The sequence below is a fragment of the Periplaneta americana genome, unplaced genomic scaffold, assembly GCF_040183065.1.
Source record: "Periplaneta americana isolate PAMFEO1 unplaced genomic scaffold, P.americana_PAMFEO1_priV1 scaffold_84, whole genome shotgun sequence".
Lineage (NCBI taxonomy): Eukaryota > Metazoa > Arthropoda > Insecta > Blattodea > Blattidae > Periplaneta > Periplaneta americana.
Window position 1 is genome coordinate 1,482,398 of NW_027185565.1, and position 576,716 is coordinate 2,059,113.

Consider the following 576,716-nt stretch of genomic DNA (forward strand, 5'->3'; position numbering starts at 1 on the left):
GATCAGGAAAAGTTTGCACATTAATGGATCTTTTCCTAGTGTTTTTTGCTATGTAAGTTCTTATGATTTAAAATTATCTCTTGTTAGGAAAAGGAAGGGATATTTCCACACTTTTTGCTGTCACTTTACAAATACCATAATTTCTAAAAAAAAAAATAATAATAATACTTAAGTCTCATTACTGTAAACTTTAATTCTATTTGTATCGAACATTATAACACACACTGTGAACAGCTATGAAGTGCACACAACCAATGATTACATTTATATTTCTTTTTAATTTTAGTCCTATAAAGAACCTTCATCACATGGGGGTTCCCATGAATATGGCCTGTTTGTCATAAAAACATAATTACTCTTGCTCAATCTCTACGAAATGGAAAGGAATTTTTTTTTACCATTAGTTTTTCAGAAATTGTGGTTCTTATAAGGAAAAATACAGTATGCAAATTTTATTACATTGTTTTTTTAAATTAATTCTAAATGACAATAATAATAATAATGTTAATAATAATAATAATGTTAATAATAATAATAATAATAATAATAATAATAATAATAATAATAATTCTTATACCAAAAAAGCCATGGAATGTTCTATTAGTGTGCAAAATGTTTCTTAGCCTATCTGGGTGAAACAGTTCTACGAATATTGTCAATTAAGAAAACTGATAGCATACAGCTTGGGTTAAGTGCATGAGCCTTCCTAGGCCTACATAATGTGTACAATAACATAATTTTACGCAACTCGATGTAATAATATCCTCTCATTTCATTAAACCGGTCCTGAACACAAAGTCATTGTAACTAACTCTGGGAATATCTGTGGGAACATTCTAAATATTTCAATTGTTTAAAAAAAAAACAGAAATAATATGGGAAAAAGATAATCGCGTGAATAACAAAAAATACCCGGAGGAATAAACACGTATTATTTGAGCGACATCCTCCAATCCCACCACAACCGACGGAAATGCATGTCTGACAGTTGGGAACAAAGATGGTAGCGACATCCACTCATTGCATACAGGAGTCCCCAGTCATTGACCAACGCCGAAATCATCTTAATACTGATCTCTCACCATTTCAATAAATCTTGTCCTGTTTGAACGGAGGGAGGTGAACTGCCAATAATGCCAGTGTCGTACTAGAATCCTGTCATATTACCCCTTAAATTACGTTACGGAGTCGTTGTCCCACATTACCAACTCACTGGGCGCATATTTTATTCCAATTTATTTTTATTTAATGTGTTCATGATGAACAATACATAAATTATTATTATTATTATTATTATTATTATTATTATTATTATTATTATTATTATTATAATCATCTGCATTTGCTTAAGATTTAAAAGAGGGTAACAAAAAGCAATATTGATGATAAGAGACTGACTAGTGGTCAGTATTTACATACAGTATAAACTGGTAAACAGACACAAAGAGGTCGATACACTACATCTACACATACACCCACACCCACTCACATACACAGAATCTTTATTATTACAATTACATTAAAGTCGATTGCAACCACGTGTTTCAGTCATATTAAGGGATGCTATGGGCCATTCATACAGAAAACGTGAATAATACTGTAATATGGAATGTGCATTATACTGGAGAGTCATATCTGTGCTCTTGTTTCAGAGTCATGGCCCAAATGCATATCCTCGTCATTTGCATGATGCTGTTAACAGTGAAAGCATACCCATGGGGATATCTCTTTGGTCTTGAAGACATAACATTTCACGAATACGGATGCCACAAAGGCTGCTGTTGGTCACAGTGTCGCGCCACGCAATTGGTGGGCGAATGGTGCTTCACAACACGAGGATGGTCACATAGATGGGAATTATGTACACTTAGCGGCAAAAAGAATGGGCCGGCCGACAATTTCTAAGTTCCAGAGACATACATTGCGCATGCTCGTCTCGTCAACGCTGTAGTTCACTAGGTAACACATAATTAAACCATTTAAATTCGCTGCATTTTGTTTAAGAGGCTAAAATATGTAATAAAATCGAATGGCGGGTTGATTCTAGATACATCAGGGCCCTTGAAGAGTGAAATAGTAATAAAATTGATAAATACAAAATAAATGGATGTATTATGCCGAAGCGACATAAACAGTTACAGTAGCGTAGGTTGTTACGGCGTTGGTATTTGGTATATTGAACAAGTTAGTAGTAGTAGCTGAAGGATCAAATCTCCCCAAATCTTCTTTTTTTATTACAAAATTGCCATCATATGTGTCTCGCAAAGATATAATTATGTGGCGATATCTCTTAGAATATGCCCAAACTCTAATAAATAATAAACCTCCCTCTCTCTTTCAAGCAATACTGCTATCTGTTAATATAACGTTCTGTCTCGTCATTACGCTTGAAGATGGCACAGAAACAATAACTCATTGCCCTGATTCGCATAGGTTATTCTGCGTATGCTACTCTCCGACTTGACTTCGATTGGAGAAATGTCATTTTCTTCCGACCAGGTAATTGTCTCCAGTAACATTCTGTGTATGCTACTCTCCGACAGGACTTTGATTGGAGAAATGTCATTTTCTCCGATGAGGTAATTGTCTCCAATAGCAATGATAGTACTGCCCTAGTTTATTGCATGAATCACCACCGATACGCTTCGCGTGAGAGTCACGTGTTGGGGGTGGATGTCATACGATGGGGCAGGACTTCTGGAACGCATCCAAGGTCTGTTTACGGCAGAAGTCTACGAACACATTTTGGCAAATGTAATGATCCCTTCCGCCCGAAAACGATATCCAGAAGGAACACTTTTCTTCCAGCAGGATAATCATCCGATAGACTATACACCGCCAACCGGATTCAAAGATGGTTTAGGAGGAGGCGTGATGTCGACCCAGTCGACTGGCCTCCAAATTCACCAGATATGAATCCGTTTCAAAATTTGTGGGCTGCAGTCAAAAGGATCCTACGCTGTAATTGGGCAGAACAACCACCCGTTCGGACACTGAGGAATTGTGGGACAGAGTTCTAGATGCGCGGGAGAAGATGGCCAAGAATTTAGACCTGTTCCATAATTTTGTGGACTCCATGCCGCGCAGAATGAGGGCAGTTGTTGACGCAGGTGGTTTGTGAACGAGTTACTAGTCCCCACCACAGCCTTGTTTTGTTAATATATTAACAAATTGTTTGTTTTTGTTAATTTAATTATTTATTTGTGTTTGATATGCGTCCGTTTGTTTAGGATGTGAAACAAGTATTTTTGTTTATACAGACCAGGTCTCACCTACTAATAGCCCACAGGTGATGACCAATAATATTTTTAAAAGGCAGGCATAACGAAGTTTGTTAACAAATGCCATTTCACATTTAAACTAATAAATTAAGTAAAAGTTAAAAAAAAAAATAATTTTATCGTATCAGGAGGCGAACTCACAACCTCTGACACGGATATCAGACTTCTTACCACTGGGCCACACACTGCTCGTAAGGTTTATTACATTATAGACGGATGACTTTCAATGAAGAGACACCACAGCAATGCCTTGCACTGGGTTACGTTTACACGAGTGAACCGCGCGATAGAACTTAGCATTTCTATCGACCAAGAGTCGGCCCATTCTTTTTGCCGCTAAGTGTACGTTGCACTAAGGGAAAGATTAGCCCTAGGTCTACAAGTGGCGCTGTGCGGGAGCCTGTTCTCTGTGAGACGGAGACTGCAATGAAGTTCTTCTCCAATGACACTTTAACTTACAAACATTATATTCCGAGTTGAAGTAATAAAAGCTCATTAGATTAAAAAATGTACTTGTCAGAAAGTATAGTATGAATTGTGTGTTAATTGCTTTGCACGTAATTGCTATTACTTTCTCTCTCATATTTTAATAAAAATACAGTAATCTCTAATATGATTGATCTCGGTGAATTGAGCACACATTCAAAAGAAACTGGTGAATACCAAATGTCGTAACGTATTCATTATTTGATGGACTTCTCTTACAAATTCTGAATGACATTAGCAGGATGATATATTATCATTTTAGAATTATGATATAAATTAAGCAATCACCAAATACAAGTTCAGATAATATTCTCAAGGTCTACACAGGCAAATCAAATTTTCACAAGAAGATACGTAAATAATACCACAATTTCGAGGTCTGATTATTGCAAGCAGCTGGTGATTCATGACGAGGCTTTATTGAGCTTTCTTTCAGATGGTCAATTCTTTCTAGTGCGTGACATTAAACCTAAGTCTGGTGTTATCTATCGTAACAGAGACACATCATATTTAATACCAATATCAATTCCCATATTTCCTCCTTTTAAGAGGCTGCAAGTGATAAAGCTCGTATGAAAGGTTTATTCGGGTATACCAGGACTCTATAAAACATTACATGATATACATAACTTACTCTCGTCAAAATTAATCCCGATTAGGGGTGATTCTCATGTATCACTTTATGATTGTAGTAAGGAACTGCACCTTAAAAGTGATTTCACCTCACAAAAGGAATTCTTTAAATTACAAAACTTTCAAGTCAGGAACATCTTAATTATTTCTTGAGGTATTATATGTCCGAATTTCTTAAGAACAATAACAAGAGAAAGTGTATCCCATGCTGTAAAGATTAAAAAATTAAAACATTTAATCTTTACAGCCAGGGATATATATCTTGCAGTCCAGAAATTCTCAGGCAATTTCAAGAATATTAATGAACACACTTTGAGACTACTGGACTGTACCCGAGCACGAGCATATTGTGACAGCGACGTGAGATTCGAACTCACGACCAGCGTCCCGAAAGAGAGCAGATCGCGCGGGCTTCACGGAGCACTGAGGGACGGCGCGCGGCGGAGGGAAGAGAGGGGAAAGGGCCTAGGCGGCGAGGGAGAGTGCGCGCGCAACTGCTGCGAACGGAGTGAAGGGGGGACGGACCCTCCCGACTCTTCCAGAAGTCCGTCGAAGTGGAGATATCCAGATAATTCGAGAGAGCTATCTCTGCACACCCGTAGAAATTTCTCGCAACTATGATTTTGCTATAAAAGAAGAAACGCCAGCGAACTTGAGCAGTTTCAGTTGATTAGTCAGCCAGTCAGTGAGTAAGCCAGAGCAAGCAAGCCAGTCTTGTGTACCGGAGTTCGGCTCGAGTGTGCGTCCGCAACTGTGTCAGCATCCGAAGGCCTGAGTTCGAGTGCAGTGGACCGCAGTTGGAGGGACCTGAGTTCGAGTACAGTGGACTGTCTCTGAAGGTCTGTGGTTCGAGATACTGTGAACACGAGTGACTGAGCTAGAAGAACTGTGAACTGAGAACTGATAGTTCTGATTTGTAAATAGTGCTTTGTAAATATTAGTTAAGATTAACAGTTCAGTGTTGTTCGTAATATTCGAAGTAAATTGTCATTGCCGTCAGTGGAGTGCTATAACGAATACTGTGTTAAGTGAAAATCCTATTGTTGACGAGAGCGTTTAAGGTGAATTGTAGAAAGGAATTATTGTTGGAAGAATAAAATCCTATTGTTGAGTTGAAATAAATTTACAATATGCTCATTTCGGGTATCTATTCATATGTATTCATTTCAAATGTAAATTGTAAATAAATGTAAATTGTAAACATAGGAAGCAAGCAAGTGAATTTAAAATTTTCAGATGATGTACAGCATAAAGAACAACTACGACCGTCATGTTAATGTTTAAGTGGTATCGGAGACGACAAATTGTGGAAGCCATTCTAACTGCACAACACTCCATACCTGCTAGATGATTACCAGGGAACGGATTTATATGGACTAAAAATATATGAAATATGTAAATATATATGTAGTTATTTTTACCAAAATATGGAATTAAATATGGATTTTTACCAAAATATGGAATTAAATATGGACTTAAAATTATAAAAAAATGACTATGTACGTTAAATATTGGTACATTTTAATCAAACTAAACAAAAAATATAATGGACGTACCTTATCTTCCAATGTAGTTTCAACAAAACACAATTTTTATTGTCTGTTACCATAACAATAGGTTACAAACATTTCTTTCAAGTGCTGAAAAGTGAATCTTCTTCTATTGTCTCTGAGGATAGATTTATACTGACTAAAAGAGCGTTCGACGTCACAAGAAGTAACTGGTACATAATTCAATTTCACAATGTCTGCTGGGGATAAGTCCAAGTTAATCTTCACTGTTGATTCACCACTCATCACAGCAACAACCTTTTGTAGTTCTTCATATCCAGGGTTTTTTGAAAGTACAGTGTCCACCTTAGCTCTTACTGCATCTGCAACTTTACCTCTACCACGATTCAGTTGTTCCACAGTACTATTTATAATTTCAAAACTTTCAGATAGTGAAAGGTGCCTATTTTGGAGACTTTTGAGCGTTTTTATGATGCATGAAAATGTATGCTGAATGTGAGCTAAGTCATTCTTCACACTTATGTCACAGGTAACTGTTTTCGCAGTATCAATTGAGACTGCATCTTCAGAGTCCAATGCAAGGAGAACATTGTTAATAGAGTCTATATGTTCGGCATAATATTCAACTGCTTCTAGCCATGTACCCCATCTAGTTAAAATTGGCTTTGGTGGCAATGGAATTTCAGGGTACATTTCTTTCAACACGTTAACTCTACTGGGAGCTTTGAGAAATACTTTTTTCACTGATGAAATCAACAAATCTACTTTAGGGAAATTGTCTCTGACCACTTCTGCCACACGATGAAATGCATGCGCCACACAAGTAAAATGAGTCAATTTAGGATATACAACAGATAATGCTTGTCCAGCTTTGACCATATAAGGGGCAGCATCGCTAATAAAGAATAACACATTATCGTACATAATACCCTTTGGCCACAGGATACCCATAGCTTCGTTGAACAGTTTAACTATAGTTTTGTTATTGCACTTTTCTAGAACATCACAATGTAAAAGAATTCGTTCAGAATATTGTTCACTTAACAAACCGATAACTACATTACCAACAAGTCTACCTTCTTTGTCGGGAGTCTCATCAATGGAAACCCAAATTGAACTATCTTTAATTTCATCTCTTATCTTCTGTATTGTCTCATCGTAGATGGATGGAGCATACGTCTTCCTAAGTGTTGACTCATCCGGGATTGTATGTTGAGTATATTTTTCAAGGAATTCCCTGAAGACCTTATTCTTTAGTTTGTAGAGAGGAATATCAGCAGAGATGAGAGAACGGCACAGGTCGATGTTAAACTCAGATCTTACATTCGATGTTGTTGGTTGTGTTAAAAACAATTGTCTCTGCTTGGAATTTAGTTGTTTGTTGGCCTGATGTTTACTAGTTGTAATGTGTTGTTGCACCAGGAACTTTTGTGTAGATGATACTGCACACTGACACAAATTACAAAATAATATTTTATTGTCAGTTGATAAACCATCTTCTTTAAATTCTGAAATGTAACTTGTTAGTTTTGATTTTAAATTGACTGAATGACGTACTTTTGGCATATTTACCGTCTTTATAGTATGATTTACAAAACTGAACCTATGTGTACTCTGACTGGCATTTAACTGTTGAGCTGCACAACTGAAGTCTGTTAAAAATTTTAAATTAAATTAATACAGTTTTGTAACTTACTTTCCCATTGTTGATAGGACTGCTAATTTTCAAATAACTCTGATGTTAAAGGGATTACTGAACATGTGTTTAAATCTCTATTGTTGAAATGTATTTTTAAAAGTTAATGGAATTTTGTTTTGTTTTATTGTTAAACCTAATATAATATGGACTGTTTTATATGAAATATGGAAAATATATGGAAATTAACGAAAATATGTACTAAACTCTAAAATATGGAAAAATATGGAAAATAAAAGTAGGATTTTTCAACCCTACACATTGTGAAACATAAAGATAATGCAAAATATAAATTATATTAGCTTTATAAGTAAATATGTATTTACATATAAATCCTTTCCCTGATGATTACAAACGATGCATCAAATTATGTTTGTAGAAAACTTCAAACTTTTAATCATAAAGAACGGTACATGTAACTAAGAATATATCTACAGACCTGCTAGATAGTGAAATACCGGATTTTCTTGTGAAATTATGATGTGCGTGTCTAATCTATTGAAACATTCTATAGCGACCATTCAAAATGTGTTAAACATTCGTTGAAGTAAGACTGAACAAATGCAAAAATTTTCACATACTGATTTACTCCAAAATAATTTGCTATGATATGTCCGTTTTATCTTTTGCTACTAAATAGAAATTTTTCAAATTCAGCTATTAACCCAGATAAGCCCAAACATTTTTTGTGATAAAAATACAGTAGCACATTAGTTACTCTCAAAAATCGGTTAAATGATATTGAAATAAACTGAAACAAGGAACGTATATTTTATAAAGCTAACAAATGCTACCAACATTATCGCACAACTTATAAAATGTCCCTAACACCAACAATGACATAATATCCGAAGGCACTGCAACTGTCCTTAAAAAAGGACGGTGGGAAAATCTGGGTTAAGAAAATAGAAGAGAGAAGTGATATTTACAATTAATGTGAGCACTAGAACTGCTTATTTTAATGATTATTCAGCACTGTCTTGTTCATTAAGTTCTATCAGAGTGCTTTAAATCAAGTGATAGCTTATGTCTTTTGAAAAATTCAACGTAATATGTAATTTAAATATTGTAGAATAAAGTGCTTACAAGCATTATGCAGCAGGGAATATGTTGCTTTTACTTTAGTATGTGACTCCCACTGGTGAAAAGAATTTGTATAATTACCTTCCACTAAAATATGTTCGAAAGTTTCAGTCCTGAAAACAATTTCTCCGTTAATATCGTCTACTTTTCTACACCACTTAATAGAGTGGTTCGTGATCTTTTTTTTCTTTACTAGATTTATCTCAATTCTTCTCCCCAATCTGATTTTATATCCTTAACTTGTGATCAATTCGAATCCATTGTCTCCATGTCATTAGATTGTGTAAACTCTAGTCCATTTTACCAGGTTTATGTGTTGACAATGACTATTTATCACTCTCCTGTATAAAATAATAGATGTGATCCTGCCGACCGTTACCCATATATTGAATGCATCTATTATGACTGGGTCCTACCCCTCACTCTGGAAAATGGCATTAGTGAAACCTTTACCTAAATCTAACACACCTTCTACAGTAAACCAATACAGACCGATATCAATTCTTCCCACTCTTTCAAAAGCATTAGAACATATTGTACACGGACAACTTACGAACTATCTCGACGAACACAAACTCCTTGATGACTATCAATCGGGTTTTAAGCATGGACACAGCACTACTACAGCCCTACTTAAAGTGACTGAGGACATCCGTGAAGCTATGGATAGGGGTGAAGTAACGGCACTAACTCTTCTCGATTTCAGCTATGCCATTGGTTCTGTTGATATCGACTTGCTTCTTGCAAAGATGAAGGCTTTGCACCTGTCAGACAATACCTTGAGCTGGATGGACTCCTACCTACGTGACCGCCAACAGTGTGTTTCAATTGATAATCAATTCTCCCAATGGTGATGCACAAAGGCGGGAGTGCCGCAGGGCACCGCATTAGGACCACTACTTTTCTCTATCTACATTAATGACGTATCAAAGAACTTACAGTATTGCCGATATCACCTCTATGCCGACGACCTACAACTTTACATACACTCCAGACCCAATACGATCAATGAATCGATTGACAAGTTAAATTGTGACCTAGCCACTGTCTCCATTTGGGCGGCCAATTTCGGACTCGCACTTAATCCAAGTAAGACTCAAGCTATAATTATTGGACATAAGCGTTTAGTTAACTCCCTTAATAACAGTAATCTTTCAGTTGTTACCCTTAACAACACGCTAATCCCTTATCCATCTGTCGTAAAAAATCTTGGCTTCTTTTTTGATAATAATCTAAGTTGGAATTTTCAAGTTAAAGAAACGATAAAAAAATCAGTTTCTCCATTCACTGTTTGAGTCGCTTGAGAAACGTCTTGCCCCAGCAACTAAAACTTACCCTAGCACAAACCCTAGTAATGCCGCACTTCGATTATTGTGACGTTTTGTTAAGTGACCTAAGTTCTGAACTGTCAGTCAAGTTACAGCGAGTTCAGAACATGTGCGTCACATACGTGTGCAACATCCGACGATATGATCACATATCACCGTCCTTCGCAAGTCTTTCGTGGCTCCGACTTAAAGAACGCAGAACTTTACACTCTTTGTCTTTACTCTTTCGAATTCTGCACACCTCAACACCAAATTACCTTTCGTCTCGTTTCTCTTATCTATACTCTAACCACGACGTAAATACCAGATCACTTATCTGTGGCACGCTAAGTATACCTCTTCATAGAACATCTTGTTATTCATCATCTTTTACAGTATCCACCTCGCGTCAATGGAATTCCTTGTCACAAAGTATTAGGGGCTGCAAGACAATAAACACCTTTAAAAACAGCTTAAAAGATAACCTTCTTAGCATTTCACTCCAATCATACTGATTTAAACTATCAAGAACTACATTGTTACTTCTTTCTTTAGACATCATCCTGATAGTGCTGTGTTTTCAAAATTGTCTCATAATAATCTCTTTCTATTATCTAATATTATTTGAAATATATTAACATTCTATGTATTTTAGCTTAATTCTGCTACACAGTTTATTTCAGTGTTTAATTAATAGTTCATAGTGTTTTGTTGTTTAATTCGTAAATAACTCTTGTATACATGTAACTCTCATCTAAATCAAATTGTTGAATTCTTTGCACGTTCATGCATATGTATATACATTTTTTGCTCGTTGAGTGGAAGAGAAGGCCTTACGGCCTTAACTCTGCCAGCTAGAATAAATAATAATAATAATAATAATAATTATTATTATTATTATTATTATTATTATTATTATTATTACTATTATTATTATTATTATATATCTAATGACATGGGGACAATGGATTCGAATTGATCACAAGTTAAGGATATAAAATAAGTTTGGGGACAAGAATTGAGATAAATCTAGCAAAGAACAAAAGATCACGAACCATTCTATTAAGTAGAAAAGTAGACGATATTAACGGAGAAATTGTTTTCAGAGCTGAAACTTTTGAACATATATTAGTGGAAGGTAATTATACAAATTCTTTTCACCAATGGGAGTCCTATATATAAGTTATATATATATATATATATATATATATATATATATATATATAGCGCTCAAAATTATTTTGTAGTTTAGGTTTTATATTGTCAGTACTGTTTGAATGCAGTTACAACAACGCAAACACACAGCTGTGTCATTCTATGGCCCGGTTTCTTCAACCTTTGTTAAAATGCAGCTAAGATAGCGTTAATTAACTGTAATTTAAAGTATAAATTGCTGTTAAAAATATTGCGTTTCTTCAACTTCATATTTCACTTTTTAACATTCTGTTTGTAAACAATCTGTTAATACCAAAGATTCTAGAATTTAACCATAACCAGTAACCAAGTATACTAGGCTCAATTCTGTTCTCTGAACTCTGACAGTTGAGATTATCGCTTGTTTCCTTGTTTGATTCAGAGAGGATAGAAGTCTTTCTATTCTCTCAGGTTTGACTTATGCTTCTTTTCATCGTCTGTATCACAGTAGCATGGAGCGGCGTATTGCCATGTTGGTATTGATGTTGTGAACTGAAAAACACTAGAACAAAAAAAACAAATCATGGGACTAATTTCTCTTCCTTCGAAAGAAGCCTTCTGCTGGAAACAATTTCGCAGTATAAAGCAACTTTTGAGACTAAACAAACAAACGGGTCAACGTTGAAAGAGAAAAGTGAGGCTTGGCAGACAAAGCCTATATTTTTATATGAACTTCTGTTCTGAATAATTTCGAGGGAAAAATTGTTCCGGAGCCGGGTATCGAACGCGGGACCTTTGGTTTAACGTACCAACGCTCTACCACTGAGCTACCCGGGAACTCTAACCGACACCGATCCAATTTTTCCCTCTATATCCACAGATCTCAAAGTGGGCTGACAACCGTCAAGCAACCAACTTCGAGTGCACACTAACTCCGTGTGACTTAAATTGTGGTTTTCTGTTAACGAACAGTGACGTGTATTATGCAAATCAAGATTTCAGGTATAACTCCCTGTAAAGTTGATTTGAATAATTTCGAGGGAAAAATTGTTCCGGAGCCGGGTATCGAACCCGGGACCTTTGGTTTAACGTACCAACGCTCTACCACTGAGCTACCCGGGAACTCTAACCGACGCCGATCCAATTTTTCCCTTTATATCCACAGACCTCAAAGTGGGCTGACAACCGTCAAGCAATCAACTTCGAGTGCACACTAACTCCGTGTGACTTAAACTGTGGATTCTGTTAACGAACAGTGACGTGTATTATGCAAATCAAGATTTCAGGTATAACTCCCTATAAAGCTGATTTGAATAATTTCGAGGGAAAAATTGTTCCGGAGCTGGGTATCGAACCCGGGAGCTTTGGTTTAACGTACCAACGCTCTACCACTGAGCTATCCGGGAACTCTAACCGACACCGATCCAATTTTTCCCTCTATATCCACCGACCTCAAAGTGGGCAGACAACCGTCAAGCAACCAACTTCGAGTGCACACTAACTCCGTGTGACTTAAATTGTGGTTTTCTGTTAACGAACAGTGACGTGTATTATGCAAATCAAGATTTCAGGTATAACTCCCTGTAAAGTTGATTTGAATAATTTCGAGGGAAAAATTGTTCCGGAGCCGGATATCGAACCCGGGACCTTTGGTTTAACGTACCAACGCTCTACCACTGAGCTACCCGGGAACTCTAACCGACACCGATCCAATTTTTCCCTCTATATCCACAGACCTCAAAGTGGGCTGACAACCGTCAAGCAACCAACTTCTAGTGCACACTAACTCCGTGTGACTTAAATTGTGGTTTTCTGTTAACGAACAGTGACGTGTATTATGCAAATCAAGATTTCAGGTATAACTCCCTGTAAAGTTGATTTGAATAATTTCGAGGGAAAAATTGTTCCGGAGCCGGGTATCGAACCCGGGACCTTTGGCTTAACGTACCAACGCTCTACCACTGAGCTACCCGGGAACTCTAACCGACACCGATCCAATTTTTCCCTCTATATCCACAGACCTCAAAGTGGGCTGACAACCGTCAAGCAACCAACTTCGAGTGCACACTAACTCCGTGTGACTTAAATTGTGGTTTTCTGTTAATGACCAGTGACGTGTATTATGCAAATCAAGATTTCAGGTATAACTCCCTGTAAAGTTGATTTGAAGAATTTCGAGGGAAAAATTGTTCCGAAGCCGGGTATCGAACACGGAACCTTTGGTTTAACGTACCAACGCTCTAACACTGAGCTACCCGGGAACTCTAACCGACACCGATCCAATTTTTCCCTCTATATCCACAGACCTCAAAGTGGGCTCTGGAACAATTTTTCCCTCGAAATTATTCAAATCAACTTTACAGGGAGTTATACCTGAAATCCTGATTTGCATAATACACGTCACTGTTCGTTAACAGAAAACCACAATTTAAGTCACACGGAGTTAGTGTGCACTCGAAGTTGGTTGATTGACGGTTGTCTGCCCACTTTGAGGTCTGTGGATATAGAGGGAAAAATTGGATCGGTGTCGGTTAGAGTTCCCGGGTAGCTCAGTGGTAGAGCGTTGGTGCGTTAAACCAAAGGTCCCGGGTTCGATACCCGGCTCCGGAACAATTTTTCCCTCGAAATTATTCAAATCAACTTTACAGGGAGTTATACCTGAAATCTTGATTTGCAACTTCTGTTCTGTCAAATTATTGAAATCATCCTCTCTGTTTATGTATTCATGGATATCATTTCCTAAATAATCAAGATATATAAGTGCAGCATATAACGCACCAGCCATATTGAATACTTCTATGCTAACAGAGAGTTAAATTATCTAACTGCATGAAATTGAGCAGTTAAATTAACATGGATTTTAACAGCCTGTTAATACTAACAGTAGTTGAAGAAATGTTTCAACTGTTAATTTTACAGTTAAAATGGAATAACACACTGTTATGATTTAAGAAATTTTGAAGAAACCGAGCCTACGAGTAGCGTCACGTTGCTGTGGTATCTAGGAAGAAGGCAAGTTCATTGAAGTAGTATCTACGTTATTGTACGACGCTTTATCAACACCTTAGGTTATTTAGCGTCTGAAAGAGATTAAAGTGATAATGCCGCTGAAATGAGTCCGGAAATTTACTCAGGATTTGCTAATATTTGGTTGAGGGAAAACCCCTGAAAAACCCCAACCAGGTAATTTGCCCCAACCGGGAATTGCACCGGGCCACATGTTTCGCGGCCAGACGCGTTAACCGTTAATCCACAGTTGTGGATTGCAAGTTCATAGAATAACAATATAATTATATATTTCATTAGCTCATAAGTATTTCGTGGTTTTATTTGGTGGCATGGTATACATTCAGAATTGGTGTTTATGTATTTAGGCAGTGCTTGTTTATTTGTACAGACCATTGCAAGCATGCCAAAATAAAAGGAATACTCTGTGAAGGTGAAACACGCTGTTTTAAACGCTTTGAAAGAGGGAAAATCGCAGTCTAGCGTTGCTAAAAATTGTGGTAGGCCTATATCACAACTCATAAGTGTGTGGAGTCGACGGAAAAAAAAGTAGGGTCGGTAGACAATAAGCTGAGGTCTAGTCGTCCTCAAAACAACAGTGAGGGAGGACAGAATGATTTGTAAGCAGTCGGTTGCTGATCCACGAAAATGGGCTCGGCAAATTAGGGATGATGTAGAGCAGCACCATGGACTGAACCGGGGCCGTCGCTATCTTATCGTGCCTGCATACTAGAATCGTGACGTCGTACGTTCAGGCCATGCTCTGCATGGCATTTTCCTTGTATTTAATAGAGGCATTTGATTGATATTATTCACTCTAGTTAATAGTAAATTACATTGACAAGAAAGTAATAAGTATAACTATTTCATCTACTATTACCACTACCACTATCAGTACTACTACTACTGTTAGTATAGAAAAACGAGTTAAGAAAACAGAAAAACGAGAGGAAAGGGCAATACTCTAAAGAAGAAGAAGCAGTAAAGTTATTCTTGGGTATCATTTAATTACACAGTTAACTGTGTTTTTTGCGAAAGTCTGAAATTTTGTTTTCGTTCCTTAAGTAATACTGTCTTGTTTCTTTTATGAGTAATTGTTCAACAAAATATTGTGGCTCTAGAAAATAACATATCTAGCATATTTGAGGAATGTCCGCAATCACACCGTATGAAGTCATCACTATTACCAACACAATGATATTGTTAACGTATTACTGTTAGTAAGAGATGTGATTTTGACTTGTTGCATTAATGTAGTCACCCTATATTTGTTTGAAATTAAACACTGCAGCAATTTTTGTGCAAGTTCAGATACATTGGTTATGAATTGTGTTGGCCACATCAGTCCTTTCTCTGTCTATTATTCTTAACTATAGTTATTATTATGGCTGATCATTGCATAATATATGCTTACAGCTTATGCACTTTACTGCAACACATTTGACACATAACCTGCAATCTACTCGTATATTAGCACTATCGGATTATTATTTTTCTCTACCTCAATATAATCACAATGACGAATAAACTTCAAAACCACATTCCACAACAGCATTTAATTAATCTTCCCTGTATTTACGGTCATCTCCACTCTCTTGCGGACAAAATCCCTATTTTAAGATCACCAAATATTGAAGATTGGAATTTAAAAAAACACGTTGCTTCTTGTTCACGTTAGCACTTGTTTATAACTTTAAAATTTCATACTTAGTTGAAAGTTTTTAAGTTTTAAAAGACTAATAAATTTCAGTTTCTTCTCAGAGTCTGGTATTTGTATAACAAAGATATTGAAATATCCTCCACTCACATGTCTATATTGTACGAAACGTGCCTATACAGTAGATGATCCGTTTAAAGTTTTCCCAAAATAATACATTTAAACCCTAAGGGCCGTATTCATAGACGTTCTTAGCGCGGGCTTTCGGTGGATGATCAGCGAACTAACGTTTTTCGTATTCAAAAAGCAGTGTTAGCTATATGATATGATATGAATCCTGTTTAGCACGGTCGTAGCGCGGGCTAGCGAAATGTCTATGAATAGCACCCTTTATCACTTAATAAAGTGTTGTACTTGTGGAAAGAACATTACATGTACCTGTGTAAAATACTGAAACTTTTCTATGGATTCATGTTGAATATTTTGTTTGATAATGAGATAACGCTTTTATATACAATGTAGGAATTAATACAGTTAGTGTTTCGGTGCTCACGAAATTGTTTGATTATGTGTGTATTTTGAATTCTTTTACATAAACATAACATTTAAATATAAACACTAACTACAAATTATAAGAAAACTAAATATTTTTAAAATGCATAAAACTTATGTGAAAGTCTACATCGTCTTGAAAACATCGATTATTTTTATTCAAATGAACAGAAATTAATATTTATTTATGGTTGGCGTACAGCAATTCGCTTAAAATGTATAATTTGTAAATACTGAAGTAAAATAACTTGTCTTTGAATTAGCGAAAGTAATCAGGATATGTAACAGAACAAAGAACAATAGCACAGCCCCTGAGAGTCACGTGTGGAGCTCGTGTGATTCAGTTCCAGTTTCTGTAGAAGAACAATACTTGCTGATATAATATGAATCATGGCACAGGCGCGAGGTGTTACAAATTGTAAGCTAAAAGTAATTCCAAGTATGCGCTTACACACAGTTACAGCTGTGGAGTTAACTCTAGTCATTCGTGCCATGGAGATGCCACTGGTGCAAGTGCTTCTGTTAGTCACTGGTGAGTTGAGTAGTTACATTAATGAAATATTTTAATATTGGCTAATGATTTACGATAATGTATTTTAATTGAGTTCGAAGACTGTTGCATACTTCGATATAATAATTGTATTGGCTAAAACAGGCGATCACCTCCTTTAAGAAGTCATTTTTATTAAAAGCTGTAGCATTAAATTCAAACTTGAAGTCGATTATTGGAGTGGTAAGACAAATTGAAATTCGTCTTACTGAAACGATTTTATAGATGTTAGTGACGGTGAAAGGGTATGGAAAGGAAAATTAATATTTTATTCTAGATTACTCTTTTAACACGTATTTATCACTAATGACTTCCTAAGTTATTTAAACAATTCTGACACTTTTCCAAGTTAGTGTTAAATGACGATGATGTTTTACTTTAAATGACTAGTTTTGACATGGTGTTAGCCATATTCTCAGTCTACTGAGGCCCGCTATATCTTCCGGTTTCCTGTTGGAGTCTTGGTGGGGTGTGTTTATAGTTTTTAATATTCTGTAGAAAAGTGCGTGTGTTCTGGAATTCAATTGTGCGTTGAGGATGTGTCGTGTGTGTGTTTATATTTATAATTTTCGTATTGTTATAGTATATTTAGTTTCTAGCCTTTTGGTTCAATGTGTAGAATTTGCACTCTGTTAGAACTATATTTCTCTAGTGGTGAATGGACTTAGTGGTGTGTTCTGCGTAGGTTGATTTTTTTGTGATTTAGTTGTGGCTGTAAGACTTTCCTTGTATCGTGTTTCAAAAGATCTCCCAGTTTATCCGATTAATAAATCGTTACAACTATCGCTCCTATCCAACACTTGATGTGGCGCTAGGCAATTGAAGTCTCTTCAGTAGCTCATTGTTAGACTATAGACTTATCATTTCGCAACTGGGATTCTGTACCGGGCATGGACTGGAATGATACTCGCGGCTGCCACTATTTTAATATGACGGTTATTATTTTAATTCTTTAGTTTCTCTCAGCTCTTAAAACGTTATTCCACCAGCACCATATATTTTATTGCACCTTTTCATAAATTGCATGAGATGGCGTATGAGTTCATACAATATTAAATTATCAACCTAAAAGTACAGCTTTTACTATGCAACGCTCCCGATCAAGGCCGGTAATGACAATACGGAGAAGCATTTCGCAAGACACATCGGAAAACATGAGTTCACGAGACAGCCTTGTACACTTGATCAAAATGAAAGTGGCCGGCGTCTGAGAGACTAAAGGTTGGTTCACAATAAACCGGGAAGGGAAACGACAACGAGAACGGGAACTGAAATATTGTTAAAATAAATGTATTTGAATAAGAGCATTCGCAATTAACTGTTGTGAATGCTCACATTTAAATACATTTATTTTAACATTATTTCCGTTCTCGTTCTCGTTTTCGTTTCCGTTCCAGGTTTATTGTGAACCAGCCTTGAGTTCGAATTGGGTATTTCCTTGAATGCTCGGGATAGCCAGGCTTTGTTCAAAAGATTGCGTATATTCTTCTAGTAGTTATAACACATCTATTAATCACTAAAATCTTCCGAGAAAATATTCATATACGATATTTAAAACAGGCGGATCGTTCAGGGTGTTTAAGCAGTGAATATTTTAACACAAACACTATATACTGTATAACAGGTTCTCAAGTGGAGTTCGACCATCGCTCGTTACAATGCCATTTGACTGCAGTAAAATTCTTAGCGTAGTTGATAGAGCGTTAGCTAAGAGTTCGTGAGATTATAAGTTAAAATCTTCCTGAAGTTACTAAACTTCTTTTGTTGCCTTTTAAATGCATCAGTGAAAATATAACGGGATTTCGTCATTTTTTAATCCTCTGAATATTTTCCGCTTTATTATTTTATTCGTGTTAATAGAAACTTTTGACGCTAAATGGAAGTAACACTAAAGATGACAATCAGGAGTTTCATATTAAAATCCTGTGTTCATTATTTTATTAATCCTTGCTGCTTTGCACTCTATTGCCTAAGTTACATTCGCGAAATATGTTGACGGTTAAAGAATTCACAATAATTAATTTTCAAGGTGTACTACAGGGAATATGATTATTATACTAATCTAAAACCGTGATCATCAGGGCCTATACGTAGTAATTGTAAACAAGAAGAAAAACCATAATTCTGTTGAAAAATATATTCTGATTTCCTGGAATTGTAACCATAAATTTTCACCAATTTTGTAATTATCTGTAAGTAACATGAATTAACATAAGCACAATTATTTGATTATATTACACTAAAATGAGTTGTAAAAATAAAAGAAAGGACAAAACAAAAAATTCACTACGGAGATTCGAACTCGAACTATCTGCATAGAAGTTAAGTTAAGTAGTTAATTATTTTATTAATTCCTACTGCTTTACACTCTATTGTGTAAGAAACATTCAGTAAATATGTTGGCGGTTAAATAATTGGTCATAATTAATTTGTAAGTTGTGCTACAGGGAATATGATTATTATACTAATCTAAAACCGTGATCATCAGGGCCTAAACGTAGTAATTGTAAACAAGAAGAAAAACCACAATTCTGATGACAAATATATCCTGATTTCCTGGAATTATAACCACAAATTTTCATCAATTTTGTAATTATCTGTAAGTAACATGAATTAACATAAGCAAAATCATTTGATTACATACATTAAAACCAGTTGTAAAATATAAAAGAAAGGACAAAACAAAACATTCTCTACGGAGATTCGAAGCATGCTGTGAAGGTAGCCCAAATCAGCGCCTTGTAATATGGAGTTAACTAAAGCGGCGCACGGAGGTTTGCGGTAGTGAACTGCGTGCTCACGCGTAGGACTTACAAAATTTTCACTGCTCAAGAGATCGGCCACATTCATTTTGATCAAGTGTACACCCTTTGACACGGAAAATGGTCGCCCTCCTTTAGTCTGAATTTGTCAAATTATCGTTCTGGTTAATACGAGATTCACACAGGGACAAATTAAGCATTGATGTCCGAGGATAAAATCAAGTCCTGGTAGTGACGTATCTTTATGTCACGTAGCAACATATTCCTACGATGTCTTTATGGCTTAGCGATAGAGCTCTTTCTTCTCGTTACAAAGAACGAGCTTCGAATTTCTCTATGTAAAACACACGCGTGTAAACACAGCTCACACGATGGTTCCCGAGCTTTTCTGAAAAGCGACCGATTTCCGTGTCAAAGGGTGTAAGCCTACACGTCAATCTGCAGTTAAATCTGATATCAATAAAGAGCTTGCATGAGCTATGTCTGTGGTATTTCCGTTCCTTTGTTTCTTCTTGTTCTTCTTTAGTCTCCCCATTTATCCGACATACACAACACTGTGGGTAGAGGAGGAAGACCCATCGCATCATACACTAGACATCTTCATGGACATGGTATCAGAATGACGAAGGGCTATGCTGAGTATCACAGGACAATCACAGAATAACGGACAAACCATAATTCTCGTGGAGGGCAAATAATTATTGTCCACACCGCGAATCGGAATTTGGATCGCTTGTTTGGGAAGTATACACGTTCTCCTCATAAGCAGACAGCTGATTCTCGGTCCGATTACTGAACGTTAATCGTACGTCAGTTGCAGGGAGGTCATTAAACCCATAACTATGCTCTCCCCTTACGCCAAGGGACATGATGTTTTGTCGCTTTGTAAGCACCGAAAATCCGCTGCCTGCTCATAACCACCACGCGGTATCTGTTGTGTCTACGGCCTGTAAATCAATCCATCGTATTTCCCTCATCAGACTTCTTGTTCTTCAGAGATTGTAACATATAATTGTGGGGTTTCGGGGAAAAACCAGGGAGTTCCAATTCAGTACTTTGCGAGATAATGAAGAAAAACTTACCGCCAAATAATAAGCATGTACAGAAAGAGGCAGGTCCAAAATGCATTATAACTGTGAATGTAATTCGTGGAACTACCTTGTTCTTCGATCAAACGATAAGCTAGAGCGTATTTTTTTCCCTCTCTCCATAAATAGCTCAGATGAAAAAATTGGATCTGTCTGGTTTTTCCCCCAAACCCCTCAATTATAAATTAACAGGCTAGTCTCAGGAGGACTTGTGTACATTGTTCTGTACACAAAACAAAAAGACCACCGAAGCACTCTCGCAGGCGCCATTTCAATATATTATGAGAGTACTCCTTCTTGTCCTGGCGGTTACCGTGCTGACTGATGGACTAGCAGTAACGGAGTTCAAACCCGGCCGATGAACAATGGTCTAAACGCAAATCTAGCTGGATAAAATTAATATTTTTCTCTTCTATCTAATAGGTGTCAATTAAATTGTGCACAGGTGTCACAGACAGTATATATATATATATATATATATATGTATGTGTGTGTGTTACAAACTCTGATTACGATTGTGGGAGTGAAACGACTTCTTTATAGGGGTGCATTTAGACAAAATAACTTCTTTTCTATGTAACAGATTTTATGAAATTTTGCACAGGCACATTTTTTGTGTAAAGACTCTGATTACAATTATATGAGAGTAACTACGTCTTTATAGTATTATAATGTTACAGTTAGACAACATTATTAATTCATTGATTAAAGTTCACGTTAACACTTTGTCAAAAACATAAAATTACTTAGTTATACGTTAAAAAGTGTTAAAATGTTAAAAAAGTTATGTACCTTCAAATAAATATAATTCAACTGGAGTTTACAAACTAAAATGCAATAGTTGCCCACATTTTTACATAGGACAGACAGGAAGATCCTTTCACACAAGATATAATGAACATATTAAAGCTATGACCAAACCCTACATCACATCAAATTATGCAGACCACATTATCAACAATAATCATGACTACAATAATGTAGAAACAGATATGGAAATTTTACACATTACACCAAAAAGTTCACAGTTAAACATCCTAGAACAATACGAAATATATAAACGTACAATAACATACCCACAACATACACTTAACACACAATTACAGTTCAATACCCACACATTATTCGACGTCATGATACGTCATAACACACAAACAATCAGCCCCCACCATAAGAGCACCACACCCCCACCCCTACAATCGACAAATGCACATCGCAGAATCAAGATCACCAGTAGTTCAGGAGACACTGAAGAAGACGAGACATAACGTCGAAACGGGCCGTCTGTCGAAGGTACATGCCTTTTTTTTAAATTTTAACACTTTTTAACATATGACTAAGTAATTTTATGTTTATAAAATTAATAACTTTCCTCCTATCGACTAGACTTTTTAGAAAAGTTGTACAGCTGTTAATTGTGGTATTTTTTTGTGTATAAATCATTATTATGATTGTATAAGAGAAACTACACATTCACAGGGGTGCATTTAAGCAAAATTAATAAATTCGCTCACATTTTACAGATTTTAATTCAATATTCTAGACGTGTTATGGTAGTATATATTTTTGTGTAGAAATTTTGACTAAGATTGTACGACAGATAATAACCCAATATTCGGATGTACTTAGAAAATATGTTAATTAATAGCTTTTCTTCTATCTAAAAGGTTCTTATGAAATTCTGTACAGGTGTTTCAGATGGCATTTTCTTGTTTACAAACTCTGATTACGATTTTATGAGAGGAAATACCCCTTTATAGAGGATGAATTTAGGCAAAATAAAAATTTCTCGCTTTAGATATATAGAAATAGTTCCTAATGTCGGAGTGAAATAACGATATGTTTTACTTGTATGGCCTACTTACCGTGCAATTAACGTTTGTGCAACCCATGAATGTAAAGGAAATGCTAAGTCTGGAATAATGTTAACACAAACCCAATAACAAGCAACAGCGAAACTAGTTCCAATATCTATTTACCATAATATTAATGTTTGCATTTCACTTCTTGTTTCAGTATGTGTGGTTACTGTGATTCCCGTTGAGTCCCAGAATACAGCAGTGGTATCGGAAATCCATCAAGGAGACACAAATTCAGGTAAGATCATCAATTACATCCAAGTGAACAATTGGACTTCTGGTAAATGCTTCTGGTATAGTTGGTTATAAATATGAAGAAAAATTAACACAAAGGAATCGAAATATGTCTGTTCATTTCGGTTCATTTGAGAACTTGGAAGTGCAGAATGCAGCTGTTGAAAATGAAATAATCATAAATTTGGACAAAGTAGGCCTACATCTGAAGAAATTAATGTTAATAGTTTTGAAGAAGACGGAAAAAATATTTCGGCTGGAGTAAAAATTTCATTCATGTTGAATTTTCCAGAAAAATTTACTACATTCAATATCGTGTATGGAAATAAAAATATCACTAAACAAAGCGGAAAATTCGTAGTCAAAATTTATAAAATACACCATTTTCTTGGAAGTTCATTTATCAAATTAAATTATTTTATTAATATCAGACCATAAAAACATGTGTATGATATTTTACTTATTTTCAACAGCATATAGTAGGTACTTGTAATGATGGCTCTCACATTAAGCATAGGAGCCACCTTTACATATATTACATTAACCTTAAAACTTTCTCTGTCGTGCATGGTTCATACGTTGTCTTATTTCGCTACTCTAGTCTGAGCCTCTCAGATTATTTCCATATTACTTACAGTCTCCTTCTCCTTTCCTATCCTCTAAAACCTTTTTATATAACTATAAGCTATGGCGCTGCTCTTCTTCCTACTACTGCCATCCTTACATCTAATTATTTTTACTATTAACTATCTAGTACTTTACGATTCTGATTGATAAATTAATTACAACTCATTCATTTACTACTTTGCTTTTTAACTTTATATATATTCATTTGAATCATCTATCCGTTAACATTAATTTTGTCTTTATTACACTCTTCCACTTAACGTCACAGTTTCATATTATCTATCAATTCTCCATGTTCCTCACAGAGTACCTACTATTAGGTGTTCATTTCAAAGTGTGTCATGGCGCCGATGTTGTGAGTCAGCGATTTGAAGCGAGTTTCAGCTTTTATGTCAGAGAAGTTGCCTAATAATCAAGGCGTTCAACGTGAACTTGAGAATGTCTACAGTATAACTTGAACGTCGTAGCACCAGATGGCGGCCTGTACGGTTTATGTGCTACCATAACCTCTTTCGAACTGTGCTTTGTCCGAACAAGTCGTACGCAGGGTATTTGTTATCATCGGTTGCGTACGGCAACATGAATTTCTAAGCAGGAAGTGTTTAGGCTCCCTTTTCGCAAATATAAATAAAAACTATCTGTGCGGAATTAATGGAAGTTGTTAGGGTTGTGCCTGAAAGATTAACAAGCTATGTTATTTTGTTTGACGCTTTTTGCGTGCGACATTACGAGGCACGTTATCTGGTCTACAATTTATGACTAATGTGAACCATTCTGTCTAATGAGGGAAAAGGTGTAACAATACGTGTACGTGAAGCACAACTGAACTCGGAAATCAGTTATTGGAATAAAGATAGTTCTATTAATTTGAACCATCGAACTAAATATATTTCTACAAGGAGGAAAACAAATACAAAAACAAAACTCGTGAGATTTTAAAATATTGTAACTTTTTTTTTCTAATTTTAACCACCACATTACGCTTCTAGACGTTTCCCCTGCTTTTTCCGCTCCGCGCCTTCCCGTAGTTTTCCCCCCTCGCTCCGAGCCGCGCTACCGCGCCTTCCTTCTCGCTAGATGCGTGCGCAACTCCCTGACGCTACCAGAATCTTCTAACATGACGCCACAATATGTTAAGACTCCTGTCGGGAAAATAAAGCAGTCTCACATTGGTTCCACATGAGTACCATTCACCTGTAAACGTTTCTTCGTACATTTAATCATATTGCGGTAGGTCACATACAGCATTACTGGTGACACAGCTGTCATTGTCTCAAGTATGAATTGTCTCAGTTCATTAATATCCCCGGGACGTCTAGCAAATACACGATGTTTGAGATAACCCCAGAGAAGGATTACTGATGATTCTGTAGGAGATCATTGTTGTTGTTGTTATTTATTATTATTATTATTATTATTATTATTATTATTATTATTATTATTATTATTAGTAATTTCTTACTTGCCTGGGAACTGTCTCTCAAGAGATGTTATTGTACTATGGGCGGTGAGGGCAGGAGCAGCGTCTTGCTGGAACCATTCATTCTGTTTTTCAACGTCATCTCATTGATCACTGAATTCGTTCAAAATTTCATTTTGCTAACGACGGGCAGTCAACGTCCCATTGAAAAACACTGGACCAATTACTCTTCCGGGATAGGGCAGCCCACATCCCAATTTTTTAGGATAAAGACCAATGTCTATAAATTCGTTAGGTAGCTCTGAACACCATATCCGAGAATTTTGGGTGTTGACATGGCCATTAAGCTGGAACCAGCATTCGATCATGTAAATAGCATATTCAGTTCCTCGTCACCTCAAAATGTTGTAAAAAATGTACAAAAAATTACAGGGAGAGGTATCAAGTTTATGATGTGCTGTGATCTTGTATGGGGACAGCTTTAATCATTTTCTCACAGCTGTGTGACAAGAACGGAGGGATAAATTCGTTACACTAGTCAGCTGACGCAATGATGTTCGTGGGTGCTGTCGCATTGCATCTTGAATCCCGTTTAAGTTTTCTGCAGTTAATTGTCTTCGACGCGCCCCCCGTTTCTTTCGGCAAACTGAGCCGGTTCCTTGAAATCGGGCTATGCACCTATCATACAATGAATAAACACTTCAATAACCTAATACCGTACATAAGCATAACAAAGAAAAAGTAACAAAATGCACAGTACTTTATTTAAAATGATTACGTCTTAACACTTTGTACTATGCTTCTGGATACTTCTTATGAAAATCGTTCACACAGGCTGCGACATTGTATTGATATTATCCTTGCACCAGGACACTATTTCGGAAGTACCTCTCAACATTACAAATCAAATACCCCGTGTCCATGTTGACCGTCGAAGTTAATGTCAAACAAATACGTAAGTAGGGTAAGGAAAGATATTTTCGTGATATTTTTAATATTACGGCTAGTTTTTTTTCCCATTTTGAGAATGATACTTTATTTTTCTATTTCTATGGCATTATTGTAACAAAAGATGTAACAGAGAGGTGTATTTTCTATTTTTAAAATTTTAATTATAAGTAGTAAATAGGATTGAAAATGTGCGTGTTTGGTAGGTAATTTCGTGATTAGGGTATCTAATTTCGTATTTGTGGTAAGCCAATTTCGTGAATGAAAGGAATACATTGTTTAATTCATATTAGGCTTAGGGTAAACTAGGGTCTGTTGGACAGTCGGGCATGTTGGACACTCCGTACTTTAACGTGTTACTACGCCACTTGTGGACACCACATTCAGCTAGAAGTCAATGACGGAAGTAGGCACGAGTGGGACTACTTCCGTCATTGACTTCTAGCAGAATGTGGTGCCCACAAGTGGCGTGGTAACACGCTAAAGTACAGAGTGTCCAACATGCCCGAATGTCCAACAGACCCTAGTTTACCCTACTGTATATTTATATAAATTCACAATAGTGTTTTTGAGCACAAAACTATTTGATGACTTAATATTTATACAAGCCTATAAGTGTATTTCAATGACATAGAATATCATTTTTATCAGTTTTAACAGTTCTTAGTATTGTTCATGAAAAAAGTCTTCTAGACTACTGTCTTTGAAATATATTAGATTGAATAAAAAACAACACATGAAACAAAAAATAAAATCTAAAATATAAACACATTTATAACCGTTATGTAAAGATAGGTCTATTTTAATTGATTTGGACATTTTACAGGGACTGTTGATGTAAAAATAAGAGATCGTTTGAACATTTCACAGGGACTGTTGATGTAAACATAAGTGATAGTTTGAAAATTTTACAGGGACTGTTGATTTAAAAATAGGACATCGTCCGGTCAACAGTCTCTCAAATATCTTAGGGCTAATAAAGTTAAAAACATAAAAAGCAAAACATGAAACATAAATAAATTTACCACCCTTGTGAGTTCTCAGCAGCAAGATTTTAGGAGCCCTTATTGTGAAATTGTAGCTGTATCAGTTTAAAAATGAAACCACCATCACTTACTAGCACTTTCGCAATCTGCATTCAACAAATATTCTCGCCCGACATTCCTGGCCATCTGGTGTGCCACTTTCATAATTGGCACCGTCAAATCAAATCTCAACTCTTGCATTTATATAATACGGGGTGGATCGGAAAGTAAAGCACAATAATGTTTTTCTGCGTTGGTATTGCGCCTGGGATGTTGACATTTCAAAGAGATATAATTTGAAGTTTTCATTACAGACACAATTTGTCTTGCATGTGCATCTGTAGCGAGAGAAGTATGTGTGTGAGATAAGCAACAAAGATGGCGCATGTTACTGTCGTCAACTTGTGAAGAGCGGCGAAGTGTTGTGCGATTTTTATGGGCTAAAGGATATAACCCGAGTGAAATTCACAGGGGAATGAGTGGCTGTACAGGGAAGATTGTATGGACTGTAGCAATATCTCCAGGCGCATTCTTTTCAGACGGCGTGAGAATCTTTGTGATTCGCCACGTTCCGGTAACAGCTGAAACCAAGCGGAATGACACTGGTATTGAGGTTGCAATTTTGAACGACCGGCGGATCCAACTACGAATCTTATCTCAGCACTTCAACGTTTCATACGGTGTGGTGTACGATATCGTGCATAACACATTGAAATTTCATGAAGTTAGTGCCCGCTGGTTTATCAGTGACAGGTTATCACTTAGTACTTAAGGGTAGATGGTGCGACATCATAGTTATAAATGCTCACGCCCCTACAAAGAGATGACGACGATATAAAGGATAGCCTCTATGAGGAATTGGAACATACTTTTGAACAGTTCCCTAGATATCACATGAAAATTTTATTGGGGGATTTCAACGCTAAAGTAGGACGGGAGGTTATTTTTAGACCACCTATTGGAAAAGAGAGCCTGCACGCAATTAGTAGCGACAATGGAGTTAGATTAGTCAACTTTGCCACATCGAAAATGTAATTGTCAAAAGTATAACATTCTCCCATAAGGATATACATAAATATACTTCGACTTCTCCAGATGGATTGACACACAACCAAATAGATCACATCTTGATAGATAAACGGAGACATACTAGTATAGTAGATATTCGAACTTTCAGGGGTGCAGACTGTAATTCTGACCATTATTTGGTGATTGGAGAATTAAGAGAAAGACTATCAGTAGCCAAGCGAGTAGAGCAACAGGTTAATATTACTAAATTCAATATTTTGAAATTAAAGGATGAGGAAGCTAAGCAAAATTATCAGGTCGAAATTTCGAATAGGTTTGCCACTTTAGAAAGTTCCGACGCAGTTGAGAAAGAATTAGATGTTAATAGCGTGTGGGAAAATATCAGAGATAGTATCAAAATTGCAGCTGAGCAGAGCATAGGTTATTATGAAACTGAGAAAAAGAAGCCGTGATTTTGATGAAGATTGTTGCATAGCAGTAGAAAGAAGGAAACAGGCAAAATTGAAATTCTTACAGGATCCAGTTGAGGAGAAGAGAGATAATTATTTCAATGAAAGACGGGAAGCAAGTCATACACTTAGGAATAAAAAGAGAGGTTACTTGAAGGAAAAACTGAATGAGGTAGAAACAAATAGTAAGAATAAAAACATTCAAGATTTATATAAGGGTAAAAAGGAATTTAAGAACGGATATCAGCCAAGGGTAAACGTGATCAAGGATGAGAATGGTGACTTGCTTGCAGGCTCTCCATCAATCGTAAACAGATGGAAAAACTATTTTGCGCAACTACTAAATATACATAGGCCAAATAGAAATGATCGGGAAGAAATTAAATACAAACTGCTGAGCCATTTATACCCGAACCCACGCTTTCAGAAGTCGAAATTGCGATAGAAAATCTAAAAAAGTACAAGTCTCCAGGTATAGATCAAATTCCAGCAGAATTAATACAAGAGGGTGGAACTGCATTATATAGCGAAATTTATAAACTTGTACTTGCTATTTGGGAAAAGGAAATTGTACCAGAACAATGGAAGGAGTCCATAATTGTACCTATTTTTAAAAAGGGGGACAAAACCAACTGTGGTAACTTTCGAGGAATATCACTTTTGTTGACGTCGTACAAAATTTTGTCCAATATTCTTTTGAGAAGATTAAGTCCGTACGTAGATGAAATTATTGGTGATCATCAGTGCGGTTTTCGGCGTAATAGATCGTCTATTGATCAGATTTTTTCGATTCGACAGATAATGGAGAAAAAATGGGAGTATAAGGGTACAGCACATCAGTTATTCATAGATTTCAAAAAGGCATATGACTCAGTTAAGAGGGAAGTATTATATGATATTCTTATTGAATTTTGTATTCCCAAGAAACTAGTTCGATTAATTAAAATATGTCTCAGTGAAACATACAGCAGAGTCCGTATAGGTCAGTTTCTATCTGATGCTTTTCCAATTCACTGCGGGCTAAAGCAGGGAGATGCACTATCACCTTTACTTTTTAACTTCGGTCTAGAATATGTCATTTGGAAAGTTCAGGATAACAGGCAGGGTTTGGAATTGAACGGGTTACATCAGCTTCTTGTCTATGCGGATGACGTGAATATGTTAGGAGAAAATACACAAACGATTATGGAAAACACGGAAATTTTACTTGAAGCAAGTAAAGCGATCGGTTTGGAAGTAAATCCCGAAAAGACAAAGTATATGATTATGTCTCGTGACCAGAATATTGTACGAAATGGAAATATAAAAATTGGAGATTTATCTTTCGAAGAGGTGGAAAAATTCAAATATCTTGGAGCAACAGTAACAAATATAAATGACACTGGGGAGAAAATTAAACGCAGAATAAATATGGGAAATGCGTGTTATTATTCGGTTGAGAAGCTCTTATCATCCAGTCTGCTGTCCAAAAATCTGAAAGTTAGAATTTATATTACCGGTTCTTCTGTATGGTTGTGAAACTTGGATTCTCACTCTGAGAGAGGAACATAGGTTCAGGGTGTTTGAGAATAAGGTGCTTAGGAAAATATTTGGGGCTAAGCGGGGTGAAGTTACAGGAGAATGGAGAAAGTTACACAACACAGAACTGCACGCATTGTATTCTTCACCTGACATAATTAGGAACATTAAATCCAGACGTTTGAGATGGGCAGGGCATGTAGCACGTATGGGCGAATCCAGAAATGCATATAGAGTGTTAGTTGGGAGACCGGAGGGAAAAAGACCTTTGAGGAGGCCGAGACGTAGATGGGAGGATAATATTAAAATGGATTTGAGGGAGGTGGGGTATGATGATAGAGACTGGATTAATCTTGCACAGGATAGGGACCGCTGGCGGGCTTATGTGAGGGCGGCAATGAACCTTCTGCATGTTCTTGATACCTTTTGCAAAAATTATCAAGAATATAGCTACATTACGAAAATACCTTTCCTTACCCCAATCATCTTCGCCCTCTCCCCATATTGCGACAGTAAGAAAAAAGTCTCACATCAGTACGTGTTTCCAAACAGTTCACATTCCTGCCACTACTGGCGTTACCGTACGTATCGGTAAGTACTCTTCAGAATGAACACCGTACTTGCTAGGCAACTTCTGTGACACATTGGTAATACCCCTCTGCGGAAGTGTAGGAAGATTGTGTTCTCTGGGCACATCGACTAGCCACATGACGGCATATAGCGAGCAGTGACACAATTTGAACTGAACACGCAGTATGTCGTCTGCTGTTTCAAATGTTTCCAAGGACTATTTTAGAAATTTATACTTGTCTGATTTCATGCCAGAACTTAAAAAGAAAAACTCAGCATACTGTAAATTGTAAATAGGTACGTTTAAATACGCGAAAGCAAGGCTTAAATCACATATAGGGTAAACATTGGTAATTTCGTGGCAGTGGTTATTTCGTGATTTTTTTTCCGGCTCTTTCCTGAACTAACCAATGGTCTTACGAGATTCAAATTTCCGCCAAGGGATTGCATATGTTGTCCGGTTTCCAAAAACATACAGCTACGCTTTGTGTGTCTATTGTAGCTGCATTCTTTGAGCTTTTGTGTTTGGAGAGAGCAAGTTAGCGTCGATTTCTCGGGCATACAAATTTTGTGGATGTTTTTAATTACATTACAGGCTTATTACTAAAGGTAAGCAAATGCTATTTGATACAATTATTTATTATATGTTAATGAAATTTTAGAAAATATTTTTGGAATTTTAGATACATGTGTAGTCGCAATATAGGCTTAGCATTAATAATAGAAACCTTAGCTATTTGAGCGACATTTTGTTGAGCATTAAGCATTACATTTTTAATATTGTTAAAAATTGTGCTACGATACGAATTTTAGAAATATGAAACTAACATGTGATAACAAAAAAGAAAAGGGAGACGCAATGTGTTCAGTGTAGCTTCTGTTTATTTGTTATCGTGCAAAGTGCCAAAGCACATATGACAAACAAGCTGATGTTTTCATGTGTGATGAATGCCAGAGTGACTCTGATGAAAATGAGAGTTTTCGATTTGCCATTATATGAGGGGCACTCCAAAATAATGCACAACATTTTTTTATTTATTTTTTCTACAACTTTGCAATTTATAGAGATCATAGACATATTCTTCCATGTTCTATTCTATTTCAATTTAAGTCGTTCCCGTGAGTGGCGCCATAATAAATTCCTTTAAGATGGCTGTTGCATTTGTCATTCGTCAGAAGCAACATGCTGTTTTCGAGTTCCTGTGCAGTGAGAACGAGACAGTGGGAAACATTCATAAGATGTTGAAAGAATGAATGGAGATGCAGCTGTTGATCGCAGTACGGTTAGTTGATGGGCAAGAGGATTATCTGGTGAAAGAGGATACGCCAATATTCAGGATACTCCTCGCAGCAGTCCTGACATTGTGCAGCGCGTTAACAACATGGTTGCGGCTGACAAACGAATAACAGTGAAAGAATTGTCACCAAGTTGGAATAGTAGAAGCAAGTGTGTGCAGAATATTGAAACGGTTAAAAAAGCTTTGTGCCAGGTGAGTTCCGAGAATGACAAAAGTACACAAAGAAACTCGAAAAAAAAAATGTGCAGAGAACTTTTGGACCAGTATCAGAATGGTGGAGATGACTTATTTGCAAGAAATGTGACAGGACATGAAACATGCCTCCACCATTTTGGGCCGGAGACAAAGAGGCAGATAATGGAGTGGCATCATGCAAATTCACCAAGAAATAGAAATTCAAAACTTTGCCTTCGGCAGGAAAAGTTATGGCTACTGTATTTTTCGATTCAGAAGGATTCTTGCTTGTGGACATCATACCACACGGAACCACCATTAATTCTGATGCGTATGTGGCAACTCTCAAGGAACTTCAAGCTCGAATGAGTCGTGTTCGACTACATCGGGAAAAGCAGGATGTTCTGCTATTGCACGTCAACGCACGGTCACATGTCAGTCATAAGACCATAGACCAGATCAGAAAACTGGGATAGACAACACTGAAACATCCGCCTTACTGTCCTGATCTGGAACCTTGCGATTACCATTTCTTTGGTAAACTAAAGGATCCCTTCGAGGAACGAGGTTAGAAGATGACTCCCTCGTGCACGCTACTAAAGAGTGGCTCAGACGTGTTGATCCAGACTTTTACCGTGCTGGTCTACAGGCCCTCGTTCCTAGGTGGCGTAAGGCAGTTGAAAGGGACGGAGATTATGTGGAAAAGTGGCATTTTGTTCCTAAAGGCTGTATCTACATTCTGTGAAAATAGCAAAGCTGTAGGATAAAAATGTAATTTTTATACAATTGTTATGCATTACTCTTGGAGTTACCCTCGTAATATAGGCTATATTAAAGTCCGTAATAAAAGTGTTCACCCTTTCAGAACAACGAAGATCCCTTTTCAACTTCAATTTTGAATTTGGTTTCATTCTTATTATGTGTTGATATGAATTTCCATGTTTTCTTGCTATGAATATTAGGCGGAATTACTATGTTTGAAGTCTCGTAACAATAAATGATAATTTCATTTGACTTTAATACATTTTTCCACAATTATTCTTCTACCTCTCACAAAATTATCAATGTAATATCACGAAATTACCAAGATTATCATGAAATAACCAACCTTTTAGTTTAAGTTGTAAAAGTGGTTTTTTGGCAATTGTTCAAGAACTTATCCAATCTTTTATGTCTCCAGATTTTTACAGCAAATTTTCGTCTCTTAGATGAAAAAATAGGAATAAGGATGTATTTATACATTTACATTATTAATTAATTTTCAAGACATTATCACGAAATTACCAATGTTTACCTTACCACTCGCGCGTAAGAAGACTGATACCTGATGCACATGTTGCCAAGTTTCCGCCTTCCGACCTTCTATTAGAGTCGACCGTGGCCGTTCACGTTATCTTGACCCCCTGCTGTGATCACTAGCATTACTCTCTACGAACCTTGCGTTTACTAATCGAGTAAATAAAGAAACAAAGGTTTAATTTCTAAGATGAATGGAAAGAATAGCATTTTTACACTCTTCAAAATGGAAAGCCGGAATGTTTAATCTGTTCATTTAGAACGTTTTCTATACGCCATATTAACATAAGGAGGCATTTCAATTCATTCCATCTGCAAGAGTATGGAGAACAGATACTTTTAGGTAAATATTGGAATAATTATTTTTGTATTAACTAACCTGTTTCAATTAGGTTTATATTCAATATACAAGGTGATTATAATTAAATTGACGGAGTTCAGCGTGGCACAGCACCGACTCTAAGATCGTAGGAGTGTGAAACCTCGTAGATGTGCTAATTAACCAATGCTCTCGCGAATTATGCCAAAAAATAAATAGTTCCAACTCTCGCCACGAGGTGTAAATATGGCGCTGTAAGCAGTCAAAGGGTGCAGTTATAACTCTGACGTCAGTATGTTCTTTCAGTTGCATTGTATTGTGTTAGTTGCCTGTTATTTGATTCCATTAGTGAAGTGAATGTCGTTGAAAATTTAGAAGGTTGAACTTTTCCTTGTGAAACGCAATGACTATTGAGAAGAGAGACCGTGCACTGCTAGTGAAGTTGTTTTAGAAGAATGACAGCAGTAGCAACGCTACATTGCGGCAATATCGCCGACAGAAAAAGTTGGGAAGAGGTCCCATGTCAATTAATGGGCTGAAGAATATGACGAAAAAATTCGAGGAAACAGGTGAATTAGGTGTCGCACCAGGGAGAGAACGGCCTGACCTAAAGGCTATAGCATACAAAGACATGTCGCTCTGATTTCACCAGATATGCTGCGAGCAACTGTCGACCATGCCGTGTTACGAATGCAACATGTTGCTGAGGTGGGGGGCCATGTTTAACAGCGTTTGTAACCATAGTTTGTAATAAACGTGTCATTATCATGTGTTTGATCTTTCCTGTATTTTTCCTGCCTCCATACCACGTTCTGACTGGTAATAGTGCCATATCTTAACCTGGTGGCAAGATATGGAACTTATTATTTTTGGAATAATTTCCGAGCGCATTGCTTAATTAGCCTATCTACGAGATTTCACAATCCTACTATCATTACAGTCCGTGCTGTGCCACGCTGAATACCGTCAATGTGGTTATAATTAAACTGATGGGGTTTCAATTGCTGCACAGTATGAATTTTGTAGGGACACAAGTGTAAAATGCGCCACAAAATCTTGCGAACTGTTGATCAGGGGAGTGACAATTCACGTGACACAGCTCGAGCACTTGTTCCAGAATTTAAGTCGTGTGTTGCACGGTCAGCTACAGTCGTCAACGACTTCCATTGGGATGGGCCGCCATCCTCTCCCTGGTGCGACATCTAATTCACCAGTTTCCTCGAATTTTTTCATCATTTTGTTAAGCCCATTAATTGGCACGAGATCTCTCCTCAACTGTTTCTGTCGGCGATATTCTCGCGATGCAGCGTTGCTATTCCTGCCATTCTGGTGAAACAACTTCACTAGCAGTGAATGGTCTCTCTTCTCAATAGCCATTGCGTTTCACAAGGAAAAGTTCAACCTTCTAAATTTTCAAAGAACATTCACTTCACTAACGGAATCAACACGCGTCACCAAGCAACAGGGAACTGACACAATTGCAATGCAACCGGAAGAACATACTGACGCCACAGTTACAATTGCACGTTTTGACTGCTTACAGCGCCATATTTACACCTGGTGGCGAGACTTGGAACTAATTGTTTTGGCATAATTCGCGAGCGCATTGGTTAATTAACATTGCTACTAGGTTTCATACTCCTACGATCATTAGAGTCGGTGTTGTGCCACGGTGAACACCGTCCGTTTAATTATAACCACCCTGTATTTCTTTCATTTTTTTATTATTAGGCTATTATTGTCATATTTTGTCATCTTAGATACGGAACGTAAAATACGGGTTAATGAACTAAAAGTAAGACTGTGAAATAAAAAACCAGCTGATTTTGAACATTCAACTGAAGATGAAGTAGGGGAACTAGGCCTAAAATGACATACCTTAAGGAAATCTTGAAAAAAATATGTATTCTTACCAAATTTGTTTTGGTCAATTATATATAACTGATACTACAACATTAACACATATATTAAGATCAACAGAAAGTGAAAAATACTGACAATCTTTAACTGAAAGGTATATTTGAAAATAGACAAACTATGTCATTTTACCCAAGTTACTAGGGTAAAATGACACACTTGTTAATTTTTACATAGTTAAAAAAAATTGTTCTCTTAGATACACTTGCACATTCATTGTGTGCCCATGAGAAACATTTCTTGCACTTTAGCCATGTTTCTTCTGGTTTATATTGGCTGTAAAATTCATTGCAGTACAAAGTGCATCGTTCTCAACATCACCATCGAAGTCACTCTCTTCATCTTGGTCCCCATTGCTTAGATCAAACTGAAACTGTGTTTTTCCTCTACTTGCTGAACACCTTTCTTCTACAGCTCTTCTTTCAGCTTCCTTTAATTTTAATTGGTCATTAAAAGAGATGCTCGATTTGAGACACTTCATGTGTTCTCTTTCTTCTCGCCACAGACCTAGTGCCAGAGGGAATCGGGGAGATCTCTTGCTGTGTCACATGAAGTGAAGGCCTCGTTTGTGACGTTTCCGCTGCTGGAGCAGTTGTTGGTGATGGCTCTATCATATGTTCTTTTGCATTCCTTATTGTTGAACTGCTCTTCTGTGTTGCACCCTTTGGCCCGTCTGTACGGTCTGCATTCGTTAGAGGTCTGTCTGTGGGCGCTGCAGGACTAAATAAGTGATCAGGAAATATGTCCGAATAGAGTGGACAAATTCTTGTTGAAGAAAATCCACCCAATGCATTGGTGATGGTTGCAGCTTTTCCATAGACGTCAGAAAATATGTCCGCAATTTGAAACTCTGTAATCACCCATCCAGGATCGTTCCTCTGCCACTTTGTAACGGCCTGATCATATGTTTTCAAAGGCCCGAAGAAAGAGACATCAAGTGGCTGGAGTCGGTGGGTGCAGTGACGAGGGAAGGCTAACATGACGTGTAATCACTGTTGCCAAACTCTGTGCACTATAGAGCTGTAAATCCAAACTCATCTTGCAATGTTTTCGACAAAAGCGCTTTTTGGTGAAGTAGGTGCAAGTAAGCTTCAGACTCTCCAAGCCTAGCTCACTCATAAGAGGATAAATCAGAATAACAAAATTCAGTGCATATAAATATTGAAAATATATTTATTTTAGAGACTTTGGGGTTTTATATATTTTAAAGAAATCCCCATCTCACCTATTTTAAAATCAGTTAGCTTTACGAAAACTTCAGTCGAGCAATGAGAGAGATCCCACTATATATTACATAATTTCACAGAAGTAATCACTAATCAGCCATTGTAAACAAATTTGACACCAATTTTGCAAATCGCTATCGCCCATAATATATAGCTTCTCATTTCCAGTCAAAAACATGCACTTGGGTAAAATGAATTAGTATGTCATTTTAGCCAAGTAGGTGGTATGTCATTTTACCCGGAGTGAAGAATAATAAGAAGTAGTGTTAGTACGACCTAACCTCTTTATGAATTTGGATATGGTATTGCTTTTATAGAGGGAAATATTCATGTTTTCAGTCATGAATATTATTTCACTAATATCTGGAGCTTGAAAGGACAAAAAATACATAACATACCTCAATAATATTATATCGTCTTGCACTTTTTTCCTTTAGTTACACCTGCTTCACCAAAAAGCGCCTTTGCTTGCTAAAACTTGGATGTAACCACTGTTTCCAGCTTCTGTGCACTATAGAGTTGTAAATTCAAACTCAGCTTACAGTGTTCACAAAACACATAGTATGTCATTTTACCCAAGTATGTCATTTTAGGCCTAACTCCCCTACAATGTGCACTCCGTGCCAGTTATTAAATATGTCAGCACATTGCTAAAAATTTCAATTGGTTTTCCGTGGGCAAATTTGTCATGGGATGTATGTTAAGAGCAGTGGAGGATATTTATGCTAAAGAGCTTAGTTATTTTAAATATATCAGTTATTTTAAATCTATCAGTCCCGTATCAGTGTTACTGAAAGAAATTCTGAAATGAGCGAAAACGTTGAACACCAAATTACAGAAAAGATAAAACATTCTTACATGCTAGTCCTTGGCCCATGATGAATGCTCAGATAAGTAGGATACGGCACAACTAGCAATATACATTCGGGGAGTAGATTCTGACTTCTATATTTTTCAAGAATTATTGGATCTTGTTCTTTTGAAGGATATAACCTGTTGTAAAGACATTTCAAGCATTATTCATGTAAGATGAAAATTTAACTTGCATTGGGAAAAATTGGTTTTCGTTGGCACAGATGGAGCACCCTTTATTGGAGGTAAGGAAAATGGGTTAATTGGGCTACTAAGAAAGTTCACAGTTGGTATCGGCCTATTCAAAGAAAGCTTCGAAGCTGTGCACTGCATCATTCACAGAGAGGCACTTTGCACAAAGTCTGCAACATTTGAAAACGTAATGCGAATGTGATAACAGTGAAGGTCAAATGCTCTTCGACTTAGTCAATTCCAATCTGTTTTAGAGGACATTGGCTCACAAAACATGCATCTGCCGTATAACTGCCAAGTGAGGGGATCAGCAGGGGAGCAATGTTAAACCGTTTCTCACTTTTATGGTTGGAAATAGATTAATTCCTTAAATCACAAGGGACTGTAATACCAGAATTGACAAAAAGTGATTGGACTTCTGATTTAGTTTGTCTGTGTGATGTTTGCCACCATCTTGACATCCACAATACAAAATTATAAAGACATAACGAAACAATTGTGTCTTTGATAGATTCAATCAATGCATTCAAACTAAAACATAAATTATGGGCAGATCAGTTGGAAAAAATAATAATTTGTGTTATTTTTCAACTCTGAGGACTCTCAAAATTAAAAATATCGATTTATAGAGTCGATATAAAGAAGTAGGCCTACTAGTTAAATTGTAAACCATATTTGAGGAAAGATTTTCAGATATTCTTAGAACAATGACAATGAATTGATGTTTTTCTGTGATCCGTTATCCTTTCTGGTAATAGATGCTTCGGATCACATACAATTATAATTAATTGATATACGAAGTGACACTTCGGTTAAGTGCAGAGGTGAATGTGGAATGTAGATGTGTAATCACTATTGGGCAGCAACTTTCCTAACATCCTTCAATCTGCTAGACGTATATTGGGTAGGCCTATGTATGGCTCTACCTTTATGTGCGAGCAATTATTCTCCAAAATGAATAGTATCAAGACAGTTTCTCGTGCACTAATTATGGTTTTCAATCTAATCTCAGCTTTGCTACTGATTTCATCTGTCTTTGAACCGAATATTGATAAATTAGTTAAGGGAAAGAGATTTCAGAGATCTTCAAAATGCACTTAGGTATATAATATAAGTGTTGTATATAATTATTTTATTACGATTGTCTAGTGGTAATCAATAATATACATGAGTTACAATAAACTGCAGTACTTGCACGTTAACGTGTCAGATCTACGAAGTAATTCGTGATGAATTTGTAAAGCCATTATTGATCGTCACTGTTCGTCTTAGAATCAAACATAAGAAACGTCCGACATATTTAATGCTAAGTACACGCCACTATAATGTTGAAGTTACGTCAATGCACAGCGCCGCTACTTCATAAAAACGGTGGCAAACTTTGGAAAGGGTTTAAATGGACTTCTTACTCATAATGTTCACTCTCCATCGCTGAAATACATAACTGCAACACATTAAAGATATACTTGTACTGTAGCCCTTCAATATAATCTTATATAAGTAATTATTATCATTCTTCGATGGCATATCCGTGGCGCAAACAGGTCATAAAGAGCCAAGCCGAGGAGCCTGCTGCTCGCCTCACGTCCACATAATATATCTCATCAGAGGTTAACGATTGAACAATCATCCAAATTGAACGGAGGATTTTTCAACATGATGATTTCTCAGCCATTATAGCTAATATCTAAAACAGGATATTGGAACCTATCGTAGTTCCCCAAATTCGTCACAATGCTAAGTGGGCTCCTATCCCTACACTGACCGAAATTTAAACAGAAAATTCCTGCCATATGAGACCCCTAATCAGCGAACATTCCATAACTCGAGTCCTAGTTATGTTATTTAGACCACGCCGCTGCGGCGCTGGACTCGATGGCAAATAGACATAGAGCATGGATGTTTGGGCTCAGTATCTTCAGGGGACATTCAATTTTCCCATACAACATGAGTACTCACATCTGTGTCCCACCTCTTCTTATTGCTCTTCTCCCAGATGTTTAAGAACTGAAACCGACTTTCCACAAACACTCCAAGTTACTTTTGAGAATATCGTAAATTTTTGAAAGACTGAGTTGAAGATTAACAGGAAATTAAATCTGACAAATTTTGTCCAATCAATTTGACTTGCTTGCGACACCAATCTAGACGAATGAAGAATTAGTAACACAAATATTTAATTTCTTTGTATAGTTTCATTCCTACCACAGCTCATTATTCAATCCAGTTGAATTGCTTGATAAATGTTTGTTTCTTTGTGTGAAATGTGCATAAAAATAGTTGGTTGAAGTAGTCCGAGAATTTTGGGTTACTGCGCCATATCATAAATGCAGAAATATCTAAAGTTTCGTAGGTCAACACTTACATTCATAAATGAGGCCTCGCCGTCCTCATTGAATAGTCAATGACTATAAGCAGTAATACTAAAGATAAGCCTACCTATTATTGAAGAAAAAGAGCTGAGAGGCCCTAGGTTCTATTCGCGGTGTCGGAACGAATTATTCTTCAATAATAGGTTCCGTAGTTCAGTGTCGATTTCTTAATCACTGGGAGAAAGAAAGGGGGACAGGCTTCGATCCGAGTTTGACAGGTTGAAACCCCACAGAGAGCGATGAATTTTAAACAGCGATAACATCCTTGGCGTGGCTTCTTTCGGGAGAGAATTATGTAATTAATAAAGAACTCCAAGCGAAGACCATCCGCTGTTTGTAGTTCAAGTTGCATTTTGTTGCTGAAAAAAATCTTCAAAGTGTGGTTTCATGGGTTGCTACTGCTCCTACTGCTACTGTTAATAATAATAATAATAATAATAATAATAATAATAATAATAATAATAATAATAATAATAATAATAATACACATTGTTTCCACGAGACATGGTTATTCTATTGTCTACCCTGATGAAATAGGTAACAGAGAACCATTATGTTGCTTCATAACAGTATAGAAAGCTCAAAAGTCATCCACCACATTTAATATTATCTTCCCAAAATCTTATTCTAATAGCCTTGTATAGGTGTCTCTCTCAGACTTCACTTTTGAGGAAAGTTGACTTGTTCACGACAACAATCCAGGCAAGTAAAAGGAAATCAGGACTACTTTAGCATAAAGATTCCTCTTTCTGAAGTCAGTCAAATTAATTCGTTGAACTCTTAACCGTTATGTTAAGTTCCTTGTGACACAAGCTCATTAAAATCCGATTAGAAATTTCTCTTGCCAAGTAAGACTTAAACGCTGCATTTGAAAATAAAAGTTGGCATATTCATTAGATGGCTAGATATGTCATCCACCATATTATCATATACATGGGTGGGCATCTCGTGCTCTTGAAGTATGAACACAACCTCAGTGCAGGTAGAACGGACTTTGTACTGTAGTGTCTGTATACAAGTTTGCTCGCGTCTGCAGTAAGTGGCGACTCGTTTTAAGTGAAAAACAATATAATCCCCAGATGATTTCACTTTAGTGATGAGTCGAAAGAGAAAGTTTTTTTATTAAGAAGGCAGGTAAAGCTCGTATTATGTTTTATTACACTTTCTTACGCATAACATTTTTGTAGTGCTCGAGAAAAGTAGCACAAGTCAAAAATGTTAATTTTGCAGGAGAAGGAAAAAAACTGTCTTCACATTGGTTTATGTCGATTTGATTTTTTTCTGTATGAATTATTGTAATGGGAGAAATACTTATGTCTCTTTTCCCAAACGAGCAGATGTTCCGTAAATTGTCAATAAATTAATAAAAAACGTTTGTGAAAACTGACTTATGCCACTTTTCCCAAACACTGCACATTTTATGTTACAAATAAACACGGTGAAGGTTATAGTAAAGATCGACCTGTTCGTAATGCTGCCTAAGTCAGAATTTCCAAATATACTCCTTGGTACCATATATACTGTATATGCTTGAGTTAGAGTTTAATACAAGAAATAAGTGTGAAAGGTCTCAATGTACAGAAAAAGCTTAGAAGTAAGTTTATTTCATCTGCCGTGACGTGTGAAAAATACTTCCTTGAATTTGTGATTGTTTGCGAATACAACTATTACCTTTCTGAGAACAGAGGAATACTCCTTAATGTGTAAGGACTTGAAAATTCGCGCGTCCTATATTTAACAAAAAAGACTTAGGCCTATAATAAGAAATATTAACAAATAGTGTAATAATAAATAATAAATGTTGCAGTTATGTTTGTTGAATCTTGAAAAGGTTGTATTCAGCTTGTGTTTCCAGTACTAAACTAATTTACAAAGCTAGAAAATAATATAATTCTCTTATGTGTGTTTAGGTACAGTCTGTCTAGAATTACTATAATTATTGTGCCATGCGTCATTCTCAAATTCAAATCATGGAATAGATATCATGACCACCTGCATGAGCCGCCAGAGCGCACCGTGGCTTTTGCAGCGAAACTACAAACAAATTGTAACTGCTGCGGCTGGCTCCGTTTGTCCTTCTCTCTTTCAAGGTTTTTTTTAGCACTTTGTGAGCACGAGTTGCCCATCCATGATCATATACTCTTAGTAATGTTACTAACGTGAAGAATTTATGAGGTTAATATATGAGAATTAATGTTAAGAATGGCAACTGGCATTTTTTCAGGTATCGGGCTCACTGAAATGGATACCGGCTATGAGAAGAAAATAAAATATTTGGTGTTCCTCTTCCTTTATCATTTTCTGTTGTCGTTCGTGATGAGTTTCATCATACTGGTTTATACGAGGATGGAACATCCAAATAATTATTTTTTTATAGCTCTACTATTGTTGGTGGCTGTGGAGCTAATCACAGATATGTATTATCGGAGAGAAGATATTTCCTTTGAAGTACTATAATGCAAGAAACCTCAACTCACAGTTCAATAATGGAACAACTAAAGAAACACCAGTTCTAACGCCCATTCGTTGATATTTTTATACAGTTGATATGTAAGGTAAAGTACCCAAATAAGAGACACTTCTTTTTAACTGCTTATAAATGAGAATGGGAATAGACATTTTTAATTTGAATGTGTGGAATACATACAGCAATTCGTCTATTTTTAGAATTGGCAATACAAATTTTAGTCAGTTTTAATTATTATTTTAAATTATAAAAAGAAGTAGAAGTAAGAAATACTGATGTTTTGAAAAGGGGTTCCAAATAAGAGATACGTGTGTTATTTAAGTATATTTTTGAACATGGACAAAAATTATCATCATTTGGCTGAAAATTGAAGCAATATATAACATTGTGAAGTCATGTAGATAATTTAATAAATTCAGGAACATTTTAAAATTGAAGAGGTCAGTGCAACAGTGACCTAACTCCTCTCAACAGAAATTCTGTTGTTTATTTGGCATTTTTCCAAGTGAAATAAAGATGGTTTACGAAAAGTACACAAAGTGGGTCAAATCGGACATGAATGTACTAATCTTATATAGGCTACTATTTCTAACGTTAATATTTTGCTAGAGAAAGAAAAATAATAGAATATTAAATTTCGATCTCCATATCTTAATTTTAAGTTGATTGCACTTATTTTGCCGACCCCTTTAATTGGCACAATTCTTATTTCGCTATATTGAGCAAGTTGCACAAAAGATAGGTTCATCTTCAGTGCTGAAGTTTTCGTGTGCCCAAAGACGACATTTTGAACACTGAATCTATTTCTCCCCCTTGAGCCCTGGTGTCCTCCGAAAAAAAAATCAGTGCAAAACAAGCACTCTACATCATCATAATTTTCTCCATATTCCGAGTCATTAGAGTTAATTAATTCCATTTCCACATCGGATTCTTCATCACTGGACGAACTCAAGCAGTGCTTCTTGGACTGAGTTTTTCTGTGATTTTTGTTGTTTTTCGAACAACTTCTTGTGAGCTCCGTCTTTTCTTTGATTTTCCTTATCTAAACTCTCGTTTTTTCCTGATCAGAACTGATATTATGATAGCTCTTTTCCTGCTCTGGATGACTTTACATGCGACTACCCAATGGTTGAAGCTTACGGCTCTTGACGTGATGGTTGTTGCTGCTGGTGCTGTTGTTCCTGCTTCTGTAGGCCTAACTGTGGTATAACCAAAGTCACCGTTTCTGGCGCGTGAAGTAAGTAATGGGAACGTTGAGAGCGCGTAACTTATCTTTGCCATAGTCTATGGGCATTAAAGCTGACAACTGCGATTCGCAGTTTGCTTACGTCACATCTTTTTAGGAGGTGGTATCGCTCTCAGCCGAAGTGACAACAGATGCCACTGACTGGTCAGTGTACTCACGGACACATCCCAGAAACGCAAAGTGCAAACGTCTTGCCTTTGACGCAGTCAGTGGGCAACAAGACTGACAACTGTGATTGGCAGATTGCTTACATGACGTGTTGGGTGTTACCGTTCTCAGCTACACTGGCAACAAGTGCTCACTGACTGGTTTTTTACTCAAGAACACGAGCCACAAACGCTGGCACTGGCTGTAGTGGCGATATTTACACAGGTTCAACGAAATTTTCGAAATCAGGAATCACAATTAAATTTAATAGTTTTAATAATTACACAAGATTTTTATTTGAAATGTACTGTATAGAGAATATTTTACGAATTAAGCACTAATGTTTTGATCTTTAAGTAAGGTAAATATTGTCGAACTAGCTGATTTTAATTAACTTTAGCTATTGATATTATTGTCATCTCAATGAATAATTAATTTTAGTAATTAATAATGATAACTTAATCATTTCAATTAGTAATTTTTGTAATGAATAATTGAGAACAATGGATAATTAATGATTGACCTAATTCATAATTAATTTTAATTAATAGTTCAATTACTCTTTCACTGGTTCTAATGTAGTTTCTGGCAGACAAACTGACACGACTAGAAGCATTAACCCTTTTCGTAAACTCTCTAAGGTTAGCATTATAATAATACCAAATAAGGGTTCTAAATAAGAGATAGTATCTCTTAATAGGACCCCTAGGTATCTCTTGTTAGGGAACGGAGTAAATAAAAATGAAATAGCTACCCAAGGTCATAAATTATTATCTTCCTTATTAGCAATCTACCTTGTTATATGCAACATTTTGCTAGGAATTTTATAAAATTAACAATAAATTTGTTGTAGCTTACATTACCTGCTGTTCTCTTCCTCAACAAAAATCAGTAAAAAATTCAAAATGTGAAAAATTACTTTTCTTGCTCTCAGCTTCGTAGCTTATTTTCAACTGAGGTTAGACAAAGAATACGATGCCTTAGAAGCACAAACATTGATTTACCATAGTTGTCGAGAGATAGCAAATTATACCCGGAAGTTAACAAAGTATCTCTTATTAGGGCCCTGTCTCTTATTTGAGTACTTTACCTTACTCTATTTTTTCATGTTCTCTTTCCATCCATTTACTCTGAGAAGTATTTGTAACGTATGTGTCATTAAATTTGAACGAAATCTAGTTTACAAAATTTATTTAAGCAATTGCTCAAAAATTATTCACTTGAATGTTCATATTTCTGTGATCATTAGTTTCAATATATGCTGTCATTGTCCACACTTGTGGAGTAACGATCAGCGCGTCTGACCGCGAAACCACGTGGCCCGGGTTGGAATCCCGGTCGGGGCAAGTTACCTGGTTGAGGTTTTTTCCGGAGTTTTCCCTCAACCCAATACGAGCAAATGCTGGGTAACTTTGGGTGCTGGACCCCGGACTCATTTCACCGGCATTATCACTTTCATTTCATTCAGACCTAGATGTTGATACAGCGTCGTAAAATAACCCAATAAAATAAAAAAAAATAAAAATATGCTGTCATTCGAACACCTGGAGAAAAGGAAAACTCGTCCATCCGCTTAGTCCTTACATTGAAATATGAAACGACAAGTGAATTATTTTTATGCAATATTTGTTTAGGAGAATATTTTAAATTTACATATTATGTAATACAAGTTTGGTGTAATAAAAATAGTTTATCCTGTGTCTTCTCTCAAAATGAAAACTCATGACCTTCAACTTCCATGAACTAAATAGAAATATGGTATTTAGATTTCTTTCGCGTGGGTATGTGAACATATGGATTTGCATTTCTATCTCAGCCAATGTCGTAGGTGAAGTGTAATGATTTGGTTTGCTTATCCGAACTGCTCTCGGACTGATTAACGAGTTGATTTTCTTAGGAGGCTTTTCAAAACTGTAACGAAAATGTCAGGTAATCCATGGAAACTTCCTATTCTCAATTCACCAAAATACCCTGTTGCTATAAGCGATTCTATCGACACTAGATAACCGCACAGCTGATATAGGGCTGAATGCGAATTACCGGGGAAAAGGCGAGGAATTCCCCAGCTGGTAAAATCATTTCCCTGACTGGAAATGCTAATATTTTTTCCCTGCCAGGGAAATGATTTTTCCCCTCTCATGAGCTAACTTAGACATTGTAGTTTCTATTGGCTATCGTGAACACTGTCTGTAGATTCTTAAATCAGATAACCGCCGATAACCACGATCATATCTACTCACATTGGTTATTGCTAATATGCAGCACACTAAGCGGCATACACTGAAACTGCATTCTAATACTAGTGACAGACTACAATCACTAATCGTGATTATCCACCTACATGTAATTGCAGTTGTTGTGTGTCACTGTCCCGATCACGATCAGAAGCTCAGGCCTAATCCTGTTTCCAGAACTAGGTAATCCCGCTGAGACACGGCCCAGTGGACGAAAGTAACATTTTAGTAATCTTTGTTTCCAATCACCTTGATATTTTGAAGTTTTCTATTATTTAGAAAGCTGCTGCTGCAGCGGAATTTTGTTATGAAAAACAAAAGAAATCTAAGTGAATGACTAGAAAATGATATTATGTTCCTATTATACGTATTTGAGAAATTTAATACAGATGTGAGTAAAGTAAACAGAAATATATTAACAAATTGCAGACGAATTATTCACTAACGTTTGTGAAAATTGCAACACCGAGAAGGATACTTGTGACAGAAATTAAATTTATACCACAGATGACAATACACAAATTATTAGAATTACAGAACTGTACCTGATCTGTGACCATGAGATTTCGGTATGGTGCAAAGCCTCCATGCGCTAAAATCAGAGCCTCTAAGCGTCGCGACATGGAATCAAAGAGGACCTGGATATGTTCCTGGGGAATCTTCCTCCATACAATTTGTATGCTATTCCACGAAGCGTCAAGAATGGGTGCTGGAGGACCATGACGAGCAAATTGCCGACCAACCATATCCCAGACATGTTTGGTGGGCGATATATCTGGCGAACGTGCAGGACAGGGAAGCAGTGATACCCATCGTTCTTCGAAGAAGGCTTGCACAATCCTCGCCACATCTGGCCGGGCATTGTCCCACTGAAATATGGCATATGGATTTGCCTGAAAGAGGGGGAGTACCTCGGGCTCTAAAACCTCCCTAATGTAGCGGTTGCTGTTCAGATTGCCCTGAATACGTAGGAGGCGAGATTGCATATTGTATTCAATGGCGCTTCAAACCAGTACACTAGGTGTTTGTCCGCTATGCCGCTCAACAATGCAGGATATCAGATTGCGTTCATCACGGTAGCGTTTAACACGTATGCGGCCATCATTGTAGGACAAGTTGAAGCGGAAGTCGTCCGAAAACACTACATTTTGCCACTCAGCACACCAGTGACGGCGTTCACGTACCAATTGTAGTCTGATGCGTTGGTGGCTTTTGGACAACGGAAGCAGACGCAACGGCATGCGAGCCACTAATCCAGCCCTCAAAAGACCGTGACCAACCGCTGACGCAGACTGGTCCACACCTACTGCAGTACTCCAACGTCGACTTAACACTGTGGATGAAGCTGTAAGATCCGTCATGGCCATGCGGACAAGATGGCGGTCATCCCCTGCTGTAGTCACATTACGTGGTCCAGTGCCCGCTCGTCTTTGCGTACGACCCTCTTCTATACACTGGTTCCACACACGCATCACTGTCATGGCAGCATGACCTGTACGAGCCGAAATGTCACGGTATGACAAACCTGCTTCCAGGAGACCAACCATTCTGCCTCATTCGAACTCACACACTTGCTGATATTGCGCCCTTTCACGTCGACGAGGCATACCTGCACTAGCGTTCACGTTTTCGCTTCATTTGAAAGCTCTGCACTGAGTGAGCAAGGCATAACACTGACCTTGCTGATGACACAAGAGATGTCATTGTTGGGCCTATGTGTACCCCGTCTCTTTGGAAACGTAATCAATTATTGGTGGTGTACTATTCTACATATCTTCCGAGTTTGGAGTCGTTTGGGCCATTCTTTCTGGATGTTATACATTTCACAAACAGTAGTGTATATGGAGGGCAACGAAGGTTGCTGATAGATGTTTCATTTCAATAAATCTAGGATTAAAAACTGTAACTGATTTCCTTTGTAGATTTTTAATTTCAGTCTGCATTGCGAAGATATCGTTGTGTTAGTGTTCATTTAAAGAATATGTTTTATTGCAAAATAATATAAATCGTAAAGCTTATCACATAAATTATACAGGTTATAGAATCTCTTTACAAAATAATATAAATAATAGTTTAATGGTATAATTTATGTCAGTTTGGATTGTGAACCATGTAGATTTTTTAACAAATACATTCCCATATCAAGCTGCAAGAAACAATAATAAAAAAGGAAAAACAATGGACAAACGCGGAAGGAAATTTGAACTTCAGATGTTATCAAGGAGGGAAACAAACATTTGTTTCCTCTATGATAATTCATCTGTTGACACAGACGGGACCAAGCTTGACCTAGTGTGTCCACACATTGCTGATAATCGCGATCGGAGATAATCTCGATATTATTAATCGCGATTAGCGACTATAGACTTGTACTAGTACAAATTTCCGCAATCAAATGAATTGAGAAATTGTGAATTTATTTGACATAAGTGTTCGTAATTCTGTTTAATTTTGTAAAAGTTGGTTCGTGATTGTGTCTTGTGTTCGTTAATAAATTGTGAATCCAGTGGTGGTTAGTAAGATTAATATGCAAGCAACTGTCAATTTTTACAAAGCCGATGTATAATAGCGAACGTGCGCAAACTACAGTACCTCGTGAAACAAATTATGCCATGAGAGAAAGACTGCTATAAAAATTTGGCTACAAAACATGACGGCCTACGGAGGAAGCAGAGTGACGCACCGCAGAGGCTCTACCAGCAGCTCCGAGAAGAAGGTAACTGATCCTGTGGCTGAATGAATGAATGAATGAATGAATGAATGAATGAATGAATGAGAGGAGAAACTTTAAAGGTACGTGAAAACACGTCCTTGGAAGGGGGGGAGTTGGGGCTGTGAAAAACTGAATACTTGAGCTCCAAGCCTCTTGGCCACTTGTCTCACTTCGGGTTTCGCCGCCCCAGTGAAGGAGCGCTAGAAATTTCGAGGGGGAAAAGCCGAAAATGGACGTAACTGATTAGCTACAAAATACGGGGAGGGGGAGAAGTGCAGCGACCTGATCCGGAGGAGTTAGAAACGCGATGGTACCAACTAGGAGGAGAAGTGATAGAAGTCTAGGCACGAAAATGTGATAGCCAATTTGGCTGTTTGAAGATTCGAACGCGTAAGGATTAATCATCTTAACGGCAATAGCCAATTTGATTATTTTTATCAGATCAGGAGACCAGCCGATTGGCTCTTTGATGACTCCATTGATCTGTAGAAGGGGACGATTAAATTCTATTAGAGCCCGAGTTCGATGTGAATAATCATTAATTTTGAGCCGTCACCAATGTCTTGGGAAGTGAATGCAGGTCCGTCGAGAAGAAGTGGTCGATACATTATATTGCCGGGTGGCATTGCGATGACCAGGAGGAGTGGGGGCGCGGACCGCAGTAGTCACGGACGACAAAGGCGTCCAGATCTTCACCATTCCTACCACGACCAAGAAAGGGAAGAAGAAAGGAAAGCCTACGACAAATGACTCCAAAAGAACAACACAGGACTAACTAACAACAGACTTTCAAGACTCTATTGACCGACCAACCAAGCTGACATCACTAGACCCATGGACTGAACTGAGAAACTGGCAATCTGAAAGAGCTAACCGATCGGTAATGGTCGAAGACGCTGACCCAGACTTACTAACGACACTATTCCCTTCGCACCGAGCCCACACTCTGCCGCTAGGACCACGAACGAGAGTCTACACTATCTCATCAAGACGCAAATTACAGAACTCGACGAAAGCAGACCCGAAACAACAGGGGAAAACAGCCCTCTCTACGACGCCACCGACTGCAACGGTACAAGTACCTTGGACACTACCGAAAGAGCCAGCGGCACCATCCCGCCCTATGAAACCTAACCGGCCCTCAGCAGGTACGTTCGCCGAACCTACCGACCCGAAACCCTACTCATGCATCACATACAGGATTCCTACTTCTCCTCCACTACAAGCGAATCGGCGTCTTCCGAAGATTCAAATGGATCCGAAGGAGAGGAAGATAGAGACTGGTTGAAGGCCAAGTCACGGCGCAGAACGACTCCACCTATCGCAAGATCCGTTACGACCACGGCAGCCGAGAAGGACACTCCACCACCTGCTCCCCCGACTACCCAGGCGCCCAAATCTCCACCCAACCTGAACAACCCTACCGCAAGTGAACGGCCAAGGACCAGAGCGACTGTTAAAATCATCAGACACACGATTGACAATATTAACCCTCATTTCATTCAGAAACTCATACGACAGAACAACCTGACTATGGAAACACCTAGACAGTACTGGGCTCACTCTACAGGAACGACCACACTCAACTTCCCGACGATTGTCGAGGAGGAGCAATTTGTAAACCATTCCGGCCAATACTTTTGGACCGTACGCTTAGATATTCATCATCCTTTCATCTGCTAACCCAGGACAGAGACAACCACGAAACCGGGAGATCAGTGTCGTCATGAAAAATGTCGGCACGCAGATCCCGGAGGACGAATTGGCGTAGATTCTATGCGAAAAATACCCTGGAATCAAATGCATTTCCAGAATAACTTCCGCTTACACTAACAACCGACGCAGATGATTAGATTTATAGTACAAGACGTGACCATAGCCGACCAACGTCTAGGTGGAATAAACATAGCCGGACGCAATTACAAAGTCGAGCCTTCACACGAGACGTTATTCCACAGACCATGTACCATCTGCGCCCAGTATGGACACAACAAAACCGACTGCAAAAACGACAAGACGTGCTTCACTTGCGGCAACAATCCCGACTCCTGTAAACACCTATCAGACAAAAAATTCAAGTTCTGCGCCAGCTGCAAGAGCGAGACCCATTATACGGGCCAGGCACGCTGTCCAAACTACCCCGAACATACCGCAACCCAACAAACACAAACCCACGTACCGGTAGAAATACCTAAACAGATCCCACTCCCTAGTCATAAACAATTCCAATCCACACTAATCCAGCTCCAATGACCTAGACCAGGATTATCGTGTGCTAGGGCGGTAAACAATACAACGACAACGACGACAGAACCTACAGCCCCGACTCAGAATGACACCGAACAGCATGTGGAAACGGCTCTAAAATGTGCTAAGCAGAAATTAGAAGCCTACATAGACCATCAAATGTGCAGACTGTGAGATGAAATCGTGATGTTCACGATTTCACTCCTCACAACAGACGCCAAACGCAAGAAAAGACAGACGACATTAGCAACTGCTAATCAAAGCGCAAGAAGACTACTACGGAGACTAGTAGCACACCACTTTGTGGGTAATAGACTACAATTTTCCCTGGCCCTTTATAGGGCCGCCCAAGAAACGCAAGGTACAACCAGCTGTGATAGTAGCAACATCCAGCCTTAATCACAACCCACAAAGGAAATAACAACATCCAATGTCACACGCAGCTGACTGGTGCAGCGGAAGGATTCGCCGACCCGTGCAGAGTCCATCAGACCGAAAACCAACGAGTGAAGCCGAAGCCGAGACCAGATTACAACTGCCGCGCTCCAGCAACGTCGTAACTTGAAGAGGGCAAATGTAAGACCCTAAAACAGGCAGCCCTTCGGGGCTAACACATTTCGATTCGATTCATGACGGCCTCTTTCCTTGGAATAGTAATCCTTCATTAACTCCCATCCTCTACTCAACCCCAAGCCGCGTGGCATTAATGCAAGCATTGCCAAATCTAGCAGTCATTCTAGTAGTTTACCTGATGGATTTCACCCGTTCACAGTGTGTTTTCAGACATTTGTCGAGGTGTTGAGGTGTTGTTTTATACTGTTGTGCGTTTCAATATATCTGATTTTTTTTCTTGCCGTCATTAATGAGTGTTGTAGCAGATGATTCGCAGCCAGGCCTCCTAATTCACCTGAAGATCCAGGGCCATCACAATAGGAACAAAGGACACCGTCGAAGAAAACAGGATATGTTATTGGAAGAGGAGCTAAATTAAGAAAACAAAGTGTTAAAATTGTGTCTAATATTAGCAATTCTATCCACACACTAATCGAAAGTAGCGGCAGTGTGATTAGTAAAAATCTTAATTACTTAGGGGAGAGTCGGGTAGTATCGGACATCGGGTAATATCGGACAGTGAGTTTCTTTCATCTACCACACGATGATAGTATCTGATTGACATGGTTACGTTTCTGTGATGTCGCATAGAGAAACGTAACCATGTCATTCAGGTACTACCATATGGTAGTAGATGAAAGAAACGCACTGTCCGATACTACCCGATGTCCGATACTACCCGACTCTCCCGTAACATTGAATGCAACCGGCGGCGTTGGTATTACTACAGTAAAAAAATACATTGTACATAGAAATTAAGACTTACGGCTGACGAACTAAAAAGAATATAAACAAAACTAAAACAGAATTTGGTATAGTAGACGAATTTACATGTGATTGACTTCGTAGAACAGTATGTGAATAGTACGAGAAAGAAATATCGCCAACAGCAAATAATCTTGCGGAAATAATTATTCTAATTGATCTGTACAGTATATTTAAGGATCCACAAAACATTTCATTCGATTCTATCCAGTAATTTCGGAATTACAAGGGAAACGGATTTAAGAAATGTGTGTATGTTTGTATATGTCTAATGCCTACCCACTTCACTTCCGTGATTCGGGTTTCGTATACTGCGGATAGATGGTAGGACTATGACCCATTTTCATGTTGTACACCACTTCGGCGGACCACGTTATGCATGATGAGTCTGTGAAGATTTATGTCGTGAGTGTATGTGTAAGTGTTCGTGTAAGTGTAGTGTAGGGAATGGGTGAGGATGATGGAGAGGAAGGGAGATGGCGAAACCCGATGCCGGGACGCATTCTACTCATGCCTTGCATTAAAATTATAATTTCAGAACCAATACAGAGCCACCAGCGTAGGTCAGTCGGCTAAGGCCCCTGCCTGCCGATCCGAAGTAGTACTCAGGCGTGGGTTTGATTCCCGCTTGGGCAGATTACCTGATTGGTTTTTTCCCATCCGTAAGGCGAATATCAGGTAATCTATGGCGAATTCTCGACCTCATCTCGCCAAATAAAATCTTGCTATCACCAATCCCATCGACACTAAATAATATAGTAATTCATACATTGTTGTTAAATAAACAACTAAAAATATAATACAGATTTTTTTACCAGAATGAACTTGAATAGTTAATGAAGAAATTTAAATTTTATATCATTCCTATATATTACATAACAGAATTTTAGGGCGTCAGAAGTGTACAAGCTCCCTCAATTGATTAAATCATATTTCGTATCTCTTAACGTTCCTTAGGTCTACAGAAAATTTGCATCGACCTGAGGCAACAAAACTGGAAGAGAAACAATTTATATTCTTTTGTCGTTAAATATGATTTTTGTGTTATAAAAAACGATGCAAAAGGAATTTTTCCATGACTGGTTTCTAAACTGGTTTTTATATCACCGTCGCTAGCAACCTAAACAGTGACCTTATTCGCAGTAGTGATTAAAATTTTTAACCGAGAGCAGTGAATTAAATATTTTTTAATCACTCTCTTCTTGACAACCAACACATTAGCAATAATAAAAGGAATATATTGTTTCATTTAAAACTTCTCCGCTAACAACAGATTACAAAGAATAGGCCTACAATTTAAAATTAAATTTACATACCAGTAACGGATAAAATACAGTATTGTATAGCACACTAGAGTAAACAGATTTTATGAGCGCGTGGAAATTATCACCCGAGTCGAAAAGGATAAAATTTAATTTTACTCTCTTGTACTATAAATTAGTGGTTCGCAACCAGTGTGTCGCGCAGCCCCATGGAGTGTGTCGCGATATTTTTGAGTTGAAAAATAAATTTAATATCGTCTAGGAAGTCTTTTACAAGGAATTTTCTTTATTTAAAACGAAGTCGTTGATATGGTACATTTTATTTTGAGACAGACTTTACCAATGTAACTTGAACACCTGCAACAATGCTCAGTTTAATTTTTCTGCCTGGCAATAATTCAAATGAAAGTGAACATCTCCTATAATGCTTAGTAATTAGTTTAATCTTTCCACTCAGTAATTAATGGAGTTTAGAATCGACAGAACATATTGGTCAGTTTCAGTATAAACATGTGAGTGGGTGATAGTGCAATTATTTTATCAAAATTGCTTTATTTAGAGTTTTTATGGACAAATTTTTAATTAAAGAAACTGAATCTGTATTAAGTTCTGGGTTAGATGACAGCAGTGCTAATTCAAATAATATGATCGAAAGTTCTCTTCATGGTTCGCAAAAACGTACTGCGTTTGGTAAATATTATAGTGATGATTACTATCACTCTGGTGGACCTACCTACGAACAGTAGCACGCGGCGGAAGACCTGCATGTTGAAGCTGATCACTGATGTTGATCACTGGTTCACCAACACTACATTGCGAAGTTACTTCGTGCAATGCCAGTGATTTTTAAAGTCGGCCGTCCCCACTACTTATCACCAGGCTTCGGATCTGGGCACAGAAACGCATTAAGTTCAGAACGCACGGACGATAGTGTTCTGTTGGTCGAGTGGACTGGGAGGTGGAGCGTGCCGTTACTTCGTGTCTCAACATGTAAACAGTCCGTCATAGTACGGCACAAAATATATTTCACCCTGTATAGATGCAGTACATACAGTACATTCCTTATGTAGACAATAAGTGTCTACTATTAAAGTATTAACGTGAGTTGTAACCTTCAATCAGGTGTCCCTACGTCGAAGCCTGTTAAATATACCGCAGCCAAGCAGCAATACACACAACGGTAATACACATTACGGACTCACCTGTGCTGTTGTATGATCCCACACCGGTCATGATGTCATTTATACTCCGTGTACTCTAAACCTCATACTGGTTAGTCTGTGTCCCTAGGCCGAAGCCTGCTTATTACTTATCCTGCCCTTCTAAATCACACAGGTGCAGTATGTATAATAGCTGTCCCTCCGTACCCCGCATGAGTCAGGTGCCTACGTAACTAAAGGCCAATGTAGGGGAAACCCGGGCTACGCGGATAAGCTAAGAACAAACAATGCCAGAGGCTATATTTTGGTGCTCCCGAAATAAAATCTTCATGACTTTGGTTGTGACACATGTTGTCCATATATATAAAAAACAGGAATTCGTTTCTCGTACCTACGGACAGTGATATGATTTGAGAAAGAAAATACAGTTAATTATTCGCTTTACCCATGTATCCGGGCAAAGCGAATAATTAACCCGGGCAAAGTGAATATCCCTATAACATTTTCACATTTCTACTTAATGTTTATTCACTGATAATAAAATTAAATCAACACATAGGGTAAGGTTGCTATCAATGGGCTGGTTCCTTCGATGGGCCGGCTCGATTTATCCGTAATGTGACAGCTGCAACGCGGTTCGAACACGCGTCCGATAGGGCGCGCGGCAGACGAAACGCTGGTACGGGGAGCATCTGCATGCTGAAGGGCAGAGGAGGTGTATTAAGTCAACGCGGCGAGGAGAGAGTGCGCGCGCAGCTGCTACTTGCGGAGTGAAGGGGGGACGGACCTCCCGAATTGTCGAGAGAAGTCCGTCCGAAGTGGAGATATCCAGATAATTCGAGAGGACATCCGTAGAAATTTCTCGTAACTATGATTTTGCTATAAAAGAAGAAACGCGAGCAAACTTGAGCAGTTTTCAGTTTATTCAGCCATTTAGTGAGTAAGTCAGAGCAAGCAAGCCAGTTCGACTCGAGTGTGCGTCCGCAACTGGTCAGCATTCGAAGGCCTGAGTTCGAGTGCAGTGGACCGCAGTTGGAGGGACCTGAGTTCGAGTACAGTGGACTGTCTCTGAAGGTCTGTGGTTCGAGATACTGTGAACACGAGTGACTGAGCTAGAAGAACTGTGAACTGAGAACTGACAGTTCTGATTTGTAATTAGTTCTTTGTAAATATTAGTTAAGACTAACAGTTCATTGTTGTTCGTAATAGTCCAAGTAAATTGTCATTGTCGTTTGTGGAGTGCAATAACGAACGCTGTGTTGCTGTGCGGAGAGCAAATCCCATTGTTGACGGGAGTGAAGTTAAATTGTAGAGAGTGAATAGTTATTGTTGCGATAATAAATTATATTGTTGTCTAGAAATAAAACGTTACATTGGTGTCAGAACCGGCATATTATCGACAATGGAGAAACTACAGCAGATCCTGCAAGCCATCGCGGAAATGAAAGCTGAAATGAAGAACGACATAAGTGAAGCAAAAGCAGATATGAACAAACACATTATTGAGGTTAAGAACGACATAAGTGGAGTGAAAACGGAAATGAAAAGTAACATAAGCGGAGTGAAAGACGACGTCACTACGCAAATTAAAAGCGTTTCGGCCCACGTAGATGGAATTGTCGCCATCGTGAAAGACGAACTTAAGGCCGATTTGGATAAACTAAACCAGAATTTTACAACTATAAACGACACAGTAGCCGAGTTGAGACAGGATGTAGACCATTTTGACGGCAAAATTCGCGCCCTCGAACGTCGTCAAGAGGAAACGATTGTGCTCATGGACCAACATGCTGTAGAAAACAAGCACATCCTCGCGTTGGTGGATCGCCAGGCTAGAGAACAGAAACAGATAATTGCCGAGGAGGTTCAACGGGCGGTGGAAAATTTGGCGACAAAATTGAGGATTTCACGTAGAGGTCCTGCAGAACCATCGCCTTCAGCCAGATATTACAACGTCAAGACGCCGAAGTTCGACGGTACGACGTCTTGGGTGATATTCCGTCGCCAGTTCGAGGGCATATCAGAGCACAATGGATGGACGCCGGCAGAGAAAACTACTCAGCTGCTGGCCGCGCTTCAGGGAGAGGCGTCGGAGATTCTTCACAGCGTTCCAGAAGATGGGACAGCCGCCGAGATAATGGCGGCCTTGGAGGGACGTTATGGTGACCATCAACTTGCGGCAGCATTCAGGACCCAACTGAAAACGAGAGTCCAACAGTCAGGCGAGTCTCTGCAAGAATTTGAAATGGCGATGGAACAACTGGCCCATAAGGCCCTCAGGGGCCTACCTACTGAATTCATCGCTGGAGAGGCGGCCTACACCTTCGGCAGCGGAGTTCGAGACCCGGAAATAAGACAACAGCTACTCTTGGCAGAGCATCGCAACATCAACGCAGCTCTGACGGCGGACCTCAGGATGGAGGCAGCAAAGTTGACGGCGAACGTCTCGACGTCGCGCCGGATTAGGTGTGTGGCGGCGGCCGACGTCGAGGAGCGTCAACCAGTCACCCGAGCGCCGAAGACGAGGATTGCCCATCTGCTGGTCCTGCTGCGAACCTGGACACCTGAAGAAGGACTGTGACCGATGTGGTCACAAACAGGAAAACTATAAGGGGCCGATGCGAGGAGGGGCACGTCGGCGCCGTCATCACCATCCCCTCGGCTGATCTTGAAGACGGTTAACAGAAGATGCGACAATAGGCTGATTGCTGACGGATGGATAAGAGGCCGCCCATGCAGAATACTGGTAGACACCGGGGCGTCGCTCACTATCGCCAGACCGGAAGTCGTGTGTGGCCTACCTGGGAGGACGCCGCTGCGGCGGTATGAGCTACAGGCGAGAACCTGCCCATCCAAAAAGAGGTTTTTCTGGATCTCACATTGGGAATGAGGAGACAGGTGATGTGGGTGTTCGTCGCCAACATCACTGAAGCCGTCATCCTGGGACTCGACGCCATGCGGATCTTCGCTGCAACGGTGGACGTCCGGCGCCGTATCCTCCGTTTTGGTCAGGATGAAGTGTTCCTGAGGGATGTCGAAGACCAACCCATGGCCAGCAGACTCACCTTGGAGAATCATGTGACAATCCCGGCAGGCTGTGCGATGGTGGTGACGGCAAGACTGGAAGGACAACCTAAGAGAAACCTGCTCCTCGATTCGCAAACAACTCCGATAGATGAGGTTTATGTGGCTAGATGCCTACTCCGGAACAAGAAGGTGGTAACGGTGAGGGTCCTGAATGTCACCAATCGGGACAAGGAGGTGCCTAGTGCAACTGTATTAGGTAGCGTCGAGCCGGTGGTGTCTGTGACATCTCTGGCACATAACGAGGAGTGTCACCGACCACGTCCAGATCTAGACCCATCACTGAAAGAGCTGGCTCAAGAATTGGCGGAGAATTTAAGCGAAGGAGAAAGAAGACAAGTCCACGATTTGCTTACAGAATTACAAGACGTGTTCAGTCTGTCTGAAAACGACTACGGAAGAACGGAGAAAGTTCAGCACGGCATCGACACCGGAAATGCCCGCCCAATCAGACAACCGCCTCGACGCGTCCCTCTAGCTTAACAGAGAGAGATTGACAGCCAACTGGAGGGCATGAAAGCAAGAGGGGTCATCGAGGAATCCGACAGCCTTTGGTCATCACCTGTGGTGGTGGTGAAGAAGAAGAATGGGGACCTGCGTTTCCGCGTGGATTTCGGAAGACTGAATGACGTCACCAAGAAGGACTGCTTTCCGCTTCCACGAGTTGACGACACCTTGGACACCCTGGCCGAAGCAGAGTGGTTTTCGACGTTGGATCTCAAGTCAGGATACAGGCAGGTGGCGCTACATCCTGAGGACAAGGAGAAAACGGCATTCTCTACAGGCCAGGGACTATGGCAGTTCACCGTTATGCCGTTCGGCCTCTGGAACGCAACGGCTACATTCCAGAGACTAATGGAGTCCGTAATGAGAGGCCTGACATACGAAACCTGTTTGCTGTACCTTGGTGACGTCATCGTGGTGGGCAAGACTTTCGGCGAACAGCTGTTGAACCTGAGGAAAGTGTTCGAGAGACTGCGACAAGCCAGACTGAAGTTGAACCCGAAGAATTGTCATCTATTCCAGAAGAAGGTCAGCTACCTGGGGCACGTATTAGGGACCAATGGAGTGGCCACGGACCCGGAGAAGCTACAAGCCGTCAGAGGATGGCCGTGACCGAGGGACAAGCAGGAGTTGCGCCGCTTTCTCGGCCTCTGCACTTATTACAGAAGGTTCGTAGCTGGGTACGCCAACATCGCTAAGCCTCTAACCCATCTGACCGAGGAGAAACGACAATTCCAGTGGACTGAAGAGGCGGAGTCATCCTTCCAGTCACTGAAAGATGCGCTTTGCACTGCTCCTGTACTGGGATATCCCATCCCTGGAAGGAAGTTCACGCTCGACACGGACGCTAGCAACGTAGGCATTGGCGGAGTACTCTCTCAGGAACAGGACGGGCAAGAGAGGGTGATTGCCTACTTCAGCCGAACACTATCCAAGGCTGAGATAAAACTACTGTGTGACGCGTAGACAACATCTTGCCATTGTGGAAGCCCTGAAGCATTTCCACAAGTACTTATATGGCCAGGAATGCCATCTGAGGACAGACCATTCTTCACTCACCTGGCTATTGGGCTTCAAGAATCTGGAGGGGAAGACCGCCCGTTGGGTTCAACGACTGCAAGAGTACAACTTCACCTCTGAACACCGCCAAGGAAAGAAACATTCCAACGCTGATGCTCTATCACGACGCCCGTGCCCGCATGGCTGCAAACACTGCCTGAAAGTAGAAGAGCGGGATGACGCCCACGCAGTCGGAGCAATTGTCGCCCAGCCGAACCAAGGATGGGATAACGCCGCCATAAGGAGGGAGCAGCTGGAGGACCCAAACATTGGACAGCTACTGCGTGATGTGGAGTCCGGCCAGAGACCAGTATGGGCCGATATCGCCAACCGTCCTGCCCAGGAGCATGGTGAAGGAAGTGCTGGAGGAGACTCATGCTGGAGTGACTGGAGGCCACCTGGGAGCCAACAAGACACTGGACAAGTTAAGGCAGATAGTCTACTGTTTGCATCAGAGAACCGGCACAGAACTATGGTGCCGAAGATGCGACACCTGTGCAGCCAGTCGCGGACCAAGGTTACGCAGCAGGGGTGCCATGCAGCAGTACAACGTGGTAGCTCCTTTTGAGAGTATCGCCATCGACGTTGCTGGACCATTTCTGGCCACGGATCGCGGGAACCGCTACCTGCTAGTCGCCATGGATTACTTCTCAAAATGGCCAGAGGTGTACGCAATTCCGAACCAAGAGGCTTCGACAGTGGCCGACGCGCTGCTTGACAACTTCATCTGCCGATTCGGGGTGCCCCGGGAATTGCATAGCGATCAGGGTCGCAACTTCGAATCCAACCTGATGGGAGAATTGCTCGAGCAACTGGGGGTGCATAAAACCAGGGCCACTCCCCTCCACCCACAATCCGATGGTATGGTGGAACGCTACATCTAAACCGTGGAAGAGCATCTGCGGAAGGTGGTGTCCAACCATTAACGAGACTGGGATGCCAGAGTCCCACTGTTCCTTTTGGCCTACAGAGTTTCGGTCCACGATACAACAGGGATGATACCGGCATACATGGTCTTCGGAAGAGAGCTGCGCCTGCCCTGTCATCTGCTGTTTGGCACGCCACCCAGCGCCGACCAGCCAGCAACTGACTATGTGGCAGATCTCACCGAGAAGTTGAATGGAGTTCACCAACTGGCCAGAGAGCACCTCAAGATGGCCAGCGACAGGATGAAAGTCCGCTACGACTGATTAGCCAACTCTGCAGGATTCCAGGAGGTCGACCTCGTGTGGCTGTATCGACCTACCAGGACCAATGGGAAATCACCAAAGCTGCAGCGTGCCTGGGATGGACCATACCGCTTGGTGACCCGGATCAACGACGTGGTGTACCGCATCCAGCGACAACCTCGAGGGAAGATGATGATGGTGCATCTGGGCCGATTAGCAGCCTACCAAGGGACTGCCCGGGACGAGCAGCCCTAAGGAGGGAGCAATGTGACAGCTGCAACGGTGTTCGAACACGCATCCGATAGGGCGCACGGCAGACGAAACGCTGGTACGGGGAGCATTTGCATGCTGAAGGGCAGAGGGGGTGTATTATGTCAACGCGGCGAGGGGAGAGTGCGCGCGCAGCTGCTACTTGCGGAGTGAAGGGGGGACGGACCTCCCGAATCGTCGAGAGAATTCCGTCCGAACTGGAGATATCCAGATAATTCGAGAGGACATCCGTAGAAATTTCTCGTAACTATGATTTTGCTATAAAAGAAGAAACGCGAGCAAACTTGAGCAGTTTTCAGTTTATTCAGTCATTCAGTGAGTAAGCCAGAGCAAGCAAGCCAGTTCGACTCGAGTGTGCGTCCGCAACTGGTCAGCATCCGAAGGCCTGAGTTCGAGTGCAGTGGACCGCAGTTGGAGGGACCTGAGTTCGAGTGCAGTGGACCGCAGTTGAGGGATCTGAGTTCGAGTACAATGGACTGTTTCTGAAGGTCTGTGGTTCGAGATAATGTGATCTCGAGTGACTGAGCTAGAAGAACTGTGAACTGAGAACTGACAGTTCTGATTTGTAATTAGTGCTTTGTAAATATTAGTTAAGATTAACAGTTCATTGTTGTTCGTAATAGTTCAAGTAAATTGTCATTGTCGTTTGTGGAGTGCAATAACGAACGCTGTGTTGCTGTGCGGAGAGCAAATCCCATTGTTGACGGGAGTGCAGTTAAATTGTAGAGAGTGAATAGTTATTGTTGCGATAATAAATTACATTGTTGTCTAGAAATAAAACGTTACAATATGTATTGACAATAGGCACAGTCTGGTGGCTGTTTAGTGTACTTCGGGTTGCAAAAGTGTCACCATATTAGTTGTGAGTTGCTCGACTTAGACACAAAGCAGCAGTTGAAAGAAGGTATGATTTTCATGTTTTTCATCTAATTTACTAATGTAATGAAGGAAGCATTTCTGTCAAATATTAATCCTGTATAATTTTCTACAGACAGTGTCTGAAAGTATGATAAATTCTCGTTATTTAGTCATATTTACATTATAAATTTAGTTTCTGTGAACGGAGACAGGATCATGTTAACCGATGCAGTGCTAGTTGCCTTCAATGAGCCACTCCGAGTTGCTATGAATGGAATAGTGGCCCAATGATGGAAACCGTACCCGCGCGCACTTTCGCAACTACTGTTTCGAATTAGTTAACAAAGAGCCGTGCTAGCTGATTTAATACGTGTATAATGTAAACGAATGAGTAGTTATACATTCATATATTATAAATATATATGTTTTCTTTCCTAAATGCTGTCAAAAATGAAATATGATCAGTGGCAGGAAGATGATATGTGTCGCGCTTTAGCTGCAGTACGAAATAGTGACATGGATGTCAATGAGGCTGCCAGAACATAATATAGTGTGCCCAGAGTAACATTACAAAGACATTTAACGGGCAAGAATTATTTTGCTGTTGAACATAAAAAATTATAGTAGCATAGCTGATCTTCCTGCAGAAGTCGAAAATGAACTTGTTGCTCATGGTCTCTGGGGAATTTATGTTGGTATTACACCAAGGGAACTGCGCTTGCTAGCATTTGATATAGCAGAAAGGAACGAAATCCTTCATAGATTCAGTGAAGAAACGAGAACAGCCGGAAAGAAATGGTATTATGCATTTAAGAGGAGACATCCCCAACTTAACTTGCGTCAACCAGAGTCGACATCTTTTGCTCGAGCTAAGGGGTTTGATAAAGAAAACGTAAGTCCTTTTTTGACACCTTGCAGAAAATTGTTGATGTAAACCAACTCGATTCAACGCGAGTATTCAACGTTGTTGAGACTGGTTTATCAATTGTGTAAAAGAAAGCTAGAAAGGTGCTTGCTTTCAAAGGTAAAAGAGCACTGGAGAAAGAAGTTTGCTGCACAAGTGCTGCGTGTGAGTATGTCCCACCACTCAATCTCAGTAACTACAGACCCATCTCACTCTTACCATGTCTCTCTAAACTATTAGAAAAATGTATTAAAAGCAGGCTAATTAATTTCTTAGAAAAAAACAGTCTGTTAAGTCAAAAGCAGTTTGGCTTACGTACTAACATGAGCACGGACGACGCTATTATGAACGTAACATCAAGGATTATCAAAGAATTAGACTCGGGTAAAAAATGCTTTGGAGTTTTCCTAGATATTCAAAAAGGCTTTGATACTGTAGACCATAATATACTCACTTCTAAACTTCATGCCTACGGGATTAAAGGAATCGCTTTAAATTTATTTAAGTCATACTTAAGCAACAGATCCCAATTAACGAAATTTAACGACCAACACAGTGAAATTCGTAATATAAATATAGGTGTGCCACAAGGCACAGTTTTAGGCCCACTACTATTTTTAATATACATCAATGACTTGCTAAATATTGATATAGGGAACACATCTGGATATATATTTGCGTATGCTGATGATACAGCCGTAATTTTTAGTGGATCGAATTGGAACGATGCCTACCTAAATGCTAATAGAGGTATAAATATAATTAAGAAATGGTTAGATGAAAATTTGCTCTCATTGAACATTTAAAAAACAACTGCAGTTCCTTTTACATCAACGGCTTCTAGTCTGAGAAAAATCAAACTCGATAAGGATACAAATTTAAAAATACACAATTGCAGTAACATAAACTTGATATTCTTGCAGTGTAGGCTTTCACAGCCGGAGTCTATAGATGTAGATTCATTTTCCGGGCTGAGAGGCAGTGGCAGCACATGCCTACGAAGAGGGCGATCACAACATAAGATTCAAGGACACTGACATCTTGAGCACGACGACGCACTTCTTCCCCCGACTACATAGAGAAGCGATCGAAATATATAAACATAACAACAACTTTAGTCGCAAGGAAGAAGGCGTCAAGCTTAACAAGTGTTGGTACCCGGTCCTAAACAGAACAGATAAGAAGCCATTACAACAAAAGGACGGAACCCAGAACGGGAGCAGCGAACAAAGCGGCGCGGACCGCAGCGACAACAGGCCTCAGCCCGCGAGTCGCACTATAAATACGCCCGCACAACCAGCCACAGGATAATCTTCAAACAGCCAAACTGGCTATCACCGTTTCGTGCCTAGACTTCTCCTCCATCGCGTCTCTCCTCCGGATCAGGTCGCTGTACTTCTGCCCCTCCTCCCCCCGTATGTTGTGGCTAATCAGTTACGTCCATTTTCGGCTTACCCACTGGAAATTTCTAGCGCTCCTTCACTGGGGCGGCGAAACCCGAAGTGAGACAAGTGGCCAAGAGGCTTGGAGCTCACATATTCAGTTTTTCACAACCCCAACTCCCCCCTTGCAAAAAGGACGTGTTTTCACGTACCTTTAAAGTTTCTCCTCCCACTTCCCCCCACTCATTCACTCATTCATTCATTCATTCAGCCACAGGATCAGTTGCCTCAGGTACGCCGAGAAGAGTCTTGCGACCTCGGATACCACTCCACTGAAGATGTCTGCTGCAGTTGCAGACGAAACGTCTGGTATAAAACCAACCAATAGACCACGGCCTCTCAGCCCGGAAAATGAATCTACATCTATAAACTTGATAGATTGTAATTGCTCTACCTTGACAGAACCCACGCAAATAAAATACTTAGGTGTTGTCATTGATCAACATTTAAGATGAAATAAACATGTAACATATTTAAGTAATAGGTTACGGAAAACAATTCACAACTTTGTAACCCTTCGTGCATATATGCCTATCTATGTTCTCCGTGTAGTTTATCTAGCCTTGTTTCAATCAGTCATCAAATACGGAATAATAGGATGGGGTGGAATGACGAAGACTATCTACTCTTAACTCCATTAATATTACTACAAAAACGTATCATTAAAATTTGTCTGCATAAACCACTTGATTATCCGACACAATTTATTTATTCTGAATTCCAAGTACTAAAAATTGAGCAAATATGTAAACATACATTACTAACTTATTTTCACAAAAAACGAATGAATTTTATAACTGAAAAACATATACATAACACCAAAAGAAATGTCCCAACTCTTTTGGCAGAATCTAAATGCCACACTACAGCTGGATTAAGACACAGTAGGAATTATGAACCAAAACTGTACAATTCAGTATTGAAAAATAATCCAGACCTAAGCAATTTACACATTCTTAAGTTCAAAAATAAAGTGAAAATGTTTGTATGATATTTCATAAATTTTATTATAATTTTTTTAAGTGTTACTAGCATTATATGGTACTAATTTTTATTGTATTTAACTGATGCATGTACCCTATAAGATAAAACATTGTACTAAATATAAATAGATCATTTTCTTAATTAATAATATTTTTTGTTTTCAGTGTATATAAATTGTTGTTTTGTTTGAGTAGCCCTTAAACTTTGAAATGTTTTAGTTCTGTTTAATCACACTATAGAACAAATAGGGCCTAAAATGTTTTCTTTTTTTTCTGTACTATCGTCAATCATTTGAGTTAAAAATGCTGAAGATCTTAGCCTGATTACAAACTAACAACGATGTATTTCGTTTTCTTGTGTTAATGAAATATCTGAAGATTTTTTAAGTACCCTAGTGGTGTTGCTTGGGATCGAATACATATTCTGTGGTTCCATATGCCAACACACTACTCCTAATAATGCCGAAGATATTGTGTATTGGTATTTATTTATATGTGGGTTGTTATTTAACAATATAATTCTCCAGCCCATTCATGGAAACTACCTGGCCCAACGAAGGAAACGAGTCTCCTTCATTGGGCCGATGATGCTTATTTTTATTTTCAAAATATTTCATTAACACCGAATACTTATAACTTCTATTTGTAGCATAGTGAAATACAGAAGGTAATATTTAAGTTTTCTTGAAAAAGGAAATAAATATTACTTCATCCGAGGATATTATATAAGATTTCTTTTAAGTGGCCCATTGATAGCAACCTTACCCTAAACACGATGCTAATGAGTTATATTAGACGATAGGATATGTTATTTACAGCCCATTACAGCACGTTAGATTAGTACAAAATACAAATTTGAACAAGTCGACGTTTTACTGGCACTGAAGGCTTCGATTTCTTCTGCTTTTGCTCCTGCCCATAAGTTACATCTCTTTCAACGTTTTTAATCGGTATAGATGAAAGAACTTAAGACATTTTCTTCGTTGAACTCGTATCTTTCGAGCATCCACTTCTGGCACTGGTCTAAATCAAAAGAACTGACATGGATTCTCTTGCTGATGGTCTTGAGGGTTTTGGTGTAACCGGAACTGAAAAGCTGAGTGTAATTGATGTATTGAATATTCCTTCAATCTCTGAAGATAACATCACAGAGGTGGTTGATTCTGAATGAGCATTAACTGTTTCTTCAGCCGCTGAAGACGCTGGCACCGCAGAATTTGTTAAATGTAAGCCAGCTGTTGTTTCGCTTATTTCTATCTCAAGTGGGCGATCTGTAAGTTGATCTGGTCCCAAATTGTCATCAGCAAACACGTTATGGTTGTATGGACAGATAGCAGAACCACTGTTTGGAAGATTTTATTTCTTCAAGTGCTTTCTTCATGGCTTCTTCAGACCATTTGGCTTGTTCCGTCTTCGTCTTGAAAAATTAAACCATCTGAAAATACATTACGACCTTTTAAAGTCAATATTAAGGTCAGTGTTAAAGATTTATAATTTAATTAGTTTGACTTAATGCCTCCACTATGTAAAATGATCTAGCACGCTTTATTACAATAGACAAATACATACAAAAATACAGTTAACACTTTATAGTCAAATAAAGGTGGCAGGGCAAAGCGGATAAGTTATCCAATTTGCCCTATTGACTTTGCCCGCAGACGCCATTTCGCTTTTCATTTAAGGTTATACAAACATAAACGTGAATAATCTTCTTCGTAAGTACGGTACTTTAGAAGTAATCGTATCGCCTATATATTACTAATCACAAAACAGAAAGTTTATTCAGTATTGTGTTGTACATTTGTTACTCTTACCTTGAAATATTTTAAGAAAATAGTCAATTTTCTTCAAACACACGCTGACTTCTTCTCTCACTAGCTAGAATGACGACAAGTCAGTTCCAGGAGCAAAATCTGGTATGGATTCTTCCCCAACATAGCAGAAAGCGCTGCCTGTTGGCGTTTCTAAGAAATAGGCATTATTCTCTTTGCCCCAGTTATTCGTTTTGCCCGGGTCTCCCCTACCACAAAGCAATACAGTTTTTAATGTAAATTTTGAGAGCAATTGATTGTAAGAGCAGAAGTACAGCTTTGGCTAATACCATTTTACTCCTTATCGACATTTTTTTTTCCCTCAGAAAATATAGGTGACCTAGAAATAAAATTGACAGGCTTAATCCTCCTGTTTTATTGGGTTATTTTACGACGCTGTATCAACATCTAGGTTATTTAGCTCAGAATGAAATGAAGGTGATAATGCTGGTGAAATGAGTCCGGGGTCCAGCACCGAAAGTTACCCAGCATTTGCTCGTACTGGGTTGAGGGAAAACCCCGGAAAAAACCTCAACCAGGTAACTTGCCCCGACCGGGATTCGAAACCCTCCTGTTATGAAGGTTTTTGGCATCTTACTGCTACCAAGACGGTAATACAATTACCCCAATCAAAATCATGGTTCCAATATGTGTTAAAAACTTGAAATATTAACAATGCATATATTACTGATTATGAACCCATGCAAAATGAAAAAAATATAAAATAATTTTCTGGTTTTTTTAAATGCAGAGTGATTCGGATGTTCCATTCCATTATGTTAAAAACTTGTACTAAAATTAATGAACTTCAGAATGCTACTGGTGACAGAATGCAAAAATATATCAGTAAAGTTAAATTTGCCCAACTTTCATTTCAAGAAAAACTCCTCAACGCTACATAATTTTAACAGTGTCGAAAACACAACCACAAACAATGAAAATCGCACTATTATAAAAAAAGCTAAATCATGTCGGTTATCTTATTTGTTGAAATTTAAATACTGATATACAATATATACAACCATGAACATTTCCAAGATGTTTGTTTATAACAAAATAAAATCCTCAAAAAAATCTTTAGAAATAATTCTGAAGATAATCAAATAAAAATATAAATCTGAGAAAATAAATTTCAGTTTTTTACTGAAATTAAAATACATGAACACGGCCTATATTAGAATGAATATCTCGAGAAAAGGCTCCACTAATAACTATGTCTAACAAAAACACATTTAGAATAATTATAACACAGAGAAATAAAAAATGGAACCAAAAGTCATGATATTCATGATAATATAAATAACATTATGAATAATGATATGAATAAGAGAAAATAAAATAATTTGGAAGCAGACGAGCTAAAAAAATAGAAAATTAAACTACAAATTCAATTTCATATCCTGGAATTTTCATAACCAAGACTTCCAAGTGAGGTAACAAGATCACCCCACTGAAATAACGCGAATTACTTATTTAAGTAGTTTAATTATTTATGTTGTTCTTATTTCAAAATATTAGACATGTAACGGCAAATACGTGGAATTTCAAAAATACATATGGAGAAAAATGATAATAATAATGAAAAATCATCAGTGGGGTAATCCTATTGCCCCCTTTGCAGCAGGAGGGTTAATATAACATTTACATACAACACTAAGAAATTTTAAGGGAAGAGGATGGTGAAATTTGAATTTTGTTTCTAATTGAAGTCCTTATTCAACGAAAGGCCCAAAGCGTTATTTTAAAATTTCACACGAGGAACAATAACTTGGTGTCTCTGTATCAAATAACGACACAAAGTTAATTTCTTAACACCATATATTTAAAGCACTACCAAGAAGATATATGAGTATAATGTTATTCTTTGTGACAGTTACAATTAGTTATAATTTAAAATAACAGAATTTTGGAATCTTCTGCATTACTGCTATTTTAAAAATAAAATTTCTCTTAAATCCATATTATTAATATAATTTAAACACAAATCAAATTCTAAGCTATTACACTATGGAAATTCAAACAGACGTGCGTCACACTAAGAAAACTGGAACTCCAGACTACAAAATGCATCATATTGTTAATTTACCCCTTTACTGAGTTATATTAATGAAATAATAGTCTTATGAATTAAAGCTGGCGGAAGGGTTAACTGTAAATGACTGGGTCGGTTTTATAAAAATTATTATTACAATAAGATCCCAAAAGCAATAGTTGGGCCCTTCTTCAACCCACCGAGATATTCATTACGTGTTTTCTGCTGGAATTATAATTATGACTGGCCCTTTTTGTACACACCAAATGCGTCTTCTGAGGAAGTGCAATAAAATGGATAAAAGTGATTTTTAGTTGAGCTCTTTTTGAGTAGCCGCTTCAATTGATGCACAATTTTAATTTTTGGTGTTTATAAATACCACTACTGCAACAACTTAAATTCAAGATTAGTTTTTGAAAAGAGAAATTCGGAACCAATTTAAAAAAAAAAAAGTAAATACATGTACCAGGATACAGTGATTGACTGAAATGGATATATCTCAACCATTTCTAATGATAAATTTAAATTTCTATAACAATTTACTCCTAAAAGCAACTTCTTTAAAATATCTAGAGCACAATTTTGATACTGAATTCAAAATCTTAAGGTAAACAATTACATTTTAAGAATGAATTTCAGAGGTACTTTTATAGAAATATAGAAGCATACAGTATATTTCGAAATCAAAAATAAAACAAAATTCTATTCCAGGGAAAAGTTTCTTTATAGCCTAAAGATTGTGTGCAAATGTCATTCATGGTTCTGAGAATATAGACCGTGTCTTAAGTCTGCCAGGTAAATTAAAATAAATTATTATTGCAACTTCTTGTATGAAATTAAACAAAAAAAGTCACGGGAAATTGCAGTCGAAGTTTACTGTCATTTAAAAACTTTGTGCACCAGAGCTATAATAATGGCGTCACACCAACTGAAGGACATAAGTGTGCATTAAATTGTATGTAATGTATTTTTCGTACATAAAATCTATTTGTAAGGAACAATACTTTTTAAATTAAAATTATGGGAAATTGGATTCAAAGTTTAGTATCATTTTAAAAACCATGTGAACCAGAGCTATAAAAATGGCATCAAAGACCATAAATGCGCTTTAAATCTGATGTAATATATTTCTTCACATATGAAAGAATATTTTAAAAATCATAGTTTTAAATGTACTGGTCTTTCACCATATTAACCGTCCTCTCCCCTGAATGTTTTTGAGAACCTGACAGTTATTTTTTTAAATATGAAACTCTGTGGAGTATTTTCTTTACGCCGACAGTATTTACAGGAAGAAATTACTTTAATATTAGCCACCGGCGTGGCTCAGTCGTTTAAGGCGCTTGCCTGCCAGTCTCAAGTTGCGCTCGGTCGCAGGTTCCATCCACGATTAGGTTGATTACCTGATTGGGTTTCTCCGAGGATTTTCCCAACCGCAAGATGAATGCCAGGTGATCTATGGCGAATCCTCGGACTCATCTCGTTATCACCAATCTCATCAACGCTAAATAACATTGTAGTTGATACAGCGTCGTTAAATAACCAACTAAAAACTTAAATATTTGAATTATGATATAATTCTTCTTTTAAGTTATTTTAAATAAACGTGTCTATTTAAAATGTTGCGGATAATTGATATTTGCGCAGTATTTTATTCAGCAGGGAAGCGTTTACATGTTAAATTACTCAAATATTTGAATATGGATATAATTTTTGTTGTGTGCTATTTTTCAAAAATAAATCTACAACATACAGTGAAATCTCTAACTTCTGACTTGAAAACATATTTTACAATTTCTCCCTTCCCTATTTCATACTAAAAAAAATTGATAAATATCTCTTTAATTTCACATGCTAGAGATTTTCATTACGTCTTCTTGAAAATTTTACATCGGTTAGTTATTACTAAAATAGATGTGTACATTATATTTTTTTTTTAATTTTTATGTTGAAAAATGTACACAACAATTTTTATTTTCTTTTATTTAAAAATAATTCCTAACTTTGGTAGACATTTTTCTACATCTCACATAAAGGTAATTAATTTCCTAAAAGTTAAAAAAAAATCTAAGCCTGCCTACAATGAAATGGTACGTTGATTTTTTACTGGGCAATGCATTTAATTACTAAACAATTCGTTTTACTTTTTTTGTTTTCAACTTTACTACTCGACATATTATTGCAGATTTCTTAATAATAGTATCTCTAGAGCAACTTACATAAATCGAGAAAATAATCGGCCGTAATTTCTCAGAATAAGAAAGACATTTTTTTAAGAAAATGCAATACTTTTTTTATTTTGTATTATTTTCCCGAAGAGGACACAGTCTCTCCTAGACTCTACGGAAATAGGATGTGAATTCTGTGGACTAGAAGTTCGTCCAGCTGCAAGAAAGTTTTTACAAGAACATAGATTGATTTAGTTTCTTTATCCAATGCGCAATTGTTCTTTTACTGAGATTTGTAATGTCGTACGGCGTACGAATAAAGCAGCATTCTTAGTTTTATGTTCGGGATATGAAATGATTAGCTTAAAAGCTCAAAGGCCTCCTCTTATAGAGAGAAAGCTCTATTTGTCTCACGCGGTGAGCTACTCCTCGTAAGAGATGTTTACAACCTTGGAATTGTTCACTTGGTTCACATTTTGCACTATTGATATTGTTCGCTTGTTTCTGTCGCACTGGTTTTAGTCGCTGTTCACTTGTCTTCTTAGGTTTTCCCAGTCTTCCCTACGTCTTACTCTGCTTGACCAATGGCTTCCTACACGTTCACTGAAGAGGTCGGCCCATCTTCTTCTTGGTCTTCCGCTTCATCTGTTGCCAATGAGGGGATCCCATAGTGTGACTGTCTGCGTCCATCTTCCGTCTCTAAGTCGTGCAACATGGCCTCCCCCACTTCCATTTAGTGTTGGTGGCTTGCAGTGCTGGATCTTTAATTGCTGACATCTTTTGTAGCACTTCGTTTGGAACTCTGTTCCTCAGTGATAAGCCTAGTACCCTTGTCAGCAACTTCCTTTAGCATATTTGGAGACTGTTACGAAGTTTGGCAGTGAGAGACCATGTCTGACACCCATATAACAGTACAGGAGTTACGCAGGTCTCCAATATTTCCATTCTGAGTTTCTTGCTGACTTCTCTCCAGTACGATGAACTTGAGTGTCCAGAATGTCTTCCACGCGAGAGAAATCCTTCGTTTTATTTCCTTCTCTGTCTTCTGGTGGAAGGAGACTAGCTGTCCTAGGTATACGTATTCAGACACGTATTGTAGTTCTGCACCATCAATTATTATGGGTGATTCCGGCCCGTTTAACATTACATGTGTCTTGGTCATATTCATCAGGAGGCCTGCTGATCTGCTGGCGTCGCATAATTCTTGGAGCATTGACTGCAGTTCTCTGGGTGATTTGGCGAAAAATACGACGTCATCAGCAAACCTTAGATTATTTAGTCTGCTGCCGTTGATGTTTATTCCACAATTTCTGTTCCAGTTCAGTTTGCGAAAGATGTTTTCCAATACACTTGTGAATAATTTTGGGGAAATTGGGTCTCCTTGTCGCACTCCTCTTTTGAGCCTGAATGGTCTTCCTTCAATCTCGGTTTTCACTTTAGCACAGCTTTCATTATATAGTTTATATAGTATCGTGATGTATTTGTATTGGTACCTCACTATTTACATCGCTTACATCATCCTGATGCCATAAATGTTTCTGAGCAATGTTATATGCGCTATTACCTTCCTGACTCACTTCTGTGTAATAATTAGAGCACTCATATTGCTTACTGAAAATTTAACATTAGAAACACTTCTCAGTATACGTGCAATAATTTATAACTAGTTAAGCGACACATCTTGAATTTTCAATAAAATAATTACGTACACATTAATTTCTCGGGAAAAAATGATGGGTCATTATTTTTGAAAGAGAATGTTTCCTCCTGCTTTTCTACTTTGGAAAATAATATTTACTTAATTACTTACGGCTTTTAGAGAACCCGGAGATTCATTGCCGGCCTCACATAAGGCTGCCATCGGTCCCTATCCTGATCAAGATTAATCCAGTCTCTACCATCATATCGCACCTCCCTCAAATCCATTTTATTATTATCTTCCCATCTACGTCTTGGCCTCCCCAAATATCATCTTACCTCCGACCTCCCAACTAACATTAAATTAATTTCTGAATTCATCCATTCGTCCTACATGTCATGACCACTTCAAACTTCTGGATTTAATGTTCCTAATTATGTCAGGTGGAGAACACAAGGCTTGCAGTTCTGCATTGTGTAACTTCCTCCATTATCCTGTAATTTCATCCACTTAGCCCCAAATATTTTGTTAAGAACCTTATTCTCAAACACCATTAACCTCTGTTCCCCTTTAAAAGTGAGAGTCGAAGTGTCGCAATCATACAAACAACCGGCAATATAACTGTTTTATAGATTCTAACTTTCAGTTCTTTTTATCAGCAGACTGGATGACAAAAGCTTTTCAGCCAAATAATAACAGGCATTTACCATATTTATTCTGCGTTTAATTTCCTCCCGAGTGTCATTTATATTTGTTACTGTTGCTCCAATATATTTGAATTTTTCCACCTCTTCAAAGGAAAAATTTACAATTTTTATATTTTCATTTCGTATTATGTTCTGGTCACTAGACATAATCATATACTTTGTATTTACGGGATTTGCTTCCAAATCTATCTCTTGACTTGCTTCTAGTAAAATTCCCATGTTTTTTTCTAATAGTTTGTGGATTTTCTTCTAACTTATTCACGTCCTTCACATAGATAAACAGCTGATGTAATCCATTCAATTCCGAACCCTCTCTGTTATCCTGGACTTTCATAATGGCATATTAAAGCCAAATTAAAAAGTAAAGGTGATAGTTCATCTACACTGGTGGCCATAATTCTGGAAACTTTTTGTATTTGTATTGAATTGTTATTACATGTTTTTATTCATACATTAATACAATTTAAAATGTTACTCGTGACTGAAACCATCAAACAAACATTGTCTAATCTATTTTTATAGAAAATACGTGACTTTACATCACAATATGTATGAGAAAACATATATTTATACATTAACAGTTAGAAACACTTTCGTGTTATTTTTTTCATTCACTCTGTAAACAGTTGGTACTTTGTGGGATAACCTTTATTTTTAGTGACAGCAACAATTCTGCGGGACATTGAGCCCACAAGACAGTTCAGTTCTTCCTTGCTGATGATCCGAAATCAGCTGTGGATAGTGGCATCAAGTAATTGAGTTTTGCTGCTGGAATTTTTTTTAGACACAATTTTTTTTTTACCTTGACCACAAGTTTTCAACTGGATTAAGGTAAGGACTATTCCCAGGCCAATTTGAAACCTTGATGTTTTTCTGTTGAAACTATTGCATAACACTCTTGGCAGTATGGCATGGATCACCATCTTGTTGAAATACAAAGTCCTCACAATTTGGGTGTAAGACAGCAATGGATAATATCAATTTCACTTCCAGCATATCTTTCCTGCATTTTTCCGTGTTCAAGTTCCCTTGAAAAGTCTAAAATCTTCCTACTCCATTCCTGGACATGCATCCCCAGATCATGACAGCAACAGGATGTTTCATGGTTGCGATGAGGCACTCAGGATTCAAAGCTTCTCCATTTCGTCGACGAATGTATTTCGTTCCTTCACTTCCAAATATAGAAATCCTTGTTTCATCGCTCCATATCACTCTCGCACAGTCATCACTGCTCCATGATTGATGATTTTTTCACCATTTTACACGATTTTCTCGTTGTCTTTTGCTGAGAAATGGCTTTTTTCTGAGTGCTCTTGCTTTCAGTTCATTGTGGAATAACTTCCTTTGAAGAGTTCTCGCAGAAATATTACATCCACTGCTGTGTAGAACTTCCTATACCTCTTTAGAATATTTCTTTCCATCTTTCAATGCCAATTGACAAACCTGCCTCACATCTCATGGATTTACTTTAGGTTTTCTACCAGTTCTAGGTGGTTATTTATAAGATTTTGTGAATCTCAGCCTCTCATACTTTCTGTATACCTGACACTGTAGCACCATTACCAAGCTTCCTTGCAATTTCCTTGAATGTGCAGCCTTCTTCTCGAAGTGTAACTACCCTACTTCGATTAGAAGGTGTATTACAGTAAATAATCGTAAATTATAATGAAATGTGAAATTAATATTTAGATCTTAAACGACAAGAATATAATTCTCCACAAAATGACTAATTATTGCTAAAATATTAAGAATTTAATAAAATACCTTTATTAAAACTCCATAATTGACGAATCAGTCATGAGTAATATGTTAAAATGTATAAATCTGTGAATAAATAGAGATGTTATAATAATTCATTACAAAAACAAAAAGTTTCCAGAATTATGGCCACCAGTGTACTTTCTTTAGCCCGCATTGAATTGGAAAAGCATCACACAGAAACTGGGCTACACAACGAGATCATGATTTTGATGTCTGTATTTTATTCACAGTAATAGAAAAAGTGTAAAGATTTTATGGAACGGAAATTTGAGTTCGCTTTCAATGGAAATGCTTAAGGACATCTCTTCAAAGAGATGTTTCATATCTGTCTTTATACTTATGTGAAACACACTGGTGTTTATTCAGGGACCAAATGCGTGTGAAAAATGACTATTTTTACTGAAAACCCAATATCTCTAGCTTTCAAACTGTGGATTATATAACAGTAATTTTTCTCTTATGAAAACTAACAGAAAAATGTGTAGGAAGAAATTAATTACTCAAGACTGGGTATACTTAGATTAATGAATTTTGGATAGTTAGATATTATCTCTAGTCATTCTTTCACATCACAATAATCTGCCGTTTCATTTCTACACTCGCTGAATTTCCACCTATTTTCAGTTTTTCAAGGAAGACATCTAATCTTCCCACACTTGTAGCAAACTCCAGAGCTGATTACTAAAAATGGAGGGAATAAGCTGATTGACCAGTGTTACCAACTCCTAATGTTATGATTTAAGTGGCAGTGGCAGTCCCGGGTCAATTTTTCGCAAATTTCAAACACAACAGAATTTTATAAAATGGCCATTTTTCCAAAAGGAAACAGGAGAAAAAGTGTGGATTATAATGCGTGAACGAGCTGTCGCAATGTTTTAAAACAAAAAGTACTAATTGCACAAGAAACCTTTCAGATGAGTCTAACTCTATCCGAAAATTCGCTGATCTAAGTGAACGCATTCTGGAGTAATTAATTTTTTTCCTACATAAATTTGCAACTTTTCAATATTTTTTCATAACAGAAAAATTGTCATATAACCCACAGTTTGGAAGATAGAGAGAATGGGTTTGCAGAAAAAAACTTTATTTTTCGCAGTCATTTGATCCCTGAGGATTTTACATAGGCCTAAGTAAGTCTTTAAATACAGGTTGTCCTTATATTTTGGTAGAAACTTTACAGCATGGCGCATGGTGAACTTAACTCCGGCTATGGAATGGATGCTGATGATATGTCAATTAAAGATGGCGAAACGAGTCCAAGGTCCAGCACAGCAATCCTGCTTCGATTGGTTGAAGGAAAACCCCGGAAAAATCCAAAAAGTTAACTTCCTCCAACGAGGAATTGAACCCAGATTCACTCGTTTAACAGTCAGATGTGCTGACCCTTATTTCATATCGGTGGACATATATTTCTCCTACTTCAGTTACCATAACTCCTATGGATATTTTGAACGAAATTACAAGGACTTCCTCAAATTCCCTGTTAACCATATATCTAAGGCAACGTTTTTTTTACGATCCCGAACAAGGCTCTACGTCCATTAATCTATGAGTTGTGAACCTCAAATGATGGCAGGATGCTGTCACAATATTTTTGAGTAGTCATCTTACAGTCTTCCAATTGGACTAGTTTACTATAGGTAAATATTATCGGCTATATTATACGTCATGCAGGAGCTTCGGACGTATGAAAGTAGAGCTCCATGATTTCTTGTCATTGTCATTAGAATGAGGTAGAAGTGTGGTTGGCACCACGCTCCGATCACCTTTTTCACCCTGGAAAGACCCAGTACTCAGTTTGATATGAGGCTGAGTGAAGATTGTGAGAAGAAAAAATTCTCCTGACCAAATTATTTCTTCCTTCTATCCCTTCCTTATATTCCAACAGCTGCATATATTGCTCATTCAGTACTTCCATTAGTCAACAGCTTATCAAACGGAAGTCGTAAGTCTTTCAATACAGATTCCAGAACAATGTATTTGTGACTTGTGTTTTGTTTATAACATTAATACTGATTGAGAAACATGATCTGACGAATATCGTATTGTGAGCAGTTTACTCGTTTAATATGAACTGTGTCAGCAATATTAACGTACCTGAGAAGCAAAAGGGCGAATGTCCATTTTCGTAAATTTCCAGGAGAAGCAAAAAACTGTTTCTAATGATGTATGAGTGCACATTCCTCATTACATATATAACTTATGATTGTGATTTTTAGATATGATATTTTTGTGTATAGCCTATGTAATTACGAAATATTTTATTTAAAAGTTACGTCCAAAATTAATTATTTAAGAATAATAAAATAGACATACGCCACTTTTCCAAAAATTTCTTTTCGAAGTGTTTCCAGTTTTCTATTTGATTTTCAGGGCGATATAAAGTCTCTGAAGCCTCAAAATGTATTTATTCAATACCAACAAATTGGTAGAACATAGGCCTACTACATAAATGTTTGCTGCACTGATTGATAGGCAAAATTAAACATTATTGAGGAAAACATTTTAAGTAGAACATAAATACAATGAGAAAAATTGAAAACAAAAATTCTGAGCCTGACTCTGTTCAAATAACAATGGAATTTGGCTACTCAGCTCGGAGATGTTAACTCTTCTTCGTCATGTGGTATAGCTCTGTAAAGTGCAGTATAACATTCTGGGATCGTTTTAATCAATGTTTGGAGGTCCGTATATTTTGCTTAGCTGATGGGTTTGGCTTTAGTGCGAATGAGTGGAATTTCTACAAGTAGTTGGAGAGAAATCCTACGATGACATATATTATCAACCTCTTGATAAGCGGCCTTGGAAAAAGATATCTTGTTAGAGATAATTCCAAATTTTGCAGGAGAGACTTCACGCCATAATAACTTCGGTATTTGGAAAAAAACACCGGTACTAGATAGTCTATGCCCAAAGAACGGAGAAGAAGAACAACCATTAGGGACGAAAAATCTTTGAAATCTTCAGCTTTTGTCGGCCTGGGTGGCGCAGTCGGTATAGTGCTGGCCTTCTGTGCCCGTGTTTGTGGGTTCGATCCCGGCCCAGCTCGATGGCATTTAAGTGTGCTTAAATGCGACAGCCTCAAGTCAGCAGACATACTAGCATGTAAAAGAACTCCTGCGGAACAAAATTCCGGCACACCGGCGATGCTGATATAACCTCGGCAGTTGCGAGCGTCGTTAAATAAAACACAATTTGTGTTCTTCAATTTGCATTTCATGGACTGTTAAGCGTTTCTTTACTTGACATGTTCGGATGAGTTGAGCCTAGTCACGATGAACAGCAATTCCAAGCTTGGAAGTTTCAATATTTTTGTTTGTTCCATAATTTTTTTTAATTTTAGTTGGTTATTTAACGACGCTGTATCAACTACTATGTTATTTAGTGTCGATGAGATTGGTGATAGCGAAATGATATTTGGCGAGATGAGGCCGAGGATTCGCCATAGATTACCTTGTATTCACATTACGGTTGGGGAAAACCTCGGAAAAACCTCAACCAGGTAATCAGCCCAAGCGGGGATCGAACCCGCGCCCGAACGCAACTTCAGATCGGCAGGCAAGCGCCTTAACCGACTGAACTACGCCGGTGGCTATTGTTCCATAAATGTTAACTTATCGACTTTATGTGTGTATATGACCTTTCACAAGAATTGTGATTGAACTCAAGATTTGGAAGCTGTGAAAGAATCCGGTGTAAATTAGTGTCACTTGCACATTTCGATTTTGGTCAGTGCAATTATCTGACCAAATGGTTAAAATCTTAGTTTGCTATTTGAAATGGAATCGAGCCTACTATAGTAAGCAAGAAGCTATGCCATTCTCCATTCTTCCAGCAAGAGTTCCATGCCATAATTTTCAATATTCTTCATTAGATGCTGCATCATCTAGCACAGTGGTCGTCAACTCGATGCCCTATGACGTCATCTCAGCCTACTGTGAAGATCGCTGCGCTCGAGTTTCGCAGCGGAGTCTTGCGATGGTGGCTCCTATTTCGTGATAATAATTCTTTTTCATATTCACCAAATTAAACTTAAAATAATGTGAATCCCTAATACTGGTATTTATACGTATGAAATCAATTGATTGATAAGTTTGGGAAGAAATGAAAGCTGAAAAAAACCAAATACTGTACTGCATTTTAGATTTCTACTTTTTTAATGCACATACATCTCTATCTTGTTGCATTACCTTGCATTTCTTCACTCTGTACGCTTTTGAACGAGTTAAGAGCATTGTAGGGGCGGTGGTTGATGGAGGGTTGACAAGATCATGAACAGATGTAGGGATGGTGATTGAATGATTGAAGGTATGTTTTATTTAATGACTCTCGCAACTGCCGAGGTTGTATCAGCGTCGCCGGTGTGCCGATCATGTGTGGACCTAAAGATACACAAATATAATGACTGAGAATACAACTTGCATTAATGTTGTCCAGGAGATTAAAATGGTAACAGGAACTGTAAAATATGCATTCAAGCTAATTCACACAAACACAAATATAACTAATTCTAAAGAAACTGTTTGAAGTTCTGTAACGATAAATAATAATTAGGATTGAATTATAACAATGATCTTTTTAAAAATAAACTGTAGAACATTTTTATAAAAGTATATCTAAGCATGTATATATTATATTACAGTACATCCTATTATTCACAGCAACATTGAAACAAATTTTTCTTTGCAAAATTAAAATAAACATTGCTTTTCTGTTTCAAGAAAGTGTGACCAATAGACATTAATACACAAGATGAAATTTGTTACGATGATTTTCTGGATTTTTTAATTCTCAATATTGTTTTTAAGCTTACAATTTCAAAAGCTTCTAGAAGATTGGACATTTTTCACTGCAGCCTTCACAATAACAGCTTTACAGTAGCAAGATCTCCATCAGTAAATGACCTTAGATTTTTCGCTATACTCGTACATAGAGAATTGAAATTTTGAAGCTCAAGCGAACAGAATATTCGCTAATTTGATGATCAGCAGTCTCCTTTAACTGTTGTGTCATCTCATTACGTTTATGTCCCTGATATTTGTCATATTCACTTGCGTGGCACAAAGAATATTGTCATTGTAGATTAAACATCTTTAACTCAGTGCATTTCCTTGCCACAATCAAAACATTTTTGCCCCTTCATCACACGACACAAAAAGGAAAAGGTTCTCCCATACTGAGAAGGAACTAGACATCGAATGATTAGAAGCCAACACAAAGATATGTTAACTTTCGAAGCTTACAACGACTGAACACTCGCATTGCCTTTACACTGAATTTCCCATACCGTACTGCAACCAGCTACACGTGCACTCAGAAGATCTCATTAGCTGTACGAGCCTCGCAATCGCTGCACATACGTACGTCACAACTAGGTTGAGTTGTCTAGGTCTGATGTAGCATCTCTTGTTGCTGGTAAGTGATTTCAAAGCTTTGACAGGAGATATCATTTCGTTTGCAGGTTTACTTTGTCCTGGCATTTCAGATTTCGAAATTTTCATTTTAATGGTATAAAATTATATAAGAATATTTATAATAAATATTTATATACAAAATGAATGCGGTTAATTTATTTTCACGAAATGGGAAGAGAAAATACGTTATTGTGATAGTGTTTGCATTAATAATTGTAAACCATTACAAATTCACAAAACCTTACAAAAGGTATGTATACAGTATGTAACAAAAATATGATATAATTAAAAATTACCTTCTGTTTGACAAGCTTGTATTTGAGAAAGCTATAACAATATTTTCTCTCCTGCAAAAATCATGTAGCTGTAATGTATGAAGGATGTGGACTTCTCTTGAATACTAACAACGCACTGAAGTGTAGTGAGAAAGACAAAAAATAATTCAAGAAGGGAAAGTAACGAAGACGACAGAGAGTCATATTGCCTGTATTGTGTTAAATCTTACTCAGAATGTGCACCAGGTGAAGAGCGGATACAATTTCGGGAGTGTAAACTAGTTACATAAACATTTTATAGATGGTAAAGGAAAGTCTGTTTGCGTAAACTCCTTTTCAGATACTTTTTAAAAAGTCAATATGATATAAGGTCATTTACAAGTTCAAAATTAATTTTTCTACCTTGTTTTTCTAGGATTCAGTTCTTCTTTTATCTCAGTGTTTAACTCCATGGTTATATTATATTTATGTGTGTTGATCATACTGAATCGTTTGCCTGTGTAAAGAAATGAATTCTAAATTTAAAAAAATCTAATCTTATATGCAGTTTGCCCTTATTTAACATGTAGCCAATCTACCCCATACCATGTGTCAACCTGCCTCCAGGGCGGGGTAAGTTGACTCAATCTGCACGTTTCAAAATAATACAAAATTACAAATTTAAATCGTGATGAAATCTAAATCCAAATATCTCTCCAAATAGCCAAAGAACATGTAGAACGGCCATCTTCCAGGATTTCATAAAATGCTATCAAAAAAAAAAAGAAAAAAAATTAAATTTGAGCCAACCTGCCTCCCTTCCCCTCTTTGATGTTTATAAAGATACAAAAATCGCTATCAAATTAAATAGCGAAATCACAGATTTTATATTCATAAATGCAGATGTTCGACAGAGTTATCCTCTTTCCCACGGTATTTTTGTAATATACAGTAGAACCTGATTAACCGTCACCCTATTAACCGATTGCCGGATTATCCGACTTTTTTTTCTACCTCCTATTTTCTTTTTGCTGCAGAAAAAAAAATATGAAGTACTGTAAGTTATGTTTCTACAGAAGATTATTACAAACCTTTAACTACAAAGTAAGTAGCAGAAATGCTTCGCTGTCTGTAACACACATAGGGTAAATTAGGGTCTGTTGGACAGTCGGGCATGTTGGACACTTTGTACTTTAACGTGTTACCTCGCCACTTGTGGGCACCACATTCTGCTAGAAGTCAATGACATAAGTAGCCCCACTCGTGGCTACTTCCGTCATGGACTTCTAGCAGAATGTGGTGCCCACAAGTGGCGAGGGAACACGTTAAAGTACAAAGTGTCCAACATGCCCGACTGTGCAACAGACCCTAATTTACCCTAATTACTTGTAAAATAATCACTACTTGCTTTGAAAAAAATTACCCCAAGAATTTTTACAAACCCGTGTACAATTTATTCCGTCCTTATTCCTACTATTCGAGTGGACGTATTGTATAATTTCTATTCAAATGTCTTTCACAATTGTCAAAGAAAAGGTATTGTGTTAATTATAAAAAAAATTACAAATAATTTAGAAGTTTGGGAAAGAGGAAATTGTGGTTAATGCTGCTTCAGAGTAGAAAATTGGAGTTCAACTGTAAGCGAATTTAAAAGAAAGGATAAAAAGTATAAAGTACGTAAATCTACAACACGAGACTTCAAGTACTCCTATCTTTCCGCAGACAATCATCAATTCTTGGCACTTAAGCACCCGTCGTTGACAACCGAACTTTTAATGATCTCCTGCTCCACTAGATAGCACGTTAACACAAGACCACAAAGGAAATTACGAAATTGTGTATTATGCACTTAATTAATAAACATTTTTATGGTACGGATTATCCAATTTTTCGATTAACCGTTCAGTCCACCTCCTTCATTACCACGGATAATAGAGGTTCTACTGTATTGAATTATATGGTAAATACGAGGGGTCACTCTAAAAGTAATGCACTACATTTATTTAAAAATTACATTTTTATCCTACAGTATTTCTATTTTCATAGAATGTAGATACTTCCTTTAGGAACAAAATATCATTTTTCCACATAATCCCCGTCCCTTTGAACTGCCTTACGCCACCTAGGAACGAAGGCCTGCATACCTGCACGGTAAAAGTTTGGACTAACACGTCTGAGCCACTATTTAATCGCGTGCAGGTGGGAATCGCCATTTTCAAACCTCGTTCCGAGAAGGGATTCCTTCAGTTTACCAAAGAGATGGTAATCGCATGGTTCCAGATCAGAACTGTAAGACGGTTGTTTCAGTGTTGTGCATCCAAGTTTTCTGATCTGGTCTGTGGTCTTGTGACTGACATGTGACCGTGCGCTGTCGTGCAATAGCAGAATATCCTGCTTCTCCCGATGGGTCGAACATGACTCAGTCGAGCTTGAAGTTTCTTGGGAGTTGCCACATACACTTCATAATTAATGGTGATTCCGTGTGGCATGATATCCACAAGCGAGAGTCTTCTGAATCGAAAAACACAGAAGCCACAATTTCTCCTGCCGAAGGCGCAGTTTTGAATTTATTTTTCTTTGGTAAATTTGCATGATGCCGTTCAATTTTCTGCAGCTTTGTCTCCGGTTCAAAATTGTGGAGCCATGTGTTTCATCTTCTGTCACAATTCTTGCAACAAAGTCATCTCTACCATTCTCATACTGGTCCAAAATTTCACTGCACACTTTTTCGGGTTTCTTTGTGGGCTGCTGCCAAAATTCTCGGAATCCTCCCGGCACAAACCTTTTTAACCCCAAAAGTTTCAATATTCTGCACACACATGCTTCTCTATTCCAACTAGGAGTGACAATTCTTTCACTATTACGCGTTTGTCAGCCACAACCATATTGTTAACTCGCTACACAATGTCAGGGCTTCGTGTAGTGCAGGGTCTGCCGCTGCGTGGAATATCCCGAATATTGGCTTGCCCTCTTTTACCAGATAATTTGCTTGCCCACCTACTAACCGTACTGCGGTCGACAGCTGCATCTCCATAATCCTTTCTCAATGTCTTGTGAATGTTTCCCACTATCTCGTTCTCACAGAACAGGAACTCGCTTACAGCACGTTGCTTCTGACGAATGTCAAGTACAGCAGCCATCTTGAAGGAGTGCTATCATGGCGCCACACACGGGACAACTTAAATTAAATTTGAATACAAAGGGGGGGACAATGCATATGTGACCTCCATAAATTGCAAAGCTTTAGAATAAAAAATTACATTTAAAAAAATGTTGTGCGTTACTTTTGCAGTGACCCTCGTAAATGGCGAAACAGATGTGCAAAGGAGGATACATCGCCATTAATAGAGTCGGCCTCAGTAGCGTAATTGGTATAGAGCTGGCCTTCTATGCTCGTGGTTGCGCGTTCGATCCCAGCCCAGGTCGATTGCAATTAAGTTTCTTCAATTGCGACAGGCTCATGTCAGTAGATTTACTGGCATGCAAAAGAAGTCCTGCAGGACAAAAATCCGGCACACCGACGATGCTGATATAACATCTGCAGTTGCGACCGTCTTTAAATGAACCACTAATAGATATACTAAATCGATATAACACTTTTTGCAGATCAGATATTATTAGTCACAAATGAAAATGGTCTCCAAAAATCAATACTTTTCTAAATATTGTTGCAAAAACTTTAACATTGAAATTTCTGTAGAAATATTCAAAATAATGACAGTCTATGGAAAAGAACCGTAAGAAGAAAAATTTGTATTGAATATAAAATTTTAGAACAGGTAAACGCATTTAAATATTTAGACTAAAATCTTTCACATGAACAAGAGAAAGGTATACATATTTCAAAACTACTAATTTTTTATAAGTCACGGGAGTTATTAACTCAGTATTTAAGAGCACTTTAATACAACGTTACACTAGATTAAAAGTATATAATATTTTGGCAAGATCTACTCCAGTCTATGGTTCAGAAACATGGACAATGACGAAGAGAGGTATGTAGACAATAACAGCTAGACAAATGACATTTGAAGCTCTTGTGAAATCAGCAATAAAATTGTACGAAATAAACTATAAAATAAAGTTTACATTTTCATACGCTCATCATTTCCGCCAATTAGACATTAACCCCAAGTAGTCACAACACTTTTGAAAATATCCCCAAAGAAATCTCTCACTATTAATGATAAACATTCCACTCCCCGAAACTTGAATCTGCAACCCTTGAGGTTGGAGACACTCTTTTGGAAACTGTAGCTCTTCCGGTTGGCCTCAGTAGAAATTCTTTATCTGCTGTGCATTCTTCAGACTTGTGTGGAACATACTGAAAATTATTGAAAACGAATTCGTTCCACTTTCCTTATTATACAGTTGGTAGTATTACTCCTACTGGTGAATGAAATGTCAACTGCTAGAGTAGGCTAGATGTAACGTTTTTAAGCCGTCACATTGCATGCACGGTATCATTTTCCGCATTTTTCTTAGGCAGGCGGAGACAAAACACAAAGATTAACGCCAATCCTTTCAGCTCCTTTTCATTGTGTGTGGTGTGTTTTTCCATCCTTCAGAGGACACTCCGTACTCACGTGTACATTGATGGCGTCCGAGTTAACGTTATGAGATTAAGAAAACTTTTCCTGTTCTTCCGCACATGCTGCAAGTCTAATTTCTACGTTCTCTTGAAGGATAAAGCACAATCACTAAATAAACTACCTATGGTCTGTCCAAAACTACTTCCGACCTAACAAATGGCGCCTTTAACATGTTACCATGGCAACCATTCAAGTCAACCAATCACGAGAGACGCGTAACCATGGTAACCACGGTGTTGCCGTGTCTATGTTTACAAGTTGGACGTGTATAATATAATACCCGAGATGACTTAGAGTTGGCTCGTTAGCGTGTTTGTTGCGTGAATTAAAAGTTAGGGCCTATTGTTTAGTTTTATTATTGTTTCAGTGTATCGATAATTATTGTGTTTAAATTATATTACACGTTGTCATTAGTTGAGTGTGTGACTAGTGTGTGTTTTCTAGTTTCTGTGAGAGTTTCTAAACAGATGATTTGTGCAATTTCGGAAGGAAGGAAAGGCATGCGGAGAACAAAGAATATTGTACAAGGTGTCCCGTTAACAGTGAAGCGCGAGAGATTGTGTGTAACGTAAGAGAGTATTTTGAATTGGAAAAAGATAATGACGGGCCTCTTTTACCTTTGACCAAGTCGTAATGAGAAATGCTGCTTGTGTTAAAATTATTAAGAGCACCGTTATCAAAATTGGAAATGAAAAAGACCGTATAGATGAAGATGACGGAGGGTCCTCAAAACTTGAAACTCTGGGGAAAAGGGAAAAGTGGAGAAAACTGTAACAAATATAAATGCTTTCAAGCAAGATGCTTTTCTAACAATATTGCATGGACAAATAAAGGCACTCATAAATGTAAAGGTATCGCATTACATTTAAGCTTGTTTTTACAGTTTATAGTCTTTTCTATGCTTTTCTAACAATATTACAATATGTACATTGGGTAGCAAGAATAATGCTTAAGTACTTTCTCAAATTTATACTTAAGAGTATGAGCACTTCCTGTGATTATACAGGATGTTTAAAAAATACGGGGCATAATTTCCGGTATGTATTTCCCACATGTGGACAATCAAAATAGTTCATTACAACATGTGTCCAAAAATGCTTCATTTCCGAGTTATGGCCATCACAACATTGAAATTCACCGGAACGTTTTTCTTTCCGCAGGTCGTTGTCATTACAGAAGATGTTTAAAATGTCCACCTCCTGCTTGAATACAGACCTCACATCGATGTCTCATTGACCTGCGAACACGATCCCAAACTCCAGGAGTATTGCGTATGTCCTCAGAACATGCCACAATTCGATTCCCAAGGGATTCCAAATCAGGCACCGGAGACGAATAAACCAATGATTTTAAATGGCCCCACAAGTAGAAATCGAGAGGGTTCAGAGCAGGTGAGCGTGAATGCCAAGCAATTGGGCCACCTCTACCTATCCATCGATCAGGAAACCTTCGATCCAAGTACCGGCGAGCCGTACGACTGAAGTGTGCAGGAGCGCCATCATGCAAGAAGTGAATGTGTTGACGATTGATCAGTGGAGTGTCTTCTAAAACATCAGGTATGGTGTTTTCCAGGAAGTTTGTGTACGCCTGCCCCGTAAGTCTGTTTACGAGTGCATGGGGTCCAACTAATCGATCAGCAATGATACCTGTCCACATGTTGAGGGAGAACCGCACCTGGTGATGAGATGGAACAGTTGCACGTGGGTTTTCATACGCCCATACATGCTGATTGTGGAAATTTGTTATGCCATCTCGTGTGAACTGTTCTTCATCTGTAAATAATACTAAGGCAGGAAAGTTCGGATTTACACCACACTGCTGGAAGAACCACTGACAGAACCTAACTCGTGCAGGGTAATCTGCTGGTGACTGGGCCTGTACACGTTGCAAATGATAAGGATACAATTGATACTCTTTCAACAGTCTCCAGACAATCGTATGAGGAACACTGACTTGCAACGCTACCCTTCGTGTGCTGATAGAAGGAGTCATGTTCACAGCCTCCAGAATCTTCTCCTGTACTTTTGGAGTTGTAGCTCTTGGTCGTCCCCTTCCCAAACTAGGAGAATTAAATTTTCCATGCTCTCACAGACGGTAATGGAGACATACAAATGTCTTCCGATCTGGACATTGTCGCTATGGGTACCTCTCCTGGTACAAACGACGAGCCAGCGCAGAATTGCCGTCCGCCTTACCGTACATGAAGTGTATCTCTGCCAGCTCTTGATTTGAATACATGTCGCACAGTCTAACGCCTACACAACACTGAATGTAACCTTCGCCTCGGAATGAACTGTCAGAGTGCCCTCTTAATGTCTCCTTTGACGGCAACGACTTGCGGAAAGGAAAACGTTAAGAAGAATTTCAATGTTGTGAAGGCCATAACTCGGAAATAAAGCATTTCCGGGCACATGTTGTAATGAACAATTTTTATTGTCTACACGTGGGAAATACATACCTGAAATTATGCCTCGTATTTTTTAATCACCCTGTATAATGGTAACCACTAGAACATACTCATTTTCGTAAGAAGAAAGACATTCTACCTATGCGAATATACACTCATCTCTACAGCCAACTCGATCGCTTAAAATTTAGTATATACTCGTGTTACCGAGCCTCTTTGATCACTTTGCACCGTGATGCTCAGTTCTTTTTAAAGACTTTCACATGCTATCGGCATGCTATAGTGGTTTGTTTTTTGCTTTTTGTAAATTTTGATAATGGATATAAGAATAAAATAAATAAATTATATAAATTAAATAAATAAATAAATAAATAAAATTTTAAATTAATTATTTAATTGATTGAATATAAAATAAATAAATTAATTTGTTTAATTTAATTAAATAAATAAAATAAATTATATAAATCAATCAATCAATCAGTCAATAATCATGGAAGAGACAGTTAATCAAATAAGTGATGTTAATAAAACAGGAAACAAGAAAATAGCACTGGGAAATCGTCATTACGGGATGTTGGATAGACATTACAATCTATTTCTAGAATTCCAGTTATGCTAATTGTAGGCCTATTTATTATTTTGGAGCGGTTATAAATATATATAATTTTAAAGTTACAAGTAATTATTGCATTTTGCAAGTCAAATTTTACAAAATAAACTGTAAATGTTAATTATATTTAACAATACAATCTAACTTTATAATTTGATAGACATTTATACTTTTATAGGTCATTTTTTTATGAATAACAAATATGTGTTTAACCAATTTCACATTCACTTTTGTGAAGCGTTAAAGGCTTCTGAAGTTCACGTCTTTTTTGTATATAAGTAGAATATAAATGACGGGAGTGACAGGCTAAATGGGCTTTAGGGCTTGAGGGGAATGACAGGCTTAAGGGGAGTGACAGACTTGAGTGGGCGTGGCCAAAGTATTACGTCATAGTGGGCGTGGCCAAAGTATGGCATCATGGAGGGGTGCGGCTTAAAGTATGACATCACGGAGGGGGTGGGGGGCTTAAATTATGACGTAGGAAAGGGGCGAAACTTAAATTACGTCATAAGAGTTCAAGGTTAAAGTGTGACGTCATGCGGTTATGTAATGGCATGACATGTTCATACATGTTTATCTCCTCAATGTGGGGGGCTTAAATTATGACGTAGGGAAGGGGCGTAACGTCATAAATGGCAATCTAAGAGATCAAGGTTAAAGTATGACATGCAGGTATGTAATGGCATGACAAGTTCATACATGTTTATCTCCTCAATGTCTGCTATGTGTGCAAATATTATGCTGAGTCATATCCGGCAATTGTTCTCAGGTGAAAGACACAAGTTCATACATGTTTGAAAACTGCTATGTGTGCAAATATTATGCAAGGTCACATCCGGCGAGTGTCCAAGAATTAATCTATCACACTTAAACACATACATTCTTTTTCTTAAGATTCTAATGTAATGGTAATTTAATTGATTGGGGAATGGGTGTTGGAATGTGGGACATAAATGGATAAAAAATTAATCTAGCACACTTGTTGTGGCTGAAGTTGGAAATGGGGGAGGGGGGTAATAATTTGAAATACACACGGCATAACTTAAAGTGTGACGTCATTCACAAGTGCAGGTTGAGGCGTAACGTAACAATTTGAATTACATATGTTCATACAAGTTTGTATAGTTCAAATACACAAGTTCATACATGTCTGAGATTTCATCTACACAATGATGTGCAAATATTATGCAATCTCACATCCGGTGATGCAATTGCTGAGTAATAATAAAAGCATGTTTTTGAAGCAACGTGTTATATTACACAAATATTGCTTGATGCAAATAATATGCAAGCTGTTAAATTCACATCCGGTGAAGGCGCAAGTGCTGAATAATGGCCAGCTGTCCAATGGATGTCCTGAAACTGGTTGCACTTTAAGCCAATTGTTGAGTAATTGATAAAAAAATATTAAGATTCTAATGTACTGGTAATTGAATTGATAAATAGTAATGGGATATGGAAATTGGACTGTGGGAATTATTGATGGCGTAAATGGTTGTACTTTAAGCCAATTTATAAAAAAAATTAATCTAGCACACTTGTAAATTAAACACATACATTCTTCTCATATTATTATTATTCCAATGTAATACATTTTGAGTGGTTTGTTTAGCGTATTTAATTTAAACCATACATTATTACCAACATTAAATTCATCAGAATGTGACATTATTATGATTTAGAGCAGTAATTGTGGCAGATAAATCAACGTAGATGTATATGTTGTGTAATGCATAAGTATGCAAATATTATGCAAGCTTGCTGAATCACTTCCGGCGACGATGCAATTGCTGAGTAATGATAAAAGCACGTTCTTTAAGCACCTGCAACGTGTCATATTACACAAATATTGCATGATGCAAATAATATGCAAGCTGTTAATTCACATCCGGTGAAGACGCAAGTGCTGAATAATGGCCACCTTATTATTATTATTATTATTATTATTATTATTATTATTATTATTAATATTATGGTTCCAATTTAATACATTTTGAAGTAACATTTATTGGATTGATTAATAATTTAATACATTTTGAAGTAACATTTATTGGATTTATTTTAAGCCATACATTATTACCGAAGCAGTTCGTAATATAGTAATTGCTTTTTCTTCTTCTTCCTCTTCTTCTTCTTCTTCTTCTCATTATTATTATTATTCGTCATAAAGAAGATTAAAGTGCGACGTTATAAATATGTAATTGAAGTTGGAGTAATTGAAGTTGGAAATGGGGGGGGGATTTGATAAAATTCTAATGTAATAGTAATTTAATTGATAAATAGTAATGGGTAAGGGAAATTCGCAAGTGTTAATTGAAATGTGAATGGGGGAATTATTTATGGCGTAAATGGTTGTACTTTAAGCCAATTTATAAAATGTTAATTGAAATTGGAATGGGGGAATTATTTATGGCGTAAATGGTTGTACTTTAAGCCAATTTATAAAAAAATTAATCTAGCACACTTGTAAATTAAACACATACATTCTTCTCATTTTATTATTATTCCAATGTAATACATTTTGAAGTAAAATTGAGTGGTTTGTTTAGCGTATTTAATTTAAGCCATACATTATTAGTTATTACCAACATTAAATTCATCAGAATGTGACATTATTATTTCGTAGTAGTAGTAGTAGTAGTAGTAGTAGTAGTAGTAGTAGTAGTAGTAGTAGTAGTAGTAGTAGTAGTAGTGGTGGTGGTACTGCTGCACTATTAAAATAATAATCTACGCCAATTTTAATGCGTAATATTCAATAAGTTGGTTAGCAATGTAAACGTTCATGTCAGCTCTTCGTTACTGCACTCTATCGGGAGCTCGCTCGCTTAAGGCTAATTCACACGGGGATAGTTTACAGGAGTCAAGTGCTTGGAGCAAGTCGAGTTTCCTTCAACTTTCCCCGTGTGATATGGTCGAGACAGTCAAGTTGTGACTTGGCGGTCAAGCAGAATTTGAGTTGACGACCCGTCAACTTTTGTGTCCACTTTCCCGTCACGTGACCAACTTGACTCCACCACTTCCCGCGTGTGAATGCGAACTTGTAGCAACTTGGCAAGTAGGAAGTTTGTAGTTTTAGGCCTATTGTCGAAGTAAATTAATAATGAGCGCCCCTACGTTGAATTCCAACGATATCGTACAGTTTTTTGAAAGTGTATGAGAAGTATGAACATGTATGGAATATACGTGACAAAGAATACCTCAATAAAAACAAGAGGGAATTATCATTCCAGAAACTAGTCAGTGAATTCATGAAACAAGGTTTCGAAAACATAGACGTAGAAGTGGTTCGAAAGAAGTTAAAAACCCTTAAAACAGGACTCATCCTGAGATGCTTCCTGTATTCTGCAGGATCTTCTTCAGTTAATTCTTTCAACAAGGTATTAGATGCACCGTGCATAATTCTTCCACGAATCCATTTCTTAACCCGTGTTCTCATTTTTCTTTTTTTTTCAAGAATATTTTGTAATTCATACAATAACAAGGCGCCAATTAGCTGCACACATGCTTTAATATGTGCTGGTGGCATCTTCAGTTTCACCAAACTAAAAATGTCAGTTCACTATTGATTTTTATTAACTATAAAAGAATACAAGAATTCAAACACTACTGCGAAAAAACATTCAGCGCGCGCTTTTTTTCAAGCATGGTTTCAAGTTTAATGTCTCCGTGTGATCACAAATATAGCATCAAGTTTAGAGGCTTCGAGCACTTGACTCCTGTAAACTATCCCCGTGTGACTCGGGTTTTACACAAGATGGACAACATGGCAACATTGCTCCCCCTCTCTGTAAACTGTCAAGTCGGAAGTAGTTTTGGTCACACCATAGCCTACATTAGAGACACAACCAATCTGATAACAGTCAATACACACATTATCGTAAGTTCAAAATGGTTTTGAATATTTATCACAGTGATCAATCAGTTCCATTCCAATATTCAAACACCGTTTTAACGCAGCTACAACCGCATTGTCTCTTGCCGACAAGTTCCGAATCACTGCGCGGACCATACATTTGTATAATCTTAAAAAAAAAAAATAGGCTTCGTCACTTCAAACTTCCCGTTCATCGACCAGCTAGTTTCTTAATGGCGCCTCTGCATTTACACATCGTCAGTAAGTTTCTTATGAAAACTTAAATATTAGAATTCTCACTTTATATATTACACATATCCTATCACACAATCACAAAAGAATTTGAACAGCCTAGTTTCGTTATTCATCCAGTTTTTTACTTCTTTTTTTTTTCAAACGGATGTTAGAATTACAGTGCAAAATAGCTCAAACGAAGTATTCCAGAAGTAATGACGGATTTAGTTTTGAATTGTCTGAAAATGTTCTAGGAGACAGAGGTATGAATAAATCTCAATATGTTCAACAATAATATTAGAGGATATCTTGCAGAGTGGTGCAGAAAGATTTTGGAGATTAAGGAAAATTAATCTTCAGTCTCAGATACTGCTCACAACGCAGATTACATTTAATTCCAATCTGCGATTCCCTACTAACATATAGAGAAATTATATGGAAATTACCTTCAATTTAAACGACTGAAGATACGTCCTAGCAATTATGTGGTCGCACATCAGAATAAAAGTGAGCTACCTATATATCTTTATAGTTCAAGCATATGAGGCACTCACAAGGGAACCTTCTATCATTGTGAATTGAAAAGGCAGTAATGCTGTATATTTTTGGAAAGAGGAGGCAAAAGTAAGTCAGCAGGTGAAATTTTTCCGCCTGAGCTCCATAGGGATAAAAGTTATGGGACTTTAAATTTAACATGACAGTCTGTGGGAAGTGACTCAATGTGCACACTTAAAGGTTAAAATGAAGTTATTTTTGAAGTCACTGCATTGCAAACGAGATATTCAGCTGTTGTGCATCTGAATTGCAAACATTATGGATTTCGATCTTCATGCAATGAAGAAATTCAGGGCGAAAATACTTGCGAAAGCATTTCCTTCATATCTGCCTTCCGCATATTCGCTGAATCAGAAGCATATGATTTGATGTTATATGAGTCAGCAGGTTTAATTTTCGGGCACATTTTCTGTGAATCGGCTGACAAAAGATACATTGGGGAGAAGATCTGTCCGTCCATGGAAATGACTAGCATAATCATGTAGGAGTACGACGTGGTAGCCTCTGATCCTACTGTGGGTAAAATTTCTTCCCTCCTTTGCAACGTATGGTTCGTCCGGAGTGAATCTCTTTTTTTCAAATCGACTTTGATCAGTGCTGAGGATCTAGCGAGGAGTGAAGCCACGATCGATGAACAACTGCTTCATCTTCGACACGAAGCTGTCTGATTTCTGCTTCATCTCTGTCTCTTTGCTGCGAAGTTTCTAGTCACTTTATGCGCCACAGAACGAGAAACGGTACGATTCCGCTGCTTGAATCTCCATACCCACGAGTCAGAAGCTCTGAAGTTACGACGGTTGTCAGGATCAATTTGAGCCTTCACCTGTATGCCCCAAAGCCTGATAGTTCTGTCATGAATGACAGCGTTCGTACTTGACATTTCTTTGAAATATTGCAGAACCATAGCATTAATGTCAGCCATTCCAGGTTTCTTCTTCTTCCGTTTTTCTTTACTTTTGCATCGTAATCGTAAAGCATCTTCCGGATGATGAAAAGGAACCGATTTTTTGTACAGAGGTGAAGGATCGTCTCTTTCCGCTGGCTGTATCTTTCGTATAGTCGAGCGATTTCTGTTTGTAATCGTCGTCGACAACGTTCTAATTTTTTTTAGGAGAGGGACGTAAGAAGACGTGCTAATTTGCGACGATGCGACGTCTTCGTCTCTTCAGCGTCCTCCCTTTTTGGCGTCTGGTCATTAGTTCGTCTTCTATGTCACCATAATCTTGCTGCCCATCTTCAACGTCCAAATCTGGTGTTTCATCAATAAGAGCGACGTGTACTTTCCCACGGCCTCCTGTTCGTCTTTTAACTCATTCTTCAACCGATGAAACATTCGGATGAATACGACTGACGATTTAGCGTCACTGGTGCCAAACTCGTGCACCAGCTTCTGAACCACAACTTTCGGATCCATCCTGTATATTGCAGAAATGAAACGTAAGAGTAGCTGTAACACCAGAATTAGATCGAGACAGACTTACCTTTCCGTAATATAAGTAGGTGATCGCCTCCTAGCGATAATACGCAGTATTATTTAAAACGCACAACAGCTGTAATATCTCGTTTGGAATTCAGTGACTTAAAAAACAACTTCATTTTAATCTTTAAGTGTGCACATTGAGTCACTTCCCAGACTGTCATGTTAAATTTACAGTCCCATAACTTTTGTTCCTATGGAGCTCAGGCGGAAAAATTTCACCTGATCACTTACTTTTACCTCCTCTTTCCAAAAATACACGGCATTACCGCCTTTTCAATTCACCATGACAGAAGGTTCCCTTGTCAGAAGCAAAGTGATACAAGTGACATTTAGTAAGATTTGAGATAAATGATTTTGAAGTTGAAAAGGAAATTAAAAAATCTGTTACAGGACTATGTTGCGGTAAATTTACAGTTGTATATATTGGTACATATATTTTTTAACTTCTGAATAGAAAGTATCTATTCTAAAACATTTTAATTAAAATGGTGTCCTAAAGTCACTTGTATTATTTTGTCACGAAAATATTTTTGTGGAGAAGTAATATAAGTGCAACAGTTTTCAGTATTTTTTATTATTTAAAACAAGAACAAGAACTTTGCTTACAACATTCAAACATTCTTGTCTTAACAGCATTTGAGCTTTCTGATTATCATATTATAACAAAATGTGTCTGTGTAACCGAAAGAATCCCTCAATCAATCTTCTTAACGTATCCAGCTGTTTGCTGACAACATAAAGTCCACCATAGTCTATTCAGTTTTTGTTTTTCATGAGAAGTGAGAGGTATTTTGAACGGTGTTTATTATAGATCGTTTTGGCTAGTAGCCAGAGTAGTCAATATATACTGCAGAGCTGTGTCTTCTCCAATTGGTATTGATGGTTTTAATTTACTTCTTTTGTGGTTTATGGATGGACAGTATAGAAGAATGTGTTCCAGATCTTCATCATGATTATTACACCACAGACAAGTAGGAGTATCAGAAAGGTGAAATCGGTGTAGGTACAATTGAGTGACAATGTGACCTGTTCTGGCTCTTGTTAAAAATGTTTGAGCATGTCTGGGCAATTTTTTGTACATTTCCAGATCATTTCGTTTCTTTTGAACGGACTATAAAATTTTTCCTTTGTCAGAAGAGAACCAATTGTTTATCCGTAAGTTTATAAAATGAGACTTTACTGAAGCAAAGGCAATAAAATAAAACGAAATAAAATGGATAGAGATATCACTTGAAGAGGTCTTGGTAGCAAATATGTTACCTATTTCGCAACGTTATTGACTTTCTCGTTTTCAGGTATGCCACAATGACTAGGTATCCATTGAAATGTTATCTCCTTTTGGAATTTTTTTAGTTTAATTAGTTGTTTCTGAATTGGAATAAATCTATGTAAGTATAGATTTGGTACATAAATTAACTATATTAAATATAGTTTCCTTGTAGTCGGTAAGTATGCATATAGATTTTTCAGAAATTTGAGTAACACACTGAAGAGCAGCATCAATAGCTAGCAATTCAGTGTCAAGACGGAGGAGGATGAACATGGTATGAAGTAACTGTCTTTATATTTTGGAATATAATACCCTGCTCCTGATGTCCCATCATCAGAGTTTAGAGATTCATCTGTATAAATTTGAAGATGATCCTTATATGTGCTGCAGAGTAGTTCCATGGCATCTAACTGAAGAATGTATGGAGGATAATTTTTGGAATAATTTCCTGGAATTTGAAGGCTATGTTCTGGAATTACCCATTTCCATGGGGGAATTTCACAACTGAAGTGTCTGTGATATAGACTGGTATTTCTTCTTTATTTATTTTGTAGAAATTACACATGATATTATCTGACAGTTTGAATAACATCTGAGATCTGGATGAGACTTGCAATTTTAAAAGTAGTTTTAGATCCTTTTTTAATACATAGTGTCTGATAGGTTGAATATTACATTCAATTTCTAGGGAAACAGTTGATGTGGTTTTTAGTTCTCCGAAAAAAAAAGAGGGTTAAGAAAATATTTAATTTTTAATGTAATTCAGCCTTAGTCGCGTTCATTACGTCACTAGCCTCATTTGAAGAAGTCGCATCTCTCTCTGCTGCAATATCTATGTTTCTGTCATGAAGTGCATCTGTAGGACTCCTACCGCGAGTAACTCATTCCCTGAACTTTCTCTTCCACGCACTCTTCCACGTCCTGCAGTCCTCATTATATGCCCATCCTTCATGCTTCAGGTCATCAAATAAAGAGTAGTGTATGGGTGGGATGAATTTCTTTAGCTATTGCAAGTTCCTCCACTTAGAAAAATTATCCTTATTGTATAGTTGGTCCAGCTCAATGTGTGTAGGCATTCCATGAAGATAATTCGAATATGTAATTTGTTACCTCTCTCCATTGTGGCAAATGAATTAGTCACAAACAGAAGAAACGCAACAACACTATGTAAACAATGCACTTGTATTAGTTTGCCTCTCAGTCAAAACTCTGTATGCATTGTAATGTAAGAGTAAGGTCAATATGGAGCAGCAGTGACTGGAACTACACTTACAGTATATTACTTTTTCTCTGAACAGAAGTGACGTTAAAGATTTAGAATATACACTTATCTCAATTTAAAAAAAAAAAAAAAATGTCATTTGTAGCACTTTGCTTCTGAGTGCCTCATATGTTATTATTGTGTTATGCGACATTAGACAGGAAATTATCCCTATTGATTTTGTTTAACAGCAACCTCACATGTCAATAATGAATAAAATGAATCTTCTGCAGAACCATCTTATGTCAAGTCATGGATACAAACTTTACAACAAGAGATTGAAATAACTACTTGTGTCAGATATTGGTTTGTTATGGTGATGTTAAAATATTTTTTTCTCTCTCATAAATTTCAATATTTTGACATACGAGGTTACTGTTCAATACCATCGCTATGTAAATTTCAGCAATATATTACTTTTCCTGTTAAGATTACCAACATCTCCTGAAATTGATCATGTGATAAATAAGTGGCCTACAGACAACTCAATGCTAGAACTGGCTCAATTTTGACAAACGTGAAATTATATAAGTACAATAGTAGATAAAGTTACCGATATGTGATTATCCCCACACCCCTGACGAAAGTTGGATAACATTTGGAGTAAAAGATAAGCCATCTTTTTCATCCTGTTTGATTTACGTACTCTTCCGGATTCCTTATTTTCGGAGACGAATTAAGTTCTTCAATTGTGCCACTTAAGGGTATGTTTTACTTCTTGTTCCCTTACGAAACAGGTAGAAATCATGAGTGATCTTCAACGAATGGACGTGTTTTGTCAGATGTATCTCAGGAATAGACAAGACAATGCCCTAAATGTCAGCACATTTATGTACTAATCCAGGCCTAGGAATCCCCATTATTACCAATATTTCTTCTTCAACATATAATAATGCATAAATAAGTTATTGTATGTAAAATAGTACCCAGGACGTTTATACGGGATATGAATTCACAGTACATTGGACACTAGGTTGGTATTTATTACATAACATATTGTAGAGTCAGAAATCTCATAAGGCTCCATTGTGCTTCATATATCCGTGCACGCTAAACATAATTATAGCGATTCTTTTTAATTGACCAATGTGTAATGTCACATTCTGTGAAAAATTGTCACATTAGAAATGAAACGACATGATGCTCGTTATGCGTGAGAGGGAAAGTAGGGGCGGAGACTTGTGAGAGCTCCCTCCCGCATGGCCTATCTCAAGGCTCGAAGTCAGAGAATAACCCCCTCCCCAAGTACAACATTGAATTTTCCAGTACTCTGCGCATCTCTCTGAGCAGTATCAGGTCGTTTTACGAGCACTGTACATTCCAGTCTATCATGTAAGGATCTGGGGATAATCAGAGTAGGAAATTTCGAAGTAGCAGCACATATTATAGAACATTTCCAAAATACTATACTTCAACAGTTAGACGTTAAAATGCAGTTAAAAGTTCGTGTTGCATAATTGGTATTATAATCATTCCGATGAAGGTGAGAGTAATCTGGGCATTGATTCTCTTTATCATAGAAATTGAACATCACTGCACTTCAAGACATTCTGCATTTCCAAAAGAAAGGCAGTTTCCAGAATTGATGGCAGTAATTGTATTAAGGCTGGGAAACTGCACAAGAGTAATGTTGTAAACAGCAATAATCGAAGATATTACTGACTGTACAATACAATAATCAACACTTGTTTGTAAATCTCATTTTTAATGTAAAAAATACATTATACAAGCATCAGCCAAATCCTTTATGACTATACAAATTACACAAATTTAATTTCACAAAACTGATTACATTATGTTTCTTAATTAATAACATGTACCACCGTCTGTCTACGTAATAATTCAGTGCATCGTGCATACACTAGCAACGAAGTATAAAAAACTTATTATTTTTATTAATTAGTACCATATACCTCCACCATCTAGAAAATAATATTCACTAGGCTATATTGTATATATATATATATATATATATATATATATATATACCAGCAAAGCAGTAACAAAAAATTGATTATAATATTTTTTTAATTAATAGCTTACACCACCATCCGTCTAAAAAAATTAAGTATAAGCTTAGGCGTATCGTGCAGCATATACCAGCAACGAACGCCTTAGATTTGTTTCAATCCCTCATTCTAAGAGTATGTTTAAGTAAATATAAACAAACAAAACTACTTAAAAAACAATACTACAATAGCAATTTCAGTACACTTTGAATTGGAGTAACTCAAACAAGCAAAGAACACCTTACGTTCATGTTTTCATAACTCATTCCAGATTTACAAGCTGACATGGAATTTTAGGGTAACTGGCGTGAACATCAATTATTATTAATACAGGAAGCTGAGAATAAAATTTAAAATTCGAGAAGGCAGTTGGAGGATGAGATAAGAGATAATTGTAACAGTGTTAAGGGAAAATCCTGGTTTGTCAGTGCTGAGGCGTGTGAAGCTACAAGGAAAGAAAGAGTGACGATTTCCCTGTTGACTTTTAATCCTCCTGCTAAAATTGGAATGCAGAATTTCAGTAAGTTCTGTTACTCCCCTCTAACCTCTGTGTGAAGCGTTCCATCTCTGCTTACAAACTGAAATTCACTGATAAACTCAGCTTCACTGTGTATAATTTCGAAACGATGAATGATATGGATCACATAGCAAATTTTGAATAAAAATGTTGTAATTTTTTATTTCTGTATAAATTGAAACAAAACTTTTGAGGATCTGTTTTACTAATTTAAATGTCTATATAACATATTACTATTTCACAAACTCATTTTATGTGCCTAAACACACACTTTTTTAGTCATGAAAGTCCCAGCCCAATTTACAAGTAATTATTCACAAAGCAATGTCACTGCAAATTAACTGTACTACAATAGCAACTACAGTATACTTGGAAATTAATGTAACTTAAACAAAGAACAACTTAAATTCATGTTTACATCACTCAATATAAAGTCATGAGTAAACACACATAGCACAATGCGACTATAAGTTAATTATAAAAGCATCACCATACTATTTGAAATTAATATAACATAAACATTAAATAAACGTATATAATACAAATTGGTTGCAATCAGAGTGCTCCAGTTGACTCTGTAACACAAGAAGCAGATTCTTCATCACCTCCAAACGTTTTAACGGCAATAATTAGGCCTATTTCTTATAAATCAGAGTGCAGGAAGCACAGCCTCATAATAATTGTTAGCACAGGCAGACGAATGTCTTGTTTGCTTACAGATATAAATTTATAAATTTTCAATTACATTTCAAGTCCTATTTGAATGCTTTCAGCCTTGAATTTTACATGCAGAATAACAACGGAATTTGGAATTGGAGCCAAAGGAGCTCCTCTGCAATCCGACTGTTATTTTTCACGAGACAAAGACGATATTCTCGCCTAAAAGCAACATTTAAGTGGATGGTAGTTGATTTCAAATAAACAAATAATAATTAATTTGTATTATTTCTTCATTTTTTCAGAGAAATAAATAAAAACATTCTTCATAATTTGATCTCAAATTATTTAAAACGTTAAGATGATTCCAAGATGATTGTGAGATTTCAAATAATCGCATGTGACCTCATGATCAATATATTTCTCACGTATTAATTGAATAATTAATTAATTAGCTTATTGATTTGTTTATTTATTTATTCATTCATTCATATATACGATGGTATTCAAAATGCATATTTATTTTCCAATCACGATGTGTTGCGGGTTGCATCGTTCTCCCGCTAACGCTCAAGAAGCGCTAAGTATTAGGCCTACAGAAATTCAAGTGAACATTTTCCTGGACAGGTGCTCACTTAAATGTTCCACGTTAAATATACAAAAAAGATGTAAATGCAAGAATTTCTCAAGTCGATATCAGATTTTTAGCATCTTACCAACTGCCCTCTTCATTAGCATATAATTCATCTAAAAATGCATCCTGTATTACTAAAATTGAAAAAGAACAGTTGGACGTAAGGTATTACAACAATTTCTCAATTAAATATTCGGTTTTAATTACTGATAGGCTATGTGCAAAAACAGAGAGGTTATTTAAAAGGTTAAGACTTAAATGTTTTTTCCTCCTCCATTGTCTTCAAAGTCACAGCAAGTAATTGTTTTTACGTGATATTTAATAAGTTATAATATCTGTACGTCTTAGCGTCAACAGTAGAAAAGCTGTATTATTATGGTGTAAGGCTTACGTAAGATTTCAGGATATTAAAATTCAACTTCCATATATATGTTTCACACACATCTTTCCACTTGAAATCGCCACTAATGTTTACAAGACATTAAATTTTGTCGAATATAAGCTTTACATTAATGTGTAGAAATATTTTCCACATTAAAAATAATTTTTATGACTAGTAACGCCTTCAAAACAAGGTTACTAATAATACGCAATGCAAACATAACAATGTTGTGAGTCACGCATATGACAATGAATTAGAGAGAACATATCACGCAATAGCTTCTCCAACCACACATATTAATTACTATTGTCCGGATATTCGGTAAAATATATTGTAAAATTTAGTGCCGCGTCAGCTCCGAAGAAATTCATGAGTCAGTTTTCAGCAGAAATACATTGTACATGAGTACTCTGTCACTCCATAGGCCTATGAGTCATCCGCTCTCTTCTTCACAGGACATCAACATGGAACGGTGCAACAGGAAACCTGTAAAGAAAAAGAAAGACGTACATTACTTTTATCCTTTCTCTGCTTTACCTTTCGATTATTTGTTTTGTCATCATCTGCCGAACATTTTACGTAATAGCCTATAGAGAGATTCTTCTAAACATCATCTCCGTTCAACATCTATTTACAGGATTCAACAAAGATCTGTTTTCAGAAAATGGGAGGGGTGATAGTAGGATAATAAAAATAAAGTGCATAAAATTTGCTTATAATACGGCATTGGCGTTGGAAGAGGAGATGAAGGGATATGCTAATAGCTGTGAGCAGTATGGGATGAAGATAAATGCAGACAAAACGAAAATCATGGTTATCGGAAGAAAAATAAAGGCGGTAGGTGTGCGAATTGGAATTGAGACAATACAACAAGCGGGAAGCTTCAAATACTTAGGGTGTACTATGAATATTAACATGAGCTGCTGCCAGAAAGTCGAAAGGAGTACAGCAATGGTAAAGGAAGCTTCTAATGAAAAATGAGCATTATCACCAGACGTTTTCAAATAGAACAAAGAGACTAGTTAAGATGTAGACATACAGTACCGGTGCATGTGGGAAAACTGCTTCGTTCACTGAAGTGTGAACTGTTAACTTGCAACTTGCTCGATTTACACCTAGCTAGTATTCAAAGTAACCAAACGTAGGTCTCTAATTATTGATATATTTAAAGGCGAATTAGGTTATACAGTACTCGCAAATCGGCGACTAGTACTCTTCGTGTGGTTTTTCACAGTTACTTAGGCAGATGCCGGGTTGGAATTTTTATTACCACGGTTCATTTTCCCTTCCCCTCCCGTGTAGAAAGGGAATTTAGATTTCATATCATATCGTTCATCATCTTCATCTCATTCAATAACCATATTCAGGCCAAGACGCATGTCTTCATCCGCTTACAGGAGGGCGCGTCCTCTCCGCAACTGTTCCTGGGTTCCCAGCCTTCCGCAATACCTCTGTCAGGATTCGTTCCTTAAGAGCACTTCCAAGGGCGCTTCGACAACTTGGAATGGCCGTTGGAATAGATCCTGTGATGCTTAGTCACTTGCCGGTATGAACGTATAGCGGGGGGAAAATAGAAGGCCCCCATTGGATGAGCGAGTGAGGGGTCACATGCTGCCGGTGGGCTGGTACACCTTCAAACTCATTCATCCAGTAATATTCGGGGTGCACAATAGGCCTCAGTATTGCCGACGTACAAAGAGTCGTCCTAACCCGCCCGTGGCCACCGTGACTTAACCTAACCCTAACTCTAGTACTCATCACAATCCGGCGAGGCTGTTGTGTATCACCTCATAATAACATTTGGGAATAGGACTGTAGACAAATACCGCTCAATCTTTTGCTCTCGTTTTAATAAGGATAATAATAATAGTAATAATAATAATAATAATAATAATAATAATAATAATAATAATCTTGAACACACACGCCGAAAGAGTCATACAGAGTTGAAAACTGTAAATAAAAGAACTGAAAATAAATGAAGCTGACCTCAAATTCTTCTAAGACTTTTCTAAGATTCCCAATTAAGACTAGGGACGCGGCGACATAATGCGACCTACCGACAATAAAAAAGGAATAAAACATATTCTCAGGACGCCAGGATGTAAAATGTTTGACCGTGTTTTAAGCTATAGTTGTAGCAGCCACTGAAGCGTGAAATGTAATGGCGATATGGTTCATAAGTACAAAGACAATTGCTTTTCTTTTATGAGGCTCGCTCATGAGGGAACATAGATGTCGGACTTTTATAGTTTCTTCCCCCTCTGCCTTCAAATTTTAAAGCTCAAAACTTCCCGACGCAGCATCATCGTGTCGCACATATGCAACGACTAAAGTCGTACTAAAATATATCGTCAAAATAATTTTTATATCAAGCAGATCCAGAATTGCGATTTGACGTTACTCGTATTACTTAATGAAAGTAGACTGGTGTTAGTTTTATGAACGGAAAAAGCTCACTTAGAATATATTTTCAAGTTTGTTTTATGCAGTAGTGTGAATATAAAACACAATCTGAAATTGGGGTAAAATAAACGAACGTTAAACTTCACTTCAATGAAACTTACAAGATTTCAAGGAAATAATCATTTGGCTAACAATTTCTAGTAATTTCTTAATACATCATACGTGCTGCGCAATAATTGAGTTCAGTTATTGTCATGCTGTGAATGAAATTAACTTTAGAGGTTTTTTCTAGATCTTACATTTACATAAACTGAACCATATAATTTGTACTAATTGAAGAAGATGAACCTTAATTCTATAGGTTGCATACGAAAGATTAACTACAATCATACAAACTACTCGTAAGTATTGACTACGCTCAAAAATCACATGTTTGAAATAGATGTACATAGTGGCTTTTTCGCCATGCCATGTTCACTAAATGAAAGATCTTACATTATACTGTATCAATAACTGTGCGGATTAAGATAGAAAACAAAGAGAAAAACAATTTGAAGGCAATAAGGGATGGAAGCACACCTAACGTTTTTGTGGAAATAATGTTTTCTTAGTGAATGAAATTGCTGACAAGTTTGTATAATTTATTTGGAAGCACAAATGACAAAAAATGAATTAATAGTTGAAGTAGAGAATAGGATATAGGCAGCAAACAGAGGACATGATGCAATACTTCCCATATTAAAGAGTCAGTCAGCATACAGACAATCTAAAATCAGGATCTACTAGGCCTTCAGTGCAGAAATTAGCAAACGACTGACAGTTTTTGAAAGAAATACACTGGAAAAATTGGGTGCCATAAATTCAATGACAATTTTAGAATTAAAAACAAATTCATGCAAATATACCGAATGGCGTACAAAAACTACAGAGTCAAACATAGGATACCATACTGCTTAAACTGAAGATAGGACTTACATCCGGCGAACAATAGGTGAGGAAATATTGACACAAATCTTAGACTTTCAAATGGAACCAGAGAAAAGATGATAAGACTATTTAAAGTATATTAATCATGTAGAATCAATCATTTAGATGTTAGAAAATGCCGCCTGCCATGTAGATGCATACTCCTGTACCCGGTGCAGATTATTGTCAGTAAGTGCAGCCAAGGCTCCAGGCTGTGTAGCTGTACATAGCTTGCTTGACGTTTGGAGGCTCTCGGTACACAGTTCCTTAAATATACTCATAAAATGAAATATGAATAGTAGAAGTGGAGAATAGGATATCGGCAGCAAACACAGCAAATTACGCACTAACTACTTCCCATATTAAAGAGCCAATCAGCATCCAGGGAATATCAATTCTGGAACTATAGACGTCAATAAGACCTATCATATCCTAACATACGAAACAGAGACATAGACGTTTAGTGCAGAAAGTAGCATATAGGCCTAGTTACCTTAACTTCAAGACCTCTTAAGGAAATAAAACAAGATTTTACAGTACAGAATAAATTCAATTTATTTTGAATAATAAATGGGTTGGTTGGTTTTATGCAACATTAGTCTGTATACTTTTGATTTAAAGCTTTTTGTGCTAACTTCTGCTCTGTACCTAAATTTTTGGGTCAATTAAGAGTTTTTAATGCTTATTTCTGCGAAAGGACGGTGAGTTACGTGTCCTTGGATTTTAATAATAGGAAACATATTTACAGATTATTTTATTTTACAATAACACATTATTTCCAATATAAAGAATGTCGTGTTTTTAGCAGGCTTCACCACCGTGTAAGTCACAAGTCTTTTTAGAAAATATTTATTTTTCCTCTCTTTCCTCTAAGAGGAACAACTTTTTAATCAGTTTTATTTAAGAAAGCTTTGTATTCCAATATTATTAAAAATTAAAATACACTTTTGAAAGCCTTAAAATTGAATTAATATCTCGAAGTTGAAAATTTGCTTTTGTAAGTGTAGTGCACAATCAACACAATAAGAAATTTATTGTACAAAATTTTCATAGAAAGAATTAACATCCTTAGTCAAGATCTTTTTTTTAAGTTCTACAAGTGTTCAAATTTAACTTCATTTTCAAAGATTGGTTGTACAGTACAGTCACAGTACTGCTTCCCTTAGTGTTTCTTTCTGTGCCATAATGGTGCCCAGTCATCATTATACTGAAATTTGTAGTCATGCCGTCTTGTTTCTGTCTGATGGATCTTAAATCAGTTCTCTTAAAATCATCTATTTTGAAACCAGGCCTAATAGAGCCATAATAATTCAGTACACCGAAGTTTCGAAAATACGTGTAATCCAAAATGACACTGGAAAGGACTTTGGTTTATAACGAGCTAACTTACAAATAGACACATACTCTGGTGGAATGTGAATCTCTAAATTATTTAACTTCCCTCCAATAAGTGAGTGCACAGCTTCACATTCCATCTGGGTATGAACCCTTATACATTTTATTTCGTTGGGCGACATGAAGCAAGGCATTGCTCAGCGTAACATTTCTGTTCTGAGTTGCAAAACCATTACTATCTCCTGAAACTGTTGGCAGATCTGAAATGAAATTATAGAGGATTGTGCTGAATTAATTGATGAATTGTTTATGCTTGTGAATTGAATTATTCTACTTAAATGGCATGTACAATTTTATATAGCTCAACTAAAATATGTTTTTATATTGACTTAATCTGTTTACTATGTATTGTATTTTTTGTTTAGCATAACTGATGAATTGTATGTACTGTAAATTGAATAGTATACTGTATAGGTCAACTGATGAATTGTTTAAGCTTATAAATTGAATTAATCTACTTCATATGAATTGTATAGCTTAACGAAAATAAGTTTGTAAATTGAACTAATTTGATTGTATATGTTTGTATAGTTTGGCTGATGAATTGTATATGTTGTTAAAATGATTACTAGTCTGTGTAGCTCAACTGATGAATTGTATATAGACCTACTGTAAATTGAATGGTAATATGCATAGCTCAACTGATGAATTGTTTATGATTATAAATTGAATTAATCTACTTGATATTAATTGCACAAATTTGTATAGCTTAATGCAACTTTGTATTGTATATATTTGTATAGATTTGGCCGATGAATTATATATGCTTTAAATTGAATAGTAATCTATATAGCTCTACTGATAAATTGTTTGTGTTTGTAATTTGAAGTAGTTTGCATGATATGTATTATCAATTTCTGTATATCACAACTGGTTGAATTGTTTATGCCTTAAATTTAATTAAATTGTTTTGTATTATAATATAGTTCAACTTATGAATGATCGTTTGCGTTTGTAAATTTAATAATCTGATTGGCTATGTATTGTATACTTTTAGTAGAGCCATCGATGTAGCTCAGTCGACAGACTCGCTGGGCTGCTGATCCGGAGCTGCGTCCGGGCTTGGGTTGGATCCTCCTTTGGACTTTGGTTTCTTCGGAGGTTTTCCCCAGCCGTGGGACTGAAGCCGGATGGTCTATGGCGAGTCCTTGGCATCAAACCCTTTGATTTGATTACCCCCTTTGATTTGATTACCTGGTTGGGTTTTTCCGAGGTATCCCCCACCGAAAAGGCAAATGCCGGGCAATATTTTGGCGAATCCTCGGACCTCATCTCATCTCACTACATCTCGCCAAAATGTAAAAAAATGTAAAAAAAATTGTACAAAATTGTAAAAATTGTAGAAAATTACTAAATTGTAAAACTATAAAAATTTTTAAAAATTGTAATTGTAATATTGTAAAATGTTGACATGTTCCACATCTTAAAGCTTCATTGCTCATGTAAGATCTATGGAATAAAATAAATGAATGAATGAATGAATGAATAATTGAAAGTTACCTGCTCATCATCTTCATGCCAAATAAAACAATGGCCTTCCTGTGTTTTGAGGTTGAAAATTGTAAATTTGTATACACAAATTTCAGCTTATAGTAGAGATCTAACGCTGTCATTCAAGGACACATGAGGATGCCGTGCAGATTCATAGCGAACACCCATTCTGGGGCTTTGATATAACACAAATCAAAATGAATAAGTTATTTAAAGTATTTTTGTTACCGTACTCATTTTTGTATGAGGACATTTTATAAATAAAACCTCTTAAACATGTATCTTGTATACAAAGCTATCCATTCAAAACTTCTTTATTAACGGTGACATTTTAAAGGTTTTTGTGGCTTTTTGTCATGAACTACATCTTATTTTATACAGTATGTAGCATATTCAGGAAAGCGATTGCTATTGGGAATAACTACAAATAATAAAGTTAATGAAAAGAAAGAATGAAACAGCTTTTTACGTGCGAACAGCGTACTTGCTCCACAGAGAGCAATGATTAGCAACACGATACTCCATTAAGTTACAAGGTTTTGGAATCAACTTACGAGAGATTGAGAAGTTAAGTGGTTTCGTAACAGACCGATTTTAGCATTAGTATGCTAAAGTAAGCTGCACTGTTTTATCAGTAGATGAATACCTGGATATATTTAAAATCGGGTAAAAAAGTGAAAATCGACATCCGAGCGAGTTACGAGGTTTTGGAAGTAAGGCAACAATATATGTGAAACGTAAAATATTGTATCCTCTGCCAAATAGACACCCTCAAAGTAAATGACCAAGTGGTGATTTTTTCCTCGCGAATATTCAAGCAAGATAGACTCTATAGAAAAATACGTTGTATAGTAAAGTGGGCTACAGTATATTAATAGAACTAAAACATATTTCACGAATTTATTTTGTGTTATTGTTGCTAATTCGTTCACTGTAATTAATAATAATAAAATACATAATTAACTAATATATGTAGTATTTTATACAGTACCTTCGTGACAAGGATTTAGTACGTTGACTACTTTCCTTGTGGCAGCCCTGTGGAACGAACCAATGTCGACAGTATCGCAAATGTAGCGGTTCTCCCGTTAGGTCTGGAGTTTTCGATGTGTTTGGTGTATAGGCTGTCTGTAGCCTAATTCATAAATACTTGAAGCAGCTTGAGATCAAGTGTTAAAGTTGGGTCTTTTTCTATTAACGATTAATCCATTGAAATTTATGAACTTCGAGTTACAATGGGTTTCTTAGACTTGTGTTTTCGATTTACATAATTACACACCTTAAATTTATGTTTAAAGATTAGCTTACCTAAAGGATACGTAAATACAGTTACCCTTGTAGGCAAAGTGGCACATGTTAATACTCCACTAAATCTTTGTAATTTAATAAATTAAATCAACTTTGAAAAATGCTGACAGAAAATAAACATTACACTTAAAATATTGCATACATAATAATCAGCATATTTTCATTTGTGAACAGACTGGGATATAATGTTTTCTTTTAAATATACCGTCCATTTCAAAACCGTAATATTGCAAAGAAATTAACTTGCATTGATATATATACATATATATGTGTATATATATATATATATATATATATATATATATATATAAACACCGTTCCTCTGTGACACTGTTACATAGTGTTCTGAGGTCACATCTTAGTATTTATTTTAGAATTAGGCCTACAACCAAGAATCTAAAGATATTGACTTGTTATAATTGAAGAAGGTCAAGTTGGTGGATTTTGGTTCGAGCATCACTTTGATATTTTTATTATACTTTAATATCTTCCGTTTTCAGCGTTCCTATATAGTCATTTACAGTTGGTAGTTCTGTTGTTAATTGGTAATGCAGCAAACTTATTGCCAACCACACATGTACGAATACATTATTTTCTGTTGGTGGGTGATACAAAGGAGGACTTGATTCATACCATTCACTCTCTGGATGTCTCCTACACTATACAGTAATCTTTTTGCTTCTTCCCAAACAAACTTTGCAGGTCCACAGTTCGTTACACGATGTTTTTATGTATCCAAAAACCCAAATTTTTTGCAGGCCGGTGACGCAGTGATATTGTGGCGATACTTCTTCTCTTCCGTTGGGATAATTTCATTGATGTATTCATATGCTGAAATCTTCCATGTGGTAGGAATGTCCGCCAGGTGGAGGTTATTCCAGATTTTGGACCGTCTCTCATTCGGATATCGTTCCATTATATGTGGTGTCTGATAAGTGTCTTGCAGAATGTGCTGATATATCATTTTTGTTTGTTGCGGGCCATTTACCCCCAAAATATCTGCTGGGTATTTTTCAACCTGTTCCCAAGATTGTCTTATCAAGCGTGGTAATGTGGAGGTCCTCTTTCGTAGTAATGGTGTATGATGTTCCCAGAAATTTATATCTACCTGGCCCCCCCTTCCTTGTAGTGCTCGCATTACGTTGCATATAAAAAGTGCTTGACATTTCTGTTTTACGGCTGTTAGCTGCAATCCTCCCTTCTTTTTCGGTAGATATAATTGCGTTTTTTTTTTTGAGCTTATAGAAATGTCCCTTCCACATATAATAGTTTACAGCTTTTTCCATGATGCATGAATATTTGTTAGTCATTGGCACAACTCGAGCGATATACCATAATTATGACAGACAAAATACATTGACGTGCCAAATTTTCTAAAACTAATTAAGATTTCTGCTGACATTTTCAAACATTGAGGCTCGGCTGCTGGCAGTAACTTTAGACCAATTGCTTTCCACGATATCGTCAAAGGAGGTGCATACCGTTAGACCTAGTATATTTGTTTTAGCTTTAATTGGGATGTTATTGTTTGTTGTTGGGGCCATTTCCCTACGGGCAATAAAGTTGACTTTTGATAATTTATTTGCGCGTTTGAGGCCTCACAATAAGTTTGCAAAATGCCCGGTAGATATTCACACTCTTCGACGTCACGAAGCAGGACAACGTCGTCTGCATACACTATTATTGTAAACATTGATGTTGGTACTCGATTTCTAGAGTGCAGTACCTGATGTGCAAGTCGTATAAATGGTTCTACACTGACGGCAAAAAGAAACATAGATAGAGGACACCCTTGTCTGACTGAGGATTTTATTGGAATTCTTTTATTAATAAACCCATTAACTTGAATTCGAGAATGTGCCTTTGCGTATATCGCTTTAATGATATTAATTATTTTCTGAGGAATACAGAAGTGCTGCATGACTGCGTATAAATAATTGTGGTTCACTTTGTCGAAAGCTTTCTCAAAATCGAGCGATACCAGTGCACCACTTTCATTTGGATGTTCTTCATGGTGTAATATGGTGTCTCTGATGGCAGTGAGATTGTCTGTAATGGACTTATTAGGGATGCCACATGTTTGCCCTGTTTCAAAAATATCTTGAGACATAGATCGAAAAAGGTTGGCTAGAACTTTCATCAGTAGTTTATATTCGGTGTTTAATAGTGTGATGGGTCTATAATCGGTTGCTCTACTAGGAGATTTCTTCTTCGGGATGAGCGTCACCACACCGTCACTGAACCCATCAGTTATATCATGAATATTAAAAATATAGTTGAACAGTTCCAACAAATATTCTTTCATCACTACCCAATGTGTTTTGTAAAACTGGTATGCTAGACCATCTGGGCCGGGTGCTGTGTGTTTAGGTGCTGAATCTAATGCTTTCCGGATTTCCTCTTCTGTAACTGGGTGTTGCGGTTCTTCTTGCTGGATCACACTTAAGTGACGATTGATATGTTTGAGTAGCTTTTGTATTTGCTGCTTCGATATATTTGTATTTGCACATAAATTCTGTTTTACATTCCTTGTTTGTGTTGAGAGTTTTCCCAGCCACCGTCTGAAGATTTGTAATGAATTTGACATGGTGTTTTTGCTTTTCTTTTACTAAGTGATAGAGGGCACATTTTTCGTCTTCGTTTATTGTAGGAACTTTCGATCGAATTACTACTCCATACATTTTCTTTTCCTGTAAAGTGCATATTGTGCGTTTAACTTGACTGATTAATTCCCATTTATTACCTTCTGTCTTGTGACGAGAATAAAGTTCATTTAACATCTGATAATAAAATTGAAGTGTAGCTTGACTTTCCTGTGCTCGCAGATATCCCGCAGTCTGATAGAACGACTTAATTCCGTGTTTTATAATACGAATCCATTTCTGCATAATACTTAGAGGGAAATTTTTTACTCTGCGTTTTATATTTTCAAAATGATCATTAAAATTCTGATTAACATCATGCAGTTGAAGTAAGGAGTTGTTTAGTTTCCAATAACTGCGTCCATACAAAGGAGGTAGTGTTTCGGTTATTGTTGACAATAGCACACAATCATGTTCGGAGAATGGAGTGGGAATGACTGTCACGTTGTATATGTCATTTGTATACGCTTCACTGATGTAAAAACGGTCAAGTCGGGATGCACTGTTCTGTCTGTGAAATGTAAACGTTACGTTGTTTCCACGCTTATTTTCCCATGTGTCCACAAGCTTTAAGTCCGTCACTAGTGTTTTTAAAACAGGCGAGGGATTGTAACTCTCAGATTGGTCCTTGGCTTGTAGTACCTAATTCCAGTCTCCTCCGAGAATTAGCCGATTGTATCGATGTCATAGAAAGAAGGGCAAGTCTCTACTAAGGAAGTTCTCTCTTTCAATACGATTATAGTTCCGGATGGGAGGTACACATTCACTATGTGGGTGTCATTTAAAGTCAAGGATGTTACTCTACCACTTGGATGTCCTACTATATTTTTTACAATAAAACCAGCACGATAAATTATAGCAGTACCTCTATTGTTTTCTCCTGTATGAACTAAAAAATCAAATTGTGGTCCTAAAAAACTAAAATTATCCATGTTTACTTCTTGTAACAGTAATACATCTATGTTATTGTCCCTAATAAATTGACTCAAAGCGTTTTGCTTGAATTTACTCTGTATGCAATTTATATTTAACGTACCGTAATTTCACACAACTATGGTCCTAAGCCACAACTATGGTCCAAACACACGCGCTCACGAAAACAGTGATATCTCAGTTCCTAGTGATAGTTAGTGATTATTTAAATACTAAAGCATAGAGCATAGATATAGTAATATTGTGAGGGTTATGAAACGCATCCTGTCTGCCATGTTTTGTCGCTAGTCAACTGTCAATTGGAGTTAGGTTTTGCAAGTTACCTCGTCCACTGGAAATTTTCTCTGCCATCAGTTACCACAACAAGAATTTCTGTGTTCTTGATGGTCTATATGACAGGTAATTTAGTATTTGCATACATTTAATGAATATTTTTGCAGTTGCATATGTATTTTCATATTTACTGGAAGAATAATAAAAAATGGTACTTGGAGTTCAACTATGGTCCTATCATTTTTGTGGACCATAGTTGTGTTCCGACTTCTGGTTTCGGTTCTTACATTACAGAATGTTTTTATAGCTTCTGGTGGTGCCATCTAATAAAATTTTTCGTAGAAAGTTAGCAGGAAGGTCCTATAAGCTATATGATGACAGAAGTATGGATCTTTGTATAAAATATATCACCAACAAGGTACTGACACAGCGGGAAGCCGCAGAAAAGTCCAAAATACCTCGTAGTTCTATAATACCTAAATCGAGAGCACTGCATGAAAATAAACTAAACTCACCTGATCGACAATGGTTCTTCTTGTCTTCAGAAAAAAAAAGCATTCGTGCATTCGTCGAACATGCTATATCCATGTCCAATCTTGGATTTCTGATAACGTTATTCTACTTCAGGTGTAATGTGAAAATGTACCTGGATAGCCAAGACCGCAAAGTACCAGCATTCTCTAAGAATCTACCTGGAAGACGTTGGGCAAAATGCTTTTCAGAACGTCACAAGAATGAATTATCACAGGTTTTGCAGTCTCCAAATGTGACCGATCTGATACAACCACTAAACAGAACTTGTTTTCGAAATTGAAATACCATTGGCGGCAAATATTTGACGAGTGAAAAGGGACACCAGATGGAAGAAGCATGCCAACAGATTCCAAAAATGTATTTCCTCCATTATTAAAAAGCTCTGGAATAAAGTTACTATAATCCGATATCGCAAGCAAATTTGCAGTTGGATTCAGGAAAGTTGCAATCTTTCCTCTTTGTGCAGTTGAAGTTCTAGGAAGTGTGCCATCATGTTCTGATCCTAAAGTCAGAAACCCAGAAGGAAGTGCTGTTTCAGACACATTCATAAAATAAATAGAAATGACAACGAATCAAGCAATAGAAGAAGGAACATCATAAAGAGGAGAAAGAAGAAACTTGATGTTGACTCAAGTAAAAGTAATTCAGCAGCAGATATTGAAAATTTTGCATTACCATCTACCTCCAAAATTGCAATTTGCTCAAGCAGAAACAAAGGTTATTGCAAGGGGAAGGCAGTAGAGAGTTCTACCGTGAAAAATGAAGATGGATATTCCTTGGCATCAAATCTTCATTGAACTTGTCAGACATTGAAGAGACACTCGAAGATACTTCAAATCATCCTTAAAAGATATTAAACGATCTATCAGTAAGCCAAAGTAGCGAAGTACCTACGAAAAGGAAGCTTTTCCATGTGCCTGAACTTGAAGATCTATGGAGTTAAACAAAAAATAACCCACTCATTATGTACCTATCTGTTTGAGAATGTTTGATTTTGATTAAGAATGGTTGTCTTTTTTTTTTTTTGGTTTTATATTGATTTCGTTATTTGATACAAATTGTATTTTTTTTTTAAGAAACAGCGGTTATGTTAAAATTAAGAAATAAATAATTTTTCTCACTCTCTTCTACAAAATCTGTATTTTATATTAAAAATTATTGACTGCTGTATGACACAGTTGCAAAACATCCCCTCAACTGTAGTCCATGAGCGATTTATATTAGGATATATTCAATGGACTATAGTTGTGACTTCATAACACAACTATAGTCCGTAGTTTATGAAAAGATGCTCCATATACCAACTACATTTCGAATAACAAAAGTGTTTGATATAAATTCCTGACCTTTCTAAAGTTGATATCAACAAAATAAATTCTTCTAATAGTTTTATTTTGTAAATTAGATTGAGAAATCTAAAAAGTGATGAGATATTGAACCATAGTTGTGTGAAATTACGGTAGCATAATTTCTTAAGATTACCATGCTGAAAAAGTAAAGAACTGTGATGGCACGTAAAGATTATTTGCTAGGAAATGTACCACCACGTTTCATAATAAATATTTGCAACAAAAAGCTTTAGCTTACGGAACACAGCCAAACTTTTTTTATGTTTAATATTGGTCGACCAGCAAACTTGCTATACAGACCACTGTTAAATGATGGAATATCACATGCAGAATATCATGCTGAGGTTGGCTCTAAAGGCTCCTCTAATTAATTTAAATTAATTAATTAAACATTTTTGTGAATTATGTGAACAAAAATATGATGATTTTCTGTATTAAATTATGAAGAGTCGTCAGTATCACTAAGAAGGATGTCTTGAGGGAGTTTCCTTTTAAGTCGAGATGGCTGACAAGATCTTGCTCCAATGTTATATGTCACAGCTCCAGGAACACCAGGAAGTTTGTTGAAGAAAGATTTTGACATTGAATGGATGTACTGTTCTAGTGGAAGAATTCCCAATTCTTGATGCAGTTGTTGATTTCTTACAAACCAGGGGGCATTTGTTGCAGTACGCAGGAACTTGTTCTGGAGAACTTGTAGGAGATGCATGTGTGTCTTATTTACTGTCCCCCACACTGGCGCTGCATAAGCTAAAAGAGGTCGTACAAGTGAGGTGTAGAGTAGCATTGAACAGTCCAATCCAATTTGTGAACGTCTATTAACCAAAGGGTATAATTTTCTAATTCTAGAAGAGGTTAGTGTAACAATGGGAGTTATATGGGCATTCCATGTAAGTTTCGTGTCTAATAGTATTCCCAAATATTTGACAGCTTCTTGACTAGAGAGCCATGTAACTTGTTCATTTAGAAGAACCAAAGGAGGTGGATTATGAAGAGGCCTTAAAGAGAAGATTTTTAGCTTCTGTCTTGGTAATGTTGAGTAGTAATCTCCAGTCAGAGAACCATTTAGACAGCTCCTGTAAGGATGTATGAAGAGTGCTGATTGCAGTATTTAGGTTACTATGAGATTAAAAGAGAACTGTATCGTCAGCATACATAGCTATGTGTGACGGTTGTAAACATGGAATGTCATATGTGAAGATATTGAAGAGAAGTGGTGACAGTATAGAACCTAGTGGTACTCCGGCTAAAACTGGACGAAGCGTTGATTTAATGCCATCTATACGTACTGAGAACTGACGCTCAGATAAAAAACTTTTCACTATGCGTGTGAGATAGTCAGGAAAACCAATTCTATATAATTTTAGCATTAGACCATCATGCCAAACAGTATCAAATGCTTGGGCAATATCCAGAAACACAGTGGCAGTATACTGTTTTTCTTCAAAGCCTTTTATAATGGATTCGGTGACTCTTTGCAGTTGGTGTGTTGTAGAATGTTTACAGCCAAACTTTAAGGCAGTGTTATCTCCTTGCTAGAACCCGTTTCAACCGCCTTTTCTTTCTTGGTTCCTTCTTTAGTACGACCGTACGGGTCGCGGGTTGTTCTTAATTTTACTTATTGTACAAGTGTTCTGCGAATATTTTTCTACGATGTTACTTGAATTTGCTATTTCTCTTTTACGCTGCCTAGGATCTCGTATAATTTCGTGTTCTACTGTTGATTTCAGTTTTTTGTTGGGAGTTGCATCTGCCTGCTGCTCTTGCGCTTTACAGTCCACAGACATTGTTGTATCTTCTTCTGCTGGATGTTTCTCCTGATGTTGAATTTTATCCTCCATGTCCTCGTATTCTGCTTTGTTATCCTGTTCTTCAGGTGTTTGCTCTACAAAGTCCTCCGTTGCCTTCAAATAATTTACGTCATTTGACTTTTCTACAGACTTGATTACGGGTGTAGGAGACGCCGAATATGTTTCTTCTAATTCCATTGGGTTGGGCTGTTCGTCATGTATTTACTCCGTCGTTAAAGTAGATTCGGTGTGCTCCGCGGCATGGGAAGCTGGCGCGGAACACTCGCTAATCCCCGCAACAACGTCACTTAGCAGTAGATTCTGGGGTTGAACACTCACATACAGTTTGGTTTTTCGTTTAGGGCATTCTTCTTTTAGATGACCTGGCTCGTGGCAGACGAAACACAATTGCGGTTGACCTACGTATGTTATTTGAGCAGGGCAGCCAGCAATTTTTACTGATCCAGGAATATGTTGTTTAATTTCCATTTTTACTGCCCTAATTCCGTTGTTGACTGGTAAGGGAAAGGCTGTACTCCACTGTTCGTTTCGTATTGAGCTAATGGTTCCATATCGGTTTAACACTTGTGTCACTACGGAATTTGATATTTCCGGGGGGAGGTTAAATACTCGCACTGTGAATGAGGGAAAGTACGCTTTGCTAATTTTAACTTGTGTGTTTTCACCATTCTCATATTTAAAAGGTACTTCCCCTTCATATGTTTGTACTATTCTCTCAAATAAGTTAGGAGAAAATTACCTTGAGATAAAGTGATCTTTCCTGTGTGTTGAGCTGTACCATGTCCAACTGATCTGCTGTTACCTTTAACTGTTGTTGTATCCATCGGTGCAGTTCCATTGCTGTAGGTCTCGTTGCCGTTGTCTCAAATTGAACCTTGATGGTGTTGACAGACGAAAGGTCGTCATTCTTGTTGAAATTCACTTAAGCACAACTACTTGTATTAATTAGATGTATAATGTCTGTTACTAATGTACGTTATTTGACCGCACTGTGTCACTTACACTGTCAACAATAAGAAACTTTACGTGCGCGTAATCAATCAGTTCTCGTCACGGTACACAAGCCGGATCGGAAACACACGACCTTCCTCTACCGTGGTCAGAACCACACTGATTTGAGATCAAGTATTAAAGTTGGGTCTTTTTCTATTAACGATTAATTCATTGAAATTTACGAACTTCGAGTTACAATGGGTTTGTTAGACTTGTCGGATGAGTTATTGTTTTCACTTCCACGTACAAAAGTTAACTGGAGGGTACATTGTTCCCTATTACCTATGCACGAAAGTAAATTTAACCTAATAATATTAACATAGGAGATTAGCTATCACATTGCTGGATGAAGAATTGCCAATATGAAAGATTTTATTCAGTAGGTCACTTTTTCCTGACTATTGAAGCTTGTTTCATCAACATTTATTCTTCAGTAGAATCCTGCACTTTAAATTGTTTTCACCGTGATAAGTAGGTACAGTTTCCCTGGAAAAGAATGAGACGATTGAATATTCCTAAGTCTCAGATGTAAGACACTGCGCATGATCGGAGACCAGAGCACTGATACGCAAGATAACGAATATTGAGTTACTTAAATGCAGGCTATTTGTTTTGTTACTACCATCGTTCCGAAATTCACTTCAAAAACTGCAAAAAATATGATAATATTACGTAAATAAAAGATAAATATATACATAAATCGTGTAGTTAAATCGACAATGGACCTTCACGACTAGATCGACACTCCGCACAGAAAGGAAAGATTTCATGTCGTTTCAATAGCTCAGACGGTAAGACTTCTGCGTGTTTTGTAGAAAAGTGCGAGTTCGATTCTTAGTTTACACAACGATTTTTTTTTGTCTAAATAACGTTGAAATAGCTAAGTAACGTTGAAATAGAGTTTTACAAAGTCTGAGATTAAGTGTTAATGATCGCAAACAATACAAAATTACAAATTATAATACTATAAACAATAATCTAATGAATGCATTTATACACACACATATACAATGTAAATGCATATATATTAAAAACTAACAATTCAAATGAAATTAAAAAATATATATCATAATAGACAAACTTTTACAAAGGTTTAGAGTCCTTAGGCTATGTCATTTGTTGAGTAATTATTACAATATTTTATTAATAGCTTTCCCATATGTGTAAGAAATGCACTCGCACAAAACACTTTTTGTCAAAAGTATGGCTTTGAATTATTTCATTCTCACACCTTCAGTTAATTTTAACTATTTTTCTACGTGTTTCCAATAGTGTTCAATTTAATGTGCATTCAATTTTATTCATATTATGATTGAATGAAAAAGCACTGTTGCAGTTATTGACTAATTACATATATTAATACTAATTATTAAATGCAACTATTAAGTAACCAATTGCAGTATCTTTTGCAAAATCTTTAATGTTTAAGTTGTCAATAATATTTCCGTACTATATTCTATAATATGTTAAAAGATTTTGCAATAGATTTGGGATCCTCTACTTTATAATCATTGGTTTTAATGAAAAAATATTTTCTTTCTTAGGATATCTACAAGTTTAACTTTAAATATATTCGGAATAGCTTTAATTGCATTATCTGAATTTTGTACTTTTCTATTCAAATATATTCTATTTCCCTCTTTCATAATTTTTTATAAATTACACTGTACTTCTTGCAGTATTTCAGAACATGTGGATCATTACATTGCAGCTCATTACATAGAGATTCTTCTTCTTAATACATGAGATTTTGAAGTCCCTGCGTTATCTACATGATTTTACTTTTGAATTTTTTCACAACATTGAGCGGAGAACATCCATTGAAGTGATTATGAAATTAACCCAGATAAGCCTGAAATTTTTTTTACTAGGAATTTCATCATATCCTTATAAAATGTACTTAAAATATTCGTTTATATAGTTTTTAACAACCACTGTGCAATCATGGCATTGGTTTTTTTAAATAAGTGGCGTCCTAAATATAGGTCGGTAGGATATAGGGAGAACATATGAGCAATATGCATTAGTTGTCCGAAATGTAGTAGCGAATGCAGATAAAACGAGTTGTGATCTCAATGTAAATCAAAATTACAATAATATAGTGCAACAATGTAATTTTAGACGGAATACTTTAACTCATTCTTGTGATAATATATTATAAACTGTAAACACAAATTGTTTTCTCTTACATATTCTTGAAGTGAGCAAAGTAATAATATGAACATTCAGTGTTCATTACCGTGAATTGCAACAAAATAAATCCACATATATAATTTAGCGGTAAATTGTGCAATATTGTAACTTGAAAATGAAAATGAACTAATCACAGTGATGACATAAATAAACTGTCACATACATGCAAAGTTCTGAATATTTACTACACATTAGTGTGATATACAAGAAAACACTTGACATGTAAGCCAATGCCACACTTCCTTCCTACAGGAAGTCTTCTGATGACACACTCTACACCTGGTTTGACAGTTCTGTTAGATCACCAAATGTTCGAGCATGTCATATTTCGAATCTGCATGTTTCATTCGCGATGCCTTGCTTGGGCCTCTTTTTGTTGAGTGCTTATTTGTCGTCTGAATGCCAGATGATCCAGCTTTCCGTCATTATTTTTGTGGAGAAGCCATGCATTTTGCTCAGCCATGTCAATACACTGCATGATTATGGGGAAGTACCATTTTTTACCACGAATGACAGTTCTATACAATGATATATTCTGATTTGCACGATCAACTCCACCCATGTGTTTGTTGTAGATAGATATATTTCTGGGCTAAGAAATTTGAATTTTCTTTTTCTCAAGTCTTGAATATCTAGAGACACTTTACAGTGGATTCACAGGCACGGCATTTTATGCTACAGTAATGACACTGTTATCGTTCCACTTGCAAACGACAACTTTTGCTTCAGCTGTTTGGAAGTCATAAGATCCTCTCTATCTTTTCTTCATCTCAAGAGTAGTCACCAAGGGGCAGTTTGACTTCCTGTTGTCTCGAATTGTAGCAGTAGCTCTGATTTTCCGCTTTCCTAGCTCCACAAAAAGAGGAATACTGGTGAAAAAGTTGTCGAAGAAAAAATGATAGGCTGCATCAGGGTGCTCAAACCTTAACACGTCAGAATACTGTAACATGATGCTACCTCCAAGCACTATTGTAGATAATCTTATTTTATTGGGGTCGAAGCCCCTTGATATGGCTCAAACCAAATGACGAATCCATTGTCTGTAGCGCCAAGCCAAAATTTGAAGATCCTCTCTATCTTTTCTTCATCTCAAGAGTAGTAACCAAGGGGCAGTTTGACTTTCTGTTGTCTCGAATTGTAGCAGTAGCTCTGATTTTTCGCTTTCCTAGCTCCACAAATAGAGGAATACTGGTGAAAAAGTTGTCGAAGAAAAAGTGATGGGCTGCATCAGGGTGATGGGTTTATTCTTGATCAATTGTTTGCAGCCATGGTGCTCTTGAAAATCTGCTCTTTTATTCACTATGTAACATACATATTGCTGGATTACAGAATTTTAAATATTAAAAAGACAAAATTACTTTACCAGAAATGTACGCGGATCATCCTACCGCCCTACATATAGGTCGCTTCAGTTTAGCCTATTATAAACGCAAAGTAATCATAGTAAATTTCAATCTTACTTAATAATACGTTGTATTCATGTCTTATAAGTGTACAAATAAAATTACAAAGTTCTAGTTCCACTTAAAAGTAAATAAAATACATTACACTTACAAAGTGTTTGTCATGGTAAGACACAGACAACTTTCAAACACAAGTATACTAGGATATGAACACTTGCAACATCGGCTGTCTCATCAACAACTAAATAGATGTCTGTAACATTAGCAACAGGACTGCCAACTTGTAGGAAGTCAAAGAGATAGATTTAAATTGAGAAAATATATGCCGTCCTACATATTAGTCAGTAGGTTTATCTGGGTTAAGTGAAAAATTCAATACATTTACTCTTAATATCAGTAGTACCAGTATCATATACGTTTTTCCAAGATTCATTTTGTAGACATAAATGTAAATAATCACTAGATACAGCATTTACGATCCTTTCTTAGTTTTTAAATTAATATTTTGAAATTGTTCAGTGACATTGGAAACACTTAGGATTTGTTTATGGTGTTCAGACAAGCCATTGATTATAGGTTCTGTCGAATAGGAATTCAGTCTAATTCTGTGTACAAAACATTTATGCTGTGCTACTTCAGCTTAGATTTAATTTGATTAGTTTCGCAACAATTGGACTTCCTGTTATATCCTGTTATTTAGATACTTAATTTAGGGTTGATTTATTAACTCTTACTATGCAAGATGCCTCTTATTTCAATAATTCTGTATCACGTTAAATAGTCATTGTCTACACTAAAGTATTATCGTCATCCTTCATTTCTCATCGTAATGGCGAACCGACGTGACATGAGACAGCGGGTTATAGCTCTAGTTGAGGCTGGATATGAGGCTAGATCTGCTGGCCGTTTGGTCGGTGTTCCTGGAAGTACAGCCGCGAGGTGGGTTCATCGTTACCAAAATTTAGGGGAGGTCGAAAATCGCCCTATTCCTGGGCGTCCGCGGATTTCTTCATTGGAAGAGGTTGCTCTCTTATTCGAGACAGTTCGACAGGACCCCTTTTCTGACTGCTAACGAAATAAGAGCAGCATCTAACTTTCCCGGGTCTTCACAGACTGTGATCAGCAGGTTGAGGAACCGCAGTATTAGAAGCCGGAGGGCTGCGCAAATGGAAATATTGGGGGAAGTACAAGCTGTCGACCGTCTTGCCTTCGCTACCAATCGAGTGGATTTTGATTGGAGAAATGAAATTTTCTCCGACGAAAAAACCATCTCGAGTGATTACGAAAGTCATGTCCGTGTCTATCGTGAGGATGGTCTCGGACATGACCAGCGCTATGTGCACCGACGTGAAAGATCGGGGCGCTTTAGCATATCGTGTTGGGGGTGGATGTCTTACGATGGACCTGGCGTTATAGAACGCATCGATGGCCGGTTTAATCGGGAACTTACGAGCACATTCTGGAAAATATATTCCTTCCCTCCGCCCGAGAACGTTTTCCCGAAGGAACATTGCTGTTCCAGCAGGATAACCATCCCGTGAACTATGCTGCAAGCATTCAAAGATGGTTTCAAAGGAGACCCGAGATCGAAATTATTAATTGGCCTCCGAAGTCACCTGATTTGAATGTCATCGAAAAGTTATGGGCGGAATTGAAAAACAGAAGGATAGCCACCTATGCCCACCGACGCCCTCAAAATCGAGACGAATTGTGGGATCAAGTTGTTGACACCTGGGAAGATCTCGCCGGGGATCAGAACTTATTCCACAATCTCGTGACATCCATGCCGGATCGACTTAGAGCTGTAATAGAAGCTGATGGCATGTGGTCAAGATTTTAAGTTAACAGGTCTCTTTTTGTTTCTTATGATTTTTGTTTGAGGAAGAATACTTTTAACTTCCACGTAAGATTTATTTTTGACGAGGTTCAGCCCACTTGTAAGACCCAGAAAATGGGCATAAATTATTCCATATTTTTCGACAAATTAGACAGTCGAGGAACTCTGAACAAATTAATTACACCTCAATAAAACAAAAGTTTTACCCGAGATCGAACACGAGACGTTTCGGTTATAGAGTGGAACCGACACGCTGCTATATGAGCTACCGAGACAAGACAGTGACAGCAGCAGTCCAGACTGTAAATCCCTTAGCAGGCATTGGCCATTCGGTACAGAGAAGCAATGATATTTTGTGACTCGAGCTATGTTTTGAAATCCTGGCCTTAAATGGCAGTCTTCTTCGTGATCCTTATTCAGGTCCTTGTCCTTGTTGTGGTCCTTTTAACAGTTCTTGTACTATTTGTCATGGTCTGTATCGTTACGTCGATATCGAGTGAACCGCGCTGTAGAACTTTAACTTCCGACGACCAAGAATCGTCTCATTCTTTTTAAGGGTAACTGTACATCTGCAGTATTCCGAAATCCAGATGGTGAAATTGTGTAGCCTAAATAAAGATATAAGGAAATGCAGAATTGTTACCTGGGAGGCAATATCTAAAGGTAGGAAAAACTTGGCGAGGTCGGAATAGGGGGTTAAGTTCCACATAGGAATGTAGAACTATATGAGAGGAAGGTAATTTGAACTGTACTTTCAACAAAGTTTAGTTAAATATCGAAAAAACTACCTAACCATCAAAAGTGCTTTCCCCTTGGTAAATCATGGTAACGATGGTTAGTTGGAATTTCGAGTGGTCAATGTGTTGTGAGGCATTTTCCCAGCTCTACTCCATTGTCTCGCCGTTGAGATTATCTCTGTTAGTTAACGCCATGAGGAACCTGATTCTTATTAGAATTGTGGGGCCCCCTTTCATCGACTTCAACCTTGACAAGTATGTTAAATCTTGGTTTCTAAAAGGCCGTCATGTTGTAACAGACTTCGGAAGGGAAAAGCGTAACGCAAAGGGAGAAAATACTGAAGCAATGGCTATGCTATGCAAAATTTTCTGATATTTTGGTAACCGGTAATTAGTTTTGTAAACTAATTATTTATTTTGTTAACCCAAATTGAGTCATTTTATATTGACACGAATTTAATTTACATTTCTTCTGAAAGGTGCATTAAGATGTGAAAATTAATAAGGGTTAATTATATTTTTAATGCGCTTTTCTCTCTGAACATTGTTTAGGCCTTGAATTACAGGTACAATTGGCAGCAATCATCTCTCCGTTTGCTCCAATGAATTTTGCACAGTTACAACTTCTTCTCTAGAAAAAAAGGAACTAATTATTATTATTATTATTATTATTATTATTATTATTACTATTATTATTCATTATTATTAATTTCACTGTTTGATTATCTGATAGTATATTTGTGACCTGGTTGAGTGTGTAAGAGGAAGCCATATGGCCTTAAGTCGGCCAATATATTATTATTATTATTATTATTATTATTATTATTATTATTATTATTATTATTATTATTATTATTATTATTGTTACTATTACTTGACTTGGAAAGTAGTAACGAAATGTGGAGTAGGAATATGAAACCTCCAAGGGAAAAAAATTTTAATGGACTGAGACTCTCATATCTCTTATAGCCAGTGAAAGTCGAAATAGAACCACAAATTATTTTACGTGACGTTAATTGTTTACGCAGTTCCAAACACAAATGAAATTGAACAAAGAAGTCGTATTGAATGTCCCTGGGCCCTTAGGCTTATGTGTTTGTTTTATGGACTCGCCCGAATTCTTACACTGTGACTCACGACCCAAGGATAATAAAAGTCTCAATCTGCCTGTCATTCCATCAAAGTTAAAGCTCGTTTCTCCAGAATATGACGTGATGTTTCCTTCTACTTATTTTAATTATGAGGGAACAAATTTTAAACGCTGTAATTTATGGGTTGCTTGCAGCCAACGCCTTGCCAATATGAATTCCTTGGAGTGATCAGTCTTGCGTCAGGATGATGGAATGTTCATTGCTGTCACCTACAGCAGTGGTAGTCAAACCTTTTTGTTAGCGTACCCCCAAAATACCTTTATTACCTTCGTATCCCATTGCGATTGTATAAGAAATAACAAAAGACTATGACTCCTGCACGCAAGCAAAGTAATAATAATAATAATAATAATAATAATAATAATAATAATACATACATACATACATACATACATTCATTCATTCATTCATACAATAGCTATGTATGCAATAATAAAAGTAATAAATTAAGTAAAATGTTATTGAAACGAGGAAAATAACAGAGTTCATATTGTAAAAGAAAATACGTAAGTTGCAATAAATACCAAAAGGTACAATAAAATTAATTTATCAGCATTTTTACATACGTAGTCATTGGGGTGCGTATCCCTTGAGACAACCCCGCGTACCCCTAGAGATACGTTAAGATTGAGTACCACTGATCTAGAGTACTCTCTCGCTTTAGGAATACAACACATCACTTCTGATCCCTGAGCTGTAGATCATTTGCAATTATTAATGGCGACTAACTTTCAATATTTCTCGTGCGACGGGTATTTGTTCTGCCAGAAAGTGGTCGATGCCCATAGGAGACATTTCTCATTAATTGTAAAATATCCATTAGCTGTACGTGAAGCCCAGTTTGGCAATCATGCATTAAAACAACCCGAGGTTCATGGAAGCAATTTCTTTGTCAAGCAATAACATTAACTCGCTTTCATTGTATCCATCAGTTACGCTATTTTTGTGTTCAGATAGTCATTATAGTTTATTATAAACATTCAGGCAGTTGCTAAAGAAGATAATCTATTTACACAAATTGTGTGACAGTAAAATTCAGTACATTAATAGCTGATATATTACAATTATACGCAGTATTAGCACAAATTTTTTTAAAAAGAAGCGCGTTTTCCTGCATTCGCTGTTTGTATATAATTTTATCCCGATGACGTACTAGTATATTATCTACTGCATTCTGAATTTCAATATTCTCTCGTAAAATGTGGAGGTGAAATATAACGTAAACTCCATTATTTTAGGATGATAGTACTTGAAGAAAACGCTATCAGACAGAGAGAATTTTGGAAATACATTAATCATTTTCAGTGTGTGCTTTTATTACTCATCTGATGATGTCATAAGTGCCTTTACCTTTCATTTTAATCACATAATAATTATTTAATTTAAAAAAATAGTGATATATTTCAATGTAATATACAGAGTGTTTAAAAAATACGGGGCATAATTTCAGGTATGTATTTCCCACATGTAGACAATCAAAATAGTTCATTGCAACATGTGTCCGGAAATGCTTTATTTCCGAGTTATGGCCTTCACAACATTGAAATTCACCGGAATGTTTTTCTTTCCGCAGGTCGTTGCCGTCAAAGGAGACATTAAGAGGGCACTCTGACAGTTCATTCCGAAGCGAAGGTTACAGTCAGTGTTGTGTATGCGTTAGACTGTGCGACATGTATTCAAATCAAGAGCTGGCAGAGATACACTACATGTACGGTAAGGCGGACGGCAATGCTGCGCTGGCTCGTCGTTTGTACCAGGAGAGGTACCCATAGCGACAATGTCCAGATCGGAAGTCATTTGTACGTCTCCATTACCGTCTGTGCGAGTATGGAGAATTTAACTCTCCTGGTTTGGGAAGGGGACGACCAAGATCTACAACCCCAGAAGTACAGGAGGAGATTCTGGAGGCTGTGAACATGACTCCTTCTATCAGCATACGAAGGGTAGCGTTGCAAGTCAGTGTTCCTCATACGACTGTCTGGAGACTGTTGAAAGGTTATCAATTGTATCCTTATCATTTGCAACGTGTACAGGCCCTGTCACCAGCAGATTACCCTGCACGAGTTAGGTTCTGTCAGTGGTTCTTGCAGCAGTGTGGTGTAAATCCGAACTTTCCTGCCTTAGTATTATTTACAGATGAAGCACAGTTCACACGAGATGGCATAACAAATTTCCACAATCAGCATGTATGGGCGTATGAAAACCCACGTGCAACTGTTCCATCTCATCTCCAGGTGCGGTTCTCCCTCAACATGTGGGCCGGTATTATTGCTGATCGATTAGTTGGACCCCATGTACTTGTAAACAGACTTACGGGGCAGGCGTACACAAACTTCCTGGAAAACACCATACCTCATGTTTTAGAAGACACTCCACTGATCAATCGTTAAGACATTCACTTCTTGCATGATGGCGCTCCTGCACACTTCAGTCGTACGGCTCGCCGGTACTTGGATCGAAGGTTTCCTGATCGATGGATAGGTAGAGGTGGCCCAATTGCTTGGCCTCCACGCTCACCTGATCTGAACCCTCTCGATTTCTACTTGTGGGGCCATTTAAAATCATTGGTTTATTCGTCTCCGATGCATGATTTGGAATTCCTTCGGAATCGAATTGTGGCATGTTCTGAGGACATACGCAATACTCCTGGAGTTTGGGATCGTGTTCGCAGGACAATGAGACATCGATGTGAGATCTGTATTCAAGCAGGAGGTGGACATTTTAAACATCTTCTGTAATGACAATGACGTGCGGAAAGAAGAACTTTCCGGTGAATTTCAATGTTGTGAAGGCCATAACTCGGAAATGAAGCATTTCCGGACACATGTTGTAATGAACTGTTTTGATTGTCCACATGTGGGAAATACATACCTGAAATTATGCCCCGTAGTTTTTAAACACCCTGTGTAATATGTAAAAATGTAATATAATCCATGTAACATAATTTCTGAAGATTAATTCACAATCACGTGCCGACATTAAGATACACGGCCACTAGCTACCAAAGATAACTGTCATAAATATGTGAGATTTAACATTGAATGAAGCCATTGAAAAGAATATTACGAGTTACATGGTAATGGGCATGGTATCACATAAAACCGTCTAGTCCAAAGGAATGCTCCAAAAAGTTACCAGTTGCAGGACACTAGGTATAGAATCACAAAATGGTTGCAGGATAATCGGCATGGAACCACACAGCCATAGACGGAGTTATGGGGGTGCATAGGGTTGCACTACCCCTCCAAACTTGTCTCAACTCTTTTTCTACTATTAACGTTAGAAAATATTGAGTTCAAAAGATATTTTATGCTTTTCTCTATGATTAAGTTTCTGTGCTTTATTTGACAATTAAGTCTTCAGATCATGTGTCTAGACTATAACATTTATTTTAAAGTTCTGAATGTATAAGAATTTCTATACCTCATTTGAGGAATGGAAGCATTGTAATTTTTCTTTTGTAACAGCCGGTACTCACGTGTTAGAAGTCTGCAGGTATTCAGGCCGCCACTTGGAGAAATATGAGTTACATACTGCACAACAATGCAGAAAAAATGAAAAGTGATCCCGGAATAATGTGTGAACTTAAGCACGAGATTAAATAATAATTACGGTTTACATTTCATGATATCTTCAGGAAGGTAAACGTCATATAAAATGTTTCTGTTAGCATTGTTACGTAGTTTTATTGATGTATGCACATGTTCCTGTACGAGAGACAAAAAGGAGATTGTTTTAAGTTATGTCCTATTATAATTTGTAGTAGACCTACAGTTCAAGCCCTATATAACTCGGTCCGAAACCTCACGGATATGGACGTAACTGTAAGAAACATGCCCCCGAAAATACCATTATTATCAAATGATTATATTCCGATATACTCTACAACGGTTAAGCTATAACGGGGGGATGAGGTAAATAATGTCCCCATAACCCGGTTATATGGGGATTCTATGGTTTTGCTTTGCCCCTCTCTCAAGGAAACTGTTGTCTCTCCCCCTATGACATAGCATCGTCTAATATGTATGAATACTGAACATGGCAGCATTAGAAGAATCCCCAAGAAGTTAACGAGTGACAGGACAATAGGCATAGAACCAACATAGAACAGTCTAATACCTACGAATGCTGAACATAGCAGCATTAGATAAATCCTCAAGAAGTTACACGTTACAGGACAATAAGCACAAAATCACATAAAACCATCTAATACAAACGAATTCTGAACATAGCAGCAGTTGAGCTGCTCGTGTGAAGACAATGTTAAGTGACTAAAACTACATTTTGAAATACAGTAACTTTAATGTTTGAAAAACTCATGCTCATGTAACACTGACATGTATTGCCAACATTCGAAACTTCAATATAAAACGTCTCACATACAAAAGACAAATGGTAGTCTACTGAAAAGATCTTGTGACATAACATTATTTTTATGAATAACATATAATTATGTGAAAATGTTACTTAACATTGTCTTCACCCGAGCAGCTCATTTAAAGAATCCTTAAGAAATTATGATTTTCAGGACAATCGGCATGGAATCACATAAAACCGTCTAATACAAACGAATGCTGAACGTGGCGGGATTAGAAGAATCCTAAAATAGCTGCAACAGAAATGCATCGTATGCACATTGTGCTCTTTAATCTGTATACGAGCGTATAGTGGGTAAAATAAGTCTCTGTACACCAATCGTAATTACATTATTTATTTAATAATATGTACAGTTACCCTTAAAAGGAATGAGACGACTCTTGGTCGTCGGAAGTTAAAGTTCTACAGCGCGGTTCACTCGATATCGACGTAACAATAAATGCTATGACATATACAAGAAGAATTGTTACAAAGACCACAAAAGGACAAGGATCAGAATAACAACCACGAAGAAGATAGCCATTTAAGGCCACGATTTCACAACATTTCTCGAGTCACAAAATATCATTGCTTCTCTCTACCGAATGGCAAATGCCTGCTATGGGATCTACATTGTGGACTGCTACTGTCGCTGTCTTATCTCGGTAGCTCATATAGTAGCGTGTCGGTTCCAATATATTACCGAAACGTCTCGTGTTCGATCCCAGGTAAAACTTTTTTATTGAGGTGTAATTAATTTCTTCAGAGTTCTTCGACTGTCTAATTTGTAGCAAATATGGAATAATTTATGCCCAATTTCTGGGTCTTACAAGTGGGCTGAACCTCGTCAACAAAATCTCACTTGGAAGTTAAAAGTATTCTTCCTCAAACAATAATAATAAGAAACAACAAGAGACCTGTTAACTTAAAATCTTGTCCACATGACAGCTTCTATTACAGCTCTAAGTCAATCCGGCATGGATGTCACGAGATTGTGGAATAGGTTCTGATCCCCGACGAGATCTTCCCAGGTGTCAACAACGTGACTCCACAATTCGTCTCGCTTTCGAGGGCGTCGGTGGGCATAGGTGGCCATTCTGTAGTGACATAAACATAGATTATCTCTCGGAACTTTTCCGTAAAAGTACATTAAATTCACTCCTTGAAACTGACAACCTTAGTCTTAGCGTAATTTTTCCACCAGCATACAAGCTTAAGTAGCACAGTCATTGATACAATTTTTGTACACAGAATTAGACTGAATTTCTATTAGACAGAATCTATAATTGATGGCTTGTCTGAACATGAGAAACAAATCCTAAGTGTTTCCAATGTCACTGAACAATTACAAAATATTAATTTAAAAACTAAAAAAGGGTCGTAAATGCTGTATCTAGTGATTATTTATATTTATGTCTACAAAATGAATCTTGGAAAAACGTATATGATACTGGTACTACTGATATTAAGAGTAAATGTATTGTATCTTTCACTTAATTTCAGAATCACTTCAGTGGATGTTCTCCACTCAGTGTTGTGAAAAAATTCAAAAGTACAAAAATGTAGATAACGCAGGGACTTAAAAATCTCATGTATTAAAAAGAAGAATCTCTATGTAATGAGCTGCAATGTAATGATCCTCATGTTCTTAAATACTACAAGAAGTACAGTATAATTTATAAAAAATTATGAAAAAGGGAAATAGAATACATTTGAATAGAAAAGTACAAAATTCAGATAATGCAATTAAAGCTATTCGGAATGTTATTAAAGTTAAACTTGTAGATATTCTAAGAGAGAAAATATTTTTTCATTAAAACAAGTGATTATAAAGTAAAGGATTCCAAATCTATTGCAAATTCTTTTAACGTCTTATAGTATATGGTACAGAAATATTATTGACAACTTAAACATTAAAGATTTTGCAAAAGATACTACAATTGGTTACTTAATAGTTGCATTTAATAATTAGTATTAATATATGTAATTAGTCAATAACTGCACCATTGCTTTTTCATTCAATCATAACATGAATAAAATTGAATGCACATTAAATTAAACACTATTGGAAACACGTAGATAAAATAGTTAAAATCAACTGAAGGGGTGAGAATGAAATAATCCAAAGCCACACTTTTAACAAAAAGTGTTTTGTGCGAGTGCATTTCTTACACATATGTGAAAGCTACTAATAAAATATTGTAATTATTACTCAGCAAATGACATAGCCTAAGGACTCTAACCTTTGTAAAAGTTTGTCTGTGTGGCTTAAGAATATTTTTTAATTTCATTTTAATTGTTAGTTTTTATTATATATGCATCTACATTGTATACGTGTGTGTGTGTGTGTGTATAAATGCATTCACTAGATTAACGTTTATAATATTATAACTTGTAATTTTGTATTGCCTGTGATCATTAACACTTAATCTCAGGACTTTGTAGAACTCTATTTCAACGTTACTTAACTATTTGAACATTATTTGGACACAAAAATCGTTGATGTAGACTGAGAATCGAACTCGCTCTCTTGTACACAACAGGCAGAAGTCTTAGCGTCTGAGCTATTGAAACAACACGAAAGCTTTCTTTTCTGTGTGGAGTGTCGATCTAGTCATGAAGGTCCATTGTCGATTTAACTACACGATTTACGTATATATTTATATTTTATTTACGTAATATTATCATATTTTTTGCAGTATTTGAAGTGAATTTCGGAACGATGGTAGTAACAAACCAAATAGCCTGCATTTAAGTAACTCAATATTCGTTATCTTGTGTATCAGTGCTCTGGTCTCCGATCATGCGCAGTGTCTTACATCTGAGACTTAGGAATATTCAATCGTCTCATCCTTTTCCAGGGAAACTGTACGTACGTAGTAAGAAGAAAATTCTGCTTGATTATAGAACACTTTATGCATATGCATATGGTGCATGTATATAAAACAACGCGAAGCTGTGTGTGTTCATTTCCCTCTCAAACATGTGATAAATTAGTGATCGTTAGTTGAAGGTGAAGAAAGATCTCCATACATGTGTTCTTACCATTGCTGCAAAGGTCATTTTTAATGGCTTAATGTGAGAACTGAACTGTATCAATTTAGTTACGGTTAGTACATACTTATTTACTTAAGGCGAAAGGGTGTGCAAGAAAAAATGTTTTATTTAACGATGGTCGCAACTGCCGAGATTATATCATCGTCGCCGGTGTGCCGGAATTTTGTCCCGCAAGAGTTCTTTTACAGGCCAGTAAATATACTGACATAAGCCTGTCGCATTTAAGCGACCGGGATCGAACCGGCAACCTCGGGAACAGAAGGCCCGCACTCTACCGATTACGCCACCTAGGTCGACGAGTGCAAGAAATGCTATATGAGTGTACATTATGGAACTTTTATTAGCTATTCGAAGTTTAATTGTGAACTTAACAAAAGAAAGAAAATCCATTAGAATAGCAGACAGTGTCAAGAAATCCACGTTCTTTGCTCAGTATTATAACAGGAATTTCAGTTAGGGCCTATATGACATGTCATCCACAGTGCCAAAAGAAAATCACACACAAGAATCATAGGTATATCACCCCACTAGCATAATCGCATTGTCATAATCAATATCTATAAGTAATTGCCCAGCACTATATTAAGATTAACCTCTTTGTTATAGAAAATATTTAATTGTCATGTTACCTAAGGTGACGATATTCCTGTAAAACAACCGCTGCCGCATTGGTATTCCGTTGCATGCTAACATAAATGTGGACTATTACTGTATGTGATCTACCGCGAGAAACTAGAAGTATTCTGAAAGTAGGCCTATGTTCCATCTTCATATCGCGCTTTGGTACTACCGAAATTTATGCTTTTCTTGATGTTTTGAGTAAATATCCCTCGACGAATTTTAATGTCAAAGTAACCTAGCACAACCCGCTAGGCTTCCTTTACGAGATAAAAATTGTTTTATATGAAATATTTCATAGCGTATTTTGCGAACACTATTGACTTAATTCTCAATGTACTAATTCAATTTAAGGAAGCAGAATATTGTGATCATAAATGACTGAAACAATTTCTTTCGTCCTTTAAATGTCAGACATTTGATCCCAGCAAATGCAACATTGTAAAAGTCCTATGGAGAACGAAAAGTTACATTTGTTCGAATCACAATTCAGCAAATTTAAAGAACAAAAGTAAAATTCTTTCAATGCATTTTTATAATACTGCACACTTTTAATTAACTGAGTATATTGGAAATTAAATTAGTGGCTTTTCCAAAATACCCTATGAAATGTTTCATATAAAACAATCTTTATCTAAAAAAGGAAGCAAAATCGAGCAAAAGTGTACTAAACTTTTTGCTTTAAATATCTCAAACAATAACTCCTGAAAAAGAAATATATGGAAATCCAACGGAAATGCTTTTGAGCTCGTGATTATTCTTTCTTTTTTTTTGTCTGTTTCATGTTGTGTAAGTGAATGCTCAAAAACTTCCACAAAATTTACGCTTCCAATTCTGATTTTAACTTTTTGATAAAAAAAGAACCTAATTTATATGAGCGTTTACCTATCTCATGACATAGTCACTGCATTTCAAAATGATCCTGAAATAAAATATTTTGAATGACACAAAGAAAACAAGAACAGTGCAAATTATAATATCAATACCAATTATGTAACACGTAATCACAGTATCAACAAAAACACACTCAACAATCTTGTTACCATTCAATTTGCATGCTCCCGTTCTTAGAATCAGACACAAAATAAATTTCAGTTGTTGTTGTTGTTTAGTCAACTGTCCGAAGACAGGTCTGAACCTCACAAGTAATACCAAGAAGACACAACTTAAGAGGCAACTAGGCCAGAAGATAATGTGGTAGTGTGGCCAGTTCCTTTCCTCCTCCATTGTATACATCGCCGACTAGTTACATATTACACTAGCCAGACTTCAGATGCATACACACAATTATTCTTCCTCTGACACATATCGTCAAGTGAGATATACTGCCTAATAATAGATGTATATATCAGCCAGAACTTCAATCAGAGGATTTATAACAGTAACACTCAAAATTCTCGCAATCACACTGGAATTTTCGCACAATAATTACTAACGTACTCCCATTACTGAAATCACGAAGACATAATTACACATTGATTGTTATGTCCCACTCTTGATCCTGCTCGCACATTCATATTCTCAGAATCACACCGAAACTCATAGGGACATTGACACACACACACACACAAATTCACGCTATCGCACTCAAATACTCCCATAACCACAATCACACTTACTCGTATAGATCTAATCACAATATCACATACAATTTCACTAACACTCATGAATACGCTGCGGATTTAGCATATTTTGCATGTTCTGCTCACCGCATAAAAGTGATGCTAAGTATACAGAAAATTACGGGCTGGTTTCATCACCAAAATGTTAAAAATGCACTAATCTGTTACTTGTTAACATGTGCTATAATTTTAACAGTTGTATTAACATTTTTTCGTGCAGTTCGGATTCAACAACGATTTCCAGACGGATGTTGACTAAGATTTTTTTTTAACTTTAGCGAAAATGGGGGACAGAATGTGCCAGGAAGGTTTTGTCAAAATTAAAATTAGGCCTACTCTGAACGAGTTTCACCAGCTTCAAATTGACAAAACCTGTACAATATTACGATCTCTTTGGCAATTACTATTTGAGGGGCTCGGGTAACTGACTTTTTTGTCAAAAAAGAGATATGTAGCGCAGAATATGGTTTCTTACATTCTGCGTCTAATGGAGTAATTTATTTTCCAATAACTCAACAGATGGCAAAAGTATACAGATTTTACTTTCCTGGTAACTATAAAAAGTTGCTTGTATAAAAGTTTACCTACCTATAACTTTAAACACTAAAACGTCACTTACCATATTTTACTCCCGATCTCCTCAATTGTTTAAAATGAACGGCAAAACTGCTGATGTGAAAAGAAATAAAGGCTCCCGTTTTACTAATACAGAAAAATTTTTTATTGGAGTTGGTAATTAAATATAAAATAATTCGGAATGCAAGAAAACAGACGGTGTGAAAATCAAAGCCGATGATGACGAGTGGGTCCTGATTCATCCAGGGAGTTTGTAGTAGTAGTTGTCATATTAATTATACGCTATGACTGCAAGACAAACAACTACACAGACTAGGAATCCTCCAGTCACTTATTTGTCTATTGTGCGGTCTGAATGAAGAGACTGAAGGGGGAGCAACTCGTCAGATGTCCAACCTTCCAGAAAGAAACTGTCTACGAAAAAATCGGAGCGAAACAGGACGAATGGCTTCATCGTCAAGTGCCCGGCTTTAAAACGTTTGCTCCTTGCATATTTTCTATTTTTAATGCATGTTTTCCTAAGTTTTGAGAATATTTACACGGTTTTTGGCGCTTATGAATCCGCAGCCTACTAATAATGGCTCACACTCTCATATTCACACAAACTGATGAAAAAAAATATTGCAGGACAGACCTTTATCCGAACGATGGTACAGGTGTCGGCGTGTATAGCTGGGGATGTGTTACTTCATGTGGATAATATCAGACAACTGGGATATCTTCTTCGACACTGGAATCCACAACGCTGCGAAGCATATTCTTACGAAGATTTTCAGTGCCGTTTTGTTCTTTCATCACTTCTTGTTTCTTCATTTCTTGCTTGATTTCTTCTTTCTTGACTTCTTCTTCCTTGGTTTCTTGTGTGTCTTTTCCTTCTTCGACATCTAGTTTGATTTGTTTTACCTTTGGTTCTTCAACTGATTCTCTGCGCCCAATCGCCTTGCAAGGATAGAACTGCATCTGTAAAATAATCAGATTGGTTCCTCAAAAGTTACTGTAATTTGTGAAGTACAAGCACAAGATTAATTTCAGATTTTCTTTATAGCAGCATTAACTAACTTGTCATATCGCAACTATCTGCAAGAAAAAGTACCATTGGGTTTCAGTTTTCCATTTTGCTTCACTTTTACCGTTCACAGTATAAAACTAAAAGCTCAGATGCCCACCATTGTGGTCTCGTGGTACCGTGTTCGCTCCCGAACCCAGCGGTGCTAGATTGCCCACTTGGGACGAGTTGCCTAGGAGAGGTTTTTTTCCGGAGTTTTTCCCCCACTCCTATGGATCAATAAGTTATGAGGTAACTTTATCAGGCGTATGGAATCCCACTCATTCTCGCCACTTCCTTCTTCTGTATGGTTGTGAATCTTGGACTCTCACTTTGAGAGAGTAGATGTTAAGGGTCTTTGTGAATAAGATGCTTAGGAAAATATATGGGGCTAAGAAGGATGAAGTTACAGGAGAATGGAGAAAGTTACATAACGAAGAACTGCATGCATTTTATTCTTCACCTAACATAATTAGAAACATTAAATCCAGACGTTTGAGATAGGCTGGGCATGTAGCACGTATGGGCGAATCCAGAAATGCATATAGAGTGGTAGTTGGGAGGCCAGATGGAATAAGACCTTTTGGGAGGCCGAGACTTAGATGGGAGGATAATATTGAAATGTATTTGAGGGAGGTGGGATATGATTGTAGAGACTGGATTAATCTTGCTTAGGATAGGGACCGATGGCGGATTTATGTGAGGGCGGCAATAAACCTCCGGGTTCCTTAAAAGCCATAATAATAATAATAATAATAATAATAATAATAATAATAATAATAATAATTATTATTATTATTATTATTATTATTATTATTATTATTATTATTTGATTCATATTGAAATATGTTAAAAAAGAAAGTACATTATATACTTTTATTTGTGTTTGTTTGATATGTGTTACCTCAACAGTCATCATTTTATTTGTATTTATTTCTACGAATTATGTTACCTAATTACTTTAATTTATCAGTAGAATTACTCTTCTCCAAATAGAACATGGTTATATAGAAGGCTAGTAATGTTATAAAATAAATAAACATTATGATCTTCAGTTTAAGGTTCCACGTTTTATCAATTATTTTATCCATTTTCCGTAATAGTAAATAATTCTGTGTGTTATATTTTAAGTGCTTAAGGCAGCGTTTCATGGAGCCCGTTTGTTTCTGTCTTCTTTTTTACTTAGCTGGAGCGTTTAACGTTTACCTCACATGTTAATTTATTAGCCGTTAGTATTATAAATTATTTCATCAATTTTTCTTTCGTCTGCCATATATAAGAGCATTGAAGGTTCTTTCATGTAAAATAACTCTGCAAATAGTTGTAATCACGCAAATAAAATTTGCAACTGCCATTTTGCAATGAAGAGAAGCACTTTTTTTCTCGTCAATTAGCAAAGAGAAAGCGCTTTGCTACAACGCATTTAAACACGCTTGGTTTCACTTTCAAAGTACACTCTAAAATCGACTCAATCTAGACAAATTTTAAATCTGCCGCCATAAATTTGTGCTCGGTACTGTACTCAGAATAACTGAGAAATGACGTCACAGTGACTGCTCCGAACCGAACTGCTCCGTTCCCAGCCCTACTTCATCCCTCCATCCGCACTCACTCCACGTAGAACAGGCAGAGTACATAAACAAGTAGTTGTAACTGGCGATCATCATGTCTGTTTCTAATGGCAGTGTGCACCATTCTCGATCATCTAGCCCGTTTATCAGCAACCACGGAAACATGGTTAATTTTTGACAATGATCAAGTTACAGATGCGGTGCACCGACATTTTCCCTCGATCAACTCAGTACCGTCAGCTGACGGTATGCTCGCTTGACAAGAATCATCTGAGCGCTAGGTTACCGCGTATGAAACAGTGAACGAACGCACTCTGTTAATTATCGCTTCGTTTTTCTTTGTCGGACTGTTTCAAACATCCTCGCAGTTTTCAAATAACAAGTTTCAATAATCATGGAAGGAAAAAAGGAAAGAGCACCGAACTTCTCACAGTTCAAAGTGGGAATTCTTTTAGATCTCGTCAGCAATTCTGCATCCATATTAGAGAATAAAAGTACTGACGGAAGTTCTCTAAGAGAAAAGCAGGCTACCTGGTTGGATTTAACCTCACAATTCAACGTGAGTTATACGTATTTACATAATTCCATATAATTTGTAACGTAATTTATACAGTGGTTATTTCATATTATTGATAATAATTGGGAAATTTTCAGTATACGGATACCTCACTGACAATTATCTTGAAATAGGCTACTAAAAAGAGCAGATTTGTATGTGTTAGTCGAATGCTCATCATCTTGCTTACGAAAAGACAGATCTCAGTGCCAATAATTTATTTGGGAAAATTTCAGTATACGGATACCTCGCTAACAATTATTTAAAAAAAAATCAATTCGTCTGTGTATGTCGAATACGCATCATTATGCATACGAAAACGAAATTTTAGTGCCAATTTATTTTGTGTGCACAAGGTTGGAATTTTGGAGTAATAGGGAAAGGAAAGTATCCTTGTTCTGAAATTTATCCATTTATTTTGTGTTCACAAGGTTGGAATTTTGGAGTCAGAGGGAAAGGAAGGTACCCGTGTAATTTCTCTTAATTCAAGCGTAAATAGCCTAATTGTCCAAAACGTCATGTAGGTCCTAATAGTTTATTTTTATTTTTTTATTTTAGTAGGTTATTTACGACGCTTTATCAACAGCTTAGGTTATCCTAATAGTGTCAAACGGAAAATCTATAGCTAATAGGTGATAATCTCGCATTCTACAAAATGGTCATTTAGTTTTACTATATTATTATAGGCATAGAATAACTAATTTATTATTATGTTAACAAAATTGGACAGTTAGGCCTAAATAATATTTTGTCCTCAAGTAAAGTCCCGATCTTCCAAAGCAGAAACATATATAAAACATTAGTCTATTTTGAGAAAAAAAAATTTATTATTCATCTACAAACTTACTCTTTCTACGATAACACTAATTCTGTTATTTCCGCAGTTATTTACGTGTTCAAGATACATCATTTCATCTTCACTTCCATCAAGTACGTCAAATCGTGCCGCCATTTTGGTTTTCTCGACATGGCCATGTTCAATTCAAGATAATCGGTCCCACACCCGTGATCAAATTTGATCATCATCAATTCGCTTGTTTAACTTTGATCGAGATTGATACTTCGCAAATTGGAGTTGAAGATGGTCAAGTGCCGACTTAACCATGGTCAAATTTTAAGCGAGAATGGTGCACACGGGCATAAACCATTGAACGTAAAGATTGCAGCTAAACGAATATTTGTAAAGGAATGGAAAGAGAAATTCTTTTGTTGTGCAGTGTTGTGAACTACTTAAAGGGTTTCATGATACCACCATAATGGGATATTAGGCCTATACAAAACTGTATTGTCATTTGTACTTCGCCATAATATTAATACTGATTAAGTAAAAAACGTTGCCGAATATCATTTTTTTGATATAAAATTTTGAAACTTTGCAAAGAACCCTAAATAAGGGAAAATTTCCCAGATTTAAAAATTTCCCGAGAATTCACAATTCAAAATATTCACTCCTTAGGTCATTTTGTGCTAGGGTTTTATTTCAATATAGGTTCGACAGGTTTGATTCCGATCCCTGATAATGAATTTGAATGACGCCATGTGCGTCAGGAATCACACCGTCAGCTTAATTGCGGCGAGAGGTGACAAACCAGTAGTCAGTTACTTTATAATCAGAGTGCTCGGTGTATCACAGTAGCAATGCCCAAGATATCGAGCCTTTTTGAGAGGGGTACATAACAACCCTTTCCGATGCCAAGTACAGTTACGTGAAGATCATAGGAGCCTGCAAAAAACGTGGTTTAGTTAGTTCCCAGAAAGGCATCTTGTGTGTACCTAATAAGACTGGCAAAGCTCGGATAAATTCCAGAGTGGAAAACAAGCAAATCCACCCCCGTCACAAATCCCCGCACCCCACGAGATGATACAAATTAAATTCATTCGAGCTTTACTAATTTTATTATGTACACAGAAGATGTCTTTCTTGGAAATAACGAAACCTCGATTATTGCAGGCTTCTTTTATTTTCACTTAACTGTACTTGACATCGAAAAGGGTTGTTATGTATCCCTCCCAAAAAGGCTAGATTTTCTTGGGAATTTCTGCTATGAGTCGCCATGCACTCTGACTATGAGATCACTCACTACTGGTCTGCCACCTCGCGCCGCAGTTCATCTGTCATGTGACTCCTGACGCACATGACGTCATTCAAATTCGTTATCAGAAATCGGAAAGAACACTGCATATACGTGAGTAAATGCTTTAAAAATGAAACACGTTAAATGTAAAGCGCACCCCCGATTGACCGACCAACATCTATTTGAGGGTCCACACCTGTGGAGTAATGGTTAGCGCGTCTGGCCGCGAAACCAGGTGGCCGGGTTCGATTCCCGGTCGGGGCAAGTTACCTTGTTGAAGATTTTTCCGGGGTTTTCCCTCAAACCAATATGAGCAAATGCTGGGTAACTTTCGGTGTTGGACCCCGGACTCATTTCACAGGCATTATCACCTTCATCTCATTCAGACGCTAAATGATCAAAGATGTTGATAAAGCGTCGTAAAATAACCCCACTCTATTTGAGCAATTACAAATTGCAACTTATGATAGAGAACAACATTTCACTTCAGTAATTAAAACATCGGGATGGGCTGATGAATAGTTTCAAAGCCATCAGAAGGATGCAAAGACATAATACAGTTCGGTTAATTATTTCCAGACTACAGTGAAAACTCTCATTTACGAACATCGAAGGGACATAACAATCTGTCCGGATTTGGGAGGTGTCATTTATTGGGAGGGAGACTCCCCATTCTAACAGAAAATTTATAATATGCGTTATGTAGCCCTTCGTGCTTTAAATGAAATGTATTACTGTAGTTTAATTCTAAATACAGTCTACTGTACTACAGTAAATTCTTTGTAACTTTAAACTACAGTAGATAAGACCGAAAAAGGAAAATACAGTACTGTACCATGCAATTTTATTCTAGGTCTACAGTTATGCAGTACTGTAATTTACAGTTTTCAACTTAACCTTTACGCTCAGGTGCCATGTCTCTGGAAACAGAAAAACTGATTGAAGTGAAGATAATAATCTTACTAATGCCATCATGTGTCGAATATAATTTCACGATCGCGGAAACCCTGAACCCATCAGACAGGTTAAATTTTATGATTCTGTTTATCCACCCGCTTCCAGCTAACAAGGGGTAACTGGCTGGGCTAGTGGTAGCCTACGAGACACTTATTGTCTTCTTCCATGTTAAGGAATTTAATTCTCAAAACTAAATTTTCCATCTTTGTAACTCATTAGACCATGTATGGTGGGTCCCTATCACCACGGCATGGCGCGTCCTCAGGTTGCGGATAGAGGAGACGGCCTCCAGATATGGAGGGTAGCTGCGAATATATTGAATAAGCAGTCGTGGACAGCCGATAAGGGGTGGTCCTCCAGCTTGGGGGTTGGGCGAAGGGCTAACAACCCATCACCGTAAAAAACAGCTTGTTACGAATTCCTACAGTAAGCCTCGGAATAGGACTGATTCTCTGGCACGACCACAGCAAAGGAATAAGGTTTTGAGATTTGGCACTTGGAACGTACCTAGTCTTTATAGAACAGGAGGGGTAACATTAGTAGCAAAAGAACTAGCTAGATATAGAATAGACTTTGTGGGAGTACAAGAGGTTAGGTTAGATGGGAATGGCATATCACAAATAGGAGATTACTTGCTGTATTATGGGGAAGGAAACAATAATCACCAATTAGGAACAGGATTCTTTGTACATAAAAGAATAAAATCAGCAGTAAAAAAGGTCGAATTTATCAGTGACAGGTTATCATATTTAGTACTTAAGGGTAGATGGTGCGATATCATAGTTATAAATGCTCACGCCCCTACAGAAGAGAAAGACGACTATATAAAGGATAGCTTCTATGAGGAATTGGAACATACTTTTGATCAGTTCCCTAGATATCATATGAAAATTTTATTGGGGGATTTCAACGCTAAAGTAGGACGGGAGGATATTTTTAGACCAACTATTGGAAAAGAGAGCCTACACGCAATTAGTAGTGACAATGGAGTTAGATTAGTCAACTTTGCCACATCGAAAAATTTAATTGTCAAAAGTACAACATTCCCCCATAAGGATATACATAAATATACTTGGACTTCTCCAGATGGATTGACACACAACCAAATAGATCACATCTTGATAGATATACGGAGACATACTAGTATAGTAGATATTCGAACTTTCAGGGGTGTAGACTGTAATTCTGACCATTACTTGGTGATTGGAGAATTACGAGAAAGATTATCAGTAGCCAAGCGAGTAGAGCAACAAGTTAATATTACTAAATTCAATATTTTGAAATTAAAGGACGAGGAAGCTAAGCAAAATTATCAGGTCGAAATTTCGAATAGGTTTGCCACTTTAGAAAGTTCCGACGAAGTTGAGAAAGAATTAGATGTTAATAGTGTGTGGGAAAATATCAGAGATAGTATCAAAATTGCAGCTGAGCAGAGCATAGGTTATTATGAAACTAAGAAAAAGAAACCGTGGTTTGATGAAGATTGTTGCATGGTAGTAGAAAGAAGGAAACAGGCAAAATTGAAATTCTTACAGGATCCAGCTGAGGAGGAGAGAGATAATTATTTCAATGAAAGACGGGAAGCAAGTCGTACACTTAGGAATAAAAAGAGAGGTTACTTGAAGGAAAAACTGAATGAGGTAGAAACAAATAGTAAGAATAAAAACATTCGAGATTTATATAAGGGTATAAAGGAATTTAAGAACGGATATCAGCCAAGGGTAAACGTGATCAAGGATGAGAATGGTGACTTGCTTGCAGACTCTCCATCAATCCTAAACAGATGGAAAGACTATTTTGCGCAACTACTAAATGTACATAGGCCAAATAGAAATGATCGGGACGATATTGAAATACAAACTGCTGAGCCATTTATACCCGAACCCACGCTTTCAGAAGTCGAAATTGCGATAGAAAATCTGAAAAAGTACAAGTCTCCAGGTATCGATCAAATTCCAGCAGAATTAATACAAGAGGGTGGAACTGCATTATATAGCGAAATTTATAAACTTGTACTTGCTATTTGGGAAAAGGAAATTGTACCAGAACAATGGAAGGAGTCCATAATTGTACCTATTTTTAAAAAGGGGGACAAAACCAACTGTGGTAACTTTCGAGGAATATCACTTTTGTTGACGTCGTACAAAATTTTGTCCAATATTCTTTTGAGGAGATTAACTCCGTACGTAGATGAAATTATTGGGGATCATCAGTGCGGTTTTCGGCGTAATAGATCGACTATTAATCAGATTTTTTATATTCGGCAGATAATGAAGAAAAAAATGGGAGTATAAGGGTACAGTACATCAGTTATTCATAGATTTCAAAAAGGCATATGACTCGGTTAAGAGGGAAGTATTATATGATATTCTTATTGAATTTAGTATTCCCAAGAAACTAGTTCGATTAATTAAAATGTGTCTCAGTGAAACATACAGCAGAGTCCGTATAGGTCAGTTTCTATCTGATCCTTTTCCAATTCACTGCGGGCTAAAGCAGGGAGATGCACTATCACCTTTACTTTTTAACTTCGCTTTAGAATATGCCATTAGGAAAGTTCAGGATAACAGGCAGGGTTTGGAATTGAACGGGTTACATCAGCTTCTTGTCTATGCAGATGACGTGAATATGTTAGGAGAAAATACACAAACGGTTAGGGAAAACACGGAAATTTTACTTGAAGCAAGTAAAGCAATCGGTTTGGAAGTAAATCCCGAAAAGACAAAGTATATGATTATGTCTCGTGACGGGAATATTGTACTAAATGGAAATATAAATATTGGATATTTATCCTTCGAAGAGGTGGAAGAATTCAAATATCTTGGAGCAACACTAACAAATATAAATGACACTCGGTAGGAAATTAAACTCAGAATAAATATGGGGAATGCGTGTTATTATTCGGTTCAGAAGCTCTTATCATCCAGTCTGCTGTCCAAAAATCTGAAAGTTAGAATTTATAAAACAGTTATATTACCGGTTCTTCTATATGGCTGTGAAACTTGGACTCTCACTCTGAGAGAGGAACATAGGTTAAGGGTGTTTGAGAATAAGGTGCTTAGGAAAATATTTGGGGCTAAGCGGGATGAAGTTACAGGAGAATGGAGAAAGTTACACAACACAGAACTGCACGCATTGTATTCTTCACCTGACATAATTAGGAACTTAAAATCCAGACGTTTGAGATGGGCAGGGCATGTAGCACGTATGGGCGAATCCAGAAATGCATATAGAGTGTTAGTTGGGAGACCGGAGGGAAAAAGACCTTTAGGGAGGCCGAGACGTAGATGGGAGGATAATATTAAAATGGATTTGAGGGAGGTGGGGTATGATGATAGAGACTGGCTTAATCTTGCACAGGATAGGGACCGATGGCGGGCTTATGTGAGGGCGGCAATGAACCTTCGGGTTCCTTAAAAGCCATTTGTAAGTAAGTTGTAAGTAACACATTAGATCTTGAAATTCAAGTTCTGTCCGCAGTCAGGAGATAAAGCAAGCTTTAGAACTATGAAACAGCTGTCCGTGTCCGTGTGTGAGTGTGTCCGTAAACGAGAGTTAAATTTATCATTATTTCTATATTATTTCAGTTTGGACATAAAAATCTGTCCGTATATGAGGAGTGTCCGTATCTTGGGGGTGTCCGTAAGGAGAGGTTTCACTGTATACGGGCGAGGTTCAGTCCTCTCTCCTCTCCAGCCTACTGCTTTCTATCACCCCTCGTCTTGCAATGCGAGTTGCGTTTCATGTGGCGACAACTACGTTAACGTTTTGCCGACGACTGCTATATCAGAATCGGAAACACGTTCTATCCCCAGACTTCACCCCAGCCTATTTTTCTATTGCGGATAACAGATGAAATGAGGTGGAGTGTATTGATGGAATGAGAGAGAGAAACAGGAGCACCTCGAGGAAAACACTCTGCAAATTTTGCTTTCTCAACAAATTCCATCATGACCTGGCCGGGAGTCAAACCTAGTCCGCCTGGATAGAAGACCAACGCGCTAGCACTTGAATCGCAGCGGGGCTAGTTTCTGGCTTCCAAATGAGAATAAAAGTGCAGTTTGAAAGGATATTGTGAGAATAATACTTCTACAGACTGAAGACTTTAAACACTCCATGAATGTGTGCTATTGTATGGAACTAACACACAATATCCATTTAATGCGAAGCAATACAAAGTTGTTGTTCTGAGGTTAGACTACACTTTCCCGCGTTGGATGTTGGATATGAAGTCTTGTATTTTTCAACAGTGCCTTCATTGCATTGGGACTCATTTCAAACCATTTATTATATTCATATAGAGATGTGAACGTGTTTGTTCTTGGCCGGAATACAGTATATTACATTTTCTTTAATTAGGCCTGGTCTAAATTCATTATCTTTTTTTGAGCCAATGAATATTAATAACATTATACGAGGTTCATCTTAAGTTTCAATCGCGTCAATTCATCAGGAAGTAAGTTCCAATCGCATCCAGAGATGGCATGACTAGTTGTACGGGAATGCGCATATGCAGGTAGAGGGGGTATGTGAGAATAATACAGTGCAGTTTCAGTCTTGTAACGGCAGTAATTATTGCGCAGCGCTAGGAGAAAATGGCTGTACTGATATTGTCTCCCACCAACTGCGAGATTCGTGCATTTATCCGATTTCTGCACGCTCAGAAGCAATCTCCAGCAGAGATCCACCACCAATTGTACAACATGTGTGGACCCGACATTATGAGCGACAGTATGGTCAGACGATAATGCAGGCAATTCACTGAAGGCCGAACCAATGTGCACAACGAAGACCGTAGTGGCCGACCGTCCCTGGTGACGCCATAACTGATGGAAAGTGTGCGGCAAGCAGTTTTGCAGAACCGGCGATTCACAATTTCGGAACTCTCTGGTCAATTACCCCAGATGTCTCGCTCACTGCTGCACAAAATAGTCTCCCGGTGACTTGGTTTTCGGAAAGTGTGTGCAAGATGGGTGCCAGAACAACTGACAGATGAACACAATACGAGACGCCTTGCAGCAGCATTGACATTCCTCCAGCGGTAGGCCTACGCAAAGCAAGGTGACGAGTTTCTCGACAATGTTGTCACTGGGGATGAAAGATGGGTATCGCATACCACACTAGAAACAAAACAACAATCCATGCATTGGCGGCATAATGGTTCACCTGTGAGAACCAAATTCAAGCAATCTCTGTCAAAAAAATCATGTGCACTGTTTTCTGGGATGAACGTGGTGTCATCGTGTGCAAGTTTTTACCGCAAGGGGAGACCTTTAATGCTGACCGGTATTGTCAGACATTGCGAAATCCGAGGAAGACCATCCAGAACAAGAGACATCACGCTGACAAGATGCATCACGCTTTTGCATGACAATGCACAACCCCATACAGCCAACGCCACACGGTATCTGTTGCTTCAGTTTGGATGCGAGATCTTCGACCATCCACCCTACAGCCACGACCTAACGCCAAGTGACTTTCATCTCTTCCGTTTCATGAAGCGTTTCCTGCCAGGAAAACGTTTCCACAACGAAGCTGAGGCACAGACGGCAGTGACTTCATGCCGCCAGACCTTCGCGACAGACTCCTATGACACGGGCATACAAACGTTGCTGCACTGGTACGATAAATGCCTCAATAACGCTGGTGAAAATGTTGAGAAGTATCCAGTGAATCTCTATAAATAATGCAATAAATATTTCTTCCTTATTGATGTCTTTGTTTTCTTTATCGGCCATTCGATCTTACTTCCTGGATGAACCTTGTCAATGCTCTAGTTTAACCCGTAATGGTATTGAGTTGCTAATTTAATAAATTTAATAAACACGTATTTATTTCCTTTATGCACAATTTCTTGCATTTTCAAACTTTACACACTTAAAGACAATAATTGAGTGGGTTACCCCCAACAACGTTGCAACTGCCAGAAGTTAGAATGTTACTTTACAAGTAAAGTTTACACATTTGCAAAATCACTTCTTCAGTGTGAAGGAAAATGCTTATAATGTATGCAAAATTTTCTTTGTAAAGATTTAACTTATTTTCTTAAATTCGACTTTACAAACTCAGATTATGAAGCAGAAGTTTAGAATTTATAACCAAAATTTACAATAATTGCAAACACTGTAAAACGGGCACTCTTGTTTAGTTCCAAATTACTGAATATAGAGTTATGTCACGTTCCCACTACTTTGTGCTTTTGTATGATGCCAAATATACTTTTGAGAATACAACGAAAAAAAAAATAAAAAAATCATAAAGAATTTTTTTTTTTCGGAAATTCGAGTATTATTAGTGTACTCTATTGTAATGAAAAGTAGAAAAAATTGTCTTAAACTAGTCAAAAGACTTATAAGTTAATTAAACTGACAAAGTTATTCACTCAATATCGAAGTACTATAACAGCCATTGAATCACAATGAAACAATGTGAAATGTTGTGAAATTACGCTTACTACGAAGTTCTAGGTCCATTCTTACATTAACAAATTCTGAAGCCGAAGTTGATAGTCTGTTAAGTTAGGTAAACTTAAAAAATCAACATTAGTATATTACACGCAGTGTTAAGTCTTAAGATATTGTCTCAGAAAAAAAGAGAGCTCTTTTTACAACTACCAGAAGATGTCATCCCAAAAATTATATTAATATCCTACACTTCACAAGAGTCGCCGTCCTGTTCAGAGAATTTCGCAAATAGCAGCTTGTTACACATTAGGTGAAGACGGGGAAGCAGATATTTTAGACAAAATTGTAAAGTGGTGAAGTTTTTTTTATAGAAAATTGCATTGTTTGTCTAGTAGTCCATTTTCAGAATTTTTGTTATGAATTTAGCGCCGTGTTAATTGTGAAGTTGGCAACACTGTATAATACCTTCCTAGGAAATACCAACTTTAATTCTAGAGCAGATTTCAACATCAAACGTTAAAAATGCACGAACATGTTTGTTAACATATAACTAAAAATTTAACAACGCTGTTAGCATTATTCGTGAATTTCGTTGCAACCAATAATTTCCACATAGATATAAACCAATATTTTGTTTACTCTCACGAAAATTGTGTATAGTATGAATCAGAGAGGCCGTGTTAGAATCAAAATTATTTGAACACGTTTCACTCCCTTCACAAAGAGAAAAACCGTGCAATTTGGCAATTATTGCTGTTAATAAAAATGAACCGCGAAATTGACCACATGAAAAGAAATAAAGGATCTAACTTTTTACTAATATAGAAAAGCCTTTGTTACTGGAACTGGCAAGCAAATATTTTAAAATTATTTTAATTACAAGAAAACAGGATGTGTGAAAAACAAAGCCAAGGATGTTTAACGGCGTGGATTACTAATGCATTCAATTGACGAGGGAGGTTACCGCAAGAACTAGCCTAAGCAACGCAACATTTTGTGGCCGTTATTCAATTTATGGAAACGTTACATATTTTGGTCTCATTCTCACTATAGGATTACAAAATAGTTATTAACATCTCGTGGGCTCATAATGACAAGTTTCTATCTGACATTTTTAGCAAAATTGAGAGTTTTGTTGCATTGAATTCTGCTACTTCACAGTTTTCTACCGTATAAATTATAATTTGATATCTCAATTATTGTTCGTCATAAAGTCGCTTGAAAAGGTTCTAATTAGGCCTACGCAGCGAGTTCTCTCATGAGCGTAACAAGGTTTTATTTGCATGTTTCTTTTTGAATCAGATAAACCAATGTAGCCTTTTCAACATTATGCTTTTAAAATAATATGTCATGATGAAGCATGACATTTTTCATTCAGTAAGTTACTGTTAATCAATTTTGATGTTATGTAATGGTATTTGGGTAAATGCACAATATAAATATAGACTAGGCGTACTTTGAAACCACAATATTATTGCATGAATAATTTCACTGATATTGGTAGCACTGGTACATTTTGTTTGCTGTGTTACGTTATCTGTTGCTCAATTGCCATTGTTAATTACCATACCAGACCGTTTCTTTATGCCGTGTACAGTGTATTTTATTTAATCCTTTTCTTGTCTTAATAATAACAATATGTCGAGAGGTAAGGGAGTGGTAGAAATGGTGTTATCGAAGCATTCCAATAATTCAAATCAGACAACGATTATGTACCAGAACACATTATTTATCAAGCAACAATGAATATATTCCATAGCATTTTCCTGTAGGCATGAAGTTAAAAAACGTAGATAAGTAGCCTAAGGTTCCGGCAATTAATTTTATTAAAGACAGTAATTCGCGGATATATTAATTCTTAATTTTCATATTGGTTGTCAGCAAAACAGAATGATGCTAGTTTTACCCTGTGTTAAGGTTATGAGGCATCATGGCTAGTCGTATAAATATAACACAAAATAGCTTTGCCTAGCACATTGGTCAGTAACATGATTTTTTCTTAAGAGAGTAATAATATAATAATAATAATAATAATAATAATAATAATAATAATAGTATAAATCTCACTTGTAGTGAATAAATCTTTTACTTTACTATTAGGTTATTTGCAGAGAATGATCAAAGTCATTCTTCCCTCTTCACTTCAGTTCTGTTTGTTTTTATTTGCAAAATGTTATGAATATTCCACAGTCAAATGTTAGTGTTTCATTTTATGAGAGGTAACTGGCTATATATAATATGACAGCTCATGTATCAGTTTTAAGAAAGGTTATTGTGCAGTGTAGACTGAATATTTAGTTGGACGTTCAGGAACAACATTGTCAGTTCTATTAAAAAGTTACTGCAAAAAAATCCTCGACGATCATCCTAATGTTAAAAATGTGGTAACTTGGACTGACAGTTGTGTTTCTCAAAATCGTAACCCTATCATATACCTGGCAATGGCTGATTTCTTGCAAAGACATAAAAATCAAATCAGTTGTGATAAAATATTCAACTCGCAGGACATTCTGCTATAAAGGAAGTAGATAATATTCATCCCCATATAGAAATGACAGTGAGATGTTCTCAAATATGGTCTTCACTAGGCCTTTTGCGAATGCTTAAGAATGTAACCGCAAAAAGTCATATAAAATTATCCAAATTTGGCTCAACATTTTAAGGATTATGAAAAAAGCTATCAGTAGCTATGCCATGTCACATTCAATTCTTCCATTTAGTAAAGTCATTCAATTGATTTTTGAACAAGGTTCCCCTTTCAAAATTGGGTATAAGCTTTCCCATGGAGATTCTAAATTTCATGTTGTTAAGTTCGCGTATGCAGTAAAAACACGTCAATCAAATGTGGTTAAACTTCCACAGATACTGCAATCTATTAACAGGCGTAAATTTATAAAAGAAAAACTAGCTGACATTCAGTCAATGTATAAGTGGATGTTAGAGATTGATAAATTTATTCCAAAAATCTCTTCAAACAGTGACAATTTTCTGTACCAGGAAATATTATCCAGCATTAAGAAGAAAATGTTCTAACAGTTTTCTATGTTAATAGTAATAGGGTAAATTAGGGTCTGTTGGACAGTCGGGCATGTTGGACACTTTTTACTTTAACGTGTTACCTCGCCACTTGTGGGCATCACATTCTGCTAGAAATCAGTGACGGAAGTAGGCACGAGAGGGGCTACTTCCGTCATTGATTTCTAGCAGAATGTGGTGCCCATAAGTGGCGAGGTAACACGTTAAAGTAAAAAGTGTCCAACATGCCGACTGTCCATCAGACCCTAAATTACCCTACTATAAATTAAAAAAAAAATATGATATTAAAACAGAAGTAACTGTTATGTTTGTTTAGAAGCTTGAATGCTATATTGTACTGAATGCAAAATGTTAAAACGTTGGAAGAGTTTATCCCCTTGGAAAAATAATGGTAAAATTTAATTAATTCTTATTTTGTTCTATTTCTGTATTATGTTTCCAAAGTGATAACTTAGCCAAACAATACATTTTTATGGCTACAATGTTAAAAATGATTTCTTAATAATTTTTATACTCTACTTTTCATTACCTTTCCTTATATTGAGAAGAATTTTAAGGAAAAAAATATTAACAGTGAATGTAATTATGTAAAAAATATGCTGGTCTCTTTTGTTTTTTGTCGTAATGTAACTAGAAAAATCAGTCTGGAGACACAATAATAAAAAATCACAATTTGGAACCAGAAGATTCCATGTGAGAACAATCATTTTATTTTCATCTCATTTCAAGGTAAATAATTTAATTATGAACACTTTACGTTCAATATATGTTAAACAACGACTCTAACTACATAAAAATTCCCAAATGTTTTAAAAAACTTCATCTGATTTGATTTTATTAACAACCAAACATTTAAAATTACCTCCTGTAAAATTTACTAAACACTACATAGAAACTTGTCAATCTGAGCCCGCGATTTGTGGCATGGAAGAGAAACATAGACCTAGTGCCATTGAGTTCTAACCTCTCTCGAATTTGGTGTGCTTATCTTCCTCACACCATGTATTGTAGGTCCCTATCACCACGGCATGGCGAGTCCTCAGGATGTGGACCGAGGAGACGGCCTCCAGATATGGAGGATAGCTGTGAATACATTGAATAAGCAGTAGCGGACAGCCGATAAGTGGTAGTCCTCCAGCTTGGTGGTTGGGCGAAGGGCTAACAACCCATCACCGTAAAAAACAGCTTGTTACGAAAACTCAAAATAAGCCTCGGAATGGGACTGATTCTCTCGTACGACTACAGCAAAGGAATAAGTTTATGAGACTCGGTACTTGGAAAGTTACAAGTACCTATTTATAGAACAGGAAGTGTAACATTAGTAGCAAAAGAACTAGCTAGATATATAATAGACATTGTGTGAGTACAGGAGGTTAGGTTAGATGGGATCAGCATAACACAAATAGGAGATTACTTGTTGTATTATGGGTAAGGAAGCGATAATCACCAATTAGGAACAGCATTCTTTATCCATAAAAGAATAAAATCAATAGTAAAAAGATCCAACTTATCAGTGATAGGTTATCGTATTTAGTACTTAAGGGTAGATGGTGCGATATCATAGTTATAAATTCTCACGTCCCTACAGAAGAGAAAGACGACCATATAAATTATAGCTTCTATGAAGAATTGAAACACACTTTTGATGAGTTATCTAGATAGCACATGAAAATTTTATTGGGAGATTTCAAAACTAAAGGACGGGAGGATATTTTTAAACTGACTATTGGAAAAGAGAGCCTACACGTAACTAGTAATGTTAATGGAGTTAGGTTAGTCAACTTTGCCACATCAAAAAATTTAATTGTCAAAAGTACAACATTCCCCCATAAGGATATACATAAATATACTTGGACGTCTCCAGATGGATTGACACATAACCAGATAGATCATATCTTGATAGATAAAAGAAGACATACTAGTATAGTAGACATCGAACCTTCAGGGGGCAGACTGTAATTCTGACCATTATTCGGTAATTGGAGAACTAAGAGAAACACTATCAGTAGCCAAGCGAGTAGAGCAACAAGTTAATATTAGAAGATTCAATATTCCGAAATTTAAGGACGAGGAAACTAAGCAACATTATCAGGTCGAAATTTCAAATAGGTTTGCCGTACTACCAAGTTCCGACGAAGTTGAGGAAGAGTTAGATGTTAGTAGCGTGTGAAAAATATCCGATAATTTCAAAATTGCAGCTGAACAGAGCATAGGTTATTATAAAATTGGCAAAAAGAAACCGTGGTTTGATGAAGATTGTTGCATCGTAATAGAAAGAAGGAAAGAGGCAAAATTGAATTTCTTACAGGATCCAGTTGAGGCGAAAAGAGATAATTATTTCAATAAAAGATGGGAAGCAAATCGTACACTTATGAATAAAAAGAGAGATTACTTGAAGGAAAAACTGAATGAGGCAGAAATAAATGTTAAAAATACAATAGATATTTACATAAGGGCATAAAGCAATTAAAGAATAGATATCAGGCAAGCGTAAACGTGATCAAGAATGAGAATGGTGATTTGCTTGCAGACTCTCATTCAATCCTGAAAAGATGGAAAAATTATTTTGGGCAACTAGGCCTACTAAATATACATAGACCAAATAGAAATGATAGAGACGAAATTGGAATACAAACTAATGAGCCATTTATACCCGAACCCACACTTTCGGAAATCGAAATTGCGATAGATAATCTGAAAAATTATAAGTCTCCAAGTATTGATCAAATTCCAGCAGAATTAGTACAAGAGGGTGGAAGCGCATTATCTAACGAAATTTATAAGCTTGTACTTGCTATTTGGGAAAAGAAAATTGTACCAGAATAATGTAAATAGTCCATAATCGTACCTATCTTTAAGAAGGGGGACAAAAATAACTGTATTAACTTTCGAGGAATACCACTTTTCTTGACGTCATACAAAATTTTGTCCAGTATTCATTTGAGAAGATTAACTCCAAATGTAGATGAAATTATTGAGGATCATCAGTGTGTTTTTAGTCGTAATAGATCAACTATTGGTAAGATATTTTGTATTCGACAGATAATGAAGAAAAAATGGGAGTATAAGGGTACAGTGCATCAGTTATTCATAGATTTCAAAAAGGTATATGACTCGGTAAAGAGAGAGTTTTATATGATATTCTTATTGAACTTGGTATTCCCAAGAAACTAGCTCGACTAATTAAAATATATCTCAGTGAAACATACAGCAGAGTCAGTATAGGTCAGATACTGTCAGATGCGTTTCCAACTCACTGTGAGCTAAAGCAAGGAGATGCACTATCACCTTAACTTTGCTCTAGCGAATGCCATTAGGAAAGTTCATGATAACAGAGACGGTTTGGAATTGAATGGGTTATATGAGCTGCTTGTCTATGCGGATGACGTGAATATGTTAGGAGAAAATCCACAAACGATTAGGGAAAACACGGGAATTTTACTTTTAGCAAGTAAAGAAATAGGTTTGGAAGTAAATCCCGAAGAGACAAAATATATGATTATGTCTCGTGACAAGAATATTGTACAAAATGGAAATATAAAATTTGGAAATGTATCTTTTGAAGAGGAAAAATTCAAATACCTTGGAGCAACAGTAACAAATATAAATGATACTCGGGAGGAAATTGAACACAAAATAAATATGGGAAATGCCTGTTATTATTTGGTTGAGAAGCTTTTTTCATTCAGTATGCTGTCAAAAAATCTGAAAGTTAGAATTTATAAAAACAGTTATATTACCGTTTGTTGTTTTTATGGTTGTGAAACTTGGACTCTCACTCTGAGGAACATAGTTTAAGGGTGTTTGAGAAGAAGGTGCTTAGGAAAATATTTGGGGCTAAGAGCGATGAAGTTACAGGAGAATGGAGAAAGTTACACAACACGGAACTGCACGCATTGTATTCTTCACCTGACATAATTAGGAACATTACATGCAGTCGTTTGAGATGGGCAGGGCATGTAGCACGTATGGGGTAATCCAGAAAAAATGCATATAGAGTGTTAGTTGGGTGGCCGGAGGGAAAAAACTTTTGGTGATGCCGAGACGTAGATGGGAAAAGAATATTGAAATAGATTTGAGGAAGGTGAGATATGATGGTAGAGACTCGATTAATCTTGCTCAAGATAGGGACCAATGGCGGGCTTATGTGAGAGTGGCAATGAACCTCCGGGTTCCTTAAAAGCCAGTCTCTTCTCCAGATACCTCAGTAAAAGAATTCGTCCTGAGATAGTATTTCGAAATCATCAATCGATCATGTCAAACTTACACTCTTTCCCAACGAAGTACATTTAAAATATTAAACAGCAATTCAGCATTTACAAGCGATTTGCACCATATGCCTAGTTCAGGTTTTAATAATAATGTTTTTTTACCACGGGAAATTATGATGCTAATTTCAGAATTTTAAGGACTTAACCTTCATGAAAGAGTGTTTAGGTTAAATGTGTTGTTAAATCGGTACAATAATTTGCCAAGTTTTTACATCTGTTGATGCAATCGGCCACTAAAGTGACAGTCAAACAGAAAACCGGTGGCAACGTGACTCTTAGAATAGATTTTGATCAACAGTGAGATTAGAACTTGCCACTAGGCCTTAAAGCTTTACTGATAATGGTTAATAATGATGATGAGTTACCTAGTCTAACTTGAAATGTTCATGTGAAATAAATGCCAAACATTTAGGGTAAATTAGAGTCTGTTGGACAGTCGGGCATGTTGGACACTTTGTACTTTAACGTATTACCTCGCCACTTGTGGGCACCACATTTTGGTAGAAGTCAATGACGGAAGTAGCCACGAGTGGAGCTACTTCCGTCATTGACTTCTAGCAGAATGTGGTGCCCAAAGTGGCGAGGTAAACGTTAAAGTACAAAGTGTCCAACATGCCCGACTGTCCAACAGACCCTAATTTACCCTATGTTAATAAGCACTACAACTTTATAATGATTAAAATCTTAGAAAGTAATAGTAGGACATAGGCATTCAATTGTCATTGTTGCAGACCGGCACAATTTGAAGAAAATTTTGCTAATATAGGAAATTTATTTCACAAAATGCAAAATGGATATTTCAATGTTAAAATATCTTCGTTCCTGAACTATTTGAATCAAGTTTACATCATATTTACAAAATAAGCTTTTTTATATTAACATTTCTGTTTATATTTAATATGACACTAAATAAAATACAGTCTGCATAATTAAAGTTTCTCAGCATCATCAAACATGTACCTGAACCAAATAATTAGATAACTCTATTTTTTGCACTTAAGTGAACAAAAAAGCGTTTACGGTATCGGAACTAAATACTGGCTACAATGACAACACAAGTATTAACTTTTCTATATACGTATTATGGTACAATATTGCCACATTCTGCTATTTAATATTGTTTTCTACGATGGAAAACCTATGAAGGTTCAAAAAGTGCATAAATCAAGTAGACAGCAAAATTCATGTTTAAAGCAATAATTTATACGTGTATAGCTAGCCATGGCAACATTGACAACAATTTTATTTGCTTGCATTTCAAAGAGTGGCAAAATGTGGATTGGAAACTATCTATCTATTTATTTATTTATTTATTTATTTATTTATTTATTTATTTATTTTACTTACTTATTTACTTAATTATTTATTTATTTATTTATTTATTTATTTATTTTTGCTCCTCGAATTCATTGACGCTAAGGGTTGAATGACTAAAAAAAAAATATGAACAAGATTTAACTTGCTCTGGGTAATCTCGGAATGTTGGTGTAATGGTTGGCTTGAGTTCTTTAGTGTTTGAAGAAAACATCTCAATGAGCGTGTTTCCTTGGGCCTATAAGATCGGGAAAATCCGGTACAGTGCTGGTTGCAGAAATATTAGCATTTGTGGGGAAAATCGTGAAAAATATTAAGATTTTTTATAAAATATCAATATTCTACCAAAATGAGAACAAGTATGAAAAACGTTTAGTGTTAATGACATTTTACTCATCGTGAAAATCATAGTTCCGACAGCACTTGCAGACTTAGTTTAGAATATGGTATTTCATATTTTTCCTGCCTCTAGTCACGATCCTAAGGAAAGTGTGCATAGACACATTTCCATGCAAACGAAATCGTATTGTGGAGTTATTAAGTTGGAGCCTATATGTAGTAAAAACTGACCAACTTTCGGCCTCTGGAAAGCCACGGCGTTGTGTTCTGACTTCGGCTCTCCCCTTTCAGGCTAATGCGAAAGACCAATCGACGCTTAGGCTTGAAGTCAGGCATAATCTGTAAAAAATATCAAACTTGAAGTGAGCTGATCACATTTGACACACATTTTGTAGCGTGTTATATATAATTACAAGATTACTGAAGCAAACATTTTATATTTCTAGTGCAATTTTTTACAATAGAAAATAAATAATTGTAAATAATTAATTAATCACTTATTACAGCTAATATAATTAATAACTTAAACAATGACAGCGCAACAGTTCCCAAAGTTGTGTAACTGCTGGGACAGTTTATCCAAGTATCAAATTCGAGCAATTATAAATATAAAACTAACCGTTTGGCCAACGGCATAACAGTGGTTGTTGTTCTGATTTGTAGACTGAAGATCTGTGTGGTCTCTCACGGTCATGTCTGTCACTGAATTTGTCTGACACCTGAAAATAAACACTGTCAAATTATCGGTTTCATGTGAAACAGAAGCAGAATGGCAATATCATTATCAGTTTTGGTAAACTTCGCCACGGCTGCTGCGAATATTTTCTTATAAAACAAACTATTTCCCATAGATCAATAATACAGCGCCAAAGTGGGCACAGTTACTACCACTACCGCTTTGGCGAACATTGTCTCAGTTTCAGTGCAACTTTCAGTATTTCAAATTAAAATAGCTGCAATTCACCTCTGATTGTGGTTCTGGCTCATGTGTAAATGTATTAATTATCAGGAGTACATCTCACTTGACTACATGTTCAGAGGAATTACTATTGTTTTTTTTTATACATTTTATATCTGAATAGTGAAATAGGTAGCTATTCAGTGATGTATGCAATGGAGGAGGAAAGAAACTGGCCACCCTACCACATTATCTCCTGGCCTAGTTGCCTCATGAGTGATGCCTTGATGGTTTCACTTGTGCGGTCCAGGCTTTTTTTTTCGGATAGTTCACTAAACAACAACATAGCTGCACATAAGATCTTTACTCTTATCCACAAATATGCAGTGAGCAATCTTTATGCATTAAATACTGTATGTAAGAATTGCTTGTACTTCCTCATAAAATTATACCGAAAAAGGTAGTTTTTTTGCTTCACTGGCGTCTGTGAGATATGTCTATTGATAAACACGTGATTTCAGTTTGCAGCCACAAAATCTTTCAAAATAAAAATCGTTTGATACTTACCTCTACATTCTAATGCATCTTTTAGTCTTAACCCCACTTGTTAAATCCTCCCGTAACCTAACCTAACCTAAACTAACCTAACCTAATCTAACGTAATTTAACCTAACCCTACTTGTTATTAATGTAGCAATCGAGAGGTATAGGATGCAACACTAGGGAGAGGCATCATATCTCTTGAAACTCGTCCTGCACCTCTCGCATGATGTGTTGATAATTATTAAAGAAGTGAGATGTGCCTTCTTTAGTGTAGTTTTTTTTCTGGACAATCTGCCTTTCTCCTCTGCAATTACCAACATAGCATGATAGAACTCCAGAATGCATTACTATACTAGGAACATGGTCTGTTTCCCTAGCACTGTGTCCCGGACCTGTCTAGTGCCTTATAACATGTAAGGAAAGGAGCTGCAACAGTGATTTATATATACAGGTAACTATTAAATGATTTTTATATTGAAAGTGTTTGTTGTTCCAAATTAAACCCGCGTTTTTTAACAATAATCTCACTAGAGGTTTTGATTTATCTAGAGAAAATCAAAACTCTAGTGGAATATAATTAACTATTACACGATTAGAAGAGAATATATAAAGATTATAAAAAATAAAGTACTCTAATACAATAAAATATTAACTGACTTACTAAAATTCTACTTCACTAACGTGAGATTCACCAAAACGTTTGAACGGAGTCGCCATTTTCAGTTCACTATCTATGTGGTAAACAAATGACGATCGCAAAGCATGTTTTAGGCCTATACTACCGTAAATAATTTTCAGTTTGAAATGTTGGCAAACAAAGAAACAAATGGTAGGGAGGTGATGAAAACAGAAGAAAGTATATAAAGATTAGAAGAAATAAAGTACTCTAATACAATAAAACAGGTATTAATTGAATTGCTAAGATTTTATTTCACTAATTTTAACTTCACAAAAACGTTTGAAAGGAGCCGCCATGTTCAGTTGACTATGTGGGAAACAAATAATGATCGCAAAGCATGTTTTATAGAACCGTAAAGAATTTGCAATTTGAAATGTTGGCAAACAAAGAAGCAAATACTAGGGAAGTTATAAAATTGTAGTGATAAATAGTCATGACTGGTTGAAACACGTCCTTTCGTACCGTTTTATTGGTCAAAAGTAGTAGGTCTATAACGTATAAAATTGTAATAGTTATTATAATAATATTACAAAGCCAGCGATACAAAAGATAAAATGTGCCTTCTTCAGTGTAGCTCTTCTTGAGAATTACCGAACTGCTCCTTTATAAATTTGACCTTAAAACGGGCCTGAGGATTATGAGGAAATAGGGTGAATCTTCCATTGCAGAGGTTGCTATTGAAGGCGACTTTGATAGAATGTTCAGCTCATAATCTCTGACATTCGCTTCTGTTCTACTCACAGTTGACAGAAAAGCAGGTGATCGATTTTCATGAGATTTGTTAAAAAGTGTGCATACCTCTTATTGTGTACGTTTTTTGGCACCAAATCCGTCATCAGAATCTGTTCTCTCATTTTCTGTTAATAACAGCTTGTTTATGTTAATTTTATTAATAAAATTACTTTCAGAACACGAACACTAACAAAATTTAACAAGAACAAAATTGTTATTCATTCATTCATTCATTCATTCATTCATTCATTTTATTCCATAGATCTTACATGAGCAATGAAGCTTTAAGATGTGGAACATGTCAACATTTTACAATATTACAATTACAATTTTTACAAATTTTTATAGTTTTACAATTTAGTAATTTTCTACAATTTTTACAATGTTGTACAATTTTTTTCCATTTTGGCGAGATGTAGTGAGATGAAATGAGGTCCGAGGATTCGCCAAAATATTACCCGGCATTTCCCTTTTCGGTGGGGGAAACCTCGGAAAAACCCAACCAGGTAATCAAATCAAAGGGGGTAATCAAATCAAAGGTGTTGATGCCAAGGACTCGCCATAGACCATCCGGCTTCAGTCCCACGGCTGTGGAAAACCTCGGAAGAAACCAAAGTCCAAAGGGGGATCCAACCCAAGCCCGAACGCAGCTTCGGATCAGCAGCCCAGCGAGTCTGCCAACTGAGCTACATCGATGGCTCTACTAAAAGTATACAATACATAGCCAATCAGATTATTAAATTTACAAACGCAAACGTTCATTCATAAGTTGAGCTATATTATAATACAAAACAATTTAATTAAATTTAAGGCATAAACAATTCAACCACTTGTGATATACAGAAATTGATAATACATATCATGCAAACTACTTCAAATTGCAAACACAAACAATTTATCAGTAGAGCTATATAGATTACTATTCAATTTAAAGCATATACAATTCATCGGCCAAAACTATACAAATATATACAATACAAAGTAGCATACTTTCATTAAGCTATACAAATTTGTGCAATTAATATCAAGTAGATTAATTCAATTTATAATCATAAACAATTCATCAGTTGAGCTATGCATATTACCATTCAATTTACAGTAGGTCTATATACAATTCATCAGTAGAGCTACACAGACTAGTAATCATTTTAAGAACATATACAATTCATCAGCCAAACTATACAAACATATACAATTAAATTAGTTCAATTTATAAACTTATTTTCGTTAAGCTATACAATTCATATGAAGTAGATCAATTCAATTTATAAGCTTAAACAATTCATCAGTTGACCTATACAGTATACTATTCAATTTACAGTACATACAATTCATCAAAAAATACAATACATAGTAAACAGATTAAGTCAATATAAAAACATATTTTAGTTGAGCTATATAAAATTGTACATGTCATTTAAGTAGAGTAATTCAATTCACAAGCATAAACAATTCATCAATTGTGTAGAAGGTATGAGTATGTAGAAATTTGGTTAATTCTTTTCTGAACCTTTTCTCGTTGTTCTTCAAATCTTTATGATAATTAGGCAGTGCATTGAAGACTGTTATACATGAATAGCGAACTCCTTTTTTAAAACAGCTTAGACTAACAGAGGGTAGATGAAGATCTGATTTTTGTCTTGTATTAAAATGATGAATGTCTTGATTAGTACTGAATTTATCTTGGTTCTTAATATACAGCATCATTAGGGAAAGAATGTATTCACAAGGTAAAGTCAAGATTTCTAAGTTTCGGAAAATATTTTTACATGAGGTTCTTTTATACACACCGTCCATTATTCTTATAGCTTTCTTTTGTAAAACAAAAACGTGTTTAGCTTCAGACGAGTTACCCCAGAATATTAATCCATATTTCATTACAGAGTGAAAATATGCAAAGTATGACATTTTAAGTAAGTTTATATAACCAATAGTAGATAAGGATCTTAATGCATAACAGGCAGAGCTCAATTTACGAGTAATACATTCTATATGCGTTTTCCAGTTCAAGTGATTATCCAATTCTAAACCAAGAAACTTTGTGCTTATAGATTCTTTGAGATGAGTTCCATTTAATCGAATATTGTAGGAAACCTGAGCACTATTGTGTGTACTAAATTTGACTGCACTGGTTTTATCAACATTAAGTGCTAGTTTATTTGCATGGAACCATTCATTCATTAGATTCAGCACTGTATTAGAAGTGTTTATAAAATGATCGTATTGTTTGCTTGAAATAATTACACTTGTATCATCTGCAAATAAAATTACATGGGATGAATTGTTTATGGTCAAGGCTAAATCATTAATATAAACTAGAAACAACAATGGACCTAAAATTGACCCCTGCGGAACACCATGTTTAATATTTCTAAATTCTGAATAAGTAACTTTATGACTATTTGGTAAATTTATTTCTACTTTTTGTTTTCTATTTGATAAGTACGATGTAAACCAACCCAACATCTCATCTTTAATACCATAAAACTTCAATTTTTTTACTAATATACTATGGTCTACACAATCAAATGCTTTAGCCAAGTCACAAAAAATCCCACCTACATGTAGTTTCGAATTTAATGAATTTAGTATTTCATCCACCAAACTAAAAGCAGCATTCTCTGTCGATTTTTGTTTGCTAAATCCAAACTGTTCTAAAACTAATATATTGTTGGACTCCAGGTAATGATATAATCTATTATACATAACTTTCTCAAACACTTTTGAAAATGTTGTTAATAATGATATGGGTCTGTAATTAGCAATAGTACATTTATCTCCCTTTTTGTATATTGGTTTTACTATTGAATATTTGAGTCTTTCTGGAAAAATACCACACTGCATTGACAAATTGCATAGATAGCTTAACGGATGGGATAATATTTCAGAACAAGCTTTCAGAACTTTACTTGGAATTTTATCATATCCAGAGGAATATTTTGTTTTTAGTTGTTTTATCACATGCATGATTTCTGCTGCGGTAGTGGGAATAAATTTGAGACCTAAAAACTCAGTGTTAAATGCATCAGTTAGGTAACCAAGTGCAGCATCTTCTGCACAATCTTGAATGTTTAAGTTCTGAATAATATTTATATAGAAGTCGTTAAAATGATTTGCAATTGATTTTGGGTTATCTATTTTACTATCATTGATTTTAATGCAAGTAATATTTTCACTCTTTGAATATCGATTAGTTTCATTTTTAATAATATCCCAAATAGTTTTAATCTTATTATCTGAATTTTGTATTTTTTCATTCAGATACATTTTCTTTGCATCTTTTATAACTTTTGTCAAAGTTTTACAGTAATTCTTGTAGTAATTAAGAACATGAGGATCATCACTATTCCTACTCATTAAATATAGATTCCTTTTCCTAGCACATGATATTTTAATTCCCTGAGTTATCCACATGTTTTTACTTTTACATTTTTTCACCACCTTGACTGGAAAACATTCATTGAAATAATTCGTAAATGTAGTGAAAAATGCATTAAATTTAGTATTAATATCAATGGTATCGGTACTATATACATGTTCCCAAGATTCATTTTGTAGACATGTATTTAAATGATGAAGAGATTCAGCATTTATAATCCTTTTTTTTATTTTTAGATTAACACTTTGGAATTTTTCACTCATATTGAAAACACTTAGAATTTGTGCATCGTGATCAGACAGGCCATTGACTAATGGTACTGTTGAATAGGAATTCAAGCTACTTTTATCTATAAATATATTATCAATGGCAGTACTACTTCCAGCTTGTGTTCTGGTTGGAAAACTTACTGTGTGACTAAGATTATAAGTTTCAAGAAGTGAGTTTAATTTTCTTTTACGTGATCTTTCTGATAGATAATCTATGTTTATGTCACCACAACCATTGCAACCACACTCATATTGGTTCTGTATAAAACAAATAAAGTAGTGCATAAAAATATGTTCTTTCAAATAATATAAAAGTAAGGTGTAACTTAAGAGTGTTCTCGAAGACGTCATAACTCGTACAGTAATCACAAAAATATTTTGTTTCATTAAAAATATTTGTTACCGGTACTTTCTGAAAGCAAATTCTGACGTATCTGAGCTTTGTTCAAAATCCCCCCACTAAATTTTTATTGTAATTATGAGTTAATTATATATATATATATATATATATATATATATATATATATATATATATATATATATATATACATATATATATATATATACACAAGTTGAACCCTAGGTAATGTTATTAATTTCAGTGGATAATTCTTTGAGATATATTTGAAAGAAAATATTTACTGTAAAATTTACAACTTCTTTACTGTGTTAGCGTTTTAGGAAAATACCTGGTAATTTCCTAAAAAAGTTAACACACTAAAGATGTTATAAAGTTAATCAGTGATGGCAGGCTGTAAGTGTTAAACAATGAAAAATGTTTAATACATTTTTACTCGTTTTTACTTCCTTTTCGAGATAAAAATTATGTTACATTAAATATTTCGTAGCGTGTTTTCAGAAATCCATTTATTTAACTCAGTCAATTTAAGAGGGCAGTGTATTATGATAATAGATGCTTGAAGTAATTTCAGGTTTGTCCCATAAATGCGCAGAAATCTATTCAGAACACATATAGCATTGTAAAATTGCTTTGCAGAACGAAGAGTTAACTTACATTTGTTCGGATAAAATTTCTGCACATTTAAAAGATAAAACTATCTTTATTTCAATAATGTATTATCATAATACACTACTCTCTTAAATTGACTGAGTATATTAGGAATTGATTCAATAGCTTTCCCAAAATACGATTTGAATTATTTCATATAAAATAACTTTTTACTCGAAAAGAAAGGGAAAACGAGCAAAATTCTATTAATCTTTTCTGTTTGAAATATATCGAAGGAAAATCTCCTGAAATTAAAGACATTACTTACGGTTCACACTGAACATTGTATAATTATACTTTTATCTTTATTATTTTTTATGTTTTGTGTTTTATATTCAGAAGGGAATAAAATGTTCTCTCAAAAGCTCTTAGGCTTACTACACTGCAAACAAAAATATTTGATCTTTGTGGTCTCTGATTCGTCTTAAGTAGGGGAGAGTTGGGTAGTATCGGACATCGGGTAATATCGGACAGTGCGTTTCTTTCATTTACCACCACATGGTAGTACCTGAATGACATGGTTACGTTTCTGTTTGCGACATCACAGAAACGTAACCGTGTCATTCAGGTACTATCATCGTATGGTAAATGAATGAAACACACTGTCCGATATTACCCGATGTACGATACTACCCAACTCTCCCCTAATTATTCTTGATAATTTTGACTCCGCTCTAAAATCTTAGGAAATTTAATAAATTCTTGACGTCCTGAATCTCTTTTATCGAACAATTGTCGCTCTTCCAGGTATCATTCTAAAATTTAATGTCAATAAAATGTGCATATTTGTTACTTCAATGTATACAAACTCGTTGTGCGTATGTAGGCCTACCTGAACGGGCTATAATGGAAAGAAAAAATCCGTAACTTAGACTTATGTAGACTTCACAACCGGAATTCGTAAATCACGTTCCACATTTTCAGAGCCATCTCCACTACGAATGAATTACAATATCATGTCGACTCCCTTATGCTCCATGTAACACGTCATTGCGCACCACTATACTGTGTATAGGCCCTATACGAGAGTTGGGGCATAAGTCATAGCAACTATTTTTGTAGGAATTCGAATGTAGGTGTAAAATGTGAAATAAGTTATACAGATGAAAGGACAAGAAATGGACGAAAGGTGCGGACATTTCACAACACGCCAACATTTTGCTCCTTATGTTTCTTACGGTCACTGCCATAACATTACAGGGTTCCTGTGCCACAATCATTACAGCACACCTACCCATTCTACAGGCCCTCAAAGCAGCTACCCAACTCGCGACTGTCCGGTACGTAAAGGCATTATTCCCGACAGCTTCTACCAACTCTCTGTGGCGTTCTCTGGCATACCTCCCACGGAGAACGACTATTTTGATATACGAGCGTTGTTCAACACGGGTTACACCCATCCTGCACGGCGCTAAACTGACAACTGATTTAACATTTCTCTCTGTTCTATTTCAGACAAGCACAGAACCATCTTGTGTTGTGGACACACACTATGATGCACGGTTCCATTCGATATATGACATTTTGTGACACAAATTCTTAACTTAGAAAAAATATATATAGCCTATAGCCTACATATATACAGGGTGATTCACGAGGATTTTCCGCCACTTACGGAGCTTATTTCCGAAGTCATTCTGAGCAAAAAATGTGTAAATATGTGTCATATTCTCAATATTTTCAGAGTTACTCTAATTTGAATTTGTTTATAAAATACCATTATTCTTCAGTTCTAAAGGTAAAAGAATATTACAGATAAAGAATGAACTATTCAGGAGTATAACTTTTTTAATTATCTAGTATTCTGAAACTAAAAATATTATGTGTATTTCATAGTTCTTTCGTACAGAATTTTTTTCGATTTTTTACAAAAAAATGCATTTTTCTTCCGAATTTATCGCAACAATTATTACAAATCACGCCACTCTTGTAAATTCTTTAAGACTATACATTAGGATGCATAATTAAACTGTAAACAATCAAGTTCCTAAAGTCGTATGATTTGTAACAATTTTGGTGACAAGTGGATAAGAATGATGTAATTTTTAGTTAAAAATTGGAAAAAAAAATCTGTACGAAGCAATTAGCACACTTTTAGCTTGAGAACATTAGCCAATTAAATAAAATGATACTTCAGAATAGCTCATACTCTATGTGTCACTTAAGCTTTTACGTAATACTACACACCTAAATTATTTTGTTTGCTATGCTGCCGTCCCTGCTACGTCGAGACAGGAGACGCCTAGCGGATGAAGCGGGAAACATCCCAACAACATGACATAATATGTCCAGCTCATTCGAACCACCGTTCATTATTTTTACATTTTTATTCTGAACTGCGTTTTGTGCAATAAGCATTGCTTTAAAATAGCGAACATCCCATATATAGTGCAATAAAAAGTTAAATGTTTTGTCAGAATGATAAAATTGTGAAAAATTCGTTTACAGTGGCGCGAACATACTGAATCTTCAATGTGGGCACTAGGCCTAACTAAAATCACGAGTTTATCGCTGTAGGACTATATAAGTCACAGAAGCCAGTGAAGCAAAAAAAAAAAACGAAAAGAATTAGTGCCTCCAAAAAGAATAGCTTTTCTAAAAAATTTAATAGGCATAATAATAATAATAATAATAATAATAACAATAATAATAATAATAATAATAATAATAATAATATTGATTAGTGCAATATGTAGCTAATCGACGATATATGCAATTCAGGGGGAAAGTAACTAGTCGCCCTACCACATTATCTCCTGGCGTAGTTGTCTCATAAGTGTTGTCTTGTTGGTATCATTTGTGAGGTTCAGACCTGTTTTCGGACAGTTGACTAAAGAATAATAATAATAATAATAATAATAATAATAATAATAATAATGACAATAATGTCTTAATAGTAACCAATGTAATAACAAAATTCCAGAAGTTGAAACTTGGTGTGAAACGTGGCAATGCGACACTACGATTAAGCTACCTGACGCCATCTTGTAATATGAAACATAATGCGAAGTATTATCACAGATTTTTAGCACTATCAAAAAGTTAAAATTCATAGCTGCAAAAAAAAAAATTGTCGTGACTTTATTGAGTATTTAGTATGATTAGGCCTGGAATAATATCAATTACATCCATGTTATTTTTTTATTTTATTGTGTTATTTTTATTTTACGACGCTGTATCAACATATCAGGTTATTTAGCGTCTGAATGAAATGAAGGTGATAATGCCGGTGAAATGAGTCCGGGGTCCAGCACCGAAAGTTACCCAGCATTTGCTCGTATTGGGTTGAGGGAAAACCCCAGAAGAAACCTCAACCAGGTAACTTGCCCCGACCAGGGTTCGAACCCGGGCCACCTCGTTTCGCGGCCAGACGCGCTGACCGTTACTCCACAGGTGTGGACTCTTCCATGTTATGGAATGCAGATTGATAGGCCTATATCACTAAATATTAAGATGCATGTAGGACTACTGCTTAACCGTGAAATTAATTAAAATCAAATTAATTTCAATTAGGCCTACTTTTCTGTTAAATGTGTATCACCTTGCATGGGAAATGTAATTTTGGCCTTTGAATTGTTTAGAAACTATATGAAAACAAAGCAAATTTTATGCTTCACTGCACAACAAAGTATTCTTAGCCACAAAAGAAATGAAGACAATACCTACGTTAATACTTTTGTATTTAGGCCTGAATTAGATTTAGATAACAATTTCGCTTGCAATACCACAAATGTATTCTACCATTAAAAATGACGACGCGGGAATATCTTACCGCAGAGCATGATGCCACTGTTATTTCCAATAATTGACAATGGAATTTCAACTAGTCGTAATATAAATATGTTTAAAATGCTCTTAAAGAACCAGAAAAGTTAACACTAAATCCCACAAATACTCATTACAAAAACTCTAGAAGTAAACTCCTGGAAAACAAGAGCCAATTGCTATAAATTCTACCCACCTCAAAATGGCTGACCACACAGTTACAACCAGGCTTGCCAACACTTTCGTTACGCGTTTGCAAGTTGCAAGTTTAAGTCTTACGCCTACACTTTCACACTGCACTGCCCGCTTCTCTATAACCAGCAACCACTTGCATTTGAATGTGTTAATAACGGAAAACGAGAATGGTCGTAATCGCAATATCAGTAATATAGTCGAAACAAATAAATTAACGATATATCTAAAAACCAATTCCTACATCACTTCTTCAAACTAATTAACTGCAAGAAAGCGAACACTCGCGTAACACATCTTTCCTCGACAAGAACCGGAAACGAAATGAATCACTCATATGGCGGCTAGTGATGGGTCGTTCGCGAACGAACTGATTCTTTTGAACGACTCTCTCCTTCGAGCTAGTAACGAGCTAGCTCGCTCGTTGAGAGCTGGTCGTTCGCGAGGCACTTCCAGCTCCTTCAGCTCGCGACTCTCAAACAGCTCACGGCTCGTCTCACGACTCCCGCTCTCGAATAACCAATGGCATGCAATGCATGATCACGTGACATCTGCAGTTACTTTGAGAAAGACAGAGAAGGTGAGACCGCGCCATACGCTAGTAGCGGACGGATGTGGAACTAATATTACGCGGCTTTCTATCAGCTGATGTTTGTGTAGAAAAATATACGTAACGTTTATGTTGCAGGCTTTGTTTTTTCATCTATTTTGTTTAACATAATACGATTGTCCCTGTTATCCTTCTGATTCCTTATGTCATAGATGAGACTATTAGGGTCTATTGATAGTTTCGATATGTTACGCAACCAGCTCTTGAACGACGTCGTTTGCGAGCTGTATAGCCTCTCGTGAACGAACGAGCTGGCAGCCAGCTCGCGAACGAAAGACCTGTCAACCAGCTCTTGAACGAACTGACTCTTTTGAACGACTCTCTCTTGGAGGCGCAAGCTGACGAGCTAGCTCGCGCCTAAGAGCCGGTTGGACCCATCACTAAATTGGCGGCAAGTGACCAACCAAATGACGGTTGGTATTTGTTTGCCATAACCGTTCTTCTTAACGGCTTGAGTTATTAGAAAATGAAAACAAATATTAAACGTATTAAAGTAGAAATTATTATTGTATTGCTCATTTTTAAAGCGTGCGATTTACATGTTTATCAGTAGCGGCCCGCGGTTATAAAGGTTGACAGTTCTGCATGAAAAATAGTGTATTTAGCAAACACATGCTGATTATTGCATCTAAATAGGATAACGCGTGTAATTACAGCTCCTTCTCGAAGTTGACACCTCTCCCACATGGCACAACTAGTTACGTTTTGGAGATGTGCCCCACACATTGATACCTGAATGAACAACCATCAGGAACTTTCTATCGTTCGAACGCTTTTAACTCCTACCGAATTTCTTTACGTCAACTTTTCTAGCCTTTACCCGTACCGGCAGACGGAATTATAAAACAGAGAGCTGGAAGTTCTACAGATTTGCAATAAATTATCGTAACTTGACCAGTTTGTCAACATGTTTGTTGCATTATTAAATTTAATTCTTTGGCAAGAAATGAGCTGTGGGACACAATACAAATTCTCCGTGTTTCCCACTCATTACGTTAGCCCCGCCATTAACCAGCACAATTAATTCATGTGGTTCAATTATGACTGAATTTCCGTTAAGCCTATATTCCATTAAGATAGTTTGCATCAAACTTTCAGCGTCATGGTTTGGTGGCAATGAAGAGAAATTTCCAATCATTTTATTGTTATCCAGCAATTGATTTTGAATTGTTTTCGTAGTTCCTTTGAATTGTGACGACCCCTATAAATGATCTTTGAAAGTTTAATCTAAATGTGGAGTAAAATCAGTCAAACCCCGAAATATACCGCGGTTTGTTGAATCTTCTGATTCAGCAAGTCCTCGCATCGCTAATTCAAATGCGGCACAGAATTTCCCACAGTTAATTATTTTAGATAGACCATATCTCTGTTTAGAAACATTTTCTTCTTGTTTCTGAATGTTAATCCAATACGCAGAATCAAGCTGTGTTAGGATATTTTAATATCGCTAGCAGTGACAAATCTGTTTGACTTGAAATGAGTTTTCGAATTTTCATGCTCTTACAGTTTTTAAGTCAAATTAATTAAATTCTTCACTCCGGTCTTTGTCCATGTATTTTCTCCTCTAAACAGAATACACGGGTGGGGGAGAAAGCGTTTTCATGAGCGCAGCAAAAAAACAATCGTTTCCATTACACATTTCGGTATTAAAATGACTAGTGGGCTACATGATTTCCTTGACTTTTTCCAGAAATTTCAATATTTAAATTTGGTGCAGGATGTCCTAATTTCTTAAGTTAACGTGGAATTTCTCTTTTAATTTCGAAAAGGCTTGGTCGATTAGGTTTCCATTTCATTCATTTTTAATATAAAATATTTCCTCAGACACACTGACTAATCACATCACACCACCCACAGCACTTAACACACTGTAACTGTAATGATATACAGAAGCCTGTGTGTTCTAACGCACGTCATAAAGAGATGAGGGTGTTGGCGGTTCTTTTGTATATTCAGAGAGAGCTGCTTCGGTTGCAGCTCCAATGCAATCTTATGGGGCAGTGAACAAAACCTGTTTCCTGCTGCCGACTACCCTGCGTTGAGCTCCAGGAACTGCCGATCACAGATCCGAAAAGTACACTACAGTTAAAATTCTCCAGCAGTTCAAGGCTCCTACAGACAGTAAAATCTCGAATCGAAGGAGAATGAATTGGAAAAATAAATGAGACAATGAACTAGATTACATAAAAGCACGTTTTACATTTTTAATTTTACAGGTCCATTTAAATGGCGGTTCTGCAGCTCTGCAGTTCTTATTGTAGAGCCGCGACTGATGTTTATATAGGCCCTAATTTAAATTTTCGTACTATAGTTACCTATTACCTTTTCCAGACAACTTCCACAGCCAAGTTCCTACTTGATTAGTCAGAAGATATATAGGTCTATGCCTAGCTTATATAACATGTAGGCTACATTTGAATTTCTATATAGGCCTACGTATCCTACGCGTATATTAATGTAATAAAATATGCATAAATAGTTTAAATAAATTAATTTATATTATTTTATATTTCAGAAAATATGTGATTATTAAAGTTGCAAATTTGATCATTCGGTTATTTTATTTGACCTTGTTCTGCAGATTAAGTAATTTTTAATAATTACAAATTTATTTAACTTATAACAAAAATACAATATAATTTCCAGACGAAAGTAAAAGAACGTCGGCTAAATGTTTGTAAATTCCACATGGTATTATAAGCTAATTAGAATTCAACAATATTACATGCAGTTTTATTAATTTTATAATATGTGAAGTGACGTCAGCTTAGACTTAAAACTTAGCAAGAATATATAATAGAATATAATTATATTTTCTTTATTTCATGTAGTAGGCCTTTACAATTTCATTGCGTACATACAAATGCTATTGAATTTTATAATTCGACCAGGTTATTAACTAAAAAATGAAATGTGTAACTGCCATTTAGAATGACGTAATGTGGACCCTAATACTGTATCTCAGAAACTCTTAATCGAAGTGTAAATGATGAAATATTTGCGTAAGTTATAACATGTATTTAACACAATTTAGCCCTACCTTATACAATTGGGCCTACACCTTTCTAAGCTGCAAAACACCAAAAGTCAGTCGATTTCATGATTATAATCTGTTTCAATTCAATATTAAGCAGTGTATAAAGAATTTAATTTAAAGAGATTGCAGTATTTCCCTTCCTAAAATATGAATAACTTATACAGGCTTAAAAATAATGTATCTCTCCCAATAATAAGAAATTATTTTAAAGATTGTAGGTTAATATAAGTACTTAGGCCTATATACATTGTCTATTATTGTGTCTTGTTATTCCATTCTGATATTAATTGTCTAATAAAATTGTGTACCATTAGCAAAATTTGGTTTATCCGTTATGTGCTTACTGGAGTCGGGCAAACAGCCTCTTACTCCCGCTCGTTCTCATAGGCGAGACTAGCTGGCCGATAACGCCAGTTCCGAGAATCGTATTCTCGAGATTGGCACTCTCGGGAACGAGGAATACCGGGTCCCGGCTGTTATCGCACGGCCGACTTATCGTTATGAAATGCGTACACTGACTGCCGGCTTAATTGCCGCTCATCACTGCAATTCGTGACTCTTTCTGAAATATTTTAAGAAGGCACAGTAGTGTGGTATGCAATAATACAACACATTACGATTGTGGACATTCTTACAGAAGTCACATTATTTTAATGAACTATTTATTGCCTTTCCGGAGAAGCAAAATAATGCAGCACTTTCAGTCGTTACCTAACCCTAAGCTAGTCTAAAACAATAACAAGTTATGGTTGGAGCTATGATATACTTTCTCGCTATCAGCGTTTCGTTGACATTCCATATTTAATCATTCGATAGTGTTTTGTATACGCTATAGTAATGGATATCACACGACTGTATTATTATTATATTGCGCGTTCACATCTGGATGTTTCGTTGCTATGCGAGGGCATCTTTATCAGCATGGGTAATTATTGCGCTGTGTAAGGACGAAATAAAATAATACTTATTTATATTATTATAAAGGACCAAAGACTCTGACAAAAGGTATTTTTGTTTCCCAACTGATCAAATGCTGAATGTGAAATGGAAACACTTTTGCAAGGGGAAGGACAGAATTACGAAATAGAGTAGATCCTTTCACAAATTGATCATAATTACTTACAAATGCGTTTTAAGGAACCCGGAGGTTCATTGCCGCTCTCACATAAGTCCGCCATCGGTCTCTATCCTGAGCAAGATTAATTCAGTCTCTACCATCATATCCATTTTTATATTATCTTCCCATCTACGTCTCTGCCTCTCCAAACGTCCTTTCCCTCCGGCCATCCAACTAACACTCTATATCCATTTCTGGATTCGCCCATACATGCTAGATGTTCTGCCCATTTCAAACCTCTGAATTTAATATTCCTAATTATGTCAGGTGATAGTACAATGCGTGCAGTTCTACGTTGTGCAACTTCCTCCATTCTCCATCCCTCTTAGCCCCAAATATCTTCCTAAGAATATTATTCTCGAACACCCTTAACCTCTGTTCCTCAAAGTGAGAGTCCAAATTTCACAACCATACAGAACAAAAGGTAATATAACTGTTTTATTCTAACTTTCAAGTTTTTTGAGAGCAGGCTGGATGAAAAAAGTTTCTCAACCGAATAATAACAGGCATTTGCCCCCTTATTTATTCTGCGCTTCCTCCTGAGTGTCATTTATATGTGCTTTATTATAACAGAGAATAAAAAAGGGTTATTATTATTATTATTATTATTATTATTATTATTATTATTATTATTAAATTAGTTACTTTACGACGTTTTATCAACTGCTATAGCTATCTAGCGTCTGAATGAGATGACAATGCCAGCGAAATGAGTCCAGGGCCCAGCGCCGAAAGTTACCCAGCATTTGCTCTCAATGGGTTGAGGCGAGAAACCTCAGCCAGGCAAAGGCTAGTTCACAATAAACCGGGAACGGAAACGACAACGAGAAATAATGTTAAAATAAATGTATTTAAATGTGAACATTCAAAATAAACGAGAAGATTGCTGGAGCCCGGAAACGGGAACATGAAATTTAATTGTGAATGCTCACATTTAAATGTATTTATTTTAACAATATTTCCGTTATCGTTGTCGTTTCCGTTCTCGGTTTATTGTGAACCAGTCTTAACTTGTCCCAACCAAGATTCGAACCGGAAGCCGATCGTTTCACAGTCAGGTGTGCTAACCGTTACTCTACAGCGATTATTATTATTATTATTATTATTATTATTATTATTATCATCATCATCATCATTATCGTAATCATTATGATGGTTAAAATTATGATTATCAGGATTATTATGATGGTTATTATTTATTGCTCTCTTGTAAGTTATCATTAGGTACAAGTATTAGAAATCTGATTAATTCTGAATTTGTTATTCTCGTTCCAATAACGTATAGGATAATTATTGTAAATCATATAGGCCTATATCATTTTATATTGTAACATGGCTAGAATACAATAATGATTGTTCTGTAACAATAATTTATAACGTGCACACCAATTTATAACGTGCACAATAAACCGGGAACGGAAACGAGAATGGAAATAATGTTAAAATAAATGTACAGTATTTAAATGTGAGCTTTCAGAATAGTTAATTGTGAATGCTTACCTTTAAATACATTTATTTTAACAATATTTCCGTTCCAGTACTCGTTGCCGTTTCCGTTCTAGTTCTCGTTGCCGTTTCCGTTCTCAGTTTATTGTGAACCAGCTTTTAATATTTTCATGTTTCATATCATTGTGTTACAAACTATTTTTTATTTAGTTGCTATAAAAGATAGCCTAATTACTGTAAAGTGTAAACCATCTTGGACTATATAGCCTCATTTTCAACTACCTGTATTAAAATACCATTTAACACTATCCGTATAATAACGAGTTTTCATGCGTTGAAGGGTTCCGTACAAATTTTACGGAACAAATGTTAGCGTCATGAGTCCTGCGCTAACAGGTTAACTCGCCGTTATTCGGGAACCAGTAAACATTTTGAGTGGCCATCATTTTTAAAAGCAATTTCCATCCTTTCTCAACATTTCTCTCGCTTTGACCCCCCATCTAACGTGAAAAGCAAAAAAGTTTGCCGGTTACCAGAAGTGAAGTTTGAACAGATCAATCTCCTTCGAAGTTAATATATATATATTTTTTTCACTTTCCAAAAACGATTTTCAGTTCGATTTGTTTTTCTATGCTTTCCTTAGACATTGAGCTATAAATCCAAAAAATTACAGCGCGATTGATTAAGTATTATAGGAGCTACGACATGATATATATTTAAAGAACCGGGAAATGTATAAGCCAATGCTTCCTATAGGAGCACGGCCCGAGCGATACTGCTTTCTTATCAGTACTACAGTCCCGCCTAGACGTCCGAGACTGTCGGGAATGACCTAGTATCGGTAATCTCGGGACCAAGGGAATCTCGTGTCCTCTATCAATGAGTCATTTGGCTATGTTAGGTACTCGCGCACTGCTCGAGACTGCGGTGATTACGCAACCGAGAACGGGCGATAATATGAGGCAGTCTGCCCGACTCTAGTGCTTACTCTATGCATGTGGCAGTAGGCTAATAATAATAATAATAATAATAATAATAATAATAATAATAATAATAATAATAATAATAACTCTTAATTAGTAATGCTATGATACATGAAATTAAATTTTTCGATATTAATTGCCACTGGTGAAATAAGAGGAAATAGCTCAAAGTAACACATTCAAATTTTGTTAAATAATTTTAAGCTTCTTTAACACGTCACACTACAAGGAACTGAAAATTAAACACTAACCAACCCTTTGTGTTCATAAACTTATAATTCAGTCTAAAAGGTGGTGTTCTAGTCCTACAGATAAAGATCAACCTAGGCCTATTTTTAAAATCGATTATTACTGTTAACTATTTTATTTATTTTTTAACTTTGAAATTAGTAATTACATAACCTTTTTTTTTTCTTTGGTTCTACAGCCGGGTTCCAGCCTTGACCGACCCAACGATGCTTTTCCATGTCCTTCGATCTAACACCTTTGTTTTCCATCCTCTAACACCTGCTGCTATTATATCCTTCTCCACTTCATCCAGCCATCTTAGCTGAGGTCTCCCTACTTTTCTGGTGCCAAAAGGTATAGTGAGAGTCAATTTCTTGCAAGGATCATTTTCATCCTTCCTACAGATATGGCCCAGCCACCTGACTCTCCTAGCTTTAATTTCTCTGCAAACATCTGGTTCTTTAAAAAGTTGGTATAATTCAAAGTTATAGCTTTTCCTCCAACTGCCATCATCATTTACTGGTCCGTATATCGTCCTCAGAATCTTTCTCTCAAATATACCTACTCAGCCTAAAATTGTTAGCACTGCCAACTGCCCAGGTTTCAGATTCATAAAGCAAGACTGGTCTCATTAAGGTTTTATAAAATTTGCTCTTAGTGCTGAGGGGGATATCATGTGATCTTAACTGTTTTTGGAGTCCATAATAGCATCTGTTTGCTGTGAGGAGTCTATGTTGGATTTCTGCGCTCACATTATTATCTGAGGTGACTAGTGAACCTAGGTACTTAAATTAGGTTACTTTTTCAAACTTGTATCCTCCTACTTCAAGATACTCCATTTCTGAGGGATTTATTGATACCTTCATATACTTGCTTTTACCCTCATTTACTTTGAGGCCCATTTGTTGTGCTGCAGCATCTAGGTTGATGAATACATAATCAGCATAAGCCAATATTTGCACCGAATTGTGGAATATTGTACCCCTCCTTTCAATTCCTGAGCTTCGGGTAACCGTTTCCAAAGCATTATTGAACAACAGACATGCAAGTGCGTCACTTTGTCTAAGGCCCTTCTGTGTATAGAAAGGTTCTAAAAGTCCTGCCTGTAGTTTAACTCCTCAATTAACCCTAGTTAGTGTTGATCTTGTCAGGGCAACAAGCTTCGTAGGAATTCCAAGCTCCTCCATGGCATCAAATAACTTCTCCCTGTTAATACTATCGTGTGCTGCCTTATAATCTATGAAGAGGTGGTACGTATTAATCTTATACTCTCGATCTTTTGAAATATGTGTCGTACTACTGTCTGTATCTGATCAGAGGTTGATTTCCCCTCTCGAAAGCCACACTGATAGTTTCCTATAATTCTTTCTGCATGTGGTAATATCCACCTATATAGAACATTTGAAAAGAGCTTATATCCTATATTTAACAGCGTGATCCCTCTATAATTAGAACACTCTAGAGGGTCTCCCTTCTTATATATTGGGCAGATCAGACCCTCTTCCCATTCTTTCGGCAGTCATTCTGTTTCCCAAATTCGGCAGATAATTGTGTGAAGTTTATGAAGGAGGACTGTTTTTGGTATCTTTATCATTTCTGCCTTTATGCCATCGGCACCCGGTGCTTTACTATTCTTCAACTTGTCAATGGCCATATCTACCTTTTAAATTGTGGGCAGATCTTCCTCTCTTCTTTGGATTATACTAGTTTCTGTAGTCATCATAGTGCAAATATAATTAAATAACCTACCAAGAAATAAATATGACATATCCATCAGGTGTGCATGCACATGGCAGTACTTTTAATATGCCTAGCAGTAGCCTAATAATAATAATAATAATAATAATAATAATAATAATAATAATAATAAATGATGACAATAATAATGAAACATAAAACTTGAATAACAGATTAAAGATCCCTTCTTTCAAACCAACATTAATAATCTGAATTCACGGAGTGATCCGGAGAGAAAGGAGCTCAAAATGAGCTACTGAGGGTGCAATGGTACCTAAATTATAAGCCTTTTTGCTTAGTTCTTAACTTTCTAATTTAACTCCTAGCTACTTCTGTAAAGTATTTATCTCCTACACATAAAGTTCGCCCTATTTTTTTAATTGGGTATTAACATAAGCTATACGAAGTGTTTGATTTGATTTAGTTACTTTAAATTTTGAGAGTAGTAATGGATTAGTCTGCCGTTAGGAAAGCATAAAAATATTCATCTGGTTTGAATTAATGTTTCGAATACAATCAATCATATTATTCATTAAAATAAAATACAATAAAACTAGAGTAATGATAATTAAAATTATGTTACCTCAAGCCCGTAGTAATAACTTGGAGATCAGCTGAAAGCGTCCTTCCTAAAAAGAGCACTATGTTTATCCAATGCACCCTTTCACGCCTTATATATGAACTGACAAGAGGGAAGTTCTACCTGGCAGAACTCCTTCCGAAGCTGCTGGTTCCAGCCACTCCAGCGTACTAACTTTTGCAAGAACTCAAGCAGAAGGAAGCGAGCATATGGGAGGAGTTCTACACCGACGAGCACAGAATACATAGAGTAGACACTAGCATTTTAATACCATTGGACGGAGTGAAGCCGCTCTAATGAATCTGACGCCATCTTGTTGCTACCAAAACATTGCAAAATAGCTACTACGTTATGGAAGTTCTTATGGTAATAGGAACACCATACGTCCGTAATTTCCTGGAGAAGTCACAGTTTCTTTTTTTGTTTTGTAACACAGAATCGCTAAGCACGTATTTTTAGTAAAAATTGGAAACTGTCATTGATAAATCACATACATACAACTTATTTAATTTGATAGCTCTTCAAAATGCGGCATGGTATTAAATAGTGTGACAGCTACGTGAGATTCGATCTCACGACCAGCAGAAGGAAGTGCAAGGTCGGCCGGCGCGGAGGTTGCGCGCGCATCTGCTTCCTGTGGCATGTGCTGTGGCTTAGGGAGTAGAGTGGAGCGGGGAGAGGGCAACCGCGGCAAACAGTAGAGATTTCCGGATGATTCGAGAATGGATACGCGTGGAAATCTCTTAGATCGCGAACTCTCCAGAAACTATAATTTGGTTATAAAAGAGAAGACGCAAGTGAACGTCATTCAGTCAGTCAGTAAGCCAGTGTTGTTACAGGCAGATTTGGACAGTAAGCGAGTTAGTCTTGTGTAGCTTCGAAACCAGAGCGCGACTTGATTTGTGTCCGTAACTGTGGAGCCTGAAGCCCGGAGTTCGAGTGCAGTGGACCGCAGTTGGGGGACCTGAGTTCGAAGTGCAGCGGATCGTCTCTGAATGTCTGGGGTTCGAGATTCTGTGAACGCGAGTGACTGAGCTAGAAGAACTAGCCAAGACAAACGAGCTGTGAACTGAGAACTGACAGTTCTGTGTTGTAAATAGTGCTTTGTGAATATTAGTTAAGATTAACAGTTAATTGTTGTTCGTAATAGTGCAAGTACTGTAAATTGTCATTGTTGTTTGTGGAGTGAAATAACGAACGCTGTGTTGCTGTGCGGAGAGCAAATCCCATTGCTGACGGGAGTGAAATTAAATTGTAGATATTGAAGAGTAATTGTTGCTTTGAATAAAAGTTATATTGTTGAGTTGGAATAAATTGACAATAGTTTGGAAGGCTAAAAAAACACTTTGACCTTATTTTACCACTAATCCAATAAAAATGCTAACCTGCAATAATTACTTTCATAGGTTGATTCATTTGTTTAGAGTTGAGAAACAATTTGCTTTACAGATTGCTACCAGAGACTGTAAAAAATACCCAACTGCTACTAAATCCTCCCTTAGGAAAAAATAATGTTCAATGTTCGTTCATTTACATACTGTAGTGTTTTGATTCTATACAAATTATTGTTGTAAATAAAAATGTGTTTCTCTTATAGAAGTTGTGTGCGTTACTAATAAAACCTTACATTTCTTAAATTTTTCATTTTATTTTCAGGAATTTTTCGAATTAACTTTTGGGAAATTTCGTTCAGAATATTTTCAATCAATTGCTGGGGTCGCCAGAATGTCCACATAAATTTCTCTAAGAAGAAAATAAGAAATGGTCGAGATAGGGAAGAGTATACTGCTTTTGTATGGAATTAATCATTCTGTATACTATGTTCCAACTTCAAAGCATTTGAGGGTCGCCAAGCAGTTGTCCGATTGAGCTGTAAATTTGAACAGATCACTTTTTTGTCGATTGGAACAAGATAAGGGGGTGGGAGCAACGCAATTTTAACTTTCGGAAAATTACCTATAGCTAAGGGCCACCCTATTGTACACATAAAAAATATGTGTACAATATATGTTGGTTTAATCTTCGATAGATTATCCACAAAACAGTTTTTTTTTTCAATTATCTCAAAACTTTAAAAAGTGGACTTAGTTCGTTTCAACAATAACCGATTCATTTATTTATCCGTATATGGATTTTGAGTGAAAGTTTATTATCTTGCAGATAAATTCATTTACATAATAAAAACAAAAAGTTATCTTTCCACTAAATTGTGTTTAACATCTGATGTGAGTCCAAATAATTCACTCAGTGGGATTTCTCTACGGTCTGATATACCTGTACTAACAATTAAGTATTCTTTATTATCGTAAACTACTGATTGAATTTTAATGATATTGATATCGTAACAACAGAGATAATATTATATCGTTCCTTTTGCAAATGACTTGGAAAATTAAGCAGGGACGATACATCATCTTTCAAAATTCTATTGCCATTACTTTCCCAAAAATATGTTTCTTTAAAATGAGACGAACACAATTTTACACAATGTGAGGGCACAAATTTGTTTCTTATTATAGCAACAAGCCCCCTTAGAAAGTAGCTCGGGCTTCTTCAAAGGGAACCTGTAAAGACAGATTGTTGCCTAATTATAAACTTTTTCAACTATGGTATCTAAGATATACATACGTTAGAGTTTCAATGTAGCCTCCAGAGTTCAATTTTATTATTTTAAAGCGTGTGTACTTACATGTGAAAAGAAATTCCTGACCTCTAAGCCACGTGTTATTGCACTTAAACGCCGCACAGGAAATCATCATTTTACATTATTTACAAACCACATCTCTTCATATCAACTATAATATATTTACAAAACAAAAATGAAATCCCACAATTTTTACAGCTTTGAATATCATACTCTTCGAACAAACTGAGCAAAGGAAGAGATGAATGTACTGCAAGATATTTTACATTTAAAAGCAGCATATCCTACATCTCTTCCTATCAAACCAACTACAAAGAAGGATCTTTTGAACACGTTTCAGTTCCTTTTGGCCTCAATACAAGGAGTTTTATGAGAGTCTGCCAAATGAAAATTTGATTCTTTTTAATTTTTAAAGTGATAATCTTTCATGTTTGATACATGTATGTAGTAATTCAAGTACTGTAATAAATTTAAAATTCAGTATTTTGGTAAGTTTATACATATTTCCCATAATTTGTTACTTGTTAGTGTAACAACGTTGTATATCACTGCACATACAACGTTGTTACATGGAATATTAATTCTATCTTGCTTTAAATGATCTCTTTGTTAAAAAGTCAAACAATTTATAGAAGCTAACAAATAATGTCAATTTGCATTGAATTTCGCTATTTGATCAACAAGATGTGACGCCTTTCATCTTCTGATTAGTTTTTAATGATTTCTATAATGTTTTCTAATTGTAACTTACAACGTTGTGACAGCCCATGCTTCAATTACTAAAAAGTCATATAAAATTAAAACAGGCTAAAATATTGTGTAAATTCTATATTTTAATTGAAAACATTCTGAAATTTCCGGGGGAGACACCCTGAAAACCGGGGAGGGGGGGATGCCCCGTCCTCCACCTGGACTCATCACTGGTTAATGCGTTGGAAGATATTCGTTTGTGGTTATGATTTACAATTTAATTTAAGCACTCTGTTGTTATTATTATTATTATTATTATTATTCTTATTATTATTATTACTTGGTTATATAACGACGCTGTTTTAATTACTAGGTTATTTAGCGTCGCTGAAATTGACAATAGCTAGATGCTATTTGGCAATATAAGATCAAGATTCGCCATAGATTACCTAATATACGCCTTACGGTTGGGGAAAACTTGGAAAAATCCAAACCAGTCAATCAGCAAAAACCGGAATCGAACCAACTCCCGAAAGGAACCCCGGATTAGCAGGCAAAGGTATTACAGTTTTTGGTTATTATTATTATTATTATTATTATCATTATTATTATTATCTGAAGAACTACATCAAACGAGCCACATCTCCTTCTTGCCCGCTTTTGATGAATTTCCCGCGAATTACATTGATGGTGGAAGATAGATGTGTCTTACTTTGGTATAGTTCTTTGGTGAACTGGCATTTTTACCTATGAGAGAACACTTCGTTTACGCTTTGGTTCTTATGTCAAAAACTATCGGTTTAGCGCAAGTTTTCCTCAATGCTGTGAATTGTTGTCCTATGCGTATTGGAAATTATGCGTATTTATGAACAAATTCTCGTACAAACACAATTATGTCTTCACAAAATTGCTTTAGGCCTATATATAAATATGCTGTACACCAACATATTTTCGCGTTTTTATCAATAAGCTTACCTTTTACACCGTCACTTCACACATATCCTAACTGCACCTTGTACTCACAATACACTGGCTGACGAATTCGGAAGAGTGAAAGAGGTGTGGTCTATGTCGGAGTCCAGGTCGAAGCAAGATCACGTGAGTCATCCGCCATATTAGTATTAGTTGCAAGTAGAAAAATGAAAAAATAAAAAGATGCACTGTTGGCTTGGCTGGCTTTACGCGGGCTGGACCCGGGACGCGTCCGTAGGCTACAGCCTTAGAAAAAAGTTTAATCGCACAGATGTTTTATAGGTCCCAGAAATGAGGCAGTACGCATGATCAGACGTACAACGAAACAAAATTAATTTTACATCAGCTAGTCTTTCTCTTGTAAACCAGGTCGCTCATCCTCTGATCATGAGCACTGCCTCCTTGCTGGGACTTATAAAGTATCTGTGCCAAAAACTTTTTTCTAAGACTGCACACTTAGGCACTGTTTGACCCATTGTGCGTTCTTATATGCTATGCGACGATTGTCGAATTCCAACAAGTGGCCTGGGCGGCATTCGTGACTCCGAAGCTGACAGGTGACTCAGAAACCCGAACTATTCCCAAGACTTCACTCCAGACTACTGCGCATGATAGGTCTAGATGAAATGAGGAGGAGGTAGAGAGTTTTGGTGGAATGAGAGGAGAACGGAAGTACCCTGAGGAAAACCTTCTGCCTCGTCTGCTTTGTTCATCAAAAATTTCATCATGGCCCAGGAGCAGGAGATCGAACTCGGACCGCCTGGATGAAAGTCTAGCGCGCTACCACTTGAGCCACAGACGCGGTTAACTTACTCTGTTACATGACAGTTATATCACGTGCATTCGCCTAATACTCTTAATTATGAGTTTATGATTCATTACTAGACTCACCGACAATCAATTACCGACCAACGTGAAATGTTAAAGGTTTAATGTTAATTTACAGACAGTTGCTATTGTACTCTTTCGCCGTGCCGTTTTAATGTACGGGCAAACTTGGCGGACGCTGGGGACCTCGAGTTAGGAATAATAATAATAGCCCTAAGGAAAGTCCAGGATAACAGACAGGGTTTGGAATTGAACTGGTTACATCAGCTGCTTGTTTATACGGATGAAATGAATATGTGAGGAGAAAATCCACAAACTCTTGGGGAAAACAGGGAACTTCACTTGAAGCAAGTAAAGAGATAGGTTTGGAAGTATGTCCCGAAAAGAAACAATGCAACTTATGATTATGTCTAGCCCTCAGTTCACAAAGTGCAGTCGTAGAGAACGGTTGTGTAGTAAGCAGCATATACAAGTAGGTTAGCGTGTGAAGAAGGTATGGGCGACGACCTTAATTCTTACAGGGCGCGAATCGGGTGCTTCAATGCAGGGCAGTGTTGCAGATGTTCAAAAGGTGAAAATGCAATAGTGTCTGATAGCATCAACATATTTGTGGCCGCAGCTGTTTTATCAGTTCTACTGATTATTGGAAATGTGGAGTTAAACCCTGGTCCTGGAGATACAGAAGGAAGAGTCTACAGTGATGAAGTGTTTCAAAGAGAATGGATAAACTATATGAAAGAAACGAGAGAAGACAGACTAAAGGCAAGTTTTCTACTAAACAAAGTAGCAAGTGATATAGATACATTAGTAAACAGATACACTGAAGTGGAAAAGAAGTTAAAGGAGGTTATCCAAGAGCAGGTGGTGTTAAAATCGATAGTTAAAAAATGGGAAAATGACAGTAGAATTAATAACATTGTAATTTATGGTGTTGAAGAGCGCAATCATGAAAAAGGAATTGATACTGGTTTCGTAGTGTTAGAATTATTAACTAAGTATTTCAGTCTAAACTTGGACATAAGTGCGATTAATAACGCGTATAGAGTCGGTAACGGAAAAAAAAGACCAATTATTGTGAAATTGAACAGTTACTTTATCAAAGAGCACATCATTGCCAATACGCGTCAACTCAAAGGCACAAATATATTCATAGAAAATGACTTTGCAAAAGAAATTAGAGAGAAAAGAAAGAAACTAATTCCAATATTAAAAGAAGCTCGAGGTAAAGGATTGAGGGCAACTTTAGTAAAAGATAAAATGAAGATAAACGGAAACATAGTTAACGTAGAGGCCTTAAATAATCAATTCACTGAGGATTTATTAAGTTGCTGCAACAACAGAAATAACGAAATAGAGACTTGTGGAAATAGAGCATCATCGACACCACACGTAAACAGAAGTGCATCACGAAACAGGAAGTCTAGAAGCGTAGAGAGGACTGATAAGAAAAGTAACTCATCAAGCGGGCAGAAGGAATCAGAAATAACAAATAGAAGAATTGATGAGCTTACGGCAGTGAATGATATTAGAGCATACCTAAATAAACTAGACAGCACTGTTTTCACAGATCCCTTTAGAAGAAAGAAGAGTGAAGAAGGAAAACCTTGTATGGAAGAAGAAGCTGGAACCAGTGAAGATGCTGTTTGGGGAGCTGGGGCACAGACTGAGAGAACGACCAGTGAGGGTAGTCCGAGGCGCGCAAGTGAAAATACATCAAGGAGAAGCGATTGTGGATCAACCGGCAAAGTCAGCGCAAGTGAAGACCAATTAATAAGAATGCCACATGCCGTTGGTAGTCCGGGGTGCGCGAGAGGAAGTGCTACAATTTGGAGGAGCTGTGCGATACCGACCGATGAAGTAGAAGCAGGTGACGAACAGTTAATAAGAGGTAAAATGACAAATAGAAACTCTAACAGAAATAAAGTAGATTCAATCAAAACTATAGATACTGAACGAAACTACCTACTAAGAGATAGGCATCAGCAAAGATTAAATTTTCCTAAAATCAGAAAAACTTATTATTAATTAAATAAGGTAAGAAGACAGGTTTTGAAAATAAGATAGAATTACATCAAGGTTTTTTTTTTAAATAATAATACAAAAAAATTGAAATAGAGAACTAAGGTAGTTATTAAGGTATTCCGATAGTTATATTAATTAGTAAAAGTTCAGAAGAAAATTTGACTTTATAAATTGGTTAACTAATATATTTTAATTTCAATAAGAATGCAATTATAATAAATTTATTAGATCATAATAGAAATCATAATAGAAATGAATCGATAATGAGTACATGCGACATAATGATGAAACTAAATTGAGGTTGATTATGTAAGCAATTTGTCAAGCTTGTTTTTAAGCAGGCATGCGGTAGTCTTCGTAGAAGTTACGCAAACGTTTCTGCTGACATGAAAAATTGTAAGAAAGAAAGATTAACCTACATATGGAATGTACCGATTCAGCTATTTCAGGTTCATGACTTACAGTATGTCGACATCTGATCATCTAATTGGAATAATAAATTATTATGTAAAATAAGACCTAAATATTACAATTAGATTTTTGAAAAGGAGCAAATAATTAAGGTTTAAAGTCTTAAGGGTTATCACGATTGGTTTAAACATGCACTAAAACAAGACGTAAGTGCAAGTTTGAACCAATAAATTATTGAGATTTGCGATAGATTAATTAGTTTAGGAAATTGTATATTTATTATGTAGAACTACATTTGTATATAGATCTTTTGTTAAATTATTAAGGTTTGTACTTTTGTGAACAATATCAATAAAGCTATACTTGATTATGTCTAGCGACCAGAACCTAGTACAAAATGGAATAAGTTATAAAAATTGGAAATTTACACTTTGAAGGGGTGGAAAAGTTCAAATATTTTAGAGCAACAGTGACAAATATAAATGACACTCGAGAGGAAATTAAATGCAGAATAAGTATGGGAAATCCCTGCTATTATTCGGTTGAGAAGCTATTGTCATCCAGTCTGCTCTCAGATACCTAAAGTTAGAATTTATAAAACAGTTATATTACAGGTTGTTCTGTATGGTTGTGAGAATTGGACTCTCACTTTAAGATGGGAACAGAGGTTGAGGTTGTTCGAGAATTGGGTGCTTAGAAAAATATTTAGGGCCAAGAGGGGTGAAGTTACAGGAGAATAGAGAACGTTGCAGAACGTAGAACTGCACGCATTTTTTTCTTCACCTGACATAATTAGGAATATTAAAGCTGGACGTTTGAGATGGGCAGCGCGTGTAGTAGGCTAGGTATGAAAGAATACAGAAATGTATAGGCTATAGAGTGTTAGATGGGAGGCCGGAGGAAAAAAGATCTTTGGGGAGGCCGAGTTGTAGATGGAAGTATAATATTAAAATGGATTTGAGGGTGAGGGATATGACGGTAGAGGCTAGATTGATCTTGCTCAGGATAGGAACCGATGGCGGGCTTATGTGAGGGCGACAATGTACCTCCGATTTTCTTAAAAATCATTTGTAAGTAAGTAATAATAACAACAACAATAATAATAATAATAATAATAATAATAATAATAATAATAATAGAAATCAAACCTTAATATCTGTACCCAAACTTTAGTTATTGAACACAAAGAATATTATTTGTTGCTCGCTGATCCGACGATGTAGGCCTACTGTCCTATAAGAGATACCCTATGTCTCAGCTGCGTACACTCCCTTATAAAATATGTAGCCTATTATATATTCTCGTTATGCTTAAAGAGCGGCCAAGTCTCTTACCTAACACAGCTCTCTCGCATTGTCTTCTTTTTTTACTTTTTACTGGGTTATTTTACCACGCTGTATCAACATCTCAGGTTATTTAGTGTCTGAATGAAATGGTGATAATGCCGGTGAAATGAGTTCGGGGTCCAACACCGATAGTACCCAGCATTTGCTTGTATTGGGTTGAGAGAAACCCCAGAAAAACCTCAGCCAGGTAATTTGCTCCGACCGGCATTCAAACCCGGGCCACCTGATCGCATGTTTTTTGCCTCTCAACTTACAACCAATACAATTTACGTAGGCCTAACAACAGAGCCACTATAAGGTTTATATGTCAATAACTAATGTTGTAGGCCCATATTATATTTTATCAGAGATCATATCAAATTCCTTTAAGCTTATTAATTTATTGTATATATCGCAATATTGCTATTTTTAGTTGGTTACTTAAGGACGCTGTATCAACTACTAGAGTAATTAGCGTCTATGGGCTAGGTGACAAGTGGCAGGTATTTGGCGAGATGAGGCGAGGATTCACCATCGATTATGTGAAATTTGCTTTCCGGTTGGGGAAAACCTCGGAAAAGGTCCAACCAGTTAATCAGCTCAAGTGGGAATCGAACCCACATCCGAGCGCAACTTCGGATTTGCAGCCAAGCGCCTGAGTCGACTGAGCTACGCCGGTGGCCAGTATTGTTATAGGCCTAGTCCTACAGTTATATTGAATGACATTTTATTTAAATGTCGGAAACATGTAACCTCATCTTAAAATGATTTATGCTACACATCAGAAAGTATTTATTAATTTTTTACACGTACCTAAGTGATCGTGTCAATGAGTCTACTGCGTTATTACATTTTATTCCCTTTTAACTTGTCACTCTTTATATCAATGAGGCATTTGAAAGTGGTTGTGCAAGTCGAAAGGAATCTAAAGAACGAGAAGAATGTAATATTAAGGAAATTACGGAACATATTAATAATTTACTAATTTCGGTTCCACTGGCAACAAAATTCATGACACAGGTATTTAAAGTGATAATATAGACTAATACTAAATTACATTTCTGCCCGCTCTCATTTTCGAGTTGGAAATTTCTATGAGAACTGATTATCTTTGTAACCAATATATCTGCAGAAACGTTCATTTTCCGAGCTAAAATTAATAAAATTATGAATTCTCTAATAAAGCTTATGACATAACAACGCTTAACTAATTTAAGTAGTGTGGCTCTCATGGTGATAAAGGCGTGTAGGCCTATTAGAGAATGAAGGTGTGACGGTTTTCTTTCAGTAAGCTATGTGGTCTATGTTACTTAATGCTCTTCTCTTAATGTCAAAACCGCAGTTCAGGCATGCGATTATGAATTATTGTGTTTTCAAGTCTACCAACTTAAATACTTTAACAAATAGACTAAAAACTAGATGTAATGCGTTATTAAAATTTGTCTGTAGGCTAGGCCTATAACCTGACCTATCATCATAGTAGCTTACTTCATTAGAATTTTAAAACGAAGAAAGTGTCTAATATCAACAGGTGCTAACTTTCCTTGGCAGTCAAATAAACTGTAGAGTTGAATAAATATTAAAGGTAAAAATTGTTCCGGGAGAGGATATCGAACCCGGGAACTTTGGCTAAACGCACCAATGCTCTACTACTGAGCTATCCAGGAACGATCCAAGATCACATGTCGCATAATATACGCCCCTGTACGTTAACATGAAACCACAATTTAAAGTCACACAGTATAATGTGCACTCTATGTTGGATCTTTGACTTTGTCAACCCACTTGAGGTATGCCTATGTGGGCATAAAGGGTCTTGTATCGTTTCTAGATAACTCAGTGATAGAGCGTTCGCGCGCTTACCCAAAGGTCCCGAGATCGATACCCGATCCCGGAACAATTTTCCCTTTAAAATTATTCAAAACCAACTTTACAGGAAGCTAAGCCTGGAAGCCAGATTCGTAAACTACAGAATTGTCTACTTCAAATAAATTAAGGAATTACCCAACCTGGATGGAAGAAATTTCATAAATTACTAACCTTGCGTTAAAATATCCCAAGCAACAAGTAGACAAATAGAATTTCGTGGGCATTACCGACATAATATGTAAAATGAAGGATTGCCTAAAACTAAAGAGTAAGGGGCAAGTGTGTAATATGAGCTACGTAAAATTTAATTGAGATTCAGAATAAGCCTATGTAAATCTTAAAATATTTCGTCATTAAAAATAAATAACATTTACTGTCACAGCCCGTATACCTAATTATCTAAATATGTAATCATCTCTTTTTCGAACATTCGTATTGTAATTTATGGTTTATCTCCAACAGATTTTGTATGAAACTTGATTTTGTAAAATTAAAATTTAAGAAGTTAAGCTTAGGCCTTTGTGTAATATTCCATACCAATTGAACACTGTGTGTATGCGTTGTGCGTGCGTGCAAACTTGGTCGTAGATAACTTAACGGTTCTCCTATTATTGTAAATAGATCTATTAGTGAATTGTGTATAATCTTTGCGATTTTCGTGATCAAAATTTAAAAACTATAGGGCTAGGCCCCTATATTTGTACAATTGTTTAATATTATAAGTTAGATTTTAAATATAGAAAAGATGTTTTTAGGAGTTAATCGATAGGTTTTAAGCAGATTTTGATTATCCTTATTTTAATTTATGCCATAGGGTCTAAAAAAATTTTTGAAGTTCTAACAAACGCAAAAACGCCATATTTGCTGAAGGACTGAGAAAGAGCTAAATAAACTACAGCTACGTAAAAATACGTAAAATACTCACGGATGAGATATGACGAAAAAAATACTATTTTTTAAATTGTTTTACGATAAGTGGTAGCATTCTTAAAACATTTGCGCAACTAACACCTGCAACTAACGGGGAAGGTAGATAGAACTGGGAATTCTACTGAATTACTATAGCACTTATAAATCGTAATTAGTTCGTTTGTTGCGATGAGAATCAAAGCAGGGTACTTAATGTCTGGTTTATTGTTCGCAAATGCCTTCTTCGTTCAGATTAATATCTTTTACTTCTAATTTTAAATGACGCAAAATCGAATGCTAAATATTTTCTTTATTGCTTTCACATTCAAATTTCTCTCGTGTATAATTCTGAAAATCAGTTTTAACTCTTGGTCCAATATTCGAAGGAGCGCGAGATATTGCATCAAAGCAAGTGTCTGGAAACCTGGCATCACTGCATTTTATTGCTTCCCTCGCCTTTTTTACTTTTTTCCACAGCATGTATGCTATGCACACGCTACGCAAATGAAATATGTAACATTTACCAATAGGAGTCCAGTTACGTGTCCGGCAATATGGCGGCGTTGAAAAATGAGCCCCGTTGTTTATAAGGCGAGTGTAACTCCGCCCGCCACCAACAGGTGTAACGTTCCTTTTCTGTGTCTTGTACGCCATGATGGAAATGTTGTAAAGGTATTGTTTTGCGCATAGGCTGCGTGGGCGACATAAACCGTGACGACATGTATGACTCGCTGCCCGTCTCGGGCCAAGGTCCTTTGAAGGAGTTAACAGTGATCTGAACGCTGGAAATTTATCCATACAAAAGTAGGTCTAAAACTGTGCAGAATATATTATGGCAATCATTGCTGCATCAGGGCAAATAATAATTTGTTTTCACCCTCATATTTCCTCTATCTCTGTCCCCAAATGCTAGGAAAGACAGATTGATGCTGTTTCGTTTTAATCGCGATAAATCGGTTTAGTCTTCCCGATCTGGAGTTCTAGAAGTCTACAAACAGAGCTTTAAGAAAACATTCAATATTTTGAGAGCACAACAAGAAAGCGAAGTCAAATAAAAATGGGTCCTTAATTAATATCTTTCGAAATAAAGTATGAGTATCTACGTGTTCATCAATATCATGGAAGATGTTCAATATGATTTTCATTCATTGTAACGCAACCCTACGGTGGCTAAGTTGTCAGACTTCAACATGTCAGGCAGACGGTCCGCGTTCGAGTACCAGTCAGGACTGGGATTTTTCATTGAATAATCCATAGTGACTCTTGTGGCGGACAAGGTCGCAGTTTGGGGGTCTTCTTGGGTTCTCCCGTTTCCCCATATTAGGCATCTACATCATTCTGTCAACATTTCTCCATTTCGTCATCATTCCACAGCATTCCCCAAACGCCTGCTGGCGACACAAGGAGGGGGCTAACCTAGGGACGAGTGGAATTGCCTGCCCGAAACCTAGGCACGCAGCGAATCTTAGTGTAGTCAGCCGGTGTGGATTTGGGCATACGCCTAGTTTGAAGGTTAGCACAATGGATCGTGAAAGGTTGCAGTGCTGGGTTGTTGTTCCTCCTCTAGAAACTTCAGTCCAGTCAATTCGAACATATCCTTCTACCTTAACCCTTAGCTGCCTGACGGTACTTAGAAGTACCGTGATTTATTTTGCATACTGGAAGACCTGGAAGAATAATAAACCGCCAGAAATTATGCAACCTGATAAATAAAATCCATCAAGGATACCGACAGTACTGTACATAGAAATACGACCTTTTTTAAATAAAAAATTAAAAATAAAAATAAAAAATAAAAAATAAAAAAATTTCTGAAAAAATTACTGTATGTTTTGAATTCATATTCTAACAACATTCACTGAAGAAAATGGATTTATTTTAATTTTTTCTTATGTCCGGCAACAAAGAGTTAAGGTCCGTCCGAGGAATCTGTGAAGTAGAAGACGAAACAAGAACTCTGTGCAAGTGGTATGTGGGAGGGCTAGGGTCAGTGACTGCTTTTTTTAGTAGGTTATTTTACAACGCTTTATCAACAGCTTAGGTTATTTAGCGTCTGAATGAGATGAAGGTGATAATGCCGGTGAAATGAGTCCCGGGTCCAGCACCGAAAGTTACCCAGCCTTTGCCCATATGGGTTGAGGGAAACCCCCGGAAAAAACCTCAACCAGGTAACTTGCCCCGACCTGGAATGGAACCGAATGGAATCGAACCCGGGCCACCTGGTTTCGCGGCCAGACGCGCTAACCGTTACTCCACAGGTGTGGACTCAGTGACTGCTCTGGGGGGAGACATTGCTTGAACGAAGAGAGCAGTCGCTTGCAGGAGGGGATAATTTCTATCTGAACTCTACTCTACCTTCTACCACGAGCATCTTACCTCATAGCGGACTCGAGCTGATGCTGCCCGCAATACACTCCGACACAGAAAGACTCCGCTCCCATATAAGTGAAGTTACTCCACAGATTCCTGGAATGGACCATAAGTCTTATGAAATCACACCTTCTTACCCCTTTGTTCACCGCATTTCCAGTATTGTACTGTAGCCTATACCCAACAAGAAACACGAGCTTTGAAAATGTGCTGTTCTTACAATACCAACTTCAAAGCCCTTGTTTGTACAAAATTTAATTTTAGGGTCTATATTGCTCAGACTTTTTCTTCTTTTGATGAATACTACCACCTCTCAGAATATTGAATGCTTACTAAAATAGAAATCGTCCACCGCTATGGAGATACGGTTTTTATGCCTGAAAGAGGAACGAGCGGGCTCGGGTTCAAATCTTGGTTGGGACAAGTCACCTGATTGAGTTTTTCCCGAGGTTCTCCCTCAAAAAATTAAAGCAGAATTGCTGGGCACCTTCCGGCGTTGGATATCGGACTCATTTAACGACGCTGTATCAACTATCGGTACTAGGTTATTTAGCGTCGATCGGATTGGTAATGGTGAAAAGATATTTGGCAAGATGACGCCGAGGATTCGCCATACATTACATTTGTCTTATGGTTAGGGCAAACGTTTCAAAATTCCCAACCAGGTAATCAGCCCAAACAGGAATCGAACCTACGCGCGAGCGCAATTCCGGATCGGCAGGCAAGCGCCTTAGCCGACTGACCTATGTCTGTGGCTGGGACTCATTTCTCCATCATTAATTCAAATGTGGAGCTTGTTTCCAAAAGATAGACACTCAATCCACCTGGACAAATTTTATAACAAAAAAGTAGGCCTACTGAATCTACAGTAATTATTGTAATATAATATAAATTTTTGTTTTAGGGCTTATCTGCACTTTTTTAAGATTGTTAGAGCAAATTTTGAGCTATTCCACATTTTATTCCAAAGTTATTAAGAATTGAATTTTGGATTTGGACGATTTGGTATGTTTTGGCATAAAATTGCAAAAAGGTTTCTATACAGTACACCTAATGACTAAATAATTTACAATAAGCCTAATAATATATTTCGTAGTATTAATTACAATGTTATTCCACATATAAGACACAATTTAGAATTAACATCTTGTCTCAGCAGGAACAAAAGCAAAACTTATCAAACATCATAGTGAATGTCAATTACATTAATAAAGATGTATCGGACACCATGTTATTTACTTTCCCGACTCTCTTGTAAAGTAATTCATACCCCTAACAGAAATTAGAAATATCAAACCATATTTCTTAGTTTGTTTTACATGGCTACAGTTCGGTATTTTTTTTTTCAGTTGAACCAAAATACAATCATATCCTATCCCATTTCTCAGTATTTTGTGCATACATATTGGTGTCACTGCACATGCAGAATGTGCACCTACTAGTTCTGTTGTAGGATGAATAGTCGGTCGTTTGGCTGCACTAAATTTAAATCTCTTAGCCCTTGGATCTGTCTTTTACGAGATTTTATGTCTTTGTATCTCATTATAATTATTGATTGTTCTTTGGCTCACAGCATTTGTATTGGGTCAGTATTGCTTATTTTCATGAACCATATCATTATTTGATATGGATAACGCTTTACAAAATTTCTTACTTTTGTATGAAATGTCGGGTTTTGCACTTGCAGCAACTTTAAGCTTTTCCTGCCTCAGTATACTTTGTTTACAATGAATTCGCAGACATTTTACAATTCTTTTATTTGCCAGTACATTCTGCAGATCGACATATTAATATCAAATAACAGAATCCATTTTTAAGCGTTCACCATAAAGTGATATAACAAGAATCACACAAATGTTACACAGAATAACACAAAACACATATGCCAGCCATTACTGAAACTTTAAGAAAATTGACGTAACAACACACAGCCACATCGTTGGAAGAGTAGTAGGTACTTTATGCTATGAAAGCTGAAGCGGATATGCTATGTTTTGCTATAAAATGTAAATTTATGGGATTAGGTACGTATTGACAAAAATTCTTTCGCATAAAAATGCCGCAACCTAGTAGGTATGCACTGCCACTACTAACTCATTTTTCCAAAATTATGAACTTGGTACCTTTTGGAAAGAAGCTCCACAAATGTCATTGCCATCATTGCCATAGCCCAGGATAATTGCATGATGCGGCGTGCTGTATTCATTCTCACATCAGGAGTGGTAAGCACAATAATCCTCAGGATACGGTGGAAGACTTCAGGTCCCTCCTTCGTAAAAAATGTAAATCACATTGAGCATGTCCTGTGACTTTGGTGAATAAGTAGGCCTACTTGTATCTCGGGTGATATTTCTTTCAGGCCTCATGTTTATTAAGACTTTATTTTCCTGTTTTTATGAATAATTACTTACTTATGACTTCTAAGGAACCCGCAGGTTCATTGCCGCCCTCACATAAGACCGCCATCGGTCCCTATCCTGAGCAAGATTAATTCAGTCTCTACCATCATATCCTACCTCCCTCAAATCCATTTTAATATTATACTCCCATCTACGTCTCGGCCTCCCAAAGGTCTATTTCCCTTAGGTCTTCCAACTAACACTCTGTATGCATTTCTGAATTCAATCCTACCTGCTACATGCCCTTCTCATCTCAAAAGTCTGGTTTTAATGCTGCTGTTTATCTTAGGTGAAGTATAAAATGTTGACTATTTTTCGTTATATTAAATAGTATTATGACGTCAGAAGTGAAGTATCACTGGTTAAAAATTGGGACATAATTTTGCTTGCTATTTTAAGTGCCGTAAAATGGGGTAACTTTGCACCATCTATGAAAAACTTTTTATATAGGTCTAGAGGTGTTTACGTGAACCAAATTTATCTGTTCATCACTTCCACCAATAGATGGTATATGTGTACAGTATTTTTCCACTGTTCGTGGTCATAGAACGCGTTTGTGATATTTCTATACCTTAACAAGAGAACGTGTGTATAATTTAATTGAAATATATCATTAATTACCGTTCATCACAGATGGTGTGCACATTCTCAAGATAAGTTATATGTGTATCTGTTCCTTATTCATCCATTTAGACTTTCTAGTTTCGCTTGTGCAGCTGCTTTGTTCGGCAAATGGTGTTACAGAATAATTTCCTAATCAAGGTGAATTTGAGACTAAATTGGGGTTACTTTGCACCATAACACAAACGAAGATTTTTTAAATTTTAATTGCATTATTTTCATTTGAGGATCTTCCATGAAGTTTAAAAGCGCTTACTATAATTCACACTTTGTATTACAGCTAAATTACTTGAATTTGTTTTTCATTTTATTACATATTAAGTCACACATGGTTTCTCACTGACAAACTTGGTAACAATCTCCGAATATGCCAAAAGGAAAATGTTGAGGATACTTGGCTTATCACTGAGGGACAAAGTTCCAAATGAAGTGCTCCAAAAGTTGTCAGCAATTGGTTCGGCTTGGACAGGTACCAGGGAATAAAAACAAACAATGCTGTGATCAAGGCAGTGACATTCAAATCCTGCAAATGAACTGAAATGGAGAATATTATGGAATATGAATGGAAGGATGTAATTGGGAGAGTAAATCCACCCAAGAAAGTATCAAGAAAGGGCTTGCTTATATTCCATTCCAGAACTTAACACAAAATAATACGGATAATATTTTAGTTATTCACGTGCTGTTACCTTGACTTGTCATTCGAAAGAACTGAAAATACAGTATTTTTTAAACAATATTTTAGAAGAATGTGATCACTTATAAGCTTATTGACATTTTGTGTAGTTTTTCAAAACGTTTTTTCCGTATTACTGTTTATAACAGTTCTTGAATCTGTGTTTCCATTTTTTCTGTTCCTGATACATTATATTTTCATTGTTTAACACGTGTATGGTGCAATGTAACACCAGCAGTGGCAAACTTTGCTCCACCCCTCTTAAAATTCTGGCGGTGCAAAGTAACCCCCCAACTGTGCGTAACGTTGCACCAATTTTTGGCAGATTAAACATTTCAAAATACATTTATTTTTGAAGATATTACTTGCTAAATACATTCCCGCATATCCCTAGAACGTATAAAATAACTGCCCATCTCAAAATTAGACATTTAAAGACTACATACAAATTTTTAACTAGAAAATGGTGCAAAGTTACCCCATTTTACGGTGTATCTGTTTTACTCAAGAAGAATTGATTGAGTTTTTTAATAAATTGGATAACGTTTTGTGTTGCAATGACTTCATAGCTACATAGGCCAATCTCAAAACAGCAGCACAAATGACACATTGAGGTCGTAGCAAATGGTCAGTGCCAGGATATTGTATGAAACCAAATTTTAAGTGCCAACGTACTTATTACGAGTGAATGCAGACATTTTCTCCTGTTTGCTGGTAGTTTTCCCAACATTCCGCTGATCCTGGAGATAGCTCTGTGGACTTGAGGTGGATCGCTAGTTATTCCGTAACAAACATCTTCAGTACGAAAGGTCTTAATATCAAAATTGAGCAAAGTCCCTTGTTTGTTATTCATATTAATAGGCTATTTAAATCTGAATGCCTATTACTTTTAAAAAATCAGGACACTCTGGTTTTGAAACAACCACCTATACATTGCAATGCGAACTTGGTAAGAGACAGTATTCACGACGATTTCAGTATCGACAGCCGATACAGACTGCTTTAATCTTCAATTTATGCGAACAAAAATTGTTTATACTTCCCAGCTAATTGGTCACTGACATCTACAACACATGCTATTTCGTTCAGTTTTGAGGACAGAAGTTTCGCCGCCCTTTGTTGTAGTCGGCTTGCAGACAAATTTTATGACCGGTCATAAACAGCGGTAATCCCTTTCCCGAATATTGAAACATTTCTAAGACTGAAAAATTCCCAGTCATTAAAAAATAAGTGGCTTGGTCGGTGGCATTTGCTACACAAATGATATTTAGTAAGATTTTTAAAGTCTGTGCTTTTCGAGACAATCACGAAAATTATATTCCCAAGAATATTTTCACTGTATGTACAATATTTTTTTTCGTGAAATGTGCTTAGAAAAATAAAGTAACAAATTAGGAGAATACCTGGAGGCCCGGTATAATTGTTGCCAGGACTCGGTACCAAGGCGCGGCCCGTTGGTTGAGAAGGATTCGCCATGGATTAGCTGACATTTGCCTTACAGTTGGGAAAACTTCGGAAAAAAAACCCAAGTAAGGAATCAACCCCAAGCGGAAATCGTACCCGCGCTCGAGCGCAATCCGGATCAGCAGGCAAGCGCCTTAGCCGATTGAGCTACGCCGGTGATTACTTCTACTATTCAGGTATGATTTTGCTACCATGACAGAGAAAGGAGCTCCTAAATAGGCTATTTGGCTGTTTAGCCAACAGTGGAGTACTTTTTGAACATTTAATTTAGCAAATTTAGTTATTTGAATTTAATTAATTTAATTTAGGAAATCACTCAAAATAAACAGCGCTTACACCCTAAAACCAACCGACAGTGACAACAATCCAGGTTGTCAGACGAGGACGATACAAAACAAAAAAATGTGAAGACAAATTAATTAGATAAATAAAAAATGAAAATTAGGCCTATTTTAAATTAAGTAAGACTTACAATATAGGGGTGATATTTGAAATTTCAAAAGGTATTGAGCTGAAACAAAATGCAATGAACACAGGTTTTAAACTTCCCTCATAATATTTACAGTGTCGATTATTTTTATTTAAATTAAATTTAATTGAAATAATATAAATGGTAATTTAATTGAAATGAAAGCCCTGCATTTAATTATTAGTTAATTATGAAACATCGTGTATCCTACATCTATACATAGATTTCAGATTAAATGTTGAAACAAGACCAATTAGGTCTTCATAGTACACTACACACGAAATGACTGTCAGGGAAATTAGAAATAAATTGTGGATTGAAGCAAGTAACATTATTCAACTTAGGTATCGAACACATTAAAAAAGTAAATTATTGAATACAGCTTCCAAACAAAGCTATCATCTTAGCATACACAGACGATTTAATATTACTTGGAGAAACACATGATAATTCAGAATTTTACGAAAGAGATAAGTTATTATTATTATTATTATTATTATTATTATTATTATTATTATTATTATTATTATTATTATTACTATTATTATTTAGGAACATTAAATCCAGACGTTTGAGATGGGCAGGGCATGTAGCACGTATGGATGAATCCAGAAATGCATATAGAGTGGTAGTTGGGAAGCCGGAGGGAAAAAGACCTTTAGGGAGGCTGAGACGTAGATGGGAAGATAATATTAAAATGGATTTGAGGGAGGTGGGATATGATGATAGAGAATGGATTAATTTTGCTCAGGATAGGGACCGATGGCGGGCTTATGTGAGGGCGGCAATGAACCTCCGGGTTCCTTAAAAGCCAGTAAGTAAGTAGTAAGTAAGTATTATTATTATTATTATTATTATTATTATTATTATTATTATTATTATTATTCGTTGAGATTTTTTCGAGATTTTCCCCAACAGTAAGGCTAATGTTAGGTAATCAACTGCTTTGGCTATGTGTTGCCTGAGTGAGGTGAAAATGAAAATGCTAGCGGGATGAGTTCAGCCCCGAAAGTTACCCAGCTCTTAATAGGTTGAAGGGAAAACCCGGAGAAAACCTCAACCAGGTAATTTGCACTAATCAGGATTTGAACTGGGGCCCGCTAGTTTCACGGTCAAACGGATTCAGCGTCGTAAAATAACGAACTAGAAATATATTAGAGAGCCGAAAGCACTTTTCCAGGTTACAAAAATATTCTACAACTGTGAGTGCTTTGAATACGAAACTGAAATTTACACCACATTAAAGCAATATATAAATATTGTAACTCTTTTCCCATGTTGATTATCTTCACTCATAATACATACCATATAGAAAATAGCTTATTTAATTCTCCAGTACATGTCTGTCAGTGGGATACTTATATTTTTCATTACAATAAGTGAATCGCTACTTTTCCTGCTAACAGCCTTACGATATCGTTATTACCGTAGGCCTACCTTCCTTCGATTCTTCTAGGAATGCTTTGTTGTTGGATTAATTCAAGGAATAACGTAGATGGAAAGCGAGTGCAAAACAGTTTGTGAATCTAATGGACTAACTGCGTGCTTTGGGGTTTATGATCAGATATTTATTGGGTTTATTTATATATAGGCATTTCTTGCGTATTTTATGGTAAGTTAAATGAGAATAATACGTGGCGTCATAGTCCATGAAGAGCCAAGGCCAACTAGCCAACTACTTGCTTTACGCCCATAGCCTATGTGTTCGGCAGAGGTGAACAATCATCCATCCAGAAGGGGATAGTGTGTACTTAGCTACCTGTTAGTCCCATACACTAGTTTAAATTTCATTATACATTTTTCCCCATCAGGACTCGAACCAGCACTCATTCCGTAACGCCATTGCTAGGCATGATGCCTTAGACCATGACACTACGGTGCGGGGACGGATTTTAGAATAATTTAATTATTATTATAAGTTATGTGTATGTTTCCATTGTTAAGGTGAGAGGCTGGTATAATTTGAATTTTTTCCTAATTCATGCACATTTTTTTTATTTTTTGTATGTAGAAATATAATTGCTGCAACATACTTATATTCGAGATTATTAGGGATTATTTTTATTTAATTTCGAAAATGTAGGGATTTTCAGAGTGTGCTTTTTCCCTCGTTTTTTACTCCTGGACAATTAGGCCTATTTGCTCTTGTTAAAACCAAGCAAGAAGCCTAACATACTGAGAAACTCCAAGCCTCGTGATACGAAATAATGTTCTACTGTTCTGTGGGCACAGTCGCCTTCATTTTATGGTCAAAAGTGATGAAATAAACATTCGTAGATTCACCAGCCTACAGTAATCTCTCTGTCTCTATATTTCCCTTTCGGACACGCATAAAGACGAAAACAACACTCACCCACCATGTAGCTCTCACGTGATGATGTGAATAGCTAGTAAATTTCCCTCTCTGTCTCTCGCTCAAACACACAAGGTAATCTTCATTCCTTACAAGAAGGCTTTTGCTAAATTTTCTCCGCCGAACAAAAATCGGCATAGGCCTATTTGAAGTTGCCAATTCTGGAATTTTGGAAACAAATAGAGGAGCTCCAAGATGTCAATTCTCAATTCGTGTTTCAAAATATGCCAAAACTTGTCAAAAATATTTTTCTCTGCCAAACTCGAAAAGTAGGCCTACTTATGTGGGACGCATGTTTTCTATAGTGTCTGAGATTATAACGAAAAATAAACAAGTAAATAAAATTCTTGACGGACATTATTTCATCACTTGTATAAAACTAGACATGCGCAACATGAAGAATGTGTGTAATAACTATTATGCAACACAAGAAATGCTTAAATTATTTCATGAAGGATAGGCCTATGCAAAAGGGACAAAAAAACAACGAAATTACTGGATTTAAGTTGGGTGAAGGAAAGGCGGCAGATGACGAGGAAGCTCAATTCCATTTTAAATCTAAGTACAAATATTCTTTTTAATCTTCAATTTTAATTCTAAGTGCAAATATTTTTTTACCTAGCACCATCTTGAATAGGCCTAATTAGTACATAGGTACCAAATGGGCCGTTGAGTTTTGATTTCACCAACGTAGGCATTTTCGTCTGAAAAAACCTAGCAAAACTGCTCAGCAGAGCGGAATGATCATGTAACCTCAACGGAGGTATTGTGTGGTTAGCATGATGTTTTTCGCAGCCATTAGAGTCGGATTTCGAAACCCGATTTCGCTACCTATCGTAGCTCCTCACATTTATTACGATGCTGGGTGGGCACCGGTCCTATACACTGGCCGAAATTTAATGATAAAATTCCTTCCCAATGAGGATTCGAACCAGCGATCTTTCCGCAATGCGAGTCCAGGCATGACGCTTTAGACCACGACGCTACTGCGGGGACAGTCAAAATATTTAATTTGGAAAAATACATTGCAAAGTGAGGTATTTGTTAATATGTCTGATCATTTTAACATTAAATTCAGACAATTCGGTGGAAGAGATTAAAGGTGCCTAAGATCAGCTTCGTGGTTGATGTCAGATAGTAGCCCACTGGACGAGTTTACTACGGGGCTAAAATTATCCCGGTTTCGCTTAACTATCGGTAGTCTACGACAAATCTATAGCGGTTTGATATAGGCCTACTTTGAAACTGTCAGCTGTTCAGCCATTGCCAAGTGGGTTTCCAGGCATTTAATTTAATACACAAAACGATAGTACGAAAGTTACAATAACTTATAGGCTAATAGGCTATTAGGGGTCTACGCATTATATTTCTTTTCTACTAATGGCAGGTACTACACTTTTCGTCATTCAACCATACGAAGCCGGTTATGTAGACCAGCCGTGGCGAAAATATGACTCATGAGCACATTGTGGCTCGCAGTGATAGCTATGCGTTTCCTACCTCCCACAACCCCCACCCTCTCACTCACTGGAGTCAAAATCCGTTCCATTTGTATTTGTCTCTGACCTGCGAGTGGCGTATCGTCGCAATGTCTCTCTCGAAACCATGTACCTCTACAAAAACGAAAGTTTCAAGGAGGATGGGAGGACGTATTTTTTAGCTGCCAATAGGAAGAGAATATTAAATGTATGATTTGTGCACAAGTATTACGAGGAAAACGGTTGTATAACATAAAACGGCATTATACTACATGTTACTGATGAAACATTAAAAGGTTAGCTTAAGTGTTTTTGTTATTTTTATTATTATTATTAGACCTATTATTATTATTATTATTATAATTATATTATTATTATTATTATTATTATTATTATTATTATTATTATTATTATTATTATTATTATTATTATTATTATTATCATTTCTGTACGTCGATGTACGAATAATGCGGTTAGATCTTCAATTTAAACTCACAGATTTACAATGTGATGTTAAATGAAAGCTAGATGTAAGGACTTGACAAATGTTGAACTTTACAAATCTTTGCCAAAAAATAAATATCCGAAGCTTCGTTCTTTCGCTTGCTCTTTTGAAGCCATGTTCGCTACAACTTACGTTTGTGAAAAATTATTTTCATGAATGAAAATAGTAAAAACCAAATTTAGATCACGACTGACAGACAGATACCTTCGTGATCAACTACGACTGGCAGTAAGTGACATAATTCCTAATTTTGAAACTCTGTCGCAGAGACATTCTGAAGACAGTTAATTTTAGGTTGTGATAATGTGTCCTATGTTTTATTGTTCATTTCTTTCTTCGTTACACGTACTAAGCATTAGTTTGTAACCTTGTACTGTATAAAATTATATTTAAGTGTTTGATGTAAGGAAAATGAAAATCCGTTAATAAGTGAGACAGTTGCTTCACTTCCCCTTCGGATGTTCGTCACCCTCCATAGGTGCTATGCACGTTGCAGATTACACAGTGGCTCGGCGCACGATCGCATTTTCGCCACGGCTCATTTAGACCAATTTACCGACAGAGTTGTTGCCGAGGGTGCCCCATAGATCTACGCGATGAGATGAGATGATCGAGATTTGTTGTGTTGCCACAGGGGAACCGGAGCTCCCGGAGGAAACCTCTGTGTTACCTGGATCACGTGCTTGTCCAACACAAGTTATAAATCGGGGTAAGCTGGGGATCGAACCCGGATCCACAGGATTGTAAGTCCAGCACCCTAGCTACAGACTGAACTGTTTCTTAACACTCACTGCGAAATCCTGTATTTAATCTATTATTCTATGTAGCTTAGTTTGTAAGAACAAAGCATTTTCATGTTGGAAATGTATTTGTTCTGTATCGTGTTATCCTGCAATACAAATTCTGTTAGAAAAGTCTTATGAGTCAGGATGTGCAGTTGAATGGTGCCAGTAGTTCCCTTTATGCCCTTTTTCCTTGCACAAAATATGATCACTCAGCTTCAGCATTCCAAACTGGACCAAGTACGCCGCCTACAAGCAGAGTTGAGTGGACATTGTTAACAAAGAAAGAGAGGGGAGGAAACTGCAAGCGAGGGCATGAAAGTCGGATTCGGAGAATGGAAATCTACAGCTTCTACAGAGCTGAAATAAAGCATGTCATCATCATCATCATCATCATCATCATCATCATCATCAGGTGGAAGCGCGTTTGTCTGCTGATCCAGATCTGCTCTCGAGCGTATGTTCGATTCCCGCTTGGGTTGATTACCTAGTTGTTTTTTTTTTCGAGGTTTTCCCTAACCGTACGACGGGGCGGCAGCGAACTCTGCACTTTCCTTACCTCCACCCGAAATATATACGTAAATTGCGTAGGCCTACTCTCATATTTGGGATACGTGGAAAGCATGTTTTACAGTAATTCCATACCTTAATTAGAAAAATTTGAAACAAATGTCCCAGAAAATGTACACTACTACAAACGGATGTTTTTTATCCCATAGTGATTGTATTAAACACGACCTACTATAACCATGTCGGTCATTTTTTTTTAATATTCATTGTATGCTTATGAAAAAAGCTATTCCAATACTGTTTGTTTGATTAGTCAACTGTCCGAATACAGGTCTGAACTCACAAATAATGCTAATGACACACCATTTATGATGCAACTAGGCCAGGAGATAATGGGGTAGGATGGCCAGTACCTTTCCCCCTCCATAGCATACATCGCCGACTAGCTAAATATTATACTTCAGATGCACAAAAACATTTGTTCTTTCTCTGACACATATCGTCGAGTGAGATGCGCAGCCAGATAATACATATTATGTATGTACAGCTGTCAAAAAAAAGTGACCGCACTCGTGAACAGCGAATATTTTCTAAGTCCACTTCGGGTCACGGCGATGTTACACTATGATGTGCTTGTACAAATAGTTCCGGAACTATGGAAATATTCCATACCTGCGTCTCGTAGACCAGCGCTAGAGTGCTTGGTTAATGATTCGAAGCTTGTGGGTTCGCGCCTTCTTCAAGTTTTCATTTAATTTTTAATCGTCCTTTAGCGTTATAAATAAATAAGATAACATCCTAATTGTCATTTATATTCTGTTATCGTTCTTTATAGATATCAAGTTATTTATATTTTGTTATCGTTCTTTTAGTGATATAAATAATATTCAAGTTATAATTTTTTTGTATTCTGTTATCGTTCGTTAGAGATATAAATAATATTCAAGCCATCATTTGTATTCTGTTATCATTCTTTAACGATATGAATAATATTCACGTTTTTTATATTCTGTTATCGTTCTTTAGCGATATAAATAATATTCAAGTTATCATTTATATTCTGTTTTCGTTCTTTAACGTTACAAATAATATTCAAGTTATTTATATTCTGTTATTGTTCTTTCGCGATATAAATAATCTATATTTTATGTAAGTAATTATTATAATACAAATAACCATTTTTTTTGTAAAATAGGTCACTTTATTTAAATTATTAAAAATATATTATATAATATCTTATATTAATTAAACAAACCATTATTTATTATGTATATTCTGTTATCGTTCTTTAGTGAGGCTGTATAAATAATATTCCAGTTATTTATATTGTTATAGTTCTCTAGCGACATAAATAATATTCAAGTTATAATTTATATTCAGTTATCGTTCTTTAGCGAAATAAATAACATAAATTTAACATTAGGTTTGGAACACTGCAGTTGCATAATAATAGTGTTAGATTTTTCTTTTTATATCATTACATTATACTATCATGAACCACAATAAAATGAAAATGGGTGACGAGGAATTGAACCTGAGACGTTGACATATAGGCTAAATTCCGACGTACTTCCACTGAGCTACGAGGGCACAAAAATGGAAACATTTGCGGAAAAATTGGACCAATCCCCCTCCAAGATTTTCTGATGATTTATAGAAGCTAGTCCAGGATGCGGGGGGCAAAGGCTAATTGGGATTTCCCGGTTTCTGATCGGGTCAAGCATCCTGCTAGAACTAATAATTAACCCTTGCGGTGAATTTCGGTGAAGTCCGGAGGGCAATTAGTCCAATCCACTCTCCTCATCTCTACGCTTGGGGCCCCTGGGATTTAATAAGTTGCGAAAGAGACAGTCGTGTGCGGAAAGCAACGGGAATTTACCTCATTTATCCTTCCTAAGAAAAACTGCGAACATGAGCAAAGGAAGCTTTTAATAGAAATAGTAGCACCTTCTGCGGACCTCTGGAGAAAAAAAAAACTAAGGAAGGGATTAGTGAAGTGCTTTGTATGGAGTGTGACAATGTATGGGGATGGAACATGGACATTACGATGAAATGAAGATAAACGAATAGAAGCATTTGAAATGTTGATGTGGAGAAGAACGGAGTGTGTGAAGGGGTTAGACAGAATAAGAAATGAAATTGTGTTGGAAAAAGTGGGTGAAGAAAAAATGATGCTGAAACTGTCATTAACAATATTGCCTTCTGTAATATACACATGCTTTTATAATAATTACAATACACTGTGCAATAAATATATACATACATAGATCTATACAGTTATTTATAACATAATTTTTATACATGAATTCGTATACTTTTTAACCTTCATTAACGTATATGTATACGCATTTCTTGGAATAATTTGTCATTATATAGTAAACAAATATTTTTATATATTTAAGCTATTGGATACATAATATATTATAGTCTACTACATTATTTACCTTACTATTCCACTCACGACATAGTATAATTTCACTATTCTAAATCCCACTCTGTTAAGTAAATACTTATTCTTATGCAATCTTTTTCATTTTCTTTATAATATTTCTCTTTGAAATTCCAGAAATTTTTATTGTTTTATTAATTCCTTTAATTCTAATAAATGTTCTTGCTCTAACCAATGTCGTAATTACTTCTGGCGGAAGAGGAGAACTGATTTCTTCTTCGTTTTTCATGGCAGAATTAACCAAATTTACAGTCTTTTTTATTACAAATTTCTCATGAGAAACGGAATCTCCGTGCTCATCTGAGAATATACTATCAACAAGCATGGCAACCAATTGTAGATCCTTAGAAGAGAGAATTAAGTTTCCACGCGACACTGTAGTAATTCAGTCTTTTTGATTAGCAGAAGTTGACAATTTTGTGGGAATTCCAAGATTCGAGTATTATATCCTGCAATATATTCTAATCATTCCTGGGATATCCGCTGTCTTGCAGAGATTTCATATATTATTTTCTGGGAGGCCAATATTTTCTTCAGGATCTCCATCATTGGTAAATTTAAACGGTTTCAGAATGCCTTTAAGAAATTCTGCCGTTGCACACAGTTCTTTCTGCAGATTAACATTGACTTCTGATTGGCTTGTACTAGGACCCACTATTAATGCCTCTTCTTCCGAAAGCAAATCGGAGTTGTTTTTGTTCTCACGAAACTGGGATAATAGATTTGGACCTAGTATGTACCACTTCAGTCTATGTTTAAAATCTAAAGCAGAGGGATGATCGTTTGTTCTACCATGCTTCTAATTTCCGAAAAAAAAAATTCTACCAAATCTTGGTTAAGTTTTCTTGTGATGATGTATTCAATTTTGTACTTGCACCTCATTACCTCATACAATCCTGTTAATGATTTATTATTTATTAGAATCCCCTCCTGGTAACGCAATTTCCTGTTTGCTTCTCCTACTTTAACTGTGGTCATGAAGTCATTCATTTCTGAGAGTATAATATTCTGATCTTGAAGGTTTATTCCGTAACTATGCAGCCCACGGTGGGTACTGAATTTAGAAACGGTATTAAATAAATCAAACCAATCATTAGTTAATTTTATTGCCTTTAAGTTTCTTTCGTTTTCATCACACCATTTCAAAGCCTTTGCTACCCTCTTCGAAAATAGTTGTGCTGCCAAACTAACTTTTTGTCTTTGAGTACCACGGACACTTAAGTATAAAGGAGTTAACTCGTAAGCTAATTTTGTATCAGAGGACGAGGATGCACGTAAAAGTCCATGAATGAATTCTGATAAAATGTTCAATCCCTTCAAGTTGAAACCATGATCTAGAAAGTGATTCTTGTGTAATTTTAATAAATGTGGAGCGTCTGATTTTGGTAGAGGGTCTTGGCGTTTGCAACAATTCTCCCATTTTTTACGAAGATGTTTATCTTTCGGGAATGAAAAATATTTAATATTACTGCATCTGGTTTTTCTATATTGAGTACTGCAACCGTACACTGCACATCTTCAAAATATTCTATTGAGGTGATAGTCCACGTTTCATTGCTTCAAATTAATCATCCCGTAACTTCCTCGTAAATTGTGAAAATTTTGAGAAATGTTTGATTTCATAATGCCTGCGAATATTATATTCTTTAAAGGCAGCAACTGATTCGTAAAAAATCAGGGATAATTACTTTATTTTTATTTTAATCGTAAAAGAGTCCAAACTCAATTGTTGTTTAAACGCAGAACATTAACTGTCTATTTGAATAGCTTATTTAATAAAGGCCTTTTGTCCACAAAATAGGCATTTTCATTGTATTGTATGAATGAAATCCTCATACTAAGGCGCTTCATATAGGCAAGAAACGCCGCATGTCCAACACATTGTGTGTCTAATACGGGATTTCGTAATAAGTGTTTATTTACGAATGGCCCTATGCCCTTGAGTAAAGATCTTTCATAAATAAACTTGGGTTGATAATGGTTGGTGAACAGAGATTGAAAGTACCGTATGTAAGAAAGCAATCATGAGTCAGTTTAACTGTTGGTGAGAAGAAGGTAAGGAGGTTACAAAACTCATTTTATTGGATAAACCTCCAAAAGACAACAGAACCAGAAGACTATTCCAATTACTACAGTGATGCAAGTGAAAGATCACATTGCAAGTTTTCCCTCGAAAACAAGTCATTATTCTTCCAAGGAAGTATACTATCTTGATGCAGAGTTAGACATAAAAAAATGTATGCCCTTTTAAAGGAGATTGTTCTGTAAAATATAGCTTTTACTATAACATTTTTAAAGAGAATTTTTACTACTGGTTTGGCTGACCGCAGATAGATACATGCTGTGGATGCGAGGAGCTTCAGGTCCATGTTAAAAGTCCTACTCTTAAGGAAACTGCTAAGAGTATGGCAAAAGCTCAACTAATTTTTTACAAAAGGAGGAGCAATAAATTTTATGCATCACTGAAGCAAATGAAGGAATACTGCAAAGATAAATGCACTGTTTTATTGTTAACCATTGATATTATGCAGAATATATTTCTGCCTCATATTCCAATCCAGCAGGTGCTTTACTTAAGGCCTCCGACACTGCAAGTATTTTCTATTCACACTGTTAAGTTTGGTGAGGCCTCTCTTTTGTATATCATGAAGGTATTGCAAGGAAAGGGAGTAGTGATGTGTCCTCTTTCTTGCTCACGTATGTGAGGGAAGAGGTTCAAGCACATCGGTGAGCTGTATATTTGCAGTGACACGCAGAAGAGCAAAACAAAAATAATTCCATGATTTGCTTCTTTATGGCCTATTCATAAAAACAAGGAAAAAGACTAATAAACATGGGTACTAAAATAAATATTATTGAAGAAACAAGGACTGTGTAACTACATCTAACATTAATTTATTTGAAGAAACAAGGACTGTGAATTTAGTATTTTAACAACACTATCATTATCTTCTAATGTCAGCATTTTGCTTGTTTCCTATTGCAATACAGTATACTAAAGAGTAAATGGATGTGATATACCCAAAGAGAAACAAGCAAAGAGCTCGCATGAAAAGATAGGCTTACAGTAGGTAATACTTACCTTGTTTCTTCAAAGATGTTCATTTTTGAACGAATATTTATTATACTTTTTATCTTGTTTGTATGAATTCTGTCCCCTCTCAAAATATTACACCCTTTTTTCCTAACACCCTGCTGACTAGACAATCAGATTACAATATCATCACGAGGTGTCGCCTCTGGGAAAGTGTGCACAGAGAGTTCCCAAGAGGACAATAGATTTTGTTTCTTTCTCCTCTCTTTTAATATTGGCCCTACGATGACAGCGGTTGGAACAAGTTACCTAGTTGAGCTTTTGCTGGAATTTTTCCCCCAACCCGTTAAGAGCAAATGCTGGGTAACTTTCGACATTTGACCCTGGATTCATTTCGCCGACATTATCACTTTCATCTGATTTAGATGCTATATAATCATAGCAGTTGAAAAAACTTTGTAAAATTACCAATTAAAAATCGTCGGCAGCTTTGATGACTAATATTGGACGCCTTAGCGATTACGATAAGGTGACGCAGGTCACATCAGTTTATATTTTCCATCCTACGCTGCAGTCTGCTCTCCTAGTAAACAAACTATTTCAAATCGAGTGCCTCACGTAACCGAAGATTGTGCCCATGTATGATTTAAAACAATACTCTGAACTGAGTCTTTTTTTATTTTTATATGGCCCTCTCTTGGATCGCGTGACGTATAATGTAGGTTATTCACAAATAAAAAGGGCTCAATAATTTAAATTTAATAAGACAAATACGGTAAACTAACAATAATGGATTAGACAAGAGTAACATCGGTAACGCTGCACTTAGGCCTAATCACAACTTACTTTACATGCCAGTCAATGTTTCACTTTCACGTATATATTATTACACATATTTAGCCTACTGTTTATAAGACCAAAATTTCACTTAACCACATAAGGGCGCAATATTTAATCGAAATAAAGGCAGGTATTACACATACGAATTTTGCCTGCAACAACGTAATTTTCACACCAAAAATAATATTATACCTTAAATTGCAAGTGAATTGTGTCTCAAGTGTCTCACAATCACTGTTTAAAATTTTACTGACGCAATTACACTGCATTTCAGAGAAATATATGTTATTCTTCATGCACTGCAACTAATTCACATGGTTGAAAGACCGCCCTTCGCGATCAGCTGTTAAGCGAGTCACGTGGTCTGCCTTAGGGCCTGTATTAGATCACGATGGCAGTGACTCTGCTTACTACGGTGCAATCTCTGGTTGCTCTGTTGCCACACTTCGTGCTTGGGCTGGACCAAAGACGTTGTAGTTATATATCTAGACACACAATTGGCGCTGGTGTCGTGTACAAATTTGAAACCTCTCGCGCAGGTTCGCGCGATGCCATGTTTTGGGAGCACGAATGATTGTTTCTATAAAGCATTCGGAGTTTAGAAAATACCATTGAGTATATAGGTGTTTTCTTAGTGGATTTCCTCCTTCACTGTAATATAACTAAACTGATTTACGTATTTTCTAACGTATAATATAAAATAACAGAAGTAAATCTAAATATTGTAACTAAGCATTGTTTTAAATATAAACGCCTTATATTGCTCATAAATAGACTTATTAGTTTATTTTTATTTTCTATGACCGAATACATGGAATATTTTTACTTACGTTATTTTATATACATTAGAAAATACGTAAATAATTTATTTAAATTAGATTACAAAGAGAGGGATGTCCGCTAAAAACGTCTATATACCCAATGGTATTTTCCAAACACCTAATGCATTGTAATAATAATTCTCAGTGTTTTGAGAATCAGAGGCGGTATGACTCTTCTACTGCAGACATTGATTGCAATTCCCTCATTCTTACATCATTCTCTATGACACAATATTGTTAAAATGTGATTGTATTCATTGCTGGCTTAGTTGTTAAATCATTAAGAAAAATATGGCGTAATAAATCTAAAGACCCAATTTATGGTACGTAGCCTACCAGCAGTAAACAAAATCTCTTTTATTTTTTTAACGAAAGAATAATGGGAGTCTTATACCATCATCTGAGATTATAGAAATATGTCGCTTAAGTGAAAGAGCGATTATACAGATGTTGACAGTTCAACGGCATCGTGTGAAAACAATGTGTCTAGAAGTAGAACACTTGTACAATCTTTCTACACTTAGGGCCTAGGAACATATTTTAGAAAATGGATCCCAGATTCCTCCCGAGAATCATATTTTAAAACTGTTAAACTGACCATAAAAGTACATAAAGATCTATTGACGTAGCTCAGTGGGCTAAGGACTGTCGGTCCGGAGTCGCGCTCGGTCGCGGGTTCGATTCCCACTGATTTCCTGGTTGGGTTTTTCTTATTTCCCCAACGGCAAGGTGAATGTCAGTAATCTATGGCAGATCCTTGGCCTCGTCTCGCCAAATATCATCTCGCTATCATCAATATCATCGATGCTAAATAATCTAGTAATTGATACAGCGTCATTAAATAACCAAATAAAATAAAGTACTACATAAAGAGCAGATGTTAGCACACAGCTTAAGGTTACTCAGTACAACATGACTTTACATAAAAATGTTGTAAGACAGTATTTAACGAAGTCAATAATAATAATAATAATAATAATAATAATAATAATAATAATAATAAATCAATAGGCAAGATGTTCTGTACACTAGGCCCGAGTTCTATTATATGACTAATTGACTAATTCATGCTTGTGACTTTTATGTCATACTACAGCTGTGATAATAAGCTATTGCACGGTAGGCCTACTTATATTTCTAACTAAAACATTAGGTACGTGTTTCTATTTTACAGGTGTAGGCCTATATTATGTGATATGGAAGTGAATAAATAATAATTGTTCATTTCTCGTCCACATCAAAGCAAACGTGTTTACAATATAGGCCTAATGTAACGTCTTACACAGGCAGTGTTTCGTTAATAATAGTTAATACTAATAATTTTCTTTTCATCTGAACTATTACTACAATATGCATTTGTATTTCTGTTCGCTGTTTATGTTGTCAAATAACTATACAACATCTTTAGTTACGGTATCAAATTGTTACAGTTTTCTTTCATTTCATGTCAAACTAACGATAACTAAGATTGATTATATCTATAACGTTGTCGCTTTAAATATTAATAAGTTTTTTTTTTCATTTATCCATTCAGATTTATTTATAAGAGACACCAAACAAATATATTAAACATTCAGCATTGTATAGTGCAGCCGTCCGCTAGCCGGTGCTTCTCCCAAAGTATGGCGGCGGACGCAAGCTTCAATTTGTCCCTACTCTAAACTTCTGAGCAGCCTCGGCTGTAGGGGCTCGGGCTGGACAACCCACGGTCGCCTGACGGCTGAACGTTTGCAACCAGTAGCCTATATTGTAGCAATATCATTGTTACCACAGTATATGAGCAATTTGTTTAAGAATCTGGGCCTCTGATTTCATTTCATCGATCGAAATTCGTGAATAAATTAATCTTCTTTTTCTTCTTTTACTGACTTTTAATTTTTTTTTAAGTTAGTAAATGGGCCGAACAAAAGTAGCTCGCGGGCCTGTTCGCGGATCGTAGTTTGCCAAGCCTTGGCTAGAGGAATGACTCACAAAGCACAAAGTCCCATCGTTGTGAGTTCAAACCTTACCGTACTACACCACGAAACGTAACCTCAGCATAACGTCACGCGATCCAAGAGAGGTCCATATAAAAATAAAAAAAAGACTCAGTTCAGAGTATTGTTTTAAATCATACATGGGCACAATCTTCGGTTACGTGAGGCACTCGATTTGAAATAGTTTGTTTACTAGGAGAGCAGACTGCAGCGTAGGATGGAAAATATAAACTGATGTGACCTGCGTCACCTTATCGTAATCGCTAAGGCGTCCAATATTAGTCATCAAAGCTGCCGACGATTTTTAATTGGTAATTTTACAAAGTTTTTTCAACTGCTATGATTATATAGCATCTAAATCAGATGAAAGTGATAATGTCGGCGAAATGAATCCAGGGTCAAATGTCGAAAGTTACCCAGCATTTGCTCTTAACGGGTTGGGGGAAAAATTCCAGCAAAAGCTCAACTAGGTAACTTGTTCCAACCGCTGTCATCGTAGGGCCAATATTAAAAGAGAGGAGAAAGAAACAAAATCTATTGTCCTCTTGGGAACTCTCTGTGCACACTTTCCCAGAGGCGACACCTCGTGATGATATTGTAATCTGATTGTCTAGTCAGCAGGGTGTTAGGAAAAAAGGGTGTAATATTTTGAGAGGGGACAGAATTCATACAAACAAGATAAAAAGTATAATAAATATTCGTTCAAAAATGAACATCTTTGAAGAAACAAGGTAAGTATTACCTACTGTAAGCCTATCTTTTCATGCGAGCTCTTTGCTTGTTTCTCTTTGGGTATATCACATCCATTTACTCTTTAGTATACTGTATTGCAATAGGAAACAAGCAAAATGCTGACATTAGAAGATAATGATAGTGTTGTTAAAATACTAAATTCACAGTCCTTGTTTCTTCAAATAAATTAATGTTAGATGTAGTTACACAGTCCTTGTTTCTTCAATAATATTTATTTTAGTACCCATGTTTATTAGTCTTTTTCCTTGTTTTTATGAATAGGCTTTCTACTACGTTTCAAAATATTGTAAGTTTTTTCTTAACGTCTCGTATGTACGTTACATTTCACCACTCAAATTATTTTCCTTTCTGTGATTATAAATAAAATTACTTAAAATAAATGCTTGCCAATTATATTGTGATAGCATTTTATTAAAATGAAAATAATTTATTACGCCGCGTATAAAATCGTGTAAAAATTAGTTTTTCGACGCAACGTAAATTACGTTAAACAAATATGTAAAATATGTACCATGTAATTTACGCGGTCAAACTTGATACTACGACTTTCGAGCTTAACAGACAATGTATGTTTCTTCCCCTCTAAACAGCAAAAGAACTTTTCCCATTCCACATGAGAGTCGTTTTCAGCTCGTATACACTACTCTGATAAGCCATGATTCCGCCACTGTTAACTGAACATATAGTCTAATCTGCCCACACCAATGAGCTACGAGTAGAGGGGAAAGGGGAGTAAGACTCTTCTGTCATACCATAGCCCTCTCCGATCCCATACTTTATCAGCCTTGGCAGTTTCCCTTTCCTTTATGGCAGTTTGGTTATTACAAGAACTTACAAATGTTGCCGCTCGGAGCGCTGAATACCGACTGTTGTTTTGTTGGCGCGGTGTAGAGTTTTGTACGGAAGCATGTTACCACGCGGATGTGCAGTATCTTTTTCGTGGTACCGAGTCTTTATTTTTTGTTCAGTGGTATTGTTAAATTGAATTTTAAGTGATATTATTTTATTGTGTTGGTGAATGTAATGTTATGTGATTATTTTTAAATGTGTTGGCGAATTTAATCTTCCACAAGATAAGCAATGATACTGGCAATGATACTGATTTATATAGGCCTAAATATTGTAGCTCTTATTAATCATCATGCAATGACGTTTAGTATTTTTTTTATATTCTTGTAGTAGAACACCTCGATTAAATAAGAGGAGCTAGGAATCAAAACACGTTGTGTCCACAAATCAAAACTTTTCAGGAGAGTCGAAAAACTAAAAGCTTCTGATAAATTTAAAGTTTTGAAAGAAATAACATAATTAGAATTAAACACAAAGTTAGGTGGCACTATTGCGCAAAATAAAAAAAATTATCCAAGCGTAATATTTTATATATGACGTTTTGAAAAATCATGGACTTAATTCGTTTTGTTCCGAAATTACGGACTGAAATGGTTTTGTTACAAACATATATTCAAAACACACATTTAAGTGGATTTTTTTAAATTGTGGCCACATTCCTTTCCAAAGACTTTTATACAAATACAAAGTTAACCTTAAAGAGAATTATTAAATTATGTTCACCTGTGTTAGCAAGCAACATAGGATGAAAATTTAATTTATTAAATTTAACTGTCATTGTTCAATTTAGTTCAGTCTAGATCATTGATAAGCGAGGTTCTTCTTCCATACACTCACACTCCACTATTTCATCCTCCTCACACTGAACTTTGTTGCAACAACTTTTTATATCCAACAATTTTCTGCTTTTATTTTATTCCTTAGTAGTACTAAGGCTGGGTCAATCCTCTCATTATTTTCAATGGCATGATCTCCCTTAGGTAGTGACACTGGACATTTACTTACGTCACCCATGGTGTAAGTATACTCCAATTTCACATAGATGTAATGTTTGCTTCCTTTCAATATTTTCCTGAGTCTCTTTTCATATCACTTATACCAACTGGCTTTTTTACGTAGCCTAATCGCACAGATATCTGAAATTGTGAATATGCTACTACTTACTCAATATATGAACGACACCGACTGTACCGTAAATATCATGATATTCTTTTGTTTCCTTAGGTTTTTCTCCAAAATACCAAACATCCGGTTTGTTTGCAAAAAGGAATGCTCTCGCACAGAAAAAGTCATACATGTTTCCATCAAGGAATCTGGAGATTTATTCAACAACCACGAATACAAAGCATGGACAACATGTGCATTTCGATTTTGACCAGCGCAATCGTCGGAAAGAGTCTCAAGAGGGAAATGTTTTTTTTTCTTTGAAATTATAATTTGTTAGGAAATGAGACAGAGCAGAGCTAACTTCAATCGCCCCTCTTTTTGCCTGGTTTTCTGTCCAGCAGTAAAAAGTTGGGAAATGTGTTATCAATGACAGTAATGCACAAAGCATAGTAAGAAAGCTGTCGTGCGTAGTGTGCCTCCCCAATTGCTAGTTTCGTTTCGATGTTCCACTCTTCCGACGTTTTCGAGCTCCTGTAGAGTGCTCCCCAACTGGCGCACCTTCTTCCATGATTTTATAATATGCTTAGTGCTTAAACTCTAGTAGCCCTTTCGTGTAAATTCTTAGAAAATATTAAATCTTTCACTTATTTAGCAGAAGCTGTATTAGTTAACCCTTTGCCTACTCAAATCTTGTCAGGAACTTGATGCGCTCCCAAAGCATTGCCGTCTAGACATGACGTCTTGGAACCCTGCGACTTTTATTTACAGTCTTCTTTCAAGCTGTCAATTGCAGTTTTTTCAAGCTGTCTATTTAGAGGTTTGTTGTATGTTGTAAAACGATCTTTCTTGAAGAAGAGGAGTTATTTTCCTCTAAATATACGCGAAAGGTTTTCCAAAATTCGTAACTGTTTGAATAAAAGTGCATTGAAGTTCTGTCCTACATCCCAAGTGGAATTGACAACGTTTAAGAAAGGGAGTCAGAATCGAGGTCTTGTAAGAGTTATTGGCAGTAAAGTGACATGAGAGAAAAGGTCTGTTTACAAAGTACAGCATTCACATGGTCAACATAAAGGAAAAAAGGGTAACAATGAAGGGGAATAAACAGTGGTGAAACTGAAGTGCGTAATAGAGTACAATAACGTTATGTTGTGGGTTGGCCGTCAGGTCAGGGCCAGAATGAAGTCTTACATCCCTTCCCCATTATGGGAAAATACGTAAAAAAGACTACAGAAATGCTTCCTTCAATATAATATTTATGGTACCGGTACTTTTCAGCTTTTCAATGTCTACGTAATTGCATGTAAGACCGTGAAGGGAAGCAAATCCAGGCAGGAAAGGATCTATACAAATCTTCGACTAGACCTGACAGGCATTTTATATAGGGTTAATCTTGCCTACTAACTGCAACTAACTCTAACTACTAACTTTAGTAACTGCAATGTTAGTGGAAGGGATGCTGGTGTTACGACGACAATATTACAACCAAACTGTTGGGCTCATTTCCCCCCTCCCATCATATACCTACCATCCATAGAAAAAGAAACCAGCAAGAACCTGCAAAGTTTTATTAAATCTCACAAGAAACAAGCGAAGTAACGTGGGAGTGCAAACAATGTTTTATACTCGAGTCTTTCGAAGCCTACCGTATTGTTCAAATTGTTACCAAATCATGAATATGATATCACAATTTTTAGTAAAAGACCCGTCTTTATTGTAAACGACCTCCACCTGCCTTTAAATGCCACTTACCGCACACCGCCAACTCAATGTCTGCGCGTGGGGATTTAAATAGAGTTTCCAGACAATGAACCCGTCCTTTTAAATCTTACTGCATGCACTTAAAGCAAGAGGAGTAGAATAGAAGAGAGGGGCTCAAGAGGCGGATTAAGTGTAATCTGTCAAGAAGCTTCTTTTTACCAGCAGTGGAGCGCCACATGCACAAAAAATGGCGGTATTTTCAAACGACTTCCTGCACCGGAAATAGCGGGAATTTCAAAATACTTCTTTGCACATCCCCGTTACATTCATATTAACATGAATGTTTGAAATGTAACCATCCCTATTACACTTCCTTTTTTTTTTTTTTTGTTTTGTGTTTTTTTTAAGATCTTTAGCCAGAAACCTTTTTTTGTAAATTACAACACCATAAGTGTTTTCAGAACGAGATATCTCATGAAGTAGAGTAGTAGAGGTAGGAAATGGACTGTGAAATTGGAAATGATTTAGACATGACCAAGCAAATCTGTTATGTTGGAATGTATCAGATTTATTTAACAATATTTCATTTTGTACATAAACACAAAGATCTTTATTGAAATTAACTGTTTGATGTTTTACCGCAATAGAGAAAAGATCGTGAGCTCACGATAGGTACTATATATATATAATATTAACAACATAGTAGTAAATGTTACACAAAGAAAAAATCATACTAAACATTCTTAACACACTACATATTTATTAATGAAGTAATCTCTGCTCTTTGAAGTCAGCTAACCGCTTAATTTTCTGATATTTTCTGATATACTACCATTAGTTATTATTGTGTTGTAAGGAAAATAATTTCAAATCACCCTTAGTAGAAATTGGAGCCTACAATGCTGTGTTCTTATTGTCTCCAAATAAGTAGCTATAATGTGTAAAGTCTTCTGGTTACATTGAAGGCAATCATGCACAAATATTTTTTTAAGATTAACACTTAATGACATTATGTCAGTTTGTTCATGAACTTCTACATTACATTTTGGACTATATGTGGGGAATATTGGAAAATATTGTATTCACTAGTGTAATTTTGTGTTCAAACATTACGAACATTAGTGTTGTAGTTAGTTAATTTAAGTTCCATTTCTCTGAGAAACACAAATATAACAAACTGAAGAAATAAAATCATACACAGTACGTGATAAACATAAAATTAAAACAATAAAAATTAATATTTAATTACATTATGCCAGTTTGTCTGTAAACTTCAACATGAAATTTTAAGCTGCCTGTGGGGAATATTAGAGAGTAGAGTAAGAGAGTTAATGGGTTTATTGCCAAAAACTCAGCATTTGTTGATTTCAGTTAAGTTGTACAGGTTTAAGAATTCCAACGTATATGTAGCACCTACTACTGTATTTATTTCCTCAATGGCATAATTTGTCATTTAATATGAAAATATTCTAAATGCTAGTGCAGAATACAATAACTTTATGTTCCAACATTGCGATTATGGTAAATAGAGTCTACAGTACATTTCACAGGCTTTGTTGAAATATGCCAACAACATCGGTCCTGTGTTTGATATTATGATGTTATTTCAAGAAAAAAAATTATTATTGCCTTGAGTTACTTCGTATTGTAGTTAATTTAGGTTCCTTTTGTTTGAGAAAAATACCAAATCATAACAAGAAACATAATGTAACAAAAATACAAGAACAATACAAAATAGCAATAAATAGCAACTAAAATTAAACATGCAAAATCTTAAATCAAAAATACACAAAGAAAACATACTCATTTGGCCACAATACCACAGTATCAGTAAATGTGCACATCACTTTTCTGCATCCAGTTTCACAAGCACATTAGGTGCAAAACTTCTCACATCTGCAGTTCTCGTTGACATGAAGAAGAGGAGTGCCAGCGAAGATAAAGTTGTATTTGAAAAGTAATGTTAATATTATTTTACATATACAATCCTGCAGACAATCCTCTAGTTCATGATTTGTACAGGAATGTCCCTGGTTAACAGAATTCAAATGTAAAGCCCTTAATATCTACTTACACAGTACAAGTGAAACAGAATTGTTAGAAAATTATTGAGTATTCCTTGTAAAGCCACTCTTCTACAAAAGTTTGCCTTATATACAAATGATGTTGGGTTTTGTGAGAAAATACTGGATAAGCTAAAATATGCTTGTGACAAAATGAGTGACATAGATGAGCTGTGCTGTCTCATATGCGATGAAATACCACTAAAATCAGCTTGGCTTGTAACAATAATGATGATTTTGTTGATGGGTTTCAAAGATTTGAAAAACACTTGTCAGGTAAACCTGCAAATCAGATGCTTGTGTCTATGGTGAGTGGTCTATGTCTTTATTACAAGCAGGTAATGAATTACTTCTTAGGAAATTCTGCTACTCCTGGTATATGTTCAATAGTGCAACACGGACATTAAGCCATTTAGTTGCTGCAGACATTTATTGCTTGTCAACACTGCTTTTAAAGATATTTCATCCCACATAAGGCAACCTACTTTGTCAGTGTGAGTCATCTTACTACAGGCATTCCTTAGTATGTCGAATAATTTGTCACTAAAACCAACATCAGTGGTATACTTTCGCAAAACTCTAAGCAATGTAGCCTTAGAAAGGAAATTTAATAACTTCCTAATCATTCTATAGGCACTTGAGCTCTGTAAATAAATATTAAGAGCCTTTGCTTTCAATTCCGGTGACCACCGAACTCTCTGTACATACCTTGCATTTGAGGAGACACAATTTTTTACCAATTCATATAATGGCCCGGGAACCTTCTTCCTTAAAGTTGCAAGGGCAATGTCAATCTTCAGATCTCTCTGTGTGGTCTTGAGGACTCTTCCTCTCAGATGATGCAGTTGTACTCGAAGACTGCAAATTTTCCTCCTCTTCAGTGTTACTATCGGTGTGGCCGTGGTTTGCATTCTTGGGGGCTCCCCAGCCTCTTCTCACTGCCTCTCCTCTCTTGGGGGGTCACCAGCCTCTCTGGCGGGGGTCCTCTGTTTCTTCCCGTACAAAGTAAAACAACCAAAAGGTTAAAATTATGAACTGACAGCAAGAGTAAGTAGTCCTGTACCACCAAGGATAGAGGTTACAATTGAAGCGTTGGGCCGAATAATGGTTTATGTTACAATTTTTGCCATTATACTTTATCTTAGAATGTTATCAAGTTATTTCGTTTCAGGAACAGATTTGCGGAAATTCTTTCAAGATGTGCTCACAGCTTGCTCTTGATGTCAGAAAGGAACTGTTTAAAATGTGTTACTCTCTTATAGTCAACATTTAAAAACTGTTTGTCATTGTCTTCATTATTATTCTGTTCATAATGTTACAAACTTCTCCGATGTGTAATATGACTTTCAGTAACATACAATCTATACTTTGCTTAGTGTACAAAACATATTGATGGAATAACGGTGTATGTTGCCCGTCCAATAGTAAATTATTTATGAGTGGAATGACGATGTAACATTTTCGTTCCTCCTGCCCAGTTAGCAGATTGCAATACAGACCATTATTCGCCCCAAAGCTTTAATTATGGGATCTACTTAGCCTGATACTTCACTATTTGTGTGAATGGCTTTTCTTTATGTATTCATTCACAATTTGCAATTACGACAGAATTTATAGGTATAGATATGAAGCACTGAAATTGCATAATATAAAAGGCTTGCAGTTACTTAAGTAAGTTACCTTGACCATTGGAGATAGCTTCAACTTTGCAAGGTATGGCTCCCGAAAGCTGTTGTGCAGTTTGTTGGGCTCTTTAACCATCAGATCTTATATGCCCAATGCATCTAGGCATGCCTTGCATCTGAAAAAAATTGAAATAAAGTGTAAAATAAATATAAATTATGAGCACAGGAAAACCATTTCATGACACTTAATAAAATCACTTTGAGAACCAAGAAAAATTAAAATAAACTCCTCCAGTCAGCTTCACGTTAAAATACTAATTATCTCATCATTTCTATTGTAGGCCTAATTTTGGTCCAGGAAAAGATTCGTATTTAAAGACAACATTTGTAAAAATACAATGTAGGCGAAACAAAAAATAAAATAAAATATAGGTGGATAAAATATGTCATAAAATGGTTTAAGTATAAGCTACATCATCATAGCTCACTGCAGCTGTTCCCTTTCACTTTATAGGCTATTAGAGTGATTTTATAAAGTGCCACGAAGTCACTTTCCTGTGCTTACGGTAATTTCATACACATATACAGTATAGCCTATATAATATTTAATTATATCATAAATAGACTTGTATTATTATTATTATTATTATTATTATTATAAATATTACTATTATTTTATAATAAATGTTATAAATATGTAAAGGTCTCAAGTAATAATACCACGCGGGGAATATTCAAGGAAAGGGTCTATTACTCTATTTTTTTCTATCGGAATATTGAAACTCCAGTACCAAGCTGCACACGACACGACGTGGTTTGCTGCAATTTTATTGGTTATATTCAGTGTTTGAAATAACTTTTTTTCTCCCGTGTGTGGTGCGCAAAACAGCAAAGTTTCTCCTGCACTGTATAAAAAGCTTCGAAAATAAAAACAAAAAATGCATCTTCTATATATATATATATATATATATATATATATATATATATATATATTCTATCAATAGAAATAATAATAAAAGTCTGTTAATATGTAACTAGATGTTACAAATTCTGTATATGTGTGTATGAATTAATATCTGATAACATAACATATATAATTTAAAATGATGCACGTGGCTAGCAAAATTTACAAGTATATCAAATTAGTTATAAGTGATAACATTGATATTGTAAATGAAAACTCACCTCTCACTATCCCAGGTATTTTGAAGAAACATTTCGAGTGGTGACTACTCTTCTTACTTCCGCAGTACGGATATTCGCATTTAATTCGTCCGGCCATCCTTCCCTCGCCTAGGCAAGAAAATTCAATATGTCTTCTTCTTCTTCTTCAGTTCTTGAAATACGGCAAGAAATTGTTCCAGGACTAACAACTTAAACCAAGAGCACGCAAGTTCATTCTCCATTTCCAGGAGTCTAAAATCAGTGACTGAATGTTGGTAAGAGACGATGTTAGCGCTCATCGTGGCAGTGCCATAGAATTAACAGCGATTAACAGGGAATAGATACAATTGACCCCCTCTCTTCTATTTCTACTCCTCTTGACTTAAAGGTAGCAACAAGCAAACTTTAGAAAAGAGTCAACAATGAACATTTGTTAAAGACTGGTGTCGAATTAATTACGTTCATTCTCGTGTACTGCTTTCGTTAGAAGGTATCTTAAGTTCATGGACTTAACTCGGTCTGATCCATTCAGGGTGATGGACAGAATACGTTCTGAATCAGAACTTCGATTTCAGGCTGACTTTAAACAGGCTAAAATTGTGAATTGCAACAAATGTCAAGTGTAGCATGATGAAGCGCCTCTAAAAGAACGCAAATTCGGAAAAAATGCATTTTAGATAAAATGTGGACTTAACGCGTTTTGATTCCGATGCTTAGAAACTAATGCCATTCAGTTCCTTGAAATAATACGAGTAATTTGCGACATGGGTTTTAGGACTATAACAATATTACATTATTAACGAAGTCTTATTTATGTTATTTTATTGCAGATGCCTAATTGTTGCGTACCGTTCTGTACAAATGAAAGGGGAAAAACGAAGGGGATAAGCTTCCATGAATTTCCTGTCGATGAAGATTTGAAAGACAAATGGTTAAAAGCAATTTCCAGAGATAAGTTTGTACCTAATTCATATTCAAATTCGTCCTTAGTCTGTAGCGAACATTTCACTATAAGTGATTATACACCGAATTTGAAAAGGAAAGTTCTCAAACGAGGTAGTGTTCCAAGTAAATTCCCTAATTATCCTGCACATAAAGTACCAACAGTTTTAAAACCAAGGCGTAGTATAGTGCGGCATAATTTGGAAGAAAATACTAAGAAGCGTAAAAGGAGCAACAGTCCACAAGAGGAAGAAGATTTTATAGCTGATACCACGGAATATAAATCTACTGATGTTCAGACAGATGAGGATTTTGATTCTAAATTTAAAAGTCCAGAAAAGGAAAACCGAGCTTTGAAAACAAAGATTTGGCGTCTGAATCACAAACTTGCTCGCGTCGACCAAAATTTAACAAAATTATCAGACCGGGCAGAGTATTTAGTAAACAACGAATATCATAGGAATCTTGAGGGTATTCTGTCAGGAGAAAACCACTCTAAAAAAACGATTTTGCTGCTGGATATAATTGTAAATTATAACAAAAAGACACCACGTTGGAGTGAGGAAACAGTAAAACAATGCGTCATATGGCAATACTGCTCACCTAAGGGCTATAAATATGCAAGGGAGTACATATTAACGCTTCCTAGTACTCGAACTCTCTCTCGTTTCGTTGGAGATGTATCACTAGAAACAGGAGTAACCCCATTAATAAAAACAAGACTTACTGCAGAAGCTAGTTCTTTGAAGAAGGCAGAATTGTTATGTAGTCTTGTAGTAGATGAAATGTCTATTAAGCAGCAACTCCAGTACGACAACAAATTGGATTCATTTTTCGGGAAACGTGATCATCTCCCTAGTCAAAAATTAAATGACAGTAAAAATTCAGAGAAAGGAAAGGTTCCAGTGCTTGCTAATCGACTCTTATGCTTCATGATTTGTGGTTTATCTACGAAATATAGATTACCGGCAGGATACTTTTTCACAAAACAGCTTACTGGCTCGCAGTTATACATGTTGACAATGTCTGTCATACATCACATAGAAGAGTGTGGCTTTATTCTTCTCCGTTTAGTTACGGATAACCACAAAACGAACGTCACTATGATGAAAAAATTTTCTGGGAGTAGAAGTTTAAAGACTGACGTACCCCACCCAGAAGATCCCAAGCGCTCTCTCTTTCTTGCTTTTGACCAATGTCATATTTTGAAAAATTTGAGATCCCTTTTTTTGGAAAGAATTATGTTCGATGGTCATGAAATTATAACTGGAGACTATGTAAAGAAATTGTATGAAATTCAGGAACTGCAAACAATCACACCCGTTCATTTTCTATCAAGGAAGCATGTAGACCCTACAAATTTTGAAAACATGGATGTGAGCAGAGCCAAGGAATTTTTTTCCGCCGAAGTAATAGCTGCTTTAAAATTTCTGAAAGATAATCCACATGTACATTCTAAAGCTGAGGCCTTTTCATCTTCTGGGGCGACAATAGCTTATATGGAGAACATTTTACGGTGGTTTACCCTCCACGATGTTAGCAGCACAACACACCATAGTCGCATTAGAAATCCAGACAAAATGCACTATTTTTCTATTCACGATGAAAGACTGAACTGGTTGGAAAATGAGTTCCCTCTGTATTTGGAAAGCATAAAAAGGGAGAGTCAGAAATCTGAAAAACAATTTCTGACAAATGAAACTTTCGAAGCATTGATCCTTACAACAGCTTCCACCGTAAAGTGTGTACGCTATTTGTTAAATGGTGGGTTTCATTTTGTCCTGACAAGATCTTTTAATTCAGATCCCATAGAATTATTTTTCAGGGGCTTACGTCATACAGCAGGTGGCAACGATATGCTAGATTGCAGAGCAGTGACTTTTAGTATGAACAAGATTTTGAAAACTGGCTTAATTTCTATACCTTTTTCTACAAATGTTGATGTACAAAATAGGTCACTCTCTGTATGGAATAGTGACAGTTTTCCCAAGACCACAGCGACTAAGATAAACAATGGCGCATCAAGTACACTGCCTAATCATGTGGTAAAAATTCTGACTGGCTTGGAAGAAACGCAACGTGAGTTATAATATTTAGTTTCTAAAATTAAAATTGATTGTGTTAATTTTTTATGCAATTGTCATTCTAGTCTTTAAAATTATTACAACTGGAACTATAATACGAGTAGTTTTAAAGTGTCTATAGAATTTCACCACGCAATTTTCATGAAACTAGGAAAAATATTACTTTTTATTTATTTACAGATCCCAACATAGACAGTATCCGGCTTTCTTCAATAGCCTATGTTGGCGGATACGTGCTAAAAAAACTATTAGGTGATGTGAAGTGCAATTTATGCAGAAATGTAATTGCTACGTCTTCCTGCAGTTCAGTTCTCATGGATTTAATATATAAGCGTGATGTTAGTGGAAACAGTTTATATTACCCCACACCTTCCTTTGTAAATGTGTTAGGTATTACTTTAGAATTTGTTGAGAATGCTGTGAGATACTTACCGTCATGTGGTGTGAGGAAACAATTACAATCATATTTAATACCAGAACTAAATAAGTTTTTTACTGCTGCGTATGAACACTGTGAATCGCAAGACCATTCAACAATTCTATCAAGTGCTGTGTAAATACTTTTTGCCTACAGTGTTAAAACGTGTGGCATTTCTTCAAACTGAGGCTTTTGAAAGACCGAAATATTTAAACGCAAAACCTCTTGGTCGCAAGGTGTTACGTTTATAGCAGCAGACCGCGACGAGGAACAGTCGGTGATCAGCGCCACAGCGGAGGAAAAGGAAACTACGTACTATAACAGAGAGGTATGTATTGCAAAGGCTGGTAGAGCATAATAATACCACAGTCTAATAGATACAGTCACGCAACTCATACGTATAAAATATGCCAACGTTTGACAGCTGGCACGACAGTAGCCCTCTAGCGGCAGGCAAGTTAAAAGTGTGCACACGACATATGATAACACATCAGAAAATGGGTTTTGCGTAATATATTTTATATTTCTATGCTATACAATAAGTGTATATGGTTCTTATTAATTCTACTTTAGAATCCTGGAAGAATTTCACACGCAGTTAATCTACAAGTTTCAGAAGCTGGGAATAAACGTAATTCTTTCTGCTCTTTACAACTGAATCATGGCCCTGATCACGTATCATGGTTTGAAATAATATAATTGTTCGTGCGTGGTCGGTTAATTCAATTCATTCCTAAATATATTTATGAAACATTGGAACTTTGTATTTCCTGTGAGAAGAGTAAAAATTAGTAGCTTCAAAATTGTAGGGCATATCGCGTGGTGAACTCCTCTCCCTATTTCCTGAGAAATTAACGATTTTGCATACCGCAAATTGCGGTAAACTCGGCCGCTGAGATAAACTTGAAAATAAAGAAAAGGGGAGGATTTAAACATTAATATGAAGTTCATTATTTTTCCATTTCTTAAGAACCGGTATTTCCTTTATTATTTTGAGTCACAAATAGTGCTGATGTTATGGTTTAAATTTTTATGCCAAATTTACCGCATTTTACATTACATTTCCAGTTTTCACACATAATGCCTAATTTTAACTTATCCTACCTATATAATACGTAATTTACATGCACTTACTGTTAATATGACGCAGGTGAGAACAAATAAATGAACACACAATTTTGTTGAAAAAATTGTAACTTCAATTAACTCAGAAAATGTAGGCCTAATTTTATTTTCAGAGCAGAAGTGATGTAAGTCAAAAATGGGTAATGAGGGTTAAAGTAAACATTCTGTAAAATACAGCGCAAAGTCGCAGTTAATATTGAATGTATTTAAACTATTAATAATCAGTGAATAGCACGAAGGATATATTAATTGCTACTTTGCGCTGTATTTTACAGAATTTTTACTGTAAACCTCATTACCTGATTTTGACTTACACCATTTCTGCACTGAACGGCTCAAATAATCACTGGGAATGTAAAATCAACACCAATAACAGTCATGCAAATTATTACAGAAAATATTGCTTTTTATATTAAATTTAAAAAGGCTCTTTTTTTTTTTCTTGAGAACTTAATACGTCTTCCACATGAATCTACACCAACACATCAGAAATTTATCGACACAGTCTGGATTTATTCAAGAAGTGAATATTTTGCAAAAGGATTACTATACTCCATGAAATCTTGCAAAATTAACACCATGATACCTACTTGAATGCTATATAACATTCAACTTTTGAAAAATATAAAGAAAAAAACACGAATACAAAAATTATGGAATTACTTGCATTAAAAACTGTAGATATATTATCCAAAATCGGAATGGTTACACATTTACACATATGATCTCTGCAAAAAATAATACACTGTAACAGGTATTTACTTTGTTTTTATTTAGGCTAAACTGTCCTTCCTGACATACAAATAGGTAACTGATAAATAACAAATGTTTTATAGAACACAATACGTAGGCCACAGTCTAATATATACAGTCGCGCAACTTCAACACTTTTTTTGCCAACATTCGCGACACTAGCGCCCAAGCGGCAGGCAAGGCACTGGTCATAGTCTCGTTCAACTAGCACGTGCTTTAAAGGGATGCGAGATTTTATAATAACGTTTTAATCATGCTTCGGAATAAAGGAAATGTGTGCAATGACGAAAATCGCAGTAACAACAAGTTTAAATCTCCGAATTTGTCGTTCTTCAGATTCCCTCAAGACCAAGAGAAAACCATAACTCAGTCATAACCAATAATCCACGTTGTAGGTAGCCTACGTATTGTGTTCTATAAAACACTATTTTATTACTTATCAGTTACCTATTTGTATGTCAGGAAGGACAGTTTAATTAAAAACAAAGTAAATACCTGTTACAGTATATTATTTTTTTGCAGAGATCATGTGTAAATGTGTAACCATTCCCATTTTGGATAATGTATCTACAGTTTTTAATGCAAATAATTCTATAATTTTTGTATTCGTGTTTTTTTCTTTATATTTTTCAAAAGTTGAATGTTATATAGCATTCAAGTAGGTATCATGATGTTAATTTTGCAAGAATTCATGGAGTATAGTAATCCTTTTGCAAAATATTCATTTCTTGAATAAATCCAGACTGTGTCGATAAATTTCTGATGTGTTGGTGTACATTCATGTGGCAGACGTATTAAGTTCTCAAGAGCCTTTTTAAATATAATATAAAAAGCAATCCTTTATGTAATAATTTGGATGACTGTTATTGGTGTTGATTTTACATTCTCGGTGATTATTTGAGCCGTTCAGTGCAGAAGTGGTGTAAGTCAAAATCAGGTAATGAGGTTTAAAGTAAAAATTCTGTAAAATACAGCGCAAAGTAGCAATTAATATATCCTTCGTGCTATTCACTGACTATTAATAGTTTAAATACATTCAATATTAACTGCCGCTTTGCGCTGTATTTTACAGAATGTTTACTTTAACCCCTCATTACCCATTTTTTACTTACACCACTTCTGCTCTGAAAATAAAATTAGGCCTACATTTTCTGAGTTAATGGAAGTTACAATTTTTCCAACAAAATTGTGTGTTCATTTATTTGTTCTCACCTACGTCATATTAACAGTAAGTGCATGTAAATTACGTATTATATAGGTAGGATAAGTTAAAAATAGGCATTATGTGTGAAAACTGGAAATGTAATGTAAAACGCGGTAAACTTGCCATAAAAATTTAAACCATAACATCAGCACTATTTGTGACTCAAAATAATAAAGGAAATACCGGTTCTTAAGAAATGGAGAAATAATGAACTTCATATTAATGTTTAAATCCTCCCCTTTTCTTTATTTTAAAGTTTACCTCAGCGGCCGAGTTTACCCCAATTTGCGATATGCAAAATCGTTAATTTCTCAGGAAATAGGGACAGGAGTTCACCACGCGATGCACCCTACGAGATATTCCCTACAATTTTGAAGCTACTAATTCTTACTCTTCTCACAGGAAATACAAAGTTCCAATGAGTCATAAATATATTTAGGAATGAGTTGAATTAATCGACCACGCAACGAACAATTATATTATTTCAAACCATGATACGTGATCAGGGCCATGATTCAGTTGTAAGGAGCAGAAAGAATTACGTTTATTCCCAACTTCTGAAACTTGTAGATTAACTTCGTGTGAAATTCTTCCAGGATTCTAAAGTAGAATTAATAAGAACCATATACACTTATTGTATAGCATAAAAATATAAAATAAATTACGCAAAACCCGTTTTCTGATGTGTTATCATATGTCGTGTGCACACTTTTAACTTGTCTGCCGCTAGAGGGCTACTGTCGCGCCAGCTGTCAAATGTTGGCATATTTTATACGTATGAGTTGCGTGACTGTATCTATTAGACTGTGACGTAGGCTACCTACAACGTGGATTATTGGTTATGACTGAGTTATGATTTTCTCTTGGTCTTTAGGGAATCTGAAGAAACACAAATTCGGAGATTTAAACTTGTTGTTACTGCAGTTTTCGCCATTGCACACATTGCCTTTATTCCGACGCATGATTAAAACGTTATTATAACATCTCGCATCCCTTTAAAGCACGTCCTGGCTGTATCACCCCTATGACTAGTGCCTTGCCTGCCGCTTGGGCGCTAGTGTCGCGAATGTTGGCAAAAAAAGTGTTGAAGTTGCGCGACTGTATCTATTAGACTGTGATAATACTGTATAGGCCATGTATGGTGGGTCCCTATCACCACGGCATGGCGCGTCCTCAGGTTGCGGATAGAGGAGACGGCCTCCAGATATGGAGGGTAGCTGCGAATATATTGAATAAGCAGTCGTGGACAGCCGATAAGGGGTGGTCCTCCAGCTTGGGGGTTGGGCGAAGGGCTAACAACCCATCACCGTAAAAAACAGCTTGTTACGATTTCCTACAGTAAGCCTCGGAATAGGACTGATTCTCTGGCACGACCACAGCAAAGGAATAAGGTTTTGAGATTTGGCACTTGGAACGTAACTAGTCTTTATAGAACAGGAGGGGTAACATTAGTAGCAAAAGAACTAGCTAGATATAGAATAGACTTCGTAGGAGTACAAGAGGTTAGGTTAGATGGGAATGGCATATCACAAATAGGAGATTACTTGTTGTATTATGGGGAAGGAAACAATAATCACCAATTAGGAACAGGATTCTTTGTACATAAAAGAATAAAATCAGCAGTAAAAAAGGTCGAATTTATCAGTGACAGGTTATCATATTTAGTACTTAAGGGTAGATGGTGCGACATCATAGTTATAAATGCTCACGCCCCTACAGAAGAGAAAGACGACTATATAAAGGATAGCTTCTATGAGGAATTGGAACATACTTTTGATCAGTTCCCTAGATATCATATGAAAATTTTATTGGGGGATTTCAACGCTAAAGTAGGACGGGAGGATATTTTTAGACCAACTATTGGAAAAGAGAGCCTACACGCAATTAGCAGTGACAATGGAGTTAGATTAGTCAACTTTGCCACATCGAAAAATTTAATTGTCAAAAGTACAACATTCCCCCATAAGGATATACATAAATATACTTGGACTTCTCCAGATGGATTGACACACAACCAAATAGATCACATCTTGATAGATAAACGGAGACATACTAGTATAGTAGATATTCGAACTTTCAGGGGTGCAGACTGTAATTCTGACCATTATTTGGTGATTGGAGAATTAAGAGAAAGATTATCAGTAGCCAAGCGAGTAGAGCAACAAGTTAATATTACTAAATTCAATATTTTGAAATTAAAGGACGAGGAAGCTAAGCAAAATTATCAGGTCGAAATTTCGAATAGGTTTGCCACTTTAGAAAGTTCCGACGAAGTTGAGAAAGAATTAGATGTTAATAGCGTGTGGGAAAATATCAGAGATAGTATCAAAATTGCAGCTGAGCAGAGCATAGGTTATTATGAAACTAAGAAAAAGAAACCGTGGTTTGATGAAGATTGTTGCATGGTAGTAGAAAGAAGGAAACAGGCAAAATTGAAATTCTTACAGGATCCAGTTGAGGAGAAGAGAGATAATTATTTCAATGAAAGACGGGAAGCAAGTCGTACACTTAGGAATAAAAAGAGAGGTTACTTGAAGGAAAAACTGAATGAGGTAGAAACAAATATTAAGAATAAAAACATTCGAGATTTATATAAGGGTATAAAGGAATTTAAGAACGGATATCAGCCAAGGGTAAACGTGATCAAGGATGAGAATGGTGACTTGCTTGCAGACTCTCCATCAATCCTAAACAGATGGAAAAACTATTTTGCGCAACTACTAAATGTACATAGGCCAAATAGAAATGATCGGGACGAAATTGAAATACAAACTGCTGAGCCATTTATACCCGAACCCACGCTTTCAGAAGTCGAAATTGCGATAGAAAATCTGAAAAAGTACAAGTCTCCAGGTATCGATCAAATTCCAGCAGAATTAATACAAGAGGGTGGAAGTGCATTATATAGCGAAATTTATAAACTTGTACTTGCTATTTGGGAAAAGAAAATTGTACCAGAACAATGGAAGGAGTCCATAATTGTACCTATTTTTAAAAAGGGGGACAAAACCAACTGTGGTAACTTTCGAGGAATATCACTTTTGTTGACGTCGTACAAAATTTTGTCCAATATTCTTTTGAGGAGATTAACTCCGTACGTAGATGAAATTATTGGGGATCATCAGTGCGGTTTTCGGCGTAATAGATCGACTATTGATCAGATTTTTTGTATTCGGCAGATAATGGAGAAAAAATGGGAGTATAAGGGTACAGTACATCAGTTATTCATAGATTTCAAAAAGGCTTATGACTCGGTTAAGAGGGAAGTATTATATGATATTCTTATTGAATTTGGTATTCCCAAGAAACTAGTTCGATTAATTAAAATGTGTCTCAGTGAAACATACAGCAGAGTCCGTATAGGTCAGTTTCTATCTGATGCTTTTCCAATTCACTGCGGGCTAAAGCAGGGAGATGCACTATCACCTTTACTTTTTAACTTCGCTTTAGAATATGCCATTAGGAAAGTTCAGGATAACAGGCAGGGTTTGGAATTGAACGGGCTACATCAGCTTCTTGTCTATGCAGATGACGTGAATATGTTAGGAGAAAATACACAAACGGTTAGGGAAAACACGGAAATTTTACTTGAAGCAAGTAAAGCGATCGGTTTGGAAGTAAATCCCGAAAAGACAAAGTATATGATTATGTCTCGTGACGGGAATATTGTACGAAATGGAAATATAAATATTGGAGATTTATCCTTCGAAGAGGTGGAAAAATTCAAATATCTTGGAGCAACAGTAACAAATATAAATGACACTCGGGAGGAAATTAAACGCAGAATAAATATGGGAAATGCGTGTTATTATTCGGTTGAGAAGCTCTTATCATCCAGTCTGCTGTCCAAAAATCTGAAAGTTAGAATATATAAAACAGTTATATTACCGGTTCTTCTATATGGCTGTGAAACTTGGACTCTCACTCTGAGAGAGGAACATAGGTTAAGGGTTTTTGAGAATAAGGTGCTTAGGAAAATATTTGGGGCTAAGCGGGATGAAGTTACAGGAGAATGGAGAAAGTTACACAACACAGAACTGCACGCATTGTATTCTTCACCTGACATAATTAGGAACTTGAAATCCAGACGTTTGAGATGGGCAGGGCATGTAGCACGTATGGGCGAATCCAGAAATGCATATAGAGTGTTAGTTGGGAGACCGGAGGGAAAAAGACCTTTAGGGAGGCCGAGACGTAGATGGGAGGATAATATTAAAATGGATTTGAGGGAGGTGGGGTATGATGATAGAGACTGGCTTAATCTTGCACAGGATAGGGACCGATGGCGGGCTTATGTGAGGGCGGCAATGAACCTTCGGGTTCCTTAAAAGCCATTTGTAAGTAAGTAAGTAATACTGTATAGGAGCGGGCTATGGTCATACAGAGCGATAAGCATTGCGAGATATGTGAGACACTAATTCTCAAGTGAGGCACGTTTGCCCATCTATGTTTTAAATGGATGAACATAACATTATTCGCCTTTATCACTTTGAACCGGAATAACACTATTACGAAGAATTACACCAATCTGATAGCGATACCGATACTGTTAGTGTATATGTCGAAAATCGTACTGGTACTAGGCATTGGTGTAAGTGCACTGAATGTGTCGTCATGAATAATGTTGATGAGGAATGCGTGTGTTGCTGTGATTATGAAAACATAAATTTGGTTAAGGCTGAATATGTGTGTAACAAAACACCCTAATTTTCGTAAATTAATTATAGATTGCGATATTTTAACTACAGTGAGGCATAATTTATTTTTATAAACAAAGAGTAGAGCTATAAAGAAATTACTCACCTCTGAAAACCCAGCTAATAAGTTCTCGAGATATCCTTGCTACAAACAGTTTACATCTTGGGTAAATTCATGAACAGCACATTGGACATGGAAGGAGAGTCGTGATACCAGAATATGTAGTGCATACTATCAGAAATAAATTTCCAGAACCCAGTGGAGTTTATATAGGCTTTAAGCTTCGATAAAGGAAATGGCAAAAAATCTGATCAGTTAGAAATTTGAACATGAATCTATGGAAATTGTCATTTAATAGTATATGGCCTACCTTTTCATGATGACTGAAAACGTGAAAAATGACTCGATGTTAGTGACACTAATGAAGTACGATGTGTAGGGACGATAATTTATTTGGCTGTGAGTGATCAATTGCTACTTCTGAAGATGTAACTACACTTTGTGAGTATTAATGTTTTATTTCACGCATAATTAAATTTAGCACTCATTATTAGATTCCTCATATTTGCTTTTGATAACCCAACATCCAGATGATTTAGAATTTAGAGTATTGACTTCTGTCTCTATCTTTCTTTATTTGCATAAGTTGCAGTTTATATACGCGACTGTGAAATCCCGGCCACTAAGTCACTGAAATGAGTGCGCTATTTGTGTGATGACAGTTGGCTTAATATAAGTAATATGAGTCAATAGGCCTATATATGCCGAACATGGAGTAATGATAATAAGGGAAAAATACCAAAGAAGAAAGATTCCATCCAGTGCTGCGGATTGAGACTCGGCGCAGCTCAGTGGTTAGAGCGCTCAGTGTATAGACTTGGTTGTCCAGGGTTCGATTATATTAAGTATATTAAATATATTAAGTATAATAAGAACCAAGATAAATTCAGCACTAATCAAGACATTCATCATTTTAATACAAGACATAAATCAGATCTTCATCTACCCTCTGTTAGTCTAAGCTGTTATAAAAAAAAAAAGGAGTTCGCTATTCCTGTATTACAGTCTTCAATGCACTGCCTAATTATCTTAAAGATTTGAAGAACCATGAGAAAGGTTATAAAAGAATTAACCACATTTCTACATACTCATACCTTCTACACAACTGACGAATTGTTTATGGTTGTGAATTGAATTATCCTACTTAAAATGGCATGTACAATTTTATATAGCTCAGCTAAAATATGTTTTTATATTGACTTAATCTGTTTACTATGCATTATATATTTTTGTTTAGCATAACTGATGAATTGTATGTGCTGTAAATTGAAGAGTAGACTGTATAGGTCAACTGATGAATTGTTTAAACTTATAAATTGAATTTATCTACTTCATATGAATTGTACAATTTTGTATATCTTAACGAAGATACGTTTGTAAATTGAATTCATCTTTGTTTACTATGATATAGTATGATATGTTGGTATAGTTTAGCTGATGAATTGTTTATGCTTTTAAAATTAATAGTAGTCTGTATAGCTCTACTGATGAATTGTAAGCCTATATGCTGTAAATTTTATAGTAGTCTGTACAGCTCAACTGATGAATAGTTTATGATTATAATTTGAATTAATCTACTTGATAAGAATTGCACAAATTTGTATAGCTTAATGAAAGTATGCTTGTAAATTGAATTAATTGGCTTACTTTGTATCGTATTTATATAGTTCTGGCTGATGAATTGTATGTGCTTTAAATTGAATAGTAATCTGTATAGCTCTATTGATGAATTCTTTGTATTTGTAATTTGAAGTAATTTTCATGATATGTATTATCAATTGCTATATATCACAACTGATTGAATTTTTTATGACTTAAATTGAATTAACTTACTTGTTTTGTAGCATACATATAGCTCAACTGATGAATAATCGTTTGCGTTTGCAAATTTAATAATCTGATTGGCTATGTACTGTATATTTTTAGTAGAGTCATCGATGTAGTTCAGTCGGCAGACTGGCTATTACAATCTTCATGAATCGTCCTGTAGGCTCTATAACAGTGATCATCAACTGGCGTATGAACGGGCGCGGGCAGTGCTTGGCTCATGCGTGCTTACTGTACCGGGCAAAGGACCGGTTTGTGACGTTGCGTTGTAGTGAACAGAGGCGTTCTTGCCATTCATTCAAACAAGAGATGTGAGGAGCAGAAAACACTTCAAAACGTAGGCCACACTGAAGAAATTCAACTCACAGATGCATTATACAACTCACAGGAACGAATATGGCAGATACGAAGAGAAGAGCGTGTAGCATTAATTCAACAATTGAAGGAAAATGAGCTAGAAATTGTTTAAGATCATAATGTTAGTGAATCGGCTGTGCGACTCAGTTATAAAATTTCACTTGTAATAATAAAATATTAGAAACCTTTTAAAGATTGAAAATTTGAAGAATGTTTAATTACAACTGAAGAACTTTTCTCACAATAAGTGTAGGAGTTAGAATCTATCAGTTTGTGTCCTTCCACCATGATCCATCCCATTCGAGGTCTAGCCGAGGACGTTCAGGTGCAATTAGTAATTGTTTGTCAGTCTTTCATGTGTTATTCTTTGGCAGTAGATGAAAATACTTATGTAAGCGATAATCCCCAACTGGTGGTTTTTGTAAGAGGCGCTATTGAAAACCTTCAGGTTAAGGAGAGTTCTTATATATATTGTTCTCATAAAAGATACTACTACTGGTTCCGATATTTTCATGTAGAGCATACTTGGGCATCGTGCCTCACTTGAGGATTCGTGCGTCACTGACCTTCACAGAGCTTATCGCTCTGAGTGACACCTTCAGTTCCCTTTCCTCCCTCACACAGCTCCTATTGTTGGTGACTGGTAAATCCGGCCCTGTAACGAATTTCACCCACTCCACTTCTAACAGTCCGCACGCTGTCAACAAACACGTGATAAATAGAGGTAGGGGGTAGAGAAGGGACTGCCCTGCTACCGCTACTATTGATAAAGGAAACATTTTACTCACCGGTGAATCATAATGGTGTTGCTTCAATTATATTAGCCTCAGAAACCGTTTTAGCTGTATTTGATAACAGCCTTCCCATTAACTGAACACATTAACCTGTTCAAATATTTTATTTACTATTACATATTACTTGGTTACTTTCTGTTACAAAAAAGGGGGCTGTTAAAAATACAGCCCTATACGAACGGTTGGATACACTTACTTAAATCACACGAGAAATGCCGAAATTCAAACATTAACCAAAATGACATATTGCAAGAAAGGGACGAATTCACATTGCATATTTCTGACAACAAGATCAGAAGGGAAATAAGTTGGAAAGATTTCTAAGACCCTTGGTAAATTACTACGTACATTAGTTCGCCGAAATTAACTATTTCATCAAACATTTGTGACGGATGGTAATTAAAACATTATTGGATACTTGGACTGCAGTGTCCGAAATGTAATACAATATCAAATAGCAAATACACATTAAAGCGATCTGAGGGTATTCTGAAAATGACTATGACTACAGCTAAATAGTAAATATTAGTTCGCTATGATGTAGTTTAATTAGTAACGGGAAAACGTTATGCCAATCCAGTCGCAATCCTTTCAACAGCTGTAAATGAATTAACATACTTCTATAATAAATTGCGAGTTAATCACACTCAACAGCAATTTCAAAATTGTTTCGATAAGCTAACTGCAAATTAAGAGAAAGTGCCAGCCAGCACTTTGCTGTAACATTAGAATAAAATAATACTTTTAAGAAGTCGCGTTGTGAAAATAGCTAGCAATAAATGTTCACAAGAAAGAAGTGTATGATCTGTAGTTACGACAGCGTGTGCTTCCCAGCTAGGCAGCCCGTGGTTCCATTCCTGACGTGGGGTGAAGTTTATCTCTATGCCACAGGACTCTGTAGGTTTTGCACTTGTCCTGTAACGTCTCCACGATGGTCCTGTATTGTGAGAGATACTACTGTTGGTCCTGAGATATGTCATCCCCTTCATCTCGTTGGCTTGTTGAGTCGGTTAAGGCGGAGATAAAACAAGACAAAGAAAGAAGATGTGTACGAAGACCTGCCGAAGGATAGCGAGACTCCCTCGAATCATTAAGAAATGGACAAAGGCCTAAAGTAACGAAGAAGTTCATTACGCGTCATCATCAGTAATTATCAAATCGGGCTTGGCATTGGAATCAGGTTCCCGCTTTCAAACTAGGCAGAGGGAGTCGGATGTTAACACCGAATGAGTAAGTCCAAGACGACATTTATTATAACTAAAAACTTGAAACAATTATAAAGAAGAACACACTAACTAAACTAAATTGTTATAACAAAAACTAAACTAAAGAGCTAGTAATATATTACAGAACGCGAAAGCGAAAGATCACCAGACCAAATGTTTTCAATATGTACAACACACAGGCAGGCAGGGAGGCAAGATTGAGGAACTGACCACCTGACAACCATAAACTGGCTGACAGACTCTCGCTACTGAAGTGTGTGGTGGATGGGGAGCAAGTTTCACCCCTAACTTCTCCAAGTTCTAGGGTCGGATTTACCAGTCACTAACAGTAGGCGTGGGCAGGTTCTATATCAGTTTCATAAACAATATCAGTGGTGGCATAATATCATTATCAAAGCAGTAAGTACGCGTTAGAATACGATCATTTTAAGAGAAATGGGAGGAAGAGTTTTTTGCCGTTTAGAAGGGGAGAACATACTATGTATGTTATGCTCGAAAATCCTATTAGGCATTAATAAATTTAATATACAGCGACATTACTCCTTATGTCATAAAGAACATGCTGAATTAGAAGGTAAGACAAATTAAATGTTATTTTTTCGTACTGTTCCGAAGAAAATTTACGATCTTAACATTTGCATAGTATACTAAATACGACATTATACCTTAAACACGCTACATTAAAAGGTACGAGGAATTAAATGTTGTTTGTACATATTATTTACAAAAGAAATTTATAAATAATATTAAATGTGCGTAGAAAACGAAATATGATTTTCTGAAATTATTTTAGGTCGAGAACGTGCAAATCTGTTAAGTAATCTTGAGAAACACCAGAATATTCAAGAAAATAAACGTAGACAACGTGATGGAATATTATTGGCTAGTTACGCAATTTCTCGCCAAATTGAATGAAAGTTTTCGAGTCTCTCACGTTAACCAAGCGCTTTCCTAATAATTCGCCACTGACCGCCTTAGCGATTACGATAAGTTGACTCAGGTCACAGCAGTTTATATTTCCCATCCTACTCTGCAGTCTCCTCTCCTAGTAAACAAACTATTTCAAATCGATTGCCTCACGTAACCGAAAATTGTGCCCATGTATGATGTAGAGGCTGTAGAAATTATTTTGGACTCCCTTGGAATAAACTTATATCCTTGGCAACCAATGGTGCTCCTTCCATGGGTGAAAGTAAAACGGGTGTAATAAGGAGTCTAAGGGACGAAGTGAAAAGCGTTAATTTATACCAAGAAATTATTTCTTAGCGAGTATGGCGATCTGGCATAATAGTAAAATGCGGTGACTAAGTCGTGGCAAATTATTGGATAGGTTCTTTGAACTGAGGGAGGAAACATCATCGTTCACGGAGAAAGAAGAAAAGTCTGTATCATAACTGAAAAATTAAAAAATGGATTTGTAAACTTGCCTTCTTAATGGAATTATCTGAATGCTTTAAATTATTTGCTACAAGGTAACAACAAGATTATTACACACTTATATGACGGAGTGAAGGCGTTTAATGTGAAACCACCTCTAATTATGGAATCTTAGTTTAATTAAAAGGATAAGTTACATCTCATTTTTTTTTAAATTAACAACGATTTAGGCATACTAGTTTCTTAAGACTTTATTTCTTAGCGAGTATGGCGATCTGGCATAATAGTAAAATGCGGTGACTAAGTCGTGGCAAATTATTGGATAGGTTCTTTGAACTGAGGGAGGAAACATCATCGTTCACGGAGAAAGAAGAAAAGTCTGTATCATAACTGAAAAATTAAAAAATGGATTTGTAAACTTGCCTTCTTAATGGAATTATCTGAATGCTTTAAATTATTTGCTACAAGGTAACAACAAGATTATTACACACTTATATGACGGAGTGAAGGCGTTTAATGTGAAACCACCTCTAATTATGGAATCTTAGTTTAATTAAAAGGATAAGTTACATCTCATTTTTTTTTAAATTAACAACGATTTAGGCATACTAGTTTCTTAAGACTTTGGATTTCGAAGAATATATTCACACATCATGCGATCTGCGTCAGGAATTTGATTCGAGATTTAAAGACTAGGAAAATTTTCAATTTGATATTCGTTTATTATTTGTAATTGGAACTTATTGATTTACTTTACGATAGTGAATTGAAGGACAAATATCGAAACAAAAGCAGTTATCCGACCTTTATATGAACTTTCCATGTGTTCGATTTCCCCGATTGTACAGACATACATTTTCGGATTCACATATCTGTGCGAACAGTAATTTTTTCCTATGATGAAGATAAACAAGCCATGTCATGGAAGCCAAGTATCGAATCACAACTTAAAATGTGCTGTCACATTTTGCACTATAGAAACAATAGTTCCAAACGTTGAGAAATTGCTGAGGGAAAAGAGAATTAAAGAAATCCCGAAAAATCAGTGCTAATGCCATGTTGAGTGGACTGAATAGAGTTAATTTCTGCATTACTTTTCCTTGGGTTTTTATGTGTTTTTTTCAACATTTTCCCTAACAGAAACAGTTTACACATTTACAGTAATTGTCATGAATTTCCCAAATAATTAACACGAAATGTGTATTATATTTCTGAAAGTAATTATAAACTTATTAACTTCTAACTTTGTTGAAAATAGGCTACAATGTTTTTTTTTTTTTTTTCAAATTGCTTAAGATAGTTTATTTAGTTATTTATATTCAGCCAGTATCTTTTATCATCAGAAAACAATCATAAACCTATGCAGTAAATTTATATTGTGGTCCTGCCGCTGAAACCCTATTACGACTTTCCGCGGGCAAGCGGGCGAGCGGGCAAGGCTTGATGACGACACAGTGCTCTGAGTTGGGGACCACTGACTTAGTGCATCAGGACGGGCTGAAATATACAATTGAACGTTGTCTGCCTGTATTTGATATCTGCAGTGCTTCAATGATTTAGGAGTTCCGTTTATATAAAATAGAGAAGAACAAAGAGAGAAAATTAATTACTCCAGAATGGGTATACTTAGATTAATGAATTTTGGGATAGAGTTAAATATTATGTCCAGTCATTCTTCCACATCCCAGTAATCTGCCAATTCGTGTCCATGTTCACTGAATTTAGACTCATTTTCAGTTTTTCAAGGAATAAATATAACATTCCTACACTTGTAGCAAACTCCACAGTTGATTACTAAAAGTTGAGTCAATAAGCTAATTGACCAGTGTTACCAACTCTGAATGTTACCATGTAAGTGGCAGTGCGGTCCCGGGTCAATTTTTCGCGAAATTCAAACACAAGAGAATTTTGGAAAATGACATTTTTTTCCTAAAGGAAAGAGGAAAATAATATGGATTATAATACGTGAACAAGTTGTGACAAGTTTTTTAAACAAAAGTAATCATTGTACAAGAAACCTTTCAGATATTCTACCCCAAAATTGACTGATCTAAGTAAACCCGTTTTGGTGTAATTTTTTTTCCTACACAATATATAATTTTTCAATAAGTTTTCATAACAGAAAAATTGTTATATAAACGACAATTGTATGGTAGAGAGATTGGGTTTGCAGTAAAAAGAACTTCATTTTTCACAGGCATTTGATTCCTGTATAAACATCAGGAAGGTTTGACATAATTATAAGGACAGGAGTGAAACACCGCTTTTGAAAGCGTGTCCTTAAACTTTTAGTAGAGACTGTAGTACCACCTCCCGAAATTCCACTCCATTCCAACCTTGCCCCATTATTCGGTCTCATATCACTTGGCTATCCCCTCGTCTGACTCAAATAACTTTGTCGCTATTTCCTGTCGCCTGTCACTTAGTTCTCTCTTCATCTAACCCGCTTTAATCTTGTCATATTCATAGGCCTCCTGTCACTTAGCTATCCCCAAATCTAACTTACTTTAACCTTGACACAGTCCTCAGTCTCCTGTCATTTAGCTCTTTCCTTGTCTAGCCCACTCTAAACTTGTTACAATCCTAGATGTCCTTTTACTTATCTATCTCCTCATTTACCCCACTCTAATTTTGTCATATTCGTCGTCCTCCTGTCACTTACCTATCATCACATCCAACCGATTTAACCTTGTCACAGTTCTCAGTCTCCTGTCACTTAGCTATTTCCTTGTCTAGCCCACTCTAACCTTGTCACAATCCTAGATATCCTTTTACTTATCTATCTCCTCATTTACCCCACTCTAATTTTGTCATATTCCTCGTCCTCATGTCACTTAGCTATCCCCTCATCTAACTATATTCTCGCCACAGTATTCGGTATAAGTCACTTAGTTGTCCTCTTCCTAACCTAATCCTATACTTGTCCAATGTAACCTCCTGTAGAGATAATTCAACAGGTAGAAGAGGATAATAGGCTGCAATAAAAACATGACCCTTATCTCAACATGTACTCGATTCTGGACTATTGTTTATGGGAGCTATTTTTCTAGTTTTGAGCAATAATACGTGGTGTGTAAAAATGCCATAGGTTTATGTAAACATTCTGTATGTATGTGTAGGATTAATCAATTCACGAATAACTTTAACCACTTCAGACCTGAATTTATATTTAAATAAAATTGATGAAAAAATTGGTCACATAATCATTCTGGGGACCCAAATATCCAAATCAAGTGTTCACAGAAAATCAAAATTTGCGGACAATTTTGACCATTGGGGCCCCAAAATTTTAAATTTTATTTTTAATTCAAGTATAAAAACGTTTCAAAAATAATATTCTCCATTTCTATCACATTGAATTTCTCAGAATATTTAAAATTATCGAAGACATTCCGAAAAAAGAAAAAAAAAACAATGTACACTATAATGTACATAACGCCTGAAGGGGTTAAATTCTTCTTTGTAATGAAGTACGTTTATAGAAAAATAATGACAAATATTTGTTAATATAGTAGAGGGGTGTTTGGGTTTATTCAAATATAAAAAAGTTTTAAGATTATGCCACACCGTTACTGTTGATTGGCTCATGTGCTTTCGCTTGCAGCTTTATTCACACTGCATGGTCCATATTATCAATTTACCTAATTTGCTCGACTTCTGTAAAATCATCGCAGCATTCACGTAGTTTCCTACGGACTTGGTGTACAACAGAACTTTATGTCATAGAACGAATCTTTCGAATTTATTTTACAAACATCTACAATGACTACAAATTGCAGAGTCCATACTTCAATTTATATACTGTTGTGAATCTTCTCAGTGTGCTGAAAAATTCTCTATTTACATTCATAGTAACACTGAATAAAGCAAATTCACATTTGTAGAAACAAAATTATTATTTCTGTTATGGATTTGCAAAATATATGCATGTATTAACTCGCTCACGAATAATTTTAATTTCTGCTTATAATTTGCACTTGCTATAGCAACAGTAGTGAAACATTTAAAACAGAAATTCTGTCAAAATAAAACCCATTCTTTTAAGAACACACACACACACACACACATATATATATATATATATATATATATATATATATATATATATATATATATATATATAATCTTTCTTCACAACAACTTTAAAATCTTTTGTAAGTTTCGAATAATTTATGTGCTAACCAGAGTTGTTCAAGTTTGAAAGTGTTAGGCCTAGTAGATGGACTGGATATACAGCGTCGGAGTAAACGAATTGCTTTTCTTTTTAATCATGATTCCTAAAAGCATGGCGAATATTAGAATAACATCTTGTTCCTCTGCGGACGGTTTTCGAAAGAAAAATTACATTTTGAGTGCAGATTCTATGAAATTGTTTAAATGTATGCGTGTAAAGGAACCTATTTGACTATATATTAATTAACTTAATCGTAAAAGCACAGGTTTCCATTCATAGCCTGAAGGGAATTTTACTCCACAGTTATAGCGTTATGTTGTGTATGTGCGGAGAAGGGCAACGCTGCAGCCAGTGTACCACAGGCAGAATAATTCATAAGTATACTAATCACATTTGTTCAAGTTTAAAAGTGTTAAGCCTAGTAGAGAGGCTGAATATACAGCGTGGGAATAATTATTTCCTAAATTGAAAGGCACGGAAACTGTCTAAATTATAAATAGGTACCAGTCCTTAAGTATATTTGTGTGCTTTTGCTAATATGATCGCTTTTTTAATTAGGTAGTCATGTAATGTTTTAATGACTGATTGACAGTAATTCTTGTCTTATTTACGGAACATTGAAAAACTTGCTGCTGCTGCTGCTTCCTACCCACCACCACCACCACCACCAATAATAATAATAATAATAATAATAATAATAATAATAATAATAATAATAATAATAATAATACCTTTTGGCTTCATTCAGCAGCTTAACCTGCAGTTTAAAGTGAAAGTTGACATATTAATTCTATTATTAACCGTGGTCATGAATATTCACGTTCAGAGATCATATGCAAATTATGCATGCCTGACAGCCAGGATTGCCGGGTATCCCAATTTAGGCGGAATTCTCCCAATTTCCCTAGTTGAATCCCGATTAAAGCGAGTCGGGTGTATTAAAAATCCCGATTTTACAGATATTAGCCTAGAACATGTTTAAACAAATTAGATATTTTTATTTATATATTTACTCAAATGGCAACATTGTAAAAGAGGTAACCCGCGAATATTTAGTAGGTCTATGACAGGGATGTCAAAGCGCTTGTATTGCGTGCTCATACTACAAGCAATACAAATCCAACAAAGTTCACTTTTTAACAAGATAAAGAACAATCATCGCTCTTAAGGAAATGTGCGGGTTTTTGAGAGCACGCAGTGTAGAGAGTTTGACATCCCTGGTAGTGTCGTGCATTTCGAGTACTATGTTCGGTTCAGGTTTGCCGAGCGTGACAAGAATCGAAGTCTGCTTTAAAGAAGCGGATCTGTCCAGCCCGCTCGATTCTGCCCCTTCAAGCTCGCTGGCCTCTTCTACTCTCCCCTCCCGTCCCTTCATGCTCTTAGCTGCATATGGATTTTAGAACAGTTCTTGTGAAATTTTATTTAGATTTAAGGATAGGTAATTTTAATTACAAAATTATCATTAAACATCCACAGAAATATCCGCACATAGGGTAAACTAGGGTCTGTTGGACAGTCGGGCATGTTGGACACTCCGTATTTTAACGTGTTACCACGCCACTTGTGGGCACCACATTCAGCTAGAAGTCAATGACGGAAGTAGCCCCACTCGTGGCTACTTCCGTCATTGACTTCTAGCAGAATGTGGTGACCACAATTGGCGTGGTAACACGTTAAAGTACGGAGTGTCCAACATGCCCGACTGTCCAACAGACCCTAGTTTACCCTATAGGTAAATCACATTTTATTTTAAAAATATAGGACAGTTTTTACTATACCATCTCTTACCGACAGAAAGTAGATATGATTACATTTTTCACATAATATTTAATAAATCACAGTTGCTAGGTAGCAATAGATGTGTGACTATACAGATAATGAAGGTATTATAACATGAACACATAAAATAAAATATATTGAAGCAATCAGAAGCAATGAGGTGTAAGTGCACTTACGTTATTGGCATAAAATGTGATTAAAAGTTAGTAAACATTCGTAAATTCCGTGAAGTTTTAATTTCAAATGTTAATGTGTGATGTAGTTAAAATATATATCCCTTTACAACTGAAATTTTAAATGCTTTAGTTTATACATCTTGATTACGTTTTCCAAAGCTTTAGTTTACTCTGGATACACTTAAATATTTTTTTAGAAATGTCACTTACACCCCTTTGCTTCTAACTGTCGCAATTGTATAAGTCCATAAAAATAAACGATTTCATTTTCATGCTACATATCATTATAACTTAGCCAACCTGTTAATGAATAAAGCAATAGATATGATTACACTTTCATACTACACATAATTCGTTGTAGCTTGCAATATTCAACCTGAGAATAGATAAGATTATTTTATTTCCATATTACACATAATAAACTTAGAGTAACCTACCTGTTAATAAATATAAAAAAAAAAGATTTCATTTTCATACTACCTATAGACCTACATAATTACAACTTACACTATCCACTCTATTAATAAATGAAATAAGTAATATCGAACCTGTTAAATAAATGTTTTCATTTTCATAATATTTTACATAATTATAAAATTCTATCTAACCTGTTAAATAAAATAAATTATTTCATTTTCATACTACATATTATCGTCGTGCATGACAGACACTATGTTCGGTTCATTTTGTCGAGTATGGCGAACTTCGATATTTACCGATGTTCGCTTTGCATGAAGAAATCTGTCATGTTTGTTCGTCAATATTATGAAAATATTTGCTGTCTTTTTCCATCCCTTCATGCTTCAAATTGGCGTCGTGCATTACAGACGCTAAGTTCTGTTCAAGTTTTTCGAATATGGTGAGTTCGATATTCGCCGATGTTCGCTCTGTCGCATTTGTCCCATCTTGTTATAAAAATTTGATGTACTCTACTCCCACTCTTTCATATTTTAACCGCATAAGAATTTTAGCACAGATCTTGCGATTAGTTTGTTATATGAAATAAGACGAAGTTGTAATATCTTGGTTGCTACTCCCATGTTCGAACACTGCGGGACACTATTTCATATGAAATAAGACGAAGTCTGAAATATCATGGCTGCCGCTCTCGTATTTAAACATTGCACAATACTAGTCTGTACTATGAACATGTGTTTTTTACATTATTATTCTATTTATTTATACGTATATTTTTGTGGATGTTTAGTAATATTACTAATAAGAAAAATTACCTATATTAATTATCCATTACTTTGCGTAACTTCGCAAGATATGTGCCTGGCATCCTTATGCAGCTAAAACGTAAAGGCGCAGGGAGAGGAGGAACTAAGGAGAAAGACACCGAACATGTAAGGAAGGGGAAAGATTGAACAAAAGCTTCGGTTCTACAGAGACTCGGCAAACTTGACCGGTTTTCAACGGACTCTGTTATTTTAGTTTACATGCCTCATTTCCATGTACTGTTGGGATGCCTATGGAGTAGGAGGAAGTTCGTAGTCTCTTGATATCCCCTCTCATGTTCGAACACTGCACGACATTAATTTCTAGTCCAGGGGTCTGCAACCTACTGCCCACAATGTACTTCTATCCGCCCACTGGCGAAAGACAAAAATTTACAAATAAAATAACATGTTAAAAAAATTACATTTTCTTTCAACCTCGAAATAAATTATTATCTTGGGGAACTTAACAGCTTCTGCTACAATTGATTAGTAGGAAAGGCACACTCCCTCTCCCTTATACAGGGTGAGTCAGGAGCAAAAGTACATTGTTTGAGGAGTAATAATATTGATGATTCTGAACAAAAAAGGTTATATTGTATGAACATATGTCCTGTCAACGGTTTCAGAGAAATCTAATGCAAAACTGAAGCACGGGAAAATTGCAGGTGATAGTAAATTAAAACATTGTTACCTTGTGTACTTTTCTTTACAGAGCACATTCAAAAAGTCCACCGTCAACTTCAATGCACTTTGCAACTCTTGTAGACAGCTACTGTGTTGCTGAACTGAGCTGATTCGGGCATTCCTTTATTTGAACACAAGCAAGTAAAATGCGAGCGAGAAGTTCGTCTCTTGTTTCCAATTTTCGCTTTTAGTCTTCGGTCTTAAGCCAACCCCATACACAGTAATCCAAATGGAGTAAGGTCGGGTGACCTCCGTGGCTAAGAAATGACTCCACCGCGACCGATCCAAAGCCCAAGATACGTTTCATTGATTCTACTACAACCTATTGTCGTTTTGGTTGCGCCCGCATGTGAGTGCTATGAAGGTCATGAGACTGACGCCCATGATTTTCATACAGGTGTACGTCAGATACTGTTAAGAACAGGCCATAGGTTCATATAAACTTTTTTGTTCAGAATCACCAGTATTATCATTGACACAATGTATCCTTCCTCCTCACTCACTCTGTATACTGTATTAAAATTAATTCGACAAAGAGCTCCTTCATTATGTCCCTCCTGCATTATATAATGGACTCACCCGCCCAAGCAAGGAAGTACCACAGTTCCGCACAAAAGATTTTGTGAAATGTTAGAGTTGTTTCAAAAGGAAATTCATGCACGATTTCAGGATTTTGATACATATTCCAAGGATATCCGCTTATTTCAGAACCCTTCCGCCATTGAAATAGAGACAGTATCTGAAATGTGCCAACTTGAACTCATTGACATGCAGACTAATGACGAACTGAAAGAAATATTTCATTCAAATACCAGGATCAAATATGTAAAATCAATATGTCGCTCAAGAATAACTGATGACCATTTGCATCACTGTTTACGTGCACCAGTCACCAACTTCGAAACATATCAATTTTCTTGCACCTAAATTTATCCGCAATCTTCTTATTAAAAATAAGGCGTAAATTGTAACGTGAGATTTTCATTTTTTACAATTGAAGACATTATTACAAAAACAACCCTTGTGAAAATTGCTATTTTTCAGGAGAACAATAAAAAATAAAAGAATAACACATATCAGCCACTTCCGTTCAACCAGTGTTTTATCCTTGTGTCTATTGCACTTGACAGGGGCCGTTTTTGGAGTCTATAAACATTTAAAATACGTAGTAGCAAATGTGTCCTTAACTCAATTTCATTAAAATGACTAGGGCTGTTTTTTTAATAATGTCTTCAATTGAAGCACATATTGTTTTAATACTTTGAATTTATGAGTCTACCAAAGTTACAAAGGCTCATTTACATAATTTAGTTGTTATTTTGTTTAGTTATATTATTTCTTCAATTTTGATATGTAATAAATAATTAATTTATTGATGAAGAGGGCAATTCTATATATACAGAGCCCCTACAAAAGACCTTTACGGTTTTGAACACATGTAATTTACGTTCTATGAATCTGAGGTGCATGAAAATAGCACCGATGGAAAAAGAAACTCAAAAGTATAGTTGTGGTAACATTGTTTTCCTATTTGATAATACTGCCTCATAATAGAGCATATAAACCAATTTGTTCATTGCTGAGGCGAAATGGCTGCTATAGAACACAGAAAATATTTTTGTATGCTTGATTTTCATTTGAAACAGTCTGTTATTAATGTGCAACGGCATTGCCGAACAAAGTTTGGTGCAGATCCACCCAGTGGGCCTACAATCCGTAAATGGTGCACTGATTTTAAGGCAAGATTTTTCGCAAGCGGTTCATCCGTATCGACTACAGTTGCTCCAAGCCTTGAAACCAGAGGACAAAGTGCTACGAAGAAATTTCTGCATAAGTATGCAGACTTGAATTGAAAACGGCAATGAATTTATTCGTTCCGTGGTGTTTCCTGAGGAAGACACTTTTCAGCTTCCTGGTAAGCTGAACAGACATAACCTCAGAATATGGGGGTCGGAAAATCCGCGTACCTACGGGGGTTCTTAACTGTAGGTTTGATGTGTGCCGTGTTACCAAGGGGGAACACATTGAACATCTTTTAGGTAAGGAACTAAACTTTTTGAGTTTCTTTTTCCATTCGTATTATTTTCATGCACCTCAGATTCATAGAAATTAAATTACATGTGTTCGAACTCGGAAAGGTCTTTTGTAGGAGCCCTGTATATTTCAATTATATTTAGTGTATCATTTATTTAACTGTAGCCGGGTTGGGTGGTGTAGTCGGTATAGTGCTGGCTTTTTGTGCCTGAGGTTGCGGGTTCGATCCCGGCTCAGGTCGATGGCATTTAAGTGTGCTTCAATGCGACAGGCTCATGTCAGTAGATTTACTGGCATGTAAAATAACTCCTGCGGGACAAAATTCCGGAACACCGGCGACACTGATATGAACTCAGCAGTTGCGGGCATCGTTAAACAAAACATAATTACATTAATTTAACTTTAAATCATATCCGGCCCAGGTCTCCTTCATTTCTTATCATTGTGGCCTACGCTTACCAAATGGTTGCCGACCCCTGCCGTAGTCTATGAGGTAGCCAAGTGATTGCCGTAAGACACAGACGAGCAGAATGTGTTGCAACACAAAACAAACTCCGATCACCGTGAAGACAGGCTACCCTCTCAACCAACCGTAGATATCAGTAATGTGGGGAGACCCAAGCCCTCACAGTCTCGGCTGCGCAGAACGATAAAACCGGGGCAAATTGAACGCTGCGCTTGCTGTCATGTTATTGGACAGCAGACGCATAATAACATATGTAAATCACGCAATTTAACGCTGTGATGATCTAAAATTGACAGATTATGGCCATTTTCGACATTTAACGTAAAATTAGGACGAAATAAATAAATTCAAAGTTTCATTGATATGGGTCAGAGCATTAAAGGAAAGAAAATACGTACGTAGCAATTTATAGACAACATTTTCATACATTCATAAATAGGCCTACACAATACATATTATAAAATGTATCATTTTACGATAATCAGCAAATTGTTAGGTTTCAGAGAATCGAAAATTATATTAATATACATTACTCTTAGATCACAAAACATAAATACATGCACCTTGATAACGCAAGTTCTTATTATAATCAAATTCTTAAGTGAAATAAATATGTGATAATCAGCATAGATCTGTTTTTAAGTATTAGAGAATCGAACATTTTTTACCGGTACTTCTAGACCACAGGACATAAGTAATCTGGTAAAATATAATGCGCAAAAGTAGCGAAATTACATTGAATTAATTCTTCAATTAATAAAGGGAATGCTATCAATTATAAAAAGTACCGGTACCTAATACAGTGCAAACAATAGGTAACGTGAAAACCTAAAAAATAAATATAATCACTTTATGCAAAATAAAAAAATTACATACTTTTAAGAGTGAATTTCTTTACATACTGTATTCTTATTTTAAATAAATATATTAACATTGCTTGCGGAGTGATGGTACATAATTTTTATGCACATTATGTAATGTCAATAAGGCGGCATTCATTGCTTTTTTAATAAGATATATCCGGCAAAATATAAAAGGGTTATTTATAGGTGAACCCTGAATCATGAGTTCTCAAAGAAGGGTTAGCTATTATAGCCATTTACTTATTTCTTTTTGTTTATTTAATATTCATTTATGCATTTATTTATTTAATATCTTTATATGTATTTATCCATATATGGATTTTGAATGAAAGTTTATTATCTTGCAGATAAATTCATTTACATAATAAAAACGAAAATTTATCTTTCCACTAAATTGTTTTTAACATCTGATGTGTAAGTCTAAATAATTCACTCAGTGGGATTTCTCTACAGTCTGATATACCTGTACTAACAATTAAGTATTCTTTATTATCGTAAACTACTGATTGAATTTTAATCATATTGATATCGTAACAACAGAGATAATATTATATCGTACCTTTTGCAAATGACTTGGAAAATTATACAGAGACGGTACATCATCTTTCAAAATTCTATTGCCATTACTTTCCCAAAAATCTGTATCTTTAAAATGAGACGAACACAATTTTACACAATGTGAAGGCACAAATTTGTCTCTTATTATAGCAACAAGCCCCCTTAGAAAGTAGCTCGGACTTCTTCAAAGGGACCCTGTAAAGACAGATTGTTGCCTAATTATAAACTTTTTCAACTATGGTATCTAAGATATACATATGTTACAGTTTCAATGTAGCCTCCAGAATTCAATTTTATTATTTTAAAACCACGTGTTATTGCACTTAAATGCCGCACAGGAAATCACTATTTTACACTATTTACAAAGCACATCACTTCATATCAACTATAATAATATTTACAAAACAAAAATTCATTCTATTATCACATCAATTAAAATTACATTCACAGTGTTGACTAAAAACACCCGAGACAAAACAAAGGACAAGTATAACACCGCTCGTGTTTACTGCTCTGTTTCTACCAGTAACATGGCGGCGTAAACATGCGCAGACTGGTTTCACTTTTGGACAGAACATGAGCGCTCTGTGTGAGTCTAGTATACAATATAACGTCTTTGGGGAGACCCGGGCAAAACGAATAACCCGGGCAAAGAGAATAATGCCTATTTCTTAGAAACGCCAACAGGTAGCGCTTTCTGCTATGTTGGGGAAGAATCCCAACCAGATTTTGCTGCTGGAACTGGCTTGTCGTTATTCTAGCTAGTGAGAGAAGAAGTCAGCGTGTGTTTGAAGAAAATTGACTGTTTTATTAAAATATTTCAAGGTAAGAGAAACAAATGTACAACGCACAATACTTCCCCGCTTTGCCCCACCACATTTATTTGACTATATAAGTGTTAGCTGTATTTTTGTATGTATTTGTCTATTGTAATAAAGCATGTTAGATCATTTTACATAGTGGAGGCATTAAGTCACACTAATTAAATTATAAATCAGTAACACTGATCTTAACTTTTACTTAAAAAGGTCGCAATGTGTTTTCAGATGGTTTAATTTTTCAAGAGGAACACGGAACAAGCCAAATGGTCTGAATAAGCCATGAAGAAAGCACTTAAAAAATAAAATCTTCCAATCAGTGGTTCTGCTATCTGGCCATACAACCATAACCTGTTTGTTGATGAAGATTTTGCTCCAGATCAACTTACAGATCGCCCACTTGAGATAGAAATCAGCGAAACGACAGCTGGCTCAGATTTAACAAATTCTGCGGTGCCAGCTTCTTCAGCAACTGCAGAAACAGTTAATGCTCACTCAGAATCAACCACCTCTGTGATGTCGTTATCTTCAGAGATTGAAGGAATATTCATTACATCAATTACACTCAGATTTTCAGTTCCGGTTACACCAAAACCCTCAACATCGTCAGCAATAGAATCCAAGTCAGTTCTTTTGATTTAGACCAGTGCCAGAAGTGGATGATCGAAAGATACGAGTTCAACGAAGAAAATGTCAGCGCTCTGAAGTTCTTACATCTATACCGATTAAAAACGTTGAAACAGAAGTAACTTATGGGCAGGAGCAAAAGCAGAAGAAATCCAAGTCTTCAGTGCTAGTGAAACGTCGACTTGTTCAAATTTGTATTTTGTACTAATCTAACATGATGTTATGGGCTGTAAATAACATATCCTATCGCCTAATATAACTCATTAACATCGTGTTTAAGTGTTGATTTAATTTTATTATCAGTGAATAAATATTAAATATAAATGTGGAAATGTTACAGGAATGTTCACTTCGTCCGAGTTAATTATTCGCTTTGCCCGTGTACCCGGGCAAAGCGAATAATTAACTATATTTCTTTCTCAAATCATATCACTGTCCGTAGGTACGAGAAACGAATTGCTGTTTTTTTTATATACAGTATGTGGAGAACATATGTCACAACCAATGTCATGAAGATTTTATTTCGCGAGCACCAAAAAATAGCCTGTGGCATTGTTTGTTCTTAGCTTATCCGCTTTGTCCGGGTTTCCCCTATTTCTTGTTCTCCCCATCTTTTCATTTTGTTGTCATGCAGGCTGCATCAATTCTTCCTTACATTTTGCCCGCCTCTGCCTTAAGGCAACTCTACTCGCAAGATGATACTTCCCTTGGTTCTACCGTATTGTTAGCAAAATCAAAAGGAGTACGATTGGTTTGAGCCAAACAGGAAATAAATTAAATTATTGATAAAGGAAATGTAAAAAAAAATATATTCATATATAAACCTGAAAATCATAAAACTTTATTAAAGTATTCTGTTTCGGCACCTAGTCGTTGATCTCGCAGTTTATATACAATGTGCATTTTAAGTGCGTTAAGTGGGAAAAAAGATAACGTTTTGATATCGTATTTTACTCTAATAATAAGCATACAATTACTCGTGTGTTGTAGTTCAGTGAACTTTGTTTAAACATGCATTAATCGTCAGATAGAGGAACTGTTGCAATACCGGCTCCGAAATAGAAAAGTTGCAAATAAATTTTGTAGCGTATGATTAAAACTCATTCGTGGTTAATGAAATGAAAAACTATTTTAGTGTTCACTGTGTGCCCTTCGTATTTTAGTGTTTCTCACGGAGGCGAAAATGACATTAAAAATCACACGAACACTGCTTTGCAGAAAACGACTACAAATCTTATGAAAAGTCTTGATAGGTCTAATATTTGAAGTTAGCTTCTGATATCCAGATTTCGTTCGGAGAAAACCTAGCAACTCTGCTGACAGCAGAAACACGGTATTAAAGGTATCTCGCAAAGAAAGTATTGTTCCTATTAACAAAAGATTTAGATTTAGATTTAGATTTATTTAATAACATATACATAAAAATTAAAGTACCCCGAAAGAACAAACCTCGTGTTCGGGGACAGATCGGTTACATAAATATACATACTTTGTAGACAAAATACTTAAGAAAAAAAGGTCACATAAAGATGGTAATAAAGTTAGTAATAATAATACTAGTAATAACTGAGTGAAAAAAGAGACGATGTTGAGATTGGTGGATTAATATTAAATTATTATTAGTAGTACAATTAGTGCAGGTCATGTTGATATAGTAACCATGATAAGATAGAAAAATATACTTAGGATAGAAATAAAGTTGTTTTACAATACATGGTACATAATATAATACAGGGAAGTCTGTCATATCAATTTTTTAATTCTGGATCTGAAAATTACATTGCTTAAAGTAGTCAATTCCGGATGACATTTTATTATCGAATTATATAGACGTGGACCATAATTTGTACTGTGTAGTAAAGCAGCAGATGTGAAACACTTAGGTTCAACTAAATTAAGAATTTCATTTCGTCTTGTATTATGATCATGTGGCTTAGCTACAAGTTTCATTCTATTTTTATGATAGAATTTCATTAAAGAGTATTTATAAATTTGGTCAATTCTAAAAACATTCAATTCGGAATGGATCAAATTTGCTGGATAATCCAGTCGCCTTTTCAAACAAATTTTGATTATACGTTTTTGGAACATATAAAGGAAGAAGAGCAGTTTTTGTAATGCCTCCCCATCCAGTTATACCATATTGGATAACAGATTCAACTATACCCAAATAAACCTAACGTAATACATAAGTAGGCAAGTAATGGCGAAGGTTTACAAATGTGTAAATTGTTTTACGGATCCTGTTACATATAAAGGTGATTTGTCTATCCAACTTCAAGTGCTGATCAACATAATTCCCAGGTATTTCACATCTACAAATTCTTTCAGGCAAGGGCATTTACAGGTTGTAGAGAGTTTACAAAATGAGTTGTGGATTATTAATTTTAAATGAGAAAGTGATTTCAATTTGTTCAATCTAGAGACTGTTAAAGAAAATGGCACCAAAGTAGTTTTAGTTATATTTAGAGATAGCAAATTTGCATCAAGCCAGTTTTTGATCAAATTTATACGTACATTGGCATGTTTATAAGTGTCCTCCCAAGTTAAACCACTGAAAATCACCATCGTATCATCAGCGTAAGAATAACAGGAGCAATTATGTACTTTCAAAACAATGTTTAACAAATAATTAATGTATATTAAAAATAGAATAGGACCTAAAATTGTTTCCTGAGGGACACCTGTATCAATATTTACATTTTCACTGATATCATCATCAATTTTGGTTACCTGAGTTCTTTTCTTTAAGTATGATTGAAATAACTTATGCCCAATACCTTTGACTCCTACATCAAATAATTTGTCCAGAAGTAAACGATGGTTAACCGTGTCAAAAGCTTTCCTTAAATCTAAGAAAATCCCTAAACATTTAGAACAGTTATCCAACTCCTGCATAATTTTACCAGTGACTTCAATAATTGCGTTTCCGTAGATAATTTATTTCTGAAACCATACTGATGTTTGGACAGAATTTCATTTTTATCTAAGTAATTTACTGATCTGTTTTTTTAACATTTTTCTAATATCTTTGAAAAGCTAGAGAGCAAGGATATAGGTCTATAGTTATTTAGAGTTTTTCTTTCCCCTGACTTATGGACCGGTACAACTACAGCATTTTTTCAGAAATTCTGGGAAAACTGCTTGGGTGTGTCATAGATTGAACACGTAAACAAGCGGTTTTAATATATGGTTAATGATAATCTTTAATGTGTTATTTGTAATTTTGTCGATTCCCGGTGAGACATTATTTTTTAAGGATTTAACAATATTATAAATTTCTTCTTCGGTTAATGGTGATAAAAACATGGAGGAAGATACGTGCTTATTATGGTTACTGCAATAATTTTCCGTCTTAAATGCCGATTTGTTTATGTTCGATGCAATGCTATGTCCTACTTTTGAGAAATATTTATTAAATTCATTATCATGTCTTTTTTGTTTTTAAATATTTCTCCCTCTTCATTTAAAATCTCTGATATGATACTATTCAGCTTTCGGATATGCAACACAACACGTATTCAAACAGCGGTTTCGAAATTCCGCGCGTTCTCTTTCATGCAAATGGCGGCTTTTCACTACTTCAATTTGGAAACATATGAGGCACTCAGAAGCAAAGTTATACAAGTGACATTTAGTAAGTTTTGAGATAAATGACTTTGAAGTTGAAAAGGAAATTAAAAAAAAAACCTGTTACAGAATTATGCTGCTGTAAATTTACAGTTCTATATGTTGGTACCTATATTTTTTATCTTCTAAACAGAAATTATCTATTGTAAATTATTTTAGGTAAAATAGGATCCTAAAGTCACTTGTATTATTTTTCCACGAAAATATTTTTGTGGAGAAGTAATATAAGTGCAAAAGTTTTTAGTATTTGTATATTATTTAAAACAACAACAAGAATATTGCTTACAACATTCAAACATTCCTGTCTTAACAGCATTTGAGCTTTCTGATTTTCATATTATAACACAAAATGTGTCTGTATAACCGAAAGAATCACTCAGTCAATCTTCTTAACGTATCCAGCTGTTTGCTGACAACATAAAGTCCACTATAGTCTATTCAGTTTTTGTTTTTCATGAGAAGTGAGGGGTGATTTGAACGGTGTTCATTATAGATGCCTGTTGCTAGCAGCCAGAGTAGTCAATATATACTGCAGAGCTGTGTCTTCTGCAACTGGTACTGATGATTTTAATTTACTTCTTTTGTGGTTTATGGATGGACAGTATAGAAGAATGTGTTCCACATTTTCATCATGATTATTACACCACAGACCAGTAGGAGTATCAGAAAGGTTAAATCGGTGTAGGTTATTGTGTGACAATGTGACCTGTTCTGGCTCTTGTTAAAAATGTCGAACATGTCTGGGCAATTTTTTGTACATTTCCAGGTTATTTGGTTTCTTTTGAACGGACTATAAAATTTTTCCTTTTTCAGAAGAGAACCAATTGTTGATCCATAAGTTTATAAAATGAGACTTTACTGAAGCAAAGGCATTGGATAGAGATATCACTTGAAGAGGTCTTGGTTCCAAATATGTTGCCTATATCGCAACGTTATTGACTTTCTCGTTTCCCGGTATACCACAATGACTAGGTATCCATTGAAATGTTATTTCCTTTTGCAGTTTTTTTAGTTTACTTGCTTGTTTCTGAATTGGAATAATTCTATGTGCGTATAGGTTTGGTACATATTTAACTATATTAAATATAGCTTCCTTGTAGTCGGTTAAGAATGCAAATATATTTTTCAGAAATTTGAGTAACAAACTGAAGAGCAGCATTAATAACTATCAATTCAGTGTCAAGACGGAGGAGGCTGAACATGGTATGAAGTAACTTTCTTGATATTTTGAAATATAATACCCTGCTCCTGATAGCCCATCATCAGGGTTTAGAGATCCATCAGTATAAATCTGAAGACGATCCTTATATGTGCTGCAGAGTAATTCCATGGCATCTAACTTAAGACTGTATGGAGGATCATTTTTGGAATGATTTCCTGGAATTTGTAGGCTATGTTTTGGAATTACCCATTTCCATGGAGGAATTTCACAACTGAAGTTTTATTAATGAGTGGTGTCTGGGATATAGACTGGTATTTCTTCTCTCTTTATTTTGTAGAAGTTACACAGATATTATCTGGCAGTTTGAAGAATATCTGAGATCTGGATGAGACTTGCAATTTTAAATGACGTATTTTTAGATTCTTTTTAATACATAGTGTCTGATAGGTTGAATATTACATCTGTAGGACTCCTATCGCGAGTATTCCTTGAACTTTCTCTTCCACGCGCTCTTCCACGTCCTGCAGTCCTTATTATATGCCCATCCTTCATGCTTCAGGTCATCAAATATAGAGTAGTGTATGGGTGGGATGAATTTCTTTAGCTATTGCAAGTTGCTCCACTTAGCAAAAGTTATCCTTATTGTATAGTTGTTCCAGCTCAATGTGTGCAGGCCTTCCACGAAGATGTTTCGAATAAGTGATATGTTGCCTCTCTCCATTGTGGCAAATGAATTAGTCATAAACAGAAAAATCGCAACACTATGTAAACAACGCGCTTGTATTAGTTTGCCTCTCAGGCAAAACTCTGTATGCACTGTAATATAAGTGTAACGCCAACATGGAGCAGCACTGACCGAAACTACACTTATATTACTTTTTCTCTGAACAGAAGTGACGTTAAAGGTTTAGAATATACACTTACCTCAATTTAAAAAAAATGTCACTTGTATCACTTTGCTTCTGAGTGCCTCATATATTTCTCAATTCTCCGCTATGGCTTGGTAGAGTTCGAGTGGAGTGTGAGTTACTACTTATATCCTGCGGCGTTGCAACATGTTGCATTGCAGTTTCAGGAAATGCTGAAACGTTCTCAATAAATTACTTGTGTCTAAAACGTTATTTGACAAACTTTGCTCGTAATGACCTTTTAAATATGTAGGTACATATTTGATTATAATCTCCGCAGAGCTGTGGACTCTTTCCTTTTGTCACTTTTTTCCGTTAGGCTATGTAACCTATGGTAACTACGTTTTTAAAAGAGGTTGATGCACTAAGTCATAACTGATGCAATACTGGTAGTGGAGATAGCAAGGAAAAGGTTTTTTTTTCTAGGAATCTCTAGTTTCTCTTAACAATATATTACCCTACAAATTTCATTTCCAAAAACTATTGATTTCATATTCTCCATTGTTTCATTAAAATATATTCTCGTCCATCACTGTGCAGTAACATTTAGCACGTGAAACGAGCGGGCTCTGGTTCAAATCCTGGTTGGGGTTTTTACGCTATTTTTCCACAACCAATTGAATCAGAATTTTTTGGTTACTTTCGGTTTTGGATCTCGGACTCATTTAACCATCACTATTTCACACATCATCATAATCATCATCATCATCATCATCACCATCATCATTATCACCAACACTACCATCTACATCATCATCCATACCATAGCCTAGGTTAAGTTCACGTTACGGCGTGATGTAATTTTAGTCTACAGAAGCGCGACCGTTCATTACAAGTACCATTCACAGAACAGCAATTTAACACAATGAGCTTCAGGCTGCAGTGTAAGCCTTCATGTCCCTCCTCTGTAACAGAGAAAAAAAAGTCGACAAATTAGAAAGAAACCGTTTAAAGTTTTTCTATTGAACTCGAATTCAAAAATGTTTGCACACTTCTTGTTCATGTATTAAATAATTCAACATTATTGAGAAGTGTAACTAAATTTTAATAGGGAAGAACGAATTGTTAAAATTTGAAGGTGCCTCCTTTATGTACCAAATGATTTAAATTTGTCATGAGCTAGGACATTACTCGTAAAAAAGACACCTAACTCTAATGTGCAACACGTCTGGAGAGAGGAGAATAGAACAAAACGTTTTGTGAAATACTGGACATAACAGCACGTCCTTGTGAAAAAAAATGTAGGTCTGCGTATAAATACGAGTATACTTGTTCCACATCGTAAAGTTACTGTGCTGGTTAAAGATCTGTGGACTGTAATAAAATAGAAAACGACTTTTCTGCGTCCGTTAACATGTACATGCAATGTCCCCATTCTTTCGTCTGGGGCAATGAGAAGTCCGCTCCTACTGTTCGGCAACAGAATATTCAATTGTAACTCTCAGAGCTTATGCCTTTCTTCACCAAACGAAAGAGCATATCTTTCTAAACAAGATAATGTGATACGCCTATATAATTGAAATTGACAAAAAAATGGAGTGCCTTCCTTTTTACTGAAAATCTCTCAATTTTCTTGTTAATTGAAATAAAATATCTATATCACTAAATTTGTGTGTTCATTTGTTTACACCTACGTCCATAGGCGGAGATAGGGGGCATAGGGGAGAATGCTCCTCCAGATCGAAGTGATATATGAAATTCCGGCATCCGGCGACGCTGATATAACCGCTGCAATTGCGAGCGTCGTTAAATAAAACATAACATAACATTTTGAAGTGATATAGGCTACTGGCTCTCTCTCTATCATTAGGTAGGTATATATGAAGGAAACAGAATTCAGAGGAGTTATAACAGGTTTATTTGCAAATTAATGTACAAATCAAAGTTTACGTAAACGTTGTGTTTCTAAATGTAGACAGACATTCATTACGGGATTTATAATTTTATAGTATAGGTTAGAAAGAATTGGGACAAGCCTGGAACATTTTCTGGAGAGAGTTCATTTAGTTCACTTCATATAGTGGCATAGCCAGGAATTTAAGATTGGGGGAAGGGGGCAATATTTGGGAACATAACTTGAGAAATTTATCAATAACTTGCATGCAACATGTTATTCTTTAACACTATGAAATTGAAAATCAATTTAGACTCCTCAAATGTTATTAAAAAGCGAAATCCATTCTTAGTATTTGCAGAGTGAATCAACAGACCCCGACCCCAAATAAATTAGTTAATCTAGTTATTGCATTGAGAACGGTAGCTTCATAATTTGTTTGAAAATCATCGGCCAATTTAAAATTTGTCAGCAGAACTATAAATGATTATTTGTTCTAAATATTGGTCACTGTCGGTAGAAACAGTGAAACTAATTTTTTTTTTCAATGTTGCACTTGAAATGCCAATGGTCGAGTGTTTCTTCATGATTTAAATCTAATATAATTTTTCAATATTTCTTGAAAATGGGGAGGCTTCAGCCCGGTGAGCCCCCACCTACGCCACTAACAATGAGTTCGCGAAATACCCGTTCTCTTTTCAAAAGTATAAAACAAGGTGGAAGTAATAATGGAGAACCTGCTAAAACTACTGATAATAGTGCAACTATTGGTGCATATGCTATTATTTCGGGTGATGGCTGATAACATTCAACTTGCAAATAGTGGCTATACAAGTTGCAACAATAATGGGGAAGTAAACATAATGGAACATTCTACAGAATCAGTGATGACACATCTCTCTAGTTTGTACAAGGATCTCTAAAATCGACAATATTGATTTGATAGATAGGTCTAATAAATATTTTGCTGTAATTAGGTAAGCAAAATAAAGGTTTCAGAGAACATAATAATTGCTTATTTCTCATTGTGTATAACAAATATGGATTTGTTTTTTATGCTTGTGGTTGCCCATGATAATAATACCGGTACGTGTTTATGAATTTTATCATCCTATTGTGTCGCCCCCTAGGAAATCGTTCTATCTCGGCCTGTATCCTACGTCATATTAAGAGTAAGTATTAAATCACGTGTGGTACATACAGAATCAGAAGTTAATGCTAGGATTATGTCAGGAAACAGGAATTGTATTGTAAACTGCAGTAACCTTGGTCATAAAATAATAAAATTAATAATTAAACAATAAAAATATCAATAACAAATGAATCATGATATCAGCCATGAATCTCATTTGTGACTTAGAATGTTAAAAAAATACTTAAGAAATGGAGAAGAGATGGGCCTAATAACATTTAAAATAAGTGATCATTACATCTGATGTTATGGTTTAAATACTTTACTTTTCTTTCTTATTATGGACAAGTTTATCCCAGTTTACGGTATGGGAAATAATATATTTCAGTGAAAATAGGGACAAAGTAGGCCTACACCATGTGATGTACCATATACTGTCTTTTCTAAAAATTTTGCCCCTCCTTGCCAAAACTGAAAAGTATGACGCTTTTGGATACAAGCTTCGATTCGATCATGCGGCTTGGAGACGCCGAAACAGTTAACTAAAGTCACCATGAATGTTCATGGCTCTAGCCGGGTAGGGACGTTGGTGGAGGAGAGGACCTCCAAGAATTAGGCGCTTGATGGCGATCGTTAAAGAGAGTCATAAAATTTTGCATTCTGGAGCCATGTTGGTGGTCGGGGAGCTATGTATGGTGTCAAGTGACAGTGGGGTCCTGCCTGTGTATTTTCCGCACTATCTCCAAAGCTTAAAAGTCGCGCTTAGAGCAGCGGTTCCCAACGTCTGGACTCCTCTTCAAAAGTAGTCCGCGGAATGAAGCCTAGCAACATATCTCAGAGTTTTCTTAGAGTGTTGAAATTTATATGAAGCAACAGGAAATACTACAACTGTCTTTACATGGATATGTATTAGGTTCTCATTTCTGTAGACATGTCTTCCAAAAAGGGGGTGCCTGTATTTTTATCAGAGAGGATCTATTATTTAGTAAAATTAATATATCTGATTTTTGCCTTGAACAAGATATTGAAATCTGTGGAATACAAATTGGTTATGAGATATCAAATTTAATTATCTTATGTGTTTATAGGGCGCCAATGGGAGATTATAAGAAATTTACAACTAACTTAGATTCATTATTGAAAAGACTTTATAAACCACATACCCAATTTGTAATCTGTGGTGACATAAACATAGATTATCTATCAGAAAGCTCACGTAAAAGAAAATTAAACTCACTTCTTGAAACTTATAATCTTAGTCACACAGTAAGTTTTCCAACCAGAACACAAGCTGGAAGTAGTACTGCCATTGATAATATATTTATAGATAAAAGTAGATTGAATTCCTATTCAACAGTACCATTAGTCAATGGCCTGTCTGATCACGATGCACAAATTCTAAGTGTTTTCAATATGAGTGAAAAATTCCAAAGTGTTAATCTAAAAATAAAAAAAGGATTATAAATGCTGAATCTCTTCATCATTTAAATACATGTCTACAAAATGAATCTTGGGAAAATGTATATAGTACCGATACCATTGATATTAATACTAAATTTAATGCATTTTTCACTACATTTACGAATTATTTCAATGAATGTTTTCCAGTCAAGGTGGTGAAAAAATGTAAAAGTAAAAACATGTGGATAACTCAGGGAATTAAAATATCATGTACTAGAAAAAGGAATCTATATTTAATGAGTAGGAACAGTGATGATCCTCATGTTCTTAATTACTACAAGAATTACTGTAAAACTTTGACAAAAGTTATAAAAGATGCAAAGAAAATGTATCTGAATGAAAAAATACAAAATTCAGATAATAAGATTAAAACTATTTGGGATATTATTAAAAATGAAACTAATCGATATTCAAAGAGTGAAAATATTACTTGCATTAAAATCAATGATAGTAAAATAGATAACCCAAAATCAATTGCAAATCATTTTAACGACTTCTATATAAATATTATTAAGAACTTAAACGTTCATGATTGTGCAGAAGATGCTGCACTTGGTTACCTAACTGATGCATTTAACACAGAGATTTTAGGTCTCAAATTTATTCCCACTACCGCAGCAGAAATCATGCATGTGATAAAACAACTAAAAACAAAATATTCCTCAGGATATGATGAAATTCCAAGTATAGTTCTGAAAGCTTGTTCTGAAATATTATCCCCTCCGTTAAGCTATCTATGCAATTTGTCAATGCAATGTGGTATTTTTCCAGAAAGACTCAAATATTCAATAGTAAAACCAATATACAAAAAGGGAGATAAATGTACTATTGCTAATTACAGACCCATATCATTATTAACAACATTTTCAAAAGTGTTTGAGAAAGTTATGTATAATAGATTATATCATTACCTGGAGTCCAACAATATATTAGTTTTAGAACAGTTTGGATTTAGAAAACAAAAATCGACAGAGAATGCTGCTTTTAGTTTGGTGGATGAAATACTAAATTCATTAAATTCGAAACTACATGTAGGTGGGATTTTTTGTGACTTGGCTAAAGCATTTGATTGTGTAGGCCATAGTATATTAGTAAAAAATTTGAAGTTTTATGGTATTAAAGATGAGATGTTGGGTTGGTTTACATCGTACTTATCAAATAGAAAACAAAAAGTAGAAATAAATGTACCAAATAGTCATAAAGTTACTTATTCAGAATTTAGAAATATTAAACATGGTGTTCCGCAGGGGTCAATTTTAGGTCCATTGTTGTTTCTAGTTTATATTAATGATTTAGCCTTGACCATAAACAATTCATCCCATGTAATTTTATTTGCAGATGATACAAGTGTAATTATTTCAAGCAAACAATACGATCATTTTATAAACACTTCTAATACAGTGCTGAATCTAATGAATGAATGGTTCCATGCAAATAAACTAGCACTTAATGTTGATAAAACCAGTGCAGTCAAATTTAGTACACACAATAGTGCTCAGGTTTCCTACAATATTCGATTAAATGGAACTCATCTCAAAGAATCTATAAGCACAAAGTTTCTTGGTTTAGAATTGGATAATCACTTGAACTGGAAAACGCATATAGAATGTATTACTCGTAAATTGAGCTCTGCCTGTTATGCATTAAGATCCTTATCTACTATTGGTGATATAAACTTACTTAAAATGTCATACTTTGCATATTTTCACTGTGTAATGAAATATGGATTAATATTCTGGGGTAACTCGTCTGAAGCTAAACACGTATTTGTTTTACAAAAGAAAGCTATAAGAATAATGGACGGTGTGCATAAAAGGACCTCATGTAAAAATATTTTCCGAAACTTAGAAATCTTGACTTTACCTTGTGAATACATTCTTTCCCTAATGATGCTGTATATTAAGAACCAAGATAAATTCAGTACTAATCAAGACATTCATCATTTTAATACAAGACATAAATCAGATCTTCATCTACCCTCTGTTAGTCTAAGCTGTTTTAAAAAAGGAGTTCGCTATTCATGTATAACAGTCTTCAATGCACTGCTTAATTATCTTAAAGATTTGAAGAACAACGAGAAAAGGTTCAGAAAAAAATTAACCAAATTTCTACATACTCATACCTTCTACACAATTGATGAATTGTTTATGCTTGTGAATTGAATTATTCTACTTAAATGACATGTACAATTTTATATAGCTCAACTAAAATATGTTTTTATAGTGACTTAATCTGTTTACTATGTATTGTATTTTTTGTTTAGCATAACTGATGAATTGTATGAACTGTAAATTGAATAGTATACTGTATAGGTCAACTGATGAATTGTTTAAGCTTATAAATTGAAATAATCTACTTCATATGAATTGTATAGCTTAACGAAAATACTAATTTGATTGTATATTTTTGTATAGTTTGGCTGATTAATTGTATATGTTCTTAAAATGATTACTAGTCTGTGTAGCTCTACTGATGTATTGTATATAGACCTACTGTAAATTGAATGGTAATATGTATAGCTCAACTGATGAATTGTTTATGATTATAAATTGAATTAATCTACTTGATATTAATTGCACAAATTTGTATAGCTTAATGAAAGTATGCTACTTTGTATTGTATACATTTGTATAGATTTGGCCGATGAATTGTATGTGCTTTAAACTGAATAGTAATCTATATAGCTCTACTGATAAATTGTTTGTGTTTGTAATTTGAAGTAGTTTGCATGATATGTATTATCAATTTCTGTATATCACAACTGGTTGAATTGTTTATACCTTAAATTTAATTAAATTGTTTTGTATTATAATATAGCTCAACTTATGAATGATCGTTTGCGTTTGTAAATTTAATAATCTGATTGGCTATGTATTGTATACTTTTAGTAGAGCCATCGATGTTGCTCAGTCGACAGACTCGCTGGGCTGCTGATCCGGAGCTGCGTTCGGGCTTGGGTTGGATCCCCCTTTGGACTTTGGTTTCTTCGGAGGTTTTCCCCAGCCGTGGGACTGAAGCCGGATGGTCTATGTCGAGTCCTTGGCATCAACCCCTTTGATTTGATTACCTGGTTGGGTTTTTCCGAGGTTTCCCCCACCGAAAAGGCAAATGCCGGGTAATATTTTGGCGAATCCTCGGACCTCATCTCATCTCACTACATCTCGCCAAAATGTAAAAAAAATGTAAAAAAATTGTACAAAATTGTAAAAATTGTAGAAAATTACTAAATTGTAAAACTATAAAAATTTGTAAAAATTGTAATTGTAATATTGTAAAATGTTGACATGTTCCACATCTTAAAGCTTCATTGCTCATGTAAGATCTATGGAATAAAATAAATGAATGAATGAATGAATGAATGAATGAATGAATGAATTATCTCAGATTATTCAGACACGCAGTTTAAGAGGAGGAAATGGTATACAATTTGAATTTCTTTCCTAATAATTGACATGTTTTATTACTTGTATCTGGAAATATCAATGCTGCAAACATTTTAAATTCCAGGTAATTTTTTGAAGAACAAAATTCTGGGGTACAAAGTTTAGGGCGGGGGAAAAGCAACACGATACAGTAACCCACTAAAATGTATAACCTATGTCTCAGCCGTTTTTAAAGATAAATTGAAAATATCTTGACATCTCACTCCTTTAAAATATCCATAGCAAATTTTTTATTCGCTTTTAAAATTTTAAAATAAACGATTACATTTTAAGAGCGAATTGTTAATCCACCGGCGCGTCCACCGCTGAGTAGTAACGGTTGGTATGTCTGACCGTGAAAACGAGCGGGACCGGATTTAAATCCAGGTTGGGACAAGTTACCTGGTTGGTGTTTCTTTCGGGGTTTTCCTCAATCAATTGAAGCAGAATTGCTGTTTAACTTTCCGCTTTGGACCTCGGACCCATTTCGCCATCATTAATTACACTAGTCAACAAATTCCTCGAAATTATTCAAATCAACTTTACAGGGAGTTATACCCGAAATCTTGATTTGCATAATACCCTACACGTCACTGTTCGTTAACAGAAAACCACAATTTAAGTCACACAGAGTTAGTGTGCACTCGAAGTTGGTTGCTTGACGGTTGTCAGCCCACTTTGAGGTCTGTGGATATAGAGGGAAAAATTGGATCGGCGTCGGATAGAGTTCTCGGGTAGCTCAGTTGGTAGAGTCTTGGTACGTTAAACCAAAGGCCCCGGGTTCGATTCCCTGTACAGGAACAATTTTTCCCTCGAAATTATTCAAATCAACTTTATAGGGAGTTATACCTGCAATCTTGATTTGCATAATACACGTCATCACTGTTCGTTAACAGAAAACCACAATTTAAGTCACACGGAGTTAGTGTGCACTCGAAGTTGGTTGAGGTCTGTGGATATAGAAGGAAAAATTGGATCGGTGTCAGGTAGAGTTCCCGGGTAGCTCAGTTAGTCCCGGGTTCGATGTCCGGCCCCGGAACAATTTTTCCCTCGAAATTATTCAAATAATACATTTGTTTAATACTGAAAACTTTGAAGTGTTTAAACAACAAATCTGTTGGGTAATCTTTCTGCTTTTTAAACAAATGTTTAAATTGAAATAATGCTAAATAAATTATACGTAAACATTTAATTGATAAAATATTTCTTAGAACAACAAAGTAACATAATGTTTTACGTAATTTATTACAAATCTAATGAATATGATTATTCCATTTTAAATGATTATCAATAATTATACCTAAGTATTTAACCTCATTAATTTCATTAATAACTGAACAATTGCAATTTATACCGGAACAATCACATTTATGCATTTTAATTTATAGCATAGATGAAATTGGTTTATTACCTTTATTATTTAAAGAAAATGGGATAGCTACTGTTTTATCTTTATTAATTATAAGTGAATTTAAATCGAACCATTATTTTATTAATTTTAAGCCGCAATTTGCATTGTTATAAGCATTACTCCACGTTTTTCCACTAAAAAGTAAAACAGTGTCATCAGCATACGAATATAAATCACTTTCATATTCTTTAAGATATATTATTAAGAGGTCATTAATAAATATTAAAAATTAAATCGGTCCTAGGACTCTTCCCTGCGGAACACCTATTTTAATTTTAATAAATTCACTTAATACATTATCAATTTTAGTAGCTTGAACTCCATCATTTAAATAAGATTTTAATAAATTAAAAGCATTATTTTTAATTCCAATACAATTTAATTTCTCTAATAATAAATGATGCCCTATAGTATCAAAAGCTTTTCTTATATCCAAAAGTATACCAACACACTTAAAAAACCTTGATCAAGTACCTTAATAATTTTTTAGTAACATTGAAAATAGCATTCCCTGTACTACAGTTTCTTCTAAATCCAAATTGTTTTTCACTTAATATATTCTGCTTATTTAAATGATCCATTATCCTACTTTAATTCATTTTTTAAATAATTTAGAAAAACAAGAAAGCAAAGATATAGGTCTATAATTATTCATAATCATTTCATCACCATATTTAAAAATTGGTTTTCTGACAGCAATTTTTAATTTGTCAGAAAATTTGCCATGCAAAAAATACAAATTAAATATATATACTATCGATTTAGGAACATAAATTATTAGCAGTTTTATTAACTCTGCATTAAACATATCAAAACCACATGATGTATTGTTCTTCAATTTTGAACTAATTTTAATTAATTCTTCTATTGTAACAGGATTAAGCTGCATACATGAATTTATTTTAAGAAACTTATTAGATAAATTAATTTTATTATACAAACTGTTGTTATTATTATTATTATTATTATTATTATTATTATTATTATTATTATTATTATTAGAAGAAGAAATAATTTCCACACCTATATAAGAAAAGTAATTATTAAATTCATTAGCAATATTTTTTGAATAATTTATAACTAATCCATCTTGACTATAAATTTCTTTAATTTTATCATAATCCCTGGTTTGAATTTTAGAAGCTTCTTTAGTAATTTCAAAATATTTTCGGGTTATCTTTACAGTTTTCTTATTTATTAGAATAGTATTCAATCTTCAACGTTTTTATTAAATTTGTCAAAATGTTTCTATAAGTTTTATATTTGTTTTTTAGGTTAACATTAAAAGGTTCTTTCTTTAATTTTACTGCAATTTTATCTCTAGTTCTAATGGACTTAATAACCCCTCTAGTGATCCATGTTTAAATCATTTTATTCTTACTCAACACTTTTTTTACTAAATATTCAGATTTTTTTTTTAATGTGTATGTTTAAATTTTGATATAATAAATTAAGACTTTCATCTGAATCAGGGTTATTTAATATATTAAACCAAGATTCATTAGTTATATCTAATATCAAGTTATCATAATTAATAATTGTAATAATATTATAATCATTATTAGATTCTTCATATTCTTTGTCATTAGCAAGAGAGATAACTGCACATGTACTATAATGATCAGTAATTTGACTATGATAAACACAAGGTGTGAATTCTATTAATTTGTTTTTTTTAAATATATATTACGGTCGAGACAGCTCTTGGTTAACGGTCTGGTTATGGCATTTAAATACTTATAAAATCCAAATTCTTGTAACATGCTCAAATAATCATGAAAAATATCATCAACATTTTGTTCTTCCAATATTTGAATATTAATATCACCAATTATTACATGGTTAATAACATTTTTCTTATTGTGCAAAAAACATTCAAGATCTTTTAAAAATTCCGTTTTGTTTAGACTAGGGGATATATAAATAGTTGTTAGTTCAAATATAATATTGTTAAAATTGAGACTTAAGTGCAAAAGATTTGCATATGGAATATCTAAATCAGAAATTATAACATCAATGTCTTCTTTAACATATACTACAATGGCAGCACATTTATTATGTTTATTTAATTAGGTAAACTTACGATAATTGGGTAATTCAAATCCTATATCATTACTAAGCCATGCTTCAGTCAATACAATTAAATCAAATTTAGTAGAAAAAGATTCAAGAAAAATACAAAATTCCGAAAAGTTTTTAGAAATACTGCGAATATTCATATATAAAATTTGTAAATTAAGATATTTACTAGAAATGAAACTGTCAAAATTAAACATGTCATTAAACTGTATTGTTGGTTTATTTAAATTAATGTAGTAATATTATTAATAATATTAGGAATGTTATCCATTATAGATATTATTAATCTTATTGACTGAAGTGACTACGCAATAAGTTTAGCCTACATTTTATTAAGATCGTTATATTCAAAGATTCTACTGACATTTGAATTTTCATCTTTTCTAACGAATATTTTGCAATCTTTTATGTAAGTAAACTTGTAACCCTTTTCCCTAGCAACAACTTTAGTTTTTTAATGAAGAATCTTCATAAATGGTGTCAAATGATCCATGGCAGTCATCATACCTGGTTGGAAGTTCTTGTAGATTTTCCATATTGGAATACCATAAACTCCATCGTTGCCTTTAGCCGTTTCACGGAAGCTACGTAACCAGGAATCACGTCTCATTCGATTTGAGAAACGAACAACAATGGGCTTTATTTTACTCGGACAGGCTGGCAGTCTATGTGCAAAACTTATGTCTTTATAAGAATCACCCTCACCAATAATTGTTGACACTGTGTTCACAATTCCAATTACAGATTGAAAATAAATAAATTTCTAAGATACAAAATTTATAGGCCTACACAAAATACACTGACGTTTCACAGAAAAATAATAACGCTGCATAAATAATAATGACAATAAGAAAAAGTAGCATTATATTCCTTTTTTCTCTTCAAAATAGGCTTTTACTTTATTAATTTAAAACTGGATCAAGTGAACTATAATTTTTTTAAGTTTATAAATTAAATTGATTAACATCTCAAATCAAATAACTTAGGAGCCCTACATTGAAGTAAACAACCATATCAGACTTCAAGCTAGATTTTTAAAAGATATATTTAGTTACTTACAGTTATTTTTTTCTTCTCGTAGTTTGAGTCACCTACTCTGAACAAAAACCAACAGTCCCCCAACTTACTAGAATCCCACCTTCCTTGAAATCGTTGTTCCATCCTGTGTATATCTTGATGGAATCTTTCCCCTTGTTCATCGCTTACAGCTCCTAAGTTCTCTGGGAAAAAATCCAGTTGGAAAGTAGGAAATGTATTTTTAAAGACATTCGACAACCAAGCTTCTGGTAACTATGCAGGAGTTCTTGTACAAGCTGTTGGTAATTGTCAGCTTTATTATTACTAAATACCCACTAAGAACACTTCCAAAGGCATTCCAAGTTTCTAGCTCCTCAACACTTAATTTTTTCGAAGCTCTCATCTTTCAAAAGTTTCCTAATTTGAGGATCAACAAAAATTCCCTTTTCACTTTAGCTTCACTGAGTTTCGGAAACATATTCCTTACATATGCGATACCTTCTCCATTTTTATCCATAGCTTTAACTAAATTCTTCATTAAACCAAACTTGATATGTAAAGGAGGATGCAGTTTTACTAAAGGGACATGCTTGATATTATGTTCTCCTGGGACGTAGCTATCTCTGGGAGGCCAGTCTTTCATTATATATTGTTTTCAGTCGCTCTACTATCCCAGAAACAGAGAAAGCAACAGTATTTTGTTAATTCACCCTGAAGTCCGAGCAGTAAGGCGACAATTTTCAAATCTCTGCAGAGTTGCCAGCAGTATGTTTTATATTGGATTGCATTTAGTAACACTGGTAAATTTGTATAAGTTTCCTTCATATCCACTGAATACGCCACTGGAATTGATGATTTAATCTTTCAATTGTGCAATAACACTGCTTTTATGCTTATTTTGGAAGAATCTATGAATAACCTTCATTCCTCTGGGATGTGTTGAAATCCTAGTTCTTCCATTAAGCCGTCTATATTTACACACACGCACATAGAATTCTTCATTATTAAATACTTCGAAAACCGTTTCTGTCTCTTCCTGTACAATGAAATTCTAATATCTGGTGCTAGCACGTTCTTCTATTGTTGCAGTCTAGACCCTAAAATCTCAGCTTGTTGTTTAGTGAGATTAAGATCTCTTACTAAGTCGTTCAGTTCTCATTGTTGAATTAAATTGGGTTCTTTATGATGTTCTGGACTATTAGACGGATCAGAGGATGTTGATGGTTGAGCCAAGTCATCTGTTTGTTCTATTATAAGAACCAATTCCTCCAATTGCGAAGGTTGATTAGGAATAGGGAGTTTTGGTCCTTAGGTACCAGGTCTTATTGCAGATGGAACATTACGATATTCAATTTTAGATCTTGTTTTCTTTGAAAATACCGTAATCTTTGTTAAACAGATCACTGGAACTGCAAACGGTATACTTCGATTCTTCTCTCCAGTCATTCATGTTATCAGTTTTGAGTAACTTGTTATGCAGCACACATGGGGAGCCCATGATTTGTCCTCATCACACACACATTACATTGAAAATAACAATAATATGCTTCTTTTAACTTATCTGATAAAGGACGACGCTGCGATTTTGGCGTAAATTCTCACATACGTAACAAAAGCTGTCCGGCGAATTTACACATGCACGACGAGATTTTTTCATTCTGAGAAAGCGTAAATGAACTAGAAGATAAGCACTTAAAACCAGCGATACAACTTGTCACAAGCTCAAACAATATTCAAATAATCCTAAAATTGAATCCATTTCACTCTAAAAGCCCACCCTATCAGTGCTTCCTCTCGGTCTAGCGCCATAAAGTAATACAGATATATATCACCCACTACGCGCCTTATTAATGCAGACTCGTGTATTTGAAAGAACCTTACTTATACTTACTTACTTACTTACTTACTTACTTACTGGCTTTTAAGGAACCAGGAGGTTTATTGCCGCCTCACAAAAGCCCGCCATTGGGCCCTAACCTGAGCAAGATTAATCCAGTCTCTACCATTATATCCTACCTCCCTCAAATCCATTTTAATATTATCTTCCCATCTACGTCTCGGCCTCCCCAAAGGTCTTTTCCCCTCTGGCCTCCCAACTAACACTCTATATGCATTTCTGGATTCGCCCATACGTGCTACATGCCCTGCCCATCTCAAACGTCTGGATTCTGAAAGAGCCTATTCCTTAAAATACACTTCTAGCATATTCTGAGCAACAGTAAGTTATAAAACGTATGAATATACTGTGTAACTGTTTAAATAAAGTCCTTAGTTCGATATCCGAGTTCTTTCGTAAATTCATTCTTTTTTTCCACAATTTCCAATTTTCCTCTTAAATGGTGCGTGATGGAAAATTTCCAAGTTTAGATCTACTATCACCACAAAAAATTGATCTAAAATGACCATTTTCACCCTTGTGACAAAAAACTTGTTGACTAGTGTTATCATCACTCATAGGCTACCATAATCCTCTGTTTAAGATTCTGGCTGATATGTATATCTGTTATCAGGCAGTACATCTCACTTGGCGATATGTGTCAGAGGATGAACTTGTTTGTATGCATCTGAAGTCTGACTAGGATGACCATATTCACATCGATAGAAAAGAGGACACAAAGCTTCGAATAGGAGGACATTGTTCGAAAAAAGAGGACAAAAAATACGTACTTAGATTAAGGCTTAGACCTATGTTAGTCTATACTGTAAATTACATCAATATCTATTTTCTTACAAAATACTTACAGTACAGATTTAGGCTTACGTCATACTTAAAAGTATGTTAATACTACTAAATATTTATGATAAATCTTAATAATAATGGTTATACAGTTAGCTACAGTCCAGTTACTTTATGGTGACAGCTCGTCGACGCGAGAGGAGAAGGTTCGATCTGAGAGGGAGACCGATCCGAGAGGGAGCGAGCGTTTTCTAGATGGAGGAAGGGAAATACAGTCATATTAGAAATGAAGTCTCACGTTGCTCTCTCGCATGTTGCAGCGTCTGCATAATTTTGAGCTCCTATCACTGTGTTCTCTTCATACTCCGGAACAATAGTCACTAATAAAAACTAATGTGGAAATACAATGAGCAGCAGTTCGGAGCAATAATAAACACTAAAGAAGTAAACTAATGTGGAAATACAATGAGCAGCAGTTCGGAATAATAATAAACACTAAAGAAGTAAACTAATGTGAAAATACAATGAGCAGCAGTTCGGAACAATAATAAACACTAAAGAAGTAAACTAATGTGGAAATACAATGAGCAGCAGTTCGGTACAATAATAAACACTAAAGATGTAAACTAATGTGGAAATACATTGAGCAGCAGTTCGGTACAATAATAAACACTAAAGAAGTAAACTAATGTGGAAATACAATGAGCAGCAGTTCGTTACAATAATAAACACTAAAGAAGTTAACTAATGTGGAAATACAATGAGCAGCAATTCGGTACAATAATAAACACTAAAGAAGTAAACTAATGTCGAAATACAATGAGCAGTAGTTCGGTACAAAAATAAACACTAAAGAAGTAAACTAATGTGGAAATACAATGAGCAGCAGTTCGTTACAATAATAAACACTAAAGAAGTAAACTAATGTGGAAATACAATGAGAAGCAGTTCGGTACAATAATAAACACTAAAGAAGTAAACTAATGTCGAAATACAATGAGCAGCAGTTCGGTACAATAATAAACACTAAAGAAGTAAAATAATGTGGAAATACAATGAGCAGCAGTTCGGAACAATAATAAACACTAAAGAAGTAAACTAATGTGGAATTACAATGAACAGCAGTTCGGTACAATAATAAACACTAAAGAAGTAAGCTAATGTGGAAATACGATGAGCAGCAGTTCGGAACAATAGTCACTAATAAATACTAATGTGGAAATACAATGAGCAGCAATCGAATCACTATATTTAACAGTTAATCATTAATTAACAATGAAATATACTTATGCGTAAATACCGCTAATGTTCATAAGTGCTTCACTATTAATTTAGCCGTCATCATCATCATCATCATCCATGTAAATGATGAGGCGGCCTTCTTCTCTGTACTTCTTTATTTTCCTCAAATACTGCAAATTTTAGGCCCTAATGCTGTGATGTTCCACCAGAATTTGGCGATTATTTTGTTTTGTTTTTTTTTTCAATGAAATCCTAATTTTAAAATAACTTTCTTCAAAGTCGAGATACCTCCCTGAAAGTCGATAGTCTTTCAATTTCAATATATATATTTTTTTAAGTGTGGACTTCTGTATCTGTGAAATATAGAACTCGTGTATGGTTCGCCTTATGACAGCTTCTTAAAGTTGTCCACAGTTGATTTTAGCGCCGATCGATATCTTTCTTTACTTGGAGCACTAAAAGAAGCCCAGGAATCAATGTCTTTAGTCTCCCTTATTATTTGGCTATTACTGCTCACGGACACAGCGGTAACATCTGCTACAAGTTTTTCAACATTTGTTACGTTTTTTCTTCCGACGCTATCTTCATAAAGCGCTCACGACTTCTCGCGACTGCGAATGCAATACCCGACCTTACAGTTTGAACAGGCAGCATTTTCACAAACAGAAAATAGCAGTGAATCTAGACAATAAATATTACACACTAAACAATACAAAACAGAAGTAACTAAATGAAATGTACGTAACAAACACACTAAATTGCAATACACAAGACAGTGGTGGTGTAGTACGTCCTTAGCGCGACTGTACGCCAACACTAACGCTCCCGAGATGTGACTGCTAACGCAGCCAGGGGAACACTAAAATGAACACCCCTTCGAACAAACAGTGAACTCACCCAAACCACTGCGTCGCCAGGCCAGAGCTGTCACCATAAAGTAACTGGCCTGCACATATGAAAGTCAAATAAACTATAATTATTAAAGAGGACAGAAAATATATATTTAGATATTTTAGGCTTAGACATATATTATACTTCAAATTATCTCAATATGTAGGTATTTATTCACACTGCAAATGGGTATATACCCGGTGGCAGTGGTAACTAATTACACTCAATAATGACAATTAATAATAAATTAATAATAATACTTAATAATAATAATAATAATAATAATAATAATAATAATAATGAGCATCCTAAATTAAATGACGCACGATCACTTAAAATAACATTTAAAGTAAATCTAATTTGTATCTTAGCCCTAAGTTCGAACTAAAACCCACTAGTATGATATGTTCATACCTGCACAAGTACCTTTCAGCACTGGCTGACAACTCACTCACTGCACTGGAACTATGACACATTTCACTGATTCTATCCTGATTTCACTAACACTTGAAAAACATTTCACTTCTTCAAATACTTTGCACTGCCACTATAAACTATAAAGCTTCACTGACAGAAACACACTTCACTTACACAATACACTTTACTGACACAACACACTTCACTCTTCGCTGACACAACACACTTCTTCAATGATACAACACTTCAATAACAAAATATCAATTACACCCTTTAAATATCTATTTTGTTACAGCATACGTATGATAAAACTTAATAATACAAAATGATTTTACAGTTAACTACATAATAGCCAACGGAACTATAATTATTATCAAGATACACAAAAAACAGCACAAAATATGAATTTAATATTACTTTGTAAGCAAAGAGAGTTATGATCGTTGACAAAGAGTATATTCCGTCGATGCCGCTGCCTACTACTGACAAATTACTTGAAAAAGGCGTCAAATTAGATAATTTCAAAATATCAGGCATATCTACAGGTTACGAAAAGGGCATTTTTTTATTTTTTAAAGCCGCCCGGACCCCGGACAAAGACCTAAAAAAAATAACGTATCGGACAAAAGAGGACGTCTGATCACCCTAAGTCTGACTAGTGCAACATGTATAATAGCTAGTCGGCGATGTATGCAATGGAGGGGGAAAGGAACTGGCCATCCTACCTCATTATCTCCTGGCCTAATTGCCTCATAATTGGTGTCTTTTTGGTATCACTTTTGAAGTTCAGACCTGTCTTCGGTCAGTTGACTAAACAACAACATACCATAGATAGTCCGGGTTAAAGGGGAACACAACACAAGAATGAAAATTGAATAAGTCGTATATTGTAATGGTGGTATTAATTACGGACATTCAATGAAATAGTGTCTCCGTTAGGTTAAAAATTACGATCATAAACGAAAGAAAACCGCAGCAGTGATGAGGTCATTGAGACTGTCTGCTAGCCCTGATCACATATATAACAGATTGGCCATCCCCATGATGAAATCGATAATACGTGGAAGAGAATAACCACCAGGATCGCCACCGTCGATTGAGAACGATCGCTAGATGGAAGTACAGTTATTTTATGCATTTCAAATGGGAGTTACAACGTTACTTTTTATGCAGTATGTAGCTAGATGACAGTATAGCGAAATTGATAAAAAGTTGTTGCCGCAAAACCTATAAGGCTGAGCAATCTGTTATATATGTGATCTGGGCTGCTAGTTATTAATGACTGTGATACAGTGATGCCTTATTTGTGTCACTTATGAGGTTCCAACCTGTCTTAGTACAGTTGAATAACAAAAACAATGACGATGATGGTAATGATAATAATAATAACGATAATGATGATGATGATGATAATAATAATAATAATAATAATAATAATAATAATAATAATAATAATAATGATAATAATAATGTGCCTAAAACAAAATTGAGGACCGTTTTTGCAAAACTTGCTAACTGAAAAAAAGAAACTAAATTTTACAGGAGAGACAAACAAATGAATGAAGACAAATAGGTTATAAGTGCAATCATCACACTTTGACACACTATAATGAAGATAAATAATTTAATTTTACTAAGATAACTTTAACATCGTGTAGAGGCCTGCTTTATGTTAACGAATCCACCAAAATCTCAATTTTCCAAATTTTGCAGTTATGAAGTTTTGCAAAAACGGTCCTCAATTGTAAATCGTTACAATGAAAAATATCTTACTAATTCTGACCATTATTTTATTTCATTTCATATTAACAAAGTTAATTTCGGAATATGTATGATAAGACTTTTCTGTGTTAAACTTCAACGTACGTCGTTTACATGTTTCGACCTATTTATGGGTCGTCCTCAGAACTGGTCCTTTTTGGTCTTGGCGCCTCTTGTTCTGATTCCTGTGAGGATATGTTCGTGTGGTATAGTGTAGAGTCAAAGAGTGTGTGCGTTTTGAAGTTGAGTTGTGTGTTGAGAATTTAGTTGGGGTGTGTTTTCGTGTGTCTGTATATTTCATATTGTTCAAGTGTGTTTAGTTTCTGGCTTTTTGTTTGGATGTGTAGTATTTCCATGTCTGTATTGATGTCTCTGTGGGTGTAGTTAGCATTTGTGATGTGTTCTGCATATGTGGAGATGTTTTGTAATTTTGTTATAGCTGTGATGTGTTCTTTGTAATGTGTTTGAAACGATCTGGCTGTCTGTCGTATATAGAAGTTGTTGCAGGTGTTACATTTGAGTTTGTATACGCCTGTGTGGTTGTATTTGTTTGTTTGTGTTGTTTGTGTGTTGAGATGTTTTTGTAGACAAAAGACAAACAAAACGTAAGACAGATCCAAAACCTACATCAACACATAAACAAAATACACCCAAAACTACACTACACATTAGAAATTGAAAACAACAAACCCATAAATTTTCTAGACATCACAATCACAAAAGTAGACAACAAACACATATTCAAAATATACAGAAAACCCACAACAACAACACACATACACAACACATCCAACCACCCCACACAACACAAACAAGCTGCATTCCGAACAATGGTACACACACTACTCAACATACCAATGAACCAACAGGATTACAACGAAAAGCTAAACACAATCAAATACATAGCACAAGAAAACGGATACAACCCTAACATAATAGACAACATAATACGCAAGACAAAACATAATCACAAAAAACATAAGAATACAACACAAACACAAGAATACAAAAAATACATCACACCAATATACAAAAACAGAAACACACATAAAATTGCAACCTCATTCAAGAAATTAAATTACAACATCACATACAAAACAAATAACACTCTACAAAAACATCTCAACACACAAACAACACAAACAAACAAATACAACCACACAGGCGTATACAAAATCAAATGTAACACCTACAACAACTTGTACATAGGACAGACAGGTAGATAGTTTCAAACACGTTACAAAGAACACATCACAGCCATAAAAAATTACAAAACACTTCCACATATGCAGAACACATCACAAATGTTAACCACATCCACAGAGACATCAACACAGACATGAAAATACTACACATCCAACCAAAAAGTCAGAAACTAAACGCACTAGAAAAATATGAAATGTACGGACACACGAAAACACACCCCCAACGAAATTCTCAACACACCACTCAACTTCAAAACACACACATTCTTTCACTCTACACTATATCACACGAACGCACCATCACAGGAAACAGAACAAGAGGCGCCAAGACCAATAAAGACCAGTTCTGAGGATGACCCATAAATATATCGAAACATGTAAACGAAGTACGTTGACATTTAACACGGGGACGTCTTATCATACATATTCCGAAGTGATGCAGTTTTAAAAGTTGTGTAATCAAGATATAAAATTAATTTTATGTATAAGTTCATGACATTTACAGATAGAGTAAATTTAAATGCAATATGTAGGTTTACTTATTATTTACATTTTCGTATTGAGTCCATCAAACTTAATACATTGTCTCGAGACTATATAACCTCGTCGGGATATTGTATAATAGAAACTTATTCTGACACCTGATAAGCAAAATTAATTGCGTTTTCATCTTAGATTCCTACGTGTCAATGGCTTACACTTTCCTTTAGGCATCATCATCATCATCATCATCATCATCATCGTCATCATCATCATCGTCATCATCATCATCGTCATCATCATCATCGTCATCATCATCATCATCAGTGCTAGAATTATTTATGAGGAATAAAGACGTCCCTCAGTAATATCCCATGTTTTGATAAGTGATGATCACTTTATTAATGGGATCGAAGATAAAGTAAATAAAATATCGGAAATTGTTACAATAATAAGCAAGACTTCTCTGTGAGAAGGAGACAACATTTTATGCTAGTCTCTGTATTTACCTAGTCCTGCAATCAATAAAAGGCAATTTTCCAGAATGAATTCCTAGTATTGCGTCCTTACTGTACAATTACAATTAGTTGCAGGTATATGGTTTGATGCACTAGTAATTCTCTGGACCTCTCGCTGCGATGGTAGAACTAATGGAGAGAATTGCACAAAATCCTGGTGAACTTGATATTACTTAACAAAAAGAAACTGCATTTCAAAAAATACAGAAATATAAAACACCCTACCAGTGCCTTTATTAATTATATTGTAAATTTTATACTGAACAACAATGTAATTTTATTATCTCAACAATAACTCTTCACTCTCTACAATTTAATTTCACTCCCGTCAACAATGGGATTTGCTCTCCGCACAGCAACACATCGTTTGTTATTGCACTCCACAAACGACAATGACAATTTACTTGGACTATTACGAACAACAATGAACTGTTAATCTTAACTAATATTCACAAAGCACTATTTACAACACAGAACTCTCAGTTCTCAGTTCACAGCTCGTTTGTCTTGGCTAGTTCTTCTAGCTCAGTCACTCGCGGTCACAGAATCTCGAACCCCAGACCTTCAGAGACGATCCGCTGCACTTCGAACTCAGGTCCCCCAACTGCGGTCCACTGCACTCGAACTCCGGGCTTCAGGCTCCACAGTTACGGACACAACTCAAGTCGCGCTCTGGTCTCGAAGCTGGCTTCACCGCTACACAAGACTAACTCGCTTACTGTCCAAATCTGCCTGTAACAACACTGGCTTACTGACTGACTGACTGACGTTCACTTGCGTCTTCTCTTTTATAACCAAACTATAGTTTCTGGAGAGTTCGCGAAAGATTCCACTCTCGAATCATCCGGATATCTCTCCTCTCTGCCGCAGTCGCTCTTTCCCCTTTCTCCCCACCATAGCACATGCCCCAGGAAGCAGATCAGCGCGCAACCCGCCCAACACGGCCGACTTAGCCCTTCCTCCGTCGGTCGTGAGATCGAACCTCACGTGGCCGTCACAATAATAAACTTTCTTTAGTAATTACAAATTTTAGTGAGTTCCCATGCATTAATGTGACTCTGTATATAAGAAAAAGCATCTCGTATTTAAACACCTAAACCGTAAAATTTGTAGTGGTGCAAAATATTGTCTGCATCCTCATCCTTATTATTTTTCCGCTTAGGCATATATATTAATGTGATTGTGTAGGTATTGAAATGTCTCCTTGAATTTTCAATCGCCAAAGGTAAGAATACTAAGTTGCCTGCCTTTAACAGAACAAGGGTTCTCCATCATTCACGTATGCACTTCTCACGATTAATAATGAAGAAACTAACGCACAGGCACATTTTTCTTCATTTGGAAGTGAAAATCGTCGAATTCATAAGCCTAAGGGATATATTTTTTTAGGATATGGGCCTGAAAATGTAATGATGTTTATAGCGATATATTTGAAGGCAGAAAATATTTTGAAAAAAAAATATATAGTAAATTACGTTTGAATTAAAAGGTACTTCGTAATGGAGATGAATAGGGGAGAGGCAGACAGGTTGGGTCAAATTTTACGTTTCATTTTTTTAATAGCATTTTATGAAATCCTCAAAGATGGTCGTTCTCCTTGGTTCTTTGCCTATGTGGAGAGATATTTGAATTTAGATTTCACCACGATTTAAATTTGAAATGTATTATTTCAAAACGTGCAGGTTGACACATGGGGTATGGGTTATATTGGCTACATGTGAAATAAAAGCAAACTGCATATATGATTTCATTTTCTTAAATATAGAATTTATTTCTATACACAGGCAAATGATTCATTGAGATGACAGACGTTAAATAACCTAAGATGTTGATAAAGTTTCGTGAAATAACCTACTAAAAATGCAATGTGATGAATATATATATACAGAGTGTTTCAAAAATACGGGGCATAATTTCAGGTATGTATTTCCCACATGCAGACAATCAAAATAGTTCATTACAACATGTGTCCGGAAATGCTTCATTTCCGAGTTATGGCCTTCACAACATTGAAATTCACCGGAACGTTTTTCTTTCCGCACGTCGTTGTCATTACAGAAGATGTTCAAAATGTCCACCTCCTGCTTGAATACAGACCTCACATCGATGTCTCATTGACCTGCGAACACGATCCCAAACTCCAGGAGTATTGCGTATGTTCTCAGAACATGCCACAATTCGATTCCGAAGGGATTCCAAATCAGGCACCGGAGACGAATAAACCAATGATTTTAAATGGCCCCGAGAGGGTTCAGATCAGGTGAGCGTGGAGGCCAAGCAATTGGGCCACCTCTACCTATCCATCGATCAGGAAACCTTCGATCCAAGTACCGGCGAGCCGTACGACAGAAGTGTGCAGGAGCGCCATCTTGCAAGAAGTGAATTTGTTGACGATTGATTAGTGGAGTGTCTTCTAAAACATGAGGTATGGTGTTTTCCAGGAAGTTTGTGTACGCCTGCCCCGTAAGTCTGTTTACAAGTACATGGAGTCCAACTAATCGATCACCAATGATACCGGCCCACATGTTGAGGGAGAACCGCACCTGGTGATGAGATGGAACAGTTGCACGTGGGTTTTCATACGCCCATACATGCTGATTGTGGAAATTTGTTATGCCATCTCGTGTGAACTGTGCTTCAACTGTAAATAATACTAAGGCAGGAAAGTTCGGATTTACACCACACTGCTGCAAGAACCACTGACATAACCTAACTCGTGCAGGGTAATCTGCTGGTGACAGGGCCTGTACACGTTGCAAATGATTAGGATACAATGATGCTCTTTCAACAGTCTCCAGACAGTCGTATGAGGAACACTGACTTGCAACGCTACCCTTCGTGTGCTGATAGAAGGAGTCATGTTCACAGCCTCCAGAATCTCCTGCTGTACTTCTGGAGTTGTAGATCTTGGTCGTCCCCTTCCCAATCCAGGAGAGTTAAATTTTCCATACTCGCACAGACGGTAATGGAGACGTACAAATGACTTCCGATCTGGACATTGTCGCTGTGGGTACCTCTTCTGGTACAAACGACGAGCCAGCGCAGCATTGCCGTCCGCCTTACCGTTCATGAAGTGTATCTCTGCCAGCTCTTGATTTGAATACATGTCGCACAGTCTAACGCCTACACAACACTGAATGTAACCTTCGCCTCGGAATGAACTGTCAGAGTGCCCTCTTAGTGTCTCCTTTGACGGCAACGACCTGCGGAAAGAAAAACGTTCCGGTGAATTTAAATGTTGTGAAGGCCATAACTCGGAAATATAGCATTTCCGGACACATGTTGTAATGAACTATTTTGATTGTTTACATGTGGGAAATACATACTTGAAATTATGCCCCGTATTTTTAAACACCCTGTATATATAGCCTATGGTTATTGTGTTATTTTAATAATGATACAAGCATTTTATATTACACAAAACTGAACAGAACTTAAAAATTGTTAAAAATATAATGGCTGTGAAATATTACGTTTCAAAGATTTTATAAGAATATTTATGTATATTTTGTATCAGAACAGTATAATATTAATAAATATGCCATAACATAATAATAATAATAATAATAATAATAATAATAATAATAATAATAATAATAATAAAAATATACTATTTAAAATACCGATAGTGTAAATTGTAAACAGTTTTAACAATGACTCCCTGTTGACAAAATTCTGCGTACGCCACTGGGCCCTATATTATTGTTTCTCTTATTATTTTTAAATTCTCAAATATTTCCCATGTGTTAATATCTTTCTGTGTATCAAAACGTATCCCAGAATTAACCCCTGAAACCTGAAAGTAGCAGTCATACTAGAACATATCTGCCTTTCTTTGCTTAGTCTTATTTTTTGAGTGATTTTCCACATATTAATGTGATTGTGTAGGCCAGGGATATCAAAGCGTGCTGTCAAAAACCCGCACAACATTTCCTTAAGACGATAATTGTACTTTATCTTGCTAAAAAGTGAACCATGTTGGATTTGTATTGCTTGTAGTATGAGCACGCAGTGCAGATGCCTGTGTATTAAAACATTTCCTATACTTTTCACCTCTAAAAGGTAAGATTTTCAGGTTGCCTATCCTGAACAGAACAAGGAGTATTCGTCACTAAGACTATTTATGCGCATTTATCACGAAGAATTCTAGCAATGTTCTGTTTATTCAACTGTCCGAAAAGATGTTGGAACCTCATATGTCATACCAATGAGGCATCACTCATGATGCAACTAAATCAGGAGATAATGGTGTACGGTGGCCAGTTCCTTCCGTCCTCCAGTGCACAGTTACGTTCCAACCCTTGCGGTGGACGGACGTCTCATCTCTCAGTCTTGTTGAGCTGCTGTGTTCCGACTAGTGTGCTCGCGGTTTGTTGTTTTTTTTTTTTTGGTTTGTTTGAATTACTTTGACTAGCAATGGTAAGTAAAATCTGTAGGAAGAATACTATTAAAGCAGTGTTTAATAAAGATCAACAACGTCCTACTGCATATGAAATACACCAATGGTTAGAAGAAAATGTCAACGTTCGAGAAGATGAATTGGACACATTACAACTAGTGAGTAAACAGAATGCAGTGTACATAAAGTTCAATAATCAACTTAGCTATGAGAAATATCTTCAACTACACACCGGAACTTCAACAATTCAGTTAATGAATGGTGCAACAACAACTGTAAACATAACAGCAGGTCAGTTTGATACTACTACAGTTAGAATCTTAAACATGCCACCAGAAGTGCCAAATGACAGAATTATGCATGTTTTGCAAACTTACGGGAAAGTGCAATAAATAATAAATGAAAAGTGGTCCAAAAAATATCGATTTCAGGTGGATATTGGTATTAGACTAGTGAATATGCAAATCAACAAGCAAATTTCTTCTACACTATATATTGCTGGCTTTGAGGCTTATGTTGTCTATCCTGGTCAGGAACAAACTTGCTTCCTTTGTGGCAGTGCATCTCATATTCGCCGTTATTGTCCTGGTAAAGGTTCGCGTCAATTGGGAATAATAACAGACCCTTTCTGATGAGTGATCTTCTAAAACCGATACGAGACTTGCCTGATGAAAATCATCCTTCGACCGTTCTTCCGATCTCAGAGGAGGCAACCACCAGTGCTAGCTTGCGTACGACTGAGCCGAATACTAGAGAAGATGGACAAGATGGACAAGATTTCACAAGAGAAGATGAAACGTCTAATGAAACTACTACCAGACCGACCATGTTATTAGGAAATGACCCCATACGAGACGATATAGAGACCAATCTTGTTGAAATGGAAGATTCTGATACTATAACAGCTGATGAGGGTGAAAGTGACACAAGTAATGGACAAATTTCTAAAACATATATTGAAGCTAAAGAGCCTGGGAAGAAACGCCGTAAGAAAAATCCTGAACTTGATCAAATCAAACATGATGGTCAATCTACGAACATAGAAAAAAAAAACAAAATATGTGGAAACTCATCACAACTAGACTCCCACATAAAAGATGATGGAAATCAAGTTAAATTAACAAAGGGGAGCAGTAATCAGTCTAATGTAACAACCAGTATACAGGAGTCTCGGAAGCGGGTGGAAGGTGATAATTGGAGTGACGAGATAGAACTGGAAGGGAAGACATTGGAAAGTGAAGTAGACATGATTGATTCACGAGTTGAGACGCGTGGTTCAAAAAAACTAACGAAAGTGATTACGAAACAACGCGTACATCCCTACGAGTCTGACGAAAGCAAGTCAGGCACCTTACACTTACGGAAATCAGATCAATATTAGTCTTCATGGCTTCAGTGGACTTTGACTATTGCAACGGTAAATTTTAATAGCAATTCATCACCTACAAAAATGAAAATGTTACAGTCTTTTCTAAATGTAAATGACATAGACATTGTTTTTACAAGAAGTCGTATGTGACAGTTTTTGCTCAATTTATGGTTATAATTCATATATCAACATTGGATCGGAACATTTGGGTACAGGGTTCTTAACTAAATCTGGGCTAAATTTGGAGAAAATTGAAAAACTCCCCTCTGGTAGGGGTATTAGTGGCACTTACCGGGGACATGTCTTTATAAATATTTATGCACCTTCTGGGAGTAACAAAAGATTAGTGAGGAATGATTTTTTTCAAAATGATGTTCCTTATTTGCTACGTGACCTACCCCCATCATACATACTTGGAGGGGACTTCAATTGTGTTCTCAGGCCCCAGGACTGTACTGGTGCTTACTAGCCTAGTGTTGCTTTACAACAGCTAATTAATCAACTGCACATGGAAGACGTATGGATACACACAGCCCGCAGTATGGAATATACATATTTTTCACACAATTCTGCTGCAAGATTGGATCGATTTTATGTATTGAAGAACATTAAAAAGAAAATTAGTCGTGTAGAAATCTCAGCCGTTCCCTTCTCTGATCATGCAGCTGTTATACTTCGTATAGCATTGAATGCCTACTTTATTCCTATGGGTCGAACATATTGGAAAATGAATATAAGTTATTTGGAAGATATAGAACTTAAAAATCTCTTACAACAATCTTGGGAAGTGTGAACTTTACAAAAAACACGATATTCTGATATAGCTGAATGGTGGGAAAAACTTGTAAAACCCACAATCAAATACTTTTTGAAACAATATTCGTATAATAAACATCACGCAGAAGAAAATGAATTAAACTTTTACTTCCGATGTTTATCGGACATACAGAAGCTTTATGTGCCTACAGCGAAAAGTCGATCTGATATGAGTTGTATCAAAGCTAAAATTACAAGTATATACCGGAGGAGACTTGAAGGAATCAAAATACGCAGTCGTGTGGCTCAAAATGTATTAGACGAAAAAACAAGTCTATATCACCTATTGGTTGACCACAAACGACGTACTAAAAGTATGATCCTGAAAATTTACAATAACGATGGACAAGAATATACTACACAACCCTCAATTAGTCGTGTGTTTTACGAACACTATAGTCATTTGTTCAGTAACGAAACAGTTCAACATATTAAACTTGACAATTTTTTTTTCGATCTGCACCATATCAAATCTCGGAAATGGAAAACAAAATCTTGGAGCAACATAACAGTAAGGAAGAAGTTTATGCAGCTCTTTTGCAAGGGAAAAAATCGAAGACACCTGGCAGTGATAGAATCCCACATGAATTCTACCTTAAATTTTGGGACCTAATAGGCACCGATATTACAGAAGTTCTCAATGTTATTATTACTAGACAGCGACTATGTACATCTCAAAGACGTGGGATAGTGGTCCTAATTAAAAAGAAAAACGGGCACGATCATGTGAATGATTATAAACCAATCAGTCTCCTTATTTATGACTACAAACTGTTAGCGAAGGTACTAACCAACAGGATACGACCACTTCTTAGCCAGCTCTTACAGTCAGCACAACATTGTGGAATAATAGGACGTAATATATTTAATGTCATATGTTCTTTAAGAGATGTCATCGCTCATGCCAATCACTCCCGAACCAAATACCTTATAGCCTCCTTGGATTTTCATAGGGCATTTGACAATATTAGTCATGAATACCTGTTTCACTGCTTGTCTTGGTATGGTTTTAGTGTGAAGTTTATATCTTATATACAGACCTTATATAGGCCTACTAATATTGTCTCATTCGTTCAAATTAATGGTTTTCAAACACCAGAGATTCCTGTTTCTAAATGAGTTCGTCAGGGCTGTCCAGCATCCATGACATTATTTATCTTAGCTCTACATCCTCTGTTACTGAAGTGAAATGGAAATATCTCTGGTATATCCTTTAATAATGATCATCTGTCTGTGGCGGCGTATGCTGATGATGTGAACGTCGTCCTTGCAAATGACGAGGATATTCAACACATGACGGAATCTCTACATCAATATTCTGCGATGTCTGGACTGACGCTAAACTATCACAAATCACATATACTACCTCTTGGGCACTGGGATGTTCAACCTCAAATTGCTCCCTTCAAAACAATTACATCCTTAAAAATTCTAGGTATTTTATTCTCACCATCCATTATTCAAATGCAACAACAAAATTGGAAAATTGTCTCTCAGACAATTAAAATTACCGCTCAACAGCTTTATTATCGTGATCTCACTTTACATCAGAGAAGTTGGATAGTGCACACCTTTCTACTATCGAAATGTTGGTATCTGGCCCAGGTGCTTCCAATAACAATTACCTCTGCAAGGCAAATAACGATTGCAATTTGCTGGTTTTTATGGAAAGGAAGCACCTTTCGTGTGCCCCTGTCAACTTTGTGTCTCCAACCCACTGAATATATTCATCTGAAGTGTATGGCTTTATTTTTAAGTCGCGGACGGAAAATACAGCATACTCTATCGTGTTTTATCCGCTTTCTGGCTACAGTTTTGGACAACAGCAGGTGATTTGCGAAATCCTCCTGATCTACGTGTTGTACCACGATATCTCAAGTACCTTTTGAATTATATACAAGAATGGAGTAATCTAGATCCCGCTCAGTTCCTAGTAAACAAAGGTCTATCAAAGGCAATTTACAATATATTAGTACCAACTGTTTCTGTTGCTCCTTTACGTATTCAGCGTATTGTACCAGAGAATACCAAGTTCACTCAAATTTGAAAGAATATTAATTCTCGGGTACTACCGGTGACAGTGCGCTCTGTGTGGTATACAGTAATCCCTGACATAATCGCAACAAAAAACAGTTTATTTAAAATAAACAGAGTAAACAACGATGTGTGTCAGCATTGTCAACAAAAAGACTCCTTGCATCAGCGTTTTAATACTTGTACAAGGACTCTATCCATACGAGAAGAATTCGGAAAGTATGTGAAGGACAATAATATATTTGGCAAAGACACTCTTCATCCTACAATGTTTCAAATACCAGACTTCAATCTCAAGGCACAGCAAAGACAAAATGCTGCACTGTGGTTGATAGGTCATACAGTCACCTTCCTTATTCAGAACCAAGAGAATAGCTTTAAAACACATTATGTAGCTTATATTAATCAGGCTAGAAGGAACAGAATTCTCCATTGAAAATGGAACCGTTTGTTTGGGAATTATCTCAGTCACTTAGATTAATTAAATTTGATAGTACAAAGCTTTCCATACGAAAATGTAAGCATATTCAAATACATGTATTTATTTAATTTGTCTTAATAAAATAAAAGTTCCTTCTGAGTATAGAAAAAAAAAAGTCATCAAGACTACGTACAAAAAGTTATATATCATGTAAATAAGTTATGCTGATATTCACTAATCATATAAAAACATACTGTTGATGTAAATATGTTGATATTCACGAGCCAATGGAACTGTGATCAAAACTTTTGTTGTTGATGTGCATGAATCATTAGAACTGTGTACAAAACTATATTGTTGATATGTGTGTAAATATGTTGACATTCATGAGTCAATAGAACTATGTACACGAATCATTAGAACTGTGTACAAAAATATATTGTTGAAGTAAATATGTTGACATCCAGAGTCATTAGAACTATGTACAAGGATCAATAGAACTGTGTACAAAAACATACTGTTGATGTAAGTATGTTTGATATTTATGAGTCATTGGACTGTGCTCAAAGGTTTATTGTTGATGTGCATAAATCATCAGAACTGTGTACAAAACTATATTGTTGATATGTGTGTAAATATGTTTACATTCATGAGTCAATAGAACTATGTTCACGAATCATTAGAACTGTGTACGAAAACATACTGTTGATGTAAGTATGTTCATATTTATGAGTCATTGGACTGTGCTCAAACGTTTATTGTTGATGTGCATAAATCATCAGAACTGTGTACAAAACTATATTGTTGATATGTGTGTGTAAAAAAATACTCGTATTTGACCTTGCCGTTGATATAAATTGTCATGCAGGTAGGAGGGACTTCCCTAAATAAAAAAGTGCATATATCGCTGATTAGTAGCGTAGTTCACTAATCAGACTTGGGATTAAAACAAACAATACTTGTTCTTCCTGTGACACAGATCATAAAGTGAGATGTACTACCTGATAATAGACGTAGACCTTACATATCAACCAGAATCTCAATTAGAGATGAATTTTAGAATTAATAATAATAATAATAATAATAATAATAATAATAATAATAATAATGTTGCATTCCTAACATAAGAATTCGTCCCACGGTCGTTTGAAAAATTCCCCTCAAGCTTAGTTCAGACCATAACGTTGTATTCAATTGAAACATTTTCACTAAAAATTTGCCTATTTTGGTAGCGCTTTTCTATAGAATTGTCCTTGTACTCATTTCATCAAGTTTTTTCTAATTTTTCTTACTGTAAGGAATATACGGACTAGCCTGAAATATTACCTATTTCCCACAGAGAAGCGTTTCATATTATTCTACTGTTTTTATCTTCGATGCCATTAAAAATTCTACTTTTATCAAAACATGGGGTATCAATAGGATTCGTCTTTATTTGCTATAATTTATTATATTCTGGCACAGAGTGATGATAGTGCCTAAAGGAAACAGTAAAGCGTTACTATTTAGTATTATAAGTTATAAAACATTAATTATACGTATCGGTTCTCAAGATGAATTTTGCTAAGATAAAAATCTTCGACGGAAGTACAGTAATATACTCAAGAGTTTATGTATTAAGTTTCACACACTCGTTATGTAAATCTAATTAACAGATACAATTTTGATTAAATAACTGCTGTATTTTAAAATTTCATGAATCTACATGAAATTAATCAATGAATTACTCTGAAGATTGTTGATGTGGGAATAATATAACCGGGGTTGGAAACGAATCAAAGGGGGTCGACGGACAGTGCTAATATTAATGTTGACTTCAGACCGTTTCCCCCGGTGAGGGTAATTTATAATTTACTATACCAGGAGAGAGGTAGGAAAGACAGGAAACGAAACAATAATTCAGATCTTACTTAACAATAAATTGTAAAAGGGTAATTAGAGAAATGGGATCAATTAAAAATAAAGTTTTCATTTGTTTATATTATTGTTTTAAATCAGTTACTACTCATTATTAATATAAGCATTAACATAAAAATGTGAATATTGTTAAGCTTATGCAAAACATGGTGAATATGAATAGATAAATTTCCTTCTGTCTAATATTGTTCAATAGCGCCAGTGTTAAGTGTCCCTTTTAAACGAATCGTCTAAATTTAGTACAAGCAGTAACAACTAACCACTCAAATAGGACGAGTAGCTTTTCTAAGGTTTTAAATGGCACTGATATGAACACCCCACCTGGTTCTTGAAAAGTTTCGAAGTCATTTTTAAATGCATTTCACACAATTTATAAAAATGCGCTATCTCGAACACGATTGAAATAGAGCGAATTACATTACTTCCTCATCGCTTTTTATATATTTGATTTCGCTTCTAATCACTGTACTCATTGACTTAGCACTAGAGTAATAAACGATTGTAACACATAAGGGATTACCAGTACACAGATTTTACTTTCACTTAAAACCAATGGAGAATTTTCTTCATGAAATGGAACGGATCCACTTCCCATTGACTCCTTAAAATACGTCTTCCTCTTTAACAAAAATGAACGATGTCTTTTATTTTGTCATCGTACACTGAAATTTTTAATATTCACTGTAAATGTTATAACTTATGGCTTTTAAGGAACCCGGAGAATCATTGCCGTCCTCACATAATCCCGCCATCAGTCCCTATCCTATGCAAGACTAATCCATTCTCTACCATCATATCCTACCTCCCTCAAATCCATTTTAATATTAGCCTCCCATCTACGTCTCGGCCTCCACAAGGTCTTATTCCCTCCGGCCTCCCAACTAACACTCTAAATTAGTAAATAATATATATAATTCCTAATCAAACCTAACACTGAAGTCTAGAACAACAAACACAGTAGTGTACACCTGAATTCTTAAAACAAGAGTCAAAATTCAAACGGATTAAATTTAAACCATTTAAGATCGGCCGGCAGACGCAGCTATGCGAATTGTGTCACAAACTAGACTTTCTTAAAACATTTTACATTAAAAAGTAACTACATCTGCAAGGAAACAACTAGTCTACCTGAAAGTCGACATATCAGAATTTCTCTACTGCAATTCATATCCGATTGAAATAGTCTGTAATATTACATAAATTATATATTTCAGTTGAAAAAAGTTTGAAATCTCCGGGCGAGACATTCTGAAATCAAGGGGGGGAGGGAATTCTCCTTGGACCACCCCCTGAATTCATCACTGGTTAACGAGATGCAAGATATTCGTTTGTGGTAATGATTTATAATTTCATTTAATCACTCTGTTATTATTATTATTATTACTATTATTATTATTATTATTATTATCATCATCATCATTATAACTCTTCTCCACGGCATGGTGCGTCCTCAGTTTGCGGATCGAGGAGAAGGCATCCAGATATGAGGGTAGCTGTGAATATATTGAATAAGCAGTCGCGGACAGCCGATGAGGGATGGTCCTCCAGCTTGGGGTTGGGCGAAGGGCTAACAACCCATCACCGTAAAAAACAGCTTGTTACGAAACCTTCAAATAAGAGGAACTGATTCTCTGGCACGACCACAGCAAAGGAATAAGTGAGGGAGGTAGGATATGATGATAGAGACTGGATTAATATTGCTCAGGATAGGGACCTATGGTGGGCTTATGTGAGGGCGGTAATGAACCTCCGGGTTCCTTAAAAGCCAGTAAGTAAATATTATAACTCTTCTCAGGTTCTCAGCCAGGTGAGTTGGATATTTGCTTCCAAGCTTTCGATGACTAGCTCTGATATTTTCTTCAGGGAATGAAGTGTCGTGGGACCATGTCCTGCCGATATATATATATATATATATATATATATATATATATATATATATATATATATATATATACACGTCAGTAGAGCTTTCCGCTTTTGCGTTTCGCATGAGACTCGCATTCAGAAGGTTCTTGGTTCGATTCCCGGACCGACCAACCTGTCTGTTGTTTTCCCGTAGTTTTTCACAGTTATTTAAGCAAATGCTGGGTTGGAATTTTCATTGACACTGTCCATTTCCCTTCCCCTTCTGTGTAGGAAAGAATTTAGATTTCATATCATTCATCTTCTTCATCTCATTCCGCAGATATATTCAGATTAAGACGCTTGTCCTCGTCCGCTTACGGGAGGAGGCGTCCTCTTCGCAACCGTCCCTGGGTTCCCAGCTTTCCGTAATATCTCTGTCAGGATTCATTCCTTAAAAACACTTCCAAGGGCGCTCCGACACATTTGAAGGGCCGTTGGAATGGATCCTGTGCTGCTTGGTCACCTTGGAGGTGTGAACTTAGGGCGGGGTTAGGGGGACCCCATTGAGTGAGCGGGTAAGGGATCACATGCGACCGGTGGGCTGGTATACCTCATTCTCATTCATTCCATAAACTTCGGGGTGCACAAGAGGCCTCAGTATGACCGATGTGCAAAGGGTCGTCCCTAACGCAGCCCTAGCCACTGTTATCTAACCTAACCTAATCTAATCTAACCACCTTTTCTTTAACTGCTGTCAATGGGGATCCTATTTTGCGGTGAATAAAGATATTAAATTTCGTTATAAAATGTGCTTAATTTCCATGTTATTTCACACAAAGAGCATACACTTTGTGTTAATTCATATTTAAAAATGGAACTTTTCTTTATCGTTGCGCAAACATACATGACTGTGTAATTTCTTCAAAGAATATAAGTCTCTATGATAAAGGAAAAACTTAAGTTTCTTTGTCCATTTTAACAATACCTAGTTTCTTTCGGCACTTACACTACATGTTGTGTAGAGAACATCTGCGTAACAATCTTCCATTCTATGAGTGAATAATACAAACTAATAGACATCACAAAATTTAAAGTTTAATTGTACTCTATAATTGACAATAAAGTGGAAATCCGGTTTGAATATTATGGTATTCAAAATTCTGTAATGAAATAATGTTGAGTATTTACATGGAAAATTTTATATATGAATACCAACCTTCAAACACTTTAAATTTAGCTTTCGTAAAATTACTAAATTTCTCTTGAAAAACAACAATTTCGAATAAATTCGTGCTTAAAAACAAAAATTTATCGTGTACACAAAATTTCGCGTTATTTCCCGAGTTTAAACTTACGATATTCTGACTTCGTAGGGCTTGAAACAAACATTTTGCTTTGTTTCAGTTGAAAACCCGTATTTTGGGAATCCGTTGTCTGTGGAAACCAGGTATCTTCAACATATTATCGATTATTTCATTATTATCGGTGAATGTTGTTCGCATGTGCTGCCCTCTTCAATAAGAGGAAACAAGATTTTTGGAACTTTATGAAATAGCTTCGTTTGTGCTGCCCTCTTACATACTACTCATTATTACGTGAACATAATAACCTGACTTGGGCCTAATGCGTGTTCCTCATGTAAGCCGAATGAAACATCTTAGAAGACTCTGTGTAGTCTCTATTTTGGCAGTGGTTGTGCTGAACATTACTACCCAGCATAGGGTAAACCCGGGCAAAGCGGATAAGCTAAGAACAAACAATGCCACAGGCTATATTTTGGTGCTCCCGAAATAAAATCTTCATGACATTGGTTGTGACATATGTTGTCCACATATATAAAAAAAACAGCAATTCGTTTCTCGTACCTACGGACAATGATATGATTTGAGAAAGAAAATATAGTTAATTATTCGCTTTGCCCGGGTACACGGGCAAAGCGAATAAAAATACAAATTTGAAGAAGGCGACGTTTCACTAGCACTGAAGACTTGGATTTCTTTTGCTTTTGCTCCTGCCCATAAGTTACTTCTCTTTCAACGTTTTTAATCGGTATAGATGTAAGAACTTCAGAGCGCTGACATTTTCTTCGTTGAACTCGTATCTTTCGAGCTGGGCTAAATCAAAAGAACTGACTTGGATTCTCTTGCTGACGATGTTGAGGGTTTTGGTGTAAACAAAACTGAAAATCTGAGTGTAATTGATGTATTGAATATTCCTTCAATCTTTCAAGATAACGACATCACAGAGGTGGTTGATTCTGAGTGAGCATTAACTGTTTCTTTAGACGCTGAAAAAGCTGGCATCGCAGAATTTGTTAAATCTGAGCCAGCTGTCGTTTCGCTGATTTCTATCTCAAGTGGGGGATCTGTAATTTGATCTGGAGCAAAATCTTCATCAACAGACACGTTATGGTTGTATGGCCATATAGTAGAACCAATGATTGGAAGACTTTATTTCTTCAAGTGCTTTCTTCGTGGCTTCTACAGACCATTTGGCTTGTTCTGTCTTTCTCTTGAAAAATTAAACCATCTGAAAACACATTACGAACTTTGTAAGTAAAAATTAAGATCAGTGTTACTGCTTTCTAGTTTAATTAGTGTGACTTAATGCCTCCACTATGTAAAATGATCTAACACGCTTTATTACAATAGGCAAATACATACAAAAATACATCTAACACTTATATAGTCAAATGAAGGTGACAGGGCAAAGCGGATAAGTTATCCACTTTGCCCTATTCACTTTGCCCGCAGACGTCATTTCGCTTTTCATTTAAGGTTATACAAACTTAAACGTCAATAATCTTCTTCGTAAGTACGGCACTTTATAAGTAATCTTATCGCCTATATATTACTATCACATAAGAAAAATTTACTCCTGTATTGTATGTTGTACATTAAGTTTCTCTTACCTTGAAATATTTTAAGAAAACAGTCAGTTTTCTTCAAACACACGCTGACTTCTTCTCTCACTAGCTAGAATGACGACAAGTCAGTTCCAGGAGCAAAATCTGGTTGGGATTCTTCCCCAACATAGGAGAAAGCGCTACCTGTTGGCGTTTCTAAGAAATATGCATTATTCTCTTTGCCCGGGTTATTCGTTTTGCCCGGGTCTCCCCTAAGTTATGTGTTGAGTGGAGTAATGATACAGGGACGCGCTTGCGTATAGAGGCAGTGGAAAATTTGGGTTTTGGTATTTTGTACTGATTTAATAGTTACATAATATTAATAAGCGTATTTTTTTACGAGAATGAAGTGGTTTTCACACGCCATATTATATTATTCGACTTGGTTATGTTATGGCAGAGGTTATGAAATGTTACGATTGTAGTGGGACACCATTTTCGTGTTGCGAATGTTATGATTTATTTTAAATGTTTTAGGTGATGTGCGTATATTGTGTAGGTATCAGATGATTTTGTATCTTAGTGGGTGTTTAACCTGGAATAAGCAGTGGACTTTGCGAATATAACACACACGCATTGCGAATTGTCCTTTTAAAGACGACAATACGGGATGCACATTTCAATTTTGTTAGACATGGTGCCGTAAGAGACAATCAAAATTAGCCAATGAATACACCGATCGAACTGAACTTGGATAGTGCATAGTATTCTGTTTTAGACTCCAGTATTTATCACCGAATGTTGTAGAAAAGCGCTCGTCAAAGAGTTGAATTGAATATAACCAGTGGATGAGAGGTGAGTGAAACTTCGGTATTAATTAGTGTATTATTCATTACTTTTCAGAGAGACTACTTTTTCTCCACTTACTTGGGCTATTACTTCAGTCAAGTACAGCTTTCACAAGGAGTATATAAGAATAATGTATTTAAAAACAGGCTTCAGGACTTTACTAATAGATGGTAATTATACACAGTATTTAAAGGGTGTAAATGATGTTTTGTTATTGAAGTGTTGTATCAGTGAAGAATTATGTTGTGTCAGTGAAGTGTGTTGTGTCAGTGAAGTGTGTTGTGTAAGTGAAACGTGGGAGAAACTGCAGTTAGTGTCCAACAAGAAAATTTTCAAAGTCCAATGATGGGACACTGCGCATGCGCTAGACACAGACAAGTAAAGGAGCTACCACACCATAGATAAAGCTGGTGCTCTAACAGTGACATGTACTTAAACCGTTTTAGCAGGTACATTTCACAATAGCCGAGACTCAACAAAGCAAATGGCGGCAGTTATATTGCAACGTTTAGGGCCGTTTTCTCCAAAGTTAGTTAAACTTGGGATAAATTAAACCCGTTCAACTTTACTATTCAGTTTAAACATGCTTCCATTTTCTCCATAAATATCTGACAGCCCACCCGTTTAAACTAATGTTGGCACTAGATGCTCATGGCTTCTCATGTGTTGGCTACACTGAACAACTAGCCAATCAGAGCCAAGATTACTAATGGCGCGTCAGATTTTCAACATGTCAGCCACAGATCACGATGTCAGCTGTTTACAGAGAATTATTTATTTATTTATTTATTTATTTATTTATTTACTTATTTAACCTGATAGAGATAAGGCCATCAGGCCTTCTCTTCCCCTCTACCAGGGGATTACAACTACAATATAAAGAATACAATTACAATTATAATTACAATTAATATTGAATTTACAAATACAATAAAAATCAAAGTACTAAAAGAATTAACAGACTAATAAAAGCTAGACAGTTCATTGTAAAAATTAAGAAGAGAGAATTTTTTTTATTAAATAAGTAAAAATTAAACCTACTCTACGCAGTAAGAAAATGCTTAATAAGTTTGCTTTTGAACGCTACTAAATTCCGACAGTCTCTGATGTCACTGGGTAGGGTATTCCACAAGCGCGAAAGCGATATTGTGTATGATGATGAATACGATGAAGTCTTATGGCTAGTATGATGCTATTTTGCGTGCGTGTGAAGAGATTATGATATGACAGGTAACTGAAACGGGAGGCAAGGTAGGTAGGTGTAGAGGTGTGAAGGACTTGGAAAAGGAGAACAAGAGAATGAAAATTTCTACGTTCGTTAAGCCGTAGCCAGTTTAGAGTTTGGAAGGATGAGGTAATGTGGTCAGCGCGACGGACATCGCAGACGAAGTGAACACAAGAAACGAAGCGAACACAATGCTATTAATGCTATAATCAAATCAACGCGAAAAAAGAAGGAATGCATCTACTAGTTTCACAAATAAATAAATAATTTATACCCATGTGAAGTGTTGTGTATCATTTAATCAGCTGTTTTCTTGAATTTATTGGAAAGCGTTCTCAATTCCACTTTTCTCTGATAGGCAAGATCGTACAATAATTTGTGTCTTGTGTTAATGTGCATTATCTGATGGCATATGTGGATCCATTTTAATATAAAAATTAATTTCCTTTAGTTTATTCCTTTCCCTCCAAAAATCACGATCTTAATTAATTTCAAGAAGACAACTTCCAGCTTTTTAACGTGTTCGGTAACCCACTAAATGAGGCCTACCTGATGTACCCAGGATCTTGATAATTCTAAGGGAAATAGCTTTTATTTTTAACATTGTAGTATGTAACCTTATCTATTCATGTAATATTCACAGACCCTAGTTTATAATTGGCTAGAAAGGGGAAAATACCCAGAGCAAGGGAGCAAGAGAAAGTATTTTAAGTTAGGATGTTGAAATAACTGTTAAATACATGCTCAATAAAAATGAATATTAATAAATAATGTAATAAAACAGCTTTTTGTTTGGTGAATTGGCACAATTATTGTTTCACATTTTTGTTTGGTAATAGAAGGGATAACGTTAAAGAAAGAGGTTAGGGTGCCAACATTTGCTCTGTCCAGTTTTCCAGTGACCTAAACCCAGGGCCTAAATATTCATAATAGGTGTCATCCTCTTTTATTATATTTATTTCAGTAAACGGTTGGTTGCATTGTATGATTGCTTCATCGTCCATTATGAATTTTGATCAGATTATCATAAGCTGATTAACGTACACTCTAAGGTACTGTGTTTAGACATGGAGAATTCAGGGGGAAAAAAAAGAATTTTAGTCCAGTAGAAATTGATTTACTGCTCTCATTAGTTAGTACAAAAAAAGATATATTAGAGTGTAAGAAAACCGATAGTGTATCTTTAAAAGACAAAGAAAAAGTTTGGCAAGAGCTAGCAAAAAATTTCAATGAAATTAGTGGAACTGTAGTACCGGTAAGAGATTGGAAGATATTAAAGGGGAAGTATGAAAACCACAAAAAGACCTGTAAAAGGAGATTTTCTGAAGATAAAAAATACACATCAGGTGCAGGTGGAGGTCCAAGTCAACCGAACGTAATAATAACTTATATTAAAATAAAAGAGATTATTGACACAATACAACTTGAGGGGCTACTATCTGTATGTGACTCAGATTGTCCTGGCCAGTCGTCACTACTCGCATCTGTGGAGTATCCATCTGTAAACATTGGAAAAGCACAATTTCCTCCTCAAAACCAATCAATTCAAAATTCCAATGTAATTCCCTTTTCATCTGTGAATCTGTACAAGTCTGTAGCTTCTGAATCCCAAGCATTTGTCGCAGGTGACGATTCAAATCCCACTGATCAGGTAATTGAAGATATAAACCAATAGTATCTCAGGATAATATACGAATTAATGAAGTAGAAGCCATTCCATGGAGCAGTCAATTCAGTATTAGGGACCTGAGGAAACCTACTTCCACTCCACTCCTAGTAAATAAGAAAAGACCATCACTAGACAGTTCATTGACAGGAAAGAAACTTATGACATTATGGCAAGAAAAACACGTTCTGCAGTTACAAAAACAAGCAACAGAGGATCATATTCAGTTCCAAAGGATGAAGCATGAATTTAAAGTACCGGTAACATGAATATTAAAGAAGAACATAGAGTGAAGGTGAAACTCACAGAACTTCATATAAAAAATAAGGAATAACTACTGAAGCTTTCCTGGCGACGTGATGACTCAAAATTTTCTCGGGCTTCCAGCCAGGTCATAAGTTGGTGGATCACCAACTTATGACCTGGCTGGAAGCCCGAGAAAATTTTGAGTTAAAAAGTAAGGAGTTTGATCTTGAGATGAAAAGAAGAATTCTTAACTTGATGTTAGGAATAGGGAATTGGACCTTAAAACAAACAGCTAACTGAAATCACAAGATTTTGAAGTAGCTATGGTGTTTATTTTGTTCAAGTCTATATGAAGAGCTTTTTTTCAAAACTGAACATGTCCACTTGACTAAATTTTTCAGGAGAAGCAAAAAACTTGTACCTTCTGAAACAAAGAAATGTTTTGATTTTTGTTTTTACATAATCAACGTATACAGAGAGCATGATATGTTACATGAATTTAAGAGGACTGGGACCAACAGTACTCCCGTAATTGCAAGAAAACATTTGGACATGTTCAACTTTGCTATAAAAATATGGATATATTTAGTTTTGCTAAAAATAAAATTTGAACGTAATATAATTGCTTATTTATTCTTAATAATAATTCGTATCAATTAATGATTTTACACATTGAACATATTCTATTGTAATTCTTTTACAAAATTAAGTAAGAGTTCAGTTACCACGTTATTCTTTTAAATAACACTGAACAACAAATTTTTACTTTTTGTCTAGCTTCGAAATAAAAATAGATGAATATTACTAATATATGTGCCCTAAATCTGAATTTAAAATCCAAATTGTCCCATCACGTACCATTTTCCGGGGAAAATGAATTGAATTTTTTATGACAAACTTATTTGTTTTTAATTTTTCACTGCTACTGATAATATTACAACAAACTAGGGATTCAACATTTCTCATAATACTTGAAAAATGTGTACTGGATACAAAAATGATATTACTTAGTTTAAAACACAACAAAAATAAGAATATTTCATGCATATAATGAGAAAATCTCGGAATTTGAACTTACATTTAAAACAAGTTTCTGGAGGACTTCTGTTTATAACTAGACCCGGTACTCTCTTTTGCAAGAAACCAACAATAGTCTGCAAGCATGCTGGATGATGATCTTCCTTTATATCGCCTTCCATTTCAGATATTTCTTGATGAAATCTTTCCCCATGCTCGTGGCTTACCGCTCCAAAATTAGGAGGAAAGAAATCCAAATGAGAATGTAAAAAGTGTATTTTGAGAGACATATTAAACTTCATTTTATCATATGCACTTAACATGGTTTCTCGAACATTGAATCTGACAGACTTACTGTTGTGCGAGCTTGGTCTTGGTTTTTTGTTTTAACTGAACTAGTGGAGGATCAGGTTTGCGTACTTCTCATTTTTTCTATTCTGTGCTGCGAAATATTTTCATCTTCCCTTCTTTCTTCATCCACTGCTCGTTTCTCCGGCAGAAACATCCATTATAATAGTTTCGATGAGAGCAACTCTTCTCAATGCAATGAAAGCTGACTGAAAATTGCAGAAACGCGATGCCGCAGACTGCTGAAGTAACTAAATTTTTGTACCCCATTGTTGGAAGGTTCAAATGCTCTAAAGTGACCTTGATCACTCATTGGGAACAGTTGAAAATAGCTGGAAATTTAGACAATTGTTAGAACTAAGTTGGAAATGTGCAATTTTGCTTTCAAAAAGTTTATTAAACAATATAGTAATTACTGGAGATATTCAGTTTTGAGAAAAAATATTTGGAAGAAATGAACTGGATGGACATGTTCAGCTTTGATTCAAAAATCAATATTCACAATGCTGTTTCAATGGGATATATTCACTTTCTTCGAAAAATAAATTTACATCTAGTTAAATGACAGACAGATCTACCATAATCGATTCAAAACACGATTTCGTAATTTTTGGACATGTTCCGTTTTGGAAAAATACAGCTCTTCATATGTTCTTTTTTTATTTAAATTAAAAAATTTAATCTAACATATTAAATCACATTAGGTAACTTATATAGGGGAGAGTCGGGTAGTATCGGACATCGGGTAATATCGGACAGTGAGTTTCTTTCATCTGCCACACGATGATAGTACCTGATTGACATGGTTACGTTTCTGTGATGTCGCATAGAGAAACGTAACCGTGTCATTCAGATACTACCATATGGTGGTAGATGAAACAAACGCTCTGTCCGATACTACCCGATGTCCGATACTACCCGACTCTCCCCTACTGATAACTTCAGTTTTGTAGTGGTTTGTAGTGGTCGTAATATGTTATGATGTCGTTTTGATATTTTCATAATGTCATTCGGTTTATATCATTCACTGTATTAATAATACCATATTCAACATATCACATCAGGTTATCATGCTACTTAAAACAGAAGATATTTAAATTTATATAGCTTCTTAAATAATTGAATAACAAGTTAATCAGTAGATAGTTTAACTTAATTCCAATTGAAAAACGAAATTTATTGCATGTTATCACCTATCACATAATTTATATATGGCTTATGTATAATATAGTAATAATACATAAGAAAAAAGCAGTAGGCTAGGCATAATTATAACATGACATCAAAATGTTCATAAATCAATTGTTAGTTTCATTTCTATTTATTTTAATAGACATGAACATAATATGAAATATACAGTATATTCCCTCCAGCTAATTTCTTATATGTTATAAAATAAACACACTGCATATTTCAAATAATTAGTTACTTCCTTTCATTAAAATCCGACATTAATATAATTTTGATACAAATGCAGATGTATTTAAACTTGTAACATCACTGCGTAATTAAAATAAACTGGGATTTTTACATAAATTGTGACTATACTATAGTGTGTTAAAATATTTGTGTATCAGTAGTAATATTTTATGTCATCATTAGAGTCTATATTATGGCGGTTGTGTTGCATCTAAAGCTACACCACACACGATAATATGTCAGATTTAAAAAAAAAAAAACAATTTTAGGCTTAATAATTTATGGTGTAAATTACTGGTACTGCTTAATTTTCAGTGAAGTAAAGTTATAATACTTTTGAAAATATCCAAGTTTAACGTGAATAATAAACAATGTTACATGTACTACAGTGAATGAAACTTACTTTATGTTAATTTCATCCCTTTGTTTCACTGATTCACAAACAAATTTTAGTCATGAACGTACTGATGGATAAGGTACTGGTAATGCTTAATTTCCAGTGAAGTAAAGTTATAATATACTTTTGAAAATATGCAAGTTTAACATGAATAATAAACAATGTTACATTTACTACAGTGAATGAAACTTATTTTATGTTAATTTAATCTCATCCTTCACTGGTTCACCAACAAATCATGGAAGTACTGATAGATAAGATGGTTTCGCCTGACATTATTTTCTGCTACATTTGGGTGGTTGTTAGCTGCTTGAGAGAGGTTATGCACAGCGTTAATGGCATCCAACTGGTCATCAGTAACAGGAGGTATATTTTCATTCTCATTGCAAGCTGTATTGTGTAAAATAACTGTTGCCACAATTACACTTTGAATTCTGTCCAATTTTAGTCTTATTCCATAGCTAAAACAGAAAATCTTATTTTCTACGCCCCATAGCTCCTCTCTACTGGACTTCTAGTCCTTATGATGGCCTCCTGAAAAAAAAAAGTTCCTCTAGCGTGTGTGTAATTGTCAGTGGTGTAATGAGATAATTTTGTACAGCATATCCACTATCTCCAACTAGAATGACTGCACCAAATTCTCCATCTTCAAATCACCTCTTAATTCTTGAAGAATTAAAAATATGTGAGTCATCAGATGAGCCTGGCCACCTAGCCACAATGTCTCGAATCAACAAGGAAGAATCAGACAGTTTGCACATTAATTGAAAGAAATTCCTTGCGATTTCTGAAGATTTCTGCGTCTCCTCCACCTGGTGATTGTATTTTCACATGCGTTCAATCAATTGAACTTATATAGTTAGGAAAACGCGAACTCGTATAAAATCCGTGCTTAACCCTTGCCGTTCCTGTAGGTGTTGTTGGCATGTTGATATAACGCTGTGACAGATGTCCTATAGCTGTAGAAACGTTTGCAAGGACTGAGAGAACAGAGACTGGAATTAGAGTACAGAGAGTGGCCCTAGAGTACAGAGAGTGAACTGAAAGTACAGAGAGTGAACTGAGAGTACAGAGAGTGGACTGAGAGGACAGAGAGGAGCCTGGGAGGATAGATAGAGCACTGAGGGATATGGAGTATGCTAAGAGAACAGAGACTGAACTGAGTGACAAGAAGGTGGAGAGCGAGAATGGTGAGTAGACTGAGAGACCAGAGAGTGGATGGAGGGGACAGAGACTAGACTGAGAGGAAAGGAAATGGACTGAGAGGACAGAAAGAGGACAGAGATTACAGAGAGTGAATTGAGAGTACAGAGAGTAGACTGAGGGGCAGAGAATGGAATGAAGGGACAGAGTGGACTGAGACGACAGGGAGAGGACTCAGACAACAGTATGTAGCCTGAAAGGATAGGGAGTGGACTGAGAGGATAGGGAATGAGCAAGAGGAGTGAGAATGAGCTAAGAGAACAGAGAGTGAACTGAGAGAAAAGAGAGTGGACACAGAGAATGTTGAGTATATTGAGAGAACAGAGAGTGAACTAAGAGGACAGAGAAGGAGCAGAGATTACAGAGAGTGAATTGAGAGTACGGTACATTGTGTGGATTGAAAGGACGGAAAGTGATACAAAGAAAACTGAGAGGATGGATTGGGCTGAGGAGAAAAAGAGTGAACTGAGAAGAAGCAGATTGGACTGAGAGGGAACAGAGAGAGAGAGAGAGAGAGGGGGGGACTGAGGTAGTAGAACCTGGAAAGGAAACAGAGTGGACCGATATCAAAGAGAGATTACTGAAATTACAGTGAGTGAGCACAGAGAGGACTGAGAGGAACGAATTCTAGTAGAAAAGTTTTCCGGGCTATGAGGCCGTGGTCTGTTGGTTGTGAGACCAAACGTTTCGTTCACTGCTGCGGTGAACATCTTCAGTGTTGTCTATTGCTGGTGCGGCTGGTTCTACTGCGTGTGCCGATTACAGTCTGCGAAAAACGAAAAAAGAAAAATCGAAGGAGAATTGGGAGGAAAATTTAAAAGGTACGCAAAACGCGTCCTTGCAAGGGGTTGGGGGCTGTACAAAACTAAATATGTGAGCTCCAAGCCTGTTGGCCACTAGTCTCACTCTGGGTTACGCTGCTCCCCTGAAGGAGCTCTACAAAATTTTGAAGGGGAAGCCGAAATTGGACGTAACCTCTTAGGTACCACATACGCAAAGGGGGCTGAGATTGATCAAGTTATCACGGAACGGGGCGAGGAGGAGTTGGCTGGTGTTTGCCGTTAGGATGGTAAGACGCCGTCAACTGTTTTTCGATGACAAAGCATATGAAGGCCGTCGCAAGAAGCGCCGTGAAATCTAATCTGCAATTTGAGAGGTCCCTGTCCTTTCAATTTGCGACTTATTGAGTGACCTCGTATATTTAATAGACTATTTATATTATCTGAACTAGGGCATACATCGTTTATAATAAGAGTGGAATATATATGGGGAAGGGCATATAGGTCCGTGGCCCATTTCTTATAGGGCTCATCCCGACATTTGTCTTACGCCTGAGGAAAACCACGGAATACCTTAGGCGAGATGAGTTGTCTCATGTATAAGAGACTAGCCAATTTGGCTATTATGTAGAAGGTGATTGTTGTCATGAGCCTTGTTGAATCGTCTCAATTTTGAGACGAGCCATTTGGCTATATGATGGCTCAATTACGAAGAGGGGGAAGGATGTAATTAGTTGAGTAATTTAAAGTAATTAGGGAGATTAATGGGGATATGAGTGCAGGTCCGTGGCCCATTTCTTTTAGGGCTCATCCCGACCTTTGTCTTAGCGCCTTAGGAAAACCACGGAAAAAACCTTAGGCAGGATGAGTTGTCTCAAAATCAGAGACTAGCCAGTTGGCTCTTAGGTTGAATGACTATGAATCGATGGATATATACTAGCCAATTGGCTCTATGATACTTCCATCGATCAACAAAAGTAGATATTGTTAGGGAGGGATTTTGTTTAGCCCAGTTAAGACAAGGTCATTTTAAAGCGGTTGCACTATCCAAGGAGTCTCATGGAGTTGAGTCGTGGCTACCAAAACCTGGGAGTAACGCCAGCCTCCCTGTCCTCCTGTCTCAATAGTATAGCTAATGGACCTGTCTGGTGTCTACGCCGTAACCTAGGATCATACTGGCCGAGGCCAGATATGAGCGGGTTGGGGTTAGCACGAGCTTCCGCATACAGGTTCCTAGCCAGTCGAGCAATGAACTCGCCTATGGTTGGCAATTCTAGTTCATCATGGAACTTTCTTCTCGAGGCGACTCGGGGGAGATGGGTAATCAGTCGAATCACCTGGTTTTGGACTACTTGGAGTTTACGGAGATGGGACACTGCCGCAACCCCCATGCGGGTGCGCTGCTGAGGACTGAATGAATGAATGAGTGGGGGGAAGTGGGAGGAGAAACTTTAAAGGTACGTGAAAACACGTCCTTTTTGCAAGGGGGGAGTTGGGGCTGTGAAAAACTGAATATGTGAGCTCCAAGCCTCTTGGCCACTTGTCTCACTTCGGGTTTCGCCGCCCCAGTGAAGGAGCGCTAGAAATTTCCAGTGGGTAAGCCGAAAATGGACGTAACTGATTAGCTACAACATACGGGGGGGGAGGAGGGGCAGAAGTACAGCGACCTGATCCGGAGGAGAGACGCGATGGAGGAGAAGTCTAGGCACGAAACGCTGATAGCGCTCGAAAAATCGAAAAATCGAAGGAGAATTGGGAGGAAAATTTAAAAGGTAGGCAAATCGCGTCCTTGCAAGGGGTTGGGGGCTGTACAAAACTAAATATGTCAGCTCCAAGCCTGTTGGCCACTAGTCTCACTCCGGGTTACGCTGCTCCCCTGAAGGAGCTCTAGAAAATTTTGAAGGGGAAGCCGAAATTGGACGTAACCTCTTAGGTACCACATACGCGAGGGGGGCTGAGATTGATCAATTGATCACGGAACGGGGCGAGGAGGATTTGGCTGGTGTTTGCCGTTAGGATGGCAAGACGCCGTCATCTGTTGTTCGATGACAAAGCAGGTGAAGGCCGTCGGAAGAAGCGCCGTGAAGGTGCTGAATGAATGAATGAATGAATGAGTGGGGGGAAGTGGGAGGAGAAACTTTAAAGGTACGTGAAAACACGTCCTTTTTGCAAGGGGGGAGTTGGGGCTGTGAAAAACTGAATATGTGAGCTGTCTGAATGAATGAATGAATGAGAGGGGGGAAGTGGGAGGAGAAACTTTAAAGGTACGTGAAAACACGTCCTTTTTGCAAGGGGGGAGTTGGGGCTGTGAAAAACTGAATATGTGAGCTCCAAGCCTCTTGACCACTTGTCTCACTTCGGGTTTCGCCGCCCCAGTGAAGGAGCGCTAGAAATTTCTAGTGGGTAAGCCGAAAATGGACGTAACTGATTAGCTACAACAAACGGGGGGGAGGAGGGGCAGAAGTACAGCGACCTGATCCGGAGGAGAGACGCGATGGAGGAGAAGTCTAGGCACGAAACGGTGATAGCCAGTTTGGCTGTTTGAAGATTCGAACGCGTAGGGATTAATCTTACAATAGCTCCTGTTCTGAATGAATGAATGAGTGGGGGGAAGTGGGAGGAGAAACTTTAAAGGTACGTGAAAACACGTCCTTTTTGCAAGGGGGGAGTTGGGGCTGTGAAAAACTGAATATGTGAGCTCCAAGCCTCTTGGCCACTTGTGTCACTTCGGGTTTCGCCGCCCCTGTGAAGGAGCGCTAGAAATTTCTAGTGGGTAAGCCGAAAATGGACGTAACTGATTAGCTACAACATACGGGGGGGGAGGAGGGGCAGAAGTACAGCGACCTGATCCGGAGGAGGGACGCGATGGAGGAAAAGTCTAGGCACGAAACGGTGATAGCCAGTTTGGCTGTTTGAAGATTCGAACGCGTAGGGATTAATCTTACAATAGCCAATTGGCTCTTTGATGATTTTTCTCAGATCAGGAGACCAGCCAATTGGCTCCTTGATGACTCCAGTGATCTGTACAAGGGGACGATTGAACCCTGCCAGGGCCCGAGTTCGATGTGAACAATCATTAATCTTGAGCCGTCACCAATGTCTGGGGAAGTGAATGCAGGTCCGTGGCCCATTTCCTTTAGGGCTCATCCCGACATTTGTTTTAACGCCTTAGGAAAACCACGGAAAAACCTTAGGCAGGATGAGATGTCTCAATTTTATAGACTAGCCAGTTGGCTCTTAGGTAAAATGACTTGATTCGATGGATGTAAACTAGCCAATTGGCTCTATTATAACTCCATCGATCAGCAAAACGGATTTATTGGGGACGATATGTTAGCTCAAGTTATTTAACCATCATAACGGTATTAGCCAATTCGCTTTTTGATGGTTTCTGTCAGATCCGGAGACTAGTCAATTGACTCTTCACTCCGTAGACCTGTAAGAGGGATAGAATGGATTTATAGCCCGAGTTAGAGCAGGCCATTTCACAGCGGTTGCTTATTAGATTAAGTCATGAATTAATAATCTACTACCTAAATCTGGGAGTGACACCTGCCTCCCTGTTTTCCTGTCTTAAGAGAATAGCTAGTGGACCTGTCTGGTGTCTTCGCCGTAACCTAGGATCATACCGGCCGAGGCCTGATATGAGCGGGTTGGGGCTGGCACGAGCGGCCTCATACAGGTTTCTAGCCAATCGAGCAATGAACTCGTCTACGGTTGGCAAGTTTAGCTCATCGTGGAACTTCTCTCTCGAAGCGATTCGCGGGAGATGTGTTATGATGCGAATCACCTGGTTCTGGATAACTTGGAGTTTCCGGAGATGGGTCACTGCCGCGAACCCCCATGCGGGTGCGGCATAGGTTATTACAGACCGAATGAGGGCCTTATACATGGTAAGTCCTACCCCCAGGTTGTCAGGAGTGAAGGCCGCCAGAATGGGATAGTGTCTAACTATCAATCCATTGGCCTTACGAAGAAGGGAATGGATATGACCTCGGAACGTAAGATGAGAGTCCATAATGATCCCTAAGTATTTAATTTGGTTCATCCACGGCATTGCTTGTCCGAAAAGTGTGGGTGGAGGTGGTATGTCTTCGAGCCTCGCTCTTAGTGAAAAGAGTATGGCCTGACATTTCTCTACATTGACCTTGATTCTCCAGTCGTGGAACCACGGCTGGAGGTGATCTAAGATCGACTGCAATCTACGGGACGCTAACCTGTAGGTTTTGCCCATCGCCAAGAGGGCAGTGTCATCTGCATAGATATACAGATGGCTACTTCTGCCGTGGATATAGCGAAACGGGAGGTCATTAATGAATATATTGAAAAGTATGGGACCGATAATCGATCCCTGCGGGACTCCTGCGTGAATTTCACGAGGGGTGGAGAAACTAGTGCCTACACGGGTCTTGAATGTACGGCCTCGGAGGTAATCTGAAATGAGGCGTACCATTCCATCTGGGACTCCCATGCCCAGTAGCTTAACCAGGAGCCCTTCATGCCAAACCTTGTCGAATGCTCGCTCTACGTGCAGGTAAGCTGCAGCTACGACACGCTTCGTGCTCATGCCCCAGGTAATGTCCTCCGTCATGCGGAGTGCCTGGAGTGTAGTGGAACGACCAGGGTGGAAGCCGAACTGCTCGTTCCTGATTTGGGGCAACACTACTTCAGTGAGGCGTCTATGTATGACCCGCTCCGCCAGTTTGCTGAGACAACTGAGGAGACTAATAGGCCTATAGTTGCTTGGATTCGTCTTATCCTTTCCGGGCTTTGGAAAGAGAACTACGTGAGCCTCTTTCCAGGGAATGGGATAGTGACCGGAAGCCAAGATGTTATTAATTATTTGTGCTATGCGCTTCATAGCTGACCTTGGGAGATGCTGCAATATAATTCCTTGGATACCGTCGGCTCCTGCGGCCTTATGAGGGCCGAGGCGACGAATGAAATGGGCGACCTCGTGGGTGTTCGTAGGTCGTATCCCATTTTCCGGCTCCCTGCTAAGGAGGTCTCGAACCGATTCCTCAACAGCTCTGATATGGGGTAAGTTTAAATTTTGTTCCACGGGTTGAAAAGTGGTCTCTAGAACGTCTGCCAGTGCGGTAGCCTTCTCCTCAGGAGTAAAGGCCGTGACATCTGGACCGACTATTAATGGGTGTATAGATTGAGACGGATTGGATAGTGTTCGAGATACACGCCAGACATCTGACATGTTTCTGCTGTCCATCGTCTCAACCTTGGATTTCCAAGCATCCACGACCGTATCGTGGACCGCCTCACTGATCCGGCTGCGCAAGCGGTTCATCTCTACTCTATGTTCATCTAACCTAGTACGCTTCCACAATGTCCTGGCTCTATTGCGGGCGATCTTTAGGTCTCTAATATAGGCTGGCAGCTGCATCCGTCCTGGTTGTAGAGACCGTTTCGGTATTGCTGCATCCATTGCCTTTTTAATGCACTCCGTCAGGTCGCTAACTGACCTATCTATCCCTGCCGGAGTAACTTCGGGCGGAAGTGGTGGAAGCGTAGCGGCTACCTGGTCTTGAAAGAACACCCAGTCTGCCGCCTTGTAATTGAATTTCTCAGCGGTTGGGGAGAGTTCGACTGGGTGCATGATCTCCATGATCACCGGTAGGTGGTCGGATGGAAGATCATCCAGAGTTGTTAATCTCGCCCTGGTTGTGAGACCTTTCACCAGAGCAATATCTAGGATATCGGGAACTTGATTAGCAGCATCTGGTACGTGTGTGGGGTCCCTAGGGGCCATCACAATGTACCCGTTTCCTGTGGAATTTTGAAAAAGTCTATCGCCCTGCCGATTGGGGCGTCTACAGTTCCAGCTAGCGTGCTTCGCATTGAAGTCGCCGGCGACTATGAACCTATCTGTGAGGCTTGTCACTATATCTAAATCCCGTTCAGTGAGTGTGCCCGGGGGACTGTAGGCAGCCATAAGTAGAAAGGGGATTCTACCTATGTAGGCTCTAATAGCTACCGCCTCTAACGTCGCTATCTGGGGAAGGAGATACTCACAGTGCGCGATCGTAGATCGAACGAACACCGCTACACCTCCACCTCTTCTAACTGGTCTATCCAATCTATAAATTTTAAACCCCGCGCATCTGAAATTTACTTGGGGTGTCAGGAACGTTTCCGTTACAAATGCTATGTCTATATTATTTACGTCCAGAAATGCCCTAAACTCGTTTCTAACATGTCCAAGGCCCCTGGCGTTCCATATACACATCCTAGCAGCTCCGTCATTTCGTCTGGCCATTAGGGGAAACGAGGGAGGTTAGGAGTTTAAATAACTCCGGGAGGGCGGACATAGGATTCTCCTTCAGGAGAACTATCACCCTAGTTAATCCTTCTAGGATTGGGGTGAGCGGCAGGTTAGGGTTGGCTAGTTGCACCGCCTCAGCAAAGTTCTGAACTTGCTCGAGGGTAGCACCTGGATCGGTCACGCCTTTCGAGGTACTTGAAACAGCTTCCTGCTGGGCTGGTGGGACAGGGGCTGAGGTGGGCTCTGCCGTGGTAGTCTTAGTGACTTTTCTGCTGCCCTTGTTGCGCTTAGGGCGCTGGGATAATGGTTCTCCACTATTGGCAGCAGGATTGGGGATTGTCGCTGCCACGGTCGACCACAGAGGCGCGACAGGCATATCTAGCAGGGGAGGGATTACCGTCTGCTGCTGCTGCTGTTGACGGACCCGCCCGAGTTCCATGCGTGACACCGCACGGGGCTCCCTCACAGGGGCTCGAGCTTGCTGCTGCTGTTCCAGGAACAGCTGCTGTTGCCAGGCAGCTCGCTCTACCCGCTGCTGTCGGAGCCACTCGTACTGGAGCGTCCGCTGTTCCTCGAGCTCTGCCCTCCTCCGCCGGGCCGCCCTGCTCGATCCTTCTGTGGCATCCCTAACTTGGAGAGCTACAGGACAACCTCCGTAGTTGGCGGTGTGAGCGCCGCCACAGAGTGTGCAAGTAGCAGGGACATCGTTGGGCTTGCGACAGTCTCTAGTTCTATGGGGGCGTGCGCAAGCCCGACACATTGGCTGTGCTCTGCAACTAGCCTGAGTGTGGTAATACCATTGGCAGTTGCTGCACTGAGGTGGACGCTTGCTGGGGACATAGTCCTCAACCGTAATCCGCATCAGGCAACACTGCCGTAGGGCTCTAATTCTATCCCGGCCTTCGGTGGTGTTGTCTATATCCACAATGACCATAGGAAGTTTGGTCTTCGTCCTAGAGGAGTGCATCCTCGTCACTCGCCGGACGGTGATGCCTTGGAAATCCAGGTCGCCCTGGATGTCCTCCTCTGTGGTATGAATGTCGACTCCTCTCAGTACAAAACGAAGAGGCTTCTCATTTTTGGGGCGAAGCAGGTTAAACGCTACTCGCCGATCTGTCAGGAACCTGCAGAGATTTGCGTAGTCCCTGTCGCAGATGGTTTTCACAGCCGTCCCGCCACGCGTCCGGTATGAGCACATTCCTAGCGGTTCGTAATCCGCTTTGAACTCAAGGTTCAATCGGCCTAATGAACCTGTAAAGGCCGGGGTAATAATGACTGGGGGAATGTCCCCCCGTCTCCTAGTAAAGGCCGTCTCAGCAGCGCCTTCTCGATCTTCGTCCTCACTCTCCGAAACGTGAGTACGAGCGGGGGAAGGGGGTCGCAGAGGAACATCTACTACTTCAGGAGCAGTATCCATTTCCTGTTGAACTTCAGGAACGGGAGGAAGTTCCGCATCCTGTATCTCGTCGCGTTGTGCAGAATTATTGGCCTGAGGGGCCGTTAATTTCTCTAAGTTAGAGAGGATAATTCTCTCTCCCTCACTCAGGGCAATTGCGGTGGGAGCGCCGCATTCTTCGGGGCAGGCTGTGCCCTTCTTTTTCTTCTTATTGGCCTTCTTGGCCTGTGGCGCATTAGAGCCCGACGGGCCTGGCTGCGGCTCCACTAGTGACTTGCCCTTATCACTGGGTCTATGAAGACCACTCGGACCAGGTACTACTGCAATAGCCGCGTCTGCGACTTTGGAAGCTGCCAGATTGCACTGGTCAGCCGGCTTTCTAACTAGTCCTGAGGGGACTGGGAGAGTCTGGGAGGGCCGCAGATTTAGAATCTCTGCGACTGGCACTGGAATCGGCGGTGTCCGTACTGGTCCCGTCGAGCGCAGGCCTCGGCGTTTCGGGGGAGGTGGAGTATGGGCCGCGGGTTTAGTGTGAACTATCAAGTACGACGCAGTGGGTCCTGCTTGATCAGTGCACTTAAGCAACCGCCGAACGCCACCGACTTCAGATGGGCTCATGACCTTCTTTTCCCTAACTCGGGTCATTATTCGATCTCGAAGATCGAGGGGAATGTCCCTAAGCGGCACGCCGTCCGCAGTGCAAGTACCTGCTAGGCCCCTGTCCCACTAGGGGTGGAAGCCCAGCAGTTCTGCCCGACCGGTCGCCGGAGCCTAGCCCGGTTAGCTACCGTAGCAAGCGCTATGGAGCCCGCCGGGGACCGTCGGTGTGATTCGCTTTCTCTCGTAGGCCCTGAGAAGGGCCGGACGAAATTTAGCTTAGCCCTCAGAAGGGCCGGACAATAGTTCAAGAATGGAGGGCAGAAAGCAAATTAGCCCGAGGGCCCTGCCTTTAGGCAGTTACTCCGGGACCGGTACCGTCACTCCAAGGAGTGCGTGAACCAGTAACGCGCGGAGTCTCTCCCTAGCAGGAAGCCTGCCTAAGAACCAAGGACGGCTAGGGGTCTCCTCGAGAGAGGACCCAATCCCCGACCGGGATCCGCCTGGCCTAGGGAAGATTAGTGCACGCAGCCCTCCGTGGTTTGCGCGGCTATCTTCGCGCTGCGCGCCGGTGCGGCACGTGGACCAGTTGTCTGCTTCTTAAGTGCCGATCACGTGGCCTGTGCTCGGCAATTCGAGTCTCACTGGCCGGGAGCTGCTGGGCTGCTGCGCTGTCTTAACTTGTAGCCGCTGTTTTGAAGTTCTCCGATGGGCTGCGTTCGCTGCGAAACCGAAGACCTACTGCTGCTGCTGCTGCTGCTAAAAGCTCCAAGCACGTCTGACTTCTTCCACGTCCAAGAAAGAAGTCCTACAATAGCTCGAAAAATCGAAGGAGAATTGGGAGGAAAATTTAAAAGGTACGCAAAACGCGTCCTTGCAAGGGGTTGGGGGCTGTACAAAACGAAATATGTGAGCTCCAAGCCTGTTGGCCACTAGTCTCACTCCGGGTTACGCTGCTCCCCTGAAGGAGCTCTACAAAATTTTGAAGGGGAAGCCGAAATTGGACGTAACCTCTTAGGTACCACATACGCGAGGGGGGCTGAGACTGATCAATTGATCACGGAACGGGGCGAGGAGGAGTTCGCTGGTGTTTGCCGTTAGGATGGCAAGACGCCGTCATCTGTTGTTCGATGACAAAGCAGGTGAAGGCCGTCGGAAGAAGCGCCGTGAAATCTAAGCTGCAATTTGAGAGGTCCCTGTCCTTTCAATTTGCGACTTTTTGAGTGACCTCGTATGTTTAATAGACTATTAATATTATCTGAACTAGGGCATACATAATTTATAATAAAGGTGGAATATATATGGGGAAGGGCATATAGGTCCGTGGCCCATTTCTTATAGGGCTCATCCCGACATTTGTCTTACGCCTGAGGAAAACCACGGAATACCTTAGGCAGGATGAGTTGTCTCATATAAGAGACTAGCCAATTTGGCTATTATGTTGGAGGTCATGAGCCTTGTTGATTTGTCTCAATTTCGAAACCAGCCATTTGGCTATATGATGGCTCAATTGCGAAGAGGGGGGAGAGATGTGATTGTTAATTAGGGGGATTCATGAGGATATGAGTGCAGGTCCGTGGCCCATTTCTTTTAGGGCTCATCCCGACATTTGTCTTAGCGCCTTAGGAAAACCACGGAAAAACCTTAGGCAGGATGAGTTGTCTCAATATCAGAGACTAGCCAGTTGGCTCTTAGGTTGAATGACTCTATGAATCGATGGATATATACTAGCCAATTGGCTCTATTTGATTTCCATCGATCAACAAAAGTAGATAATGTTATGGAGGGAGTTTGTTTAGCCCAGTTAAGACAAGGTCATTTTACAGCGGTTGCACTATCCAAGGAGTCTCATGGAGTTGAGTCGTGGCTACCAAAACCTGGGAGTAACGCCAGCCTCCCTGTCCTCCTGTCTCAATAGTATAGCTAATGGACCTGTCTGGTGTCTACGCCGTAACCTAGGATCATACTGGCCGAGGCCAGATATGAGCGGGTTGGGGTTAGCACGAGCTTCCGCATACAGGTTCCTAGCCAGTCGAGCAATGAACTCGTCTATGGTTGGCAACTCTAGTTCATCATGGAACTTTCTTCTCGAGGCGACTCGGGGGAGATGGGTAATGAGTCGAATCACCTGGTTTTAGACAACTTGGAGTTTACGGAGATGGGACACTGCCGCAAACCTCCACGCGGGTGCGGCGTAGGTAATGACTGAGCGAATGAGGGCCTTATACATGGTAAGTCCTACCCTCAGGTTGTCAGGAGTTAAGGCCGCCAGAATGGGATAGTGTCTAACTATCAGCCCGTTGGCCTTACGAAGAAGGGATTGGATGTGATCTCGGAAGTTGAGATGAGAGTCCATAATGATCCCAAAATATTTAATTTGGTTCATCCACGGCATTTCTCGTCCGAAAAGTGTGGGTGGTGGTGGTATGTCTTCGAGCCTCGCTCTTAGTGAAAAGAGTATGGCCTGACATTTCTCTACATTGACATTGATTCTCCAGTCGTGGAACCACGGCTGGAGGTGATCTAAGGTCGACTGTAATCTACGGGACGCTAATCTACAGGTTTTGCCCATTGCCAAGAGGGCAGTGTCGTCTGCATAGATATACAGATGACTACTTCTGCCGTGGATATAGCGAAACGGGAGGTCATTAATGAATATATTGAAAAGTATGGGCCCGATAATGGAACCCTGTGGGACTCCTGCGTGAATTTCACGGGGGGTGGAGAAACTAGTGCCTAAACGGGTTTTGAATATACGGCCTCGGAGGTAGTTAGAAATGAGGCGTATCATTCCATCTGGGACTCCCATGCCCAGTAACTTAACGAGGAGTCCCTCATGCCAAACCTTGTCGAATGCTCGCTCGATGTCCAGGTAAGCTGCAGCTACTACACGCTTCGTGCTCATAGCCCAGGTAATGTCCTCCGTCATGCGGAGTGCCTGGAGTGTAGTGGAACGACCAGGGTGAAAACCGAATTGCTCGTTCCTGATTTGGGGCAATACTACTTCAGTGAGGGGTCTATGTATGACCCGCTCCGCCAGTTTGCTGAGACAACTGAGGAGACTAATAGGCCTATAGTTGCTTGGATTCGTCTTATCCTTTCCGGGCTTTGGAAAGAGAACTACGTGAGCTTCTTTCCAGGGAATGGGATAGTGACCGGAAGCCAAGATGTTATTAATTATCTCTGCTATGCGCTTCATAGCTGACCTTGGGAGATGCTGCAATATAATTCCTTGGATACCGTCGGCTCCTGCGGCCTTATGAGGGCCGAGGCGACGAATGAAATGGGCGACCTCGTCTACAATAGCTGGCTGCATCGTTGTATATATAGTGCGGGAGGGGGGGCTTGCTGTTGTCGCCTCGGTCCGCGCTCGAATGTGCTTCGCGGGCGGGTTTGCTGTTTTCCACGCTCTCCGCGTCCGGGGTTGTGTTGTTTAATTGTGCTACGCGGGCGGGTTTGATGTTAGTTTTCCTTAATGCCGGATACCAGGCCTTGTTAACCTTGAGGCCTTCTTCTTTTCGATTGAAATTGTTATGTTTATATATTTCAATCGCCTCTCGGTGTAGCCTAGCGTAGAAATGTGGTGTGTCGCTGAGTGTATCGGTGTCTTCGAACCTAATTTTATGTTCGCCTTCCAGAGAAGCATGTTCAGCTACAGCCGACTTGTCTACGTAGTCAAGGCGGCAGTTTCTTCTATGTTCGGAGATCCGAGTCTTGAAGCTCCGCTCGGATCTCCGAACATAGAAGAAACTGCCCGCGAAGCACATTCGAGCGCGGACCGAGGCGACAACAGCAAGCCCCCCCTCCCGCACTATATATACAACGATGCAGCCACTCATCCTGCCTAAGGTATTCCGTGGTTTTCCTCAGGCGTAAGACAAATGTCGGGATGAGCCCTATAAGAAATGGGCCACGGACCTATATGCCCTTCCCCATATATATTCCACCCTTATTATAAACGATGTATGCCCTAGTTCAGATAATATAAATAGTCTATTAAATATACGAGGTCACTCAATAAGTCGCAAATTGAAAGGACAGGGACCTCTCAAATTGCAGATTAGATTTCACGGCGCTTCTTCCGACGGCCTTCACATGCTTTGTCATCGAACAACAGATGACGGCGTCTTGCCATCCTAACGGCAAACACCAGCCAACTCCTCCTCGCCCCGTTCCGTGATAACTTGATCAATCTCAGCCCCCTTCGCATATGTGGTACCTAAGAGGTTACGTCCAATTTCGGCTTCCCCTTCATAATTTTGTAGAGCTCCTTCAGGGGAGCAGCGTAACCCGCAGTGAGACTAGTGGCCAACAGGCTTGGAGCTCACATATTTAGTTTTGTACAGCCCCCAACCCCTTGCAAGGACGCGTTTTGCGTACCTTTTAAATTTTCCTCCCAATTCTCCTTCGATTTTTCTTTTTTCGTTTTTCGCAGACTGTAATCGGCACACGCAGTAGAACCAGCCGCACCAGCAATAGACACCACTGAAGATGTTCACCGCAGCAGTGAACGAAACGTTTGGTCTCACAACCAACAGACCACGGCCTCATAGCCCGGAAAACTTTTCTACTATTGACGCCGGCCTTGAAAGCCTACACTCCAATGAATTCTGACTCGCAGTTTCCCCAGTTCACTCAGCCTTCTCTCTATCCTCTCAGTTCACTCTCTGTACATTCAATCCACTCTAAGTTTTTCACCCCACTCTGTCCTCTCAATCTACTCTCTGTCACCTGAGTCCATATTCTGTACTCTCAGTCCTCTCAGACTACTCTCTGTCCTCTCGATCCACATTCTGTCTCCTCTCTGTTCTCTCAGTCCACTCTCTGTCACCTCAGTCTACTCTCTGTCCCTTCGCTGTTCTCTCAGATCACTCTCTGTTCACTCTCTGTCGTATCAGTCCACTCTTTGTCTTCTCAGCCCATTCTCTGTCCTCTCAGTCCACTCTCTGTTTTCACTCTGTCCTCTGAGTCCACACTCTGTGCTCTCAGTACACTCTCAGTCCACTCTATCCTCTCTGTCCACTCTCTCTTCTCTCAGTTCACTCTCTGGTCCCTCTCTATTCTTTTAGTTCCCTCGCTATCCCCACAGTGCTCCATCTCTTCTCTCAGTCTACTCTCTGTCCTCTCAGACCACTTTCTGTCCACTCAGTCCACTGCCTGTCCTTTCATTCCACTCTCTGTAGGCCTACTCACAGTCCGCTCTCTGTATTTTAGTCCACTCTCTGTACACTTAGTTCACTCTGTCATTTGTGTGCCTTCTCTGACTTTGCCTTCCCTGTGTCCACTCTGTCTCGTCTCAAAGTTCAGTTCATGAAGGAAAGAGTAGACTGAGAATAAAACAATGACTGAGAAGACAGTGATGACTGAAATTTAGTGGAAGGGGTTCAATATGTAAGGTTTTTTTTTAGATTTAGATTTTCCAGCAAATCCTTCATACCCACATTAATGAATTTTAATTTTAAGGGACTCGAACTAAGGAGACAACGCGCTCACTAGGTTCAAACTACAGTCCGATATTTAACGGAGGGGGTTCATTATGTATAGAAGTTTAGATTTTTCCTGCAATTCTTTATTCCTACAATAAGCAATTATACATTTTCTGGGCTCGAATTCAGGACCCATCATTGGGTTAAAACTACAGACTCTAATGTGGCGGAAGATTTGCATTGTGTATACAAGTTTTTAGTTTTTCCTGAAATTTTTTATTCCTTTAATAAAACATTATAAATTTTCGAGGCTCGAATTCAGAGAATAATACCGTCATTGGGTTCAAACTACATGCTGTAATTTGGCGGAAGATGTGCATTGTGTGTACAAGTTTTAAATTTTTCCTGCAATTTTTATATCTCCTGGGTTAAACCCAGGAAATAATGCCGTCACTGGGTCCAAACTACAGACTGTAATTTGGCGGAAGTCGAGCAGTGTGTATACAAGTATTTAGATTTTTCCTGGAAATTTTTTTGCCTCTAACAAACAATTAGGTAGCCTACACCTTCGGTATTCGAACTCAGGAAATATTGCCGTCACTTTGTCCAGACAAGAGACTGTAATTTGGCGGAAGATGTGCATTTTCTATGCAAGTTTTTAGATTTTTCCTGCAATTTTTTATGTCTCTAATAAAGAATTATAAATTTTCGGGGCTCAAACTCAGGATTTAATGCCGTCACTGAATCCAAACTACAGACTGTAATTTCGCGGAAGTGGAGCATTGCGTGTACATGTTTTTGGACTTTTCTTTAATTTTTTATACCTATAATGATGAATTATATATTTTCGGGGCTCGAATTCAGCCTTAATTGGTTCCTATGGTGGCGGTTCCATAGATGAACAATTCCTACTACAAATACAATCTTTGTAATATGACAGCAGTATTTTACACTCTTTGCGCGTCTTGTACTCTCTGCTCGAAATGCATTAGGTTTTTTTTATCGAGAGGAAGATTCGCATAAGTAACAATTTTCGTTACAATGGAGGCAGATGAGTTAAGGTTGGTAGCGCAAAAAGCGCTAGAAATATGTTGGCATTGCTTCAGATGTTACAGCATAGCGGGACAAATACTGCAGTTAAGCCGAAACGTGTTCCTGTCAGTGAAGCTTTATAGTTTATAGTGGCAGTGCAAAGTATTTGAACAGTGAAATATTTTTGAAGTGTTAGTGAAATCAGGATAGAATCAGTGAAAAGTGTCGTAGTTCCAGTGCACTGAGTGAGTTGACAGCGAAATGAGTGCAGTGTTGAAAGGTACTTGTGCAGATATGAACTTATCATACTCGTGGGTTTTAGTTCGAACTTAGGTTTAAGATGCAAATTAGATTTACTTTAAATGTTATTTTAAGTGATCGTGCTTCATTTAATTTAGGATCTTCCCTGTTATTATTATTATTATTATTATTATTATTATTATAAATTATTGTTAGTATTAATTATTTGTATTATTATTAATTGTATTTTTAATTAATAAGTTTATTATTGTCATTATTGAGTGTAATTAGTTACCACTGCCACCGGGTATATACCCATTGCAGTGTGAATAAATACATACATACATAAATACATACATACATAAGCTTACATACATAATTTCTCTCACAATTGGGCGAACGTTTTCACAACAAACGACCACAAATTTGTGCTTTCGCTCTAGTATTGAAAAAAAAATTTAAGTGAAGTTATACGTATATCTCAGCAGCATAACACAGCCACGCATTAAACCTCGCGTAAGGAGGAACCTTGTCAGAAAATTAATGGGAAATTCTGTACGAGACGGGCACATGGTGTCTTTGGATGAAAAATAATATGAAAACATAATTTTTTGAGAAGAACAGTGTTTGAAATATAAGGATTTTAAGACTAAAAATACATTTTTTTTACTTCATAGAATATTTAAAAAATAAGAAAGAATGACTACGTAACATAACCCGTAAGTCACTTAGTTATCCCCTCATCAAATACTATAACCCAGAGGTCTGCATCGGACGTTTTCGCTCGAGAGCCAAGTAGTTCATAGCATAATCGGATAGGTAGCGCACATGCATGATGGGTAAAATTGTCACGAGCGATAAATCCTCGAACGGTATAAGCCGAGCGTTAGACATTCATTCTTGTTACAGTGATGAACTGTGTAGTAACATCATAGATGTTTATCATTTCAAAACTTTGCAGTGTTTAACTAACCTCTCCATAGTAGAACTACAAAACTTGCTTTAAAATGTAATATACATGTTGTAGGTAAATGTTTCCCCCCCACACACGAGTGATTTTGTTTTTGCCACATCTGATAGATGTTATTGGATGTAAATGTAATTATTATAAACGGAGAACACAATCACGATAATGCAAGAACTGTATCAAGTTTTCTAGTTATAATAACAATAATAATAATAATAACAATAATAATAATAATAATAACAATAATAATAATCTCTAATAATTAGTGTATCAATCTTCGCGTCTGTAACAGTTGTGCAGCATGATTATTCGTTTTATTGTACTTTCTGTGACGTTATCTTTGTACTAATATTATTATCAAGCCTAGGGGGTTCAGCAGTTTAAAGACAGGTTAATGATACATAAAGTATATATTGCTAGTTGTGTTTGTAAAGAAACTCCTCCGAAAGACTGCTCATGCGACTTCATACTAGTGATCGGTTGTCTGATAGTTGATAGCTAGCATTCCGAGAGTACAGGCGAGTACAACACAATTACTATGCAGAAAGTTTCATTAAAAAAAGAATATAAATTAAAGAAACTTGTGGAAGTATACGGAAGTAAGTATTTTTGTACAGATAACATTAATATCAAATGTAACGTGTGCCACACTGTAATAAGGGGCGAGAGTCTCAAATACATAGAACAGCATATCAAAACTCAGACACATGAAACTCATTTACAATTATTCATATGTAACGGGAAGGAAGCAAGCGCGCCTTCTGTTTCAAATTCTTATAAACACAATGATTTTTTCCGGGATTTGTGTGAAATGATGGTGAGCGCCAACATTCCTTTAACAAGTTGAAAAACCCCCACTTCAAGAATTTTATAGAGAAGTATACGGGTAGAATTGCCCCATCTGAAAGAACTCTGCGTAAAGGATATTTAATGTCAGGTTATAAAAATGTTCTGCATAGCATTCGAGAAGAAATATCTGATAACATTTGGGTTTCTGTAGATGAAACCAGTGACAGCATACATAGGAGTATAGCAAATGTTGTTGTTGGAGTATTCAATCCACAAAGCCCGGGGAAAATATTTTTATTAACTTCAGAGTTACTCGAAAGAGTGAACCACAAAACCATTTCAAGTATATTCGAAAAATCAATGTCTCTTTTACGGTCCCACGGCATCAAACGTGGAAATGTTCTACTCCTCGTTACCGATGGCGCGCCTTATATGATAAAGGCAGCTAAGGACATTCAACAGCTGTATCCTAAACAGACCCATGTGATTTGTTTGACTCATTGCTTGCATAGAGTTGCAGAAAAAATTCGATTCTCTTTCAGTCATGTGGATCGTTTTATTTCTTATATGAGGAAAATATTTTTGAAATCACCCTCTAGAACAAAAATTTTTAAAGAAATGGCGCCAGAAATCCTTTACCGCCCAAGCCTACTGGGGAACTTGGATGGACGCTGCCATTTACTATGGAAAATACTATAATCGCATAGTTGAAATATTAAATGTACCCGATGACGAAGACAGCGCTGCAATCAAAGAAGCCAAATGCCTTGTCTCGAACCAGCTATTAACAGATTTGAAGTTAATTGCAAATGAGTTTCAAGACCTTTCCAAAACCATTACCCTGCTACAGTCAAGAAATATGGAAATGATTGAGGCCATCAGACTCGTTGAGGGATTATCTACTGCAAACAATGAAAGCGAAGATGAAAGAATTGTGTCGGTGCAACAAAAGTTTAAAAACTTTCTCAAGAAAAACGTTGGATTTTCCAAACTTTATGAAATTCGAAATAAAATAACAAATCCAATAGACAAAGCTTTGAACAGTATTGACAGTGATTGTGATATTGTTATATGGTTTAAGTTTGCCCCCACCACATCATGTGACATTGAAAGAACCTTTTCTCAGTTAAAAAACTGTTTCTCAGAAAATAGAAGAAGCTTTCCATTTGTTAATTTAAGAATGTGAGTTGTGGTTGATTGCAACAAATCATATGATTCGTGCTTGTAAACGAAACAGTGTGAGGAATAACTAATTCCTAAGATATGAATGTGTAAGGTTTGTTTTTGCATTTAATGTTATATTCCTGTACTATTTTGCAGTTCACTTTGTCAAACGTAACGTAATCCTTTTTGTTATTACGCTAAAGTTTGGGCGAGAAGTTATGTTTGTCGTAGTCTGTACTAAAACACACGTGTACGTATCGAATCCTCACTGTGTGTAACGAGCGTCAGGGTTCAGTAAACCTCCCTTCATACTTAACCTGTAAGCATTGTTTACCTGCTGAAGTCCCGGGCTCTTTGATTATTATTAATCTACTGCTATATCAATGATATTTTGTAAAACGTTTCTACATTGTCGCAGTATATAGGCGGGACACTATGTATGGACCTATTGTATTATATATGTGGTAAATCAAATATTGAATAATTATTAATTAGCAATAATAACTTATATCGAAGTTTTTCATACTATTTTATTTATAACTTCATGTTCCTGTTTTGGTACGTTCCATTGACTGTTCCATTAAACGTTTCTCATAAATGCAAAAAATAAAGTCTTATTTTTACCGTGTGAGCAAAACATACGTGTATCTTATCTGTCGCCTTCCATACAAGATAAGACATGTCGGTGAGATGACCTTGTACTGTGCTTATATTTATTACGAGCGTATCACGACCGATCGTATCTCACTCGAGGGTGCGACACTCGACCGAGTTCAAGCGAGCGATTTAACTCTAATGTAGCACTCTGATTGTCACAGTCCCTAGCGTCCTGTCACTTGACTATCCCTTCGTCTAACCCACTCTAACCTTATCACAGTCCTCTGTCTCCAGTCACATAGCTATCCCCTCATCTAACCTGCTTTAACCTTGTCGCATTTGTATGTGTCTGGTTGTGTGTTGCGTTTCCAGATGTAAAGTCTTTGTGTTTTCGTAACAACTTACGACTTTTGCAATCTATCGTGATTATATTTATGAAAATATGTGTAATCTGCAGCAAAATGTTTGCAAGCCTGATAGGAGAATCTCTTTCGTTATTCCCTGCAATTGATTTATGTTTGAGAACAATTTCAATCAACATTTCTCTAAATATTTAAAAAAAAATAGTTGCACTCATTGTTCTATATAATTATTCTTTTACGCGTGTTATCAACGAAATAATTGAACGTCGAGCATTATATTTCGAAAGACAGTGCTATAAAAACAATTTTTCCCCTTATTCCAAGCCGTTATATGCATTTCTGTGATCTTATTTAAGCACTATATCAAGTTAAAAAGTAACTAAGATAAATGCTACACAATGTACATAGACTCTCAATACTAGTCCTTTTTCTGAGTTTCGATGAAAATTGATATTCAGTTAGCCTCATAGAATTTCAGGTGAAGCTTCGATATCGTGCCACACAACGTAGGGAGGAAAAAAGTACTTCAATTATTGAAAATAACCTCAAAATTATAACACACCAATACAGAGACACGATGTGATCACTGCAATTTAATTTTTAACAATCATTTTCTTACAAAAACTAAAAAAAAAAAAAAAGAAAATCATCACATATAAGGCTGTGGGCGAGATTTAGGTAAAATAATCCAAAATAGGCCCATTTTAAATGTAGTGTACGATTCTCCAATGGAAAGTCCAATAATTTGGAACCAACTGTACGATCCTATCAAGCCGCAGTGTTGGCAACGCTGAATGTAAGTCATAAGTGACCGTCAGTGCAGACGCCACAACAACGCCATTGTCACGTTTGTTTTGGTGTTAGAGTACTGTTGAAGAAATAAGAGCTGACGAATATCATATTTCGAGAACGTCACTGATCTAATTAAAACTGTGACATCACTATTAGCTCCACGTGGGCTGATGAAAGCCGATCATTTTAAAATAATTAGCTATTGTCGGCTGAGGAAAAATTATATTTATTATGTTCTATGTATATCTGTGGATTCCTCACTTTCTTTTTCATAACGCATCCACAGTCACAACTGTCACTCATACCCATAACAAGTGCGGGGTTCTACGTTTTACATGAGGTCTACGATTGCTTGGGAAAACTGTTACGTGTAGTTAATTTCCAAGACAAATTTATTTTCAAATCCTGATCCGTTTTGAATTGTGTGTATGCAATTTTGGATTGAGTGTAATACAGAAGTAATGTATTAATATACTATAATGGTTAATTTAAGGGGAAAAATTCCACCGCTGTGGAGTAACGGTTAGCACGTCCGATCGTGAAACGAGTGGGCCCGGGTTCAAACCCTGGTTGGGACAAGTTACTTGGTTGAAGTTTTTCCTCAACGCATGAGAGCAAATGGTGGGTAACCACTAAGAGGAAGGCAGAAAATAGGAATAGACTGGAAAAATGTTGGGTTTGCAGTGAAAGACCTGCCTGTATGCAGAACACTATGAATGAATTTATTTTTTATTTTAGTAGGTTATTTTACGACGCTTTATCAACATCTTAGGTTACTTAGCGTCTGAATGAGAGGAAGGTGATAATGCCGGTGAAATGAGTCTGGGGTCCAGCACTGAAAGTTATCCAGCATTTGCTTATATTGTGTTGAGGGAAAACCCCGGTAAAAACCTCAACCAGGTAAATTGTCCCGACCGGGAATCGAACCCGGGCCACCTGGTTTCGCGTCCAGACGCGCTAACCGTTACTCCACAGGTGTGGACCTATGAATGAATATAACCTTCATCTCATCCAGACGCTATATAACCTTAGCAGTTGAAAAAGCGTCGTAAAGTAACAAATTAAAAAAATAAGGGAAAAATTGCAGGAAAATTTATAAACTGTAACAGTAAAATTATAAAACTTAGCAAATCAATAAGCTAAACAAACTACTTACTGTAATGAGTGAAAGCCAGCATGAGTAGCCTACCCGTAATTATAATAAGTTACAGTTTTATAACTAGAATTGAAGGGCTCAGAGCCAAAGGCGACTAACCCAAATTACATAATGAGTAAATAAGAGTTGATATTAAGAGGATGCTGACAAAAATGATTGGTTTCACAATTTATTTTAATTGGTCTACATTGAATAAATACAAAAAAATATATCATAAATCTATAACAATTATATATATATATATATATATATATATATATATATATATATATTTAAAGGCTTAATAATGAACAATACAAAATTTTGGGTTGGTCGCCTTTGGTTCTGAGCCCTTCAATTAAAGAATGTTTGTACTTCTGACAGTTGTATGTGGAGTCACAGGAGGGACTGCGCTGTTGCCGCATTGCAGTGAGAGATGGACGGGACACCGGATTTAAAATTCAAAACTACATCTTATCTCATGTTGTAATAAATTAGGCTCGAATTCTAATTTCTAATGCAGGCATCTTGAAATCCAAGGTTGTTAATAGAGCTGTCTGACTAAAAGGCATCGTCGCAAAATTAAAAATAGTAAGAGTTAACGAAACTACACGTATCAAATTTTGATCACTCGATACTATCACACTACTAATACCACTACTGCCACTATCATTCCACCACTTTTAACAACAACAACAATAATAATAATAATAATAATAATAATAATAATAATAATAATAATAATAATAATAATTGTAATATTAACCTTCTGATGACTGGGTGAATTTTGTTACATTAACGAATTATATGCTGTTATTATTTGAAATTAGTATTTTTGGGCATTTCTAAAGTACATTTATTCACAAAGGGCTAAATAATAATTATATGCCGAAATAAATGAATTCGTAAGCAAATGGATTTATGGATTTAAATTTATATTTACAGGAACGAAACCCTACTTCAAAATTTTGATTGTTTGCGAGCAGGACAGAAAGCCTCAACAATGAACGAATGAAGTTAAAATGTGCGACATATTTAATATTTAAATAACTTTGTTGTAAAAGGGTACACGAACATTTATAATCTACAACATATTCCAGTACCAAAATATAAATATATATATATATATATATATATATATATATATATATATATATATATATATATAATAAATTGAAAAGTGGTGCAAAAGACCTCGTTGTATTTTCTAAGGAAATATGAATATACATGGCGGCGAATGGCATCATTTTTAAATGAATCAAGTTCCGTGACTGGCTTTGACTTTTCTGGAAGTTTCCAGCAGCGCATCTGAAGACCCAGGTGGTGTGCCATCTTTCTTTTCTTTTTCTTCAACTTCCTTTCATTTTTCGCACTTTTCCTTGCCAATATTGATGACAGTATTTCGGGAAATGTTTAGAGCAGCAGCAGTTCACTCCAACACTTCATTAACATCAATTAGCGGACCGTCATTCTGTCTTCTAATTCAAAAGGAGCCCTAAGACAGCATACCATTTTACGGGCTTGGTCACGAATCGGTGTTCCTTTTCCGAATCTTGCACTTTTTCTTTTCGGAGAATGAAGTCGTGGCCGCCTTCTTTTACCTTTAAACAGTAAACCTTAAAAACTGAATAAACACTAATTGGCCTAACAACACATACACAGACACTTATAATAACTCCCTACAACAATAGTAATTATTACTATGAAACATTGAGATAAAAGAGCAGAATATTAAATGGTAAAACTAAGAACAACGAACAGTGAAATGCCGTCACAGCAAACCAACAGACTCATAAACCACGTATGTATATTCAGTGTTGCCAATAGTTGTTCATATAATCCCGCTAGATGACTTTCGAAAACCCGCGATTTTCTAGCAAATATCTCTAGATTTTAATGTATACTTATTATTCAATAATAATAATAATAATAATAATAATAATAATAATAATAATAATAATAATGGTGAAGATAGAGCATCCACCCGCCAATGTAACGAATATTGCATACTTTTTCATTCCCAATGTGGCGCTATAAAGCAATTTTGAACACTTTTATCACAGACAACATATTTAAATTCTTATTGCACTATATATGTTACCGTTAAAATCCAAAATCCGACAAAACCAGTTTCAACTAGTAAAAAGTAATTTTAAAATATAGATAGAAAGCGAATTTTCGTAAGATCTAGAATCAATGACAAGTTAAGTTTGGTTTGTATAGGTTTTTTTTTAGTCTTTTACCAAACAAAACTGGTTGAGGTTTTTTCCGGGGTTTTCTCTCAACCCAATACGAGCAAATGCTGGGTAATTTTCGGTGCTGGACTCCGGACTCATTTCACCGTCATCATCAACTTCATCTCATCCAGACGCTAAATACCCTGAGATGTTGATACAGCGTCGTAAAATAACTTAATAAAAAACCAAACAAGAGCCTAAACAAACCAAACCTAACCTGACATTGATTCTAGATTATACGAAAACTCACTTTCTGTCTTTATTTGCTTAAACTAGTTTTTACTAGCTGAAACTGGTTTTGACGGATTTCGGGTTTTAACGATAACATATATAATATGGAATTATCACTGTATTAACACATCCATTATTTCACAGAACACACACTGAACGATTTAACGTAATTATGAAAGCCGCTTATAACGCTAATATGAATTTCATTTCAGAAATTTTAAAGATTAAAAACCGCTAGTATTCCCGCTAAGCGGGATAATATAATTTTACCCGCGAGATGGTTATCCAAAAAAGCTAGATTTAGCGGGAAAACCGCTGAATTGGCATCACTGCTTATATTTTGTTGAACTGGCAACGCTTCGCATGCTTGCTGAAGGTTGTTGGCAGCAGGGTGAAAGGGGAACGGACTATGATTGGGCGTTGCTATGACAACACTCGTTGCTATGGCAACGTGCCCCTACCACACTCATAAAGTTAACTGTCAGAAGTACAACAATAGTTAATTCTAGTATAATAATAATAATAATAATAATAATAATAATAATAATAATAATAATAATAATAATAACAACAACAACACAAAGTAAAGATTCAGGCAAGAAGAACACAGACTTCATGTCAAACTGAATGCGATCCAAATGAAAGCATTTAAACCTTTCTTTCGAGTGTGTCTGACTTCTCGGAGTAGAGTAGCAAGCTGAAGGTCAAGCTGAAGTTTGTTCATACTTGCTCTCAACGTGTCTTAATAGACCATAGTCTGCAGTAATTGTGGTTGTATCTGGCCAGACGAAAGAAATGTGTCATTATTGAAAGAAATTATGAAGTACATAGCATTTTATACGTCATTTGTTATTTTATTCCGTTAGTCATATATCTGTATTTAGCAATATCTCTACATTTTTTATGTACAGGAAAAAAAAATAGTGTGTGCGTGACACTTGACCCCATTCACCCTGACAGCGAAGGGTGAATAACGTCAACATTCAACTTTTCTTCAGATAATATAAATATCGTATTTCGTTACGTTTATTTGCTTATGCAATTTTTTAATATCATGTAATCCACAAACTAACCTCGTGTTCCTTTCCGCAGGCACGTTTCTTGCGGTCGTAATCTTTCATTTTCCCTTGACATTGCACTCATCCATAGGCGCCGACTACGTGGGTGCTCCGGCGCTTAAGCACTAAGCAACTTAGATATTTTTAATGAGTGCTGAGCACCCATTGAATTTTTGTGCTGAAATAATTTCGATTTTGAGTTTCATGATATGGCGGAAAAAAATAATTTTCGTGAATCATGTCATGTGGACTTCATAAAAAAATATAATTGAAGAGCTTTCTCCCGAAACGAGTTGTCCATTTTCAGTAAATTAATTAATTAATTACTTAATTGATTAATTAATTAATTCATCCATTCATTCTGGTAGAGTTAAGGCCATGAGGCCTTCTCTTGCACACTACCAGAAGTGAAATATACAGAGTGAATCAAAAGTCTGTAACAATATAAATGTCTTCCGTATGCTTGATTTTCGATTACTGTAGCTGTTACCAGTATTTGTAAGACCAAATGCTCTACTAGTGACACATTCGATCTAGCCCTCAACTATCTCAAACAACTTTGAAATTTTAAATGGCAAGTGGGTCATGTAGGTACTCAAAATCATGTGAAATTTTCTGAAAAAGAATCAATGGTGCGATCCGTTCTCAGACAACTCTACTCGTTTTCAAGTTATTTAAAGATAACTGTCATAATGACACAAACATTAATTACTGCATCTACAAAAAATTTGTAACATGGTACAGTACCAAGGAGGCTCCGAAAATATATATTTTTATGCAATTCTGGTAATTAACTCTTCCTGCTTTACTATTTTGTTAACCCGTGACAGTTCCAACGCATTACTGTGATTATTTTATGCTTTCCTATAACAAATTTCTTGATTCTCGTGATGGCGTTCTCATTCTCAATTTTCTCTTTATATACCAAGCTCTTTATGTAACCCTAAAAGAAAAAATCAAGGGGTATTAAATCTGGAGACCTGGCCGGCAATTCTACTGATCCACGCCGACCAATCCAATGTCCAGGGAACTGTTCGTCCAGTCTGCTACAACATTTCTGTGCCTTAATCTACCAGAATGAAGAACGATATAAATTCTTTCCTCTTTCGATAATGCCATCACGAAAATCAAGAAATCTGTTGTAGGAAAACTTCAAATAATCTCGAGAATGTATTGAAACGGTCATAGGTTAACCAAACAGTAAAGCAGGAAGAGTTAATTATCAGAATTATATAAAACTACTTTTCCAAACTCTCTTAAGTACTGTATCATGTTACACAATATCTGTAGATGCAGTAACTAATGTTTGTGTCATTATGATAGTTCTCTTTAAATAACTTGAAAACGATTAGAGATATCTCAAAACGGATTGCACCATTGCTTTTTTTCAGATACTTTCACATGATTATGAGTACCTACATGACCCCCTTTCCATTTAAAATGTCAAAGTTGCATCCAAAATGGCGGCTTTTGAGATAGCTGAGAGATAGACTCGAATGTGTCACTGGTAGAGCATTCGGTCTTACGAATACTGGTAACGCTTATAGTAATCGAAATCAAGCACATGGAAGATATTTTGTATGGTTTCAGACTTTTGATTCACCCTCTACATTGAAACAATAGCAATAACAAAAGTAATAAAATTAATGGTAATATATAAAATTGTTATCACACACATTAAGGAACTTAAATATAATAAAATATTGACTAAACATGATACATAATTAAATACTTACAGTTTACATCCTAATTCTAAATTTATAATATGCCTAAATGACAAGTTATACAAACGGAGTAATCTATAAAAATCAGCTAACACTCACAAATCAATTCCATGTAAAAGTATAATTCTTAATTCTAAATTTAAATTGATTAACTGTTTGGCAATCCCTGACATGACGAGGTAAGGAGTTCCATAGGCGACAAACTGACACGGTGAAAGATAAGGAATAGAAAGAGCTACGATGACGAGGAATGGATAATAAAGCCTGATGTTGATTCCGAAATGTTGTAAGGTGTACAAAGCGACCTCTCAGATATTTTGGAGTAGAAGTGAGTAATATTCTAAATAGAACAGATAAAGAATGCGCTATGTTCTCCTCTCCTTTAAACTGCCCCATGAAAGAGCTTCAAAAGATAGCCTTATATTATGGTCTCCGCATATGATCCACATATCCTAATGTCGTCTATTATTCTTCTCAACGAGAGACCCAACCAATTCCTTTTTCTCTTTCTAATCAGTTATAGCGTCATTCTTTCTTCACCCACTTTTTCCAACACAACTTCATTTCTTATTCTGTCTGTTCACTTCACATGCTCCATTCTTCTCCACATCCACATTCCAAAGGTTGCAGGTTCGATCCCGGGCCAGATCGATGACGATGCTTAAATGCGACAGGCTCATGCCAGTAAAAGAACTCCTGCGGGACAAAATTTCGGCACATCCGGCGACGCTGATATAACCTCTGCAGTTGCGAGCGTCGTTAAATAAAACATAACAATAACAATCCACATTCCAAATGCTTCTATTCGTTTCTCTTCAATTCGTCGTAATGTCCATGTTTCTTTTCCATACAATGCCACACTCCACACAAAGCTCTTCACTAGTCTCTTCCTTAGTTCTTTCTCCAGAGGTCCGTAGAAGATGCTCCTTTTTCTATTAAAGTCTTCCTTTGCTCATGTTTGCAGTTTTTTTTTTTGGCAAGGATAAGTGCGGTAACTTCCCGTTGCTTTCCGCACATCACTCTCTCTTTCGCATCTTATTAGATCTCAGGGGGCCCAAGCGTGGAGATGAGGAGAATAAATTTTACTGATTGAGCCCTCCGGGATTCATCGAAATTCACCGCAAGGATTAAATATTAATTCTATCAGGATGTTTGACCCGATCAGACACCGAGAAATCCCAATTAGCCTTTGCCCCCCGCATCCTGACTAGCCTCTACAAATCATCTGAAAATCTTGAAGGGGAATTGGGCCAATTTTTCCGCAAATGTTTCCACACTTGTGCCCTCGTAGCTCAGCGGAAGAACGTCGGATTTTAGATGTCAACTTCTCAGGTTCAATTCCTCGTCACTCCTTTTAATTTTATTGTTGTTCAAGGTCGTATAATATAATAATATAAAAAGAAAACTAACACCAATAACGATATAACCTCGGTAGTTGCGAGCGTCGTTAAATAAAACAATATTTTTCCCGATTTTTTTCGAAAACTGAGGTAAATATATCCTGTAAAGAAACTTATGCAGCCGAAATGGTATATTTAAACGATTATTTATTAAGTACAGAGGATGGTGTAAATAATTGTGGCAATAGAAAATAAATCAGTACAAAACTCGTTTTTATCCATTTAAATTTATCGATGGAAATTTTAAAGGAAAATGTAGATTCACCAATATAAACGAATTGTTGCTGATATTGTAAAAGAAGATTTGAACCAGGTGGATCTATAAATTCTGAACTGCAAATTTTAATAGCACGTCGAAGTTTTCGCACATGGGGAAGAATTGAAGTACTGACTTAATTTTAAGTAGGCCTAGATCTATGAATAGGATGACTATAATATTATATAGGCCTACTCTGTGTCCGAATTCGGGAAAATGAATGGACCATGCCCTCTTTTTAATATATACTTCCCTATCGTCTTGGGGCAGGGAATGGATTGAGGCACGCTTGACTTTCACTAAATGCACTCACCTTTAAATTGAATAAATAAAAATAATGTTTACAGATACTTTGAATCAAAATTTGTCATAATTATCTAGAAAAGCTACACCAAAGAAGTAAAAAATGGTGTGAAGTTTTCATAAATGAGGCATTTAGAAGCAAAGTGATACAAGTGACATTTTTTTAAAGTGAGATAAGTGTATACTCTAAATCTTTAACGTCACTTCTGTTCAGGGAAAAAGTAATATAACTGTAGTTCCAATCAGTGCTGCTCCATATTGGCCTTACTCTTGTATTACAATGCATACAGAGTTTTGACTGAGAGGCAAACTAATACAAGTGCGTTGTTTACATATTGTTGTTGCGTTTTTTCTGTTTATGATTAATTCATTTGCCATAACGATGAGAGAGGTAATATATTATATATTCGAAACATCTTCGTGGAATGCCAGCACATATTGAGATGGACCAACTACACAGTAATCCAATAACGATAAATTTTGCTAAGTGGAGCAACTTGCAATATCTAAGGAATTCTTTCCACCCACACGCCACTCTTTCTTTGATAATCTGTAGCATTAGGATGGACCTAAAATAAGGACTGCAGAATGTGGACGTGGAAGAGGAAGTTCAAGGAATACTTGCGGTAGGAGTCCTACAGATGTATTTCATGTCAGAAACACAAATGTTGCAGCAGAGAGAGATGTGACTTCTTCAGATGAGGCTAATGACGTAATGAACAGCGACTAAGGCTGAATTGCATTGAAAATTAAAAAGTTTCTTAACCCTCTTCTTTCAGAGTACCAAAAACCACACCAACTGTTGCCCTAGAAATTGAATGTAATATTCAACCAGTCAAACACTATGTATTACAAAAGGATCTAAAAATACATTTAAAATTACAAGCCTCACCCAGATCTCGATATTCTTCAAAACTGTCAGATAATATCCTGTGTAATTTCTACAAAATAAACAAAGAAGAAATATCAGTCTATACCACAGACACACTCATTGCTAAAACTCCAGTTCTGAACGAAATTCCTCCATGGAAATGGGTAATTCCAGAATATAGCATACAAAATCCAGGAAATCATTCCAAAAATGATTCTCAGTTCATTTTTAAGTGAGATGCCATGGAACTAATCTGCAGCACATATAAGGATCACCTTCAAATTTATACTGATGGATCTATAAACTCTGGTGATGGGATATCAGGAGCAGGATATTATATTCCAAAATATCAATAACGTTACTTCATACCATGTTGATCCTCCTCCAGTCTTGACACTGAATTGTTAGCTATTGATGCTGTTCTTCAGTGTGTTACTCAAATTTCTGAAAAATCTATTTGCATACTTACCGACTCCAAGGGGGCTATATTTAATATAATGAAATATGTACCAAATCTATATGCACATAGATTTATTCCAATTAAGAAACAATTGAGTCATTCCACGTCAAATCGCACAAAATTATACAAATTTTGACCTTCATATTTCTGATGGCGTTTATATTTTTTTTTACCAACTCTATGGGTCTCATAAACCAACAAGTGTATTTTTATTTCCTCCTAAGTCCACATGTTTTTAAAATATTGCATGTTAAAATTCGTTAAAAATGTCGAACAATGCAACATTTAAAGCGTCATATTTCTAACGATATTGATGTTATTATTATTTTTTTTTTTGAAAACTGCATTTAAAAGCTTAAAGTACTGTCTTTTATTAAATATTTACTAACTAATTTTAATTTAAGTATTTCAAATATTTTTTTATAATTCAATTTTTAAAACATATACATCAATGTGAAATAGCCCTATTAAAAATATAAAAAATGCCTACTAGGGGGCACTGAAGTATTCTTAATAATTCCAGAAAAAATCAGAATGGGATCTCCAATAGTTTAATGGAAATTTAATTACTTATGACAGAATGTGTAGCGGTCGGCGCAGAAGCAGTGGACGGGGAGCGTTAAAGCGCGCTAAGAGGTTTATCGGCACTGGATAATTGACTGAACGTTGCAACATTACACCCAGTACGGATCAAGTTACTCGAGGAAACACTGCTAATTTACTTATTATGATATCTTCAAATAATTGTACATTATGCTTTTCAAATGTTTCTTTTCATTCACACTTTAAATTTTCATTCGCCTACCTTCTTTCTTGAAAGAAAATTGTTTTACTAAATCTTCAGTTTTTGACAACGGAATGAAAGAATATAATTTTAATGTACCAGTTATTGGTTTGAGATTATGGTATCTGGCCTGCAAATTTTCAGTGTGGTTTTTGTGCTTATTGAATGGACAAAATATAAATGACACGTTAGAAATGTTTTTCGTGACTAATCAAACAGTTTTTTTTTTTGGTGTTGTTATAGGATCTTGTATAGGCTAACTCCCGTGGCAAGTCTTTTAATAGTATCTCCAATGCCAACACATGGACATTTACCATGCTACATTGCAAAGAAGTGTCATTCAGCACTAATTCCATAATCATCTTCATGTAAGCAATTATTTTTAATTTTTTTTTTTTTTTGTATTGTGAACTTGATCCATTGGAAAAGTAGATGATTTGTTTTCATATCGTTGAATTCTTGCTTTAAGAAATTGATTGCTTCGGATTGAAAAAAGTGAAAGGGATCGGTGTCATGTTTCATGGTTTCTGAGATGACATTACTTTTGTAACGAATTTCTGTATCTCCTTTGAAATATACTACGAAAGGATTTATTTATTTATTTATTTATTTATTTATTTATTTAAATATACAGAATGAAAAATATATTTACAAACAAGGGAAATAGAAATAAAATAATACAATCAATATAAAAAAGGAGATGCAGTAGTATCAACAAAATTTGAGACCGAATGAGCAGCGCTCGTGTTCGGTCACAGTTCAGATATAATATTAATAGGCCTATAAGAGAATATAAAATAAAATAAAGTTGGAAGTAAAATTAAAATTGTATCGTATTGTGGCTTGGCATATGTTCCAATGCACACCTTGTATTGAATCTTGTATTACAAATGAATAATTTTCAGAAAAGTCTGCAATAACTATGTAATTTTCAGGTTGTACCTTTCTTTGCATTCCGTCAAAAATAAAATATGGCTGAATTTTGAATGGATGATGATGCTTCTTCTACATGAAAAACTTAACATGCTAGGGAGCCTTTTACTTTTGAAACTTTTCACGGGGGTATCGTTTTGTTGTATCTTTCTTTTCTTGATAGGGGATTCTATTGACATCAAACTCTTGTTTAATTCCTCAATATTACTGATTTCTAGCACTGTAGCCATAGAACTGCTCGAAGAAGTACTGGGATAATCACTTTCTCTGTCCGCACTTTCATTTGATTCATGTTTATTAATATCACAAGAACTACCGGCCTCACATATAATTTCACCTGACCTATGCGGAAATTGATTGATTTTTACGGAACAAATCACATATTTGCACACTCAAAGAATCCTTTAAATTGAGCTTTATCAATAAGTCGCGACTTACGCGTCTTAGTGTACTTTTCTTTTTAAAAGCGTGATTAGGAAGGTAAATGAATTTAAACACTTGTTATATATTACGCGATCTTTACCATCACTCATGTTGTATAGAAGTCACGTCACTGCACGAAATTCAAACCCAAACTGATTATTTTTCTCTCCTGCCATCTGTTTACTGTCATAAATTTTACTGACTTACCCAGCCTTACTATCATCAAACACTTGGCTATATTACAGTATAAACATACAACACTGTGAAGGGCTTCCCCTCTTAGCTGATCTGACAATAATAAAATAATTTTAGATAAGATATTTACTGTTCCTTAAGGTATTAATCATTTGATGATTAGTATGGTGACATCAGATGCAACGGGGAATTTCCACGGGGAGCCTTCTAGCCTATGGCTGCAAGCAGTTCATTAGCTGGGCATCGCGAGTGCGTGCATGCCTCCGGAAAATAAATTGTTACAAGTGTATGGGTGCCGATCCCATATTTATAAATGCAGTAGTTCACAGATAATACATCAGCGAACAAGTCTATACAGGGTATTTCAAAAATACGGGGCATAATTTCAGGTATGTATTTCCCACATGCAGACAATCAAAATAGTTCATTACAACATGTGTCCGGAAATGCTTCATTTCCGAGTTATGGCCTTCACAACATTGAAATTCACCGGAACGTTTTTCTTTCCGCACGTCGTTGTCATTACAGAAGATGTTCAAAATGTCCACCTCCTGCTTGAATACAGACCTCACATCGATGTCTCATTGACCTGCGAACACGATCCCAAACTCCAGGAGTATTGCGTATGTTCTCAGAACATGCCACAATTCGATTCCGAAGGGATTCCAAATCAGGCACCGGAGACGAATAAACCTATGATTTTAAATGGCCCCGAGAGGGTTCAGATCAGGTGAGCGTGGAGGCCAAGCAATTGGGCCACCTCTACCTATCCATCGATCAGGAAACCTTCGATCCAAGTACCGGCGAGCCGTACGACTGAAGTGTGCAGGAGCGCCATCATGCAAGAAGTGAATTTGTTGACGATTGATCAGTGGAGTGTCTTCTAAAACATGAGGTATGGTGTTTTCCAGGAAGTTTGTGTACGCCTACCCCGTAAGTCTGTTTACAAGTACATGGAGTCCAACTAATCGATCACCAATGATACCGGCCCACATGTTGAGGGAGAACCACACCTGGTGATGAGATGGAACAGTTGCACGTGGGTTTTCATACGCCCATACATGCTGATTGTGGAAATTTGTTATGCTATCTCGTGTGAACTGTGCTTCATCTGTAAATAATACTAAGGCAGGAAAGTTCGGATTTAGACCACACTGCTGCAAGAACCACTGACAGAACCTAACTCGTGCAGGGTAATCTGCTGGTGACAGGGCCTGTACACGTTGCAAATGATTAGGATACAATGGATACTCTTTCAACAGTCTCCAGACAGTCGTATGAGGAACACTGACTTGCAACGCTACCCTTCGTGTGCTGATAGAAGGAGTCATGTTCACAGCCTCCAGAATCTCCTGCTGTACTTCTGGAGTTGTAGATCTTGGTCGTCCCCTTCCCAAACCAGGAGAGTTAAATTTTCCATACTCGCACAGACGGTAATGGAGACGTACAAATGTCTTCCGATCTGGACATTGTCGCTGTGGGTACCTCTTCTGGTACAAACGACGAGCCAGCGCAGCATTGCCGTCCGCCTTACCGTTCATGAAGTGTATCTCTGCCAGCTCTTGATTCGAATACATGTCGCACAGTCTAACGCCTACACAACACTGAATGTAACCTTCGCCTCGGAATGAACTGTCAGAGTGTCCTCTTAATGTCTCCTTTGACGGCAACGACCTGCGGAAAGAAAAACTTTCCGGTGAATTTCAATGTTGTGAAGGCCATAACTCGGAAATAAAGCATTTCCGGACAATGTTGTAATGAACTATTTTGATTGTCCACATGTGGGAAATACATACTTGAAATTATGGCCCGTATTTTTAAACACCCTGTATTTTTTCAGATTTTTAACTTGGCTATTTAATATAGTAATTTTGCTTTGAAAAAGAAACGATTAAAAATAGGCCAAATTTTTAATTTATTTGTGATAGGCCTAAAGTAATAAAAAGTGTTGTATTTCGTCTTTCAAATGCGCCAAACCGCAAATCAAATTATATGTAGACACAGAGTTCCAAGCGAGTTTATATAACAGTGCGCGCATAATTTTGCGTAACTTCGAATATTCATAACTACACAAATAATTAATAATTGTGAAAATAAAAAAATACGGGTCTCCTTATTTGATGTCTGGAATTCATGAAAAAAAAATTCGACCATTTCCGAGAAGGTCGTGTTTTATTGCTGTGCGATTTGACGTGGAATGACTCAATTAAGTAAACTAAAAAAACTCCAAAAGGAAATAACATTTCAATGGATACCTAGTCATTGTGGTATACCTGGAAACGAGAAAGTCGATAACGTTGCAAAACAGGCAACATATTTGCAACCAAGACCTCTTCAAGTGATATCTCTATCCAGTGCCTTTGCTTCAGTAAAGTCTCATTTTATAAACCTTTCAATCGACAATTGGCGCTCTTGTGACAAAGGAAAAATTTTACAGTCCATTCGAAAGAGACCAAATGACCTGGAAATGTACAAAAACTTTCCCAGACATGTCCAAACATATTTAATAAGAGCCAGAACATCCATAAAATACAAAGGAAGTAAATTAAAACCATCATCACCAGCTGCAAAAGACACAGCTCTATTCGCTATCTGGGAGTAAACTTCTCTGACTCAATAGTTTTCAATTCCCAGTCAACATTAAAAGATCTAAATAATAAACTTGAAACTCTTACCTCGTCACCTTTTCTTCATGCAGACCAGAAATATTGTGTTCTAAATACCTCCATCTGTCCTTCCTTAATATATCAATTTCAAATCGTCCCTTCTGCACCTATACCAAAAAAGTTCTTGGATGACGCCGACAAATTAATAAAAAGTGCACTGAAAGAGGTACTGAATCTGCCTACAGACATTCCTGATGTAATTGTCTATAGTCCCAGGAAGTACAAAGGACTAGGAATTTTTCGAACAAAATGGGAAGCACTATTACAACAAATTAATGCCCTTCGATGTTTACACAAATCTCAAAACCCATATATCATACAAACACGTCAGGTTCATGAGAGCATTATATGTGCCCAGTCTCTGAACACTGTTCCAGAAGATGACTTATTTCGTAAGAATGAACATTTCTTAATGCTACAAAGATTCGTGACCTCTGAGGAACAGAGAATTTGATATTTGGTGTCGTCATCCACAGAAAGGGAAAGGCGTAGTTTTATTTACACAATATCCTGGTCCCAACAAATGGATTTGTAAACACGAAGGACTCTCCAACAGCGAATGGTGCGATGGCATTAAAATGGTTGCAAATGTTGCAGCAGTTCCTGCTGTGCCGGGAAGATCTCAGGACAACCGTTGTAGGCATTGCCATTGCATTGGTAGTAGTGACTGAGGAGATAAGATTGCCATAAAGCAGCTCTGTGTTTTCAAACTCATATTTAACACAATTCTCATATATATATATATATATATATATATATATATATATATATATATATATTCATAGCATCATATTTAAAGATACTTAAAATGCTCACTAATCATTTGATATATAAATCATAAAATCATAACATCCATTTTCCACGCAATTTTGTAATAATATACTTCGCATTTCATACACAACATAAATCGCCATATTGTAAACAGTTAACCTCAAATCAACACTTTGGTCACTATTCCCGACCTTTTCTTCTTTTAACTTGAGTAATTCTTAACTCATAAGTTGACTAATTTTAAGGCTCTTTGTTATTTGTAAAGTTGAAATATTTAATTGATACATAAGTAGGCTTAATTGTAAACCTAATATAGAACGTGTTTACATATTTTAACAAGGGCTAGGCTAAATTATTAATAGCAATTTCAATATAAATATTATTGTTGGTTAAGAAATTGCGTGTGTTAAATAACATAAATAGTGAAGTTGCATCAAGACTGAAATATAAGTGCAGTGAAGTGACGTATCGTGTAGATTAACGTCGACAAGTGTTGTACCGGTATAGTGAAGTGATAAAGTGTAGTGTTGGTCCGTTGAAATATTGTAGTGTGGTGATACTTCAAAGTAGAAATAATTAAAAACATAAATAGTGAAGTTTCATCTAGACCGAAATATAAGTGCAGTGACGTGTCGTGTAGTTTCAACGTCGAAAAGTGTGGTATAGTGAAGTGATGAAGTGTAGTGTTGGCCTATTGAAATATTATAGTGTGGTGATACTAAAGGGTAGAAATAACCTAAAACTAATATACGTAAGTACATTAAATTGAAAAGTGAGTGAAATTGAATTTGTAAATAAGGTACAGTATATACATAATGTGTGCTATGGCTGCTCTGTCTGGAAACTGTCGTAGTTGTAGAAGGATTGTAGTGAAAGGCTTGGTATGTAATAATTGTAATTTCTGTTTTCATTGGAAATGTATAGATATAGATGCTGATAATTTTGTTGACAAAGGTAGTTGGGAATGTAGTGATTGTATATATGATAGAAAGATGCGCGATCAACTGGAGAGAATCAGAGCCCTAGAATTGGAATTAGATGAGGCAAAGTGTGAAATTAATAAATTGAGAGCTTTGAAGGATAGGATTAGTGTTTCGAATAAAGGGAGATCTCACACTTGGATGAAACCGAAGAATTCCAAATCTAGGAGTAGACGTTTCTCTGCGGATGATGCATCGATCAAACTGACCAAGAAATTCAGTGCTCTTCAAGCAATGAATGTTGATCAGGAGAACTCAGACCCAGTATCGACACTAGTAAAGGTAAGTCAGAAAACAGATAAGGTTAATGATTGTAGGAGTAAAGTATTGATTTTAGGAAGCAGCCATGCAAGAGGTATTTCCTCACTTTTGAAGTCGAAACTGGGCGATGAGTTTGAAGTATCTAGTGTATGTAAGCCTAATGCTCCTCTCAAGAATGTTGTTGAGGATATGATGAAATTGAGTTCAGATTTTTCTAAGAGGGATCATGTAGTTATAGTGGGTGGGCCAGGTAATAGTATTGATAACGATTGTAACTATTCTATTGAGAAAGATGTCAACAACATAACTGAGATGAGCAGCCATACCAATGTGGGATTTCTCAGTCTTTTCAGCAGGTACGACAAGCCGTATCTTCACAGGAGGGTGCGGAGTGTGAATATGCGGCTTGAGCGGGCTCTGATGAGACCTGGGGCATCACACATTGGTTTGATAGATGTAAGCCCTATAAGAAGGTATGAATATACGTCACATGGCCTGCATCTGAATGGTAGAGGCAAGGAGCACCTTTCGGTTCTTATTGCTAATAGCATCAGAGGCAGCCATGTTAAAAAGCAGAGTTGTAATATTCCTGTTTTAATTAATGCTAGGGCTTCTCCTTTTTTTAGGTTAAACCTCCCACCAGTAAGGTGTTTGAAACAAGTTCAACTAAATTGTAAATGCTCTGATGTTTCTAGTAATGAACAGAGTAACTTCACTATTTTTCATCAAAATATTAAGGGATTAAAACAAAAAAATGATGAATTGATCACTTCTTTAGCAACTCAAAAGCATAAACCTCAGATATTATGTATAACTGAACATCATATGAAGCAACAGGAAATACTACAACTGTCTTTACATGGATATGTATTAGGTTCTCATTTCTGTAGACATGTCTTCCAAAAAGGGGGTGCCTGTATTTTTATCAGAGAGGATCTATTATTTAGTAAAATTGATATATCTAATTTTTGCCTTGAATAAGATATTGAAATCTGTGGAATACAAATTGGTTATGAGATATCAAATTTAATTATCGTACGAGGCCTGTCTAAAAAGTATCCGACCTTAAATTTTCCCGCGCAAAGTAGTGATTCTAAGGCGGCGCCACTGTGCACGGTGGAAGGAGGAACCGTAATGCGCATGCTTGAATTTTTTCACCGCATTCGCTTGTGCCAGTCACTGGCTGGTGGTCGCCAAGTAAGGTGCTGTTCTAAGTGTTTGTCGGATTTAGTTTTCTCGCAAGATGACTGAACGAATTGAGCAAAGATACTGCATCAAATTTTGTCAAAAGCTTGGTGATTCTCAAAGTCAAACAATTCGTAAGATTCAGCAGGTGTTTGGGGAAGATGCAATGGATGTAACACAAATTAAGGAGTGGTTCAACCGATTCAAAGATGGCCGCACATCAGCGGAGAGTGAGCAGCGTTGTGGCAGGCCCCAAACTGCTCGGAGTGCAGCTGTCGTTGAGAGGGTGCGAAATTTGGTGATGGCAGATCGTCGTTTGACCGTGTGGGAGATTGCCGAGGAGGTTGGAGTGGGTAAAGATTCTGCACATGCAATTTTGCGTGATGATTTGAACATGAACCGAGTGGCTGCGAAATTCGTGCCCAAGTTGTTGTCCCTGGAACAAAAAGACTTCCGTCGTGACGTTGCACAGGACCTTCTGGACACCGCCAACACTGATCCTGGGTTTCTGAACACCGTGATAACTGGAGATGAGTCATGGGTGTACGGATACAACCAGAAACAAAAAGACAGTCGTCGCAATGGAAGCATCCCGAGTCTCCAAGGCCGAAGAAAGCGCGGCAGGTGCGAAGCAAAATTAAGGTGATGCTGACTGTTTTCTTTGATGTCCGTGGAATTGTGCATCACGAATACGCACCGGAAGGACAAAAGGTGACAAAGGAGTACTATCATGATGTTCTCCGGCGACTCCGTGATGCAGTTCGGCGCAAAAGACCAGACATGTGGACGGCGAACAACTGGCACTTGCATCACGACAACGCCCCCACACATTCATCCCAATTGATCCACACTTTCTTGGCCAAACATGGAATTACAACCGTTCGCCAACATCCCTACTCTCCAGACCTGGCTCCTTGCGACTTCTGGTTGTTTCCAAAATTGAAGACACCACTGAAAGGATACCGTTTTGAGAGTAGAGAAGAGATAATGCGGAACGCGATGACGGAGCTGAACACCATTCCAAAAGAAGACTTCCAGAGGTGTTTCCGGCAGTGGAAGGATCGGTGGGCTAAGTGTGTGCAAGCACAAGGGGCCTACTTTGAAGGGGCTTAGGGTCCCAACCCCGTCAGGTATTTGAACTATTTTTTCTGGCTAAAGGTCGGATACATTTTAGACAGTCCTCGTATGTGTTTATAGGGCGCCAATGGGAGATTATAAGAAATTTACAACTAACTTAGATTCATTATTGAAAAGACTTTATAAACCACATACCCAATTTGTAATCTGTGGTGACATAAACATAGATTATCTATCAGAAAGCTCACGTAAAAGAAAATTAAACTCACTTCTTGAAACTTATAATCTTAGTCACACAGTAAGTTTTCCAACCAGAACACAAGCTGGAAGTAGTACTGCCATTGATAATATATTTATAGATAAAAGTAGATTGAATTCCTATTCAACAGTACTATTAGTCAATGGCCTGTCTGATCACGATGCACAAATTCTAAGTGTTTTCAATATGAGTGAAAAATTCCGAAGTATTAATATAAAAATAAAAAAAAAGGATTATAAATGCTGAATCTCTTCATCATTTAAATACATGTCTACAAAATGAATCTTGGGAAAATGTACATAGTACCAATACCATTGATATTAATACTAAATTTAATGCATTTTTCACTACATTTACGAATTATTTCAATGAATGTTTTCCAGTCAAGGTGATGAAAAAATGTAAAAGTAAAAACATGTGGATAACTCAGGGAATTAAAATATCATGTGCTAGAAAAAGGAACCTATATTTAATGAGTAGGAATAGTGATGATCCTCATGTTCTTAATTACTACAAGAATTACTGTAAAACTTTGAAAAAAGTTATAAAAGATGCAAAGAAAATGTATCTGAATGAATAAATACAAATTTCAGATAATAAGATTAAAACTATTTGGGATATTATTAAAAATGAAACTAATCGATATTCAAAGAGTGAAAATATTACTTGCATTAAAATCAATGATAGTAAAATAGATAACCCAAAATCAATTGCAAATTATTTTAACGACTTCTATATAAATATTATTAAGAACTTAAACGTTCAAGATTGTGCAGAAGATGCTGCACTTGGTTACCTAACTGATGCATTTAACACTGAGTTTTTAGGTCTCAAATTTATTCCCACTACCGCAGCAGAAATCATGCATGTGATAAAACAACTAAAAACAAAATATTCCTCTGGATATGATGAAATTCCAAGTAAAGTTCTGAAAGCTTGTTCTGAAATATTATCCCCTCCGTTAAGCTATCTATGCAATTTGTCAATGCAATGTGGTATTTTTCCAGAAAGACTCAAATATTCAATAGTAAAACCAATATACAAAAAGGGAGATAAATGTACTATTGCTAATTACAGACCCATATCATTATTAACAGTTTCAAAAGTGTTTGAGAAAGTTATGTATAATAGATTATATCATTACCTGGAGTCCAACAATATATTAGTTTTAGAACAGTTTGGATTTAGAAAACAAAAATCGACAGAGAATGCTGCTTTTAGTTTGGTGGATGAAATACTAAATTCATTAAATTCGAAACTACATGTAGGTGGGATTTTTTGTGACTTGGCTAAAGCATTTGATTGTGTAGACCATAGTATATTAGTAAAAAATTTGAAGTTTTATGGTATTAAAGATGAGATGTTGGGTTGGTTTACATCGTACTTATCAAATAGAAAACAAAAAGTAGAAATAAATGTACCAAATAGTCATAAAGTTACTTATTCAGAATTTAGAAATATTAAACATGGTGTTCCGCAGGGGTCAATTTTAGGTCCATTGTTGTTTCTAGTTTATATTAATGATTAACCTTGACCATAAACAATTCATCCCATGTAATTTTATTTGCAGATGATACAAGTGTAATTATTTCAAGCAAACAATACGATCATTTTATAATCACTTCTAATACAGAGCTGAATCTAATAAATGAATGGTTCCATGCAAATAAACTAGCACTTAATGTTGATAAAACCAGTGCAGTCAAATTTAGTACACACAATAGTGCTCAGGTTTCCTACAATATTCTATTAAATGGAACTCATCTCAAAGAATCTATAAGCACAAAGTTTCTTGGTTTAGAATTGGATAATCACTTGAACTGGAAAACGCATATAGAATGTATTACTCGTAAATTGAGCTCTGCCTGTTATGCATTAAGATCCTTATCTACTATTGGTGATATAAACTTACTTAAAATGTCATACTTTGCATATTTTCACTCTGCAATGAAATATGGATTAATATTCTGGGGTAACTCGTCTGAAGCTAAACACGTTTTTGTTTTACAAAAGAAAGCTATAAGAATAATGGCCGGTGTGCATAAAAGGACCTCAAGTAAAAATATTTTCCGAAACTTAGAAATCTTGACTTTACCTTGTGAATACATTCTTTCCCTAATGATGCTGTATATTAAGAACCAAGATAAATTCAGTACTAATCAAGACATTCATCATTTTAATACAAGACATAAATCAGATCTTCATCTACTCTCTGTTAGTCTAAGCTGTTTTAAAAAAGGAGTTCGCTATTCATGTATAACAGTCTTCAATGCACTGCCTAATTATCTTAAAGATTTGAAGAACAACGAGAAAAGGTTCAGAAAAGAATTAACCAAATTTCTACATACTCATACCTTCTACACAATTGATGAATTGTTTATGCTTGTGAATTGAATTATTCTACTTAAATGACATGTACAATTTTATATAGCTCAACTAAAATATGTTTTTATAGTGACTTAATCTGTTTACTATGTATTGTATTTTTCGTTTAGCATAACTGATGAATTGTATGTACTGTAAATTGAATAGTATACTGTATAGGTCAACTGATGAATTGTTTAAGCTTATAAACTGAATTAATCTACTTCATATGAATTGTATAGCTTAACGAAAATAAGTTTGTAAATTGAACTAATGTGATTGTATATGTTTGTATAGTTTGGCTGATGAATTGTATATGTTCGTAAAATGATTTCTAGTCTGTGTAGCTCTACTGATGAATTGTATATAGACCTACTGTAAATTGAATGGTAATATGTATAGCTCAACTGATGAATTGTTTACGATTATAAATTGAATTAATCTACTTGATATTAATTGCACAAATTTGTATAGCTTAATGAAAGTATGCTACTTTGTATTGTATATATTTGTATAGTTTTGGCCGATGAATTGTATATGCTTTAAATTGAATAGTAATCTATATAGCTCTACTGATAAATTGTTTGTGTTTGTAATTCGAAGTAGTTTGCATGATATGTATTATCAATTTATGTATATCACAACTGGTTGAATTGTTTATGCCTTAAATTTAATTAAATTGTTTTGTATTATAATATAGCTCAACTTATGAATGATCGTTTGCGTTTGTAAATTTAATAATCTGATTGGCTATGTATTGTATACTTTTAGTAGAGCCATCGATGTAGCTCAGTCGGCAGACTCGCTGGACTGCTGATCCGGAGCTGCGTTCGGGCTTGGGTTGGATCCCCCTTTGAACATTGGTTTCTTCGGAGGTTTTCCCCAGCCGTGGGACTGAAGCCGGATGGTCTATGGCGAGTCTTTGGCATCAACCCCTTTGATTTGATTACCCACTTTGATTTGATTACCTGGTTGGGTTTTTCCGAGGTTTCCCCCACCGAAAAGGCAAATGCCGGGTAATATTTTGGCGAATCCTCGGACCTCATCTCAACTCACTACATCTCGCCAAAATGTAAAAAAATTGTACAAAATTGTAAAAATTGTAGAAAATTACTAAATTGTAAAACTATAAAAATTTGTAAAAATTGTAATTGTAATATTGTAAAATGTTGACATGTTCCACATCTTAAAGCTTCATTGCTCATGTAAGATCTATGGAATAAAATAAATGAATGAATGAATAAATGAACGAGGTTGAAATTCTTGCACACGTCCTGGGATCCTGTCCGCATGGCGAAGGTCTGCGAAACGCTAGACACCAAGTACGATCAATTATAGCCACTGTCATTAAAGATGTCGATTACAACGCCTTTGAAGAAATACGTGGTCTCACCGTCACTGGCAGTACACGGCGCATAGATATAATAGCTTTCAAGGAATCTACAAGATCTGGATACATGATTGATCCCACTGTGCATTTCGAATACAATATCTGGATACATAATTGATCCCACTGTGCGTTTCGAAAAGGATGAGGAAAAGCCAGCAGAAGTGGATAATGAAAAAAAGAATGTCTACAATCCTACCATTCCATATTACCTCCAAAAATACCAGTTAAAAGAGCTTGAAGTAATCGGAATTCTGGTTGGACCAAGAGGTACCGCTACTCTCTTCATGAAAGATGTATTTAAGAGGCTTGGAATACCTACATCTATTATTCCGATTGTAACCTTAGCTGCATTGAAAGGATCAATTGCTCTCCTGAAGAATCACCTATATTCGAAATCAAACTAAGTTCAGTAGCATTCTTTACTTTTTGTAACACTTACGTCTCTAAAAAAAGTATATTTCCACTAATCTAAAAAAAAAAATATTTGCAGCTATGTACTTGTAGGAATTTCATTTTTAAAACAAAATCAATGGTTCAATGAACTTTAAAACATTTCTGTGGTTAAGTACTCTTTGTCCCTTGTGGCAGCTCACGAATGGTGAGAAGATTTATAAATTTATATTCACTACACCCGAACTCTGGGTGCTAGCAACAGGCATCTATAATGAACACCGATCAAAATACCCCTCATTTCTCATGAAAAACAAGAAATGAAAATACTACAGTGGACTATAGTGGACTTTATGTTGTCAGCAAACAGCTGGATGTATTAAAACGATTGATTGATTCTTTCGATTATACAGACACATTTTGTGTCATAATATGATAATAAGAAAGCTCAAATGCTGTTAAGACAAGAATGTTTCAATGTTGTAAGCAGTATTGTTGTTCTTGCTTTAAATAATATACAAATACTGAAACCCGTTGCACTTAAATTAGGCCTACTTCTCCACAAAAATATTTTCGTGGCAAAATAATACAAGTGACTCTAGGGCCCTATTTTACCTAAACTGTTTTAGAATAGATAATTTCTGTTTAGAAGTTAAAAAATATAGGCACCAACATATACAACTGTAAATTTACAGCAACATAGTCTTGTAAGATATTTTTAAATTTCCTTTTCAACTTCAAAGTCATTTATCTCAAAATTTACTAAATGTCACTTGTATCACTTTGCTTCTGAGTGCCTCAAATATGAGAAAGCAGAGTTCTGGCGCGAGTGGAAATCTAAGTGCTTATAACTGTAAAGTTAGCAGAGTTCTGGCGCGAGTGGAAATCTAAGTGCTTATAACTGTAAATTTAGAAGTTGAAAATTATAAGTAGTTAAATGTGTTTCCTACAGTAGAAAGGAAACAAACATTCTATTTGCAATGAACTAACGAGAGAAAACTTGTACCTTTCAGTAACCATTAATTAGATATTTTAGCTTTATATCTGATTGGAAGTAAATCCCGAAAAGACAAAGTATATGATTATGACTCGTGACGAGAATATTGTACGACATGGAAATATAAAAATTGGAAATTTTTCTTTTGAAGAGGTTGAAAAATTGAAATACCTGGGAGCAACAGTAACAAATATAAATGATTCTCGCGAGGAAATTAAACACAGAATAAATATGGGAAATGCCTGTTATTATTCGGTTGAGAAGCTTTTATCATTCAGTCTGCTGTCAAAAAATCTGAAAGTTAGAATTTATAAAACAGTTATATTACCGGTTGTTCTTTATGGTTGTGAAACTTGGACTCTCACTTTGAGAGAGGAATATACTAGGTTAAGGGTGTTTGAGAATAAGGTGCTTAGAAAAATATTTGGGGCTAGGAGAGGTGAAGTTACAGGAGAATGGAGAAAGTTACACAACACAGAACTGCACACATTGTATTCTTCACCTGACATAATTAGGAACATTAAATCCAGACGTTTGAGATGGGCAGGTCATGTAGCACGTATGGGCGAATCCAGAAATGCATATAGAGTGTTAGTTATGAGGCCGGATGGAAAAAGATCTTTGGGGAGGCCGAGACGTAGATGGGAATATAATATTAAAATGGATTTGAGGGAGGTGGGATATGAAGATAGAGACTGGATTAATCATGCTCAGGATAGGGACTAATGGCGGGCTTATGTGAGGGCGGCAATGAACCTCCGGGTTCCTTAACCCATTAATGCCCGTAATTCCCTGTATGAGATTTTAGCGTGATATTTGTGTTATGTGATCCTGGAAAAACCCTAAGCACTATAATTTTATATCATTCATGTACCTTCAACCAAAAGTTCCGTTCTAGGCTGGCAACTTTAGTTGCCACTGGGCATTTGCGTGTCTAATATTTTGTTATTATTAAATAAATACATCTTATTTCGATAAAAGCTGTTGCTTTATTTAGCACTTACAAATTTACAAACACCACATCACTTTAGACTATTATTTTTCACTCTGTCCATAATTATTATGTCACATTTAAGGGAAAAGTCGATTTTATTCAACACCAAATAGTCCTCATGCATCATAAAATGTTTTGAGACACGAATCAGGAAAAATAAAAATGCAAACTACAGTTGTGAAGAGATTATCGAAGTAGAGTTTTGTTCCTTGTGGTAACTGCACATGATCAACCAATCCCAAAACAACATTACTTCCTTGATCAGGATCTGTTTCATGAAGGCGTGTTGAACTTCCACAATATGGTTCAGCATGAAAGATAAACCCAGATGGATCAGCAGCAAATCACAATTTGAATTTGACGCGCACAGTCCTTCCTCTTATGAATTGTCATGGTGCTAAACAGTTCATAGGATCATACTTTCATCAATGCTTACATATTTGCCAGACACCTGTTTCAAGGAAGCGTTCAGTATATGGAAGAGTTGTCTCACTTTATAGAGAGAATCAGAACCATCTAATCCGTCATTATTTGTTAGGTGAAGGAATCTCAGTAGTTCATCAAATCAGTTGTGTCGCATAAATTCTGACACTAGTGGCACATGAACATCCGGATCGTTTTTCCAATAAAGCCTTCTTGATGGCAGTTTGTGGTACTCAGACAGAAGTAGAATATCGATTAGAATGAGAATCTCTTCCCTTGAGGTATTCAAATTATGCATAAGATACTGGCTGAGCCGCATATTTGTTGGTTTCCATAACTATAAGCTGAAGTAATTCTGTGCAGAAAAAGGTCTAAGAAGGCTCGCAGAAGTGGGCGCCAATTGTGGCGTTGCGTCACTCATCGGAATACTTCACTCATTCCTTCCTTCCACCCCCATGTCATTGACTTGGTAGGAGAGGGAATTTGTATTCAGTGTCTATGTATGTGATTGCGTACGGACCACAGTGACGTCATTCAACACCGGTAGACTGTGGACGGGAAACCAACGCTTTCCCCATGCTTTCCACCCCTCTCTCGCCAGTTCTGTATCCCTGGTCTAAGAGCATATAAAGAGGATTTTGCTGTTTCTCTATAAGTAGATCTTCAGTGTTTGGTCGAATATCGGGACTTCTCTTCTTGATTTTGAAGTTTTCACTCTGCTGCCTTTGCTCCATTTAGATTTGAAGTAGTTAGCTTCATTATTTTTCGAGGCTGTATTGGAACATTTCCTGCAAATGAACATTGAGTCGCTGACGAAATATTGGACTTCATTGGAACCATGAATTAAGATACCATAGCAGGAGTAGCAGCATTAGTCTTATTAGTAGTAGTAGTAGTAGTAGTATATATTCCAAAAGTTCCTGTAATTGCAGATACAGCAGAAGTGTCTGAATGATACCCATCGTCAAACTCTAGGAGAGCTCGAGAGCGAACTATTCTAGCTGGAAGGTGATCAACATTGTCTTGAGCTTCATTATACGAGAGGTCTGAATCCTGATTTGTTTCAGCTTCCTTCTCGAATTGAGGACCGATTGCTATGCTATTCACCGTGCTTTCTTTGTCTTACACAATATCCAGAATTTCATGAACTGTTAAAGATTTTACCTTTTTCTTTTCTTGGAATTTTGTGAAATCCTAAAATAAACATACATTTTATCCCAATTACTTCATAATGAATGTATAAAATCTCTATACTTACAGTTTTATATATAGCCTACCTATAGAACGATAATGCAATAACAGATGAAAATCAGAGATATTAGTTCCGGATATTACGTAAATAAAAATGTACTACAGCACGGAATCGAACTACGAACTAGCCAGTAGTGAAGAAAAGAATTGCTATAAAACATTTATATTATGTCATTGTTCGTTTCCAGCGTTAGCAATGGTAAAATTTGGAAGAATCTGTAAAATGGATGAACAATCGTAAGTGCCCACTGGCAACTAAAGTTGCCATACAAATTCAAACCACTCTAATGAAATTGTGATAAGTTATATATTAAAAATTTGTTAATATAATAAAATTGCACATATTCTTAATAGATTTATGTAATTTAAATTGTTGTGCAGCAATTGTTAGATATAATTATACTTACATTATTGAAGGAATGTGTAGCAGTGGAGAATCTTGTGTGTGCACTCCTCATTAATATCTTCTGTACTAACGACGTAACGAACAGATGCGATAAAACTCAACTAGAACTAGTGGAGGATATTTTAATCTTTATACCAATTATTGTGAAAAACGAAAAAAATAAATAAAATCAACCACTCAGTGAAGCTTTATTGCCTTGGCAACTTTAGTTGCCACTGGGATATAATGGGTTAAAACCCAGTAAGTAAGTAAGCTTTATATCTGAAATCTTATTGGTGTAACATGTAGGTAGTTGGCGATGTATGTATGCAATGGAGAGGAAAAGGATCTGGCCACTCTACCCCATTACCTTATGACCTAGTTGCCTTATAATAAGTGGTGCCTTCTTTGTATCGCTTGTGACGTTCAAATCTGTCTTCGGACAGTTGAGTAAACATACATCTTTTTGTCCTTATAGCCAGAATAAGTACCGCAAATATCTGGTCCTATGTATGATAAAAACATGTTTGTGGTATTGTAAAATATTAGCTGAGTATTCCCGTGGCTTATTAATATGAGGCTTACCTATTATGAAAGACGTTTATTAATATACACAATGACGTATTAAAGTATATGGTATTTAATTTTTCCGTATTGTCCCAATTTGGAAATCGTGGTTCCTTCCTCCTTTCCATTTCATTGTGTGTGAGATTGGTGTTCTAAACCATCCGCGACCTTACATAAACAGTAAACACTTATTAATATCGATTATCTGGTTATACAAATCGAACGAGATTCAGTCAATATGTAACGAGAATGAGTTACGACGTAACAAAATGATGAAGTTATGATTTATACTGTTTAACACTGGAATAGTAAAACGCCAGCTATATAACGTTTATTGGTAAGAAAAATATACATGGCTTATGCATGTCTTGTTTGGTGTTAGACATCTATAAGCAACTTTTATTAGCAAGACTGTAAAAGTTTAAAATATAAACAATACTTACGAAGATACTGCAAGTTCAAAATAATAAAAAAAAAAATGTTATACTGACGAATCAACTTACAAACACTTCTTCGGACCCATGTTTACTGGAACTTTTTGCTTCTATTATCGTGTACTTTCAACCGTGCAAGTTTGCGCCATCCTTTTTGATACACTCTGTACTTTCAAGTGTAGCGAACATCGCGCTGTGTGACCTCGGCATAACATAAGCCTTTTGAAATTTACCGGCCATTCACCGGCAGAGAGATAAAGAACTATACCGAATAAGAAACGAGCAAAATTATCACATTAGAAGATATACAGTTTTTACAATACCATTTGCATAGGCTTTGTTTCGTACAACATTTAATTTTAGAACGATTTTTCTTGTTTCGATGACTACTATCACATCTGATAATAATGAATGCTCTTCTATTTGCTGGAAATTACATTGAGCATCTTTTATGTTGTTTATGAACAAGTAGGCCTACTCATACTTCGGATGATATTAATTTTAGGACCCGTATTTATTAAACTTCTGTTTTGGTGACTACTATCACCACTCAGAACATTGAATGTACTCTTTTTAATGGAAATCATATTAAGGATATTTTATAATGTTGATAAATAAGTACTCATATCTCGTAAGATGTAAATTTTAGTACCCGTGTTTATTAGACGTTTTTCTCTTGATTTGAAAAAAAAATACTACCACGTCTTAAAATATTGAATATTTTTTAACACTCTGTATAGATAATGGACAAAACGTTTGGGGTAAATGGAAAGCATATTTCAACCCCGCATTTGGCTTTGCGAATGGGCATAACACCGGAAAAAAAACACACTTAGATTGACCGGCATCGGGATTTCAACCCGGGTCTCCCAAATGCGAGTCCGAAACGATACCGTCTTCGCCACTCCGCTCGGCATAGCTAGAATTTTTGCTGCAAAATTGCGCAAGATAGGACAAGTTTCAGTGGGTAAAGATTCGTACAGTTTCTTCCCATTTTTTATAATCAGGCTTAGGATCCGAGACAACTTAATGAAGTGAAGTTAAAGTTCAACGGAGTACAGATGGAGTGAGGTGGCGCCTTGAGTTTTGTTTACCTGTTTGTTAGTGTACATTCCGGTTCGTGATGAGAGGTACAGTATTCTTCCGTTTCTCCCTACGAAACGATCTCGGGCCATCACATTGAATTTTCAATTCATATTGAACAGGTTTTTCGAACTACAGGGACATCATTTTATTTTTACTTCAATTTTTATTGTACCTGAGTTTTTTAATGTACTTCACTCCCACCCCCTCTACTAGTAAACAGTCAAAGTCGCCTTACGGTCATAGTAAACACAAACAATACTGAGTTATTGAGTATAGTATGTTCCAGAAATATGTTCGCTTTCAATATTGAATCATATTCTCGCACAGGTACCGTCGTCCGTTTTCTTACGTCGCATCCCGGTTTCCCCTACCCGCTTCTGATCACCCCTCTGTAAAGGCTAGTGGCTGGGCTGTCTTAGCTCTTTTCTGAAAACATTAATTTCTGTTAGGAATTGGACGTCTACGTAATATTATACAATTGTTTAAAATAACTTAAATAAAATGGCTTCGTTAATTAACTGTCACGTGATTTCCCCCCTTTCTACGACCCTGTGACAAAACCACTTGGACGGACAGTAAATAGCATGTCTGAATAATTTTATGTTTTCGGATCGGGCAGAAGTGAAGATTGAATTTACAGTACGTAAGGTACTCTTTTATAGAGTAGGTACACAATTATTTCAACATGAGTTACTAGTACGAAAGACGAAACTGGTAGGCCTAATTGGAATTAGGTATAATAGTCTATAGTGCGAGAAAAACCTAATGAAAATTATCAAACTCAAAATCGCGATATTTCCTACTTTACGTAAATGGATGAACTACTTTTCTTCTCTCCTATACCTAGTAAAGTGATATGTTTGTGTTTTACGCCACTATCACCGAACTTCAGTCGTGGAAGGGGGTAGCAAGCTGTGTTTTCGGTTCTCAAACTTTAAGCCAAGGTTATAGACAGGTTAATATTAGAAATGTTAGTAAAAATAAAATGATGTCTCTGTAGTTGCAAGTATGTGCATGATTGTTCATTGTAAATCCAAGTTTCCACTATTGCAACTCCGCGGGAATAATGAGAGGTAAACAACAGTTGCCAGTTAAAACTGCAGATTCTTTTGCGCACATCTCGTTTCTATTTGCGCACATATTCATTTTGGATAAGCAAATATCACAAAGGAAGGGCTGAAACTAGAATCATGATTGAGGGAATGAGCTCGCCGAAAAGTAACTTTTTTTAATTACGCGGATGTCAAGATTTGATTTTGAAATTAAATTACAATTGATTGGACTAGAAAGAAATTTTTTAGAAGTTTTAGCAGTTACCACACTGGTCATGTGTGTAAGGTTTTCAGCCACTGGTGACAGCGTTCCAAATTTAAAATACACTTTCAAAATGTCAGGTCTTACTATTTCACACTATAAAAGAAATTTTCCCAACGATCGTGAAGATTCTCTAAACTCTAATAAAAGTAATGTCTTTTTATTACTTTTATTATTATTATTATTATTATTATTATTATTATTATTACTACTATTATTATTATTTTACTAAATTAATTTATTGTGAAACATACTAATAAACAAAAATAAATAAGACAATAGAATAAAAGTCTCTAATCAAAGTTCCTTTTTTTTCAGAACGAGCACAATAATTATCTGGTTAAAATCATTTATGATTAATTGGATTATCGGGACAGAGTATAATATGTAACGGTAGGGACAGGAGGGCAAATAAACCATTACTTACTTACAAATGGCTTTTAAGGAACCTGGAGGTTCATTGCAGCCATAAGCCCGCCATCGATCTCTAACCTGTACAAGATTAATCCAGCCTCAATCATCATATCCCACCTCCCTCAAGTCCATTTTAATATTATCCTCTCATCTATGTCTCGGCCTCCCCAAAAGTCTTTTTCCAATCTATATGCATTTCTAGATTCGCCCATGCGTGCTACATGCCCTGCCCATCTCAAACTTCTGGATTTAATGTTCCTAATTATGTCAGGTGAATAATAAAATGCGTGCAGTTCTGCGTTGTGTAACTTTCTCCATTCTCCTGTAACTTCATCCCTCTTAACCTCAAATATTTTCCTAGGAACCTTATTCTCAAATACCCTTAATCTTTGTTCCTCTCTCGAAGTGAGAGTCCAAGTTTCACAACCATACAGAACAACCGGTAATATAATTAATTTTTAAATTCCAACTTTCAGATCTTTTGAAAGCAGACTGGATGACAAAAGCTTCTCAACCGAATAAATTCTGACATTTCCCATATTTATCCATCGTATAATTTCCTCCCGAGTGTCTTTTACATTTGTTACTCTTGCTCCAAGATATTTGAATTTTTTCACTCCTCGAAGGATACGTTTTCAATTTTTATATTTCTATTTCGTAGAATGTTCTGGTCACGAGACATAATTTTGTACATTGTTTTTTCGAGATTTACTGCCAAGTGAATGAATAAGTGAGTGAATAAGTAATTGAGTGAATGAGTGAAAAAGTGGATAAATAAATAAATGACTAAGTAGACAAGTCAATGAATAAGTGAATAAATCCATGAATAAGTAAATAAGTGAATAATTAAGTGATTAAATAAATGAATAAATAAATAACTAACCAAATAAATACATAAGGGAAGATATATATATATATATGAAAAATAATTACCTGAATAAATAAATAATTAAGTAAATAACGAAATAAATAAGTAAATAAATTAACAATCAGACAGGTGTATATACAGACAGACAGGCAGATCATTTCAATACGTTACAAAGAACACATCACAGCCATAATCAAATAGCAAAACACTTCCATATACCCAGAATACATCACAAATGTCAACGACACCTGTAGCAACAAACACAGATATGGAAATGCTACATCTCCAAACTAAAAACCAGACAGAAACTAAACACACTAGAACAATACGAAATATACAGACACACAAAAACACACCCGTCAAATCCTCAACACATAACTCAATTTCAGAACACACACACTTTTTGACTCCACATTACACTACACAAACACACCCCCACAGGAAAAGGCAATCAGAAAGCGCAAAGATCACCCAGTTCTGAGGATAACTCACAGGCTGAAATTAGTCAACGACGTAACTTAGTGATTTAACACGTGGAGGCATATATATATACTTTATTTTCCAAGTGATATAGTTTTAAAAGTTTTGTGATAAAGATGTATAAATTAATTAATTCTGTTTTCTTCTCTCCTGCGTGAAGCCTGTGAAAGTGGCATTTGAAACTTTTAATTTCATAGTTGACTGCTTTTGTAAATCCCAGGTCATACATTTCTGCTAAAAATTGATGGACATCTCTCCCCTTTTCTGACGGTCCTTATAATTCGGTTCTGAGGCTCGTCAAAGACCAGGATAATTCCTGTATTCGTCAGTAAACTCTACGCTTTTCCCATTAGACCATTTCATCACACTCTCACATACAGATAACCTATGAAAAAATACTCGAAAAACTAGTCGAATGCACCGAACTTATACAAATGTTTGGAATGAAAACAGCAGCTCCTACGGAAGACCTGAAATCGGCCGCTGAAGAAACAGATAGTTGCCATTGTCTCCCGGTCCCAGAGCGGGAGACTCGCACATACTTGTCCAAGGATTGAGAGCACAAATTTTATTCCTGCATCTCGCCTTGCGCGTATCTGCCTTGCGCATATCTGCCTCTCATTATTCCTGCGCAGTTGCAATAGTGGAAACGCGGCTTTACGCTAACGCCTCAATGTCGCCGAAGGACATGAAAATTTGTGAGGTATGTCGGCTACTTAATTTTCCACAGTCACTAGATTGTACTATTGTAACAGTAGAATATAACGAATCGCATTAACGTCGTTGTTTACATTCACAGTATGTCTGTCTACTATGTTCAAGGAACTCTGTAGTCAAGTTGTGCGTACATTGGTTGCAAAACTGTCCCGGATCTTAAGGCTGTTTATAATATTACGCAAGTATTTAAGGCAATTAGGCCTAAATAAAACTGTGCATGTTGGACACTCAGGTTTGTCAATCTTTATATTTGGAACAAAAAAAAATACTTATTTACCAGTGCTTCTTTGAAATTGAAATGTACCATGGAGCTCGTGTTAATGCACATGACTATTTTTCCGATCAACAGTGGTGTCTTCAACTTTGATTCGTTTGAATTAGATGGACCTTTTCCTTCCTATCTCCTCTGGCAGTAGGAAACCAACTTTTCGATATTCTGAAAACATCAGAATACCCCTTGCTGCATACCATAATCAGCTTCCCCTGGACGTTTTTACACGATATATGAACGACACATGACATCTTTTATAGTTGTCATTCACGCTTGGGAGCAACAGCTAACATGTCACCAGAAATAGACGCGGTTATTGGCGTGACCGCGCGCGGTTATTGGAGTGTCCGCGCAGACAACAGCTTCCTTATATAGCTTTCCTTCTGACATAGATCACTCTCAACTCAGATATACGACAGTAAAAAATTACAAAAATTAACTTTTCAAAAGAAACAGGGAAGGATCCTACAAAAGTTGTTACTATTGTGTGTACAAAGACAAGGCTATATGTACTGCATAAATGTACTAATAACTCAACATTAAACACTTTCGCAAGTAGATCATTCTCACACTGGATGTCTCATTTCATAAATGAAAAAAAAAATAAACAAGAGAAATGACAGGAGAAATTTCAGCATTATTTCAGTATTTGCTACGCGACGAATCAGAGTGTATTCATAATGATTAGACTTGAAGGAAATAGTATAAAATATTTAAAAATAATGGCCATTAACCTGTGAAGTTTCCCATTATGGAGAAAAATAATTTAATTATACCTGTCATTGTTACTATGGCTCCAATTGCTAAAGTTAATGGTTAAGTTCTTTGATCGATTAAATAGAAAGGATAGTAAGCAAATCTGGCTTTCAGGTGAAGCGCCCTGTGAAGCAGACTTGAATCATTTCAGGGAAAAATTGTTCCGGGGCCGAGTAAGGAAAGGATAATGTCTTGTTATATTGAATCTATGTAATAGTAATTGGTTATGTAAAATTGTGTTTCCAGTACAGTTAAGCTATACTGCATGCCTTTACCGACCGCTCGCCCTTATCTCTACTCCGGAACTCTCCTCACTACTGCAATTATTTCCCCTCTTTCGCGTCGCTGTGCTGTCAGAACTAAATAATCGGTACGTAGATCTGTGAATAAAGAAGCGGTTTCCCCATCAGTATATTTTAATCGAGAATGCGAAAAATATCTACTATTTTTGAGGAAAGTGAAAGAAAATATCATACAAAGTAAAAATGTCAGCAATCCAAAAAAAAAAGAACAGAAAAAAAAACAAAAAAAAAACAAAGATTAAATTAGCTATATACAACTGCAATTTCTGCAAATGTAAGTTTGAAAATAACCAGCTAAGCAGTTGCGTGAAACACATGCGTTAAACTTGTATTGTAGTGTTTATTTATTCTCTTACCAGTTAGCTTATTTATCTTGCATAAAAGTAACTCAAACTGTAATGATGTTTTGAATTTTAAAATTTTGACATTGATTTAAGTAGAAAACTTTGGAACAATGTATTAATAATTCTTTGATCATAAATATTTGTTGCTGTAATATTATAAAAGAATTAGCCTATTTCAACCTGTTTAGTTGTTTCATAATATATTTCTTAATTACAGAAAATAAAATAAAATGGAATATATATGCATACATGTGTTTCTATTTAAGGGATAGTTTTTCGAAAATTATGGTTATTTACAATTACTCATAGTACTTACAAAATAAAATAAAAATGAATAAGTGTACCTCACATAACAGATACCTCAACCTGTAATGATATTTCCAATTTCATAAACTTCTAACATTTATATTGAGAACTTTGGAACAATATATTTCCAGCGCTTTGATTAAAGATATGTGTTGCTGTAATATTAGAAAGCAAATAACCTATTTCAATATGTTGGGGTTTTTCAAAATCCACTTATTAAATAAAGAAAATTAAATAAAGGGATAGCTTTCCTTATGTGATGAGTTGATTAGTTATAATTACTAATAGTGCTTACAAAATACAATAAAATAAATATAATAACAATGAAAAAGTGCAACAGATATTTGTACTTTTCTTGATGTAAAATTGAGCCTACTATATTTTTTGTTTCATCCAAGACTTGTGCGCCAGTGTGTATTTTACTAGTATTTCCGTCTGAAACTGCTATAAATATTGCATTCGAGTGGCTTCACCACTGAATGAACTTTACGCCCCTGAACTTGTCTTACATATCTATCAGTGCCATGCATTACATTTGTTGCATTGAAAAGTCTTGTTGCCTGTGTATATTTTATTATGTTTCCATCTGAATGTGTCACAAATATTTTATTAGAACGGTTTCTTAAAAGAAAGAACTGCACGTGCTATAATCTTGACCTATTTCTGGCACTCAATTTATTTCTTTTTTTTTCATTCTGAAGGTTTAATACCGCTTCGTATTATTCTTGTCTTTCTTCTAAATCTGTGCATTTCAACGACTATTGAACAAAGCAGATTACAACTCTTGTAACTTTATGTGATACTTCCGCAGTAGTCTAGTACAATTATTGCATTTAAAAATATTGTCGTAACTGTACTTTCTTGCACGTTCCGTCTGGAAAGCTGCAGTACTAAATTTAAAAGATTTTACAATGCAGCATAGTAGATTATGTTTTTTCTTAGGTTGTCTCATTTCTCTGTCAGACTTTCTCACATTGTCGTATTGAAATATCATCTCTCACATTTTCGACTGAATCATCTGCAATGTTTCCATTTAAGAGGCCAACAATCTCTACATGTTTTATATTTCCTTTCCATTTATATTTTCATTCCATATTTATTTTACCTAGGGCTTGTAAATTTTTAAGCTCGGTCATTTAGGAGGTTTGTAATTTGGATGTATTTATATAGTTTTGTAGGATACTGAATACCTAATTTTTCAAAGGACCTAAGTGCCAATTTTTCGAATTTTATTGTATTCAATCTAATGGAGGTGCATTGAGCATATGAGCTCTGTCGTTGTTCAACTGTAAGTGACTCAATTGTGCCCCAAATGATGATGATGATGAAAAAATGCAAACATGTATTTGACAGTGTGTTTTCATCAGTGTCTCAGACAATTAGCTTTTGGTGTTTATCTACTTGAAAATATAGGTCTTCAATTGAATCAGCTTTGTTGAAAAGCTGTTCTAAGGAAGTGTTTGTAATATTTCGATAGAAAAGCAATAAATTCAATACAGCTTACAAGTGTGTGTGAAATTTAAAAATTACAGTGAATTCAGGTGAAATGTAAGACAAGATTAGCCCACCAACAATTTCTGTCGAGAAGACATATTATTGTACTAAATTAAAACGGAAAAACTGTAAACCCCAAAAGTAACATCCATTCTAAATGCAAAAAATAAATTTTATTCGGGAGATATAACACAATTCAAGACAATAATGTAAAGATGTTCGAATGCAAAGTTTATAGTACATTGAGACGCAAGGAAAATCAATCGTGCACACACAACATTCGCTTTGATTGCCACAAATCAGGTACATCGAAAGGGAGACGTAAGACAATACCAGCACTTGATAAATTCAACACTTTGACAGAGTACCGTATTGCAGTTCTTTTGATCAAGTTATAAACTATTTGGGGGGGGATTCAAAGCTTTTCAAATAACAGGAACGAAACGGAAATAAACTCTTCAGTGATATGTGGAGAAATTTTTATTATGCGACGAAAATATGTAAATGCAATATATGAATGATGATTTCTTATTACTAGCTAGACCACATGATAGTATTCTTTTCCACTATAAGATAGCATTATTAAATCAATTTCGATTTTTTATGGACCTTGATCGTTTTTCCCGTGTACCCTTCATATTAGAAAAAATTAGTGATGTTCTGGACACGTACGAGGTTTGAGTGAAGAGTAACGTATAAAGAGCAATGCAAATGTAGTCACTGTAATAAGAAGAGGGAATGGAGTTATATTGTTGAAGAATAACATAGAACACAGGTATGATTACCGAGGGCTGAGGAACTATTACTACTTAAACGCAGAATAAATGCCAAATGCCACATCTGATATAATAAAACTTCTAGTACTAGTGACGCAGGTGGGGGTAAAATTACAGACAACAGCTCTGTTGTGAGTGGTACTTTCAATTAGAATTACACATAAAAAATTGTCTGGTAATTGAACAAGAATGTAATAAATATCACACGCTCAGGATTCAGGTGGCCTAGCAGCATATTTGCCGCAATCAATTTCCTATCCACTTAAAAGTATATTCTAACACCTACATAATTTACTTCTTGGGTGCCGAAGTGAGAAATGGTTAGTGTATATAGATAATACTTTAAATGGAGCTTTTGAATGATTTTGGTTATATTTCAAGGACAATATATTTCTTAAATCGTCCAAACCAACCATAACATACAGTTTATTCGTATGAAGAAAAATCCTAATTATATTTTTAAACAAGAATTCTCATAGTTGGCAACATTGAAAAAGATTTCATAATAGATAACGCAAATCAACATGTTTTTTCAATTTTTCTTTGCACTTTTTGAGTTCAAATTTTTATCCTGAATATCGCAGTAATACCATTCATGCTCTCCTATCGCATACCGCATTTTAATATTTTTAGTAAGGGAGGAGGAACGGACACATGGATACATTCAATAATGAAGTCACACCAAGTCAAAGCAGAAGTGTGAAGATGAAGAAAAGTGGAGGAATCAACAGAGTAGCAAATGACGACAGCTGTGGAGACCTTGGAGTTGGAAGGCAGAGGGGATAATAATGTTGAATCAACGAAAGAAGAGATTGGGGAAAAATAAGTGCGGGAAGAAGAATAGAGTGTGTTAATAGAGTTAGTAGGGTGAAAAGTGTGGGTGGTTTCGTTATTGAGGCCCCACGTTGGGCGCCATTTGTGGGTGGTGTCGTTGTTGAGGCCCCACGTTGGACGCCATTTGAGGGTGAGTGGTTATTGGAACCACACGTTGGGCGCCATTTGAGGGTGGGTGCGTCTCGGTGTTGCGTGAGATTCACTCAGGGTAGCCGAGGTACTGTTGTGGTGTAGGTTGATGTCGGGAATAATCCCAAGCCGGCTCCTTAAATAAAAGGCAGCGTAAACTTCAAAACTATAAGTTTATTGTCGTATCCACTTGGTAAACCCTAGAGTATGTATTTCCGGCTGACTTATAATTCAATCGTTGGTCGCAATTCTGTATCGACTCAGTTGCAGCTCTGAATAAGCTCTATCCGATACTATAAATTCAATACTCTGTCCCGTACACTACGACACGAAGCGAAGTAGTAGTCCTGTCGACACCAAACGAAGTAGTTATTCTGCCCTGTATGTAGGGCCGCCGACACGAAGTAAAGTTGTTTTGATGATCTCCGCTCCGCGGCGGAATAGTAGTCAACCTTTGTATCACAAGAAAAATAGCATTTAATTTCACTTCTCCGCACTCTAACTCGAACCACACTTGATATTTTACCTTTTCCTTTTTCTTGCTTAGGGCGCCTGCACAATACAGTGAACATATCGGTAACGTTTGCAGTTTTATTCCTGAATCCCTAACCTTTTGAAAAAATTCCAAGCTGCATACATTATTTGTGGAGCCCGAGTCCAACAACACACAACACTTTGTCCCAAATATTTTCGCATCTATATAAGGCAATACATAAGTCCCATTATTTTCTAACTCTGGGTTAGTAATATCGCTCTGTCTCTTTACGCTTACCGCGTTGGTGGATTCTTTTGACAGTGGCTTACTGCACTTAGCTACAGAAATCTCCGAACCCTTGAGACTTCTGTCTAGCAGTTTCCCGAGTGCGATGCAGTCGGTTCCACTGCTACCTCGTCTCTATTTCTACAATTTATAGGCTCCCGGCCCATATTCATTCTGACCGGACTTTGCTGACGTCCGTTCATGTCTCTATTCCTGCTTTGTCCCACGTTACACTATGTAGGTGGCCTATTGCACCCTTGTGAGGCCATTTCTTGTAGGACGCCTCGCCTATCTCTCTCCTGCTCCTGTCTCCTCCAATCACCTCGATTTTGCGGTCCCCTGCTAAAATTAGGCTGCCAGAATCCCTGTCTGTAATTCCTGTTCCGAAGCCAGTGTGGTTGGGTTCTAAGCCTATTATTTCCATTTTCTTGTCTTCCCGTGTACCATCGTATGTGGTTAACCCTACGCACGGGACCAACACCTCCTCGATCGTTCCTCATCCTGTTATGACTACTCTGGTTATTCCTACTATTATTGTAAGGACCCCCAAAGGGCGGGTCAATCCTTCTCTCCCTGTTGGAACCATTCCCTCCGTTCTGACCATTATGGTATCGACTATATGCATTGTTGGGGCTCCTGTCACCACCCCAGTTACTCTGATTTTGGGCTCCTGTCCTTGGGGATGAAAAGGCCGTACTTGCCCCCTTCCCCGCTTTCTGGTCGGTGGGGCTTGAACCCTTTCCTTTGCCATGTTCATAATCTGCCTGTCCACTACATTCATAGTGCGTGGCGTCCGAACCATCCAGCGCAGTCAATAAATCTATTGTTTCCCCGAAGTCTCGGGGCCCTGCTACGATCAGATTATATCTTATGTTCTCGGGATACTGCGAAATCACAGTTTGGATCAGCTCTGAATCCGGTATTGGCGGATTGAGGCTTTTCCCTTTCTTAACCAGTTCAAGAAAATAATCTATCATAGAGACGCCTCTTCCCGCGTCAAACCTGCTCTGATTAATTTCCTTCCTAATTCTTTGTTGTTGTCTTTGTCCCCAGTATCTCTCCGAAAATTTTTCTCTGAATTCCTCATAAGTGACATTATCCCCTAGGGCCACTAGCGCCCAGTTGAGTGGTCGGCTCTTTAGGCTCTTTCGTACGACAGTCATTTTTAAGTCATCCGGCACCCCTCTTACTCTGAAGTACGTTTCTAGCTCACTTATGTAGTTATGTGGGTTTGAAAATTCAACCTCATCAAAAATAGGGTAACCAATCTCATTCAAAATGTGAGTGGGGTACTGGGGACGGCCTAAATATGCCTTGTCGTTTACATTTATCAACTCACTACGCACATCATCCCGTGAGGTCTGACATTCCTCACCAACACTATTGTTAACATGTCTTACATTTATGTTGCTACCTGATGCCGGGCTCTCACTTGTGCCCTCTTGTCTAGAAACTGCACGGTCCGAGCTGCTATGTCCACTTAAATTTGCGGGACCACTCCCATTTAGTACGTCGTTTATTGAGTTTAGTTTACTTCTTAATTCTTCCAAACATTCGTTATCCGCCCTTTCTTTATTCTTTATGGCTCGCTTGAGACCGTCCACTTCCTGATCCATCTCACCTATTTTCTCTTCCACCGAATTCTGAATTTCCCGAACCTTCTCCACTATCGTTTCCTCAACAGCTGATTTTAGATCGCTATTCTCTTTCGTAGCGCTATCTCTAACTCTAACTTCTAAATCCTTCATACTTTCTGACATCCTATCCATAGCTATCTTCAATTGGTTCTCCATTCCGATCCCATTCTCGGTTAATTTCCCCTCTAGCTTCTCTATTTTGTCCTCCATCTTGTTTCCTCTTTCCGCTAATTTTGCAATATGATCTCTAATCTCTCTCGAACTTTCCCCCAATCTATTTTCCATTTGTTTTATTTGTTCTCTACTTTCCCTCAGAATCTGCTCTCTACTTTCCCTTGAGTTATTCTCTAATTTAGTTTCCATTTGTTTCATTTGTTCTCTACTTTCCCTTGAATTATTTTCCATGAAGTGTCTCATCTGCTCCCACAACTGCTCTAGCGTCATTTCCCCTTTGCCGCTGTCTCTACTCTGTTGCTTTTCCACCGTTCGCTCTCCCTCTATTTCTTGTCCTGCGTTATTCTCGACCTCCTCCCTAATTTCCATAATTTCCTCGTCCTTCCTTTGCTCCATGGTTCCCTTGTTTCTATTTCCTCGTCTTTCTCGTATTTTCCTAACTACTTTACTCCTATGGCTACGTAGTATCATCTATACGCTACTCTGTCATCTATCCGACGCTTGCTTTCCCAATAATAATCTAACTAGGCCTGTATTTGCACTCGACTCACTTCCAACAAATTACGCAATACACTTACTTCACTCTTTCCCCCAAAATATCACACAAAAAAAAATACATATATATATACACCCGAAATATCACACCAGAAATTGAAACATATACACTTTATAATTATTCCCCCAAAATATCATATACATATATACACATTTATACGTCTTCTATTCATACTTGCCACAGCCTCTCCGAGTCGCCTTCTCTGGTGGTCCCCGTGTTGTCTTCTCTAGTGTTGTCGTGATGTCGCGATGGCTTGGTTCTGTTCCCGCCTTCCAGCGTCGTTCCTCGGCTATGCAGGGCTGAAATGCTCCGTCCGGTCCTCCGCGTTGTTTGGTGCTGTGTTCGCACCCGGGGCCGGTCACTGGAACAGCTGTCTTCCTTCGAGCCCCACGTTGGAAAGCGCCATTTGTGGGTGGTTGTCGTTATTGAGTTCCCACGTTGGACGCCATTTGAGGGTGGTTGTCGTTATCGGGCTCCCACGTTGGACGCCATTTGTGGGTGGTGTCGTTGTTGGATTTCCCACGTTGGGCGCCATTTGTGGGTGAGTGGTTATTGTGACCACACGTTGGGCGCCATTTGAGGGTGGGTGCGTCTCGATGTTGCGTGAGATTCACTCAGGGTAGCCGAGGTACTGTTGTGGTATAGGGTGATGTCGGGAATAATACCAAGCCGGCTACTTAAATAAAAGGCAGCGTAAACTTCAAAACTATAAGTTTATTGTCGTATCCACTTGGTAAACCCTAGAATATGTATTTCCGGCTGACATATAATTCAATCGTTGGTCGCCTTTTGTATCGACTCTATGGCGGCTCTGAATAAGCTCTATCCGATACTACAAATTCAATACTCTGTCCAGTACACTATGACACGAAGCGAAATAGTAATCCTGTCGACACCAAACGAAGTAGTTATTCTGCCCTGTATGTCGGGCCGCCGACACGATGTAAAGTTGTTTTGATGATCTCCGCTCCGAAGCGGAATAGTAGTCGTCCTGATACCAAACGAAGTAGTTATTGTGCCCTGTATGTAGGGCCGCCGACACGATGCGAACTCGTTTTTATGATCTCCGCTCCGCGGCGGAATAGTAGTCGTTTTTGATGATCTCCGCTCCGAAGCGGAATCGTAGTCGTCTTTACCGCTCCCCGTCACCCTTATTTATAAAAACCTATCCTACGCTAAAACTAACTATCCTATTGGTTAAAAACTACGTCACTAACTGGCCTAAAATCTATTCCCTATTGGTCCAAAGTGACCTCATAAGCTGGACCAAGATCTCTTCTTATTGGGCGCGAACTATGTAATCTCTAAATTTAAACTTTGGATTTCCCATAACATCTAATTAGTTTGTATATCTCACAAGAATACCCGTTCTTTGGAAAACCCAAGCTTGGCAGTATCTTTCCCACGGGTCTAGTCCGACTCCGGCTTTTATGCTTCATCGAGTCTATACGAAACCCCGCTCAAGGTGGCCCTAAATCTGTCCGATGCTGACAAGTGACGAAACACCTGTGTGAGGAAGCTAATTCTAACGAAGTCGCCAGAACATCCCCGCGAATACATGTAATAGAAATATGGAGATATCACTTCGCTGATAAATCGGTCTCTCCCTCTCCTAATTACTGCTTCAAAAGAGGGGGGCAGTAGGGAAGAAAATTAACATGTTATCTGAAAAAATGGTGTGGCAGTGGAAAGGAAAAATAACAAAGTTAGTTATATATTAGCAAAATGGAATTGAACGGATTAATTTCTCAAGGATAGAAATTTGTGTTTAAACAGTGGATTCTAAGACTGAAGTGATAAATCAAGTTGAATCAATGTTCTTTGGGAACGAGGATTAATGTGATTATGTGTTAGAAGTGTTTCTACAGTGATTTTAATAATATGTTTTGTGTTCCTGAAATAAGTCAACAATTGTTAGGTCTTCTATATTAATTAACTTTAAAAGTAATTATGTTATTTACTGAAAAGAATAATTATTTAGTTAGTTATAAAAAGGATGTGAGTGGAGTTGATGAGAATAATTAATTTTAATAGTTATTAAGTGTAGCCATGGATAAGAGAATTGAAGTAGACAAATAAGTGTTATAAAGTAAAAGGAGGGATAAATGAAAGTGATGGGATATAAAAGACATAGTGAAGAGCAGATATTAAGTTCACGATACGTCAGTGTGCAAAGTTTGTAAGTAATGTAAGTAAAGGACTGCTGGCCCGAATACAGGACTGTGAAGTGTCAGCAGGACCGAATATGTTGAGCAATATATATCATATCATATATTAATACTTTTAGTATTTTCTATTTAAAAAATAGACACGAATTATAGAAAGGAATAGGAACAAAATTATTGAAGGTAAAACGTGTAGTTATAAGTTAGTAAAATTATCCATTTTGTATGACTGTTATTGCAGATGGCAGTATATCCTCAGATGAAGGCATTTTCTACTTTAGTAAAGGCGGACATTGGATAAGATTTAAAACAACCAGTGCTGAGCAAGATATTCTAATGCATGTTTGAAAGAGCAATTCAGTGGATTATTTCGGTTATTTTAGTTTATTTGTTGTGCTACAGCCATGTAAAACTTCAGTACTCGAATAATTCAGATATATGAGGGACAGCCAAATGAAAACAGGGTCCACACCTGTGGAGTAACGGTCAGCGCGTCTGGCCGCGATACGAGGTGGTCCGGGTTCGAATCCCGGTCGGGACAAATTACCTGGTTGAGGTTTTTTCCGGGGTTTTCCCTCAACCCAATACGAGCAAATGCTGGGTAACTTTCGGTGCTGGATCCCGGACTCATATCACCGGCATTATCATCTTCATATCATTAAGACGCTAAATAACCTAGATGATGATACAGCGTCGTAAAATAACCCAATAAAATAAAAAATGAAAACAGGTCAGGTGCCTAAAAGTATAATAGAACATGTATTACCTCAAAAATAATCCCCAAAACTGTTTATACATTTATTCCACTGCGAGACAAGACGATCAATCCCAGTCTTGAAAAAGTTTGTGGATTGTCTACCGAACCATTTCTTTACCCAGTCACATACGTCTTCGTCCGATGCAAAACGAAGTCCAAGAATGTCTTTCTTCGACTCTCCAAATGTGAAAATCGCATGGGAAGGTATCTTGGTCTGTGGGTCGGTGTTGAAGCCTTTCCCAACCAAATATTTAAACTTTATTCCACACGGAGTTGGCAGTACGTCGGCAGGCATTATCATGAAGAAGAATAACTCCATTCGATAGCATTCCAGGGCGTTTTGACTTAATGGCGCGTCTCAGTTCCTGTAAAGTCTTTTCATAATGCTGTGCATTGATTATGGCCCCATGCTCGAAAAATTCAACAAGCAGAGGACCCTAGCATGGAAGAAAAATGTCAACATGCTTTCACTGGAACTTATGTGTATCGCTTTGGACTTTTTTCGGTAGGGAAGAATTTTATGTGTTTAGGCTTGCGACGGTTACCTGGTGCCACGAGTTGGTTGCGCCATTTGCGATGGTTGCCCTCTTCTTTTTCTGCCGCGTCGCCGACAGAGCAGAAGTCGGTTTGCTCAGTTGGACGGATGCTGTCTCCCGGTAGAGGTGATCTCTTCTCAGGGACCTGGTGGTTTTGTGGGTGTAGGATATAATGTGATATTTGTCATTCACACGAAAAGAAACCAAGGAGTAAAGTTCCACTAAGTATGTTTATTCGGATCACGTCCCTTACTTGAGTCCAAGCGACGGAATACTGGCTGTTGTCTTCCGTGTGATCTCGGCAACGTAATTATCTCGTCTAACGCCAGTTTAAAATCGCTGCTACCACTTTTTCAGTAAATCACAAACTAAAAAGTGCGAAATCTCCACTTTATCACTCGATCGGCTCAAAATGCCGAGAACTTTACGACGTACGCGATCGGCTGGAAAACCGAGAATGGTGTGATATACGCGATCGGTACAAGTGCCGGTAATGTTATGAGTACACACGCGATCGGCTCAAATGCCGGTAAGATTCAGAGTAAACACGCGATCGGCTCAAGTGCCGGTAATCTTCTGACGCACACGATCGGCTCACGGCCGGTAGTATGCTGAGTAAACACGCGCTCGGCTCACTGGCCGGTAATATTCTGAGGCACACGATCGGCTCACGGCCGGTAGTATTCTGAGTAAACACGCGATCGACTCACGGCCGGTCGTATTCTGGGGCCGCGTCTCGGTACTCCGTCCTTTGAAATACTAGCTATGGTGACGCGCTCACCAGACGCTACTATTGTTTGCTAGATTCAAACAACGCTACAAGCGCGTTCCTAGACAAGGAAAAACCCCCGCTTCTGAAGCTAAAGTTCAGTAACCTACCTCGCGTCTACTGGTTTTAAATGCCATAGGCGCCTGGCAGACGGCGTGAACAAAGTGCCTATTACACGCTTCGCTGATCCCCGACGCGTAGGTTGAACATCTCAAAGAAATAGAGAAATGTCTAAAATGAAGCTATACTATGACTTATATAAAAGAAAAATATCTTCCTATAACTGGATCACCCGACTACAGCTTCAGGCTACATTGTTGGCTCTGCTGTTTGCTCCATGGTTCAAAATGGTGACACCACGACTCGTCTCCAGTGACAATATGGGACAGGAATCCATAGTCTACACTTCCTCGTGCTATCGTTACAAGTGACCCATTGAAGCAGCGGTTCTGTTTGTTTTTGTTCCTCCGTCAACTGATGTGGAACCCATTGCTCGAAGATTTTTCGGTAATGCAGATGCTTCGTCGCAATGACGTGTACGGAACCGTGACTTATTCCCATCAAACGACGAAGTTCTTCCACAGTGATCCGCCTATTTCCCGCATAAGACATCAACCTCAGCAATAACAGCAGGAGTGATGGCACGATGAGCCTGTCCTGGATGAGCATTATCTTGCAGTGACACGCGTCCTTCTCGGAATTTCTTGTGTCATTCCAATATACGCGAAAATGACATGCTGTGTTCTCCATAAACAGCAGACATGCGACGATGGATTTCTCGTCCTCCTACTTCCTCAACAGTCAAAAATCGCACTACACATCGCTGTTTTTCTTTACCTGCCTCCATTAGTGACGTTGGGCGAACACACGTATCTCTAACCTCACTTTCAACACAATAAACGAACGACTATCATCTGTCTAAAACAACTTCCGACCTGACAAAGGCGCCTTCAGCATGTTGCCATAGCAACCATTCAAATCAACCAATCACGAGAGACGCGTAGCCATGGTAACGGGACGGTGTTGCCGTATCTATGTTTACAAGTTGCACGTGAATACCACGGCCTAGTGGTGAATACAGTGGCCGGAATTACTTTGAGTTTGTTGGTTAGCGCGTTGTTTGTGTGAATTAAAAATATTATTTAGTCGTATTATTGTTTTAGTGTATCGATAATTATTGTGTTTAAATTATATTAGACGTATTATCTTCGTTGTTATTGGTGGAGTGTCTGACTAGCGTGCGTTTTCTAGTTTCTGGAAAATTTTCTAAACAGGTGACTTGTTCAATATCGGAAGGAAGGAGAGGCAGGCGGAGAACAAAGAATATTGTACAAGGTGTCCCGTTGAAGAGTCAAGTGCGAGAGATGGTGTGTAACGTAAGAGAGTATTTTGAGAGGAGAAAAGATAATGGCGGGCCTCTTTTACCTTTGGCGCAAGTCGTAATGAGAACTGCTGCTTGTGTTAAAATTAATAAGAACACTGTTATCGATATTTGGAAAGAAAAAGGCCGTGTAGATTTTTAATCATAAAAATTTTTACAGTTTACAATTTTTTAAACGCCTTTCTAACAGTATTACATTGAAGAATACCGGCACTCATAAAACTAAAGGCTTCGTATTAAATTTAAACCTGTTTTTACAGTTTACAGTCCTTTCGACGCTTTTCTAACGGTATTACATTGAAGAATATCGGTACTACTACTACTACTACTACTACTACTACTACTACTACTACTACTACTACTACTACTACTACTACCACTACTACTACTACTACTACTACTACTACTACTAAATTTTTAAGTAGCTTATTTTACGAAGTTGTATCAACATCCTAGGTTATTTAGCGTCTGAATGAGGTGAAGGTGATAATGCCGGTGAAATGAGTTCGGGTCCAGCACCGAAAGTTACCCAGCATTTGCTCAAATTGGGTTGAGGGAGAACCCCGGAGAAAACCTCAACCAGGTAACTTGTCCCGACCGGGATTCGAACTCGGGCCACCTGGTTTCGCGGCAAGATGCGCTAACCGTTACTCCACAGCTGTGATACTACTACTACTGCTAATAATAATTATGATAATAGATTAATAAAAATAATAATGTACAGAAATTTTAATGCCTAGTGTTCAACAATTTGGTTAGAAATGTATGTGTTTATGTCAGCCGTTCATTACTGCACTCTATCGACAGCGCGCTCGCTTACACGAAAAATGGGAAACTTAACAACACTGCTACCCCTTCTCTGTAAGCTGTCAAGTCGGAAGTAGTTTTGGTCAAGGTGTATAGTGTGTACGCGAAGATTGTAACTGTGTTTTCCCCAGTCGCCAACAGATATCAGTCCAGAAATCAAATTTCAGCGGTACCAACTTTCCTGCTATAAGATACACGCATGGTGACCGATTTTTCAGCTTGACTGCCTCTCATATTTTAATATATTTGTAGAAATTCTATAAAGGCAAAACAGAGATACAACACAATCCCAGTCCACCGCTGTGGTGTAACGGCTAGCATACCTGACCGTGAAACGAGCGAGCCCGTGTTCAAATTGTTTGGGACAATTTACCTTGTTGAGGTTTTTTCCGGAGTTTTACCTCAACCCATAATGAGTAAATTCTGAGTAACTTTCGGCGTTGGATCCTGGGTTCATTTCGCCGTTATTATCACCTTCATCTCATTCAGAAGCTAGAAAACCTTAGCAGTTGATGATACGTCGTAAAATAACCAATTTAAAAATATATGTCCCCATTCGCTAAAATTATTTACTTTGCAATAAATGTGGGTGATCAGGCTACAACATGTCTCCTCATAAAGCGTGCAGTATTTGTTTCGCGGACGTAAGAAACTCTCAAAAAGGAAAGCATAAAGAGCTTAATTTTGTGGTTCAAATTATAAGACGTGAGCCAGAGAACTAAGTTGACGACTGTTATTTTTGTATTTGTGAAGTAAATGTCTCCGGTACGGTAACACAAAATAAAACGTTTAATCTGATTTGTAGTGTGTTTAAAGACCTCTGCCACATGGCTTCGATGTTCTAGTACTTAACTCTCCTAAGGACCATGTTATACTCCATTCCGAATTCATTTCTACGCCAGTCGAGTCCCCTGAATATTCTGTATTGGCTGACACACAGAAGTTTATCTGGTGTGTTGCTACATAATGGTACATTCTAGCATTACTTCTAGTTGCTTCTTCTGTTGACCTGAAAGTAGCATGCAATTCTTGTGGTGGTACTCGAAAATGTAAATTAAAAAAAATCAATATGTGATAAGTAGTGATTTGAAGGTTCTGTGCATGTTATTAGGACAACAGGATTGCACTAAGTTCCCATCTTACGTTTGTGAATGGAACAGTCGAGATAAAAAGGATAATTGGAAATGCATTCACTCAAAGGAACGCGATGATATTAGTTCACAAAAGATTACAATATACACCTTAGTAGCCTATATCCTGACAACAAAATCTGTTCTATCCATTAAATATTAATTTTTTTTAGTGAAAATAAAATATGCAAAGACCTCAATTTCGTAAAAATAAATAGAGACCTTTACCTACAATGTACAGATATCGAATCTGCCTATCATGGGACGCATTCTCAGTATATAAACAATAATATAGGCCTTCCTCTAGTAATAATATTATTCTGGATACTGACAGCGAAGGAATAAAAATGGCCGTTTTATTCTGAAATGAAACAAATATTTTGTTTTGGCAGGAATAGTGACGTAAGGTCAAGGAAAAGTCAGCATACTCATTTCTTAAATTATAGTTTATTATCAATAACAAACATTTTTAACAAATTAAATTTAAATGAAACATTAATTTTCGCAAGTGTAATACTTTCCTCAGTGCAAAAAACTACAAGACTGTGAATTTACAAAGTATACTCAGACGATATGAATATCTTGTGCCACAATATACAGAATAAAATTAATAAACACTTCAGCGACTACATGAAGATAAACTTTACTGATACATAAAGGTATGTCATATTACATCCCCTTATGGTTAATATGTAGTTATATTTTAATAATTTTAATTCATTTAAAAGATTGTACTTTGAAATAAAATTAACCTCCATACCTGACGTACCTCATTTACTACCATAAAAAGAAGGGTTTTTCCAAACTGATCTGTGTTAGGAAACTGGCCTTTTCAGAACAACCTCAAATAAAATTACTTTATCGCACGTATGAGGTAAAGTAGTTTCATTTCACAATCATGCCTTCTTCTATTATATTACTTGTGACAACAAAAACGAGATTTTACTACTATTGTTTTAGTATTATATGCATTACCTGCTGTAACCTGCTAGAGTATGTTTATCCTCTTAACTTAGTGCGATAATTTTTTGTTATGAGAGTGGAATACATTTTTCTAGAGAAGTATTATTCTTGTTATGGTAATAAATAGCGTACTTTATAACATAATTTCATCCAATTACCTGTTATAGATAAACAATTCGAATACAAATATCAAATTACAAAATTAAAGTTTCAGAAATCTATCAGTTATGAAATAAAACAAATACAGAGACAGAATTAAGATTTAATTGTTATTTCTATAACAGCGTAAAAAAACACAAGAAATACCATCGTTTGTCCTGATTGGCAGTTTAGCGTGCACCAAAGTTATTTATAGGTTTTTTTATTCGAATAATATAAGAAAAATCAGACACAATGTCATTAACCTTACAACAATATCACCTGTTGTACAGAAAGAGCGTAATCTGAAATAAAGTTCAGTTCAGTTTCTGCCACAATTTGGGATGCCAAATATCTCTAATACTGTTCCTTATAGAGGTAACAGGGAGATATATACATATCGGTCCTTTCTCGCCCTATTTTTATTGCATTGCTTGATATGCTCTACAGATTAGAACATCGTTTAATATAATACCACAGACGGCAAAAGAAAGTAAGCGCCCGAAACATGGATTTTCAGGTTAGGGTTGATCCATGTTATAGTATTTTATGTTTGTTTTGATATTGGTACTCCCAATTTGCAGGGATGAAACATTTATCTCGCCAATTCTCAAAATGACAATTGTTTACTTTCTTCCTTCTGGCTTCTGAGGTAAGTACCGCTATAAAGAAGGAACATAAAAGAGTATTTTCCGGGAGAAAATATTTGTGTTACTGATTCTGGATTGTAGATATTGAGAGTCCTGATGCTTTATCACATTTGTAATTCAGCTCTGCCCATAGAGCAAAAAATGTTCAGAATTAACTGCGATAGCAGCACAACAAAACGACATTAGACTTACTTCAAATATTGTCATACAGTAGTATGTTTTCTATTATCAGAAATTTCAAAATAAGTACAACAATTTAGTTACGTTACAGCAAACTTGTGATGTTCATGTTATAATGATTCAGTTCACTAACTTTACCGAAACACATTTGACGTAAAATGATAAAACGAACCAATTCATTGGCTATATGATATTCAGTGTATGTTTGTTGAAAAAATGTAGGAAATGGGGGAACAGTAAGATGATCACTGGTTAAGCAGGTTTTTCTTTCTTATTCCCTTCTCTTGCCTGGTACACGTCAAAAATAAAATACATATTTAAAAGAAAATAATTTTGACTGAAAGAAGCAATCCTCTAACGTAAGAACAAGCAAATGGTACAAGCTACTGGCCAGTGCATATACACATCGAACTTCTATTTTACAGCTAACATATATATATAGACACACACAATATAGACTCAATTCATACAATCATTTGATTGTAAGAATATTACCAGTACTTAATTTAACACCTTATTAAATACAGAAATTGCAAAATTACTGACCTTTGTTTTACAGAAGAAACCTTATTTATGCTTTCACTACAAATTATTTCAAAATTCAATCAGTCTTAGCTTAATATGATACAGTTATTTCATATTGTACATTGTAAAGTAAATTATTAACACGTGTCGCCCTGACTTTCAATAAGTGAATAAGTGACCTTAATTTACAAGTTCATATTTTATAAATTATTATTTTGTAATTATTGTTGGTAATTTTAAAATACTGTAAATTATTTGTTCTCTAATCATATTTGTCTGCAGATTAAATAAATATTCATTTTTGTTTTCAGATACGTATATTGATTGAAAATATTACAAATATTACTTTATTCTCTTTTTACTTCCAACTTGGATATTTTATAATCAATATCACCAATTTTGGCAAAGAAACAATTCATGCAGATCAATATTGTCGACACAAATAAAAAAAAACACAAAATTATTATGAAATGTGTCTGTGGATTAAGCAATATGTGCATGAGTATTGAGAAAACTTGTTCAAGAAATATATTAAGTGTAATACTCTCTAATTTCATTTCTTAAAACATTTCGGCATCTAAGTCGTATAAATGCAACGAATGCAGGAACAACCTGAGAAAGTTTAAGAAATTAGTCAAAAGTCAGGCTTATTGTTTATTATATCTCACACTGTAAGACAATATGAAATGAATTTAAGTGATATCTGTCCACATGAGCATTTGTTTACAAATTTGTCTATGTTAAAATAATAAGGAAATTTCTGGTAAATTGCGCTCAAATTCTAAATGACATTCGTACCAGAATACATACAGGTCTACAATTGTTTAAAAATAAATTCTCGACTTGTAGGCCTGTAAGTGAATGAAATGACGCGAAAGAGTACTTAAGGCAAAGGAGCGCAAGTTTTAATTTATCGAAAGCTTGAAGGATGGGAATTTTCGAGAAATAAGGTACAGGTTAGGCCTACTAGCTACTTATTTATGTGTAATATATTTATATTAAAGTGAGTGGAAGAGAGAGTGGAATGTCACAAGAGAATTATCAGCGGCATCTAGCCAATCGAATATTATATTATAATTATGTTAAAACGAAGAGGGAATAGAATGTTGCGACAGAAAACATACGCGTGTAAGCATTGAAATAGAATTTTGGAATATATATATATATATATATATATCCCCCACCCCTCCCCCTAAGGAAAGGAATATCGAGAGAGAATACATTCCGGTGAAAAAAATAATTCAATGAAATATTTGTGGCACATTAAGAAGCAAATAAAATTAATTTCGTTATCGTATTCATACATGCAATTATGATAAATTTAAATACGAGGCGCGTCCAGAAAGTAAGTTTCCCTCACAGCTCACAGATAGCAAGTCATGCATTTCGAGAGGCTAGTGCGCGCGCATGACAGAGTAATGACGTGGCAATGGTATACCCCAGATGATACTGCCTGGTTCTTCACAGTAGCACCAGTAGAACGGATGAAGATAGCGGCTCTAATTCCATCCCCCGCCGATTGCGAGGTTCGTTTTTGATAAAGTTTTTCAACGCATATAACATGGCACCGATCGAAATCCATTGTCAACTGTGTCACGTGTATGGACCGGACATCATGAGCAAGCAGATGGTGCTTCGCTGGTGAAGGCAATTTTCAGAAGGTCGGCAGAATGTGCATGATGTGGAGCGCAGTGGGCGGCCATCTCTCGCCACGGACGATTTTGTGGAGCAAGTGCGGCAGCGCATTGTGGAGAACCGTCGCTTCAGGATTACGGAACTCAGCAGCTTTTCCGCAGATTTCCCACTCTTTAGTGCACGAAATTATCACGAAGCACCTGTTGTTTAAGAAAATGTTGTGCGCCAGGTAGGTGCCGGAGCAACTGACACCCGAACAGAAAACAAAGTGCATGGATTTTGATCGGTGCCATGTTCCGTGCGCTGAAAAACTTTATCACAGAACGAACCTCGCAATCGGCGGGGGATGGAATTAGAGCCGTCATCTTCATCCGCTATACTGGTGCTACTGCAAGGAATCAGGCAGTATCACCTGGCGCATACCATTGCCACGTCATTACTCTGTCACGCACGCGCACTAGCCTCTCGCAATGCATGGCTTGCTATCTGTGAGATGCAGTGTTGCCAACTGGACGGGAATTCCGTCAAAATTGACGGAATTTCAACGTAGCGGACGGGAAAAAATGGCTTTGACGGGTGACGGGTTCCCTGGTGGAAATTACCATTTACATCGGCGGCTTTTGACTTTTTTTTAGCTGCTCTCATTTTCAATTATTTCATTTTTGGGGAATCTTAATTTTTCTTTGAATAGTCCTGTCCGTACCGTACCATGTTAAGGAATCTTCCGTTTCAAATTTACTCGTAATCAAGTCAGAGATTGACGGTTACGCCGAGTATGAACGTTGCAACTTTCCTGCGACTTGAAGACACGATTACTACCGTGTATTGGAATGTGAGGTGGAAGGTCGGCATAACAAAAGTGTATCCCAGATAAGACCTCGCTCCCAACAGAAGCTGTCTTTATCACGCCTGCAGCAAGTGGACATATAGCTTGGCATTGGTTAAAAAAAATTAAACAAGCATATTCTAATAAAACGAATCGGTGACTCACGTGTCCAGAATCTTGAGATGGAGCTGATTGCATCACAAAGTGTAAGTAAGTAATTATTCTGTGTGCGTTCTGTGTAGTGGAATGTAGTGTGCCCCGTAATTGTACGTTTGTTTCTATATCGCGTTACCTACATTGTATTTTTTTTTAAGGTGAAACGATAATTAGTGTCTGTACTGCTTTGTGAATGTGTATTTTTTTTAAGGTGAAACGATTATTAGTGTCTGTACTACTTTGTGAATGTTTTATTGACAGATTTAACATGTCAGAAAAGAAAGATAAGAGCTATACTAGAAAATTTAGAAAAGACTGGTTTAAGTGATGAAAGAGTGAAGGATTGGCTGTTGGAGGTGCCTGGAGACCCTAGTATTGCGCGGTGCAAGTATTGTTAGTGCAGTCTGAATGTGCGATTGTCAGATTTACTCGATCATGGAAGAACTAAGAAGCATTTAAAAGCATCAGAACCATTTTCAACTTCGCGCCAGTCAAAATTGTAATTTATACCAGTCAAACATACGTACGAATGTGCAGCTGCTGAGGCTGCTCTTTCACTTTTTGTAATTAACCATTGCTCAATAAGGTCTGTTGATCATCTTTCCGAGCTTACCAAGAGATTTTTCAAAGGTGCTAACCATGCTTCTCTTTTACGACTTCACCGCACAAAGTGTAGTGGTTTGATTAGGAATATTCTTTTCCAACATTTTAAATCAGAACTACAGAGCGATATTTATAGTGGCCACTTTAGTCTTCTTATTGACGAATCGACAGATATTTCTGTCATAAAACTACTGGCTGTGTGCATTGTATATTATTCGAAACAACAACATACAATTGTATCCACTTTTCTTGGAATTGTTGAACTAGAACAGGGAAATGCAGATTGTATTGTGAGTGCAATAAAGTCATTACTTTCAGACTACGGGTTAGACATTAAACAAATGAGAGGCGTGGGGACCAACAATGAGTCAGTAATGGTAGGCATTAACAATGGGGTCTATCAGAAACTGTAGCAGGAAGTCAGTAATCTTGTATTGATTCCATGTGTTTGTCACTCAGTTCAGTTAGCTGTGTCTTCTGCTGCAGAAATATTGCCAAGAAATGTTGAATTTTTAATATCTGAAACTTATTCTTGGTTTTCAAAGTCATCTTCTCGACAGATCACATATAGGTTTTTATTACAAGAAACAAATGATGGAGCCGATCCCCTTAAAATTGTACAGCAGTCAAATACAAGGTGGCTGTCAATTGAAGTTGCTGTCCATCGCATAATAAATCAGTGGCTTGAATTACAGACACATTTTGAGACATCTAGACTTCAAAATAAGTGCTACGCAGCTGAACTCTTATATGGTATGTACTGTGACGTCATCAATAAACTCTATCTTGGATTTCTTAAACCATATCTAGAAGAATGTGAGAAAGTCAATAAGTCATTCCAGTCAAGTACAGCAGATCCTTCGAAGCTTCTTAAAGATTTAATTCTACTCATTGTAGGTATTACTAGACGAATTGTTGTGCCTGGTTATAGGGGAGATCTGCTAACCGTGGAAGTTAGAAAACACAAGTCCCCTAATATTTATCTTGGCCATGGAGTAGAAATTTTATTAACTGATTTGAAAAAGGACAAAATCAGCCCTGATAATGAAAAAGTGTTTCGCAATAGGTGCGAAAATTTTTTGTTTTCCTTAGCAGACGAACTCCAACGGCGACTGCCGAGGAACGTACAGGTTTTGCAAAAAGTGTCTTTAATTGCACCAGAACAGTGTTTGAGAGTAGTTAAAGAGAGTATAATCCCATTAGCTAAAGAATTAGGGTTAACTGGAAATGTAGTAACAAAAATTGATTTTCAATGGTCTAAATTAACCGCTGTTCAATGGCAAAATGTTACCAATACAATTGAATTTTGGCGTGAGATCGCGTCATATAAGGATGCAAGTTCTCAAAATCCATTTCAAGAACTCTCAGACTTTGCCATGATGATTTTGGTTTTACCGTGGTCGAATGCTGACGTGGAGACAGCATTTAGTATGCTCAACAATGTGAAAACTTCCCTTAGAAATAGACTTAAAACCAATATGGCGAATTCGATTCTAACTGTGCGTGCTGGACTTAAGCATGTAAAAAAATGCTGTCATGACCATACCCTACCAGACGATGTTCTCAACCAAATTGGCACAATGGCAGCGTACCGCAGCGTAGACCAACACAGCACATCAACTGCAGAACTAGAGGCAGATGATGTGGATGAATTATTACTTTAATCAAGATTGGTAAGTTGTGTTAAAATTTGCTTTTTTTATTTATATATAAGTAGGTATATTGTGTCGGTCCTTTTTTTAATTTTGACGGATTCTGACGGATTTCCAGGTGTTTTACTGACGGGAATATAATTTATGTGTTGGCAACTGGTGAGATGTGAGGGAAACGTAGTTTCTGTACGTCCCTCGTACAATATGTGTGGTTTATGAAAGAAAGTAATGGCACTTCCCAGCAGAATTGTTGCATAACATTGCTCACTGAGAAGCAAAAATTAATAGGAACTGAATGATGCCACAGAATACACACTGAGTAGAGAATATTTAATTGCATTTCTAATGTATTTAAAGTATGAGGGAATAAATAGTCACAAAAGAATATGTACAGCTGTCAAAAGAAAAAGTGGCCGCTCTCCTAAACAAAGTTCCCTTCGGGTATCTCCGCTACAATTCGGAGACAGGCGATGTTACATGTTGTTGGAACACGTTGCCTGATATCTACAGTTATAATTGAAGTATTCTGTGTGTTATTCGATAGCGTAATAGTAGCGTCCAAAGCCTCTTATTCATGAGGTCCTGCTTTCGACTACAACGTCGTGCTTTTTATGTTCTTTTTTGTTCTGTTTTTGAGAGAGACAAACTATACATAATGGCTCCTTTCTCTTTTACGATTATTTTAGTAATTAACATCAGGTTCATTAATATATTATGCCATGATTTTATCATTATGATATTTTGGCTGCAAATGGAAAGAAAAAAGATTTTATTCTCAATAAAAATATCTTTCGTGGCATAAACAAAACAAATTTCCTGGCGTCGGCCTTAAAACATTCAAACAATTAAGCTTCCAAAAAACAAAACAAAAAGCCACAATTCAATATTTAGTCTATCTTCCTCTTATCTCGATCATCTTGCAATCGAGTGGGCATGGAATTGACTAGTCTTTGCAAATAGCGATATTCCAGGCATTCTGAACATACAAACATAAGTGTTCTGTCCATGGGCAGGTCTTTCATTGCAAACCCAGCAATCTCCAATCTTTCCTATTTTCTGCATCCTCTTAGTCTCCGCATACGATCCACATATCCTAATGTCGTCTATTATTCTTTTCAACCAGAGACCCAACCAATTCCTTTTTCTCTTTCTAATCAGTTTCAGCATCATTCTTTCTTCACTCACTTTTTCTAACACAATTTTAATTCTTATTCTGTCTGTCCACTTCACACGCACCGTTCTTCTCCACATCCACATTTCAAACGCTTCAATTCGTTTCTCTTCATTTCGTCGTAATGTCCATGTTCCTTCCCCATACAATGTCACACTCCACACAAAGCACTTCACTAGTCTCTTCCTTAGTTCTTTTTCCAGAGGTCCGCAGAAGATCCTTCTTCTATTAAATGCTTCCTTTGTTCATGTTTGCAGTTTTTCCTGGGAAGGATAGGCCTAAATGCGGTAACATCCCGTTGCTTTCCGCACACCACTATCTCTTTCGCATCTTATTAAATTCCAGGGGGCCCAAGCGTGGAGATGAGGAGAGTGGATTTGACTAATTGGGCCTTCCGGACTACACCGAAAGTCACGGCAAGGGTTAAATATTAACTCTATCAGGATGTTTGACCCGATAAGAGACCGGGAAATCTCAATTAGCCTTTGCCCCCCGCATCCTGGACTAGCTTCTACGAATCATCAGAAAATCTTAGAGTGTGATTGGGGCAATTTTTCCGAAAATATTTCCACACTTTTGCCCTCGTAGCTCAACGAACGAACGTCGGAATTTAGATGTCAACGTCTCAGATTCAATTCCTCGTTACTCCTTTTCATTTTATTGTGGTTCAAGATAGTATAATGTAATAATACAAAAAGAAAAACTAATACCAGTATTATGCAACTGGATTTTTCCAAACCTAATATTAAATTTATGTTATTTATATCGCTATAGAACGATTACAAGAAAAATAACTTGAATATTATTTATACAGTATCACTCAAGAACGATAACAGAATATAAATGATTAATATCGGTTTGTTTAATTAATATAAAACATTATGTAATACGTATTTAATTATCTAAATAAAATAACCTATTTTATAAAGAAAGATGGTTATTTGTGTTACAATAATTACTTACATAAAATACAGATTACTTATATTGCGAAAGAACAATAACAATATAAATAACTTGAATATTGTTTTATAATGCTAATGAGGGAAAACAGAATATACAGTAAATGATAACTTGAATATTATTTATATCGCTAAAGAACGATGATAACATAAAAAACGTGAAGTGGAGTAACGGTTGACGAGTCTGGCCGCGAAACCATGTGGCCCAGGTTCGATTCCCCGTCGGGGCAAGTTACCTGGTTGAGGTTTTTTCCGGGGTTTTCCCTCAACTCAATATGAGCAAATGCTGGGTAACTTTCGGTGTTGGACCCCGGACTCATTTCACCGGCATTATCACCGTCATCTCATTCAGAAGCTAAATAACCTAAGCTGTTGATAAAGCGTCGTAAAATAACCTACTAAAATAAAAAAAATAAAAACGTGAATATTATTCATATCGGAATTTCACAGGTATATTACAGATGTATTTAAGAAATTGTAGAAGAATAGTAATTAGTAACAGTGTTCTATTTATTCTTCTTGGAGCCAAACTTGCAACTTTTAAAAGTGTGGTTACTATGTTGAAGTGTATGTGTTGTAACGGATGATTGATTTGTTATGTTTGTGAGTCAGTTATGGGATGCTTGATGTCGTCGCAATGTCGTAATTATGGTTTGATTGTGTTTGTGTGACTATCGTGTACTAATTTATGATGTATGGTACGGAAAGCTGCATATTTGTGTTATAGAAGTGTTATGTATGTGTGTTGTTAATGTTTTTGTATTTTTCAAATTGATAACTGATATTTGTTTTGCAATCGCAATGCCTAAATTACGGATTGTTTATGTTTTGTTTACATCGCGTAAGCTAATTTAATTTTCTTCTCCATTTCTCTTTATGCTTATGTTTTTTGTGTATAAAACTATAGCCCTAACATACATATGTAAAATAGGGCTAACCTGCATTGGAGATACAATAATAATAATTATTATTCATATCGTTATAAAACGATAACAGAATACAAAGATGACTTGAATTTTATTCATATCTCTAAAGAATGATAACAAAATATAAATAACGTGATATCCATAAAGAACGATAACTGGATATAAATGATAATTTGAATATCATTTACATCGCTAAAGAACGATTAAAAAATAAAATGAAAACTTGAAGAAGGCCCGAACCCACAACCTTTGAATCATTAAACAAGCACTCTACCATTGGTCTATGAGGCGCAGATATGGAAAACTTTCATAGTTCCGGAACTGCTTGTACAAGCACATGCATCGTGTAACATCGCCGCGACCCGAAGTGGACTTTGAAAATATTCGCTGTTGACGAGTGCGGCCACTTTTTTTTTTGACAACTGTACAAGTGTCTGCGAAGTCACTTAAAATACTAGTGGTACATTTAAAAGTCTGAGGAAAGTGGACGTCGTAAGAAAATATTGACTTGTGAGTGGGCTGTAAGCAGTTCAATTCCATATTTGCAGCATGTATGAAAGAAGAGACAATGTAATGCCGCAACAAACTGTACTCAAATCCATAATCACGCAAATACGGTACCTTTCGTAAGCTAATAAAATCTGATTGATGGCTATATTTTAAGATTTGTAAAGTTGTAGGGCCTACATAAAAAAGGAATGAAATTTCGCGAAAGTATGCTATTGAGAAGCCAAGAAAATGAAACAGTAGTAAGAGTTCTCTTAAAAGCTCCAACACATCAACACCAGTACATACAAATTTATAGAACTTCTTAATTATATACTTCAATAAACCTGAGAACACGTAATAGGATGGAAGAGCAATGGAACGGAGAAAAATTCTCATAACGAGTGCACCTGGGCACATGTGTGGACTTCGGTCCGATGTTCATAGACATCTATGACGTAGTGCAGAGGGCGGCCGCTGGAGGGGGCCCAAGAGTTGGAACTCAATCAGAGACGATTCTGTTCGGCGTCGGGGTTGTATCCGGTGTGGCTTAGTGGATAAAGCATCAGCACGTAGAGCTGAAAACCCGGGTTCAAATCCCGGCGCCGGAGAGAATTTTTCTCCGTTCCATTGCTCTTCCATCGTGTGATGACGCGGAGTATCTGCATGGAAGTGTCATATGTACTTCGGTACATTGAAGTGATATATGAAGTGATACGTAATAGGATGTCATCACATCAGAGTAGCCATTTCAAAGTCAATGACCTCTAAGTGAAACAATTACAAAACACACAACATCAACTACGAAAACCATCTTGAACTTACGACAATTCTCAGCCATGATAACTCTAAATATTTTATTACCTTCATTATAATATTTAAATTTTAACATTGACTAATTTAATCACTGTATATCAATTGTAATGTAGTCATCAACGTCAAACAACCTTCATTCAAATGCCAACGGCCTCTCTAAGCGAAATAATTACAAAACACAAGAACATCAACTACGCATACTATCTTGTAACTTACGACAACTTTCAGCCATGATTATTTTAAATATTTTATTATCATCATTGTAAATTTTAAAATTAACATCATTGACAAATTTTAAACATTGTATATTAATTGTAACATGAGCTATATGTATAAAATAAAATATTCGTCCAGTCTAAGTTCAAATTCAAAGATCATCTCAATATTCATCGCGTATCATGATATATCTACATAAAGCTCATGAATTTCATGTATCACATATATTGTTCTCCATTTTCCTTGTTATTTGCATGTTATTATAGGTCCAGATAATATGTTTTGTTATATCTGAAGATGCCCTAAACGGCGAAAACGTTCATATATTGTTATTAAATAGCAAATAAACATTTGCAAGTTTATATGCCTTAAGATTGAAATTCATTAAATACTTATTAATAATTTACCAGGCATATTGATATATTAAAATGAATTGTAAAAAAATATACAGAATGTTTAAAAAATACGATTCATAATTTCATGTATGTATTTCCCACATGCAGACAATCAAAATAGTTCAATACAACATGTATCCGGAAATGCTTCATTTCCGAGTTATGGCCTTCACAACATTGAAATTCACTGGACGTTTTTCTTTCCGCAGATCGTTGTCATTACAGAAGATGTTCAAAATGTCCACCTCCTGCTTGAATACAGACCTCACATCGATGTCTCATTGACCTGCGAACACGATCCCAAACTCCAGGAGTATTGCGTATGTTCTCAGAACATGCCACAATTCGATTCTGAAGGGATTCCAAATCAGGCACCGGAGACGAATAAACCAATGATTTTAAATGGCCCCACAAGTAGAAATCGAGAGGGTTCAGATCAGGTGAGCGTGGAGGCCAAGCAATTGTGCCACCTCTACATATCCATCAATCAGGAAACCTTCGATCCAAGTACCGGCGAGCCGTACGACTGAAGTGTGCAGGAGCGCCATCATGCAAGAAGTGAATGTGTTGACGATTGATCAGTGGAATGTCTTCTAAAACATGAGGTATGGTGTTTTCCAGGAAGTTTGTGTACGCCTGCCCCGTAAGTCTATTTACAAGTACATGGGGTCCAACTAATCGATCACCAATGATACCTGCCCACATGTTGAGGGAGAACCACACCTGGTGATGAGATGGAACAGTTGCACGTGGGTTTTCATACGCCCATACATGCTGATTGTGGAAATTTGTTATGCCATCTCGTGTGAACTGTGCTTCATCTGTAAATAATACTAAGGCAGGAAAGTTCGGATTTACACCACACTGCTGCAAGAACCACTGACAGCACCTAACTCGTGCAAGGTAATCTGCTGGTGACAGGGCCTGTACACGTTGCAAATGATAAGGATACAATTGATACTCTTTCAACAGTCTCCAGACAGTCGTATGAGGAACATTGACTTGCAACGCTACCCTTCGTGTGCTGATAGAAGGAGTCATGTTCACAGCCTCCAGAATCTCCTCCTGTATATCTGGAGTTGTAGATCTTGGTCGTCCCCTTCCCAAACCAGGAGAGTTAAATTTTCCATACTCGCACAGACGGTAATGGAGACGTACAAATGTCTTCCGATCTGGACACTGTCGCTGTGGGTACCTCTCCTGGTACAAACGACGAGCCAGCGCAGCTTTGCCGTCCGCCTAACCGTTCATGAAGTGTATCTCTGCCAGCTCTTGATTTGAATACATGTCGCACAGTCTAATGTCTACACAACACTGAATGTAACCTTCGCCTCGGAATGAACTGTCAGAGTGCCCTCTTAATGTCTCCTTTGATGGCAACGACCTGCGGAAAGAAAGACGTTCTGGTGAATTTCAATGTTGTGAAGGTCATAACTCGGAAATAAATCGTTTCCGGACACATGTTGCAATGAACTATTTTGATTGTCTACATGTGGGAAATACATACCTGAAATTATGACCCGTATTTTTTAAACACCCTGTATTATATAACATAATTAAAAAATATGAGGATGACACAGAAATACATGACACTACGCTGGATAGATATATTAATTTTGAAGGTGAGGAGGAACCTGAACCTGAAGGTGGCTGTTCAAGCAGTACACGACGTTCATCTCCAGAGCAACAGGAACAGTCAAGTCAAAGTGAGTACGAACTCTCTCCACCCAAAAAGTCGAGGTCCAGTGTATTAGAAGATATTGATGACAGCGTACTAGAGAACATTTATGAAGACTACTACAATCGCGGCTTCAATTTCTATAGCAAACTAATGAAGCGCTATAAGTGCATTAAAGTAAATCAAATAATTGCTGATTATTTCTAAATTATGTGTCTAACAAATGGCGAGCAGGAGCTCGTTTCAAAGGGAACAGACTGTCGCAATTAGAAACTATAAAAGAGCATGTAATATCGCAATTTGATAGTGCAAGGATGTATGGATCTACAGTTCACTAATGGCATCTGCAGGTGTCGGCACTGGAAGCGGCTAAAATGGTTGGCTTGAACAATTTCAAAGCTTCCATTTCCTTTATCGACCATCTCAAGCGTGAATATGGCATTTCATCAAGGCATGTTACATTTGTCACACGTAAGGACATAGAAGACGATAATAGTATACGTCTGAAGGCACAACAGTTTGTGGAGGATGTGAACATGTTTATAGGAGAGGAGAGTGTAGAGACGCTTTATCAACAGCTTAGGTTAGTTAGCGCCTGAATGAGGTGAAGGTGATAATGCCTGTGAAATGAGTCCGGGGTCCAGCACCGAAAGTTACCCAGCATTTGCTCATATTGGGTTGAGGGAAAACCCCGGAATAAACCTCAACCAGGTAACTTACCCCGACCGGGAATCGAACCCGGGCCACATGGTTTCGCGGCCAGACGCGCTGACCGTTTCTCCACAGGTGTGGACTGTAATGTTTGGAACAGTGACCAGATTCAATTCTAGTATGAAATGTCTTCAGCATCAACACTGTCCCACAGAGGAGAGAAAACTACAGCTAGTGTGTTGCAGTCTGTGCATTCTACCCACAGCTACACAATTGATGTGGCTTTATCAATAACAGGCAGACTAGCTAACAAGTTGTATATCTGTTTTCAAGAGACGCAAGGCACTTTCGGCCCAAATATTTAAAAGAAACTTGAAACAACATGTTCACGAAACATTCATGTGGAGGCAAGCAAAAGTGGAAAAATGAATAAAGAACATACGTAACGTTTTCTAACTTCAGTCCTTGGCGAACATATAACAAATGAAAACAGTCTACTGTTGTGTGATTCCTGGTCAGGTCATACAGATCATACCCTTCTAGATGCAAGTTTTTCAACAAAGATGTTGTGCTGAAGATATTGCCACCGAAAACAACAAAATATTGCCTACCCCTTGATGTTTACTTCTTTCGGCAATACAAGCTCTATATCATAAGGAATGATTTTGTAAGACAACAAAGTGCCAAACCACAAGTGAAGATACATGATCGTTATTTTATCATGAAACTTCACTCTGTGATTTACAAATTGTCGACCTGGTTGGCGAGTTGATATAGCGCTGGCCTTCTATGCCCAAGGTTGCGGGTTCGATCCCGGGCAAGGTCCATGGCATTTAAGTGTGCTTAAATGCGACAGGCTCATGTCAGTAGATTTACTGGCATGTAAAAGAACTCCTGCGGGACAAAATTCCGGCACATCCGGCCACGCTGATATAACCTCTGCAGTTGCGAGCGTCGTTAAATAAAACATAACATTTTAACATTTGAAAATTTAATTAGTGTGGTTTTTGATAATGGTATGCGTGAATGCGAAAGTGATTTGGAATGTGATAACGTGGCTTTTGTGAGGTGTGCACATTGTCCTCTTCCACTTTGTTTTAACCATTTCATCGAAATCCCGCATCTCCAGTTTGAGGACTAATATAAGTACTATCAGGTGTGTGGTACTGCTTTATATGTGTGTTTTGAGCTATTATAAGTACCTTAAGCAGAGAGTTTTTGGCACTGTTGATTGAAAATGTAAAGATACACTGACGTCATTGAATTACATATATTTCCCTCCTATGGTATTGATATCTTGTTAATTTGTTTCTCTCTATTAAAATGTCACTTGAGGTGGAATGTAACATTTTGCATGGAAATAACACACCCCATTCTTTTGTTTATGATCGAATGTTATTCTAAGCATGTTTTCGTGGGGTTTCGATCGTTCGAGATCAAAGGTGTCCCTTGTTAGAATGCGTGTATGTACCGGTATATTCGTAGCCATTTTCATGCAATATTAATATGTGTGTCAGAATACAAACAAATAACAAAGTAATCACTATTTTTGCGCATGTTTGGGCATATGCAAGTCTTTGTTACTAAGTAGTAAAATTTACCGATGAATTGTACACACTTCCCTGGATAGATCATTACTTTATTAATGGCCATTTGAGTATTCAAAAATAATAAACGAACGACATTAATAGCATAAGAATGAAACGGAAATGGAATGATGCGAGGTACCAGACATAGTCTATTATTTAATAAAAAAAATAACTTTTCTTTCATGTTAATAGAAACAGAAAATCAAATCTCATTAGGAAATAATGTCCGTCGAACAAAAACTGGAATTTCAACTAGAATATTTGTAAAATATCAATGTCAAACGACACCAGCAACAAATATGAAACATTAAATTAAATTATGGTTCATTTAACAGCGCTACCAACTCCCAGCGCCAGTCGCCAGTGTGGCGAAATTTTTCCCGTAGGAGGTCATTTACATGCTAGTAAATCTACTGAGATAACCCTGTTGCATTTAAGGACACTTAAATGCCATCGACCTGGGCTGGAATCAAACCCGCAAACTCGACCACAGAAGGCCAGCTCTGTACCGAATGCGCTACCCAGGCCGAAACAAATACGTATTAATATCGTTGTTATTGTAAAACATATTTGCATTTTGATGAAGGAGGAGAAACAGGAAATAAATTGAGATATATGTGCTAAACAAAACAGCATTTTGTTGAGACTGAAAATGAAAACAAACTATGGGAAAAAATCCGAATTTCTTTATCTAATACAATAAAAGAAGACGAACACCCCAAACAAATATATTTCAGCTAATTAATATTGGAGTTGGTGGAATATTTCCCATCGAATAAAAATTAGCACTGCAATGAAAATATTTTTTTAATATGAATGTTAAGCGACAAAAAAGCCGACAAATACATAATATGTATTACTGCTGTCATCAGCACTCATGCCTAGTTGTGTGCTTCTACATAGTGCCAAGATTGGATATGTGAAGAAACTATCTACTGCCCAAAATACAAATAGCTGGAAGAAGATTGGAAGAATGGGTTACTTTAGACGTTTCCTGTTAGGCAATCATAATATTGATAATGAGTTTACGTAAAAACAGAGCTGTATTTCTGACAAATTTGTCATGAAATAATTGCCTGCATTAGTTATAAATTCGAAAAGAAACTAAAATATTTATAATATTCGTTAATATGTTTGCAAATTCTCACATCAATAAATATAGTCATATTGAATTGTTAAAGTATGCCTAAATCAGAGTCAAATTTTCACAAAATTGTTCTAGAACTTCCGCTTTTCTTTCATACGTACCTTCTAAAATTGCAATTTTCACCTTGTTCTTCCAAAAAAAAATTTTCTAATGATATTCCACATGAACTTTATCTACAAAAACGAAAAACTGACGTTTAGGACACAGACAGTTCTATTCGCGCAAGCAAAACCTACATTTCAAGTACACAATTCAGGTGTTAGAGGCAATAAACTTTACTTGAAATATTACGTATTTGTTCTTCCTTTTTTAAATGTCTTATAAAATTGTTGAAAGTGTACATATCCACTTTTGGAATGTATCGCATCATGTTGTGTCAGAATACAAGTAAATAACAACTTAATCATTATTCTTGCCTATATTTAGGCATATACAAATATGTTGTTGCTAATTTGTACAATTTATCGCTAAATTATATACACACTTCCCTGGGTAGACCATTACTTTATTAATGCCCATTTGAGTCATCAACGGTAATAAACTAAGAACATTAACATGATAATGAATGAAACGGAAATGGAATGGCGCGAGGTAATAATTATAGTCGCTTATTTAGTAAAGAAAGTAAATTTTCTTTCAGGTTAATATAAACAGACAATCAAATTTCATTAGGAAATAAAGTCCATCGAATAAAAACTGGAATTTCAATGGGAATATTGGTAAAATATCAATGTTAAACAACGACACCAGTGACAAATATGAAACATTAAATTAATTTACGGTTTACTTAACAGCGCCCGCAGCTGCCGTGCTTATAGCAACGTCCCTGGTGTGCCGGAATTTTGTCCCGCAGGAGTTCTTTTAGATGCCAGTAAATCTACTGATATGAGCCTGTCGCATTTAAGTGTTCTGGTCTGGGATCGAATCCGTAAACTCGAGCACAGAAGGCCAGTGCTATACCGACTGCGCTACCCAGGCCGACACATGTTTTAATATCGTCGTTATTGTAAATTATATTTTCATTTTGATGAAACAGGAGAAACAGGAAATTATTTGACAGATATGTGCTAAACAAGACAGCCTTCTGTTGAGAATTAAAATGAAAACAAACTTTCTTTACCTAATGCAATAAAAGAAGACGAACACCCCAAACAAATATATTTGAGCTGTTTCAATAAGTTGATACCACCTACGTGTTACGTTCAGGACGTATGAATGCAGAAATAACAATAAAGAAAATTGTAGCAATACAAAACAAATGTCTCATATGTTACTCCCAAACAATAAAAAACTCTTTTCACAGCAGCATTCTTCTGTCAATAGCAATAATTCTGTAATGAGGATTGGAATAGCTGATGAAACGCTGCAGAATGAAATTCTTCTAGTGACTTGCAAAACTGAGAATTTTAACAACAAGGCAGAAAAACAAGATGATAATGCTGATGAAGGTAACAGTGATGGTAATGAAGAGTGAAATACTCTATACGACATTTCTAATAGACATGCTTCTCCTTTGGAATCTGTTGCATTAGTTGTTAAAATAAATTATTGTGAAACAGTAAAGACTAATTAGCAAATTCCTAAGAAGGAAATATACAGCCTGCAGCAGCTCATGCAATGCCTTAAGTGTACGTTGCTGATAATGTACTGTAGGTTCAACCGTTATGTTGAACCAGCAGATAGGAAATTCGAGTGTGTCAGCAGTGCGTGGCTTAAATGTAGGAAACGTTCCCATCACAAACACCACCGTTTCTAGAAACTGTGCTGATTATTAAAAAAATCCAGAGAACCAGCTGGTGTCTGTCATTGTTTTCAGTTTTTGATTCAGAATCGAATTCATTTAATGAACAAACTCTCCAGTGTGAAATGAATTTATCGACTATTAACACATCAGTCCACTTAGTGATCCAACAAATAACTGTACCAGTCAGACCGTACAAACAGGCTTAATAGTGCCAATAGCACATAAGTCACGTACAGTAACAAAGGTTACAGCTTCAATAGATTCAAATTCTGCTAACATTTATAGAAAAAAAAAAAAGAATCCATCTGCATTCAATATTAAAACCACACAAACTCCACTATCAGCATTTGATGTTTCAGGTGCCTCAACAAATATTTTCTCAGATACAGGCTGCCAGGATACAACACTTTCCAGCTGCTGATGAAAATTCTGTTTCTTCAGGAATTGCAAAACTCTCAGCGAAAGTAAGACACATTCTTGTAACTAGCAGTAGAAGGGAGAAAGTTTCGATAAATGTACTTACACTTCTAGTGCAAGGAAAAATTCAGCTTCAACAGCTAACACAACAATCAGCATGAATGTTCTTATTTGCAATCCATCAGCAATAAGTTTGGCTCTGCCTCCATTTGTGGTGCCAGCAAGACATTCTGAGATGCATTTTACGAATAATCTTCAGAACAGTGACGTCAGTGGTAGTTCACAGTTGACAAGTCAACAGCAGTCATGTGTCAGTCGCAATCCGTTCTTCCCTATGCGTATATTACAAATACCTGCAGTTGAAGAAGATATCTCCTTACACCACATCAACCACCAGCAGTTTTGTAGCCAAGAACTTATATAGTAGTAGGCCTGTTACAATTATCCGCTGTTATCACATCCACAAATATGAACAAGAGGAAGTCTCTGACTTCTGTCAGCAATATAGTTACATTTTGTTAACCACCTTCAATTCGTATGGCACTATCCAGTAACTTCTTGTAGACATTACTTCCATGGAAAGCCTAAAAATGCTAGTTTAATCAGTACAGGATCTATTAATTCTCTAAAAGATACACTGGATATATTCATTGGTGTTTCAGAAGCAGATATATATAATTTAAGATCAGTAGTAACTTTCACGGACGCTAATTCTTCGTCTGTTAAAACTTGTACATTCAATACAGTAACTACTACATTTCATAATTCATGAAGACTACAAGAACACTGTCTACAGCTGTTACTACCAGTATTGAGACTAAGACTTGACATACGTACGAAAATGATCCTGCTTGTTCAGCATCACTTCCAAGAGATCTGGAATCAAATGTTGACGCCAGTACAAGTCTTAAAAACTTCAGCAATTCAGTCTGTACTTCAGATTCTCTTGCTACCACAAATATTATCATTGTCTCTTCCTTGGATCGTGTGACTTAAAATTCCAGATCTTAAATATCCTCCTAGAATTAGTCGAGGTTATCTTCTCTGTCAGTACTGTAATCAATATTTTCCACAGAGTATTATTTTACATCAAAGAACACTATTTCAGAGAACGTTTCTTCTGTTGCAAATTATACGGTGAATAATCTTTGTCCATAACATGTCCAAATACACTTATTCCAGACACCAAATTCCCTGTATCACTAATACTCAATACTAGTCTGTTACACAAGCAGTGCCATTTCGTTCTATTCGGATACTTCAGACTCATCAGACATTAGAGGCACCAGACTTCCTACCCATCAAGAAACTCACTCCGTCTTATATCTATCATATTTTTCTCTAAAATGTCGTGTGTTAGCCAACTACAATAGAGTTGCTAATGGTACTCACTATGAATTGAAAAGTAGATTTTGATTCCAAAAAAAACCTTACAATTATCTGTTAAAGACTATGTAACAATTTCTGATTTATTTAACGTCGAGTGAATTGGTATTAAAACACTTGACTTGGCGAGACGAGATCGAGTAGCAACAGCGTTGTGGTGTGTACAAATTTGTTAAGTAAATTTGGCTTATTTATTCTTTGATTCCAGAAGAGATCTTCAGAACTAAGTAGGAGCGTGAAACAATAATTCGTGTAACACGGCCACCGCAGTGCTATAAAAATTGCTATCAACAATAGAATTTGGAACTATTTTCGAAATCAGAATGTTTAATTTACAGGGAGAGTTGATGTATCGTGCTATTAGATTGGTGCAAGAGAAACACTTAATAATTCTCACCTTGCACAGCGGGATGTCGTGTGGATTTTCTATTAGAATGGTTGTAGTTTAGCTTTCTAGTGCTTCATATTTCTTCCAGATATTGCAATCTTAAATTCACATTTATAAGAGTACTTCCCTTCTTCAATAGGTGCGAATGTGTACCTCACACCCAGAGATTCTTAGATCTTTGTCCCACAATACGACGAAATTGAAACATTTATCTTGCAAATTGAATGAGAGAAATATTCGAATTTATATAAACCATTAACAGAATCTCAAATTTTGTGAAGGTTTTCAAGTGAAGATTTCACGCAAAAGGATATAGGAGAAACATATTTTGGAGTTACACTTCTGCTTGCTAATCTGTTGTATATTCCAAGGGGTAAGATCCACCGTACTTCCACTAGGCCTGGATGATTCATTATACTTGAGAGTATCTTTCTACCATGGCAATACTTGCGATGATTTGCTGGAAAAGCTTATGCTTACAGCTGTGCAAGAACATATGAAAACCAACATGGAGTACCGAAAGTGCTTACCCCGAGGTTACTTGGAGTATATGGATATTGCTCACATTGAAGAAAATTCATCACTGAGAACGGAACTCGATAGTAAATGAAGAAGAGAAGAAATGTACCTCTTTTGACTATATATATATATATATATATATATATATATATATATATATATATATATATATATATATGTATAAAATGGGGGAAGATGGTAAAGTCACCAAGATTGGAGGAATCATTTTGAATACGAGAGTGAAGTTGTTGAAATCTCATATTTTGACGTTATATATATATATATATATATAATGGGGGAAGGTGGTAAAGTCACCAAGATTGGAGGAATCATTTTGAATACGAGAGTGAAGTTGTTGAAATCTCATATTTTAACGTTCCCGTTAGTTAATGAAGAAGAGGTTCGTGTGAATCATTCATTGGAAAATTCTCTCGAGAACCATAGAAAATAATTTCAGTTCGTTGCGATTCCACACGGCATTGACCCAGCTGTAGAATATCTTGTTCAATGTTATCCATCTTTTGAGGAATGTCTCAGAATTGCCCATTGGATACAGGTGATGAAAAGATGTTCATTGCTGATGAGGTGTGGGACTACAAACACTTGGCAACAGATGGACTGCTGAAGAATACTGATGATTCAATTTTGTTATAAAATCCTGGTACTAATTTTATGGGTTGGTGAATTTTAAGTATTTAATTAATTCAATGGAAATAAATTTAAATTAAGAAAAAATGTCTTAGAAACGAGAAAGCAATGATGTAATAGCGTAAATGAACTTGTTCATAGTGAAATGGTATTTGGTGAATCGAGACCTAAAATTCGCTATTGAGTGCCTGACATTTGCCTTACGGTAGGGAAATTCTCGGAAAGCCTAACCAGTTAATCAGTCCAAGTGGGAATCGACTCTATACCCGAGCGTAACTCCGGATATGGAGGCAAACTTGTCACATTCTGAGGTAAGCTGGTGATTTCCAACAATAAAATTTAAGAAACCGATATTGATGGATGATGAAGACTTAAAAATGCACGAATATGTACATAGATTCCAAATATCTACTCGCCCATTAGTGTTCTCTCACGACTATGCACTCCGTGTTGATGACATAAACTGCAAAATTTGCGTTTTAATAGCAACGCATATGTCAGTAAACCCTCGAGACATTGCATTCCTATGTCCATGTAATTCATTTCAACTTTTACTCGCATTTTATTATCCTGTAGTCTAGACGTTCATTAACTACTATTGTATCCAACATGTATTTTATTTGAATGACTATTTATTCCATTATTCAGCACGCTTTGAAAATGCTCCAAATATTGCATACAAATCTCACCTAAGTCTGTTTATTCTCTAAAGTCATTTCAACACCTTTGACGTAATGCAGTGTAAATAGTCAATTTAAACCGTTATACGATAGTGTGTCTTTCCAGAGGTATTGCAGTAACTCTTCGATTAAAAATCAAAGTATGTATTGTATGTTGGTTCTACCTTCGAAAATTCTGTGTTTATAATACACAATATTCAAACCTCTTCTAAACTTAATTCACTTAACACATTTGATTTCAATGGCTACACCTATGCTAGGATTTCTTCGCGACAGTCAGCACTCTCCGCCATATTTAATTTACAATATATATTGGTATAGGCCTAATACTCCACGTTATTATTTTCTCGCTACTTACTATTTTCCCTGTTCTTAAACTACACATAATGTAAATGTGTTCTCTTTTGTGTTTGTAAATGTTTGAATTCACTCTCGATTCCACCGTTACATCCTATTTTAAAGTATACCTGTAATCTTTGAGTATAAGCATTGAAGTATGCATTCTTATGTAACATTGTATTCCCTCTGCCACTTTTACTTCAAATATTTAATATATTTGGTCTTCAAACAGTCTGGAATTCCTGGTGAATATTAAGTGTTTAAATTATTCACTGGAAAAAATCATTTTTTTTTTAATATATCAATGAAAAGAGAATGCGATTATGAAAGAGCATTCACATAAAGCAACAAGCAATTTATTGTACATTCATTCTTTGTAGCACATTAAAACGGGAGAATGGATTCGCATGAAAATCTGATAGCTTGGGTATAGTCAATGTAACACAACACCAAATAATACCGGATATAGGATTCGATTTGTGAAGATTTGCGAACAAATCCGGTCATTTCCACCGAAAACAAAATATGTATTTTTTTTTACGGTTTCGGTTGTTTAGAGAGGCATCTATTTGAATATGTTACACTTTTTATCCCAACTCGGACATTTCCATGAGAAACAGTAAGGTAAAATCAGCATTTTCAATCAAAACCGGATAATACCATATCATACTTTATACCTATACTTTCATTGTTCTTTTTTTTGTATCAAAAAATGGACATTTTCAACATTCTGTTATGTGTAGCAACTATCAATACATTCAAAATCGGTCATTTTCAATTCTATGTCCAAGAGTGATAATATTTTATTGCTAATTGAAATTACTGCAAAACTGTTATTATATATTCATTTTTCCGTGATAGAGTAGAATAAAAGTGAAGAGTATTTAGGGAGTTCAGCTATTCAATTCATTTTCTTCATGCACTGTGCATTCACATAGTTGAGCTAAATATTTATTAATTGAAATAATTGTAAAAGCGTTAAATTACATTATTACCATGTAGGGTAAACATTGGTAATTTCGTGGCAGTGGTTATTTCGTGATACTTTTTCTTTGCTCTTTCGTGAATTAACCAATTGTGTTACGAGATTTAAATTTCCGCCAAGGGACTGCGTATGTTGTCCGGTTTCCAGAAACATACAGCTACGCTTTATGTGACTATTGTAGCTGCTTCAGTGAGCTTTTATGTTTGGAGAGAGCAAGTTAGCGTCGACTTCTCAGGCGTACAAATTTTGTGGATGTTAGTAATTACATTACAGGCTTATTACTAAAGGTAAGCAAATGATATTTGGTACAATGATTTATTATATGTTAATGAAATTTTAGGAAATGTTTTTGGAATTTTAGATACAGCTGGAGTCGCCATATAGGCTTAGCTTTACTGATAGAAATCTTAGCTGTTTGAGGCGAAATTTTCTTGAGCATTAATCGTTACATTTCATACTATTTTAAAAATTGTATTACAATACGAATTTTAGAAATGTGAAGATAAGATGTGATAACAAAAAAGAAAAGGGGGGGTTCAGTGTAGCTTCTGTTTGATTTGTTATCATGCTAAGTGCCAATGATAAGTGCTAGATGATATACTTCCAAGAATTGTGACAGAAGATGAAACATGGCTCTACCATTTTGGACCGGAGACAGAGGCAGACAATGGAGTGGCATCATGCAAATTGACCAAAGAAATTGAAATTCAAAAGTGCACCTTCGGCAGGAAAAGTTATGGCTACTGTGTTTTTCGATTCAGAAGGACTCTTGCTTGTGGACATCATGCCACACGGAACCACCATTAATTCTGACGCGTATGTGGCAACTCTCAAGGAACTTCAAGCTCGACTGAGTCGTGTTCAACGACATCGGGAGAAGCAGGATGTTCTGCTATTGCACGAAAACGCACAGCCATATGTCAGTCACAAGACCACAGACCAGATCAGAAAATTCGGATAGACAACACTGAAACAACCGCCTTAAAGTCCTGAACTGGCACCGTGCGATTACCATCTCTTTGGTAAACTGAAGGGTCCCTTCGCGGAACGAGGTTAGAAGATGACTCCCTTGTGCACGCTGCCAAAGAGTGGCTCAGACGTGTTGGTCCAAACTTTTACGGTGTTGGTCTACAGGTCCTCGTTCCTAGGTTATTTAAGGCAGTTGAAAGGAACGGGGATTATGTGGAAAAGTGACATTTTGTTCCTAAAGGATGTATCTACATTCTGTGAAAATAGCAATGCTGTAGGATAAAAAAAAATATTTTTTTTAACAATTGTTAAGCATTACTTTTGGAGTTACCCTAGTAATATAGGCTATAGTAAAGTCCGTAATAAAACTGTTCACCCTTTCAGGGCAAAGAAGATTCCTTTTAAATTTCAATTTTTACCTTTATTTCATTCTTATTATGTGTTGATATGTATTTCTATATTTTCTTGCTATGAATATTAGACGGAATTGCTATGTTTGAAGTCTTGTAACAATAAATGAGAATTTCATTTGACTTTAATGATTTTTTCCACAATTCTTCTACTAGAGTCGGGCAGACTGCCTCATATTATCGCCCGTTCTCGGTTGCGTAATCTCCACAGTCTCGCTTAGTGCGCGCGTACCGAATGTAGCCAAATGACTCATTGATAGAGAACACGAGATTCTCTTGGTCCCGAGATTACCGATACTAGATCACTCCCGACAGTCTCGGAGGTCTAAACGGGACTGTCGTACTGATAAGCAAGCGATATCGCTCGGGCCGCGCTCCTATAGGAAGCATTGGCTTATACATTTCCCGGTTCTTTAAATATATATCATGTCGTAGCTCCTATAATACTTGATCAATCACGCTGTAATGTTTTGGATTGATAGCTCAATGTCTAAGGAAAACATAGGAAAAAAATCGAACTGAAAATATTTTTTGGAAAGTGAGAAAAAAAATATTAACTTCGATGGAGATTGATGTGTTCAGAATAGACATTTGCAACTTCGCCTTTGTAGGCTGAAAACTTTTTTGTTTTTCACGTTAGATGGGGGGGGGGTCAAAGCGAGAGAAATGTTGAGAAAGGATGGAAATTACTTTTAAAAGTGATGGCCACTCAAAATTTTTACTGGTTCTCGAATAACGGCGAGTTAACCTGTTAGCGCAGGACTCATGACTCAAACGTTTGTTCCGTAAAATTTGTACGGAACCCTTCAACGCATGAAAACTCGTTATTGTACGGATAGTATTAATTGGTATTTTAATAAAGGTAGTTGAAAATGAGGCTATATAGTCCAAGATGGTTTACACTTTATAGTAATTAGGCTATCTTTTATAGCAATTAAATAAAAAAATTGTTTGTAAATCAATGATATGAAACATGAAAATATTAAAAGCTGGTTCACAATAAACCGAGAACGGAAACGGCAACGAGAACTAGAACGGAAATATTTTTAAAATAAATGTATTTAAAGGTAAGCATTCACAATTAACTATTCTGAATGCTCACATTTAAATACTGTACATTTATTTTAACATTATTTCCGTTCTCGTTTCCGTTCCCGGTTTATTGTGAACCAGCCTATACTATAGAAAACTACACTTTCTATTGGTGTGCACGTTATAAATTATTGTTACAGAACAATCATTGTATTCTAGCCATGTTACAATATAAAATTATATAGGCCTATATGATTTACAATAATTATCCTATGTTATAGGAACGAGAATAACAAATTAAGAATTAATCAGATTTCTAATACTTGTACCTAATGATAACTTACAAGACAGTAATAATAACAACCATCATAATAATCCTGATAATCATAATCTTAATCATCCTAATGATTACGATAATGATGATGATAACAGTAATACTAATAATAATAATGATATAATAATAATAATAATAATAATAATAATAATAATAATCGCTGTAGAGTAACGGTTGGCACACCTGACTGTGAAACGATCGGCTTCCGGTTCGAATCTTGGTTGGGACAAGTTAAGACTGGTTCACAATAAACCGAGAACGGAAACGACAACGATAACGGAAATATTGTTAAAATAAATACATTTAAATGTGAGCATTCACAATTAACTTTCACGTTCCCGTTTCCGGGCTCCGGCAATCTTCTCGTTGATTGTGAATGTTTACATTTAAATACATTTATTTTAACACTAGTTGCACCCGTGCGCTCCGCTGCACTTATTAGAAATAAATATAAAGTAATTACATAATTAAAATAGAACATTGGGTCCTGGGAACATTCGTGTTTGATAGAAGAATAAATCGTTTAATATGTTACTTAATTTAAATTGTATTTAAATAATTAAAATGCTATCATTTTGGTCCAGAGACCATTCATTTGGTGCAAATAAAACTCGTTTAACATTTTTCTAAATTAGTCTTGAATGCATCCTTTAATAAATCACTCCAAATTAATAGAGTTGATTGTGTAAAAATGTAAGAATTCACGATCTCCTATGCACTACTGCCATAGAACGAATAAATTTGTTTTTCTTCCTACTAAAAAATTTAATAGTTTGCACATAGCAGTTACGGAACAACGACGCTATAATCTGAGGCGGCGGTGAAAATGTATTGTATTGTTATTTTAAAACTTTTATATCCTTAAATATCAGACCTATCAAAATTTTGCCTGGAATAAAACTTATCGACAATCATTTTTGAAGAACCTTCTGTTATGTAACATTTTTGACAAAAATCAATAATAAGCGGGATATTTCGGTTTATTTAATTCAGGCCCCCTTACAACCGCCCTTTTAAATAAAGTATTTTGAATGCTACGTAGCCTAAAATCTAAGTTACAACGAACTTAATTTATATTCCAATTTTCACTGAAATCCGTTCAGCCATTATCGCCTGAAAAGGTAACAAACATCCAGACAGACAGACAGACTTAAATATCAGTCCTATCAAAATTTTGGCTGGAATAAAACTTATCGAAAATCGTTTTTAAAGAAATTTTTGTTATGTAACATTTTTCACAAAAATCAATAATAAGCGAGATATTTCGGTTTATTTAATTCAGGCTCCCTTATAACCTCCCCCTTTTAAATAAAGTATTTTGAATATAGCCTAAAATCTAAGTTACAACGAACTTAATTTATGTTCCAATTTTCATCGGAATCCGTTCAGCCATTATCGCATGAAAAGGTAACAAACATCCAGACAGACAGACAGACAGACATACAAACAAAAATTTCAAAAAAGCGATTTTCGGTTTCAGGATGATTAATTAATTATATATGTTAACACCAATTGTTTTTGGAAAAGCGAAAATTACCAGAAAAATTTCGCTTACAGATTTATTATTAGTATAGATTATTTCTCGTTGTCGTTTCCGTTCCCGGTTTATTGTGAACCAGCCTTTACCTAGCTGAGGTTTCTCGCCTCAACCCATTGAGAGCAAATGCTGGGTAACTTTCGGCGCTGGACCCTGGACTCATTTCGCTGGCATTATCATCTCATTCAGACGCTAGATAGCTATAGCAGTTGATAAAGCGTCGTAAAGTAACTAATTTAGTAATAATAATAATAATAATAATAATAATAATAATAATAATAATAACCCTCTTTTATTCTCTGTTGTTATGATAAAGCAAATATAAATGACACTCAGGAGGAAACGCAGAATAAATATGAGGGGAAATGCCTGTTATTATTCGGTTGAGAAGCTTTTGTCACCCAGCCTGCTCTCAAAAAACTTGAAAGTTAGAATTTATAAAACAGTTACATTACCGGTTGTTCTGTATGGTTGTGAAATTTGGACTCTCACTTTGAGGAACAGACGTTAAGGGTGTTCGAGAATAAGATTCTTAGGAAGATATTTGGGGCTAAGAGGGATGGAGAATGGAGGAAGTTGCACAACGCAGAACTGCACGCATTGTACTATCACCTGACATAATTAGGAATATTAAATTCAGAGGTTTGAAATGGGCAGAACATCTAGCATGTATGGGCGAATCCAGAAATGGATATAGAGTGTTAGTTGGATGGCCGGAGGGAAAGGACGTTTGGAGAGGCAGAGACGTAGATGGGAAGATAATATAAAAATGGATATGATGGTAGAGACTGAATTAATCTTGCTCAGGATAGAGACCGATGGCGGGCTTATGTGAGAGCGGCAATGAACCTCCGGGTTCCTTAAAATGCATTTGTAAGCAATTATGATCAATTTGTGAAAGGATCTACTCTGTTTCGTAATTCTGTCCTTCCTCTTGCAAAAGTGTTTCCATTTCACATGCAGCATTTTATCAGTTGGGAAACAAAAATATCTTTTGTCAGAGTCTTTGGTCCTTTATAATAATATAAATAAGTATTAATTATTTTATTTCGTCCTTACACAGCACAATAATTACCCATGCTGATGAAGATGCCGTTGCATAACAACGAAACATCCAGATGTGAACGCGCAATATAATAACACAGTCGTGTGTTATCCATTACTATAGCGTATACAAAACGCTATCGAATGATTAAATATGCAATGTCAACGAAATGCTGATAGCGAGAAAGTATATCATAGCTCCAACCATAACTTGTTATTGTTTTAGACTAGCTTAGGATTAGGTAACGACTGAAAGTGCTGCATTATTTTGCTTCTCCAGAAAGGCAATAAGTAGTTCATTAAAATAGTGTGCCTTCTGTAAGAATGTCGACAATCATAATGTGCTGTATTATTGCATACCACACTGCTGTGCCTTCTTAAATTACTTCATGAACATTAATATTTTTCAGAAAGAGTCACGAATTTCAGTGATGAGCGGCAATTAAGCCGGCAGTCAGTGTACGCATTTCGTAACGATAAGTCGGCCGTGCGATAACAGGCCGGGACCCGGTATTCCTCGTTCCCGAGAGTGCCAATCTCGAGAATACGATTCTCGGAACTGGCGTTATCGGCCAGCCAGTCTCGCCTACGAGACGAGCGGGAGTAAGAGGCTGTTTGCCCGACTCTATGTTCTACCTCTCACGAAATTATCAATGTAATATCACAAAATTACCAAGGTTATCACGAAATAACCAACATTTTAGCTTAAGTTGTAAAAGTGGTTTTTGGCACTTGTTCAAGAACGTGTCCGATCTTTTATGCCTCCAGATCTGTGCAGCAAATTGTCGTCTTTTAGATGAACAAATCGGAATAAGGATAGATTTACACATTTGCATTTTAAATTAATTTTCATGAAATTATCACGAAATTACCAATGTTTACCCTAATGTTATATTCGTCACTTCATGATACAGTTGATGTAAGTGACGCGTATGTTTTACAGTTATACTTATATGACAAAGTGCTTTTTTCGAACAAAAATGAACATTTCCTTCATATTTCCAAAAAAACCGGACGTTTTCAAAATATTTTTGTCTGTAAAATGCACAGAAAATGACTAAAATTATGATTATCGATATCATTAGAACAACGGACGTATAACATGCACAACATATAAAATTGTCGTTCACTTTGGAATAAAGTGAAGGATCGATACAGATTTGTCTACTTTCTGAACAAATATATATATATATATATATATATATATATATATATATATATTTTGGAAATGACCGGCTTTGTTCGAAAGCTCCACATATACGCAGACTGATTATTATAACTCCCTAACAATATAACCAACATATGTTACCAAAATTGGGCACGTCAATTTATAAAGAAAGTTAAACTATATTTTTGGTTACATTTCGGTGTAAGATTTTTAGTTTCTAGTAAGTTAAGTTTCCTTAGGAATAATTATTTGTTTATCTTATACTAAATGAATATTCTGTAATTAAGTGTACAATTATGTCTATATAAAATTTATTAAGCATTATATATATATATATATATATATATATATATATATATATATATATATATATAAGTATCAAGGAATATATGTAGTGACATGCTGCAATAGTTTCCTCCAAAAATATACGTTCTTCCCAGGTTACACTCTCATTACTTTAAGGGTCATTTGAATAATTTATAGTAATGAACGACGTCCATAATATGAAGGATGGGAGGAAAATGGATTGTTGTTAGATAACAATCGTAGTTAATTATGTGTTTAAAGCAATTTTCACTTGATATTAATAGAAAGAGGAAACGCAATTTTACGAGAGAATGCAGAGAAGCGATTAAATATTGGAATTTAAATATTTGTAATATAACGTAACAAGAAAGAGTTGAATTAAGAGTTACATGGATTTGGTACACAAGATCTCGAGGGTCTACTGACATATGCGATGCAACTGAAACACAAATTCTGTAGTTTATTTCATGGACAGGGAGTGCATAGTATTGTAAGAACAACAATGGGCGAGTAGATATTTGGAATCCATGTACTTGTTCGTGCATTTTTCAGTAATCGTCATCCATTAATATTGGTTTCTTAAATTGTTGGAAGCCACCAGCGTACCTCAGAACGTGAAAGGTGTGCCACCAGATCCGTAGTTACGCTCGAGTATAGCTTCGATATCCACTTGGACTGATTACCTTGTTGGGTTTTTCCAGGATTTCCCTACCGTAAGGCAAATGTCAGGCACTCAATGGCGAATTCTCGATCTTGATCCGCCAAATACCATTTCACTATGAACAAGTTCATTTACGCTATTACATCATTGCTTTCTCGTTTCTAAGACTTTTTTCTAAATTTAAATTTATTTCCATTACATTAATTAAATACTTAAAATTCACCAACCCATAAAATTAGTACCAGGATTTTATAACAAAATTGAATCATCAGTATTCTTCAGCAGTCCATCTGTTGCCAAGTGTTTGTAGTCCCACACCTCATCAGCAATGAACATCTTTTCATCACCTGTATCCAATGGGCAATTCTGAGACATTCCTCAAAAGATGGATAACACTGAACAAGATATTCTATAGCTGGGTCAATACAGTGTGGAATCGCAACGAACTGAAATTCTTTTCTATGGTTCTCGAGAGGATTTTCCAATGAATGATTCACACAAACCTCTTCTTCATTAACTAACGGGAACGTTAAAATATGAGCTTTCAACAACTTCACTCTCGTATTCAAAATGATTCCTCCAATCTTGGTGACTTTACCGTCTTCCCCCTATATATATATATATATATATATATATATATATATATATATATATATATATATTGTCAAAAGACGTACATTTCTTCTCTTTTTCATTTACTATCGAGTTCCGTTCTCAGTGATGAATTTTCTTCAATGTGAGCAATATCCATATACTCCAAGTAACCTCGGGGTAAGCACTTTCGGTACTCCATGTTGGTTTCCATATGTTCTTGCACAGCTGTAAGCATAAGCTTTTCCAACAAATCATCGCAAGTATTGCCATGGTAGTAAGATACTCTCAAGTATAATGAATCATCCAGGCCAAGTGGAAGTACGGTGGATCTTACCCCTTGGGATATACAACAGATTAGCAAGCAGAAGAGTAACTCCAAAATATGTTTCTCCTATATCCTTTTGCGTGAAATCTTCACTTGTAAACCTTCACAAAATTTGAGATTCTGTTAATGGTTTATATAAATTCAAATATTTCTCTCATTCCATTTGCAAGATAAATGTTTCAATTTCGTCGTAATGTGGGACAAAGATCTAAGAATCTCTGGGTGTGAGGTACACATTCGCACCAATTGAAGAAGGGAAGTACTCTTATAAATGTGAATTTAAGATTGCAATATCTGGAAGAAATATGAAGCTCTAGAAAGCTAAACTACAACCATTCTTATAGAAAATCCACACGACATCCCGCTGTGCAAGGTGAGAATTATTAAGTGTTTCTCTTGCACCAATCTAATAGCACGATACATCAACTCTCTCTGTAAATTAAACATTCTGATTTCGAAAATAGTTCCAAATTCTATTGTTGATAGCAATTTTTATAGCACTGCGGTGGCCGTGTTACACGAATTATTGTTTCACGCTCCTACTTAGTTCTGAAGATCTCTTCTGGAATCAAAGAATAAATAAGCCAAATTTACTTAACAAATTTGTACACACCACAACGCTGTTGCTACTCGATCTCGTCTCGCCAAGTCAAGTGTTTTAATACCAATTCAATCGACATTAAATAAATCAGAAATTGTTACAGAGTTTTTAATAGATAATTGTAAGGTTTTTTTGGAATCAAAATCTACTTTTCAATTCATAGTGAGTACCATTAGCAACTCTATTGTAGTTGGCTAACACACGACATTTTAGAGAAAAATATGATAGATACATGACGGAGTGAGTTTCTTGATGGGAAGGAAGTCTGGTGCCTCTAATGTCTGATGAGTCTGAAGTATCCGAATAGAACGAAATGGCACTGCTTGTGTAACAGACTAGTATTGAGTATTAGTGATACAGGGAATTTGGTGTCTGGAATAAGTGTATTTGGACATGTTATGGACAAAGATTATTCACCGTATAATTTGCAACAGAAGAAACGTTCTCTGAAATAGTGTTCTTTGATGTAAAATAATACTCTGTGGAAAATATTGATTACAGTACTGACAGAGAAGATAACCTCGACTAATTCTAGGAGGATATTTAAGATCTGGAATTTTAAGTCACACGATCCAAGGAAGAGACAATGATAATATTTGTGGTAGCAAGAGAATCTGAAGTACAGACTGAATTGCTGAAGTTTTTAAGACTTGTACTGGCGTCAACATTTGATTCCAGATCTCTTGGAAGTGATGCTGAACAAGCAGGATCATTTTCGTACGTATGTCAAGTCTTAGTCTCAATACTGGTAGTAACAACTGTAGACAGTGTTCTTGTAGTCTTCATGAATTATGAAATGTAGTAGTTACTGTATTGAATGTACAAGTTTTAACAGACGAAGAATTAGCGTCCGTGAAAGTTACTACTGATCTTAAATTATATATATCTGCTTCTGAAACACCAATGAATATATCCAGTGTATCTTTTAGAGAATTAATAGATCCTGTACTGATTAAACTAGCATTTTTAGGCTTTCCATGGAAGTAATGTCTACAAGAAGTTACTGGATAGTGCCATACGAATTGAAGGTGGTTAACAAAATGTAACTATATTGCTGACAGAAGTCAGAGACTTCCTCTTGTTCATATTTGTGGATGTGATAACAGCGGATAATTGTAACAGGCCTACTACTATATAAGTTCTTGGCTACAAAACTGCTGGTGGTTGATGTGGTGTAAGGAGATATCTTCTTCAACTGCAGGTATTTGTAATATACGCATAGGGAAGAACGGATTGCGACTGACACATGACTGCTGTTGACTTGTCAACTGTGAACTACCACTGACGTCACTGTTCTGAAGATTATTCGTAAAATGCATCTCAGAATGTCTTGCTGGCACCACAAATGGAGGCAGAGCCAAACTTATTGCTGATGGATTGCAAATAAGAACATTCATGCTGATTGTTGTGTTAGCTGTTGAAGCTGAATTTTTCCTTGCACTAGAAGTGTAAGTACATTTATCGAAACTTTCTCCCTTCTACTGCTAGTTACAAGAATGTGTCTTACTTTCGCTGAGAGTTTTGCAATTCCTGAAGAAACAGAATTTTCATCAGCAGCTGGAAAGTGTTGTATCCTGGCAGCCTGTATCTGAGAAAATATTTGTTGAGGCACCTGAATCTTCAAATGCTTATAGTGGAGTTTGTGTGGTTTTAATATTGAATGCAGATGGATTCTTTTTTTTTTTTTTCTATAAATGTTAGCAGAATTTGAATCTATTGAAGCTGTAACCTTTGTTACTGTACGTGACTTATGTGCTATTGGCACTATTAAGCCTGTTTGTACGGTCTGACTGGTACAGTTATTTGTTGGATCACTAAGTGGACTGATGTGTTAATAGTCGATAAATTCATTTCACACTGGAGAGTTTGTTCATTAAATGAATTCGATTCTGAATCAAAAACTGAAAACAATGACAGACATCAGCTGGTTCTCTGGATTTGTGATAATCAGCACAGTTTCTAGAAACGGTGGTGTTTGTGATGGGAACGTTTCCTACATTTAAGCCACGCACTGCTGACACACTCGAATTTCCTATCTGCTGGTTCAACATAACGTTTGAACCTACAGTACATTATCAGCAACGTACACTAAAGGCATTGCATGAGCTGCTGCAGGCTGTATATTTACTTCTTAGGAATTTGCTAATTAGTCTTTACTCTTTCACAATAATTTATTTTAACAACTAAAGCAACAGATTCCAAAGGAGAAGCATGTCTATTAGAAATGTCGTATAGAGTATTTCACTCTTCATTACCATCACTGTTACCTTCATCAGCATTATCATCTTGTTTTTCTGCCTTGTTAAAATTCTCAGTTTTGCAAGTCACTAGAAGAATTTCATTCTGCAGCGTTTCATCAGCTATTCCAATCCTCATTACAGAATTATTGCTATTGACAGAAGAATGCTGCTCTGAAAAGAGTTTTTATTGTTTGGGAGTAACATATGAGACATTTGTTTTGTATTGCTACAATTTTCTTTATTGTTATTTCTGCATTCATACGTCCTGAACGTAACACGTAGGTGGTATCAACTTATTGAAACAGCTCAAATATATTTGTTTGGGGTGTTCGTCTTCTTTTATTGCATTAGGTAAAGAAAGTTTGTTTTCATTTTAATTCTCAACAGAAGGCTGTCTTGTTTAGCACATATCTGTCAAATAATTTCCGGTTTCTCCTGTTTCATCAAAATGAAAATATAATTTACAATAACGACGATATTAAAACATGTGTCGGCCTGGGTAGCGCAGTCGGTATAGCACTGGCCTTCTGTGCTCGAGTTTACGGATTCGATCCCAGACCAGGACACTTAAATGCGACAGGCTCATATCAGTAGATTTACTGGCATCTAAAAGAACTCCTGCGGGACAAAATTCCGGCACACCAGCGACGTTGATACAAGCTCGGCAGCTGCGGGCGCTGTTAAATAAACCGTAAATTAATTTAATGTTTCATATTTGTCACTGGTGTCGTTGTTTAACATTGATATTTTACCAATATTCCCATTGAAATTCCAGTTTTTATTCGATGGACTTTATTTCCTAATGAAATTTGATTGTCTGTTTATATTAACCTGAAAGAAAATTTACTTTCTTTACTAAATAAGCGACTATAATTATTACCTCGCGCCATTCCATTTCCGTTTCATTCATTATCATGTTAATGTTCTTAGTTTATTACCGTTGATGACTCAAATGGGCATTAATAAAGTAATGGTCTACCCAGGGAAGTGTGTATATAATTTATCGATAAACTGTACAAATTAGCAACAACATATTTGTATATGCCTAAATATAGGCAAGAATAATGATTAAGTTGTTATTTACTTGTATTCTGACACAACATGATGCGATACATTCCAAAAGTGGGTATGTACCGTTTCAAAAATTTTATAAGACATTTAAAAAAGGAAGAACAAATACGTAATATTTCAAGTAAAGTTTATTGCCTCTAACACCTGAATTGTGTACTTGAAATGTGGGTTTTGCTTGCGCGAATAGAACTGTCTGTGTCCTAAACGTCAGTTTTTAGTTTTTGTAGATAAAGTTCATGTGGAATATCATTATAACATTTTTTTTGGAAGAACAAGGTGAAAATTGCAATTTTAGAAGGTACGTATGAAAGAAAAGCGGAAGGTCTAGAACAATTTTGTGAAAATTTGACTCTGATTTAGGCATACTTTAACAATTCAATATGACTATATTTATTGATGTGAGAATTTGCAAACATATTAACGAATATTATAAATATTTTAGTTTCTTTTCGAATTTATAACTAATGCAGGCAATTCTTTCATGGCACATTTATCAGAAATACAACTCTGTTTTTACGTAAACTCATTACCAATATTATGATTGCCTAACAGGAAACGTCTAAAGTAACCCAGTCTTCCAATCATCTTCCAGCTATTTCTATTGTGTGCAGTAGAAAGTTTCTTCACATATCAAATCTTGGCACTATGTAGAAGCACACAACTAGGCATGAGTGCTGATGACAGCAGTAATACATATTATGTATTTGTCGGCGTTTTTGTCGCTTAACATTCATATTTTAAAAAATATTTTCATTGCAGTTCTAATTTTTATTCGATGGGCAGTATTCCCTTGTGGGATTATTGATTTCCTCTTTTTGTTAGTATTAAGGAAAATTGTTTTTTAAATACATAAGCGACTAGGATTATCGCCTCACTGCAATCCAGTTGGTTTCCATTTATTATACTCTTAATGCTGTGTGTTTATGATTATTGATTGCTCTGTGGCCCTTAATGTGGTAATGCTTTATCCAGAGAAGTAGGCAAATGTATAATTTGGCGGTAAATTAAAAAAAATCACTGTAGTATCTACATATAGGCGTCGGCCAAAGTATAGGCACGACTGAATATTAAGATCTTAATTACTTGTAAATAGATACACAAAATAGTATCCATATAGAATATTTAAATACAGAATATTGTCCTATTGTGTAACAAATAATAATTATTCCCAAAAAAATTTAACTTCATGGAACAAAAGTAACGTACACTTAACTCTAACTAAATAGTTTTTAAATTTCATTATACACTGACATGCATAACTTCGGTAAATTTTTATTTTCTATTGTTATGAAGTTTTATGAATCTGGTTTGGTTATATTATAGATCGAATCCTATATTCGTTACTAGTTCGTGTTCCGATACAATTACTAAATCCGAGCTACCACATCTTCACGTCAATCCAATGCCCTTTCATTTAATATGCTTCAAACATGTCATTTATAGAGCTTGTTGCTTCATGTGTATGCTTTGCATAATTGAGAGGCTCAGAGCACATACGGTTTAACTCCATCTTTGATACTTATGTAAGAGAATAGTATTTATAAAAGTAAATTGTCTCGAGATATCTCAGTAAACAAATATGCTGACATCTGTGCACAGAGATGATTTTTAAGTATTCCCTTCTAACATTTAAAAGTAGGCATATTTTGCTACGAATATATCAATAACTCCTGTTTCATGGAAAGTGAAGTTATAGCCTACTATTTGTGCTCTGAGTTCCTTAATTCCAACCTCTGCATTTGTAGTATATTGTTCGTGAAAGTGCATAATATAAAATTCTCGTAATTCATTTGGGTAAAATTGCGCTAACTTATTATTAATAATAGATCGAGTCGATATGTGTTGTGGCTTACCGTATAACAAAAACACGATCTATAGGACCATAAAATTCATCGTCGGTTGCAGACTGAAAAGATAATGGTACAAAATATACATCACTATACCTATATATCATACATGACCATAATATTCAATAGAATGTTTCTAATTTACATGTTGTAATGAGGTTACATAATTAATAATAATGCAATAATATAATTATGACAGAAAACCCCTCGTTCTTAGTTAATTGGGGGAAAAAAGGTACATAATGTCATGAGAAAGAAACAATATGTATCACAATGCATTCAATTCAGCATCTGTGTACTATGAAAATGTGTGTTCCTAGAGACGCAATTATAAATGCGAGTTAAATGCTAACTTGTGTGTTAGATTCATAGTATTGTGTAGGAAATTGAGGAAAATTAACTTCGGTGATGTCCATGAACAGAGACACTAGGTCATAATATAAGTACAGTATATTATTGATATTGTACAGATACGTAGCCTACTGGAAATAAGTAACATTTTCCGATTCAATTGCGAATGCAATTCGAGAAATTTGTGGTGAAACATTGGTCCTCTAGAAATGTTTTGTCAGAGAGTATTTTTATAAAACAATAATATAGGGGAGAGTCGGGTAGTATCGGAAATCGGGTAGTATTGGACAGTGCGTTTCTTTCATCTACCACCATATGGTAGTACCTGAATGACATGGTTACGTTTCTCTATGCGACGTCACAGAAATGTAACCATGTCAATCAGGTACTATCATCGTTTGGTAGATGAAAGAAACTCACTGTCCGATATTACCCGATGTCCGATACTACCCGACTTTCCCCTAGATGTTACTTTAGAAATGTCTGCACGCAAGTAATATTCCAGATAGTGAAATTTTGATAAAATCAATTGAGTACTCTGGAATCCTAACTCAGATTATCAGGGAAATGATTTATTCTTTAATAATTCATAAACTTACATAAAAACAAATGATTTCACTTAAAACAGTCATTAATATTTAGAATTGTAATGTTGGCATATTTAAAATAGTTACTGCCAAATGGTAATTAGTGAGATATAAGTTTTCGCTTAATTAAAAAAAAAAAGTTATTGGATATTGTGAGTTACGATTCTAGAGGTCTCAATTATTTCCACCACTTTCAAATAAGGTTAATCACAATATTGATACTGGATGAAATAACACAATGCACAGATTCCGAAGAGTTCACTTACCTAAAGATATTATTCTTGTCACTGTGGAGTCATTCATAACCCAACAAATTTAATTTTAGTAACTTAAAATATTACCAATATTTTGTTTGTATGTGTAACTGTTAGGTAATTGAAATTGCGTATCGTGAAGTTCTCGTAAATTATATGGGAACAAATTGCACTAACCTATCATTACAAATAGATCGATTCGATATGTCTTGGAGCTTACTATATAACCTAAAACACAATCCATTGTACCATCAAATTCATCGTCGGTTCTAGATTGAGAAGATATGGTAGAAAATATAAACTTAAACGAAACTTATCACGCACGAGGACATTATTAAATAGAATGTTTGCAATGGATTTGTTGTAATGGGGTAATGGTAATAATAATAATAATAATAATAATAATAATAATAATAATAATAATAATAATAATACAGTAATATATACCAGAATACATCCAGTACCCCACGTTTATATTTAATGTACAGTAGATGAGTAGGTACTAGTGTCGTGCATTTCAAGCGCTATGTTCGGTTCAAGTTTGTCGAGCGTGACAAGAATTGAAGTCTGCTTTGAAGAAGCGGATCTATCCCACTCCTTTTCTATCCTACGGTCCCAACCCTTCATGCTTTTAGCTTCGTAAGGATTTTAGAATAAATCTTGTGAAAGTTTATTTAGATGTAAGGATAGGTAATTTTTATTACAAAATTATCATTAAACATCCACAGAAATATACGTACATATAGGTAAATCACATTTTGTTTTTAAAAGTATACGACTCTATTTACTTTACCAATTACCGACACAAAGTAGCTATAATTACATTGTTCGCATAATATTCAAATAAATACAAGGTGTGTGACTACACGAATAATGGAAGTATAATAACGGATATAAAAAGCAATGTTAGTTTCAGTGGAGTACGCAAAATTTTGTCAAGATGGGGTTATTGAAATTGTTTACAATTCACATTATCGGTATTTAAATTTTGTGTATTATTATTATGTTACGGTATATTAATTAATAAATTATACTAAGAACATATTCATGAACATCCTTATAAAATCTTTCACACGCAAATTTTTTACAGCCATCCCATTTTTAAACATATTTTAACTCTTGTTAATTTTGTATAGGCCTAATAAAAATGATTGTGTCATTATTAGGCCTACATTTAAACAATAATCATTTAGTCCCATATGTAGTCAACAGTTATTTGTATATGATAGGTAATACACTTTACTTTATATAACAAGAAAATCCAAGGAGACAATCAAATACATTGAAATAAATTTAATTAAAAACGATAATGGAATATGGTTCTCACCAACGACGAAGAATGAAACTGGTATGATGAACATATTGAAGGAGGGGTAGGATTATGCTTTGTGTCGATGTAGACTTTGTTAATCAGACAGTGAATAATTAGAGGAGGAACAACGATTATGGATAGAAAAAATACTCAAATCGAAATGTCTTTTTCTTAAGTTCAAGGGGGGGGGGGGGGGAGGGAATTCAAATTCGGTAATCTCTCCTGGTGTAAGCCCCTAGTTATTTTAAAACTCATATTTCGTTAACTATCGATCCTATAAATATTTTCTCAGAGTAAGACTTGTCGGAAACATTTTAAAGCAACGTTTGTTACGTAATATTATCCTAAAAAATAAATAATAAGCAAAACATTTCGATTTATTTACTTCAGTCCTTATAACTCCCCCTTTAAAGAAAGAATTTTGAATGACATAGCCTAAAATCTAAGTGGGACCTTTTAAATACCATTTTTCGTAGAAATCGGTTCAGCCATTATCGCGTGAAAACGTAACAAACATACGGACGTACAAAGAAATATGTCAGAAATGCTATTTTCGGTCTCAGGACCGTTCCTTATACAAGTTAACACCAATTATTTCTGTAAAATCGAAAATTACCAGAAAAATTTAGGTTACAGTTTTATTATTAATATAGATTTTGTTTCATTTATTTCTACGTACATTTTTGTGAATGTTTAGTAATATTAGTAAGGAAAATTACCTATACAGTAGAGTCTCGTTAATCCTAACTAATTCGGACCAAGACCTATTCGGATTACAAGATTGTCGGATTAACCGAATATTTCCTGTATTGCAATGCATGCTATTCACGAGCGCTGAGATGGGTGGTGGGAGTACTCTGTTGCTATTTTTAGAATCACAACCAACAGGTTCACTTCATTACGACAACAGAAAATTATTGATTTTATGAGCGTGACAGATGTGTAAATTATGTACAGAAAACATTAAATGTTGTAAGTCTCCTTGAATGTGCTATTTTCACAATGTGTTTAAAGTAAAAGAAATTGAGAGAATTTATACATTTTTTTTCTTTTCGTTACTTTGTACTGTTACAATAAATTTGCTTCTTTGTATCCTTAAAATAATTTTGTTCGCATTAACCAGATTTTAGGATTAGCGTAGTTCGGATTAACGAGACTCTACTGTACTCATTACTGTGCGTAACGTTGCAGGATATGTGTCTGACATCCTTATGCAGCTAAAATATAAAGGCGCAAGGAGAGGAGGAACTAAGGAGAAAGGCACCGAACATATGTAAGGAAGGGGAAAGATTGAACAAAAGCTTCGGTTCTACAGAGACGCGGCAGACTTGTGTCGAACATAAGGTCTCTGACCGGTTTTCAACAAATTCTGTTATTTTAGTTTACATGCTTCATTTCCACATATTGTTGCGATGCCTATGGAGTAGGGCGAAGTTCGTATTATCTCTATACCCCCTCTCATGTTCGAACATTGCACGACACTAGTGGGTACATAATGTTATGTTATGAGAAAGGGAATATGGGTCACAATATATCCAGTTCACCATTTATATACAGGGTGTTTAAAAATACGGGGCATAATTTCAGGTATTTCCCACATGTACACAATCAAAATTATTCATTAGAACATGTATCCGGAAATGCATCATTTCCGAGTTATGGCCTTCAAAACATTGAAATTCACCGGAACGTTTTTCTTTCCGCAGGTCGTTGTCATTACAGAATATGTTCAAAATGTCCACCTCCTGCTTGAATACAGACCTCACATCGATGTCTCATTGACCTGCGAACACGATCTCAAACTCCAGGTGTATTGCGTATGTCCTCAGAACATGCCACAATTCGATTCTGAAGGGATTCCAAATCAGGCACCGGAGACGAATAAACCAATGATATTAAATGGCTCCACAAGTAGAAATCGAGAGGGTTCAGATCAGGTGAGCGTGGAGGCCAAGCAATTGGGCCACCTCTACCTATCCATCGATCAGGAAACCTTCGATCCAAGTACCCGCGAGCAGTACGACTGAAGTGTGCTGGAGCGCCATCATGCAAGAAGTGAATGTGTTGACGATTGATCAGTAGAGTGTCTTCTAAAACATGAGGTATGGTGTTTTTCCAGGAAGTTTGTGTACGCCTGCCCCGGAAGTCTGTTTACAAGTACATGGGGTCCAACTAATCGATGACCAATGATACCGGTCCACATGTTGAGGGAGAACCGCACCTGGTGATGAGATGGAACAGTTGCACGTGGGTTTTCATACGCCCATACATGCTGATTGTGGAAATTTGTTATGCCATCTCGTGTGAACTGTGCTTCATCTGTAAATAATACTAAGGCAGGAAAGTTCGGATTTACACCACACTGCTGGAAGAACCACTGACAGAACCTAACTCGTGCAGGGTAATCTGCTGGTGACAGGGCCTGTACACGTTGCAAATGATAAGGATACAATTGATACTCTTTCAACAGTCTCCAGACAGTCGTATGAGGAACATTGACTTGCAACGCTACCCTTCGTGTGCTGATAGAAGGAGTCATGTTCACAGCCTCCAGAATCTCCTCCTGTACTTCTGGAGTTGTAGATCTTGGTCGTCCCCTTCCCAAACCAGGAGAGTTAAATTTTCCATACTCGCACAGACGGTAATGGAGACGTACAAATGTCTTCCGATCTGGACAATGTCGCTGTGGGTACCTCTCCTGGTACAAACGACGAGCCAGCGCAGCATTGCCGTCCGCCTTACCGTACATGAAGTGTATCTCTGCCAGCTTTTGATTTGAATACATGTCGCACAGTCTAACGCCTACACAACACTGAATGTAACCTTCGCCTCGGAATGAACTTTCAGAGTGCCCGCTTAATGTCTCCCTCTTAATGTCTCCTTTGACGGCAACGACCTGCGGAAAAAAACGTTCCGGTTAATTTCAATTTTTTGATGGCCATAACTCGGAAATAAGGTATTTCCGGACACATGTTGTAATGAACTATTTTGATTGTCTACATGTGGGAAATACATACCTGAAATTATGCCCCGTATTTTTTAAACACCCTGTATAATGAGAACAAGTGTTCTAAAGACGCAATTATGAATGTGAGTTAAAGTCATGGTTGAACTAAAAAAAAGCGTTATACTGGAGCTGTGTCATAGAAAGTGTAGAGATGGCTGCGTGGACAAATATCAAAATAGTATTGCTTATTATGAAAGATTTTTCTAATAATGTTGTGATTATTACCACACAGTCTGAACTCACAGATTAGGAAAATCACAAATGAAGGAAAACGCACTTCGCCATAACCTGTCTAATGTTTGTGTTAGTCTCCTGAAATTCTACAAATGGAGGACTCAGCCTTTTTCTCCAACGAAAACACTGAATGCACATAGAAACCCTTTGTCCATATTGGTTCATTTTTCACTTTCGTGATGTTGTAGCCTATATAAATACAAGGTGGAAATAATATAACTATGCAGATTTTTAACAGCTTATTCCTTGGATAGATTACAACAAAATATTATAACATATTAATCTCAAATGAATACTTTTCTTAACAAAAATGTAATAACATTCCTTAAAGATTAATACTGTTTTACTTGACAGGTACCATCCGCACGATCGTGACTAGGCCTATATCGCTTATCATTAGAGAAATCGATAAGGAGTGATTTATTCCTTCATAGTTTTTAAATAAAATAAACGGTTATCTTGCAAATACAATAAAAATATTAAGACGAATCGTTATTTCCTGCCGTTAGGAAGTCTGGCAACTTTTTTTGGTGATTTTTTTTATTTTAGATTTTAGTAGTTTATTTTACCATGTTTTATCAACATCTTAGGTTATTTAGTTTCTGAAAGAGATGAAGATGATATGCCGGTGAAATGAGGCCGGGGGTCCAACACCGAAAGTTACCCAGCATTTGCTCATATTGGGTTGAGGGAAAACCCCGGAAAAAACCTCAACCAGGTAACTTTCCCCGACCGGGAATCGAACCCGGTCTACCTGGTTTCGCGGCCAGACGCGCTGACAGTTACTCCATAGGTGTGAACATTTTTGTGAATAATGGATGGAATGCTGCTATTGAGATCTGAGTTCGTGTGTGTATTCTTAGGTGAGCCGACGATGCGCTGTTATCAAATTACGCATATACTCATCCTAATGTTCTAATTAACCACGCACTTAATTACAAAACGCATAATATTCTTTTATTTATTTTAATGTAGCTACTCTAATATCCAATTCAATCTGCACAGTTATATATTACTTTCACTGTGTCTGTGTGAAGGGGTGAGTGATTAAATTATTACAGTTCGTTTGACTATAACTTTCATAACCTAATCCTAAATTCTGAACATAAGGCATATAATATATGTCTAATACTTCAGTGAATACATCTATTGGGTATACGAGTAATTTTAAACAAATTTTGAAGAAAATTTATTTTAGAATTTTTTTTCTAATTTTGGTTAAACGCATTTCCCTCCGAGTTATCAGAAAACATGCAACTGAAATAGGGATAGTAAATTTAGAATGAAAAATTAAATATATGATTTTCATTAATTTCTTAGAAAAAAATATGAACGAATACCAAGCATAACGGTGAAAACGATTTAAATTCAATGCTGAACTCCGAATTTTCCAGTACGAAGATCCCAGAATGATATAATCTACTTATTCTGATTTTCAATATGCACTAGAGTAATGAGTAATAGTTTTCACTTCATTGTGCATTCTAAAAAGCTTAATACTTTACTACCAACTTGCTTCAACATTCTTTGACTTTGTCACTTAATATTATAGAAAATATTTCCAGATGACATACAAAATGCAGGAAGATTTTCGTGTAATATTCCTATTCTAATCTGAGAATATTCAAATTTTCTGGAGATATATTTTACTCAGCGTAAATTAAGTGCATACTCCATGTACCGGACCATATCATGGCTAACGGTAGACAGAAATGGAGTTCATGTAGTTGCAGAACTTCATCCTCAGCTTATACCTTCTGACATGCTACACCATATTCTACATTCACACCCAGCACGTTTCGTTGCTCTTCCATAGCTGCACAACATTTTTCCAAAAGCCGAGCGATACCTGGGATGATTGCTGAACTCGATGCTGATAAGAATAAATCCATACCATGCTTCAGACTGTTGCATTTCTTCAAAGTCACCGGTTCCTGCACAAATTAGCACAAAATTAAAATTAATTTAATACTGTAAAACAAATTTTTAAGATTATGTCTAGATAAGAATTTACACCGAAGTGTAAGAAATTATTTTGAGTGTTTCTCCGAAGCAGTCGCATATATCATGAAGTGTGTTGTATTTAGAGTTCTATTAAAAATATTATGAAAAATGAAAAGCTGTTAATTCAGTAAAACTTCGAAATTTCATTAGGTCTTTGTGACAAAGCTAATTATGTAGGTGATGATGAAAAAGATCTAGAATTTAAATTATTTGTGAATAAAGCTTGAAGCCACCGGCGTAGCTCAATCGACTAAGGCGCTTGTCTATAGATCAGGAGTTGCTCTTGGGCGCGGGTTCGATTCCCGCTTGGGTTGATTACCTCATTGGGGTTTTCCTTAACCGTAAGGAGATTTTCAGACATTCTATGGCGAATTCTCAGCCTCATCTCACCAAATAATATCTCGCTATAACAAACTTCATCGACGCTAAATAACCTAGTAGTTGTTAGAGCGTCGTTAAATAACCAACTAAAAAGATTTAAAAAATGAAATTTGAAGTGAACGTACAGTTCTAATTAACTCATGTAGGATCTTTTTGGCAAGGGTAAACGTGATCAAGGATGAGAATGGTCACTTGCTTGCAGACTCTCATTCAATCCTGAACAGATGGAAAAACTATTTTGGACAACTACAGAGTGATTTATATAGAACTGACACATTTCTTTCTTTAATTATTCCGTTGGAAATTCATTCAATGACCCAGTTTTAGCACCAAATTAAGCAGAATGTTCTGGAGTTTCGATTCCTTGTCACTAAATGCGCAGGTGTTTATGTTTTATTCCTATTGTTGGCAGCACTGACCCAATTTTAGCACCAAATTAAGCAGAATGTTCTGGAGTTCCGATTCCTTGTCACTAGATGCGGAGATGTTTGTTCTATTCCTATTGTTGGCAGCACTAGATGCGCAGATGTTTATGTTTTATTCCTATTGTTGGTAGCTGTTTTCGACATTTTGTGTCAACGTGAAAATGCAGTACACATTAAATTAACGACTCTTCCTTGTGAAGCAATACTGGATACGAATTCAATTACAGCTACTCAAAAGGGCATACCAGAGAGAATTTGGTGTTCGCAATCTTCCCAAAAGAAACACAATACTGGGACTGGTAAACAAATTAGAAACAACTGGATCTTTGGTGAGTGAAAAGGGCAAGCATCGTTCATCTAGGCTTCCCACGGTTGTTGTTGACGTAAGAGCACGACTGGAGCAGTCACCCAAAAAATCATTAAGACGTTTGTCGCAGGAGACAGGGTACACCTACTCGATGTGTCAGAGAGCCTAAAGCCATATAGGGTTACGGTTGTTCATCAGCTACAGGAAACAGATAAGGATAAAAGATTGAATTATTTTCGGTTTCAGACGTTCATTGTGCAAAATCCTGCCATATTGTCCATCACATGGTTCACAGATGAAGCATGGTTCCATTTATCCGGTTATGTGACGACCGAATAATTTCCAGGAACCTGTGGCCACCGAGATCTCCGGATTTGACAACGCCGGACTTCTTTCTATGGGATTACTTAAAACACAGGGTTTACGCCACACGTCCCCAGACATTGGACGATCTGAAGCACAACATCACACAGGAGATTCAAGCTATTGACAACAGAGTCCTCCAACCAGTGGTCAGTAACATGGAACGACGTGTTGAGTTGTGCCTTATGCAGGATGGAGGACTTTTTCAAAATTTGCTATAGAGGTAAATAATCTCCCAAAATTCCTCTACATTTTAGCCTAGATCATATATGTAACAGATAACTCCTCGCTACGTTAAAATCGGCAGCACTTTGAAGAGAACAACCGCCAGGATCGCCACCCGTCCGCCGTAAACGATCACGAGATGGCAGCACAGTCGCTAATGTAATTCACATGGGTATTATGACGTGACTCCTTATGTAACAACTAGATGGCAGCGAAGTAAACCTGACAAAAGTTGTTAACCTCAAAGCCTATAACCCCGACATATCTGTTACATATATGATCTAGGATTTTAGGTATAAGTTGTCGCTAGCACAATTCGTTTTGAAACAATTAATGAAAGAAATGTGTCAGTTCTATATAAATCACTCTGTACTAAATATACATAGACCAAATAGAAATGATCAGGACGAAATTGAAATGCAAACTGCTGAGCCATTCATACCCGAACCCACACTTTCTGAAGTCGAAATTGCGATAGAAAATCTGAAAAATTACAAGTCTCCAGGTATCGATCAAATTCCAGCAGAATTAATATAAGAGGGTGGAAGCGCATTATCTAACGAAATTCATAAACTTGTGCTTGCTATTTGGGAAAAGGAAATTGTACCAGAACAATGGAATGAGTCCATAATCGTACCTATCGTTAAGAAGGGGGACAAGACTAACTGTAGTAACTTTCGAGGAATATCACTCTTGTTGACGTCGCACAAAATTTTGTCCAATAATCTTTTGAGAAGATTAACTCCATATCTAGATGAAATTATTGGGGATCATCAGTGTGGGTTTAGGCATAATAGATCAACTATTGATCAGATATTTTGTATTCGACAGATAATGGAGAAAAATGGGAATATATCGATACAGTGCATCAGTGATTCATAGATTTCAGAAAGGCATATGACTCGGTTAAGAGAGAAATTTTATATGATATTCTTATTGAATTTGGTATTCCCAAGAAACTAGTTCGATTAATTAAAATGTGTTTCTGTGGAACGTACAGCAGAGTCCGTAAAGGTCAGTTTCTGTTAGATGCGTTTTCAATTCACTGTGGGCTAAAGCAAGGAGATGCACAATCACCTTTACTTTTTAACTTTGCTCTAGAGTATGCCATTAGGAAAGTCCAGGATAGCAGAGAGGGTTTGGAATTGAACGGGTTACATCAGCTGCATGTCTATGCGGATGACGTGAATATGTTAATTGAAAATCCGCAAACGATTTGGGAATTAACGGGAATTTTACTTCAAGCAAGTAAAGAAATAGGTTTGCAAGTAAATCCCGAAAAGACAAAGTATATAATTATGTCCCGTGACTAGAATATTGTACGAAATGGAAATATAAAAATTAGAGATTTATCCTTTTAAGAGGTGGAAAAATTCAAATACCTGGGAGCAACTGTAACAAACGCAAATGATACTCGGGAGGGAATTAAAGACAGAATAATTATGGGAAATGCCTGTTATTATTCGGTTGAGAAGATTTCATCATCCAGTCTGTTGTCAAAAAATCTGAACGTTAGAATTTATAAAACAGTTATATTACCGGTGGTCATTATGGTTATGAAACTTGGACTCTCACTTTGAGAGAGAAACATAGGTTAAGGGTGTTAGAGAATAAGGTGCTTAGGAAAATATTTGGGGCTAAGAGGGATGAAGTTACAGGACAATGGACAAAGTTACACAACACAGAACTGCACGCATTGTATTCTTCATCCGACATAATTAGGAACATTAAATCAAGACATTTGAGATGGGCAGGGCATGTATCACGTATGGGCGAATCCAAAAAATGCATATAGAGTGTTAGTTGGGAGGCCGGAGGGAGAAAGACCCTTAGGGAGGCCGAGACGTAGGTGGGAAGATAATATAAAAATGTATATTAGGGAGGTGGGATACGATGAAAGAGAATGGATTAATCTTACACAGGATAGGGACCACTGGCGGGCTTATGTGAGGGCGTCAATGAACGTCCGGGTTCCTTAAAAGCCAGTTAGTTAGTTAGAAAATGTGATGCCTTGCCTATCTTGAAGACATCTTCATGATGAATTGTAAAATATTTCAAAATACAGGGCGTTTATAAAATACGGGGCATAATTTCAGGTATGTATTTTCCACACGTAGACAATCAAAATAGTTCATTACAACATGTGTCCGGAAATGCTTCATTTCCGAGTTATGGCCTTCACAACATTGAAATTCACCGGAGCTTTTTTCTTTCCGCAGGTCGTTGTCATTACAGAAGATGTTCAAAATGTCCACCTCCTGCTTGAATACAGACCTCACATCGATGTCTCATTGACCTGCGAACACGATCCCAAACTCCAGGTGTATTGCGTATGTCCTCAGAACATGCCGCAATTCGATTCCGAAGGGATTCCAAATCAGGCACCGGAGACGAATAAACCAATGATTATAAATGGCCCCACAAGTAGAAATCGAGAGGGTTCAGATCAGGTGAGCGTGGAGGCCAAGCAATTGGGCCACCTCTACCTATCCATCGATCAGGAAACCTTCGATTCAAGTACCGGCGAGCCGTACGACTGAAGTCCGCGGGAGCGCCATCATGCAAGAAGTGAATTTGTTGATGATTGATCAGTGGAGTGTCTTCTAAAACATGAGGTATGGTGTTTTCCAGGACGTTTGCGTACGCCTGCCCCGGAAGTCTGTTTACAAGTACATGGGGTTCAACTAATCGATGACCAATGATACCGGTCCACATGTTGAGGGAGAACCGCACTTGGTGATGAGATGGAACAGTTGCACGTGGGTTTTCATACGCCCATACTTGTTGATTGTGGAAATTTGTTATGCCATCTCGTGTGAACTGTGCTTCAACTGTAAATAATACTAAGGCAGGAAAGTTCGGATTTACACCACACTGCTGCAAGAACCACTGACAGAACCTAACTCGTGCAGGGTAATCTGCTGGTGACAGGGCCTGTACACGTTGCAAATGATAAGGATACAATTGATACTCTTTCAACAGTCTCCAGACAGTCGTATGAGGAACATTGACTTGCAACGCTACCCTTCGTGTGCTGATAGAATGAGTCATGTTCACAGCCTCCAGAATCTCCTCCTGTATTTCTGGAGTTGTAGATCTTGGTCGTCCCCTTCCCAAACCAGGAGAGTTAAATTTTCCATACTCGCACAGACGGTAATGGAGACGTACAAATGTCTTCCGATCTGTACATTGTCGCTGTGGGTGCCTCTCCTGGTACAAACGACGAGCCAGCGCAGCATTGCCGTCCGCCTTACCGTACATGAAGTGTATCTCTTCCTGCTCTTGATTTGAATACATGTCGCACAGTCTAACGCCTACACAACACTGAATGTAACCTTCGCCTCGGAATGAACTGTCAGAGTGCCCTCTTAATGTCTCCTTTGACGGCAACGATCTCTGGAAAGAAAAACGTTCCGGTGAATTTCAATGTTGTGAAGGCTATAACTCGGAAATAAAGCATTTCCGGACACATGTTGTAATGAACTATTTTGATTGTCTACATGTGGGAAATACATACCTGAATTTATGCCCCGTATTTTGGAAACATCCTGTATAGTGTAAAGATGATTAAAATCTGGGATTATATATACAGGGTGATTCAAAACTTGTGTTACAGAAGAATATGGTAAATAGAGGGTACTAAAGCAAACATTTTTCATTAATCAATATGTGTGCTATCTCGCAACGATTCGACCGGCATTTGTTTTAGTGTTGTAACTGTTTGCCTCATTGTGATTATTTGTTATTACTATGCGCATTGATTCGTCATTATCGGTTGTTTTAGGTACATTTATTGAAAGCTCAGTCATCAGGGAGTCAACATTTATAAAATGGAGGGTTAGAGCTTGAGAGAACTAGCCGACATGCATTTGGTTTTTGCTTCAAAGCGCAATGATCCCTCAGTTCGCAAGTTGTATGTTGTTCATTGATGATGTAACTTTCACACGGGATGGTATTTTTGAGATACACAACCAGCACATTTTGGAACAGAGAAGTGCATATTCCGTTGCAGTCAGATCTCATCAGATACGATTTACTCTCAGTGTGTGTTGTGGCATCATTAACTCGGTCCACATATCACGCCATAATCGCTTAAGGGGAGAAAATTACAGGGACTTTTGGAAAACATCCTGCCAATTTTATTGGAAGGGATACCGCTTGCAGTACGCGCCAGAATATGGTTTCAGCATGACGAAGCTCTTGCGCACTTGAGTCTTGCAGCAAGGCAACAGCTGACTTTAACATTTGGTGACGGAATGGTTATGAAGGTCCGGCCCCATGGCCAGTAACATCACCAATGTTAATCCACTTGATTTCTGGTGGAGACTACTGAAAACCTTACTACATGCCACACCTGTAGACCTTGTCGATAATCTTCTTCCACAGATCTTCGACGCCTGCAACACCGTAAATACATCTGGCATATTTGAACAGGTAAGGCAATCAATGCTTCGACGATGTCAGTATTGTTTACAAGAAAGGAGGTGTCAGTTCTTAGCTCTTCTGTAATGCACAAATTGTCAAGCGTCATTGTCTGTTGTTTTTCACTGAAAGCTTAGTCATCAGAGTCAAGCCACTGGCCTTGAATGAATGATTGCCTACCAGCCATAACTGTGAAATAAATGTACCTCCGTAACGATGAGAGATATGAAACTCTTGCTTAATAAAAAATATTTGTTTTAGTATTACTCCACCAAGGCCAGTGGAGTCCTGCAGCCCGGAGCCGTGGCGCTACTGCTCCCGCGTTCGTAATACCTCATCGCGATAGTTCATATTACCCCCGCGGCACCACTTGCCTTAGTCGACTAATACCCTCTATCTAGTGTATTCTTCTGTAACAGAAGTTTTGAATCATTCTGTGTGTTTGCGTGTGTGTGCGTCAGTGCGCGTGTTAAATTTTATTGGGGCTACACTCACCACGAAATAAATTATTGTCACCATTATGTCCTAATTTCAAAGAAAAATACGGAAGGATTAAAGAAATGCATTAATTAATTATACAGAATTTATACAAAAGCATGTAGCCTACACATGGTCCTTCGCACAAGCCTGTACGACCGTAACTACAACGGACGCCATACTTATTTCATCCCAAAATTACGGAACTTCCCATTACGTTGGATATAATGTTTGTTTCAGAAAAAACACTTCTCCACTGTTTGACGGTATATGAGTTGTTAGCACAATCGCAATTACCGACTGAAATGCTACAGTTTTGTGCAGAAACAACACTTCCATCATATAACTGCTGCTTGCAAACTTAGTCGAAAGTTTCCGTTTTGTGCAGTAACAACACTTATCCTGGAAAGGTGCCGTTTCTGTTCTCCACAAGGAGCGCTGCTAGTTTCCTCCAATAGTACTATTCCAACATGGCGTCTAGTAGTGATGAGGGAGCTGTTTTGTCCGTAGTGAAAAAACGAAAGAGAGGATTTAAAAGTATTGAATACAAACGAGAACATGTGAAAAGAGGAAGAGTAAAGGGGTTAGAACATATCAACTATGCTTCTAAGGTGGTCGCAAAGAAGAAAATTGGAAATGATTGCAAGTGAGTATGCCACAGTATTAATGTTTACCTGTTCAATAGCGTTGCTGTTATGAAAATCATACTTTGCAATGTAACATGATTCATAATATGTTAAATCCATATTTACTCCTGTTATACTTTTCGTCACATAACATAATCTCTCTTTCCTTCAGGTGTAAATTGAAGTGCTTTGGAAGATTATTGGAGGGGGATCGAGAAGAAATATTTACAAACTTTTATGCCAAAGAAACTAAAGACGAACAGGATTCGTATTTTCAAGCATTAGTGGAAGTAGTGCAAGTTAAAAGGAGACGTCCGCAGGGAGATGAACCAAAGAAGCCACGTTCGCGTAATTTCAAGTATTATGTGACATGTAGTTCTGGACGACAACAAGTGTGTGCCAAAGCATTTCTAAACTTGCATGGTGTGACAAAGGGTCGCATTCGTCGTCTAACATCTTTGTTACTGCTTGGAAGATCTCCAAAGGATTTGAGGGGTAAAAACACTTCTGGAAATGCAACTTCTGGGGAAGTGTGTATATTAGTGGAAGATCACATACGCTCATATCCAACCAAAAAATCTCACTACTCATCAAGAGAAATAGAATATTTGAGCGAGAGGTTAAATATCACATTAATGCATGCCTCCTTTATGGAGAAGTATCCTGACCAACAGGTATCCTACTGGTTACACCGCAAAATTTTTAAGGAGCGATTCAGTCTATCATTTGGGAGGCCACAAATTGATACCTGCTGTACATGCGAACAACTATCGGTAAGGATGAAAAATCCATCGCTGAATGACAACGCCAAACGTGTAGCAGGATCAGAGTTTATTGTCTATAAAAGAAGAGCGGAAAAGTTCACCAAAAAATGGAATATTGTTCTAATCTCTGGAAAGAAGACAATGAGACTGCTTCAATAAGTATAGATTATATGCAGAATTTGCATCTGCCAGAGATACCTGTGCAGGAAGCATTCTATCGCAGGCAACTTAATGTTAATATATTTAATATACATAACTTGAGGGATAACACAGCAAAATTATACATATATCACGAGGGACTGGCTAAAAAAGGTCCAGATGAAGTCTGTTCTTTTATCTTAGATTACATAAGCAACGAGTTACCAAACACTACACAGTACCTACACATCTTCTCTGATAGCTGTCCAGGTCAGAATAGGAATAACACAGTTGTTCGATTTCTCCAAACTCTTGTTACTACTGGCAGATTAAAAAAAATATACCATTATTTTCCGATTCGTGGGCATTCCTTCATGCCCTGTGATCGAGATTTTGGTGTTATAAAGAGGAAGATTCGCACATCAGACAGAATCTATTCAATAAAAGAATACATAGAGTTAATAGTTGCATCAAATAAGAACAACAGATTCTCTGTTCAAATGGTACAAACTGCAGACATTTTGGACTTTAACCATTGGTGGAAGACCTATTTCAAGAAGTCTGTTCTGTCCATTGAGTCCATGGGAAGAGGAGTGAAAAGAGATCAGAAAGTAACGTTTCATGTGAATGACTTTATGGAGTTCCAATATGAAGTTGATCATATCTCAGGAAGGAAATTTATTGATGGACTGACTGTTCATACTTTCAAGTTGTTCCTTTCTAGAAGTGTGCTTCCTATGCTACCCAGTGTTCCTGCTTATCCACATGGCTATGTGACTTTAAATGAAAAGAAATTATCAGACATTAAGAAATTGGAACCATACATTCCAACAGAATATCATGATTTTTGTAATGAACTATATACTTGGCCAACGACATCAACTCATTACTAATCATGGTGATGCAAGAAAACATACTAAGGAAGAGTAATGTTGTTTTATGCTTTGATGCCATCATGAATTTATTATTGACATAATTAAAAATGTCCTGTTTGACAGAAACTTAGTGAACTTCTTTTTCTTTGCAAGTAATATTTTCTGCATTTTAAGTTGTGATTATTAGGCAGGTTATGCTGTGAAGTTTGAATGAATGGGTTTAAAACATGTTCTCTAACTTATATTAGCATTTCTGTATTAATTTAAGATTATTAACATGGAGAATCTACTTGTTGTTCTTGTTATTCCTACTGTTTGTTTCAGAAACAGCACATCTCCTCCAAATTAAACAAATTCTGTAGATGTGGGTATTGAACTCATTCAAATAAGCAAGATGTGAGGATGTTTGTATTTAGTAAATGATCAAATGAAAAAAATACCACAAGTGTGAACAATAAAATATGCCTTACAGAACGTTTTTTCAATTTCCTGAAAAATGTTACAGGAGGGAGAAGTGCTGTTTCTGAAACTTACTACCGGTGATGAAACATTTCAGTAACTTTCACTTTAACAATTCCTTTACATTTGTCCGTGGACAAATTGGTTTTAAACACTGAGTTAAAATGAAAACAGAGAAGTTATGAAAACGGTGAAGTTACACGTTTTCGAAGAAAAAATAACACGTAATAATAACATGTTTTTAACTTTGGCATTTAAATTAAAACAAATAGGAGTTTTAAATTACTTTCACACCATATGAAACCGTAGGACACTCTTACAACAATAACCAGTGAAGAATATCCCTTTCTTTCTCGATAATTAAGTTCGACATTCATATCAAACATGTAATGCGTTCTCCAAACTCCCAACATGGCTGAAAAGGCTTCTAGTGTCAGTCCTCGAAACATTAGAACGAGCAGTTCACAAGGCATGAACGTGACTCGCCGACACTAGTGATGTAAAAATACCGTTTTAAACCGTTTCATTAGCATTACGTGGGGTTTTCTGCCGTTTTAAACCTGTAAGTTTTGGTTGCTGCAACCAGCGTTACTACTGAATATTTCCAAGTACATAACTACCGGGCGTCGCAAAAGTTGACCACTATAACTTACTTCGTTCCATAATGTCTGACAAGAGAAGTAAACTTTTCCGGCAGAGGAGGAGAGAAGTATAATTTCTATTCCATCAATGACAGAGATCTAATACCACGCTTATTTTGAAGTTGGGCGGGAGACCGCTTTACTTCAAATTAGGGCTGGGGACGGAGCGGTTCGGTTCGGAGCAGTTACTGTGACGTCATTACTCGTTGAACCGAGTACAAATTTGTGGCGGCAGATTTAAAATTTAGATAGAGTCGATTTTAGAACGTACTTTGAAAGTGAAACCAGGCGTTTTAAAAGCGTTGTAGCAAAGAGCTTTCGCTTTGCAAATTGACGAGAAAAAAAGTACTTCTCTTCATTGCAAAATGGCGGTTGCAAATTTCATTTGCGTGATTACAACTATTTGCGGAGTTATTTTGTATGAAAGGCCTATTTAACTTTCAGTGTTGTTATATATGACAGACGAAATAAATTTGATAAAATAATTTATAACACTAACAGCTAATAAATTAACATGTGAGGTAAACGTTAAACGCTGCAGCTAAGTAAAAAAGAAGATAGAAAGAAACGGGCTCCATGAAGCGCTGCCTAAAACACTTAAAAATAACACAGATAATTATTTACTATTACGGAAAGTGGATAAAATAATCAATAAAACGTGGAATCTTAAACCGAAGAACATAATGCTTATTTATTTTATAACATTACTAGCCTTCAATACAACTATGTTATCTTTGGTGAAGAGTAATATTATTGATAAATTAAACTAATTAGGTAACATAATTCGTATAAATAAATACAAATAAAATTATGACTGACGAGGCAAAACAAATCCAATAAATACAAATAGAAGAAAAAAATATCATGCACTTCCTTTATTAACATATTTTAATACTATTCAAACAATCTAATATTATGATGATGATGATGATGATGATAATGATAATAATAATAGTAATAGTAATAGTAATAATAATAATAATAATAATAATAATAATAATAATAATAATAATGGCTTTCAAGGAACCCGGAAGTTCATTGCCGCCCTCACATAAACCCGCCGTCGGTCGCTATCCTGAGCAAGGATAATCCAGTCTCTATAATCATATCCCACCTCCCTCAAATACATTTCAATATTATCCTCCCATTTACGTCTCGGCCTCTCCAAAGGTCTTATTTCCTCCGTCCTCTCAACTAACACTCTATATGTATTTCTGGATTCGCCCATACGTGCTACATGCCCTGCCTATCTCAAACGTCTGGATTTAATGTTTCTATATATGTCAGATAAAGAATAAAATGCATGCAGTTCTGCGTTATGTAACTTTCTCCAATCTCCTGTAACTTCATCCCTCTTAGCCCCAAATATTTTCCTAAGCATCTTATTCTCAAACACCTTTAACCTCTGTTCCTCTCTCAAAGTTAGAGTCCAAGTTTCACAACCTATAGAAGAACCGGTAGGCCTAATATAATTTTTTCATAAATTCTAACTTTCAGCTTTTCTGAGAGCAGACTGGATGATAAAAACTTCTCAACCGAATAATAAAACGCATTTCCCATATTTATTCTGCGTTTAATTTCCTCCTGACTGTAATTTATATTTGTTACTGTTGCTCCAAGATATTTGCATTTTTCCAGCTCTTCAAAGGATAAATTTCAAATTTTTATATTTCCATTTTGTACAATATTCTGGTCACGAGACATACTCATATACTTTACCTTTTCGGCATTTACTTTCACACCTATCTCTTTATTTGCTTCAAGTAAAATTTCCGTGTTTTCCGTATTTTATTGTGGACTTTCTCCTAATATAGTCACTACTATTACTATTATATTATTATTATAATTATAATTATTATTATGTACGGTAATATGTTCAGACTGTCAGTGTTCATTAGGCCCACTTGACAGGTCATATAATAGAATGAACTCCTCTTCAACATTAGAGGCCTTTCAGCCCGCCTTGGGGGTAAGGAAATAATTTTGTCCTGCAGCAGAAAATATTTAAATACAACAATATCTACGTTGTTGTCTGCTAGAATTAAGTAAAACACGTGAACTCTGTTTGAACGTTTGAACTGACCGGTAACGACTACGGTTAACCGAGTAACCTCGGTGCTCCGCTGCAAAGCACATAAACCGATAGAACCAGGTAACTCAACGGATCTACTCGCTCCGTCCCCAGCTCTACTTCAAATATATGCACTAAAATAACAGAATATGCACTGTTAAAATAAAAATACTATAATTTTTAAGCATTTTGCTATTGGTGATGGTTTTTTCTGCTATACATAAGAATATTGAAACACTATCACTTGTTAAAGTTGTCTGTCCTTCAACCCACTGCTTAATAAGCAGTACACTTCTGGCACATTTTTCGTTACAGAATCATTGACAAGCCTAATTCAAAATCAATAATTTTCTACGTAAAAATTAACTTTTGTTTCTACAGAATACGTCTGTTTCGGTAACAATTAGGCTAATATTAGAGGAGAAAAATTCGCTCCGGCCCCGGGTTTGATCCTCGGCACGGGAGCGAATTTTTCTCCTTTAATTAATTAATAATTTTCGTGCGGCTAAGTTATTCTAAAATACAATTAACACACTGTCGAAGTTTCTTTGACATGTCACCAAAATAAAATAAAATATTCTGATTTGTTACGTCGACAATTAAAACACAGAAGATTGCACTATCGTGCCTATATTAGGCTTTTTGTTGACAGGCGGCAAAATTGGAGTTTAGTGAGCGCAAGGCTATCAATACTTCCTGTAACTCCCGAGCCGATCATATTAGAATGTTTTCCTTACAACAGTCAAAATATCATGCACGTGCGAAGTAGAAGATTAGCTCGTTTCTTGTTTTGATTATCTGTCATAAAGTTTCAATACTATACATTTGCAGAGAATGAGCAATGCTTTAATTATGAAGAGCTTTATTGATTGCCTCGGAAATGTCAAAATGATTCGCCTAAAACAGTACACTCTCCGCATATTATCAGTTTGCTATAAATAAAATATTCAGTGTCTGCGTTTCTTATGTATTCCATTTTTTCCATTTTTCATAATAGGCCTACTCTTTAATCTTCGTTTAAACACCACATTGTTAAAAGTAACGAAATATGCTTTTATATGCACTAAAACCTGACACCTGCATTAACCCCTTAAATACGCATTTTTTTGCAAATAACTTGTAATACACTTATATAATGGTAGCATTTGATTTGCAACTGAGGAATAAAACCTGCAAATATGCTAAAATCCGTTTTCTAATTATTACATAAAGATTGCACTCATGAGGAAATAATGCACTACTATTATTTTAAAACAAAATATGGCTGGATGGGTGAGTGCCTGTGTATGAGAGGGTGGGTGGATGAATAGCTGTATGGGTGGGTGGGTGGATGGATGGATGGATGGATGGATGGATGGATGGATGGATGGATGAATGTGGGGTTGATGAAGTGCATTTATTTATACACAATGAATACAAACCATATGTATTACTCGACTGAGACCAGTGGAGTCCTGCAGCCCGGAGTCCCAAGTGGCTCCTGCGTTCGTATAGCGTCCTCGCTATAGTACACATTACGCCCGCCGCTCCACTCGCCTCGGTCGAGTAATACACACGGTTGTTCTCACAAGTCTATACGGCAATAACTGCAATGGACATTATGTTTAATTCCGTCTAAAATTACTCAACTTCCTTTTGCGTTGGATATAACTACTGCTAAAAAAAACATTTCACAGAACTTTCATTATAGCAATTTCATTACAGTTCTTAAAGGGCGAAGTAGGTAAGACATTCTGTAATTTGAAATGAACACGCAAAAGGTCTAAATTCTCTAAGATGAAATAACACGAAACTCTGCATAACAAGGTCTTACCTTGTATATTTTTATACGATGTCTGAATTAAATGCACAGCGTAGTGAGGCCCAGGACACTCCAGCAATAACCAGTGAAGAATAATCCTTTGTTCCTCCTCCGTTCACTTCGACATGTCAAACACGACATGCTCTGTCCGAACTCCGTACCAATATGGCTGACGTGGCTTGTAAAGTCAGTTCTTGGAATGTTAGATCGCGCTGTTCATAAAGCTTGAGTGTGATTGGCCGAGACATGATGAGGTGAACGCCAATCGTTTTATTCGAAATAGACAGTGAGGAATTAATACGCAATGACTGGACATTTTGAAGCACTAAGTTGTATTTCAATAAAGTAAAGGACTTACCACACAAAATTCTCACTTTTAAATGACAATTATTTCTAACAACTCACTAACTGTAACAACAATTAACGTAATTGATATTGGACGACACAAAAGTATGCTAACCTCTAAACCTCTCTCTAAATAGGGTGACAAAAATTCGATTAGCGACAGAAGGAATACGGATATCTTTTGTTATTACATTTATCTTTAGTGAAATAATATCACACGTCCCACTATAATGCTTTTTACACGAAATAAACTGGAATTAACGAATTTTTGTACTTCTGACAACATTATGAGTGAGGTGAGGGCACGTTGCCATAGCAACGAGTATTTCCATAGCAACGCCCAATCAGAGTCCGTTCCCCTGTCACCCTGCTGCCGCCAACCTTCAACAAGCATGCAAAGCGTGCCAGTTTAACGAAATACACGTACGTGAGTCACTGTTCGTTGTTCTTAGTTTTACCGTTTAATATTCTTCCGCGCCACTTTTTAATTTTTATATTCTTTTGGTATTAAAATGTGTTGTAGATTATCAATATTCCTGTACCGGTTTTAAAATAATGTTATTTAAATATTAAATATGTCGCACATTTTAACTTTATTCGTTCATTGTCGAGGCTTTCTGTCTTGTTCGCAAACAGTCAAAATATGAAGTGGGGTTTCGTTCCTGAAAATACAAATTTAAATCCATATTACTTGTTTCCTAATTCACTTATTTCGGTATATAACTATTTAGCTCTTTGTGGATAAATGTATTTTTAAAAGGAACAGAAATACTTGTTATTTCAAATAATAATAGCACATAATTCGTTTATGTAACAAAATTTACCCAGTCCTCAAAAGATTAATATTACAATTATTGTTGTCACTATTATTATTTATATTATTATTATTATTATTATTATTATTATTATTATTATTATTATTATAAGTGGTTGTATGGTACTGGCAGTAGTGGTATTAGGAGTGTGATAGTATCGCTCGATCAAAATTTGTTACGTGTAGTTCCGTGAAATTTTACTACTCTTAATTTTGCGACAATGTCTTTTAGTCAGACTGCTCTAATAACAATTTTAATTCTAATACAGTTCATGCGTCTCATCTTCTTGGCTACAAAAAAAACACACACACACACGCACACGCACACACCACTGACAGCAACTGAGTCTTAAGATTACAACTAGACAACATTGCTTATGTGCGAATGGATCGTTTTGTTCTGGGAGGCTAAAATGACATGACCTCCGTGAACTAGGTGGCATGAAAAGGGGTATAGTTTCAGTATATTTAACAATTTCTCTTATTTCTCATCCGTGCTCTCACCTTACAGAAATTATCAATAGGCTACATTAGTACTTTTAGAAATAAGGTTCAAACAGGAGTGGAAAGTTCGCTTCCATGTACTTCCATTTCGCTGTCTTCACTTCTCGATACCGCAAAAGGGATAGGCTTCATATTTCAAGGAACAGCTAAATAATCACAAAGAATATAGGCTACTGGATGCCCAAAAACCATTTGGCTGCAAAAACTCTATAACTTATATGCGTTTTTATGTTCGAAATGCTTTCCCGCTGAAATACTGAATCAGATAATAATCAGTTGATTATTAATGAGAAAATCAAACCACTGTAATACCACAAAATTTTCATTCCTTGGCGATACCATTAAACTGAGCTTGGAGATCCTTTTAAGTGATGCACCATCCAGAGCGGCTCTGATGTTAAATCATGTGGGCCCAATTGTATAAAACTCCCTGACTATAGATCAACTTTGATCGAAGATCGAAAAGTAAACCGAGTTCAGACACTTCTTCTATTGTATAAAACTTTTCTGCGATCAAATTACCTTGGTTCAAATGCAATCTAAGTTCACGTGAAAAGGATTTGGCAACATCGCATAAACAGGTGAAATACGTGATGCGCGGACCATGTTATACAGGTTTGTTCAGTGTTGCCAATCTAGCGATTTTAACTCTTTTTCAACAACAATTTCTTTTAACTTTTATATTGCATAAATAGGGATTTAGTGACCTTTCTAGCACCCCATAGTGACAAAATTTAATCTTTCTTTGTTGATAATGAGAAATCTAGCGACTTTGCAACTACTTTTTCGCGACTTTCCGAATTACACTCTGTTGGAGATACTGTTTTTTTTTTTGCAATGTAAATAATGGCGGACAATAAGAAGAAGGTTGGCCGTTCTCCAAATTGTTATCATGTTATGGTGTTTGATACTGCTAAACATAATAAAGCTTTATAAAACGACAATTTTCGTTTAGTAATACAGTTAACTGAAAGTTAATGTACCCATCATATCCATTAATAATAATTAATGGTTGTTATAAACATAACATAATTATAGGTTATGTTATTTGATACTGCTGAACACGATAAAGCCTTATAAAATATAAGAACGTTTGGGTATTAAGGCAAGAAATTGAAAAAAATATATATAAATGTATCTATTATATCTATTAATATTAATAATAATGGTTATTCTTTTTGCACAATCTGCCATTCGTATATTTCAAACAGAAAAAAAATAACTCAACTTGGATCATCTAATTTAATCGGAGAAATTTCTTCAGTCAAAGTTGACTTTAGTTTAAGACAAATTAATCTCAGATTAGACTTTATACAACACAAAATTCCAAGTTCAGCTAGAACGAGGATCAATTTAACCTCTGATCTAAGATTAAATGGTTTATACAATCGAGCCTTATTCTTTCAAATTGCCTAACTTATTTCTAACAGACCCGTTGATGCTGCTGTTAAACACAGATTGAGACAAGTAAACACTGTCACTCATAGTCTATGACTTTGTTGTTTGAGGACATGTGGACTAAACGGAGTGTGGAAGAAGCTGCAGTTGTGTGGCCAATACTTTGAATTTGTCTGCTATGCTGCTGTAGTACGAGTAAATGTCAAACAATTAATACTGTAGATTTGTGGAAATGCCCGAATTAAAGAGTTAAAAAAACAAAGAACAAAAGTCGTTTAAGGGGACGTGCTACTAAGGTTTGGAAAATTTTTGTTATTTTCTTCATTTTTTATGTGGTGCCAAAAATCTACGGTTTCTTGAGAAAAATGTAGTGAAGATTTAATGGCGTTTTTTTTCTAATCCGATTAAGTGGTTACTATATTCGGAATGCGTATTATAAAGTATAAAGTGATTTTACGGTATTTTTTTAATATTGTATTACTATATATGTGGAGGTTGGAACAAAACCGGTCATTTCCATCGAAAAGAAAAAAAAATGAGTCCTTTTTAAGGTTTTGGTATGTTTAGAGAGGCATCTTCCTGAATATGTTACTGTTCTTATACTAGTTCGGTCATTTCCATGAGAAACAGTATGATAAAATCAGTATTTCCAGTCAAAACCGTATAATTCTATTTCATACTAGTGGCAATATTTTCTTTGTCTTTTTTGTATCAAAAGCGGACATTTTCAGCTTTTGCATGTGTTGCAATTACCAATCCATTCAAAATCGGCCATTTTCACTTCTATGTGCAAGAGTGATAATATCTTACTGCTAATTGTAATTATTGTAAAAGTGTTGCAATATAGTATATTAATTTTTAGTCGCTCTCGTTAGTTGGTATTGCGCTGGCCTTCTATGCTCGAGGTTGCGGGTTCGATCCCGACCGACGTCGATGGCATTTAAGTTTGCTTAAATGGGGCAGGCTCATGTCAGTAAATTTACTGGCATGTAAAAGAACTCCTGCGGCACAAAATTCCGGCACACCGGCGACGCTGATATAACCTCTGCAGTTGCGAGCGTCGTTAAATAAACCATAAATTATTTTAAAATATGTGACGAAATGTCAATTTTCTTTCACCTTTAAAACGATGGCCTTTAATATGTGTACTAATTAATTTTATGTTATAACAAATTAAAATAACACGTTGTCATTTTCTTACTTTTTTTCTCATTTTTTGCTATTTTTGTCCGATAGGTCAATCTTTTTTATTTTTTGGGCTCTTTAAAACAATTTTTTACTAATGTTATTGATTTTTATAACATTGAAAATTCGTTTTATTTTCCAACTATCTTACATATAAAATAGTTGCTGCTTTTCCACTACTTAATATTTTTCTTTGCTAAAGAAACTGGCCTTCAGTAGGTGGTCATAGTTATGTGATAAGCTGATAAAAAAATGTGGCGAAAGTATATTTTATCTGGAAATACAGAGTTCACTGCACCCTACTACGATTGTTCAGTTCTCGGCCCCCAACTTCGTAAAATCCAGCACATGAAATTTGTTAAAAATTTCCTTTTATGTCGGGGTGAAGAACAGGGTGAGTGGGAGCAGAAACAAAACATATAAGTATGGGCCTACTCATTTAAAAAAACTAGTATGCTCATGTTTTATCTTTTTAATTGAAAATGGCTCATTATAATATTTGAGTAATATAAATATCAATGCATTAGACCTACATTATGTTTTACAACAATATGTTGCATAAAAAGTTATCCTATACTAATTATATTCAAAAATAATTTGTATTGAAACTACCAATGAATTTATGTTATATTCAAATGTAAAAAAAGACTAGTTTAGGGCTGTCCTAAATGTATTACTTTTAAGGTTTTTTTTACTTGGTTGTTAAACGAAGCTGTATCAACTATTGGGTTATTTAGCGTCGATGAAATTGGTGTATTTGACGAAATTAGGCCGAGAATTCGGCATAGTTTACATGACATTCGCCTAACGGTTGGGGAAAACCTCGGAAAAATTCCAATCAGGTAATCAATCCAAGGGCAACTCCGGTTCAGCAGGCAAACGCATTACCGCCTCAGCTACGCCGGTGGCACCTAATTTTAAGGACATTTTCTTAAATCTCTTAGGACACTTTTATATAAATACAAGGACATTTTATTGGTTAATTTTCAGTTTTTTTTTTAGGCAATCAATATCCTCACCCTAGATATAAACGTGAATCATGCAGCACCCAAGTATCCCCAGCAATTCATTGAACACGAGTTGCAACACAATAATGCATGGCAACTTGCATAAGATCTAAATCTAAAATTAATCATAGACCATTACGTTATCAGAAATAAATAAGAAAGTTAATCACAGTGCACTTAGAGTACAGAAAGTGTGCAGCTTCATTGTTCTAGTAGCGTGCTTTTCAATTGCTTCAGAGGTTGGAGACTACTACCGCTGCGTTAGGGATAGGCCTACCTAACCGACATTTGAAACGATTTATGTTTTGTTACTCTTTCGAAGTGGAGGTCAAGTGTAGGATTGCAGACGGAATTAGCTTATATGTTATGCCAGTGTGTCTGGCCTTGGTCGCTCTGAAGTCGTAAAGTTCAGCAGCGTTCGAATTACAAGCCGTCTGGAGAAAGATTTCACCCTTCTTTACTCGGTTTAGCCGTCTACTAGGTATTCACATACTTACTTGCAGGATGATTCATAATGTGCTAAAACTGAAGGAACTTACAGAGGAGTTGGAATATAACAATTCTGTAATAAGAATTTATACCTCTTATTAAGATTCTGGCTGATATTCACATCTGTTATCAGGCAGTAGGCCCTACATCTCACTTGAGATGTGTGTCAGTGAATGAATAATATAGTGGCCGAATGGAATAAGGCCCAATTCAAATTTCAGTAAATTTTCAGAACTATAACATTACTAATTCCTCATTAAAAATGCGTCATACATTCTTTCTTGGCATGGTATTACGTACAATAGACATTAATATATTTATCTGGAAATATAGAGGGCTTTAGGACAATTAAATACATCAATTTCACATGTTCTACTGAAACCTGTTATTTTAGGGAGATTGGGATGGTCCTTATTCCAGTCAGCCACTAAATTGTTTGTATATATCTGAAATCTGATTACTGTACGGTAATATATTACTAGTCGGTGATATATGATATCGAGGGGGAAAGGAACTGGCCACCCTACTCAATTTTCTCTCGGCTTAGTTGGCTAATGAGTGATACCTTATTGGTGTCACTTATGACGTAGTCCTGCGATTGGTTACATTGAATACAAGTAGCTGTACGTTGATCATAGTAGCTTCGTTTGGTACGGAGAGCAAGTTGCGAGTCAACAATTCAGGCTGCAATAATGTACTCCGCACGATCCGGTACTATGTGTTTAGATCTATCTATTGGTGTACCTGTATGTATAAGTCAGTAAAGAACAGGAATAGTATTTATGTACAAAATAATATTTTCATTTAATAATAATAATAATAATAATAATAATAATAATAATAATAATAATAATAATAATAATAATAATAATAATAACGAAGTATTTATTTAGAGGCAGCTTATATGTAATAAAAGATATTTTACTAAGGGTAAACAAAACTAAACAAACTTTCAGGAGCCACCTTCTTTATTTTCGTGAGTTGGTACACTTGCCCACACGTGCAATGGAAAAAACCATTCAAGCTAAGATAAAGATACATTTACTGAAATGCATTAGACAAAATAAAATACTCATACAATAAAGTACTCATAGAGTATAAACACACAGCACGCATGGGCGAATCCAGAAATGCATATAGAGTGTTAGTTGGGAGGCCGGAGGGAAAAAGACCTTTGGGGAGGCCGAGACGTATGTGGGAAGATAATATTAAAATGGATTTGAGGGAGGTGGAATATGATGGTAGAGACTGGATTAATCTTGCTCAGGATAGGGACCAATGGCGGGCTTATGTGAGGGCGGCAATGAACCTCCGGGTTCCTTAAAAGCCAGTGAGTAAGTAAGTATAAACACACGCTCTCAGAGACGCTCTGTGCTTTCACTGAAGCTATGTAGTGACAATATCTTGGGATGCGCAACAAATATTAATCTGAAAAGCACATTCGAATTTATTCCTACAAGAGATTTTTTTAACATTATGTATTAGTCGTAGTGGCATAAAAGAAATCGAAGTTTTAGAAGATTAAGAACTCAATAAAGAAAGTCAGGCGCCACAAAAATTTTTACTCGCCATGACTGCTAGGCGCCCGTAATTTTTTGTTTACCCCTGATTTTTGCAATAAGTAAAACGCATCTAGATACTTTAGATCTAATTATTACAACTTGAAATTAATAAATAAAAAACATAAATGTTAGCATAAACTTGAAGTAAAACAAATGATGAGTGTACTTTACGAGGCCCTACACATTACAATTAGTGACTAAATATTTTTAAGTGTTTCAAATGAACAATTTATCCTTATTTCTGATAAAATACATTTTACTCTTTCCTAATGATATGCTCGCTACCAAATTATTCTATTAGAGTAGTATTCTCCAAGAGCCAAGCTTCTTATTTTCGTATTTTTATTGAACAGCAGACATGAACTGAGTAGATGCCGCTGAGCTATTATTCCATACATTGGCCTATCTATACTTTTGCGGGTTGCTTGGAGACTCTAGGTATGCTATAAGTAACTAAATGCAAGACTCTAGGCTTGGCTTTACGAGATCTGGACCAAAACCCTACAGTGCCGGCTGCGCACAACGAAGAAACCGGGAAATGTGAACGCTGTTAATGGAAAGCAGACGCATAATATCAGTACCTACGTAAATCACGAAATTTAACGCTGTGATGATCATAAATAGGCAGATTATGGCCATTTTCGAAGTTTAGCGTAGAATTTGGACGAAATAAATATATTCAAAGTTTCATTCATGCGACAGAACATTAAAGGAAAGAAAAAAAAACCCTACGCACCAAGTTATAGAAAACATGTTCATACATCCATAAATAGGCCTACATGATACACACTATAGAATGTTTAATTTTACAATAATCAGTGTATTGTTAGGTTTCAGAGAATCGAAAATTATATTAACATACATTAATTTTAGATCACAAGACATAAATATATGCACCTTGATTACACAAGTTTTTATTATAATCAAATTCTTAAGTGACATAACTATGTGATAATAAGTATAGGTCTATTACTAAGTTTTAGAGAATCGAAATTACCGGTACTTTTAGACCACAGGACATAAGTAATGTGACATAATATAACGCCCAAAGGTAGCCAAATTACATTGCATTTATAAAAAGGGAATGCTAGCAATTATTATATTAAGTACCGGTACGTAATAATGTACACTGCATATAAAAGGTAACATGAAGATCTAAAAACTGAACATTAATTACCTTCTGTAAAATGGAAAACATAATTTTATGAGTGAATTTATTTGCATACTGTACTGGTATTATTTTTAATACGTGTATATTAATTACCATTGCTTGCGGAGTGATGGTACATAATTTATATGCACATGTGTAATAGCAATAAGATGGCATTCCTTGCTTTTTTAGTAGGATATATCCGGCAAAATATAAATGGGTTATTTATAGCTATACTATAATATACATTTATAAACCCAGTCAGAAATAATACACTAGGAATATCTGCAAAACAAAACAACAAATGTGTTGTACAAATGACAATATAGACAACTCACAAATACAAAATAATTTTAAATAAACACTTGAACTCAATTTGAAAAGATAACAACGTAAATCTTGATTCTTGAAACGATGGTTTTAGGTAAATGCTGTCTGATGATGACTTACAGATTGATACATTAAAATGGAAGATATTATAATTGGTCTTCATACAGGTAAATATTCACATTTATAACCCCAATGAAAAATAATATTGAGAATGCTTGCAAAACAAATTGATGTCCAAATGACAACCTAGACACTTCCCAAACTTGTTCAACTAGGGTACCTAATAATTCTGGATACACAGATTACAGTTTCAATGTAGCCTTCAGAATTTAAGTTTATTATTTTAAAGCGTGAAATAAATTCCTGATTCTTTAATCCATGTTTTATTGCAATTATAAGCCTCACAGGAAAGCAGCATTTTACATTATTTACAAAGCACATCACTTTATATCAACTACAATAATATTTACAAAACATAAAAATTCCTATTATTACCACATCAATTTACATCACTTTCACAGTATTCGCAAAAAAGATCAGAGACAAAACAAAAACACAAGGCGTAAATATGCGCAGAACGGTTTCAATTTTTGGACAGATTAGCGCTCCCTATGAGTCTAGGAAAGATATATTGCCTATAACGTCTTTGGTTTGGACCTGGACGGGTCCGTATACTTAGGCACGGTTTGACACTTTATGCGCCCTTATATGGTATGATTGTCCAAGTCCGACAGGCATTCGTGAATCCGACGCTGACAAATGAGCCATCCTGCCTCAGCCCCTGATAGAGCCAGGTCCCGATTTGCGGACGAGTACCCTGGTAAGCCCCAGGAGCCCGGAACCCCAAGGTCTTCCTATCAACGTCGGCTGAGTGGTGGGCCATCCTTCCTCAGTCCCTGATAGAGCTAGATCCCGTCCGCATGTGAGTAGCCTGGTAAGCTTCAGGGACCTGGAGCTCCAAGACCTTCTTATATGAGCATTGAAAACCAGTACTATCCTCCATGACTTTACCCCAGCCAATTTTTATTATTGAGGATTATACACGAAAGGAGGGGGAGGGAATAGTGTTGGTGGAATGTTAGAGGTAAATAGAAGTACCAAGAAAAAATGTAATTAACCAATATTATAAATATTATTTGGCTGTTAAATCGCATAAAAGCATTAATTACATAATTTTATACTCAAGGGCAGGTCATTCACTGCAAACGCAGCATTCTCCAATCTTCCCTCTTTTACGCCTTTACCTTGGTCTGCGTACTTAATGTTGTCTATCATCTGATACCTTCCTACGCCTCGAACATTCTTCCCGTTCACCATACCTTCCAGGGCATTTTTCAGTAGGCAGTTTCTTCTCAGCCTGTGACCCAACCAATTCCTTTTTCTCTCAATGACAAGTTTTAGCATGTTTCTTTTTTCACTCAGTCTTTCTAGCATAACTTTATTGCTTATTTTGTCTGTTCAATTTACACGCTCCATTCTTGTCCAGATCCACATTTCAAATGCTTCTAATCGTTGTTCCTCACATTGTCGTAAAATCCATGTTTCTGCGCCATACAATGCGACACTCCACACAAAGCCCTTCACTAATCTCATCTTTAGTACTATTTCAGAGAACCACAGAAAATGCTCCTCTTTCTATTAAAAGCTTCCTTTGCCTTTGCTATCCTCATTTTGACTTCCTGACAGCAGCTCATGTTAGGCCCACTTATTATAGTATTTGAAGCTGTCCACTTGTTTTAGTGTTCAAATTCGCATGTTTACCTTTATTTTTCTTCCGACAACCGTGTTCTTCGTCTTGTTTGCATCTATCTTCATTATATACAGCTCATAGCTGTCATTTAACTCCATTAGCATATCCCTAAGTATTATCTCTTCTGCTAACAACGCTATAACTTATCATCAGCAATTCTTGTCGGCCTACTCTTTATTCTTCTTCTTCCTACTATCAGCCTTGTCATGTTCACTAAATCTTCCAAGTATATATTGAACAGTGTGGTGATAAAGTGCAATCTTGTAGTAGCCTACTCCTCTCAGAATTCCACATCCCTCTAACAATTCTCATTCAATACATAATATAATAATGTAATTTATTTCACGTTTGAATGTCATTTACATGATTACAACTGCCTCGTCTTGTTCTATGGCATCATGTCTAGGACTCGCTTTGTGTAATGAACGCTGGTTGTGCTTATGAATGACTACTACGTTTCGGCCCGTGTATGAAACCAGTACCGTAATTTCCCATAACTATGGTCCAGGCACCCAACTATGGTCCAAAACGCATTATGTACTACTTAGTCCCCCAAGAGTTCGGTGTTTGCCATTTAAGGCGCCACTGTGATGGAATTATGTTCCCCATAGATGCTTCTATCTACCATTACACGTGGCAATGATATGGATGCTTAATAAGGTCAGTGTGCATCGTTCTATTGAATGTGTGAAGACACGGAATCATTCAGTTTGTGATTGTCTGTTTTATTAAGCTCTCCTCTGTAGAACTGGTATGTTATAGATATGTGATTCTTTGTACAATTAAACCTGGCTATATAGTGCTTACTTTTACGTAATAATTACACTGGCAGAGGTTAAGGACTCTGCGTGAAAAATGTTTAACCTCAAGGCTAGAAGTCAGTCCTAAACTATGTACCACAATTTTTCGTGGACCATCGTTGTATTTCATTTTTAAATATTTGTTTCAATAAAATGTGATCAATGTGATTATTTACTTCTGCAAATACGATATCTCAGTATATTCTAAAACACCATTTACCATTATAGTTAAGTAAACAAAGAAACAGGCTGTTCCAGCATCAATAGTACGAGCACGAATTATGGTCCGGTAAAACGAAAACTTCAGGGTAGAAGGAAAACAACTGTCTCCCTGTGAGTGACTATGAGAGCGATGAAATTGAATTGGATACAGATTATGATTCAATTTGAGAATTACAAGGGGAGTGGAGATTCAAAGGATCGAAATAAGCCTAATGAATGTAGTTCTCAGTACGATAAATAAACATTATCAGTGCATTTATTTGCATAATATTTTGCTAAGAATGTGTTAGTTTATTCTGATACCGTACTTTTGTTCTTTGATATACACTCACCTGCAAAAAACCGGGCCAACTACATTTCCTTCAATTTTTTTTTAAATTTTAGGATTTTTTAAATAATAATTGTAGGTGTGCTGAGGTTCATTTAGCTATTCATTTATTTTGTGATACGTAACACTGTAATACTGAATGCGTAATAGCCAACAATGATCTGAAAATAAGATTCGTTCTTCCTGTAATATTGTGTGTAAACTTCTCGGACTCATTTCGAGCTAAGTTGAAGATGTCTACAGACTGGTAAGCTTTCAGGCAGTATTGGAGTACCTCATTGTATACAAATATCACTAAGTTCTACCGATTCAGCAAAAGTGGTTGCATTGATAGAAGGTGGGAATAGCCAGCGTTATGTGGCTGCAGTTCTTGGGATTCCCCGATCGACCGTACAACGAGTGTACCATCGCTTTAGAGAGACAGGAGGTTATTCCAGGAGACCCGGTTCAGGGAGAAAACGAGTAACTTCGGCTCGTGACGACCATTTTATTATCCTAAACACATTAAGAAATCGCCATTCCACAGCTATTGAGACCAGAAGAGCCTTCCAGAAAATAAGACAAGTTAACGTGAGTGAGAGAACTGTAAGAGGACGTCTGGATGAATGTGGGCTGAATTCCAGAAGACCAGCTAAAAACCCAGAATTGATCCAGCAACATCATGTTGAACGATTACGCTTTGCTCACAATCATGCTAATTGGAACCTGGGGGAGTGGCGACGATTGCTCTTCACAGATGAATCGAGATTTAGTTTACATATGGACGTGAAAGAGTGTGGAGAAGAGAAGGAGAACGTTTTTCTTCATGTTCCTTCAGTTCACGTGTCAGTTTCCAAGGTGGATCAGTAATGGTATGGGGTGACATTTCGTATGAAGCTCACACAGAACTTGTTTTCATTAATGGAGGTGCTTTGACTTCTCCATCGAAGAAGGTCTAATTTAACATATAGTACCATATGCCCCACTTATTGGTGAAACGTTCCTGTTAATGCATCACAATGCACGCCCTCATGCTACCAGAATCGTGGATGAGTTCCTTCACGACATTGGATTGAATATGATGGCATGGCCAGCAAGAAGTCCTGATATAAACCCTATTGAACATGTGTGGGCAATTCTAGGGAAGCAAGTTAGAAGTCGCCTAACTCCTCACAGCAACTTACAGTAGCTCCGAAATGTTCTAAGTAAAGAATGGAATAGAATCTACCAGACTGTCATTCAGAATCTGATCGAAGGTTTGAATCGGCGAATGGTAACAGTCATACAGTCACGGGGAGGTAATACCCGCTATTACCAACATCTGGGTGGCCACAAAATAAGTTGAACATTTGGAAGAAAATTGATATAATTTGTAAGTTTTTACACCTTTTAATTACATCCATTGTTTGGCATTGAAAATAATAGCGCAAATGATAATGAATAAGTTTTTTTTTTCTGGGAAGCAATGTTTTCTTCATTTTTCATAAAGGATTTTCTGATTCTCACCTCATAAAAAATTTAGAAACTTTAGGTGGCCCGGTTTTTTTTTTTTGCCGGTGAGTGTAGTTGTTCATTATTGCAGAAAAATAACTTTCAGATTTCACTTGTATATTGAGTGTTTATGTAATGTGTACTAATAAAAAGTATCCATGTACTTTTAATTTATTTTTAATATTTCTCTGCTAGATTATGTTTCTACCCTTAAATTATAAACTCAATGTATTGATTTACGAATAATTACAGCTCCAGCTATAGTCCATTCATGCTTTAAAGCATGAATATATGCGTGGGCCATAGTTGGGCAACTCAGAATACAACTATGTACCAATGCTAATTATTTTTTTAACACTTGTAATTAAATAATTTCAAACACATATGTCAATATTTATTTAATATAAACTCACAAGAGTCCGAAGCCAAAATTTCACTTAATCTGGATGAATAGTATTGAATACACAAAGAAAAATGTGACAAATGTGGATCATAGTTAGGGGAAACTACGGTACCAACTCAACATCGTAATGAATGTGGAGAGCTACACTAGGTAGCGAAATTCGGTTTCGAAAACTAGATGTAACGGCTTAGGAATCATCGTTGTAATAACAAGTTACGCTCGTACTGTTTGGATGATCATTCACCTCTTCTGTGATATGTGAGTGTGAGGCCAGCAGTCGGCTGGTCAGTCCTGCCTATTCATGGACTGTCTCGCCACGGTTTTAGGTCTACATCGCAATCGCCATTCCCACGAATATAGATTTAACGAAGTGAGAAATTAAATGTGATAAAGTATATGCATTTTCCTAATTTTAATACCGAGAAAGCAATGACGTCTCCTCCGTCAGAAATATAGGACCATTATCTATTAACAAAAATAGGGTCAAGAGAAAATAATACAGTATTTTATACCTAGTGCAAATGCGTAGGTGTAGTACATTTTGAACTTCTACCAATGGGCCTTGTTGTTAATGTTCGGCTTTATTTCGAAAAACTCCAATACCTTTCCTCAGTTTTTTTTTTTTTTTTCAGAAAAATGCAACGAAAACTAGCTATTTCGCTGGCAAAATTACAAAACCTCTTAAGTCCTGAGAAATAAAATTCATTGGTTTAAGGTAGAGCTCTGCATTTTATTAAGAACGACCGACCGAGAATCATGATAATACGCGCGGTCGGTCGCTCACTCCGTACTGTACGCAGCAGGCTGGCTGCCGCTTGTATTGACTCCGCAGAAAACAAAACACCCAACGAAGCATCACGGACGGCCGGTCGTCCCGGTTGTATGAAGAGTATCATAAACTGAAAACTGTCTTCGATCGATGTGTTTACGGTATAGGCTACGCTATGGATATATTAAACTGCCTGATGCCCAACCACCTGTTAAGTGAACCTAGTAGGTATAGAGGCTATCAGATGAAATAAAAATTGCAATAAATTATTTAAGTAATAATAAAAATCAATAAATCAATCAAATAAAATAAAAAATTAACTATGTTGTCTATAATAATATAAACAAAGCATAATCAGCTCCAAAAAAAGGAAAAAAAAAATGTTAGTCTTCATTTTATAATTGAACGGAACAGTTAACTTATAATATTTTGTATCATTGTTATATTCGTAATGACACAGGACGAAAGTGAATACGTTAAAGGAACCAAGGAAGAAATTCTAGGTAAGATTGAAAAAAAATGGTTAATTTTAAAACCAAAATGACGCTATTTTCAATAGATTTTTTTATTGAAAACACCAGACCAACAATTTTGATAGCTCTCAAAATCTTGAATTGTGAAAAACAGGATATTCTGAATAAGAAATATAATACAATATTATAATAGACTGAATAAAATAGAATACCAAGATGATAAAATATGTAGTAAATATGTATAAACCTAGAAAGTTATTATTTTACACTCTTTTAATTTCGGAATAACTTCAGCACGAATTGTGTTTGCTCCATCCTTGACATTTTGTGATCTCGTCGTTGAATCTGGAATAGTAGAATCTGCATACACCTTACCATAAGTAGCTCCAACGTCAACCATTGTCTGCGATTAAGAATCTTTCAATATACATTACTGTAAAAATATTAATCAAAGTGAACATGTAGATTTGGATTATTTTTTATTAAATACTCTGACTGAAATAGATTATGTCTGGTTTTAAAGAAATTTTGGCACATATCACTAAATATCTGGTTCTTTTTTTACAATCACATATTTACTAAGATAAATTAAACATTCTCGTTACTGGTATAATGAGTTCGACAAGATAGATGCTGAATAACATTGTTGATAATAAAGGATTATTCTATATCGTTTAAAGAATTGTGTTGTTTAAAAATTATGTTTCCTTATTTATATGATCAAGTACTTCCTGCTTTTGGTATTATCTAAAATAAAAACAAATGGTAGCATTGTTAGTTGGGCTGTTTTGGGTATCAGGCATTAAAAAGTGATGTAATTGTAGTGCAACAACCTCGAGCGCTCGCGATCGACCGAGTAAACGTTTCAACCGATCGATTATAAATTCTCAACTTAATGCGCTCGAGCGTATCATTTTCCGACTGCCTTCTTCATAACCGAGGACTAATCGTCGAGCTCAGTCGGCCGTTTTCAAGAGAATGCAGAGGTCTAGTTTCAGAAATGCAAAAAAAAAACTGTTACTTGTTAAATGTGCTTGACAAAATGAACGAAAGTATGATTCATAAAATTACCTCAAAATCATTCCATGTAATTTTATTAATCATAAAGTCAAGCAAATTTAACATAAAACAGTTTTATTGCATTCCCAAAAATTTTGGTTCTCAGGTTTGGCTAGGATTTTGCACTTTTACCAACCTATGACCGTGCAATTTCGCATTATTCAGTATTATTTTTATTATACATGGTCCACATTCTTCTTTCTTCGTGGACAAAATTGTGAAAATACTGAAGAACTTCAAAAGGGAATCAGCTAGGTTTCAGCACAAACAGAGGCGGGTTCAAAATACTAGCTAAATTTGACTCAAACTAATTAATTATTACAATCTGTATTTTGAAGGTATGTTATTTTCTTTATTAGAAATTAAATAATAAAGATAAGTGTGTAAGTATTCGCCTGTATACAGGGTGATTCACAAGGATTTACCGCCACTTACGGAGCTTATTTTCGAAGACATTCTGAGCAAAAAATGTAATACAAACTTGAGTCTTTATCTCAATATTTTCAGAGTTACTCTAATTTCAATTTGTAAGTAAAATATATATAAGGTAGGTGAGCTATTTTCCGACATGGTCTTAATTACAACAGTGGGCTCTACTGGAAAAAACTTGTGATCTAAACCGACAGAGGGCTGCAGTTTCTTGAAGCAGTCTTAGAGCAATATCAGTTCCGTGATAAACAAGTTTGCAGAAGCATTTCTCTGCCGGTCAGAGCGTGAGTAGACATTTTGTGTGATAGAAGTATTGTCCGAAGGAAGCATATTTTTCTGAGTATTCTGCTTTTGACAAAGGTTTGTAATTCATATTGGACATCATTCACAGTGTAAATTATTGTAGTTTAATATGACGTTCATTAATTTCAGAATCTATCTATATGGATTATGTAATAGCGCGAGTAGTAACAGCAAACGAGGTGCTCTTAAATCCGACACATGTCGGAATTATGAACCCTGTTGCACTGACTTCAGTTTTGCCTACTACAGGATTTATGATAAAGCATCCCAAAATAAATTCGAGTTATTTAATGCTCTTTAGCGTTGGAACGGCATACTTAGCAGTATTAATGAATTTTACCAAAACTACTGCATGTTTAGCTCAGAAATTAGGTGCAAAATTCGTTACCTTTAATACCTCTTCTTTATTTTAGATTATGGGCAAGCCACCAGCGAAAATTCCTGCGGATGTAATGGCACGGGCTGTTGCAGTTGTGAAGAATGGTATGCCTTTTAACACAGCTGCTACACGCTACGGTATAGCTAGGAACACCCTTAGGTATCATGTCAATGCCGGGGCTGAGAAGAAAGATATTGGTCGTCCTGCACTTTTAAGCTTCGTGCAAGAAAGAGAATTTTGCGGCCGACTTTTCCGACTTGCAGATGTAGGGATGCCGTTGACTAGTAAACTTGTGAAAAAAACTGTTTTCACATTTTGTGAAATAAACGGCATAAAGAATAATTTTAATAAAAACTTAGGGTTAGCTGGTAGGAAGTGGATGAAATTATATCTAAAGCGGCATCAAGATGTGTCAAAAAGGAAAGCGCAAACTTCGAACCAGGGCAGGGCAATGAAACTAAATCGTGTAATTGTGAAAGACTATTTTGATAAATTGGAAGCCATAATGGTCGAACATGGATTTATGGGAAAACCTGAGAATATTTACAATTTCGATGAGAAGGGGTGTCGATTGACTCTTCATCACACACAGGAAGTTTTTGCTGCTAAAGGCACTACACGCTTACATTTGATTGCACCAGAACATGGAGAAAATATAACAATTGTAGCTTGTTGCAACGCAGTAGGTCAAGCAATTCCTCCCATGATTCTCTTCAAAGGAAAAAGGAGATGACCGGAATGGGATGATAACATGCCCCCAGGCACAGCAATTGAAATGACAGAAAAGGGCTCAATGACGTGTCAGGTCTTTATTAAATGTTTAGCTCATTTTTCTAAATTTAAATCTGTCGGCAAATCCTTGTTCATTTTCGATGGTGCAAAATCTCACCTTGATGCCAATATCGTTGATGTAGCAGATGAGCATGACATAATATTGTTTTGCTTGCCAAGTGATTGCACACACGAATTGCAGCCTCTAGACAAGGCAGTTTTCGGACCCTTCGAACAATACTGGATCCGGCAGTTTTGCGGTACTGGAGCAATCATGGCGAAAGAACCGTTACGAAAGCAAGATTTGGGAGAATTTTTTCCGACGTTTGGTTGAAGCCCATGACACCTAACAATATCATGCCTGGGTTTAGGGCCACTGGGATCTATTCATTTAACCCTGAGGTAATACCAGATAGTTCATTCGCTCCCTCTGATTTATATTTTCTGCAACCATTAAAATAAGATAGAGAGGGGTTAGCATCCGACGAGGAGAGTGACGGTAACAGTGAGCTTTGCAACTCATCAGTCACTGAATGTGCTAATGATAGTGGAGTTCCTGTGAATGACGAAAGGCTGTCAACAAGTTTCACAGAAATTTTGACTTCACCCAAACTTAAGGAGAAGAAAACCAAGCCAAGACGTCCCGCTATGAACGCAAAAGCTCAATAGTGAAATCCTTATTCACGAAACGAAGAATCTTCCAAAGACTATAGCATCAAAAATTCCAAAGAAAATTTCCGAATGTCCCAGTAAAACTACGTCTGTGCAGGATTATCAAGAAGAAGGACCAAGTGGAATGCCTTCAAAGAGAAAAGAAAGCTGGTTTTGCACAATATGTATGGTGGACAGAGTCGCCGATATGTGAAGTATGTGCATGAAGAATGTGCTGACATAAGTGCTGATTTTCGTGGATCCTTCGTTTGTCCTGTTTGTGAAGAAGACTGATAATATATTTCTCTAGCCAAAGGATTTTTCTAGCCAGTTTCTATGTACCAAAGTTTCAATCAAGAATATGTGTTAATATGTTATACCTTGTTTTTTTTTTCAAATCATCCTGCTTGTATTGTGTCACCATATCAAATCATCCTGCTTGTATTGTGTCACCATATTGAACGTGTTTAGCTTTATTTAACTTGACGATTATAGTAATAAATATAATGAAAATGGCCTAGAAGTAATTAATTTCACTTATGTAAGGCTGCCTTAATGTTTCATAAGGTTATTGTTAAATTTGTTTATGTGTCGGAATTAAGGTACATCATGTGTCGGAATTAGGACCACAGGGTCACAATTCCGACACTTTGTAAACTTTCAAAATTCGCTCTACTGTTTGAATTTGACTGTACGTATATACCTGAAATATTTTTTCTAAGTATTTGTGTAAATATACTAAACGTATACAAATTATAAAGTTTCCACGTTGAATTAAAAAATAAATATAAATTTTCAAAGCTTAGAGTGTCGGAATATGGCTCATGTACCTTATATATATATATATATATATATATATATATATATATATATATATATATATATATATATATATTAGTTTTAAGGGTAAAAGAATGTTATAAAGAGAGAATTAATTATTCAAAATTATCAATTTCTTAATTGGTTAGTGTTCTGAAGGTAAAAATGTGTTATTAGTTATTGCTTTGTACAGATTTTTTTTTTTTCAATTTTTAACTAAAAATTATATTATTCTTACGCACTTATCACAAAAATTTTTATAAATCATACGACTTTAAGAACTTGATTTCGTATAGTTTAATTATGCATCCCAATGTATATTCTTTAAGAATTTACAAGAGTGGTGTGATTTGTAACAATTGTTGTGATAAATGCATAAGAAAAATGTAATTTTATTTCAAAATCGAAAAAAAAATCTGTATGAAGCAACTGTTGAATTCACAAAACATTTTTAGCTTCAGAATACTAGCCAATTAAAGAAATGATACTCCTGAATAGTTCTAAAAATGTCTTCGAAAATAGGCTTCGTAAGTGGAGGTAAAAACCTCGTGAATCACCCTGTATATTATACTGTCATTATTAAGTAAACTTACAAACTCATACACTTATTATGTATGCTCAGATTGATAACTAAAATGTGGTAACAATTTTAGGAATACATTGAGGAATTAAAAACAAGCAAAAAGTGCATGTAATTGTATAGTGGTTTCGCTTTGCTTTTTAAAGTTACAACTATATTTTTGTTCATACTTATGCTTATTACAACTTTATTTTCGTGTCTTTGTTAGCAAAGCTCATGTATTATTATCGTCCTACAGATAGTGATCAAAATGGCCACCATGACTTCTAATACAGTTTTCTAAGTGCCGCATCATGGATTGTCTTAATCTCTCCCATATTCCAGCTGTTTGTTGTATCTGCTGACATCCTTCTTCAACACGTTGGCTAAGTATTTCAGTGCTATCAATAGGTCTTGAATACACAATTGATTTTTAATGGTCCACATCAATAAAATGCCAATGGATTGAGGTCAGGGGAACAAGCAGGAAAGGATGTTGGTTCTCCACGACCGCTCAGCTATTAGTACAGACCATGGCGATGTCTCACTTTGACTGTTACGATATTTTGTATAGTGACTTTAGTGTTGAATTGTTATTGAAACTTCAGCGCGTTTATGGTGCTTATGTCCGCTTCACTTTTAACAGTCGTCGCTATGAGCATGTCTCCTAGATTTCTTGCAATTGTCTTGACTTCGTTTACGAGACAGACGCTCACTCATTCACTCTGTGTACTTGCTTTATCAGGTTCTAAAAGGTTTCACGCCTATTTAGGCCTGTTCGTTCTTCGTTTGAAACTAGCATCCCACTATAACCGTGATAGCCTACACGATCACAGCATAACCTTGTACTGCCAATACCATGTCGCCAAACATCACTCTACTCTTCCTCCTTTACAATATACACAGTCTCTCCCTGGAATTCCTTGTTTTAGGAAATCAGGAATAGCCGGAGTCTAAGTTCTCTACACTTAGATATATCCTCATTGAACTTAGTCAAATGCAGATATTTGTAAATAGGACTAATTTGTTGAATGTGAACAATTAGTTCTTACTTATTTTGGTATTTCACTCAACACTATATCTGCTTGTTAAATAGTACGTTCTCGCTATGCAATCTGCCTTGTAACCTACTTGTAGTCTCCTTATGTGTGGTATTTTATTTGTCGATGATTTTGTATGATTTTGTTTGTCTTAGTTAAATTCAGGAATTTTATATATCCAATAAAACAGCTTTGTTTATATTTTGCCCATATTATATGCAAGATTAGTGTCCTATAATGTTCAAACATGAGAGAGGCAACCAAGAAATTACAAAATACGTTTTATTTCATAAGAAAAACTAATCGTAAGATCTGTGCTAAAAACCCTACTATGTTAAAATATGAAGAGGTGGGAGTGCAAGAGAGCAAATCATTTATGCATTCTACAACAAGGTGATACAAACACGACAGGCCTTCTTCTGTAGTGCGAACATCGGCGAATATCGAACTCCGCCATACTCGACAAACTTCAACAGAACATACCTTCTGTAATGCACGATGATAATATGTGTATTAATCTATAGACCTATGTAACATAAGTAATTTCTGTATTATTCAGTGTGTTTACTGTATATTCTCGTTATGTATTATATGCGACTGTTATTGATATATGCAATCATTGGGTTTATCTCAAGCAATTTCCAAGTCTTGTAAGTTCTATATGTACTGTATATCCTATACTTCACTTATACTTATCAGCGTTACTGAAAGACGGTTCCTACAATTTCAGATTTTACAAGATTCGTTCAAATAAATACACCCTCACAACTTACAATATGCAATAGAATTGTTGCGTTATGCTCTATAACTAAATCAATTATTAGATGAAGTTGTTCACTTATCTTGTTAATATACATGAATTGCACTAATTTCTTGAAATTCATTTCTGAACAACTAGTGTGCAATATCTTTTGAGAATTTCATTTAAATTCAGATTCTCCAGAATTAATTAGTTCATACACAACTCTGATTTAAATTTCTGCATTAACATCTTCGGTTCTGAAGTTCTCTCAATTCCAATGGGGCTGCACTATCTTGGCATATTTCCTTTGAAAGTTTGTCGCATTATTATAAGTCGAGTAGCATAAGGCGACAAATGCGACTGTGGCTTAAAACCCGTATATATGTCCTAGGTCCTCTTAGTGACGCATGAGGACAAGTGCTCAAGAATTATTGAAGTGCCCACTTTTGGAATATGTAAGTAAATTCTGAATAATAAGTGCAAGGAATAATCTTAAATATAGATATTTTACATTTACCTAATATTCCTAATGAATTTTTATACTGTCACAACAGAATCTTATTTTTATGGTAGGCTATTTGTTTCTTTGCTACAGTATTATATCCTATGAGCTATACCGTGATCAGGGTAACATAAAGCAATTTTTTTTTCAGAAGAGCAAATTGAAATTTCTACCCTGAACGTTCTTTCATACAATGCTCAATTTTAAACTGCGTGTTTCTCGGAAGCTAATCGTTTATGCTCAGTAATATTTAATATTATCATAAATTTATATAGGCCCTATTAGTTACCTATTGGTAGTGATAACTCGTTTTTCACTTTTGATGGATCGTTACCCTTTTTTCCATTTACTCTGAAAGTTATTTCATACAAAGCTCAAATTTAAATCGCTTATGCTTAGTAATATTGAACAAGATGATACATTTACATATTAGTTACCTATTGGTAGTAATAGCTCGTTTTTCACTTTGGTTAATGCTTACTTTTTCCTCTTTTACGCTTCAGTTGTGACACTTATCTAATACAAAGGAAGTTCCTATTGATTTTCGACGGAATAGCTGAAATAACTGAACCTAAATTTTTGCCACTATTAGGGGAAGGTTGCCATCAATGGACCACCTAACGATTTCTTATTATATCTGACAAAATCAATGCTTTAAAATTCAGTTTTTAGGCTTGAACAATTACTTTACTAATAAGGAATGATAAAATAAAGTTTTAGGGCTACATCTTATTTCTGTTTAAAAATTAGCTCATTAGAAATTCGGCTATTGGTTCATTGAAGGCGACAGGTTTCTATGAATGGCCCACCATGTTGCCATGAATGGACCAAAAGAAATATTTTTAAAATATCTCAAAATAATGTCTACAAATGACAAATCATAACAATGAAGAAACATAGATTCGATTAATGGATGTTGAACTTACTTTTAAACCAATTGTAATAATTGTATTTTGAAACTGAAACCATGAAAAATACAGTCCTTATCATTTCACTATTTTAAAGTTTTAGGCTGTTGCAAATGAACTACTATTGTTGCTAAAAAATTTTAGCAGACAACTTTAAATTGCGAGACAGCAACATAATGACACATATAAATTTATTTTCTCGAGTTTGAGATTATTCTTATACTGTAGATCAAACAGTACTTCATTTTCAAGACACACATGGCACTCGAAGCATTTTTTTCGACTCCGTCTAACATTTGCACAAATTTCATGTACCCTACCCATTTCCTGCAAGACATACACTGAATCATATTTCTCATCAATGGTTTCTTTACACATTAAACAAAACCAGGAGTTGATTTTGATTGCTTCCTGATGGGTTCTTCATTGTTTTGTTTTTCGGCTCGCTTATTTAATTTTCTTCTCCTGTGGTGAATAACAGTCACTTTTTGAAGTTGACTTTGTCTTAGTCTTAGACCCAAGTTCAGCTTCTTCAAGAGCTCTTTTGTAATAGCTCTCTGCTGTGTCTCTGGCTTCTCAACGCATGAGCTGCTGCCTGGGATAAAGGAGAGAGCGAGATTAGATTCTGTGTTCTCTTTGCTAGATGTGGCATCATGACAATTCACGTGAATAATGATGGACGGACGTATTAGGCCTGCAACTGGCATCAGAAATGGCGTCGTCTTCAGTTGTGAAATCCACTGAAGAAGCAAAGTGATGATCTTAAAAAATATCTCTATTCACAAGCCAAACTCTTGCTGTACGAAATGAACTCATGGCTGTGAATAATGAAGCTGATTTAGCATATGCCTTGCCTATAACTATACTGATTTTTTTTTACTTTCAGTTCCATGTCTCTAGGATATTCTCGTAAGCATTTCTCAGTTTCTTCAAACATCTTGCTGGGAGAGGCTGGTCGAAAGCGGAAACGAGAGACTGAGATGGGATGAAACTGTCAAGTTCATTTCTACTGGAATTAATTTCCATGAATGATCCACTTTAAAATGCAGTCCATTCATGGGTACTACAGCTAGTCCATTCATAGCGATTTCGCCATTTTCTAATCACACTTCAAGAGCGCTGAAGAGGTTTTACAAAATTTATGAATATACAACTAAAAAGGAAGCAGACAGAACACTGCTTCCAGCGCTATATATGTCATTTCATAATTTAATGTCATTTAGCCAATGTACTCTGTACTTAAAGTTACTTTGAAATTATAGTACAATTAACAAAAACGTATTTGAGCTTCTTGTTTAACCTACGTGTTTGCTGCCGCCACCAAAGACAACTCAAAAGTGGCATATGCGAGGAGGAAACCTTGAGGTGACGTTTCACGCACACTCAGTCAATATGACCAAGAATATGACAACGGTCCATTGAAAGCAACGGTCCATCGATGGCTACTCTCCCCTAAACCAAGTATGAAAAATTATGAAATATTGCTTAAAAAACCTATTGATTACGTATCCTTCCAAACTAATACTTTTTAAATTTAAAATCTGTAAGATTAACTATTAAAATTATACAAACAAAACATATATTATAGAAGTACTATCCGAAAAATTGCACAAGTAGTAATATACAATTTACTAATGTTTACAATACCAGGCGGAACGTTAATTCACCGTAAGCACAGCAAACATTTTTCACGACGACAGGTTTAAATCACAATATTAGTCTAGGACTAGGATTATGTAACTCCATAATCAAAATACGCTATAAATGTTTCACATTTTGCGCCTGAATGACAGCTGTGAGCAGTATGGGACGAGCAAACAAGATAAAGATCATGGTTTTCGGAAGAAAAAGAAGGAAGATAAACGTGTGAATTCGAAATGAGGCAGTAGAACAAGTGGAGAACTTGAAATACTTGAGGTGTACTATGAGAAGTAACATGAGCTGCTGCCGGCAAGCAAAAGGAGAATAGCAATGACAAAGGTAGCTTTTAACAGAAAAGGAGCATCTTCTGGGGAACTCTGGAAAAAGATCCAAGAAGGAGACTAGTGATGTGCTTTTCGTGAAGTGTGGCATTATATGGGGCAGAAAGATGGGCGTTATGACGAAGTGAAGGAAAGCGACTAGAAGCATTTAAAATGTGGATATGGAGAAAAATGGTGCGTGTGAAATTGGCAAACGGAATACGAAAGGAAGCTATACTAAAAGTAGTGGGTGAACAAAGAATAATGCTAAACTCATCAGGAAGATGAAAAGAAATTGACTGGGTCACTGGCTAAGAAGAAAGTACCTACTGAACGATGCATCGAAAGGAATGGTGAACGGAAGAAACATTCGGAACAGAAAAAGTATCAGATGATACACAACATTAAGAGAGCCTATATGGATCGTATGCGGATATTTAGGCTGGTATTCATAGTCGACACTTTCGATTAAAGTGTCCTTTGGAAGACGCAAATTATCACTTTTCCGTTGCACAGTCGACACTTTGTGCAAAGGAACACTTTGGATGAAAGTGTAGTTCCGACCACACTTTGAGCCGAAAGTGACACTTTGTAGAAAAATGGCGGACGTCTTGGAAGTTGTCGAATTATTAGAACGTGCGGAAGAGATGGCACAATTAGTGGACAATGTACAAATTAGAGATAGGCCTAAAGACAATCCCGTGGAATTTTATAATGATATAGAATTTTAAAAAACGGTTCCGATTTGATAAAGAAACTTATTGAGATTGCTTATATTTTCGATGACTGGTTGACAAAAACGAATAATAGACGTTTGCCAGTGCCTCCAATAATACAGTTATTGACTGCATTAAAATTCTATGTTACAGATATGTACCATACATTATATATATATATATATATATATATATATATATATATATATATTATAGTTCAGGTATTTCTCTAGTAACATTTATATATTTATAACCTCAATTCGATGAAGTGATATGTAGGTAGATATGCCTATATAACCTATTTTTTATTACTGAAACGAATTTTTTAACTTAAATAATATTAAACTAACTTCAATCTAATGTAGACATAACTGTCTTAAATTAGCATTGAGAGACCTCACGTGCCTGCCTTCTAAGCAGATTCCATAATTATATTGGGTTTAAAATGATTTTGAGTTTTGTTGACTACCTGTATTTTGAGATAAGATTTATCTTGATGTTGAAATAATCATTACTGTTTTGATACCTGTAATATATATTTTCATGCCGATAAGCAATACATCTACTGTCTCTAGTTCATGTGCAGTCATAACCTCACCATGAAAAGAGATCTCATACTATTAGGCCTATTTTGTTTTGCATTGTAGAAACATTTGGCATTCAAAATATTCCTGAAGCGCAGGCAATAATGGAAACGAGAGAGAGAAAGTAGTAGTAGTAGTAGTAGTAGTAGTAATAGCGGTAGTAATGTGTTTATTTCATTCTTTTTTTACTTCTATTCACTATTCACGAAAAAGACAAAAATGAAAATAACGGAAATAACACTATATATCAATGAAGCAGATACGTATAAAACCTAACCTAACGATATAAATTTAACGATTATATATATATATATATATATATATATATATATATATATATATATATATATAAACATACACAAAGCTTAACCTACTCAGTCCAACTTAACCTAACTATATAAACTAATAGAAGATATGTAAGATACAAAATCTAACGGAACTATATAAATCAATAGAACGGATACATACAAAATCTAACTTAGCGACATAAATCAATGAAAAAGATATGTACAGAACCTAATCTAACTATCTAAATTAATGGATCAGTTATGTACTGTACAAAACCTAACCTAATTTCACCAGCAGTATCACTAACTATTTAATAAAATGTTATATATCTGAACTGACTGAAATAATCTAAACTATCGGCAACAAAAACTAGAAACTGAAATGAAACAACTTTAAATATATATTTTCTTTCTCGCGCGATCAATTAGGCTCCCAATTCAAATCACAAGCATTGTAATTTGTAGGTTATACGTCATTAATTTGTTATTGTTTGTTCACTTGTTTTGAAAGGCATTGTGGGACTTCTGTTACCATCCAAATTGTAACTCTACACTTTGCTGGCGTAAAGTGACATTTTGTGAAGTGCACTTCTTCAATCGTCTGTGAATATCACTAATACGAAAGAGCCACTTTCGTCAAAAGTGTCACTTTGCAAAGTGGTGATATAAAGTGTCGACTATGAATACCAGCCTAAGAGGAAGGCGGAAAAGAGAGAAGATTGGAGAATGTTGGTTTTGTAGTGAAATATATAACATTGGGCAGAAAATGAATCAATGATCTGCTGATAAATTATATTAAAATTGCTTATATGTACGAAGTTTTGTGTTTTCTTTCTTTATTTTTTACACAGCGATGTGTATTAACTTTTGTATTTATTGTATGTAGATGGAACTGCACTCGAACACGATCTTTGATCATAGGGGTGTTCATGATTCTTTATACAGTATCTTCTACATAATTTGGTATAAATGAATATGACATATCAAACCAGACAATATGTGAAGGTAAGATAATAATTCAAATATTGCTTCGAGAGACTTGAAAATATTTCTCATAAAAACCATATTGCATTCATTAAAATTATAGTCCTTGTCTATAGTAAGCATAATAATTCATGGATCTTTCTCTCCTCTTAAAAACATTCAGAACTGATCCTGATTTATATTGAGCAGTCAACCAGTCAAAATGGAATGTTTAAAAAAGCTGAAATGTGGATAAAGTATGTCACGAAATGTTTTGCAACCCTGCGGTTATCACTACTTGCCTACACAGATTTCAGCAATCTTAATATATTTCTACTCCCTGAATCACCAGTGTCTAAAATTTGTAGTCTCATGTCCCAAGAAAAAGGAATATATTGTTTAACGGAACGTAGGATTTGTCTTGTAGAGGAAATTTTCACTAGATTTCAGCCCCTTATGCTGCAAAACTCTTCATGACCAGTGTTGTAATATTGAGACAAATTATAATAAACTCTACTTCTGTTGTAGAATTGCGACCTCCTAGATTATTATTATTATTATTATTATTATTATTATTATTATTATTATTATTATTATTATTATTATCCGTTGCTTCTCAAGAAGAATTTAGTGCAGTCGCTCTTGATGCCTCATTTTGATTACTGTGACACTCTCTACACTGACCTTAACATGAGACTGACAGACAGACTACAGCGTGTTCATAATGCATGCGTTCGATTTATTTGCAACGTCCGTAGATCTGACCGTATCACACATTCACTAAATATGCTATCCTGGGCCCGTCTCAAAGAGCGAAGAACTATTCACTCTCTCACTTTACTCTTCAATATTCTTCAAACCTCTAACCCTAGATATCTAGCTAGCTTCTCGTTTTCAACATTTGCCCTCATATCACGAAATAGATACTCGCTCACAACACCATATCACACTCTCCATTCCTAAACACAGAACATCCTTCTACTCTTCATCTTTCACCGTCTCTGCAGCTCATCTATGGAACTCTCTACCACATGTCAGAGACTGTCGGACATTGTCTAGTTTCAAAAATAAATTAAAATTGCACTTTTTGAATTAGATTCCTTTCAGTTATAAGCCCTTTTCTCTGCCATAGTTTTGTAAAAATATAGGCTATATATTTCTTTTTGCTTCCTTTCCCCTTTTTATTCTCTTTATGAGCCGATGAATTTATTATCATAGCCTTTTTATCGTGAATTTTATTTAATTTTCGTATTTCTTTTCTTTTACAGAAGAGAAAGACGACCATATAAAGAATAGCTTCTAAGAGGAATTGGAACATACTTTTGATCAGTTCCCTAGATATCATATGAAAATTTTATTGGGGGATTTCAATGCTAAAGTAGGACGGGAGGATATTTTTAGACCAACTATTGGAAAAGAGAGCCTACACGCAATTAGTAGTAACAATGGAGTTAGATTAGTCAACTTTGCCACATCGAAAAATTTAATTGTCAAAAGTACAACATTCCCCCATAAGGATATACATAAATATACTTGGACTTCTCCAGATGGATTGACATACAACCAAATAGATCACATCTTGATAGATAAACGGAGACATACTAGTATAGTAGATATTCGAACTTTCAGGGGTGCAGACTGTAATTCTGACCATTATTTGGTGATTGGAGAATTAAGAGAAAGATTATCAGTAGCCAAGCGAGTAGAGCAACAGGTTAATATTACTAAATTCAATATTTTGAAATTAAAGGATGAGGAAGCTAAGCAAAATTATCAGGTCGAAATTTCGAATAGGTTTGCCACTTTAGAAAGTTCTGACGAAGTTGAGAAAGAATTAGATGTTAATAGCGTGTGGCAAAATATCAGAGATAGTATCAAAATTGCAGCTGAGCAGAGCATAGGTTATTATGAAACTAAGAAAAAGAAACCGTGGTTTGATGAAGATTGTTGCATGGTAGTAGAAAGAAGGAAACAGGCAAAATTGAAATTCTTACAGGATCCAGTTGAGGAGAAGAGAGATAATTATTTCAATGAAAGACGGGAAGCAAGTCGTACACTTAGGAATAAAAAGAGAGATTACTTGAAGGAAAAACTGAATGAGGTAGAAACAAATAGTAAGAATAAAAACATTCGAGATTTATATAAGGGTATAAAGGAATTTAAGAACGGATATCAGCCAAGGGTAAACGTGATCAAGGATGAGAATGGTGACTTGCTTGCAGGCTCTCCATCAATCCTAAACAGATGGAAAAACTATTTTGCGCAACTACTAAATGTACATAGGCCAAATAGAAATGATCGGGACGAAATTGAAATACAAACTGCTGAGCCATTTATATCCGAACCCACGCTTTCAGAAGTCGAAATTGCGATAGAAAATCTGAAAAAGTACAAGTCTCCAGGTATCGATCAAATTCCAGCAGAATTAATACAAGAGGGTGGGTGTGCATTATATAGCGAAATTTATAAACTTGTACTTGCTATTTGGGAAAAGGAAATTGTACCAGAACAATGGAAGGAGTCCATAATTGTACCTATTTTTAAAAAGGGGGACAAAACCAACTGTGGTAACTTTCCAGGAATATCACTTTTGTTGACGTCGTACAAAATTTTGTCCAATATTCTTTTGAGAAGATTAACTCCGTACGTAGATGAAATTACTGGGGATCATCAGTGCGGTTTTCGGCGTAATATATCGACTATTGATCAGATTTTTAGTATTCGACAGATAATGGAGAAAAAATGGGAGTATAAGGGTACAGTACATCAGTTATTCATAGATTTCAAAAAGGCGTATGACTCGGTTAAGAGGGAAATATTATATGATATTATTATTGAATTTGGTATTCCCAAGAAACTAGTTCGATTAATTAAAATGTGTCTCAGTGAAACATACAGCAGAGTCCGTATAGGTCAGTTTCTATCTGATGCTTTTCCAACTCACTGCGGGCTAAAGCAGGGAGATGCACTATCACCTTTACTTTTTAACTTCGCTCTAGAATATGCCATTAGGAAAGTTCAGGATAACAGGCAGGGTTTGGAATTGAACGGGTTACATCAGCTTCTTGTCTATGCGGATGACGTGAATATGTTAGGAGAAAATACACAAACGATTAGGGAAAACACGGAAATTTTACTTGAAGCTAGTAGAGCGATCGGTGTGGAAGTAAATCCCGAAAAGACATAGTGTATGATTATGTCTCGTGACCAGAATATTGTACGAAATGGAAATATAAAAATTGGAGATTTATCCTTCGAAGAGGTGGAAAAATTCAAATATCTTGGAGCAACAGTAACAAATATAAATGACACTCGGGAGGAAATTAAACGCAGAATAAATATGGGAATTGCGTGTTATTATTCGGTTGAGAAGCTCTTATCATCCAGTCTGCTGTCCAAAAATCTGAAAGTTAGAATTTATAAAACAGTTATATTACCGGTTTTTCTGTATGGTTGTGAAACTTGGACTCTCACTCTGAGAGAGGAACATAGGTTCAGAGTGTTTGAGAATAAGGTGCTTAGGAAAATATTTGGGGCTAAGCGGGATGAAGTTACAGGAGAATGGAGAAAGTTACACAACACAGAACTGCACGCATTGTATTCTTCACCTGACATAATTAGGAACACTAAATCCAGACGTTTGAAATGGGCAGGGCATGTAGCACGTATGGGAGAATCCAGAAATGCATATAGAGTGTTAGTTGGGAGACCGGAGGTAAAAAGACCTTTAGGGAGGCCGAGACGTAGATGGGAGGATAATATTAAAATGGATTTGAGGGAGGTGGGGTATGATGCTAGAGACTGGATTAATCTTGCACAGGATAGGGACCACTAGCGGGCTTATCTGAGGGCGGCAATGAACCTTCGGGTTCCTTAAAAGTCATTTGTAAGTAAGTAATTTCTTTTCTTTTTTATTATTGTTTTATTACATTCCATTTTGATATATTCTTCCTTACGTTTTTCCATATTAACCATTTGTACTAAATGAGTTGCTTTCACTATATTCTAATGTATTTTACTTTTTTTTTCTATTGTGGTATTATGTTCATATTGTTTAGTGTCGATTTTATTATGCTATTATTATTATTATTATTATTATTATTATTATTATTATTACTTTTGTAATATGTTAGTATTCTGTTCTTTAACTTTTTGTTAAATTTTAACAGCTTGTATACTTTGTGACCTGGTAGAGTAAGAGAAGGCCGTATGGCCTTAACTCTGCCAGTATAAATAAAGAATTATATATATTATATTATTATTGTTATTACTATTATTATTATTATCATTGGTATTATTATTATTATTATTATTATTATTATTATTACTTACTTACTTACTTACTTACTTACTTATTGGCTTTTAAGGAACCCGGAGGTTCATTGCCGCCCTCACATATGCCCGCCATTGATCCCTATCCTGAGAAAGATTAATCCAGTCTCTACCAACATATCCCACCTCCCTCAAATCCATTTTAATATTATCTTCCCATCTACGTCTCGGCCTCCCCAAAGGTCTTTTCGTAACAAGCTGTTTTTTTTCGGTGATGGGTTGTTAGCCCTTCGCCCAACCCCCAAGCTGGAGGACCACCCTTATCGGCTGTCCACGACTGCTTATTCAATATATTCTCAGCTAACCTCCATATCTGGAGGCCGTATTATTATTATTATTATTATTATTATTATTATTATTATTATTAGTATTATTATTATTATTATTATTATTATTATTATTATTATTGATCCGGTAATTTTGGTAGAATACGAAAATAGAATATTCTACGTTACAAATTGTCACAGAATTAGTAGCATTATTCAATAAAAAAATATGAATGCATTTATAGCAATAGAAGTATTATTTTCAATTAAGTGTTACAGAATCATGTAACAACCAACGAAATGCCTTTGTAGGACACTGAAACTAGGCTCTAAGACGGTTATTAGTTTTATAATTGGTGTGAATGGTAATTTTGTACGTATGTGTAAAATAATTTCGAAACATATATTTACTAAAATTCCAGAGGAGTGGAAAGAACAATTTTATATACATTTTCTACCAGACATTTTGTATAAGAAGTCTAATTATTTGATGTTTTTCAAGGCATTCGTTTGACAGATTGTGGATACATGGTATCCTACACTTAAGAAGGTGTTCTCTCGTACGGGTAGCCACTGCATTATAGTAAATCGATTCGCAGTATAGCCTATTCATTTGGCTTCCTTCTTCTTGTTGATGGTTTTTTTAATGTACAGTTCCCACACTTCAGACCTACCACGCATTCTGAGGACCTTCACCTGAAAATTGAAGTGCTCCTGCCTACAGACATTCTTTAACCTATATAGACTAAAATCACAAAGTTTCTATATCGTTACCAATTCCAGAAACGTATATAACATAACGAATATTTTTCGGATGTTAGTGTTAAATAACACTATATTTAAAACAAATTGCTATGATCGGGACGAGAATCGAAACAGGAATCTCATGATTCATAATCAGGAATGCTGAACGGTAGACCACGAAGCCGTATATTATAGAATCAGGCTATTGTATATCATCCTTAATAGTATTTATAGATAATGACGCCTATTTTATATGCATCTTATTTTTCTCTCTAATGCTCGAATCTAGTGCTCAAAGAAATGAAGGAAGATGTTCAGTGAGCATTTCTTGTCATTTTCCAGAGCAACGATAATAATTTCTGTAGGTTAACCTGTAGGTTTCATGTGTTTGCATTTTATATTGAGATCTATGTAAAGTATTTCATCATTGTTTGACTTTCTTCTTTTTACTTTATTTAGATCACCTGTGAAAGCAACATCAATTTATTAACAAGTCTAGGAGTTTGTCACATATATATGGTATATTAGCTTTTATTTTTCTGTCTTTATATGATAAAGTCTTACGTTATGGTGATATTATTTCGTTTCTTAAGAGCAGTGTGATCATATGCTATCGTAGTTCATCAAATACCATTTGTCCAGTAAAGTTTGTCATCACTCTTCATGTATTAATTCGTATAGCCCTACATTTTTGTTTCTAGCAAGTTATTCGAGTAATTCCACAGTAATGGACGGGACAATCATACAAGTTGTTCAGTATAATATATATATATATATATATATATTTATTTATTTATTTATTTATTTGTTTATTTATTTCGTACGGAAATTATTTAATATACAAAATAAAAATAAGAATGCCTGCATCATGTTATAAGCTGATATTATTTCTGTTGAAAAGCAAATTATAAAATATTTGACAACAGTCATAACTGTTTAAAGAAAGGTAGCAGACGGGACATAAAAATGACACAGTATATGAACACAAACTCCATACAATTTCTGTCCTGTTATGAAATACAAAAATACCACAATATTACCAAGTATTGCAAGTGTACACAGCTATTCATGGGAACATTCAAACTTTGTGTAATATGAATTGTGTATTGAGAGAAGCAGTCTAAGGATGGGTAACAGATGGGACATACAGGTAACGGACGGGATATTTTCCGAATGTGTCTTGTAATGATAGAAAGAACAACTGAATAAAACAGTGAACAACTTTTAAAAAGTTTTAAACAATTAATAGACATTATATCTGCATATATTACTTCAGCATAGCTCTTATAACAACAAAGTAATACAATTGAGTACGTCTATAATGTCGCATATTGTACAACGTAATCATTTAACGTTGTAATACCGAAACTGTTGATTGATGCAAGTACAAATAAAACAAAGAGTAAAAAAATCAGATTGAACATACACACCATAAATGCATTTAATAGGTATATTTTTATTTTGTACGTGAAGATTTGGTTTTTTTTTTAATGTAAATTCATGGTCATCAGAGCTGTGAGAGTAATATTTCCATTTGATTTTGTATGGAGATACTCCAATTATGGAATGAATTTTTTGTGTCTCTGGAAGGGACGCTGTGTTGTTTCAACGCTCGTTCAACATATCATGATGTTTCACTGTTTCATCTGTAATCAAAATTATCTTGACGGAAGAAGTTGCAGCACATTCGACAAATAATTGTGCATCTTGAACTGTGTATTTTCCCATTTTCACCCGAGTCCAAATAAGCCTTTTAATCGTTGCCCATACACCATCTACAGCTTCTTTCCCATGGCTCGAGGAGAAAAAAAGGCCAGGACAGTTGTATTCCATAAAATTCTTCTACAAATGATATGTTCATGAAATTAAATCTCTGCTTGAATTGAGATGCAGAAAATACGTGTAGGTATTTCACATTTGGATGATTATTTTTGTCTCTAAAAATTTCGTCTAAGAAAGCAAAGACAGCATATTGATCATACGTCAAGGCATAATTACAAGGTTCGTTGCCAAACCACGCCACTGCTGTGAAAACTGTAATTTGCTTCTTATTCCAATGGGCAGCCTGTATTTCATTTTGAAACTTAGCAGAATAGTTCTCCGAAAAGTCCACTGGTAGCGCACTTCAGATGAAGCTTGTCTTACTTCATTAAAAAATGCACTTTCTTTCCTTGTGATGAAGCAATGTATCAGGAGGGTTGGTGTCTGCTTTTTCAATGCTTGCACATCTTCTGCAATTTTACTACTGATTTCAATTTCTTATAATCTTCCATTTGCATATGCCCATTGTTTATATGTAACCTGTTTCTTTAAATCTTCCTCCATAATTTCTAATCCAATCCAAGTTATCATAGTCTCCGTATTTGTTAGTAATATTTGAACATACATACACTTTTCGTTTGCTACATCACAAACTACTGATTCCATGTAAGCTCGAACAGTATTCATTGTAGGAAGACAAAGTTTCTGACTAAAATATTCGGCATTACAGTGATACACACACACAGATATTGTGTGCTGTTAAGTTATAGTAAGAACGTATTTGGGACGAAGGGGTGCAGATTTTGAAAGTCTTATTATGTTTGTCCCTTTTCCTGCAACGAATAGGTTATAAGCTTCTTTAATGGTCATCACAAGATGTTGTTTCTGCATTTTTACCTTCCCAGTATCTGTGTAAATTATTAAACTGTCTTTCCTTCCGGAAGCCTATCTCCTGATATCTTCCCTGCAATAAAAATTAATTGCATCATCTTCGACATCTTTGACAAGGTTTCCTATTACAGATATGTTGCTTTCCTTCACCCATAATTCAGAGGTTCTCGCTAATACACCCACAAGCTCATAATGCCTTCTTGGACTTTGAGGCAGATTACGGAGAGCACGATGGACAACTTTAGCCCTAGTGTTAGAAACAGAATAATTGAACAAGTTAGTTCTTCACTTGGACTCAGGCTATTCAATTTTTACCGGTAGACACGTTTCCGTTCACGATCATATTTTCTTTGCTTTCTCATATCCTTCGGTGTCATAGTTGTCTTCTTCAGAGCCCGTGCATGTTTCTTCTTTCTTGCGTCCTTAATTTTAAAAGCTTCATAATTCTCCGACTCTTTCAGGCATTCTCTAGACCGGTTCATTTTCTCGGCTGGAGACATACAGTATTTGCCATGTTGTTAAAGTACTATTAACCTGCAATATACACTTTAACTAACTATTTGGATGACTATGATGATGATGATGATGATAATAATGCTGGTGATACTAGTAATAATAATAATAATAACAACGAATTCACGGTATGGGCTTCATGATTACGGACAAGTAACGGATGGGACAGTTATTCTTGTCCCGTCTGTTACCACAAGATGTCCCGTCTGTTGCCACAATTAAAAATATTGTTTTGAATTTAATTAAGGTCTTGAAGGTTCATGGTGTTCATCATTGAATATTGGAAGAGAATATGTTTTTTTTCATTGGCTAGTTTGCAATAGTATGGCTTGAAACTAAATAAATTCAAACATTTGGTAACGGACGGGACATAAACTTGAGCTGATTTAGATGACCTCATAACAAAAGTTAAAACTATCGAATGAGGCAATGTATTATACCTGCTTCATCCTCTTTCGCGAAGGTGTACGTTCAACCTAACCACTCACTGTCAAGATTATTCACAGACTGATGAGGTAAGGGAGACCAAAGTTCACTGCAGTTGCTTCGCTTGTAGGAATAATATGCTCTAACTTCCCGCTCACATTCAGAACAAACTATAAACGAAAACAAGTTCTCTTCTGTGCCTCGGTCTTGGCCATTCATTACTCTCAGACGTAAAAATAGTAAAGACTTTAAAACAACAACTTCATATGTGACATCTGATGTCATGGTTTTCGTGGAATTACCCATTCATCTCGTGTCAATGTAGGATATCGTGTCATATTATTATTATTATTATTATTATTATTATTATTATTATTATTATTATTATTATTATCAGTGGAAGTGGTAGTGGTAATACCAATAGTAGTAGATTAACCAACAATACACTTTCAGGGAATCATTAAATGATTTTGAAATAAATCTTAAAAATGAAACATGGGAATCAGTATACAGTCAAAGTGATATGAACAGTAAATTCAACGCGTTTCATAAAACATTTCTAAATATTTTTGAATTCAGTTTTCCTGTAAAGTATAAAAATGAAACAATATGTAACAATAGATGGATTACACAAGGTATTAAAATCTCATGCAAAACCAAGAGATCATTATACGTACAGAGCAGAAATAGTAATGATACAAACTTAAAACAACACTATAAAAATTATTAAAAATATTACACAAAGTAATTCAAAAAGCTAAAGAATTACACTGTAATACAAGAATACAAAACTCTGATAATAAAATCAAAACAACTTGGAACATAATTAAAAAAGAAAGTGGACGATCAAAAAGTAAAGTAACAAACTATACCCATATATCTAACAATACAAAAACGTCAGACCCAAATGAAATTGCAAACATATTTAACAAATATTTTCTTACAATAACAGATAACCTCAACATCCCCCAAGATAATGTAACTAACAGTTTAGATTCTTTAACACAATATTTTCCGACAAAATTCCCAAATATTCAAATATTTCCAACAAACAAACAAGAAATAATTGCAATTATTAAAAATCTAAAGTCAAAAAACTCCTCAGGGTATGATGAAATAACAAGCAAAATATTAAAAGCTAGTTCACATATTATAGCTGGGCCATTAAGTTATTTATGTAACTATTCAATGTTCAATGGTATATTTCTCAAGAGACTAAAATATTCAGTGGTTATTCCTATCTTCAAAAAGGGAGAAACAACGTCTCCAGAAAATTACAGACCCATATCACTTCTACCAGTCTTCTCCAAAATCTTTGAAAAAGTAATGTATAAAAGATTATATCATCGTCTAGAAAGATACAACATTTTAGTCCCAGAACAATTTGGATTTAGGAAAAATAAAGGCACAGAAAATGCAACATTTAGTTTAACTGACAAAATTCTGGAGGCAGTAAATAAAAAATTACAAGTTGGAGGGATTTTCTGTGATTTATCCAAAGCATTTGACTGTATAAATCATAAAATGCTGCTAGATAAATTAGATTATTATGGAATTAAAGGTGTTGCACACCAATGGTTTCACTCATATCTCATAGATAGGAAACAGAAAGTTGAACTCAATACAACTATGAAATCTACATCGACATGGGGAACTATTAATAATGGAATTCCTCAAGGATCGATATTAGGTCCCCTACTTTTTCTAGTGTTTATAAATGATCTTGCCCCCCTTATAAAAGATGTAGGTCATCCCATATTATTTGCAGATGACACAAGTATAGTAATTACAGCCAATAACTCCAACACATTCCAATCTTCAACAGAGGAAATTCTCTTCAAAATATGTGACTGGTTCTCAGTCAATAAATTAGTATTAAATTGTAACAAAACTAACATAATTCAATTTAAATCCTGTCCAAAGTCAACGTCGCAAATTTCTAGCGCAATAATTAACAATAGATCCCTATTAGAAACAACAACAACCAAATTTTTTGGCTTAAAAATCGATAATGTGTTAAATTGGAAAAATCATATTAAAGAAATTACCCCCAAACTAAATTCAGCTTGTTTTGCTATTAGATCTATGCAAAAGATAGTAAATACCAATACCTTAAAAACAATATACTTTGCATACTTCCACTCGGTAATGAGTTTTGGAATAATATTCTGGGGAAATTCCACAGATAGTAACAATATATTTCTATTACAAAAAAGAGTAATTAGAATAATAGTAGGTGCCGAATCTAGGGAATCGTGTAGGACTATTTTCAAAAATCTACAAATAATGCCCATGGCTTGTCAGTATATCTTTTCATTAATAGTCTTCCTCGTATGTAATCGTGAAAACTTTGTAACTAATTCAACAGTTCATAGCATAAATACACGTCAAAAAAATGACTTTCATACTCCATCGGCAAGTCTATCGTGCTATCAAAAAGGAGTGCGTTATATGACAGTAAAAATTTTTAATAGCCTCCCTATCGATATAAAAAATGAAACTCAAAACATAAAATTATTTAGGGCCAAATTAAAGAAGTGCCTAATTTCTCACGCCTACTATTCTGTAGGTGAATTCATGACATTCAATAACACTTCATGAAATTGATACTAAAACTATGTGTTGTACTAGTAGACTATATTGTAAATCTCGTCTGTATATATTTCATCTAGACTGTGACTATAAATTAAGATTTTATAATAGTATTAAGTTTTTTGACTTGTTCCATATTCTAGCTGTAAGCATGTATGAATACCATGGAATGTTAATAAATACAATACAATAGAACTAGCGTTACTGTTTGGAATCTTTTAACATGACTATTACACTTTTACTATGTCATACTACGTTTGACCAATAAAACGGTAAGAAAGGACGTGTTTAAACCAATCGTGGCTGTTTATCTCTACAAATTTGTCACTTCCCTGGCATTTGTTTTTATCACTTCCCTAGGATTTGTTTGCTTTTATCAGTTCCCTAGCATTTGTTTCTTTTTTTTTTGACATATCAAAATGTAAATTCTTTGCGGTACTATAAAATATGCTTTGCGATCGTCATTTATTTCCCTCATAGATTCTCAACAGAAAGTGACTAATCCGTTCAAACGTTTTCATGAAGCTAACGTTAGTGAAATATAATTTTAGTAAGTCAATTAATACCTATTTTAGTGTATTACTTTATTTATTTTAATATTTATATACTTTCTCCTGTTTTTATAACCTCCCTATAAATTGTTTCTTTGTTTGCTAACATTCAAGCTGCAAATTCTTTATGATACTAAGGGTGCTATTCATAGACATTTCGAGTCGACCTAGTTGGCGAGTTGATATAGCGCTGGCCTTCTATGCCCAAGGTTGCGGGTTCGATCCCGGGCCAGGTCGATGGCATTTAAGTGTGCTTAAATGTAACAGGCTCATGTCAGTAGATTTACTGGCATGTAAAAGAACTCCTGCGGGACAAAATTCCGGCACATCCGGCGACGCTGATATAACCTCTGCAGTTGCGAGCGTCGTTAAATAAAACATAACATTTAACATAGACATTTCGCAGCACGCGTTACGATCGTACTAAGCTAGCCCCGGCTACCGACTGGTTACTTGTAGAGAATTCAAATCATATCCTATCGCTAACACTGGTTTATGAATACGAAAAACGCTGATCATCCACCGGAAACCCGCGCTAAAAATGTCTATGAATACGGCCCTATAGAACTGAGAAGATAAAACGACAGGAAGGAGCAATCCAAGCAAATATGCTTGAAATCGGTGCGACGGATATGACGTCAAATTACACCTTTTAGGCCCCATAATCCTCCACGAAATACCGCCAATCACCAAATATTCAATTGCTACTATCGGTTTCGGTCATACGTAAAGGGTTTAAAATGGGTGTGAAGATAACAGGAGCATTAGCAGATCTTTATACCAATGTATAGTTGTAAAAAGAAAAAAGTGGCCGCTCTCTAGAAGGAAAGTTTCCTTCGGGTATCTTCGCCATAATTCGGAGACAGGCGATGTTATATGTTTTTGGACCACGTTGCCTGATATCTACAGTTATAATTAAAGTATTCTGTGTGTTACTTGATAGCGTAATAGTAGCGTTCCGTGCTGATATTCGTGAGGTCTTGAGTTCGAATACAACCTCGTGCTTTTTATGTTCTTTTTGTTTTGTTTTTAAGAGAAATAGGCAAAATATACATAATTGCTCAATTCTCTTTTATGACTATTTTAGTAATTAACATCAAGTCCATGAATGTATTATGCAATAAATTTTTCATTATTTATTATGACATTAAGGCTGCAAATGGAAAGAAAAACGGTTTTATTCTCAAAAAAAAAAATCTTTTGTGGCATAAACAAAACAAAGTTACTGGCGTCTGCCTTAGAACATTCAAACAAATAAGCGTTCAAAAAACAAAACAAAATGCCATCATTCAATATCTAGTCTATCTTCCCCACATCTGATCACATCTTGCAGGGTCGACCTGGTTGGCGAGTTGGTATAGCGCTGGCCTTCTATGCCCAAGGTTGCGGGTTCGATCCCGGGCCAGGTCGATGACATTTAAGTGTGCTTAAATGCGACAGGCTCATGTCAGTATATTTACTGGCACGTAAAAGAACTCCTGCGAGACAAAATTTCGGCACATCCGGCGACGCTGATATAACCTCTGCAGCTGCGAGCGTCGTTAAATAAAACATTACATTTTTTAACATCTTGCAGGGAAGTGGGCATAGAATTGACTAGTCTTTTCAAATAGCGATTGTTCTCAGCCACGATATTCCAAGCATCTTGGACATACACAAGTGTTCTGCTCATGGACAGGTCTTTCACTGCAAACCCAGCATTCTCCAATCTTTCCTATTTTCTCTCTTCCTCTTTGTCCCCGCACATGATCCACATATCTTAATGTAGTCTATTATTTGATATTTTCTTCTGCCCCGAACTCATCTCCCGTTCACCATTCCTTCAAGAGCATTCCTCAGTAGGCAGTTTTTTCTCAACCAGTGACCCAACCAATTCCTTTTTTCCTTTCAAATCAGTTTCAGCATCATTCTTTCTTCACCCACTTTTTCCAACACAACTTCATTTCTTATTCTGTCTGTCCACTTCACACGCTCCGTTCTTCTCCACATCCACATTTCAAATGCTTCTATTCGTTTCTCTTCATTTCGTCGTAATGTCCATGTTTCTTCTCTATACAGTGCCACACTACACACAAAGTACTTCACTAGTCTCTTCCTTATTTCTTTTTCCAGAGGTCCGCAGAAGATGCTCCCTTTTCTATTAAAAGCTGGATGATGATCTCCCTTTATATCGCCTTTCCATTTCAGATATTTCTTGATGAAATCTTTCTCCGTGCTCGTCACTTACCACTCCAAGGTTAGAAGGAAAGATATCCAAAAGAGAATGTAAAAGTGTATTTTGAGAGATATGTTACACCCCATTCTCTCATATGTACTTAACATGGTTTCCACAAGTTCGATGTAGTCGTCTTCCCTAGAATTTCCAAGGAAATTTGAGAAAACCTCTTTGAAAGCGTGCCATGCCATGTTTTCTATAACGGAAAGTTTTTCCTCAAATAGTCAACCACAACTTTATGAATTTGTGGACCTATGAAAATGCCCTCTTTTAATTTGCCTTCACACAAACTGGTAAACTTTTCTTTCAAATACTGAAAACCACACCCTTGTTTGTTCATTGCGTAGACCTCACTTTGAACTGTTACGAAATTTACAGAATAAAAGGGACCAATATCTGTTTATTTGTTAGAAGTACAAAAGGTCATGCCAACAACCACAAGAATCTGGAAATAGGTTAAAAACTCATAAAATGCATTAGCTTTTGTTTTGGTTTACAACACCAACCCACACCAGATGTTTCCTGGGGAGCCTTAATGGAAAAGTGAAATCATAGTATATCTTAAATCCCTTACGTGATACGAAGAAAAGAGATGCATCTTCGGATTCAGCGCACACCAAACCATAAGGCACACATTCTTTTAAGCCGGAGCAAAATTCTTGTTGTTCAATGTTTTTATTCTACGTTAAACTTGCAAAAAATTTTTTCTTTACAAAAATGATATTGAATACATTTACAATGTTGCACTTGGAGTTGAAGTTCAGTATTGACATACTATTTCATATTAAGGGGAGAGATTGGTGAAATTTAATTTGTTTCCTAATTGATGAAAGAATTTCATTTTTTGTGTGTACAAATATCATTGCTGCTACAATTTAAATTCCAGAGTATATAAAAATTGGGATCCAAATTTTGAAAAATATCCAAGGTGCAGTTATTCACTAAATCTGTTAAACCTTAGCCTTTTGATAATAATTGGCTTTCAAATGTTTAAGATAAACAATTACATTTTAAAAATGAATTTTAGAGGTACTTCATAGAAATATGGAGACATATTTTTCAAGTATTACAAAAATAATAAAAAAGTTTCCCAATGTCTTAAATAATGTCTACCAAATATGCAAGTATTATTAATAGTTCCATAATAAATTTGGTATGAAATAAAATAAAAAGAAAATTAAAGTTGCTGGAAATTGCAATCAAAGTTTAGTTATTAAGAAACTCTGTGCACCAGAACTTTGAACATAATGTCACAGAAGCTGACAAAGCAGTAAATGTGTATTGAATTTTATGTAATGTATTTTTCACAAAACAAACAGTGTTTTAAAGGGGGAAATAAAGTTACGAAAAATTTCAAAGTTTGATATAATTAGAAAATCGTGTGCACCACAGCCTTAAAAATGGCGTCACAGCAACTAACAATGCCGTAAATGCACTTAAATTTTACGTAATATTTTTTTCGCATATCGAAGTTTATTTTAAGAGAAAAATAAATTCGAAAATTTACTTGTTTTCGCCATATTCAACCATCCTCTCCTTTCAGCATTCGTTCAGCTCTAACTGGTAAGTTAATGCAAATTAATACATTTTCAAGTTTTTTCTCTTCTTAATGGTAACTTAACATTTTTTTCTAGAGTACAATGACTCAATAAATTGTCCCTTTCTACGTCCCCGCCATAGGGATTAAACACTCAATCCAGTGCCAATAATAAACTTGTATAACTTGACTAGTTCTATTACTTTAAATTCTCAAAACTCAAATAATAAATAGACGAATCAATAGTAAAGTAGAAAAAATATAGCGTTCGTATGATTGCAAGGAATCTTGGAGCTCTGGAACTAACTTATGAAGCCTCTAGATCTGTTGCATTTTCATCAGTCTGAGGGATACCTTGTACCACTGAAAATAGAGAACTTTGATGAAAAAGTCACAAAAGTGGATGTAACTTACTAGAATATAGGGAGAGAAGGACCAGCTTACCACTAGTAGGTAACTGCAAATATTCTGCTACTCTATTATTATTATTATTATTATTATTATTATTATATTTCCAAAAGTTAAGTCTTCTTCTATCACAGGACATTCAAAGATTAAAACCTATATTTGCATTAAATGTAGGTCTACATAGAATTCAAATCGTCTTAATAACTAAACTCAATGAACATATGCCTATACAATAATCATGAAACATATGGACATACATCTTTCAGCAATCTGACGTTAAGTTTAATTTCACCACACAATCTTATACAGAGATACATTGCTGTATTATTCGACCGTTCTGTTTGTGGAACGATAGTTGTTTCTATTCGGGTTGCCTTATAAATTCGTTCGCTTCTTCGCCACATTTCAACCATTAACAACGCTTGAGAACACTGCATAGCCCCAGCACAGCTACAGCAGAGAAGTTGCCGAAAAATCTCGGGTACGATATGGAATTTATTTACAAGACATTAAACACAAAATCATTCAAAGCGAAGAGGCAGTAGTAAGGGTATTGTAAAGAAACTTCATTTTGAACTATATGAACCATTTTTATCGACAATATATTGCCATTTCCTTGGAAGGTTATAAATTCCGTTCCTCCAAAGTCTGGCGGTTTTCTGGTTGATGAACTGTTCCATATGGAATCTGCAGTCCTCCAAGGAAGTGAGGCGTTTGCCATTAAGAAAATTCTGTTTGGATCTTAATCGATAAAAGTCGGAAGGGGCAATATCTGGAGAATAGGGAGGTTGCAGTCGAAATTAAGCACATTTTGACGGGTCACCATAGAAGTATGTTGTCTAGCATTGTCGTCCTGAAAGACGACTCCACCACTGATGGCCAATTTCGATCTTTTCTCTTCTATGGCTGTCTTGAGACCATCCAACTGAGAACAATATTTGTCTCCATTGATGGTCTCACCAGTACTCAGAAATTCGTAATACAGAATTTCTTTCCAATCTGACTAATGCATAGCATATCTCTCCTTCGATGACGCCCCAGTTTAGGAATTGATACTGGTGGCTCCCCATTCTTGCGCCATGATGTACTCCTTCGGAGGTTGTCTTACACTCCACTCTTTATATCCTGTCACCAGCCGTTTCCGAAAAGTATCATTTTATTGCGTCTTATTAAGGAGTCGCAGATGTAAACGCGTTGAACTAAATTCTCTTTACTCAGTTGATGCGAAATTCACATGTAGCGAACATTTACCTAACCAAGTTTCTTTAAGTGCCTGGCTAAAATAGCATGAGATAAGTTCAACTCCTGTGCCATCTCCTGAGTTGTCATCTGTAGGCCGTTTGAAATAATATCATTCATTCTTTGCACGTCTGCACGCGTGATGTTTTACTTTTAGGGAGAAATTTCCAGATGGAAATCGAGTAAACCACTTTTTACACGCCCGATTCGTCACTGTTTCTTTCCCGTAAACTACAGATTTTCCGTTAGGTTTGTAAGACGGTTTTATCTCAAGGATAATAAAAGAGCTTAAGATACCGAAAATGTTCCCTTTTGCCTTAAGTGTTAATTTTGTAAACACTTGCAATTCCATGCTTTTGCATCCAACGTCAGTCACAAACACGTACTGACCTACCCAACAGCGGGTCTAGTTGTTGTACCCTATGTCGTACGGGTGTAAGATAACTTCTCTGTACAGAGGATAGAGTGTCTTCAGGTGGAATATATGAAACTTACGATAAAAGAGAACGAACTTATGAGACAACTCAATACTAATAAACAGCGCGCCGCTGCTGTCACATGTGCAGTACAATCTCTCTCTTATTCTAGTGCTGACACACTGACAACACAGGTGCAATTTTGTGTCTAGAACCTGTCCAAAGTTCTTTTGAATACGGAGTGGTTAAGAAGTAGTGATATAAATGTATATTTATTTTCAGTCTACAGAACATACATGAAACACACCTGAGTAATATTTGTCCCACATGTACAAATGAAATACATCCTCAGCGTCCCAGGGATTTCCTTATAGCCGATGCTGTCATGAAAAGAATTAGTGAGATCGATTTGGTGCAGTATGTGGAGAGGCAGCCGCTAGGAGTTATTAGGTATGAATTGGACAGACATTTGTAAAATTTCTATAGTGGCAAATTTATATAGTTACAGTATTATGCAAGTTTGTTGATTATAAGATTAAATTACCTTAGGGATAACAGTGTAATCTTTTTTGAGAGTTCGAGTAATTCATTTCTTAATTAAGAGGCTTATGGGTGATATTTTAGTACGAATATTTTCAAAGAATTGTTCAGTCTATAATTTACCCTACTTTACATTGACTTTAAGTCTAGTCAAACATTTAAAATATTACAGAAATATGACGTGAATGACAAACGTTTTCGTCGTTACGGCATCTTCAGGTTCTGAATTCGTGTAATGTTTATGAACACCTATATTATGATGAAGGGTTGAAGAGTATGGTACACAAACTAGCGTATATAGAAAACAGCTTACAGAAAATTAATTCGATTTACGTAGCATGTGTTCAAGTTACAAGAGTTAATTACTTAAGCTTATGTGTTCACACTCTCGGAATATTATAGAATTAGTTGGACAACTTCAACGTGACATACTATAGGATTATTCAACTTTGACGTTACGCGAATATAATTGACATCAAACAAGATAATGTAAGTTACTAAATTAGATTATGATTAAAAATAATTGTAATGCAGTCTTAGACTGAGTTAAAGGGAGATTGAACTGAAAAACAGGTACTTATATATGGCCTTAAAAGGATATTTTTGTTTTTTTTACATTAAAAAATTCAAAATATTATTGTGAGTGATTTTATAAAGTTTCATTTGCTTATTCCTATCCTAACAGATGCTACTGTCGCCATTTTTAAAGTCGTGCGCTATGTAAATGCCACGCTGGATCACGCCTACTCTCTCTGCAAGGTTTCTCCTCCATTTATTTCAAAATTACTGTGACTTTCCTCAATTTCCTGATTGTTTACACATTGAGACAGAGACTTCGTTTCAGATAGTATATAATATATTTGTCCAACTCATAGCAGGCTTTCAGGATGTATGCTTCCCAATATTATATTATCAAAATATTAACATAAAATTAACATGAATAATTAATAATGATGATATTAATTACACTGTAGTTTCTGAAAATTTGCTATATGTACCAAGTAATGCCCAGAACTAACTTACTTACTTATGGCTTTTAAGGAACCCGAAGGTTCGTTACCGCCTCACATAAGTCCGTCATCGGTCCCTATCCTGAGCAACATTAATTCATCTCTACAATCATATCTCACCTTCCTCAAATCCATTTTAATATTATTCTCCCATTTACGTCTCGTCCATCCCAAAGGTCTTTTTCCCTCTGCCCTCCCAACTAATACTGTATATCCATTTCTGGATTCGCCCATACGTGCTACATGCTCTGCCCATCTCAAACGTCTGGATTTAATGTCCCTAATTATATCAGGTGAAGAATACAATGCAATAAGTTCTGCGTTGTGTAACTTTATCCATTCTCCTGCAACTTCATCCCTCTTATCTTAGCCCCAAATATTTTCCTAAGCACCTTATTCTCGAACACACCTAACCCCTGTTCCTCTCTCAAAGTGAGAACAACCGGTAATATAACTGTTTTATATTATAATATTATTACGCAGAACTAGTATGCAAGAAATAATTCGTGTATCCTTTATAGTTTAGAAATTACCCAATTTAGTTCATTTAAATTTTGATGTCCATTTTCTCTGTTTAAATTTTTTCTACACATTCAGTTCTTGAAAATCTATTTACTCCCACATTTATTGACATAATGTTTTGACATTTTTTCTGCTCTTTCAGTGTATTCCAATATTTGATAATTGGCATTCAATTTTGTGTAGTGTAAAGTATGATTGAGTCAAAAAATGTTTAATTTTTTTAATATGCATGATTTTTTTTAATTTTAAATAACTAATTTAATAATTTTTAATTGAACAAATAATTAGAGCTTGAGCAAACTATATGTCAATTACGGGTATGTTTAACCATGCCATAAGCTACCTAGAGAAAAAAAATATATATTAAAAATTTTGTGAAATTATAGCACAAGGTAGGAATTATATAGATATCAAAATATTAACATAAAATTATTATGAATAATTAATAATGCTCATATTACTTTCACTACACCTTTCAAAATTTGCATGTATGTATCAAGTAATCCCCGTAACTAGTATGCAAAAATAATTCATATCTTTTATAGTTTAGAAATTACCAAAATTAGTTGGGCTTCCCCTTAATGTATGAATACATGTATAAATGAAACTATACATGTATATCAATACATCAATAAAAAGTTATTTTTGAGTCATTAAAAACTATCCACATGTTTCAGTGTTACATGAAGAATATTATTTAGATGTAAGTTCAAATTTCTTAGGATTGCAGCAATTTGTAAATTTTAAGACAAGTTGTTTTGTAGTAACTCTGTAGTAATATTACGTGATGTACTATTTGTGCATTGTAAAAGGTTGCTAATATCTTGTTACGTGGATACTTTATTGTGACCATTCCCCTCACAATACTGCAACTTCTTGATAAAAATTTTAAACTAAAATTTCAGTATTGGAGATCATATAGCTTTCGAGTTATGATAATACCGAAATATATTATTCTCTGAAACCCTAAGTTTTTTAAGTCTGTTTTGCTTTTTTGGGTGGGCTATAAATGCTAATATTTCTTTGATACTAAATGATACAGTAATGAAAAGCTAATAGTGGTAATTTAATAGATTTATTTTATTAATTTCCTGCCTTAGTGGACAAGGACCCTGGTGTGATGATATTTTTGCCTCACATTACTTTATTCCTTTCACAGACTCTTAAGATTCGACAAAGATAAACCTTTCAAAGGGTCTGTTTTGTTTTCTTTTCCAACACCTCACATTTCTGTTATGATATAAAACTCCCTCCTAAGTATCCTTTAACTTTTTTATAGTTTGTTCATTGCACCAGTCTGAAGGTCAAGACCGCCCCAGAGAAATTTCTCCAGCCCCTTGTTAGCAGACTCAGTCTCTTATAAGTATTACTGCTGTAAAGAAATGTCTGGTTGATATACAGTTATCAGTTAGCTTTGTGTGTAGTGTAGTGCATATATTATGTTTGTGTTTACATTGATCTATTAAACTAAATACTAGAACACAGTTAAATACGTCGCACAAGTGCATTAGTGATCCTAACAATTTCTGCTATGTGTGTGTGGTGATTATACAGTTAAGTCTAATAGATAGAAAATAACACCACTAATAGAAAAGGCTTACGAAGTATAACTTATTTTGGTTGTAAACTATGTGATCAAAATAGGAGGTGGGCTCATGTGTGTTGTGGTAATTGTGTTAACCACCTAAAGGGGTGGTTAAAGAACAAACTAAAGGTTTCTATGCCTTTCAGAATTCGATGGTATGGAGGGAACTAGCCAACCATATTGATGAGTCATCCAAATATTCCTAAATAGTTATTATAAGTAAAAAACCGCACTTTAGTTGGACGAGTCGTAAGGTACACTGCACATATACTTTACGGCAAGTCTTGGCTGTGCGATCTGAATGTCGTCGCTAGATAATTCGTAAACACAGATGCACGTTGTATAGGCAAGTGAAGAGAATGAAAAGAAAACGTGCATACATCAATAACCGTGATTGTACAACGATCGGATTTCCTCCGCCACTCTATGGCAACCATGAGCCAAGGAAGTTACATGAACCATGTGTGAATAATTTTTCTGAATTTCTTTGACTACTTTGACCATGTAAAAGTGGCACATTTTCTCGCTTGACACCCATGGGATAAAGAATAGACATTGACTTATTAAAGAAATTCATACAGCTTCATGGTTAACATTTTTCTATTACCTTTGTTGTGAGTAAATATTTCTTGCCATGGTCATTGGGTGAGAGAAATCCTACAATCACATTTCCCACGTACCTACTGGTAACATCGGAGGTTTCATCTATACTGACCCAAATTTTTTATCTGCTACATTTTGTCGAATATTTCTAACGACTCTTTCGTAGCACAAAGGTAAATAATTTTGGCGCAGAGTTGTTTCTGATGGAACCTTCTTCTCTGAATATTTTGCAATAAATACACTAAAGTGAGGATTTTTCCCTTTTTGCAACAGAATATTTGTATTTATTAACATCTCACACAAGTCTCTGATGAACTCTGATTGTTTATTCGACAGCGAATATGAGTGGATGGCATTTCAATTCTCTGTTCCTTTGCCGATAGTAAATCAATATGTGTCATATGATTTTTGGTATTACAATGTCTACGTAAAAATTTTGTTTCTTGAACCTGTATTTCTGTATTGCATAATATACAAGTAAAACTTTCCCGGTTTTCTCTAAATTACTTACTACCATATTCTTCTATAAATTGCGGTTTTTGTTTTCGGCATCGTTTTCCGTCGTATTACACGCACTTCAATATTACACAATTCAAACTTAGAATGGACGTTATTCAATGACCTTCAGTTTCTTTTCATTGCTCGTCTCCTTGTGTACTGAAACGTACTGCACGGATACTACTCCGCTGTGATGTCAATGTCAACACTCCCGTTGTTGTTAAGCTGAATCCTCTACATAGCCAACCAAGATGTGTTTTCTGTTGATGACTGTTATTTTATATTACTAAAATAGGGGGGCTTAGAGGAAAATATAGAAAGATAATTGAATACCCAAATATTCCATCAGCCATTAGACCTGTTAGTCACAGTGATGAGATACCGATTCCTATTCCTCCTCACTCTTGGTCACTAGATGTCGAGACTGAAAGAAGTGATAACTCACAACAAGTTCCATCACGCTCTGGTTGAGAATTTGAATGTACAGATCCGAATGTGCATCATCAGGTAACTCAGGGAGAATTAAATGATCTGGTCCGAGATTTAAATCTTTCAAAAGCAGAAACAGAATTTCTAGGCTAAAAAAATGAAATTTTTACACAGTATTTATCAGTATTTCGAAAACGAGAGGAGCAACTTGTTAAATACCTCAAAGCAGGGGATTCCCTGTGTTACTGTTGTGATGAATGTACTACTACATAACGGTAACTTAATTTTATTTCTTGCTCACAAAAAGGATAAAAAATGTGATTTACTAAAACACTGAGGGTGCTGCATATTATTAAAACACTGAGGGTTCTACATAAAACCTAACGACATATTTGAACTCAGCGCATCAAAATACATAATAAATGACATATTGTGCAAAACATTTAAAGGTCAGTTTTGTTGTTTAGTGTAATCATAAATTAATATTGCGTGAAACATTTGAAGAATTCGGGGGTAAATAATAACCAACATTTAAAAATTATATACATTTTAATTTTTACTGCAAACATAAGAAGATTGTCATATTTTTCGAGCAGCATAATCCAATTATTGTTAACATATTTACATAATTATTAAACCAATTCAAATAAAATGTGAATTCTAGGCTGTTAACAACCAGAAAATTGCCAATCTCAATATTGAGGGTTATCACTATTTACCCATACTACCCCCCTTCCCGAGGTCTTTGTTTAATTGTAGTTAGTTGCTATAAATGCAAAAGTTGTGAAAATGCTCGCATGTGTGCAGCTGCGCTGTGCACTGTGCGTCCGCTCTACATACACGAGCTTGAAAAGAAAATATGTAGGCCTATGTACAATATAAATACATTTTTTTTCTTAGCTTAGGCTTCTCATGATACATATTTAAGATTTTTTGGTCACTTTATCCTCTTTCTACTTTTTTAAATATGTGCTGAAAGCTCTCACACATATCCATACTTCTCGGAAAAGAAATAATAAAGTTTTCATACATAATCACATTCACATGCACTTGTACAATTTTCTTTTTTCCCTACATTTTAGATTTCAAGGAAATTAAAAATTTAATCACCTAGACTTGAAAGCGGTAGAAGGTATTCTTATCAGAAAGAATATGGTTCCTTTATATATTATTGTATTGAGGTATATTTTAAATATTTAATAATTTATGAATGTACATTTTCCCTCTTATGATTAAAAACATAGCTCGGAATAATTTTAATAGCATTATAATACATACGATATGATAGCCTGAAAATTTAACAGTTCTAAACGAAAGAGTTTTATCTACAAAGTGTGCTAATAAACTTGTAAAATGTTAGTTTTGGGGAAGAGCTTTTAAAGTTAAATGAATACTATAGGTCAATACGATGCCACGATTTGAATAAGCACATCCATTCAATACAAATATTCTCGGAATATATATATGAAACGTTGTTAGAAAAGAACACATATTAATAAAGTAAAACTTCTTTCTTATGTTTCGCAATTATACGACTTTTACAATTTTACATTTTTTTCTGGAATTCCGACAAAATTCCCATACTTTGCATGATTATTTCTGTTATGTGTTTTTCATTCATGTGTTTTCTATAATTAGCAATCCCATTTCAAACTCCGAGAGATAAAAAAACGTAATTAATACTTCCTAAATAAATAGGCTAGAAATAAGGTTTCGCGTGAAAAGGTCAGAATGCGAAAATACAGATGTTTCCATTGTCAAGAAACTTTGATCATAAAATTTGATGCTGTCCATGCTTTCTTCAAACAATCTTGTTTCCTTGAATGAATCTGTGACTGTTTTATAAACAGTGAAAGGTTTCGTAACACATCACGATCACGTAATTGGACAAATTATGGAACAGTTATAAGAATTTAATAGCATAGGTTATACCTTAAGAGCAAGCAGTCCATAATAACTTATTTTTTGTAAAATAATCACAAGTTATTAAATGGAGATCAAACGGGAAGGACAAGGTAAGACAATGTCGTAAAATTTCCTGACTTGGAGTCAGCCAGCTTTGGCTCTAAGCATCTAAGATTACTTACAAATGATCTTACATTCTTCAAGAATACGTTATAAATTAGATCAGTGTGTTATAGGCTAAAAGATGGCTTGAGTCTGAAGGTATAAGTATCTAATGCGAAAATATTACTAAATTGACTACGATTTCTCCCCATATGTTTTTCAAATGTTATTTCAGATGTAATTAAATGCTATTTTAGTTACATGTTTTTCTCACTTTCTATTTTTTCTTCAGATCCCCATAAAAACATATAAATGAATATTTACTCTATAAACAAATACAATGAATTACAATTTTTGGTCCCATTATTGACCAACGTCCTTTAACCCTTAAGTACTCACCAGGCAGGAAGTACATAAACACTCGCGTCGGGACATTTTGACCAGTTGACACAAACTGGACGTGGATTCATGCCAAAATTATGGGGTAAATAACATGTTTAAACTGAAGTAAATGAAATATGTTTATTCTGAACTGTAGTATTTGATTCAAATACATAATTTATAATGAATATAATTAAATATAATGAAATTTGTAAATCTCGACTAAAAAAAAGGTGAAAACTAATTAAATACAATGACAGTTGTAAATCTCAACTACAGAAAAGTGAAACATGACTTTGAAACCTTAAAACCATATTCTTTCTTTACGAGGTGTGATTGAAAATTTTTAAGGTTGGGTTCATAATACTGTAATGATACCTAAAGACTACTGTAGTCCTCTTCTGGAGGAATACACAGACTCCTACTATTATCCTACATTTGGAAACATTCTTCAAATATTTTGACACCTGGGTTTGTAATAAAAAATCACTGTACCTAAAGGCTTCGCGCAATGAATGTCCTTCAAAGTCGTCTATTCTGAATTATTACATCGATTCCTAATATATCACCGCAAACCAATAAGCACTGCTGGCTTCAGTCTTAAAGCTTTTCAATCAGACGTTGTAGAACAAAACAGTACTTCATGTCTTGGCTTGTTCTCCACATATTGTGCCAACAAAGTTGTAGTGAATTTTGTCCCAAACAAGCAGCACACTGTGTTGAATGCTTATTATCATTTGTACTAGGGCAGATGTGACATCTCTTCCTTTCCTGAGATACTGGTCCACTTCTCTTTTCTTGATTTTGTTGTTCTTTCGGTGGCATTTCAACGCCTCTGTCCTTTAGGAATATTTTTATTCTTTCCCTAATATTGCGTGATACATGGGGATTACTCAGTCTCCTGACAACGTTCTCCATAAGAAGTTCTTTAGCCAGTTTCTTCAGAAATATTCTTCTTTGTATCTTCTCTCTCTTGTAAACAACATATGAGTTGAGTGCTGAAACATTTATTAAATGGAAGAACACTGCCAGTGGCCACCTTCTTGTTCTACGTCCAACACTGTAGTTGCTACACAATTAGTCGCATGAATCAACTCCACCCTTGGTACAGTTATAAATCGTCACAATTTCTAGCTTTTTGGAGGAACCTGTGTCTTCATCTATGACATCGTCATCATGCATTGTGGATATCACAACTACTGACTGAGACTTCCTTGGAACATAAGATACCATAGAAATTTCTTTAGTGAATCCAAACAAACTAGAACTTACTTCTCTATGTTTATTTGGTAAAAATTCAATTGGAATTTCTCTTTTGTTTTTCCGCAAAGTTCTCGCTAATGTTAACTTCATTTGCAGTAAGGTTTTGGCAAGTGGGATACTAGTGTACCAGTTATCTGTCGTTATGTTTCTTCCAGATCCTCTTATCGGAGCAACAAGACGTTGAACTTACATCCGAAAGACTATTAGATTGCTTGCATGGACCATAGGCTGTGTTCGAAGATAAACCTCAAATGTCAATAGGTAGAAAGTTCTGGAATCTACTAAAGCAAATATTTTGATTCCATATTTCTTCGGTTTATTAGACAAATACTGCCTAAATGGGCAACGTCCTCGAAATGGGATAAGCTGCTCGTCAATTGTGAAATATTCTGCTGGGGTGTATTCTTTCACATAGTTTTCCTCAAGAAGTGTCAGAACGTCACGTATTGCGGCCAATTTATCCAAATTTTGCCTGTCATCCCTATTATTCAGATTATCAAATCGGATGCAACGAAGTAAGAATAAAAACCTCTCGTAGGACATAGTTGTGGAAAAAATCTGAGGGCCATCTAGGTTCTACAAATCCTTGAAATGAAGGTGAGACGCTCTATATGTCCCGGCAAACAATAAAAACCTATACATGCATTTATTTCAATGAGATCTGTAACCCTAGCATCACTAATCCTCTCGTAATTGTCACAGGTTTTCATTATGTACACTTATCGGCAAAAAGAATGGCCCACTCTTGGTCGATAGAAATGCTAAATTTTGTCGCGCGGTTCACTCGTGTAAACGTAACGCACTGAAAGGCATAGCTGTGGTGTCTCTTCATTGAGAGTCGTCCGTCTATAATGTAGTAAACCTTCCGAGTAGTGTGTAGCCCAGTAGTAAGAAGTTTGACATCCGTACCAGAAGTTGTGACTTCGCCTCCTGGTAAGGTAAAATTATTAGCTACCTTTTATTTTAATTTTTACTTAATTTATTAGTTTAAATGTGAAATGGCATTTGTAAACAAACTTCGTTATGCCTGCGTTGTAAAAATATTATTGCCCATCACCTGTGGGATATTAATAGGTGAGACCTGGCCTGTATCAACACAAATACTTGTTACACATCCTAAAAAACCGGACGCATATCAAACACAAATTAAAAAAAATTATTTAACAAAAACAAACAATTCTTAATATATTAACAAAAAGGCCTGTGGTGGGGACTAGTATCTCGTCCACAAACCACTTGCGTCAACAACTGCCCTCATTCTGCACGGCATGGAGTCCACAAGATTATGGACCAAGTCTAAATTCTTGGCTATCACCTCCCACGCATCTAGAACTCTGTCCCACAATTCCTCAGGTGTCCGAACGGGTGGTTGTTCTGTCCAATTAGAGCGTAGGATCCTTTTGACTGCAGCCCACAAATTTTGAATCGGATTCATATCTGGTGAATTTGGAGGCCAGTCGACTGAGTCGACAACACGCCTCCTCGTAAACCATCTTTGAATCTGGTTGGCGGTGTGTATCGGATGATGATCCTGCTGGAAGAAAAGTGTTCCTTCTGGATATCGTTTTCGGGCGGCAGGGATCATTAGATTTGCCAAAATGTGTTCGTAGACTTCTGCCGTAAACCGCCCGTGGATGCGTTCCAAATGTCCTGCCCCATCGTAGGACATCCACCCCCAACACGCGACCCTCACGCAACCTGACTTGTTAATTCGTCTCACGAAGGGTTCATCGTATCGGTGGCCATTCATACAATAAACTAGGACAGTACTATCGTTGCTATTGGAGACAATTACCTCGTCGGAGAAAATGGCATTTCTCCAATCGAATTCCTGTCGGAGTTTAGCATACACAGATGCTACTGGAGGCAATTACCTGGTCGGAAGAAAATGACATTTCTCCAATCGAAGTCCTGTCGGAGAGTAGCATACGCAGAATAACCTATGCGAACCAGGGCAATGGATTATTGTTTCTGTGCCACCTTCAAGCGTAATTACGAGACAGAACTTTGTATTAACAGAGAGCAGTATTGCTTGAAAGAGAGAGGGAGGTCTATTATTTATTAGAGTTTGGGCATATTCTAAGAGATATCGCCACATAAGTATAGCTTTGCGAGACACATATGATGCCAAATTTGTAATTAAGAAAAGAAGATTGGGGGAGATTCGAAGCTTTAGCTACTACTACCAAATGTTCAATAGACCAATGTCGTAACGACTTACGTTACTGTGACTGTTAATGTCTGTTCGGCATAATACGTGGTTTTCCTGTTCATATTGGCTCCGGTTGATTTTTTATTTATCAATTTTATTATTATTTCACTCTTCAAGGGCCCTGATGTATCTAGAATCAACCCGCCATTCGATTTTATTACATATTTTAGACTCTTAAACAAAATACAGCAAATTTAAATGGTTTAATTATGTGTTACCTGGTGAACTATGGCTTTGACGAGACGAGCATGCGCAATGTTATGTCTCTGGAACTTAGAAATTGTCAGCGGTTCATTCTCTTTGCCGCTAAGTGTACATAATTGTAAATTCATATCATACTATCTCAGTTTCATTATCAAATAATTCAACACAAATCAAACGTCAGTGCCATGTGCGATGCGTAGCGAAATGGAAGATAAGAAATATTTAATCCAAACATATAAATAAGTTATTAAAACACTTAAAAATATTATGTCTCTCGTGAGTCGTAATGGTTACTTACCAAGGGCAGTCTCCTCGTGAAACAGATTTTATGTTGACACTACTCAACCGCCAACATTGCTAGGAGGAGGGGGTGTTTCCACACTGGTGCTGAACTGACTGCGATGTTGCGTTTTTTTCTACAAACAAAGTCAAATTTTCGCAATGTAAAGAAACAATTCAAATTGGCAGAAGAAATTTTTGTATCGTATATCTTATGAAATAACGAGTCAAAATCAGGATAGGAGAAAAATGACAGAAGTGAAATATGGAGAGGAGTACGTCAATGATGTCCTTTATAACCTACCCTGTTCAAGATCTATTTGGAATATTTTGTGAAGAATTGTTTTCAGAACATGGGAGAATGATACTAGGCAGGGTGCGAATTAACGGGGTGAAAAATGTTATGGTGTATTTAACGACGCTCGCAACTGCAGAGGTTATATCAGCGTCGCCGGATGTGCCGGAATTTTGTCCCGCAGGAGTTCATTTACATGCCCGTAAATCTACTGACATGAGCCTGTCGCATTTAAGCACACTTAAATGTCATCAACCTGGCCCGGGATCGAACCCGCAACTTTGGGCATAGAAGGCCAGCGCTATATTAACTCGCCAACCAGGTCGACTCGGGGTGAATGAGGGGATTTCCTCCCCGTTGCAAAGTTATCTCCCTCTTATAAATTCATATTAACATCCCTGACAGGTATAACTTCTATCCCCCTCACAAAATATATATTTTTAATACGAGTGTACCGAGTTTATAAAGTATAGGGGAATTCGGGGGAATATGGGCAAGTGGGGAATATGGGCAATATTACGTTTTCATGTCAAAACTCTTGCAACGAATTATGTTTCTTCGCTAATAACGGTTAGTATAAAGTGAGAGTATCGTAATGGTTGCTGTGGGAAGCGCGCTGTGCAATATTGTCTCGTATTGTTGTTAAAATAGCCATCTGAAATGTGAGTATTGACTTCCAAGTATAATAAAATTTCACAATACTTTTTTTTAAATATGTTATATGCAATAGATTACACATGAACTTTAGAAAATAGTTTAAATCTAATAGTATACATACAGAATACACATCTTGAACTGCCGTTCTACTGCGTCAGACGTTGTTTTGTGAATAGTTTACGGTAGTGCCAACTGTTGAAAGGAAACCCTATATGTCGGGGTAATATGGGCGCTAATGTTCGGAGGAATATAGGCATGCATTACACTTCATAAAAATGACTTTAATCTTGATGAAAATGGCCTACAAATGATTACAAGAGCGAAAGATGTCATTGAACCTAAAGAACACAAAGTGGAGCATTGCATTTACCCTAAAGAAAAGGGAAAAACCATTACCTTTGTGGCTCGCTTCAATGCAGCAGGGAATTACTTTCCTCCAAGTATCATCATAAAAGGAGTGAGGATAATAATGACTGAAAGAACAGCTGCCTGCTATCAGTAAGGTGTACTTCAACAAGGAGTCTGCCTACATTAACGGAGATACGAGGTGTGATCATTAAATTCCGAGACCTGTCCCATAAGTGGAAATAACATTACCTCATTTAAATTTGGCTGCCATCCCCTTCAAGGTAGTCCACTTGGGCAGTTATGCACTGATACCAATGTGTCTGCCATTTTTTGAATGCCTCCTGGAAGTCGCGTTCTTGAACCCTGTCAAGCGCCTTCGGCGATTGCCGTTATCTCCTCCACAGTGACAAAACGGTGACCCTTTAGCTTGAATTTCATCTTCGGAAAGAAAAAAAATCGCAGGTGGCCAAATCTGGTGAATACGGGGGTGAGGAACGACGACCATCTTATTACGGGTGCAAAACTGGAGTATTGTGAGAGCTCTGTGAGCTGGCGCAGTGTCGTCATGGAGTAGCCATTTGTTCTTTGTCCAGACTTGTGGTCGTTCATATTCAAAATGGACGTGGGGGTCATTATGCACAATTTGTCGAATTTTTTCGACATTTTCGACAATGTTGCACGTGTGTTGTCGACCTGACCTCTCGTCATCCTTCAGCGATGTCCTGCCATTTCTGAAATGCGAATGCCACTCACAACACCTCGCCTGACTCACTGCTTCATTCCCGTAGGCTTGCTTCAACATTCCATGGGATACGGTTACCAATTTCCCAAAGAATTTGACGTTAGCTCTCCGCTCCAGTTTAGAGTCCATCGTGATTTCGCAAATGCGCGGATGCACGTGCTGACAAATCCTTGTGTAATACAGATCTCAATGAAGATAGCGCTTCGAAACTTTGTTTCGTGCCTCTTCAAGGTCGTCTAGTGTCACTGCTGCGCACACGTGACAATCAAGCAATCCCTTCGCCCACAGCAGACACAATCTCGGAATTTAATGATCACAACTCGTATATTTTTCTCAATAATCAATAACTTCATTGTTTATTTCAACATCAGTAAGCATGCACCTGGAATTTTGATAGTGGATGGACGTGATTCACATAGTTATAATCCTGACATTCTTAATTTTGCAGTAGATAACTGATTATGCATATTTTGTCTTCCTCCACACACCACAGCGTGGCTTCAATCAGCAGATAAGGGTCTGTTTGGTCCTATGAAGAAAGCTTACAACAGTGGTGCTACAGATTTCTTCAGGCAACATAGGAGACCTTTTACAAATGTCGAGTTTGCTTCCATTGTCAAAGAAGCATGGAACAGATGTGTCAATGTATGTCTGGCTGTAAATTCCTTCCGAGCTTCAGGCCCTTTTCCACTGCACATGAATGTCATTCCTGATTATGCTTACATTGGCACTGCAGCATCAGGTGACAAACCCACAATTCATACAATTCCTTCCACTGATTCAAATGTCTTAGAATCTCCAAACGTCATTCGCCAAAGAGTCACATCATCTGCCAAAGGCGGTACGCAATAACCATCACAAATTGCATATACAATATATAATTTGGTTAATACAGTTACATTTTCAAGTATTTTAAATGTTTTTTCACTTCTTTCAGTTGACTGTGATTCGCATCATTAATGCTCATTTTACCCCTACACTTAGGGGAATATGGGCACAATACATTAACTTGCATTTTCCAGTTTTACTTGCATACGTTTAGGATTAAGCAGTCAGGATTCTTATGCGGTATAATATAGCTAAATTGTTCAGATACATATCCCAGCTGTAAAATTAATTATTAGAAAAAACCGAGAGATGTTGCACCCGAAATAGTACTAAGGTGCCCATATTCCCCCACTTCCCCTAAAGTAAGTCAAGAAAATAACATTGATGTATTATCATCTGTGAAATTCGTCTTAAATTAAACACAGTTAACTGAATAGAAGTAGGACTTTATCGGTTTTGTACATGTGGAAGTGCCTTATAGATTATATTCGGTGCTTAAATATAACTGTATAAATTTAGTCACCTTTATTGAACTTGTTCTCAAATTTGAACATACTTGAGACACTATTTTCTAAATCCTTAGATCGACATATTGTCTCTTCACGAAGTTCTGAGAAAAAGTTGACAGTGCTGCACACCAAATTAAAAGTTTTGTGCTTTTAAATGAATAGTTTAAATTTACATATGAGGTCTGTTCATAATGAATTTAAATTTAATTTTCATGTCATTCTAACGAAAGCTCAAAAACATGTTGAATTTCTTGGTTTTTACGTTGAATGACGCAAATAGGTTTTGTATCCAAAAAAGAAAAAATAATATAACTTAGTATGTTTCGCCAATTTACGTTTGAGCCGTAAAAGTGTCTTCTTTTTCGGCTCTCTTATTTAATTTTCTTCTCCAGTGGTGAATAACAGTCCCTTTTTGAGGTTGACCTTATCTTAGTCTTAACCCAAGTTCAGTTTCTTCAAGAGCTCTCTTGTAAGGTGAGGCCGTTAACTTAATAGCTCTCTGCTGTGGTCTCTGGCTTCTCAACACATGTGCTGCTGCCTGGGATAAAGGCGAGAGCGAGATTAGACTCTGTGTTCTCTCTGCTAGATGTGGCATCATGACAATTCACGTAAATAATGATGGACGTATTAAGTCTGCTACTGAGATCAGAAATTGCGTCGACTTCGATTGTGAAATCCACTGAAGGAGCAAAGCGATGATCTTGAAAAATATCTCCATTCACACGCAAAACTCTTGCTGTACGAATGTACGAAATGAACTCGTGGCTGTGAATAATGAAGCTGCTTTAGCATATGCCTTACCTAAAACCATACTGATTTTTTTTGTTTACTTTCAGTCCCATGTCTCTAGGATAATCTTGTAAGCATTTCTCCGTTTCTTCAATCATCTTGCTGGGAGAGGTTGGTCGAAAGCGGAATCGAGAGGGTGAGATGGGATGAAACTGTCAAGTTCATTTCTGCATAGGGGAGAGTTGCCGAATTTGGACCGTTGCCTAAATTGGACCGCAGTTGTATTTCCATATACAGAAGTATTTCAAACATTTCAGTTGGCACCACTGCTTGCTGACGCTGCCTAAGGAGCTCATCTCGAAGTTCAGTGAGCTGCAACCATCTTAGCGAATAGGATTGCCGTTAATGTGTTTTGGTATTTTCTTTTACAGTTTTTACACTACGGATCTTAAGCTTTTATATACAGTAGGAGTAAGTAATAACAATTTCTATACTATACGTTACAAGTATTTTTCATTAGCTACTATCTGCGTGTTTTAAAACTAGTTTTTAATTTCATGTGTTTGTTTAGTGTCGTCTGTTTGCATAAGTGAACAAGTTGTCTAGGTTGGACCTCTGCGCGTTGCCTGGATTGGACTAGTCCAATTTAGGAAATTGTTAGTATTTTTTTCAACATGAATATAAAGCATTATATTATGGTCAATGTTAAGAAAAAATAATGTATTGGGGGATTCTGTGTCTTTATGTTTCCAAGATGTCAAGCAGCATAAAGAAATGGTGACTATGGACTCAACGAGTGTGCTCGCGTATATGGAGTGCCATAGACTATGCTGATTGTAAAAACGCTTTCCAATTAAGTCCTTCAGAAGGCAAGCAACCTTCAATTGAGATATGGAGAAAATTATTGCCGACCACATTCTCTTGTTTGAAGAAAGGTTTTATGGGTTGGCAATCAAAGATATGCATAAGCTTGCTTTTGATGTCGCAGGAAAATATGATGCTCCCTACACTTTTAACAAGGAGGAAAAAATGGCTGGAAAGAAGTGGTTCTGTGCTTCTATGAAGCGAAACTCAAAACTTTTTTCCTCCGTCACCCAGAAGGAGCATAAATGACCCGAGCTAAGCGGTTCAATAGGGAGAGTGTTATCCAGTTTTCCGACCTGCTGAAAAAAAAAACTGTCGATGAGAATGGTATCACAGCAAATAGGCCTACTGTGTTCAACATTGACGAATGTGGATTTACAACGGTGCAAAAGAGGCAACAGAAAGTTATAGCTCAGAAAGAGAAACACCAAGTTGGAGCCGTAAGTGGTGAAAGAGGTGTAAACACTACAGTAGCCTGTGTTGTCAATGCGGCGGGGTTCCTTATACTGCCACTAGTAATTTTCAAACGCAAGAGGAAATCATGTCACTTTTTTATTTTTTATGTCTACGTTTCCTTATTCACAGGAGTTTCGTAGCCAAACAAACAGGGACTTTCCAATTTTATGTAGGCCTAACATTTTTTTTTTTTTTTTTTTTTTTTTTTGCTTTTCTGTGAGTCTTCCTGTAATTTTGAAATAGGCTATGTAACCGAGACAAGCAACTAATATAAAACTAATTCACTGCAAAGAGAAATATTCTGAGTGTAACAATCAGCTTGAATGCAATAGTGTTTCTGTAATTAATTTATCTTGTTTTTCTTTAATTTTTCATCAAAGTACAGAGAATTGTGTAACTTCTTTCACCAAATGTTAATATCTGATATATTTTAACGTAAAATTTGGTGAATTAAAGATATTTATAATAAATACTCTTCTTCTACTTATTTGTTTACTATTACTAATGTATTTTTGCGAGGTCCAAATTGGGACACTATGAGTCCAAATTAGGCAACCGGTTTCCCAATTTGGACCATTTCCATGATTTTGGTTTTACTTTTTTATATTTATTAGGAATTGTGTAATTTAAAATAAAAGACTATAGGATGAAAGTACATAGAATGTAGAATGTACTACAACATATTTTGATTTAATTTAATCATTATTAAAGACATGGGATTAAAAAACAAAAAACTGGTCCAATATAGGCAACCTTCCCCTATTAACCTACGTTATATGTTATGTGCGGATAAATTATTCTTAAAATTCTAATTTTTCAGTAATCCACCATAGGCTTGAAATGAAAAAGAAGACAATGAAGAACCCATTAGGAAGCAATCAAAATCAACTCCTGGTTTTGTTTAATGTGTGAAGAAATCATTGAGGAAAATATTATTCAGTGTATGTCTTGCAGGAAATGGATACGGTTAATTAAACTTGTGCAAATGTTTGATTCTGTATTAAGTATCATTCATGTGCGTAAGCAATCAGGGCAAGAAGGGACTTTCTTCTCCCTAAATCTAAAAGACAGATCAGAATGTAAATGCTAACATTGCATAAATACCGAAAACATAGTATTTTTAGACAACCAGCCAGTAATGTTAATGCTCTGTAATAAAATAATGCTCTGTAACACGTGTGTGCTATTCAGATACTACCCTCTGTCGTTCAGAAGTCGTTGCCGACATTTACTACGTTTTCATGGAGTATTCAAGTCGATTTAAATACGTTTAGCGCCACCGGCGTAGGTTAGTCGGCTGAGGTGCTTGCGTGCCGATCTGAATTCGCTCTCGAGCGCGGGTTCGATTCCCGCTTGGAATGATTACCTGGTTGGGTTTTATCCTAGATTTTCCCAACCGTAAGGCGAATGTCAGGTAATGTCTGGCGAATCCTCTGCCTCATCTCGGCAAATACCATCTCGCTATCATCAAATCCATCGACGCTAAACAATCTAGTAGTTGATACAGCGTCGTTAAATAACCAATTTTAAATATCCTTTTCACGTAGTGAAACTTCTATGAAAATGAGGATTCAAAACGATGATTTCAAGGTCGATACACCTGAAAAGTGGGATTGGATCGTATTCAATAGGCTTATGGATTAAGTTCCATGAAAACAAGTATCGTATTCAAAACGATTTCAACACCCTAAGCACGTGAACGATCGTCATTTGTTTGCTGTGTCATCTGTTTTACCAACTGTGAGCGCAATTAAGTAGGCCTATATTGAAAAGGTGTGTTGTAATACATAATATTTAGCGATTTCCTAAAGGCCAATAGATTATTACCAGTCTTCATTAACAATCATTAAGAAAACGCAACATGGTTTATACCTAAAGTCTACAGAATGACTACAATGTCGTTGACATGTTAACCAAAAAAAAACTACTTTCGAAACTTCAGCTTCCGTATTCAAATCGTTTTCAATATGTATCGAAAATTGCATGAAAACAAGGATCTGGAGGCTCGTATTCAGTACGGTAAACATAATCAAATCGATTTTATTACTCCATGAAAACGCAGTAATTATATCACAGATCTACAATTGCCGCCGCCCCAACTAATGGAAATCCTGGCTTCGCACATGTTATCACTGGACAATAGTACATTATATAACGAGCCTATAATGATAGTAATTAAGACGCGAGGATGTTTATGAAACGAGCGCAAGCGAGTTTCATAATTTTCATACGAACGTCTTAATTACCATTATAGGCAAGTTTCATACGACTTTTTATGCTCGACCATATTTCTAACTTGAAATTATTCATAAGTATTCATTTTATTCTTATGTGAGTGGGGAGCGAACTGACCTTGTGCAGTCTCGTAAATTGTGAGATGTGCGCAGACGCGAAAGTATTGATTTTTTCCGGGCAACGAATATCGACGACCTTGATATAAATCTAGAGAGTAAACTTGATATAACCTTGAAATTGAATTCGACATTGAAAAACGAGATGACAAATTGAATTTATTTGAATATTATTTACAATTAACGCTAATTATTATCGTAACAGAACATAACCTTCTGCGACAGATTGGATTTCCAGCCTGCGTGACGTTTTGCTAGTTGTCTTTCGATTGCATATCCGAGAATAATCGAAAACCTGAACTTTAATGAATACGTGTACTTTAATGACATGCATTAAAGGACTGCTACCAGGTGTATAACTACTACATTTCGTCATGGTCGAGCATAAAATAAATTAATTAACAATGTGGCAATACGATTTTTATACTAATATTTTAATACCCATACCAGTCAAAACAATCAAAAGTGGATTAATTTACCACACCTCATACGGTATAAATAATAATATCAACAGTAGGCCTAATCTCACTAGAGGTTTTATCTAGAGTAAATCAGAATTCGAGTGGAATTTAATTGACTATTACACGACTACAGAAATTATATAAAAAATTAGAAGAAATAAAGTACTCTAATACAACAAAATATTGACTTACTAAAATTCTATTTCACTAAAGTTGTTACTACTACTACTACTACTACTACTACTACTACTACTACTACTACTACTACTACTACGATGGCATCACAGCCCAAAGTCGAGCCTTAGCCTCCTCAATTTTCTTCCTCCAACTGTCCCTGTCCTGTGCTAATCTCCTCCAGGCAGTTGTTCCGAGATAGTCCTGAGAATCGATCGTTACCGCATCTATCCATCTATTTTTGGGTCTTCCAATTGGTCTTTTACCATGTATTTTCCCTTCTAAGATCTTCTTTGGTATTCTGTTCCCTTCCATCCGATAGACATGTCCGGCCCATTCAAGCCTCCTTAATTTGATGAAAGTAACAATATCGAAACTTCTATATAATTTATATAGCTCATTATTATAACGTATTCTCCACTGCATATTTTCTTGCACCGGTCCAAAAATTCTTCTGAGTATTTTGCGTTCAAATATACCTAGTTTAGCTTCTGTCTCCTTAAAATAACGTCCAAGTTTCGCTTGCATAACAGAGAATACTTCTAATAATTGTTTTGTATATTTTATGTTTTGTTTCCTTGTGCACACAGTTAGATTTCAATATTGCGCTTAATGCAAAATAGGCCTTATTGGCTGCAGTGATTCGACTCTGTACTTCAATTAATTCGTTATTGTTACTTGTCATTACTGTTCCAAGATATTTAAACTTCTCAGTTTCTTCAAACATGTTTATCGTCAGATTAGGAGGGTTGTAGATATTCTGTTTGTTACTTATTTGTGTCATCCGTTTGGTTTTACTTGCATTAATCTGCAACCCAATTTTAGCGGCTCCTTGTTCCAGGTCTTTATACACTTCTCCTATTGCTATCAACGACCGTTCCATAACATCCAAGTCATCTGCGTATCCTACTATTTGAAGGCTTTTGTAAACTAAAGTGCTGTTAGGATCTATACCTGTCTGTGTTATCACCCAATGTAAAGCAAGATTGAAGAGCATTGGTGCTAGAGCATCCCCTTGTTTCAGCCCATTATCAACATTAAATTGTTCTGTTGAACCACCATATATCTTCACTTGAGCCATGGTTTCTGCCATGGTCATCTTGACGAGTCTGATTATCTTTGGATGTATCCCTTGATGGATCATAATTTTGTATAATCCTTGTCTGTTAATGCTGTCATAAGCTGTTCTGAAATCTACAAACAAATGGTATACGTTGAGATTATACTCCCAGAACTTTTCTGTCATGCCTTTAACAGTGTAAATTTGATCTATGGTCGACCTTCCTGCACGGAAGCCGGCTTGGTACTCGCCTATGATATTCTCGTAGTATTTCTCCAATCTTTTCCGGAGAATGTAAGTGAATATTTTGTACATTGTACATAAGAGAGTTATGCCTCTATAATTTTGGCACTCTAGTTTGTCTCCTTTTTTATAAATTGGGCAGATTATTCCAACTTTCCATTCACTAGGCATTTGTTCTTCTTGCCATATCTGTTTTACCAGTTTGTATATTGTCTCTACCATATCTTTCCCTCCTGCTTTGATTAGCTCTGCTGGTATTTTATCAATACCCGGAGCTTTACCATTTTTCAGCGAGTCAATTGCAAGGGCTACATCCAACTCATCTGGTGGCTCTAATTCTTCTTCCTCTTCCTCTGAAAGATTAACTTCATTTGACTCTTCATTTACCTCTCTGTTCAGTAATTGTTGGAAATGTTCTTTCCATTTTCGTAGAACTCCTTTTGGTGTGCTGACAATTTCCTCTCCATGTCTAAGTAAATTTGTTCTTTGTACATATCCTTTTCTGTTATATTTCACTTCTCTATAAGCACTTTTGAGGTTGTTCTCTTTGAAATTGTTTTCCATTTCTATAATGCGTTTATTCCACAATTCTCTCTTTTTACATCTGCATATATAGTTTGCTTCCTGCCGTTTCTTTTGATATTCATTGTACTTGTTCCTTGTTGGACGGTCTAAATAAATTTTCCTTGCTTTGTTCCTTTCCTCCAGTGCTTTTTGACAGTCACTGTCAAACCAATCGTTTTTCACAGTCCTTTCATTATATCCTACTGCTTCTTCACTTACTATTCTGCAGGCTTCTTTTAGTTCCTCCCAGCAGATCTCTATTCCTTGCTCAAATCTCTCTTTCCGATTTACACATTCTCTACTTAGAGCTTGTTGATATTTATTTCTTACTTCTTCTTCTTTCTTTAAGTGCCTCGACTTTTATTTTACGAGGTCTTTTTGCTTTCTGATTAAATGTACTGTCTATCCTGCATAAATATTTCACCTTAACAAGGTAATGATCCGAGTCTGTGTCAGCTACTCTAAATGATCTCACATCCTGAACTCCAGAAGCTCTTCTCTTGTCTATTAATATATGGTCTATTTGTGTGGTGGTCTCTCCATCTGATGATCTCCATGTTTGCTTATGGATATCTTTATGCTCAAATTGAGTTGAACTTATGATCATATTTCTGCTTTCCGCTATATCAATCAATCTTCTTCCATTGTCATTAGATATGTCATGTAAGCTATTCCTGCCTGTGATGTTTCTGAACTCTTCCTCTTTCCCTATCTGGGTATTGAAGTCGCCTAAGATTACTTTAACATCATTGGATGGTATCATATCCAATACTATTTCCAGTCTATTATAGAATTCATCCTTCTCAATAGGATCTTTCTCCTCCGTTGGCGCATATACATTTATCATTGTCATGTTGTAAAACTTCATTCTCAATCTCAAAACACAAATTCTTTCATTGATAGCTTGGTATCCTATTATGCTGTTTTTAAATCTTGGATTAACAATAAATGCCACCCCATGTTCATGTACTCCTCCTTTCTTCCCGCTATGCAAAATGGTGTATCTTTTTATATCTTGGATTCCATTACCATGCCATCTAACCTCCTGAATAGCAGTTACAGGTAATTCGTACCTTTTAATTTGTGATAAAACTGACAGTACGGCTCCTGTTTTGTATAATGTCCTAACATTCCATGTACCAAACTCAAAGACCATGTTCCGTCGCTTAATTCGCTGCCGATGTTTCAACCAATTCCGAGGCTTCAATTGAGGCTTCTCAACAAGTAGCTTTTTACAGTTGTGGTGGTGTCAGCCCCACGAACCAACTCCCAACCTGGAGGACCAGGTCTCTGTATTTTTTTTATTTTTTATTGGGTTATTTTACGACGCTGTATCAACATCTAGGTTATTTAGCGTCTGAATGAAATGAAGGTGATAATGCCGGTGAGATGAGTCCGGGGTCCAGCACCGAAAGTTACCCAGCATTTGCTCGTAGTGGGTTGAGGGAAAACCCCGAAAAAAACCTCAACCAGGTAACTTGCCCCGACCGGGATTAGAACCCGTGCCACATGATTTCGCGGCCAGACGCGCTGACCGTTACTCCACAGGTGTGGACAGGTCTCTGTATTTATGTCCCCCAAAGACAGGGTGGCCCAGCTATACTCCCAGGCTCTGGGTGCTCATTTGATCGCCTTGTACGATCTGTATGAGCTCATAGTGGAACTATTCTCTTTCCCGGTCACCACACGGGAATTTCACTAAAGTTAGCTTCGCCAAAACATTTGAACAGAGCCGCCATTTTCAGTTGACTATCTATGCGGTAAACAAATGACGAAATCGAGTCAATCAGTGAAGCAGAACTTCTTAAAGTAATTAACAATTTCATAAGAAAGTGTCAACAGTGTGTAGCAGTTGGTGGGGGACATTTTCAACACCTATTTTGAGCTGGGTAAGTAAAAATTCCTATAGGTACTAAATGTTTCAGTGCCGGCAGACCGGGTGGGCGTTTGGCCGCAGATAAGCTCAGGGTTGCCAGATTTTTTCACTGAAATTCGCAATTATTTCCTTCAAAGTCGCCTTTTAGAGGAAAAAATCGCCCAACATTTTAATTTCACATTATCTCCTATCTTAATGAGAGACAAAAATCCTGTTATATTACCTACAACAGATACATTGCGAAGTTATATAATACACCTGTCCATTCGTTAATAATAATTCAGGAAATTGATATATCTTTCATACCTCATACTTACTCCTTTAGGATATTAGTGGCTATGACTCTCTTAATTATTACATTGCACTTTGTTCTATGGAGTTGGAAATTTACATTCCTACACTTAGACAATTTAAATCAATTAGTTAGCTTAAATTATTAAAAAAAAAATTATCACGGTATGACGTGCCACAAAACCGTCAACTGAAATTCAAATTTTTTTAATGATTTAGCAACTGACAATGCATCTTTAAATTGAGATTGAAAGAAGATGGGTGCTGAATTTTGTTTGTATTTTGATTAATCTACATATTGTTTTTAAGTCCACTTTTTATGCCCCTAGTTCCACTCGACAGTTCTTTCTGTACTTTTCCCACTTTCCCATTGCAATCATGCAACATGTTAATAATATCGCAGTGCGAAATACTACAATATGCAGTGTGAAAGACGAAATAATGAACTCAATTTTTATAGTCTTGTAAATAATTATACACAATAAAAGATACGTAATAAATAATTTTTAATTGGTATATTTTAAGACGCTTTATCAACTGCGATCGTTATCTAGCATCACTTATTGGCTTGAGAGAAAACCCCGTAAAAAATCTCAACCAGTTAACCCCTTACCGCATGGGACAATCTTGCACACAACTGTTTTATATTCAAATAACATAAGTAGTTCTTTCTTTCTCAACTGATGTCACATATGGTCAAATCCAATTCTTCACAGTGTGCCATATCTGACCCAGTATCCAGTTTGAAATATTATATGCTTGTATTATAAGTTATATGAATATAAAACCGGTATATGCAATATCTGTCGCAGTATGCGGTAAGGGGTTAAACTTGTCCCAACAAGAATTTGAACCCGGATCCTCTCGTTTCAAGGTCAGACATGCTAATCACTATTGCTGTAAATGACACTCATACCGACAGCGAAAAACACAGAAAATAGCTGATCAACTATCAAATTTTTCTTGCCTAAACCCACGAACTAATCATTATTTGATCGTAAGTTGCAACTTGCATTGCATCTGCTGTAGTCTGTCCACTGGAGCTTTCTCAGATAAGTGACGCAGTGGGGATGGGGAAGCCCCTTCGAATACACGTGGAGGCGTAATAATGTGGTTTAACACAAGTTGTGACTCATGTGGATTTCAGTTATCGTATAAGTTATTAGAAGAAATCATTGGTTAAGAGATCGAAAACCCTTGTCATGTCAAAGAGAAACGAAAGAAAAACGTAATATTAAAAAAATTGCAAGAAGTTTTCATCCGCCAATATTTCGCTCGCCAAAATTTCTAGTAGACCAAAAATTCGCAAACCGCCTGAAGCAAAAATCAGTCGCAAAACAGGGCATCGTAGTAGCCCAATCCGCGACTTTTCGCTCAATCTGGCAACCGTGGATAAGCTCCGAGCGGCGCGGCGGGCGACGGGAAAATGAAAACCGCGCGTCTGAACAAAACAGTTTCACTGTATAATTATTGTAGCCTACATTTTTCTGTTTTTCTAACATGTGCAACTTACCAAGAAACAATATCATATTTTCGATGTTCTTGAAAACTGATTCAGCAAACCTGAAAAAAAAATGTACCCAATGCGAACCAGTTAAATGACAGCGAGTGGAACTGAAACCAGTAAAAAGGTTGAAATGCTGTAATTTATATGATAGTAAAATTACCAGTAATTCCAGGAGTTATTATAATTTTATTTCATACTGTCCTATATTTTACTCTAATAAATAAGATTAATTATTATAGTTATGTCGGTATAATAGGCCTACTCATATTACTCGTAATACACGTAGTTAGCCATAAAATTGACAAAACTTATCATATTATTGTGTACCGTAGTGAATGGAATGTGGTTGTCTAACACAGGAAATAGAATTTGTTTTTATGAATGTTTTTTTTCACTTGTTTATTTAACGACGATGTATTAACTGCGAGGTTATTTAGCGTCGATGGAATTGGTGCTAGTGAGATGGTATTTGGCGAGATGAGGCCGAGGGTTTTCCATGCACTACCTGACATTCGCCTTACGGCTGGATAAAACCTCGGAAAAAAACCAGTCAGATAATCAGACCAAGCGGAAACCGAACCCACACCCGAGCACAACTTCGGATCGGCAGCAAGCGCCTTAGCCAACTGAACTACGCCGGTAGCGTTATGAGTGTTGAAGTCTTCATTATTGTCCTCTTTTAAAGATTTTATTGACGCAAAAAATAACCGTTAAAGTTCTTAATTTTGAAGTTTAATCATTCGAACTTGTTTTTCCGAGGTTTTCCCCAACCGTAAAGCGAATATCAGGTAATTTATGGCAAATCCTCGGCTTCATCTCGCTAAGTAATTACCATTTCGCTATAACTAATCCATTGACGCTAAATAACCTGGTAGTTTATACAGTGTCGTTAAATAAAATAATAAATAGGCGTTGAGGCAATTCCGGCGATTTTAAAAGTGAAAATGGCTGAATTTGTAAAGGATTTCTTGCGGAGATGGATTTCAAAAGTTAAGGATTTTATAGAGAAATAATTCAAGAAAAGGAAATTGTCCGGAAATGTAGTAAATTACGTGTGAAATGGGAGGCGCGTGGTAGTGTGTAAGTGCAAAAATCGTGATTTCTAGTGAAGCAAAGGAACGTAGAGACATAAAACACACGATGCGATATAATATGAAGAACGCAAAACTTGTATTAATTCAATAACCACTGGAATACAGTGAAGCATAACAAATACTAATGAAATAAATACATAATTCCTAGCCATATATTGTAACTCCTTTCCCACGTCGGCCATTACGCTTACATCACTAAACAAAAATCACCAGGCTTTGAAAATCCTACATTGATTCGTATATGCAAGCCACAATAAAAGCCTAAACTAACCTAACTTATCACAGATTCATATATACAAGACATAGCAAAAGCCTAAACTAATCTAACCTGTCACAGATTCGCATATGCAAGGCACAGCCTGAGTGTACACTAGAGTCGAACTTTCGTAACGTCAACAATGTTGATATTCCAGAGGAGACAGCTGAACGTGTGTAAGCGAAGTGGGAACGGAACTACTTCAGCGTTCGTTTAAACACTGCTGTTGTCTCTGCTAGTAATTTAACCGTTAAATATAACTTCTTCGTAAGTAACTTCTACTTTGTCACCGGCATGAAAATTATTACGTTATTATAACCCGTTAAACAAAAGTAACAGGGACAATTATAGCAGTGACAAGAAAATAACAGTTTGTCACATCCCTAATGCGCGAGCATTACACACGGCGAAGAAGTGACAACTTAAGTATGAGACTAAAATAGCTTAATATGCCAGTACTTTTCACGCTTTTCATTGTACCTACTTAAAATTGGGACGTTTCCAGGATCAAGAACTTAACTAATAATCTTGAATTGGAGACAAAGCATCAAATATTTTAGATCTCCTATAACACCATTGTGCAGAACGAAATTTCGATATTCCCTCTCCCTTCACACGGGAGAGAAAACGTAAGGTAAAAATTGGATTACTTTGCGGATGTAAGGGTTAAAGAAGCGCGAAATTCATACATGAAAAATACACTTTGATGAATTTTACCCGTTAAACAAACACGGATAAACACGAGATGTAGCGGAGAAAAAAACTGAATTGGTAGCTCTGATTTCATTTACCAATCAGAAGAGTTGACAAGTTTCAAACAAAGGTCACTGATGCGTAGTTACGTATGTTTTGAGTTATCGTTTCCTTCTGACTAAACACGACGTAATCAGCCAGGAATTTCTATCATTATGTTATGGTAAATAGGTGTGATCCGATCTTTCCTTGCTAAAGCAATTAGCGAAGAGAGTCAGTCCAGCGAAAATGTTACGATACGAATAATAAACTCGTAAGAAAAGAAAGGATGCCCTGCATGTGGGACGCGGTCCAAGTGCGAGTCCCGATCAAGTCTGGTGTGTTTCATTGAGCAAACCATAGTCACACTTGCAGCGGAAAGGTCAATAGTGTTTTACTCTGGCTTCTCCCGTTACCTTGATATAGGAATTAATATCGTTCAGTAATTTCTAAAGCCCATCAACATTTCTCCCTTAAGGAAGGACCGAGGTGAAATTAGAATTTTCTAAACCAATAAAGACAGAAACTTTAAATTTCGTGCATCAGTCAGAATTGCCAGATATTCCGAATTACCCGGTGTAATTCCGAATCTCTATATAATAACAATAATAATAATAATAATAATAATAATAATAATAATAATAATAAAGTGTTTATGTGCAGAATGGGCTGATGAACATTTAACAAAATTTATAGGAGAGCTTTTTAAAGAAGAAAACCGTAACCCTTCTTTCAAAGTGCAGTGTTTTTCAATTGAACTTTGGCCTATTGCCGATAATAAATCCATTTCTTCCAGTTCACTTTACGTTCAATGAAAGTCCTCTGAAAATGCTACAGACGGAGCTAATAAACCAATTTGATGAAACATTTGCAATGAGCCACTTCTGCATGTGTACCCTTCAAATTTATTTATTCTGGTTGTGCTAAGGCCAGCAGGACTTTTCTTCCACGCAACCACAAATACGTATGCATGCAAAATTTTAGGACAGCAGGCCAGGTGTAAGAGAATATTTGTTCAAATTAGCTTGTATTTCCAATTCTCCAATATTTTGATTTGTACATTGACTCAAATGGCAACATTGTAAAAGAGGTAACCCTGCCTGCTGATGCCCATGTAGGTATTCCTGCGGCATTACAGCAGAGACGGCGGACCTCAGCGAAGCGTCAACCTTACCTCCTACCTTCCCCTACCTCCAACTCACGAAAATACTGTGATTGTATGTGGCGGATTATACTGGATTGCTGTACTTCGGAGCTTCATTATTAGTGATACAGTGTCTTTCGCAGAAGCATCTGAATTGAGAGGATATAAACGACGTTTCTAAGAAGGTTGGGGAGCACAAATATTTTGTTATTTATATGGGAGATTATGCAAGGTGTCTACTCTGTTGTAAAGTTATGCAGGGGTTTCAAATTACATGTATAAAAAGTCATTATTTCAAACAACACCTTGAGCACAAAACAATCGAAGGTATATTGTGTTTTCATTTCTTAGCGTTAATGGTAATGTTGTTACAACACAATTCTTATATCTATTAGAAAACAAATACTTTGATACTGGTTCTAAATTCAAATATTCACATATTGTACTCTACTGCAGTGTATAGTATACTAAACTTGTGTATATTCGATGTACTAACATGAAATTGTATGCTATATTTAAAGGTGTAGAACGTGTTAACCAGCTAAAGGAACTAAACGCAAACGTCATTAGGAGTTCAGAAGAACAAACTAACCAAAAACACAAATTATGTACTGCCAGTTATATCGTTACTTGAGAATTTGTTCGTGCATTAAAACCTTTTAGTGACGCGGAATTGCTAAAGAATTGCATGACTAAAGTAGCAGAAGTAGTGTGCCCGGAATATAAAGAAGAATATCTAAACATCAGTCTGTCGAGGCGTTTTGTTGCAAGAAAAATCGAAAATATTGCTGTTAATCTTGAAAAAAAAAAGTTCAAGGAATATGTCAGAAATTTGTTGCGTTCTCCCTGGCCTTGGACGAAAGCACTGATATCTGTGACATTCCTCAATTAGCAATACTCATTCGCAATGTAGATGAAATTTCCACCCATCAGTTTCTATTAAAAGAAAAAAAAACAACGGGCGAGAATATTTTTAATGCTCTCCGCTTATCCATTGAGTGAAAAAATTACAATGGCAGAAACTCGTGTTGATTGCTACTTATGATACACCTACTATGATTGGGAGAAAAGGAGGGGTTTGTCGGCAGATTGGTGTCATTTCTAAAAGAAATTGGATATAATGAGCAACTAATCATATTTCATTGTATTATACACCAGGAAGCCTTATGTGCAAAAGCTATTGATATGAAGCATATTATGGATACAGAAATAAATACAGTGAATAAGATAAAATCAAATTCATTAAAGCACCGTAAGTATAAAAACTTGCTGAAAGACATTTCTGGAGATTATGAATACTTTATTTATTATACAGAGGTTAGATGGCTGAGTCGAGGCAAAATGCTTCAGCGTTTCTTCAATCTGCGAGAAATAATTTATGATTTCATGAAGGAAAAGGTTGATTCTTTTATTTTAATGGTAATACCAAGAAATTAATTTCTTCACAGTAAATGTAAATTTACTATTTAGACATTTTTTCTTTTTCCATTCAAACACAGTTATTGATGAACTGAAACAGGACGACTGGATCAGAGATTTGGCGTTTCTCACTGATATCTGTGAACATGTAAATCAACTCGATCTCCGCCTGCAAGGTCGCAGCCAAAATATTAACGTGTTTGATATTGTCAAATCATTTATAGCAAAACTACAGTTGTTGAAATCACATTCACAAGAAAGGCGGTTCTTTCATTTTTCATGTTTAGGATCAGTTACAAATATTCAGGACGCTAATTTAAATAAGTACATAATTAAAAATAGATCACCTATTATACGAGTTCAAAGAACACAGATTTAGTGATTTTCAAAGGATGGAGAAAGATTTCAATATTTTGTCACTCCTTTTCATGTTGAAATTGAAAATGTTATCCCAGAATTGCAGTCAGAGGTAGTGGATTTGCAGAATGATAGCTTCTTGAAAGCAGAATGTGAAGGTCTGCTGGGGTGGGGGTTAAAATGTTTTAAAATATGTCCAATACTATTTATTCCCTGCTCAGTTTGCTTAAAAATAATGAGTATGTATTTATTAACCTACCAGTGCGAACAGCTGTTTTCTAAAATTAAATTTATAAAGTCCAGCCACAGATCCCGTATAAACGATGCTCATCTCCTTGCGCAATTTAATATAGCATGCACAGATATAAATACCAAATTCGAAGAAATTGCTTTGAAAAATGATTAATTAAATATCACGTGAACGAACTCTTCTAATTACATATGGTAGGTAGGAGTGTAATTGCGCAACTGCCTGTAAATCCGTCACTGCACTGTGGAGTACAACCCCTCCCACAGTATATAGATGCCTTTTAAATCCTGTCTTGTGGGTTGCGTTCATTTTGCCCACCACTGCCATAAGGCAACACTACTCGCAAGACGATAATTCCCAGAGTCCTATTGTAATGTTTGTTAATTCGTTGCACAATGTGTATATTAAGTGCGTTGTCGAAAAAAAAAAACATAGCGTTTTCAAGGTGTATCATATTTTCTCCTAATGACCGATACTTTAATACGTATATTGCTTGTGTTTTACAGTTTAGCGAATTATTTTTAAACATAGATTCATCGTCAGATGGTGGAACTACAGCAGTGCCTGTTCCGAAAAAAAAGTTGCAAAACAAATTTAATAATGATTTGTTTTTTAGTTGGTTATTTAACGATGTTGTATCAACTACTGAATTATACAGCGTCGATGGGATGGATGATAGTGAGACGACGAGGCCGCGGATTCGCCATAGGTTACCTAACATTTGAACTTACGGTTGAGAAAAAACTCTGAAAGAACCAACCAGGTAGGGTTAATCAGCTTAAGCGGGAATCGAACCCACGCCCGAGCGCAACTCTGGATCTGCAGGCAAATGGCTCAGCCGACTGAACTACGTCGGTGGCTATAATGAACATTTAAAACCTATTCGTGATTAAAAGGAAAAAAACGATTATAATGCTCACTGTGCAGTGTGCCTCTCGTATGTTATTGTCCCCCACGGGGGCGAAATTTACATTTAAAAGCACGCGAACACTTCTTTGCAGAAAGCAAGTAGAAATCACAAGATAAATCTTGATAATTTCTTAAGTTAGCTTCTGATATTCCAATTTCGCTCGTAAAAGAGCCTGACAATCCTGGTACCAGTGTAACTCGACAAATATGACCATACCAATTTTGAAAGCAATCAATCTTACACTGTAGAAATAATAAAATTTTTCTCTGAAACAAATAGATTTTCTACGAAAATTAAAATTTTTGCACCCTATATTGCCAAAGATTGAATTGACATCCAGACAGAGAGAGATATTGAATTTTATTAGCTCATAATTGAAAAAAAAATTAAGTTTGAAAAGCAGAAAAAGTGTCAATATTTTGTGGAATCATTTAAATTGCAATTATTGCAGATCTTGTCAAAACCTAGTATAAAAATCTCCCTGTTTTATTATTAACCCCAGTTTAGTTAATATGCACAAATAAGTGGTTGTTCTAGGATAATACTTGTTGGAGGAGGTTGATTTTAATGACCGAACAATTACCAAGATTTTAAAAGTCGAACAAATACCAACAAATTAAAGCCGAGGAAATATTGCTTAAAGTTTTGACAGCTAGACCATTTAAATTGTGCAGGCATTTAAATATGTCCACTAAAACTGCTGATCGTAAGGGCGGAAGTGACTGAAACATCCTGCATACATTATGTAGACATCAGGGATTAGACCTAATATTAAAGCATAAAAATAAACTCGAAATTTGTTATGATATTGAAGAAATTTCACCTTATTCCTCCCTTACAAAATGGTCGACGTGCGGAGAGGCTGATTCGGATTTCGGGGAGGTATCGCTGGCAAAGATGCAAAACCTCGAAAGTCCTGAGTTCCAATGTTCTTATAAATAAAACTGTTCTTTGTTAAATTTGGTTGACATATGTGAGCATTCGGAGTTTAGAAAATACCATTGAGTACATAGGTGTCTTCCTAGCGGACATCTCCCCTTTTTGTAATATAACTGATCAAAGTTACGTACTCGTAATTTCTAAAAATATATAAAATAACAAAATAAATCTAAATATTGTATATAAGCATTGCTTTAAATATAAACGCTTTATGTTGCGTATCAATAGACATAGACTATACTAGTCAATTTTCATTTCCAATAACCGAATAAATTCGAATAGATTTACTTACATTATTTTATATACGTTTTAAAATACGTAAATGACTTACTTAAATTATATTACAAAGAGAGGGGATGTCCGCAAAGAAGACGCCTATACACAGAGTGCTTTGCAAAGAGGTTTCCTTATTTAGATAGGAGCAGTAAACCTCAAAAGAAAAAAATGCAAGTCCTACAAACATGGATCCTAAAATTAATATCTTCTGAGAAATGGACAAATGTCTACCATCACCATAAAAACAAGCATATTTTCCACTGTTACCTCTTTGGAAAGAAACAAATTAAACAAAATTGAACTGTTTGTCACTATGTATTACAGATACGAAACTATAGATGGGAAAAGTTATAATTTTTTCGTAATAGTTTTAATTGTCTAATTTCCTTGAAAATACTAGGTTCCAAATAACAGTTCCGAAATAATAGCAGTCTACCATATAACTTATAACTACAAAGGTTCACAGTGGTATTTTGCAACATGTACAGCTGTCAAAAGAAAAAGTGGCCGCTCTCCTGAAGCAAAGATCCCTTCGGGTATCTTCGCTACAATTCGGAGACAGGCGATGTTACATGTTGTTGGACCACGTTGCCTAATATCTACAGTTATAATTGAAATATTCTCTGTGTTCTTCGATAGCGTAATGGTACTGTTCCGGCCTCTTATTCGTGAGGTCCTGGGTTCGACTACAACCTCGTGGTTTTTATGTTCTTTTTTGTTATGTTTTTGAGAGAGACAAACTATACATAATGGCTCCTTTCTCTTTTACGATTATTTTAGTAATTAACATCAGGTTCATTAATATATTATGCCATGACTTTATAATTATGATACTGTGGCTGCAAATGGAATGAAAAAAAGATTTTATTCTCAATAAAAATATCTTTCGTGGTATAAACAAAACAAATTTACTGGCGTTGGCCTTAAATCATTCAAACAATTAAGCGTTCAAAAACAACACAAAAAGCCACAATTCAATATTTAGTCTATCTTCCTCTTATCTCGATCATTTTGCAGTCGAGTGGGCATGGAATCGACTAGTCTTTGCAAATAGCGACTGTTCTTAGACACGATATTCCAGGCATTCTAAACATACATACCTAAGTGTTCTGCCCATGGGCAGGTCTTTCATTGCAAACCCAGCAATCTCCAAAATTTCCTATTTTCTGCCTTCCTCTTAGTCTCCGCATATGATCCACATATTCTAATGTCGTCTATTATTCTTTTCAACTAGAGACCCAACCAATTCCTTTTTTCTCTTTCTAATCCGTTTCAGCATCATTCTTTCTTCACTCACTTTTTCAAACACAATTTTATTTCTTATTTTGTCTGTCCACTTCACACGCACCGTTCTTCTCCACATCCATATTTCAAATGCTTCAATTCGTTTCTTTTCATTTCGTCGTAATGTCCATGTTCCTTCCCCATACAATGCCACACTCCACACAAAGCACTTCACTAGTCTCTTCCTTAGTTCTTTTTCCAGAGGTCCGCAGAAGATCCTTCTTCTATTAAATGCTTCCTTTGTTCATGTTTGCAGTTTTTCTTGGTAAGGATAGGTCTAAATGCGGTAACATCCCGTTGCTTTCCGCACACCACTATCTCTTTCGCATCTTATTAAATTCCAGGGGGCCCAAGCGTGGAGATGAGGAGAGTGGATTTGACTAATTGGGCCCCCCGGAATTCACCGAAAGTCACGGCAAGGGTTAAATATTAGTTCTATCAGGAAGTCTGACCCAATCAGAGACCGGGAAATCCCAATTAGCCTTTGCCCCCCGCATCCTGGACTAGCTTCTACGAATCATCAGAAAATCTTAGAGTGTGATTGGGCCAATTTTTCCGAAAATGTTTCCACACTTTTGCCCTCGTAGCTCAGCGGACGAAAGTCGGAATTTAGATGTCAACGTCTCAGGTTCAATTCCTCGTTACTCCTTTTCATTTTATTGTGGTTCAAGATAGTATAATGTAATAATACAAAAAGAAAAAACTAACTTCAGTATTATGCAACTGGATTTTTCCAAACCTAATACTAAATTTATGTTATTTATATCGATAAAGTACGATTACAATATAAATAACTTGAATATTATATATACAGTATCACTAAAGAACGATAACAGAATATAAATTATAAATATCGGTTTGTTCAATAAATATTAGATATTATGTAATACATATTTAATTATCTAAATAAAATAACCTATTTTACAAAGAAAATGGTTATTTGTGTTATAATAATTACATACATAAAATACAGATTATTTATATTGGGAAAGAACAATAACAATATAAATAACTTGAATATTATTTTATAATGCTAACGAAGGAAAACAGAATATAAATGATAACGTGTATATTATTTATATCCCTAAAAAACGATAACAGAATATAAAAAATGTGAATATTATTCATATCGGAATTTCACAGAGTTATTACAGATGTATTTAAGAAATTGTAGAAAAATAGTAATTAGTAACAGTGTCCTATTTATTCTACTTGGAGCCAAATTTGTAACTTTTAAAAATGTGGTTACTATGTTGAAGTGTATGTGTTGTAACGGATGCTTGATTTGTTATGTATGTGCGTCAGTTATGGGATGCTTGATGTCGTCGCAATGTCGTAATTATAGTTTGATTGTGTTTGTGTGACTATTGTGTATTAATTTATGATGTATGGTACGGAAAGCTGCATATTTGTGTTATAGAAATGTTATGTATGTGTGTTGTTAATGTTTTCCTATGCTTCAAATTGATACCTGGTATTTGTTTAGCAATCGCAATGCCTAATTTACGGATTGTTTATGTTTTGTTTACATCGCGTAAGCTAATTTAATTTTCTTTTCCATTTCTCTTTATGCTTATCTTTTTTTGTGTATAAAACTATAGCCCTAACATACATGTGTAAAATAGGGCTAACTCCCATTGGGGATACAATAATAATAATAGTAATAATAATAATAATAATTATTATTATTATTATTCATACCGTTATAAAACGATAACAGAATACAAATGATGACTTGAATTTTATTCATATCTCTAAAGAACGATAACAAAATATAAATAACGTGATATCCATAAAGAACGATAACTGAATATAAATGATAATTTGAATATCATTTACATCGCTAAAGAACGATTAAAAAATAAAATGAAAACTTGAAGAAGGCCCGAACCCACAACCTTTGAATCATTAAACAAGCACTCTACCGCTGGTCTACGAGGCGTAGACATGGAACACTTTCATAGTTCCGGACCTGCTTGTACAAGCACATGCATCGTGTAACATCGCTGCGACCCGAAGTGGACTTTTAAAATATTCGCTGTTCACGAGTGCGGCCACTTGTTTTTTTTTTTTTTTTTGACATCTGTACACAGGCGCTCAACATATCTGACCTACGATTTTAGTATTAGTGTTAGTATTTATTTATTTAACCTGGTAGAGATAAGGCCGTCAGGCCTTCTCTGCCCCTCTACCAGGGGATTACAACTATAACATGAACAATAAGATTACAATTAATATTAAATTTACAATTACAATTACAATAAAAGTTAAAGTACGACAAGAATACCTGATTAATGAAAGCTAGACATTTTATCATAGAAGTTAAGAACAAGGAATATTTTTGTATTTGCTGAATTACAAATTAAACCTACAATAACAAAATTCTATAGTGATGAAATTACCGGATATTGAAATATTTTGTGATAGATTAGGAGAACTATTTACAAGAAACCATGTCTGAACGAGTCTCAATTACTGACCAAGTGCCTAGTAAGTTTGCGTTTGAATTGAATTTTATTTCGACAGTCCCTGATGCTAGCAGGTAACGAATTCCAGAGTCTTGGCAGGGCTATTGTGAAAGAGGATGAGTATGAGGAGGTGCGATGGGATGGTATTGTTAGTATTGTTTCATGGCGAGAGCGTGTGTTCAGATTGTGGTGGGAAGAAAGGTAAGTGAAGCGAGACGACAGATACGAAGGAATAGAAGAGTTCAAGATTTCGAAGAGAAGGCGAAGTGAATGTAAATTTCTTTTCTTATGTCGTTTAAGCCAACCTATTGCTTCCAGGGATGGGGTAATGTGACCATATTTACGAACATTGCCTACAAAACGTACACACAAATTATGAGCACGTTGAAGTTTCGTTTTGTTGTCGCTGGAAAGGTCAGTCAGTAAAATGTCAGCATAGTCAAAATAGGGAAATATAAGGGTCTGAACAAGGGACTTTTTTAAGCAAGAGGGAAGATTAACATTTATACTTTTTAGCACATGGATAATAGAATATACTTTTCTGCAGGTTTCTGTGATTTGCATGTCCCAGTTGAGATTATTATCCATGTGAATGCCAAGATTTTTTACCGAAGAACTGAAAGGGATATGCACTGTACTTACTTTAACGGGGGAAATGTCGAGGTGCTTTACAGCGTCGGTTTGCCGTTTGTGTACTAATATGATTGCTTTTGTCTTTCCAGGATTGATATTAAGATGGAATTTCTTTGTCCATGTCACAATCGAGTTAATGTCTTCGTTCAATTTATCTATAGCGTCATTTATTCGATCTAATCGGGAAGAGATGTAGCATTGAAGGTCGTCAGCATACAAGTGATAGTTACAATGCCTTACATGAGATGTAATATCATTGACATATATTGTGAACAACAATGGTCCGAGTACCGAACCCTGTGGTATACCTGATGTTATGTTAAGCCAGGAACAACTTCGATTCCCGGATACAACACATTGTTGTCTTTCCCGTAAGTAGGATTCATGATTGTGTAAGCGAACTTTCCAACCACGGGATAAGTCGGAACAAAGGATATAAAAAATTGACAAACTTTGAAAGAGTTCCGCTAGTTCTCAACAGGTTGCATCATTATTGGGGCGGTTAGAAAGTGTCAGGGAAAATATCAGCGGTTTCGAGTTAAACCCAGTCTTGTTTTTACAATCGGTGGAGTGGTATGGAAAAATGACTTCTATAATGAGGGTATCTTTAATTTCTTTATGTACGATTGGCAAACTAACTACTATCTTCGCCATCTGTTCATAGAAGTAGTAACTGAAGAAGCCACACTTACACCAACAAATTATCGACCACTATCGATTAGTCAGTGGTTCCCAACCGGTGTGTCACGCAACCCCATGGAATATGTCGCGAAATTTTGGAATTGAAAAATAAATTGTATGCCCTCCAGAAAGTCTCTTTATAACGCATTTTTTATTTACAACGAAGTCTTTGATATGGTACATTTCATTTTGAGACAAACTTTACCAATGAAACATGAACACCTGCAACAATGCTCAGTTTAATTTTTCTGCCTGGCGATAATTGGAATGAAAGTGAACACCTGCAAAAATGCTTAGTAATTCGTTTATTCTTTCCACTTACTAATAAACAGAGTTTAAAATCGTCTGAACATTTAGGTCAATATCGGTATATACGTGTGAGCGGGTGATAGTACGACTATTTTATCACAAGTGCTTTATTTAGATTTTATCATGAACAAATTTTTAATTCGAATAAGACAATCTGAATCAAGTTCTGGATTAGATGACAGTACTGCTAATTCAAATAATGTGAGCGAATATTCCCCGCGTTTCGTTAATATAGTGATAAATACTTGCAATATGGTTTTACGTGGCGTGGAGAGGGATATAAACAAAATCCCGAGTGTCTTATCTGCGGAAATATTTCGTCAAATCAGTCGATGGTGCCGAATAAACTAGGAATACATTTAGAACTGCCGTTTTCAACGTCATACTTGTGTGAATCAGCATTTTCTACCATAAAAATTGTAAAATCTAAACAAAGGGACAGACTGCTGCATCTTGAAGATGATTTACATGTTGGCCTGTCAACCATAAGGCCACGTATATAGAAACTCCGTGCAATCCACAAAGCGCTGACTTCACATTAATTCAAATAGATGAGTTGTCAAAAACGATAATAAAAGGCTCTTATCGCACATACAGCATAGATAGTTTGGGATTTTTTAGACCTTTGTTTTTTTTTCCTAATGCCAATCAATTTGCTGCTTTTTTTTCGATTGCGTATCAACATCGACCTATCTACAACACTGGAATTCCGACACTACGTAGAAGTTATCAGTGCTTTTTTTCTCGCGGAACGCGCTGGAACGGCGTTCCGGCACTTTTGTTGCATTCTTGATCATGGAACTGAAATATGTGTGAATATCTAAGTTTTTAATATAATATATCTTTGAATTTCGCTTAGTCCTTGAGAGTCTTATTTGGACGAATAGGAGGATAAAAACGACAAAAATCCTATGCAGTGAACAGTAATCATCTCCTCGTCCTCTATAAAATAATCTACACAGAGTTCCATCACCTTTTTCTCCAGAAGAAAGAAGAAATACTCTGGTTCTTATTATTATTGTTGTTATATTTTTATTAATAAAAACAAATAAGTGTATCCCGATATCGTAGGCGTGGCGTTCAGTAAAGAGTGTCGTCAGTCATAAAAGGTTGGGAACCACTGGATCAGTAGGGTCCGGTATCTTTGAACGTCAGTGTACGTAAAATTAGTATGTAATGGAACTGGTATTTAAGAACATGCACGTACAACTAGTATGTAATGGAACAGTGTTGTTTGGAACATTCACGTAAGTATGTAATTTAACAGTGGTAATTTAGACTCGACCACATACTTCACTGTATGCCATGCGATGCAGTATGACGTCATAATAAACAGAGATGTGAGTTCGAGGAGAAGAATTTTTTTAATGCCAAAATGAATTCGTAGATCAGGTTTTCTTTTCGAAACAAGAAATTTAAATTAATTTTAAATAATTTGCAAATTGGTCACGAAAGCTAAGTGGATCCCAGTGATAAATAAAACCTAACCTATCCTCCGTCTTCTGTCCAGCTAATGTTCGCAATATTGTTCAATTTCTCCAAAAATTAGTAAATAAAAACCTATAATCATTTTGGCCTGCTAAAATTCATAATACCATCGTGAAGAGTAATAATCTCATTGTAGTGAAAAGAGAACATTTATATTTGTATTTTTGTAAATAAAAAATCTTCAACTTTTCTGCTCTCTCACTAAATACAGTCACGTTTCAAGAAAACTTAGTCAGAATGCATACGATAATTTATCTTGTTACCGAAATAATTTTCAAGAAGGAATGTCATCAACTACATCTTTGGCAAAGAAGAGGGCATTCCACCACAATTTGAAAATAAAAGAATTCGGAAAAAAAACATTTTTTATGAATTGTCAGGACGATCGGCTAGTAGTTCCAAATATATATTTCAGAACCACTGTTTTTAATGGATGTTTGGACATTATTGTAGCCCAATTAAAAATAGTTTTGAGGGTATGCGTAATGTTAATCATTTCTTCAAAATCATTTCTCCAAAGTTTCTAAATTCTGCTTCCGACGAAGAGATTCACAATGCAGCAGTGGTTCTTCAAAATGAATATGAAGATTTATCCACTGAATTCCCAGACCAGGTAATAGGTTTCAGAAACGCTCTGAAAAAAATAAATAGATTCATTAACCTCTGCAGCTGACTTAATAAATCTATTAGTAACAGAAAATTCAGTCGTAGCTGCTAGCGTTCCAGACTTATGCACGGCATTTTACCTATTTCTAACTATTTCGGTTACTGTTTCTTCGGCCGAACAATCATTTTCGAAGCTAAAACTAATAAAGGACTATCTGTGGAATTCTTTGACCCAAGACAGACTTAGTGAGCTCAGCCTCCTCAGTATCGAATGTGAAAGGGCTAGATCCTTTGATGTCAGTGAAATCATCAATACCTTCGCATCACAGAAAGCACATCGCATGGTCCAGTTTCACTAGAGTTCAATGTGAGTACAGTAAAGTTTTATAAGTACAACAAACAGCAAATAGAAGTAATATGCTTATTGATAGGCCTACTCGCCTTCTTAAATTCAATAGTATACATTATAGGTTTTTTAATAAAATTTATTAATAATTGTTATTATTTTAATAATTTTACAATAATAATGAATGATTAATCCCTTTGTTCTTATAACGTGGAAATCTATTGCATTAAAGTTGAACTTCTATCTGCTGTAATTATATTTATGTTATTGTTAGTTATGGATAGGTTATACATTTGGGTGAACCGATACATTTTAGGAAGCCCGAAATTTTATTTTTGCAGGCAGGTCCATATCATATTCGTTACGCCCCTTGCTCATATATACATACGCTTACATATACCTACACACGTTACATACACACGTAATACTGTATCATGGTTTTGTCATTACTGCGACTTCAATGTAAGATCAATAAATTCACTCATTTGTTGTTAGAAGACGTTAATTAAAATAGTAAGAATTTTTTGACATGAAAATTCAATGTAAGTAGAACCCTATAGCTGAACACGAATCCAAATTCATTATGTATGACTTACGTGCCATGGAAAAGAGTTATTTGAGCAAGATAAGTAACAAAATTGCACCAAAGAACGCCAGTATTCAACATGTCGTCTTCAAAATTACGTACATTGGAAATGTTAACACCTGTTGATATATCCAGTCAGCCGCCTGCGAAATGTTGATTTCAATTACAGCTTGGAGAATGTTGAATTCAACTACAATTCCTTACAAACGGAAATTACAGTTTTCACTTATTTTATCCATTAGCATAAATGGACCTCCTGGTGCTGTGATGTCATCCGCGACCCGTAGCGTTTGCGGCTCGGAAAATCGCAAGTAGACCTATGTAGTTATAACGTTTCTTTTGCACTATTTTAAATTGTTCATAATTTTATGATAGCGAATATTCTGAGAAACACAGCGAAGACGTGACACATGGATCAAGTGGAAGACTACGGATATAGCACTTCGACACCAGACTTAAACAACGTTGTGGCTTTCACCGTTCCACTTATTCGTTTAGCGGGGTTATACTGTGTGCTAAGTGCTAACAGGTAGGGCAAGATAGCTACTTCAACTCTGGTTGGATGAAATCAAACATGGTGGTCAGCGTTACAGTGATTGGTCCAAATCAATTGCGTGTGGGTGTTATAACGTCATGCATGAATTCTGAGAAGTGGCAGACTGGGGGGGGTCTTTCACTTTCTACCGCAGAAGAGGATGTTGTCAAATTATTATTATTATTATTATTATTATTATTATTATTATTATTATTATTATTACTATTATTATTACTTTCAAATCATTGCCGGTAAAGTCTACGAGCTGCATGTATGTACATTTTGCCGTGTTTCACCACAAAGTAGAACAATTTCCGTGTAGGCCCTATTCCTCATTCGTAAACGCACCAGGAACACCGCTGTTGTCATAATTTGTAACGAAGTATATGGAGCGGGTTTATAACCCTTGTACAAGTCGTACATGACGTTTCAACCACTAGGACACTCGAGTCAAACGCTTGCATTTGTTTTAGCAACCGTTCCCTAAGCCTGTGAACTATAGTCCTGTCGCTCTAATTTCCGGTTGCCAATCGCGTTGCAGGTCGGCTACATTTAAACGTGTGCGTCTTGTGATTCGCTGATTCATTTCTTAAGGCTCGATAATACTTAATATAATCGCCCGCCATTTTAGCTATTTCGTTGGCGTTCGCAGAAAGCACACGAAGACGTTATTTGCCGCTCAATTAATTGCTGAATTACATTGCGTTTGATTTATTATCATAGGAACTACGACATGATAATGTTTAACGGTGTGGCAAATAGATTCCTCGTATGGTAACTCGGCAACGTAAGAACAAAAATGGCGAACGATACTACCTACCTAGACTTTATAGAGCCCTCACTTTCTAAGACGTAAGCAAAGAGGCGGAGTCACGCCGGAAATAACAGCGTCGGTACTATAGACAACCTTTAGAGTTTTATGCTTCTTCTTCTTTTGTATAGGCACATGGCCTGTTTGTCTTCACACAGGAGACGATTCAGTAGAAGATGACATAAGTCCTTCCTTCCACCGTTTTTTCGGTCGGCCCACATCTCTTTTGCCACTGAGAATCATATCTCGTGCTCTTTTAATAAGTCTTGAGTTATCTGCTCTGTCTATGTGCGCATTCCATTCTTTCTTTCTCATATTTATGAACTTTTTAACGTCCATTATATTGCACTGTTGTCTCACATCTTCATTTCGGACCGGCCTAGCAAGTCACCTGAAGAGTATATTTTATTGCTCATAGAACCATACAGGAGTTTTATGCACGAAGGGAAATCTAGTTGAACAAAAAGCGGCGCAGATGGCCCACCTGGTGTGTCATATTTTGCATTTTACCGTTTATGTTTTGTTTTCAAATAAATGTTATAAAATAAAATATATGTGAAATAAATAATTATACTTTAATTTCAGCTGTAGTAAAGCTCTAAATAGTGGAGCAAGCTACTTTTTTCAATGTTTTAATACTTTCCTCAAACGCCAATGACGCAGTTACCGTCTTATTCTCACCCCACAGCAAGTCTACAAAGAAGGGTGATTAGCCTTTAAAGGATGAAATAGAGAAATCTGTTTGATACACAACATTGGTTCCGTCTAGTTAAAGCTATTCCTTGTTTACATAGCCTATTACTTGTTTCGTACTTTTTGTTTCATCTACCCAATAATTGCGGAACCAGTTAGGCCGAAGTAGAAGTGATAACTTATTGTGTGTATTCATTTTTGCCACGTTGTAGATGTTAAATAGTTGTAAGTAGAATACCCAAAATAGGAACCAAGGATTTTCCCAAAATAATATTATCTGAAACGGCCGCTTTGGTTTGTATTAACGGAGTTCTAATGTAATATATTTTGAATAAAGAAGACAACATTTCTCTAACACTGTTATACTAAAAAAAAAAGAACACGTTCTGATTGGAAGTCGCTTGTAGTTAAAAGTCATGATCCAATCGGGCTCCTTGAAGCAATAATTATAAACAATAATTGTAGGTTACATATCTCTTTCAGTATATTTAGCTATAGATCTAAATCAGTGACAATCGTCATCGCATTGATTTCATGAAAGCTTTGCCCCTGTAATGTAGAAAAACCCTTCGTTCTCTTCTGTTTGATGGGTTTTCTATATTCATCTTCAAAATGGTGCAGATGGGCCACCTAGTATTTTTTTACGCCGAAAGATCCTGTGGTAGGCGGGTGAGACATTGCAATGCGTGAATTTGTTGACATCACGTTTCAATTTTGAGTTTGATGGACAATAGTCGATAATTTTTCCAAAAGAATAGCCCTAAAAGAAAACACTCTACTAAAGTTAAACCCGAGTATGCAAAATAAAAAAGAACTGATTCAATCACGTCCATTCTAACTTAAAATTTCACGAGACTATACAACAAATCCTGATTCAGTCACGTCTATTCATAATTAAATTTATATCGAACTCCATAGCAAAATCTGATTGTCAGTATAATTCACAGTTAGATAAAGTTATACCAGACTTCACGAGAAAATCTAAGTCAGTCACATCTATTGAAATAAATTTTACGGAACTATAGGGTAAATTCCGATTCAAACACGTCAGCTCAAAATTAAAGTAAATTTATACCGGAATACATTACAAAATCTGTTTCAGGCACGTGCGTTGTAAATTAAAGGAAACTTTTACAGGACTATAGGCTACTAGAAAAACTGATTCACTTACGTCTATTGAAAATTAAAATACACTTACACCAGACTACACTAGAAAATAAGAGTCAGACATACCGAACTACACTAGAAAACATGAGTCAATCACGTTTTTCTAAATTTGAAGTAAATTCATACCGGACTATACTAGAAAACCTGACTTAACCACGTATCACGCATGGGTGAATCCAAAAATGTTAGTTGTTAATTGGGAGGCCTGAGAGAATAAGACATTTGGGGAGGCCGAGACGTAGATGGGAGAATAATATAAAGAAAAGAATAATAAAAATATGCCTTAGTAAACCTCGTGATTATCCTTCAGAACTGTTGTATTCATAATTTAGAGTATAGGTACACAATGTAAACAATTTCCTACGTAATTACTTTCACGAAATCAGTTGCGAAACCTAGTGTCGTCGTGTAAACTAGCCTTTAGTATATATGGGACTACATGAGGATGCTTGCTTGAATCACTCCATAAAAATTAATGTAATATGAAATTAAATTCAAATATTTGAAACGGGTGCGGTTCACTAGGTGGTAGGAAAAGACTAGAATAATTGCAAAATTACCTATTAGCCCCACATTCAAAAGTATGATGGATTATGAACATTGATACAGGTTTTCAATTGTGACGTCATGAATTTATTTTACAGTGATAAACTGTTAAGCGGTATCACTTGCATCACTTTGGAAACGAAATGTCAAGAATTGTCGATAATAAATTCTTCATAGAAGTACGATGATTTTATTAATAATTATTGTACATAACGGATTACAAAAATTCCATATCGGTTTGAAATGCTAACGTTACAAACTGTATAATAATCGGCGTTTAACAATTAATGAGGCATTTGATAATTGGTGTAATAATGTTGAAATATTCGTTGAAATTGTGGCGCATGAATTTGGAAGCGATAAGGCATTCAGCTGTGTAGGTTGCAATCTATTGTGGGACTTATGGTTAAATTCATTTTCTTTAATTTTGATTGATTTTGAAATTAACAATACGTCATACATACATACATACATACATAATAAATACATATGCTACATACATACGTGTATATATACATACATTTTAGTTGGTTATTTAACGGCACTGTATCAACTAGGCCTAAGTTATTTAGCGTCGATGAAATTGTTGATAGCGAGATTGTATTTGGCGAGGATTCGCCATAGATTACCTGACATTCGCCTTACGGTTGGAGAAAACCTTGGAAAACATCCAACGAGGTAATCAGCCCAATATGAAATCGAACCCGCGCTCGAACGCAACTCCGGATAGGCAGACAAGCCCAAACGACAGAGCTATGTCGGTAGCACATACATACATACATACATAGGCCTACATACATACATACGTCATTCTTTCCTTCAATTGTAAATTGGTTCAAATTGAAATTTAGTGCTACCCCAATGTTAACAGGACACGGCAAGTTAGGAGCATATTTCCATACGTTTAAATTAATAACCAATTCAATATATCCATGTGATGTTAATCATCAAACCGTATACAACTTATTGTAAGAGGTTAATTATTAGATAGAAAAATAGACAACGCTCCATTAGCGGAAGTATTAAAATCTGAAACTTGGCTTCAAGAAAAAGATGTTCTGCTTACAAGATACACAAAGAATTTTACACGATTTATAAATAGTATACACTTTGAAAACGTTAATAAAATGTAAAATAACATATTAGCATGTAGAATCACATTTCTACATGGTTAATTTTAAATTTTTCACAAGATAAATTGGTATTACGTTAGTGTAATGGAAAAAACACATACACACATGGGTAAAGTAGTCCTAAAGCAATTCCCATATCGAATTTAATGCTAAGTTCTTAAAAAGGTGATGGTTTTAAAGAAATGTAAATAGGTCTAATTAAATTTGCGGCCTTGCAGTAAAATCTCAATAATCAGTATATTATGAATAACTTAACTAACTTCTGACGCATATCCATGATTATTCTGTTTACGTTGTGTCATTTTTACCCCAGAATTTTGGAATTGATTTAAGAGATTAACTGCAGTGCTTCTAAAGTGTTTGGTCCAGGAAAATGTATTTGATTGCAATGAAAATTTAATTATTTCTTGAATTTATGCAGCAAATATTAGACAATTGTCGACGAATTCTCAACAGGGAATGCATGCAGTTTGGATTAAATAATAAAAAATCGAAGGCGTTTCTAATTGTTTGTTCCAGGGCAATTTATTTGAATCCAATAGAGATAAATTATTTATTGAATCTGTGCTATATATGTAATAAATTGTTGATTTCTAAAAAAAAATTGCGTCTTGGACGAAATCATCAAAAACGATCTACCAGTAACTACCGATGCACGATACTCGCAAATATTGTAGGCTAAGTGTGGAATGATTCTCAACAAAGAATACATGCGGTCAGGAGCGAACAATAGAAAACGATCTTCGTTAATCATCGAGCACTTAAACATGCAATGCAACTGCGTAAATAGGCCTACGTGACAATGTAGTCCCTGTTAAATTCAAATGTAACCAATGTGTTAGTGATTCTGCTGCATACATTTTTTGTTTGTCTAAAGAGCAGGGGCGTAGCGTCCATGGATATGGGAGATGTGTTACATACCCTGCAATTACCTTCAAGGTGACTCTGAATTATGAATTATAATATTGTAACATGTAATCGTTTTCGGACAGATCAAGTTTTCCCAGAATGTTTGATTTTGAATTCGCACTATGTTTTAATCACCTTGAACAGAAGGCGCGACCATTATATATAGTAAGAATTATACTGTAACTCTATGGGCACGGCCCGCTTGATGTTTAAAAACACTTCGCAACGTCTCAACGACATCTGTCGTCAGCCCGAGGAAACTCGTGCTCGTGACCCCGGGGATGTATAGCGTTGTAATACAAATTGTCGTATATAGTCATGCTTGTGTTATAATATTATTTCCAGTGACTTATAAAGAATTATGAGTGAGTTATTTGTTCCAAAATATTACTCTTTTCATTTGTGAACACTGAAGACTGTTTTGAAAGCTTAATTGTTTAGTGTTGAAATAAATTATTTAGGTTAAGATCTTTGTGTTACGTGCTTATGGGCTCAAGATATGTACGCTGACAATATACATCCAAGAGGTCACGCAGTGAGTGAAAGGGAAATTGTTTCGTGTTCATTGTCGCAATGCATCAAATATGGAAGCAAATTGTTGTATAATCGACAAATTGAAGGTAAGGAGCTTCCAGACTTTAACGTTCTGTGAAAAAGAAGACGTAATTAATGCAGGTCCTTCAAAACCAGTACTGAATATCACTACGAACATAAAAAAGTGTGTAAGACATTTTAATGTAAAGATTTATGAAAGTGAGTCGTGGCTGTGAGGTTGTAAGGCTTTAAACAAACTGTTTTACTGGTCTTGTCTTCTCTTTTCTAATGAAAAGTCCGTTTGAAATACCAATGGCTATGAAGATTTAAATAATATTGATAAGGCAGCCAAGAAACATAACTATTTTTGTAACCATATAATATTTGAAAAAAAAAACGACTAAAAATGTTCGGGGAAACTCCAAGGAGAGCCACCGGCGTAACTCGGTCGGCTAAGGTGTTTGCTTGCCGACCCAGAGTTGCAATCGGGCGTGGGTTCGATTCCCGCTTGCGCTGATTACCTGGTTGGGATTTTTCCGAGGTTTTCTCCAACCGTAAGGTAAATGTCAGGTAATCTACGGCGAATCCTCGGCCTCATCTCGCCAAATATCATTTCGCTATCACCAACTTCATCAACGCTAAATAACCTCGTAGTTGATACAGCATCGTTATATAACCAAGTAAAAAAACTTCAAGGATAGTTAACGTGAGTTTATTAATTTTATTTTTACTGCATAGTCCTAACTAAGTTTATTAAAACACTTTTCAGTGTGTCTATTATTTGTCGATGTTCTACTAGGTGCGTAATATACGTGTAAATTTGTATTAGCAAGGAAGATATATGCAGTGTTTATACTACATGATACAATTGTATTCGGTATATACGCTATGCTGGATACAGATATGGGAAATTCCATTTTCAAACTACAGTATATTAAGTGGGTTACATACCCCAGTCTGAAAACCAGGCTACGCCACTGCTAAAGAGAGATCGTAGCTTCCAATTATGGACATCTGTTAGTATAAATTCGTTGTGGAAATTGCTTTAAAAATCACGAGAGAATAAAATATTGAGGTATAACTTAAATCCAACTAAACCTGAATAAAACACAAGTACATAAAGCATTGGGATAGTAAATTACAAAAGTAACTTAATTTTTAAAACTGATGCAGAAATAGGGATTTATTCTCACATTTATGAAAAATCGCTCACCTGCATAGTAAGAAGTGCTGACAGCTTTCGGATATGTACAGTCTTCATTATCACTACATTTTCCGTCACTATTTGAAACTTATAAAATCTTAGAATTTGATTACATTATCTCAATCATAGTACATTCTTCTAAACAGAGGAACCACTAACGGAAATCGACAACAGCAAATCACATATATCGGGTCTTCTCAAGCCCGTGGAGTGAACCCAATTGATAAGACTCAACACAGCACCTTACGAATGACATCATCGCACATCGCTACTTCAGCAGCGCTGCAGTACAAAATACTGCTCAACTCCCGTACTGCGACGTGTGAACGGTGCAACCCGAAAAGTTATCGCTGCCGAAGCAGCTGACCGCTACTTTCTCATGCTGCGCGCAGCTCAGAAGACAGTAGTGACGTGTGAACAGGGTTCTAAGGTTTGCAACAGCACCATTTTTTATATTTCAGTGGCTCGAACTTTTAGAAAATATTGGGTGGGCTTAAAAACTCGAGGTGAAAATAAAAATAAATCAATCTCATAAATAATGATGATGACGATAATAATAATAATAATAATAATAATAATAATAATAATAATAATAATAATAATAATATGACAAATTATTGGATGGGTTTGGGCTCCACAGGCCCGTATAAGTTGGAGACACTATCGGTCTTGTTGAAACTTTTGAAGTGTTGCCACCCAAATATGCCAAGGATATTTTATATTGTTTGGATATATATTTAATGTCTGACGTGATGAAAATAAATGATTTGTGGAGTTTCTAAACGTACAATTCAGAGTATATTTGCTGAGGGTATAATTTCTTTTTTCATTTTGCGAAGCGTAGTTTCAAACCGGAGGATTGTCAACGTTGCTTACGAAAATATGGTATTAATTATTGAAGTATTAATAGGCCTATAGAAGTTTTTCTAATAGCTTTATAATAAATATAATGTCAATTTCTGAATACTAGTTGTTGTTTAGTCAAATGTCTGAAAACAGGTTTGAACCTCATAAGTGACACCAATAAGGCATCATTCATGATCCAACTAGGCCAGGAGATAATGGGGTAGGGAATATTAGTTAGGACATAAATATAAATAATTATAGACCTACTTCAACCAAGAGGATGCTTGTGGAATTTGCAAATCCCGATTCCCAAAACAAAAATGAAAAGGCATTAGCAGAAATTATTAGTGCATTGCAAATTTCAGAATTGTCATTGCACCAAATGATTGCTCTCTGGACCAAAATGACCGCATATTAATTATTTAAATACAATTTAAATTAAGTAACATATTAAACGATTTATCCTTCTATCAAATACGAATGTTCCCTGGATCAAACGTCCTATTTTAATTATGTAATTACTTTATATTTATTTCTAACGGGTGCAGCGGAGCGCACGGGTACGGCCAGTTTCTAATAATTCTAAAACGTTATTATACCGTAATATTAGGGTATATTGATCTCCTTCATCGTAGTTCTCGAAAGAGATCGTAACTTCAAATTAATATGTACAGTATTTCTATTCTTTCTTAGACCCAACATCTCCTGCTTTTTTCAGTTTATTTTGTTATCCGTTTTATAATTAAAACAGGTGATAAGTAAGCTATCGCATGAGTTTCATAATCTGAAACTCTAGTGCAAACATAACCACAAAATGCATTTAAGAATCAACACGGACATGCAAAGCTGCAGCTAAACTGTTACTGCAAAAGTAGCAACTTGTGTGTGTGTGACCAGACTCACGACCTTCTGTCGCAACTTTGCAGCGTTCGGATTGCGCAACAGTAAAAAGTAACGTGCAGCGCCCTACATTTCCCAAGTGTAAATAGGACAGCAACGTTTGCAGCTGCAGTAGAAAAATTGCACAGCAAAAGTAGCGACATGTGACCGTACCTTTATTCGTGCGAAAGATATGAAGTGTTCAACCTGTGTCAAACAAGCTAGCAACACGGGGATGGACATAATTATTTCTTCTGCTTGGAAAACAGTAGGACTATACAAAAATTTCAGAATCCAAATCGTCGTTGTTCCTGCGATGACTCCTATGTGACATTTTTGTCGATTTTTCATATTTTTTCTCTATTAAATAACTGTAATAGTGATACCAAATATAACGAAATCGCCTACGTCTAATTATACTACTTTCCTTCTAAAAAGTAAGAAATCACAATCTCCTATGTGCCACTGTCATAGAATGAATCATCAAGAAGACCTCCTAAGTGTACATGACAACACATAGGATACCTTGCATATACAAGCGTTTTGTTTCTTTTGCACATAAGGGATTTTGTTTTCTTTCATTTTTGAACTTGTGATCAGCAGAACAGTCTATTGTTTCGCGGTTCGTTTGCTATTAATGTGTTGATCGAAAACGATGGTATTGTCGATACTGCAGGTCAGACTATTCCAAATGGGCAGCCACCGTGATGCCGCGTGGCTGCCCTGGGTTCACATGAGCCGTGTCGAGACCCGGGTCCACACCTGTGCGTCTGGCCGCGAAACCAGGTGGCCCGGGTTGGAATCCCGGTCGGGGCAAGTTACCTGGTTGAGGTTTTTCCCGGGGTTTTCTCTCAACTCAATATGAGCAAATGCTGGGTAACTTTCGGTGTTGGACCCCGGACTCATTTCACCGATATTATCACCTTCATCTCATTCAGACGCTAAATAACCTAAGATGTTGATACAGCGTCGTAAAATAACCCAATAAAATAAAAAATAAAAATCGACCCCCGGAGAGAGACAGCGAGTGAGTGAGAAATAGACGGAATACCGATCGCTGAGAGGGTTGCATGTGTGAGAGGAGTGGAGTGAGCCAGTGAGGTGTATGGCACATTTTATGATACATAGAAAGAATTCAAGAATTACAATAATTGGCCACTACAAAATAATACAACAAAATAAAATTTAGCTATATCAGCGAAAATTGTTTGAGCAGATGAATGCATAACACTGCTTCCAACGCAACATCGGACAAACATGACCTAGTTTTCAGGTTCACGACTGAGAATATGAGTTCGCAAAGGTATGTAGAGACAAATATAGCAATTAACTTGTGTATCAATGTGTGGATAAGCGGAAACTCTTTTTGTTCCAAGTTCTTATAAGACGCAACGAGGCCGCCTGGAATATTGTAATATCTATCTTTCAAAATTGTGTGACACTGAAGCCTTATCAATTCTCTTAGGAATTTGACTGGAGCCTGCTCAATATTGACAGAAAAGGGCGTCATAAAAATGTCCACAAAGTTCCTGCACGCGGCGACAGATTGTTTGCGGAGAGAGACTAATTGACTCAATTAACGTCACCAAGGAAGTAAGTTAAAATCATGTACTCCTTTACAAACATTCCTTCCGTAAAAAGCCGGCTACTTTTGGTGATATTTATGGCAACAATATAGCTTGCATGGACAGCTCTTTCGGAACTTGGCACAATGTGCTATGAAAGAAAGGGAACAATTAATTTTTAATGACATTGTCACTATGCAAAAAATACATACATAGTTAAACGGACAGAAAATCCTTTAAGAGTTTAACAAACTTTTTTATAATTATTCCCACACATTATTGACAACTGTTCAACAGAAACTTACTATAACATCTCCATTAATTTAATTATATTGCCCTTAGAGTACTTAATTAGTTGAAATAATATTTACCTCGTCATGAGAAGACTGCATTTCGACCTTTATTTTCGTTATTAATGCCTTCCTCTCTTCGCCGATAATATGAGCGTGGGTATCAGAACGTTTAACTTCAAAGTGACGCTTAATATTGTACGTTTTTGCTCGTATATTGATATGGCATATTAAACATTGAACATTATTGTCGTCAGATTAGACAAGATACAAGCCCTCCCAAGAGGGATTAAATCCTGAACCGACTGTGTACGCATTTCCCTTCATTCTTATTCAAAACAGTTAAGCACAAACGATAGTACACCATATGAATGAATGAATGACTGATGCAACGTATAATCCAGCAATGCCTGCAGATTATCATCGAACAGACGAGAAGAATTGAAGATCGCATGCATTCGTACATCACCACAGCCTCAGCGACAGAGAGGAGTGGGAGTCCGCCTTGGGCAGACACAGGGCAGCGTCAGGGCGCCCTATCCCTCAAACGCTGTGTTGGAGTGGTCTGTGCTACGACAAGTACTGTTTCTTTTTGCGGACATGCAATTAAATTTGCACAGTTTTAAACAACAATTTGTTAGCATTTTCCGGAAGAAACTCATAAGAATGCCGTTACAGTCCTAGCACCCTATATCTCGGTCTGATTTTAAAGACGAGTTCACGTAAAAGAAAAAGTGTGATTAAACAACAATCAGTGATCCGATTTCTTGTAGTAGACGGTATGAAAGCTGCTTAGACAGCTACTCGAAAATGCAAATTTTTGTCATCAATTTTATGAACCGTGCCAATTTTAACGGCATAACTGGGTTCATATGTTAAAAAAAATACATTTATATTGTATTTAGGAACATAAACATAAAATTTAAAAAAAATGTTTCAGAGGTTACAAAATGAAATATAATTAATGCCATAAATGTTTTTTTTAAGAAAGTAGCTTCTAAAATTTGAACTGTGTGTTCGATACATACACACTGATATTTTCAATTTTTAAATATTTGTCGCTTTTGTTTTGATTGCAGTCATAGACGAGAAACATATTTTTCATAAATGCGCTATGCAATGAAAACATTTTTGACGGTATAACATACACTATAGTAAATATTACGTAGCTGATGGCTACTGTTATTATTACTTCTATGCATATGTCACTTCTACCCTACTGTCATGGCGGATTGTAGAGTGTGACGCTTGTATCGGCTCGTGAGTTCGCTTACTTTTTCGGAGGTGTTTGTAAGTTGTGTACGCTAGTTTTGTGTCAAATCAGTGCATTTAGCACTCAGTTCCTGCTTGCCTGAAAATGGGAAGGAGAAACCAAAAGCAAGAGGTTCCAGCTGCTGACGATGGCGTTAGGCGCAGTGTACAGGAAGCGTGGAGGGATCCCGCCATGTTGAGTGAACTTGCCAACCTAATAAAGGACTCGGTGCGGGACGTGATAGTGTCGGAGTTAAAGGCCGCACTCGACAGAAACAGTGCTCTTATCGAGAAATTGGAAACGGCCTTAAAACAAAAGGACGAGAAAATTTCTGTTCTAGAAGCGAAGTTGGAAGAAAAGCATGACTGCTTGGAGCAGTATCAACGCCGTCAGTGTCTGCGTATCTTCGGGGTGCCAGAGTCTGAGGGTGAGGATACTGACGCGATAGCAGTTGATGTCGCAGCCCAAATCGGTGTGGAATTGGAGGTGCACGACATCGACAGGAGCCATCGTGTGGGGAGGAGAGGAGAACGCCCACGACCGGTGATCGTTAAGTTCGTGAGTTACAGGAAAAGAAGGGAAGTCTTCCTGAACAAGAAAAAACTTAAAGGTAAACCAATTACGATTAGAGAAGACTTGACTCAAGCCAGGCACAAACTGTTAAGACAATGTATTGACAAGTATGGCGTCACTAGTGTCTGGACAATTGATGGCAACATCTTTGTCAAAACTGGAGAGGTCAAGAGGCAGATTTCTCGTGCGTCTGACATTCACTAGTTCTGTTATGCGACTCGCCTGCACTCACAGATTATTTCTGATTTTATTTACTGTATTTCCTTTGATTTAGTGTTATAATTACTTTAGTATTATTCTAATTGATTTAGTCTAGTGTTATACTTATATTAACTTATTTACTATAACTTTTGCTATATTATTAACTTTATTAATTTAATAATTAACTTTTTTTTCTTCTTATTTCTTTAGCATTTAGCACTGTAATCTTAAGTTATTATTGCTAGGAAATAGTTTAAAAACTTCAACTGCATTTAGGTTGGTACCATTGAGAACCAAAAGCAGCATGTTTACCCGACAGTCCCTCAGGTCAGTGTACAGAGACCGGTGCCCTCTATTAACACGAACAATAGCAACCCTACCTGCCCACTGCCCTGTACCGCAGACATACTCAAGGCTGCGCTTTCTTTCTCTCCTTTGTCACTTAATGTTGTTCACGTGAATGCACAAAGTCTGTTGTGTCATTTTGACGAATTTTCTTCTATCTTCTCACCTTTAGACATTCACGTTATTCTTATCTCCGAATCTTGGTTACATCCTAATCTTCCTTCCACTCTCGTAAACCTTCCTGGCTATACGCTTTGCCGTAATGACAGAGAGGGCAAGAGAGGCGGAGGGGTGGCTGGTTATATTAGATCCGATTTGCGACCTAAAATTATTCATCATTCTCCAAGCCAGTACTCTGCCAAACCCGAGTTCATGTTCATTGAAATTTGCACCTTATTCACAAAATGTCTAGTGTGTGTCGTATATAAACCCCCACATATATATGACGTAGATGATTTCGAAACCGCCTTACTAAACGTAACACCGCAATATGAGAACGTTATAATCATGGGTGACTTAAATTCAAACTTACTTGACTCACATTCTAGTACGACTAAAAGACTTCAATCATTCTTTCAGTGCCTTGATATGGTAATCCTACCCCTAGCTCCCACACATCACACGGAAGGTACAGACACATTACTGGACTTGATAATTACTAACAATGCCGACAAAATACTGACGCATGGACAGTTGCCTGCACCAGGACTATCAGGGCATGATATCATTTATCTATCATTTAATCTGCAGTGTCCTAAATCGGCTCCCAGAGTAATTACTTACAGGGATATTAAAAGAATAGATGATATTGCACTAAAAGAAGACGCCGCACAACTTCCATGGCACATGATCTGGACATTACGAACTGTAGACGAGAAAGTAGACTTATTCAATACGTTAATACTTCAACTTTATGACAAACACGCACCATTAAAGACCAAACGTACCAGAAGAAACCCAGCCCCTTGGATGACGACTGAAATACGTAGCCTGATGTCCGAACGCGACTTAGCTTATAGAAAATACACCCGCAACAAAAACGATGAATATTTTAACTCCTATAAACACCTAAGAAATAGAACGACTCAACTAATAAGAAGCTAAACTGAAATACTCCTACAAACTTATAGAACCCAACACAACCCCTTCCGAATTATGGAAAAATCTGAAGGTTATTGGACTTGGAAGGGCTAGTGAGCAAGCAGACATTCCCATCCCACTTGACCGCTTGAACGAACACTTTGTAAAGGACCCGAGCTTGAACGACACAACGAAACAAGACACAGTTTTGCCTGACTCAGTTCCCCCAACTCGAGACAAATTCTATTTTACCGACGTCACTCCCATTGACGTAATGAAAGCCATCCGACGCGTCAAGACAAAAGCCCAAGGGCCGGACAACATTAGCATAATACTTATACAGAAAATACAAGAGATAGTAATACCTACGATTGCACATATATTCAATAGTTCCTTGATCACTTCAACTTTCCCTAAAATATGGAAGCAAGCTTTCGTTCTTCCTCTTCCAAAAGTCAAAGTTCCCACAGACACGAACGACTATAGACCAATCAGTATCCTGCCAGCAATTTCAAAAGCACTGGAAAGAATCGTACACAGACAAATTACTAACTACATGAACGAACACAAACTATTCGACGAGTATCAGTCAGGTTTCAGAGCTGGACACAACACAAGCACTGCTCTACTTAAAGTGACCGAAGACATTCGTGAAGCAATCGACGCTAATAAAGTAACAATACTAACACTTCTTGACCTTAGCAAAGCTTTCAACTCTGTAAATTTTGACCTGCTCACCCATAAATTGAGAAATATGTATTTGTCAGAGACTGCTGTGAGTTGGTTCGAATCCTACTTACGGGAAAGACAACAATGTGTTGTATCCGGGAATCGAAGCTCCTCCTGGCTTGACATAACATCAGGTATACCACAAGGGTCGGTACTCGGACCATTGTTGTTCACAATATATGTCAATGATATTACATCTCTTGTAAGGCATTGTAACTATCACTTGTATGCTGACGACCTTCAATGCTACATCTCTTCCCGCTTAGATCGAGTAAATGACGCTATAGATAAATTGAACGAAGACATTGACTCGATTGTGACATGGACAAAGAAACTCCGTCTTAAAATCAATCCTGGAAAGACACAAGCAATTATATTAGGACACAAATGGCAAACCGACGCTGTTAAGCACCTCGACATTTCCCCTGTTAAAGTAAGTACAGTGCATATCCCTTTCAGTTCTTCAGTAAAAAATCTTGGCATTCACATGGATAATAATCACAACTGGGACATGCAAATCACAGAAACCTGCAGAAAAGTATATTCTATTATCCATGTGCTAAAAAGGATAAATGTTCATCTCCCCTCTTGCTTAAAAAATGTCCCTTGTGCAGACACTTGCATTTCCCTATTTCGACTATGCGGACATTTTACTGACTGACCTCTCCAGCGACAACAAAATGAAACTTCAACGTGCTCATAATTTGTGTGTACGTTTTGTAAGCAATGTTCGTAAATATGATCATATTACCCCATCCCTGGAAGCAATAGGTTGGCTTAAACTAGATAAGAAAAGAAATTTACATTCACTTCTCTTTCTCTTCGAAATCTTGAACTCTTCTATTCCTTCGTACCTGTCGTCTCGCTTCACTTACCTTTCTTCCCACCACAATCTGAACACACGCTCTCGCCATGAAACAATACTAACAATACCATCCCATCGCACCTCCTCATACTCATCTTCATTCACAATAGTCCTGCCAAGACTCTGGAATTCGCTACCTGCTAGCATCAGGGACTGTCGAAATCAAATTGAATTCAAACGAAAACTTACTAGGCACTTAGTCAGCAATTGATTACTTGTAAATAGTTTCTTTAATCTATCACAAAATATTTCAATATTCAGTAATTTCATCACTATACAATTTTGTTATTCTAGATTTAATTTGTAATTCAGTAAATATAAAATATTCTTTGTTTCTCTATGATAAATTATCTAGCTTTAATTATTCAGGTAATCTTTTCGTACTTTGATTTTATTGTAATTGTAAATTTAATACTAATTGTAATATTGTTTGTAATTGTAATTGTAAATTTAATACTAATTTTAATTTTATTGTTGATATTGTAGTTGGAATCTCCTGGTAGAGGGGCAGAGAAGGCCTGACGGCCTTATCTCTTCCAGGTTAAATAAATAAATACTACTACTACTACTAATACTACTTCTTGCAGTGTGGCCTTAACTCTGACAAAATAAATAAAAAAAATAAGTGCATGAGTGAATGAATGAAAACTTAAAGGAATAAATAAATAAATAAATAAATAAATAAATAAATAAATAAATAACATTATCACATTAAGTAGAGGATCACAACAATATGCATAATACTTGAATAAAATTCACCTAACAGAAATCTACATTAAGCTCAAGAAGATTATTCTTACTTTCTGTGTTATCAGTGCTGCCTTGAATTGATCTAATTGTACGGCACGTTGTTTACCTCTTATTTCAGCATTGTCCTTATAATTATACAACGCATAATGTCTTTTAAGATTGAATTGTTTTAACTGGTTCAGAGTGATCGAAAAACGCAAATCCCAGTAAAATCGAAAACGGTGGAGATTGGTGTAAGCCTTATGGACATAATATTGCAGATATATTAACAATTTTGGTAGAATGTTTTAGTATCCATTATTTGTAAGTGGCTAAAATTTCAATTGAATATGTGCTATAATAAAACGAGAATTTTACTCAAGATAAATTGGATACCGTTGTGTACCTCGTTTTTACTGTGACAACATTTCTTTTAGTTCTTTTTAGCATTCTGGTTACTGTATTATTTGTGTTTTATGTTTTGTGAACAATCTTAGATGAGGGCGCAAATAGCCACAGTTGCTGATGCGCCCTTCTTAAACCCCACTAACCCACCATTGGATACCGCCAAACTTCTATTGTGCCGCTACCCACAAAACGAGAAATCGAAATATGGAAACCTATTTTCCAATTCTCTTTTGCTTCTTCGACTGTCCTTTCTTGCTGATATATATTTCACTTCATTTTATTTTTAGATTGAAGATCAGAATTTTATTATCAGTCAGCTCTCAGGCTGACTTACTTTATTTCTATAAAGATAGCTAAGACTAAAATAGTTTAAAAATAATACATTATTCATGTTTGAGAATAGAAAGCTTGCATAACACAGTTTACAATGTGTCTGATAAACTGCAGTGGCAGCCTATACGCCACTGATGCTGCATCTAGCCCGTCCATTGCGCGGCCGAACTTCACTGCTCTCGCTTCATCAGGAGCAAGAATACGGTCGTACGGGCAAAGCCTGCATGATTTTGATCTGGTGCCTATTGCAATGCTTATCATTCTTAATAGTGCCCATGTAAGTGCCAATTTTGAGCTTGTTTTAGTGAATATTTGCCTGACTATTTTAAGTTTTTAGCGCCTATTGCGCCGATCTCTAGTCATTACATGCTGGTTATACGTTTTTTTGAATAGCCAACACATGAAAACCAATGCATTCAATCTGGAATTCTTTCCTGTAAATCTGGTTTTCATGAACCTCAACCTTGGATTAAAGAATTACCGCTACATCTTGATCTAAGTTGTAGCTTTCCTTTAACTTTGCAGACGAGAAATATTGGTGGAATATGCCAAATTAATATTAGTAATTTAATTAACCAATGTTGCCAAAACTACAATTTTTACATTATAGGGGAAAGGTTGGTAAATTGTGATAATAATATTATTATGATAGTAATTTTTGAGAATTTTTTACAATTTGACCGGTTTTGAGTAAAAACTTGTCCACGAATATTGCCTTAATACGTTGACGTAAAAAACCGATCTTCCTCTCGCTCAGTAAAATTGTAAAAAATTATCAATAAGAACTATCATAATATTATTAGTATCACAATATTACCAACCTTTACCCTACGTGTTTTACATTTCGTAGCAGTTTAGTTACTCACTTTTTCAGTTGCACACATATCCACGTTACATATTCGTTCTCCTTTACCTCTCTCCATAGGCAAACCTCCAACCGCAAGCACAGACTCCCAGATTCACTTGAAAGGAAAGGGGGAAATAAAAACAAAATATTTGATTTAATTTATGAGTCGTATTGGTTGAGTAGATATAGGTTTACCTTTGATGTAGATTATGAATCGTATTGCTTAAGTAAATATACTGTAGGTCTACATTTGACGTAATTTATGAATCGTACTGGTTGAGCAGATATAGGTCTACATTTTTAACTTTTCACAGTTAAAAGAAAGAATACTTTTCATACCTTCTAAAAATTTTAAATGTTCCCTTTCCAAACGCCATGGAACTAGAGACCCATAAACAGCGGATTTTAGGCAAGTACGTGAATTTTTCCTGGTGATGTACTCATATTAACCTTATTCATACAAATAAAATTGATAAATTGGTCATTTTGCAACATATGTTCACGTAACAGAAGCCGTTGTGTCACGAAATTATATACGTAACTGCACGAAAGTCACCCCAAAATACATTCTTAAAAAGTAATTATTAGTGTTGTGGCATTTAACCGATTAATTACTTCTGTTGTAAAATTAATCGATCAAACATACTTAATCGAATAATCGAGTCCATTAAAATTAATCGGTTGTAGATGATATTAATTATTATTTTGTTAATACAAACTAATACTAAAAATTCCGACAATATTCCTCTCTCGGAAATTGCTTAATTAAAAGCACAATAATACTGATATTTTCTAACTGCAAGACAGGTAGCGTAAGGAAAATCTTTACACAAAAACTAAAGAAACAGATGGAGATATGACGACAGTGACCTAGTGTACCTCTAGGGAAAGTTGAAACGCAAAGCGAAACCCTTATTAATTTTCATGGTTTTCCAAGAAAACTTCCAACTTGTTGCCAGCTCATATACCCAGCATATGAAAAACATACTTTTCTAGGATTCAACACCCTCATTCCGTATAAAATAGTCATGTCTACATTGTATGAAAGTGAAATCGTAACTATATTCTTTTCTTTCTAAAATCTGGTAAATCGATTAAAATATACGATACAATTACATTACAATATTACAATAAACGTACCAACGCTCGAACAACAGAGCTACCCAGGAACTCATCAAGACACCGATCCAATTTTAACCTCTATATACACAAATATCAAAGTGGGTTCACCACCGTACAGCAACCAACATTTACTACACACTAACTCGGTGTGATATAAAATGCGGTTTTCTGTAAACGAACAGTGACATGAATTATGTAAATGAAGCTTTCAGGTATAACTCCCTGTAAAGTTAATTTGAATGATTCCGAGAGAAAAATTGTTCCGGCGCTGGCATAGAACACGGGACGTTTGGTTAACCGTACCAACGCTCTGCCAACTGAGCTACCCGAGGAAATCTACCAGACACCGATCCAATAGTTCCCTCTATATCCACAAAGCTCAAAGTGGGCTGACAACCGTCAACCAACAACATTGAGTGCACACTAAATCTGTGTGACTTAAATTGTGGTTTTCTGTTAACGAACAGTGACGTGTATTGTGCAAATCAAGCTTTCATGTATAACTACCTGTGAAGATGATTTGAATAATCCAAAGGAAAAATTGTTTCGGGGCCGAGCATCGAACCCGGAACGTTTGGTTAAACGTACCGACGCTCTACGAACTGTGCTATCCGGGAACTCTTCCACACACAGATCCAATTTTTCCCTCTATATCCACAAACCTCACAGTGGGCTGAGAATCATTAAGCAATTAACATTGATTGCACAATAACTATGTGTCACTCAAATTCTGGTTTTCCGTTAACGGAAAGTGACGTGTTTTGTGCAAATCAAGCATTCAGGTATAAATCCATGTAAAGTTGATTACAATAATTTCGAGGGAAAAATTGTTCCTGGCCGGGCAACGAACCCGGGACCCTTGGTTAAATACACCAACGCTCTAACAACTGACCTACCCGGGAAATGTGCCATACACCAATCCGATTTTCACCCATATATATGCAAAACTCAAATTGGGCTGACAACGTTCAAGCAACAAACAATGAGTGCACACTAATTCTGTGTGACTTAAATTGTGGTTTTCTGTTAACGAACAGTGACGTGTATTATGCAAATAAAGCTTTCAATTATCACTCCCTGTCAAGATGATTAGAAAATTTCGAGGGAAAAAATGTTCCCGGGGCTGGGCTTCGAACCCGGGACATTTGTTTAAACGTACCAATGCTCTAACAATTGAGCTACCCGGGAACTCCACCAGACACAGATTCAATTTTTCCCTCTATATCCACAAAATTCAAAGTGGGTTGAGAACCATCAAGCAACGAACATTGAGAGCACACTAATTATGTGTGACATAAAATGAGGTTTTCTGTCAACGAAAAGTGACGTGTATTATGAAAATCAAGATTTCATGTATAAATCCGACGTAAAGTTGAGTACAATAATTTCGAGGGCAAAATTGTTCCGAGGCCGGGCATCAAACCCGAGACCTATGGTTAAACGTATCAACGATCTAACAACTGAGCTACCCGGAAATGTACCAGACACGGATCTAATATTTCCCTCTATATCCACAAAACTCAAATTGGGCTGACAACATTCAATCAACATATATTGAGTGCACACAAACTGTGTGTGAGTTAAATTATGGTTTTCTGTTAACGAACAGTGATGTGTATTATGCAAATCAAGCTTCCGGGTACAACTCCCTGTAAAATTTATTTAAACAAATTCAAGGGAAACATTGTTCCGAGGCCGGGAAACAAACCAGGGACCTATGGTTAAACGTAACAATACTCTAACAACTGAGCAACCCGCGAACTCTACCAGACACAGACCCAATGTTTCCCTCTATATCCACAACACCTGAAAGTGGCTGACAACTGTCAAGCAAACATTGAGTGCACACTAACACTTTCTGACTTAAATTGTGGTTTTCTGTTAACGAACAGTCCCGTGTATTATGCAAATCAAGCTTTCATGTATATCTCCCTGTAAAGTTGATTTGAACAATTTCGAGATAATAATTGTTTCGGGGCCGAGCATCAAACCCGGGACGTTTGGTTAAACGTACCAACGCTCTACCAAATGTGCTACCCGGGAACTCTTCCAGACACAGTTCCAATTTTTCCCTCTATATCCACCAACTTCAAAATGGGATGAGAACCGTCAAGCAACTAAATTTGTTGCACAATAACTGTGTGACTCAAATTGTGGTTTCCTCTTAACGTAAAGTGACGTGTATGATGCATATGAAGCTTTCAGGTATAAATCCCTGTAAAGATGAATAGAATAATTTTGATGGAAAAAATTTTCCTGGCCGCGTCTCAAACCCGAGACATTTGGTTAAAAGTACCAACGCTCTACCAACTGAGCAGAACGAGAGCCCTCACTCATTCCGATCCAATTTTTCCTTCTACATCCACAAGCCACAAAGTGGGCTGATAACCGTGAAGCAACCAACAATTACTGCGCAATAACTCTGTGCGATATAAATTGTTTTCTGTTAAGGAAGAGTTACGTGTATTATGCAAATCAAGCTTTCAAGTATAATTCCCTGTAAAATTTATTTGAATAATTTCGAGAGAATATCTTTTCCGGGACCAAGAATCGAAGCCGGGTCGTTTGGCTAACTTACCAACGCTCTAACAACTGAGCTACCCGGGAACTTTACCAGATATCGATCCAAATTTTCGCCCTATATTCACAAACTTCAAAGTGGGCTGACAACCGTGAAATAAAATCATTTAGTGCACACTGAGTCTGTGACATAATTTGTGGTTTTCTGTTAAACGAAAGAGACGTCTATTATGCAAATCAAGCTTTCACATATAAATCTCTGTAAAGTTGATTTGAATAATTACGAGGGAAAAATTTTTCCTCGCCGGGCACCAAACCCGGTACCCTTGGTTCAACGTATCACCGCTCTACTAACTGAGCTACCCGGGAACTCTACCAGACACTGATCGAATTTTTCCCACTATATCTACAAACCTGAAAGTGGGCTGACAAACTTCAAGCAACCAACATTGAATGCACATTAACTCTGTCTGTCTTAAATTGTGGCTTTCTGTTAACGAAGAGATATGTGTGTTATGCAAATCAAGCTTTCATGTATAATTCCCTGTAAAGTTTATTTGAAAAATTGTACCGTGGCCGGGCATCGAACCCGAGACATTCGGTTAAACGTACCAACGTTTAATAAAAGTTTTATTTTCCCTGGCAGAGTTAAGGCCAATAGGCCTTCTCTTCCACTCAACCAGGATCAAATCACATACAGATATACAAATATTAACTTACAAATAATAATAAAGATAATGAAGTAAAAAAGAGAGATTGAATACATATACACAATCAGTATTAACTTTAAAATAACATTAATAAAAATTTAGTTAAAAAAAGAGACTGAAAAGATAATCACAAACAGGAAAATACATTCTAGTATACAGTCCTACCAACTGAGCTACACGTGAACTCTACCAGACAACGATGCAATTTTGCACTCTAACCACATAACTCAAAGTGGCCTGGCAACCGTCAAAACTTCCAGCATTGTGTGCACAATAACTCTGTGTGACTTGAATTGTGGTTTTCTATTCACGAACAGTGCAGTGTATTAAACAAATCAAATTTCAGTTATAACAATAACAATGTAATATAGATTTGATTCATTTCGAGGGAAAAATTACTCAGCGCCGGGCATCAAACCCGAGACCATTGAAATATATGGAGAAATTCGGGTTTTACTTTTTTTTATTTTATTTAGTCTTTATTTTTTTTATTTAGATCCGATTTTTGTTTCAGAATTTATTTAATGAGTTTTATTCTTGCTTATTTATTTGCTTTTAAATTATTTTATATGTAATTAAACTTACCAACGTTATACCAACTGAGCTACCCGGGAAATTTACCATACACCGATCCAATTTTTCCGTCTATATCCATAGACCTCAAAGTGGGCTCAGAGGCTTGAACCAACCAACACTGTGTGCACACTAAATCTGTGAGCCATAAATTGTGGTTTTCTGTTAACGAACAGTACGTGTATCATGCAAACCAATGTTTTAGGTATAACTTCCTCTAAAGTTGATTTGAATAATTTCGAAGGAAAAAAAGTTCCTGGTCCGGGCATCGAGGCCGGGATTTTGGGTTAAACATACCAACTCTCTACCAAGTGAGCTACCCGGGAACTCTAACAGACACCGATCCAATTATTCCCTTTATATACATAAACCTCAAAGTGGGCTGAGAAGCGTCAAGCAACCCGCATTGACTGCACACTATCTCTTTGTGACTTAAATTGTGATTTTGTGTTAACGAACTGTGACGTGTATCTTACAAATCAAGTTTTCAGGTATAACTCCCTGTAAAGTTAATTGACTCATTTCTAGACAAAAATTGTTCAGGTGCCGGGCATCGAACCCGGGACATTTGGTTAAACGTACTACCCCTTTAACAACTGCGCTACACGGGAACTCTACCAGACATCGATCCAAATTTCCCCCCATTCATTAACAACACTCAAAGTGGGCTGACCACCGTCAAGCAACCAACAATGACTGCACACTAACTCTGTGTAACGTAAAATGTTGTTTTCCTTCAAAGAACAGTGATATTTATTTTGCAAATCAAGCTTTAAATTATAACTCCCTGTAAAGTTGATTTCAATAAAAAATGTTTCGGTGCCGAGAATCGAAACCGGAAACTTTGGTGTAATGTATCAACGCTCTACCAACTCAGCTAACCGGAAACTTTACGAAACGCTGCTCCAATTATCCCTCTATATCCACAAAACTCAAAGTAGGCTGACAACCTTCAAACAATCAACAATGTGTGCACACTAACAACTGTGTGACTTAAATTGTGGTTTTCTGTTACCGAACAATGACTTGTATTTTGCAAATCAAGCTATCAGGTGTAACTCCCTGCAAAGTTGATTTGAATCATTGAAAGGGAACATTTGCCCCGTGCCGGGCACCGCACCCGAGAAATTTGGTTAGACGTACAAACGCTCTACCAACTAAGCTACGCGGGAATTCTACAAGACACAGATCCAATTTTCCCATCTATATCTACAAACCTCAAAGTGGGCTGTCAACCGTCAAGCAACCAGCATTGTGTGCAAACTAACTCTGTGTGACTTAAATTGTGATTTTCTGTTAACGAACAATGACGTGAATTATACAATTCGAGATTTCATGTATAATTCCCTCTAAAGTTAATTTAAATAATTTCGAGGGAATAATCTTTCCTTGGCCGGGCATCGAACCTGGAACTCTTGGTTAAACGTACTAACGCTCTACCACCTGAGATACCTGGAAACTCTACAGGACACAGATCCAATTTTTCCCTCTATATCCACAAAACTCAAAGTGGGCTGACAACCGTCAAACAACCAACATTGATTGCACACTAACTCTGTGGATTAAATTTTGTTTTTTATATTAACGGACAGTGACGTGTAATATACAAATCGAGCTTTGATATATATACGTCCCTGTAAAGTTAACTTGAATAATTTCGAGGAAAAAATTGTTTCGGGCCCGGGCATCGAACCAGGGACTTTTGGTTAAACGTACTAATGCTCTGCAAATTGAGCTACCCGGGAACTCTACCAGACACTGATCCAATTTTACCCTCTATATACCCAAAGCTCAAAGTGGGCTGACAACCTTCAAGCAACCAACTTTTAGTGCACACTAAATCTGTGTCAATTAAATTGTGGCTCTCTTTTAAAGAAGAGTGGCGTGTATTATGCAAATCAAGCTTTCATGTATAATTACCTGTAACGTTTATTTCAATAATTTCGAGGAAACAATTGTACCGGGGCCGGGCGTCGAACCCGAGCCTTTTCGTTGAACGTACAAACGTACTACCAACTGATCTACACGGGAACTCTATCAGACACCGATGCAATTTTCCTTCTATATCCACAAATTCATATTGGGCTGGCAAATTTCAAGCAACCAGCATTGATTGCACATTAACTCTCCGTGCTTTAAAGTGTGGTTTTCTGTTAACGAACTGTGACGTGTATTATGCTAATCAAATTTTAGGTATAACTCCTGTAATGTTCATTCGAATCATTTCCAGGTAAAAATTGCTCCGTGCCGGGCATCGAACCCGGGACGATTGGTTAAACGTACCAACGCTCTACCAACTGAGCTACTAGGGAACTCTACCGGACACCGATCGAATTTCTCCCTCTATAACCACAAAGCTCTACGTGGGTTGGCAACCAACATGGTTGCACACTAACTCTGAGTGACTTAAATTGTGGTTTCTGTTAAGGAACAGTGACGTGTATTATGCAAAGCAAGCTTTCAGGTATAACTCCCTGTAAAATTGATTGGAATAATGTCAAGGGGAAAAATGTTTCTATGGCGGGAATCGAACACGGGACCTTTGGTTCCTTTGGTTAAATGTACCAACGTTATACCCACTGAGCTAAACGAGAACTCTACTAGAGGCTCATCCAATTTTTCGCTCTATATCCACAAACAAATTGGGCTGAGAACCGACAAGGAACCAACATTGAGTACACACTAACACTGTGTTACTTAAATTGTGGTTTTCTGTTGAGGAAAAGTAACGTGTAATATGTAGCTCATGCTGTCAGGTATAAATCCCTGTAAAGTTGGTTTAAATAATTTCGAGGAGATATAATTTTTACCTGGCCGCACATCGATACCGGGATCTTTGGTTATACGCACCACCGCTCTAAAATCTGAGCTACGCGGGAAATGTACCATACGGCGCACAGTGGTCCAGAATGCAAATTTAGCGGGGCAAACTAATAACTTTTCAGCTACCTAACAGATTTTTATGAAATTTTACACAGTAGTTAGAAGTAGCATATATGTTTTGTATACCAACTCTCGTTACGCTGGTATAAGGGGAATTACCCCTTATATGGGGGCGCAATTAGACAAAATTAATAACTTTTCTCCTATCTCAATGACTTTTATGAAATTTTACACAGTGATTACAAGTGGCAAATATGTTTTGTATACGAGCTCTGATTACGTTAGTATAAAGGGATTTATCTCTTATAGGGGGCGCAATTAGACAAAATTGGTAACTTTTCTCATACGTGACAAATTTTTATGAAATTTTACACAGTAGTTATGGGTAGCATATATGTTTTGTATACAAGCTCTCATTACGTTGGTCTAAGAGGAACTACCCCTTATCGGGAGGCGCAATTAGACAAAATTAGTAACTTTTCTCCTAACAGATATTTATGAAATTTTACACGTAGTACATTTTTTTGTGTACACACTCTGATTACGTTGGTATAAGAGGAACTGCTCCTTATAGGGGGATGCATTTAGACAAAATTAGTAACTTTTCTTCTGTCTAACAGATTTTCATGTAAATTTATACAGTAGTTACAGGTAGTAAACTTGTGTTGTATACAAGCTCTAATTCTCTGGATTGTTTTTGGTTCGACTTCATACTTGCTATAATGGAAAAGCTTTCTTGGGCAGCCACGACTTTTTCCAAAGGTAAGTTTTCTCTAAATTTTCATTACTATCACGATGAGAACATAATTTAATAAGTAGCTCACTAAGTCAATGTTCATTTCATTAAAAAGAAAACTCATATTATAGCCTATATCCTTTTGCTCTCCAACGATAAATTATCTTATGGGAAAAATGTATCATTTTAGGTACTGTTGCACTTTTTGGGCACTCGGGAAGTTTATTTGATACATAATTAACAAGCTGCCACCTTGAATTCCCTAAATTTTACTTCGAAAGCAGATTCAGTTCACAGATATTTAAATAACTGTAATCGAGAAAAATTGCACTCCTGCAACTGGAAAGAAGGGTGCGCATAATTTATTACTTCCGCAAATCTGCGCACCTTAAGACTGCATTTAAAATAAAGTTAAATGCTCGAGGAAGTGAAAAAAAAAATCATTTTGGGACAGAACAAAGGGTGTTTTTTTTCTCTATCTTAGTCAAGTCTGCACTCATACCTAAAGAACTACTTGACATGTTGATACCAAATATGAATGAAATCGAACACTTAACAACAGAGTTACAGCACAAAGAAAAGGCAGACTCGCGGCACTTGCTGAGTAAGAATGCTGAGAGTGGCGAACTGTGGTATGTTACCGGCCTCTTATCTCGCTTTGCAGTCACCTCCGCTGATTAAGATGATCAATTCAGTGTTTCTCAGTTATATAGGAAAAATAATTTAAGGGTTTTATTTCATTTTTTTACATGTCATTTTTATACTTTTGTCCTAAATATGGATTTTGGACCACTGTGGGACGTAACAATTTGTTAGAAAAGAGGGAAATTTTACTGCATATCTCCTCTTCCTTAATTTGAGGAACTCTCGATGTTATGAAGTCCACTATTTGCTTCTTTACATCAATAGTATTTGCTCGAGAAAGAAGACTTCCGTTGAAAAGGAATTCAAACATGTCCATTCACGTCACTATCTGACTCATGCCTGGCAACGTAAAACATAAAAAATAGTTAACTTCCGCAGACCCACGCACATTAAGAGGGGTCTTATTACATAGATATGGGTGTAATGAAGAACATTAAACAATTTTTAGCCCGAAAGAAAGGGGGTTATTTTTTTCCCATTCTGTTGAATTTCATTCTAAACTCGCTGAGACGCATTTTCTCTCTTAATCCAAAAATGAATTGTATTAAAGTGATAGAACCAAAAGATGTTGATAAAAATAGTACATAATTTACCTGAAGGACCAGCAGCCAAGATGAAACTCAAATATTCACAATATACTACAGTAAGCACTTGCTATAAGAAAACGAAAAACCAACTGAAAGCGCTGACAATCAGCGACTCACGGCTGTGTATATTTTGTACCGTTTAACGGTATTGTTATTGCTTTCTTATCTCCGCTGATTCTATTAAAAGATACTTAGAAGTGCTTCGCAATTATCTGGCTATATTTCTACGTTTTACAATTTGAGCAGGTTCAGTTTTTGGGAAAATGTCCTGTAAAAGTGAGAAATAGACCACTGTGCGGCGGTCCAATTTTTCTCTCTATATCCACAAAACTCAAATTGAGCTGACAAAATTCAAGCAACCAACATTGAGTGCAAATTAATTCTGTGTGACTTAAATTATGGTTTTCTTTTAACGAAGTGTGACGAATGTTGTGCAAATCAAGCTTTCAGTTATAACTCCCACTAAAGTTGATTTCAATATTTTCGAGCGAAAAAATTTGGGGGCCGGGCATCGAAACCACGAGCTTTCGTTAAACATATCAACTCTCTACCAACTGAGTTATCCGGGCACTTTGCAAGAAACCGATCCAATCTTTCCCTCTATACCCACAAACCTCAATGTGGGCTGACAACCACCAAGAAAACAACTTTGAGTGTACAATAATACTGTGTGACTTAAAATGTGATTGTCTGTTATCGAACAATGACGTGTATTATGCAAATCAAGCTTTCAGTTATAAATCACTGTAAAGTAGATTTGAATATTTTCGAAGGAAAATTGGTTTTGGAGCCTGGCATCGAACCCGGCAATAGTGATTATACGTACCAACGCTGTAACAATTGAGGTATCCGGGAACTCTACCAGAAACTGAACCCATTTTTCCCTATATCCACAAAACTTCAAAGTGGCTGCCAACCATCAAGCAACCAACATTGAGTGCACACTAACTCTGTGTGACTTAAATTGTAGTTTTCTGTTAACAAACAGTGACGTAATTTATGCAAATCAAGCTTTCATGTATAACTCCCTGTAAAGATGATTTGAATAATTTCGAGGGAAGAATTCTTCTAGCAACGACCATCGAACGAAGGACGTTTGGTTAAAAGTACCAACGCAGTACCAACGCTGTATGAACTGAGCTACCCGGAAACTCTACCAGACACACATCCAACTTTTCCCCCCATATATACAAACTTCAAATGGGATGACAACATTTAATCAACCAACTTTAAATGCAGTCTAACACTCTGTGATTTAACTGTGGTTTCTTTTAACGAAAAGTGATGTGTATTATGGAAATCAAGCTTCCATTTATAACTCCGTGTATAATAGATTTGAATAATTTCGAGGGAAAAATTCTTCTGTTGACGAAAATCGAACACGGGATGCTTGGTTATAGGCACCAACGATTTACCAACTGACCTAACCGTGAACTCTACCAGACACAGCTCCAATTTTTTCCTCTATATCCACAAAACTCAAATTGGGCTCACAACATTCAAATACCAACAATGTGTGCACACTAACTCTGTGTGACTAGAATTGTGGTTTTCTGTTAACGAACAGTGACGTGTATTCTGCAAATCAAGCTTTCAGGTATAACTCCCTGTAAAGTTAATTTGAATAATATCAAGGAAAAAATTGTTCCTGGGCCGGTCATCGAACCCGAGACTTAGAGTTAAACGTACCCACGCTCTACCAAATCAGCTACCCGGGAACTCTAACACATACACACATACACACATCCATCCAATTTCTCCGCCCTATATCCACAAAACTCAAAGTGGGCTGACAACCGTCAAGCAACCAACACTGAGTGCACACTAACTCTGTGTGACTTAAATTGTGATTTTCTGTTAACGAACAGTGACGTCTATTTTGCAAATCAAGCTTTCACATACCCATATAATTCCCTGTACAGTTGATTTGAATAATTTCTAGGGAATAAATTTCCTGAGTTGGGCATCGAACCCGGGACCTTTGATTAAACGCACCAACACCCTACCAGCTTAGCTATCCGGGAACTCTACCAGACACTGATCCAATTTTTCCCTCTATATCCACAGAACTCAAAGTGGGCTCACAACATTCAAACAACCAACAATGAGTGCACACTAACTGTGTGTGACTTAAAATGTGGTTTTCTGTTAACGATGAGTGACGTGTATTATGCAAATCAAGCTTTCTTGTAGAAATCCCTGTAGAGTTGACTTCAATCATTTCGAGGGAAAAATTTTTCTGGGCCGGGATTCTAACCCGGGACCTTTGATTAAACGCACCAACACCCTACCAACTCAGCAACTCGGGAACTCTACCAGACACGGATCCAATAATCCCTCTATATCCACAAAACTCAAAGTGGCCTGAGAAAATACAAGCAACCAATATTGAATGCAGACTAAGTCTGTGTGACCAAAATTATGGTTTTCTGTTAACGAAAAGTGACTTGTATTTTGCAAATCAACCTTTCAAGTATAACTCCCTGTAAAGTTGATTTCAATCATTGTGAAAAAAAAATTGCTCCTTGCCAGGCACAGAACTCTGGACCTCTGATTAAACGCATAATCGCTCTAACAACTGAACTACCCCTTGAACTCTACCAGATCACGATCCAATTTTTCACTCCATATCCACAAACCTCAAAGTGTGCTGACAACCGTCCAGCAACTAACATTAAGTGCACACTAACTCTTTTGGAATTAAATTATGGTTTTCTGTTAACGAACAAAGACGTGTATTATGCAAATCAGGCTTTCAGGTATAGTTCCCTGTAAAGTTGATTTGAATAATTTCGAGGGAAAAATTTTCCGGAGCCGAGTATCGAACGCAGAACCTTTGGGTAAGTGTACCAACGCTCTACCAACTGAGCTTCGCGGGAACTCTAGCAGACAACGATCCAATTTAGCCGTCTATATTTACAAACCTCAAATGGGCTGTCAACCGTCAAGCAACCAACATTGTGTGCACACTGACACTGTGTGAATTAAATTATGGTTTTCTGTTAACAAACAGTGACTGTATTATGCAAATCGAGCTTTCAGGACTAAGTCCCTCTAAAGTTTATTTCATTAAAATCGAGCGTAAAATTGTTCCGGGTCCGGGCATCGAAACCGGGACCTTTGGTTAAACTTACCAACGTTCTACCAACTGAGATACCTGGCAACTCTACAGAACACAGAACCAATTTTTCCCTCTAGATCCTCAAATTAAAAGTGGGCTGACAACCATCATGCAACCAACATTGAGTGCAAACTAACTCAGTGTGACATAAATTGTGGTCCTCTGTTAACCTACAGTGACGTGTATTATGCAAATCAAGCTTTGGTATATAAGTCCCCGTAAAGTTGATTTGAATAACTTCGAAGAAAATGTTGTTCCGGGGCCGGGAATCGAACCCTGTACCTTTGGTTAAACGTGCTAACACTCTAAAATTTGAGCTACCCAGGAACTCTACCAGACACTGATCCAGTTTTTCCCTCTGTATCCACAAAGCTCAAAGGGGGCTGACAACCTTCAAGCAACCAACATTGACTGCACACTAACACTGTGTGTCTTAAATTGTGGCTTTCTGTTAACGAAGAGTGACGTGTATTATGCAAATCAAGCATTTCTGTAAAACTCCATGAAAAGTTTATTTCAATAATTTCCAGGGAAAAATGGCACTGGGGCCATGCATCGAACCCGTAACTATTGGATAAACGTACCAACGTTCTACCAACTGAGCTACCCGGAAATTCTACCAGACACCGATCCAATTTTGCCTTCTATATCCAGAAAACTCAAAGTGGGCTGGTAACCGTCGAGCAACCAGCAATGAGTCCAAAATAACTCTGTGTGACTTAAATTGTGGTTTTCTGTTAACGAACAGTGACGTGTATTATGCAAATCAAATTTCAATAGTAGAAAAGTTTTCCGGGCTATGAGGCCGTGGTCTGTTGGTTGTGCGACCAAACGTTTCGTTCACTGCTGCGGTGAGCATCTTCAGTGGTGTCTATTGCTGGTGCGGCTGGTTCTACTGCGCGTGCCGATTACGGTCTGCGCTGTGTGTGTGTGTGTCGGTATCCCTATTCAGAGGTACCACCTGCTTTAGGGACTTACTGCCCTCTTCAGGTTGGGGTGTCTTTTTTTATAGGTGTTTGCAGTTCCAGCAAGGACGAAGTTAAGCAATGGCCGTTCTGTAGGACATTCGCAGCACTGGCGCATCCTTAGCTCTTTGCGTTTCGCGGTGTTAGGTTTAATTTTTTATAGGAATGTGATTGTAGGTGTGAAGGTTTATGTTTTTTTTTTATAGTTTAACAGCAATGAGACACGACGGAGGGATTTCTCTCCTACGGCGGGCGATTTGCGTATTGAAAGAGTAATGAATCAACAGTTGTGGGATGATTAGTATTATGAGGGTTGAGGAATGTTTGTTGGATAAATGGTTTCTGTAGTGCTTTGTGAACATAGTTGCAATTTTTTCTTCTAATATAATCGGTGATTGGTTCGATTTTGGTGACATTGTAGACAGTGTGGTTTCAGGTATTGAGGGGAAGGTTAAATGCTTTGCGTAGTAGTCTTCTTTCGGTGGAACAGAGGGCTGACATGAGGGAAGGGGGAAATTTTGTGTAAAGTTGGGAGGCGTAGAGGATTGTAGGTCTGATTATAGATTTATATATTATAATAGTGGTGTTGGGTCGGCAGCCTGGGTTATTTGGGTCTCTGCCCGCACATCTATAGAGTAGTGCAATGGAGGACTTGATTTTATTGCGAGTTTGATTGATATGTTGTGTTAAACTGAGTTTATCGTTAAAGATGACGCCTAGATATTTAATTTTTCTTGTGTAGGGGATTATGGAATTGTTGATACGGATTGGATATCTTCCTCTCGCTCCCAAAGGGCATCTGTGTTTCTTTATCAACATGGCTTGGGATTTATCAGTGTTGACTATCAGTCTCCACCTGCCCAGCCATGTTGCTAATATTTCCAATGCGAGGTTGATGTGCCGCCTCGCCGTATGGATTCGGTAGGAAGTGGAGGTATAGATGATATCATCAGCGAATTGTCCGAGTCGTACGCAGTCGTTTTGTGGTATCGGGATATCCGCTACATAGAGATTAAAGAGCGACGGAGAGAGAACCGTGCCTTGTGGAACACCGCTATTTAAAACTATTGGAGTTGATATGTGCCCACCGATTTTAACTTGGGCTGTTTTGTCTCGTATGAAGTCGGATATCCACCGTGTGAATTGTGTCGGTAGTCCAAGTTGCGTTAGTTTATATCTGAGTCCGTCAAGCCAGACAGAGTCGAATGCTCGTTGAGTGTCTAGTGCTACCATTATAGTAGCTTTGCGAGTCTCCAGGCCGTGTTCGACTGGTGTCATGATTTTTAGCAGTTGGTCTACAATGTCTGTGCCTTGACGGAATCCGGCCTGAGCGTCTGGTAGTAAGTTATTGCCATCGATGTAGCTTTGTAGTCATCTGTTAAGCACTCTTTCGAGTACCTTACAGATTGTAGCTGTCAGGCTAATCGGTCGGTAGTTTTTCTTGTCTGTGTGGTCTTTGCCCGGCTTTGGGAATAGTAATATGTGGGCGTGCTTCCATCTGGGAGGTAAAAATCCCAGACGGAAACTCGCCCGGTATATTGCAGTCAGAAACTCAATGGCCTTGTCTGGGTATTGTTTCATTAATATGTTGTGTATTGTGTCTGGGCCTGCCGCTGTGTTTTTGTGCTGTGTATGCTGGCAGTGACTTCCTGTTGTGTTATGTCTGCTGTTAAGATGTTGTTGACTATCTCGACAGGGACTACTGTGGGTGTGTATAAGTGTGCGTTTTGTTGAATGGCTGTGGTAACTTCATTGTAATGTTGGTTATCGAAAAGGGGGTTTTCTTGGATTTGGTGTACTTGCTGCAAGTGTGTTTTGAATATGTCTAGTTTCTGTGTTGTCTGATAAATATGTGTGTCATTGTGTTTTAGTGGGTAGTTATGTGGACGGGGGCCTTTGAGTTTCTTTAGTAATGTCCAGAATTTCTTGGGGTCGTCTTTAATCGTATTATCTTGATTTTTTTTTTCAGTTGTGTCCAACAATAATCGTTGTAGCATTTTATTGCGTCTTTAACGTCCTGTTGCAGTCGTCTATAGAGCCGTCTGTTATCGTCACTGTGTTGTCTCATGTACAGTCTATGGGCTCGCCTTTTAGTTTTAATCAGTCGTATGATCTGTGGTGGTAGTTGTCTTTGTCTTGGTCTTCCTGTCCGTTTGTGTGACACAGCCCGAAGTCTTGCGTCTAAAGTCATCTGTAACAAGAGATCGTCTGCCCTAATTAGGGCTTCCGAATTGGTAATATCTGGTGGAGGTGGCAAATTGTCGTTAATGTATTATATATATATATATATATATATATATATATATATATATATATATATATATATATATATATATATATAGGTCCCAGTTTGCTGTGTTGTATTTAAATATAGTCTTGGTATTGTCCTGTGTGGTAGGTGCGTAGTTTGGTGTAGAGATTTTTAATATTATTGGGCAATGGTCAGAGTTCATTGGAGGGAGCACGTCTAGCTGTTTGATTCTTGGGTTAATGGGGGGTGAAACTAATATTTTGTCGGGAGCTGTCCAATTTATTTGCCTAGCTGTTACTGGGAATCTGGTGGGACTCGTGTCTAGTAGTCGCATATGTGAGTTGTGTAGGAATCGTCTTAGTCGTCTTCCAGATTGGTTATAATAAATATCACCGAATTCGGTATGGCTAGCGTTCAGGTCACCGAGTAATATTAGTTTATTGTAGGTGGTTAAGTGGTTCTGGAAGACAATGTTAAGGGGTTCTCCTGGTGCGACATACACTGATGTTACATAGATGGGGAAGTTTTTAATTTCAATTTTTATAGTCACCTGTTCTATAGGATCATATATAGCGCGGTGTTTATAAAGGGTGACGGGCAGCGTGTCGCGACAGACTGCGCTCGAAAACATCGAAAAATTCGAAAGAGAAATGGAAGGACAAATTTCAAAGGTACACAAAACGCGTCCTTGCAAAGGGTTGGGGGCTGTACAAAACTAAATATGTGAGCTCCAAGCCTGTTGGCCACTAGTCTCACCCCGGGGTTACGCTGCTCCACTGAAGGAACTCTAGAAAATTTTGAAGGGGAAGCCGAAATTGGACGTAAATTCTTAGGTACCACATACGCAGGGGGGACTGAGATTTGATCAAGTGATCACGGAACGGGAAGAGGAAGAGCTGGATGGTGTTTGACGTTAGGATGGTAAGACGCTGTCATCTGTTGTTCGAAGACAAAGCATGTGAAGGCCGTCGGAAGAAGCGCCGTGAAATCTAAATCTGCAATTTGAGAGGTCCCTGTCCTTTCGAATTGAGACTAATTGAGTGACCTCGTATATTTTATAGACAATTTATAGGTTCTGAACTAGGGCATACGTCGTTTATAATAAAGGGGAATATATATGGGGAAGGTCATATAGGTCCGTCGCCCATTTCTTATAGGGCTCATCCCGACATTTGTCTTACGCCTGAGGAAAACCAAGGATTACCTTTGGCAGGATGAGTTGTCTCATAAAAGAGACTAGCCAATTTGGCTATTATGTAGGAGGTGATTGTTGTCATGAACCTTGTTGAATTGTCTCAATTTCGAGACAAGCCATTTGGCTATATGATGGCTCAATTACGAAGAGGGGGAGAGATGTAATTGTTAATCAATTTAAAGTTAATTAGGGAAATTCATGGGGATATGAGTGCAGGTCCGTGACCCATTTCTTTTAGGGCTCATCCCGACATTTGTCTTAGCGCCTTAGGAAAACCACGGAAAAACCTTAGGCAGGATGAGTTGTCTCAATATCAGAGACTAGCCAGTTGGCTCTTAGGTTGTGACACTACGAATCGATGGACATAGACTAGCCAATTGGCTCTATGATAGTTCCATCGATCAACAAAGTAGATATTGTTAGGGAGGGATTTTGTTTAGCCCAGTTAAGACAAGGTCATTTTAAAGCGGTTTAACTATCCAAAGAGTCTCATGGAGTTGAGTCATGGCTACCAAAACCTGGGAGTAACCCCAGCCTCCCTGTCCTCCTGTGTCAATAGTATAGCTAATGGACCTGTCTGGTGTCTACGCCGTAACCTAGGATCATACTGGCCCAGGCCAGATATGAGCGGGTTGGCGTTAGCACGAGCTTCCGCATACAGGTTAATAGCCAGTCTAGCAATGAACTCGTCTATGGTTGGCAACTCTAGTTCATCATGGAACTTCCTTCTCGAGGCGACTCGGGGGAGATGGGTAATGAGTCGAATCACCTGGTTTTGGATAACTTGGAGTTTACGGAGATGGGACACTGCCGCAAACCCCCATGCGGGTGCAGCATAGGTAATGACAGAGCGAATGAGGGCCTTATACATGGTAAGTCCTACCCTCAGGTTGTCAGGAGTTAAGGCCGCCAGAATGGGATAGTGTCTAACTATCAGCCCGTTGGCCTTACGAAGAAGGGATTGGATGTAATCTCGGAAGGTGAGATGAGAGTCCATAATGATCCCTAAATATTTAATTTGGTTCATCCATGGCATTTCTCGTCCGAAAAGTGTCGGGTGTGGTGGTGGTATGTCTTCGAGCCTCGCTCTTAGTGAAAAGAGTATGGCCTGACATTTATCTACATTGACCTTGATTCTCCAGTCGTGGAACCACGGCTGGAGGTGATCTAAGATCGACTGCAATCTACGGGACGCTAATCTATAGGTTTTGCCCATCGCCAAGAGGGCAGTGTCGTCTGCATAGATATACAGATGACTACTTCTGCCGTGGATATAGCGAAACGGGAGGTCATTAATGAATATGTTGAAAAGTATGGGCCCGATAATGGAACCCTGTGGGACTCCTACGTGAATTTCCCGAGGGGTGGAGAAACTAGTGCCTACACGGGTTTTGAATGTACGGCAACATTGAAGCCTAGCTGCTGGTACAGATACGTGGAAGATACCTTCGTAATATGGAAGCATGGGAGACGGACACTCGAAGACTTCTAATTACACCTCAATAGTCAAAATGAACAAATACAATTCACTATGGAAATAGAGAATGATGGCCAATTACCCTTCTTAGACGTGCTGGTTTACAGACAACAAAATGGCGCCCTCGGCCACAAGGTGTACATGAAAGCCACACACACGGTTAGGTATCTACACAAATATTCCAATCATCATCCCCGGCAGAAGCGTGCAATGATTAAAACCCTCTTCGACCGAGCCACACGGGTTTCTGACCCTCAACATATAGACCAAGAAATCGACCACCTACAATCAGCCCTAACCGCTAATGGCTACGCCGGGACACAGACAAAAAGGGCCTTGAAACCAAGGAAGAAGACGACACCGGAGTCAGGCCAAGACCATACGAAGAGAGGCACGGTGTTCTTGCCTTATTACAAGCAAGTTACGGACAGGAGAAGCAAGATCCTCAACCGGCACAAGGTGGACACTATCTTCCTGCCCACCAAGCAGATATGCAACAGCCTACGCTCAGCCAAGGACAAACGCAACAGATTGTCTTCTACGGGGGTCTACAGTATCCCGTGTTCATGTGGAGCAGTTTACATAGGGACGACGCAGCGGAGCTTCAAGACTCGGATCTCCGAACATAGAAGGAACTGCCGCCTTGGCTACGTAGATAAGACGGCTGTAGCTGAACATGCTTATCTGGAAGGCGAACATAAAATCGGGTTCGAAGAAACGGATACACTCAGCGACACACCACATTTCTACGCGAGGCTACACCGAGAGGCGATAGAAATATATAAACATAAGAACAATTTCAATCGAAAAGTGGAAGGCCTCAAGGTTAACAAGGCCTGGTATCCGGCATTAAGGAAAACTAACATCAAACCCGCCCGCGTAGCACAATTACACAACACAACCCCGGACACGGAGCGCGCAGGCCATCGTAATTGAGCCATCATATAGCCAAATGGCTTGTCTCAAAATTGAGACGATTCAACATGGCTCATGACAACAATCACCTCCTACATAATAGCCAAATTGGCTAGTCTCTTATACATGAGACAACTTATCTCGCCTAAGGTATTCCGTGGCTTTCCTAAGGCTTAAGACAAATGTCGGGATGAGCCCTATAAGAAATGGGCCGCGGACATATATGCCGTTCCTCATATATATTCCCCCCTTATTATAAACGATATATGCCCTAGTTCAGATACTATAAATAGTCTATTAAATATACGAGGTCACTCAATTAGTCGCAAATTGAAAGGACAGGGATCTCTCAAATTGCAGATTTAGATTTCACGCCGCTTCTTCCGACGGCCTTCACATGCTTTGTCATCGAACAACAGATGACGGCGTCTTGCCATCCTAACGGCAAACACCAGCCAACTCCTCCTCGCCCCGTTCCATGATCACTTGATCAAATCTCAGTCCCCCTCGTGTATGTGGTACCTAAGAGGTTACGTCCAATTTCGGCTTCCCCTTCAAAATGTTCTAGAGCTCCTTCAGGGGAGCAGCGGAGTGAGACTAGTGGCCAAAAGGTTGGAGCTCACATATTTAGTTTTGTACAGTCCCCAACACCTTGTAAGGACGCGTTTTGCGTACCTTTTAAATTTTCCTCCCAATCCTCCTTCGATTTTTCGATTTTTTTTCGAGCGCAGACCAGGACTTTTTTCTTGGACGTGAAAGGAGCAAGACGTGTCCTGACGTCTGCTGATTGGCGCAAGGGCGAAAGAAGCTACCGCGGAGAACCAACCAGTTTCCTCAGTGCTACAGCAGCGAGCGAGCGCAGCAGCCAAGCAGCTCTCGACCAGGGAGGCTCGAGGCACCGAACATCGTACTTCTGTCGGCCAGGCGGCGGACACCTACGTGATCGGTACTTTTTAAAGAGCAGCTAATTGGTTCCCTTGCCGCACCGGCGCTCAGCGCGAAGAAAGCCGCGCAGCCTACGGAGGGCTGTACGCAATAACTTCCCTAGGCCAGGCAGATCCCGGTCGGGGATTGGGTCCTCTCTCGTGGAGACCCCTAGCTGTCCTCGGCCCCTAGGCAGGCTTCCTGCTAGGGAGAGACTCTGTGCCTTTGTGCCAGACTGACTGCCTAAAGGCAGCGCCTTCGGGCTAATTTGCTTTCCGTCCTCCACTCTTCTACTATTGCCCGGCCCTTCTGAGGGCTACGCAAATTTTCGTCCGGCCATTATCAGGGCCAGCGAAATTAGCGAACCAAACTAACGGTCCCCGGCGGGCTCCGCAACGCTTGTTGCGATCGGCTAACCGGACTATGCTTCGGCGACCGGTCGGGCGTAACTGCTGGGCTTCCACCCCTAGTTGGAAAGGTGCCTAGCAGGTTCTTGCACTGCGGACAGAGTGCCGCTTAGGGTCCCCCCCTGATATGATTGAATCTCTAATTCGAATGGTTCCAGTTAAGAGCAACAAGGCCACGAGCCAACCTACTGCAGGTGGCGTAAAGCGGTTGTTAGTCTGCACTAGCCAGACAGGGCCCACCACCTCCTACGTGCGCGTGTCGCGTCCCGCGCAGATTACTCCTCCGCCCAGGCGTCGGTACCTGCGATCGGCTGGTCCTATACGGACGCCGCCTGTCCCGGTCCACGTTGCGGAGATCCTTGAGCTTCGTCCCCCTACCACCATCCCAGTCCCTTCAGGACTAACGCGAAAGCCCACCCTCCCAAGGTAGCTACCAAGGTCACTAAGGTGACACGTATTGACTTGCCCGGTCCTAGCGGACTGAAAAGCCATGGTGTTACAGTCTTAGCTGATGAAGTGCCGCCGATTCCATTTGGGTCCGGCGCACTTCAGGTCATTAAGGCCAAAAAGAAGAAGAAGAAGAGCTGAGCTAAAACTGAGCAAGGCGGCATTTCTATCGCTAGTGAGCTCACAAAGGAAGAGAGATCGGCTCTCTCTACTTTGGAGCAATTAGAGACGGCGACTCTTGAAGTCGCGACCGAGGAGGCAGCACCCCCAAACCGAACCTGAGGCCCCACAGGAGACGGCTGCTGCCCCTGAGGTAGCTCAGGCTGTACCCCGCTCCCCTTCCCCAGCTCGTTCTCACGTGTCGGAGAGTGAGGACGAGGAAGATGATGTTGAGACTACCCTAACTAGGCGACGTTGTGATATCCTACCGTTATTATTACGCCAGCCTTCACTGGCTCGCTGGGCCGACTGAACTTAGAGTTGAAGGCCGAATACGAATCGTTGGGCTTATGCTCGTACAGGGCGCGCGGCGGGACGGCCGCGGCGGGACGGCCGTGAAAACTGTTTGCGAAAGGGACTACGCAAATCTTTGCAGGTTCCTGACCGAACGGGGAGTAGCGTACAACTTGCTGCGCCCCACGAAAGACAAGCCTCTGCGATTCGTTTTGAGAGGAATAGATATTCACACAGATGAGGAGGACATGCAGGGCGACCTGGAATTCCAAAGCATCATCGTCCGGCGAGTGACGAGGATGCACTCATCAACGACATAGGCCAAACTCCCAATGGTCATTGTCGATGTGGAGAATTCCCCCGAAACCCGGGATAGAATGAGAGCCTTGCGGCAATGCTGCCTGATGAGGGTAACATTTGAGGACTACGTCCCCAGCAAGCGCCCGCCTCACTGCAGCAACTGCCAGTGGTACTACCACACGCAGGCTAGCTGCAAAGCGCACGCCCCCATAGGACTAAAGATTGTCGCAAGCCGCACGATGTCCCCGCTACATGCGCACTCTGTAGTGGCGCTCACACCGCCAATTACGGAGGGTGTCCCGTAGCACTTCAAGTTAGAGATGCCACGGAAGGAACGAGCAGTGCTGCCCGACGGAGGAGGGCAGAGCTCGAGGAACAGCGGCCGCTCCAATACGAGTGTCTCCGGCAGCAGCGGGTGGAGCGAGCTGCCAGGCAGCGGCAGCTGTTCCGAGAACAGCAGCCGCAGACACAAACTCGCGCCCCTGTGCAGGGTACCCGTGCGGAGCGACGCACGGAACTCGGGCCGGTCCGCCAGCAGCAGCAGCAAACGCAGCAGCAGCAGGCGGACATCCCGTCGCTTTTGGATGTGCCTGTTGCCGCGCCTCTGTGGTCCACCGTGGTAGCGACAGCCACCCAAGCTGCTGCCAATAATGTAGGACAATTTTTCCAGCGCCCTAAGAGCAACAGGATCAGTAGAAAAGCTACCAAGGCTACCACAGTAGAGTTCATCTTCGCCCCTGTCCCACCGGCCCAGCAGGAAGCTATTGCAAGCACCTCGAAAGGCCCGACCGGTATAGGCGCGACTTTGGACCAAGTCCAGCACTTTGCCGAGGCGTTGCAATTAGCAAACCCCAACTTCCCAGCACGCCTCAATCCTAGAAGGATTAACCAGAGTGACAGTTCTCTTTATGGAGAATCCTATGTCTGCCCTCCCGGAGATATTTTACCTCCTAACCTCCCTCGTTTCTCTCAATGGCCAGACGAAGTGACGGAGTTGCTAGGATGTGTATATGGAAAGCCAGGGGCCTTAAACATGATAGACATGAGTTCAGGGCTTTCCTTAACGCTAATAATATAGACGTAGCATTTATAACAGAAACGTTCCTGACACCCCAAGTAAACTTAAGATGCGCGGGGTTTAAAGTCTATAGACAAGGTAGAACGGGTAGAAGAGGCGGAGGTGTAGCGGTGTTCGTTCGTTCTTCGATCGCGCACTGTGAGTATCTCCTTCCCCAGCTAGCGGCATTAGAGGCAGTGGCTATTAGAGCCTACATAGGCAGACACCCCTTTCTGCTTATGGCTGCCTACAGTCCTCCGGGCACACTACATGAAAGCGATTTAGATATAGTGACAAGTCTATCCGATAGATTCGTAGTCGCCGGCGACCTCAACGCGAAGCACGCTAGCTGGAACTGTCAACGCCCCAATCGGAAGGGCGATAGCCTTTTTCTAAATTCTACAGGAAACGGATACGTCGTGATGGCCCCTAGGGAACCCACACACGTATAGGATGCTGCAAATCAACTTCCTGACATGTTATACATCGCTCCGGTGAAAGGTCTCACAACTAGAGCGAGACTAACAACCCTGGATGATCTTCCGTTCGTCCACATACCGGTGATAATGGAGATCATGCACCCAGTCGAACTCTCCACAACCGCTGAGAAATTAAAATACAAGGCGGCAGACTGGGTGTTCTTCCAAGACCATATAGCCGCTACGCTTCCTCCACTCCCCCCTGAAGTCACTCCGGCAGGGATAGATAGGTCAGTAAGCGACCTGACGGATTGCATAAAGAAGGGAATGGTTGCTGGAATACCGAAACGGTCTTCACAACCGAGACGGATGCAGCTCCCAGCCTATATTAGATACCAAAAGATCGCCCGCAATAGAGCAAGAACATTGTGGAAGAGTACTAAGTTAGATGAACATAGAATTGAAATGAACCGCTTGCGCAGGCGGATCAGTGAGGCGGTCCACGAAAAGTTCGTGGATGCTTGCAAATCCAAGGTTGAAACGATGGACAGCAGAAACATGTCAGATGTCTGGCATGTATCTCGAGCTCTGTCCAATCCGTCTCAATCTATTCACCCATTAGTAGTCGGTCCAGATGTCACGACCTTTACTCCTGAGGAGCAGGCTACCGCACTGGCAGACGTTCTAGAGACCACTTTTCAACCCGTGGAACAAAATTTAAATTCCCCATATCAGAGCTGTTGAGGAATCGGTTCGAGACCTCCTTAGCAGGGAGCCGGAATATGGGATACGACCTACGAACACCCACGAGGTCGCCCATTTCATTCGTCGCCTCTGCCCTCATAAGGCCGCAGGAGCCGACGGTATCAAAGGAATTATATTGCAGCATCTCCCAAGGTAAGGTATGAAGCGCATAGCAGAGATAATTAATAACATCTTGGCTTCCGGTCACTATCCCATTCCCTGGAAAGAAGTTCACGTAGTTCTCTTTCCAAAGCCCGGAAAGGATAAGACGAATCCAAGCAACTATAGGCATATTAGTCTCCTCAGTTGGCTCAGCAAACTGGCGCAGCGAGTCATACATAGACGCCTCACTGAAGTAGTGTTGCCCCAAATCAGAAACGAGCAGTTCGCTTTCCACCCTGGTCGTTCCACTACACTCCAGGCACTCCGCATGACGGAGGACATTACCTGGGCTATGAGCACCAAGCGTGTAGTAGCTGCAGCTTTACTGGATATCGAGCGAGCATTGGACAAGGTTTGGCATGAGGGACTCCTCGTTAAGCTACTGGGCATGGAAGTCCCAGATGGAATGATACGCGTCATTTCTAACTACCTCCCAGGCCGTACATTCAAAACCCGTGTAGGCACTAGTTTCTCCACCCCTCGGGAAATTCACGCAGGAGTCCCATAGGGTTCCATTATCGGGCCCATACTTTTCAATATAATCATTTATGTCCTCCCGTTTCGATATATTCACGGCAGAAGTAGTCATCTATATATCTATGCAGACGATACTGCCCTCTTGGCGACGGGCAAAACCTATAGATTAGCGACCCGTAGATGGCAGTCGATCATAGATCACCTCCAGCCGTGGTTCCACGACTGGAGAATCAAGGTGAATGTAGAGAAATGTCAGGCCATACTCTTTTCACTAAGAGCGAGGCTCGAAGACATACCACCACCACCCCCCACACTTTTCGGACGAGAAATGCCATGGATGAAACAAATTAAAAACTTAAGGATCATTATGAACTCTCATCTCACCTTCCGAGATCACATCCAATCCCTTCTTCATAAGGCCAACGGGCTGAATGTTGGACACTATCCATTTCTGGCGGCCTTAACTCCTGACAACCTGAGAGTAGGACTTACCATGTATAAGGCCCTCATTCGCTCTGTCATTACCTATGCCGCACCCGCATGGGGGTTTGCGGCAGTGTCCCATCTCCGTAAACTCCAAGTTATCCAAAACCAGGTGATTCGACTCATTACCCATCTCCCCCGAGTCGCCTCGAGAAGAAAGTTCCATGATGAACTAGATTTGCCAACCAAAGACGAGTTCATCGCTCGACTGGCTAGTAACCTGTATGCGGAAGCTCGTGCTAAAACCCATCCCGCTCATATCTGGCCTCGGCCAGTATGATCCTAGGTTACGGCGTAGAAACCAGACAGGACCATTAGCTATACTATTGAGACAGGAGGACAGGGAGGCTGGGGTTACTCCCAGGTTTTGGTAGCCACGACTCAACTCCATGAGACACTTTGGATAGTTAAACCGCTTTAAAATGACCTTGTCTTAACTGGGCTAAACAAAATCCCTCCCTAACCATATCTACTTTGTTGATCGATGAAACTATCATAGAGCCAAATGGCTAGTCTATGTCCATCGATTGGTAGTGTCACAACCTAAGAGCCAATTGGCTAGTCTCTGATATTGAGACAACTCATCCTGCCTAAGGTTTTTCCGTGGTTTTCCTAAGGCGCTAAGACAAATGTCGGGATGAGCCCTAAAAGAAATGGGCCACGGACCTGCACTCATATCCCCATGAATTTCCCTAATTAACTCTAAATTAATTAACAATTACATCCCTCATCCCTCTTCGCAATTGAGCCATCATATAGCCAAATGGCTGGTCTCGAAATTGAGACAAATCATCAAGGCTCGTGACAACAGTCACCTCCTACATAATAGCCTAATTGGCTAGTCTCTTATATGAGACAACTCATCCTGCCTAAGGTAATCCGTGGTTTTCCTCAGGCGTAAGACAAATGTCGGGATGAGCTTTATAAGACATGGGCCACGGACCTATATGCCCTTCCCCATATATATTCCCCTTATTATAAACGACGTATGCCCTAGTTCAGAACACATAATTTGTCTATTAAATATACGAGGTAACTCAATTAGTCGCAAATTGAAAGGACAGGGACCTCTCAAATTGCAGATGTAGATTTCACGACGTTTCTTCCGACGGCCTTCACATGATTTGTCATCGAACAACAGTTGACAGCGTCTTGCCATCCTAACGGCAAACACCAGCCAGCTCTTCCTCTTCCCGTTCCGTGATCACTTGATCAAATCTCAGTCCCCCTCGCGAATGTGGTACCTAAGAGTTTACGTCAAATTTCGGTTTCCCCTTCAAAATTTTCTAGAGTTCCTTCAGTGGAGCAGCGTAACCCGGGGTGAAACTAGTGGCCAACAGCCTTGGAGCTCACATAATTAGGTTTGTACAGCCCCCAACCCATTCCAAGGACGCGTTTTGCGTACCTTTTCAAATTTTTCCTCTCAATTATCATTCGAATTTTCGATTTTCGAGCGCAGACCAGACAGGTCCATTGGCTATACTATTGAGACAGGGGGACAGTGAGGCTGGCGTTACTCCCAGGTTTTGGTAGCCACGACTCAACTCCATGAGACTCCTTGGATAGTGCAGCCGCTTTAAAATGACCTTGTCTTAACTGGGCAAAAAAAAAATCCCTCCCTAACAATATCTACTTTTGTTGATCGATGGAACTATCATAGAGCCAATTGGCTAGTATATATCCATCGATTCATACAGTCATTCAACCTAACGGCAAACTGGCTAGACTCTGATATTGAGACAACTCATACTGCCTAAGTTTTTTCCGTGGTTTTCCTAAGGCGCTAAGACAAATGTCGGGATGAGACCTAAAAGAAATGGGCCACAGACCTGCACTCATATCCCCATTAATCTCCCTATTTACTCTATATTAATTAACTAATTACATCTCTCCCCACTCTTCGTAATTGAGCCATCATATAGCCAAATGGCTTGTCTCAAAATTGAGACGATTCAACAAGGCTCATGACAACAATCACCTCCTACATAATAGCCAAATTGGCTAGTCTCATATACATGAGACAACTCATATCGCCTAAACTATTCCGTGCTTTTCTTCAGGCGTAAGATAATGTCGGAATGAGCCCTATAAGAAATGGGCCACGGACCTATATGGTCTTCCCCATATAAATTCTCCCCTTATTTTAAACAATGTATGCCCTAGTTCAGATACTATAAATAGTCTATTAAATATACGAGGTCACTCAATTAGTCGCAAATTGAAAGGACACAGACCTCTCAAATTGCAAGATTTAGGTTTCACGGCGCTTCTTCTGACGGCCTTCACATGCTTTGTCATCGAACAACAGATGACGGCGTCTTTCCATCCTAACGGCAAACATCAGCCAACTCCTCCTCGCCCCGTTCCGTGATCACTTGTTCAAATCTCAGTCCCCCTAGTGTATGTGATCCCTAAAGGTTTACGTCCAATTTCGGATTCCCCTTCAAAATATTCTAGAGCTCCTTCAGAGGAGCAGAGTAACCCGGAGTGAGACTAGTGGCCAACGGCTTGGAGCTGACATATTTGGTTTTGTACAGCCCCCAACCCCTTGCAAGTACGCGTTTTCCATACCTTTTAAATTTTCCTCCCAATTCTCCTTCGATTTTTCGATTTTTCGAGCGCAGACCGGAAGACTTCATTCTTGGCCGTGAAAGGAGCGACACGTGTCTAGAGACCTTATGATTGGCGCACCGGCGAAAGCAGCTACCGCGGACAACCAACCAGATTCCTCAGTGCTACAACAGCGACCAAGCGCAACAGCCAAGCAGCTCTCGGCCAGAGAGGCTCGAGGCGCCGAGCATCGTAGTTCTGTCGGCCAGGCGGCGGACACCTACGTGATCGGCACTTTTTAAAGAGCAGCCTATTGGTTCCCTTGCCGCACCGACGCTCAGTTCGAAGAAAGCCGCGCAGACCACTGAGGTCTGTGCGCAATAACTTCCCTAAGCCAGGCGGATCCCAGTCAGGGATTGGGTCCTCTCTCGTGGAGACCCCTGCACGTCCTCGACCCCTAGGCAGGCTTCCTGCTAGGGAGAGACTATGTGCCTTTATGTCGGAGTGACTGCCCAAAGGCAGAGTCTTCGGGCTAATTTGCTTTCCGTCCTCCACTCTTCTACTATTGCCCGGCCCTTCTGAGGGCTACGCAAATTTTCGTCCGGCCCTTACCAGGGCCAGCGAAATTAGCGAACCAAACCGACGGTCCCCGGCGGGCTCCGCAACGCAACGCTAACCGGGCTAGGCTTCGGCTACCGGTAGGGCGTAATTACTGGACTTCCACCCTTAGTGGGAAAGGGGCATAGCAGGTTCTTGCACTGCGGACAGAGTGCCACTTAGGGTCCCGCCTGATAGGATCGAATCTAATTCGAATGGCTCCAGTTAAAAGCAACAAGGCCACGAGCCAACCTATACAGGTGGCGTAAAGCGTTTGCTAGTTTGCACTAGCCAGACAGGGCCCACCACCTTCTACTTGCGCGTGTCGCGTCCCGCGCAGATTACTCCTCCGCCCAGGCGTCGGAACCTGCGATCGCCTGGTCTTATACGGACACCGCCTCTCCCGGTCCCCGTTGCGGAGATCCTTGTGCTTCGTCCCCCTACCACCATCCCAGTCCCTTCAGGAATCCCGCGTAAGCCCACCCCTCCCAAGGTTGCTCCCAAGGTCACGGAGGTGACATAGATTGACTTGCTTTGTCCTAGCGGACTGAATAGCCAATGTGTTACAGTTTTAGCTGATGATGTGCCGCCGATTCCATTTGGGTCCGGCGTACTTCAGGTCATTAAGGCCAAAAAGAAGAAGAAGCAGGGGTCAGCTAAGACAGAACATGGCGGCATTTCTACCGCTAGTGAGCTCACCAAGGAAGAGAGATCGGCTCTCTCTACCTTGGAGCAATTAGAGGCGGCGAATCTTCAAGTCGTGACCGATGAGGCAGCACCCCCCGCCGAACTAAGGCCCCACAGGAGACGTTTGCTGCCTCTGAGGTGGCTCAGGCTGTTCCCCGCCCCTCTTCCCCCACTCGTACTCACGTGTCGGAGAGTGAGGACGAGGAAAATGATACTGAGACTGCCCTCAATAAGCGACGTGGTGATATCCCACCGTTATTATTACGCCAGCTTTCACTGGCTCGCTGGGCCGACTGAAATTAGAGTTCCAGGCCGAATACGAATCGTTGGGCTTATGCTCGTACAGGGCGCGCGGCGGGACGGGCGTGAAAACTGATTGCGAAAGGGACTACGCAAATCTTTGCAATTTCCTGACCGAATAGGGAGTAGCGTACAACTTGCTTCGCCCCACGAAAGACAAGCCTCTGCGATTCGTTTTGAGAGGAATAGATATTCACACAGATGAGGAGGACATCCAGGGATACCTGGAATTCCAAAGCATTATCGTCCGGCGAGTGACGAGGATGCATTCATCAAGGACAAAGGCCAAACTCCCAATGGTCATTGTCGATGTGCAGAATTCCCCCGAAACCCGGGATGGGATGAGAGACTTGCGGCAATGCTGCCTGATAAGGGTAACAGTTGAGGACTACGACCCCAGCAAGCGCCCGCCTCAGTGCAGTAACTGCCAGTGGTACTACCACACGTAGGCTATCTCTAAAGCGCAGCCTATGTGTCGATCTTGCGCACGCCCCCATAGGAATAAAGATTGTCGCAAGCCGCACGATGTCCCTGCTACATGCGCACTCTGTAGTGGCGCTCACCCCACCAATTACGGAGGGTGTCCTGTAGCACTACAGGTTAGAGATGCCACAGAAGGAACGAGCAGTGCTGCCCGACGGAGGATGGCAGAGCTCGAGGAACAGCGGACGCTCCAATACGAGTGGCTCCGGAAACATCGGCTGGAGCGAGCTGCGAGGCAGCGGCAGCTGTTCCGAGATCAGCAGCCGAAGCCTTAGGCTCGCGCCCCTGTGCAGGGGCATCGTGCGGGTCGACGCACGGAACTCGGGCCGGTCCGCCAACAGCAGCAGCAAACGAAGCAGCAGCAGACGGACATCCCTTCGCTTTTGGATGTGCCCGTTGCCGCGCCTCTGTGGTCCACAGTGGCAGCGCCAACCCCTCCAAACTGCTGCCAATAATGTAGGACCCCTTTCCCAGCGCCCTAGGCGCAACAGGGGCAGCAGAAAAGTCACCAAGTCTACCACGGTAGAGTTCATCTCCGCCCCTGTCGCACCGGCCCAGCAGGAAGCTATTGCAATACCTCGAAAGGCCCGACCGGTCAAGGCGCGACCTTGAACCAAGTCCAGCACTTTGCCGAGGCGTTGCTATTAGCAAACCCCAACCTTCCGCTGGCCCCAATCCTAGAAGGATTAACCAGAGTGATAGTTCTCCTTATGGGCAATCCTATGTCTGCCCTCCCGGAGATATATAAACTCTTAAACTCCCTCGTTTCTCTCAATGGCCAGACGAAGTGACGGAGTTGCTAGGATGTATATATGGAACGCCAGAGGCATTAGACATGATAGACATGAATTCAGGGCTTTCCTAGACGCTCATAATATAGACGTAGCATTTATAACAGAAACGTTCCTGACACCCCAAATAAACATAAGATGCGCGGGGATTAAAGTCTATAGACAAGATAGAGCGGGTAGAAGAGGCGGAGGTGTAGCGGTGTTCGTTCGTTCTTCGATCGCGCACTGTGAGTATCTCCTTCCCCAGCTAGCGGCATTAGAGGCAGTGGCTATTAGAGCCTACATAGGCAGACTCCCCTTTCTGCTTATGGCTGCCTACAGTCCTCCGGGCACACTACATGAACGCGATTTAGATATAGTGAGAAGTCTATCCGATAGATTCGTAGTCGCCGGCGACCTCAACGCGAAGCACGCTAGCTGGAACTGTAGACGAACGAATCGGCAGGGCGATAGGCTTTTTCTAAATTCTACAGGAAACGGATACGCCGTGATGGCCCCTAGGCAACCCACACACGTTCCGGATGCTGCAAATCAACTGCCTGACATATTAAACATCGCTCTGGAGAAAGGTATCACACCTAGAGCGAGACTAACAGCCCAGGATGACCTTCCGTCCGACCACCTACCGGTGATCATGGAGATCATGCACCCAGTTGAACTCTCCCCAACCGCTGAGAAATTCAACTACAATGCGGCAGACTGGTTGTTCTTCCAAGTCCAGGCAGCCGCTACGCTTCCATCACTCCCCCCTGAAGTCACTCCGGCAGGGTCAGATAGGTAAGTTAGCGACCTGACTGAGTGCATAAAGAAGGCAATGGTAGCTGCAATACCCAAACGGTCTTCACAACCGAAACAGATGCCTCTCCCAGCCTATATTAGATACCAAAAGATCGCCCGCAATAGAGCAAGAACATTGTGAAAACGTACTAAGTTAGCTGAGAATAGAATTGAAATGAACCGCTTGCGCAGGCGGATGAGTGAGGCGGTCCACGAAACGGTCGTGGATGCTTGGAAATCCAAGGTTGAGACGATGGACAGCAGAAACATGTCTGATGTCTGGCGTGTATTTCGAGCTCTGTCCAATCCGTCTCAATCTATTCACCCATTAGCAGTCGGTCCAGATGTCACGGCCTTTGCTCCTGAGGAGCAGGCTACCGCACTGGCAGACGTTCTAGAGACCACTTTTCAACCCGTGGAACAAAATTTAAATTTCCCCATATCAGAACTGTTGAGGAATCGGTTCGAGACATCCTTAGCAGGGAGCCGGAAACTGGGATACGACCTACGAACACCCACGAGGTCGCCCATTTCATTCGTCTCCTCGGCCCACATAAGGCCGCACGAGCCGACGGTATCCAAGGAATTATATTGCAGCTTCTCCCAAGGTCAGCTATGAAGCGCATAGCAGAGATAATTAATAACATCTTGGCTTCCGGTCACTATCCCATTCCCTGGAAAGAGGCCCACGTAGTTCTCTTTCCAAAGCCCGGAAAGGATAAGACGAATCCAAGCAACTATAGGCCTATTAGTCCCCTCAGTTGTCTCAGCAAACTGGCAGAGCGGGTCATACATAGACGCCTCACTGAAGTAGTGTTGCCCCAAATCAGAAACGAGCAGTTCGCTTTCCACCCTGGTCGTTCCACTACACTCCAGGTACTCAGCATGACGGAGGACATTACCTGGACTATGAGCACCAAGCGTGTAGTAGCTGCAGCTTACCTGGACATCGAGCGAGCATTGGACAAGGTTTGGCATGAGGGACTCCTCGTTAAGTTACTGGGCATGGGAGTCCCAGATGGAATGATAAGCCTCATTTCTAACTACCTCCAAGGCCGTACATTCAAAACCCGTGTAGGCACTAGTTTCTCCACCCCTCAGGAAATTCACGCAGGAGTCCCACAGGGTTCCATTATCGGGACCATACTTTTCAATATATCCATTAATGACCTCCGCTTCCGCTATATCCACGGCAGTTGTCATCTGTATATCTATGCAGACGACATTGCCCTCTTGGCGATGGGCAAAACCTATAGATTAGCGTCCCGTAGATTGCAGTCGATCTTAGATCACCACCAGCCGTGGTTCCACGACTGGTGAATCAAGGTCAATATAGAGAAATGTCAGGCCATACTCTTTTCACTAAGAGCGAGGCTCGAAGACATACCACTAACACCCCCACACTTTTCGGACGAGAAATGCTGTGGATGAAACAAATTAAATATTTAGGGATCATTATGGACTCTCATCTCAACTTCCGAGGTCACGTTCAATCCCTTCTTCATTAGGCCAACGGGCTGATAGTTAGACACTATCCCATTCTGGCGGCTTTAACACCTGACAACCTGAGGGTAGGACTTATCATGTATAAGGCCCTCATTCGCTCTGTCATTACCAATGCCGCACCCGCATGGGAGTTTGCGGCAGTGTCCCATCTCCGTAAACTCCAAGTTGTCCAAAACCAGGAGATTCGACTCATTATCCCATCTCTCCCGAGTCGCCTCGAGAATAAAGTTCCATGATGAACTAGAGTTGCCAACCAAAGACGAGTTCATTGCTCGACTGGCTAGGAACCTGTAAGCGGAAGCTCGTGCTAACCCCAACCTGCTCATATCTAGCCTCGGCCAGTATGATCCTAGGTTACGGTGAAGACACCAGTCAGGTGTCCACGCCTGTGGATTAACGGTTATCACGTCTAGCCGCGAAACCAGGTGGCCTGGGTTCGATTCCCGGTCTGGACAAGTTATCTGGTTGAGGTTTTTTCCGGGGTTTTCCCTCAACTCAATATAAGCAAATGCTGTGTAACTTACGGTGCTGGTCCCGGGACTCATTTCACCGGTATTATCATTTCATCTCATTCAGACGCTAAATAATCAAAGCTGTTGATAAAGCGTCGTAATATAACCTACTAAAATAAAAAAAACAGTCAGGTCCATTAGCTATACTATTGAGACAGGAGGACAGGGAGTCTGGCGTTACTCCCAGGTTTTGGTAGCCACGACTCAACTCCATGAGACTCCTTGGATAGTGCAACCGCTTTAAAAAACCTTGTCTTAACTTCGCTAAACAAAATCCCTCCTTAACAATATCTACATTTGTTGATCGATGGAACTATCCTAGAGCCAATTGGCTAGTCTATGTCCATCGATTCGTAGTGTCACAACCTATGAGCCAACTGGCTAGTCTCTGATACTGATACAACTCATCCTGCCTAATGTTTTTCCGTGGTTGTCCTAAGGCGCTAAGACAAATGTCGGGATGAGACCTAAAAGAAATGGGCCACGGACCTGCACTCATATCCCCATTAATCTCCCTAATTACTTTAAATTAATTTACTAACTACATATCTCCCCCCTCTTCGTAATTGAGCCATCATATAGCCAAATGACTTGTCTCAAAATTGAGACGATTCAACAAGGCTGATGACAACAATCACCTCCTACATAATAGCCAAATTGGCTAGTCTCTTATACATGAGACAAGTTATCTTGCCTAAGGTATTCCGTGGTTTTCCTCAGGCGTAAGACAAATGTCGGGATGAGCCCTATAAGAAATGTGCCACGGACCTATATTCCCTTCCCCATATATATTCCCCTTATTATAAACGACGTATGCTCTAGTTCAGAACATATAAATTGTCTGTTAAATATACGAGGTCACTCAATTAGTCGCAAATTGAAAGGATAGGGACCTCTCAAATTGCAGATTTAGATTTCACGGCGCTTCTTCCTACGGCCTTCACATGCTTTGTCATCGAACAACAGATGACAGCGTCTTGCCATCCTAACGGCAAACACCAGCCAACTCCTCCTCGCCCCGTTCCGTGATCACTCGATCAAATCTCAGTCTCCTTCGCGTATGTGGTACCTAAGAGTTTACGTCCAAATTCGGCTTCCCCTTCAAAAGTTTCTAGAGCTCCTTCAGGGGAGCAGCGGAGTGAGACTATTGGCCAACAGGCTTGGAGCTCACATATATGGTTTTGTACAGCCCCCAACCCCGTGCAAGGACGCGTTTTGCGCACCTTTTAAATTTTTCCTCCCAATTTTCTGTCGATTCTTCGATTTTTCGCAGACCGGACGACTTCTTTCTTGGACGTGGAAGAAGTCAGACGTGCTTGAAGCAGCAGCAGATCTTCGGTTTCGCAGCGAACTCAGCCCATCGGAGAACTTAAAAACAGCGGCTACAAGTTAAGACAGCGCAGCAGCCCAGCAGGTCTCGGCCAGGCCACGTGATCGGCACTTAAGAAGCAGACAACTGGTCAACGTGCTCACCGGCGCGCAGCGCGAAGATAGCCGCGCATCCCACGGAAGGCTGCGTGCACTAATCTTCCCTAGGCCAGGCAGATCCCGTTTGGGGATTGGCTCCTCTCTCGAGGAGACCCCTAGCCGTCCTTGGTCCTTAGGCAGGCTTCCTGCTAGGGAGAGACTCCTCGCGTTACTGTTTCACGCACTCCTTGGAGTGACGGTACTGGTCCCGGAGTAACTGCCTAAAGGCAGGGCCCTCGGGCTAATTTGCTTTCTGCCCTCCATTTCTTGAACTATTATCCGGCCCTTCTCAGGGCTACGCTAAATTTCGTCCGGCCCTTCTCAGGGCCTACGAGAGAAAGTGAATCACACCGACGGTCCCCTGCGGGCTCCACAGCGCTTACTACGGTAGCTAACCGGGCTAGGCTCCGGCGACATGTCGGGCAGAACTGCTGGGCTTCCACCTCTAGTCGTGCCGCTTATGGACATTCCCCCTCGATCTTCGAGATTGAATAATGACCAGAGTTAGGAAAAAGAAAGTCATGAGCCCATCTGAAGTCTGTGGCGTTCGGCGGTTGCTTAAGTGCACTGATCAAGCAGGACCCACTGCGTCGTACTTGATAGTTCAGCCTAAACCCGCGGCCCATACTCCTCCACCTCCCCCGAAACGCCGGGGCCTGCGTTCGACGGGACAAGTACGGACACCGCCGATTCCAGTGCCAGTCGCAGAGATTCTAAATCTGCTACCCTCCCAGACTCTCCCAGTCCCCTCAGGACTAGTTAGAAAGCCGGCTGACGAGTGCAAGCTGGCAGCTTCCAAAGTCGCAGACGCGGCTATTGCAGTGGTCCGAGTGGTCTTCATAGACCCAGTGACAAGGGCAAGTCACTAATGGAGCCGCAGCCAGGCCCGTCGGGCTCTGATGCTTCAAAGGCCAAGAAGGCCAATAATAAGAAAAAAAGGGCACACCTTGCCCCGAAGAATGCGGCGCTCCCACCGCAGTTGCCCTTAGTGAAGGAGAGAGAATTGCCCTCTCTAACTTAGAGAAATTAACGGCCCCTCAGGCCACTAATTCTTCAAAACGCGACGTGATACAGGATGCGGACCTTCCCCCCGTTCCTGAAGACCGACAGGAAATGGATACTGCTGCTCAAGTAATAGATGTTCCTCCGCGAAACCCTTCCCCCGCTCGTACTTACGTTTCGGAGAGTAAGGACAAAGATCGTGAAGGCGCTGCTGAGGCGGCCTTTACTAGGAGACGGGGGACATTCCCCCAGTCATTATTACCCTGGCCTTTACAGGTTCATTAGTTCAATTGAACCTTGAGTTCAAAGCGGAGTACGAACCGCTAGGAATGTGCTCATACCGGACGCGTGGCGGGACGGCTGTGAAAACCATCTGCGACAGGGATTACGCTAATCTTTGCAGGTTCCTGACAGATCGGCGAGTAGCGTTTAACCTGCTTCGCCCCAAAAATGAGAAGCCTCTTCGTTTTGTGCTGAGAGGAGTCGACATTCTTACCACAAAGGAGGACATCCAGAGCGACCTGGATTTCCAAGGCATCACCGTCCGGCGGCTGACGAAGATGCACTCCTCTAGGATGAAGACCAAAATTCCTATGGTCATTGTGGATATAGACAACACCCCCGAAGGCCGGGATAGAATTAGAACCCTACGGAAGTGTTGCCTGATGCGGATTACGGTTGAGAACCGTGTCCCCAGCAAGCGTCCACCTCAGTGCAGCAACTGCCAATGGTATTACCACACTCAGGCTAGTTGCAGAGCACAGCCAATGTGTCGGGCTTGCGCACGCCCCCATAGAACTAGAGACAGTCCCAAGCAAAACAATGTCCCTGCTACTTGCACACTGTGTGGCGGCGCTCACACCTCCAAGTACGGAGGTTGTCCTGCAGCTCTCCAAGTTAGGGATGCCACAGAAGGATCGAGCAGGGCGGCCCGTCGGAGGAGGGCAGAGCTCGAACAGCGGACGCTCCAATACGAGTGGCTCCGACAGCAGCGGGTGGAGCGAGCTGCCAGGCAACAGCAGCTGTTCCTGGAACAGCAGCAGCAAGCTCGAGCCCCTGTGAGGGAGCCCCGTGCGGTGTCACGCATGGAATTCGGGCGAGTCCGTCAACAGCAGCAGCAGACGGTAATCCCTTCCCCTGCTAGATATGCCCGTCGCGCCTCTGTGGTCGACCGTGGCAGCGACAATCCCCAATCCTGGTGCCAATAGTGGAGAACCATTATCCCAGCGCCCTAAGCGCAAAAAGGGCAGTAGAAAAGTCACTAAGACTAATACGGCAGAGCCCATCTCAGCCCCTGTCCCACCAGCCCAGCAGGAAGCTGTTGCAAGCACCTCGAAAGGCGTGACCAATCCAGGTGCTTCCCTCGAGCAAGTTCAGAACTTTGCCGAGGCGGTGCAACTAGCTAACCATAACCTGCCGCTCGCCCCAGTCATAGAAGGATTCACTAGGGTGATAGTTCTCCTGATGGAGAATCCTATGTCCGCCCTCCCGGAGTTATTTAAACTCCTAACCACCCTCGTTTCCCCTAATGGCCAGACGAAATGACGGAGCTGCTATGATGTGTATATGGAACGCCAGGGGCCCTGGACATGTTAGAAACGAGTTTAGGACATTTCTAGACGTAAATAATATAGACATAGCATTTGTAACGGAAACGTTCCTGACACCCCAAGTAAATTTCAGATGCGCGGGGTTTAAAATTTATAGATTGGATACACGAGTTAGAAGAGGCGTTCGATTTACGATCGAGCACTGTGAGTATCTCCTTCCCCAGCTAGCGACGTTAGAGGCAGTAGCTATTAGACCCTACATAGGTAGAATCCCCTTCCTGCTTATGGCTGCCTACAGTCCCCCAGGCACACTCACTGAATGGGATTTAGATATAGTGACAAGCATCACAGATAGGTTCATAGTCGCCGGCGACTTCACTGCGAAGCACGCTAGCTGGAACTGTAGACGCCCCAATCGGCAGGGCGATAGACTTTTTCAAAATTCCACAAGAAACGGGTACATTTTGATGGCCCCTAGGGAACCCACACACGTTCCAGATGCTGCTAATCAAGTTCCAGATATCCTAGATATTGCTCTGGTGAAAGGTCTCACAACCAGGGCGAGACTAACAACCCTGGATGATCATGCTCCCAGTCGAACTCTCCCCCACCGCTGAGAAATTCAATTA

At 36.9% G+C, this 576,716-nt stretch overlaps 1 protein-coding gene and 1 long non-coding RNA gene across 4 annotated transcripts; both read right to left on the reverse strand.

Annotated features, from left to right (window-relative positions):
* Positions 1 to 98,930: 98,930 nt before the first annotated feature.
* On the reverse strand, positions 98,931 to 433,137 carry LOC138694201 (uncharacterized). Of its 3 annotated transcripts, XM_069817762.1 has the most exons (6): positions 433,002 to 433,137; positions 258,350 to 258,415; positions 157,283 to 157,382; positions 156,895 to 157,002; positions 135,730 to 136,055; positions 98,931 to 101,930 (listed from the first exon to the last, which is right to left on the reverse strand). In XM_069817762.1, the coding sequence occupies exons 3-5, from the start codon at positions 157,355 to 157,357 to the stop codon at positions 135,798 to 135,800; spliced, it is 441 nt and encodes a 146-aa protein (XP_069673863.1). In that variant the 5' UTR covers positions 157,358 to 157,382; positions 258,350 to 258,415; positions 433,002 to 433,137; the 3' UTR covers positions 98,931 to 101,930; positions 135,730 to 135,797. The 3 variants fall into 3 exon arrangements, with proteins under 3 accessions (XP_069673863.1, XP_069673861.1, XP_069673862.1); XM_069817760.1 differs by lacking the exons at positions 258,350 to 258,415; positions 433,002 to 433,137 and adding an exon at positions 182,177 to 182,248; XM_069817761.1 differs by lacking the exons at positions 258,350 to 258,415; positions 433,002 to 433,137 and adding an exon at positions 168,134 to 168,602.
* On the reverse strand, positions 217,472 to 221,777 carry LOC138694202 (uncharacterized). Its single transcript, XR_011330846.1, has 3 exons — positions 221,565 to 221,777; positions 220,435 to 220,555; positions 217,472 to 219,746 (listed from the first exon to the last, which is right to left on the reverse strand). It is a non-coding gene; the product is annotated as an uncharacterized lncRNA (long non-coding RNA).
* Positions 433,138 to 576,716: the final 143,579 nt, after the last annotated feature.

Excerpts from the sequence above, each read along its gene's own strand:
- LOC138694201 (XM_069817762.1), bottom strand. The coding sequence starts at position 157,357 with ATGACCGTGAGAGACCACACAGATCTTCAGTCTACAAATCAGAACAAC. Across the intron at positions 157,003-157,282 it reads GTTATGCCGTTGGCCAAACG|ATTATGCCTGACTTCAAGCC; the intron begins GTTAGTTTTATA and ends TATTTTTTACAG. Across the intron at positions 136,056-156,894 it reads TTTCCAGAGGCCGAAAGTTG|ATGCAGTTCTATCCTTGCAA; the intron begins GTCAGTTTTTAC and ends ATTATTTTACAG.